A 576,716-nucleotide genomic window follows, 5' to 3' on the forward strand; every position below is an offset into this window, starting at 1 on the left:
AAACAATTGATGTTGAAGAGGTTGTGGGAATATTGGGACATTAATCCACTGTTAGTGGACTTGTGAGCCATTTTGGAGAGCAATAGAGAACTATGCCCAAAGAGCAATAAAAATGATCATATTCTGGCCTAGCAATACCAATACTAGGCCTTTATTCAGAAGAATTTCTTTAAAAATTGGAAGAGTTCCACATGTTACAAAAATATTCTTAGCAGCTCTTTTTTAGTGACAAAGAATTGGAAATTTAGGGGATGTCTATCAATTGAGAAATGGCTAAACAAGTTATGGTATATGAATGTTTTAGAATACTATTGTTCTATAAGAAGCCTTGAATGGTCAAACTTTAGAGAAGCATGGAAAGAATTATAGGAACTGGTACTGAGCAAAGGGAGCAGAATCAAGAGAACACTGTACATATTAGCAACAATATTATGAGTTGATCAGCTTTGATAGATGCATGTCCTCTCAGCAGTTCAGAGAGCTAGGACAATCTTAGGAGACCGGCTATGGACAACACCATACACATCCAGATGAAACAAAACAAAAAACAAACTACAGAATCTGAATGGAAACTGTGTTCACTTTCTATCCAATAGTTTTCTTTCTTTTCCCTTAGTTCTAATTCCTCATTCAGAAAATGACAAATATGTAAATATGTTAAACACAAATATACATGTACAATGTTACTAGACTGTTTACTGCTGAGAGGAGGAGAGTGGGGAGGGAGAGTGGAAGAAAATAGTGCAACTTATAAATAAGCATGTGAATGTTGAAAAATTTTTCATAACATTTAATTAGAAAATAACATTTTATTAGAAATGTTAGAAAATAACATTTAATTAGAAATTTATGAGGAAAATCAGGATTAATTAGAAAAATAAAATATCAATAAGAAAAAGAAGAAAACTATCTTTGCATGTAGTTGGGGAAATAAATAAATAATTTTAAAAACTCTAGGTTTAATGAAACACACACAAATTCATCTGCAAAAGGCAATCTGCAAAAGAGCCCCAAAATGACCTCACTATGTTAAAATTATGAGTCCGACTGTTGCTGATCACATCAATAGGAACTCAGAATGCTCTACTGCAAGTTGGGTACAAATAATCCATGTGGAAGACCACACCACCCACAAGAAATGCCTCTTCAATTGGGAATCTGTCCTGAATTCCACCAACTACCATCTCTGATTCCATAACTGTAGCAGAAATTTTTTAGTAAACATGTATTTTCCTGTTTCATACACTGCCTGGTATTTGAGGGTTTGAGGGAAAATCTTATTGCTCCAATTAAATCTTGCAGAGAATCTTTCATCTTTTTTTTATTTTTGTATGGAAGACATCTTGTTGGAAGAGAGGCTTTCAAGTGAAGTTTGCATTAGAAAATAAAATTTTTATAATCAGCTATCAATAAATATAGGATGAGAGAGGTGTTTCATATTTTCATCATCTTTCTGTCAAATGATGGCTAATATGTGGTTTGTTCTAAAATATCACTTGTAGAAGATTGTCTTGCTAATGCCTCCATCAAGTTTGTCTTTGACATATATGTAGATAAATTTCATAAATATTTTGAAAACATAGGAAAATCAACACAAAGGTAAATAATTGTTCTCTGACTTGTCCTTTTCCATATCTTGACAGTATACATTCTGAGAATTTTTTACTTTCCATTGTTATTTCCATTTTTTTAGATATCTTATGCATCAATTCCTCTAACACTCTCTCCTAATTATGTCATTCCCAATATTAATCTCCTCTATGTTTAGAGTTGGTCCAATCTGGCTGCATTTCTCTTTTGTGCCATTCTATATCCTCTAAAATTCCATCTGATAACTGTGAAGTTAGAGTACAAGGACGGTGCTATAACTTTACTTAATAATGAAAATAACTTGTTTTAAAAATCTTTGCAGAGATTTTCTATTTCTCTTTTATTAGTTATACTCCTTCCATTTTAATCCTTAAATGTTCTTGAGATGATAGTCTAGTTGACTCTCTTAAAAAACCTTTCTTCATACTGGCTTTCCCTCCACTGATTGTCTCTATTTTATGAAGTAATATGGCTTATAATTATGCTTTGTACTTTTTCAAACAATTTACAAGTTAGTTCATAGTGAAAAATCATGTTCCCATTGGCTTTTGTATCTCTCCACTTGCCTGCTATAGGAGAATTTATTGAATGAGAGAAGTAATCTGTTCATATTTTACCAGTGTGTTTTTAAGACACTGTTTTTAGGGGCAGTTAGATGGCACAGTGGATAGAGCACTGGTCCTAGAGTCAGGAGGACCTGAGTTCAAATCTGATCTGAGACACTTAATAATTACCTGGCTGTGTGACCTTGGGCAAGTCACTTAACCCCATTACCTTAAATAATTTTTTTTTAAATGCTTTTAAGCATTCCCATATTGGAAAATTTTAAAAATCAGCAAGTGATAAATCCCTGAAACCCTACCTCTTCCATGAAATTACCCCAGATAGATCAGAGAAAGATTGGTTGATTCACCTCAGTTCAATTGAATATGGAATTATAAGAGTTAGTAAAGAATTCTTGTAGTTTATTTCACTCCTATAAGCACTTTTACATTTATTATTTTGTTGTACATTAATACTAAATTTGCTCTTATAAACTCATGAACTTCTGTAAATTCAGTGAATTCTTAAAAATAATAATCAATGATCTGTAATATCCTTCAGTAGCATAAAACTGATTTAAGTTACCTTACATCAGACCATATTGAAAATTGCACTTTACAGCAATTTTTTTAGTAATTTACTTTCATTTTTCACTTCTCCATTAGTAGAGGACTTTTTTCTGGATAGTGGAACACAGTTGAAGTTCCTCAAAAAGACAGATAAAAAAATACATTAAACATTTCTGTCCTTTTAGATATCTAAAAAAATTGATTCCCCTCTGACCCTTTGCTTCTTCCTCTTTCACTTGAACTAAGACACTTGCTAGCTTTTATACTCTTCTCTGTTTCTGACTTAACAGAGCCTTGATGTGCACATACCTTAATGTACGTATCAATACAACTGTTGGAGTTGGCAGGGTACAATAGAAAGGGCCCTGGACATTGATGACCTGACTTCATATCCTTACACTCTGTCACTTGCTAGCCATATTGGTTTTCTCTTACAGCCCCAGTTTTCTCACTTGTAAAATGAGGTGATTGAACTTTAAATTTCTTCCACTTCTAATATTCTGATGCTGCTCTCACCTACCCCATTCATCTTTCCATAAGTTGAAAGAAATGTTGTAGATTGAGCATGATATCTAATTAATAACTCATGTGCAATCAATAAATAAGATCAGTCTCTGAATTTTGTAGGCCATATTAATTCACAAAGACTATCTATTAAGGTGTACTGGTAGGAGTACCTACATTAAGGAAGTCATGAGTACTTAGAGAATGCTTAGCATACCAGTTCCACCAAAAAAAGACCTGAAATCCCAGAAGACTAAATATTGATTTTTAAAACTCCAGTGAGAAATTATAGTAAGTATGATAAGTGACATCTTCTACCTCAGAATTCTTGAAAAAATTAGCCAGAAGTATACAAGTGATCAGAAGTCAAACAGCTTTGTTGTGGACACACACACACACACACACAAACACAAACATATACCACCCTGAGTGGGGTCACAAAGCAGATCCTGCAAACCTTAAGGAGCAGTACTAGGATTCACCAGGATAGCCCAGAGTCTTCAAGCTCTCTAGGACACAACCCTGAGAGCCCATAGAGGGCCCTAAAAATCCAGGGCTCTGAAATTCAGCATTTAAGAGGGGGATAACTCCTTAAGGTGGAAATCAGCACAGGAACATAGCTGACCAAGAGGAAGATTAAGTAGGACTGTATTATTCCAAATCAAACTGTATCAGGGAGGTGGGGTTGGGGCCCTAGTCCAAAGGATCTAAAGCTAGTGAGAAGAGTAAACCAAAGAAGAAAACAATGTATATAAAAAATTGTCAATAATATGCTCCCCCAGTGAAGATAAGAGAAATGTCACAATAACTGCAAGAAAAGACCCAAAGATCAGAAATGGATTCCTTCTAGGATTACATGAATATCTAAAAGAAATAGAGCAAATGACTTAAAAAATTAAAACTGTAGAGGAAAGAATTGAAAGGAAAATAACTTAGAAGAGAACATAACAAAACTTACCCATCTAATACCCATACTCCTTCAGAAGTAGAATAGCTCAATCAGATTTTCATGAAGCAGTAAGAATATTAAAAAACAAACAAAAGTCCTACAAGTAAATCTAAAATATCTGATATCAAAAAGAACTGACCTGGAAAACAGATTAAGTAGAGGTAATTTAAGAATCAATGGACTCTCTGGGAACCATGATTTGTAAAAGGCTGGGTATTATATTTAAAGCTATGATAAATGGAACCTTCCCAGATCTACTGCATAGGGCAAAGATAATTTTTAAAAATATACCCATCACCTAAAAATCCAATGGAAAAGTCCTCAGAATGTGATAGTTAAACTTGAGAGTTCCACAGAAAAGAAAAAAATATTTCAAGTATCTAGAAAAAATAAAATTACTACGGAACCTCAGAAAGATCACAAAAGACCTGGTAGTTTTTACAAACAATCATAGATCCTGCAACATATATATATTCAAAAATGCAAAAGTTATATATAGTTATATATGTTACAAATGAAAATAACCCTGTAAAGTTTGACTTTTTATAAAATAGAATGCATTCAATAATTTCTGATGAAAAAATCAGAGCAAAATTGGGACTTTAAAATGACAATAAAGACAAGAGTCAAGAGAAATCTAGAAAAATAAATTTATTTGAGCAATTGGAAGGGATGCTATGATAATGTATCATTAACATTTTACTAGAAAAAGAAGAAACCAGTGTGCCATCAGAGCCTTAGTCTTTTCAAAGGTGTTGAGAGAGTTGATAGAAAAAAAAAAGAAAGAAAACCTGTGAGTGAGTTGTTTCTTTACCAAGGGTTTGGAGAGGAGAGGAAGTGAAAGGGTAAAAATGGAAAGGGCAAAGAACTGAAATCTAAGGAGATACCTATGAATTGAGGAATAGATGAACAAATTATAGATATATAAACATAATGAATATTATTGTATTTTGAGAAATGATGAAAAGGAAATTTCAGAGACTCTCGGATAACATGAACTGATGTAGAGTAAAGTGAGCAGAACCAGGAAAGCAATTTATAGTACAACAATATAATTAGGACACTCATAATAAAACAAAAAAAGAAAAACAACTCTGAAATGCTTAATAACAATGACCAAAGAAATTACTAACAATTTCTTTAGAGAGAGACTATGACTGTAGCATTATCAGACAGAAAAATGATGGAATCAATGAACAGAAAGATATTTTTGTATAACCTTATGTGTAAATTTATTTTTCCTTGAATGTGTTTATTGAATGCACAGAATATGTTTTTCCCTCTTGAGATTTAGGCTTTTTTGCTTTTTTTTTTTAAGCAATTGGAATTTTGTTGACCAGGATCATATAGCTAGTTAGTATTTGGGGCTGGATTTGAACTCGGGTCCCTCTGTCACCAGTGCTCTATTGCCCCCTAGCTGCTCCCTTCTTTCTTGAATTTTTATTAGCAAAGTGATAGAGAAAGAGAAGAGGATAGCAATATTGATGTCAAAAAAGAGGTCATAAAAGCATTTTTAAAAAGGAACCATAGACAAGAAAAATAAGTTCAAATGCAAGCACAAACAAGTAAGACAATTTTGAAAAAAAACTGCACAATAGTCTGTGTGTATGTGTGATTGAGGCAGCTGAATAGCATAGTAGATATAGAACTGGACCCAGAATCAGATAGATCTCAGTTCAAATGCAGCCTCAGTCCTCATAGTGTACAATAATAATAGCACTTAACTCCCAGAATTATCATAAGGTTCAAATGAGATAGTAATTAAAAGAATTCAGCATAATACCTGTCACATACTAAGATGATGATGATGATCATCATCATATGTATATATTTAAAAGGTATCAGTATGAAGATTGATTTCCAGTTTCACATACAATCTTTTTTGTGTTCTAATTTTTTGGTGATTACATTCAAAATAAAGTACAGTTTTAAAAACTTACATATATTCATTTCAATTCTATCATTACAAATTATATTTGGTAAGATTTAAGAGGAAAAAAGATCTTAGTGACATACCATACATATATCTCCTTCATACATACATACATACAATTTTAAGACAATTTAATTATTTAGGAGAAACAATAACTTTAGCTTATAGCTGAAAGAAGTGCTAGAGACCCTACTCTGAAACTAGGAAACTGTGGCTCAGGTTCTACCTTCCACATAACCTGGATCCGTGGCACACTCTGAGTGTAACTTCTTAGTGCTTTCATCAACCCTCTAAGACTAAATTATAAAAAAAAAAAGATGATGACTCATAGGCAAAAGGATTTTTCCTCACCTTGGAGTTTCCTGCATTAGTGAAATTATGAGTCCAGTCCATATCTCAGGCAAGGAGACATCTAAGGAATTTTAAGCAGAGAATCCTTACTACCATCCTGCTTTAATAAGTCAAAGGTAAACTGATGACGTTGAATCATGACAAATCAGTAACATATTCATGAAGTCTCTAGGAAGGGATAAAGGTATTGAATATCACAGTAATTCAAACAATTATACAATTATTAGAATATGATATTTCGGTAGTCTATTGCTAGACTATTCTAGCGTAATCTAATAAAATAATAAGTAAACAATGATCAACAGCTAGTATTATAGATTAGTGACATGGCTACTATGGCATTAAAAACTTTTAACTAAGAACATCTAGGTGACATAAAGCATAGGGTGTTGGACTTGGAACCAGGAAAATATGAGTTCAAACCTATCCCACAGCTAGCTGTGAGACCCTGGGCAAGTCATTCAACTGCTGTCAATCTCATTTTCCTCCCTGAAACAAAGGAGGCACCCTGTTTTATGAACAAAGCAAAATTGCATTTGCATAATGGAAATGACATATGCACAGATTTAGAAACATCTCCACCCAAAATGTTCAAACATATTATTTAAATGCAACCTGTGGTAGAGTCTCCAAGTTCACATTGGATTGATCAGCTACAGATGAAAAGACTACACCTTGACCCCAATATCATGATATCATTGGTTCTCTTTGAGTGAGAAGGATGAATAATAAAAACATTTTCCTCATTTGTAAAAAGATGGATAATAATTGTGCCTACCTCTCAGGATGGTTGTGAGGGTCAAGTCAAGTCAACACACATTTCTTGAACATGTACCAGGAATAGCGGTTGCATTGGAGTGACAAAGAAAAGAAAAAGACAGTTCCTACTCCCAAGAGGACACAACTATGTACAAACAAGATATATACATGATCAAGTGGAAATAATCAACAGAAGTAGGGTGTGAATATTAAGAGAGATCAGGAAAGGCTTCATGAAGAAGGTGAGATTTTAGCTGGATCCAAAAGAAGCCAGAGAAGCCAAGAGATGGAGATGAGGAGGGAGAGCATATGGGACATTCCATTAAAATTCCTAGAGTCCAGAGGCAAAATACAAGGAGATCATTGCCACTGGGCTTATAGAGCATAAGATAGGGAAAGTGGTTGCAGTAGCTTCAAAATCTCTTCCCCTAGACCTCTTCATGTTAAATAAATAACATAACTTCCTTTTTTTTCCACTACTTTACTGACTCATTTGTTTTCTTGTTAAACATTTTTCCAGTGATAGCCATCCTGTTACTTCCCTTGAACAATTCCTTACCTGTAGCCTCTTTACAACCACCTTCCATTTCTCTATTTCCCTTTGGCTCACTTTGGGTCATAGGACTCATAACTGAAAATTGGGAGGGATTGGACTTAAGATCTTTAAACATCTTGAGATTGGGGCTACTTAATTTTATCCTTTTTAACCTCAATGGCTAGCACATAGTAGACACTTAATAAATGCTTGATAATTGGTTGATAATGGTACAGATTTAAATTGTTTTTCAATTAACAAGCATTATTTTTCTCTTCCTCTCACCCGCCAATCATTTAAAAGAAAAAGAAAATGAAAATTCATCTAATAAATATGCATAGTCAAGCATAACAAATTCTCACATCAGCCATATCCAAATTTGTATTTCTCATCCCCTAACTTGAAAGTCATGCAGAACATCCAGAAGAAAACGATGCCAGTGAACAGTACTGATATTTTGGGATGGATAGGATACATAAAAAATAGTTTGCATTTTTTTAGCACTTTAAAGCTGGCAAAGCACTTTATAAATTTTATTTTATTATATTCTCACAACACAGGAAGATAGGTGCTATTATTATCTTGATTTGCAGATGAGGAAAAGTGAGACTTTTCTGGGTGTAGTACAGGAAAAGAAAGGTCTCCTCTCTGAAGAGCTGATGACAAAGTTCCTTGAATGGACAACTCCTGGGGGGAAATGGGGAATAATAATGATTTTATTTTTCTTGTGGTAGAAGAGCTCTTACATTTTCTGAGGTTCACCTTCACATAGGATTGAGAGTTGAACTTCATATCCTAATTGTTTTGGGTTTAAGACACCAGTTTGTTAAGAGCTCTCATTCTTTATTGATTTCCTGTGGCTTTTCAAAAAGAAAGGACACTTTTAATGCACTACATGAAGAAGTCAGTGATATGCTATCATCAGACATTGAAGGCAAAGTTCAGATTTGAACTCCCATTGTTGCTGAGTTTTTGCTTGTCAGTTTTCATTTGTTGATAGTGTTCAAATGCATGTGATTTCTTTCAAGGCAGACTTTGGGAATGTGAGAACATGCAACAAGGAAGAAAATTTTGTACAGTGGATGAACTGAAGGATTTTGGAAATTGAGTTTGTAAAGTCAACTTGATGTTAACATTAGTTTGCTTGTGAAATTTAGACTTCTGAATAGACTATCTGGCAGTGAATTTATCAAGATGAAATTGCAGAGAACTATGTCCTGCATCTTTCCTATCTAATATCCAGAATTTCTCATTGTGAGAGGCATTTTCCAGAATATTTGTTGGTAACACCCTTCCTATGAGAATTTCATTGATCAGGTCAATATATTGTCTGGAACCAGTGCCTCCCAGGATAGGAGTTTAGACAAATATCAAAGGGGAAACACCATACCAGTTTCTCCAAGTGATAATGAAACAGTGCATTTATATATTTTGAAATCAACAATTGGAACCATTCTCAGTCATGACCTAACAGTACTACAAGTTAAATTATCATGATCATTATAATTCCTTAAATATAGTGATTTGTAAAGGTCTCAAGTTCTGAAGAACTGAATAAATTCAGGTTTAAGGGGTGAAAAGTGAATTCTGAGTTTTTTTCAATTAAGATCCACCTCTGTTTGCTCTCAGAGCACAACCATACTTAACCTTTCTGAGTCTCTCATTTCATACACATCATGTCAGTGGAATACCACTGATATTCTTGGACTAATAAAATACATAAAAAACAAGTAGCTAGCATTTATGCTGTGTTTTTAGTAATGAGGAAACTATTCCCTCATTTGAATCTCACTGAGAGCTGCTATTTTTATTCTCAAAACTGAGGTAGATAGAGGTTAAATGATGTGTCGATGGGTCATATAGCTAGGAAGGTTGAATTTGAACTCAGATCTTCCTAATTCTAGATCCAATCATCATTATCTATTATATCACCTAGCTACTTCTAACTAGTTTACTATAGTTTATATTCTCAGTGGGAGTGACAAGGGAGAAAATCATCTTGGTATATTAAACTACTTATTTTTGTTTCTTCAAAATTTCTTGCTCTAGATTAGTCCCCTTTCATTTTATTTTTTGATAGATTCATTCTGTAATTTATTGATTTCTCAAACTTGGCATGGAAATTCCCTCTACCAATCAAGATCAGTATTTAACAATCCTAAACATTGATCTGTGACACTGAAATGCTGTGTCTTTTCTATGGCCACAGATTTGATACATGTTGGAGACAAGATTTTAGATCCAGGTCTTTATGATTGTTTCCTTGAATAGGGATTCAAATCTGCATTAAAATGAATGAGCTTTCAGAGTGATTATATCTTAATTTAATCCATAGACGGTAATGATGCATACATACCCTTTGGGGAGATCTACACTGGTAGTTCATCTATGCCAGGTAGGATGGAAGTATCTGGTCAATGCTAACCTTTTTATGATTACTTGAAACTCCAAGATGCTCACTTCTGCCTTTCATCCTGAGTGATAATTTCCAGGGATATATACATTTATGAATTTGCCTAATCAAAATGAGCTCTGGGTCCTATAATCTTATCTTTTATGTAGTAAAGGAGAAAAGAAATGCTATATTTCAATAAGCACTAGGCCATGTGACCCTGACTTAATGGAACTGGTTCCCCTCAGGAGACAAACATGATGAAATGCTGCATATAATATTTTTACTCCTAGCAAAGAAGCAATAAGTAAATAAGCAGCACAAAATAACAAGACCATTATGCACAATAAGAAACAGTAAACATTTCCAGTCTACAAGTTGTACCATTCTTCTATATCCTGGAAGTCACCCCAAGCATAGTATCCAATTGAATTCAGGATTCTAGCAAGTGTACAGTCTTACCCTTTTCTTGAGCAGGCAAAGTTTACAACAATCTTCATAAAATGTCTGGCTTCTTCTCCTCTTGGAACTGTTCAGCAGGCTTGTATAACCTGCTTGTATACCTTAGCTTTTCTAGCACCGTCATTTGACCTGTTGACCAATCTCAGTCTTTTTATCCATCTTAAAGCTGAGCTTTCTTTTGTGTGTAATCTCCTCCAATTAGAGTGTTAAGTCTTTGAAAGTAGGGATTATAAAAAAAATAGAGATTATCTCATTTTTTCTATTTATTTCTTTCCCATCACTTTGTTTTTCATTGGATCCACTGTGCTACCCATCTAAGAGGCAGATTGTCTCTCAAAGAGAACTTCTCCCTTCTCTCTCCAAGAGCTGACATGGATTTGAACCATGCCTGTGTTCTAGGGGAGCTGCCTTCCATATAAACAGGGCACAGGCTTGTATAATTCTGTATGCCTAGTGTTCTCTTCCTGCCCTCACACTCATGTCTGAATTTAATGGGGGTCATAGATCCATAAAGACCATAGAATTGGACCTTCATTTTCCAAATTACTTTAGAATGAATGCTAGCCATTGCTGAGTACATCATGAAGACATCCAAGAGATACACGATTTACTGTGCTTAGTCACATGAACAGCAGCAACACTCCTCTGAATTCTAAATAACCTCATTCAATTTTCTGTCTTCCATCGTCTTAACCCTACCTGTTTTATGATAGGTTGAAATGACATTAGACAATTTAAATTCCAAATAATCTCATTATATTTTTCTCCTCTCAGGCATGACTTATCTTTTATGTAATAAAGGAGAGAAGAAATGTGAGATTGATCATTCCATGGGTCTCTGTGTAAACTGATGCAAATAAATTATTCTCTTGGCTTTTCACTCCTACTTTTAAACAGAATGGTGGGGGAGACTGAAAGAGAATGAAATCAGCCCCTCAGCCACAATCGCTTTCTCAAACTAAAAATGTTTTCAAGAGTAATGTCTGATTATAAAACCATATCAGTATAGAAAAATCTGAATGTGTACCCAAGTTTGAGGGGCAAGTTTTCTCTGGAAAATAATCAAGGTTTGGGGTTAAATATTGTAATTTTGAGTCTTTTGTCAATGTTTTGTTTTTGAAAAAATGAATTTTTATTTTGTTTGTAGGATTAAAAGAGGTATGTTGCCCATATATTGGTTATCAGGGATGGGGAAGGGCTGAGGAGGGATACTTATTGTTTAAACTTCAATCTCTCTGATACTTTGTACTGTATTCTTTGTCCAAATATAGATTTTGTTGCCAGGCAATCTCTTATGCCAATAGGAGCCACCTAATTACTGCCAAGGAATATTTGTCTGTTTGACTTATTCATTGGCTCCCTTACCTCCTTCTTCCTAGAAACCAACTTGCAAACATCACAGTACTGATAAAAATAACTCAAACAATTAAAGACAAAAATATGGGAGGACAATTTTTTAAAATTATTTTAATTAAATCTGAATCATCTGGTTCAAGGCAGTGACACTGGAGTCAAGAAGACTTGAGTTCATAAACACAGCTTCAGACACTTACTAGCTGTGTGACCCTGGGCAAGTCACTTAACCTCAATTGCCTCCCCCCCCAAAAAAAAAGAATAGAAAAATTAAACTTGGATCAGAAGTTTGGAATCCTGCCAGTTTCTATCAATGGGTAAAATAAGTCCCACTCCCTCACCTTCTTTTTTATGGTATAGGTAGAATAAATTACAATTTCCCATTGTAGAGGGCATTAGAGAATAGCTATATAATAACTACATCCACTATGGTCACTTTTAACTCATACCCTGTCATGAAGAAACATTTCTAACAATGTACTTTTAACTTGTTTCAACATATAAGATTTAACAGACCATCTCCCTGACCTTTCACTTGGTTCTTAGTGTCCCTCATTTCTACTACTTTGATCCACTCTCATACATTTTACAAAGTAATTTGCTCCCTGACTTTTGTTCAGTAGATTTTCTCCTGAGGCTATTTCTATACATAGGTATAAAATTAGACATGGCCAAGAGATTTGTTTCCCCTGGCACTTAAAGAAGCCATAGGCTAAAGTGGCATTGAATAGGAATAGCCAGATCTTTATTGTTATAACCAATTTGGTAGAGCAACTCTATTCTTTGAATGAACTTCAGAATTTGAATCAAGAAACCTCAAAATAAAGTTTAATGGTTCATTTGGAAAATGGATACACATGGCATATTTTATGAAACTAAGGACAAGCTGAGATAAAATATACCTAGTATCATGGCCAACATCCATAGATGCTAATTGATGATAATAAGTAGGTTACAAAATGTATTAGATTTTTAAGCTCAAGTACTATGTTGCCCCCTGGTGTTTGGAATATAGAAATAACACACATTCTCCAAAAAACAAGAATACCGGGAGCTTTTCTCTCTTCTTCAAATGACAAAAACCAGTCTTTGAGAATTGTGTGCTTGGTCCTCACTACTGTGTTTAACATCAACTCATTGTTTGGCTACAGCTTACAATTACTTTTAAAATAATTTCCACTAATAATGTATTTGTTTCATGTGATATAAGAATAATCAAAGCACTTCTACCATATGTATGTGTGTATATATAAATAAATATGTATATATAGGCATATGTGTAAAATAGATTGAGATAGGTGAATAAAACAATACAAATCTAAATCACCCTCTTAAAATTGTTTTTAGCATGCCTTTAAACAACTTGCCATTAGTAAATTCCTGGTATCTTTTTTGCATTCTCACATAAACTAAGAGAATCATAACAATGGAAATCTCTTTAGTTAGCCAATGAATATCATTCCTACTGTTAACCTTACAATATATGAAATTAAATTTCTGAATAGATGGTTTATTATGAATAATGTTCTAATCTCCATCTTCATTCAAGAAAGATTTTTATTTAGTTTTTTTGAAGGGTTGTAAAAAAGTTTAATCCAAATTCCCTATAATTTTCTAGTAGAGGAAAAAGAAGGATGGGAAGGAGGGAGGGATGGAGGAAGGGAGAGAGGGAGGGAGGAAGGAAGGAAGGAAGGAAGGAAGGAAGGAAGGAAGGAAGGAAGGAAGGAAGGAAGGAAGGAAGGGAGGGAGGGAGGGAGGAAGGAAGGGAGGAAGGCAATATGAGCATGAAAAAGAAAGATGGCAGTAAACTAGAAATATCTATAAACAAAACTAGTCTAAAATAACTTGCATTTCATGATTAGGTCCTTGTGAATCTAACATGTTGGTTATGCTCATAGGGTTGACAATGAGACCTGATTATAAGCCTGCAACTACATTCATTTTCCAAATTCAGAATGAGAAAAGACAGACACGAAAATATTTCATTAAGAGGAGAGAAAAATATCTTTAATAAATGAATACCAAAAAATATTTTAAAATTCTTTTTGCTCTTTCCAACAGCTTTATCCTTTCCCACTGCTTTTGACTCTTGCCTTTGGCAGTGTTTGAAGTGATACTTCAAGAAGACCATGCATTTTTAGTCACTGCAGGAAGAATAACCTCTGGTGGGCAGCAAAAGTGACTTGGGATTTTCTTTCCTGGAACCTATTTCTTAAAGTAGGCCCAGACTCCCTCTGAGATTTCTTCTCCTTCTCAAAACCTGATAATAGGATCATCCTGGTGGATTGGGTTTTTTTGACCTCTCTAGCTTTAAGTGCTATTGGGGGAGGGAGGAGCCTCTTCCTACATATTGTCAAAAATAATCAGCTTTGGAATAGACAGCTTTAAAGCATATAGGAAGTTCAAGCTTTTAGCTCAAATTGAAACTCAATTTCCCAAAATGGTTTGCTACCAGAATTTCTCTTTCATATATCTCCAGTTTGGTTTTGAATTAGTGATATCAGATGCATTTATATTTTTCTGAAAACATTGATATCAAAGGGGCAGACAAAATGTCTTCAAGTATGTGAAGAACAATTCTGTCAAAGAGAGATTCTACTTAAACTGCATAAGTCTGAGGTCAAATTAGATTTCATGAATAGAAGTTAAAAAGAGATATATTTTGGCTGAACGTATTGAATTTTATAATAGAGCTGTCCAAAAATGGAATCTGCATTGGAACCATGATTTTTCTTATAATTGTATCCCCAGCTCTTAGTATAATGTTTGACCCATAGTTAGATTTTACATACATGCTTGTCAATTAATGGCCAAATAATGACTTAAAACCATTCACTGGATAGCAGTGGAGAGATGCTACCTGTTATAATTAATGCAGACAAAACTTTGGGAAATTGGACTACATGATCTCCAAGGTCATTTCTGATTTTGAATCAATAATTGCATGAATTACCATCTTTCTTACTTTTTTTTTCAAATCACTGTTTCCTAAGAATAGTTCATTTGAATAATACAATAGTTCCTTTGTGAACAACTATTACTTTCTAAGCTAAACTAATTACACTGTTAACAATTCTGGAGAAATATTTAAAGAGAAACTCCTTTCTTCTCTAGTTGATTTTTTAGAAAATAAAATATTTATCCCTAAACCAGATCTCACTGTCTTCTTTGTTTCCGTTTTGGGTTTGTGAGGATAGATAGATAATAACTGGATAGATGACAGATATATAGAAAGATGGTATGGATGGATGGAATTAAGTATTGATTTGAATTAAGTGCTTAAGTATATTATTTTAGGGGAAAAGACAAGTTGGGAAATCCAGGTTCCAAATTTCAGACATATAACAGCAATTGCATGCTTTATACAAATGTCTTATACTGAATTCCATATATAGTTTAAAAGCACTAGGATGGGTTGGGGATGAAATATGATGACTCTAAAAAAAAATAGGGCGGATTTGCCTTCTGATTCTCTGTTATGGTTTGATAAAAATACCATTAAATTATTGTTGGCATTCCCTCTAGGCGCCTATATAGCAACTCTAGAACAATTTCCCTTCTTTTGTCATTGTTCCCTAACAAGCCCTCCATAGATGTACAGATTGTTCTAGAAGCCTCCACTTTTAGAAGTCTTACTACATGCAGCTTTCTTTTCTCCTAGCAGACTGATTCAAATATTTAACCTACAATTTTCTGAAACTATTTTTTCTATAGACTTCTTTATGTTACAGTAGGGAGAAAAATCTCTTTTAGTCAGTGAATGTTAATTGAATAACCTATTACATTCACAGCTGGTTATTATTCTCTGCCACATATTTCACTTAGCAATGTGCCTGTGTATCCTTCATTTACCTTGCATTTTTTTGTGTAATATAGCTATTTGTTTATGTGATGGACTATAAACTCCATGAAGGCAGAAGTGATATCTTATAAAAGCTTTATAAAGAACTCTCTCTAGGACTATTTTCCATTTCTCTTCATTCAACAGGCTGAGTCCCCAAATGCAGTTAACTGCACTTGTTATAAGGGTTCTAAGATAATCTTAATGAGTTGGAGTTGTCTAGTATAGTCTCTTATGAGCCCCTACCTGGTATGCTTCCAATATCCATTAACCATTCCAAATTAGCTCTTTGAAAACTAGCTCTTTGAGAGCATAAAACTGATCATACCCATTGACCCAGCAATATATTCAGAAGAAATCATAAAAAATGCAAAAATATTTGTAGCAGCTTTTTTGTAGTGGCAAAGAATTGGAAACTAAGGGGATGTCCAATTGGGGAATGGCTGAACAAGTTATTGCATATGAATGTTATAGAGTACTATTGTTCTTTAAGAAATCATTACTGGTCAGACTCTAGAGAAAAATGGAAAGAATTACATAAACTAATAGAGAGCAAAGAGAGCAGAACCAAGAGTCTGAATGAGAACTATGTTCACTTTTTTGAAAAAAATTTCTCCTCTGTTTTTCCCTCCTGTCCCATGGTTTTCTTTCCTTTCCCTTAGACCTAATTCCTCATACACAAAATAATTAAATTGTAAACATATTAATCACCAATGAATGTGTAAAATGTGCACTAGACTATTTGCTGCTCAGAGGAGCAGGGTGGGAAGAGAGGATTGTGTAACATAAATTTGCAAATGGATGAATGCTGAAAAACTTTCATAACATGTAATTGGAAAAATAAAATAAAATACCAATTAAAAAATCTGATGGATTCAATGCAGAGTGAAGCATATTTTTCCACTTATGCTATTCTTTTTCATGTTTTTTTCCCCTTTTGATCTTTTTTTCTCACAACTGTGACTAAGATGGACATATGTTTTAAATGATGGCACATTTAAAGCTCTATCAAATGACTACCATTTTAAGAAGAGTGGGTAGGGAATAAAATTCGCAAATCAAATCTTTTTTTGTTTTTAGATACCATTGGGAAAAAATATAACTATTTTTTAAAATAAGAAAGTTAGCTCTTGAAAAGGGATATTTAATAATATAGCATACTAAGAAAAAGTAGTACCAAAAACATACTGTCCCCTCCCCTCTCATATGCACATACAGGATCAAGGGGAAAATCTTCCCTAAGATAGAGAGCACATGGGTCAAGGGCTAGCTCACAGTTCCTATCAATTTCTATTTGATGGAAGTCTTTTCCCACATCATGGAGTCATCATAAAATTCCCCAAGATGTCACTCTTTGCTGGGCTCCAAAGGTCAGTGTTTCTGTAGAGTTTATAGCTGCATCTCTCTTTGCCTTAAAGAGGATTCGACCTCAAACTGAAACCTGCCTTCACTAGATATATGTCTACTTTATCCTTAGATTACTGTTGTTCCTGGGTCAATACTACTAGACCTATTGGGAAGTCTATATCTTCCAATCTTTCAAAGTTCATGAGGTCATCCTCCAATCAAAGACTATCCTAGAATAAAGATAACAGACCAAAAAAATAAACTCAGTTTTTCCCCTTCCACCACTCACTGGGTAAAGAATCTAGGGTCTGACTTCTTAAAGTGTTCCTGAAGCTTGCCTTATTAATGGAATTTCTACACACATACACACGCACACACACACACACACACACACACACACACACATATATATATATATATTTATGAGCATCTCTCTCTTTATATATATGAGCATCTCTCTTTATATATATATATATATATATGTGTGTGAGCATCTCTCTTTATATATACATATATATTCAATGATATGTATAATTCTCTTTTGTGGAGCATTAGGATTCATTCAATGGTTTAAAAAAAGCAATTTACTCCTCCCAAATTGTTTAAGTTCTGATCCACACCTATTTATGGCTCTTTTTTTAATTGATTAATGATTAAATTGATTAATGATCCAGACTTGGTTCACACTTACTTTTATCTTTAATTAATTAATTAATTAGGTTAACAAAGAGGTTTTCTCACTTGATAAAGATATTTAGGAATAGAGTATCTTGTAATTTACATTTAATGGGGTTGTGGAGCCTAACTCCTTTAAAGTAGACTTATACCAAGGGTACCCCTCTTATATATGTTTCTGGCAAATCTAGCTCAATGCTTTTAATCTAATAGGTGCTTAATAAATGTTCAATTGGATTTAATTGAGCTGAATGTGCTCATCATCAAAATTAAATGTTATGCAGATAAAAAGAAGTCCCTAATATAAAGAACCTCCTAATTTAATTGAGCAAATAAGACCGATGAAATAATTAAAGAACAAATTCATGCCAAACTATTTAGCATGAATCTCAGTGCCATAAAAGGGAATATTTTAAGGACTTGAACCAGATTTTAAAGAATGATTAGGATCAGAATGGAATGAAAGTGGGAATTCACAGTTCCTTATTCAAAAATCCCTTTGTTGATAGATAATGTAAGGAAAGTGCTGCTTCACAAAGAAAAATAAGAACCCTCATAATTTCAGAAGTCTTGCCTCCATACATGTGAGATGTCTCTCTTTGTTAACAAAATACAATTGGAAACCAAACAGCTCTCTTGATGCAGCTGAAAGGAGTAGAGTGTTTGTATTCCCAAGTTACCTCTAGCCTTTATCATTTCTCACTCTCAGCTTCCAAGGGACCTGACAAGCTATATAGTCTGTGAGGCTATTTTCAATATCTCTTGACAGCAAAAGACCTTAATGCCACAATGATTCACCTTTATGGTGAAGAGGAATGGGAGTTTGTGTTACACACAGTGTCTCATCACAGAAGCAAAAGAGATAGAGGAAGGAAGTTCCTCCTGGTGAGGGTGTGACTGTATAATGCTTTCTGAGAGTTCATGATAAAGACAAAGGCTGAGAATTCAGGAGGTCCAATCTCTTTTCCTGCCTAAAATCTTCCATTATTCAAATTATCTATATTTTTTTTATTTGAAAGATGTTTCTAAGAATCTCTCACAGGAGAGATTTTGAAGACTCAGTTAAATTTTATAAAGTGCTGAATATGATATGAATATGCAAAATTCTAAGTATGATTCTATTGCAGCTTTATTTTTGTATCACATTGTTCTTGCCAACTCTACCTGTCCCTAAGCATTTTGTACAATTGGATCATAATGATTACAAAAAAAGTGAAAAATAACAGTTTGGGAAGAAAAAAATTATGAGGCAAAGGTACAAAGTAGAATGTTTTCAGGTGGGATTTGAAGGGAGAATGAGAGGCAATGAGGCAGAGAAATAGGGACAGACTGTTCCAGATGGCAAAACTACAGAGATGTGGATAACACAGACTTGCAAACAAAGAAGTATTTGTTCCAGATTTGTTCCACATTTGTTCCAGAAACACAGGGGAGAGAAGGAAGACTAAACTATGTCCAGGAGGTTGAATAGAGAAGTTTTGGTCATGGTTCTTCTTTTTTTCATATAATTGTATTCTTAGCTCATATCCCCTCCTAGATTTCCTCATAAAATATCTAACTTTAATGTATGCCTACTTTTTCTAGCAACCTAGCTCCCTAGGGATGTATATAATTCCCTAAGATTAGAATCTACTTTGAGTTGAAGACTCCTTCACTTGGAGTTGCTAAGAATCAATCCTTTTCCCAGACCTGCACAGTCCATATAACAACTGCAGCAGCAAGGGCAATAACACAATGATTACAACAATACTCACAATAAAAAAAATCTAGACAGCACAATATTCCAAGCCATATGTGTGCTAAGTGCATTACAGCTGCTATGTCACTTGATCTTCAAAACAACCCTGGAGGGGTGGCTAGGTGGCACAGTGCATAGAGCACTGGCCCTGGAGTCAGGAGTACCTGAGTTCAAATTTGGCCTCAGACGCAAGCCACTTAACCCACTGCCTTGAAAAATCTAAAAAAAAAAGTATCTCTACTTCTTTGGGGGCATCTAGGTGGAGCAATGGATAAAGCACTAGCCCTGAAGTCAGGGTACTTGGGTTCAAATCTAGTCTCAGACACTTGATAATTACCTAGCTGTGTGGCCTTGGGCAAGCCACTTAACCCTATTCGCCTTGCAAAAAAAAAACCCTTAAAAAAAAACAACTCTGGGAGGTAGGTGCTACCATGGAACCAACAAAAATTTTTAAAAATCAGATTTATTGCTCCATAATATGCTTTGTCCTTTGCTCTAACATTTTTCCTCTGGGTCCAGGAGCCTAGAATGCCATTATTTAACCAGAAACTCCACTGTTGCTTTGCCAATATTACTCCATTGCAGCTGGGTGGCAAAGTGGATAGAGCACCAGCTCTAGAGTCAGGAGGATCTGAGCTCAAATCTAGTTTCAGACACTTGACATTTACTAACTGTGTGACCTTGGGCAAGTCACTTAACCCTAACTGCCCCACATCCAAGGCCAACTCCAGTCATCCTGATTCATATCTGGACCCCATGGTTCTGAAAGAGTGAGTGAGGTTGGTGACTTGGCACAGCACCCCCTCACTCAAATCCAATTCATGTGCTTGTCATGGTATCACTTCCCTGATGCCATGGTCTTCTTTAAAAATGAAGGACAAACATCATCATCATCATCATCACTCCATTGCTGCTAGTTGATATTACTGCAGCTGCCAGATTCAGTTCTGAGTCTGGCCCAGGAATTACTCACTGAGCCAGTAATGATTCCACTAACTGTCTCCTTCATCTACCATCTTTAATATCATATCATTCCCTCCTTTCCTGGCAGGCACATGGTTATCTAGGCACATGGTTCCTGGAAGAGTCATGCAGTTATACAAGCTTCTTTTCCTCTTTGGGGGGGGGGGGTTGTAAGACTATGGGGTCAACTGTCTTGCCCATGATCCCACAGCTAGGTAATTATCAAGTGTCAGAGGTTGGATTTGAACTCAGGTCCTCCTGACTCCAAGGCTGGTGCTTTATTCCCTGTATCACCTAGCAGCCTCACTGGTTTCTTTTCTAAGGAATCAAGTTCATAAGCATCTTAATGATTTCCTCTCAGTCCAACTTCTTAGTTCTTATTCTCTTATCACTGTGCTCCCTTTTAAAGACTGAGCCCAGGTATAATAACTGATCATGAATCAAAGTATGACCTATCTCTTTCTCTCATCTTCAATAGTTCCATATTTATTTTCTGCAAAAGATCCGAGCTTCTACATTCTTTTTAAAAATAAACAAAACCAATAATTTTTATTTGATACTTCTATTTTCTTTTGCTATCACACTCTACAAACAAACTAAAGAAATATCTCAGGTTCAGTTCTAGACCACTGTAATAAAGCCAAAATCACAATAAAATGAGTTACAAATTATTTTGTTTCCCAATGCACATAAAAATTATGTTGTCTAATAAGTGTGTACTAGTATTATATTTAAAACAGTTGCATACCTTAACTTCAAAATGCTTTATTGCTAAAGAAAAATGATAATCATCATCCAAGCCTTCAGCAAGTTGATCTTGATGACTTCTAACTGATTAGGGTTGTGGTTCCTGAAGCAGTTATGGCAATTTCTTAAAATAAAAAAATGAACTTTGCCACAAAGTTCTTTTACATGAACATTTAAAGGTTATTGAGATTATTAATTGGCCTTATTTCATTAATATTGTTCCTCAAGTAACAGGAGGCATGAGGAGAGGAAGACAGATGAAAGAACAACTGGTCAGACTACTAGTCAGAATACATAAAACATTACTTATTAAGTTTGCTATCTTCTATGGACATGATTTGTGACACTTTTAAACAATTGCAACAGTAATTCCAAGGATCACTAGTCACAGATCACCATAAAAGATATAATAATAATAAAGAAAAAAACTTGAAATATTGCAAGAATTTTGTGACAGAGAGACATAAGGTGAACACATGTTTTAGGGGAAATGGTGCCAATAGACTTGCTTAATGCAGGCAGAGTTGTCATAAATCTTCAATTTGTTAAGAAAATAAAAACTCACAATATCTTCAAAGTGCAATAAAGTGAAATGCAATAAAATTAGGTATACCTGTATTTCCTTTTTCTTGTAATCATTTGCCTCTATTTTATCACTTGTAACTCTCTTCTAATCTCTCACAATTAGGCTTCCAATAATACTATCAACTGGTACTACTCTGCTTAGGGTAAAATTTGATGACTTAAAAGTTAAATTCAGTGAACTTTTTTCCTTCTTTATATATCTTGAATTCTAGACAGCTTCTGATATTGTTAAGCACCTTCTCCTCCTAGACATTCACTTTTCCCTAGAGCATTTTTCTCTCTTGGTTCTCCTCCTACTTGTCAAACTAATACTTCTCATACTCTTTTATTGGACCATCATAGTCCTCCTGACCATTAAATGTGATCATCCCAAAGTCTCTGTACCAAGCCCCCCCACCTCTCTCTCTCGCTCTCACTCTCTCGCTCTCTGTCCCTCTCCCCTCTTTCATCAGAATGTATATTATCAATTGTCTATCAGATATTCCACCTGAATGTCCTATGTGCATCTCAAATTCAACAGTTTCAAAGTATTATTCATTATATTTCCCTAATACTAGTCTGTTCTTCAAAGTACCCCATTTCTATTGTCAAGACCATAATCCTTCCAGTCATTCAATTTTTCATCCTTGGAATCATCCATAACTCTTCCTTCCCCTTTATGATCCATAGTAAAACAATTGTCAAGTCCTATTAATTTTACCTGAATGCAATCTCTCACATAAGATTCCCTTCTCTTCCTTCTCTGACTACCCTAATTTAGTCTCTTATGTCCAATTTAGATTATTGCCATAGTACCATAATCTCCTTACTCCCATTCTCTCCCACCTTGATTCAATTCCACAGATATTTACCAAGTTGCTAATATGTCCTACTATGTTTCCAGGCTCTACTATGGATTAGATGTTCAAGATACTAAGATGAAAATGAAACTAAAATATTCCAGTGAGTTGTAAGAACCTTATGATCAGGACTATTCATTTTTATTTTAGTGTCTTCAGTGATTTATGCTGACAAAAGAATTTTAAACAAAGTTCAAACCAGATTGGTCCCTAACCTGTGAATGACTAGGGTTAAACAGAGGAGGCCAGAAGCAGGTTAAGTCAGGAATTAGATAGTTATTATTAATTATAGAGTGATAAGCTTATGGCTTGTGGCAGGGGTAGGGCTTTTATTCCTGAAAACCAAAAAATGTGGGATCACAACACAGTCATTCCTTAGATCTTGAGGAGTTTCCATGGTTGAAATTTCTTGGGAAAATACAAGTGTTCTTGGACTCTGTAGAATAGTCTCGAAGTTGACTGTCTCAAGTCTTCGGGGTTGTTGAGTCTTGTGAACATTCAGCAGGGTAGAGAACTGGAATTAGCAAGGAGCGAACAGGAGTGAAGCACTTTGGTTCAATTCATTTAATATGTCAGGAGATCTGATTGATTACTTTCTACTGCAGCAAGTCAACTGCAATACCAGTTCCCTTGAGATCCCATGAGAAATAGGAATCAATAAAGAAATTATAAGATTTTGCCATAAAGTAGGATTATCCAGAGAGTGAACATAAGGAAGGGATTGTTGTTATGTCAAGGTCAAGGCACAGCTTGCTTGTTGAGCCTCAACTCTGGAAAACAGGTGTTTCCTAATATCCTGACATTTCCCCCTGTTGGCCAAAAGGAAGGAGAGCTGAAAAAATTCCTACCCAGTAAAAGAGATGCCAAGATGCCACAAGAGACCAATTGGACTAGGATGAGATATCACCTAAAGGATTAATTGCTAGCAGAGAGCTATCAGGGAAGCATGTACCAAGTATCACTGCTAGCCATTGTTTACTTGCAAGCAGGAAAGGGGGTGGGACAAGAATTTATATAGAGAAAAACACCTTTGAACCAGAGAGGTGATGATTGGGCACATAGGAAAACAGAAAAGAAAAAAAAAAACTAAGACAATATACTTAGCCCTCATCCAGAATTTTGGGCCAGCTATTTTATCTGAATGTCAGCTGCTTCTGGGCCCATACTAGATGATCCTTGAGGTTTCCCCCAAGGATTCTGCCATCCACTCAGGAGCAGGAGCTTTCTTCAGATGATGCAGGAGTACAAACCCACAAGTTTGGCAGCTGTGGGAGTAATCAGAACACTTGATGGGGGCCCTTAGAGAAAACTACTTACATCAGTCTTTGAATCTGAGTTTCTGGTCAACATAATATAGATCATTAGATAAGAGTCTCTAAACAACACAGCACTGACAGTTTCCCAGGGCTAGGTGTAAACAGTAGAATAAAGTTTTTCTCAAGATTCCCATATTTGCATAATTACATTAAGTCAGGTACATATCAAACTAGTTAGAAGGCTCACAATGGACTTGTTTGAAAAGGAAGATTTACATGTCACCAAGGTAATCCAGAAAATTTAAATGTAAATATCCTGAAACAAGACCAAAGCAGTACAGTGGTTATCACCAATATTAACTAATATCAAGTCTCCTTTTATCTTAGTAACCCAGTCTCAATGTCCATTTAATCAGCACATTTTGAGTCCCAGATATCTCATATATTTAGGTGGTCCCTAGATATCTTTTCTTAAGAAAACTTTATTCTCAGGAAAGCTCTAAAGGGGACTCCTCTGGTGTCAAATCTAGAGGTTCCTAGATAATTCTGATGTGTAGTTTAGTACAATCTTTTAAATTTACTTCTCCAATCTTGAAACTTCAGAGAATTTCAGTTTATATACCATTTGCTGTTTATATCCTTACCTAAATCATTTACCTGATAAACGAATCTATAAAAAAAAAAAAATTATGAGCTACCTCCATGATATGGTCTCTGCAGTAGGTAAAGATATTCTGAAAAAGGTGATGGTAATGTGGGGAGAATACAGGATCTTAAATGCTCAACTAGCCCAGGAAATCATTTTTAAATAACATTAGGCCAGCAATTTAAAGTATTTTATCTTTTCTCTGATTCAGGAAACAAAGATGAATCTGATGCTCATTATTCTATTGATTTATCTCAGTAAACTTGGCTTAGTTCCAGATAAAACTAGTGTGTGGTAGTACTCAATTGTTACTTAAAATCAAGAAAGAAGTCCTTTTCAGGAGAGCCTGAGCTTTGGCTTGCAAAGTGGTGACCTTTGAGCTGTGCAAGATATCCAACATTTGCTCCATAAATATTAATTGCCCAGAGGTTTGGAAAGCATTGATAAGGAGACATTTCCCTGAAGGGCAGGTTTGTTGAACTAATCTTGGTGCTAAAGAGTCATCACTCTGAATTTTTAAATGGCTGAGGAAATCTAAAAATACAATTTCACCAGTTTAAATACTTGTCAAGCTCGATGGGACCTTCAAGATCATTCAGTCCAACTCTATCATTTCAGTTTGATTAATTGTAGATAAGAATCAGCTTTTAAATATTTTAATAAATAATTTCATTGAATTATCCCAGAATCCTTTAATATGAATTCCAAAAATATATTTCTATATTTATCTACTGAGAATGTAACTTGCATATCTTACTTATGACCCCCATTAGCTGTATGAGCCTGGGACAAGTCACTTAACCTCTCACTACCCCCTCAGAAACCTGTTGGACTATTAACTTCAGACCGACTATTAATCTGCATTGGTAAGGAGTGATTCCTTATTAAAAGTTCCTCAAACAATAAAATAACAAGTCTGGTACAAAATAAATGCTACATTGTCAAACAGGATGATATAGCATCATGCCTAGGAGAAAGAACATCTTGATTACCATTCAAATATTAATAATTAGTAGCTATGTGGCTAATGAATCCCATTTCACAATGTAGCTAGTTAAGTAGCTAGATGACACCGTGGTGAGAGAGAGAGAGAGAGAGAGAGAGAGAGAGAGAGAGAGAGAGAGAGAGAGCGAGAGCTGGGTTTGAAGTTAGAAGAGTTGATTTCAAATCAAGCATCAGATACTTACTAGCTGTGTGATACTGTAAAAAACCTGTTTAACCTCAATTTAATTATCTTAAAATGGGAATAATAATAGTAACTCTTATCTTTCAAGATTATTGTAAGGATCAACAGAGTTAATAAGTGTAAATTTTAGTATAACTCCTAACACACAGCCAACACTACATAAATTTTAGCTATTATTTTTGCATTCACTACAAAACCAAATACAATTGGACCTAAATCAGAAAGCAGGAGTGCCTCTTCAGAATGCCCAGGTCAACATATTCATTACATGTATGATTTACTCAGTCTCCTAATTGTTCACCTCTGGCCTCTTCCCTCTTCAAATTCATCTTCCACATAAATGCAAAACCGATTCTTAAAGCAAAGGTCTAACTATGTCATTTCCTTGTTCAAGAGAAAACAACTTGCCTCTAGGATAAAATACATAGCTACATAGCTCACTATTTGGCATTTAAAGTCCCTTATAATCTGACTCCAATATATATGTTTCCAGGCTGATTACAAATAACTATCTCCCATATATGTGTCTGTGTATATACATACAAATATATATATATATATTTTTTTTTTCCAATGCATCTTACTGACCAACAAATGCATCTTACACCTGCCACTCCATTTACTTCTGTGTACAAGTTGTTCTTCATAGCTGTAATACATTCCCTTCCTCCACACTTTCTAAGAAACTCTTAGATCCTTTTAAGGTTCATTTTATAGGCTACTTATGATCAGCATTCTTTCCTAATTCCTCCATTTTTCTTGATGAAATTACTCCATATTTGATTTTTGTATAGTCATATTTACTTTTTTATGACACCCCTTCAATAGAATTCAAGTTCTTTGAAGGTCTTTATATCCCCCAGTGCCTTGCACAGTATCTGGCATAAGATGTTTAAAGGGTGTTTTAAACATTAAAGGTCTTTGAAAAATGTTGTATTGACTGGAATTGAATGACAGAATCATATATTTCACAGTTGAGGTGCAAAATGACTCAGGTACTATTTAGTCCAACCTCTACTTAATATTCCCCTCTACTGAAACTGTTCATTCCATTTTTGGATACCTCTAATTTGTAGATGTGTCATTTCTGCATCTCTACAATTCCTACTCATTTTCTTCATTTTGCCCTCTGTGGCCAAGCAGATTAAGTGTCATCTTTTTGAATACTTAAAATTCCCACTTAACCTTCTCTTCTCCAACCTAAATATGTCCAGTACCTTAAATTAATCCTCCTACAGAGCTTCTCCAGTCCTTTTATCTTCTACTTCCTCCTCCTCCTCCTCCTCCTCCTCCTCCTCCTTCTCATTCTCCATATCTACCCCACCACCACCACCCCACTTCTGCTTCTGTACTCTCACATATGGATGCTGTCCAAAGGAAGATAAATTTTGGTCTCTTATCTTTCTTCAGATATCTTGGGACTTGGAGGTTAGACTTTTTTCTCTATTTATGCTATCTTTTTTTTTCTTTAAAAAAACTGGAAAAATTAACTCTTTTGTCTCATGTAGTTTTCATTTATGATTTCTTGAAATGTAACTCTGAAACCTCAGGTTTTAATGAAGTCCTGTGGGATTCAAGTGCAGCTATTAGTCTATGCCTTTAAATCCAAATCAGTCTGACTCTCCCTGATAGGCCAATAATGAATCCCAACCCAAATTTTACTTTCTCATTGTCTGAGTTTGTTCTCTCAGAGTGAATATAAACAGCAATTGCTTCTGGTTTGGGGTCTTCCTCTCCCAGATTGATTCTTTTGTGAGGTCTATTTTTTGCCTCAGTTCTTACCTAGCCTTTAATCACTGAATATGCATTATCTCATACCAACTGAGACTTAGGAAAGACTGTGACTTTAAAAAGGCCCAGATCCCCTATTACATCCAGTGTCATCACCAGTTGTCTTGACCTAGGTCTTGCTTCTGGACTCTGATGGCACTAGCAGAGAGAGTGAGGCTGATGACTGTACATAGCCCTGCTCCACTTAAATCCAATTCACTTGCAAGTCAAGAAATCACCTTCCTAATATCATTGGTCTAGTTTAAGAATGAAGGACAAACAAGAACAATCCAGCCCTGTCAATATCCAGTGTACCCTCTTCTGGTCAAGTTCCAGATATCTATGTCTTTCCTAAAAATACTGCCTAGAAAATATAGTACTCAAAACATGACTTGGCCAGGGCAGGGTATTATGAAACTATTATCTCCCTTTTCTGGACACTGAACATCTCTAAATAAAATCTAGAATAGTATCCAAGTTTTTTAAACTCTCACTTTTTTATTATTGTCCCCTGTTGATTGTATATAATATCTAAAACCACCATATCTTTTTCATAGTGTTTATTGATAATTCCCCCAAACTTATACTTGTGGAGTTTGTTTTGTGAACTTTATATTTTTCCTAATAATTTCATCTTCCAGTTCATCGCCCCCCCCCAAAAAAAATAAAAACTTCATATCAACTGCAAATCTGGCAAATATATGATCTATCCTTCATCCAAGTCTTTGGTAAAAATGTTGATAGAGCACATAGAGTAAATAATAGATTCTTGAGGCACCCATTTAAGACCTCTGTTCCATCATCTGTCTAGTTTTAAATCCATCAATCTGTGGCACTGCTAACTGTATTAGATCTAGCATATACACATATGTATATGTGTGTGTTTGTGTGTGTGAATGTATGTCTGTATTGTCAAACCTAAGGGCAGTTTGGCAATGTCAGGTCTGAAATCAGGAAGACTCATCTTACTGAGTTTAATTCTAACCTTAAGAGTAGCTGTGGGCCCCTGGCAAATCACTGCACCCTGTTTGCCTCAGTTCATCTGTAAAATGAACAGAAAAGGAAATAACAAGCCAGTGCAGTATCTCTGCCAAGATAACCCAAATAGGGTCATGAAGAGTTAGACACAACTAAACTATTAACATTTTCTATGATTTTTCCAGTAGTATTTTCCAGTATTACATTAATAAGACTGAAAATTGAACTATAAGGAAACCTAAGCAACTCAGAATCAAGGCTTTTGAATTGTGATGCTAAAGAAGACTCCTGAGAGTTCCTTGGGCCATCAAATCAATTCTTAAAGAAATTAACTCTGACTATTCATTGGAAAAACAAATACTGAAGCTAAAGTTTAAATACTTCACTCACATAATAAAAAGACAAGACTCATGGAAAAAGACTGATGCTGGGAAAGATTGAAGGCAAAAGAAGGAAACAACAGAGGTTGAAATGGATAGATATTGTTATTGAAGCAACAAACATTAGCTTGGACAGAACTCAGGAGATAGTGAAGGACAAAAGAGTCTGGCATGCTATGTCTTCAGGGTCACGAAAAGTCAGATACAATTGAACAACTCAGCAACAAATGTGCCTATGAATCAATGTGATTATATTATGTAAACTATATGCATGCTGTTTCAGCTATGTAATATATGTGTTTATATATGAAAAGTCATTTTCAAACACATTTGTGACATATACATATGTACACATGTGGTATATGCATGCATAGCTCTCTCTCTCACAAACATAGATTGAGAGATGTAGTCTGTGTTTCTTCTCTACTGGTCGCCAGGATGACTGGCTCAGAAACCCCAGAAATACTAGATCTTGAAACTTAAGAGTACAATTTTCACTGTTCTTTGATTAAGAATCCACAAATTCTTTCAGTCATAAGCAATTTTGTGGGCTTGTATAGACTTTTAAGTCCTTGATCTTTAAATGTCACTGAATTTCGTAGAATTCTTTCTTTGACTATTTCCAACAAATCATAGTACCAAGTCTTTGTTCAGACTAGAATCAAATGAGATAATAGGTAGGAAAATTCTTTGTAAATTGTTGTTTATTTAATTGTAAAACATAATAATTATTTTCTAATTATTAATGATTATTTTTGAATAGATAACAGAGAAAATAAACAAAGATTCTATAACTCCAAAAGAATGTGGTGTTGAGCAACATAATAAGAAAAGCAAATTTCAATGAATTCTATAATTCCAAAAGAATGTAGTGCTGAGCAATATAAGAAAAACAATTTTCAGTGAAAAAATGCAGTTTCAAGATTCCATTCTTTCCTTTCTTCCTTCCTCCCTCTCTTTTTTCTTCCCTTCTTTCTTCTGTCCTTTCTTTTTTTATTCATTCCTCCATTTTTCTTTGTCTTTCTTTTTCTTTTTTCTTTTCTTTCTCCTATTTTTTTTTTAGAGAATGAATATACTTGTAGGTATAGTCTCTCCAATTAGAATGTAGATTTTTGACCTTTTATCTTAAAGAAGACCATGAAATCACAGAAATGATATCATGTTTGTTTCTGTCTGTGCATGTGCATGAGTGTGTGTGTGTGTGTGTGTGTGTGTGTGTGTGTAGCAGAAACAGATTTTATTTCAGAAATTGCTTTGCTCTTTTTTGAAGGAGGGAAAGCTAAAAGGTTTTTTAGATCAAAACGAAACAAAACAAACAAACAAAAAAGAAAACTACTCTATAGATAAGGAAACCAAGTCCAAAGGTACATATGTAACAAGAATAAGAACCAGAATTTAAGTCTGATTCTTCAACTTTTCCTGCAACTCCACGCTGCTGCTTCTGCTACTGCTATTCATTCTATTTGTCTTGAGGTTTAGAAAGAAAATGTCACTAGTCAGTAGTCCCTAAGAAAATTGAATAATGCAACTAACTACATGTGAAGGAAAGACAGTTCTGACAGGGAAGGACACTTCATTTATACCCAATATCACAAACCAGGGGTAAGAAACTTATGGGTTGCCCTGCCACTTAATTTCATACTTGTTCTGTCAGGTACCACATGATATGACTTCAGGCATTCTGGAATGAGGCGGCCCTAATCTCTCAAAGCACACAGATAACATAATTGAGGCAGCTTCTGAAGGTTAAAAAAAAAAGGCTTTCTGGCCTAAATACTAAAATGATGATATTTCTAGAATTCCAAAGCAAAATTCTATAACCTAAGTAATTTTCTGATACAAATGCCTGCCATTAGGAAAATAAACATGGATAATATGTATAAATATATGTATAAATTTAAATACCTTTAAGTTTGAAAAGAAAAGTAGGTGACCAATTTCAATGCAGAAAGGCAAAATTATAACCAACATCTATTTCTTATTGTCCACATTCTAAGAGAATAGAAGAATATTATAAAAACTATTTACTATGATTAACAAACTCAATTTAGGACACTTGCGTGTCATAAAAGGTAACAGTTCCTTCCTTGAGTTACAAGAAAGGTAACATTAGATAAATTTTGAGTCAGTTATGCAGCTTTTTAGATGTAACATCCTATAGCAGCCAAAACATGAGGTATTTTCAAATTCACTTCTTTTGTCCTCCTCTCTATCTCTCTGTTTCTCTCTGACTATTTCTCCTCTTTTTCTCTTGGCATTTTTCTTTCTGTCTTTCTGTTTATCTTTCTCTGTCTCTGTATCTCCTCTATGGCTTCCTTCTCTCTCATCCTTCTGTCTGTCTCAATTCTTGCTCTAACTCTTTATATTTCTGTTTCATCTTTTCCTGTTTTTCCCTATGTCTCCTCATTTACTGGAAAAAGTCTTTGATTAAAAACAAGGAAAACCAGTGTCCAGTTCTGGTTACACAACTATTAATTATGTGACCCTGGTCAAGTCCTTTTACTTCTCAAAACTAAACTTTACTTCTCTCATCTGTATAATGAGCTATTTAGGAGTGAATGATTTTTGAGGTTCTACTCTGCTATACTAGTTATAAGTTTATGACTAAATAATTTCTAAGATTCCATGTAGTTTTGTCATTCTAAGAAGCAATGACTCTTCCCCTCTGGTTTTCTTTTTCCTTTCACTTTTGAAAGTGCTCAAAATGTGGAATGAAATATTTAATATTTATTCTAAATTGAATAAAGATTATGTTCTCTGATCTAAATAATAAAAATAAAAACTAGAATATATTAGATTTTTTCTGCCATGTGATTTATTCTTCCAATGAGTGAGTGACCTTCTACAGGGAAAAAAAATGTTCCCCCCAACCTATTCTTAAATTTCTAAAATTATCACTTGGTAAAACACTGCCAACAATAAAATACTTGATGCATTATTAAATTCTAAGATCTCCTTGATCTACCATGGTCTCTATGCTTCCCCAAAGAAACCAAAGATGAAAACCTGGCCTACTGTTATAAATGCTAACTATTATATTTATCTCAGACAGTTTTCTCCAAACTCTACAGTCAAAGGAGATTTGTATCTGGTTCATAACAGTGATAGTAGCAATGGAATTAAAAATAAAAAGAATAATGAGAGAGCTACATCATTGTTCTCAGGAACAATGAGTTCTTTCTCAAAGTACAAAGGCTAGGTAGAGGACAATTATTACTGCTACTTTATTTCTTCAGCGATATCCTTTAGTATATTTACTAACCTCTAACACTGATATCATTATTAAGGTTTGAATTCACTATCATCAGCCTTGACATTTGTGAACTGGGGGAGACAGAGGCAGAGAGAGGCAGAGAGACAGAAACAATCAGTGACCAAGACAGAGACATAGAGATAGAGACAGACAGAGACCGGGACAGAAATATAGCAACAGAGACAGACATAAAAAGAAAGAGACTAAGAGACAGAATCAAAGACAAAGAAAGAGAGAACACTACAAACTTGAAAATACCTCATGTTTTGGCTACTGTAGGATGTTACATCTACAAAAGTTGCATAACTGACTCAAAATTCATCTGTTACCTTTGATGTCACTCAAGGAAGGAAAAAGACTACTTAATATTCATAAAAAAGGTCAAGGCAGCACAAAAAGGTACAATTGCACTGATTTGGTGTTCAGGAGTTTATTAGCATTAGTATCCTTATTGTCATTATCATTATTATTATTTCCATGTATCAGTTAATGATATTGCTCATATTCGCCCTAGGAATAACATACAATACATTACATTCTCATAGTAAAAGATATTTGACAATATTTTTTGGTAGGTAAAACTTATTTCAGGGAAATGGGATTCACTAGTGCATCACTTTGGTATAGACATGGTAGAGTAGATTCCATACTTTATCTAGAAAGGCAGCAAATTGTAGTAGAAAAGCATGGAGTAAGTTAAACAAAGGCAGTGGGGCAACCAAGAGACTATTAGGTAGAAGCAAATACAGGTGCTATCACTTCTTGTTAGGAAGAATTGCCTCCCCATTCTCACTTTTGTAGAGCACAAATGACATGATAAGTGACTCATTGTTCTGTACTGACCTTTTCCTCAAATCTAGCATATGGTGTATGATCAAAATACTCAAATAGATGTGATCCTGTCCATGCCTGTGCATCCTATGAAATTATTACCTATGTCCTCATATAAATTCATCAAAGAGATTCAATTCATCATGATGGTGAAGCTCCAGGAGTTCTCTTTATATAACAAGGATACCAATAGGCTTTATGCGAGTTATCACTCCCTCTAACCATATGTGTGGCCTTTCTTTTTTCTTATTTTTCAATTTGATGAAATCTTTAGACCACTTTTTAATAATGCCTTATTTATAACATGTTGTAGCCACTTTATACCCATTACACAGTTCTTCATTGCCCTTTGAGTTATATTTAACCTCAGTTCTTCAGAGAATGCCACAATTTAAGAAGGAAAATTCACAAATAGCAATTATGACTTTGAATGTGAATGGAAAATTAACTTGGAAATGGTTGAACAATTTGTGGCATATGATTGTGATGGAATACTACTGTGCTATAAGAAATTATGAGCTCAATGTTAGAAATATATGGAAAGACTTACATGAAATAATGAAGAGTGAAATGAGCTGAATCAAGAACTAGCCATGTTGTTTTAAGAATGACTTTGAGAGAATAAGCTTTTTTGTCTATTATAAATAGCTAAATTAACTATAAAGGATATATGAAGAAAGATGCTATCTGCATCCAGAGAAAGATGAAGGTAAATAAATGAATAAATGTATATGTAGAACAATTATATATATATATATATATATATATATATATATATATATATATGTCTAAAGGTAGTCATTTCTAGGTTGGGGGAGGAGAAGAAAAAAATTTACATGTTAATTTTGTTGTATATTTGAAAGGAATAGCAAGTTGTGCACAAGTTTTGCTGTTTCACGTACAATCATATTTTTATTGTACTATGTTATATAAATGTTTGCTTTATTACATGAATAAAAATAAATAAATAAAAAGAGGAAACATAATCTTGGACCATTACAGTGCCATCATTCTTTGAGGAGAGATTAAGAGTTTGTGTTAATCTGGTTAGACTCTTAACTGTTATGGCTTGAGAGAAACTGTTACCAAAGGAACTTCTTTCTTGAAAGAACTGTTTTACTCTTTGAAGAATTTTGAAAAGAGTTTTTGTGGAATTTTGTCTGATATTGTAAGATAGCTTAATGGCCAGACTGTGATTCCAGATTTGAGAAGAAATCAACAGTGTCAAGGGTGGATAGAAATGACCCTGGTTATGAACCTTCTCTCAAATGAGAGATAAATAATAATTCATTAGTTTTATTGTTCCTTATACCACTGATAAACTGTATTGCTGAATCTTAATGTTTATTTAAGACCAGGTGATTAAAAGACTTCATATAGACAGAAAAATAAGTTTCTGTAGTTTAACAAATAACACTATAGCTTTAAAATGACATGTGCATAAATCATTATTGTTTTAACATGTCTGGGTCTAATCTGATGCATTGGGACTTCAAGATAGTTTGGTATTTTAAACCTTTGCAGGATGGCTTTTCTCATGTTCCATTGTCTTACTTCTATCTTAAATTCATTTACTTCTCTTGGTCAGATATATGTGGTGGGAAGCTTGATAGAATGGTTTTACCATATCTTTAACACCTAGCTATTCTCTGCTAATGGACAAAAGATTCCTATTGTGAAGCATATGTATATCTACTAAATAAAGAGTTTATGGTTATCTTTTTCCTTTCTGAATGGAATATTTTACTACCATTGAACAGTTTCTTCTTTGCCTTTGTGAAGAAAATTCCCTCTTGACCAGTTCCATCTGGTATTTACTTTGAATCATTATGTGGTTGATCCTATAATTAGCCAATGCTAACTCAGAGGATTATATGGAAACTCCTCTGTTAAAATACTTGTAATTACAAAAAAAATGTACACAACTATGGAAGAATATTACTTTTAGAAACACATATAATCAGATCATAAGGTTTTAAAACAGGCATGGAAAGCTCTACTCACATCTTCCCCTTTAAAATTAACTTTGTTTTGTATGTGTTTTTTTAAATGAATTACTGTAAGCAAATCAGTTCTTAGAGTATCTGTGCAAATTTTGCTGAGAACATAAAAAATATTATCCATATATGAACAAATTTTCCTGATAAGTATGTATTATAGTCTATCTAAAAGAAAACCCTCAATATTAGCATAATAGCAATAATTATGAATAAAGAATTGAATAAGAAGTCTGATCCGATCATTTTGGAGAGCAATCTGGATATCTGCCCAAAAAGCTATTAAGCTGCCTATACTCTTTGACCCAGCAATACCACTACTAGATATGCTTCCAAGGAAGTTTAGAGGAAAAAGTAAAAAAACGTTATATATGTTCTAAAATATAGCAACTCTCTTTGTAGGGGCAAATAAATTGTGGGGGATATCCATTAATAGGGGAATGGTTGCAGAAGATGTGGTTTATGATAGTGATAGAATACTTCTAAGTTATGAGAAATGATAAGTCCAAAGAACTTAAACTTGCACAAAACAATGAAGAGTAAAATGAGCAAGACAAAGAATATAAATAGTTAGTAACAGCAATATTTTAAAGAATGATTTTAATCAATTAAGTCATTTCGATGATGATCAATACCCAAATTAGCTACAAAGGAAATAGGAAGGAAGGTTCTATCTACATCCAGAGAAAGAACTTGTAAGTAGATATATAGAATTATTTTACATAGATATATATACAGACATATATATGTATACATATATATCTATATCTATCTATCTATCTATCTATCCATACACATATATTTATGTCTAATGGTAACTGCCTCTGTGGTGGGAGAGGAAGGATATGAGCTAAAGAAAAAAAAGAAAATCACTTGATAACTATATTTTAAAAAGGAATAGCAAGTTTTACATAATAGGTTCTCAGTTTCATGCACAACAATCTTTTTTTTCTATGCTACTATTTTATAGAAATGCTTTTATTTAAGTTCAGAATAAAATAAATTTTTTTTAAAAGGAGAAAGTAAAGAATTTGATGGTTTATGCTGATATTTAAATATCTAGCTTGCCCTGTTTTTTTGCATTATCTACTGCATTCCAAACTGTGCTGACTGCTGACAATATAAAGAAAAGTAAAAACCAGTTCTTACTCTCAAGGAGCTTATAATCTAATGGGAGAGAAAAATTATAAAAAACTATCAAGTTCCCTTTCTAGATCTACAGTACTCTTATTCTCTTATTATTATTATTATTACTTTTCACATTCCTTGGAAAAACTAAGATAAATGTGGTTTAGAAATCTCATGGGGTGGGGGGAGCCAAGATGGAGGCATGAAGGCAGCATTTCCTGGGAACTCCTTTCTCCCCAAAACTCCAAAGGCCAATAGATTATGACTCTAGACAAAATTTAGAGGGGCAGAACCCACAGAAAGACTGAGTGATATATTTTCCCAGTCCAAGATAACTTAGAAGTTGCGCAAGAAAGATGTGTTTCACCAGAACCTGGAAGCAGAAAAAGCACTGGTTGCAGCGCAGCCCTGGAACAGTCTGAAGGAGCCGGGAGAGAATTCTGCTACACCAGAATGGGTGTGGAGTGAGGGAGCACCAGTCGCAGAACCTGCAGCAAGAATCTGGAGAAAGTAGCCTGTACCCCACAGAGATGGTAAGGGGGTCAGGAAAGACTGCAAAGATTTCTTTGCTCTCCCTCCATGTAGGGCTCTGCTGTTGGCCTATGCTCAGATCCAGTTTGGGTGTCCATACTAAGATAGCCAAGCAGAACTACTTCTTATAGCTCCAGGGCAGAGGGAAGTACAGGACCATCTACATATCAAAGCACAGGCAAGAGAGCATAAGATTTTGGAGGAATAAAGGTCCCAGTGGGGGTATTCCAAAAACAAAAAACCCAAAGCCTTGGAAGTACTGTGGATTGGACTTGGGCTCAGGAAATGAATAAACAACAGGAAAAAAAAGAATCTGACCATAGAGAATTACTTTAGTCCTATGGAAAATCAAAACATATACTCAGATGATAACAAAATTGAAGCTTCCATATCCAAAACCTCCAAGAGAAACAGAAAATGGGCTCAGACTATGGATGAGCTCAAAAAAAATCAATTAAGGGAGGTGGAGGAAAAATTGGGAGGAGAAATGAAAGCAATGCAGAAAAATCATGAAAACCAAATCAACAGCTTAGTGAAAGAAATACAAAAAAAAAAATGCTGAAGAAAATAATATGTTAAAAACCAGTTTAGGCCTAATGGAAAAAGCAAAACAAAAGGTAAATGAGAAGAATGCCTTAAAAAGCATATTTGGCCAGCCAGAAAAGGAGATAAAAAAAGCTCTTTGAAGAAAATAACTCCTTCAAATGCAGAATCGACCTAAAGGAAGCTGATGACTTTGCAAGAAACCAGGAAGAAATAAAACTCTTCCAAAAAAGCCAAAAATTAGAAGAAAATGTGAAATATCTCACTGGAAAAAAACAACTGACCTTGAAAACAGATCCAGAAGAAATACTTTACAAATTATTGGGCTGTCTGAAAGCCACGATCAGGAAAAGAGCCTAGACTTAATTTTTCAAGAAATAGTACAGCAACATTGCCCTGAGATCCTAGAAGCAGAGGGTAAAATAGAAATTGAGGGAATTCACTGGTCACCTCCTCAAAGAGATCCCAAAAGAAAAACTTCCAGGAATAGTATAGCCAAATTCCCAAACTCCCAAATCAAAGAGAAAATTCTAAAAATTACCAAAAACAAACAATTCAACTACCATGGCTCCATAGTCAGGATTACACAGGATCTGGCAGCATATACATTAAGGGCTCATAGGGATTGGAATATGATATTCCAGAAGGCAAAAGATCTTGGTTTACAACTGAGAATCAACTACCAAGCAAAACTGAACATTTTCTTTCAGGGAAAAGATGAACTTTCAATGAAACAGGGGACTTTCAAACTTTCCTATTGAAACAACCAGAGATGAACAGAAAGTTTGATCTCCAAGTACAGGACTCCAGTGAACCACAGAGGGGGTGGACAAGAAGGACTAACTATGAGGAACTTAATGATATTGAACTGTTTGTATTCCTGCATGGGAAGAAGGTATTGATAACTCATATGAACTTTCTCATTTATAAGAGCTATTAGAAGAAGCATATATAGACAGGACATAGGAAGGAGTGGAATATAGTAGTATAATATAGTAAAAAGATGGAGTCAATGGGTGATAAAGGAAAGTACTGGGAGGAAGGGGAAGGAGATGAAGAAGCAAAGAAATTTCACATAAGAGTCAAGAAAAAGTTTTTTTTAATGAAGTGGAAAGGGGGAAGGAAAAGGGGAATGAATGAGCCTTCATTCTTATCAGAAATGGTCAGAGAGGAAATAACATACACACTTAATAGAGTGAGGAAATCTTTCTTACCCTAGAGAAAAATTGAGAAGAAATGGACAGGATAAGGGGGAATGGGGGGAGGGAAGGGGGGAATAGGTGATAGAAGAGAGGGAAGACTGAGGGAGAGGGCACTCAGACACAACACACTTTTGGACAAGGCCAGGATGAAAGGAGAGAGAGAATAGAATAAATGAGAGTGGGGAGGAATAGAGTGGAGGTACAGCTAGTAATAGCCACTGTGGGAAAAATATTGAAGCAACTTCTTTGGTGGACTTGTGATAAAGAAAACAACTCACCCCAGAGACGGAGCCATTGGAATCTGAACACAGACTGAAGGAGTTCAATTGCAAAAAACAGAAATCAGGAGAGATGGGAATTCAGGTAAGTCTGGAAGGATTTGCATGAACTGATGCTGAGCGAGATGAGCAGAACCAGAAAAACAATGTACACCCTAACAACAACATGGGGTGATGACCAACCTTGATGGATTCATTCATTCCTTCAGTGCAACAATCAGGGACAATTTTGGGGTATCTGCGATGGAGAATACCATCTGGATCCGGAGAAAGAATTGTGAAGCTTGAAATAAGACTAAAGACTATTTACCTTAGGGGTGGCTAGGTGGCGCAGTGGTGCAGTGGATAGAGCACTGGTCTTGGAGTCAGGAGTACCTGAGTTCAAATCCAGCTTCAGACACTTAATAGTTACTTAGTCGTGTGGCCTTGGGCAAGCCACTTAACCCCACTGCCTTGCAAAAAAAAAAAACTAACTAAAAAAATAAAGACTATTACCTTTAATTTAGGGGGGGAACCCCATTATCTTACTATATAATTCTGCTATCTTTTATACTTCATTTTTCTTCCTTAATGATACGATTTCTCTCTGATCACATTCAACTTCAATCAGTGTATGCCATGGAAACATTGTGAAGACTAACAAACTGCCTTCCATGGGGAGGAGGGGAGAGAAGGAAGATTAGGGGAAAAATTGTAAAACTTAAAACAAATAAAAGAAAAGAAAAAAAAAAGAAATCTCATCTGAATTCTTACAATGGAACTGTCAAGAACCAACTATTTTCTAGATGACAAATAGAAGCCCATTGTGTCAAGATGACCAAAAGGCAATAGGGATTCATCTGATATGCATTAATTTTTAAGTAGGCAGATTGTTCCAAATTACTGAGGTTAACTAAAGGCTAATAATTCCGATTAAAGATTAACACATGGGGTCATGGACTCCTAAATGGAGCACTGGATTCAGAAGGAACGACCCATGTTCAGATGCCAATTCACCAATTTAAATTTGTGAGGATGTGGGCAAGTCTCTTCACTCCTTTTAACCTCATTTCCTTCAACTGTGAAATGGGGACAATAACCTTTGAACTATCTGGCTTACAGGAGGAAAACAGTTATAAACCCTAAAAATATGAGCTCACCCTGACATAAAACCTTTCTAGTCTCTCTCCCTTGACTTTGCTTTTTAGAATGTGGAAATGGCAAACACCTTCCCATTAATTATCAAGCATATAAACTTGGCTGTGATTACTGCTTTTCCTTTGGCTGAGTCAGCAAGAAGTTATGGCTAGGAGGTAATGATGTGTGACAGATCATTTTTGATTCAGCTCTCTATACTGCCAGTAAATCTGCTACATTGGTCTTCCCTTTTTCTTTGCTCCTTCTTTTTGAGATTTACAGTGATTCTGAAATTCACCTGCCCCCAAATAATTCTTTGGGGGAGACAAAAAACAAAAAGAAAAAGCTAAAGATTCTAAAAATAGTGTATAGCAAGTTGATGCATGAATCTAAGTAATTTCTTTGACTGTGATAAATTTCATGAGATGTGAAATCAGAAAATTTTATTATCCTTTCTATTCTACTACATATTACTTCTCTGACCTTGGGCAATTTATGCCATCTCTCTAAGCCTCAGTTTCTTCTATTGAAAAAATGAGGGGATTGCAAAATAGGTAATCTCTGAAGTTCCTTCAGAACTCAAGAGTTTATGAGCCTTAACAATGAGTTAAATGTATGCTAATATGCCCTTGCATTTGAAAAAAAAATTTATTGTTTCCAAAAAAAATGGTATAGATAGAGTTCCTCATTAATCTCTGCTTTAACCCAAATGCAACCCCAAATTGTAGTCTTTTCCCCTGGGACCAGAGGCTGTTAGTCTATTGTGCTGAGGTTCTGTATCCCGAGAGCATAGTTAAGGGCATCCATTAGCTTTTAAATGAGGAAAATAAGCCTATTATACCTGATATTATCAGGAAAGACTTCAAATCCCAAGGGGTCTGTGGTTTTCTAATAAGGAAGTCTGAGAGGTAGGAAAAGGTCATCTTGTATGAAACAAAATGGTTTGAGAAGGAAATTCAATAAGGAAGGATAAAAAGAACTTTGAACTTTTGCATAGCTGACCTCATAATCATGCCAAGTCTAATGACATAGCATTAAGGTAAATTCAGCACATGTGGTCCCAAACCCAGTTACTTCCTGAGGTGATATCAAAGAAAGCAATCACCATGACTGGTTAGTCAAAACCAAGAAGATACCAAAAGGAAATGTCTAGAATTATCATGTGCTTGTCAAAGACCTGTCAGCTCTCAACTAGGTGCCTTTTTTCCCCCTTTAGGCAAAATACCAAAAAAAAATAGTCTTCCTTAAGGCATCTGTCTGCCTGCAAAGAAACCTAAGAATGCTGTATGAAGGCTGAGGATTGAAGCTCTATCATAGACTAGCAGACGGATTGCTGCCTTTATTCATCTCTAAGAAAAATTTCAAAAGATATGTTCTGAAGTGCTCATCTTAAATCTAACAATCTGGAAGCACTAAATTCAGCATGTCTGGTCTTTTTGAAGGACATGCTAAAGATGTTTTGGAAGATCCGGATTTAGCCAACTTTAGCAAACATCTGTTAAGCAGCTACTATGTGTAAAGCACCATACTACAGAATATGTCAGGGTGGATGCAAATATCTAGACCCTGGCTCATGGAGCTTATGATTTGGTGGGAATTTAGCTACAATTTTTTTTTTTAAAAACTCCAAATTGAGTATTAGGCAAAGTTAGGACAGAATGATCATCCTGGTCTTGTCACCCTACCTATGTGCTCTAGCCCTCTGTTTCCTCATCTGTAAAATAAAGGAATTGTATCATACACTCTAAAGTTCCTTCCAGCTTTATGTTTATAATTCTAGGATTACTGATTTGGGTAAAAGGAAAGAGACAATTCCATAGAGGATACAGCATTAGTGTTCTGCCCTATAGGATAGGTTAGGGTTTCAGCAGGCTAAGATAAAGGGAGTGGGAGAGTATTCAACTTATATTCCCACTGCCTTGCACAGGATCTGGCAAATAGTGACTGCTTAATAAAAGAAAGGGAATAAACACTTATTAAGTACCTAACATGGACCAGGCACAATGTTGAGCGTTTTACAAATATTATCTCATTTTATCCTCACAATAACTTCTCAAACATAGGTGCTATTTATTCAATATAATTCAAATCAATAAACATTAATCAAGCATTTACTGTGCTAAGTTATAAGGGTATGAACAGAGGCAAAAAATAGTCCCTGTCCTCAAGGAGCTTACAATCTAATGGGGGAGAAAAAATACAAACCATATATTATATATTATATTATATATATATATATATATATAGCAAGTTACATACAAGATAAACAAGAAATAATTAATAAAGGGTAATCACTGAAATTAAGAGGAGTTGGAGAAGGCTTCTTGTAGGATATGAAATTTTAGTTGGGAATTGAAGGAAACCAGAGAGAGAGCGATAATCAGAGTAGAGGGGTGGGAGAAGAGTATTCCAGGCATGGGGGACCATCAGAGAGATACACTGTCTTGTTTGTGGAATAGTCAAGAGGCTACTATCACTGGGATGAAGAGTATTTTGGGGGGAATAAGGTATAAGAAGACCGGAAAAGGAGGAATGACTGGATTATGAAGGGTTTGAAGAGCATAACAGATCATTCTGTATTGGTTCCTAAGAGCAATTATTATCCCCATTTGATAAGAGAGAGAACTGATACAGACAGTGACTTGCCCAGGATTTCACAGCTAATAAAGTGGCTAAGGATGGATTCAAACTCAATAGTGCCTGACTCCAGTGTTCTATCTATTATGCTGCCTACATTATTGATTATTTGATCAGAAGTATAAAGGAATTGAAGGAGGATCGCACAAGATGGACTCAGAACTGGGTAATGGCATAATGAGTCTTCCAAATTAGAATACTATTAAGGTCTAATTTAGGGCAGTGAGGTGATGCAGCGGATAGAGCACCAGACCAGGAGTCAGGAAGACCGGACTTCAAATCTGACCTCAATAGCTGTGTTACCCTGGACAGTTTCCTCATTTGTGAAATGAGCTGGAGGGGGAAATGTATTCATTCCAGTATCTATGCCCAGAAAACCCCAAATGGGGTCATAAAGAGTTGGACATGACTAAACAACAATAAAAAGTGCAAGGTAAAACCGAAAAAAATAGGATGATGACAATTTGTAGAGGTTTCTCTATTACTTGACTTGATGGATAACAGGGATCCTCAGTTTTCAAATCTGTTTAAAAGGAAGGGATTATAGCAAATGGTATCTAAGGTATTTTCCAGCTTTAAATCTATGAAAGATGTTATTGTCCTTTATTGTTAATTGTATATTATGGTTAATATTATAACAATGATTTGTGAAAGTAGAAAACTCCCAATGGGGCTTTTGCTCACCCATTCACGAATTATTGAAATTAAGAAATCAAGGAATAGAGAAAGTTAAGTGCTAAAAGTACTACCAAGGAGAAAATAAAATTATCTGACAGTAGAGGAAAGAGTATCTTCCAAATTCATTATATTCCAAAACTCTAACTTCCTGAAGTAGGAAATAAAAACTATTTAGTCCATTGTGCAAAGAGGGGAGGACAATTATGAGTACAATATAGGGATCCTTGTGTAGAACTTCCTTTGTAATCTAAATAACTTAAATAAATACCTGTAAATAAAATAAAAATACCTATAATTTATATAACCTTAAAGTCTCAATCAATAAATACTTATTAAGTACCTACTATGTATTAGACATTGCACTAAGCACTAGAGATACAAAAAGACCCCCTCCCAATGGCCCTACCCTCAAGTTGCTTACAATCCAAAGGGGATAATGATAAGCAAACAACTGCATACAAGGAACATACAGGAAAATTTGGGGGTAATCAATAAAGAGAAGGCTTTGTAATTAAAGGGAAAAGATAAAGTCTTCCTGGGGAGGGAAGAATTTTAGTTGGAACTTAAAGGAAGCCAAGGGAAGCCAGTAGGTGGGGATAAAAAGGAAGAGCATAACAAATCTGGGGAAGAGGCAGAGAAAATGCCCGGAATTAAGCGACAAACAGTCTAGTTTGTAGGAAAACCAGGAGGCTATTATCACCAGAACAAGAACACAAAAGAGTTAGGTGTAAGGAGACTGGAAAGGTAGGAAAGGTCCAGCTTATGAAGAGATGCCTTGGGTATAGGAGGTTGAGTTATTTCTCTGTGGTCATATAGCCAGTGTCTATGTGTCTGAGCTAGGATTTGAACTCATATCTTCCTGACTTCAAGGTTTTATCCAACAGAAAATTCTGCCTCTTTTTGTGCTCTGAAAATAAAGGAAAAAAGGATATTTAATGGGTATTTTTATTGAAATGAATGGATTAAATTGAGAAGGCACATTTTATTATTTCTAAAAATGCAAATTGTCTGAAGTGGGTTTTTATGAAGTATAGTGCTGGATGGTCTCTGATTTAATAGGCCTTACAGTTTTAATAAACCAAAAAAATTTAAATGAAAATGAAAAGTAAGGGGAAAATATGTGCTCTGATAATATATATATATATATAAACCCTCTTGCCTTTCAGTGCTGGAGCCTAAGCATCATAATTCCTATGGCAGTAATTCTGACAGCCAAACAAAGAATTCAGGTTATTTGTAGAAAAGAAGCAGGTGTTGAATCCACAAACAAGAGAGATCCAATACACTTGTAAATGCCTTTCTTATTAGGAAACAAAGGAAGAGAAAACAGACCTGCTTTTCCCAGGTTTTTTTTTCATCCTGAACCTGGTGTAATCTTTTTTGAGTGACTTGGAAACTAGAGCATCTAAGATTTTGACCATGTTTTATGTAGTGTTTGCCTTTAGACTTGTTTGTTTTATTATGATGTTAGGAGGATGGGGAAAGGGTCCACATAAATGAATAACAAATTTTGTAAAAACCTAAATCTTTCTCTAAGTTGGGCCATATAGTGGGTTGAGGTAAGAGGAGTCAAGCTCCCTTGTTTTTTAGTGCTTCCCAAAACTTGATTCAAATCAGAGTCCTTGATGGTTTTCTCTTAAAAGTCCAGTAGAAGCCAGTTGTCTTTTCAATGTGATTTTTTTTATTATTACTGGTCATGGATGGACTTAATATTGCCATTATACAGACAATATGCTTAATCATACTTTCAAATCTTTAACTCAATATACCTCTAAGGCAATTACCTGGCTTCTATTGATTGGCCATCTGTTTCCTGGGTAATTACAAGAGCCCATTACTTAGCAACAGAATGAACTCCTGCCCTATCTTTTCATGAAACCACATGGCTATGGTTGAAAACAAGACAATAAGAGTCTTTTGCTGTTCTAAATATGTATTATATAAATTATGCATTTATGCATCTGTGTATATATACACACACACACTGTCCTTTGCTACAGAATCCATCCCTTCTGCCTAGTTTCAGTGCTAATTGTGAAAGAAAAAGAAATTTCCTTTCCCATATGAAACCTCCCATTATACTTGATTAATGTACTAAAAAGATGACTTTCAGTTTCAAAAAGAACTTATAAAAAATTCAACATTAATGCAAAAAGAACCCAGCTTATAATACTAATGATAATAATAAAAATAATAATATTAACAATAACTATCATTTATATAGCAAATTAAGGTTTTCAAAATACTTTTACTTCTTAGTTTATTCTATGAGAATACTATGAGTTTATTCTATGAGCAGTACTGGGAAGTAGTTGCTATTACAATGCCCATTTTGTATATAAGGAAGGCAAAGCAGATAGAGATTGTGACTTGCCTAAGATCACACAACTAGTAAGAGTCTGAGACTGGAACTCATTGAATTCCTGACTCCAGTTCTGATGCAATGTTTATAGCACTTCCAACTGTTCCAGAAAGCATTCGTTTTTTCTGGTAAGGTCTTCCAAGTTAGGGACCATACCCATTATTACATGGCTATGCATAGGGGCTAAAGGATTGACCTTAGTTTCAAGAATGCTTTTGTTTTACCCAGAATACCTATTATGTGACTATGGGCAAATCATTTTAACCTTCCAGTACTTTTAAAAAAGGCTTGGAAAGCCTGGACAATCTGTAGCAGTGAAAAAACTTCCACATTATAAGTGCCTTAACTTGATTAGATAACAAATATAGAAACCTCTTGAATCCCCCTTCCCAAAAAGAAAAAGAAACATCTCTACAGGACCTAAAATAGTGCCATATTTTGTCCAAATTTCTGGTTGTAGAAAAATAGCAAATTTCTATATGGGAAGCTTGCTATTAAAAATACCTTCCCTTCTCTCCTCTCTGCTATAATAATCAAGACTCATTTTTAATAAGTTTTAATTATGTTTCTACTCATTGATGGTCTATGGTAGAAGGGAGTCTGGGTGGTTCTCTATGGAAAGTCAGATACATGGTGGAGAAGACCCATGCCCCAAACTTGCATGCCATCCCCATTTAACTAGTAGTATCATTAATTCAACCATAAGATAAGATGTCCCCACTTATTGGACACATCTCTTCATGTCCCATATCTTTATTTTAGTTTTGTCTTTGTGCCCCTAATAAAAACCATACTGCTTGGCACTGTAGAAAATGATTGATAAATACTTATTGAATGACTAATATGGAAATTTATTTTTCATAATTTTACACTGTGTGCCTTCACAGTGGGTAGGAGAGAGGGAAGGAGAGAATTGAAAACTCAAAATTTTTAAATTAAGGTTAAAAATAGATAATATTTTTTTTTACAAAATGAATACTTTTTGATTTATTGACCCCCCTAAAGGATGTTGACCTTACTGAACAATTTAATTGTATTAATTAAATATGTAATAACATATAAGCAGCAGACACAGATAGTTCAGAAATTGCCCATCTTATATAAAAGCTCTAAGAACTAGAATTCCCCCTTTGACTCAAATGACCTAAGAAACCTGAGTTTCCACAAAATCCAGCCTGGCACTCCTGGAGAAATGAAAATGTCTTTGTACTGCTACCCATATGTTTGAATGACATACATTCTACCCTTTTACGCACTTACAGGAACATATATGCTCAGCCAACATGTTTATGTACAACTAATTTTAATTAATAAGTCTTAAACTGATCCTTTACAAGAATAATGTAAACAGAATCCTGATTTGTGAATTACTCATTGTTCTGCAATGTGGTTATTGGTTTATATTCTGCCTTGTCATGTGTGTTATGTATTATTGTCCTAACTTTCTGGTGCTGTAGTTGACTTAAAACATGAAAATATTCATGCTATGAGTTGAAAATACATTTATGAAGCTTCTATAGTTCAATTGGAAGGAATTGAGCATAAGAAGTGGACCAGTCTTTAGTAAATGAAGAATCAAACTTCCTTTAAGCAGTGAGGATTCTGAGACCTAGAAATGTTCCATGACTCAATAGCATTATCCCAAATCATAATCATATCTAGTTATTCCTACATTCTCATTGTCTCTCCTAAGTCTTCTCTCTATTCACACAGTAGGGAGTGCAGGCTCTCAGTCCATACCTATTCTGGTTCAATAGCTTGCTTATTATTCTCCCTGCCTTGAGTCTCTCTTCATTCAAATTCATTATATACTCTGCTGCCAAAGTGATTTTTTTAAAAAACAGCTCTGTTCATGTCACTCTCCCCCAACTCAACCCCTTGCCCAATGAACTCCACTGATTGCCTATTACCTCCATTTGACTTTTAAAGTCTTTCACAATCTAGTCTCTTCCTACTTTCTTACACTTTACTGCCCTCCATGAACTCCATGATCCAGGTCCAATGATTTATTTGCTGTTCCTCATACACCACATTCCATCTCTCAGTTCTTTATCTGGAATATTCTCCCTCTTTACTTCTTCCTTTTCATTTTCCTGAATTCCTTCAAGACTCAACTTAAACCCCACCATCTTCAAGAGTCCTTCCCATCTTTGTTCATTCTTTGCTCTGAGATTATGTATACTGTATATATACATATATATACACATATATATGTATGTATATATACATATATACATAATATATGTGCACATATATAGTTATAAACCATACATATAGCTTATATATATATATATATATATATTTTCATGTTATCTCTTCCATTAATATGTGAAATCCTTGAAGACGAGCAAAATTTGTGCCTTTCTTTTTATTTCTGGTACTTAACACAACATCTGACATATATGAACATCTTAATTATTGACCAACAGACTAAAGCACATGAAAATATGAACAAATGGCTTACTGTCTTTCCTGTTTTAGAAATGTTGATGTCCACCCCTCCTAGTATTAGGAGGAAGAAAAAGCACAGAAGAATTCTTTGTTCTTAAAGTAATTCTTCACAACATTTTATTATAATTCATTATCAATTTATTAAATTTAAACATTATGTATTCAAGTGCATTTGATCTTCACCACAAGCCTGTGACATAGGTCCTGTTGTTAATCACTTTTTGCAAATGAGGAACTGAGGCAGAGAGAAGTTAAGTGTCTTGCCCAGGGTCAGACCCAAGAGTTTATTGATTTCTTGCTTCATTTACTCTACACTTCAATACTTCAAGTATCAATGATACCATTGTTATGGGCACTTCCCTAATTAAAGCTGATGACAACCACCTATTTTTGTCTTCAAGTGTTTCTGTGGCTGACTACTTCACCCTTATTATAAGCCTCTCAGAATTTAGGAAGGTAGGGTTCTTCCATAATAGATACATAGACCATGATGTTCTCATATCTGAAACAATCCCAGCTTGATAGAAACTTTTTAGAAATTGTGCTGTACTAATGAAGCTTCTACTAATTCAGATGTCAGGTTACCTCCATAGTGCCTTGAAACATCTGAGGGAAACATGTTTCTCCTACATGATTTTAAAATTTTAAACTAAGTGACTTTAGTTTGCTCTATGTCCATGAAATATACCAAATTGATTAGAACAGAAGAGATCTTTTATAGTCTCAGGAAAGACCATATGGCATGGCAAATTACAAACTGTATATGCTGGATTTTAAATCAGGTAATCTAGATGCCAATCCCAGCTCTGTACTAAGTAGCTGCAGAGACTATGCAAATCTCTTAATCTATTTCCTCACCTGTAAAATGAGGAGATTTGAATAGATTATTTCCAAGGACCCTCATGCTACTAAAAATTCTGAGTTTACAAGACAAAACAGCCTCCATTCTTTTGAAATGTTTGTCCATAATAGAAATTTAAGAGAAATCAATGGCCTTAAAACAACCCAGAGGAGCAGTCAGCAGGTTCAAATGATCTTAGATGACAGTCAAGCATTTGCTAATAGCCTATAGCAATAACTGAAGATTTTTAGATACATATTAGAAGGGGAGAATGGAACAACTATGTCCAAAAATCATGTTTTCTAAAGGGGAAACACTTTATGGACATGGGTGCAGTCTACTGCATAGAAGCGTAGAATAATTATGGAAGTTATATGCCAGTGAACAGAGCACTGGTTCTGGAGTCAAAAAGATAAGTTTGCAAATCTAGCCTCAGATACTAGCTGTGTGACTCTGAGAAAATTGTCTAACCTCTATCTGTCTCAGTTTTCCCAATTATAATATGAGTATAATAAAAAACATCCACTTCCCATGGTTGGTATGAGTTTCAAATGAGATAATAATTAGAAGATGCTTATCACAGTGCTTGGCACATATGCTATGTAAATGTTAGTTATTATTATTATCTTCTTCACATCATAAAAGGTTCCACAGATCATTGTCAGTTCCACATCATTCTACAGAGTTAAAAATGTTTTGCTCCAGTTGCTGAGTAATTAATTAGTATTATAACACTCTAAACCAATGTACACTTCGAAATATTCTCATAAACACAACACATTTGAATAAAACTAGCTCTTTGGAAATCACTAGGAGAATATCTTCTCTTCCTTTTCATTGTCCTATTTAATAAACTTGTATGTCATTATTGTCTATGTGGGTCTTATGTTACAGATGAAATAACTTTAATAATTAATTAAATTGTTTTTCAGTTATGTCCAATTGTTCATGATCCCAATTGGGATTTTCCAAGAAACTGGAATGGTTTGTCATTCCCTTCCCCAGTTCATTTTATAAATAAAGAAACTGACACAAAAAAGTACCTTGATCAGGTTACACAGTCAGATTTGAACTTAGGAAGATGTCTTCCTGACTCCAGTTAGTACTCTGCCCACTACATTCCCTCACCGCCCCATGCAGATGAAAATTCCTTACAGTCTTCAAAAAAGTACAGAGAGAATAAATGATTTGCTTGTGGTCACACAACAACTAAGTGCCCAATACAAAATTTGAGTCCAGTTCTTTGGCTTCAAGTCCGTCATCCACACCATGTTGCCTTTCACCAAACTCCCCTTGTAACAAGATAAAGTAATTAAGGAACAAATAAGTTTTTAGAATAGCTCTGAGCAAACAATTGACTTATCAATACAAATATTTCAAGATTTATTTGAATATTTTAGCATTTGTTTTTGTACTCTTTTGACTATCAGACCATCTTCAGGAGGAATATAAAATTTCATTATCTAGAATCCTTTATTCCAAACACAGTGAAGATTTCCCATTGCAAGAACTGTCAGAGAAAAGACATCTAACTTGCATATGTCATTAAAAAAGGAGGGAGGGGGAAATTCAAAGATAGGAATGCTATAATTCCTAAATATTCTTCAAATGTTCCGAAAAGGACTTGACATTAATATTGACAATGTGACAGGAAAGTAATTTCTGATTAGATGTTTTCCCTTATTTTTTAACAAGGTTCAAACTGGATCACTGACCTAGAATGTTCATTTTGAAAATTAATTCACCAAAAGAAAAAGCTGAGATTAAATTGTGAATGCTGCCATCTTGAGAGACAGCTGAATGGCTTAAGACTGTGTTTTACATTGTCTTCCTGCTTTAAATAATCCCTTTCAGGAAGATTAGTCACAATATTAAATTAGCCAAGGACACAATTAATTATATTCTTATTAACTTAGAGTGAAAGAAGAGAATTCATAAGAACCTTCTCCCCCTCAGATTATACTCCACAATTACATGATGCTTTTTCTCAACTGAGGAAAATTATGTTGAGCTTTTTATACAAGGTTGGGAATGAGCTGCATTCTCAATGAGCTTTTTGTCTATTTTTTATTTTTTCTAAAATAGACTTTTTTATCTGCAATAATGTGGGATGTCAAAGTCTCAAAAATCACTTGTTTTTTTCTTGAGGACAAAGGACAAACTCAGCAACATGGAAGTGGGTATCCAGTCTACTCCCAAGACTGACCAAAATGTGTCTGTGTGTTTTGCCCATTGAAGTAATTCCTATCTACTTGAAGCCAAAAAATGAAGATTTAGAAACTAGACTAAAAATCCAAAATTGGAGTACAGCATAGTCTAAAGTTACTTCTTAAGGGCAAAGGCTTGAGTAGTAAGCTTACAGTCTGAAGACCATGATTTAAATCCTGTCCCAGATAATCATATATTTTGACCTATCAGAATTTGTTTCCCTATCTGTAAAATAGGGATAAATACAACCATCCTACCTATCTTACTAGTATATATTGAGGAAAATAGCTTCAAATATGAGTTACAATGATTTGTCGAAAAGACTTGAATAGAACAAAATTTATAAATGGCCTTCTATTTGCTTGTACCATCAAATTAAAATCATCTTAAAGAATGATGGGGATTCTGATTGTTGGAAGGCCTTTTTATCATCTTGATGGAATATATTTATTTAATGCTTAGCCATGCTTCAAAGTCCTATATTATGAATCTTTTCATAAACCATTAGTCAACTAACAAGAACTATGTTAAGTGCTATAGGTTCAATGAAAGGGAAAATCCAGTCTTTGTTCTTTAGGAATTAACAATTTAATGGATGGAGACAACATGAAGATATCTAGGTACAAACAAGATATATATTTATATATCTATATGTTTTGAGGAGAGACATAGGCAAAGAGACATAGTTGAGTAATTAGTATTATAGCACTCTGAACCAATGCACACTTTGAAATACTCTCATAGTTTGAACAAAGACCAAGGACTATTAACTTTAATTTAGAAAAAAACTGATATCTTATTGTCTGATCTTGCTCTCTCTTATAATTTATGTTTCTTCCTTGAGGATATGATTTCTCTCTCATTGCATTCAATTTGTATCAATGTATACCATGGAAACAATGTAAAGACTGGCAGATTGCCTTCTGTAGGGGTCGGGGGGAGGGAAGTAAGATTAGGGGAAAATTGTATAACTCAAAATAAAATCTTTTTAAAAAAGAAAGAAATACTCTCATAAACACAGCATATTTGAACAAAACTAGCTGTTTGGAAATCACTAGATTATCTTCTCTTCCTTTTCATTGTCCTATTCATTAAACTTTTTAATATGTCCATATTGCCTAGGTGGGTCTTGTGTTACAGATGAAATAATTTTGATAATTAAAAATAAAAAGTGAATAAAAAGGGAGTAGTCACAAAGAAGAGGCACTAGGCACTAAGGAGAACTGAGAAAAAGCATCTTTCAGAAAAAGTGAGACTTCAGCTTAGACATAAAAGATTCCAAGAAAGCTTGGAGACAGAGATAAGGAGGAAGATTATTCCTGATACTGGGATCAGATGGTGAAAATGGTATTATTAGGAGATGGAACATCATAACAAAGAATGAAAAAGAGGCCAATGCCACTGGATTACAGAGCATTTGGAGGGCAGTAGGGCATAAGAAGACTGGATAGGTAGAAAAGGACCAGGTCGTGAAGGATTTTTAAACCAAGCAGAGGATTTTATTTTTGATCCTAAAGGTAAACAGAAAAGTCAGAAAAAAGTATTTATTGATCATTTAATAAAAATAGCCTATTTGTACAGTATTAAGTACTACAAAATATATTTCCCCAAACAAGCCAATGAAGTATAAGTATTATTATATATCAAAATACTGTCACGCAGCAACTTGCCCAAGTTTACAGAGCAAATAGGAGTCAGGGTCCAAGTTCCTTATCTATTAAGTGCAGAATGATGCCTGGATACAGTGAAAGGTATGGAGCTATAACACAGAACATACAAACTTGCTGATGAGGCCATAAATCTGGGATAATAACAACTATCATGTATTACACACTCAAAAAAAAAAGCACTTTACATCCACAGAATGTTCCAAAAAAAATTTAAGTTGAAAACTGCACTGAGGGCAGCTAGGTGGCATAGTGGATAAAGCACCAGCCCTGGAGTCAGGAGTACCTGGGTTCAAATCCGGTCTCAGACACTTAATAATTACCTAGCTGTGTGGCCTTGGGCAAGCCACTTAACTCCATTTGCCTTGCAAAAAAAAAAAAAAAACCCTAAAAAAAAGAAAAAGAAAGAAAACTGCACTGAGAAATTTGGAAAAGCAACATTGTCTCTTCTGAGTCACACAGCACACTTCTAAGGCTAGATTCAACAGGTATGATCACCCCATTTAACATAACAGGAAGTTTGAGATTATAGGGGTTAAAATAATTGTCACACCTATCAGAGACAAGATTTGAACCATGATCTTCTCACAGGTTGCCTTCTCCACCTCGTTTCCTCTCTGATCTAAACACTAAATCAGTAAAGACTCAGAGGAAAATAGGCAGGAGCACATCAGCAGAGATTATCAGTCTAGTCATTTTTCAATGTCTTAGTAATGAATTGCTATGCAGGGACTTTCAGACCTTTGCCATTATCTCTTTCAGAGAGAGGCAGTCTTGGTGAACCAAGTGGGTGGGAGTACTGGACTGTGGCATTCTAATTCTAAACTTAATCACCATCTATTTATTCATCACATGCTTTATGTAATACACTGTGCTGGGCCCTGAAATGATGATTTCAGCCTTCCTCACAATCAATATCAATCATGCAGCATGAATCCATCTCAGGACAATTCACATGATGGTCACAAATGTTCCAACTGGAATCAATGATATATGTGGCCATGGTTACAAACCCAAGAGTGATTTTAAAACAAGTGAAGAAAAAATGTTCTTCAAATACAAAAATCAAAGTTACAGACCTGCAAGAATGTTTAAAGGTTAAATGAATATTTATTATTTCCTTTGTCAACCTAGCTAAGAAGCCACATAGTCCTATCTTGAAAACAATGTTTGTTGGAAAACTTAAGTGACATTTAGTTGAATTTAGCTGCCTTATATGAAGATTTCAATTAAAATAAAATAAAAGGTTAGGTGACTTACTGAGAAAGGCTCAGTGAAGGAGGCAGTAAATGCTTTGCAGTTATCATGTCGGACAATCTTAGAAGTAGATAATAAAGAAAGATGTACAATAGAGATTATAGATGTTCCAAAAAACATCATGGATACAGAATAGAGGAAAGCATTAAGATCACCTGGTCCATATCCTTCATTTTATAGGGAATAGAAAGGAGGAAGGAAGGAAGGAAGGAAGGAAGGAAGGAAGGAAGGAAGGAAGGAAGGAAGGAAGGAAGGAAGGAAGGAAGGAAGGAAGGAAGGAAGGAAAATAATTCATAACAGCCCACTATGCTGTTTTATAAATACTATCTTATTTGATCATCATTGCCACTCTGAGAAGTAGGTGCTGTTATTATCACCATTTTAGAGATGAGGAACTTGAAGAAGACAAATTAAATAATTTGCCCAGGTTCATATAGCCAGTGAGGATCTGAGTGAGGATCTGAATTTTTCTTGATCCCAGGTCCAGTATTCTGTCCACACTGTCAACTAGCTGCCTCCACCTCCCATTTAAGGGACTTTAAGGCTACCCAATCCATCTCCCCTGATGTTTCTGTTCTTTGCTCTTTGTATTGACATATCAATTTGTATGAGTTTGCCTGTATACATGTTGTGTCTCACAATAGACTATAAGCTTCTTGAAGGTAGGGCCTTTATTTTTACCTTTTGCCAAGCATTGGGTCTTACTTATAGTAAATTATTTATAAATACTTATTGAATTTATTATGTGAGAACTAGAAAATCAGTCTCTTAATTCCCAGTATAATATATATTTTTTCCAATATACTACCTTTCTTTTCTTTTAAGAAAATACATTTTCTTTCTTTGTTCGCAATGCTGCTTTTTCAAATGACTACAAAACTTCTGGCACATGAACTACAATCCATAAACTTCCTTGCCACAAGCCTTAAATATGCATAAGTACCCAATTTGATACTAAAGTACAAGTCTTTAAATGCTATTGGACAAGTCAGTTACAGTAACAATGAGTTTTCAGTGTCAGCACCTCTGCAGCTACAGTGCAGATGGAGGGTCCTTGCCATTGACTTCTGTTTCATTAAAGAGAAGGGATATTTATAGGCAGAATGCTAGATAGTTTTTGTTGACAGATTCCATTTCTTTTAGATGAAGGTTTAGCTGTGTTTTAGTAGACAGACAGAATTGAAGTCCTCTGGATTTACAGGCACCATATTCTTTTGAATGCAGCTAATGTACAATCCTTATCCTTTATAGCTTACTTGTTATTTGTCATGTAAATATGAAAATATATACTAAGTCACATGCATCAGGGTGAGCCTAAATTTAATTTAATTTATTCTGTCTCCATTCTACTCCTTTGTTTTTGCTTATTTTATACATGGAAAATCTGTATCTGTGAGAGAATTCAGAATGTTTACCCAGTCTATGGGAAAGAAGGGGAAAAAGAAAATTGAAGGAAATAGGGATATCAGGGCAGGGTAAAAGAATAAAAATAAACAGGAGAATGAAAATAGGAAATCCATGAAACTGAGAGAAATCTGGCTAGGTAACTGATTTGGGAAAACAATTTCCAAGAGTCAGCCATTCCATTAGGGAAATACTTTGTATGTGATTCAATGAGCTGAGAAGATATTTTTGCTAATTCACTTGGGGTAGAAGAAAATATTGCTTTCTACTAGATTCACACTCTCTGCCTTCCCTTATCTCCATCTGAACTCTTTAGCTATTCAGAAGTGAATTTATGAAATGTATTTGGTTATATCAATATTGGGAAATAGATTAAACTAGGTGTATGGAGTTAAATTATGGAATATGATGGTTGCAATTATATATTTTTTATTTCAAATATCTCCTTTAGCCCCCAATAGCTTTTCTCAGTCCTTTTTTAATAGAGATCATTAATTTAAAATATACATATAAAATCTATCTGCTTATATTGCAATGTATAAATAAATAAATACATATGACAAGACATAAATAGATCTCTAGAATTCAACTCTTATTTCAGAGTTGATATACCTTTGATAGATGAAGGAAAGAAGGAAGGTACAAGTATAACCCTCTGATATTTGCCAGGCAGCTAGATGGCTCAGTGGATAAAGCACTGGGCCTAGATTCAGGAAGATCTGAGTTCAAATCTTATATCAGACACTTACTAGCTGTGTGTCCCTGAACAAGTTACTTAAAATATTTGCCTTACCCACATAAGAAGGAAATAGGAAACCATTCTATTAGAAAATCCCATGGACCCATAGTTGCAAAGAATTGGATGTGACTCAACAACAAAAATGTGCCAGGCACAGTAATAACTACTTCACAATTATTTTCTCATTTAATCTTCTTAAAAACCCTACAAGATATGTTCTGGGGCAGACAAAGGTTAAATGATTTGCTTAGTATCACTCAAAGAGGGAATATTTGAGGATGGATTTGGACTCAGTCCTTCCTTACTTCACACTGAGATCTCTACTGTACCACCCTGCAATGAAAGCAGCATGATGTAGGAATGCATTTTTTTAATTGTATAGAAATTACCTAATAATTCTTGTGCATAAAGAACATGAAACCTGGAACCAAAATATATAGATTTGACTCCCGATTGATACTTGTGAATTATGTTATGGAAATCAGGTGACATCACTGAGACTGTTACTTCATCAGCAAAATATAGACAATAATATTTTACTACCTATCTCAAGTGAAGATATTCGTGTGAAGAAAGCACTATGAAAACAGTAAAATGCTACATAAAATGAGTTTTTATTATGATTAAGTTCTAATAAAACAGAGAATATAGGTTAATTCAAAAGCCTAGGGAAGAGGCATTAGATCTCTGACCCTTTATAAGAATTTACTCTTACTGGCAAAAAACTGTTCATGAAATTCCTACAGTCTGTGACTCTCTTCCCTCTGCTAAAAATATTGAACAAAAATTCCTCCTTCCTGCTTCTCCAGCTACTTCTTACTTGCTTAAGATACAGATATTTCCAATGCAACTAATGACTGATGCTATAGAAGGATAGAGTACTAGCCCTGAGTCAGGAAGGCCTGAATTCAAACCCAGTTTCAGAAACTTGCTATCTAACTTTGGGTAAGTCATTCAATCTCTGTTTGCTTAGGGCTCAACTGTAAAATGAGAATAATTATAGCACCTACCTACTTCACAAGTTTAATGAGAAGATCAAATGAGACAATATTTTTAAAAGAATTTAGCATAGCACCTAACTAATTAAGTGTCACAGAGGTTAGAAGGCTGGACTGGGAGCCAGGAAGACCTGAGTTCAAATCCAGTCTCAGATATTTATTAGCTTTGTGCCTCTGGGCAAGTCAGTCAAGTCTGTTTGCCTCAATTTCCTCCTTCATAAAAATGAACTACAGAAGGAAATGACAAACCACTCTAGTGGCTTTGTCAAGAAAATCCCCCAAAAGGGATCATGAAGAATTGGATATGACTGAAATAACTAAACAAAGGTGCTATATAAATGCTTATTCCATTTCTTAACCAATATTCACAGAGCTTTTATAAAAATGTTGTTTTATAATGATCAGAGGTTATTTCACAATCATATCTGAAGATCAGAGGCTCCATCTTTTTTTGGAAGCTGACATTAGATTCATCCAAGAAAAACTATACTGTATTGTGTTCAAAGAGTTCCATTGAAGCCCAATCCAGAACTTTCCTCAGTCACCTCTGCAGACATCCTATCCGTTTGTGCATGAGACTAGTTCGTGTTCAATAGATTTAATGTTTCATGTTTCATGTTTAATGTTTAACAACATTCCCTGTCAGGAAATATTTCCTTAAAGGAAATGTAATTCTCTCATTTTGTAGGTTAGGCCTATTTACTCTTGACTTCCCACTAGTTGAAGTAGCAGAACAGCTGCTAATGATAGAGCAGCAATGGCATCAGGAAGGTGATGTCTTGAGTTGCAAGAATGAAGGACAAACAAGCTGTGTATATAGTAGCTGCTCCACTGGCAAACTCACAAGGATAGCTCCACTTGGGCAATCTGTCCCTCCATTCCTTCCTTCCTTCCTTCCTCCCTTCCTTCCTTCCTTCCTTCCTTCCTCCCTTCCTTCCTTCCTTCCTTCCTTCCTTCCTTCCTTTCTTCCTTTTTCCTCTCTTCCCCCCTTTCCTCCCTCTACATGTGGAATCATACATTTACCTGTGGGTGCTCTGCCTAAAGAAATATAAATTTCTTGAAATAGAGCTCTATTCTATCAAAGCACTTTGATAAAGCCCATTGGGATTCAAATAGTCATTTGACTATACCTTAAACCCAAATCATTCTGGGTCTCATTGATCATTCCAATAATAGGTCCCAACCCAAGCTTCAGTTGGCCAATGTCTCCTACTGTACCTGGGCCATCTCCGGTTGTCCTGAGCTATTTCATACTAACTGGATCCAGATGGCTCTGGAGGAGAGAGTGGGGTTGGTGATTTTACATAGTCCTGCCTCTCTTAAATGCATTTCACTTGCAAATCAAGACATCATCTTCCTGAAGTTTTTAGTCCTCTTGGTGAAAGTAGATCAAACAAATAAACAAATAGAGAAATAATTATGCCAGACCTCTGTCAGGTATACTGGACTAGCTGTCTATCATGCATTGGGCTTGGAGATCTTTAGATATATCATAAAATCATAAAGAGCCAAAACATTAAAAGTTATCTAGTCCAACAATTTTTATAGATGAGAAAACTGAGTCTCAGAGAAGTTAATTGATAAACCCAGACTTGAATACTTAGTGTCAGAGGCCAGACTGAAATCCAGGTTTCCATGTCCAACACTCTATCCTTTGCACTATACTGCCTCTCATCATGACCAGAGGTTCAAAAGCCAGTCATTGCTTTCTGATTTGCAGGGAAACTCTAAGAAGCTTTCTCTCTGAAATTGGTTTAGACTAAGATTCAAGTGTGTGATATATCTGAAATATTTACCAGTATCAAAGTATTAAAATAACTGATTACTTATTTAGAATTCCATAGAGAGGATTCCTGCTCAAGTGTTGGTAGGTCTACTGTACCTCCTCTAGGTCTACTTTAGAAATGGAATTGAGGGGCAGCTAGATGGCATAGTGGATAGAGCACCAGTCCTGGAATCAGGAGTACCTGAGTTCAAATCTGGCCTCAGACACTTAATAATTACCTAGCTGCGTGGTCTTGGGCAAGCCACTTAACTCCAATTGCATTGCAAAACAAACAAACAAACAAAGAAAAACAAAAAGAAATGGAATTCAATGATTCTGCATCTGCTGCATTGAGTACTCAAGATGTCTCTGAAGTTTTGGGCTCTGTTGTAATCTTTGCGTCCTGTCAATCTGGCTTTGCTTCACCTCAGTATGTTAATTTATAGCTTCCTGTATCTTAATCCCATTAAGCCTTAGCATCTTCTGGTTTACAAAATGATAGCTAGATGGCTCAGTGGATAGAGTACTGGCCCTGAAGTTAGGAGGATTTGAGTTCAAATGTGGACTCAGATGCTTACTAGCTATATGACCTTAGTTAAGTCACTTAACCCTGATTGCCTCATATCCAGGACTATCTCCAATTGTCTTAATTCATATCTAGCCAATCATTGGACCCAAATGGCTCCAGAGGAGAAAGTAAAACTACTGACTTTGCCCAACACTTCCTCATTTAAATCCAATTTATGTTCATTTCATGATATCACTTCACTGATGTCAAGGCTCTTCTTCAAAAAGATCATCATCTATCCCCCGCTACACATACAGAAACATTCTAAAATACTTTTAAGCTTTTTTTAATAAAATACCTCAGCAACCAGTTGAAGAGTAAAAACATATGTGTAGTTCATAATGTTTGCTCTATTCAATAAAAAAATCAATTTTTGTTTACCTATTGAATTGATCAAGACTTTAATATTTCTTGGTCCAAATCACTCTGGCTTTCCTTGATAAGCCAACAGGTCTCAGGTTAAGCCCACTTCTTCATTGTTTGGGTCCTATTGGTTCAGAGTGAATTCATGCAGCAATTGTTTCTGATTTAGACAGAAATCCTGAGGGGTCATTCCCTAACAGAATGATTTTTTAGAATGATTTTTTTTTGGACCATGCAAAAGAAGTTCCTTGCTTTTCTTTCTTGTCTGCCTTAATCACTGAAATAGCCTAAGGCTCTTACCCTCAGCAATTTTTTTCTTCTTTTTTGGGGAGTGGTCATTCTTGACCTCTTGACCTCATTTCTCTCTTTCCTAATCATAACAACTGAATGGGTATAAATGAAAACAATTAAGTCAGCTCATATATATTTCTTATTCAGGCTAGTTTCTTTCTGTCTCTATTTTCAGATCTGATTTTCCAATATGTACTAATCTCTTGGATAGGTAGGTGTCTCATTAGACAGCACTGACTTTAGAGTCAGAAGAAGGGAGCTTGAATCTGGACTCAGATACTTGATACCTACTAGCTGTGTGACCTTGGGCAAGTCATTAACCCTTATTGCCTCCTATTCAGGGCCATATCCAATCATCTTGTTCAGATCTGGCCACTGGACAATATCATCCCTGTATTTCCCTTGACTTGTTCTCAGAAAGCAGATGCAGCCTGTTAGCTGACCATACCCTAAGTCTTTTTTCAGCTTATGATACTCTGTTGGCATAGCCTTCAAAAACAGGGGTCATCTCTAAACCACAATAAATCTCCCAAGAGGACATTGTAAAAACAAAGGTATATATCTTTTATTTCATGTTTTTAAAATACTATTATATGTCTTCAAATCATGGGAACACTACAAAGAACTGAAGTCAGAGATTGCTAAGAGTAGTGGAGAGTTGGTTGGTAGACATGAACAAGCTATATAACACATTATAAAAACTATGAAGTGGTAAAAAGGGTAGCATCCAGATGATTTATTTTATATATAAATATATAAATATATATATATTTATGTGTGTGTATGGCCACATATATATGTATGTATATATACATATATATATATATATATATAAAAATGCACATATAGGGATAGCAATCTAGAATCATGGAAGAAATGTTCACATCAATGGACTGATAGTATTTGAATAATACTCTCTCAGTATTTGAATAATCTCTGGTGCTCCTTTCTGAACCTTACCCTTATTTTTTAGTTGTGAAACCAGAACAGAACATAGTATGTTAGATAAAGAGTTTATGATGCCAAATATTGAAATAAAGGTGCCTACCAGATAGACCATCTGGGTAATGGACAGAATTTCTCAGACTGATGTTTGACATTATGTAACCACATTCCTCTGGCCAGCTGTGTGACTTAAATTATAGATCACATAGCTAATCTATGACAATGACTATGACAGACTAAAGGCTTGTTAAAGTCAAGATAAATTGCATTTATCTCATCCCTTTGATGAATCATATTAAGTTCATCAGAAAGGACTTGATGTTAATTCAGATAAATTAGTCATTAGTCACAAACACCTTTTATCCAAACTGATTTTAACAGGGTTGTGAAGGATTATTCCAAAGTTTCCATGTGTTCTAGTCATTGTATTTTATAACTTTATATAGTCCTCTACTGGTTATTGATTTTCTTGTTGACACCCTCAGCTCAAACCTCTGGGAATATATGAATAATAAGAATGCATAAAACCAAGGTGAATTAGGTTGTCTTTGCAGTTAGAGGTCTTATTTCTGATATTCTGTCAGCATTTTGGATGCCTAAAGTACCAGACCACATTTAATGATATATTTAACATCAAACACAGACAGTATGACTATACCAGAGGGAAAAATGAAAATTTCTAATGTCATGCTGCTAACAATCACTAAGTGATATTGTACTATTTTGTGAAATTTATATTTCCTTTATGTGACAAAGATCAAAGAAACTAGATGTAAGACTATTAATGAGCTTTTGTGTATCCTGAGTTGATTGACCCCCAATTCATTGTCAATTTATGACTTTTGTTCATGAACACATGTTGGCATTTATAAAGAAACAAAAAAGAAATCCCATAAGGCAGCCTTTAAATTCAATCTTATTTTGAGATTTCCTCATTCATGACAAAACTTTGAGAAACTCTAATAGTGAACAATCCTATGACTTAGGGTCTTTTATTTTGTTTAGTCAGTTTGGCATAAAGGTAAGATGGCATAATCCTTAGAGTTCTGAAGTTGAAATCTAGAAAACCAGGATTGAAGTCCTGATACTCACTGACCATGGATAAATCATTCAGTCCCTATGTGCCTTGATCACTTTTGGGGATTTATCTGCTTTCAAAGGGATTTCTCCATATATCTATTAAGAATTTATCTATTTTCATAGATGGTTTGTAATCTTCACAGATGGTAAAAGTTCTCACAGTCGGAGTCTTCCACATTAATAATATAACAGATCTTTCATACAATTCTCTGTTAATATGATAAAGCTCTGTGTTACCATTGATTGTATCTGTGGCATGACATAGAATGATGATGCTCTATAAACCTGATAACCTTGGTGACAATAGATGGCTTAGACTTGGATGCATCACCACTGTTTTTACATTAATGCTATCTATTAAGAACCATTATATTGAGGCTTATTGAAACACACTTTCCACAACCATGAATTAAACTGAATTCAATATACATATATGTATTATATATATATATATACATATATATGGGGTATATATATACATATATGTTTGTGGGTATATATGTGTATATACACATATATACCCACACACAAACATACGAAAATACCTGGTCAACTAACCTGGTAAGGTTTTACCAAATGAAGAGAGAAGATAGGAGGGGAGGGGAAAGGGGAAGGGGAGGGGAAGATAAAGGGGAGTGAAGGAAGGGAAAGGAAAGAGAGGATAGGAAATGAGAAAAGGAAAGAAGGAGCAAAGGGGAAAAGAGAAGAAGAAGAGAGAAGGAACAAAGGGAAAGGGAGGATAAAGAAAAAGGAAGTGAGAAAAGAGAAAGAAAAAGGAAAAGGGGAGGGGAGGGGAGGGGAGGGGAGAAGGAAAAGGGATGGGATAAATTCAAAGGATTATAGACTTAGAGCTTTAAAAGTGCTTATATACTCTATTTCAAGTCCTAGATTTTGCAGATGAAGAAACTGAGACCCTGTAAAGATATTAGAGTCAGCATGGCACAGTAGTAAAGGGTCTAGGTTGGAATATAACTCTTTGTTACACTACCTGTGTGACCTTGAGCAAATCAACCTCTGAACATTAGGTTCTCCATCTATTAATTGAAGATCTGGACTAGGTGATCACAAAGGTCCCTTATCTTTTAGTGTGTGATATTATTATATTAAGTATTTCTTCAAGATCATACAAATAGCAAGTTGCCAAGCTAGGCTCAGATGCCAAGTTCTCTGCCTATAAAACTAGCATTCTTTTCTATCACCTATGATTTGTTTAATCAACAAATTGCTTTTATTGAACCCTTATCATGTTTAGGATAACATTGTTCTCAGGACTTGTGTGATTATCTTTAGCCTCCAAAAAAAGCCTGTGGTCATGCTCAAGTCACCTTTAAAACTGATCCCCCAGCTATATGTGGGATTTTTAAAGAGAAAAATTATGGCCCTTTCTTTTTTTTATAAGAACATCATCATAATTTGTATTGTAAAGAACTAAAGCACAATAAAAGGCTATTTAATTTTATTTGTAATTTTTTAAAAAAATTTTAAACTTAAATGCAAATGAGAATGGGGGAGGGGAACAGCATCGCCATATGCAGCAGACCCTGAGAGGATTCAACATAAAACAATAAATTTCCATTGCAAGATATTATTTTTATTGTTTTCAAAGCTGCCCAACCTTTCTGTTTCCTTTTTCATTTTCTTTGATTCTCTGCTGTGTACTTTTTATTTTCTTCCCCTCCCTCCCCTCTGACCCTAAAGAAGGCTACAATTAAGTATGAATATATACATAGATATCTATAAACATGCACACTCAAACATATATAAATGTAATACCATACTGTGCTTATTTTCTCTTATCATTTATTTCCCTGAATTGTATAGTATTGTCCTTTCATATTTTTCTAAATCAACCAGTTCATCATTTCCTACTCCATTACAATATTCCAACCCAATCTATGAAAGTTTCCTCCCAATTTTTTGCATTCCTTCTATTCTTGGTTACATAGGTTCTATTTATATTAGAAAATTTTGATTTAATATAATTGAAATTATCTTTTTTACACTTCAACAAAGCTCATAATATACTTTAAAGAATGATACTGTTGAATCTACTTCCTTTACATCTTTTTTCCCCTGGTTTCTTTGAAGTTCCTGACCTTTTGCTCTTCCAAGTGAATTTTGTTATTATTTATTCTAACTCAGTAAAATAATTATTTAGTAATTTAATTGGAATGAGATTGAATAAATAAATTTATTTCATAATTTTTTTATTTAAAAATCATATTAGCTTTACCTATCTATGAAAAATAAATATTACTTCGATTATTTAGGTCTAGATTTATTAATATAAAACTATATAGTCATATGGTTCCTGGTTCTGTTTTGACAGATATATGCTCAGATATTTTATATTGTCTAGTTATTTTAAATGATCTAAAACAATATTGAATTATTATTGCTGACAGCATAGTTTCTCTACTTTTCATTTATCATTAAATCTATTTTTAACTTCAATTTTGTCTGATCATGATTACTATCCATGCTTCTTTTACATACTGAATTCTACTTCCCTTTATGTTATCTTTGTGTGTATCTCATCTTTATAATGTTTCCTAAAAGCAACATATTGTTGAATTCAAATTTTTAATCTATTATCAATTTTTGTTTTTATGAGTCAGTATGTCCCATTCATATTCTAAGCAACAATTACCTGTTGTATATTTTACTCCTTCCTATTTTTTCCTTTCTTTCCTTCTCACCCTATTTACCCTATCCCTCCTCATTCTTCAGCTTTACTTCTTCCTTGCCCTCCTATTTCTTACCCTTCCCACCCCTCTAAGAATCTTCCCCTTATTTTCTTCCCCCAACCTATCCCCTGGTCCTTTTATTTCTTTCCAAATTTAGAAGACCTTTATACATACATACATACATACATACATACATACATACATACATATATATATATAATCTTCCTCTTTAACCTATTTCTGATGAAAAATTCCAACACTACCCACCCCCCCAGATTCTTCTATATCAGTTTTTCCTTTCATGCCTATTTGTGTGAAGTAATCATTCTTTTTTTTATCTTTCTATATAGTTTTATTTCTTAGAATCACTCCATCATACTCAGCTCAGCCTACACCTTTGTTTCAAACTACCCAAACAAAGATGACAATCAAAAAAATATACAAAGTAAACAATTTGACCTTATTGAGTCCCTTATCTTTAATGTTTACCTTATTTTTCTCCTGGATGTTAGATATTGAATTTTCTCTTTGGTTCTGAGGGTTTTGTTACAAATTCCTGGAAGTCTTTGAGTTTGTTAAAAGTCCATTTTTTTTTCATTTAAGATTATATTTAACTTTGCTGAGTAAGCTACCCTTGATCATCTTGTGCACTATAGAACATAGTATTCTAAGTACCTCAACAAAGTAGTTGCTAGGTTTTGTGCAATCCTTTTCGTAGGTCCATGATATTTAAATTGGTTTTTTCCTTGTTGCTTTCAAGATTTTCTCCAAGGACTTTGAAACTTGGCTATGTTGTTTCTGTAAATTTGCCTCCTGGACTATCTTTCAGATGGTGATGGTTGGATTTTTTTCATTTCTACTTTGTCCTCTTGTTCTAGAAGAATGTTCATTTAATAAGAATATTTATAGAATGGGTTCCTTGGTTAAGAAAATTTCCAAGCAGAAATCCCCTCTGTTAAAAGTGCTTTCAAATGTTGGAGAATTCTGTTTAAAGTATCTTAAATTCTTGCCTTAGTAAGCAGAATACAATAACAATAATGTAATCTTTATTTGATTATAATTGTACATGTCATCTCCAATAGAACTAACATTTTCAAAGATAGCAACTGTTTCATTTTTGGTTTTGTATCCCAGCACAGTGCCTGGCACCTAGTTGCTTTCTATTTTTTTCAACCCCATTTCTTGATTTGGATCTTTTTGTTAATCATGTGTATGGGGAGAGAGGGTAGAATGACTAAAACTTCAGGGTTTGGGGGAGTTGCACTGCTATTTTCAGAGCTTATTCTGGTGGTTTGGAATTTTTGTACAAACAAGAATGACAAAAATAATCAGACCATTAAAAAACAGTGACAGGGAAGAGCATGACATAAACTTGGAAGAAGACAATGAAGTCAAAACAGCCACAAGCAAAACTTCAAAGAACAAATATAAATTGGACAGAATCCAAAAAGAATTCATGAAAGATTAAAAATTATTTTCAAAATAAAGTGAGTAAAAATATACTAAATCATTATTGATTAGAGAAATGTAAATTAAAACAACCTCGAGATATCATTTTACACCTACCAGATTGGCTAAAATGACAGAAGATGAAAACAACAGATGTTGGAATGGATGTAGAAAAACTGGGACACTAATTCATGGTTGGTGGAATTATGAATGGATCCAACCATTTTGCATAGCAAAATGGAATTAAATCCAAAGAGCTATTAAGCTACCCATACCTTTTGATCCCACAATACCTCTATGAGGTCTATTTCTACAGATGATTAGGGAATTCTTTGTGGTGGCAAAGAACTAAAAATTATAGGGATGCTTATCAATTGGGGAATGGCTATACAAGTTGTGGTATATGATTGTGATGGAATACTGCTGTGCTATAAGAAATGACAAGTTAAATGATCTCAGAAACACACAGATAGAATTGCATTAAATAATGAAAAGCAAAATGAGCAGAACCAAAAGACTATTGTATATAGTATCAGAAATATTGTTTTAAGGATAATTTTGAATGGTTAAATGATTTTGACTTATGGATATCCAAACTGATTACAAAGGACATATGGAAAAAAAGATGTTATTCTGTATCCAGAGGAAAAAACAGATAAATAGAAGTATGTATAGAACTATTTTATATAAATATAACATTCATATTTGTTTCTAATGGTAGCCATAGCAAGGGAAGTGAAACATTCACACATGATAACTTTATTATATATTGAAAAGGAATAGCAAGTTGTACATAATAGATTTTAGGATAATATATTTTTTAATTCTACTATGTTATAAAAAAAAATACTTGTTTTCAGGGGCGGCTAGGTGGCGCAGTGGATAAAGCACTGGCCCTGGAGTCAGGAGTACCTGCGTTCAAATCTGGTCTCAAACACTTAATAATTACCTAGCTGTGTGGCCTTGGGCAAGCCACTTAACCCCATTGCCTTGCAAAAAACCTAAAAAAAAATACTTGTTTTATGCAATGAAAGTTTAAAAATAAATAAAAATTAAAATAACAAGAATAAGATTTAGTTAAAATAAAAAATCAAATGAATAATTCAGGAAAATAAGGTTAAGAAATAAATGAAAACAAAGGAAGAAAAAATATGAAAAAAATTAAAATTTGGTTAAAGAGGCAATGTTTGAACCTCATTCACATATAAATAGGTTCAAAGAGGGAAAATATATCTACATATTCAATTGGTGATAGAAATTTATCTTGTCAAACAAGGAAGAAGAAGGGAAAAGAAATAAAGTAAAGGAGAGGATGATATAAGGGAATGCAGATAAAAGAAGGCAGTGGTCAAAAGCAAAACAGGATCAAAAGAGAAAGAGAAAGGTAAAGAAGACACAGGATGGAAGGAAATGTACAGTTAGTAATCATAACTGTGAATGTAAATGAAATAAATCACACATAAAAAAAGAAAGGGAGCACAGGATGGATTAGAAACACAATCCAACAATATCTTCTCTGCAAGAAACACACTTGAAAAAAGAGACAGATGCACAAATTTAAAATAAGGGATTGTAATAGTATCTACTATATATCAGCTAAAGTAATAAAGGCAGGAGTAGCAAACAATCTCAAAGCAAAAGCAATAAGAGACCTATTAAAAGAAACAAGCAGGAAACTAGCGAATTAAGTAATATCAATACAAAACTTAGATGTGTCAAATGGAATAGAATGCAAAGTCTTATAGAAAAAGTTAAATGAATTATAGAAAGAAACAGAATCTATACTAGTGGGGGGGCTCAACTTTTTCTAAACAGAACAAGGTAAAACTGAGCATAAAATTAAAAAAAAGAAGTCAAGTTGATGAATAGAATCTTAGCAAAGTCAAATATGATAGACCTCTAGAGAAAATTTAATGGGAATCAAAAGGAGCATAACTTTTTCTCAGCTGTATATGACATGTTCACAAAAATTGATCATGGACTAGGGCATGGAAATATCACAACCAAATAAAGAAAATCAAATATTAAATGTGCCCTTCTTCAATCATAATAATGTAAATATCACATTTAATAAATGACTGTGGAAATATAGATTTAAAGTTAATTGGAAACTAAATACTTTTATCCTAAAGAATGATCATAGAAACAATCAATAATTTTGTTAAAGAGAATGACAATGAGAAACCATGCCAAAATTTGTGGAACACAGTTAAAGTGATACTTAGGGGAAATTTCATATCTCTAAATGCATACATCAGTAAAAGAGAGAAAGAGAAGATAAATAAATTGGGATTGTAACTAAAAAAAACTGGAAAATAATATATTAAAAATCCCCAATTAAATACCAAAGTAAATCTGAAAATCAAAGGAGAGATTAATAAAAATTTTATTGACAAAAATTGAACTAATAAAAATAAGATCTGGTTTTCTGAAAAAATCGAATAGCTAAACCATTGATTGATTTTATTTTTGAGAAAAGAAATAAGAAAACTGGTATCAAAATAATCACTCTCAAAAATGAAAAGATTCATTATATAACTATTGAAGATAAAATTAAAGCAATTATTAGGAGTGATTTTGCCTGAATATATATCAGCAAAACTTACAATCTAAATGAAATGAATACTTATTTACAAAAATATAACCTACTCAGATTAACAAAAGAGTAACTAGAATACTATAACCATATCTTAGAAAAAGAAATTGAAAAAGTTATTAGTAAGCTAAGAAAAAATTCCCCCAAACCAGATGGATTTTTAAGTGTTCTATCAAACCTTCAAGGAGCAATTAACTCCAATACTAATCAAAAGAAAAATAAGTAAAGGAATCCCCTCCCAAAATTGAGGGTTTATATTAACACATTTACAGAACACTTTTCAACAAATAAAGACAGATCTAAGCAATTGGAGAAATATTCATTGTTCATGAGTCGGTCAAGTCAAATGGCAATTCTACCTAAAATTAAAAATGTATTTCTCTCTCTCTCTCTCTCTCTCTCTCTCTCTCTCTCTCTCTCTCTCTCTCTCTCTCTCTCTCTCCCTCTCTCTCTCTCTCTCTGCCTCTCTTTTTCTCTCTATCTATGCACATATAGATTTAAAGATTACATTAATAGATATAAACACATTCAATACATATGTAAATAGATACATAAGCATGTGTTTATATTTATATACACATTCCTAAAATGTATGTTTTACCTATATGTATATTATATATACTGTTCTACTAATAATTTTATGTAGTCTGAAACTTATGCAAACAAATTTTAAAATTATAATAAATATAAAATGTTATTTGATCTTAGAATAAATATAGAGGAATTCAAGTAAATTGAACCTTTACTTTAATTTTTTTAATAAGGCAATCGGAGTTAAGTAACTTTCCCAGGATCATGAAGATACTATGTGTCAAATGTCTGAGACCACATTTGAACTCCTGTCCCCCTGACTCCAGGACCTGCACTCTACTCATTGGGCCACCTAGCTGCCCCCTAGATCTTTTCTTTAAGCAAATTACTTTGGCAGATACATTGAAGATGAATTAAAAACAGTGATTTGAGGAAGGGAGATTAATTAGGAAGCCATTACAATAGTTCAGGTGGGTCATATACAAATATATTTATAGCAGCTCTTTTTGTAGTGATAAATATTTGAAAAATGAAGGAATGACCATCAATTGGAGAATGGCTGAACAAATTATGGTAAATGACTATGATGGAGAATATTGTTCTTTAAGAAAACATGAGTGGGTGGATTTCAGAAAAGCCTGGAAAGACTTGCACAAACTGATGCCGAGTGAAGTGAGCATAACCAGGAGAACATTGCACTCATTAATAGCAGCATTGTGTGATGATCAACTAAGATGGACTAAGCTCCTCTCAGCAGTTCATTGAATAAGGACAATTCTAAAATACTTAGATGGTAAATGCCCACATCCAGAGAAAAAAACTATGCAGTCTAATAGACCAATGCATACTGTTTTCACTTTTTAAAACTTCCTTTATCTTTTTTCTTTTTCTCATTTTCCCCTATAGTTCTGATTCATCTAGGTGGCACAGTGGATAAAGAACTGGTCTTGGAGTCAGGAGGACCCAAGTTTGAACCCAGCCTCAGACACTTGCCACTTATTAGTTATGTGACATTGGGCAAGTCACTTCACTCTGATTGCCTCACATCCAGAACCATCTCCAGTCAACCTGATTTGTATCTGACCACTGGACCCAGATGACTGGAGGAGAAAGTGAGTCTGGTGACTTAGCACAGCCTCTCCTCACTCAAATCCAATTCACATGCTTGTCATGGCATCACCTCCCTGATGTTGCAGTCTTCTTCAAAAATGAAGGACAAACTTTATTTTTTATAATATGGAAATAGGTTAAATATGATTATACATGTATAATCCATATCATATTACTCACTCTCATGAGGAATGCGGGTGGGAAGAGAGGGAGGTAGAAAAATGGGAAACTCAAAAGCTTAAAAAAAATGAATGTTGAAAACTGTCTTTGCATGTAATTGAAAAAAATAAAATAAAATAACATAACATTCAAAAAAAAGTCCAGGTGGAAGTAATAAAAATCTGAATGATGGTGGTGTTGGAGAGGTGGGGAAGAAGTAAAAGATGTTGTAAAAGTGGAAATACTATGACTTGGCAGTTGACTATAGTTGCAGAGAGAAAGAGCTAGAAGATCCAGAAGACCAGGAGGTTACACTGAAGATAAGATTTCAGATAAAAATCTGGGTAACTAGATAGATGTCAGTATCTTAGATACAACTAGGGAAATTTTGAAGTGGGGTGAGTGTTGGGGAAAAGATAACATAAAAATATCTGTGATATACATTGTAAGTCTTCCAGGTCTGCACAACCTATGTGATTCACTTTGTGTCAGTCAAAATAAAATGTAAGGATAAGGGAAATTTAATTATTAGTCACTACCTGAGAACAGAGCCTGTATTTTGAAGGATGCTGCCATAATCACAATTTTTCTGTATTTGCTATATGGAAAACAGCAAGTAAGCTAATTTGGAAAGAGGAGACAGAGTAATCAGATTGTCTGAGGAACAAAAGGTAGTTATGTTAGATGTGGGAAAGAAGTGTAAGAGGAACCAGCTGAGGATGCAAACTCCCAGTGTAAGAAGAGGAAGATTGTAACTGACTGATGGAGAGAGGGGGTCAAAGTTAGGAAGTATCAGAGGATAAGGTTAAATGCAGCTGTGTTGGAAATAAGTTCCATAACTGGCTATTGAAAGAAGGGAGAGATAACTTTTATTATCAATTCCCTTGATCATACATGCCTTGGAATCAGGCCATGGCTTCCTTTATGTCACCCCATTCTGATGGTGATCAATGAATTATATAAATCTACTTGGCTCTCTATTTTCAATACTTTTAATCAATATTATTGTCTGACTCCCCCCCCCAAAAAGGATATTCAGACTGTTTCCACATATTTTCTTTCTCTTATTTATTCTATCATTTAAAAAAAACTGGAACAATTCACTCTTTTATCCTATGTAATTTCATTTATGATTTCTTGAAATAGAGCACTGGAAATTCAGACATTGGTAAAGCCATTGAGAGTCAAATGGAACTACTTGACCAGGTCTTAAACCCAAATCACTTTCAGTCTCACATATTAGCCAATAATAGGTTCCCAATATTCACTTGATCTTTATTTGAGTTTTGATCATTCAGAGAGTAAAAAGCAATTGTTTCTGTTCTAGTCAGAAACCTGAGGGTCTTCCCCTCCAAGTTGGATTTTTTTCCCTTTTGAGTTGGCAGGTTAGGTCATCTTTTGACTCATTTCTTAGCTAGTCTTAAATTATTGAATGGGTGTTGCCTCAAATTGAGACCTTGGAAAGACAGCATAAAAAGATCAGTGTCTCCTACTGATTCCAGGGTCATTTCCAGTTGTCTTGATCTTTATCTTGCCAATGGACTCAGATGACCCTGGAAGAGAGAGTAAGCCTAATAACTTTGCATAGCTCTGCCTCACTTAAATCAAATTCCCTTGAAAGTCAAGACATAACCCTCCCAATGTCTTTGGCTCTCTTTGAGACCAAAGGACAAATAACAACTGTGTGAGACAACCACCAACACAGCTCATAGATCACTTTCCCAAGATCCTGAGAAGCCTTCACCCAGCAATTTCCTCATCCCTCTCAGAACTACTATGTATTTTTGTAGGGAAGCTAAAGGTACTAAGACTATCTCACAAAACTCCCTTTTCAAGCTTAGTTGCTTTGCTGTGTAGCCAACTCATATTTTCAAAGTGCTGTCTTTTGGTTTTGCTCTAATATTTGTTGTTTAATTCAATTAGCATTTAGTAAGGTCTTATGTTCCAGACACCCTGGGAATACAAAGACAAAACTGAAATAATCTGAGTCCTTAAGGACTTGACTCTACTGGAGAAAAACAATATGCATAAAAATTAAAAATGTAATGGGGCTCTGATCCATGTCCAGATCACCTAAATTGGAGGTAACCATATTACAGAATGTATGGATCTGCCTCAGAAAGAAGGCATTCACCACAAACTCACATCTCACACCCCATACCAAAATAAGGTCAAAATAGATACAGGATTTAGACATAAATGCCAATACCATAGACCAATTAATAGATCAAAAATACTCTATTTCTCAGATCTATGGAAAGGGGAGAAATTTATGACCAAACAAGAATTAGAGTACATTATAAATAGAAAAGTAGATAATTTTGACTATATTAAATTAAAAAGGGTTTGTACTAATAAAACCAATGCTTCCAATATTAGAAGGAAAACAGAAAGCTGGGAAACAACTTTCACAGCTGGGGTTCTGATAAAGGTCTCATTTCTAAGATATACAGAGAACTGAATTAAATTTATAAGGTTACAAGTCATTCCCCAATTGATAAATGATCAAAGGATATGAACAAAGAGTTTTAAAATAAAAAAATTAAAGCTATATAATCATATGAAAAAATGCTCCCGATCATTAAAGAATTATAGAATTGATTTGAGAAATGTAAATTAAAACAACTATGAGGCATCACCTCCCACCAACAAATTTGCTAAAATGACAAAAAGGGAAAACAATGTTGGGGAGATTGTGGTAGGATTGGGACAGCACTGTCGGTGGAATTGTGAACTATCCAACCATTCTGGAGAGTAATATGGAACTATGGCCAAAAAGTATATTGAACCAGTAATAGCAATACTAGTCTGTATCCAGAAGAATTCATAAAAAATGAGAAAAGTCCCACATGTTCTAAAACAGTCATAGCAGCACTTTTTGTAGTGGCAAAGAGTTGGAAATTGAGGGAATACCCAATAATTGGGGAATAGTTGAATATATTGTGGTATGTGAATGTTATGAACGTTAAGAAACATTTAATGGTTGGACTCTATAGAGAACCATAGAATGAGTTACAGGAACGAATGCTGAAAACCAAGAGAACATTCTACACATTATCAACATCATTGTGCATTGATCAGCCTTGACGGATGCAGCTCCTCTCTGCAGTTCAGAGACCTAGAAAAACCCTGGGAGACTTGTTGTGGACAATGCTATCCACATTCAGTGGAAGGAAAACAAAATAAAACTAAACAAAAACCTTCAGAATCTGAATGAACACCATGTTCACTTTTTAAAAATTTCTCTTATGTTCTTCTTTCCTGTCTTGTAGTTTTCTTCTTTTTCCCTTAGTCCTCATACAGAAAATTACTAATCTGAAAACATGTTAAACACAAACGTATATGTGCAGTGGTGGGGGGGGGAAGGTAGGATGGAATGAAATTATGTAAGTTATAAAAATGCATAAGCATGTGGATGAATGGTGAAAAACTTTCATAACATGTAATTGGAAAATAAAATAAAATTTCAATTGTGAAAAAAGAAAAAGAAGACATTCTTTGTTTACATTATCTGTATAGTTAGAGATTATGGTCATAATTTTAAATCTGCCTGATGGAGACAATTTTTCTTTATTTCCAGTGGTATCCAGGAAAGGAAAGTCTTTTTCATCTACTTCAGGAAGGACCACCTTCCCCTTTCCCATTTAGGCTCTCTGGACTCCAGGAATTGACTTGGGATTTGGATATATAGTAACTGAGACAAATTGTATACCTAATCTGCCTTAATCCTCTTAAATGGAATTTAAGACACGCAAGGATAGCAGATCTGAACAATTGGGTGATAAATTCTATAACTAATTTTAATTAATAAAGGAGAAATAGGTATAAAACTAATAATGATGGGAACTTTCAGGGGGGAAAATGCCAATTCTTTGCCATTCTAGACCAATTTCTTTTCCTTTTGGGGGTTCTATCAGAGTTATCAGATTTATAATCAGGAATTTTATAAAGCTTTTCCTGATATCTTTGTAAATAATATGGAATCCTATGGAGTGTTAAGTATCTTTGGAATTGTGGACCCAAAACATAGTTGGATGACAACTTGGAATAAAGTTTTTGTTGGAGCTCCCTAGGATTTATCTGTATTCCTATGCTGTTTAATATTGGTAATCAATAACTTTATTGAAAGCACAGGTGGCATATTTATTAGATTTGCAGAAGACATAAAATTTGAAGAGAGTAGCTAACATGTTACATGACAAGATTCAGAATCCAAAAATAACTTGACATAAAAATGTCTGAACCTAACAAGACAAAAGTTAATTGGGATAAATGTAAATTCCTACATTTGGCTTCAAAAAATCAATTGTATAGTCACAAAAGTAGAGAGATTGTGTTAGAAAGTAATTCACATGAATTAAAAATGTAGATGTTTGGCATTCAATGCCCTTCACCTTTTCAGTCTCATTATAAATTACTCTCATTCTCATACTCTTTAGGCTGTCAACTTGGTCTTCTAGTAGTTCCTCATAAACCCCAGTCAAAAAACTAACAATTTCTGACTTCCTAATTAAAGGGAAATAGTCCAGGATGAGGAGGGCAGGAGTATATACTCTACATATATTCACATTCTAGGAATGATATTAGTAAATGAAAATATTCAAAGGAGAATAATCAAAATCCTAAGATCAAAACTGGAAATGACCTTAGTCCAGACATCATATTTTATAGATGAGGAAACAGAACCAGCAGGGTTAAGAAATTTTCTCAGTACCAGCCCCGGAGTGAGGAGGACCAGAGGTCAAATCTGGCTTCAGTCACTTAATAATTCCCTAGCTATGTGACCCTGGGCAAGTCACTTAACCCCATTGTCATGCCAAAAAAAAAAAAAACCCTTTCTCAAAGTCACCCAGCTGATAAACAGCAGAGTCAGAATTTGAACCCATATCTTTTGGCCCCAAATCAAGTATTCCTTATACTATATTGGATGATAAGATGACTGAAAACCAATCCAATGATTGGCTAAAGCTTGGTAGATGCTTATCCTGGAGATTATACTTGGGAGGAACAGAATGTTTAATTTCAAATATTTGAAGAGTTGCCATGTAGAACAAAGAATAGACTTGTTTTGCTTGGCCCCAGGGTGCAATCATATGTGAATCACATGTGAAAGTTGCAACAAGGCAGATTTCTACTTGATACAAACAAAAACATCCCAACAATTAGAATTGTCATGAAGTGGAATGGCCAGCTCCAGGAAGCAGTGTTCCCCATCCCTGAAAGTCTTCAATTAGAAATTGGATCAGTAGTGTCAGGATATTGTGAGGAGATTTCGAACAGATATAGTTGGAACTAAACCAGGGTTTTTAACCTTTTTTTGCATCCTGGGTCCCTGCAACAGTCTGGTGAAACCTACAGACTCCTTCTCAAAATAATATTTAAATACATAAAATACACAGAATTACAAAGAAAACAAATTATTTTGTAATAAATACATATTTTTCCCCATTCAACTTCATGAACCCTATACATCTATCAATGGATTGTTTGGGAATCTAAGACTATGGATCCTTGTAGTAGATGTTCCCGGAAGGAATTTTCAAATCGTTTTGTATCCTTATAATACAGATGAGAGAAGTGATGATCAGAGATGTAAGATGATTAACAGAAAGTCAAATAACTAGCTAAGGCAGGGGTCTGAGAGTAGAGCCAAGATCTGTTATTTCCCAGACTAGTGTGCTTGTTACTACAATACAATGCCTCCCATCACACCAGATCATAGTGATCTAGAGAACAAGCACTAAGGCAGTGACTGGGGTAAAGAGAACCACTAACCTGGAAGATGTTTTCTTTCTTTCTGTAAATCTCTAATACAAACTTATTTCTCATCATTTGCTCTTCCTCCTAAAATTATATGTGAGAAAAAGTTCCTATTGTTTAAGGGTTGCAGGTTTGAGACTCCAGTTAATTAAAATTTCATTATAGTAAAACTACTAATAGTATTCAGTGTAAACAAAACTCTTTCTAGCTTTCATGTATTGTTAGGGCTGGATTTTTGCCCATTTATATTTGTTTCCCTCCTCTCAATACATTTATATTCTATGTTTCATGTGTGATACAGTGATAAGAATGTTGGATTGGGGGGTGAAGACTTTGTTTTGAATCCTAGTTTTAACTTCTGTGGCCTTAAACACATCATTTAACCTCTCTGGGATTCAGTTTCCTTATCTATAAAATTATAGGATTGGACTCCATGACCTCTAAGTTCCCCTTCAGCTCAAAATCTACGATCCCATGGTTGAAATATAGGGCCTGGCATGTCTCAAAGATTAAAATATATCATTTACATTTGTTCTTGAAGTACACTTGAATTTGACCAATCCCCCCAGCATAATAATGATTTTTGATGCTTGGTTTCTCCAGCACAGTAATTTAAAAATCCTATACAAGATTTCAAACCAGCAGTATTGCAGCCAGGGGTCAGATAATCAGCCTTACATGGATAATTCATTAGTATATCAAAGAATCATTTGATATGTTTTGTCCTGGTGATTCAGCATCTTGCCACAAAAGAGAGGCACCTAAGAGCAATTTAAAGAAATGGTTTGGTACTTTCAAAATCCACCAGAAATCAGAATATACTCCCTCCATGGGGGAGGAGACTAAATTAGTCTGAAATATCTCTGAGAGAGTCTCTGTCTTTAGGGACAGCTGATAGGTTATTAGATTTCTCTGGCTAAGGGATAGCTGTTCAGTCAAACAGATTACAGAGTGAAAACCTTTATGAACAAAGCAGGGGAGGCACCTTGACAAAGTACAACTCCAACTTATTTCTGACACTTGTGGGAGAGATTTCTGAAGAGAATGTCTTTGAAGGTGTAGCAGAGACTGAGACAACTAGGTCATGACATTTCCCTGCATGGCTTTCAAAGGCTGCTGTTCTAAATTAGGCCAAGATTCTAAATAGGCCCCAGTGCCTCTAGACAGAGCGTGTTTACCTGACCTGATTTCCTGACATGAAGAACTATCAGCCATGTAAAAATAGCTTCTTCCCCAAAGCAAGCAAATTTTGGCCAGCACCAAAGTCAATCCAGAAGAGCTCTACAGAGTGGGCCTCATGAAGGGGACCCATCCATGGAGAATAGGCAGGAAATCCATCCCTGACAGTGCTTGCCTTAGGGAGTAACTCTCACACGTTTTAAAGGATTTTATAAATATACCTAGGAAATACATCATGCCAGGCTTCTGAGTTACTGATTTTTCAGATCTTGATCATATAAATTGTTGAGGGGTGGAAAGGACTTGTGAAAAAATTTTCAGAATGAACTGCCTAGCATTTTTATGTCTAATTCAATTTGATTAAGAAATACATTTGTTCTGCACTTTCTCTAGCTCAGTCACCTAAGCTAAGTGCTTCAGGACACAAAGATAAAAGCTAAACACTCTCAACTCTCAGGAAGCCTCTATTCTGAAGAGGTAGCAATGTATACAGAATATATTCAAAGTCATTTCCAGGGAAAGGGTGCTGACTTCTGGAGGAGGAGTCCTTGCTAGGTCCAATCAGAAGAGGAGGGTTTTTTTAGGAGGTAGTTCTTGAGGTAAATATTGAAAGAAGCTAGAGATTCTATGAAACAGAGATGAGAAGGAGATGAACAGAGATAGAGGATATATGAGGAACCACAAACAAGGCCAGTTCCAGTGGATCACAGAGCCTCTGAAGGAAAGAAATATGGAATAGTTTTGGAAAGGTAAGATAAAGTCAGAGAGTAAAAGGTTTTAAAGTTAATATTGTGATCAGTGAAACATATATATATATATATGTGTGTATATACATATATATATATATATATATATGTTTTAAATTTATATTTCTTGTCAAAGTCTCCTTCTCTCTCTCTCTAATCTGGGTGTAAAAATGTCAGCTTCCTCCTTGGAAATCAAGAGACTTACCAGATTATCTATCTGATAACAACTAAAAATCCCCATTTTATCAGTTATCTTAGGATAGCACAAACATTCTGAAAAGGGGAGAGAGAATTTCACTATTTTGCAGAAGTCTGTGACTACTAAGGTCCAGAAAACCTGAGTTAACATAAAAGCGTTCTTCTGCCCTTAGAGATGATATGACATGAGGCAGACATCCTGAAATTGAGGAAGGGAATGATAATATATGCTGTCACTTCAATGGCTATTGCTAATCATTTTATGAGCCTTTGTCTATTTCCTATAAATATATGTCCCAAGATCTCACTCTGGGGGTCCCTCTTCCAAGCCAGACCCTGCCTCATGCATTGGCATTTAGATTGCAGATCTTAGAACTATTAAACATGCATGTTAACCAAATATCTGTTGTTCCTTCTTAAGACCAAACTCTAGGAATTAATTCAAATTGGTCTGATTTTGTTTCTTATTAGGGAAAATTCTGAAGGTTAATACATATAGATTAATTCTTCATTTATGGTCAAAATCTCATTCAACATTTTATCCTAGAGATAAGAGAGAGGTACAAGAGCATCATGAGCAGTTCTTGAGACAAATAAAACTTGTAAGGAACATCATAGCTGAAGTGATTAGTTAGCAGGAAGGGAGGGAGGTCAGGAGAGAAGGGACCTTTGTGCTGACCTAATCACCAGTTTGAGTCTGATGTTTGAGTCTGACAGATGACTCAGAGAGAGTTTAAATAGCAATTGTGTCTATTAAGTCCAAAAGCCTTGAGGGTCTTCCTCTACCAGATAGATTTTTCTTTTGAGTAAGTAAAAGAGGCCATCTTTTGCCTCATTTCTACCTAGGCTTAATCACTGAAATAATATTGCCTCAGACTAAGTGAGAGCTGGGAAGTATCTTATCTTAAAAAGGTCAAGGTCTCCTGCATCATCAGGGCCTTCTCCAATCCTTCCTATCTAGAGCTTGCCACTGGACCCAAATGACTTTGTTGGAGAAAGTAAGGTTGGTAATTGTGCACACAGCTCTGACTCCCTTATCCAATTCACTTTCAAATCATATCACCTTCCTGATGGTTCTCTTCAGATTATTAAAGACATACAATAGCAACAACATTAACCAAAGGAAATTGGGTTAATATGATCAATTAAAAGAGTTTATACTTTTATAACTAATTGTATTGGTAACCTCAATGATCAGTATTTCTCCCAAAAAGATCATAGCCCATAACAATCTTCTCTACCTGTGTCTTTTCCATATCCTCCTGTACTCTGAATGTGTTATTCTCTCTTAAGTGTAACTAACTTTAAGTAATTTTTCATTCATATTATTGAACTTGAGAAAAGAAGTATGAAGCAGGATTATATTTTCAATTGAAATTCCTATTGCATGTTTTATAACATTGACACACCCTTAATCAGTTTCACATTCAATTCTTATTCTTTTATGCATGACTTCTTAGGTTCATAGATAGTTATTTTTTATTTCAACAAAGTAATTTGATGTGAAAAACATAATTTGTTATTTTCAAAATGTTGTAACTTTGGAAAAACTACCTAATTTATTTTATTCTGTAGTAAATATATTGTATTACTAATGGATTTTGCAACCTATGTTATCTCTCACTCGCATTACATGCCTGTATCACCTCCTTTGCAAATCATGTTTTATATCATAGTTGATATACATCTTGGATCATGTGGATATTTGATACTCTGCATTAACAAGTAACAATAATAATGATAAGCATATATATATATATATATATATATATATATATATATATTATTTTTTAAAGCTTACATCCTTCCAGGTCCAGGTCTTCTGACTGTAATTTGTTTCATTTTGCTTACACCCACCAGATGCCTTTCAATGACCATTGGATTAGTCCTCAGTTTCCATTTTTCCAAGAATGTCATGCTCCACAACTCAGATATAGAGGAATAAATAAAAATGTGGCCCTTTGTCTCAGGATGAAGTTTGTAGTCATTCAAAGAACTTTGCAATTTCCCAAAAGAAATATAGCATGCACCTTTTATTTTGACTTATTTGAGATCAGTGACCAAATTATATATATTATAATATTTTTAAAAGAATCCTATTGAATAACTTTTACATCTACACATAAAATAACCTGTTGGAAACAGGTACATAGCTCAGTGGAACTGAAGTCTGGGAAAATGTGAGCTCAAATTTGTACTTAGAGACTTAATAGTTGTGTGACCCTGGACAAATCATTTAACCTATACCTCAGTTTGTTCAACTTTAAAATGGGAATAAAAAAAAGAAATGACTAATTCCAAGGTTGTTGTGAAGATCTAATAAAATAAGCATTATAAAGCAACTTAGAATAGTGTCTAGCATAGATTAAGTTTTTAATAAATATTTGTTTCCTTCTGTCCATTAAGAATCTGTTTTATTCTAAAACCAAATTCTATTTGATAATTAAGAAACAAGCTCAGTGTGATCTTACATTCTACATGCCTTTGAGTCAATTATGTGATGGCAAATATATAGTCTCCTGTGAAATATCACTTGTGAAATCCTTCCTCTTGCCTGCTAAGTACCTTTAACAAGGTACCCTAGATTATTCACATAAAATTTTTATATAAATGGGAAAGTAGGCATTGTCACTATCATTGATTTACATGGATAAACCTTCTGTTATGAAATTATCATAAGCATAAATCTTAAAATGTTTTAAAAATGGGAGCTATTATTATCCCCAATTTTGCCCCAGGTAGATTCTTCATGTACTAGAATGACAAGTCACGATAGCTCTAAATTTTTGTTAGCAAATTATTTCTCCCTCTTGGCTTCTTCCTCTCACTTTCCATTTCCTCTATACTATTCTAACATGTAATCTAGTTTTCCCCCATGCCAGGAATCACCCCATAGCTAAGAAAATATATTACTGTTTTCTGTCTTCACCATGTTAATTTCTAAGGGACCTCCTTACATAGAATTACAGAGGAGTTTAAAACAGTCTGCAATTCTTGGATAAGTAACGGAGATAGATTCTTTTTGTGGGAAGCTAATTATGCTTACAAAGCATTGCAATTTGTTGCATGCCAGATAGGTCACTAGGCAAGGGTACTCAAAATTCAAAATTTCTTAATTTAAGAAGAAAGATTTGAAATTACAGATGGTCCATATACTACCTACATGTGAATTTAAAGGTAGATTACAAAGGATTACATTGATCAGTAAAACAACATATAAGACAATGTTCATTTCTTATGTGAAATACAAGATTGTTGACTCTTCATATTATAATCCCACATTAAAAAGTGGGGACTTATCAGTCTTGCCAACTGTCATGAAAGTTAAATAATAGGAACTCTGAATTGTTAATCAGTAATAGAACTGAAAGGGGCCTTAGAGATCATCAGTCCAAAGGTGTCAAATATATTGCCCACAATACTCCAGCTTAAAAGTAATCAAGAAATAATTAACAAATAAGAAAAATACAATAAAACATAGATAATATCAACATGGTAATAATCTAAGTAAATATGTGTCTCATAGAGATCCTAAGGTATTGATCAGTAGTCCCATTGCTAGTTGAGTTTAATATCACTAATCTATGCCCATATGTTGTAGATAGAAAATAAAAGGCTAGGGAAGTTCAATGACTTAATCTAACAGCTAGTTAGTTAAAGAAGTGGAACTACAAGTCAGGTCTTCTGAGGCTGGATTTGAACTCAAGTACTCCTTACTCCAGGGCCAGTGCTCTATTCACTGTGCCACCTAGCCACCCCCTAAAATATTATTTTAAAAAAATAGTCTTCAGAACTCTGATCAACACAATGACAACCTATATAATTCTTGAGGACTACTCCTTTCTCAAGGATAGAGAAGAAATGGAATAAAAATGCAACATAAGCAGTTCAATTTTGGTCACAGTCGGTGTAGGAATTCATTTTGCTTAACTTTGAACCACTACCCAATTGTGGGTAAGTAGGAGGTTGAATGGAGAGAAGAATATAGGAAGGAGGAGGAGGGGGAGAAAGAAAGAGAGATCTTTAACACAGCAGAGAGCATAGAAGAGAGAGAATCATAGACAAGAAGAAGAACTTAAAAAGTAACAGATTGAATCCTTAAAAATAAAACTGTACATAATAGAAATCTACAGTTTTATATAAAATTCTATTGCATATGGAAATACTCATTTCACTTAGTGAAATTTATGAAGGTCAGGATTTAAAAAAAGAAAAAATAAGAATCTAAGAAATGAAAAGAACAACTATAGTCAAAAGACTGTGAATGTGGAAAGAGGTATAGATTAGAAAGATTTTGTGAAGGAATGAACAAAATTAATTTGTTTGATCTATCAGTTTTGTTTTCAGCACATCATTGTTTTGATCTCATTTGTTTTTGTGAAATTCTGGACCATTTTATATTTGATGGTGTTCATATTTTGAAAAAGTTTTGTCAAGTTCTTCTGGGATGCCTATAATTTTTAAATTATTTCTGTTTAACCTGTCTTCAAGGTCAGTCACATGGGTTTATATAGACTTTTTATGTCCCTTAAAAAATTTCCTTTTTCTCTTCTGTCATATATTCACTTAATTCAGTATTTTTTCCTTCCAAATCTATTGTTCTCTTTACTTCTTTAGAAAGTTTCCTTCTTGGGACTTCCAGGGTAGATCCAAGATGGCAGTATGAAGCTAACATGCCCCTGGAGCTTTTTCCTGACAAAGATAAATGAAGTATCTACTCTGATATTCAAGCTACAGGTCCTACCAAGAAAAAGATTCAAAGAAGTTTTCAGTGGTAGACATTGTGAAGGATCTACAGTGAAGGTCTGCCCTTTGGGGTAAAAGGGGGAGTGAAGTCCAGGAGGTGGGAGAGCAGGAAAGCCAGCAGGAGTCTTTTAACCACAGTGCAATTCAGGTCCTGACAACTTGACAACAGCAGAGGTCCCAGCAGCTAGATAGTGAATCAGCAGGCAATATCCCAACCCTAAACAAAGTCTGAAACACCGGGGCAAAAGACAGGACTGGATCAGGAACAAATCACTGCTAAGTCAGAACCTGGACGTAAAGGACAAAACAAACCTCTGAAAAGGCATCCCTGGATTGTGTAGGCAGCATCTTGGCCAATGACAAGACAGAGATTAGACCCCAGCCTCAGCAAAAACAAAAAAAAGTTTGGATCTATACTCCCTATAATCCAGGAGCAGAGATAAAACAACAAAGATGAGCAAAAAAGATAAAATAGTCCTCACTATGGAAACCTACTTTACAGGCAAAGATGATAACTATGCCATGTCTGAAGAAGAAATCAGTAAAAAATCACGCATAAGGGAAGTATCAAAATAGTCTATAAATTGGAATCATACAAAAGCTATAGAAGAGTTTAAAAAAGAATTTAAAACCAAAGAAGAGAGGAAGAATAAAAATGGAAAAAAGAAATGAGTCATGCAGGAAAATTATGAAAAATTGACCAGAGAATTCAACACCTTTAAAAAGGAAACACAAAAGGCAATTGAAGAAAATAAAACCCTAAAAATTAGCATTGAACATATAGAAATCAATGACTCTATGAGACTACAAATTACATCAAACAAAATAAAAAGGCTGAAAAAATTAAAGAAAATGTAAAAAAAAAAACTTTTAGGGAAAACAAATGACCTAGAAAATAGATCCAAAGAGACAATCTACAAATCATTAGACAACCAGAAAGCCTAGATCAAAAAAAAAAAGAACCTGGAAAACATTATGTAGGAAATTATAAGGGAAAACTGTCCCAATCTGCTAGAACAAGAAAACAATGTAACCATTGAAAGAATCCACAGAACCCCTCCAGAATGAGATCCCAGTATAAAAACTCCAAGGAAAGTTACAACAAAATTCCAAAATTCTCAAATAAAGAAGAGAATATTGCAAGCAACAAAAAGAAAAAAAATCAAATACAAAGGAAGCACAATCAAACTCACACAGGACCTATCAGCCTCATCATTAAAGGATCAGAAGACCTGGAATGCCAAAAAGCAGAGAACAAAGGACCTGGGATTATAACCCAGAATGTACCACCCTGCAAAATTCAGCATATACTGTCAGGAGAAAAGATATATGTTCAACAAAATTGAGGACATCCAGAATTTTCTAATACAAAGACCAGAACTGAACAGAGAATTAAATCACCAAATAAATAAAAGTTCTCAGGTATGACCTCCAGAGCCCCCTAGTGCTTAGAGTCCTTTAAGATACTTGTAGTTAATTACATCATTAATGCTTGCTCCACTTAACAAGGGATTAAGTACCATGGGTGGGGAGGGGGTATAAAGTGTGAGAGAAAATAGCCCTGTGGGGAAGAGCACAAATAGTTCAAGAAATTATTTGACTGGATGATACTTTGGCTTCTGAGGAGGATTGTGGGCCCTTGGAGTGTACTTCAAAAGGGGATAAAGTAAAAACTGATTTTAATTATAATTTGATGTAATTTGAGACAATGTTGCATATCAGCAATCAATCTGTGATGATACTTTGATAACAATATGAGTTTATCAAGTAATCAAATGATCAAACTGTAACTGATGATAACTGATTAATAGCATAGTGGTAAATAACAAAACATGAAGAGGCACAAAGATTTATAATTTTAGAGGGAAAGAAGGGAGAGTGTGAATGCTTGAGTAAATATTATTCAATAGACTTGGCCCAGAGAGGGAATAAGATAAATTCTAACTTGGGTTTAAAAATCTATCCTAATCTACAGGGAAGGCAAGATGGGGTAAAGGGAAAGGGAAAGGAAGAAGGGAGTGATAAAAGGGAAGACAAAAGCAAAGGTATAAGTGAAAATGAACTGAAAGTTAAATTTGAAAAGAAAAGTCAAAGGGAAAAGGGAGTAATATTTTGGTGAGGAGGAAATAAGAGGAAAGGAAAGGAAAAAATATAAAAGGAGAAAGATAACATGGAGGGAAATACAGAATTAGTAATCTTAATTGTAAATATGAAAGGGATGAACTATCCCATAAAATGGAAGCACATAGCAAAATGGATTAAAAATCAGAATCCTACATATGTTGTTTACAAGCAACACATATGAAGCAGAGAGATGCACATAGTGTAAAGGTAAAAGGTTGGAGCAAAATATATTATGCCTTAACTGAAGTAAAAAAAAATCATGGGGTGGCTAGGTGGCAAAGGGGCAGCTAGGTGGTGCAGTGGATAGAGCACTGGCTCTGGAGTCAGGAGTAGCTGAGTTCAAATCCGGTCTCAGATTAATAATTACCTAGCTGTGTGGCCTTGGGCAAGTCACTTAACCCCATTTGCCTTGCAAAAACCTAAAAAAAAAATCAGGGGTAGTGATCCTGATCTCAGATAAAGTAAAACCAAAATTTAATCTCATTAAAAGGAATAAGGAAGGAAACTACATTTTCTTAAAAGGAACCATTGTTAAAGAAGCTATATCATTATTAAACATGTATGCACCTTAGTGGTATAGAATCCAAATTCCTTAGAGAAAAAGCTGAGTGAGTTACAAGGAGACATAGACATCCAAACTTTAATAATGGGGGACCTCAATCTCCCTCTCTCAGAACAGTAACCACAAAATAAAGAAGAAAGAAGTTAAGAAGGTGAATGAAATCTTAGAAAACTTAGATATGATAGACCTCTGGAGAAAACTTAATGGAGATAGAAAAGAATATACTTTTTTCTTGGCAGTACATAGCACCTATACCAAAATTGACCATGTACTAGGCCACAAAAATCTTATAATCAAAAGCAGAAAGGCAGGAATAATAAATATATGCTTCTCAGATCATGATACAATAAAAAATGCATGTATTAAAAGGTCATGGAAAGATAAACCAAAAACTAATGAGAAATTAAATAACTTTATCTTAAATAATGGGTGGACCAATACAACCAGAAAGGACAATGATCAATGTTGGAAGGGATGTGGGACACTAATATATTGTTGGTGGAACTGTGAACTCATCCAACCTTTCTGGAGAGCAATTTGGAATGTGTAAACCCTTTGATCCAGCAATATCACTAGTGGGTCTATACACTGAAGAGATTTTGAAAAAGGGTAAAAACATCACTTGTACAAAAATATTCTTTGTAGCTCTGTTTATGGTGGCAAAGAATTGGAAATTAAGTGAATGTCATTCAATTGGGGAATGGCTTAACAAATGTTGTATATGTATGTCATGGAACACTACTGTTCTATAAGAATCCAGGAGGGATGAGAATTCAGGGAAGCCTAGAGGGATTTGCATGAACTGATACTGAGCAAGATGAGCAGAACCAGAAAAACATTGTTCACCCTAACAGCAACATGGGGGTGATGATCAACTTTAATGGACTTGCACATTCCTTCAGTGCAACAATCAGGGACCATTTGGGGCTATCTGCAATGGAGAATGCCATCTGTATCCAGAGAAAGAATTGTGGAGTTTGAACAAAGACAAAAGACTATTACCTCTAATTTAAAAATTATATATATAACTTAATATGTAATTTTGCTATCTCTCATACTTTATGTTTCTTCCTTAAGGATGTGATTTCTCTCTCTTCACATTCAACTCAGATCAATGCATACCACTGCCTTCTGTGGAGGGGGGGGCGAGCAAGATTAGGGGAAAAACTGTAAAATTCAAAATAAATAAAAATCTTTCTTTAAAAAAATACAAGAAATATATAAATAAATGGATGGATGAATAAATAAATAAAAATGGGAGGAACAAATAGCAAGTAATAGAAATAATCAATAATTATATTCAAGAAAATTATACTAATGATGCAATATACAGAAATTTATGGGATGCAGCCAAGGTTCTTTTGAGGGGAAACTATATCTCTAAATGCCTATATGAATAAAATAGAGAAAGAGGAGATTAATGAATTGGGGAAAAGCTAGAAAAAGAACAAATTAAAGATCCCCAATTAAATGCCAAATTAGAAATTCTGAAAATGAAGGGAGAGATTAATAAAATTGAAAGCAAGAAAACCATTGATCTCATAAATGAAAATGAGTTGGTTTTATGAAAAATACAATGAAATAGACAAACCTTAGGTTAATCTTATTTTTAAAAAAGAAATAAGATAACCAAATTGTCAGTATCAAAAAATGAAAAGGGTGAACTAATCAACAATGAGGATTAAATTAAAGAGATAATTTGGAGCTACTTTGCAGAACTATATGCCAATAAATTGGATAACCTGAGGGAAATGGATGAATAGTTACAAAAATACAAACTGCCCATATTAACAGAAAATGAAATAAATTACTTAAATAACCCCATTTCAGAAAAAGAAATTGAAGAAACCATTAGTAAACTCCCTAAGAAAAAGTCTCTAAGTTCAGATACCTGTTACTGAACATTTAAGGAATAATTAATTCCTATTCTACATAAACTGTTTTTAAAAATAGAGGAGTTCTGCCAGACTCTTTTATGACACCAACATGGTGCTGATACCTAAATCAGAAAGAACCAAAACAGTTAAAGAAAATTATAGACCAATCTCCCTAATGAATACTGATGCAAAAATATTAAATAAAATTTTAGCAATGAGATTATAGCAAGTTATTACTAGGATAATACACCATGATCAGGTAGGATTTGTACCAGGTAGTCAGGAATGATTCAATATTAGGAAAACACTCAACAATTGAACATATCAGTAGCAAAACCACAGAAATCATATGATTATCTCCATAGATGTGAAAAAGCCTTTGATAAAATACAACAACCATTCCTATTAAAAACACTAAAAAGTTTAGTAATAAATGGAGTTTTCCTTAAAATAATAAATAGCAACTATCTAAAACCATCAACAAATACATTTGGAGCATTTCCAATAAAATCAGGGTGAAACAAGGATGCCATTATGACCATTACTATTCCATATAGTATTAGAAAAGCAATAAGAGAAGAAAAATAAATTGAAGGAGATAGAATTGGTAATGAGGAAGCAAAGAATTCCATCAAATTTATAAGGTTACAAGTCATTCCACAATTGATAAATGGTCAAAGGATATCAATAGGCAGTTTTCAAATGAGACCTTATGTAGAAGTCAACCAATAAGCTGTACTAGATTCAAATCACTGATATACATATATATATATATATATATATTCATATGAAAAAATGCTCCAAATAATTATTGACTAGAGAAATGCAAATTAAAGTATCTATGAGGTATCACCTCACACCTATCAGATTAGCCAAGATGAAACAAAAAGGGAAAATGATAAATGTTGGAGAAATTGTGGGAGGCTTGGGACATTAATGCGTTGTTGGTGGAGTTACGAACAGATCCAACCATTCTGGAAAGCAATATGGAACTATGCCCCAAAAGCAAGCAATTCCAATTCTAGACCTATATCCAGAAGAAATCATAAAAATTAGGACAAGTTCCACATGTTCTAAAATATTCATAGCAGCTCTTTTTTTTTAGTGGCAAAGAATTGGAAATTAAGGGGGTTCCCATCAATTGATGGTTAAACAAGTTATGGTACATGAATACTATGGAATGTTACTGTTCTAAAAGAAATCATAAATGATCGGACTCTTGAGAAGTGAAATGAGTTATAGGATCTGATGCTAAGCAAAGGGAGCAGAACCAAGAGAACATTGTACATGTTAACAACAACATCATGTGATGATGAACCTTGATGGAAGTAGGTACTCTCAGCAGTTTAGAGAGCTAGGGCAACTGTTTTAGACAACGTTATCCCCATCCTAAGGGAAAAAAAAAAAAAAAAAAACGAGCAACTCCTCCAGAATCTGATGAACACTTTATAAAAATTATCTCTTATGTATCTCTTTCCTTAATCCTAATTTCTCATACTAAAATGACTAATCTATAAACATGTTTATCAAAAATATGTAAATACATTGCTAACCTGCCTGTTCACCACAGAGGGGAGGGAGATGGGTAGAGAGGGTGGAAGGAAATTTTGTAACTTAAAAATATACATGTGCATATGAATAAAAAATAATAAAAAAGAAAGTTTCCATCTTATATCTATTCTTTTGTATTCTGCAACTTGTGTTTTTGAATTTTGTGTGTAAAGTGTATTTCTGGCCAAAGTTCACTCCTAATTTCTTCTTTAAATTTTTTTTAAATTTCTTACCTTTATACAAATGATTTTTCATCAATCCCCAGAAATCTCTATTTCACTGAGTAATATTCATTCACTATAATATTTGTTCAAAGTGCTTTTGTTTCTCTCTAAGGTTTTATTCATTTTTTTCTGCTGTTTGTTTAATTCAAACCAGATAATATGCTTGAAAGCTAGGTTTTAATTCAGTTTCCACAATAACGGAGTTTATATTCTAATGGAGGAAAACAATATGCAAAAAGAAACTGAAAAGGGAGGGTAAAGGAAGGGAGAAGGAATTACATGAGGGCATGATAGAGAATATCCAAAGAGTCAGAAGTAGAGCCCAGAGAGGAAATGAATAGCTAGCAGATCTGAGCATTTTCCTTAATATAGAGGCTCTGGAAGTAATTAATCAATCGAGAGAAGGCTGCTCTAATGTGGTGGAGAAAAGTCTAAAGTCTTGGAATAGGATCCAAATAAAAATGAAGATAATTGAAGGACTAGATAGAGACAGTATAGCATGGAAAAAGTGGAGATGTGTAGCATATCACTACTGTTAGCCACAAAAAATTTAGCACTCAGCAAACACCTAACGAGACATGAACTGGTAGCTAAAAGCAGAAGTTTGCTATTTTCTAAGCATCAAAAAAAAATGACAAATCCCCATATTTCAGAGAGACCTTATGTAGAAGTCAACCAATAAGCTGTACTAGATTCAGATCACTGATATACAGTTTCCCAGACAAAATATCAATTCCTAAAAACTTAAGAACAATACTTTTTATTTCTTAATTAAATTTTTTTCTGTTATCAAATTTTTTTCTTCTTCCTGTACTGAAGGGGGAAAAAAGACAATAAACAAAACTCTTGGAAAAAACATATATTGTCACACAAATTGCCATAATGACCATATACAAAAATGTTTCTCATTCTGTAAATTAGTCTCTGTCAGGAGGAAGGTAGCATTTTGCATCATCAATCCTTTGGAATTGTGGTTGATTAGTGTGCTGATAAGAGACCAACATTTTCAATACCAGTTGCCATCCCAAATCATCATAATCTCCAAGCTGCAAGGAATGAAGAGCTTTCAAATTATAAAGACCAATCACAGGAGATTAAAAAATCATTTGGGAACAGTCTGACCCTGAAGCTGTGCCAAGGATGCCTTCAGTGAACCACAGGGGGTGAATTTGCATTCTAATTCTTTTAATTGGCTACAGAAAGCAGTTATTTTACCCATGTGTGAAATTGTAGAAAGAACATTAGATATAAAGGAATAATAGCAGGACAATGAAATCCCAGGACTGTTTCTAACTGAACTCCAATGAAAAAGATGAGAAAAATGAGATGATTATAATAATAACCTACATCTGCATATAACTTTATACTTTTCCAAAAAAGCATTCTCATCTGCTACATAAATTGAATTTTACAATTACTTTGTCAGATGATATTATTTCTATTTTACAGATGAGGAATGTGAATCATCAACTTGTTAAAGCCTCTCATCTAGATAGTAGCAGAGCTAAAACAATAAACTGGGTTTACTGACTCTTCTTCCTCTCCACATTCTACAAAGTCAGTTCCTACTCCATACTGAAAACTAGTGCAGCATATAGTTTTGTTGTTGTTTGTCCTTCATTCTGGAAAAGGACCATGACCTCAGGGATGTGAGCCATGACATGCAAATGAATTGTATTTGAATGAGGCAGGGTTGTGCAATGTCTCACTTTCTTCTCCAGAGCCAACTGAATCCATATCTGGATCAGGACAACTGGATATAGCCCGGTATGAAATGGGAGAAGTTAAGGTATTTAACAGGTTTAGTTTGACTGAGGCAATTGTCATTCAGTGATTAAAACAAGTAAGAAAGAACTGAAGCAAAGAATGGCTTCTTTTGCATAATCAAAAAAAATCAAACTAGTAAGTAGGAAGGCAGGTAGGTCCTACTATTCACGAACAGGGATATAATGCTATGACATGCAAGTGAACTGGAATTGAGTGAGGTGGGCCTGTACAATATCACCACCCTCACTTTCTTCTATAGAGCTACTTAGGTCCAATAGCCAGTATAGTATTTATGTAGTATATGTAGACTACCGAACAACAGGTCATAAAAGAGCAGAATTGTAATTCTATCTCTATCACTAGTTTGACTTCAAACAAGTTAATCACCTTCCCGGAGTCTCAGTTTCTTAATAGTAAATAAACATTTATTAGTTAATTAATATTAACTAAAACTAATTATTATAACTACATTATTATGTATTATTATCTTAATATATTATTACATTTTATTATAATTATTATATGTTATATGATATAAGTCTTATATAAAATATATTGTATATTATAATTATGTAATTAATATATTATTTATATGTATCATTACATAATAACTAAAAATATTAACTACTAGTTAATAAACATTTATTAACCACCTACTATGTGCTAGGCTCTATGCTAAGTGTTGGAGACAGTCTTGCCTTTAAAGATCTCACATTGTGATGGAGAGAGATGATATATAAAAAGAAGATGGAAAGTACAGGATCAACAGAAGACTACCCAGGGACATGAAGAAGTCTAGCAGAAGAGTTGGAATAATGTTTAATTAATAACAACAGCAACTAACATTTATATAGCTCCTATATGTTCCAGGCATGGTAATTAATTGTGTAATTATTATCTCATTTGATTCTTATGACAATTCAGAGAGGTATCATTATACTTATTTTATAGACAAGGAAATTGAAGCAGAAAAAAGGTTAAATGATTTGCCCAGGGTCACACATCTAAATAAGTGTCTGAGACTGGATTTCATTTGTCTTCCTGACTCCAAGCCCAGAACTCTATCTGATCTACAATTCATTCCATCTTCCAGAATAATGAACTTCTCAAAATCATGAAATCCAATCAGATGGAAATGATGATGATGTAAAATCTCTGAGTTCCTTCCACCACTCCCATCTTCTCTAAGGAGAAAGAGATGGGGAGGGGTGCTGAGGAGGGGTGAATTTCAGAGTTGAATTCATCTTACTGAATGATCAATTCCTGGAGGTGATGAAACCCAAGAGGTCTGCTGAATGGGAAATTATGTACATTGGGCATAATAATAAGGTTGTTTTGAGGATCAATTGAGATAAGGTTTGTAAAATACTTTACAAATCTTAAAATATTATTTAAATGTCCACAATCTTTGCAATATGTCTATTTTATATTCTCTTCTGTCTACTCAAATGGTCACCCATTCAGACCCTCATGACATCTTTTCTGGATCATGATAATAACCTAATTGGTCTTCCTACTTCAGTTTTCTCTCTTCTTCAATCCATCCTCCACAATTTCCCAAAATGATTTTCCTAAAGCATGAGACAAACCATGGCACTCCTTTCTTAATAAATACCAATTACTTGTGAAATCAAGTATAAATTCCACTGGCCCTGAAAGTCTTTTATTATCTGGCTCTAGCCTAAATTTTTAGTCTTATAATACATTACTCCCTTTCATACATAGCATGATTCAGTCGAACTGACTCACAACACTGGTATTTCCATTCCTCACATCAGCTATCTCACATACCTAGAAGGTCACCTCTCTTCCCTTCTGCTTCTTAGAATCTCTTGTTGCTGTGGTTCAATCATTCAATCATGTCTGACTCTTTGAGACCCTATGGACAATATCACAACAGACCTTTCTATTGTTCACTCTCTCCCAAAATCTATCTAAGCTCATGTTCACTGCTTCCATGACAGTATGTTCTCCATCTTTTGTCCTTACCTTCTTCTTCTTTTACCATTAATCTTTCCTAACATCAGGGTCTTTTCCAATGAGTCCTGTCCTCTCATTATGTAGCATAAGTAGTTAAGTTTAAGATTCAATATTTGTCCTTCAAAGGAATAGTTTGAATTAACTTATATTAAGTATTTAAGTAAATTATTTGATCTCCTTGTTATCCAATGGATTGTTAAAAGTCCTCATCACCACAATCTGAAAACTTTGATTCTACAGTCATACATAACTATTAGAAAAAACATATTTTTGACTCTATGGACCTTTATTGGCAAGGTGATGTATCTGTTTTTTAAGTAGGTTGTCTAGATCTGCCATAGTTTTTCTTTCAAGGAGCAAGTGTCTTTTAATTTCATGGCTTCAGGCACCATCTGCAGTGATCTCTGAGTTCAGGAATATAAAATCTAACACTGCTTCCATGTCTTCTCACTTTATTTGCCAAGAAATGTTGGGACCAGCTGCCATGATCTTAAGTTTTGTATGTGTGTTAAGTTTCAAGTCCATTTTTATATTCTTCTTTTTCCCCATTCATCAAGAGGCTTCTTAATTCTTCTTTACTTTTTCCATAAGAGTTGTATCATATGTATCTCTGAAATTATTGATTAATCTCCTGGCATCCCTAATTCTGGTTTTTGGTTTGTCCAGCTTAGCATTTTGTATGATGTACTTTACATAGCAATTAAATATAATAGAGTGACAATATAAAGTCTTTTCATACTCTTTTCCCATCTAAATTCACTAAGATGTTCTATGTTTGGTTCTAACTGTTGGCATTCAGGTTCCTCAGTAGGTAAATATGATGACCTGGCACTCTCAACTCTTTGATGACTTGTTTTGTTTTGTTGCTATCTGTCACAACAAAGTAGTGATACAGAAGGATTTGGTTTCCCTAGATCCCTCAAGCCATGTGTTCTATAGGCGCTCTTACTTCATCTTCCTAATCCCAATACTTTCCCTTCCTCAAAAAAAATTACTTGCATTTATTTCATATATAGTTAGAATCATAAGCATTATCTTTAGTCAATAGAACTCTGGGCCTGTAGTCAAGACCATCCTGAGCTCAAATACAGCCTTAGACATGGGTTATATGAGCTTGGGCAAGTCAATTAACCTGTTTGTCTAAATATCCTCATATAGAAAACAGGAGTAATAATATCTGCCTCACAGGGTTGTTGTGAGGATCAAATAAGGGAGTAATTGTTAAGCACATAGTAAGAGGTTTTTTCAGTGTTAGCTATTATTATAAATTGCAAAGCTATAATTTGAAACTGGTTTTTAGATTCTAAATTCAAGTTTCCACTTTACCACTTCTGCCTTTCTAAGTTCCTTTTTGTGTGTGTGTGAGTATGGGCAGATAGAAACTTTGGTGAAAAACAACTTAGGTACAAATACAAGAATATTCAATAAATTGCAGGAACAAGAAAAACACAGGAGTTTGCATTCAAATGGAGTAATAGTACAGCATGTAAGGTCGGAAGGAACATTAAACTATTCAGAGGGACTAATCCTGCTTTTGCCATTTACTAGGTATAAGCTCTTGGGCAAGTCATTTGATTCTCATTTTCTTTAGTAGTAAAATGAAGATGATAATTCTTGTATTGCCAGAGTTGTTGTGAGGGTCAAATGAGATATGGCAGATATAAAGCCCTTAGTATCTTTAAAATGCTGTGTAAAATGTAAGTTATTATTAAAAAGCAAAGTTATTGCTTCCATTGGAAAACTGAATATAATTTTTATGCTCCTCCCAAACAGATTGAGGTTCTTCCTCTCTGATTGTTTCCTCTGGGGGAAAGTAGTGATAAAAATATTTATAATTCATATGAACTCTCCCAGTCTCTAATGCATTTCAGGACATCTGATGCTATATTTTCTTAAGACTGAACATTATCCATCTGCAAGAAAAAATAAATTTAATGTTTATCTTGCTAGTTTTAACTATGGCCAATGTATTTTAAAAGGAAATTTATTATAAACAAAATGTATATATAGATAAATTATTATGTATAAATTATGTAAATATTAATTATATAAATACATACATTATATAAAATGTATATATGAGTATACTCATACATTCAAACATACTTGTATTGTGATGTGTGTATGTATGCAAATACATACATATGCATGTTTAAACAATGCACACATGTATATACTCTCATTTCTTAACTGAGGGCTTGACTGCAAAAGTCTAGGAAGTCAAAGAAACTGAGTTATATAAGCAGCAGTTTTCAAAAGATTTGAAAACTACCCCATCTTTTCTTCCACATCTTGGGGGAGGTTAGGAGGAGGGAATGAGTGTACTACCAAAGCCAACATATATAAAGGAAGCAGCAGACCTTCTTGGCAGATGATTGTTCTGGGTCTATTCTATTGCTATTACCAAGATATTTCTTTTAAAAAGATGGTAATCTAATGAAGTAAGTGGGGTTCTGAAGCAGAACAGTAAGGAGAGAATGTGAGTTTATAGAAAGACTATCATAGATCAAATACTAATGACCCATTAAATACTTGAAGATGGTGATCCTATTCCCTTCAATTCTTCTCCAAGTCTTTCATGATGTCTCTTTGGCATATTCTTCAGCTTGTATTATTGGTTAGAAGCAATATTGTACCTATTACATTCCTAGCTGTCTCAGATTCCATGGTATATCTGGGGCTGCCCCCTTTTATGGTTCAAATTGGTATACAATTTAATACAAATTGGTATACAATTTAATGGAAAGCCTCTTGTAGCCATTTGAATCATTTCTCAAGATCTGTGGTTCTGATAGAAGGTAAAATTCTGTGATTGGAGGAAATATTATATTCTACTTTCAAATAGCTAGATAATATGAACCATTATTTTAGGAACTTCCTAATATCCCAGAGAAAACTCAGGTTCTCTTTACCCACTGCAGATTAGGACTGCAGACACCGTAATCCAAAAACTCTGTTACAGACAGTTCTAACATGATCTTTCTGAAATAGGCCCAGATTAGCATATTTGTCCACTGGTCTCCTACTTCAATTTCTTCATCTATAAAATGGACATAACTATCATGTAAACTATAAGTGTGTATATATATATATATATATATATATATATATATATATACACACACACATATGTGTGTGTGTGTGTGTGTGTGTGTGTGTGTGTGTGTGTGTGTGTATCCAAGTTACCATCTTTTGATTAATAGAGTGGGGAGACTTAGTCACTATAGTAAGCAATTCCTGTAGTTTGTAACAATTGTCTGCTGTAAAACTGGTCACTCTAAAAACTTACTGAAACCCCCTCTACTTTGGAAGCATTCATATCTGTCCTATATGGAAGTAGCTGGGATTATACAAAGTCTAACCTTTCTATTGCAAGAAGCTCTTAGGTTTGATGCAAGTCATTTCACAGGTTTTAGCTCACACATGGAAATGGGAAACATACCAGGAGACCTGGTGGTAAAGTTGAACTGCAAGGCTGATGTGTATCTCCTTGTTTAGAGAAAAGGACTTACATTTTCCATTCCCACTTGCAGAACCTATCACAGTGTCTGGGATATGTAGGGTTTCGCTGCCCTCCATTGAGTATGTTCCACATCTCTCTCATGGGTTTCATCAACGATTGATGCTGCAGATTTAGGGGAAATCTGCATTGATGCTTTCCATGAAGAATAACACCTCGGGACCATTGCCCCCATCTGTCTCAGGTCGACAAAAGGAGCTAGTCAAAAGGGCCTAGGTTCCTAATATTCACTTGGGAATATGTAAATAAGGAAGGATGAAGTGACTTGTCAGATCAAATCACCCCTCTATGTTTCATAATTAGATTCAGTAAAGTGGTTTTTCTAGGGACAAGAAGATTCCACAACCAGTCATATTATTATAGCAAGTAAAGAGGAAACACTGTTGATTACTGTCCAAAATTAGGGTTAAAAAAATTAGACAAAGAGAAAGGAAAAGGGGGAGAAGTTATATAAGGAAGTTGTTGATATGAGTCACTTAGGACTCCAGAAGACTTAAGTGTAAATTAGAGTGACAAAGATGATTGTTTGGTCAGCTTAAATCTATTTCTACCGCCACCATCATCATCATCCACCCACCATTGTATCAGAGAGAGGGAGGAGTGATTGGTGAATCTACTAATCACAAAAAAAATTTCATCACATTATGATCTTTATCCAACTTATTAGTATATTCAAAGATTCCTAAGATCTGCTTAGCCTCCATTTGCAAAGGACCTTGAATTTCTATTTACAAAGGTGCATTTTCAAAGGGCCCTGAATCATAAAATTTATACTTGACTATAAAATAGTGTAAGCCTCAGTATTCAAGCTCTATTCTGAAAAAGGTCAAATGTCTTTAAACTTCATATGTGCTGTGATTGTTCCAAATCTGGATAAAAGGACCTTGGATAATTATTTCACAGATTGCTATATGTCTTTAATGCATCCTGCCTTAACAATGATAAATTATAACTAGGACAATTCCTTATGAATGTGGGTTGTCTTTTTTCCTTATGCAGAGTCTAATAAAAGGCAATGTAATTAAGAAAGACATTTTGACCAAAGCCTTACTCTTTCCTTTGATTTGAGATAGTACACATAGGATAGATTAAAAAAGAAAAATTCATTAAAAAGTACAAAATCAATGGAAGTTCAGATCTAATATTCTACTGATGCCAGTTTTACCTTAAATTTTGGTCCTAATGTTTGAGAGTATTAGCTCCAAGATAATTTGTTTCTTAGAATGGAATGATTTTGTTGTTTAATTCCCATATCTCTTTCTCTGTAATATTTTTGTATAATTTTTTCTTTTTTTATCATTTTTGAAAGTATTCACTCTGGTGCATAAATTCAATTTTTGTACTGTTCATCAAACTTATCTGGATGATTAATAAAAGATGATAAACAGCTGAGCATTGATTATGATCTATGGGGTTTATAATAGTTTATAACATTACACAGTGACCTAAAATATTTCCTAAGTGCTTCAGAAGTCACTACTGCTAAATAAAAAATATTTAATATCTAATATCATTTGATAAGAAAGATGATTTGAGATTGTTATTGTGTTGTCATGGAAAGGACACTGGACCAGGAGAAAGGAGAATTGTATATGATCTGATCTATGCTTACAAGACAAGTCACCTTGGGCAAGTCATTAAACTTATCTGGGCTCCAGTTTTATCACTCATGAAGAGCATCAATGCAGATTTCCCCTAAATCTGCAAGATCAGTCATAAAATTAGGAGACTTGGCTAGTGGACCTCTAAAATGGTGTGATGGTATAGTGGACATCAGATTGAGCAATGCCTTCTGTAAGGTGTTCTGATACTAGAGGGTTATAATCTTGTCTGCTGTATCAGAAGGGAATACAGAACTAGATTTTTTGCCAACAACATTGGGGACATGATGATATTTACATTTCTTAATCTTGGGGTGTATTTGTCTAGTATACCTCAGATCTCAAAGCAAATCACACTGCCTTACCCAGAGTTGGCTTATTTTGGAGAAAATGGTTGCTTTGTTCTGGGCAAACATATGGTGTTGCTGTTCCATTCACACCTGGAGAGTGTTTATCTTCTCTCCTCCCTGTGCAGTAATTTTAATAAAAGCACTGTACTAGTCATCACCCCAAGCGGCATGCCAGCTGCACCTGTCTCTCCCCCTCTGACAGGCTGTTGAACATGGATGCTTTCCAGTGGACATGAAAGTCATTCTGACTCCATCTCAGTCTTCCTGCCTTTTTGTCTGACTTTTTCTTTGTTCTGCATCACTGCCATCATGATTTTAGATTTCCAAACATTATCACATTCTCCCCTGCTATTAGTTCTCTCAGTGTGCCTAAAAAAGAGACAAGATTATATAGGTTAAAGAAATTACATATGGGGGGGGCCAAGATGGCGACAGGAGAGGATTCTCTCTTAGGTGCTCTCTGTCCAAATTTATAAAATAAGAACTCTAACTAAATTTTCAAGAGATGGAACCTACAGAGAGATCCAGTTCTCCAGCCCAAGGTAACCTGGAAAAGAGCGGAAAGGCTCTGCTCCATGGGGTTAGAGGGGTGGTCAGCCAGAGTGAAGGAACTTCAGCCTCCCAGAGGTAGCCCCAGGGAACTTTGAGCTGCAGCTCATGGCAGGGGGGGGCAGTTTCCTGACCTATACCCCAGGGAGCACCAAGCACAACTTGGAAGATCAGTGGGGGGGGGGACCTCTGCCAGAGCAAGGTGTGTGAAGCCCAGCCCTCAGGGCACTCTGGCCTTGGCAGCCCAGATCCAGGAACCAGAAGCAGGCAGAGCCAGTAAGCAGGACGCCCCAGGCTTGAGTGCTCAGCCTAGGTAGGCGAGAAGAGAGAGACTGCCGAGGTCTCTCCTCTGTACCTAGAACAGGACTCTGGGGCTTTGACTGCATTCAGATCCTGATCACAGTCAAGACCCCCCCGCCCCAATAGAACAACAGGGTCCCCCCCACCTCAGCCTCATGGCAGAGGGGTGCTCTGGTGGTCATTCACAGTCCAGGAGGGAAGGCAGAGCCTTACACACTGAGATCCTTATGGAGCAGGGTGTCCCAATAATACTCAAAAGCTCAGGAAGCACCCCAAAACCAGGCACAGGCTGGTGAAATTAGTAAACAGAGAAAAAAGAGGAACACCATTGAGAAATACATGTCTATGATCTCAAGAAGGATCAAAATACTCAATCTGAAGATGAGGAAGTAGAAGCTCCTGCATCTAAAGACTCCAAGAAAAATGGAAATTGGACTCAAGCTATGACAGAGATCAAAAAGATTTTGAAAATCAAGTGAGGGAGATAGAAGAAAAATTGGGAAAAGAAATGAGAGAGATGCAGGGAAAAACATGAAAAAAGAAATCAATAGCTTAGTCAGGAAGATCCAAAAAAATGCTGAAGAAAATAACATGTTAAAAACCAGCATAGGTCAAATGGATGAAACAGTTTGAAAAGTTATTGAGGGGAAGAATGCTTTAAAAAGCAGAACTGGCCAGATGGAAAAAGAAATAAGAAGTGAGGGAGATAGAAGAAAAATTGGGGAAAGAAATGAGAGAGATGCAGGGAAAAACATGAAAAAGAAACCAATAGCTTAGTCAGGAAGATCCAAAAAAATGCTGAAGAAAATAACATGTTAAAAACCAGCATAGGTCAAATGGATGAAACAGTTTGAAAAGTTATTGAGGGGAAGAATGCTTTAAAAAGCAGAACTGGCCAGATGGAAAAAGAAATAAGAAAGCTCTCTGAGGAAAACAAATGCTTCAGATTTAGAATGGAACTGAATGAAACTGCTGACTTTATGAGAAATCAAAACACAATACTTCAAAACCAAAAGAATGAAAAATAAGAAGAAAATATGAAACTTCTCATTGAAAAAGCAACTGATCTGGAAAACAGATTCAGGAAAGATAATTTAAAAATTATTGGGATACCTGAAAGTCATGATCAGGAAAAGAGCCTTGACATCATTTTTAAAGAATTCCTACAGGAAAAATTGCCCAGATATCCTAGAAGTAGAGGGAAAAATAGAAATTGAGAGAATTCACCAATCTCCTCCATAGAGAGATTCCCACCCCCCCCCCAAAAAAAAACCAGGAATATTATAGCCAAGTTCCAGAACTCCCAAGTCAAAAAGAAAATATTACAAGCTGTCAGAAGGACACAACTCAAATATCGTGGAGCTGCAGTCAGGATCACACAGGACTTAGCAGCAGCTACATTAAAGGCTCGTAGGGCTTGGAATTTAATATTCCAGAAGGCAAAAGAGCTCATAATGCAACCGAGAATCAACTACCCAGCAAAACTGAATGTCCTCTTCTAGGGAAAAAGATGAACTTTCAATGAACCAGGGGAATTTCAAACATTCTTGTTGAAATGGACAGAGGTGAACAGAAAATTTGATCTTCAAATACAGGGCTCAGGTGAAGCATAAAGAGTGGAGAAGGGTAAAATATGAGGGACTTAATGATGATGAACTTCATGTATTCTTGCACAGAAAAATGATACTGATAATACTCATGAGAAACTTCTCATTTAATAGAGCAGGTAGAAGGAGATTTTATAGATGAAGCACTTGAGAGAGCTTAATTTGAAGATATAATATATTGTAAAAGTGAAATCAATGGCTAAAAGGGAAATGTAATGGGAGTAAGAGAAAGGAGAGGTGGAATAGGCTAAGATATTTCATATAATAAGATCTTTTTTTATTACAATGAGCTATTGCAATGATATGGAAGGGGGAAAGCAAGGAGGAACGAGGGAACCTTTGCTCTCATCAGAGGTGGCTAGGAGAGGAAACAGCATTTATACTTGATGGGGTATAGACATCTAGAATAAGAAGGAGAGAAGGGGGACAGGGGGAAGGGGGAGATTTGAGTGATGGAGAAGAGTGTAGACTGTGGGGGAGAGTCAGATATAACACATTTTCTTTTTTTACTTCTTGCAAGGGGCTGGGATTGGATGGCCTGTCTGGGACCACAGGGCAGGATGGTTGCTGGGCCTAAGGGGTGGTATGTGGGATTGAGGCCTCTTGGCCTCAGGGCCAGTGATCTGTCTGCTGCACCACTCAGCTACCCTACAGCACATTTAAGAAGAGAGACAGAGTGAAAGGAGAGAGAAAATATAGTATATAGTAGTGGGGAAATGCGAATGGAGGGAGTTGCAATCAGCAATGGCAGTGGTGGAAAAATATGGAAGTAGTTTTAGTGATGGACTTACCCTAAAGAATGTGATCCACCCATGACTGAGCTGGAGGAGGTGTTGGAACACAGACTGAAGCACATTTCTATTATTATTTTATTGTTATTATTACTATTATTATCATTAATTATTATTTGGGGAGGTTGCAGGGCAAATGGGGTTGGGTGGCTTGCCTGGGGCCAAACAGCTGTGTGATCACTGGGTGTCTGAGGCCTGATTTGGAACAGGGTACTCCAGGTTCCGGGGCCAGTGCTCTGTCTGCTACACCAGCTGGCCACCATTATTATTATTATTATTATTATTATTATTATTATTATTATTATTATTTTATTTGGTTTTTTTTGTTTTTGTGGGGCAATAGGGTTGGTGTGGCTTTCTCAGGGTCACATAGCTGAGTGATTGTTGGGTGTCTAAGGCTGGATTTGACTTTGAGCGCCCCTGGCTCCAAGGCCAGTGCTCTGTCCACTAGGCAACCTGGCTGCCCCTATTATTATTATTATTATTATTATTATTATTATTATCAGTAGTAGTAGTAGTAGTAGTAGTAGCAGTAGTAATAGTAGTAGTAGTATTTTAATTTTTTCTCTTTACTTTATTGCTCATGAGGGTCTATATTTTTGGAAGGGAGGGGGTATTATGTTTATTCTTAAAAATGTTTTAGTAATATATAAAAACATCATTTGTACAAAAATAAAAATAAATTTTAACAAACCAATATTGTGAGATATTCAACTAAGATGGATATAGCTCCTCTCAGCAGTTCAGAGATCAAGAACAGCCCTGGAAGACCTGCTATGGACAATATCATCCACATCCAGAGTAAAAGTCTGAATGCATATTATGTTCATTTTTTTAAACTTCTTTTATTTCCTTTCTCATGTCTTTTTCCCCCCTTTCCCTTTAGTTCTAATTCCTCTTTCACAATATGCCTGATATGGAAATTTCTTAAACATGAATGTGCATGCACAGACTCTACTTGACTATTTGCGATGTGACCAAAGAAACTTATGCACTGTCTTGTTTTCATTCCCCTACAGAGGAGATGTGCAATTTCTTCTTTGAATAATAAAGGATGAGAGCTTCCAGGCTTCAAGACTCATTATAATCCTAGGCCTAACTTTCTGGCTCCCTATGAGTTGACAGGTTTGCCAGTGCAAGGTGAAAGGAACTTCTCAGAGGTTATGCTGAATTATGATCATGTAAAAAATACATCTCATCTCTATTCCAGTACTCAGTATAAGCTGAGATGTTGCTATTCACTAACATTTCCACTACGAGCTTATGTAATAGAATTATTCTAAACCCAGATCAGGAAATTGAGGTATGGGAAAATTTTCAAGATCACAAATAAAGACAGCATGAGACAATGGCTAAGAGTCTAGATTTGGAGTCAGAGGACCTGGGTCTGACAATATGGATCATTTACCCTTTCTGGGCCTCAACCTCCTTATCTATAAAATAAGGAGATAGAGTCAGCATGGACATAAGTTTGTTTGGAGGAAAGAGTTTGGCATTTGGAGTCAGAGGTACCTCTGGTCAAGTCCCCAGCTCTGATACTTACCACCTGTGCTACTTGGGGTAAATCACTTCAATTCCCTGGGCCTTTGTTTCCCCATCTGAAATTTGAGGACTTATAAGTGTTCTTTCTAGTTTGAAATTAATGATTCTCTTTGTTGTGTCTGTAGTCCCTTTCCAGTCTAAATCTATGATCCAATGAATCAAATGTAAAGCATTTTCCAAACCTAAAAGCACTATGTAAATATTAATTATTATTTTTGTTGACATTGTTATTATTATAATCAGTAGAATAGAAGCTTTGGTATGTTACATTTCCTAACTCAGTTAACTTACTTGATCTCCCTGTATTTCGATTGATTTTCAGTTAATATATATATTGCCTTCCTAATCTAAAAATACTGTGATGTAGTTGTGGTCATCAGTTATTATTTCTTCCATGGATTGTTTCAAGGATGATCTGCTCTATGGACCATATAATTCAAGCCTTTACCTCTCAATGGACAAGTTAGGTGTGTCCTATTCTTTTGGGTGGAAGCTAAGTTTCAGTTTCCTGTTTCAAAGTAAAATTTCATTAATATGAAGTTGAATGAAAAAAACTCATGGTTAGTCTTGATTTCCTTTCATTGGTACAATTCAGTCTGTGAAGACTGCTGAAATAGGTCTATTCACGGTGTATGCAGATTTTACTTTCCTAATATAACAATGTGCTTAAACAAATTGGTCAATAAAAGACGGTATGAATTATACTTTATATTTATATAATCTAGGAGAGATGTTAGTATAATCTAGCTATTGTTACACTGAAACTCAAGTTTTTTAAGAATTCAAATCTTTGCAAACAGTAAAAAATAGACAATTCCTCTTGAGCCCTAAGGCAACATAAAATATTTACAAGTAATTGATTATTCTCCATTGCTATAGGAATTTTGAATTCTGTTGATAAATTTGAACTCTTTTAGGTATATCTTAATATTTCTATTTAAAGGTTATAATATGAATGATCCTGAAAGCAAATGCATAAAATTAAAGTATTCTTAATTATTTTACATTTAGCTTTCCAGTCATTGTTTTCCTCTAATCTCATCCCTTGTGAAGAATAAATTTTGAAAAATTAACTTTCTGTGCATATCATCCCGAAGAGACCATTGTGATGTCCTTGACCAATAAGACTGATAGTGTTTTGAGAAATACTTGATCAATATGAGCTATAAAAATAAATAACCACACAGAACAATCCAAAATCCTTTTGTTGAAGGCTTCAAATGATATTATGTATGGTCATATAATCTTTTATGCAGCATCCTGTCAAGGTCAGGAATAGATAAATACATTCATATTATAAATATGAAATGTGTAAACTTTAGGATTATGAAAAAAAGTTGCAAAATAAATGAAGAATTAGAGGTAGAGAGATCATGGCATCAAGATAGTAGAATAGAATGTAAGATCCCAGCACAATGCCAGTATGTTAGAAGTGGAAAATAGATGCTTATTAAATAAATGAATGAACAAATTTTTGTCTGATAAACATTTCAAACTAAATATATCAGTATATAGGTATATAGTTTGAAACTGCAATAAAAAGAAGTAATGAATCAAGATGAGTTGAGGAAATGAAGTCAAAACATTCTTTTCCTTTTTCTATTAGGTTCACATTGAAAACATTTATTTTATTAAAGTTTCATGTATTCACCATGTAGTCTGTGTGCCTTTTTTTAAAAAAGCACAAACATAACCAGCATCATTGTATATATTGTCAGTGAAAACTGGGTCACCAAAATGATTCATATTGTGTACTTCTCTATTTATTATTCCTTTAGATCTGATCATAGCTGCCTGTGTAAATTCATTCTGCTTCACTTCATTCTACTTAAACTTCTGCTTTAAAGGGTTTTCTTGTATAATTGAGGTAAGTCTATACCAGTGAGTGATCAAAGACTGATCAATGGCTGCCAATTTTTCACAAAGTGGATCCTGGAAGATATTTCATCCCTTGCTGGGTTATGTAGTAGGATAATGATTCCAAGCATTCTTATCCAAGCCCTGGTTCCTAAGCCCATGAGACTTGGTGGTAAAAGGTTATTCCTCTGTTCCTTCATTGTACAGAGAAGATAGGTATAAAATATAGCTGGGTGGTTAGATGTATAGATAAATGATGAATGGATGGATGGATGGATGGATGGATAAATAGGAGGATGAATGCTTGGATACAGAAATATCCAATTCTTAGGATCTTAGTCTCTCCCTTCTAGCTGTGAACCTATAAACATTTGTGACCCTGGGAAGATATCAATGTTTTCTTGCCTGTCATTTAGTTGCTATCCATGAATGGCTGTGAATGTCCCTGGTACTGTAAAACTTTTCCTTCTCTTTAGTTCGTATTCTAGTAGTTGATAGAGCTATGAGTTTTCAGGTACAAATGTCATGAAAACTCATAGAGAAAGTGATAAATGGTATATGAAGTGGACCCCACTTCCAAATGACCATATTCACTGCCCTCCAACTCACTACCCTCCAGTGATTAATGAAAACCCTATTTTGAGATATGCTCAGTTGTTCTAATTACAAAAATGAGCTTAATTAGAAGCAGCAAGGGACAGGTTTTATAAGTCATCTCAGCATGCTTGAATATTTATTTACATCTGCCACACAGCTGTTGACAGAACCATAGAAGTTAGAACTAGTAAGGGCCTCTAAGATCATTTCAAGTTAAGGACACAGCTATAAGCAATAGTGATTTGTTCCTACAGCTTTTATATGAACCAAAAATACAAATGGAGCCAATTTATGAAAGCATAGCTGTATATTCTTAAAGGCAGAAACATAGGTTTTATGAATTCATGTCTTATCTTTTGAGACAAATTTAAATCTTCCAAGAGAAATTCCTTTGTAACCCATAAAAATCATTCTACAGTTCTGCAAAGGCATTTAAAAATAACAGCTAATAATGCTTATTCTTATAATTACTCAACAAAAAATTTAAAAAGAGAAAACAATTTTCTTAATCTTTTTGGCAAGCAAGTACACTAAGGATCAATATTTTTAAGCTAACCATTTATCCTGAAAAAATTGATTTTTACTTATCCTGAAAAAAAATTAATTTTTTCTGCTTACAGATGAAAATAAAGAATCATATTTTTCAAAACCTAGCTCAGCATATAGTTCTAATGGCTAAATGGAAGATTAAAAATCATAACAAAAGTCAAAATATTACAAATATTACAAAAGCTCAAGATGTCTCTTTTCTGGCAGTATCAGATATAAGGGATGGGGGAGGGAAACTTTGATATTAGAATACCTCGTGCATATACCAACTTTTTGTCCTGGAATGTACAATTCAGAACTGGAAGAAAGTTTAAAAGTCACGTAGTTATTGTTCTCATTTTAAAGAAAGAGTTGAGAGTTAATACTTCTGCAAAGAATAGCAAAACTGTACAAAAATGAGACTGAGCTAGCAGCAAGGAGTAGAAAAAAGATTAGTAAAAATTTTTTGAGGAAAAAAAAGTGATATTTTATCATAATGGCATTTTGAAGTCTTCCTCAACCCCCTCCATTCCTCTTTCCTCCATGTTCCTTTTCCTCCTCCTAACATATACATTATGGTACTTAAGTTCAAATTCCAATCTTTTGATATCTAAATTTTTTTAACCTACTTAAGGATCACAGATCTATGCTGGAAGGGCTCTTGCAAATAATTTAATTTCTCCTTTTACAGATGAAGAAACTAGACCTGTGAAAGGTTACATGGTAGCAAGTCTCAGCAATGGGTTTCAAACATAGGTGCTTTGTCCTTAGAGCCAGAACTCTTTTTATTGTACTTTTCCAAATCCATAATTTTGCAGATAAGATAACAGAGGTCAAATGAGGTTAGGTACTTTGCCCAAGTTCTCCCAGCTAGCAAATTAGTAGAATCAGAACTAAAACTTGTTTTCTAATTCCAAATTCAGTGTCTAGACCATTATACTACACTGTCTCTATTTTGAGTATAGAAAAAAAATAGATTATCACAGCACATAAGTTGGTGACTAATAGGATAGAGCACTTTATACACTGACAAACAAGGTTTCTTCATTGGAAGTGTTTTTTAACATGTTTTTGTCAGATGAGAAGAATTGATTTAGAAATGAAAAGTGATTATGATGTAGACAAAGAATTAACAAAATACATTTTTCTAATAGAACATAAGAATATTTGAAGGAAGAAAAAAGAAAAAAAGAAACCACAATATATGTAAAACACAGTATTAGGTATCATGGGGAAGGGTAAAAAAATTAGTGGACAATTGATAGAAAATTTTGAAGGTCAGATAGAGCAATCTGAGTTTGATATATTAGGGCACTAAGGATCTGAAAGTATTTTAGGAAGATTTTCAGTTTAATTAAACAACTATTTATTGTAGGTATAGTAGGTATTTATTGAATACCTACTGTATATATAAGATACTGTACAGTGAAACATGTCCTCAAGAAATTTCCATTTTACTGTGGCATATAACACACATCTAAGCATAATTACAATGTCTGCTGAGGAAGGTGAGAGTACATATTACCGTTGAGTCAGAGGATTCTACTCAGAGGTAGATCAATATACAGCGACAGAAGAGGGCATGACAAGTTCAGGAAACAGTGTCCAGTTTGGTTTTAGGTTGGATCAGAATCAGGAGAAACTGGGAGTTAAAGAAACTATCTAGGATATTACCATGGTAATATAGCCATGCTCTGCATTATCTACTGCCTTGCTGGAATAGAAGGGAAGCATTCTTCTAACTGTATGTTACTGATTCCCTGAGCAGAGATTTAAAGAACACATTGGTAAATAAATTACCTGTCATCTATTGGAAAATAATGCTTTTATGATCTTCAAAATCATTGTTCAAGAAAGCTGTGTGTGTGTGTGTGTGTGTGTGTGTGTGTGTGTGTGTGTGTGTGTGTGTGTGTTTGTGTGTGTGTGTGTGTGTGTGGTTCAGGCAGCAGGAGAGAAGGCCAATCCAGGTCCATTCTAGGCTGGGTAGAAAGGAGAAACTACTGGGAAGTATAGCTGGCATGCTACAGAGCAAGAAGAAAGTGAGGGTGAGACAGTGGGGAGGGTAAGTAAAACCTTTTGGTCAATGGAAAGTGGGGACCATAAAAACTTGATGATAATGTTTCCCAAATTACATGAGAGACTGTGAATATTGTTTTCAGTGACGTTATTCCCCTTTTGGGAATTCTTAACTTTAAATTGCCTGCCCATCTCTATTTGGTATGTCCAAGAGGAGTCATTTATCACTTTATGAAATCAAAAGGAGAGAAAACAACTAATTATTGACAGAAGGAATTGCCCTCATGCTAAATATATAATGATGAGTTCAATAGATTGAAGGCCTGATGTGCAAAATATAGGTTCTGATTAAATAAATCCAAGACAAGCCATGAGTAGAATGTTTTGTTTGTTTTCATTCAGGAGGGGTAAGGTTTCTTTTCTAAGGACCACTCCTTCTGAGACAATGCTTTGTGCATTTCTCTAGTGGCAGTCCTTTCCCACTAAGGAAATCTTTAGGACAACCCAACTCATAGTCAGTTTAGAGTAAAAACAAACAAACAAGCAAAATCTATTGCAGTTGATGGAGATCTGTGGGTACCATCATTTACAGGTAGGCAATTGTATGTTCTAGACTTGTCTATTTCTTGTTTTGCAAACTTTAAATATAAATATATAAATGTGACAGTTTTTAGGATAACTTCATCATAAAATGAGTAGACCCCTCACACTATTGTTTTGAAGGTCAGATGTAAAAACAATAATAGTAACTGATAGTATACATAATACTTTGAAGTTTCCAAAGCATTTCACAGATGTTAATTCATCTTTTGATCTTCTCAACAACCCTATGTGAAAAGTAGTAATAATGGGGGCAGCTAGGTGGTACAGTTACTACAGCACTGGCCCTACCTCAGACACTTAATAATTACCTAGCTGTTTGACCTTGGGCAAGTCATGTAACCTCATTGAGTTGCAAAAAAAAAATCCCCAAAAAGTAGTAATATCAGATGAGGGAACTGAAGCTAAGTCAAATGACTGGCTCAGGCATATAGCTGGTAAGTGTCGAAGGTTTTTCTGACTCCTAGTACAGAGATCTGTCTACTCTTTGAGACCAGTTTGCCTCTCATAAAATATGGCTGAGTGTTTTAAAAATCTTAAAGTGTGATGGAAATGTATATTATTATTATTATGATTATTGCTACTTGTAGTTTGACACAAGTTAACATGTAAATCAGGATTTTACAGTTAACTCCAGTTTCTGCTTCCCATTTCTATTTAATATCTTCTAATCTAATGGCAGAGTTATTTCTCTAAGTATCTTTGGTCATCTAGAATGTAAGGTCATAGAATTCTTCATTTACACTTACATATTTACTGATTTGTAATATCATATTATTTGTACAGATGTCATGTTTCCTAGACTCTTAGTTTCTTAAGTCAGTGACCATCTCGATCTAAACTTTGTATCTGCCCCATTGCCTAACTCAGTGCTCTCTAAACAGTAGCTGCTTAATAAATGTTTGTTGACTTCAACTTAATTGAACAAAATGTCTTTTCTGTATAGACCCCAGATACACACTGAGTTTCTGTGTCAAAATTGAATCCTTGAATACAGCTGATCCATAATCTGGAGGTTTTTCTAGATTGCATCCCAGTCATAGGAATCTCCCTGATTTAGACTCTGAATTCCTTATTGTGTCATTCTCTCTAGCTTTCTTAGGATTTTTTAACTGAAAATTTCTCTAAAATAGAATCTATATTACTTTCATCATTAGCCTCTACTCTTGAGTATTATTTATCTTGTTCCACCAATCTTTCATTCTGAGTCCCTCTTCTGAAAGTCATTTCTGCCCTATCATCACTTCTCATTAAAAACTGTAATATGAAATTTCATATCTCTAAAAAACAAGGTATTTTAATACTCTTATTTCCATTAGATTAGAAACTCTTATACCATTTATGTTTGGAGTAGGTTTCTTTTTTTTTTCTTGATTCACAGATAATAAATATTTCATGCTGCTTCTACTGGAAGTAACCAATTTGCTTTTCTAATTGTTAAAAGGACTCTTAAACTAAAGAAAATGACAGAATAGTCACAGGCATTCTATTTGACTGAGAGAAAACAGTTGACTTTGTGTGAAGTTGCCTCCAATAGGAGATGGTGCTAGATGGAGAGAAACAAATGTGGTCCTTATATTCCAAAGAGTGCAGTTGAGGTCCCCCAGGAGAATGTAAGGTTAATAAAGGAGATAGTAAAAATCAGTTGTGTTTTTCTTGAAGGAAGTTCATAGGAAGTGTCAATTTAACCCAAGGGAGCAATAGCACAGATTATTTTCCAGAGGCTCAACAGATACCAATGTCTAAGCATATTTTCTGAAGTGTGGTTTATCTTCCAAGTCACTTAACCTCCCTAGACCTCATTTGCAAAAAATGTGTGTGGGCAAGTGGGAATAATTTCAAAGGTACCTTCTAGGTCTAATATTCTTTGGTTCATTTTTATATCTTTGATATGTTAAGGACAAATCTTTTGACACTCTTTACTTACTTAAATAAGTCCCAGGACTTACAAATGAACCTTTGGAACACAACCAGTTTTTAAGTTGAAGACTTCTTTTTATAAAAATGAAGTCCAGAAAGATAAATGAGATTGAGAGACTTTTTTTTAGGTTTCTGCAAGGCAAATGGGGTTAAGTGGCTTGCCCAAGGCCACACAGCTAGGTAATTATTAAGTGTCTGAGGCCAGATTTGAACTCAGGTACTCCTGACTGCAAGGTCAGTGCTCTATCCACCATCTAGCTGCTCCTCTTTTTCTTTTTAACCTGGAATAGGAAGTTGAAAGTGTCCATTTAGGTGTTATCAGTCTTTAGTCATAGCACAACTGAGAAATGGGAATGAAGTGGAGTGAGGGGATAGCATTTGTCAATTCCCCTTCCCTTCTTCATGACTCTCTGCAATCCTTCCAATAATTCCTGAACAAAAATTCCTGAGTAGTTATTGACACTAGTGATTCTCAATACACCAGTAATTATCTCTGGTCTGGCTTTTGATCTGAAAGACTCATAGAAGATGAGAAGATGTGCTCAGGGAGAACTTTTTCACAATAACAAGATTATAGGATGAGCCTTTGTTTTAGTTTTGAAGATATCTTCCTCTGGAAAGTATAGGTGGTATCCCAGATAACATTTCTGGGGCTTTGATTGTGTCTCCATGATGAAGTGTAAACCTGCCCTGGGTGCCTGACTTTCATCACATGGAGGATAACTGATCACTATTTTGTTATTTGGGGGTGATTATTTGAATTCTGGTTTATGTAATGCAGAACCATACCACTGGACTTGGCTTTAAAGTAGGGGAATGAGAGAGAGAGAGAGAGAGAGAGAGAGAGAGAGAGAGAGAGAGAGAGCTGAGAATGCACAGAGAAAAGGAAGAGTGAAGGTGGGAGAGGGAAAAGAAGCAAAAAAGATATGCACAGAAATCATACAGGGGAAACAGAAGAGGAAAGAAAAGGATCATGCTTATCCAAATAGCCTACCCTAGGCAGAAATATAATTCCAGGAATTCCAGAAGGTGAGGGAGTGTAGAAGACAGGATAACTTTTTCTTCAGAGGATATTTATTAAATATTTATATTGCATTATAGTCCATAACAATAGATATTTAATATTTGTTTTTTTGTATTTTGTGTCCTAACACATAAGCAAATTTTGTAGAGGAGCTATATATAGGTGATATGTATGTGTATCTATGCATGCATACATAGCTATATACACATATACATATATATATATATATATTTATATACAAGTGTGTATTTGTGTGTCTATATACACATCCTTTTCCACTTCCATTCACCAATCATTAATATTCTATTATGTCTAACATATAAAATTCTGAGTATTTCTTCTTTGTTTATTTTTAGTTAGATTTGTCTAAGTTTGAAATGGGTACATTGAGGTTCCTTGTAGTAGTGTATTAATATTCTTTTCTCTCTGTAACTCATTTAATTTTTCCTTTAAGTATTTTTATGCTATGCCATTTGGTGGATATGTTTAGTATTGATATTAATTCAGTGTTATTGTATTTTCAGCATGATGTAGTATCCCTGCTTACTCTTTTAATTGTCTGTTTTTGCTATTGGCCTAGTTTGAGTTAATGATTGCCACTCTTTCCTTGTTTACTTTAACTGCCTATTTTTCTCTTATGTGAATCTAAATGTTTCAAATGTGCTGCTTTTTTTATTCTGCTTTCCAATCCATTTTGCTATTCTTTTCCATTTTTGGAGGACTTTACCTCATCCACATTCCCAGTTATGATTGTTAATTTTCCATCACAAGTTTTTTATCTCCCCCTTTCTTTTTAAAACCCTTTTTCCCAATCTACTCTCCATGGTTAAAGCTTGTTCTGATTATGACTAATCTCTCTTTGAATCTTCCTTCCTCTTATTATTCTCTTTCCCTTCAATTTCTTTGAGTGAAAAGCATTTCTGTACTCCATGTGTATCTGTCTTTTTTCATCCTTTGACCAGATTAGACCAAAGTGAGGTTCAAGTGTCACCCATTCCCTTTCATTACATCTCCTTAACTTTTATTTTATAGATGAGGAAACTGAGGCTCAAAGAGCTTAAGTGATTTTCCCAGGGTCCCATAGCTAATATATGTCTGAAGCAGAATTCCAACCTAGGACTTCCTGATTCTGGGGGCTTGTGATCTATCTACTACCCCATGCTGTGTCTTATAATATAGGTAAACATATAGCTTCTTTGACTCCAAATACAGAACTCATCAATGAAAGCAATATAGTCAGTGTTCTTATCTCTGGGTAACATGTTTTAATTTTTTTTTCAAAAAAGAAATGAAATGTTTTCTACTCTTGCAAAGGGAATAAACTAGTAACATTTCTAAGCGAACTTTCCACATAACAAACACCATTTTTAAATTAGAGAGTTCTATAGCCAGGGTGCTCAAGAAATAGTCATCTACTATCTAACATTTGTTCAAATAGTTTTGAAAAGCATTGCAAAATGGTCATTCTGCTTTAGTTGCAAAATTGTTTATTTTTGATACCATCTCCCCTCTAAATGCTGAATCATTTTTGGTTGCCATCTGGCGCATAACTTAGGTCCAGCATCTGTGCCTCCCAGGTCTTCAGGATTAGGGAATTTATTTACAACAGCTGATGCCAGTCAATCATTGGAAAGAGATACAAAGAGAGCTGGTGTAAAAAGGAGTGGCTACATAACAAACCAAGAAAAAAATGGAAACTTTAGGATTTAGAGCTATGCCCAGGTCAGAAATAGTTTTAATAATTCAGAGAAATATGCTTGATCAGTAGCAGGGGTGATTCATGGTCAGGCAGATCTGACTGGTGATCCAAGGAATGTAGTTGCTGGCTTGCAGCTGCTTTTTTTTCCCATTCAAACACTGGGGCCATGATGCTGAGCCAGATGCTCTCACACACACTCCTCTTTCTGTATTGAATTTGCTTTGGCAAACTCTGCATCTCCCTATTGAGGAACAAAGCTGGATCTATGTGCTAAGTGTTGGGAACCTTTGATCAAATCTGTATCTTGATCAGTTACTATTGTGTAAATATATACTGATTACTTCTTCCATCTCCATCCCTACCCCATCACCTGAGGCCTGTGATAAACATATATAATGTAGCTATGGTTCTCTAGGACCTTGTACTTTCACATGATTAGTATTGTATTTTTCTTTATTGCCCTCTCTATGGAATTATGGTTTTGTGTTCTAACTCCCTTTTTTTTATAGATGAGGAAATTAATGCTCCAAGAGTTTAACTCATTTGACTCAAAAGTCACACATGTAGTGAGTGACATGTGTATGTGATGGAACACTATAGTTCTATTAGAAACCAGAAGGGATGGGAATTTAGGGAAGCCTGGAGGGATTTGCATGAACTGATGCTGAGCGAGATGAGCAGAACCAGAATACTGTACACCCTAACAGCAACAAGGGGAGTGATGATCAACCTTAATGGACTTGCTCATTCCATCAGTGCAACAATCAGGCACAATTTTGGAATATCTGTGATAGAGAATACCATCTGTTTCCAGAGCGGCCCAAACACCATTTTAAATTATAGAGTAGCAGTCCAAAGTATACTCTTGTCACAGAATCTATGCAGCCACATCAGATTAGAAGACAGATGACCTCTTTGCAGAAGGAATATGTTCTAGAGGGTTCATAGGACATCACTTCTTATTTCTGCCCATGAAAGTCATGAATTAATAGTTCTAGTTTATTTTGGTGTCAATATAGTGTGTATATACAGCCCCACTTTTATTCTCAGTAATATTGAACTTGGAAGTTTTTAGATAAAGTAGTTTCTAACTTTCTGTTGTTACAGCTTGGGGCAGGGTGAAAACATGACAATTCTACTGCATATTATAGAGATTGAGTAAAGAACACGCAATGGAAGGATATTACTAACTCTTAGATACACAGAAGTACTGAAGACAACACAGTAAATAGAGAATTAAACCAAGACAGTATGATGTGATCAGAGAAAGGTAAGTGCAAAGGAGGGACAAATCAATATGGTAGCACTCATTCCAAAGTCTCCTCCTTTGGAAGGTCTATATTCACATTTATTCTAAATAATATTGAACTTTGAAGTTTTTTTCAGTGAAGTAGTTTCTAATTTTCCCTAACCATTCAAACATTCACGTATCCATAAATTAATTCAACAAACATTTAATAAGCATTTATTATTTTGCCATATACTCTACTAGGTATTATGGGAAATATAAATAGTCTCTGTCCTCAAAGAGCTTACTCTTAAATAGAGGGAACATAGGCAATACACAACAAAATATATATGAGCCTAAAGAACTACGGGAACTGATAAGGGAAGATCACTCTAATTGGGGGAATCAGGAAAGATACCTTGGAATAAAGTGGTATTTGAGCTGGATAATGAGCAGGAACAGATTGGGGCAAAGAAAGAATTACTGGTATGGAGAACAATATGAGCAAAGACATAGAAATAGTAAGTTATCCCATTTGGATTAATTAAATTATAATAGGTGAAATATGTGCAAAAGAGATACAAAAGCACCCCCCCCCCAATTTGGAGGGGCTGAGAAGCCAGCTACTAAAAAGGGCATAATGAAGACCTTGGAACATGTTCAAACATTTTGTAACTGGTTCTGGTCTAGTTAACTATGGGATTGGGAGATTTTTTTGAATGGATGAATAACTGAGATTGCCTTCAAAAATGAATGTATGGGGCAGCTAGGTGGCGCAGTGGATAAAGCACCGGCCCTGGAGTCAGGAGTACCTGGGTTCAAATCCGATCTTGGACACTTAATAATTACCCTAGCTGTGTGGCCTTGGGCAAGCCATTTAACCCCATTTGCCTTGCAAAAACCTAAAAAAAAAATGAATGTATAGACAGAGTCTCAGTCTTCTTTTCTCTTTTTTTTGGGGGGGGGGTGTAAGAGAAACGGACTTTTGATTTTGGTTGACTTCTTGAACTTTTTTTTTAATTTTTAAAATTTATTTATTTATTTTGAATTTTACAATTTTTCCCTAATCTCGCTTCCCTCCCCCCCCCCCAGAAGACATTCTATTAGTCTTTACATTGTTTCCATGGTATACATTGACTTAGGTTGAATGTGATGACAGAGAAATCATATCCTTAAGGAAAAAAATAAAGTATGAGATAGCAAAATTATATAATAAGATAACTTTAAAAAAAATAAAGGTAATAGTCTTTGGTCTTTGTTCAAACTCCACAATTCTTTCTCTGAATACAGATGGTATTCTCCATAACAGATATTCCAGAATTGTGCCTGAATGTTGCACTAATGGAATGAGCAAGTCCATTAAGTTTGATCATCACCCCATGTTGCTGTTAGGGTGTACAGTATTCTGGTTCTGCTCATCTCACCCAGCATCAGTTCATGCAAATCCCTCCAGGCTTCCCTGGATTCCCATCCCTCCTGGTTTCTGATAGAACAATAGTGTTCCATGACAAACATATACCACAGTTTGTTAAGCCATTCCCCAATTGAAGGACATTTACTTGATTTCCAATTCTTTGCTACCACAAACAGGGTTGCTATGAATATTTTTGGACAGTGATGTTTTTGCCCTTTTTCATAATCTCTTCAGGGTATAAGATCCAGTAGTGGTATTGTTGGATCAAAGGGTATGCACATTTTTGTTGCCTTTGGGCATAATTCCAAATTTCTCTCCAGAAAGGTTGGATGAGTTCACAGCTCCACCAACAATGTATTAGTGTCCCAGATTTCCCACATTCCTTCCAACATTGATCATTGTTCTTTCTGGTCATATTGACCAGTTTGAGAGGTGTGAGGTGGTACCTCAGAGATGCTTTAATTTGTATTTCTCTAATAAGTAGTGATTTAAAGCAATTTTTCATATGACTATGGATGGCTTTGATTTCCTCATCTTTAAATTGCCTTTGCATATCCTTTGGCCATTTGTCAATTGGGGAATGACTTGTTATTTTTTTTTTAAATTTGACTCAGTTCTCTCTGTATATTTTAGAAATGAGTCCTTTGTCAGAAATACTAGTTATAAAAAATGTTTCCCAGTTTACTATATTTCTTTTGATCTTGGTTACAGTGGTTTTGTCTGTGCAAAAGCTTTTTAATTTAATGTAATCAAAATTATCTAGTTTGTTTTTAGTGATGCTCTCCATCTCTTCCTTGGTCATAAACTGCTTCCCTTTCCATGAATCTGACAGGTAAAGTATTCCTTGCTCTCCTAGTTTGCTTATAACATTATTTTTTACATCTAAATCCTGTATCTACTTTGATCTTATGTTGCTATGAGCTATGAGGTGTTGGCCTAATCCAAGTTTCTGCCATACTAACTTCCAATTTTCCCAACAGTTTTTATCGAAGAGAGAATTCTTATCCCAACAGCTGGACTCTTTGGATTTATCAAACATCAGTTTACTATAATCATTTCTTCTTATTGCACCTAGTCTATTTCACTGGTCCACCACTCTATTGTTAGCCAATACCAGACAGTTTTGATGACTGATGCTTTATAAAATAATTTTAGACCTGGTAGGGCTAAGCCATCTTCTTTTGCACTTTTTTTCATTAAATCCCTTGAAATTCTCAACTTTTATTTCTCCATATGAATTTACTTACAATTTTTTCTTACTCATTAAAGTAATTTTTTGGAATTTTGATTGGTAGGGCACTAAATAAGTAGTTTAATTTAGGTAGAATTGTCATTTTTTTATTATATTAGCTTGGCCTATCCATGAGCAGTTGATATTTGCCCAGTTATTTAAATCTGATTTTATTTGTGTGAGTAGTGCTTTGTAATTGTTTTTAAAAAATTTTCTGAGTCTGCCTTGGTATAAAAATACCCAAGTATTTTATATTGTCTGAAGTTACTTTGAATGGGATTTCTCTTTCTAGCTCTTTCTGCTGCATCTTGCTAGTCATATAAAGAAATGTTGAGGATTTATATCCTGCAACTTTGCTAAACTTGCTAATTATTTCTATTAGTTTTTTATATGATTTCTTGAGATTCTTTAGGTATACCATCATGTCATCTGCAAAGAGTGAGAATTTTGTCTCTTCCTTTCCAATTATAATTTCTTCTATTTCTTTTTCTTCTCTTATTGCTGAAGCTAACATTTCTAATAAAATATTGAATAGTAGTGGTGATAATGCGTATCCTTGTTTCATCCCTGATCTTATTGGGAATGCTTCTAGCCTATCCCCATTGCATATAATACTTCTTGATGGTTTCAGATAGATACTGCTTATTATTCTAAGAAAAAAATCCATTTATTCCTTTGCTCTCTAGTGTTTTTTAGTAGGGACTTCTTGAACTCTTGTTGATGGTGTCTGATGAAAGGAAATGTAAAGAGCCTTGAAGTCTTCCCACAAAGGCCAAAATGTGACCTCAAAATACAAACCTGTGTCTTTTACTAGCTTCAGTACTTGTTCTTTGTTTTAGGTAAAGGGATTAGAGGTAAGTATCTAGGCATTGTGACTTCCCGGAATTTCAGGTTCCAGTATCCAGGTTTGGCAGTCACATCAACATCATTGCCCAAGGCGAAAGGATGATCTTCAAGAATGATGGTTCAGCAGTATCCATTAGAAGATCAGTGACATATGGGGGATGCAATTCAATTTTAGCCCTCTCCTCCCAAAAAACCAAAGTGAGATAGGGGAGAGTGTGCCTTTAAAATGTTAGAGGGAAATATGTGTACTTTTGTTCTTGCTATATCTTCAAAATAAATATCTTTTTGTAAAAGTTCATTGATGTTAAGTGATTAGATGTATCTGGGGCCCAGGGCCGCGGGGCCCAGGCCCAGGCCAGAATGTGGCGTGGACTTGGCCGTGGCCATCATCCTGCAGTCCTGGGACAAGACCGTGCTCCTGACCTGAAGGACCCTGAGCTTTCACTCTGCCCCCAACCTCTGGGTCCCCCCAGGGGGCCACGTGGAGCTGGAGGAGGAGCTGCTGGGTGTGTAGGACTTTGGGAGCTGTGGGAAGAGGACAGGACTGCGACTGCCCCAAGGCCAGTACTCCTGGTTCCCTTTGGGGACTATGGGAGGGCCATCCCAGATGCTACCACATCATTCTCTATGTACTGGTGACTTCTCAGGAAACAGAGCAGCAGCTCCAGGATCGGAACCAACCAAACCAGGAAGAGGTCAATGCCTATGCCTGGCTGAAACCAGACTTCTTGGCAGCAGTGGCAGCCTCTGAAGATGGACCAGACAAGTCTGAATCTCTCTCTCAGTACCTGCCACCCTTTGTTCAGGCAGTAGAGCTTCAGGGAGATGTGACCCAAAGCCTGGACCTGCCTACCTCTACCCTACTCTGGAAATCTCAGAACACACAGCGGGATGAGGAGAGGGTCAGTATGGGAACCAAATTTGCTCTTGCTGCAACATCTGAAAAGATCCTCAAAAATATCACACACACACTCCTCCTCAGAGCCAGAATCAAAGTGAAACTGGACATTGGATGCCAACTCTCCTCAGAACCAGCAAAGGAGGCAAAGAAGACAAAGGCTTCATCTTTCAAATAAAGATGTCAAGAAAACCAAGTAGATGAGGCACTCTCTGTTTCCCTATGGACATACATAGGATTCACAACCTTTATTGTCAGTGAGAACATTCCTACAGCTTTGGAAACATGAAATTAAATTAAAACACAGGTCATAAAAGAGGGAAATGTGAATTTAAGGGAGGGGGGTACTGAATGTCTCCCCCCCCCAAAGGTGCAGAATGAGTTCCCTGACCATAACTAAGATTATGGATCCCACTGGAAACTCAGACCCCAGGATAAGGAAGCCTTGGGGATTCACCATCAACTTAAATATATATGTATATATACATATATATTTATTTATATGTAATTAGAGAACCAGGCAACAGGACAAAAAAACCTACCTCCTCTCCCATCCCAAACCTTAGAGAGGCAGAGGAGGTAGATTTCCTCATCTCATCCTCAGTCAAACTGAGAAAGGAGTAAGGGTCATCTTTGGAGTCTTTTGGTTATTCTCATTTATGTACAAAAAGCTGCAACTGAAAAAAAAAAGATGTATCTGGGCCTCCATACGGAAAGGTGGGGAAGATAGAGTCAGAAGGATAAAGCCAGTAGGGACTCTAGGCAATAACACTAGCTAAAAGATAATCAGCAAACCCTTTAAAGTCAATCTATCTTCTTGTCATTAATCCCTTCTCCTTCAGATGGTATTTAGTCTCTAACTGGATTTGCCCAAGGTTGGCCCAGTCCTATAACACATGACAGTACAATCCTAACCAACTTCTCTTGAGAACTATCCCTCTTAATTCCAATGTGAATGAATAGAGCCATACATCTATCTTTAGAACCCTGAGATCTCTAGAACCTTTATGGGAAGATGTGGGAGCCAACCTGGCTCTGTAGGCCATTGGTGGTTTTTGAACAATTGCATGACATGATCTTTCCTATGTAAAGGGGAGGCCATTTGGCAGTGGTATGAAGGATAAACTAGAGAGGGAAGATTGGAAGTCGAGATCTGTTAGCATTTGATATTCATTTAAGCAAAAGATCAGGAAAGCCTTAATGAGGATCATAGCCATAGAGATGATAAGGAGGGGGATCTGAAAGAGAGCTTTTGTAAAGACTGTACTAAAGGATCTTGATGCTTGGTTAAGATGAGGAGAAAAATCAAAGATGATTCCAAAATTGTAAGCACAGATGATGAGTAGAAGCCCAGATCATTAACAGGTATGAGGAATTCATGGAGAAAAGAGAAAGATTTATCTTTAATTTCAGACATGTTGAACTTTAGGTCCTAGAGGAATACTGAAATAAAAGTATCTAGTAGGTGATGAACTAAGTCTAGAGTTCAGCAGATGCCCCCATGCCATGTCTTGAGACAAGACTACATAGAGGAAGGCTGAGTGATCATAGCCCTGCTTCTGAAAACCTAGTGGAAATGGTTGTAATTACCCCCTCTCTCCTCACTTTAAACTCAAGCCCAGCCAGGTAGCTAAAGGATGTTAAAGTGGAGCTAGGGAACTTAATTCTGGCTATCTGCATTTACAGAGATAAGCAAATCAGAGAGAATTATCAATGCAACATGAAAGTTAGCTAGGGAAGATCCTCATCCTAGAGAAACACACACACACACACACACACACACACACACACACATATCTTGGTGAAAACACTCAGGGGGAAATAAACTCTTACAGTTTGTCTTTTAAAAATCTCTTAGTAGACTTATTTTGATCTTTGACAAATAACCTGTTTAGAACAATCAACTGAAAAAATTAATCAATAAAATCTGTAAAGTGCCTACCATGTGACAGTCATGATAATAATTCAACATGTATGTGTGTTGGGGAGGCTATTCCCCGATATTACAAAGGGACAAAAAAAGTGGGCTTGTAATTGAAAAGGGGGGAGAAGGTTAAATTGCTTTGGGAAGCTGTAGAGTTCTTGTAAACATTTCAAACTTGCTCTGAAACAGAGGCTCATGTTTTTATACCAAGTTTCCCCATGTAGTATGGCAGTGAGGTATAGAAACTTACTACCTCCTAAGAATTGAAAATGTGTTACACTCCTAGGGTAATAGAGAGAGTCTATGGTTGTGATAAGTAGATTACAGCACATCAAAAAACAAGGATTGAGAAGAGTTGAATTAAAAGATATGATCATGAAATAGAAGATTATTAGAGAAAATGGGCTAGTCACTCCTCTTTGGCACTCTTAAGTCCTTGTAGTATCTGGAGAAAATGAGGAAAGTACCCTGGACACTGCAAAGACTCCTCCTTGACCCATGCAAACTCATGAAAATACATCACATAGGATGTGGAGTTATGGATGGGTGTAATATGTATTTTTTTGAGGTATACCCATATCAATGAAATTAGATGGATGTATTTTAGTATTTGAATATTGAAGGCTAATGATATCATGAATTTCTAATGGTACTACAAAAGCTCTTTCAAGGCTGAGTTCATCATTCCCCCTATGAACCAACCTATAAAGTGTTCTAAGAATTATAATTTCCTTGGAATCCAGGGCCATTGAACAACTCAGGTGTAATAGTGTGGTAGCCTGAGTGAAACAGACACTCTTCTATTCATCCCTTTCCTGAATCCTGTCTAGATAGTAGCTTTTCCTGTATCTCCTCTCTCTTTCCCCAGCTTCCACCCTCAAACTGATTAATTCTTAATGGAGTATTGAGTCCAGACCTGGCTAAGTCTGAACTAAGCTTCAATCCCAAAATTGGTGAATGAACCTCAAAAATCTCTGTTTGGGTTATTGACGCTGTTTGTCTTTGATCAGTTCTTTTCAGAACTGGCTGATAAACTCACTTGATTTAAGGGAGGTCTTAGTCATGCCCCTGAAAGTATTAGTATATTTTACTACTATGTCCTCTAGCTGGCATTTCTGCTTCTAGGCATCATCAAAGTTTGCTGGAATTCCTGAATGAATTCATCCCAGAAGATTATCAGGGAGTTATTCTCAGTAAGTTAGTCGTATGATCAGCAGGTTCAAGAAATTTATGTGTAAAATAGCAATGGCTGCCTTGGCCCAGCTTGTCTGCAATACCTTCAGTTTTAGGTCTATATAAAAAAAAAAATCTGGTTTATCCCAGAAATCATAATTCATTAAATTTATTGAAAGTAACAGAATGATTTATACCAGTTCCCAATACCATTTTTTCCCTCCTAGAAGGAGACAATAATTTTCCACAGTATGCCCTCTTTTAAGACTGTGGTGTCTTCACTTGTACACTGAGTCAACTAAGGAGCTATCTCATATTTCATGGAAAATAGGATCTCTTTCTAGAGACTGTATTCACATTGAGATTAAGAGGAATGACTATTGGAAACAGACAGTTAAGTTTGCACTATCCTATGCTATAGAGTTGGGCCAGTTTTGGCAAGTTTCCCAGATTCTATCCAAGCATTTGGGGGGTGAAGGCTTAATGAGGAGCTGATGGATTGACTTCCTAGGTATAGTCTACTGGGGGATAAGAAAGTTGGAGGGAATCACCAAATACTTGTTGGCCAGAAAAGTTCCTACCCTTGAGGAAAATAAACAGATTGGCAGAAGGTACTCAGAAACTACAAATGCATGCTAGAATATGGAATAAATCAAATTCTGGGAAAATTCACAGAAGTTAGGTAAGGAACAAATAGAGTAGGTCCAAGAATCTCATCAGTCACACATCAGTGGAGTTGACTGAATAGTTATCTGGCATGCTGTCCATTTGTATCGGCTGTTCATTTCCATGTCCAATTCTACCTTTCCCACCCCCTTCACCCCTCAAATTTTCTGTATCAATTATTGCTTAAAAGAAGAAAGCTTTATCAGTAGTCAATACTGCCAGAAGAAAATCAAAGCTGAGTAGAGACCATATGGAAGTAGAAGCATAGAGTTTGAATCCTTCTGTTCTTTACACCTGTGTGATCTTGGGCAAGTTATTTAAATTATTCAGGTCTTTTTTCTTTATGTGTAGAATAAGGAAAATGGATTGAATAGTCTCTAAGAATACTTGTTTTCTAATCCAAATGTGTGACCTTATGATCTTATGAAATGTAGATATAGTGAAGAGATAGGAGCCAAAGATAGAGCCTTGGGGCATGCCCATGTTATGGGGTTAGGAATAGAAAAAGGACCCTGAGAAAAAGACAGAATGGATACCTTAGAGAAATAAAATATGACCAACATAAGTGAAATATCTTAAAAACCAAAGGAGAATACAATATCAACAGAAAGGGTAAGCCACATTAGATTTCAGCAGAGGCTGAAAAGATCAACATGATCTTTGAAAGAGAAGTTTCAATAGAATCTCCGATTCTGAACAATGTAAGGTATTTATGTAAGGTATTTCAAGACAGGAGCCTGAGCAGATTGTGAGCAAGCAGTATGCATTCAGGAAATTCTTGCTGAGGTGAATGAAACGGGAAAATGATGGTATAATTCCTTTATATTTCAAGACTTATTTAGTGTCTATTTCCATTTAGATGTTTCCACATTTGGAACTGAAAGATGACAATTTCTCACTGCACCAGAAAAAATCTAGAATACTGCCATCTTTTTTTTAATCTTGAGAATTAGAGACTAGAATGGTAAATAAATGTGAGTGGGAGGACTGATGTCCAAGTAGCAAATAAAAAAAAAGGGATCAATAAAAAAACGAGTCTCATTTGTGTCTTCAGTGGGTGCATTGTTGATCTGAGTTCAGAGCAGTTAGCCAGAGAGAGCCATGTTCTTTCACAATCACTCACGGAATATATACAGAGCTCAAGAGTGAGCACTGAGGTCCTTATATTAGATTGTCCACACATCTGCAGCTCCAGAGAGGCAAATAGAATGTTCTGCATGTCCAACTGGTTATGTTCCAACTCAATAATGACTTGGTTCATATTGTTTGGAGTGTTTTGTTTCTATCAGATCAGTTGTTAGCAGAAATATTTCTTGACAGATAGTGCCTCCAGTACATGCCAGTGATGACAGAACACTTTAAAGGACTGTGTATATTGCAATGTCAGCATCTAAAGTAAAATACTTCTTTTTGACCTCCTTCCCTTTACATCAGTTCCTGTCTTAAATTGTACTTCTTTTCTGAATAATGGCAATGCCCAATATGCCCAAACTGCCTTTTATAGTCAGCCTACTTCAGAATGGGCTGATCTACAAATTAGATTATGTACTCTAGGATAATTAAGAGCTCCCTACAAAATAGAGTAATAAGAATTTAGAACACCATTAGAACAGTAGCTAAAATAAGTCCCAGATGTCTCTTCAATAGATTATAGTCCCTTAAGATGCAAAGAATATGGGGTAGGATTAAAGGTAAAGATAATAACTTTTTTTTCCTTTTAAACTTTTATTGCTAATATTGAAAAAAATCAATAGACTTCCTCTCTTCCCTCCCCCTTCTTAAACTGAGGGAGTTTTCCTAAATTTACTATTATTCATCAATCGTTCCCTCCTCACTTTAATAGAGCTAAACTAAACTATTAATTTCTATTATTTGTCATAACAAGCAGTGTAATGTAGTGGTTAGAGAGCCAGCTTTGGAACTAAGAAGATCTGAGTTCAGGCTCTGCCCCTGACATAGAGGGGCTGTCATTGGACACCTCAGCACTTTAGACAACTCTCTAAGACTATAGTTGGAGAAAAGGTGCCAACATGCATTGATAGAAGGAGCTTCTTTGTTGAACTAGTCAAAAGAGAGGTCCATTCCCTACCTACTCTCACATATTATCATCTCCATCCGCAATACATATACTCCTTTTTTTTCCCCTAATAGAAAGCAATGAAAGTCTCTGTCTGCTTTTAGAACCCATCATATTTACTTAAGATGTTTGCCCCTGGGGCTTAATCTCAAAATTCTTTAAGCAAAAATGAGATTCAACAAGGCCAAAATGTCATGAAAACCTAACTAAATTTGTAACATTTTCATTTTGAACATGAACAATCTGTCTTTTTGTTGCTCATTAGCTACTTGGGTAGTATTTATAAGAATAGCATAAGACTACAGGAAAGCTAAGCTGTGGTCACTTTTACTTTTTTTAAATTGTAGAATTTGGAAAGTAAGTGGTTTGGAAGCTCTAAACACTTATGCCACTTGATATTTTTTTTTACTAGAATGAGTTCCAAAAGAGGATTAAGCAAGTTTCTAACAAAACTTCATATCCTGATCCTATTCTGAATCATAATAACCAGGTAAGAGCTATTTTGAAAAGGAGATTGTAGGGGCTACAATAGCCTAATGGATGGGAGGGTCGATGAGATGAAGGAGAAAAAGATGATCTTGGGATTTATAAGTAGCTTTGACATCTGGAGAAGTGGTGAGGAAACTTCTAGTGTGTGTGTGTGTGTGTGTGTGTGTGTGTGTGTGTGTGTGTGTGTGTGTGTGATATGATCTTCCATATGAATTTTATTTTTAGCTTGGGAACATCCTGACCAAACAAATGAGATGAGGCAGAAGTGAATTTCTTGTGCCCATCTCAGAGATACCAATATGACACAATCATCAGTAGCACCAAGAAACCAATGAGGTGTTTGTCTTCAAGTCACTGGATCTTTGCCAAACACAAGTGGCAATTCTTTTTATTTACCTGGTTCCTTGACTTGTAACTCTCATAAGCATCTCTTTTACAGAGCTGATGAAGTTCTAAAGATGTACCAACTCAAGCAGAAAAAAGTGTATAGCAAAAAAATGTATGATTATCAGATTGTAGGAATATCAGCCCATCTGGAACCCTAGCTGGAAGGGCCACTGAAGTCATCCTCATTTTACAGTTTAGAGAATTGATGTCCAGGGAGTTAAATATCTTGCCAAAAGCCACACATGGAATCAAACTAATTTCAATACAACTGATAAACTAAAGAAAGACCCTTTAGTTGAGACAAAAAGACAAATGGGATAACTAAGTTGGTGTCAGCATATGGCAAGCTTGAGGCTTTAGAGAAAGTCTGAGAAAATACACTCCCCACTTCTGTTGAGGACATGAGTTCAAACATACGTTTTCAGAAATGGTTACTTTGTCAGTTGGTTTTGCTTAACTGTTCTTTGTGACAAAAGAAGGAGTACTGAGGGTGGGGTAGGGAAAGGAGATTTATTCTAAAATGATTATTTAAACAAATAGCATCAAAACTTTTTTAAAAACTAAGACACAACATGTATAATCTATATCAGATTACTTGCTATAAGGAGGGGGATGGAGGGTGGTGGGGGAAAACTTTATAAAAATGAATACTGAAAATTATTTTTACCTATATTTAGAAAAACAATTTAAAAAAGTAAAATTAAAAAAAAACTAAGACATAAAGCAAATCAGATAAGTGTAAAGAAAAATATATTGGGGATAAGTAAAAACCAAAACTTTGAATGATGTTTCTACTACAAGTCAGTTTATCTAATAGAAATAAAAAGATGGTGATTAAGTCCTCATGTGACATTACCCTATTAAGCTTATTAACACCTCAATCAACCAATAAACATTTGTTAAGTGTGTACTAAAGACCAAGTACAATGCTAAGAAAAATAATCCCCACCCCCAAAGAACTTTCATTCTACCAGAATACCTAAGAAAACAGGAATTAAGTTTCATTTCATGAAAATTTACTGAATTTGGTCAGGAACAAAATAAAACTCTAATAGAGGAAAATATTAGGGGCTTATGCAGTGACAGGATGAGAATAACTAGTCAATTATAAGTACAAAAGAAAAAATCTCAGGATTTTTTTTAGTAGACTCCAATTTTAGTATTAGCCAATAAAATATTAATTTTTAAAGTTGATATAATATTGAAAGAATTTAAAGTATATCTCAGAAGATCCCCAAAGTGGTTCTACTAAATCATTGTTTCACAAAACAAGCTTCTCTCTGTATCTCAAAGCTGGTATAAACATGAGGTTCTACTTACTGAGGGACTCCATAACTAACAAGTGTTATGAGACACTTAGAGATGGGATTTAGTGATTTCAATCATGGAAATAACTACAAGTTTGGAAAAAAAGATAGAAAAGGATTGTTCCAGTACAATGCTCTTCAATTGTTAATAGGTAGCATATAAGCAAAATTTTAAAAAATGGGAATGATTTCATTTGGAAAAGAGAAGGCAGAGGGTTACACAAATATATAAAATTTCTATGCAGCAGATGGTGGCTGGTGGATTTGGTTTCTCCCAAACCAGATGTCTCTTTCCTGGGACTTCGAGCAGTATGGAGTGTGCTATTCAATGGTGGAACAATCCATAGAGGGACAGCTGTGGAGAGAATGAGACTACAGGCAGGACTCTGGGGATACTTATTGAGAGTTAAAGAGTTAACATACAGCAGCTGATATCTCTTCCTTCACTCTAATGGATTAGCCACTGTCTCATGAACAAGAAAATGATCATATACTGTACATTCCCCCCTTTTCTCTTTGTGTTAAGAATTACTTTTTCTTTACACATACCAATATGCATGCCATGATGAAAAAATACATTGTCAGAGCCTGTGCTATAGTTAATTGAAAGCAGCACTAATGAAGCATGCACAAAGTGTTATTTCTCCCTCATGATAAATAACATTTCTTTGGTGGTTCTCAGTACAATCGAAAGGACATTCTATAATACAGTCACTTACTTTCATCTTCGGTCGTGCTCCAGTAGACATTGGGTTTGGCAGAAAATCTAGATCCTGGGCATTTTTCTCCTTATTTCTACAAATTCCCTTGCTCTGATGATCTTTATTAAGGATACTTTCCACTTTTTTAAAATTCTGTTCAGGGAGAAAGGGGAAAAAAAGTATTGAAAGTATTTTTGTTTAAATATCTTCCATTATAGTCCTATTTCTAAAAGTGGCCAGGAGGTGAATCTTCTTTATTGAAGATAGGTCCTACAAAACTGAAAAGACTGAGGGTGGGATCACTCTCACAAAAGTTGGAGAGGTTCATTCATGGTTTCAGGAGGATGAAGTTTTCAGCCACAAAAACATCTACTCTGTTACTGAGAAGTTGCAATCTGTATAGGTACTAGAGGAGTTACACCAGTGAAATCAGAGCTTCTTTAAGTATTGAGGAATATTGGTCATCTACAGACTTTAACACTTTTAAGATCCATGATTTTTTAAAATCCAATTTCATTGCACAAGTACTTATTAAGTACCTACTACATAATGGACACTGTGTTGGATGAACATTAAAAAAAAACCCACAAAGGAAACAGTTGACAATTAGGTGGCAAAGTGGGTAGAGGATCAGGCCTGAAGAAGGAAGATCTGAGTTCAAATTTAAAACTAGATTCAATCTGCTGTCTATTATGAGGATCAAATGAGATAAAAATTATAAAGCACTCAGCATGGTGTCTAGCAAATAATAAGCATTATATAAATGTAGGTTATTATATATATGTACATGTATGTATATATACATTTATATGGTAAATTCAAAATAATTTTTGGGACTCATAATAGTAATAATGACTGGCATTTATATACCACCTTAAGGTTTTCAAAATAGTTTACTTATGTTCTTTCATTTGATCCCCTTGAGAACTCTGTGAGGTAGGTGACATTATTACTCCTACTTTATAGATGATAAAATTGAGACTAAGAGAAGTTAATGTCTTACTCAGGGTCATTCAGCTAGTACATGTCTGGGGCAGAATTTGAACTCAAGTCTTCTTGACTTCAAGTTCAACATTCTGATCTCCTGTAGGAAATAACACTTGAAATGCAAAGGAAGTTCAGGATTCCAAGAGGCAGAAGTGAAGAGGGGGTTTTCTTGAGACAGGGCAAAGGCATGGAGGTAGGAGCAGAGATATGCATAGGGAACAGCTAACATGTAATTTTACCTGAAATGTACAGAATATGCATGGAGTGGTTTAAGTTTGTATGTGGATATTTCCTCCACAATATAGATTACAACTTATCTAAACTTTAGAAAAATCCTCCTTGAATTGCTGTGATTGAGAACAACTGTAAACAATGAAGACTTTGCTGGATTAGTCTTAAGGTAACAGACACACAATCCAGAATCCTGTCTCTGACCTTTATTAACTGTGTGACTTGGGCTCCCATAAATTCAGCTTTCTTATATGTGAATGGGCGGGAAGGAGGTAAGTGAATAAGCATTTATATATTATTTCCTAAGTTGTAGGAATTGTACTTCATGCCTTACAAATAGCATTCAAGTTATCCAGATCCAGAGTACTTGGGTACTCTGGGTATACATTCTATGATGAGGTAGTTTTAAGAAAATTTTGCTGGAAGGTTAAATGTAGAGTTCTTTTCAGCTAATTCAAATAGACAAATATTTATTGATAAGGGGAATGTTTATTAAGCATTCTTATGCTATGCAGGAGCTGTGAAAAAGTTTAAAAACGACATTGAATGAGTTCTCAAAAAGCCAACCAACCAGTAATGCTATAATAAAGCACACAAGTAAGAATAATTCATGGCAATAATAATAGTAGCTTTAGTTATAATTTACATAGATGTTTAAGGTTGGAAAAGCCCTTTACATAGCTAGGATGTGTTTAGGGCAAAGGAGAGAACCTGACAAAGCTCCATGGGATATTTAAGAAGAGAGAGAGAGAGATCATTTTCATGTAAGAAGGATCAGGAAAGACTTCCTGGAGGAGGAGGAGATATTTGAGCTGGACCTTGAAAAATGTAGGGTGCATCAAAATTCAAAAGTAACTAATTGCAATTAATTCATTTAAGTTGTAGGAAGCAATGCGTTACAAAATATTATTAACACAAACATTTAGAACACAGAAGTGAAGAACTTTATTGGCTTTCAGTTTCTTCTTATTTTGTTTTAAAAATTTAACTTGAAATGACAAGCATATGATTTCAGAAAAACCTGGTGAGATTTACATGAACTATCTCAGAGAGAAGGGAAAGAGGGAAGGAGGAAAGAATTTGGAAATCAAAACTTCAAAAAAGTAAATGTTAAAAATTGTTTTTATGTGAAATTGGGAAAAATAAAATATTCTTTAAAATAAAAATAAATAAATTATATGAATAATATATAAATAATACATGATTAATATACATTGGTATGTGCATAATTAACATATAATATAGAATATAAGCTATATATTCATATAAATAATATATCTATATTATTTTATTACACATTTATATGTGAATTTATACATTATGTAAAATATAAATAAGTACATAATAATATAAATCTAATATAAATATGTGAAACTGGGAAAAATAAAATATTCTTAAAATAAAGCTAAAGAAATAAATTAAAAATATAAATAACATATAAATATAAAAATAAAAATATATAAATTATATAAAAATAAAGATAAATGAATAAATAAAAATAAAAAAATTTTCCACATTAAATAAATAACTCCATAAATATGTATAAGAAATGAAAGAACATTTAAAAACTAAAATATTTGTTAAATGCATTATAAGTACAAGGCATTATAGATAATACAAAGGTAAATAAAATACTGTTGTTGATTTAAAATGTTTATCTTAAGTTTAATAAGATCATCCCTAGTATAGTCAGATAGGTCTCCAAATACAAAAAAATATTTAAAACTCTTGACAAAAAAGAGATGTAAACCAAAGGCATAATCAGGTTCTGTAGTGAGCAGTTTTCTCTCAAATACTATAATGAAAATCTCACTTAAAATTCTTTAAGTAATCAATAGATATTATTGTACAGGTAAGATTTTCTATTTTGAAAAATATTTTATTTTTTCCCAATTACATGTAAAAACAATTGTAAAATTGTTTTAAAAAAATTTGATTTCCAAATTCTCTTCTTCTCTCTCATCCCTACTCCCTCGATGAGAAAGCATATGACTTGATATGCTAATCATGCAGAACATATTTCATTATTAGTCACATGTGAAAGAAAATACAGATTCACGAGAAAAAACAAGAAAAATAGAAGAAGATTAAAAAGTTCTCTTTGCTTTTAGAATCCCCCAGTTCCTTCTATGGTGGTGAATAGTATTTTTTGCCATAAGTCCATCATAATTGTCTTGGATCATTGTATTGCTGAGAATAATTAAATTATTTTCAGTTGATCATTGTGCTGTTACTGTGTATATTGTTCTTCTAATTTAGCTTGATTCATTTTACATCAATTCATGTTACGTCTTTCCTGGTTTTTCTGAAAGCATTCTACTTATCATTTTTTATAGCATAACAGTATTTTATCATAATCATATACAACAAGTTGTTCAATCAATTACCAGTTGATGGCTATGTCCTCAGTTTTCAAATAAAGGTCTTTTCTTTGGATCTCTTCAGGTTACAGTACTACTAGTGGTATTTCTGGATCAGAGGGTAACAATAGTCTTATAGTCCTTAGGGAATAGTCCCAAACTGCTCTCCACAATGGCTGGATCAATGTACAACTCCCTTCCCCCTTCTTCCAGTGAATCTTTCTCACTCTATAATTTTAATTTTTAGATATTATTCCATCATAGGCAACTCTCACCTGTGCCCTCTATCTATCTTCTTTCTAACTACTTTAACAAAGATAATGTTCTTAGGAGATGCAAGTATCATTTTCCTGTGTACAAATGTAAACAGTTTAACTTTATTGAATTCCTTAATGTTTCTTTTTCCTGTTTACCTTTTTATGCTTCTCTTGAGTCCTGTATTTGAAAGTTAAATTTTCTTTTCATCAGGTGCTTGAAAGACATCTCTCTGTTTAATTAAATGTTCACTTTTCCTTCTGAAGGACTATACTTTTTTTTTCTGGATAGGTAATTCTTGGTTGAAATCCTAAATCCTTTGTCTTCTGAAATGTCATATTTAAAATCCTCTGATTTTTTAATGTGGAAGCTGTTAAGTCTTGCGTTATACTGACTGTGGCTCCATGATATTTAAACTGTTTTTCTTTGGCTACTTGCCTTATTTTCTCCTTGACCTGGGAGCTCTGGAATTTGGTTATAAAATTTGGGGGAGTTTTCATTTTGAGATATCTTTCAGGAGGTGATTGGCAAATTTTTTCAATTTCAATTTTACCCTTTGGTTTAAGAATATTGGGGCAATTTCCCCTGATAATTTCTTGAAAGATCATCTGTCTGGGAATTTTTTTTAATCGTGGTTTCCAAATAGTACAATAATTCTTAAATTATTTCTCCTCAATCTATTTTCCAATCTATTTTTTCAGTGAGTTAGGTTTCTATTTTCTTCTTTTTTTTTCTTTCCTTTATTTGACTTAGTTTTATTAATGTCTCATGAAGACATTAGTTTCTACTTGCCCAATTCTAACTTTTAAGTAATTTTTCTTCAGAACTATTGTATATCCTTTTCCATTTGGCCAATTCTACTTTTTTAAGGAATTCTTTTCTTCAGTGAATTTTTATACATCTTTTTCCATTAGGTCAATTCTGCTTTTTTAAGGAGTTTTCACTTCATTAGATTTTTGTATCTCTTTTACCATTTGACTTATTTTGTTTTTAGGGTGATTCTTTTTTCATTATTTTCTTGCATCATTATCATTTCTTTCCCCCATTTTTCTCTATCTCTTATTTGATTTTTAAAATTCTTTTTGAATTTCCCAGGGATTCTTTGGGGGGCTAGAGGGAAGGGCAGGCAAGATAAATTTATATTTTTCTTTGTAACTTGGTATGTAGCTATTTTGACTTTATTATATTCTTCTGAATCTTCTGAGTTTTGACTTTCCCTGTCACAATAATAACTTTCTACAGTCAGGTTCTTTTTTTGTTGTTAGCTCATTTTCTCAGCCTATTTCTTGACATTTCATTTTATGTTAAAGTTCTATTCCCAGAATAGGGGCCACTCTCTCAAGCTTCATATTTTTTTGTGTAGCAGTTTTCAGAGCTAGTTCTGGGGGTTTATAAGTTTTTAGTTCTGGTATGATCTAAGGAGAGGTGAAGTCATTGCTTTCCTTGACTATATAAGTAACTACAAGCATTCTTTTCTGCCCTGACTAGGATCTCCACTCTCCTGTGACTGTAGTGCCAGTAAAGGATTACTTGTAATTTCCTTTTGGGGGGGGGGGGCGGTTGCAAGGCATTGGAGGTAAATGACCTGCCTAAGTCATACAGCCAGATATTATGTGTCTGAGTCTGCATTTGAACTCAATTCTTCCTGACTCCAGGGCCGGTGCTCTATCCCCTGCACCACCTAGCTTCCCCTATAATCTTTTAAACAACTACCTGCTCCCCTTACTGTGAGTTGACTGAGAGCACTGGATATCCCAGCTGCTAATGCAGTCATCACCAAGGACTACTGCTGGCTAACAAAGCACAATCTGTACTGGACTATGTTTTGCTCTCACCCTGGTGAGACAGATCTTTCCTGCTAACCTCCTAAGTTGTCTTCAGCTGGAAAACTGTTTCATCCAATCTTCTGTTGATTTTGCCATTCCAGAATTTGTTTTGAAGCATCATTTTAAGGTTGTTTAGAGGGGATTTGGGAGAGCTCAGGTAAGTCCTTGCATTTTTTTTTCCTGCTATCTTGACTCTGCCCTCTGAACTTTCCACCTTTTAAAAAAATCAGAAAAAAAATGATATTTTAAGAAGATCCCTAAGATAATAATGGTTTGGTTCCAGCAGTGCTATAGCTCTCTTTCTAAGTCAAGGGAAAGCTTATACAAGTGGAGAGAATAACTATATAATCACCATGTTGTAGTATGGAATCCAAGTGCCACAAAATATACAGCACAAAGAGAATTCTACATTTTTTTTGGTTCAGCAAAAGATTTATTATACTATTCACTATATCAGTTGTTTGCTATTTTACACCAGCGTTTAACCACCAGGTAATGCTGTGAGCCCCCACTCTGATCATATTCTTCAGGAAAGGTCCAAAGCTAGCATTCCTGTTTTGCTCATTCTTAGGGGGTCTGGGCAACCACTCTGCTAGGCAGAACTGCTAAGTTTTCTATAAGTCTTAGGGAATCAACAACCTTCTATCCTTCAGCTCTGTCTCCTTGGGAAGTATGAATTACTACATATTTATCTAATCAGAAGTCAGTTCATACACCCTCACCTTTGGCAAACCCTGCCCCTTCCCTGAACCTGTAATGTTTCCTGAACTCTAGTCACACAAATTATCTAAAATTCAAAGGTTAAGTGGATACAAAGCTAGTTTCTAAGGCAAAATTCAGACTTAAAGCTTTCTGATTTCAAGTCCAACAGAAGTCAACAGCAATGTATCAAGTCCCTTCTATTATATTATTCTGTTTCCTTTTCTTATATCTTTATTATCTATTATACTGGACAAATATAAGTAGATTATATTTTCCTTCAGCAGTCTTGTTCTTTTTGGGGAAGAAGTCTAGTTTTACAAGCAATTTGAGTTCCTTGATGCTTCATTTAGACTAGCTATCTTAATAGAGCTTTCAAAATACCTAGCATATTGGAGCAGAAGTAGATACTGTTTACTAAACTTTTCAGTTAGCTAAAAGTTAATTCATAGTTTCTCTGACAATCTCCCGCAAGTCTATAAAGAATATGTTCTATATGTAGGTCATGGAATAATAACTGTGAATACCAAAGGTCCATGTATAGACCCAGTTTCCTAAAAATCACTTCCATCCACACATATCCTGTTGCATGACCAATCCAGAACCATATTAGGGGTGTGTATTTGCCAAATTGTGGCGAGTATTGGAAATACAAATGCAAGCAGAAAAACAGTCTCTGCTCTCAAGGAGCTTATTCTAGAATGGCAAAGACAACACATAAAAGATAGTGTAGAAAAAGTCCAGAGAGTCAATAAAGGAGCCCAGAGAGGAATGAAACCATGACTGGCCTGGGCTCTTTCCTTAAAGTGGAGGTTCTGAGAGGAGTCAGGCATTGTAGTTCCTTTTTCATTTTTTGCCTCTTTTTTATGCCCTCATATCTTAACATAGTGTCTGGAACATCAAGGAAACCTAATAAATGTCTATTGATTGACTGAATCAAAAAAAGGGGATCAGAAGGGCAGGGTGGCAGTGATTTTTTAAAATAATTTTTATGTTTTATACTTCAATTTCTGAATATATTCTTTCTTTTCTCTCTAGAAAGCTATTCTGTTTAATAAATAATTATAAAAGAAAGAAAACAGAAGCAATTTGGAAAAATCAACCAAGATATCAAGGAAGCATATCAGGATATTCCACTCTTTAGTCCTTCACCTTTGCAAAAAAGAGATGGAGGCTCATTTTTTCCATCCCTTCTCAAAGTCAATTTTATTATAATTATATAGAATTTGATTTCATTTTTGTGTTCTTTACATTTGTGATACATACATAATACATATATATATACACATATACAATATAAATATTACTTTCTTGGTATGGCTTCACATTGCATAAGTTCATATGAAATTTCCCTTTCTCCTCTAATTATTTATATTTTCTTCTGGTGACATAGTTTGATTAGCTACTCTCAAGGGAGAGGAACCTATTTTGTTCTGTTCTTAGTTACTAATAAAAGGGATGCTATGAATATTTTAGTGTACATAGGACCTTTCTTTCTGTCTCTGAACTTTCTGGGGTTATATACCAAGAAGTGAGATCTCTATGTGAAAGATGTGGTATTTTAATCACATTTCTTAAAAAGAGAATTCCAAAATGTTTTCTGGAATTACTTGACCAGTTTACATTTCCTTCAACCAGGAATCAATATATCAATTATTCTGAAGACCCTTCTACTTAGATTATTTCTGCTTTTTATTATCTTCACCAGCTGGCTGGATATAATGTAACTGCAAATAATTATTTTGATTTGCAGTTTTTTCCTTACTAGTGATTTAGAGCAGGTTTTCACATGGTTGTTAATAGTTTGCAATTGTTATTGTGAGAATCCTTTGTTGATATCCTCTGACTATTACTGAATGGCATTGTCATATTTTACAAGATTTCATTCATCTATGTTAATTTAAAAAGTCTGTAAGCACATTAGTATTATTGGATAAAAGGGTGTCCATGAGTTAAGGTAAAATAATTACAGTTTAAAAGAGATTTTTAGATTACTATTACCTTAATCTAAAGGTATGACCATGATGATAATGTTTGATTCACTCGAAGTTCTCCAGTGAGTGAGGGCACTGGGAAAGGGAAGCCCATCATCATTATGATGAGTTGCCATTTGCTACCCTCAATTTTGTTATAACTTAGATCGACTAAGATACATAATATGCTAAATTAAAAACCTAAAGCTTATTTCTAGAATCAAGCAATAACTTGGCTTAGGAAATTCTATTTCTTGTTGTGCTTAATTCTTTCCCTGACAGAGAAGAGTTTGTTTTCAGAATTATTGGGGAAGAAGGAAACTATCATTAATGGCTACAAAATAAACTGAGCATTACAGAAAGATCAATAAGTTAGTTGAGAAATGAACAAATGGCCTAATTCAATAAAGAGGACACTGTAGACTTGATGCTATAAGAAAGTAATGTTTTTATTAGAGAGACTTTTTCTTTTCACTTTTTCTTTCATCAAATCTCACAACCTAGTCAGTATATTAAATGAAATGAATCTGCTTTTTTGTTGTTATTTTGCTGCTGGAATAGTTAAGTCAGCCAAGAAACATTTCTTAATCATCCACTGTTCACCAGGCACTATGCTAAGCACATAAATGCACCAAAAAAAGAGAAGCAAAAAATGTCCCTCCTCTCAAGGGGGTCATATTCTAATGGGGGAAATAAAATGTAAATAATTAGGAATATATAAGATATACATAGAATAGATAGAAGGCAATCACAGAAGGGATAACACCATTAGCTGGAAAAATAAGAAAAGGACTCATATAGAAGGTGAGATTTAATCTGGGTCTTGAAGGAAATCAGGAAATCTGATGATTATTGTCCTTCATTCTCAAAGAAGACACTAGGGAGGTGATACCATGACAAGTACATGAATTGTATTTGAATGAAGGGGCTTGTGCTAAGTCATCAGAGTGTGTAAAGGTGAGTGGGGATAAGGTAACTGTTAAGAATTATTTTGATTTGTATCCTTTTCCTTCCTAGTGATTTAGAGCAACTTAACATGTGGTTGTTAATAGCTGCAATTCTTTTTGTGAGAATCCTTTGTTGACATCCCTTGACTATTGCTGAATGGCAATAGTCAGAATCTCCTTCAGAGTCATCTGGGTCCGGAGACCAGATATGAATCAGGACAACTGGAGATGGCCTTGGATGTGAGGCAATCAGGGTTAAGTAACTTGCCCAAGAACACACGACTAGTAAGTGGCAAGTATCTGAGGTTGGATTCGAACTCTTGTTCTTCTGACTACAAGGTCAGTGCTCTATCCACTGTACCACCTAGCTTCCCTTGAAAATGTAAGAGGGGAGGTAATGAGTATGCACATTCTAGGAATGAAGAACAGTCATTGTGAAGATATGAAGAGAGGGTAAAAAGTGTGTGAAGAAGCAAGTTGATTAGCAGAACTAGATTGTAGAATATATAGATGGAAGTAAAATATAATGCAATTGCAAAAGTAGGAAGAGATCAGGTGATAGTTTTAAATGCTAACAACAACAAAATAGAGGCCATTTAATTTGATCCTGGAGGTAACTGAAAACCATTAGTTTGCAAAGGGCAGGGGGTGAGTGGGAATGGAGATGGGGGGGGTTTGACATTTTAGAAAAATCTCTATAGCAGTATAGAGGTGGATGGATTAAAGAGGCAGGGAAGAGACTTAAGGCAGTGGAGACTATCTGGAAAATTATTTCCATAGTCCAAGTAAGAAGGGTCTATACCATGGTACTAGCTTTGTGAGTAGAGAGAAGGGAAATTGAGATGTGAATGAATAACAAGTTAATAAGAGTGGAAAATCCTGAGTTCTATTTTGAATATTTTGAATTTAAGATGCCTAATGAGATATCATGTTTCAGATTTCCAAAAGGTGGTTGGTGTACAGGATGGCCACTCTAGATGGAAACTAGGATTGGACATGTAGATCTAGGAATCAGCCACATAGAAATAATAACTGAACTCATCAAAGTTAATGGGATTACTAAGGGGGAGAGAATAGAGTTTAAAAAAGAAAAGGACCCAAGACAGAACCTTAAGGAATATCCCTGTTTATTTAGTGTGATATAGATGAAAAACCAGGTAAAGAATACCAAGGAATGGCCAAATGGGAAGGAGGGGAGGACAGTTTCCCTGGAGGGGAAAAGAGTATCCAGAATGTGATAGACTGGGTCAAATGCTGCAGAGATGTCAAGAAGAATCAGGATTGAGAAAAGGCCATTAATTTGGCAATTAAAAGAAAATTAGTTACTTTGGAGAAAACAGTTTCAGTTGAATGAAGAAGTCAGAAGCTAGATTGTAAATGGTTTCAAAGATTGAGAAGAGAGGGAATGGAGGTGCTATTTTTTTAAAAAAAAGTTATTTTGAATCTTTTAAAATTCAACTTTTTTTAGGTTTTTGCAAGGCAAATGGGGTTAAGTGATTTGCCCAAGGCCACACAGCTAGGTAATTATTAAGTGTCTGAGGCCACATTTGAACTGAGGTCCTCCTGACTCCAGGGCCAGTGCTCTATCCACTGTGACACCTAACTGCCCCTTAAAATTCAACTTTTTCAATGAATAGAAACACTTTTGTAACAAAAGCATTGCTGGAGCACCATGATGCTTTGCTGACATAAGATGGGACCATATTCAAAAAGACCAAGAATTCCCACAGCAATCAAACCATCACCAAAAGTCCTGTTTCCTATCAAATCAAGTCATGGGGCAAAAACAGTTCTGGAATATGCAGTGAGAAGGATGTTTTTGCACAACATTTCCCTTACTATAATAAACATATTGTGCATGTTATGGCATCATTCATTTGATGTCATGGTCTTCTTTGATTATGAAGGGCAAGAAGAACAATAATAAATTGTGGAATAGGAATTCCACAGGGTACAGAGGAAGGGATGGACATATCTGAAGTAGAATACTGGTGGGCATTAGAATTGAGATGGATGAGGATGAGGGAGTGGGTAAATGGGATTGGGGAATAGAATTTGTACATTGATAGACAAGGGTTCAGGATTACTGGTATAGGATCATTATTGAAGAGTGAATCTAGGCAGAATTAAGTTTGGAGAAGGATCTAAGCATGAGGTTGGATTGCTTGAGGTCTAATCTTGAGGTTTACCCTCCTGGCAGATAGTGAAACTCAAAGAAGACTGCCTCATAGGAGGCAGAAACAGGCAGAATGGGCTAATGCCAGATTGAATGGAGAAAAATTGTTAAATTTTTATTGTGATCATTTATATCTTAGAAATCAGAGACTAAATCTGCATTTCATTTATTATCAGGACTTGAGAAATTGGTAGAGATAATGATTAAGAATGCAACTAAACTTAAAGTGAGCTATGGTTACCTACCCCTACCCCCTCAACACCAGGTTTAGGACCCAAGTCAGAAGGTCAGGAATATTATCTGAATTGAAGAAGGTTCTGACAGGAGAAGGCAATGATAATTCACACACACACATACACACACACACACACACACACACACACACACACATACACACATACACACAGACACTCTTACCCTCATACTCTCAATCCTTTCTCAAATCATGAGTCAGTATAAAGCCTCAAGAATTTATAAAAGTTTATTTTTTCTTTGCTTTTGGAGAGCTCTGCTGGATATCTAGATATTTCAGTTCCTCCATTATTACTAACTCCTGCCCTTAGGTCTCATTTAGAATCTCTTTTATATTCATCTTTTTTTTATTCCTTCTGACAAGAATGTCTGTAAGCACACCACAATATAGCTTCTGTTTCTCTCTCTATTTGTTTTTACCCAAATATTCTCTACTATACTTCCCCAGTGCAGTGCATGTTTCTTGTGCATGCATGTTCTTGATATACGATGTTGCTTCTCCCCCTTTTATCTATTTGTTCTTTTTTCAATAAGCTATGCCCTTCCATTGAAATTATATTCATCACAAAGTACATTCTTCTGATTATTTCCTCCATTAAGATGACCCATTATCTAGAATTTTACATGGTGTCTGAGGCCATTAATTTTAATATTGCCCTTCATTTCAAAGAATGATAATGATTAAATTTTTTTAACAATGGCATAGAAAAAGATATAGGTATTATCCTTATCAAATTTGTAAATGATATAAACCTGGGAGGGATAGCTATTATGGAAAATAAAGTCAGGATCCAAAAATATTTTAATAGACTAAAACTATGGAAAGAAGAAAAGATAAAATTCTATAGAGACAATCATAAAATTCTACAGTTTTTTAAAATCAATTTCACAAATACATATTATAATGAGCGACTGATGGAAAATGTCTTAACCTCAAGTACTGAGGTAATATAAAAGACTCACTCAACTCAAATAAAGAAAATTTATTGAGCTTATAAGGGAAGAAATATCATATATGGAGCCAGAATATGTGTTGGGAGTTTTAGTTATGTTCCTGTTTCTGGTGCAGTTGAGTGCCAAGATCTTCCTTTGCATTTTTTTTCTGCAAAGAGGAAAGTCTGAGAAGGTGAAAAGCTTACTAAGTGGGTATTTTTAATGGGGTCAGAGAGATGCAGAGGGCCATCTGAGCAGTGCAAAAACTTCCATTATCCATGAACAACAAGAAAAAAAAATCTTTCTGTTATATCTGCCTCTGTGACAGGAAACTAAAGGTCAGAAGTATTCCCTAAATCTCAAATTCCTTGTAACCTTCTCTACCCTTCAACACTTCCCCCTTGAATTTCTACGTCATAAAACTTGTTCAAACTCGGGCAATTTGTACAGGCTTAGTTGTGATCTGCCATAACATACTTAGTCAATAATCCCAACAAGACATGGTTAATCAATAGTTCATGAGAAAAATATTTGGAGGTTTTAGTAGATTGTAAGTACAAGTCAACAGTATGACTAGAAGCAAAAATGCTCATGTAAAATTATGATTTATTAATAGACACAAAGAATTAACATACCAGTCCTTCTGGACTCTGTTTAATCAGACCACATCTATAGTATTCTTTTTTAGGGAAGAGCTATATGGTAAAGTAGAAGCTATTCCCCTGTTATAAATAACCACATATGCTCTCTTCTTGCCTTCACTGTTTTATTGCCTTTCCTACTACATATCAAAACAGTATTCAGGCAAGTATAATTTACTGGTCCTTACCAAATCTACTCTTTCCTTGTACAAGAACCTGTCATTCATGTATTTTAAGTCATGGTCCCCAAATCTAAAATTATTAAAATACCATTTTTAACCATCTATTCCATTGCCAAATCTACCTTTCTATCCCTGAAGGTCTTGAATTAATTCATACAGAATATACAGAGTTCTACATATGACTATAAGGTCTTTAGCTTTTGACAGTATTTATTGATACCAATTGAATTCACCAAAATGTATTCTAGAAATACCAACTTGTCCCAGATACATGCTTTGGGAGTATAACTGGAATCCCTTTTATCCACATAAGCTTGACACATGACTGTTTGAGAACCCAAGCCCTCTTCAAGGAGCATCCTCACACCAGGGCTCTTCTTTTCATCTTTTGATTTTAGTTGAATCTTGTGAATCAGCATTATCTTCCTTTCTTTTTCAGTATCCATCTCCATGTGGTGTGAAAAATAACAGCTATCTTGTATAGCCCCAGATGTTTAATGGGTCCTCTGTGTGTAATATTCATAAGTGTCACTGAACATGAAGGTACAGAGTTATCACAAATTATGCATAAATAAGGATAACTTTGCACAGATTTTGATGCTTCTTGTCACCTGTATTATAGACACACAAGAGGCCATGAGGTGAAATAAATGATCCACATGCTATTCCCCAAGGGATAGCTTTTGGCAGAACAGTTCTGTTTAGAAAAGGGATGAACCTCCATGAATCCAGAGGACCATAGTTGTACTACCTTGCCACGACCAAAGTTCTACTCTTTTCTCTCTTTTCCCATGATGCCTCAACAGAACTTTAATAAAAGACTAATATTACATAAATCAAAAGAATTGCATCAATCAGTCAACAAATATTTATTAAGACAGTCTCCACCCTCAAGGAGCTCACAATCTAATCTGTGCATCACTTCTTGTACTTAGATATCTCAGGTAAATATAACTTCTGTGTGGATAGGAATGCTGGAGTACTATGGAAGTGAAAATGGCTATTGATGACAATAATTATAAAAATAATAATTATTAGAATTAATAATAACTAAATTTATACATAATTTAAAGTTTACAAAATTTTTTGCACATATGATTTTGTTTGGTCCTCACTACATCATTTAAAGTAGACGCTATTATAATCCAGTTTTGTAGATGAGGAATCTAGAAGTGAGAATACTTAAATGACTTGTCTAGAATCACATGGGTAGTAAATGTTTGAGACACAATTTAAACTGAAATCTTCTGGACATCAAATCACATTCCCTTTGGTCCCTGAGCCAGGGCTACTTCCAGTCTCAGGATGCAGTACACAGAAAACTCCATTGCTGTTTCTTTCATTTTTCAAAATGAAAAGTAATAGTAAAGGAAGTAATGGAATGGATTCTTTTAAATCTGCATATGACTTGAATAAGAGAACTGGTTGCTAAGGAAGAAATAATGGTGATGTTGAGAGAAAGTGGTAAGTCCATATTTTGGAATATACTTTCTATCGCCTTATCAGGCTTAGTGAGTATGCTTCTTTCTTTTATCTATTGAGGTTGAATAATTAGTAAAGTTGGGCACTTTTGTATCCCTGGCACAGAACAATTACTGGCACATATATATATACTTAATAAATGCACCTTGAGCAAATGAACTATGCCAATTATTCTTCATTTAGTTAGGTCATGGGAAATTAAGTCAAGAACAAAAGCCCAGTCTAAGAATCTGATTCAGATTATCTCCCATATTAAGGATAATATTTGAAAGCAACAACATATCAAACTTTTCTGAAATTATAGACATAGACAAACCTGACTGGTATCTTTATACACTCACATTCTGTGAGTCAAGAATTACAACCCTTACGATCCAAAATTTGCACATGATGAAAGTGAAGCTCTAGAGATTTTTGTGGTATGTTTAAAGTCAGTAATAGTCAGAGGCAGGCCTCCCCTATTTCCTAATCTTAATCTGGCCCAGCATCTCTCTACTGTTTTCCCATAAAGCAGTGCCTTCCCCAGAGGTTTCTTAAGGAAATCATAGAGTGAAAGTAAGAGGTAAGGAAGGAAAAGAACCACAAACAGAATGGCAAGGCATCTTTGCCCCTCTCCTACTGATTCTTTTCAGTTTTAACTAACATTTTGTTCACTAGTGTTTTCTTTTGTTGGAAAAGCTATGGAAGACAGAAAAACTAATATAATAGAACTGAATCTGAGAATTGGCCAAATTATTCTGGAAAGTAATGTGGAAATCTGAAAGAAAAGTCATTAAACTATTCATACACTTTGATTCAGTAACTACTAAGTCTATGTTCCAAGGAAATCAAAAGAAATAAAAAAGATCATATAAACAACAAAATATTCATTGCAACAATTTTTTGTGGTAGCAAAAAACAGAATAAACAGGGAGTCCATTTGGGGGGAATAGCTAATATAGTTAAAATTAGAAGTGAAACTGGAAGGTCTCATATTATTTATGAAACCAATTCAAATTTATGAAGCTAAGAGCTATTCCCCAATAGATAAATGGCAAAAGATATGAACAAGCAATTTTCAAAGAAAGAAATACAAGTCATCAAAACAAAATAAAATTATCTATATAACTATTAATTAGAGAAATGAAAATTAATTTTGAAATTTTACCTCATACTCATTGGACTGCCACAGACAACAAAACAGAAAAAGAACATGTTGGAGGGTTGTCAGGAAAATAGGCATACTAGTGTACTGTTAGTAGCTGTGAACTGGTCTAGTCTAACCATTATAGAAATTTCATAATTTGGAATTATGCCTTCAAAGTCACTAAACTGTGTATGAATTGTTGCCATGATGCCACTATTAGACTAATATCCCAAAAAAGATGAAAGAAAGAAGAAAAGAAACCATATGTGCGAAAATAGGTATAGCAGTTCTTTTTAGTAACCAAAATTTTCAAACTAAGATATCTTCCTGTTGGAGAATGGCTATATAAATTGTGGTATTTCAATGAATTAGAATATTACTGTGTTCTATTTAATGTGAACGAGACAATTTCAGATGAACCTTGGAAGGTTTTTATGAACTGATGTAGATTGAACTGCATAAAACCAGGATAACAAGTTAAAGAATAAAAACAACATTGTCAAGAAAAACAACTTTGAAAGACTTATCACTGAAATAATAAACAAGTCCAGAATACTGAAGATGAAACACATTACTTACCTATGCCAAAGATGAGAAGAACATAAATTGGAGAAAGTTATATGCATTTTCGGGTGTTGTCAATGTGGAAATTTTGTTTTGCTCAACTAAGCATGTTTATGATAAAGTGACTTTTTTTCAAAATTGTTTGATGGAGGAATGGAAAGAATAGACTATAAATTCATGCAAAAAGAAAAAGTTTATTATTTTAGAAAAAAATGTGTGTGAAAGGTAGCAGAGAGGGCATGAATATTTAATGTTGCATTGGCTATTCAATACTCTCCTATTGTCCATTGGTTTTGCTTTTCCATTTTCTTTATTATAAAAGAAAGTTCAAAAGAGAAAGGTATGGAACTCAGAATATCAGGAAAAAATTTTAGTTTGAATAATAAAAGGTGTAAATAAAATTTAATTAAAACAATTTTGGGTTCCAAATATTGGATTTTAAAGAAATGAATTTTAATACATTAACATCATAACAGTTTCTCATTTCATGAAAGTCTCTATCAAGTTTCTTTGTGTGTACATTCATTTCCATTCAATTTTTCTTTATTTTAACTTTTGAGTCAGTTTTTTAATAGCATAATTACAAACTGCTGTCCAGAATGATTGAACCAATTAGTAGTTCTATTAATAATATAATTGCATGTTTGACTTTTCATGCCCCCCTCCAACATTGTATCTAGTATTTTTAGAATTTATTTTTTCAATTATATGTAGAAATAATTATCAATATTCATTTCTGTAAAGTTTTCTCCCTCCCACCTTTCCCCTTTCCCTCCCTAGGATAGCAAGTAATCTGATATAGTTAAACATATGAAAATCATGTTACACATATTTCCATATTAGTAACACTATGAAAGAAGAATCAGAACAAAAAGGAAAAAAAAACATGAGAAGGGAAAAGCAAAAAAATATATATTAGAAGGGTAAAGATAGTATGCTTTGAACTGCATTCAGATTCCCTACTTCCTTTTCTGAATGTGATCAGTACTTTCCATTGTAGGTCTTTTAAAATTGTCTTGATCACTATATTGCTGAGTTCCAAGTTCATCATAGTTGACTGTCATACAATGTTGTTGTTAAAGTATATAATATTCTCTTGGTGCTGCTCACTTCACTCAGCATGAGTACATGTAAGTCTTGCTAGATTTTTTTTTTAGTTTTTTTTTTTGCAAGGCAATGGGGTTAAGTGGCTTGCCCAAGGCCACACAGCTAGGCAATTATTAAGTGTCTGAGGCCGGATTTGAACTCAGGTACTCCTGACTCCAGGGCCGGTGCTCTATCCACTGTGCCACCTACCCACCCCAAGTCTTGCCAGATTTTACTGAAATCTGCCTGCTCAATTTTTAGAGCAATAATATTCCATTATATTTATATGTCACAATTTGTTCAGTTATTCCCCAAGTAATGGACATTCCCTCAATTTCCAATTCTTTGCCACCACAAAAAGAATTGCTATATATAGGTGTGTCCTTTTCCTTTTTTATGATCTCTATGGTATTGTAATGGCATTGCCGGATCAAAGGTTATACACAATTCTATTGCCCTTTGGACATAGTTTCAAAGTGCTCTCTAGAAAGATGAGATTAGTTCCACCAACTCTACCAACAATGCCTTAGTGTCCTAGTTTTCTCACATTCCCTCCAAGATTTATCATTTGCTTTTCTCTCATATTGACCAATCTGATAGGTGTGACATGGCACCTTAGAGTTATTTTATCAGTCTTCTTTTTATATAGCAATAGATAGTATATACTCCATTCTTTTGTTTGCATTGTTCTCCTTTGCCTTATTCCAAAAAAAAAAACCCTTTCCACATTTTTTCCATTTTACACTTGTCAATCTTAATTGCATTATTCTATTTCATTACATTAATTTACCAGAATTTTCCATCATTCACATTAATAATTGATTTCATCTTCTCAATATTATTTTCTTGGTACTTACCTTGTATATCTTTTTGAAGGCAACAAATAAAAAAATGCTGTTTTTTTCTATATTTTTTGACCATTGATCTTCTCAGCCTGAATATATTTTTCCCCTAATTAACTCCCAAGACTATGGTCTCTCCTATTTCCTCTACTAACTATCTGAGTGCTCCTTTTCCAACCACAGAAATGGATATAGGAGTTCCAGTCATGTGAATAAAGGCATTGTTATCATACTTATCAATCATTCATTTCACTTACTAAGCATAGTAGGATTGGACTTTCTTGGGTCCTTTTCTTTGTCTACTCTATTAATGATTTCATCTGTTCCCATGGGTTAAATTATTACTTCTATGCCAAAAATTCCCCAAACTATATATTTAGCTTTAATTTATTTCTTGAACTTGTCTGAACTATCTACCTTCTAATTACTATAATCTACCTATGTATCTTTCCAGACATTTCCATTTATAGATGTCCCATAAGCATGTTAAACCTTACATGTCCCAAACTGAAATAATCATCATTCCCCTTCAATCTCCCTCTTTTCCTACTTTCTCCACTTCAGTTGAGATTAACACATGCTCCAAGCAGCCAAAGTTTGTAACCTGAATCATCCTTGGCTCTTGTCTATTCACTTCACTGTAATCTAGTCACTTGCTATGGATGCTTGACAGAGTATTATATTTTTCAATAAGTGATAAAGTCATACATGGCATACTTAAATTTGCAGAAGACACATAGCTAGGAAGAATAACCTAAGAACCAAATGGCAATCAGAATCCAAAATGACTTTGACATACTAGAACACAGGACTGATCTAATATGATAAAAATTTAATAGAAATAAATATAGAATAGTTTTATTCAAATATTAATTTCAAAGTACAAAGCAGATGTAATATGGATGCAACTTGTATGAAGAGGATGAGGGAGTTTGAGTGGACTTCATCACTTGGTGATTTAAAAATGTCATATCCCAGCTTTCCAAAGTTAATGCTATCCTGTGCTATAATAATAGAAGTTTAGTATCAATGCAAGTGGTGATATTCTATTCTGTTTTGTCCTGGTCAGATTACATCTGGTGTGTTATATTTAGCACTGGGAAGTGTTCAGCTGTAGAACATTCAGAAGAGGGTAATGAGAATGGTGAAACAGGACCTCAAGATCATGAAATATGAAGATAAATTGAAGGAACTGATGATAAGAGAACTTAGGAGGGACATGACAATTATTTTCAAATATCTGAATGTCTGTGGCATGGAGGAAGGGATATATTATTTGGATTGACTCCATAAGGTAGAATTAGGAGTAATGTGTTGCCAAAGCAAACTGCTGGTTTAATATTAGAAGAAAAATCCTTTTTCATAATTAGTTACTAAAAAATGAAACAGGCTCCCTTGAGAGGTGGTAGTTTCCACTGTACTGGAGATCTACAAGAAAAAGTTTACTGTTTATCAGGTATGTATGTTATAGAAGGGATTGAACTAGTGGCCTCTATAATCCATTCTATAATTCAACAATTCTCTGAATTTTTAATTTAAAGGTAAGAAGCTGTTGTGTATCAGTGGAAGGAATTTCCATACTACACAGAATAAATCACAATATTGTGAACTAACGTCCTCATACATATGCATAAAAATGCATACATACACATACAAATGCATACATACATACCCATAATATTAAGTTCGAAAATAAATGTAATTGATATTTTAGTAATATTTCTTTTTTCTTCTTTAAATATATTGTACTTCATCTGACCTTTAAACACACATAAACTTTCTGCCAAGGTTTAGGGGGCAACATCCATGGTGTTGCTTTGTTTGCTTTATTCTGGAAACAAATGAGCCCTAAAGAGTAGGGATGAGAGTATGACTGAATTCAAGAAGAGAAAAGAACTGTAATAAATATACTCCAAATTTAAAACAAGAAAAGAATCAAATTATTTCTTTTAGTTTGTTTTTTTTTCAAAGCAGTGGGGGTTAAGAGATTTGCCCAAGGTCACACAGCTAAATAAGTATTACATGTCTGAGGTAGGATTTGAATTCAGATCCTCCTGACTCCAGGGTCAGTGCTCTAACCACTATGCTACCTAGCTGCCCCTAAATCTAGTTATTTCAATAATATACCAAGCCTAACTCAATTTGTGAAATGTCTCCACCTCCAGACAATAATGAAGCTCTGAAATAGGGATTCTTGACCTTTTTTGTGTACTATTTACTCCTTTGGCAGTCTAGAGAAGTCTATGGACCCCTCTTGAGAATTATGTTGTTAAATGCATAAAATAAGGTATATAGATTAAAAATGAAACCAATCAGCCTGAAATATAGTTTTTAAGATATTTTGTAAAGTTAATAAACTCCAAATTCAGAATCCAGAATAAGACTTCTTCCAGCCTAAAATAGGTTAAACATCATCATTCTTATCATCACTTAATTGTCATCTACCTTTGTTTTATTGAAATCATTAGCATTACTTCTCCTCTATCTTCCTTTCTAAGGATGAATAAAGTATTTATAAATTAAAGCTTCTTGAGATGACCATGAGATATCTCTTTTCCTCTAGCAGCTAAGGCCATGGCCAGGGGTAGTTTCCTTCTTGGTAGCTGGGACTTCCTGTGGATATGCTGAAGTAGTGGGATCCCTGCTGACAGTTGCCTAAAAAGGAATTCGTTTTCTTGCTTTAAAATCCTAAGTCCTGTATTCAGGCATTCGCTGATGCTTTGGCACTGGGTCTTGAATGAATTGCTCTCATAATCTCAGCAAGCTCCATAGGCAGTCTCCTTAGTTATGATGAATACTGAAATGTATTTCCTGGTTGCATGTCCCATCTCTCCACATTGCAGCTTCAAAATGGTCCTATCATGTTGCTTCTATGGAGAGCTATTTAATATGTAACAGAGTCAGATACTAATGAAGGCGAGGTAAAAATGATATTTAATGACTACTTGCAAGAATATGAAATGGAATGTAACATTTTACATTCTATTCTATTTTTTAAACTTGACTTGATACTAGAGGTACTCTTAAATATGCTTGTCTCTAATAAGAGAAAATAGATCTCAAACCTAATTACATGCAGCTAGATAGTTCTAGGATGTTTACTTATTCATGCTTTTATTAGATATATCCATTTTCAATAACTTCGGGGGTGTCATTATATTTTTTCAAAGTTACTACTGTTAACTGTATTTCCCTCCATCTTATTTCCCCCACCCCATTTATTCTATTCTCTTTCTCCCTTTACCCTGTCGCTCCTCAAAAGTGTTTTGCTTCTGACTACCCTTGGCACAAGCTGCCCTCCCTTCCATTATCTACCCCCCCACCCCAGCTTCTCTTTTCTCTTTCCCTCCTATTTTCCTGCAGGGTATGATAGATTTTTATACCCAATAGACTGTGTATGTTATTCTCTCTTTAAGCCAGTTCTAATGACAGTAAAGTTCGCTCTTTCTCACTGTCCTGTCTCTTCCTCTCCACTATAAAACTTTTTCTTGCCTCTTTTATGTGGGATAACTCACTCCACTCTATCTCTCCCTTTTCCTTTCAGTACATTCCTCTCTCACCCCTTAATTTTATTTTTTTAGATATCAATTCTTCATATTCAACTCATACCTTGACCTCTTTCTAAATTCCTTCTAACTGTTCTAATAATGAAAAAGTGTGTATGAGTTACTAGACAGTGATTATTCTAAAAAAGAGCTGGGGATTTTAGTGGAATGTAAGCTTCCTATTGAAGTGTGATGTTGCAGTTAAAAACAAATGTGATTTTGAACTTCACTAAGAGAGATATAGCTTTTAGGAATACAAAAATGATTGTCCCAATATATTCTGTTTTCCTTTGGCCTTGTGTAAAGAATAATTTTAATTTTGGAACATGGTTGGTTAAGGACATTAATTATATGGAGAAGGTCCAGGAAAGGGCAACTAGGATGTCAACATCCTTGGGAGTCTTGAGTTCATGCTGCATAAAGTGGCTGAAGGAACTGGGAATGTTTAACCTGGGGGAGAGAACCAGGGTCACATTATGATTGTGTTCAAGTGTTTTAAAGACAATCATGAAGAGCAAAGATTCTTCTGTATGGCCCCAGAAAGAGTCTAAGGCTAGATTTGAACTCAAGTTTTCCTAATTCAAGGCCTGATACTTTATTCACTGTGCCACCCATGGCAGGAAAAACTTCCTAACAATTGTCACTGCTTCAAAGTAAATGGGTTGTTTAAAGAGATGGTAGATTTCTCACATATAGAAGTCTTCAAGCAGAAACTAGACAACTACTTAAAAGTATGTTGGTGTGGTTTGAACCAGATAGCTGCTGAGGTCCTTTTCTTTCTTTTTTTTTAGGTTTTTGCAAGGCAAATGGGATTAAGTGGCTTGCCCAAGGCCACACAGCTAGGTAATTATTATTAAGTGTCTGAGGCTGGATTTGAATTCAGGTACTCCTGATTCCAGGGCTGGTGCTCTATCCACTGTACCACCTAGCCGCTCTGAGGTCCTTTTCAACTCTCAAATCTATGGATATCATTTTTCTTTATGAAAATATGTCCAATTATAATTAACATTTATATTTTAAAAATATTTATAAAGCCCTTTCCTATTTATGTGGCAAGAAAATGTAAGTATGTCCATTGAACAGAGGAGGCAAGTAAAGTTTAGATAAGCTAAATTACTTCCTTGGAATCACACAACTAATAAATATTAGAGCCAGGAAATGAACCCAGGTTTCTTGACTTCAAAGCCATCATAATTGCCACTATACCACCTCCATAAAAATGTTCTCTATCTCATTTTATATTTGTCTTTGTCCTTCTTTTCTCTATAAACATTTTCCCTTAGCAATTTCATTCAATCCAAGGACATCAATTACCATCTCTATGTAGATGACTGCCAAATATGTGTCTTCTGGGTTGACTTCTGTGCTTTTTATCATATTTTCAATTGCCTAAAGACCCTAAGCATCAAACTCCACATATCCAAATTTGATGTCATTGTTCATTACCTTTCTCTGTAAACTGTACCTACTGAAATTCATTATTTTTGTCTATGCTGTCACATTCGAGTCAAGTTTACAAGCATTTAATAAAACATCTATTACATGCCAGACACTGTGCTAAGCCCTGCAGATACAAAAACAAAGGGGAAAACAACAGTTTAGCTCTCAAGATGCTAACAGTCTTGTGGGAGGGGGCAAACAAAACAAAAAACTATGTGCAAACAAGATTTATACAGGATAAATTGAGATAACAGAGGGCTTAAGCACTAAGTTTAAAAGAGGACCAGGAGAGATTTCTTGCAGAAGATGGGACTTTAGCTGAGACTTGAAGGAAGCTGAAGAAGCCAAGAGGTAGAGATGAGAAGGGAGAACAAACTAGACATGGAAGACAACCAGTGAAAATAGCTGAAGCTGGGAAACAGAATACTGGATACCGAATTGTCAAATTGAATCTTTGACTTCTCTCACTCCCTCTACTCTGAAATAAACAAATTATAAATTCCTATTGATTTAATTCCTATATTTCTCAATTTTCACTTTTACTATACTTGAATCATCTCTGTGTTTCCTTCTGCTCCTCAAGGACAGAGACTATATTTGATCTAACCTTTCATTGCATCTTGAACCTCTCCACATTTGGTATCCTATTTCACACAATAGGTGCTTTAAAATGTTTGCTTTAGTACCATATTATAAAATCTTCATCCTGTGGCCTTATGGAATAATGTTGTCAAAATCTTTTCATTCCCTGTTGAATTTTCATAACCCTAGGTACAAATTACATACCACTGGGTTTCTCCAAAGATTTCATGAATTAAGTTAAAAAACTGTTCTGGTTTTAAGGCCTGAAGCTTCCTTTACCCTATCCCCCTTCTTTGCAAAGAAGCCGATACTGCATTTCAGTGGAAAAAACTGCATTGTGAGATTTTAAAGCATATTCAATAAAATATTTTGGAGACTAATTCATTCAACTTAAAAAAAAACCTTTCTGGATCCTAATTCTTCAAAGAACAGCAAATATTTTACCTATTTTGCTTTATCACCCCCTCCCAAAAGAAGACATTACTTGCCACTGGGTATGTCTGAAAAATTCTAAGATGTTTTCTCATTCAACACATTTTCCACTACAAAACCCAAGCATGCATTTCTCAATTTCTTTTTCATTCTAAAAGTACAGAATACATAAGATCCTAACCCAAATTAAAGTACACTTTCTGAGGAGATTTACATTTATCATGCAACAATTATTAGACTATAAGCTTTTTTGAGGACAGTGACTATGTCATTTTTCATTTTTATGGTTCTAGCACCCTTTGGGGCAATGCCTTATATGTAGCATTTATTTATTTTTGTTGAATTGAACTGAACAGACTAAATTTAATAAAATCAAAAGAATTTTACCTGTTGCTTTCGCCTCCCAGAAGGAGTATGAGAAGGGGAAGATCCAGTACTAAGAGCTTCTTCAATATCTAAATTTAGTTGCTCTAACTTCTTCATGACACAGGCCATAGACTCTGACCACTCTGAGCCCTTGGGTTGTATCTAGAAGAAGCAAGAAAGACCAGAAATAATAAATGAAATCTAAAAATTAACTCTACTGTAAAGTTAAAGTTTTTAAATTCATTTCTGGAAGAGAGAGAAAGAATACATTGAATCAAAAACCAAAGACCTTCATTGCACCAAGTAACATTTTTCTGTTTGCTTTTTTTTTGAACTAAGAAATTGCTTGATTTTATTAGGTCAAAATATGAAACTATGATGTATTCCTAGCTCTACAATATCTGTGGATGCATTATTATATCATAACAATATTGATTTTCCACAAAAAAGCAATCTCTAAGATGAATATTGTATGAGTCTTGGTTTCAAAATTATCCTTCTCCTCTGGCTACATTTGTTGAAAGCCATCTTCTCATCCTAATAAAGCATACAATTTGGCTTTCCTGTATACTTCCTTACTTCATAGGTATGTAACCCCTATGAAAGTCAGCAGAAATGCTGCCAAAACAAGAAATACAGGATCCAGGTCCCACATCTCATGAAGCTATTTATATTATCATCTCTTCCTTAAAATTATGTATAAGTTTAAGTCAGCTGAATTCTCTTTCACTAAACATATGTTATATACACTCCAGAGCATTCCAAAACTTCATGTAAGAGTTATTTCCGTGAATGGTTTTGGTTGTGTCTTGCAACTTCAAAATCATGACATCTGAGTAAGCTAAATATATCATTTTACATAAGGAATAGTTGACATTTCAAAGTGCTCATGACTTTTGCATGCACAAGACCTTAATTTACATTTGCAAAGTGGATAAGTATGCATTCAGTTGTCAGCTATACCACTTCTGGTAGTCCCCAAAATATGACCTTAAACATATTAATATAAATCACATTGAATATAATGAAGCTAAGAAGGACACAGCTAGAAAAGCAAAGATGCTCTCTTCTAACTCTCTGAGGAGTTGACAGTATTTTGGATATTTTTTGAAAGTATCTTTTCACATTTATTTTGGGTGGTGTTTCACATAATATTTTTAATTCTTGTGAACAAATGGTACACATACTTATTCTTAGGAATAGTTTTTAGAAATCAAATATTACCAGTTAATAATGAGTTTTTAGTGAGTCTGGGAGGGGTTAATTAATCTTGCACTGTTTATTAAGTACCTACTATGTGTCTCACAATAAACAAGGCATTGTAGAGATACAATTTCTGCCTTCAGTATTGTTCTAGATTTTCTTTAGGGAGAGGGGCCTGAAAGGTAATACAGACTATGGAGTCAGGGAAATGTTTGAGGTGTGGCTCTTCTTTTCCCAAAGATTCTCTCTCTTTAGGGCTCTTGCTTTGAAGAGAATTTGGAACAATATGTGTCTTCTCCCTTGAAGTTGGAAGTCAAAATATCGTCTCTCATCTTCTAGCTTTATCCCTTAAGCAGACTTGAACTATTGAGTAATTAATCTCTACCATTAAGGAAAGTCTTATGATAATTTGTTTTGAATATTTATTTATATCATTAACTCTACCTACCACCATACTTATAATTAAAATAATAATAATGATAACTGCTCTTACAGAGTACTTAAAGATTTTGAAAGTACTTTACATACATACTCTTATGGTACTATGACTCATTATCTCCACTTTGGCAGGTGAGGAAACTTAGGCTTTCAGAGAAGTGAAGTGATTTACCTATGGTCACATATTGTCAGGGAGGGAATATGAACCCAGGTTTTCCTGACTCCAAATCCACAGCCATCTCCACTAGAAGGACCCCTTCATCTGTTAAGAAGCTTGTAGTTTCTTTGGGGGGGGGGATAAATTTAGCAAGTGAAACAGAAAGATCACAATTAAGTAATAAATTGTAAGATAATTATGCCATTAAGAGATGGATTCAAAGTGTACACTAAAAATGTTTCATGAAGGAAATAAGACTCAATTTGGATTTTGAAGAATGATTGTGATATGACTGGTCTAATAGGGAAGAAGTGGGAAAGGGGAAGCAATTTCAGGTGAGGCAAACAAACATATAGACAAAAGCTCAAAAGGGACAATATTTGAAGTATATAGTGGGAATTAAAGTCAATACAATACAATCTCATACCTCATAGCCCGTTATGAAAAGTTAAGAAATTTATCCAAATGATAAAGATGAACATGATGTTTGGTAGGCTGAGAACTGACTCATAAGCCAAAAGGGACTGTTAATTAAAGAAATTCTTGGGAAAAGGGACTGTTCATCAAAGAAATGTTTAATATGCAATGTGATATGTAGTTTCAGGATGAATAATTAAAGAGTAAATATCTCAGTGCCAAATCATGTAAAACAAGCAATTACAGCCAAAGAAGAGTGTATTGAAAGTTTTTTTATAAGATGTAAAAAATATATAAAGCTTATTTTAAACATCAATAAATTTATATCATCTCCTTAAATAATTTTACTTTGAACTATTTTTTTTTCCTATGGCTATGTGAGCTTGTGTGAGCCATAGCTTTAATGGATGTAGGCCCAAGGAATACTGTAAACCTGAGATATCCTAATTTTGGGAATCCACTCTGTGAGTATGGGAGAGTACTCACATAATAAGGAAGTATATGTATACTACTTTCATTCCAAGGTTACAAGATAATGTATATAAGGTTTTTATAAACCACAAAATACCACAGTTTGTGCATAATTATTGATATATACACCTCCTTTCTCTGTCTTACCACTTCTGTGTAGCAAGAATAGGAGAGTTGAGAGGAAAGAAGAGAGACCTAGGTATAGTCTTTTACCTTGGGGCAAGCCCAACTGAAAAGCTTTGTCAAGTTTTTTGACAATTATGGAAAATTGTGTAAAAAACTAAAGAGTGAAGGGAGTTTGAACTTATGGCAAATGGCAATGCAGATGGAGGGATGTGGACCCAACTAGGAAACTACAATCAATGAGCAAAACTTAGATGAAGTTAGGGGAAGAGGAGAGAGGATTGTGTTGGCATTAAAGTTCTCTGCCAATAGTACAGTAGCAAATGAGAAAAGAAGGGGAATATATCTCAGGGTAGGATCCAGATGAGAACTCCAGTTCTTTTGGTATTTTTTCTTCCTGTGATAAGGGGTGATGGTTTAGGGGTAGTATGCTTCTATTCTGGTAATCACCTCTACTGTGTTTCTCTGAATCACCTGCTTTTTGGTTTGCTTGTAGAAAAAAATGGGAGCTCCTAAACTGTATTTGAGAAGTTGAGTTTGGTTTGTCAACATAGAAAGGATTTGAGCTGTATGATATTGGAGGAGTTACCAGTACCCAGTTCTTGTAGTAATCAATAGAATCACAGAATTTTAGATTTAGTGCTTGAAGTGACTTTAGATGTCATTCAGTCCAATCTCATTTTCAAATGAGAATACTAAGGTGAGATAGGGGAAATAAATGACTTGCTCACAGTCATACAAGCATTAAGTGGTAGAACTGAAATTTGAAACCAGTTTTCTTGCACTACAAATCCAATGCTCTCTCCATTGCACCATGTACTAAGTTGTATTCCCTTTTCTTTTTCCATGATTAAAGAACTACATATAGGTATGCCATGATTGTGTGGTGAAGCTGCATTAAAATGAAGTGGAGAAGACAAAAGGATAGTTATCCAGTGTGTCAGTACTGAGCCAGAATCTTAGTGGATAAATCTATACACACTTACACACTTAAATGTAGATTGTTTAGATTACCAAAAGCAGAATATGAATCAAAAAAGAGTGAATCAGAGGGAGAGAGAGGTAGTCAGCTTTCTGAGAGTCATAGAAAGTTGGATGTTATTCCAGAGTATTTTCTAGGTGAAGCATGTAACCACTGGAATTGATATTCACTGGCATTTATATTCCTCAATTCATCTGCCTAGCTTTAGATACTTGGTCAGTAGTGGTGCCTTCTGGTAATTTTATTATCTTTTCTATCATTGACTTTTTAAAAAAATCTAAATTTTTATTTATTGTTCCAAATACATGCAATGATAATTTTCAACAATCATTTTTTGCAAAGTTTTGAGTTTTACATTTTTCTCCCTCCCTTTCATTCCCCCTCTCCTGGACAAAAAGAAATCTAATATAGGCTCTACATGTATTAATTATGTTTATGAAAGAAGAATCAAATTCAAAGGGAAAGAAATTAGAGAAAAATGACATAATACATAAGAAATTTTTTTCATAAGATAATTTTTAAAAATTGAAGATAGTAAGTTTTGTTGTGTATTTAAACTCCATTGTTCTTTCTCTGGATGTGGATAGTATTTTCCATCACAAGTCTTTTAGAATTATCTTTGCTTATTGTACTGTTGAAATGTCCATCATAGTTTATCATCACACAAGGTTGCTGTTAGTGCATAAAATTTTCTTCTGGTTCTGCTCACTTAACACAGCATCAGTTCAGGAAAGTCTTTCCAGGTCTAGTAGTGATATTACTAGATCAAAGGGTATGCAGTTTTATTGCCTTTGAGCATAATGTTCTCCAGAAAGGTTGGATCAGTCCACAAAGTCACCAAACAGTGCATCATCATCCCAGTTTTCCCACAATCCCTCCAACAATGATCATCTTCCTTTTTAGTCATATTGGTCATTCTGATAGGTGTGAAGTAGTACTTCAGAGTTGTTTTAATTTGTATTTCTCTATTCAATAATGATTTAAAGCATTTCATAAGACTAAGACTATAGAGAGTTTTGATATTGCCTTTTCAGATCCTTTGACTATCAATTGGGGAATGACTTGTATTCTTATAAATTTGACTCAGTTCTCTATATATTTTAGAATGAGTCCTTTGTAGGAAATATGAGTTGTAAAAATTATTTTCCAATTTATTGCATTCTTTTTAAATTAGGTTTCATTGGTTTTGTTTGTGCAAAAACTTTTGAATTTGTTATAATCAAAATTATACATGTTGTCTTTTTACAGTATTATTATCTATCTCTTCTTTGGCCATAAACTGCTCCACTTTCCACAGATCTGACAGGCAAACTCTTCTTTGTTCTCCTAATTGGTTTATAATATTACATTATATGTCTAAGTTCTGTACCCATTTTGACCTTATCTTGGTATAGATGTTGGTCTTTGCCTAGTTCCTGTCATACTATCTTCCAGTTTACTATCAATCACTTTTAACTATTGGAAGAATAATATTCAGTTGAAAACATAGAAATTATATTCTAAAAACTTTACTCTCCTTATTCCCCTTGTTGGATTACTAATCAAGTTTGTATCCTCATTATCCTTTCATTCTTATTTTTTACTTTTCTAAGAACAATGCTTCATACCTTCAATCCCAATTAAGGTAGCTAACATGACTCCCTAAGCCCTTATAGCTTTATTAAATGTGAACTAGATATGAACAACTAGACACCTCTATTCTATCAATTATTAACAATCAAACATATAAATAGGTGTGAGGAGTAAAGCACTTTGACACATTGTTGAAATCAGATGAAGAAACTGTATTCTGGAAAGGAACCCAGGCATATTCCACCTCCCTTTCACCTGGACTCTATCTCCTCTTTGGCTTACTTCCACAGTGAGTACTCTTCTATCCACTAATATTTAGCATCTCTACCTGTAGCTTTCCCTCATTAGAATGTAAGCTCTTTGAAAGCAGAGGACATTATACTGGTTTATACTGTATATCCCTAACACTTAATAGTCCCAGGCACATGGAAAATGAATAATAAAGTCTCCTTTGTTCTTGCTCTGACAGGCATTCAAGTAAGGACATTCTAGTTGCTTTGGGAGTTAACTTTCTGGATCCAGTAACAGAGGGAAGCAACCCAGAAAGAGGGTCACATACCCTCTGCCCCCACTGACTGGCTGAGTTCCTTAAGATTCATTAGACTGGGGGCTGCTAGGTGGTGCAGTGGATAGAGCACTGGCCTTGGAGTCAGGAGTACCTGGGTTCAAATCCGACCTCAGACACTTAATAATTACCTAGTCATGTGTCCTTGGGCAAGCCACTTTAACCCCATTGCCTTGAAAAAAAAAATCTAAAAAAAAAAGATTCATTAGACTGTGATTTTCTGAGAGGAGAAACTGACTTTTGCCTTTCAAAATTATTGAAAATTATCTTCAGTGCTCAGCACATAGAGTAGGAGCTCCTTCAAGTGCTCCAGGTCCAATGTGTATAGTTACATTCTGATTTCTATGAATATCCAGTGGTATACTACAGATTAATATGTGAACCATTGCCAAGAAGTTTTTGGGTTACCTGAATCAAGGTGACTTTTGGAAGGCTTTCACAGATTTGTAGATTAAGTTTTTCTGTTTCATGTCCCCATCCAGGATTTTCCCTGAGAAAAATGAGAATTTGACTTCTGTATTGGTCTCTACAAAAAACGTTAAAGGTCCTTAGCTCTTATGCTAGCAATTGGGCTAACAAGAAATCGAATGTAAAATAAACTTTATTTAACCTGGAAAAAAATGAAAAAATCTGTCTAGGCCAATAAACAATAAAGACAGTTCTTTTTCCCCTTCTCAATGGGCTTTTTTGCCTTTTCAAGGACCAGTATAGCCCTCCATATTATGATTTTTCCTAGAATTAGAACTTCTCCCATGTGTAAAATGAAAATAGATTCTTCCTGACTTCCTACAACCCCAGAATATCCACAATTCATATAATTCATAATATCACTTAAGGGCAAAATCCTGTTAGGTTCCTTCACATTTCTCCCTTATGCTCCTTGGCTCTATCTCCTAATAGTCTATCACTGCCACTCCATTGCTACCAGCTTATATCCTTGAGCACCTGGTTAGACTCAAGAAATTCTCTTCAACTTTTTTTTTCCACCTGCTGCTACCTCTTGGGCTGCACAGTAACCTTTCCTGAGGACCACATGGTTCCATGACCTAATTCCCTGGTACAAATTAGTTCTCTGAAGGAGCCATTTGGTGTCCTATAAGAGCAAAATGTATCTGCAGTCTTCCCTTTGGGGAAGCTGCAAGTTTCTATATAGCTCCACTCTTTCCCTAGTCTATTTTGGCTCTTGTCTATGTCTATCTGTTCATACTCTTCTTTTTATTGGTTAGGTTCAAGATTAAAGTCCAGATATCTGGATTGCATCAATGTTTATTCTTAATGTGATGTTAAAGGCGAAAGATGATAATTAAAACAATCCAAAATATCATTTCTATAGTGCTTTAAGGTTTACAAAATACTTTACATATATCATCTCACCTGATCCTCCCAACAACTCTAAGGTGGGTGATTTTATTACAGAAAAAGAAACTAATGCTAATATGTTGTTCTTTAGGGTCACATAGCTAATGTTTATGAGGCAGAATGAACTTGACTCCAAGTTCAATTCTTCATCCATGAGACACCTAGCTGCCAAGGAAGTACCCAGAATCAAGCTAATTCACACTTTGCCAAGGAATTTTATCATCATATTTAGGATACTCTGAGGAATTTCGGAGGACCTCATTAGGCTTCTCCTGTGTAAAATATAATAATTCAAAAAATTATAAGGGTTACATAATAAGCTAAAATGCCTTTAAATTGAATATGTGAGATAATATAATTTTATATTTCATTTTTCTATTATCTAAAAAGTTAACTAATAAAAGGTCAATGATTGGTATTTTACCGCAGGAATTTTATTCCATAATAAAATAAAAAAAAGAGAGGACCAGAGAGATTAGATTATTTATCCATAGCACTCAGTCAGTAGTCAGAAGTGAGGTTCAAACTGATCTCCCTAACACTAAGTCTAGCACTCTACCTACCACCAAGAAACCATAAGATTACCCCCAATCTCAATGATTTGTTAGAGATTTCACATTCAACTTATACTCAATGTTATGAGAAGGTAAAATCTGAAAACATCTCTAATTTTCTTTATTATTTGATAAGCTTTTGTAATCTAATTAAGTTTTTAAAGCTGCATTCAATAGTTGATAAAGAAAACGAGCTTTCGTTATCTTATAACATTTAACTTAATAAATTGTAAATTTGGCCCCAAATAATCATTTAACAATGCTTATAGATTTTAGAAGGATTATGTTAAATTATCATTAGATTATAATGTTTTGATATTAACATTCAGCAAAAATATTTTTGTGCATTGGGATTTGTTCCAGAGAGGTAAAAGGAATTTTAATCATTAATTGATGAAAAAAATAAATTATTAAATTTCATGTCATAGAATGCTTTAAATAGTTGCCAGTAATTTGGAAAAAAAACTTCAGGAAACAGATGACTAGTTGGGGCAAATGTGTCAATTGATTGGAATAGTTTTTTAAAAAATGCAACCAGCTAGTTTACTCTGAATGGGCAACATAAATGGTGCATCCAATGAGAAAAACTCTAAAAATGTCTGTTGTTAGGGGTTATTTTTACTCCACATGTATGCAAACTTTGGCTTTGGACATTAGACATTGTAGCTTGTTTGAATTGAACTAATTTAAATATGTGAAATATACATCCAGTATTCTTTTATCTGATGAAGCCGAAGTAAATACATTCCAGGCCTTCAATATGATTATTTGTGCCTTGGGGATAAAAGGAATTTTGCACACTGGTTTACAGCTTCTTATTTTTCAACAATAATTGTATTCAGTACAGTCAAAGGCACATTTGTTTCAATGATGTGCCTGGGAGTACATTGCAGTAGGGGAGATGGCTGCCAGACATCTATACTTAAATCTGTTGGAATGCTGCAGAAAGCAATAAGTGCTTAGAGAACACCCAGAGGTCAGAGTTACCACTGCAGCCAGATCACATCATGCTCTGCAATTAGAAAGCTTGGTGATTTTTTGAGTCATAAATACATTGGGGTTATGGGAAAGCTACCCTTGATTTGACATCCTTTTTTTTCTCCCCCAAATAAATTCAATACATGCTATTGTTTTCAAGGAGAAAAATTGTAATGGTTTAGATTTAAAGACAGCTAAGTGTTACAGTATGACAGTGGATAGAGTTCTGGGTCTTGATGTCAAGAAGATTCATCTTCCTGAGTTCAAATGTGGCCTCAGACACTTACTAGCCTTGTTTGTCTCAATTTCCTCATATGTCAAATGAACTGGAGAAAGAAATGGCAAAGCACTCCAGTATCTTTGCCAAGAAAACCTAAAATGGAGTTACCAAAAGTTGGTAGTATCTGAAAAGGCTCAACAACAAATGTGCCTGGCAGGCACTGAACAAAACACTGGGGATCCAAATACAAGCAAAATAGCCAAATACCTTCTCATAGGAAGAGGGAAGATTACAGGTATAAAGATGCTAAAAAAGGAAGGAATGAGAAAACTGCCTATGACAGGTGAGGAAAAGGTGGACTCTAGAGACAGTTCAAGTTAAGAGGTGAAGAATAATTGGGCTGGGATCTTTCCTAGAACAGAGGGGACAAGGAAGGAGTCACCAGTGAGAAGGAGACACTTGGGTGGCATTGAGGCAAGTCAGGAGTAACTTCAGACATCTATGTTTACTTTTTCCTTTAGTGCAGAGACCTTACAAAATTTGAGAGTTTGAGAACATTATCTAAAGTGGTGTGCCTTGAAAGACAACTGCATCACCATATTTGCAATGTAGAGAAATTATTAAAGAAATATTTGAGGAATTATTTAGTGTTTACTCTTTGGGGGGGGGGTTCAGTGACTTGCCCAAGGTCACACAGCTAGGTAATTATTAAGTGTCGCAGGTCCTCCTGAGTCCAGGGCTGGTGCTCTATCCACTGTGCCACCTAGCTGCCCATGCTCTTTACTTGCTATATGTACTATAGAATATTTAGACTAATTATCTAACACCTGCCTGCTCCTCTTCAGAGATGGAGGGCAATGGATGTAAAATACTACATATAATACCAATATTTTTGATGTGCTGATCAATTTCGCTGAATTTTTTCTTATTCTACTTTTTAAAAAAAATTCTTTGTTATATGACTCTCAGAGAGGGAGAAAGGCAGGGAAATATAAGCAATAAAAATAAAAAATAAAGAATATCATTAAAACATTTTAAAAGAATCATCCAAATCTTCTCAGAATGAAAAATATATATACAATAAAATGAATGCCAATAAAGGGTCGTGTGTGATTAACTTGTAAAATGTATGATGCAAACAACAAATGCAATAGGAGTTTGTAGGAGGAAAAAAATCAATCAGTCAGGGTCAAAGTTTTCAAAACAGACTTCATAGAGAAGGTGAGACAAGCTGGGCCCTTCAAAGATGGATTTGGTTTGAATAGCTGTGTACAAAAATGAGGTCATTTCAGGTAAGGAGTGCAAAAGGAATACAAAGTCAACACAGTATAGAAAAAAAGAATATTGGACTAGTATTCAATTATTTAAAAAATGAAGGAGTTGTACTACATTATCTCTAAGGCCTCTTTCAACTTGGAAATTCTGGGATTCTGGGAGTCAAGAGGTAGCCATTATGGTTTTTATTCACACTGCTATTTACTAGCAAAGTCATTTTTCGCTGAGTCTCAGTTTGAGATACTAAATGTTGCTTGTTGATAGGCACCACAAACTTGCTTTTAGAAGAATGAATGTTTCTATAGAGTTAAGCGGCTTTAATGTCAAAAGAAACTATTTGGGCACTCTTAAATTTTGTGAATAATAAAATTAACATGATATATTGATCCAAAAAGTAGCTGTTTGAATTATGTCCTAAAGACAACTTGACTATAGCTCTTAGGTTCTTACAGTGCATAAATACAAGTCTGAGCTATAACTTAATGCCCCACTGTTGAGGCATGTAGTTATAAAAACCTGTCTTCCTAATAGAAGAGGTATATACATGTTACCTATTAGCAAGTAATAGTGTGGAATAAGTATAATAGAATGCTTTATCATTTGTGGTAAAGAAACACAACAAATTATTTCAAATAGTTGGAAAGAATATTAATTGAATTTTAGATCAGGAAGGGGAGGAGGTAACCTACTCCAATCTTATTTTATAGATGAGAAAACTGAGACTTGAGAGAAGCAAACTGAACTAGTTAGTAGTAGAGGGGTGATTAGAATCCCCAATGCAAACCACTACTTCCAGTCAGAATTTTCAACCTGAAAGAATCTAACACACACACACACACACACACACACACACACATGAGTACAAAGAAACTCTTCTCATTTGTAACAGGATATATACTGAGTTAATCTACTTACTTCTTATAGACCACGTGTGTAAATTCAGTACGTGGGCACTTTGGGAATAACTGAATCTCTCACTGCTTAACTGGTTAGGTGTGACTAGATACTGAAGGAGCTTTAAATATGACAAAGCAAACTCCCTTAGTAGCCACTGAGCAGAAGGAGCTGATAACTCAATTGACTTTTAGAAAGGAAAGAAAGAAGTTTGCCCTCAGGAGAGTAGCAAAGAAGGTAGTTGGCAAGCTTAAAAGATGAAAATTTGCTATAAAAGTCTTAATTTGGGGGGCAGCTAGGTGGCGTAGTGGATAAAGTACCAGCCCTGGAATCAGGAGTACCTGGGTTCAAATCTGGTCTCAGACACTTAATAATTACCTAGCTGTGTGGCCTTGGGCAAGCCACTTAACCCCATTTTCCTTGCAAAAAACCCAAAAAACTAAACTAAAAAACCTAAACAAACAAAAGTCTTAATTTTGAGTTGAGATATAAATAACTGAAATGTAATTTTAAAAAGCATGGATGAATTGTTGGTGGAGTTGTGAACTGATCTATCTTTCTGGAGAGCAATTTGGAATTATGCCCAAAGGACAATAAAACTGTGTATACTCTTTCATCCAGGAGTACCACTACTGGGTCTATACCCTGATGAGATCATGAAAGGGTAAAAACATCACTTCTACAAAAATATTCATGGCAGCTCTGTTTATAGTGGCAAAGAATTGGAACTTTAGGGTATACCACTACAAGAAATTTCTACAAGAAATCATGAGGATCAGGGCTTCAGAAAATCCTGGAAAGCCTTGCATGAACTTGTTGACAGAGTATCCTCTGGTGTCACCAAATTTAAGATTGAGAGGCTTTGATTGAGTTTTTCTGAATAGTGAATGAATTCACATACATCCCTGGGATTTAAAACTGCTCATATAGATGGCTATACAGATTAAAACTTTTTCTCTTCCTAAAAAAGCAGCAGGCACTTTGAGGACAGAAATGAAAAACAAAAGACTAGGTGAGATGAGAGAGAGAGAGAGAGAGAGAGAGAGAGAGAGAGAGAGAGAGAGAGAGAGAGAGAGAGAATAGATAGCCATAAGGAGGGCTGGCTTAGCCCTATATAGCATAGGGGCCCATGATTCTCTAGCTGTCCTAGACTGGGAGCACATGACCTAAAAAAGAAAGAGAAAGTCTTCCTTGCAAGGTGAAGGTAGGGTCAAGAAGAGCAGAAAAAGGGGGCCAGCTGAGGGAAGTGAGCAGAAACAGAAGACTATTGTATAAACTAACAGCAATATTGTATGATGATCAAATATGATGAACTTGTTCATTTTAGCAATACAATAATTAAAGATAATCTTAAAAGACTTGTGATGGAAAATATCATCTATATCCAGAGAAGGAACTATGGAGTTTAAATATATATATATATACACCAAAACTTTACTATCTTCAGTTTTTAAAAGTTGTCATATATATTTTCCTTTTTTGATTTGATTCTTCTTTCACAACATGATTAAAATGGATATATGTTTAACATAGTTATATACATAGAACTATATTAGATTGCTTCTATCAAGGGGAGAGGGGGGGAAAGGGAGAGGGAGAAAAATGTGGAATTCAAAAACCTTATAAAATCAGTGTTTAAAATTATCTTTATATGTAGTTGAAAAATAAATATCTATTTTAAAAAAGCATGACTGAAAAATCTCAATCAGTATGAAGATTTTGCCACATTCCAATGACTTTTTGTATTATAAGCATAAATTGATATCCTTTCTAGAGGAAAGAAAGAACTTAAAGAAATAGTGTCTTCCTAAAGGAAATAGAAATTAAGAAGCATTCATTAAATGACTTCTATATACTAGGCACAGTTCTAAGTACAAGGAATAAAAATATAAGAAGAAAAGTTGTCTGTTGCCCTCAAGAAGCTTGCATTCTAACTGAGAAGACAATAAAAGAATGTTGAAAAAGGGATGATAGGGAAAGAAGAAGGTACAAGTGAAAGGCTAAGGTAGACAAAGTACAGAGATTCTGGAATGGAGCTCAGAGTGGAATGAAGACCAGATGCTCTTCTAATAAAGATGTTCTGGAAGAGACAAGTCAATTAGAAGAAATCGTTTCAGAGGAATGAAGGAAAAATGGAGGGGGAAAATGGATACTTTTTTCCCCCTCAATGGAATGGGGGGAAATGGATCAGAGATAGAGGAAGGAAAATATAACTCTTGTCCTAATTTAGGAGAAAAATTTTTATATAGAAAAGGGGCAGCTACATGATCAGCTTTAAAAACAGATTTGAGGTATTTCCTGAAGAGTTTGACGCTCGGAAGAAGTAGCTGCTCACTCTTTAAAGAATGATATACTAATGGGGCGGCTAGGTGGTGCAGTGGATAAAGCACCGGCCCTGGAGTCAGGAGTACCTGGATTCAAATTTGGCTTCAGACACTTAATAATTACCTAGCTGTGTGGCCTTGGAGTTCTCAGGTGAGAAAATTAAAAATAGGGTTATTAAAGAATGGAGTTTCCAAGATGGAAAGGGAAACAATCCTAGTTGCTGCATATGAAATTTACCAACCAATGTATATTTTTAAAAAATGGAGAGATGATGAAAATAAGGTCAAAATAACAAAGGATGGACATAAGAGCATGGCACAGTCCTATTAAAACAGTGATAAGAGCTAATAGGACATGCCAAGAAGAACTAAGGTTTGGATTTTTTTCCACTCTTTTTTAGAAGGAAAAAAGGAGTATTAAAAAAAAGGATTGGACTTTTGCTTGGAATGAGAAAGTGATAACACCCCCAGAGAGAAGGGAGAGCTGATAATTCTTAGTTTGCTTCTATTTTCTCCACTAAACAGAGTGACCTGCCCTGGAAGTGAGATGAAAAAATGATAAGGCCAAAGAAAGAGAATATCTAGGTGCCCAGAAGGCAGCAATGTGGCATAGTGAATAGGTTAAGAGGACTTGAAGTCAGGAAATACTGAGTTCAACTCAATCAGAATTCAGGTACACATCCCCTAGCTGTGTACAATCAGTCTGAGACCTGGGAAAGACCTTAACTTAAAAAGGCCAAGGTTTCAGACTATAATCAGCCTATCTCTGGTCATCTTGATATATATCTTGCTACTAGAAGATCTAAAGGAGAAAGAGACTTTGCACAACCCTCCCTCACTTAAAAATCTAATTCATTTGCAAGTCATGGCATCACCTTCCTGAAGTCATAGTCCTCTTTGAGAACAAAGGACAAACAACAATACCCATGACAAATCTTTTGTGACTCAGTTTCTTAGTTTCTTTCTATGTAAAATGGGAATAATAGCTTTGTGAACCTTAAAGTACTATTCTTACATATTAATTCCTACAAATATTGTTATTAGTAGTAGTAGCATTGATGAATTCAAATCACCTAACCTAGATGAACTTCATTTCTGGGACCTGAGACAGTTGATAGATGTAATTACTGAATCATTATCAAAAACATCTGAAAGAACATGTAAAAATGGAAGAGAAGGGGACTCTCCTGATTTTCCAAAAAGTCAAGAGAACAGAATCTGAAGACAATAGGTTAGTTAACATGACTTCTGTTTCTGGGAAAATTCTAAAATGAATCATTGGGCAAATGGTTGGTTAACATTTAGAAAGGGAGACAATTATGTATTCTGAACTTGATTTTCTCAAGAACAAATTATTTCAGAATAGTTTCACTCATTTTTTTTTTAATAAAGCATTATTAAACCAGCAGATGAGAAGTAAGATTCATCAACAGGAAACTATCTCAAACCACATCAGCTCTGGTACCCAATACTCCCTCAGTTAAGTCTGCTGTTCTGATTAAAGATTAAAAAGTGAAAGCAAAAAACACCTCATCTGCATCCCCATTTAAAGAAGAGTCAGAAGGCTAGACAATTCTTTATTTCCCATCAGCTAACTACTTGGATTTGACTCCACCATGATCATGCTGGATACCTTCTTCCTTCCACTCCCTTTTCAGCTCCTTTGTATTGTCTCCTCCCATTTGATCATAAGCTCTTTGAGGGCAGGTAGTTTTTTATTTGTATTCCCAGAGCTTGGCACAAAGGTGTTAACTGGTAGATACTTTACATGTTTATTGTATTATATTGATGCAGATAATTATGAATATAGGAAATTTATAATTAGAAACAAATTCTATAATATTTTATGCTCTTAAATTATATTGTGGAAGGCTGTTTGCTCCTGAGATGTAAACTGACCTCTATTGTTTCATTGTTAAATGTAAAATTTGTACCCTCTCCTCCTTCCCCCAGCTTCCGGTTTAACTTGGGATAGGAAGAACCAGTAAGTAGCTTGCCACTGAAGGATACATGGTCAAGATGCTAGACCAGCTCCCAAGTGCCAGTCCACTACAGAAGTGCATTTACAAAGCACTGCCCCTTTTTGCTGATTCTTGACTCTACCTTCCACATTGTAGGATATCTCTCATTCTTTCTTAGGTCACGTGCTCCCAACTTAGGCTCCCTAGAACATCATGCCATGTGGTCCTGGTCTCCCTCTTTCCCTCTCTTTCATTCTTACTCAAACTTCACCTAGTCTGTCCTCAAAGTGCTTACTGCTTTTTCTAGGAGTTTTAATTTGTATACTTTATAATAATTTGCAATAAATCCTGAGCAGTTTTAAAATCCTAGGGAACACTGGAATTCCTTCGTTTTTTCAGTAACCCTCAATCTTTTTTTTTTTAAGATTTTTCAAGGCAATGGGGGTTAAGTGGCTTGCCCAAGGCCACACAGTTAGGTCATTACTAAGCGTCCAAGGCCGGATTTGAACCCAGGTACTCCTGACTCCAAGGCCAGTGCTCTATCCATTGCGCCACCTAGCCGCCCCCACCCCTCAATCTTTTATCTTTAATTGATGACCCTAAAATCTTGTCTACAACAATATGGCCTACCTACATTTTAGCAATGCTTTTGATAAATTATTTTATCCTATTCTTATTTCTAAGATGGAGGGATGGGGAACTAATGATAATATGATTACATGAACTCAGAATTGGAAATGTTTATCTAACATAAGATAAAGATTCAGGATAGATGTGATTTATGTCTTTATTTAATGGGTTGTCAGGTGGAGAAAGTGTTAGACTTTTTTTGTTTTGTTTTGTTTGCCTACAAAGGGTAGAACAGAGTAATGGATTCAAATTTGAAAGAAACAATTTCAGGTTAGATGTGAAGAAAAAGCTTCATGTAATGAGTTGTCTAAATATCTTTCCTTAGAGGTCCTTCAGAGTCTGGATACAATGTATGTGGTATATTATAGTGGGGGGATCCTTTTTTGTTTTAATTGGACTAGGTTTTACAATTCCTTCCAAACCTTAAATTCTGTGACTGAACATATTTTAGGCTATGGGGACAGACTACATAAGTGTAGTAGCAGAGGAAGTCAAGGCAAGATTAGAGAATAGTTCATTTTGTCTAAGATACAGAGGGAGTAGCATGAAATAAAGCTGAGCAGGTATATTAAACACAGATTATGTAATTCTCTAAGTACAGGCTAAGGAATGTCCATTTTAGCAAAAAGCAATGTAGAGGCACATTTACAGTCCTTTATAGTTCTAAATTCTATGATCTTAAGGAGTGTTCTTTTGGGAGGTGGTGGTGTGAAATGAAATGGATAGTCCTAGAGATTAAACTCATGTGACAGCTCTATGGGTGTGAAAAATAGATTAGATATAGATACTAGTTAGAAGGCCATGGTCCAAGTAAGGAGTGGTTGGAGCTAGGGTTGTGGTAGTGTGAATGGAGGTGAGAAAGATAAGAAAGATTGTGCAGACTGGACTTAGCAACAAACTGAATGTGGGAAGTGAGACAAAAAAAAAGCAGCACGGTGTACTAGAATGAATACTGGATTTGACTGTGGACAAATATTTAGCTTTTTTGGCCCTTCCACCTCTCATTCTCTTTCAACTCTAAATTCTAATTGATCCTATGAAAGAGCTTGCAAACTGGGGATTGATTACTTGGTGCCATTATTAAAAATATATAGTCCTAGAGATTAAACTCATGTGACAGCTCTATGGGTGTGAAAAATAGATTAGATATAGATACTAGTTAGAAGGCCATGGTCCAAGTAAGAAGTGGTTGGAGCTAGGGTTGTGGTAGTGTGAATGGAGGTGAGAAAGATAAGAAAGATTGTGCAGACTGGACTTAGCAACAAACTGAATGTGGGAAGTGAGACAGAAAAAAAGCAGCACGGTGTACTAGAATGAATACTGGATTTGACTGTGGACAAATATTTAGCTTTTTTGGCCCTTCCACCTCTTATTCTCTTTCAACTCTAAATTCTAATTGATCCTATGAAAGAGCTTGCAAACTGGGGATTGATTACTTGGTGCCATTATTAAAAATATAGAAATTGGGAAGAACAGATTCAGGGAAAAGATTCATCCAATTTTACTCACTGAATTTGAAAAACTAGTGGGACATGCAGAAGATTTTTCTGGGCTTGAATTTCTCCATCTTTAAAAGAAGGTTGCTTGAATTACTGAAGTTCCATTTAATTCAAAATGTATATGCTTTTCTTATTCTGGCCCTCAACCTTTTCTCAGTTTGTACCACCTGCCTAGGACGCCTAAATTTCCTGATTTAACAGTAGAGCTGGTAATAATAAGTGACAATGCTAGAACTCTCTGAGGTGCCAAAATTTTTTCATATATTTCCATTTGCTTGTCAGAACATCACGTGAAGCAGGTATTACGCTATTGCTCTGCACATTTTACATCTGAGGCATATGGCAGGTAAATAATTCCTGGCTATCCCAATTTGTGCTGGAAGTAAAATTTGAGCCCTAATCTATCCTGACTTCCAAGGATAACACTATTTACCATCCTCCATCCTGTATCTCACCTAATCTGTTAAATTTTACATTTTCATTACTTGGCTTCGCAAGGAAGAAGCATAAAGTAGAATTTAACCCTTTGTTTGATAAATCATCGTTGATTGAAAATTTATGGGATTCTAGCTTGTATAACAAGGCAATACCGAGGAGCAAGAGATTTCATTTGAATTATAAAATATTCCAGGTATATTAAAATACTTTGATGATTAACAAATAGTTGGATGAACCTCTGGTTTTCTATTGTAAATACGCAACGAAGGCATAGCTCCTCAAAGTAGTTTGCAGTTCTTGGAATAAAATCAATCAAGGGCATTCTTATTGCAAAACTGCGAGGGGATGCTTTTCCTGGAAGCAGGGCCGCGTCAGGCCCCAGAAGGAGAAATCTCAGCGGCCTGGCGCGGCCCCCCCGGCCGCACTTAGGCTTCACCTCCAGCCGGTGCCAGGGGCCGCCGAGGAGGCCCGCGCGCGGGGGCCGGGCAGCGGCCGCTCGGGCGCGCAGCGGGCCCGCCTGTGTCGGGCCCCGGCCGGGCAGGCGCGGCCTCGCGCGGGCCCCTTCGGCGGCGGCGCCGCGGCGGCGTGGGGGCGGGGCCCGCCACAACAGGCCCTCTCTTTCCCGGCTCCTCACGCCACCGCGGCGGCTTCCGGCCGCCGCCCCCGAGGCCGCGCCCTTGCCCACAAGCGCACGCGGGCCGGGCGGGCGCCAGCACGGGCAGGGCCCGGGGCTCCGGCCAGGCCCCGCCCCCCGCTTGGGGTGCGCGCGCGGCCCTCCCCCGCCACGTCCGCCCTCGCTACCCCTCCCCCGCTCGCTCGCGCGCGCGAAAACAGGCCCGAAGTTCCGGTCCCTCCCGGCCCGCGCCGCGTCCCCTTGTGGTGACCCGAAGGAGGCCCCGTAGCTGCGCCCCGAGATCGGCGCCTGCGCACTGAAGAGAAGGTTCCGGGACCACCCTTCTGTGCTCGCCCAGGCGCGGACGCTCGGGCTACCAAGTGCTGCAGCGCCATCTGCTGTTGGATGTTCCGCCATTGTAGGGGAACGCGCGCGGGGACGCGCCTGCCCCCCCAGCCCCTTCCTCAGAACATTCCAGAGAAACCCTAGCGCAAGAGCCTGACTCCCCCCCCCGCCCTGCGGAAGGAGGCGGAGCCTAGAGTTCTCCCGCCCCTGCGGCGGCAAATGGCCGGGACGCCGCGGCGTGGGCGGGTCCGGCGCTTCCCGCGCGATGCGGGGCGTGGCGGAGGGGGCGGGGCTTGGGTCTTGACTCCCTCCCCCGCCCTTTCCTGCGGGGGGGGGGGGGGGGACAGGGCTTCCGCATCCCGCCTCGGCTTCCTGCCCGCCCTGGGCGACAGCGGCCCGGCCCCGGCTGCCACGGGGCGAGGGAGGCGACCGGGAAGCGACCGCGGCCTTTGTGCGGCCGAAGCCCGGGGAAAAGGAGAGCCAGAAGGCGCCTGACCGCATGGCCATCCGGGCACTGGCTGATGACCCCGGGGGGCGGGGCGGGGGCGGGGCCGGGCGCGGCCCGGAATCACAAGCCCGGGCCGCGTGCCCCGCATCCGGCCGTCCGGGCGCAGCTGTGAACTAGGGCAGCCCCAGCCGTGCCCAAGACTGCGGCGTGCGCCTCGGGCTGCCCTTGACTGCCGATAAAAAGAAGTCCCCAAAGAGGCTGGGGTGACTGAAGAGGCGTTTGTGGGTGAAACCAAAAGAATAAGATGTGGAAAAGATCATCATTACTGGTGAAATTGGATTCCACTCAGTATTATAAAGAAATTGGTAGAGTGATAAGGCCTTGACAAAATAACACATCTGCCGAAGGCAATATAATTTTAAAGGTGATCGGTTTGATTTTTCCATGTTTCAAAGGGAGGTTCCAAGTAATATCCCTTCCCAAAAAAAGGCAACCAAAAAGACAGCCGCAATTACTAGTCCAAATGTGTGTTGCTTTCTCCTGTAAGAATGGAAGGTTCAGTTTGGAATTATGCCCAAAGGACAGTAAAACTGTATACTCTTCCACCCAGTTTTACCATTTCTAGGTCTATATCCCGAAGAGATCATAAGAAACAATAAAAAGCCCACAAAAAATATAGCTCTTTTTGTAGTGGCAAAGAATGGCAAATTGAGGGGATGCCCATCCATTGGGAAATGGCTGAATAAATTGTGGAATATGTGCTGATTGAACACTATTGTTCTGTGAGAAGTCATAAACCAGTGAACTTCAGAAAAGTCTGGACTTACATGAACTTATGTTGAATGAAGTGAGCAGAACTAGTAGAACTATTGCACATTAACAGCAACATTGTGAGATGATGGACTATGATAGGCATAACTCTTCTCAGCAGCACAATGATCAAAGGCCTTCCTAAAGGGCTTGTGATAGAAAATACCATCCACACCCAGAGAAAGCACTATGGAGTCTGAATGCAGATCAAAGCATACAATTTTCAATTTTTTAAATTTGTTTTATGCTTTATTTTTTCCACTACCATGTTTTTTTCACTTTTCTTTCTGATTTTTCTTTCACAACATAACTAATATGGAAACATGTTTAACAGTTATATATATATATATATACATATATATATGTACATATATATATGTACAATCTATCAGATTACTTGCTTAATGGGAGGGAAGGAAGGGAGAAAAATTTGAAATTCAAACTCAGAAAATAAATGCTGAAATCTATCTTTTCCATAGTTGGAAAAATAAATTATTTTTTTTAAAAAAGAATGTAATTTCCTTGATAGTTGGGACCATGTCCCTTTTTTATTTTTGTTCTTACTACTTAATAGAGACCTTGAAGCATAATCTCCACACAATAAATGCTTTTTTATTCCTATGTATGTTGAAAAGAATAAGGTAGGAAGGATTTGACAGCTTATGTTATTGTCATATTGAGAAGTTTCTCAGATACTTCTATAATGTTCTATTATATTTTTACTGATTTATTGAAAAGAAGCATTTGACTTGTTAAATTATGTTATTTTGAAGGCTCTTTTTTGAGTAAGGGAATGACATGGTCAAAATTGTGCTTTTGGAATATTTCCTTGCCATCTAGTAGAGGGTGGAATTGAAAAGAGGAAGATTGTCAGCAGGGAAAAAAATTAGGGGGCTATTATATTAATCTAGATGGGAATTGATGAAGATTTGAACTAGGACAATGGCCATGAAAGTTGAGAGAAGGACCTGGAAGAGAGAGGTTTGGAGGAAGAATTGACAAGACTAATTTCTTGGATCTGAGGGTGAGGGACAATGAGGAGCTTTAAGAGATTAAGAAGGACAAGGATTGAAAAAAGGCAATTGGATTTAGGAATCAAGAAATCACTTTTGCCTGAACTTTCCCACCATGGGTCAAGCTGCTTCCTCCATTCCTGCAGCCCCCCTCACTCAATGATGAAATTCTTTCAGAACATCCATTTTGAGGAAGGCCATGTTTCACTCTCTGAATTTTTTCCACCATGGTTCAGCTGTCTTCTGGCATCTAGGCCCGGAGTTAGGATGTCTTTAATTCAAAGTCAAATACTTATTTTCTGTGTAACTCTGGGCAAGTCACTTAACATCTGTGGCCTCAATATCTTTAATTATAAATTAATAATAATAATAGCACCTAGTTATAGTTTTGTGCAAATCAAATGGGATAACATAACAGGCAACCAAATTAGTACAGTGCCAGGCAATACATATTGAAGGTGTTTAATCAATGAATTCATTTTTCCCTCCTTCCTTCCGTCTTTCTCTTCGTCCCTCCTTCTTTCCCTTTCCTTCCTCCCACCCTTCCTTCCTCCCTCCCCTCCCTCCTTCCCTCCCTCCTCCCTTCCTTCCTTCCTTCCCTTTTCCCTTAACCCTTACATTCGTACTCCCCTTTTCCTACACATGTTCTGCCTAGAACTTCCATTTTTTAACCCCCCTTTTATTTTTATTTAAGGCAAGGGGGTTAAGTGGCTTGCCCAAGGCCACACACAGCTAGGCAATTATTAAGTGTCTGAGGTTGGATTTGAACTCAGGTACTCCTGACTCCAGGGCTGGTGCTCTATCCACTGCATCACCTAGCCGCCCAGAAATTCCATTTTTTAAGGATCAAGACCCAGCATCTTTCATTCTCCAAACTTTGCCACCATACTCCTACACAGCTTAACTCTTTGATGTGTTGTCATCCCCCCATTAGAATGTAAGCTCTTTAAGATGACCATCTTGTATCTCCACAGCTTACTTGCTTATATCTCCACTGCTTTATGCTCCACTATAATTGATTATAAATGCTCATTGATGACTTTAGAGGAAACTGGAAAGAGCTGCTTCAGTATGATGAAGTCAAAAAATATCCTGCAAGGTACAGAGAAGTAAGAAAGAGGAGAGGAAGTGGAGGCTAAAATGAAGATATATTGCCAATCTAAATGGAGGAGAAAGTTTGAAATCAGTTTTGAACCACATATGTTATCATGCATATGACACATACACATATCATGTGGGTGAGTTGGCCTATAGATGCGATTTCTTGGAACATGTACAGATATTCTCCCTCTGCTATCTGTCATCTGGGGGTGGAGGGTGGGGGAAAAACTGTTGGGGCTGGTTTCTGGACATGTCTAAATCATTGCTGAAGGGCTTACACTAAAATGAAATGAAGGAGAATCTCTTATTGGTTGCCAAACCAAGTGTTTGTGACATTAGGAGTTATGCAAAAGTAAGACACAGGGCTTTTCAAGGATATTCTTTTGTCTAAAAGTACATAGACTCTTTGGAAATACTGTGCAGAGTTGAGTTCAGCAGAGCTGGAGGCACTGGTTCTGTCTCTCTTTGTCTTCTATGAAGTCATGAATAAATGATCACTTTTGACTCTTTGTATTTGTTTTTTCCTGTTTTTAGGTGATTGGATATTCTTCTGTTGTTGTGATCTGGAAAGAACTTTATGAGTTTTGAAAAGCCCAAAAGCCTTTTGTCTCTGGAGTGGCAGTGACTGAACGAGAGAGAGAGAGAGAGAGAGAGAGAGAGAGAGAGAGAGAGAGAGAGAGAGAGAGAGAGAGAGCCACTGCAAAAATCAAGCTTGACTGTTTGAGAAGATGGTGCCAAGATGACATGTGAAATACCTAATTAGCATTATTGCTTAACTGCTTTACTTTTAAATCTCTGATGAGGCTTAAAATATTAGCCTTCTGACCAACCGTTTTAAGTTAAATTTCTTAATGTTGTTCTCTTCATTCTGTAAATATATACCATGATTCTTTCTATGTTGAGCATTATATATTGAATACTGGGGTTTTTTTTTTTGTATTTCCCCTTTTTGATAAGCCAAAAAGTAAGAATGTCCTTAGGGTCTCTGAAGTAGGGATTTAATGATCAAATGAGTGTGAGGATAGGGCCCAATTCCCTAATTAGGGGAATGCTTCCCTACCATCATACTAGTTCTGCAAAAGGAAGATGCTGGGTACAGGATGGAGAGTGCTACAGAATTCCAGCCTTACAAGTTCTGGCAATGGTACCTCTTAGATATCTCTATATCTGTACATTAATATTTTGTGTAACTATTTCATCTATATTTATATATTGAAGTATCTCTACATATATATCTATATGTAGACCTCCTTAAATAGATTGGTATGTTATAAATATATACATAATACACATATATGTTATGCATATACATATATGATCTTTTGTAGTGTGTCATTTTGTTGAAGTTTAGGGTTTGAGTGGTGAATGAATTCACTAAAGAGACTCAAGATTCAGAAATATGAGGGATATGCAAGTTTTATTATGCAGTTGCAAGATTATTGCAAGCGACTGATCCTTAGGAGATAAGTAACTAATAGGAGGATATGCTGTGGCTTATATAGGGCATGGTATACTGCTGGGAAAGGGATGGGGGTCAGAGCAGGTGTAGTCAAGTGGATTATGTCAGGATGCTCAAGAATAATTAGCTCATTTGGGTAACAATTAGCTCATTTTGTGTAGCAGTCTGTTATCTCAGTAGTTTTTGTTGGCCTCTATCCTCTACCTCCCTGTCCTTGCAAGATCCTCCAAGCACCAGGTGGCCTGTCTAACTGACAAGATACAGGATACCCAAGATAGTTTTTATCAGCCCAAGGTCTGGTAGGGAGGCGAACTTTCAGGGATGGTGCAAGACAATTTTTTCTATAACACATTTCTCAGGATACTCCAGGTCAATATAGAAAGACACAAATTTAGCTATTTGCTAGCATAATATTTTCTTTCTGCCCAGTATTTTCTTTGCATCAATTTGCCAAATTCTGCTTTTTGACTTCTCAAACATTCTTTAAGGGTACAATCTCTTCTTGTATAAATAATTTTCATAAATATTTTATAGATACAGGAAATTTAACATGATCTGACAACTCAATGCCATGGCATTATAACCAATTTAAATTGTTATTAACTGGCTGGTTAATGAACTTTTGCAGCTGGCAACAGCATTTCCAAAAAAAATTTACTATCTTTCTTTTATGGATGTTTAAATTCTTCATTCCCCTTCTCTAATATCTTAGACTCTCTTATAATATTGTCTTTTCTTTACATTTATTTTCCTTCCACTTCATATCATATTGGAATATATATATATATATATATATATATAATTCATTTGTGAAGTTACAACTTATATGACATATTTTAAATATTAGATTAGTACTTTTACAATCTCATCCTTGAAAGAAAAAAAAATCTGGCTGTATTCTGGTACAGTGAATTTTATATAGTCTTAGTTTAATGCACCAGAAATTATTAAACCCCTAAATCATACAATAGCATTTTTGTGTATTATTGCTTATCAATCAGAATTCTATTAGTCATATTTCTAATTATATTTGTACCCAAAGAGATTCTTCCCATTCATTAAAACTATCAGAAATAATATAGGATGTCTCGTTGAAATATTATAATAGCCACTGCTATAGAAAGAAATTGAGATGAATTATTTGTTGATGTTTACTTGATTTAATTTTGTTTCAGATACATGTTTCTAAAGGTTGGTGTAGACTAAGAAAATAGAAATGAAACTTTTTCAAAATTTTCAAAGAAAATTTTGGCAGATTTGTTGAATTATAGATGATATGATTGGAGAGTGGAGAAAACATATTCATAGTATAGGAAATTTAAGGTGTTCTTTATCCTGGTTACTTACTGGTTCAAAACAAATGCTGCCAGTTATGTTCTGTGCAAAATATAAAAGCTGAATGATAAAATGATACTTCTCATAGAAATGCCTTTTTAAAATGAAAGGTCTCCTTCAAGTGGCATTTCAATAACATAAAACCAATTTCAAATTGATTTTAATCAGCCTACACTTGTTAAAAGAAAATTACAAGGCAAAGATATGTAGATTAGCTGCTGTTGAAGGAATTATGGGTACATTTCCCTCTGATTTAAGAGAAGAAAATATCATGAAAGAACCACTTAAATAATTTCTAGCTTTAAAGTACATAATTACAAAGCAAAAGAGAGTTGAAATGCCTGAGGCATATACATATGAAGAGACCATACTTGGCCTTAACAGATGGAAGACAAATAAGATTTGACAAGCAATTTTTAATATATTTTTATTTTGCATTTCCTACCCCAAAGTTATATATGAATTAAAAAAAAAACAGTAGTTTACAGGGGTACATTGTACACATTAACAACAACAACACTGAGTAGACTTAGTCCTTCTCAATAGTATGATAATCAAAGACAACTCATGAGTCTGAATGCTGACCAGAACTTACTATTTTCACTTTTTAAAATGTATTTTGTTTGTTCTTTCTTGTGTTTTTCCCCTTTTGTTCCAATTCTTTTTTTTTTACAATCCAATTAATATGGGAATGTGATTAACAACATTGTACCATCTATAACCAATATCAGATAACTTGCTGTCATGGGGGTGGGGAAGGGAAAGGAGAAAGGTAGAAAAATGTGGAACTCAAAATCTTACAAAAAATGAATGTTGAAAACTATCTTTCTTGTTATTGGAAAAAAAACCCAATATATATATAAAAGTCCAGTAGTTTGAAATAGAGTTCATACCATTTAGTAATAACTTTTAACAACATCCCTTTTTGCCCTAAACTGGAAAGATTGAGCTCTATTGCTCCTCCACTAGACATGTAATCTTAAGTAAACTGTTTAACATCTCAGAACTGTAGTTTATTCTTCTATAAAATAAGAATAGTAATAAGTGTCCTTCCTTCTCCTAGTATTGTTTTAAGAATTAAGAGCTAAAATTAACAATTTTTGCATGAAGTGCAAATGACATGACATGCACTCTTAAATCCACTTCTTAAAACAAATTCACTTGGCATTGGAGACCCTGGGTCACTGCCCCTTATCCTGATGTGAGAGACCTCAGGACTGGAGGAATCCTCAGAGCAGTACTTCCTATTTTAAGAAGAACTTCCTGTTTTAAGTCTTGATTCTTGTTAAATATTTACAAAACTTAATTGTTTGAACACTGCTAAAGGACTATATATGCTGTTAGGATCCTGTAAATTTTGGTAATCTGGAGGCCTGATTTTTTCCACCCTCCTTACAGGCCAGTGAAATTATATGTAAAAAACAAAAACAAAACACCCAAAGAATCCACCAAAAAACTTTTACAACTGTAAAGGCTACAAAGGTATTATTATTATTCATACTTATATCACTTGAAAGTAACAAAGCTATTAGATTCTTTTACTATGCCAAATGAATGAGCTGTTACACAGCAAAGGAAATTTTGATAAGAACAATATTATTTTAAAATAAGTATCAATTATATTTGAAAGGGAAATATTTATTAAAGAAAAATTTTTATCACCTTAAGCAATTTGGAAGTGCAATGTACACATACGTAATTGATATGCTAATAATAAATTATTATTCATTAAATCAGATTACTTAGGAAAATCTAGGCAATGTTTTGTAAGTTTAATTTGAGTTACTATTTGTACTTGAAGTTAAATTGTATTTCTAGAAAAATATTCCAGAATTCACATTTTTCACTAATTCAGCTTAGTCTTTCCCCAATTACTAAATATGTATGTTTGTGAATATGAGATTTTACTGTATATATGTGTCAAGTCATCCAACTTCATTTGTCCTTTATTTCCTCATCAATGAAAGAAAGTAATTTTCCTAGACAGAGGCAGCATGGATATAGCAAGGCAAACATATTCAAATGGTATTGTATACTTGGGCAAGATTATAAAACTATTTTCTCATCTGTAAAATCAGTCCTGTATGGGAAGACATAGTATAACTTGCCAATCTATTGTCCTACTTTTAAGAATGTACATCATAGGGGCGGCTAGGTGGCGTAGTGGATAAAGCACCGGCCCTGGAGTCAGGAGTACCTGGGTTCAAAGTCTGGTCTCAGACACTTAATAATTACCTAGCTGTGTGGCCTTGGGCAAGCCACTTAAACCCCATTTGCCTTGCAAAAACCTAAAAAAAAATATGTACATCATGAAATAATATTATCAAGGAAGCATCTATTACTTCCCTTGGGAAATAGAGTATTCATTACTCAAACCATTTGTTGTTCTCTATACCTAAATCCCCATGCAGTTTGTAAGCACAGCCCATGCAGAAAACTTCCCCCAAAACACACATAACTTGGGAGAATACAGAAAACACTCAGGCAAAGAAACTCAGGAAGACCAAATCTCCTACAGCTATAGCATTCATCCATGAAGAGATCTCACTTGCCTTCTACACTATTTCTCTCCCTCCTTTCCTGTTTCTACAATCATCTTATAATGGAACTGTCTATAATGAATAAGAACCAGAGAGATCAATAGTCCATGATTATTTCTGCTTCAAATGGACTACTTCAGAGTGAGAGAGAAGCTTGTATCCTTGTTAGGGATATCTCTAGTAACTACTTCTGTATACTTAAACTGCTTTGACTCCCTTGATTTTGATAATGCATTTTTAAATGTCTTATTTTTTCCCTTTAGATTTTATATTTCATTAGGGGAAGGAGTATGTTTTTATTCCTGTTGTCCCTCAGAATCCACTAGTAAGCAATAAATTTTGTTTGTTGATTAACAACTTGAACCAATGGAATAAGATCACTTAAATAAATATAGTTAATTTTTTATCATTTTTGAAATGAATAAAAAATAAAATACTGACAGGATGTAAAGCAAAAATAAGGCCAATCATTTAGATGTTGATGGTATATTAAATGTTTGTTAGTTTGTTGAATGAAGTTGGTAACAGATTCTACAATTCCTCAAGGTATATAACTACTATTATAAAACTCTCATAGCAGTTATAACTGTGGTATAATGAAAAAATAACAGTGTTGCATGAAATATTGTAGTATTTTATTTTCAAATAATGATTCATGGGGTTTGTTATGTTTATTAGATTAGGACCGCATGATGGCAGCCTTGCTTTCCAACTGTATTTCCTATTATAGGAATAATAGGAAATATACAAATTGTCTTAGAATCATTCTATGACTTTTTTCCTTTCACTTTTCAATAACAAATAATCATGGATAAGAATATGTAATGAATTTCAATTTATATGGTTAGCACCTGAAGAGAAGAGAAACAAACTGATATATCCAGGTGTATAAAAATTTTTGCCTAGTAGGTAGGTGTCTCACCTACTGTAGATACCCTTTATCAATGTTAAGTTTCTACTACAGCAGATAGACTGTAACTGCTTTTCTTTTTAATCCAATACTTAATATATTCATATATTGAGTCAATTGTGGAAAGAATTTTTCTATTTTTTGTTCACTGGTAGCATGTAATTTTTTTCAATCATTAGCTATTGAATAGGATTCTCTGATCTTTTAGAAAAAAATACTTTTTACAGTTTTTGAGCTACAGTTCTCACATATATACATTATACATATACTTATTATGCACTTATATACATATATGCATATAGACACAAATATACCTTTGTGAAAAAACTATGAAGAATGAATATAAAGAGAATACAAACAAATAAATTCCAAAAAACTAAATACAAGGTAATTTTAAGAAGGGAACTAACAATTGGAATCATTGTGAAGAAAGAAAGGAATTCTCTGAAGTGTTGGTGAGGAAGGTGTGCCAGTGCAAAGTTACAGAGGTGGGAGGCAGCATTGTATAAAGAAAAGAGGGAAGTCATGTTTAGGAGAGTAGTGTCACTGAGGCTATAGGGCAGGTCTTACTTGAACTGATCTTCTGTAATTTTAGGGTCCTTAGATAAAAAAAGGAAATATTTAGAGGTCATTCAAGCTAGAAAATGTTAACTAGAGATGGTTGATTTAGCAATTGCATTGAAAGAATATTTATTTGGATGCGTGGTGCTTAGCTTGTAGAGACATTGTGCCCACCCTAACCTCCATATGGAAATGGTTTGAGTACAGTGTCAGAGTACAGTGATTCACTGGGTCTTGGGTCATTCATCCCACCTTCCCAATCTAAACAATCTAGACTCCATGGGGGTGGACTTTTTTAATTCCCTTAGGTCACCAGAAAGTCACATTGGTATAGCCAGAGACCACTAAGAAGCAGTCATCAATGGAGATCCATTTGAGATTTAGCCCCTGGCTCAAAAAAAAAAAGCTCCAGGGACAGCTTCTTTGCCTTATAGAGAAAGAACTAGCCTAACTTACCTGAGAGAAAGTGAATAAGGGAAAAATATTGGCACAAAGTGATTTTTTCACAAAGCTAAAAAGATAGGTCAGTTTGTAGGGGCTTGAAAAACTAAACAGAAGAGTTTATGTTTGATCCTAGGAGGCTGTAGGAAATCATTAGAATCTATTGAGTAGGAGAAGAACTTGATCACATATGAATTTGAAGAAAATTACTTTGGCAGCAGTGTGATGGAAAGATTTGAGGCAGGGGAGGCCAATTGGTGAGAGACTAGAAGGGTCTGAACCAAGGTGATAATTACATGAGTAGAGAGGAAGAGTCAAATGGGAAATATGTGGTGGCAGAAATAGCAAAATATAGCAGCTGATTGGAAATGTGGGGCAAGGAATTGTTAAGAACAATGATGAGGCTATGAACCTAGAAGATTGGTGGTACCTAAAACAGTTATAGGGAGGTTTGGAAGAGAGGTGGGCATGAGGAAGAAAGATAAGGACTTTATGTTTTGGGCATGTTGAGCTTGATATGCCTCTGGCAAGGTGTGGGAATATTATGGTCCTATAGAAATTGATGTTAAGGATAACCCAAAGGACACTGAAGATCTGCATTATGGATATGTACAGGTTATAATGCATGGTGTAGAAGCAGAGTCAGAGAAATGTAAAACTAAAAAAATTATGGCCTCATTATGTAGCAAATATAAAGGATAACCAATGGATAAGCATGCATGATCTATTAAATGTTCATACAATATCAAGAAAACTAGAGGCAATCCCCTAGAATTTGGGGTGGACCCCTTGCGAATGGATTTGATGAAGAACATACCAGGTCAAGAGGTATAGTTGTTATGATCTATATTACTTATGGAATATCTAGAATTGATGAAGCTATAATTTCATCAATTCTGGGTGTTTCATGACTTGGTGTAAATCACATATGACTTTTTTAAAGTTTTATTTGCCAAGTGTCTTATTTTTGATCAGATCAAAATATGGTGGTCCAAATTGACCATTAATACTGCTTATATAAATGAAATAATCATGTTCTAGTATTATAGGTTTTGCCAAGTGGACACTATATTCTAGGTGATAAAGCTTAACATCAGTCCCTTAGCTCCTTCAAAAACAAATGAATTAATACTTTTTAAGTACCTCATAGAGCTGAGATTTCATTTCATTACAACCTGCACCGAATAAGATTATTACCATAATATGATGGTAAATAGTCTTTTTAGAATTGTCAAGTTTTCACTCTTTTGGTAACCTGGTAATTGATATTGTTAAAAAAAAATCTCTTCATCTTTTGGCTAATATGGTTAACCTATTTAGTCTATATACAGACCACTATTATACTCATATTTAACGATCTTGGGGATAAACTGGGTGGTGCAATGAATACAGCATTGGACCTGGAGTCAGGAGGAACTGAATTCAAATATGTTCTCAGACATTTAGTAATTCCCTAGCTGCATGACCTTGGGTAAGTCACCATTGCCTTAAATAAATAAAAATTTTTAAAAAAAATAAAGATTGGGGCAGCTAGGTGGTGCAATAGATAGAGCACCGGCCTTGAGTCAGGCATACCTGGGTTCAAATCTGAACTCAGACACTTAATAATTACCTAGCTGTGTGGCCTTGGGCAAGCCACTTAACCTATTGCCTTGAAAAATCTAAAAAAAAATAAAATAAAAATAAAGATTATCTAGCTCAGTAAGATCTGCTAAATTTTTGAGCTGTGTTTATAAGAACCCAGGGACCTTTCTCACAAAGAACTTCATAGAAGAAATGGAAAAATAACTCCTTACTACTTAGAAAATAGAGTAAGAAAGACCTAAGTTTGAATTCCATTTGAACCTTTAGAGTATGAGTAAAACTTCCCATTATCCCTAGAAATTTCATGATTAAAAAGCTAGATGAATGGGGAAGGAGTATCTTCTTTCTGTCTTTAGCTCCAATAGATTCAGTGGTCTCATTTAATCACATAATTGAAGGGATAACTTCCTATTATATTCTAAAGTTAACTTGACCTCATTTTAATTATCATATCTTCTGACTGGTGTTAGGAATAGTTATTTTTAATGTCTTTCATGTTCCCCAACAATTTTATATACTCCAGAGACTTCAGAGGCAAAAAAGAGAATTTATTTGAAAAGCAGAATAATTGGTAAAAAGAGGAGTTGAGTCTAGGGCATCTAGATCTAGGAATTTAGGAGACCTAGGCTTGAGGCTTGGTTCTGCCACTAACTTCTTAGTTTCTTCAATAAAAAATAATCTTGAAAGCAGTAATTGTTTTTGCCTTTGTATACACATATCTTGTCATAATACCTGTCATATAGTGGTTGATTAATAAATGCTTCTTGATTGATTGAAGACCTAGTTCACATTCTACTTCTTCAGTAAAATTCTAAAATTCTTCCATATTCCTCTAGATGGAAATCATCTGTCTCGCTATTAAACTTTCATAGTACTTGTTGTCCATAAAGATTTTTTCCCCAGATACCTAATTATTCACACTCATTTTCTGTTACACTTGAGGGTCCATAATGTGTCTAAATTTGGACATGGGTTAGAAAAGACCCTGAAAACAGCAGAGAAGAGCTAAAGATCAAAACATTTATGTAAATTGCTAACCTGTTCTTTGCCACCAATCTCTGTTGTGGGTTTCACTTAACCTTCACCTCAGGAATCCAGGATCTAGCAGGCTCATAATCCTTGGAAAGTTCATGGCAGGGAAGAGTCCTAGCTTGGCAGCTTGGTGACACTATAGCTTTCTTTGCTTCTCATCTCATACTGACTTTATATTTCACTTAAAGTCATTGGGTTACACTTTTTAAAATTGTGATTAACTTTCATCTGTTATTTAAGTTCTCCAGTACCTGGCTTCCTGTTTTGTTTCCCTACATTGGTCTCTGCTTTAGTTCCTTTCCTGTACCCCAATTCCTTGATGACTTCCTCCTCAGCCCTCCAAGAACTAAAGTTATTCCCCCCTGAATCCAATTTTCATTGATTATATCCATACTGTTGCCTGATACTACAAGTCTGTCGACTGGAATTCTGCTCATTACCTGCTGATGCCATTTCTCTGCTGCCTTGTATGTTCCCTTCTAGGCTAGTTATCTGTTAGACCTCTCTAAAGAAACTGTCTGTATAAGTATACTTCCTAAATACCTTCCTAAATGAGAGAATCTTCTCAATAATTTATCTTACCCCCTTTCATCACTGCATCTATTCTCTGGTTCCTAGCCATACCTGTCTGGGCATCAACATAACCCTGATTTTAGTAATTATGCCTGTTAGATTAAAGAAAAAAAAAGATAAGAATGACTGGCCATGTGAAAACTTGAGAATCTGGAGAAGAGCCAGTGGAATATGAGGAAAGAGAATAATGACAATAAGGAATTTGTCAATAGTGGTAATAGAGATTACAATGATATGTGACATCAAAAATTAAGTTTATTTTTTATATGATTTTGTTTTTGTTTTTAAAAGAAACCTGGTTACAATCACTTGTTTATATGATTTGACATTGAGTTCCAAGATTTTTTGCACCCACTCTTTCATTCATCACAAAACTATAATCACATTGCATATTAAAGACTTCTTTAATCAAGGCTACATTTCATTATAGCTTGAGTGAAATGACAGAACCAGGAGAACATCATCCATACTAACAGCAACATTATGAGATGATCAACTATGATGTACTGAGGTTCTCTCACAAATTCAGTGATCATGGGACAATCCTAGAAGACTGTGATGGAAAATGCCATCCACATTCAGAAAAAAATCTTGGAGCTTGAATGCAGACATGTCCACTTTTAAAAACTTAAAACTTTTGTGTTTTTTCTCATGTTTTGTTTCCTGCTTTAGTTCTAATTCTTTCATAACATAACTAATATTAAATATGTTAAACATGATTGCACATATACGGCCTTTAATATATATTTATATATATCTACATTTTTATGTGTATATATGATTATTCACTGCAATGGGGAGGTAGGAGAAAGGGAGAGTTGTAGAAAAATGTGGAACTCAAAAGCTTACAAAAAGATGAATGCTGAAAACTATCTTTGCATGAAATTGGAAAAAATAACATAATATAAACAAAAAGAATTGTGTTTACATATTTCCTTGCAGTAATGTTAATTCCCCCAAATGGTAGAATTAAAAACATAAAGGAGCAGTAAAACAGCACAGAATCTGGTATGAAGGTAATAATAATAATAATAACAATAATAACAACAACAACAACAACAATGATTGTCCTTCATTTTTGAAGAAAACCATTGCATCAGGGGAGATGATGCCATGACAATCAAGTGAATTGGATTTGAGTGAGCGGGTGTTATGCTAAGTCACCAGCTTCATTTTCTCCTCCAGAGCCATCTGGATCAAGGGACCAGATATGATTCAGGATGACTAGAGATGACACTGGATGTGAGGCAATCTGGGTTAAGTGACTTGGCCAAGGTCACACAGCTAATAAGTATCAAGGGTCTGAAGCTGGATTCAAACTCCTAGTCCTTCTGACTCCAAGGCCAGTGTGCTATCCATTGTGCCACCAGGAAACTAAAGATAGGGAAACCAACTCAATCAGATTTAATATGGTCAAAACCCTGTTTCTAGAGTCAACCCTAACTATAATAGAATTATGTCTCACTTAAAGTAATAATAGCTTTTTGGTTATAAAGTGCTTTTTACTATGTTATCCACTAATCTCCATGATACTCCCCTTCTTTCTTGAAATAGTTTGCTTACTCTAGCTCACAATATTTCTCTCTTCTTCCAACTCTTGCCTTCATATTTAGGGGGACCTGAACATGAATATTGATATTTCTTCAAACATCATAAATTTCCCAGTTCCTCAACCTATGCATTCCCTATGACTTACTCCTCTACTTAGCCATAAAGATACTATCCTTGATCTTGCCATCACTCACATATGTACAACTTCCATGTTTATGAACTCTGAAGTTCCCTTATCTAAAGTCACAATTGATTGCCATTTTACCTTTCCCTCTGCTTTACAACCTCAAACCCTATATTCCTTTACTCACACCATGACCTCCAATTCCTTGACCCCCCAGGCCCTCTCTTGGGCTTATCACTCTTGCACTAGCCACACTCTCTTCCTTTAACTTGGTAAACCAGGTCAACTCTACAACCTCTCTTGAATCTCTTGCCCTCCTACCATATAATCAATTATGTCCCATCAGGCCTTGCTGCCTTCTCTCCTCTATGTATGCTGCTGAATGAAACTGGAGAAATTTGAAAAACTGCTGAATGGGTTCATTAAAAATTTATATTATAAATGGACCCCTAGCTGGACCCCTCACTATTGCTGCAAGACAATATTTTTAAACTCTCCCTAATTAACTCACTATTCTAATCACTCAGATCTTCCAAATTTTTTCATCCTTCCTTCAATCCTCCCATAGATCCCTCTTTCAACTGAGAGTCTTGCTTCATATTTTATTGGGGAAAAAATGAGGTTTTGTTTTTTGCTTGAAGTCCCTCTTTTCCACTCCTTATCATCTCACTTCAAACAGCTGGCTTCTTTCACTATTTTCTCCATCTTTCTCTCATGTAATGAGGTCACCTTTCTCCTCACCAAGACACCCCCCCACCTTGCTCCGCAATTGGGGTTAAGTGACTTGCCCAGGGTCACAAGCTATTAAGTGTCTGAAATCATATTTGAGCTCAGGTCCTCCTGACTCCAGGGTCAGGGCTCTATCCACTGTGCCACCTAGCTGCCCTTCTCTTCTCTCTTTTGTGACAATTCTCTCTCCTAGTTGTCTTTCTAACTATCTGACAATTCTTTCTCAATTTCCTTTTGCGGGATCATCTCACAACCACTAACCATGACTGCCCCACTAAAGGGGTCTGACTGGACTGTCTTCTCTATATTTCATTTGGTGATGCCATTTAGCTCCCACACATTCAGTTATCACCTATGCTAATCATTTTTTTTTGCAAGACAATGGGGTTAAGTGGCTTGCCCAAGGTCACACAGCTAGGTAATTATTAAGTGTCTGAGGTCAGATTTGAACTCCTGACTCCAGGGCCAGGGCTCTATCCACTGTGCCACCTAGCTGCCCCTAATCTTTCTTACATCTACTTTTCTAGCCCTAATTTCTCTGTTGACCTTGTCTCCTTTTCCCATCTGCCTACTGTATATCTCAAACTAGAGGTCCAGGAGACATCTCAAACTCATCACGTACAGAACTGAACTTATTTCTTTCCTTCTAATTCATCTCTCTACTTCCAAATTCCCCTATCGCTGTCAAGGAACCACCTTTTTTTCATCTCCCACTCAGACAGTGAAGTTGTCATCCTTGACTCCACATGCTCTCTCAACCCCCCATATCCAACTTGTTGCTAAAGTCTTTCAATTTACTTTTATAGCATCTCATATATTCTCCCTTATCTCTCTGACTGTCACCCCCCCTCCCACGCCCCTGCCACAGGTCTTTACCTCCTCCTGCCTGTACTCTTGCTATGGTCTGTTGGTTGTTCCGTCTGCCACAAATATCTCCCTACTCTAATCCATCGTCTTCTGAGCTGTAAAAGTGACCCTCCTAAAGCACAGGTCTGATCATCTCCTTCCCCTACTCAAACTCCAGGGGCTCCTGTAAGTTTCAAGACTGAATATAAAATCAACAGTCATTCAAAGCCCTTAATAACCTGGCCCCAACCCACCAATACATGTGTGTGTGTCACACACAACTCCTACCTTTCTAGTGTTTTTTTTTTTTTTTTTTTTTACCTTATATCCTACCATATACTCTGTAATCTAGTGACATAAACTTGCTATTCCTCAAACACACCACTTCACCTCTAAACTTCAGGTGTTTTCTTGCTGTCCCCTATACCTAGTACGCTCTCCCCTCATCATCTACTCCTGGTTTTCTTCAAACCCAAGCTAAAATCCCCACCTGCTAGGAAGCCTTTCCTGAAGGCTCTTCTTAATTCTAATGTCTTTTTCTCTGTTGATTATTTCAAATACATTCTGAGTATAAATTTTTTTTGCACATAGTTATTAGTATGTTGTCTTCTCCATTAAACTGGCAGTTTCTTGAAGATTTTAAAAATATATACATATTTGAGAACAATGTTCCATTTGGAGATTTCTCACATCATATCCACTTCCCCATTTGGAGATTTCTCCACATCATATCCACTTCCCTAATAATTACTTCTGGGCTTTCATTAAGTCAAAGTCTCTGTATTTCATTCTTACTCTGCCCTTTTTAAATTAGAGTGCTTTTGTTGTTATTCAGTCATTTTTGAGTCATGTGTTCATGACCCTCATTTGAGATTTTCTTGGCAGAGATACTCTAATATCCTTCTCCAGCTCATTTTGTAATGAAGAAACTGAGGCAAACAGGGTTAAGTGATATGTGTAGATCAATTATTTACTAAATAATTACTGAACAAAGTTTTAACTGAATATTCCATTTCAGCTATTGTTCACCCTAAAAGAGAAAAATCTTATTTATGCCAGCTATGTTTATTTTGCTCCTGCTTTCTCCACATACAAAAAAAAATGCTCCTCTCCCTCCAAAAAAAACTTTATTCCATTAGAATCATTCTATTTTGCTTGCTTTAGACCAAATATTTTGGCATCTAAATGCAAAAAAAAAAAACCCTTTCATTTTTCAGATACCTATGACTCTGAATGGTTCAGTTTCCATCCTAAGTTCAAGTAGTTCAGAAGAAAATGACAGCCTTCAAAACAAACTAAATTCTTAGTAACTAAGATAAAATAAGATTTAACATGAAGCTGTGACAGCCATGGTAATTTTTTGTTTGGCCTTTTTTCTATTTGATTAAAATGTGCCCCTATGGCATCATCCTTGGTACTTTATTCTCACTTATCTAGTCTCATCTCCAATCAGTTGACGAATCTTAATGAGTCATCACACATAACATTTCTTCCATACAACCTTTTCCTGCATTTACATGGTCCCTATTCTAATTCAGGGCTCCATATATCTCTCACCTTGATTTCTATATTTTTCTCTACTTCCACTCTCTCCTTTCTCTGTTCTGTCTTCCACATAGCTGCCAAATTGGTATTTCTAAATCAAAGGTCTTATGATGTCACTCTTCTGTTCATGAAGTTTGAGTGGCTTACACCATTGATTCCAGGCTAAAGTACAAATTCCTTTTGTTTCACATTAATGACCATGGTAAGTGGCTAAGTAAATTGCCTTCTGGGAAGCTCTGTAGATTACTCTCACTCTACCCCCCTTTTTAAAAATAATTTTGAAAATTTTAATTATTTAATTATTTACACATTACTAAAATAGTCTCATTGTAAAAGTAAAACATAATTCTACCCTTTAATTAGAATAGCACCTTGGACTTAGAGTTTGGAAGACCTGAACTATATATAATAGAACTATTCCATTATTCCCAAAGATAGGTCTATCTTTGTGCACTGCAGAGAAAAACATCAAAGATACAAGTATGAACTATGGAACTAATGTTTTTAATAGTCTTCAGTTTGGTATAACAACAACAGGTAAAAGGAAGAACAACTAAAGTTTAGCATTTGGTTTCTGTTGAGGATCCTAATCTTTGCATTCATGGCTGTGAAGACCGTTATTTAATGTATTTCTGTCCTTTTTATTGGGAAATCTGTATTTCAATAATTAAAAAAGATATGTCACTTTATCAATATGAGTTTTCTCTACTCTTTCAGGTTACATCTCTCTGTATTTCACATAAAATTTCTTCATGAACTTCTATGGTCCAAAAATTTTTTGATTGGAGGCCAACTTCATAGTGATAATTTTTTCAAATCCTAGGAAGCTAGTCCTTGCTTGACTGATGGACCTGTTTGACCTCAAAGCCAGTCAGGTTTGGTAAGATCTGGCCTGTGCTTGCATTCTACTGACCTAGTTGGAAGCCACAAGTGCTGTGACAAACAATTAGAATAAGACTTTATGGTAGGAAGAAAAATATGACACCTTGAAAAATGTAAATTACAAAATAAAGAATGATGTCTGGAACCATTATAGAATTTGAATAGCAAAATGGTAGTACCAGCTTTCTGATTTACAAGCAATTTTAATTGCCTAGTATGTTTAGTACTTATAATCCTAGTCTCATACTAGTAGCTAATTTCAAAAACTCTGAAAGAATCACTCTAAACACTTTGCGTTTATGGGAACATGCCAGATTCTTGTCTAAGTTGTTTTCTGGTAGGCAAATTAAGGGCTTAGGGATTTATTGATATTTTTCAGGCTACCTGAATATTATTTAATTATACTATGTCAGAAATTTGGCAATTTGAGACGAGGACCATTAGTATGAAAACAGCCGCCTTAGTTTCATAGATGAAATATATAGATTAATGAAATCAGTCTATATCCAAATTAGGTAAGTGGTGGCTATCATTTTACACACAAAATTCAAAATGTCCCTAAGGGAGCTATGGATCAACATAGGCTCAAAGATTTACAGCTGGACAGGACACTAAAAGTCAGTAAATATAACTCCATAATTTTATAGATGATGAATTGTTAAGAGAAGGCAGATGACAGGCTCAAGATGGACACAAGTAGCAAATAGCAGAGCTGGGAATATGAACCTGGGCCCTATCACTCCAAATCTTGTCCAGTTTCCTTTAAGCAATTATATAGGGATGGGTATCAAAAAAAGTTTCTTTTTTTCAAAATAAAAAAATTTATAACTGCTTTTATCAAGATGAATAATCACAAATAAAACCCCCCCACCAATTCTAACTTGGCTCATAACTTGTTCTGAATCATACATGCTAAATGATTATTTTCAAAGAAGCACTGATTTCAAAGTGACAAAACTCAACTGTGTCCTGGCTTACGAGAAAATCTTTTTAACTTCCTGTGTGATATTTTGCAAATGCAAGGGAAATTTTTGCCTAGACTAACGTGATCAACATTCTCTTACTGCAGAGAGTAGGAAATCTGGGGAACAGGGCAAAAATAGTGGTGAACTTGTGCCACATTTATGATATGACTCTAGGTTTATAAGCAGAGTCTTCCTCAACCCCTCACTCTCCACCACCCCACATATCTAATTAATTACCAAACATTTTTATTCTCCACATTGGTCCCCTTCTCTCCATTCACACTGTGAGGTTTTATATATTTGCCCCTTAAGTGGTCTCTTTGCATTAAGTTCTCTCCCTGCTCCAATTACATCTTCCGCACAGTTGTCAAAGTGATAATTCCTAAAGCACAGGGCTGCCCCATGGTACTCTCCTACTTGTTTTATACCAGTAACTCCCTGTTACCCTCTGAATATTTTCAGTTTTTGTAAAGATGCATATAAATTTCTGATCTTCTAGAATCAAACTTTTTTGGCCTTTTAATGTTCTTCACAATTTGACTTCAATGAAGTTGTTGACTTCATAAATGCTACAGAGTCTGACTAAACGGATTTTCTTTTTATTTTTCGTTCTTTTTTCTGGTCCTTTGTAGAGGATGTTTCTCAGACTTAGAGTGCACTTTCCCCATATCTGCCTTTTAGAATGCTTACTTTCCTCCAGAGTTCAACCCAAAGACCATTCCCTACATTGATCACCTGATCCTCTCAGCTTCTAATGCTTTCACTTTCTCTCCTCTAAATATCTTATATTTGTTTTGTATGTAGCATACTCTTGGGAGCCTCATGATAGAAGGGGTCCTTTCAGTCACAAGAAAGCAATGCATAAAGCCTCTGATCATATAAAAATGGGATAGGACCATCGGTCATCTCCAAACATTTTATCTTTCCTTAGACTCATTCTTAAGTAAATTCAATGTGTTTTTCCCCCTCATACAATGCTTCCCTGCTTTAAAAAAATTGTTTGATTTAGCTCATTGTTTATATTTTTTCTGTAATTTTTTTGAAGTGCAAAATTTAACTGGTTCATGTAGGTAAAAAAAAGAATAGTATCAAATTTTTTTCAAAGAAGATTAAAATTTTTGAACTTGTTATTCAGTCAGTGTTTCTCCAACTCTGCCATTCCCTTTATTAATGCACTCTTCTTTTGACCTGAAACAATGTCTGATAATAAATGCAATAAAGATTGGGTATATTTAATGGGTCAGGATTTTTGGTATTACACCAGTAATGTGATAGATTGCTACTCCTTATTCTACAGCAATTTAAAACTATTGCTGGTAGTTTTTAAACAAATACAGAGTTTGTTCCTTGTGAAGGAATTTTTCTTATATCTTAGCCAACAAGAATCTTCACTTTCACTTCCACCATCCCTTCAAACATGAAAATTATGTTGTTTCCTTGTATTGGTCACCTGAGAAATTGCCCCTTTTCCAAGGCTTGAAGAAATTATAAAATGTTAGAATAATTGCCCTACTTCTCATTTAATATACAATTCAATTCAATAGTCATTTATTAAGCACCTACCAGGTATTCAAGTACCATCCAAAGCCCTGGGGAAATTAACTCCCAAAATGAAAAAAAGAGTTCCTGTACTCAATCAATTTATATTTATGTCATTATATATGCACTTTCTCAAGTAGCTTACATGTGATACCCATGTTGACAGATAAACATCTACAAAATCTGCCTTTTAAATTTCTATTCTTTTTTATTAAGTAATAATTTATGTTAAGCTATAGCAAAGAAAGTTGCCTTTACTGATATCATTTGTGTACCTAGAAGTACTCAAATAGACTTTTAAACTGTTTCTGTAGATGAATAATTTTCAGAAATTTCATCAGAAGGATATATGCTTGGACTGGAAAGTGTCCTGATCACATGGGTGAGAGAAGGGGATACCTCAACCTTGGCTGTGTTGGAATGCATCCACTGTCAGGAGATTTAGAGGAGGGAATCTCAGCCATTGAGTGGACCTGGTCTAGAGGATTTATGAGAATAACTAGACAGGATGGGTGGGCATAAATGGATTATAATTTGTGTCTTGCAATATAGGGAGTACTAATATCGAGATCATAGATGCATTTAAGTATAAAACCTAAGTCATATGTTAATCTCTAATGAGGCAGTTGGAAAATAGTCCACTTTTCTAATAATACTGCCTTTGGAAATGGAGTTTTTAAAATCTTTTGATTATACCCCAAGCTAGAGAGCAAAAACTCTTAACAGTGGCCTGGGGATTGAGAGCCTAGCTTTATAGTAGAAAAGGTAACTTTCTTCTGTTGGACATTCAGTCATCCCACACCTTTATGCTTGAGCAATGACACCAAGAAAATACAAGACAGGGCCAACCACAGGCATTTATGAGAAATAATGTTAGGTCAGTCAACTGCTATCTTTAACAGACTAAAAGGACATGATTGGGAACTGGGTATCCATCACTCTCAACTGAAGTAAGTCAAAGGGCTTGGGTACAGACCAGCATAGTTTTTCAATATGTTTTACCCATCCCACTAACTGCCTGAAATATTAAATATATATGAATATATTTCATGAATATAAACATATGAATATATATATACATATATGCATATATATGTAATGAAATCTTATGCTTCCCAATGATTTCTTTAACTTTTAACTCTTGTAGTCTCCTGTAAAAGCTCTATTTTGTGAAAGACAATTCTTGTCACTAGCTCCTACTAATATTCCATGTGTTGGGGGGAGACTAACTGCTACTCTTTTTCCTTGCCTTCCCTCTCTCATTCTCTCTTGTCTGTCTTTTCCTCCTTGTTTCCCTCTCATCTTTTCCCATAGAGCACTGGGTCTGGAGTCAGGAAGACAAGTTCAAATTCAGACTCAGACAATTACTAGCTGTTATCACCCTTAAAAAATCACTTAATCTTTCCTCCCCCCACTCATTTTCTCCCCCCCCCCCTCTACAAAAGTCCCACCTAGTAGCAGGGATGTCCTAATCTCATGTTAGCTTCCCTTCTTTCCAAGTTGGGAAGAAATATGGTTTCCAGGACTTCTGTAGCAATTCAAACCTTGACAAAGAGTTGTTAAATTATAAACTGTTAGCACTATAAGGAAGATGAAAATTTATCTAGTTCAACTTCTTCTTTTTATCATTGAATAAATAGAAACCCAGAAAGATAATGACTTGCTCTGTTCCCAAATCTATGATATGGCAAATTGAGGTGAGAAACTAGCCTTCTGGACTTCCAGACTAGTGCTAAAGCAGACTGGCTTTTGCAAGGTGATGTTTGTATTTTACAGCTCCTTCTGTCTTTTAAAGTGCTAAATATTTTATTTCAGGAAAGAAGTTCTACCCAGAGCACAGATCAAGAAATTTAGAAATACAGCTTGATATTGAAAGTATTTTTATGCTGTTAGAAAGCAGGATAGTCAGGAAAGAAAGAAGTTAAGAACCCACAGCTTTATTACAGATGTATAGTTTTATGTTATATTCAGAAATTTAGGGACTCTAGAGGAAGATTTGAATTTCTAATGAAACTGGGAAAGGTCTTGAGGTTAGTTGACTTTGTGGTGAAATTTCAAAGACTGACATCTTTCCCTTTAAACAAGTTCCTTAAAAGGTAAGGAAAGTCCTTAAGGTCTTCTAGAGAATGGTTTTGCTGCTTCAATGACTTTGGGGCTAGTACTGATCAATCCTGACCTTGGGGATGAAAGCATACTAACACAGACCTCCTTAAAGAAGTGAAAGAAAATTTAGCAAAAATGGAACAATGTAAAAATTCCCTGAAAGAATGACAATATTGAAGAATGAGGACCCTAAATTTTAAATACTGAGTCTAGAATCTAAATTTTCTGGATAATGTTGTGGATGGTGCCAAAGTGAATCTTTCAGTGAAAGGGGTAACCATGCATAAAAGTAGCACCAGAAACATAAAGAATTCATTAAAGATAATGACACTTACTGAAAGACTGCCCTCCTTATGCAGGGATTTAGAATCTAGTAATCATGTCATCAATGTTTGTTGAATTGTTGACCTGACTTGACTGGGTGGATACTATCACCCCTCTCATTGCCAAGAACAATGCCAATCCTTTGATCCTCCAAGTCCTCTCTTTGAAGGCATTGCCTCATGGCCATTGGGTGTTTTATTGGCAGCAGTAGGTATAAAGATGGGCAATCAGTTCCAGATTACAGCAAGCAAAGAGCTATACTGGATTTGCCATTATCATCTTGGGGCCAGAGTCCACTCTGCTGGGTCTGGGTCTGCCCACTCTGCAGCTTTTAGCACCTGTCCTGCTGCTCCCTTTGCTAGGGTCAGATGCTTCTTCCCTGGGACTGGATTGTTTCCAGAGCTGCTGCCACCACCCCACTGCACTGGGCCAGGACAAGTGCCAGGACAAGTGGGTCTAACTCTGCACCCCATCCCCATCCCTTGAAAGTTATTGTGCTGCTCAAAACTAGACCCCGACTTTGCTCCTATATCCCCAAACCGCATTATGAGTTGTAGGAGACTTGAACACTATTGTGATGGGTTTGACTCCATTCTCCCCCCTCACCCCACTCTCACCCTTTGTGATCCTATTTCCCTTTATGTCTTTGTCATGGACACTTGCATATAAATAGATATGAGTCCTAGCCTCACTCTGATGCTTGGCTGGCAGAATACATTGAACAAATGCCCTTGTTGTACATGTTGAATACCCTTCCCTTGCTATGGCTAAGTAAATCTCCATTAATTGTTGAATGACTTATGAGGACCCATTTTGTTCAGATATCAGAACTAAACTTCCAGGGCCAGGCTCAGTTCAGAACACTTGGTGTAGTTAGAAAGACATTCTTAGTGAAAAAAAAACTAGCCTAGTTTTCACAGGGAAAAAGTGGTCAGAATTCTGCTTTCATCATGGAAAGATTCCTTAAATTCAATCCTGATTAAGCCCCTTGTATAGACCGACTGTTGAATATTAAATGATCTGAAGAAAGAAATTAGAAAATTATTGTAAAGGAGAAAAGAATTGCTCAATTAAAAAAGTTCTAATTTTCGTAACACATTCACCTCAAGCAAGACAAAATAAAAGATAAATGTCAAGTCAAAGTATGAGAGATGTAAACAATTAGTTCTGAAAACCTGTTTTCACAAAAAGTCTTTTAAAGCATAATAAAAATGGGTGGCAAGAGTCATTTAACTATTGTTCTAGATTAAAAAGGCTATGAGCTCTTTATCAGATAATTTGCCGCAAATATTTTATTATTGCATTGATGATGATGATAATAATGATGATGATGATGATGATAGCTAGCATTTATATAGAGTCTACTATGTGCTAGGCACTATACTAAACAATTTACAAATTACTTGATCTTTATGACAATCCTGGGAGGTAGGTGCTATTATTATCTTCATTTTTGTAGATGGGGAAACAAAGGCAAACAGAAGTTAAGTACTTGCCCAAAGTCAACCAGATAGTATCTAAGACTGGATTTGAACTCAGGTCTTTCTGACTCTGGGTCCTTCTCTCTATCTATTATGCTATATATATATAATTTGTCTCATTTTGTTGAAATCAAATATTTAGCCACCAGTATAAGTACATTTTCACTGTTGTCCTCTTGGATGGACTGTTAAGTAATGGCAAAAATTCATTCAGAAACTAGGACCCCTTCATATAAAATAAACCATCCCACAGAGTTAAACCTCAAATTAGAATTGGTTTGAGTTCTTAGAATCTTTCTATATTTTCCCATCTATGTTGACTATGAGTAATATTTATGCTGTTGTGATGATGGCTCATTAAAAAAATCTAAAACCATCAACAAATATTACATATGTAATGGCAATAAACAGAGCATATCCAATAAAATCAGAGGTGAAGCAAGGATGCCCATTATCACCATTACTATTCAATATAGTATTGGAAATGCTAGCAGTAGCACCAAGAGAAGAAAAAAGAAATTGAAGGAATCAGAATTGGCAATGAGGAAGTAAAACTTTCACTTTTTGCAGGTGATATGATGGTAGACTTAAAGAATACAAGAAAATCATCAAAAACACTCTTTGAATTAACAAATTCAGCCAAATGGCAGGATATAAAATAACCCCACATAAATCATCAGCATTTCTATATATGAACAGTAAAGCCCAAGAGCAAGAGATAGAGAAATTTCATTTAAAGTAACTGTAGATAACATTAAATACTTTGGAATCTATCTCCCAAGACAAATCCAGAAACTATGTACACACTTATAAAGTACTTCTTACTTAAATAAAGTTGGATCTAAATAATTGGAAAAATGTCAATTGATTATGGTAAAGTGGAGTTAATATAATAAAACTGACAATTCCACCAAAATTAAATTACTCATTCAGTGCCATACCAATCAAACTACCAAATAATTATTTTACTGAGCTAGGAAAAATAGTAACAAAATTCATCTGGAGCAACAAAAGGTCAAGAGTAGTAAGGAAAATGATGACAAAAACATAAAGGAAGGTGACCTAGTCCTACCAGAGCTAAAACTATAATATAAAGTGGCAGACATCAAAACTGCCTGGTAAGGGGGCTAGGTGGCACAGTGGACAAAGCATCAGCCCTGGATTCAGGAGTACCTGGGTTCAAATCCAGTCTCAGACACTTCATAATTACCTAGCTGTGTGGCCTTGGGCAAGCCACTTAACCCCATTTGCCTTGAAAAAACTAAAAAACACAAAAAACAAAAAAACTGCCTGGTTATTGGTTAAGAAATAAGAGTAATGGATCAGTGGATTAAGATAGGTTCAAAAGCAACCTTAGTAAATGATTACAGATAGCTGCTGTTTGACAAATCAAAGACATAAGCTTCTGGGATAAGAATATTTGACAAAAATTGTTTTTAGGAAAACTGGAAAATAGTATGGCCAAAACTAGCCATACTCATCTCACACCGTGCACCAAAATAAAGTCAAAATGAGTATCAGGATTTAGACATGAAGGACAACATCATAAATAAATTAATAGACCAAGAAACACTCTATCAGATCAATGGAAAGGAAACATATTTATGACCAAACAAGCATTAGAGCACAATGAATGATTTTGATTGTATTAAATTAAAGAGGTTTTGCTCTAATAAAATCAATGCTGCCAAAATTAAAAGGAAAGCAGAACGTTGGAAACAATCTTCACAATTAGGAGTTCTGATAAAGGTCTCATTTCTAAAATATAGAGAATTGCATCAAATTTATAAGGTTACAAGTTTTATTTATAAGGTTATTTATTTATAAGGTTACCCAATTGATATATGGTCAAAGGATATGAATAGACAGTTTTCAAATGAAGAAATTGAAACTATATATAATCATATGAAAAATGCTCCAAATCATTATTGGTTAGAGAAATGCAAATTAAAACAACTATGAGGTATTACCTCATACTTATCAGATTGACTAAGATGAGAAAAAGGGAAAATGGTCAATGTTGGAGAGGTTGAGGGAGAATTGGGACATTGATGTACTGCTAGTAGAGTTGTAAATGGATCCAACCATTCTAGAGATCAATATGGAACTGTGCTCAAATAGCAATAAAAATTTTCTTTCCCTTTTGACCCAGAAATTCCAATTCTAGGTTTATATCCAGAAGAAATCATAAAAAAATGGGAAGAGTCCCGTGTGTATCAAAATATTCATAGCAGTTCTTTTTGTAGTGGCAAAGAATTGGAGATTGAGGGGACTCCCATCAATTGGGGAATGGCTAAACAAGTTATGGTAAATGAATACTAAGGAAAATTATTGTTGTATAAGAAACTATAAATGCATGGAAGAAGCATGGAATGAGTTACAGGATCTGATGCTGAGTGAAGGGAGCAGAACCAAAAGAACAATGGATACATTAATACCAACACTGTGAGATGATTAACTTTGATGGATGCAGCTCTGCTCAGCAGTTCAGAGAGCCAGGACAACTGTATTAGACTGGCTATGGACAATGTTATCCCTATCCAGAGGAAGAAAAACAAAACAACATAAAAAAAACAAAAGCAAAAACAACACCAGAATCTGATGAACACTTTATAAAAATTATCTCTTATGTGTAGCTCTTTTCCTTAATCCTAATTCCTCATACTGAAAAGACTAATTTGTAAACATATTTATCAAAAATATGTATGTACAATGTTAACTTGTCTGTTTGCTGCTTAGGGGAGGGTGGAAGGAAATTTTGCAACTTAAAAATATATGCATATGGATAAATGCTAAAAAAATAAAATAGATGGACTTTTGAATCAAAAAAATTCTTCCAGAATAAGGATTATACATTTTAGAAAAGGATCTTTCTTCCCTTGATCCCACTGCTGTCAGCATTCAACTTTTAAAAAATATCTGTAATGAGATATGTATCTAATAGCAACAACCTCCCTCAGTTAATGGTTGTCTCTCCTTTTTTATATAATTTGCTCTAGAAAAATCCTGGAATTTTTCATAGAAATTTTCCCCCTTTATTTTGAGTCTGGACTTCTGATAGATATTAAATTAACAGGGGGAAACGGAAATATTTAAAATGTTGGATTTTTTCCCTAAAACACTTAAGGAGTTTCAAATTCAGATTCCTGCAAAGACACTGAGTATAGATTCTTCCTTTCATCCACCCTTAACAGTGGTAAAAAGCGTTACTTTAATAGCTGTACCTTGCAAAGTTTATGTTTGCTCCAAATATTTATATTTTATTTCAACACAGTTATTTTCCAGAATTATTGCTTAAAAATATTCCATCTTTTGACTGTTTTATAATTACACAGTTATAAACAGTGCTTTCCTCCCATTATGTCACCAGTCTTCCATTATATGTCTTTGTGAGGACAGAGTCTTTTGGTGAACTTCATCCTTGTGACATTCACAAATTGGATTTTAGACATCTCTACCATCTCTGGCTGACTGAAAGATTTCACAGCCTGCTGCTGAGGACATAGGTTAACACTAAGAACATCCATTAACCTTCCATACATCTTCATTTTCAATACCATCAAATTAGCTGCTTTACTGAATTACTTACTTAATCCTTCTACAGCTCAGAAATAAAAATGCAATAATGCTTTTTGTACAGTGAAAGAATAATTTATAGTATCTGGAGCAATAGCCCCAAGCTGGAGTTACTCCTTTCCTTAGCATAAATAGTCCTTCTTCCTATCAACTCTTTGTTTAATAACAAGTATAAGTTGGAAAGAGTTCATTTTATTCTTTATTTTTCTCAGCTAAAGGAAAACCCCCCACTATAGGTCATCTTTTCAACATTAGTAGGTTATAATAACCCAGAATTTCAAAAATATTCATAGAGTTGAGGTAATTGATTTCTCAGGAACCTGGGGAGGAGTTGTAGAGATTATGAAACCATAAGTGGCCTCTTCTGCTGCAAACCTCTTATCAAATGTAAATGGTATCACTACCTAAGGAACTTGCAAGATCTGACCAGTCTGAAATATTGGATCAATTTCTTTTATGTGCTGAATTCAAGAAGCTGGATGATTCAGAATTAGAAAAACAAAATTGAAGTGTTATTTGTGATTCCTTTGTTGTTTTCTGTTTATTTGTTCAATTAATTGACTATAAAGTCAGATCCTAAAATGGAATAAAAAGGGTGCCCATATTCAAATTAGCAAAAATTATAAAGTACAGGGTATTTTAAGGACATGTAGTTATGATTTTCAAATAAAAGTTGGCAACCTGTTTACTACCAGTGTGATGGCCAGGTTTCCTTATATTATATACTTGATAATGAATTTTTTTTTGCTTATTTCTACCAATTCTACTCATTCCTCATAGGCCAGAAGAGTTCTTTAGCAGGCCTAAGAGAGCTCTATAGAAATGTTTTTTTCAGGATTGATTATTTGCAACAGCATTTTCACCTTCTTGGTCCTATATACCATTTTCTCTCTTAATGTGGCCTAAGATTGCATTTAGTTTTTTGGCTGCCATATGATAACACTGACATTTTCTATATTACTTTGTAAATCACTGAAACCACCAGATATCTTTTGGTAACTTAATATCTAGTCATTTCTACATTCAGCTTCTGATATTGTTTTTTTTTAACCTGAGTTAATCCAGTTGACTTAAAATGTTTGTCTACAGAATTCACAATCCTTTGCCATACAAAAATCTGGTGCAACTTTAGTTTTTCAATTTTATTTTATGCTCTTTCTACCTCTTCAATATTTCTCTTTGCTCCATGTACAACTAGAATGATTAGCTATCCTATGTTAGACTTAATCTCAGGATCACTTAATGTGTGTTAACCATGAACAAGTTGCTTAACCTCTCAGAAGCATCAGTCTCCTCATCTATAAAATAGGGGTTTTGATATTTATAATTGTGAGAATCAAATAAGATTATATGTATAAGAAATTTACAAAGACACTTAAGCATTAAAGTAGTTTCTAACTATGATTTATTATTTCTTCCTCCTCAATTGCTTTTTGCCTATTTTCTTTTGAATGGAAAGTACTATAAAAATACCTCAGTGAAAATAGTATTTTCCACACCTAAAAAATACACATTGTCCCGATTGTGCCATACTGAAAAGTCAGCCCATCAAATGATGCCATAGTATTTACATGTCTTAGATAAGGATTATGAATGGACAATAAGTGGGATCTGAAACTGAGTAGAAAATCCAACTAGATTGCACTTTCAGCGATCACAACCTGCTTACTGCAGCAAAAAACCGATATAACTACTAATCTCACCCATCTGATGCATATTAAGAAGATACTTCACAAATCACAAGTTTGTGGACTTCCACAAATGGACATATCTTCTTCATGTACAATGCTATGCATATACAGAGAAATTATATTCGATTAGCCTGTTATAATTCTTCTGAGATATAAAATGTGGAATCAGTGTATGCAATATACTTAGATTTTAAACTTTTCCTAAGGTTGAAACTAGTCTTTAAAAAAACTACCCAACCATGGGCTTCAAGAGAACTGGCTAAAAAAAAAAGAAAATGTAAATGGAGAATCTTTTATATTGGAGTACTGCAAATAGTAGATTTTCTTGGGATTTTGGTACAATGACCAAATGACTATTTAACATTTTTATAAATGACCTGGAGGAGGGACTAATATATTCAAATATGCCATCCAGGTTAAAGGGCTCTCTTGTTGTACTTCCAGAATGATTGGCATTAATGTAAAGAACTGTAGGTAGGCTAGCCATTGCTAAGTTACCCTGAGGGACTGAAAGATTTTTGTTATAATGGGTAACTTTGTTGTCTCTGAAAGGACTAATGTGGTATTTGTTTCTAGAAAATTACAATAATAATCCTTTCACTGAGCCCCATTACCTATACCTTTACTTAACACCCTCCTTTTTACTACTCCATCCTTGGTAATTGTGTACTACTTCTACTACTACTACTACATTTTTTTTGGTTATGTAAAGGTTATGAGAATTGAGCCTTGCTCCAATTTAGGAAGGAATTTCTTCAGAGTTTAACATTCTGTATCTTTGTTTGAATTGCTTCTTCCTTAATAGTTATGTGATTTTAAAAAAATTCTTTGCCACATAAGAAATACAGAGTACTGAATTAATTCTTCAATGTAAGTTAAAATACTTCTGGATTATGGGAAATTAAACTGATGGGAATAAACTGCATGAATGCCCATGAATGAAATATTGTGGGATGATGTACTAGTACTCAGAGGAGTTCAGATCCTTTACAAAATCCCAGGAAAGCACTAAATATACATGAGGAAAAAATAAACAGAATTAGCTATAAACTATTCCACCACATCTAGTACATAAAAAGACTGCCAGAATTCTAAAGAACCCCAGGAACATAGATGAGCCAGGTGGAAGAGATCATATAGAACATTCCTGAAGCAAAGAGAGAAAAGTTACAAGAAGAACCTAGCTGGAGACAGGTGATCCTGGATCTCAACGCAAGAGGGTGGACAGTAGGAGAGAAAGGCCTCAGGAACAGGAAGACTTCAGAGCCCTGGGAAGGTTTGGGCCTCAGGGAGGAGATAATATGTTTGGTTTGAGAAATATTGATTTGAAGTAGTCTTTGGGACTCTCTAATGGGCAGTTGGAGATATGAATCTGGAGCTTAGGAGAGAGAATAGGACTAGATAATTGGGTTTTATACTCATTAGGAGATATGATCATTGAATCTATGGTAGCTGATGAGATTGACAAGTAAAAATAGAATAGAGTAGAAAGAGAAGAGGGGCACAGGATATGACCTGGATGAAGATCCAGCAAGAGACTGAAATATTTAACAAGTAGGAGGAGAACTAGGGAGAAGAGAGTATCAAGAAGAAGATGTCAATAAGCCATGTCAAAGACTGCAGAGAAATTAAGAAAGGTGAGGATTGAAAAATTAGAGCTCTCCTCAAAGCCAATCAAAGAAGTCTTATGAAAAGCTGTTCTTTAGAATAAAATCAAGCCCTCTAGAAGGAAAACAAAATGAGAGATCTCAAACTTAGATGCTACATTTGAGTATATAAGTCCTTCTCCATGTCATTTATAAAAGTATTAAATTGCACGAGTCATCGCACCAAATTCCAAGAAGATCTACTGATTGCAGTACTCTAAACAAAACTATGGACAAAGTTTTAAAATATTATATAAGTGACAATGATAAAAAAATTCCAAAGAAAAAGAAGTACAAGAATGCAAGTGTCTCTCTGATGAGGCTTTACAAATAGCTGAAGAAAAAAAGGAAGGTAAGAGAGACAGGAAAAGATATATCCAACTGAATGCAGAATTCCAGGGAACAGCAAAGAGAGATACAGTTTTCTTAAATAAGAAATGCAAAGAAATAAAAGAAAATAAAAGAATGAGAAAGGCAGGTGATCTCTTCAAAGAAATTAGAGGTATCAAGGGAATATATGATGCAAAAACAGGCATCATAAAAAGCAAAGATGGTAGGGATTTAAGAGAAGCAGAAGATATTAAGAGACGATAAGAATACACAAAAGAACTATGCAAGAAAAATTTTAACATCACTGATAACTATGATGATATAGTTACTGATGTAGAACTAGACATCTTAGAGAATGAAGTCGGGTCTTAGAAAACCTTGATAAAAATATGGCTAGTGGAGGTGAATGAATTCCTACTGAGCTATTTAAAATCCTAAATGATGATGCTGTTAAAGTGATGCCCTCCATATGCCAGCAGACTTAGAAAACTCAATAGTGGTCATTGGAAAATATCAGTTTATGTTTCAATCCTAAAGAAGAGAAATGCCAAGGAATATTCAAATTACCAAACAACTGCACTCATTTCACACTTCAGCAAATTCAGCTTTGGTAATATATGAACCAAGAATTACTTGAAGAGTAGCTTGGTTTTCAAAAAGGCAGAGGAACTATAGACCAAATAGCTGATGTTCATTGGCTTATGGAGAAAGCCAGAGAAACATGTATTTCTGCTTCATAGGTACATCTGTACATCATATACAATAAAACCTTTGACTATGTGGATCACAACATGTGACTAGTCCTCAAAGAGATGGAAGTACCAGATCATCTTACTTGTCTCCTGGGAAACCTGTATGCTAATCAAGAAGCAACAGTTAAAACTGAATATGGAAGAACTGATTGGTTTAGGATTTAAAGGAGTAAGTCAAGGCTATATAATGCAGAGAATATTATGCAAAATGCCAGAATGAATGAATCAAAAACTGGAAGTAAGGTTGCTGGGAGAAATATCAACATAGACCATTTGGAAGGAAAAAAGTAAAGAATCAAGGTCTTTTGATGAGAGTGAAAGAGGTGAGTACAAAAACTGGGTAGAAACTTGACATTAGGGGAGCTAGGTGGTGCAATGGATAGAGCACTGACCCTTAAGTCAGGAAGACCTGACTTCAAACCCGACCACAGACACTTAATAATTACCTAGCTGTGTGACCTTGGGCAAGTCACTTAACACTTTTGCCTGGCCAAAAAAAAAGAAAGAAAGAAATTTGACATTAAAAAAATCTTGGCATCATTTCCTAGCAAATAGATGAAAAAGAAATGGAAACATTGTCAGATTTTATATTTTTGGGTTCAAAGATCACTGCAGATCATGACTGTGGCCATGAAATTAAGACCCTTGCTCTTTAGAAGGAAAATTATGGTATAACTGGACAACATATTAAAAAGTACTGATATCACCTTGCCAACACAGGTCCACAGAATCAAAGCTCTGTTTTTTCTACTAGCAATGTATGGCTGTGAGTTGTACTATAAAGAAAGCTCAATGCCACAGAATCAATGCTTTTGAACTGTGGTGCTAGAGAAGATTTTTGAGAGTCCCTCAAGCAGCAAGGAAATCAAATCAGTGAATACTTAAAGTAATTCAGGCTATTCACTGGGAGGTCAGATGCTATTAAATACTTTAGACATAAAGTGAGAAGATGGGACTCATTGGAAAAGACCTGGATATTGGGAAAGATTTAAAGTAAAAGAAGAAGGGAACACCAGAGGATGAATTGGATAGATAGTATCATGGAAACAATGAACATGAACTTGGTCAGACTTTGAAGGTAGGAAAGGATAGAAAGGTCTGGTTGTGCTATGATCTATGGGATCATGAAGAGATGGACATGAGTGAAAATCAACAACCAGAACTCATTCTATGCCCTGAATACATTGTTTCTCTAAAATGGTCAGCATATTTTACCATTGGTCTTCTGGAATCAGGAAAGGTCATTGTATTGAACAAAATATGATGTCTTTTTTTGTTTGTTTGTTTTTGCAAGGCATTGGGGTTAAGTGACTTGCCCAAGGTCACACAGCTAGGTAATTATTAAGTGTCTGAGGCAGGATTTGGACTCAGGTCCTCCTTGAACAAAATTTAAGCAACTTTCAAAGATATTTGTTTTTACAATGCTGTTGAATACATTTGCTTCTTCATTAATTTATAATAAACATTCTCAGTTATTCATTTTTATAATATTGATGTTAAAGTATTAATTATTCTGTTTCTGCTCACTTCATTCTATGTCAGTTCATTTAAATATTTCTATGTATTTTTGAAATCATCTATTTCCTTATTTCTTATTACCCAAAATTATTCTACACATTCATATACCACAACTTACTCAGTTATTCCTTGATTGTTGGATATCCTCTGAGCTTTCAGTTTTTTGCCACCACGCTAAAAAGTTGATATAAATATTTCTGCACATAAATTACCTTTTTTTCTCTTTCTTTGTTCTCTTTTGGGCATAGGTTTAATAGCAGTAGAGCTGAGTCAAAGGGTACACAATATTTAGTAACTTTTTGTGTATGATTCTAGATTATTTTCCATAATAGTTATATCAATCCACAAGTCCCCCAGTAGCACATAAATGTGCCTGTTTTCACATAGGAATATGTTTCAAATATTGGTTAAGTCAAGTCACATTTAAGTTCCTATTATGCCAGACACTGTGCTAAATATGGGGGATACAAAGAAAGACAAAAACAGTCATTCTTTTTAAGGAGCTCACATTCTAATGGGGGGGAGAAGATTCAAGCAACTACTTCCATACAAAATGTATATGGGTTATATTAAAAAATCACTAGGATTGATATAGATTAGGGTAGAAGTGTATTGATGAATGAAAAAATAAAATACTATATGGTCACCTTAATGAGGTCATAAAACAGAATATTAAGAAGGAATTCCCAATGGGCATTTATTAAAATTGTGGTTAATAATAGCAACCACCAAATCTCTCTCAGTCTTTCTGACTCTATCTCTGTCTGTCTCTGCCTCTATTTCTCTGTCTCTCTGTTTGTCTCTGTCTGTTTCTGCCTTTATTTCTGTCTCTCTATTGTCTCCCTGACTCTGTCTCTCTCTGTGTGTCTCTCTCTCTTACCACTTAGTTGAGGGAGTGTAGGGGAGGACGCATGGTTATAATTGAAGCTATGGAACTCATAGTGTTTGATCTTCAGTCTCTTCTCTTTGTATCATTACTATGGTGAACACAAGGGCTTACATTGATTTAGGGTCATGTCTTCTTTTGCTCTAGAGTTCACATAAAATGTGCCCTAGAATTGATTAAAAACAAATGATAAAATCTATTGTCACATGTACCTAAAGACTGTCCTCTGAATTGTATAAGATGAAATTACTTTCATTTTTATTTTTCTCTACCTGGGAACTAAACAGACAGTGGTATTTCTTAATTTCTTAATTATATTTCTTTGTTTATATTTTTGAAAATATGGATCCTTTTCCTTTTTCCTTTGATTTCTTTGGGATTTAAGTCTAATAGCACTATTGCTGGTTCCAAGGATACACACATTTTGATCCTGTGAGTTGCTTTACTTTGCCTTTGTCTAACTCTTACGCAGTAACCATTGCAGAAGCTGAATGGATAGAGTGGTGAGCCTGCAATCAGGAAGATGGGTTCAAATACAGCTCAGACACTTAAATCTCTGTTTACCTTGATTTCTTCAAATGTAAATGAGAATTTAAAAAAAAAGACATCTACCTTACAGGGTTGTTGAAAGAATTAAATGTGATAATATTGAATGAGATAATATTTGTAAAAGTGCTTTTAACCTAAGTAAGCTTATTCCTTTCTACTTCCTCATCTGTATTTAGAATTAGGAGTATTTTTTAATATGACTGTTGAGAGTCTACCTTTGAGAACAGCCTGTTTATATCCTATGACCATTTATCAATTGGAGAACGGCTTTTATTCTTATGCAATAGAATCAATTATGTATCGTGAAAATGAGAACTTTTTCAGAAAAATTTGCTGCAAAGATTTCCCCCCACCCCTTTAATTGTTTCTCTTCTAATTTTAGCTACATTGGTTTGGTTTGTGTAAATTTTATGTACTCAAAATTGATCATCTAATCTGTGATTCTCTCTGCCCTTATTTGGGCCATTGTTGTCATACTCTCCCTCAATTCCCCCAAACACATACCTACAAGTTTCAGATTATCTCCTTGTGTAATATTTTACTGAATGGAGGTGCTTTCTGGTATTACCTTTGATTCATTGCTTCATTTGGCACACTTTTTTTTGACTTTGTGGAGTAGCTTCTTAGGAGAGTTGAACTCAGCAATAACCTTTCTCAATTCCATCTTTTGATCACTAAAAGATATGCTTCTAGACATTTTTGTTACCATAAACAATAGCTGTATTTTATCAAAAATCTTTTCTTCATCTGTTGATGTGTGATTTTGATATTTATATGAATAATTATATTAATAGCTTTCCTGATGTTCAACTACCTCTGCATTCCTGATATAAATCTATCTTGGCCATATTGCATATTTTGGATGTGTAGTGATAGCTTTTTTGCTACAACTTAATTTTAAATTCCTTCTTTAATTTTTATTTGTTATACTCTTTGATATGTGTCTTTATGTGTTTCACTCTGGTTTTGATATCAATATTATTTTGTCATATTAAAATATTATTGAAAATAATTTATATAATAAAGGAATTAATTGCTCTCTAACTATTTAATGGAATTCATTTGTGAATATATAGCACTTGGATCAGGTTTTTTGTTTTTTGTCCTACCTTTAGTAATTCATTTAGACTTGTTCAATTTCTTTTTGGAGATGGGTTTGTTTATGATCTCTTTTGCTTATTTTTTTCCTGAGTTTCTTGAGCTACCTTTTAGAAAATAGTCATTCATCCTTCTTAGTACTCTAATTCTGATTCAGTATTATATCGATCTATGTCTGAGCATTTTAAGCCCCCCATTATTGCTATCTAATTTTATAGCTTCCCCAAACTCATTTAATATTCCTAGTGCAGTCTAATTATCCTGGTTGATATTGTCATCCCCCCCCCCATAATATAGAGTCTCCATAAAGTCCTTGAGCACTTTCAAACTTCAGTAATTTATGATGTAGACATGGCAGAGCCTAGCTCTAAGTAGAATCTATAAACAAATTTATTAAAGCTTATGACAACTACATTACACAATTTTCCATAATATAGTCATTTCAGATCTTGTGACAAATGAAACATAGCCCTGATGAAAGAGAAGATGAACTGTTTTTTTGTGGATAGCAAAATTGAAGTCCATATCAGATGTAAGAAGAAATTCATTTTGCTTTTAAATGCCATCTGCAGATTGTTTCTATCATCTGTACAACCTTAGTTATTAAAATGTCAAAGTTACACATTTCAGACTTGTGTAGAGGCCTATGTTCATCCACATACACACCCATTTTTGGTCGGTAAATCCTTCAAGGATCTTTGATTCCATTAGTGCAGGTACACATTCCATCAATCCAGATTAAAATTCCCTTAAGCCTCAGAAGATGATTTTTGTGTGCTGCTATGACTGAAAAAAAATTTCATCACAACGCATCCAATCTTTGACTGATGAGTCTCTCTGAATTTAGTGAGACTCTTCCTTAGCAGATAGAAATTCAGTCTTATCTCTGAGTCTGTATTTGAAACCTTTGTAGGTTGTTTAGATCTTAAGGCTGACATTTCATTGGCATCACCTTTGAGAACCCAGTGTCACCTTCACATCATGATGGGGTATTAAAGGGAGACTTTAATGGAGGATACATTAGTTAAAATGATCATAAAGGATAGCCCTGAAGGGAAAAAAGTCATAAAAGGACAAAATGTAGCTCAAAGGGTTTGTGAAAGGAGGCAAGGGATATAAATGAAGAATTATTGCTGCTGAGCATCCAGCCCCACTCCCTTAGTGACAGTCAAAGGTTTTCAGTATGGTACTAAGTCATGATTTTTTCTTTTATTACCAGCTGGTAAAATCACCCTTTTCTCCCCCATCTGTTGCCTCCCATAGTTACCACCCATCTTTCCTGGTTCCTAAAACTTGGAACCTGATTTGTCTTTGTAGCATGTATCATATACATGCCCTTCTCTCTTTTGACATTGCCACCACCCTGGTGAATCCAGCCTGGACTACTACCATAGCCTGATAATTTGTCTCCCTGCCTCAATTTCTCCTCATTACAATCCATCCTCTACTCAGCTGTCAAATAGATCTTCCCAAATCACAGATCTGACCATGTTACCCTTCTATTCAACAAACTCTACTGACTCCCAATTATATCCAGAATCACAAATAAAACCCACTGTTTGACTGTTAAAGCCCTTCATAGTCTGGCTCCTTCCTATTTTAGCAATCTTCTCACAGTTTACTCCCTGTTATTCCCTCTACAAACTGGTGACATTGAACCCCCCTGTTCTTCTCATGAGACACTTCCCAATTCTGTACACTGGCTGTCTCTTGGAATTATCTCTTTCCTCATATCTGCATCTTAGATTCTCTGCCTTCCTTTAGATCTCACCAAAATTCCACCTTTCCAAGAAGCCTTTTCTAGCCCCCCCCCCCAATCTTACTGCCTTCCCTCTGTTTTTTATCTTTAATTTATCCTATATACATATCTTGTTTATATGTGATTTTATTCATGGTTTTTTTTCTCCCATTAGACTGTGAGCTCCACATGAACAGAGATTGTGTTTTGCCTTTATTGGTGTCTTCAGGAATTATCAATGCATCTTGCACACAAACTAGACACAAAATAAACTTGGTGACCAACTGAGTCCTGTCGCTGGCCATACTTCAGGACTAGCTTCAACTGCAAAAAGATTTTTAGCAATTTAGCATCCATAGAAGATTGGAACATTCATGCATTGCTGGTGGATTTGTGAACAGATCCTACCTTTCTGGAGAGCAATATGGAACTATGCCCAAAGAGCAATAAAACAGTTCATACCATTTGACCCAGCAATTCCAATTCTAGTACTGTATCCAGAAGAAATTGTAAAAAATGGGAAAACTCCTACATGTTCCAAAATATTCATAGCAGCTTTTTTTGTAGTGGCAGAGAACTGGAAATTGAGGGAATGTCCATCAACTGGATGATGGCTTAGCAAGTTATGGTACATGACTACTATGTAATATTATTGTTCTATAAGAAACCATAAATGGTCGGACTCCAGAGAGACATGGAATGACTTACAGAATCTGATGCTGAGTGAAGGGAGCAGAACCAAGAGAACAATAGATACATTAACACCAATACTTTGAAATGATTAACCTTGATGGAAGCAACTCCTCTCGACAGTCCCGAGAGCTAGGACAGCTATATTTGACTGGTTATGGACTATATTATCCCTAACCGGAGGAAGAAAAACAAAATAAAACACACAGAAAAAAACAAACCTTCTGAATCTGATCAACACTTTATAAAAATTATCTCATATTGTAAATATGTTTAACAAAGTATGTATGTAAAATGCTAACCTGACCACTCCCTGCTGAGGGGAACAGGTTGGGAAAGGGAGGGTGTAGGGAAATTTTGTAATCTGGAAATATGCATGCAGAATGGATGAAAATAAATAAATACATTTTTAATTAAAGGTTTTATTTATAATAAATACATTTTTTAAAAAATGAAAAAATTAGCACCCATAGGGGTTTTTCTCTGTTTAGTATTTACCTTTCTTTCATGTTCAAGACTATGCCCTCTTTTCTTGGCCTGTTTCTGTCCTTATTAAGTTTATAGACTGGAAGTCCAGGATTGTATTGGTTATGGTGCTCCCACTCAGTCTCTGAGATAGATGACAAGATAGATGCCAGCTCTAACAAGATCCTCACTTAGATGCCAACCTGCTATATTATTTAGTCTTCTAGCAAAAATATAGAGCAGTTTTTAATTGGGGGCTCATTAACTTTTTTTACTATGTTGATTACTATATTTCATCATTAATTAGTTTCATTTGACATCTTATGCATTTAAAAATATTCTGAGAAGGGATCCATAGACTTTACTAGACTGCCAAAGAATTCCATGACATAAAAAAATATTAAAAACTTCTAATTTAGAGGTATTTACATATTTTGACTTCTAACATTTGCCAAATTTAATATACAATTGCTTATTAACTGAAAGTTTGTTTACTCTAAGATTGAGACGTCTATTCCAGACAATATAGTAGGACCTTGATTAATCCAAGCCTTTCCTACACGCTTTGTCTTTCTCCCAGTTTTTTAACATAAGCATCACTCTACCTCTTTTTGCATTTTTTAAGATTGATGATTCTTCTTGTGGTTCCTGTTGCTTTAGAGACCTCAACAGTCACTATTCAAACTAGTTACTGGAGACAACTATAGTACTAGTCATTCATTCTCTTTTCATTCCACACATCTACTGCTGTCTGAGTGGATGCCAAGAAAAATGTTGAAATTAAAGTGAGAGGAGATATTTTTAAATGACTTCTCTACAAATTTTACCTTTACTTGTACCCTTAGTAATTAGAACCTCACACCAATGAATATTAAATGAATTAGGTAACTGGATAATCAATTGAAGGCATATAGTTACAGAGTAATGAATGATGAATAGTTTAATATTATTCTGGAAAGAACAGAGGGAGTCATAAATAGAAAGCTATAGGATTAAGTCCTTGATTCTGTTTTTTATCAGTGACTTAGATAGAAGTCTCAGATAGCATGATAATCAGATCTACAGAAGAGAGTTTTCTAAATTGTTCCTATTTGTCATTGTCTATGTCTGTCTATTTATCTATCTATGTATCTATGTATCTATGTATCTATCATCTATCTATTTCCTTCTTTGGTACTCATGGTACTCAACTAAGTTGTATTAGTGTTAAAGTGTTTATATATACTCCCCAAACTTCAACTGATCGATGTCCCCCAAATAGTTATAAAATTGCACAGCATCCCTTGTAACTAACTCTCCTAAAAAAGGATGGTAAGGAATAATCCATGGCAATTTTGAACCAAGAAAATGCCCTAAAATACTACTGTTTTAAATGGGAGCAATAATAATGTATTCTGACATACTGAAATTTTCTCAAATACAATTTGTTTGTTTTTAAAGGTCAAACACCCAGCAATCTGTAAATGAAAAAATGATTTAAGGTTTTCTTGGGGCAAATTAGACCGTGTTACCCTTGATTAATAATAACACATCACCACACTTAGTAGTGTTTTTTTTTCCTTTTTCAGGAATTGAACTAATTCTTTCTAAAGATATTCAAGACTACAATAATTAAATTGCAAGATACTTAAAAGAACTTATGAAAAACTTGGCTCTCAAAAAACTTTTGAAGAATCCTGGAGAAAGCACTGGAAGACTGATGAAGGAGAAGTGTTTCAACTTTCCAAAAAGATATAGTGTGAAAATTACAGTCCAGTGACTTCTAACTCCAAGGAAAATTACAAATAACTTAATTTTTAGAACTCAGTTTACATTTACTAAGAAGTAATGATAATTAACTTTGTTTTGTATAAAACTATTAGATTGGTCAATAAAGAAAATACTTCAGACACCCTATATCTGAAGTTTAACAAGAAGAGAGTAATGTGGACTGAATAATAAAGTTTTTACATAGGTAGCCAGTTGAAGGACTACAGTTAAAGTACATTGAATAATGAATAACTTAATGTTCCAGAAAAAAAGAGAGGGAGTCATTGGTGGAAAGCCCTAGAGTTGAGTTTTTGACTCTGCTTTGTTCAGAAGTTTTATTAATAACTTGGATAAAAGACTCAGATAGCATGCTGATCTGCAGTTAACAAAAAAAAAGAGTTAATATATTAGATATGAGAGTTAAGCTCAAAAAAAGATCTCAGTGGGCTAGAAGGGGTGTACTGAAACTGACAAAGTCATATTGAATAGAAATAAATGTCTTGTAATTAGAGATAATGGACTAGAGTTTTATAATAAAATATACATTTCTTAGGCATGATTGGTGTGCTTCATTGGTCTACTTGATTGTAGTTATTTTTTTAGTACTCTGTAAAATTTGATATGCATTAAAAAACTACCCAAAAGAAGTTTCATATGAAATCCTCTTTTTTTAGCCATCTGAGCATAGTAAAATGTTCATGTTTGTTATGATTAAGTTTAAAATGATTTTAAAAATGGAAACAATCAAGGATACAGAAAACTTGACAGTTATTTTCCTACAAATATCCTGAGTTCACTTTATTGTAACCTCACTAGTTGTTGAATGTGATGTGGCTGTCAACAAAAGGTGATGTCATTTTATACTTCAGTAATTCAGTGAAGGCATGATTTCATCACCATCTCCTTCTATTGATATATATGGCAAAACAGTTGTGATTTTCTTACATTATGTAATTTGCCTTTGTCCTTCTAAGAATCCTTCATGGATGATTTCTCCCATTGTCTTTTTTTTAGGCATCCTGGAGAGCTACTTCTTAAGGGTATACTATGGAGGATCACAAGTCAGGTTAGATATCCTCTACTGCAATCTTAGACTTCATTAAGAGAAATGAAATGTCAGTATAAGAAACATTAGACTTCTATTCTATATTAATCCAATTTTGTTTGGAGCATTTGCTTCAGTTCTGGGTTCCATAGTTTTAAAAAGCACACAGTATTTGGTAATGAGTAAGAAATAGAGTTGTGGATCAGAGGAATAGGTTAGGTATACTATATATACTACATACATACATACATACATACATATATATATATATATATAATATGTGAATATAAACTCCTTGTTTTCTGTCAAATGCAGATTTGAAGATCATGCTCTTTGAGTCTTTTATCCAAGTTATTAATAAAAATTCTGAACAAAGCAGAGTCAAAGAGCCAACTCTATACAAGATAATGCAAAGATTATAGTTTATTTTTTTTTTTAGATTTTGCAAGGCAATGGGGTTAAGTGGCTTGCCCAAGGCCACATGACTAGGTAATTATTAAGTGTCTGAGGCCAGATTTGAACTCATGTACTCCTGACTCCAAGGCCAGTGCTCTATCCACTGCACCACCTAGCCACCCCCAAAGATTCTAGTTTCTACAGTAAGAACCTATTAGTTGACACAATGTCTGGGAAAACTGAAAAAGAATATGGAATAAACTAGGCAAAAACCAAAATCTTACACCCTCTATGAAGAGAAGGTAGAAATGGGTATACATCTTGAGAGCAAGTATTGTCAGATTTTTCAATTTTTATCACTTGTGTTTGAACATTTAATAAATGATTTCCCAAGGCAAAGAGTTCAAAATTGAAAGGACACCCATCATTTGGGGAATGGTTGAACAAGTTATGGTGTATGAATGTTATGGAGTACTATTGTTCTATAAAAAAAAATGAATCATTGGACTTTAGAGAAGCATGAAAAACATTAAATGAGTTGATGTTGAGCAAAGGAAGCAGAACATTGTACACATTATCAGCAATATTATGAGTATTGGTCAACTATGAGTTGGTCAGCTGTGATGGATACAGCTCTTCTTGGCAAATCAGAGATCAAGGATAACCCTGGGAGACCCAATATGATCAATGTCATCGACATCCGGAGGAAAAAACAAAACAAAACCTCAAAATCTGAAAGTATGCTATATTAACTTTTTAAAAACTTATGTGTTTCCTTCCCTATTGCATGGTTCTCTTTCTTTGCCACTAGTCCTAATTCCTCCTACACAAAATGACTAATGTGTAAATATATCATACAGAAATGTCCATGTACAACTTTTACCAGACTTTTAGCTGCCAAGGAGAGAGAGGAGTGTAATGAGGGTGGTAGAAAAATGTGTAACTTATAAAATTGCAAATGGATGATTGTTGGAAAACTACCAAAGCATATAACTGGAAAAAATAAAATATCAATGTAATTTAAAAAAAATTTTTAAATGATTTTTCATTAGATCCCAGGCAGCAAAACTAAGATCCAATAGTTAGACATCAGTCACCAGTGAATCAAGCAACCATAAAGATGATACTATCCAACCCCTTCCCCCTTTTACAAATGAGGAAATGAAAGTGTTAAAAATGGAAAAATTAGATGGATTTAACCAGTCATTTAATTAGTTAATATTACATGAATGGATATTTTGACTCACTATAAGAAAGGATTTTTTTTCTTTTTAAAAGAGTAGTCCCAAAATGGAATAGATTGACTTTGTGAGGTAGTGAGATCCTCATTACTGAAAATGTAGACATTATTGAACAGCTACTTATCAAGGATATTTTGTAATGCATTTCTGCATGTAACACTGAGGTAACTTTGTACTTTAAGATTTTGTGAAGTTATTATCACAGTCTTTTGAATTATTTTATGCCTTCTTTTTTTTAAAGTTTTTACAAGGAAAATAGAGTTAAGTAGCTTACCCAAGGCCACACAGCTAGGTAATTATTAAGTGTCTGAGGTCGGATTTGAACTCAGGTACTCCTGAAACCAGGGCCAGTGCTCTATCCACTGTGCCACCTAGCTGCCACCTCACTTCATTTTAATTTAAAAAACCAGAAATACTGTACATGTGTAAGAATAAGATTTTAAATGAGGTAAAACCTGGCAAGTAAAATAATACCCCCCCTTAATTCATCAATTCTCTTATCTTACCCTGAGCAAAATATGTTTTGATTGTCTCTAATACTTATATAACATTACCCCTTTATTAACATAGTTTTTTCTATGAACTTCCCAATGTAACACTTTGGTGCTCACTGGAAACCAACATAAAAATGAAAACTAGCAGTCTAGTGTTGAGGAAGTAATGATAAACTATAAGGAGAGACCCAATATGAATTATCTGGCACCAATGCTGACTAGGTACCTAATCTAACTTGCAAGGATGGTAAAGCCTATCCAGTATACATTTCACCAATATAATATGCAATTTACAATATTGTCTGTAAAATGTTCTGCATTGCTAGGACAATTTGCTAAATAAAAGTAGAAGATGGTAAATTCAAAACTTTTCTTGAATATTCCTGAACTGAGGGAGGAGAAAAAGCAGCTGTTTTTGTAAGGGCTATAGCATACTAATGAAGCATCATCAATTTCATTTCTATTGTGATATAATCCAGAATTGATTGGGAAATTTTTCTCTGTTGGTTCAGTGTTGATACCTGTCAGTTGAGCCTCATGATTTGAACAGGAATTAGTTTCTAGAGCCATTGGATGAATCAGAAAAAGCCAAGATACAAATCATGGAAGTGAATAGTGAATGCATTAAATGTAGCAAGATGTCTATCTGGCATATTTTATAGGGTCTCCGATGATTTATTGAATTTAAATTTAGTTCTTTTTTACCCTGGTGAGATTTGGTAACTTATATTCCAGAACGATTTATTAACCATATGATTCAAATTCAGAGCAGCTTGAATGAAAAATACATTTGAGCCTTATTTTTTTTGTCCAGAATTATTCTAATGATATGTTAAGCCAGGAAATTCAGGGTTTCTGTAAATCTGTCCTATACATTTTTATGACTACTAATAACCACTATCCCCTCCAGAGAAATAGGTTTTACAAATTTAACAGAGGGAGAACAGACTAGTCCAAGAACAACCCTATGCGTAGATTAGGTACTTCTTAATTGGTTGAATGAAAATGGAGTTTATTTGGCCCTTGGCATAGAAAATTCACAGAAAGAAGGTGGGGAGAATATTAATAATTACACATGCATACCTTTCCCTTTCCTTTCTGTGCCTTAGGTATTAAAAGACTAGTTCAAAGCTATAAAAATGCCTTAAAGGCAGAATTACTCCAATATCTATCAGAATTTTAATGTCATTTAAAATAATAAGTATCACACATTTAGAACTGCAAGAGATCTTCTTTGAGGTCAAATGATGAAAGACTATCATTTTAGAAATGAGGAAACTGATTCTTATAAGGGACTTTGCCTGAGAACACCTTGGGAGTAAGTGGCAGACTCAGGATTTGGATCTAGGTATTCGAATTCCAAACTCAGCTCCACTTCCCATTATACCATGCTGTCTACATGGTAAGGAATAAGTAAACTAATATGCAGAGTAATAAGTGCAAATTTTAATATTTCCAACAAAAGCAAGAGTTTAAAGTTTTATTGTTTCTACCTTTTCAACCCATATATCTCACACAGTCACCATCCTAGGCCAACCACACTGGAGTATAGCAATAGTGTTCTAATTGTTCTAATTATTTCCAGCTTTCTATCCTGCCTCCATTCAATAGTCTAGGTCCTTTTTTCCCCAAGTATAGATCTGATGAATAACTCTCCTTTCCTCCTCTCCTATTCAACAAATTCCAATTATTTCATATTACTTTTATGATCAAATATAAAATATTTTGACATTTATAAAGTCCTTCCTAATCTGGCCCCTTCCTACTTTTCTGTTCTTTTTGCACTTTTGTTATTGTTCAGGCATTTTTCAGTAGTCAAATTCTTCAAGACCTCATTTGAGTTTGTTTGTTTTTTGGGGCAAAGATACTGGTTTACCATTTCCTTCTCAGCACATTTTACAGATGAGAAAATTGAAGCAAATAGGGGATAAGTGATTTTTATATATTATATATGTACAATTATTTTCATGTTTCATGTTCACCAGAATGTGAATTTGAGAACAAAAACCAGAAGGTTTTTTAGTGAGGAGGGGAGGCAGAGAGAGGTCTTTCTTTGTTCCTTTGGCATTAGCAGAGTAAATGCTTATGGTCTGATTGGCTGACTGTTGTTCAGTTTTGGGGTTTTTTTTTGCATCTGTCCATTATCACCATTCAATTCAGGTACAGATCATAGAACCCAAGAGTTGTTATTTCAGAACTGATCCAATTCTAACAATCCCTTCTAAGTCATTTCATGTCTCAGGGTATCAGTTTTCTTATCTGTAAAATGAAAGAGCTGAAGAGTATGACCCCTTTGGTCCCTAGTCATTCTATGATACTCTAAACCCCTAGAGTATTTTACTTCTCTATTAAAACACATATTTTTGTTATCCTATAGTTATTTATACATATATATTATCGTGTAAAATATTACCGTTTCACATAATTTTGTATTTTGTAACAATTTGTGCTGATATCCATTCTCCTGCTAGGCTATAAGCTCCTTATTATCTGTCAATGAGGTGATATAATGAATGATGTACATAAAATGGACATAATGGACATAAATAATGTGTATAATATATATATATATATAATATATATATATATGTATAAAACTCTCAGTGAGGGTTCCTTATTCACCCACTAGTTGTTTTTTATTTATCAATGAGATTATATATGTAAAACACTTCACAGTATTTAAAATATGACATAGATGTAAGCTATATCTAACTTCCCTTCCCTATCAGTATCTAGCACAATGCTTTGCCTACAATAAAGATTTTTTACTTAAGAAAGATTTTTTGTATTGTACAAGATTATGACATTTTTGAATACTAGGTCTATGTCTTATTTATCTTTGTATGTCTCACAGAATTTAGCACTGTGCCTTATACAAAGTAGATACTCAAAAATGTGAAATGAATGAATAGATGAATGAATAAATGAATCAAAACTCTCATCTTTACTTGTGGCAGTCAGGAGAGGTTATTCACCTTTGTTATTTATACAAAGACTTGAATTCACAATAAAGATTCAAATAGTGTTTTTACTAGATATTGATATTTAGTTCTATAAGAATATACTAGGAGTAGATGGGCAGAGCCATGGAATAACTATCTGATAAGGAGACACAGCAAAATCCTTTAGGGATCACAGATATTTTGGCTCTTGCTTGCTACTTCCCTTGGCATGTCAATGAACTACTGAACACTTTTCATATTGTGTGATATGGTATATATCTTTCAGAACTGAACAAGTCAGTTAAAATTATACATCTTTCATTGTAAGTCTCACAGAAACTAAAATCCATCTTTGAATAGAAAGGATTTATAGACCACAGGCACAAGTCAGTATTCCCTATGAGGGGAAAAATGTGGTGAAGCAGAAAGCACGAGGGACTTAAAGACAGCTAGAAATAAGTTCAGATTCAGACTCAGACACTTATTAGTCATTTATACCTATGCAAGTTACTTAACAGCTACTTTACAGAGTTTTGTGAGAATTAAGTGATTTTGTTAAATTCTAATTTCCACATAAATATGCATTCTTCTTCTTTTTCATATCCTTCCATATTTCTAAGTCTATTGGAATTTTTGAATGTCCTACTGTCACTTAGCCTTGACATATCCAACACTGAACCCATCATCTTCTCTCCTAGAGTAGTTTTCATTCCCAGTTTCTGTATTCTATAGAACTATTTGTCCATCTCTAGAACAGAAATCTTGGAATTATCTTTAAAGTTTTAGTTTCTTTCATGTCACATATAAGATTAGCCCCCAAATTCTAATATTACTTTTTTAAAACTGTTCTTTAATAATAAAACAAAACTGCCTCTTGAATGTATTCTTTCTTTTCCATTCTCCTTGCCAAGACTTCTTGTAATGGTCCTCATCTCTTTATACCTAGATTCCTGTAATAGCTTCCTACATGATCTGACTCTATTCCCTCCTATTCATTCTATATTTCACAGCCCCCCTAATATTTCTAGAGCTCAGGCAACACTTGTTGAGTTAATATTATTCTCTTGTCCAAGATCTCACTTGAGCCATATCAAATCCAGACTGTTCTCCTTCTTTTTCTAGACTATGCCTCAAGTTAGGTAACTGATCCAAATTTACCTTCTTATTACTCCTCCACAAACCCCTTTTATTCTATTCAGATCACTGGTATCACTGATACCCATATAAGCTGTGTTCTAATAAGCAAGCATATTTAAATGTCTGTGTGCTAAATACTAGGAATACCCTATAAAGGTGAGACAGCTCCTACCCTTAAGGAGATTATTTTTCTAACAATACAATAGGCACAATGCAGGAAGTGGTGACCAGTGGAGGAAATTTGGAGTTAGGAAATCAGCAGTCATGGTTGGAGCTAAAGGACCAAAGATTTTCATACCTTTTCCAGGAGCAAAAGTATTATTTATTTGATTATTTCTAGAGTAAAAAATGGAAAATTGAAGGGAGAGGGGAGCTGTGTACATGTGCCAATATATGAAGATAAAGTAGAGATCTAGTTAAACCATTTTAGGAAAATCTAAGTCAGCAGCACTTTCATCTAGGGAAATCATGGAAGACTTCATAGAAGTTTCAGGTGAACTGATTCTTGAAGACAAAGATTTTGCCAGGAAAAAATGAAAGGGAAGTTCATTCTAATCACATGAGACAACCTGTAAAAATGCATGGAAGTAGGGAATGGAATAAAAACTGTGGAGAATGACTTGTAGTATACTCTGATTGGAATATAGAATTCATGAAGACAGGAATATGAAATGGAACCTGGACATATATGTTAGTGTTCAGTTATTTTTTCCATGATGTCTGACTCTTTGGTTGAGAATAAATGTAGAAAGTGTTAATTGCCAGGAGGGGAAATCTGTATTTTATCCTGTAGGGGTATAGATTGGGAAACAGGAAGCCGCTGATAGTTTTTGAAAAGCTGAGTAATATAATATGCATTCAGACTTGCATATTAAGAACATTGCTTTGGCAGTTGTGAGAAAAAAGGGGGAGAAACTGCAGGCAGGAGACCAATTAGAATATTATCACAAAAGTCCAAATGAAATAGTAATAAGAAGCAGACTCAGGATACTGACAGTTGGTATTAAGGAAACAAAAACAGAATTATGGGAGGGATGTTGTGATGATAAAAGTGTCAGAAAATGAACATCTAATTTTTTTGTCTGGGGAAGTTGTGGGATCAGAGTTCAGAATGACTGAATAAATCTATATGGCTGAGAGGATGGAGGTGCCATCAATACAGACTGGGAAACTGTTGAATTAAATGAATTATGTGTTATCATTACCTGAAAGTTAATCATCCATTTTTATTCATTATGCAATAGCAAAAGACTAACCAGTAAACTGTTTTCATTCCCCATCTTGTGTTATAGCATCAAGTTCAAATGCATCTGAACTTAGGTATAAAACAAAACAAAACTGAACACAGGAGCTATCAGCTAAATAAATTGTGAGAATCATTGCTATTATGATGAGACATCAGTTCAACTTACCATCTTGCTGATTGCTTTCTCTTTGTTTTCCTCCTTTTTCAGTTCTCTTCCCAAATGTTCACAGGAACTATCCTCATTAAAAGCATGTTTCTCCTCCATAAATCCAAGTGTCTTTTGTTTGCCATGGGGGACTTCTCTTGTTTGAATGTCTTTAAAAAATGTTTCTAAGAATGGCAGCTGTGGGAATGCTTTATCATTCCTCTCCACTACTTCCTTCACAAATTCATATGAAGAAGTTTCTGTATCAATGATTCCACAGATGTGGAGATCACTGTCAATGGCAGGGGTTAAACATTCATTGTTGAAAAAAGTGATTGTGCAGGGTTTTTGTTTAATGACATATATTTCAGGAACAATTTCTGATTTACCATCAGATCTCTCTTTTGGAGGATGTAATGAGGGGCATAGCTTGAGAGGAAAAATATAATCTTCAACTTTAGCTGAAGTAGAATACAGTGAATCCCTAAAGAAATGTTTTTTAGGCTCGTTAGTAATACTCAGGTAGTCAGGTCCCTTAATATATGTTGAGGGCGATTCATTTTGCTTTGGTATTTGTGGAATAAAGCAAAGGTCCTTTGGGTGAGATTCAGATCCCCAGGGAATGATAGCTACCCCAAGATGGTTAGCTGATCCTCCAGTCTTTGTGTCTTTTGATGGCTCTGGATTCTTGGTAAGCATAGAAAAAGAGGGTACCTGCTTCTCTTCAACAAACTTAGCTTCCATTCCAATGAATTTCATCCATTAGATTCTGGCACCTTGGATAGTGTTATTCCTGGTTGGCTTGGTAATTGTAATTATTCATATTATATCCTATCACCATTACCAAATTCTGGAACTCCTTGCACAATAAAAAAAGGTCTTCTTTCTCTGAAATTAAAAATTGCATATTTAATTTATTTTCAGGTTATTGTTGTTTTGAAAGTAATGTTCATATTTATAATTCAAAATTAATTATAATAAAGATTATAATTAGTCACAATGCCCATATTTGAAGCAGGTTAAAAACTACTAATTATATGACTCAGGAATTGTATTCTAACTTTCTAATGTGAACATGGACCTTCTAACCTTGACATTTTTCTACAAGGCCATGAACTTGACTTCATTTCTAACTAATAGTTTCTCTGCATACAAAATCACTAAGAAACACAACAAACCCTAATCTCTATACTCTTATCAAAATTCCATTCTATAAGTATTTAATAAACAGACTGTTATGTATCTACTTTGCACCTTATATAGACATAACTACACAGCCAAGAAATGAGATGTGTCCTGACCTGTACTTTGGCTTCAGCAGAGAGCAGCTTGTCCCAGCAAAAACTATGATGATTGTTTAATCCACCAGGCAATCTGGAGCTATAATTTCTAGGTGGGAAAATTATGATCACCCACAATTATACTTTTAGCATTAGCCCTTATTGACAGCATATTACCTGCTAAGAACATAAAGAATGCCAGAACTTTTGGCAAGATGACTAAATGAGTGGTCATGTCTAAACCCAGCTCCCCTTTATCACTTCAATACAATAAAAAATGTGCTAAATAAAGAAAATTCAAAAAGAGGGAAAGTTTAAAAAAACAATAGAAAATCAGTAGATGCTTAAGAAATAAGTGCAAAAGAGATCCCAGTATAATTAGCAAGCACTTATGTAAAACATGAGGTTTATAAAGTGCTTTATAAGTATTATCTCATTTTATCCCTATGACAACCTGGGAGGTAGGTATTATTATTCTTTTCATTTTGGAGTTAAGAAATCTGATATAGACAGGGGATAAAGTGCTTAGGGTCACACAACTAATAATCGTCTGAGGTCAGATTTGAACTCAGGTCTTCTCAATTCCAGGACCAGTGCTCTACCCACTGCACACACTTCCAGGATCAGTGCTCTACCCACTGTACACATAGCTGCAATCTTTTTAATGAATTAATAATACAAGGACATGGAAAGCAAGGAAAACTATCCAGAGGAAAGGAATTGAAAAATAATAACTTGACCTCCTGGAATGTGAGTGAAACAACTGTCAGAACCTCTCAAGAGGATAAGACACTCCAGAAAAGAATTAGAGGAGAAATAAGGATTGAAATTTAAGTGAATTTAGAGCTACTAATGAGGAATTAAAAATGACTAATAAGAACTGAAGATTTGTTGTTGAATTGCTTCAGTTATGTCTACTCTTCAGGACCCCATCTGGGTTGGGGTTTTTTTTGTTTTTGGATTTGTTTTGTTTTTTCCTTATCAAAGATACTATAGTGGTTTGCCATGACTTTCTCTAGCTCATTTAACAGATTAGAAAACTGAGATAAACTGGGTTGTGACTTAATCAGTGTCACATAGTCAGTGTCTGAGGACAGATTTGAATTCATGTAGATGAGTCTTCCTGATTCCAATGCTCTATTCATTTGTGCCACTTAAGCTGTTCTAAATTAAGGTTTAGGACAGTGAAAAATCAATGAAGGATTTTTAAGTAGTGGATTTCTGAAAAAGATAATGGTAGAGTCCAAACCCAAAAATTCAGGGCAAAACAAAAAAAAAAATAGGGTGAAATAAAAAGAGAGCTCAATTGGAAGAGAACTTGAAGACCTTAAAGATGAAATTCAGACAATCTAGATATTATTGACCCTCTTAAAAAGTCTAATGAAACAAAAATCTTGAATACCACATTTTGGAAAATTTTCAAGAAAATTTCCCAGAAGCACTGGGAACAGAAGACTAAGTACAAACTAGTAAATTCCTTAAGAAAGGAATTTCCTCAAGAAAAATCATGGTTTATTCCAGTCAGAAATAATGTGGGATCATAGGGCTAGATATGAATGAAATAGAGACCAAATAGATCAGGACAATAAGGACCAGGAAGGTTAAGTTACTTATCCAAAGTCACATAAATAGAAAACATTAGAAGAGAGATAGTTTTCAAGGTCCAGAACTTCATTATTGAAGGGAAAAAAAAATTGTAAGTAGATAGGAGTAGACAATTCACATTAATGAATAGCATTTTGAATCACAAAGGACTTCTCATCCACAATTAGAAATGAAAGGCAAGACTGGAATATTCTAAAAAGCACACCAAAATAGCAAAGCCTGAAAAACTGAGCATATATTCTTTATGAGAAATATAATATACTTTCAAAACTTCTTTCTAAGAAAATCAGATATGCATGGAATCTTCTATGTGAAGACTCAGAAATATTACTCAAAAGATATTATTCAAAGCTAAACAAATCAATATAACATGAAATTAGTAGATAATAAATTAATATTTACATACTATAAGGAGCATATAAGGGAATTATTTTGAACTGTGCTGTTATCTAGGCTGGTCAGGAAATTATGAAAAAAGAGAATGATAGTAGAATCAAAGGGTCTACAAATGCATCATATCGTGTGTATTAGAAAGAGAGAAGGAGAAAGAAGGGAGTGGATTGTTTTGAGTATCTAACCCTAGTTCTGATTTTTTTTAAGGAAATATTCAGAGTGGGCAGAGTAGAGAGTGGTACTTCTAAATCAATGTAAAAGCTGGGATGATATTCTTTCAAATAGAATAAGTTGTAAGTATCTTATTCTGCCTTTCCATTTAAAAAGCAGTGTAATGAGATTTTACTGGATAAAACAAAGTTAGCAATTATAGCCTTGCATTTTAATGGGTTCAACTTGACAATAAAATGAGAGCAAAATGCAAAATAAAGTAGAAAACAGAACCCAAGAATTTGCTTCAAATAGGCATCATACTTAAAAAATTAAGACAAGGGGCAGCTAGGTGGCACAGTGGCTAGAGTACTGGCCCTGAAGTCAGGAGGACTGGAGTTCAAATTTGACCTCAGAACTTAAAAGTTACTTAGCTGTGTGACCATGGGCAAGTCACTTAACCCCACTGCCTTGCAAAAATTAAAAAAAAAAAAAGATGAAACCAATTAAAGTGAGGGACTGAAATTGTTTAGATGAAAAAAGCAAGAATTGCAATCATGATTTGGGATAAGACAACATTAAAATAGTTACTTAAGATAGACAAATGGGGCAGTACATTATCAGTAAAGACTCTATGGACAATAAAATAATATCAACATCAAATCTTTTTTTTTTCTGGAGGCAGTTGAGTTAAATGACTTGTCTAAGGTCATACAGCTTGTAAGTATTTGAGAACACACTTGAACTCAGGCCCTCCTGACACCAGGGCCAGTATTCTAACCACTGAACTACCCAAATGCCCCAGTAGCAAATCTTTATGTAGCCAATGTACTCAAAGTATTCAAAGGAAAAGTTAAATGAAATGCAAAATGATTGTTGCTTTATTTATTAACAAATTCAGCAGAAGAAAAACTAGATGTGATGACCTATTGAAACTTTCCAATGGAATTCTTGGAGTAATCTTTAAAAGTACAATTTCATCACACAACACCTTTACAAATATTGATCATGTTTTGGAGGAAAAAATAAACATAGATAGATAGATAGATAGATAGATAGATAGATAGATAGATAGATAGATAAATAGATAGATATAGATAGATGTAGGAATTATGACCACACATTTTTTGCTTTGTCCCAAGGATCTGTGATTTTTTTGTCTACCTTCTAGTTATTAGTTTTCTGTCTAGTTTTCTCTGTATCTTTATTTGGAAAAACAGAAAAGCAAATATCAACTGTTCCCTTAAGTCCTTCAATTTCTATGAAGATAGTCTTTACAAACTTTAGAGTCTTTATAGTATTTTTTGGTAATATTTTTGTCCCTATATGAATCATCAACTGAGATTTCAGAAGTTTGACAAATATCTAGATTATTTCCTTCTCAATCTTAATACATACTTCAAATAGCACATTCTCCAATTTTGTATATTCAATATTTGTCAGATTCTGCACCTCTCATCAAGTAGTCACAGAACCAGAACATATCTCTTTACCTGGTGTCATTACCCCTTATCTTTCAGTCCCTGGAATACACCATTAAATGCTTGTTGACTTAACTTATTTAATATTATATTTTAGATACTGTTTCAGGTGTTGGAGCAAGGAAAGTAAAAAAATAAGTCTCTGTCTTCGAGGAGTTTACATTCTATGGGGTTGGTGAGAAAAGACAACATGTACACAGATGAATAAATATAAAACACTTTCCAAGGGGTGAGTGAACATTAGTAACCCAGGGTAACAGGAAAGCCACTTATAGGAGATAATGCTTGAGGTGAGATTTTAAGGGAGCTACAAACTCTGAGAGACAAAGATTCTTTCTTTTGTTGCTCTTCAGTCATTCAACAATCATTTATTGATTATCCAGTAATTGTTGACACCATGTATTGTGCTGAGGATTCAGAGACAAAATTGAAACAATCAATGCCCTCAAAAAATTGCATGAATACATATTAGGAAATGCCAAATATAAAAACAGAGTAAATGCAAGTAATTTCAGCAAGCACTACCACCTGGGGAAATCAACAAAGACCTCATTTGGGAAGTCGCACTTTTATAGAGATATAAAGGAATCTAGGGATTCTAAGATGTGGAGGGAAGGAGGGATTGCTTTCCAGGCATTGTAAAAAGCATGTTCAAAGGCAGGTAATTGGGAAAAGGAATGTCATATGCAAAGTACAACAAATAGGACATTCCCCCCCACTTCCTTTCAAGGTTCTGATGATCCTCATAACTCTGAATTAGTGGGGTCTTTTAAAAGTTTTTTTCCCCTCATTTTCTTTCAAGATCTTTTCTTCTATTTTCCACTTCATCATCCTTGCTATGCTGTATTATAGAGAGGTGTTCCTTCATTGCCCTCTTATCTTCTCATCTAGAAGGAAAACCAAGTTATATGCAGTGTATACATGCTTGGTTTCCTGTGGCAGACAGGAATGTGGTCCAATCTCTGTGCGGTAGAGCAGTTCCATACTCGCTGAAGTGGGAGTCCTCTGTTATTGGTGTCTGTCCCTAGCTACCCTTGCTGCCAACTGCAGCAGCATACTATTTGTTCAGTTCTGCCTGTCCTTGTAGGTCTTTCTGTTCTGCCTTCTCTGTCTCTTAAGATCCTTATTTAGTATCCTGCTGGGCAGTAACAAAGGCTGGTGAGTTTTAAATGAATTGAAGGTTAAAAACAAACTTGATGAATTGTACAGCAGGGCACAAGTAATATACTTGTAATTATTCAGTTCATCACAAATCTCTTTCTTCTGTTTGGAAAGTAACCACAATCTTAAGTTTGTAAATGGACTCCTGCTTGGTCAAATTTTTCCAGGCATTTCTATTTGGTACTGCTTTTATTATTTTTAACAAAAGCTCACCCTTAAAAAAAAAAAACAGGTCAGGCTTATAAAATACTTCTCAAGGTTCAGTCTTTTAATAATCCAAGCCACTAGGAGGAAATGTTCATTTTCTCCTGGATAAGCTAACTTGACAATAAGATGTAAAGGCACAGGCTCCGTTGGCTCTTCCCTCAAGTAATAATGCTTTCTTTCTAATTGGGGCAAAGTTCTAGTTATTGTTATAGTCCACTGCGGTGGACTATGACAATCTTAGCCTCAGAATTGCAGAGAAGTCTGTATTTTATATTCATTGGAAGAATAAAAAAAACAGGTCCTGAGCTGCAAAAATTTAGAAATGTTTAACATAGCCATAATTTATATTTTGAAAGAAAAACGGATGTTAATATGTATCCTCATCCAGCCTGCTATATACCACTGGAAAAATATGTGCTCTACAAATCTATCTACATTGGATTGAAATTTTAGACAATAGGATATTAGGTAAATACAAAATTTCATTGCACAAAATATGCCTTTAATAGACCCTAAAAGCATTTAGTGCTGCTACATTCTATTAGGTAAATAACAATGTATTACTAGAGTTAGTACAAATTTCAGATGATGAATTTTTAATAGCCTTTTGAAAAATTTCTGTGCATTTCCCTAAGGATATCCACCCCCAACTTCTCTAATGGGAAGACAACAAAGGAAATACATGTATAGAATCCCTGTTTCAATTAGCAACTATGGGCCACCATTAAATCACAGTGATAAAAGAAACCTAAATCTTTGTCCTTAATTCATTTTATGTTCAATATGTTTGGAATACTACCCCCAAGGTGAAAGAAAGAAAGCCTGAGACAGGCTAAAATAGAGTTTGCATAACAGAAAGGTAAATCAACCAATATAACAATTCTAAGATTGGTTTTGTGCTAGTATGAAATTGACAATTGGGATCAAAGATTTAGGTGAAATTCCTAGTGGGAATAAGTAATATGCCTTAACCAATGGCCCAGTTATCTAACATTCTAAAGGATAAATTTAACTACATTACTTTGGTGGCCACAGGGTTCTTGAGCTAAAAGGAATTCAGGGGAAATTTGTGGGGCAGAAGTGCTGGACTGTCCCTAGTAGGGCTTAAAAAGTTGCATGTGCCCATAGATCTATGTTAGTTTGTACAAATGAAATTCTCCATGTCTAGCTCAATGCTTCACTGTTTACCTAGTTAACAGATCCTTGATTTATTAGTCTTGGCCTTTATCTTCTACTAGTGAACCTGGTTTGGTTGTGTCCTTATTTCTGACCTCTGTTTGGACAACATTACTACTTTTGGCCCATTCATCTTCAGGAATGGAAATCCTGGTCTCTGCTCTTGGCTTCTACTCCTGAGATGTCCACTTTCTGGGTCTTTTAGTTCCAAAATCTATGTCTATAACCACTGAGTTCTGCCTTCTTCGACCTATTATTCTGTTCCTACATTTGTCACATAGCTTGAGTGGTTGAAACCTCTCCTTTACTCCGCAATGATGAAAGGTTCTGGTGAGCCCATTGAACTGAGTAGACTATGGCCTTGCACCAGACTCTAAAGAAGAAAAATAGAACAGTACCCACAGCTTAGCATTTAAATTTTCTTTAATTTTACTTCATATTTATTAGTACAAACTCCTTAACAAGATTACAGAGTTCTTGGGGCAGGGTCTATGTTTATAATTTTAAATAATTAACAAGAACATCTAATGATTTAAAAGAATATGTTGATATACACTGATCTTTATAATTGTACTGTTTTTATACAAGTTACACATGATCTTACCAAAATCCTATAACTAGATATAAGTATTATTATTTTTATTTTACTACTGAGAAACTGAGGCTCAAAAAATTTAAATGACTTGCTTGCAGTTAAACAACTAATTATTGAACGGGGGGCAGAGCCAAGATGGCAACAAGAAGGGATCGAGTCTTAGGAGCTCTCTGATAAAACTCATAAGCTAAGGACTCTAACTAAGCTTTCTAGAGACAGAACCCACAAAGGGACCCAGTGAGGCAGTTCTCCTACTCAAGGTAACCTGGAAAAGAGCAGAAAGGCTCTGCTTCCCGGGGTCAGAGGGGTGGCCCACAGGAGGGGTGGCCCACCAGAGCAAAAGAACTTCAGCCTCCCGGAGGCAGTCCCAGGGCACTGGGAGCCGTGGCTCACAGCAGCGGGGGAGTCTCCTGAGCTGCACCCTGGGAGCACCTGGCACAAAGTGGGGGAACAGCAGGGGACCTCTGCTAGAGCCAGCACATGGAGCACAGCCCTCAGGGCACACAGCCAGCAGCTTGGTCTTTCTCCAGCCCTGATCCAGGAAACAGAAGCAGGCATGAGCCCATTGAGCTGAGGGAGGGGAGTGAAGAGAGACTGCAGAGCCCTTCTATCCTCTGCCCCTGGAACAGGACTCTGGGGCTCTGACCACATTCAGATCCTGATCCCAATCTAGGCCCCCCCATAGAACAGCAGCCCCCCCCACCTTGGCCCATGGCAGAGGGGGGGTGCTTCTGGTCATTCACAGACCAGGAGGGAGGACAGAGCCTCACACACTGAGACCCTTGTGGGAGTGTCCCAAAAGCTCAGGAAGCACCCCCAAACCAGGCCCAGGCTGGGAAAATGAGCAAGCAGAAAAACAAAAGGAAGACTATTGAGAAATACTTTGCAAATGAGCCCAAGAAGGATCAAAATACTCAGTCTGAAGATGAGGAAGCACAAGCTCCTGCATCTAAAGACTCCAAGAAAAACAGAATTGGGCTCAGGCTATGACAGAGCTCAAAAAAGACTGAAAATCAAATGAGGGAGTTAGAAGAAAAACTGGGAAAAGAAAGGAGAGAGATGCAGGAAAAACATGAAAATGAAGTCAGCAGCCTAGTCAAGGAAATCCAAAAAAAGCTGAAGAAAATAGCATGCTAAAAACCAGCTTGGGTCAAATGGATAAAACAGTTCAAAAAGTTATTGAGGAGAAGAATGCTTTAAAAAGCAAAATTGGACAGATGGAAAAAGAGATAAGAAAACTCTCTGAGAACAAATCCTTCAGACAAAGAATAGAATTCAGGGAGATTGATGAATTTACCAGAAATCAGGAATCAATACTTCAAAACCAAAAAAATGAAAAATTAGAAGAAAATGTGAAATATCTCATTGAAAAAACAACTGATATGGAAAACAGACTTAGGAAAGATAATTTAAAAATAATTGGAATACCTGAAAGTCATGATCAGGAAAAGAGCCTTGACATCATTTTCAAAGAATTACTACAGGAAAATTGCCCTGATATTCTAGAAGCAGAGGGCAAAATAGAAATGGAGAAAATCCACCGACCTCCCCCCCCCCAGAAAGAGATCCCAAAAAACCAATCCCTAGGAATATTATAGCCAAGTTCCAGAACTCCCAAGTCAAAGAGAAAATATTACAAGCAGCCAGAAGGACACAGTTCAAATATCGTGAAGCTGCAGTCAGGATCACACAGCAGCAACTACATTGGAAGCTCGTAGGGCTTGGAATACAATATATCGGAAGGCAAAAGAGCTTAGAATGCAGCCATGAATGAACTACCCAGCAAGGCTGAATGTCCTCTTCCATGGAAAAAGATGGACTTTCAATGAACCAGGGGAATTTCAAATGTTCCTTTTGGAATGGCCAGAGCTGAACAGAAGGTTTGATCTTCAGATACAGGACTCAGGTGAAGCATGGAGACTGGAGGAGAGGGGGGAAATATGAGGGACTTAATGAGGATGAACTGCATGTATTCCTGCATAGAAAAATGACACTGATAATACCTATATGAACCTTCTCAGTTAATAGAGCAGGTAGAGGGAACTTTTATAGTTGAAGCACAGGAGAAAGCTGAATTTGAAGATAAAATATGGTGTAAAAATGGAGTCAATAGGAAAAAAGGGAAATGGAATGGGAGAAAGAAAAAGGAGAGGGGGAATAGTCCAAGATATTTCACATAATAAATTTTTTTTTATTACAATGAGCTATTGCAATGATATGGAAGTGGGGAGGCAAGGGGGAATGAGGGAAACTTTGCTCTCATCAGAGATGGCTAGGAGAGGAAACAGCAAATATACTCAATGGGGTATAGACATCTGGAGTAAGGAGGGGGAGCAGGGGGAAGGGGTGGGGATGTGAATAAAGGAGGAGACGATGGACCATGGGGGGAGAGTGGTCAGATATAACACATTTTCTTTTTCACTTCTTGCAAGGGGCTGGGATTGGAAGGCCTGCCCAGGACCATAGGGCCAGGTGGATTCTGGGCCTAAGGGGTGGTAGGGTGACTGAGGGCCTCTTGGCCCCAGGACCAGGGATCTGTCTGCTGCGCCACTCAGCCACCCTACAGCAGAGTCAGAGTGAAAGGAGAGAGAAAATATAGTACATGGTAGTGGAGAAATAAGAAAGGAGGGAGTTGCGATCAGCAATGGCAACATTGGAAAAATATGGAAGTAACTTTTGTGATGGACTTATCATAAAGAATGTGATCCATCCATGACAGAGTTATTGGTGTTGGAACAAAGACTGAAGCACATTTTTTGGTTATTATTATTTGGGGGAGGGTGCAGGGCAAGTGGGGCTGGATGGCCTGCCTGGCGCCACATAACGGGGTGATCTTTGGGTGTCTGGGGCTGGATTTGTACCCAGGTGCTCCTGACTCAAGGGCCAATGCTCTGTCTGCCACCCAGCCACCCCTACTATTATTACTATTTTATTTTATTTTGGGTCTTTTTTTTTTCTTTTTCTTCTTTTTGGTTTTTGCAGGGCAACGGGGATTGGGTGGCTTGCATGTCACATGGCCGCGTGATTGTTGGGTTTATGAGGCTGGATATGGGCTCGGATGCTCGTGGCTCCAGGGCTGGTGCTTCGTCCATTGCGCCACCTGGCCATACCTACAATTATTACTATTATTTTTTTAATTTTAATTTTTTTTCTCTCCCCTTTACTTTTTTCACCCAAACAAGTTTATCTATATTCAAGGGGGGGGAGGGGTATTTTGTTTACTTGTAAACAAGAATATTTTATTAATGTAAGAAAAATTTGTACAAAATGAGAATAAAAAAATAAATTTAAATTAAAAACAACTAATTATTTAAAGGGCCAAAATTTAAATCTAGATCTTTTAATTACTAGTCTCATATTCTTTCACCGAAGATTAAAAAATGATGATGAAATGGAAATTTAGCTAATAAAAGGAGTCAAGTGACCTTGATGATTGAGTGCCTATCTGATGATGAGAATACTTTACTACAATTTATGGAATTTGGGTTCATAACTTGTTTTCAAACTGGGGAAAATCTTTCATTTCTGTTAATACATTTCTCAAAATAGTTTTGAACACCATTTTTGAGGTTGCCCTCAAAACCATAGGGTCATTGGATTTTATAAATGGAACTGGAAGCGACCTTAGAGGATTCAAGTCCAATATCTTCATTTTACAGATATACCAGGGCCCAGAGAATTAAGTGCTTGCTCAATGTCATCTAGATCATAAGTATCAAGGACCAGATTTGAAATCAGGTACTCTGACTTTAAATCCAGTACAGGTCTACAGCATCTGCTTTTTGGAATGACAAATCTTTGTTCTTTGGAACTTGGATTTGAATTTTTGAAAAGAACAAAATAATATTCATGAATGAATAGGTAGACATGATAGTTACGCTATTTTTGGTTCAAAATTATTTTGTAGAAAATACACCATAGATTAAGGAACATGAATCAAGAATTTTAAAAAAAGAAGAAATTAAAACTATCAACAACTATTTGAAAGATAGTACCAAATCTATAAATAATGGAAATGTAAATCTTGCAGTTCTAAGATTTCACCTCATATCTTTTATAGTGGAAAAGTTGATAAACTGAGATCTGAAAGAGACCTTTGTGACTATGTCAAAAGAGATAAATCGCATATAGTGGATGAAGAAATATAGACACATTAATGTAGAGTTGATAAAGCTGAGAATTGATGTGGAAAAGAGTGGGAATTTGCAAGAAAATAAACTTAACTGCATAACATTTGATGCTACTACTCCTAGATATGTATCCCAGGTCAAAAGCAAATAGAATGATCCTTCCTTTAGGACACATAAAAATTATTCATCACAGTCCTTCTTATATAGCAAAAAAAAAAATGGAAACAGTGGATGCCCATCAATTAGGAAATGGTTAACAAATTGTAACTATAAATACAATAATGTCATGATTTAAGATAAGAATAAATATGAAGAATTAAGAACAATATGGGAATACTTGTATGTTATGATGTAGAACAAATTAAGCAAATTCAAGAAAGCAATAAACAAAATACCTATAATAATAAGAACAAAACCCAACATTAACAGGCAACTGAATGCTGATTCATTCAGTGAGTCATTGTAATAACTAATTTTTTTCCAGGAACAGATGATAAAATGTGTCCCTCTTTAGTAAAGGACAGGGAACTACAAATGGAAATGTGGTATATACTATCAGATTAGTGGATATTGTGTTTGTTGCTTTTGCTAAACTACTTTTCTTTTTTAAAAGGAATGGTTCAATGGTTGAATGATACATTGATACATGACTGATATAAAAACATAAGACATCAAAATAGCTTTTATCAAAAAAAAGTATTATGAACTGAAGTACTGGCATTGGTAAACAATACCCTCCCTGGGCCACAGTTTATCCCTTTTGTATTATGTACATTTTTTCCAATGCTTCAATAATTCTACATGAACAATATCATTGATGTTAAAGAAGCATCAACAGTATTGCCATATGTCATATATATATATATATATATATATATATATATATATATATATATATATATATATATATAACCTGATTGCCTGATTGATTAAGTGGAGAAGGTAGAGAATTTGGACCTGAAAATAAAAATAAAAAAAACAAAAAACCCAATATTGCCACCTATTTTTCACATGTATACATTTTGGGAGTCACTGGGATCTTGAATACTTCTTCCTTAGATGTTGATAATTGTTTTAGGGTCAATATGGAAGCACCATATTTTATAACTCGTTGTTATTCACTTCAAAATGAATTACCAGTATTTAAAAGATGAACCATCTTTTCAGGGAGAAGTTTTGTTCCACTTAAAGTATATAAGACAGGATTCAAACTCACATACTTTGACTCCAAGTTCAAAATCCTTCCTATTGTACCATATTGCCTCCTATTGTATTATTCAAGGGAGAAGGAGACCTTTCCCCAGTTTTGAAAGCAACCAGACTTTGTTAAGATGAGTATAAATATAGAGTTCAGTGTTCATAAAAAATAAAATTAGGACTTTTTTTTCTAAAAATTAATCATTTATCTGAAAAAAATCTTTTTTACTTTAGTTATTGTATCATTCACATCTTTTCTAACTTCCTTGGCATTATGAATTTTTTTTCCTTTAGTAAAATGACATTAGATTAGATTCATCTGTTTCTAAGGTCTCTTTCCATCTCTTTTCTTTGATCCTCTTCTTGCTCTTGGCATTTTTTCATTCTTTAATTACATCAAGAATTTCACTGGTACTTCTTTGCTTTTCTACAAAATTTGATATCAGATCTTTGATTTAAATAAATTTAAATAAATAAGACTCATTTATTTTCCCACCTGTATGAAACCAAACCATTTACCACAACAACTAGCTCTGGCTGACATATTTTTGGAACTTTCATTTCTTTGCTTTCCTTAGGCAATTTGTTTCATTACTTCCTTGATTCTGTTGAGGTGAACCTTCACAGGGCTCAACATAGCACAAGATGTGAAGGAAGCATTCAGGAAATATTTGCTAGTTGACAAATACATATGTATATATATATATATGTATATTATATTTATAAATATATATTTTGAGCTAATTTATAATCTGGTTTAGAAGTCATCGCTTTATAAAGACATCTTCTATGGAACTATTTTGCTCTAATAATTATGCTGTCAGTTTTAGAACTGTAGTATGATCAAAAATCTAAATATTTGAATTTACCTGAAATAACTACTTGAGATCAAAAATTTGCTTTCTATATTTTCTTTGTACACACACACACACACACACACACACACATACACATATATATATATACTTAAAAATTATTTTGCACACATATATTATATACATATAGCTATATAGCACCTTATATACAATATTATATATAATATATGATATACTATATAATATAGATAATTATATATTACATAAAAGAGGATCTGAAATCTGACCTCAGACACTTGACACTTACTAGCTGTGTGACCTTGGGTAGGTCACTTAATTCTGATTGCCTCACATCCAGGGTCATCTCCAGTTACCCCATCTATATCTGGCTATTGAACTTAGATGGCTCTGGAGGAGAAAGTGAGGCTGGTGACTTAGCACAGCATCCCCTCACTCAAATCCAATTCATATGGTTATCATCACTTCCCTGAGGTCCTGGTCTTCTTCAGGAATGAAGGACAAACACCAATAATAACAACAACATGATATAGATTATGTGTATAACCATATACCATGCATAGTCATACTTTGCTTCAATTTAAGACTTAACATTTATTGTCAGTGTATATCTGTCTTTATCCTGAATTCTATTTTTGACTGTAGCTTAAGGACATAAGAGGGTCAGGGAAAATTATGTATCTTAACAAAGGCTGGTTGCTTTCAAAACTGGAGAAAGGTCTCCTCCCTTGAATAATACCATAGTAGGCAATATGGTACAATAGAAAGGATTTTGAACTTGGAGTCAAAAGATGTGTTTGGGGGCAGCTAGGGGGCACAGTGGATAGGGGGCAGCTAGGTGGCGCAGTGGATAGAGCACCAGCCCTGGAGTCAGTAGTACCTGAGTTCAAATCTAGCCTCAGACACTTAATAATTACCTAGCTTTGTGACCTTGGGCAAGCCACTTAACCCCATTGTCTTGCAAAAAAACTTTAAAAAAAAAGATGTGTTTGAATCCTGTCATATACTTTAAGTAGAACAAAACTTCTCCCTGAAATGATGGTTCATCTTTTAAACACCAGTATTCATCTAATGATACTACATGCTTGTATTTCCTGGAATACAGTCTCTAAAGAAGCAAAGTTGAGAATGATCCAAAGGACAATGATTCTCTTGCACATAGTAGTCATGACTAGTTTACATATCACTAATCAATAAAGTTTTTACGTAGGAGAAAGAATCTAAAGTATATGCTAAAGGAGGTAAATGCCTGAAAGAAAATGGGTCAGTCATGTGGTAAGAGAATTGGATGCTTGATAAATAGTATTCTCCATTGATATTCATGCAATGTCAAGAAATCTGGCAAAATGTCTAGAAGTGAGGCATTTAGGAAAAATACAGACAGAAGTGGCATGGAATGAAAAGGTATGGATAGGTGACAATCTCTCACTGGAGAGAATATCCACATTTATGAAATTTCAGAATCATCAAAGCACTGAAGCAAATATTAGTAGTTTTAATTTTCTTCAATGTTTTAAAAATGATATTGTGATACAGAATCAAAATATTTATAGACAGTAAAAGGTGAAAAGGTCTTAGAAGTAATCTAGCTTAACCTTCCCATTTTTAGAGATGATGAAAATGATAGAGAAAATAAATGATTTGCCCGAAGTGATTCTTTATTCATAAATACAGAATAGAGAAAGCAAAAAATAAAACACATTCTTTTCAGTAACAAATATTATACCATATGGTGTTAATTTGGGGCTTCAATTTACATTATTTCAGCAAGTAATATAATGTTTTATTAATCCTTTATTATTTTATTAGTTTTAGTTTTTATAAATAATTATTTCATCTAATCATTAACATCCTTTTTCTCACAATATCCCCAATCAGAGAGTTATGCTCAGAGTTATTAATCTGTCTATACTCTTTACCTAACAATACCACTACTAACTTTATTTCCCAAGATGGTTGGGGGAAAAGGAAATATATATTCTAAAATATTTATAGCAGTTCTTTCTCTCAGCAAAGAACTGGAAATTGCCAGGTTGCCCATCAGCTGGGGAATTGCTAAGCAAGCTGTGGTATGATTGTGATAGAATACTACTTATTCATGATCTTTGAAAAACATGGATAGTCTTACATAAAATAATGAATGGAATTAGCAGAACCTAGAGAATGTTGCATACAGTAACAATATTGTTTTAAGAACAACACTAAGTGAATAAGTCATTTTTGACTATTATAAATACCCAAATTAACTACAAAGGACATATGAAGGAAGGCCTTATTTGTACCCAGAGAAAGATATAGAAGCATATATAGAATGGTTTTACACACACACACACACACACACACACACACACACACACTCATTTGTGCCTAATATTAGCCATCTCTAGAATGCTTGGGGGGAGGGGAGAAAGGGAAGAAAAAGGAAACAGAAGAAATTACATGATAACATTATTATATATTTAAAAGGAATAGCAAGTTGTACATTATAGATTTGCAGTTTCATGGACAATCGTTTTTTTATATTCTATATTTATATTCTATATTCTATATTCTATGTTTTGGAAATGTGTAAGTTCAGAATAAAACAAATAAAAGAAAAAGAAAACCAATATCCCAGATCAACATTCACAAAACAATTTGGAAAAATACATCTCATATCTTTATATTTTTTAAAAGTTAATTCTGTCTAGAATGTCTTTCATGACCAGAAGGCATGTTATATAGCTTAAAATTATGCATGGTTCTGAATTATATGTTTGTGAAATAAACAATAAAGTCCAAATACTTAAAAGGAAATAGACCCTAAGACCTAAGGTAACAAATCCCCAGGTGTGAATTATTAGCCAAGGTGTCAGTTCCCTAACTATGGATTCTTGTAAGCCATTTGCCTTCTGTGATTTTTCCCACATGCAAATAACAATGATTTTTGTACCTACCTCCACAGTGATTTTATAGATTGTGAGATGTTCTTGTCGATTCTTGGAAGAAAGCAAACATATTCTTCTTCCCCTTATGAGAAACAAGGAGATGCCTTATTAAGTTCATCACAGGAATGACTAGGAATCTCATTTCAGACTGAAGACTGAATTATCCAAGTAGAGAATCTGATTGTTTTGTGAATGCATTTGTCTAAATGTTGCCACTTGTTTCTTCAGAAATTCTTAAACATACTTTACTTTTCTGAAAACATTTACACTTTATTCTAAGTTGACAGATATCCTGGTTTGGCTAGAGACAGCCCAGTTTTGTTTTTTTTTTCTCCCTGATCTATATCAAGTGGATAATCATTCTAAGAAATGTCCCAGGGAGCAAAGGCTTTTTACTTCAGGAAACCTGTGTAGATAATCTTGAAGGTCTATTTATTACCATATTTAAAACAAGCAGATGATATGCTGTTTTACCAAGGGATTCCCATTTCTTAAAGGTTTGTCAAAAATTTATCAATTTAGATCTCTTTTTCAGGAGCTCATGTTTAATCGGGGAAGTAAAAATTCAGGGAACATTTAACTTAAGGCTGTCACTCCCTGGGCAGGAATTTTCCACTGTCTAGATCTTCCTTCCAATTTAGCCCAGGAGTCTAGCCCAGCATCTAGTATATGCCCAAGAAGAGTAGTTTTCATTTATTTTCTTATATCTTATATCTTCCTCTCTTATTCCCTGGCTCCAACTTCTTTCCCCATAGCAGCTGCTGGAAAATTGAAGTTACTTTATATATATATATATATATATATATATATATATATATATATATATATACATATATATATGTATATGTATATATATATATATATGTATATGTAAAGGAGTATGATGCTAATGATTTATCTCACAAGGTCTGTGTAAGAAAGCTAGAATGAATTCAAAACACTTTAAAATAAAGGGACAATTTGATAAGTGCTTTATACTCAAGACAAAACATCAATCTCTCATAAGAAAAGTGATTTTTATGAAGTCAGTAGTAAACAAAAAAGAAAAAAACACATAGATCATCTCACATGGGGGACTTTGGTCTCATTCTCTCCAGAAAAAACTTTGACCCAAGTAGTCTATTTATAATCTTTATCAGACCGAAGGTATTTCTAAACCAGGCCAAGGATCAGCAGGATTGTAAAAGAATGGCAAAATGGAAAACAAAAAGGTAGGCGGTAAATAATTGAAGGACTATTTCATGCTAATTAAACTTGTTTAATAAGTAGAGATTCTGGTGCTGGCCTAAAACCATGTTTGTTGTGCGTTTAAATTAGTTTGGCCTTGACTTAACCTAACCCTTTGCTTACATAATGCAAGCAGAAATTTGGCTGATAAGAAAAATGATGCTTCTAAGGGCGAGGATCATGTTTTTCTTCCCAATGCAACTCTTTTTAAAGTTGCATTTGGTATAAATGCTTCATGAAACTTTGTTCTCTTTCTCTCTTTACTATATATAATATATATATATATTTATATATATGCATATACTGAAATTTTCCACTCATTTTCTTCATACAGAGAATAGTTTTGTTCTTCACAGGATCATCTAGTCCAACTTTGGGAAAGCTGTCAAAATACTAAGGAAATCAAAACACTAAATTATAATACATAATGGACTATTACAATAAATGTTTCTACATTATTATTCATGTATCCAGGTTACTTTCACTCACATAGAAAAGGAGTCTGATTCCCAATTTCTGAATGATACAGTTGCTTTGAATTATATTTTATTTGAGAGAAATTATTTGAAAATACACATCTTTAATGGCAAATTACCTTAGCAATTAATTGGTTTTCTTTTGATAATAACAACTGTGTGTGTGGGGGGGTTATTTACATGATTCCATCAAAGTATATTTGTTGTGATTTACCTTTTACTGTTTTATATGGATCCTATACAAGGTTTACATTTAATGTTTGGTAACAGAGTTTTACAGAACTATTCCTGCTTCTAATAGAGGCAGCTAGGTGGCATAGCAGATAGAGGCCAGTCCTGAAGTCAGGAAGACTCATCTTCCCAAGTTCAAATCTAGTCTGGAATGCTTACTACTTGTGTGATTCTGGGCAAGTCACTTAACTCTATATGCCTCAGTTTCCTCATCTGTAAAATCACCCAGAGAAGGAAATGCCAAGAAAACTCCTGAGGTCAATGAAGAGTTGAATATGATTGAAAAATAACTGAACAACATCATCATCTGACTTCTACTGGCTTTTGCTTAATATTGTCTTCATTATTAATCAACATCAATTGAAATAACAAGCTTAAAACAGTAAAAAGAATGATAACCTAGAATCTAATAGACTAAAGAGCATGCAAAATACTACCCCCTAACTTTTTTTTTTTACTCCAACCTAGCCCATTTTAAAGATATCTTGTTCTAGAACTCCTATTGCCTGGGATACTATAAATGGTTCTATGATAGAAGTCATTGCCCCTTTAAGTTATAAGCAGCCAGATTGTTGCAAAGGCAGAAAATGAACTTTTGCATAAAGAAAAAAAATGCATTAACTGGTGAGGGAGGAAAAGTAATGAGCCTTTCATAGGCAAACAGTATGGTAGTTGAAAGAAGAAAGAAAGGAACTTTTTGTTTAATAAAATATATGTGCAAAGAAATGCTTTTCTCTCCTAGAAAAGCTGTGAACAATGTATTTACCAGAAAGAGAATAAAAAGAATTGTAACCTAAATAAAAAAAAAAGATTAAATCATTATTTAAAGACTATAACATGATGTCCCTTTTGTATATAAGCAGTTTATTGGTATCTGGGAGGCAGGAAGAGAACTTTCTTAAAAAAGAAAACAGTATGTAAATGTGAAGAAACAAAATTTTCAGACACTGACTAGGAAGAAGACTGTTTTGAGGAGTATGGATTAATTGAAGGATTGTTCAAAATTGTTGTTCCTGAACTCAATATATTGTATCTTTGTGTTTTTTTTTAAATACTGAAGAAGTTGCAATTCACAAAATGATGATTCAGACAACTCTTTAGAGACCATGGGATGAATAAAAGGAACAATTCATGAGTTTTTCCTCATAAAGGAATGGCAAGTCACTGAGTACCAGGAGAAACTCCTCATTGGAGCTATGTGAAGAAACTAGCATAAGGAAGTAAAGCTCATTCACAGAAAGCTACTATTTAAGCTATTGTTCTAGTCATTCATTTAAACAAACATTTCTTAAGTGTTTACTATGTAACAGCATGGTGCTGTTGATTGTCCTTCACTCCTGAAGAGAATCAGTAACTTCAGAAAAGAGATATTTTGACTTGCAAAAGAATTGGATTTAAGCTAGTCAGGGCTGTTCAAGTCATCAGCCTCAAGCTTTCCTCTGGAGTCATCTGGGTACAGTGATAAGACATAGATCAAGATATAGTTGGGGGGGCAGCTTGGTGATATAGTGGATAGAGCACCTGCCCTGGTGTCAGGGGGACCTGAGTTCAAATTTGACCCCAGACACTTAATAATTACCTAGTTGTGTGACCTTGGGCAAGTCACTTAACCTCATTGTCTTAAATAAATACATTTTTTTAAAAAAGATATTGTTAGGACAGTTGGGTGGTGCAGTGGATAGAACACTGGCCTTGGAATCAGGACAGTAGTTCCAATCCAAACTCAGTCACTTGATACTAGCTGTGTGACCTTGTTCAAGTCACTAAACCCTAATTGCCTCATATCCAGGGCCTTCTCCAGTCTTCCTGATTCATATTTGGCCACTGGATCCAGATGACTCTGGAGGAGAAAGTGAGGCTGGTGACTTAGCACAGCCCCCTCACTCAAATCTAATTCTCATGCTTGACATGGCATCACCTTCCTGAGGTCATAGTCTTCTTCAAGAAAGGACAAACATCATCATGTTCAAGATGATTGGAGGTGACCTTGGAGGTAGTAGGAGTCCTTGACTTTTTAAGCTAAGGTCTTTTCCAGGTCTCAGTTTGTCTTAGGTAATACCCTCTCAGTGATTAAAGATAGGTAAGAAATGAAGCAAAAATTACCTTAGTACAGGCACTGTGCTAAGATTACAAAGAAAGACAAAAACAGCTTTTGTCTTTGAAGACTTTCAGAAATAGCTGTTGCTCTCTGCTGACATCTTTGGTTTGAAAGGAAAAAGCAGAGGTAAAGGCTGGTTTTGGATCTCCCTTACTGTATAGGAAGGGATACTGAAATCTAATCACAGAAAGTTGTTGCTTCACATAAGAAGACTGTTCTGCAGACCTCTGTGTAAAACAATTTTTACATAATGCAAATTCCCTTCTATTCTCCTACTTCACTTAGCTATGCACAAAACATTATACTTACAGGAATCATGAAATGTGCTAAAATGCAGACATTAAATTCTCTACCATGACAATAAATAAAATTATGAACTAAAAGTAAGTGATAAAGTATGCACAGAACTGTACAGAACTTCATTCTCAAAGAAGACCTTGACATCAGGGAGGTGTGTAGATGCTGCCCCATTTCCACCCACTGTGTCATTCAGTCATTTCATTCATATCTGATTTTGTGATTCCATTTGGGGTTTTCTTGGTAAGTATATTGGAGAGGCTTGCCTTTTCCTTTTCCAGCTCATTTTACAATTGAGGAAACTGAGGCAATCAGAATAAAGTTACATACATGCTCAGGGTCAGATAGCTAGTAAGTGTCAGAGGCTGAATTTTAATTGAATTCAGGTCTTCCTGATTTCATGTCAGTATTCTATTCACTATTACTTAGGTGCTACCTAGGTGCCCTTATATGAAACTATGGAGAGGTGTTTGGACAGTGGCTTTTTTTCCTCTGATATCTGATGTTAGCAAGCAATATGATGAGTAGCACAAAAGTAGAAGGTATGAGAGGAAAGTTCATACTGATGCTTAGTCCATTGAGTGACAGGTTTGTATTTATTGAGTGTCACATTTTGCTGCCAGATGTCACATGCCGGGTGCTTGCCTACTGTTGATATTGAACTATGGTACTGTGCTGATATGGGAGAAGCAAAACCAATTCAAAGCTAAGAGACTCCCTTTAGCAGTCTGATCATCAGCAATAGTCCTGTTTCTTATCGATCAGATCGTGGGGTGGAATGAGTATGTAAAGGCAGCTGAGAAGGATGCCTTACATAACATAACCCTCACTATAATGAAAATAAGTGTGCCACCAATACCACCAATCATTTGGTTGGTTGGTGTGGTCCAGTTTGATACTGAAGGATTAGTATTAAGTAATTATCTTCAACCAGTCTTTGAACTTAAAAATCTTGTGTTTTGATCCAAAGTATTTGAATCCATCTTTTCAAAACAAGAAAAAAAATTCACTCAAATGATAAAATATTTCTGCCAACTATTTTTTTGTGAATCTTTTTTGTTTGATCCTGGGTTCCAAAGTTTCCCTTTCTTCTTCTGCAGTCTTTGTAGCTAGCAGCTGAATCAGATCCTAATTGACACATCTCCTTGAGCCTCAATTAATTCCTCCCCATCATTCTCATTTGCTTCTAACTTCAGCTCTCATGTTTTCTTCTTATTCACTTCTGCAAATGGTACATCTTTGTCAAATCCATCAAAACTAGGAAAGAAATGTGGGCATACTTTCCCCTAAATTCTCTTCCTACATGTTTCCATTACAGCTTCCCATGCCTTTCAGATTTTTTTATGTAAAGTCGAATTTGTGTAATGAAAATGTATTTAAAGTAAGAACTGTCTGCAAATGATTCAGAATCCTGGTGAGTGAAGAACTGGCTGTGCTTTCCTGTATCACATAGAGAGGGCCTGTCTGATGAACTTTGCAGTTAATTCTATGGCTTAAAGGGAATTGCTGGCCAGTTCAATAGTATAATGATTTTTAAAAATACTCTTCTAAGGGATATTGTAAGTTAAAAGAATTGTCAACATATCATTGCTTTAAGGATAGAATGAAGAGGATTCGTCTAACATGAAAACAGTGTAGATTAGAAGGAGAACCTTTAGCAGAGAAGTAGATTTGTGATGTAAAGATGTTCCTCACTGGATTGATGCAGTCCAGAGTTGTGAGGTATCCCAAGTATATGGGTTTCCTTTACTCATTTGATCTACCAGGTTTTGTAATTCTCCCCCTTTAGATAGTCTTTTGATGAATGATTCTGTATTGTCTTAGAAAAGAACCTGTGACATTATTATTATTATTATGTTTTCACATTATTGTTAAGTAAATGGTTATATTTAAGATCTAATGTGTCATCATTATGAGGTTTTATATAAATAGGAAATTTCACCCCAGAGGTTCGAGATCAGCACTAGTGAGTGAGGGTAGTGTATTCCCCCACAACAGTTTTGATTGTAGCCCGTGGTTGCACTGCTCCTTCTCTGAGAAACAAAATTTACCAGTGTGAATGAAGGCTGGGATGAGTAAGCCAGCCCAGAAAGTGTGAGGGGTCACTTTAGTGACATACCACACAAGTGTTATAATAAGAAACCCAAACCAAACACACTTTTGCTTTAAAGTGAATGAATGAATGTCAAGATAAGCCTGGGGATTTGGAAAACCAACTTCAGTATAATGTTACTTTCACCTGATTGGCAAGGTAAATCCTTATTTTTAAATTCAATTAATTTTCATAAGCAGAAGAGGAACAGTTGATGGATTAAACAAAAGATCCTCTACATGTGTCCAACAGAACAAAAATTACAGCTAAGAATTTTGTAATGAAAAACATTTGAGTTTGTATGCAATCCAAGAACCCTGTGACCATAGAAATTTGTAAAAGACTTATGGGGTCTATAACAACCTTGTAAAGGTTGACGCTGACAGAAAGAGAGAGTAGTAGAAGAAAAGGAGACTATGTGTATGAAATACAAAGATGAAAGTCAGAATGTCTAAAAAAACTAAGTGCATCCATCATTCTATGTAAAATTAGGGATTTGGACTAGATGACCTCCAAAATTCCTTCCAGTTATAAAATTATAACTTTCAAAAAGGCAAGAACTCTCACTTTTCCCAATGTTTAGCTAAGTTATCTGCTGACAGGAATGTGTAGGCGTTTATCATTGTTTAAAAGCCATCATTAAGCAATTATTTGCATATGATAGAAAAGTAGATCCCCAGAAACTTAAGAGTTAGAAAAGGACCTTAGAAATTCCACCTGCTTCATTTATAACTGAAGAAGCAACTCATAAGGGTTAAAAGGCTTGCTGCAACACTCATCTTCATGTAGCAGGAGAGTTTAGATAAGAAGTCAGATCGCCTGACCAACAGACCAGAACTCCTTTTGCTCTACCATGCTTCCTTTGCTGGATTGGTACATTTCTAGTATCCTTTCCCAGTGTGCTCTAAATCACATAATGGGCTACTCCTACCTTGTTCCTTCTCTCTTGTCCTTTCCTCCTAGCTTCAGAGTTGTGAGAAGAGGAAGGGTACTGTATCAATCAATTGATCAATAAGCATATATTGAAAACCAACTATGTGCCGGCCTCTGTGATGGGGTGGAGATGCAAATACAAAAGTGAAACAATACCTACCCACAGGAAGCTTACCTTCTACTGGGGGAGTCATATCTCTACTCATCACCTGAAGCAATAGAATTAGGTGACTTGTCCAAGATCACACAGCTAGTAAACATCAAGTATCTAGGGTTGGATTTGAACTCAGATCCTCCTGAGTCCAGGACAAGTGCTCTATCTATATACCATGCTACCTAGCTGCCCCATCACTGCCTCTTAATGCCTCAAGCCTCTCACCAGTATAGTCCCTCCTATGCACTTCAACCAAAGTAATGTCCCTTAAATCTAGATCTGACCATTTTGTTCCCTTAATTGGACTTTATGGTTCCCTATTTCCTCTGAGATAAAAAATATAACTTCTCTGTTTAAAAACCCTTCACAACCTGAAATCAATCTACCTACCTTTCCAGCCTTACTGGACATTGTTCTCCCTTCTGTACCTTGTGCTCCAGTGAAACTGGCCTTCTTTCCCTTTCTCATATATGCTATTTCATCTCTTGTCTCCATGCTTTCCATTGGCTATAACTCATGCCTGGAACATACTTTCTCTTTGTTTTATTGAATTCCTTTCTTCTCTCTGCTTCATAGAATACCTTTATTCTACATGAAACCTCTCCTGATTCTCCCTAAATATTTATACCTTCTCTTCCAAGCTAACTTGTATTTAACAGCTTTGCATTTATTCTCTTGATATTCATTTTATTTATCCTTATATATGTACTCATTGTCTGCTCCATTAAAATGTAAGATTTTTGCATATGTGGTAAACAAAAACTATTTTTATTTATACTGGAGGAATACTAGAAGCATTTCCAAAAGAGCATAGGTAAAGTAAGGATGTCTACTGTAAATACTACTACTTAATAAAGTTGAGAAATGCTAGCTGGTTCAATAAGAAAAGATACATTTTGAAAATAAGCACAGCCAAAGAAGAAATAAAATGATCTTATTTCTCAGATAATAGAATCATAGGAAATCAACTAAAAATTGACAATAACTTCAGTAAAATGACATAAAGTAAATGCACAAAATTTTTATCCATTCTGTATATTACCAAAAATGCCCCATAGGGAGAGCTAAAGAAATAAATACTATTCAGAATAACTAAGGGGCATAGAAAATAACAAAAAGTTTATCAATATTTACATAGAATTTTAGAACTATAGGCTTAAATAGAAAAAATATAATTGATGTCATAAAATATATTAGAATATTTTTGTGCCATATATGTCCAAAGGGAAAGATTCCAAGAACCTTGGGAAAATTTGTAGGAACTGATATAGAGTAAAATGAGCAGAATCAGAGAACAATTTTCTTTTTTTAATGTCTTTTTAAAAATCTCCATAAGAAAATCCAATAAGAAAATCAAATATTCCATGTTCTAGAAACAGATATATACCATTTTATCTAAGAACAACCTTTTAAAAAGTCAATTACTAAATTAACTTCTAAATAAGAAAATGAGGGGCAGCTAAGTGGCACAGTGGATGAAGCATTAGCCCTGAAGTCAGGAGAACCTGAGTTCAAATCTGATCTCAGACACTTAATAATTACCTAGCTGTGTGACCTTGGACAAGCCACTTGCCTGGCAAAACAAATAAACAAAAAAGAAAATGAATGAGAAATTATATCAAAATCTGTTGTAGATTTTTAAGCATTATTTATTAACATTTATTTTAAAAAATTTTAGTTCTAAATTCTTTCCCTTTCTCCAGCCCCTTCCCCACTAATTGAGAAGGCAAGCAATATATCAATTATACATATGAAATCATGCCATTTTCATAGTAGTCATGTTGCCAAAAAAGCAAGAAAAGTAAAGAAAGTGAAAAATTTACATCAATTTTCATTCACTGTTCCTCAGTTTTCTCTCTGGAGGTAGATAGCATTCTTCATTATAGGTTCTTTGGAATTATCTTAGATCACTGTAGTTCAAGTCTTTTATAGGTGATCATCCTTATAATATTGCTGTAACTGTGATTTCCTGGTTCTGCTCATGTTGCACCTATTCTTATGTGTCTTCCCAGTTTTTTTTTGAAACCATCTCCATCATCATTTCTTTTTAAAACAAATTATTTATTTTAAGGCAATAGGGTTAAAAATGACTTGTCCAAGTTCACACAGCTAGTCAATTATTATGTGTCTAAGGCCAGATTTGAACTTAGGTACTCCTGACTCCAGGGCAGTGCTCTATCCACTGTGCCACTAGTTGCTCCCTCCATCATCATTTCTTATATGTTATCATCAATTACATAAAACAATTTGTTTGGCCAGTCTCCAATTGATAGCACACTTTTCAATGACCAATTCTTTACTACCTTAAAAAGAACTGCAATAAATATTTTTGTGAGTATATATAACTATCTGGGTAGCTAGCTAGATAAATATAAATATATATGTAATATTATATATGTATATAAAATTACATCTATGTTTATATATCTATATATTTATATATATTATATATATAATATAAACATTTTATATATATATATATATATATATATATATATATATATATATATATATATGTATTTTCCTTTCTCTTTTGGATACAGATCTAATAGTAGTATTTCTGGGTCAAAGGATTTTCACATGTTTATAGCTGTTTGGGCATAGTTCCAAATTATTCTTCAGAATGATCAGACCATTTCACAACTCTACAAGTGATGCATTGAAGTACCTATTTTTCCATATTTCCTATCAAATGATATAAAATTTAGGACTACAGATTATCAGTAGAGTTATATTTAATAGAATTTTCAATATTTGAGGGGATATTGAAATGATGAAGATAGATAGGATTGTTGTAATACTATGTGCACAAAATGATGACCAAAGAGTCAAAAACATAATGTTGGGGAATAAGTGAGGAGAGCAGGAAGAAGAAGCAATGAAGGAGATAGCAAAAGAATAACCAGAGAGGTAAATGGAAGATTTGGGTTTGTGGACATGATTAGAAGGTTATTGCTTTCTTTGATCAGAATTTTTTATAACACTGGCCATTCCATTAGGAAGATAAGAAGTAAACAAAAATAAGTTCAAATGTAATGGTACAGACAAACATACATATACACACTTCAAGGGTATTGTGTCCAATTATGAATACTTAATAAGGAAATGGAAAACTTGAAAAAAGATTAAGAGGAAAATCATAAGGACAATTATGTCAATGTATCAGGAATCGGTGATATCTTAGGTAAGTACTGACCCAGATCATAACCTAACTATAATTTAGTAACTACATCATGGAGAACTCCCTGGGGATTGGAGTATTAAGTGACTTGCCCATGGTTGGAGAGTTAGTAAGTTATCTGAGGCAGGATTTAATAGCTGATCTAGCATTTATATAATGCTTTAAGGTTTGAAGCTAGATAGAACTACAGTGGATAGAGTGTCAGACTTGGAGTTAGGAAGATTCCTGTTCCTAATTTCATATCCAGTTTCAGGCACTTACTGTGTGATTCTGGGCAAATTACTTAACTTTGTAAAATATTTTGGAGAAGGAAATGGTGAACTACTCCAGTATCTTTGCCAAGAAAACTCCAAATGGGATCATAAATAATTGGACATAACTGAAACAACTGAACAACCAGCTAATATACTTAGGGCAACCCTTTATGATAGGTGTTATTATCATTCCTATTTTACCAATGAAAAAACTGAGATGGACAGAAATTAAATGACTTGCCAGCGTCACACAGTTGGTATTTGAAGCCGTATCTGGACTCAAGTTTTCCTTACTCCAGTATGAGTGTTCTATCTACTGTATCACTAGCTCTCATATTTAAATCTAGGTCTTTTAGATCCCAAGTCTACTATGCTAGCCAGTATTCTATGCATGATTAAGGGCTATAGAAGTACTTACAAGGAAAAGTTTAAAACTGACTCTAGTATAGTATGAAAAATATGCTTGTATTTATACATGGTCACCAATTTAAACAGTTTTAAGTTTAATTTATTATATATATTTGGTGATGATTTGTGATAAGTGTATAATCATCCAGCTCTTTCATGGTCATTGTAATGACTGAAAACACAAGATCAATCATATCTGGAGCAGATCATTTTTTACCAGGTAAACAAAGTCTTTGAGGAGTCTTCAAGGATTTTATGCTTATTGCATAGATTCTAATGACCAAATGATCTTCATCTCCTCTGAAGATAGGGCAAGGCAATGTAGCATGAGCAATTCCATTTAGATATATAGTAATAAAAATGTCCTGAGAGCCAATATCTCCAAACACTAGAATTGCTCACTAATGGGTATTTTGGATAGGAAATTACTCCATGTAGGTCCTTTAACCCAGGATAGAATGTTATCTGATTTAATGATTTAAGGAAACCAATTGCCTGGAAGAACTTGAATGACTGACCTTTATAAAGTTCTTTCTCATATTACATTTGAAAGATGATTATGATGATGATAATGATGATGATATTATACATAACTCCCATCACAGCAGAATACACATTGAAAAATCAGATTTTTTAATAAAGCCATTTTCTGTTTAGTTATACGTTTTGTAATCAAAATGTTGATTGTTACAAGAGTTCTGGAGTTAAACAAAATCAAAAGTCCCTTTGGATTCTAAGAAAAAAAAGGAAGAAGAAGAATATAAATGACTAACTTTGCTAAGAAGCTAAATCTGAGAAGAAAGTAGGGAGTGTTATTGATGATGAAATGGGTTCAGATATAGCATTCAGTGTGAGAAGAAAAAAAGGGGGGAAAGAAGAAAAAAGGAGCAAATATGAGTGACTTATCTTGATTTATGACCAAGCTGACCCAGATGAATTCAAATGAGGGAAATAACTATTATATATAGTGTGCCTACTTTGTGCCAGACACTGCTAAGCTTTTTTTCTTTTTTTTTAACACATATTATCTCATGTAATCCTCACAACATGAAAATCTGCATCAGCTTTCCAGTTTTATTGTCAGACCATTGTGAGAATTCAAGAATGGAAAACACAAACACACATCCATATTACATGTTTCCTCCTGCTCTCTCGGAAGCAGTCATAGGAGCTGAGTTTCATGTAGTAATTGACATTCTTAGAAATCCATTCATTATTGTCCAACTACCATACAGATTTATGATACTCTTGCCAATAACAACAACAAAAAATGTCAGTCACGAGAGCCTCAAACACATCACATTAACAGCCTAATGTTTAATTCAGAACATGTTAACAGAGCTTGAATAAGTAGAATTTGATTTATTAAATGCATCAAAAACACAATGAGACATTTTCCTGGACAATTAGTTTTAAAATTAGCCTTTCCCTCATGTCCCTTCTTGCCATAATTTAGCTATTGTGAACAGAAGGTTGGTTGTCAGGATACTTTGGTGTTCCATATTTATTAATCCTTCATTAGAAATGGTGAGCCTTTAATGAGGATGGTTGCAAATTACTCGCCCTGCAGCCAGCCATCTCAAACCTGGCCTTCCAGGATTTTGAAATACAGTCTTAAGTTCTTAGCACAAAAAACACATAAAAGATTTCCAAATGATAGTTGAATTCAATGTCATTTCAAATCAATGTATTTTCCATTGGGATGAGTGTCCAGGAGCTTGTAGCATCACAGTACAGCTGATCGATCTCAGTCATTATTTTCTGAAGACAGTGATCATATTAGAGTAAGCACTCTGTTACTTCCTGAATAGTAATATCCTTTTGAATTTTCACAGAAGAAAAGAAATCTGAGAAATACTGTACCATGGGCATTTTTTTATTACAGTGTAGAAATGATATATCATCCTTGCAGCCCTCAACCTAGGTATATCTGATATATTAGGCATTTAAATTCAGAGAAGTTATCAGGAAACTCATTCATTTTGCTAAATATGTTGGATGGTAGAACTTTCGCCTATTTTTGAACTCCTTAGGGCTATCCTAGAGAGGTTCTAGGGGGGCAATTGCGTTTTATTATAAATATTTAAAAGAATAAGTTTTTGTTCTAATTTATCATTCCCCAACACCTTTTTTTCTTGCTTTTATTTTTTTAAAAATTGACCATTTCTATGGATGCCTTTTATTTTTATTACAATAATTTCTAATACATTCATTCCCTTTAGACTACTCATCCAGCCATACTCTGTAACAAAATATTAAGATAAGAAAGAGAACAAAAAGCAGTTTTGTAAAACCTATTGACAAGTTAAAGGTGGATAGATCACTTTTTAAGAGTGGAATAGGGGCAGCTAGGTGGCACAGCAGAGTCAGGAGTGCCTGAGTTCAAATCCAGCCTCAGACACTTAATAATTACCTCACTATGTGGCCTTGGGGAAGCCACTTAACCTCATTGCCTTGAGGTTAAAAAAAAAAGAAAAAAAAGTAGAGTAGAGGTAGTGGTTGTCTTTGGCAACTTTTTTTTTTTTGGCAAGGTAATGGGGTTAAGTGACACAGCTAGTCACACAGCTAGATAATTATTAAGTATTTGAGATCATATTTGAATTCAGGTCCTTCTGACTCTAGGGCTGGTACTCTATCAGCTGTGCCACCTAGGTGCTCCTTTTGGCAAATTTTAAAGAATTCAACAAATATTATTTTAATTAACAATGTGCATTGTACTGTTTGGTTTTGAAGACAAAAAAAGAAAAGTTATTGCCCTCAAAGAGCTGAAATCTTTTTTAAAAAAAAGTTTGGTTCTGGGGTGGCTAGGTGGTACAGTGGATAGAGCACCCGCCCTGGAATCAGGAGTACCTGGGTTCAAATCTGACCTCAGATGTTTAATAACTACCTAGCTGTGTGGCCTTAGGCAAGCCACTTAACCCCATTGCCTTGCAAAAAAACAAAAACAAAAACAAAAAAGTCTGGTCCCAATTTCATGGTAAAAAAGAAAAGGAACAAAAGAAAAACAAAACAATTCCATTCCATTTCATTCAATCAATAAATACTTATTTAGTGTATATTATAGGCAAGGCATTATGCTGGATACTAAGAAATAGTCATTGTCCTTGAAGCTCTTAAACTCTTCTGGAAGAATGGAAAATACAATATGTACACAAATGAGTGAAGTCTATGCAAAGTTAATCCAAAATTAAGTGATTACTAAAAAGAATCAGGAAAGGAATTATAATAGGAGATATCTTGCACTTTCAAGAAAACTAGGATTCCTACAAAATAGAATTGAAGAGAGAATGTATTTCAAAAAATGGAGACCCCCAACTCTGCCAAGGCATGAAAACAGGAGATAACAATTTTATTCTCTTTCTATCTCTGCATCAATGAACAAAGACTATCTAATCATCCAGTTTGTCTTAATGAAGAATGTTTGAAGGGGAGAAATCATGAAATAAATCTGAAAAGGTAGGAAGGAACCAAATTGTGGTGAACCTTAAATGCTAGTCCTTAGATTTTTTTTTTCTTTTAGCCTATAGGCAATAGGGAGATATTGATGATTTTTATTAGGGATGGGGGTACATAGTTCTGTCTGTACTTTATGAGCATCCCTTTAGTTATCTACATCTGTGTGGAGGATTGCTTTGAAAGGAGAGCCTGGAAGCAGGAAGAGTAATTAGGATACTGTTAAAATAATGCAGGGATGAGGTGGCAAAGGCAGAGGATAGTGGAGGGAAGAAAAACCTCCCTGCTATTAGATTAGCAATTTGAAAAATCAATTCTTATAAAAAGATTTCAGCCTAAGCCTCTCAGAAGTAATTTTTTGGATAAATTATATACCTTCTTCAGCTAACCATCTCTAACCTGGCCTTCCAGGTTTGCACCTTCTGCAAAAGGCCGAGATCCAGTCTTGCCTCTCCTCACTTCAGAAGCTACACAGAGTAAACCATTCTACTTTCACTTAACTTCTACTTCAGATACTTGGAAATCAATTATTCAGTTTGCTCCAAGACTTCTCTTCTCCTAGTCCAGCAATCATTCTTTGAATTATGTGGTTTCCACTACTCTTACTATACTGGTAATCTTCCTTTGGTTAATTTTGAGCTCAAAACCCCCTGTTCCCCACTTCTAAATGCTAATGTCTCTGTCTCTCTGATCCCTCCAAGATAATTGTGGTTTTTTTTAAAAAAATGATTATTTATTTTTAATAGTTTTTAAAAATTAGTTCCAAATTCTCACCTTCCCTAAAACCCTTCATCACCAGTTAAAAAGGCAAGCTGGGGGCAGCTAGGTGGAGTATCCGCCTTGGAGTCAGGAGGGCCTGAGTTCAAATCCAACCTCAGATACTTAGTTGCCTAGCTGTGTGACCTTAGGCAAATCACTTAACCCCATTGCCTTAAATAAATAAAAAAAAATAAGGCAAGCAATATGCCATCAATTTTATATACATATTATATATATATATATATATATATATATATATATATATATATAATATGTATATATTTATGTATGTCCTCAGACTTAACTAGCAATGTGACCCTAGACAGGTCACTTAAGAAGTCTCTACCTTAGTTTTCTCATTTATAAAATGGGGATAATAATAAAATTTATTCCTCAGGGTTGTGAGGTTCAAATAAGATATTTGTGAAGTTCAAATAAGATATTTATAAAACATTTGGCACAGAATCTAGCATATTTTTATTGTTCCGTCATTTCAGTTGTGCCTGATTCTTCGTGATCCCATTTGAGGCTTTCTTGGCAAAGATACTGAAGTGTTTTGCCATATCCTTCTCCAGATCATTTTACAAATGAGGAAACTAAGGCACAAAAGGTTAAGTGACTTGCCCAGGATTATATAGTTAGTAAGTGTGTGGGGCCAGATTTGAATTCATAAAAATAAGTCTTCCTGACACTAAGCCTGGAACTCTATCCACTGTTTCACCTAGCTGTCCCTACCTGGAGATACTAAATAAATACTTGTTTCCCTCCCCCCTTCTTTGTGGAAGATTTCAATAAGAGATAGGAAGTACTGTGGAATTTGCTTCTTAAACAATTCTTAGGACTCTCATAGACTTATCTTATATTTTCAATAATTTATTATGATCTTCTTTTCCCTAGTTTTCCTATAGAACTCTGTTCAGGTTCCTTTCATTTCTGTGGTTCTGAATGATTACAGCCTATTCTTTCCGTAATACTTAATACTTTTGATAAACAGTGCTTGGGGAAATAGAATATTTCTTTTCCTCCAACAAAAACATCAATGTGCTTCCAATACCCCATTATTTTTAGCTTGAATGATATTCTCAGGTACACTGAAACTATGAGGAGGAAAATCAGGTTTGTTTTGTATTTGACAGGGAGAACAAGTCCCCTTGATCCAAGAATCTTACTTAAAGGGCCACATGTTGGTAGAACACAATGTCCAGTCACCTGAGCTTTAAGCCCCACAAATTCCTTGTAAAACCAGACCTGCAACCCCCCACCACACACACACACACACACACACACACACACACACACACACACACACACACACACATCTTTACCTTTAGATAGGTTATGCAAAAAGTATACTTTTTGATCATGAGTTATTTTATCTTAATGTACATTGGTGCTGTCTCTTTTTCCACTTGGCTGACTATATGGCCCAGTTTGTCTTGAGCTAAACTTTCTCTAAAGAAATAAATGTATCTTCTGTTATTGATCATGCAATTTCAAGACCTTGTCTTAGTGATGAGGAAACTAAGGCCCGAAGTGCACCTTCAGACCAAGTCCCAGATGTCTGGACCTTGAAACAAAGTAGATCAAGAGGGTAGGAGACAGCTCTCTGCTTAATAAATATTTGTTGATGGATGTGCTCCCCTAAACATCTAAACACAGGGAAAATTAATTAAGTCCTTCCTCTGAGATATGAAAAAAATCTACCATAGCCCCAAGTTTCTTAACACAATAATCTCTATGTTCAAAGAATTCAATGGATTTAATAGTTGCTTGCTTTTTTTTTTTACTTTTCTTGTTATTTTTATATTGGATTATTTTCTAATTCTTTTAAAAATTATTTTCAAAACTTTGAGTTCCAAATTTTCTCCCTCCTTCTAGTACTCCCCCCCATTCACTGAGATGGCAAATAATATGATGATACACATTATATATGTGTATCATGCAAAATATATTTCTATTGTAGCTATACTGTGGATGGAAGGAAGGAAGGAAGGAAGGAAGGAAGGAAGGAAGGAAGGAAGGAAGGAAGGAAGGAAGGAAGGAAGGAAGGAAGGAAGAAGGAAAAGAAAGAAAGAAAAGAAAGAAAGAAAGAAAGAAAGAAAGAAAGAAAAAGGAAGGAAGGAAGGAAGGAAGGAAGGAAGAAAGAAAGAAAGAAAGAAAGGAAGGAAGGAAGGAAGGAAGGAAGGAAGGAAGGAAGGAAGGAAGGAAGGAAGGAAGGAAGGAAGGAAGAAAGGAAGGAAGGAAGGAAGGAAGGAAGGAAGGAAGGAAGGAAGGAAGGAAGGAAGGAAGGAAGAAAGAAAGAAAGAAAGAAAGAAAGAAAGAAAGAAAGAAAGAAAGAAAGAAAGAAAGAAAGAAAGAAAGAAAGAAAGAAAGAAAGAAAGAAAGAAAGAAAGAAAGAAAGAAAGATCTGCTCAGAGGTCATCAGTTCTCTCTCTGGAGGCTGATAATACTTTCATCATGATTCTTTTGGAATTGTTTTGGATCATTCTAGAGATTGAGTTGCTAAGTCTTTTATAGTTGATCATCATTATAATATTGCTGTTACCATGTACAATATTCTCCCAGCTCTGATCATATCACTTTGTATCAATTCATGTAAGTCATGAAGCATGATGGCTATGCTTCTTTTGTCTCTTTTTGTGGTTATCACTTCCAGATTTTAAGTGATCAATATTCAGAGATAGAATTGACCAGATTGTGATCTTTTCAGCTTTGAAATGTTGAGTCCTCAGTAGTTCCTTCAGCAACTAGAGATAGGAGCAGAGACCTCCAGATTCCTTAATAGTAAGGAGCTAACCCAGCTGAGTAGAGAGCAACTTTTCTATCACCTTTACAATAACACACCTTGAAGTACACTTGGAGACTTCTTAAAGGGAGAAAAGGACTTTTCAGGGTCAGGAATCATGATGTGCTCTTCAATCCCAAGGATTTTTGCTACATATTGATATGAATGATTCTTTATATGCTTTATGCTGGAGTTCACAATTCCCATAGTCTCATGTATGCAAGGAGAAAATTTATCTTGGGTTAGGAAGATGTTATTTATTGTAAATTGTCTTTGCTATACTTGCCCAGAATGTTAAGGGGAGCACATCAGATAGGAGCTCAGAAGTCACAGTATTTGAAACCCAACTACTAAGGGTTAGTCATGAGGAAACTCTGAAGAGAGAAGTTTTCTGAAGACCAGTCCCACCAGTGCTAATGGGGTTTGGGAAATAGCCTAGAAAAAGAAGTTACTCTGTTTATCCAAGCTCACATAGTTAGCAAGGGGCAGAGTCAGGAACTTTTGACTCCCAAGCTAGTGTTCTTTCTACCATACCACTCTTGCCTCAGGTTTAGGACCTGTACCCAAATAAATACATTTTTACTGAGAAAAATCAGTTCCTTCTTCTTGCTTATTGTGGTAAATTCCCAACTTTTAGTGGTAGTGTTCCCTGTGGCTGGGCAGGACTGCAGAGGATGGTCATTAATCCAGTAATGACATCTAAACACAGGGAAAATTAATTAATTCCTTCCTCTGAGATATGAAAAAAACATCTACCATAGCCCATTATTTGGGCAGTTTTAAGACCTGACCCTGTGTGGGAAGTGCTAATGTAAGGACTATGTTTATTCATTAATTAAAACTTCTTTTATATGCATATTGTGTGTCCTTGATTATAGGCTATTATTCCTACTAGCAAGAAGGCCAGTATTTAAAGGTCTGTCAGCAAATCCTGTTCTCTGAGTTTAAGTCACAGAAGGTTGAAACCTCAATATATAATTCATTACAGAGGCTGAATTTTTTTAAGTCCAAACTAATCAAAATCAGTTAAGCTCATTTTATCTAAAAAGCAACAAAACCAGTTGATTTTTTCATTTGACAGTTTCATTAGCTTTGAGGCCAAGAAAGTGGATTAAAAAAAAAAGTTTGGCTTTTAGAGATAAATCTGAAATATTATTCATGCATGTGAATTAAATTACCTTTGGTATTCTGAAAATAAAAAAGTGTAACTTGCTTTTGGTTCTTAAACTCTCATTTTCCAAGGTGATTTTGTATCATATCTTGTTTATTCTGCTAGTTTCAGCAGCAATGGCTTAAAAGAGGCACTGAATCATAAGAGGATTAGAGAAGAGGTACCATATTGTTTAGGGAATTGGCAATAGGACATAATCTATTTTCCAGAACAATGCAAATTTTTCCAGGATCCTGAGATCATGATTTCCCTTATAGGAGAATGGGTTAAGAGTTAAGGGGGCATACAGTTCATACTTCTGGACACCATTAAAACATATTCATGCTCCATTTCAGGATTCTGGAGTACAAGATAAACCTCCCTTATCCTTTCCCACTTTCTAACTCAGTTAGGCAACAATTATTTATAAATACTATTTTGTAAGCTCTGTATTAAATGCTAGGGATCCAAAAAATGGCAAAAAAAAAAAAAAACCCAGTCCCTCTTATCAAGGAATTGTTCTAATGTGAGACAAAGAATATAGAGACAAAGAATATGGAAGGTAATCTCAGAGGGGAAGGTTCTAGTAGCCATATCCCTAATTACTTTTGAGATGATGTATTATGTTTTTCATTAGTATTTTGGGAGCCAATTACTAAATGAAACCCTTGTATAATAGCCCTGCCTTCTATTGGAAATGGTAATAGAATGTGTCAATGTGTACACAATAAGAGATCAGCCTATCAGGTGCCTTTTGCTTCTCCTCTTATAAGTTGATTGAAAGTAGACACGAATAAAAAAGATAGAAATATTAGAACCTAGAACGATGCGAGGGAGATGTAGGGTCCAGGAATGATAAGGGGAGCCTGGGATGGTGATGAAGAAGACCAGAGACAGATATGAAAGTAGGTACATATTTGTTTTTGTTGTTGAATTGTTCAGTTGTGTTCAACTTTTTGTGACCCCCATGGACTATAGCACAGCAGGTCCTTCTATGCTCCACTATGTCCTGAAGTCTGTCCACATCAATGTTCATTGCTTCTTCCATGACACTATATCCATTTCCTCCTCTGCCATCCCTCTTTCCTTTATCCTCAGTCTTTTCCAGTGAATCCAGTCTTTTCATTATGTGATCAAAGTGTTTAAGCTTCAGGTTTCAGAATTTGGCCAGCCCCACAAATGAAGAGCATTGGTTCTAATGGTGCTTAACATTCTATGAATACATACATATAGGCAGCAGTAACTGTGTGGTGCTAAAAATTAGAGTCAAGTAAAATATTCTGGTGTGTCTTCTGGCAGATGTGCCAAGGTCTGTGGAACTTTAGCCAATATTATGGAAATAGATGTATCTTTGGTATAATGGGAAAGAGATCTACATTTAGAGTCAGAAAACATGGGTTCAAGTCCTGGTTTTACATAGGTTTAAGTGAGTTGTTTAATTTCTCTAGATGAGTCGATTGCCAATAGTCCTTTTTGGTTTTCAACCTAAGGAACTGTATTGTTTTTAGAGAATAGTCAAGCAGTCTACCGAATGGAATATAATGGAGAGAGACAAGGCAGAGGACCTCTGAATCCTGATTACTACTCAGATTCTTTATTTTGGGCAAGTCATTTAACATTTTTGGACTTTAGTTTTCCTCATTTATAAAACGAGGAGATTAATTGGATTATGCTATAATTAATTAATTAAGCCAATTAATTCTCCTATGCTATAGGAGAATAGTTTTAGAACTGGAAAGAACTTTAAAGATCATCTAGTTCAACTTCCTTAATTTTAGATGAAGAAGCAGGCCTATACAGTTTAAATGACTTGCTTAAGGTCAGAGATATTTAAGGATGATCTGGGATGGAAACCAGATTCTCCAGCCTTTTATTCCACTATATAGTCGTGACAGATAAGTGCTAGACTTGGAATCAAGAATATCTGGGTTCAAATCTTGTATACCCCCCACTAGCCTTGTTACCCTAAACAAGTCATTTAATTGTCTAAATCAAAGTTTTCTCATCTGCAAAATTGGGGAAATAATAGTGTTGTTTTGTAAGGATTTATGTTATAATGTATATAGAAATGCTTTTATAAATACTATTATTATTGGTTCTATGTTCTTGGTCCTAAGAAGGTAGAATTTAATAAAGTATTAGTCTTTAGAATATAACTTCCACCACATTCATATCTAGTTAATTTTTTTCAATATTTTTGTTGCTATTCATTAAAATTCACCTTATATCAGTGTATGTTCAGATTGCAAAATAAAATAGACTGAAACCAGTTTGAACTGATGGAGGATTGCAAGAGAATGCATTTATCCTAGCATCACTTAGAGAACTCAAAAGTGTTCATATTAATGCAAACAAAAGATCTGGGGAGCAATTTAAGAGGCAGCTGCCCCAAAATATGATCAATAAGCATGAAACCTGAGTATGACCAAGACTACCTAGCAGCTAGTCAGTCCCTTAAAAGATTTTCCGGTTCTCTCATCATCACAGTCAAAATGTTTTGGGTAAGGATCTTAAAAAGTTGAAAATAAATGAATCCCTTGGTTTAAATAGCTACTTAGAAGGAAACCTTTAAATCCTAATCAGAGGTTGAGATTTATAAGTCCTAGAGGGGTAATATGGGAAATTGTTAATGTCATCTAAAAAGTTACTCTTAATTTCAATTAGACCTTGATCCTTCTGAATACATAATAAAAGCCATCAATCTGAAAATAAATCAGACTTGCATATCCAGACTAACTTGAATTTAACCAAGGGAACTTTATGTGTCCCATAAAGAACAAATCATTCAGTAGAATTGGTATTCACTTACAGTTTTATTGCAGGCTCACAAATTAGTGTTTTGATAAACTGTTGTTCTGTCACTGAAAAGGAGTTCGGTGTTCCATGGGTTTTTACAGTAAAGAAGAAGGCAAATCCAAAGTAGTAAAGATTGAATCATGCCTTCCCTTGCCTAGACTGTAAATTTCCTCCTGGCAGGAGCTGTGTCTTAATTGTTTTTGCATTGCATTTCAGAAACTCATAATAAATAACAACTGAATAAATGAAAACTTGTCAAACAAATTTTTCTTGTTGAGATGTTAGAAGTTGCAATGGAATAGTATTCTGCTCTATGATTGGATGAACTGCCAACTATATTTATATATAATTTACCTTTTGAGACCTAGGAACTTATAATCAAGTCAAGTCAATAAAGTGCTTGCTATATCCAAGGCATTGTGCTCAATAGATACTTACAGAATAACTTGAATTCTAAAAATGTTACCTTGCTAGGTATATTAGGTACAACTAAACTTTTCCCATGAGTTAAGGTGCAGTAGATTTATAGGTTATAACTTTATTGACATTTTGTTCTCAATTGAATTATTTATTTAAAGAATGTCTTTTGCAAGGACTGACTCTATAATTTTCAAAGTTAACAAAAACAATTCTCATGTGAGGACAATTGAATTAGAACAGTGGTATCAGAAGCAAATAGAAAAGAGAGAGGGGGAACTAATCTAGTCATAAGGATCCCTGAGCTACATATTGATTTTATTTTAAAATGTAATATTATCTATGATTTATTATTTATCTTGTTAAATATTCCCCAATTATAATTTAATCATATGCTAGGAAGAGTTGTGGGATACATGTGACCTGTCTTCTGTGTGTTAGAAGACTTCAGTGAAACCCAGTTAAAGAGTATCTTGCTTTATCATGGCTTCAGTTAGGATAAAGCTTTTCTATACATATATAAATATATATTATACATTTGTATATATAACATATAAGCATATATGTATATAATATGTATGTGTAAGTGTGTACACATAAATATATGCATATATAGAAATATACAGGTATTTATGCATTGTGTGTAATCATATTTATCCTATGTAACCATGTGTATCATGTGATATACAAGGAAATTGTATGCATAGTTATGCAGGCTTCACGTGAATAAATAATAATGTGCTGACACCCTTAGTCCTATCTGATATTACCATGGGTTTGTACAGCATTGCATTGGAAAGAAAAATAACTGCCTGTTGATGATCACTAACTAGGCAATGGATCTGAGCTGTGACATACATTCCTAGAAAAGCAAACAATCCAGGATTGACTGAACTCAGCAACATACATAAACTACATATCAACTTCTTGATTTACTCTGTGTGAAAAATAGACCTAGAATAACAGCTGATCACATTTACATAAACTCTTGAAGGTTTTCAAGACTCTTGATGTGTAGGGTTGCCTCTTTTACTTACTACTACCTGTGTGACCTCAGGCAAGTAGCTCAACCTCTCTGGACCTCGGTTTTCTTAGTTATAAAATGGGGTGGTTGAATTAGATGGCCTTTGAGGTTCCTTCCAATTCAGATTGGAGTGTTGATTCTTATAATCATCCTCTGAAGTAGGGTATTAAGAAGTAAGGACACAGGCTTGCTGCCAGGGTCACACGTCACACTGGTAGTGGGGTGAGTAGTTGAAGCCGGATTCTATTCTTCCTGATTCTCAGGTCACTCACTATTCAACACCATTGTGTCTCTCAATAACGTCCATGTTGACTCCTGCTTAGCAGTGCCCGGTGTAAATTTTACTACATGTGAATTGTCTTGGCCCCTGTGAAGCTGTCCTATTGGTGACTTCTTCAGCTCCAACTAGGAAGCAGCCCCATCTTAATCATCCTGTGTTCTCATGAAATACCAAACTCAAGCCAAATTAATTTGTTTGTTTTGGGAAGTTTACTTTGGAAAGCAGAAAATCAAGAAAACTACTGGGTCCTAATGTACTGCCCTTCCCATATGCCATGAACTCCTATTGCCTGGAACAAGAAATGCCTGCCTTAAAGTACTCTCTTAGGTGCAAACAGTGTCTTTATTTTGGGCAACTCAAGCATTGCCTAAACTCAAGGGATCATTTCTCACCTTGTGGAGTCAAGGGAAGATCTGAAGAAACCTTGGAGATAGGCATTTATCAATTCTAAATTTGGCTCTTTGCATCTTGTAATGGGTGATTCTGGTTCTTTCTCTTCTGGGGATAAGGAGAGTATTTTTAATCTCTCTTTCTTATGATAGACCCATAGTAATAGTATCACAAGAGCTTAAGATTTAGAGGTCATTGAGTCCAATTTCTTTATTTAGATGTAGAGGTATAATTTAAACTCAAGTCTTCCTATTTCCAACTCCTAATTCAATCTAAGTGTTCAGCAAAATGACTCAACCCTCCTCAATAATTTTGAGAAATTATCTCCTTCCTTTCTTTCCTTCTTCCCTCCCTCCCTCCCTTTCTCCTCCCTTCTCTCTCTCTCTCTCTCTCTCTCTCTCTCTTCTTTCCTTCCTTCTTACCTTCTTTTCTTCTCTCCATCCTTTAGAGTGGGTGGGGTGAGATAGGAAGGAGAAAAAAGTAACTGCTTGAAAATTTAAAAAAAATTATAAAAGCGACATATGCTGTCTATGCAAACAAAATATATTGCTCTCAAAGAAAGAATATGTAGAGACAACTTAAAGATTATAGATTTTCTAGAAGAACTTGAGAAAACAGCCTGAATGCTACTAGTATTTATATAGTACCTTAAGGTTTGCCAAGTACATTACAAATATCATCTCATTTTATCCTCACACTAACCCTGGGAGGTAAGTGCTATTGTCATTTCCATTTTATACTTGAGGAAACTGAGATTAATTGATTTGCTCAGTCTCACAGCTAATAAGTGTCTGAGGTAGGATTTGAATTCAGTTCTTCCTGATTCCCAGTCTAGTGCTCTATCTCTACTGTACTACCTAGTTGTTCCTATTTAATGCTAATATGGAAAAACTGTCCAGAATTTAAGAAGGCAGAAAACAAAGTATGGATGAAAAGAACCCACAGAATTAGAGAAGGACCAGGGTTCTGTGATCCTTCCTAATTCATTACAGGAATGGGGGTAGGGGAGGTAAGCAATTAAGGGCTAGGGCAGGGCATGGAAGGTATAGTAAGGGATTTTAGAGGCAGACTTTAATTTACTAGATTCCAAAAGAAAGTTCCTTTGACATTCAAGAAAAGTTGTTAGATTGCCTTATCTTCTGGTGGAGTGATTAGGGCTGCTTCCTGGAGGCCAGAAGTTTACCTTGGGAATATGCCCCTTTTTAATTGACCTTTACCTAAACTGAACCTGCTTTGCAAGTTTTTGCTTTTTTTGTTCTCTCTGCTCCAGGGTGATTAGGTTGAGGAAAAAGGATGCAAAGGCATTCAGGGGCTTAACTTTATACTTCCCTACCTAGTGGGTTTTTGCTTGAAAGCCAAGAATTACACTCTTGGCCATTTGAGTTCCCATCCCATCCTTTTAGTAGATTTCTTCTTAAAGAAAAAGATTGACTTCTCTCATGCATGCTGCTAAGACCTCAGAAAGAGATGATTAATGTTAAACCCCAAATCCTATTTTCTTATGTACCCAAAACTATATTACAGGGGCTTATCTCAATTGGGACTTGCAGATTTGGCTGCCATAATGATCTAGAGTTATGTTGCTAGGAGACCTGAAAGATTTGCCTCTGTTTGGGGAAAAACCATGTTTAATATAGTTCCTTCAAGTGAGATGGTTTACTTTGCCATAATGATGATGTCAAATCGAGGAGAGGGGCATGCTAGGCCTTTGCAAACTAGATTCATTGATTCTCTAAAATGCAAATTTCACATCACTGATGGAATCCTAGTATTGTTATTTTCTTCCTTGGCTATCTCCAAAATTCTCAGTTTTGGTGCTCAAGAGTTAATCTAATCTCAAGCCCTATTGGGGCAGTTAGGTGGTACAGTAGATAGAGAACCAGCCTTGAAGTCAGGAATCTGTCTGAGTTCAAATCCAGCTTCAGACATTTAGTGGTTGTATGACTCTTGGGAAGTCATTTAACCCTGTTTACCCCCATTCCCTCATCTGCAAGATGAGCTGGAAAAGGTAATGGCAAATTATTCCAAATCTCTACCAAGAAATATCATTATGAAGAGTCACATTCCTTGTTTCTATTTTTCCAAAGTAAGAAGGCTATAAAACTAGAGAATGAATCAAATACTAGCTAGTCTTACAGTTGAACTGATGAATGGCACCAAAATATATGAAATGCTAGACTGCAGTTACAATCATTTACATTTTTCTTGATGTGCCTTGAATGATAGATCAAAAAATTTGTCATGTTAATCAGTAGTTTCCTATTTTCTCTAGGATAGGATAGCCTAGAAAATCAATAGTATTGTTTCTGGAATCACATATATAAAATCTTCCCTCATTTTAACATTTGAAGTCTTCTTAGCTTCCACCTACTATTCTTATGTATTGCAATAGTGAGAACACCAGCCCTGGAATTAAGAGGATCTGAATTCAAATCTGACCTTTAGGCACTCGCCACTCATTAGCTATGCAGCCTTAGGTAAGTCATTTGCCTCAAATCCAGGGCCATCTTCAGTTGTCCTATTCCATATCTGGCTCCTGGTCCCAGATGGCTCCAGAGGAGAAAGTGAGACTGGTGACTTAGCATAGCACCCCCTCACTCAAATCCAATTCACACACACATGTTATAGCATCACCTCCCTGATGCCATGGTTTTGAGAATGAAGGACAAACACCATCATTATCATCATCATCATCATCTATATATTTTCTGATTCTGATTCCTCTTTGGGAAGGAGGGGAGTAGGGAGGAACCTCCAGCCCTTGAGCTATATTGATCTTTCATTGCCAAGGCAACTGCAGGCAGGACTCAAAAATCAATAAATCTAGGAGCTTTTTAGGTGTGAATTAATTGACTATTTGACCAAATATAGCCTGCAACTGATGTTATAAATATCCAAATGTCCCTTGACAGAATAAAAAGGTTCCCCACTCCTGAAACTGGTAGTGCTTTCTCCTTCCCTTTTCAAATTACTTTGCATTACTTTCTATGTCCTTTTGTGTTTCTTTATCTGTCAGTATACAGATTGTGTCTTAAACAGTATAAGCTGATAGAGAACAGGGAGTCTTTTGTTTTGATTGTATCCAACACTACCCAGTTCTCTGCTCTACACATAGTATATATTAAGCAATGGTTCCTTGAGTTGAATTAAATTGAATTGAAACACTGAAGTTAACTGTTCCTACTTGGGAAAAATATTCCTTCTTAATAAAATTTATGTATTTCCAACTTAAACCAAGGGATTTATATACATCATATAACTCTCTTCTTTTCTGTATGGATATCTGTTTAGTTTGGCCAGGGTTAATTTTAGACAGGTTTCCTGGGTATTTAATTCACTTTATCCTGGAGTATAGGGGACACCAAAATACCAACAATCTTTTTACTCCATCTCCAAGGCATTTGTCAAAAGGGACACCGATTTAGAAATGGAACTGATTACCAGGAAAGTTCAAAGAAATATCATTTGAAACAAGCAGGAAAAAAAAATCTACAAAATATCTTCCAATGCATGAACAAAAAAGACATTTTTTAAGGACTTGGATTTATGCAGCTAGTTCTCTATCTCCTGCCAGGCTTTCAATCCTCCTACTCTTTGTACTATGCTCACCTAAATAAATTATAAATACTCTAGGTCTTGCCAGCAACAGGTTCATATTGTGCAAGGCCTCTTTAGGCTATATATCTTGCTGAATTTAAAAAAACACAGATTCTGGTTTTGGCACATTAACTTGAATTAGGAACTACAATTGCTGGCAAAATTGCCAAATGAAATTTCATATTGTGACAGAAAGTCATTTGTTTGAAGGAGGGGAAAGTTTAGATTTCTGCATACCTTTCATGGAACTTGGTACTTCTGTGTTTCATGCACAGAAGTGGTTTTCAATAACAAATGGTCTTTGACTAACTTTGTCATGTCCCTTTTAATCTCCTCTCAGTTGTTCTCTAGGAAGCCTTTATTGATTCCCCAAGTGTTAATGCTGTCACTTTTCCAATGGTTTTGTATCTACTCCTCTATTTGTATGTTCTATTTCCAACCAGAATGTAAACTTGAGGAGGATGATTTTATTTTTTTTAGTCTTTATATCTTAGTACCTAGCATAATATTTTGTATGTAGTAAACATTTAATAATTATTGAATTAAATAAAATTCCATTGCAGTTTTTGTACCTAGAAGAGGCCTATGTTGAATGGATCATTAAGATATTCCAGTACAATGGCCATCCAATCACCAGAAGTTAATCAATATAATGTTTACATCTTCATAGTGCTTTATATAGCCAACAACTATCTAGTGATATAGGAAAATTTCAGAAATCTAGAAACAGAGATGATGCATCTTATATTCATTCTTCCATCTACCACTTCCAATTTGACCTTAATACCAGTGCCACAATCTTTCTTATGTGCAGATTTGGTAACATCACATCTCTACTTAAAAATCTTCAATGACTGCTTATTATCTATTTTTAAAAAATGAAACATTTCCCCCCACATCCCAAGTCCTCCACAATTTGATATTATAGGTTTAAAGTCATGTTTCTGTTACCTCCATTCATCCTAATTTATGCTCATGCTATTTCCTTGGACAATTCTTCCCTTCCTCTCTTTTCCTATTAGATTTATACTAATTAAGACCTAAATCAAATATTATGTGTAGTTTTCCTTGAACTCCTCCCAAATCTTTCCTAATGAGAATCTGCCAGACTGAGACATAGTATTTTGTTTTGCAAGTCTCTAACGCAATTATCATGTATATTCTTGTTTGTGCTCCTGCTTTACCTTATGATGGGAGAGATTTTCATATAAGTTTTGTTTCTCTTTTAGCACTAGTTCAGTGCTTTTCAACCAGTAGGCACTTAATAAATGTTTACTGAATGAACAAAAGATTGAATAGCTTCATATAAAGGGGGTATTTGGCTATCCAAGTATTCCTTATTATAAACTTAATTTTGTTATGTATATAAGACAAAATAAGCTTATTTTAATAATTTTTATTTTTTCAAATTGAATACCAGTAGAACTTTTTTCATTATTTATTATGAAATTTTGGTCCCTGGACCAGTTCTTACCGAGAATGAAATATCAACATGCTTAGTTGATGAAACAAGTATCAGCATGCTTTGTTGATACAAAATCCCCATATGAAAGGGAAAAGCCATGGTGTCATGTAATAGAAGTGCCTTGGGGACAATTTCTGAAGCATGTACAAACACATTCTGTAGCTAGTTTTGACCTGCTAACCACATGGTTAATAGAAGCTTTTTCAAATGACTGCCTAACCAGAATAGGAGGTCTCTTTAAAAAACAGAGCCTCAACTTGTCTTTTTTACTTTTTTTCTCTCTTGGTGGATCTCTGATTTTGGTTTGACTTTCCTGATAGCATTGGGGAAGAGGCAAAGTGAGGGGCTTGGGCCCCCTCCTTCTGAGGTAGTGGTCCAGTAAAAACAGGTCTTGGTCTTTAGCTTCACCATATGTTCTTTTGAAATTTAATCTGAACTTTTTAGTTTTGAAAGGGTAGTAAAGTGATCCTCAGGAGTTCAGGCAGCTGAGTCTATGTTAAGATTTTTAGCTAGCCATTATGAACCCAGGCCAACCATAGCTGGGATGAAGCCTCATTTGGAAGCAATTGCATTGGTATATTAACTTGGTGGAATCAATGCTGTTTAAAAACTCTATTACGTCTAAGCCCACTCTCTCCAGAAACCAAAGTAGTAGAGAGGAGAGTATGTTCCCAAGATATTAGGGGCAAATGCTCATATATTTATTATTGTTCTTATATCTCCTTTTAAAAAAGATAACTGGGGGGCAGCTAGGTGGCGCAGTGGATAAAGCACCAGCCCTGGAGTCAGGAATACCTGGGTTCAAATCCGGCTCAGACACTTAATAATTACCTAGCTGTGTGGCCTTGGGCAAGCCACTTAACCCAATTTGCCTTGCAAAAAAAAAAGATAACTGATGTTAGGTGCTTACATTGAACCTGGTCGGTCATCTGGCAATGGGGGGATTTAGTGGGGATTTAAATTAATAGCATTAGGAAATAGATACCCCCAATCTAGCAAGGTACCCCTAGTAGGGAGAAATATAGCTTGCCAGGCTCCCTTTAGGAGACAGCATACTTGCTTCATATATTTTGCATGTATTTGTATGTGAGCACACATTGTCTCCCATGAGTAGAATCTCCTCTAAGGCAGAGACTATTTTCATATTTGTCGCTGTATTCCTGGTATCTAGCTTAGAGACTGAACAGAGTTGACACTTAATAAATGATTGTTGGATTGAATGAATGAATGAATGAATTTCATCCAGTCTGTGTAAATAGATAAAATAACAGCAAAAACAACTACAACAATAATACATTGCTCTGAGACTTCAGTGGCTCTCTATCACCCCTAGGATCAAGTGCAAAGTCTTGTTTGGTTTTTCAAAGCCCTTCCTAACCTCCCCCTCCCCGCCACTTTTCTAGTCTTCTTAAACCTAAAATGCCTCCTTTCAAGAACTCTGTGACCCAATGACATTGGCCTTCTCATAGTGCCAAGGCACTCCATCTTCCAGCTCTGCCATTTTCTCTGTCTGTCCTTCATATAGGGAATGCTCTCCTTTCTCATCTCTACTTCCTGGCCTCTCTGTGTTCCTGGTTAATATCCCAGGAAGCCTTTCTCAATTCCTCTTAATTCCAATACATTTTCTTTATTGACTATTTCCCCTGTAAATGACTTGTTTGTACATAGTTGTTTGCATGTTGTTTCTTTCCATTGGAATATGGACTCCTCAAAAGAAGAGTCTTTTATCTTTCTATGTATCCCTAGCATAGTTCAGTAGCATACAGTAAGTGTTAATAAATACTTTTTGATTGATTGCTTTAGGGTTTGCAAAGTACTGTATATGTGTATATAGATGGATCTTTCTACCCATCTATCTACCTGTCTATCACCTTATTTGAGGTAGGTGCCACACATAGTATTATCTCTCTCTTGCAGATGGGAAAACTGAGACTCAGAGATGTTCTATGACTTATTTCTCTCTAATCACCCAACTAGGAAATTATTTAGAGGCAGCAAATCCTGCCTCTCCAAATAATTAGGTGCTCAGTATTTTCAAGAAGAAGACATAGATCAAAGGTCTTTTCCACTAGTTGATTATTATTCCACTGTGTGATGCTTCTGATACTGAAGATGCTTACCACAAAACCAAAATAAAGTTGTGCGTCTGAAGAGGAGAATATGTTTGAACATTCATCTATTGTTTAAAGGCGTCCTCACTGTATTACTTGAGTCTATTTACTTGGTATCTTTGGCATAAATCTATACTTTAGCAAAAGTCATAAATGTCCAACTTTGAGTAAGCTTCCAGGAATAATTGTGCTAGGAGAACTAGAACTGTTGTAGATACCATCATCATTGTTAGTCAGCTATATCCAAATAATTTTCCACCATTCTTTATAGGAAATACAAAGAAATTTTTCAATCTGATGGCAGCCCCTAAGTGCAGGTGATGCCACCTGTTTGAGGATCAGAAGTTTATCAGGAAATTAAAATCATATTTAAAGTACACTTTCTCTCCAGGAACTCCATTTGCTGATATATCTTTGGAGCTAAGATGGCAAGATGCCAGGGTTTGTTAAATCATCTCAGTGCCATAACAATATAATCACTTTTTTTTTAGGTTTTTGCAAGGTAAATGGGGTTAAGTGGCTTGTCCAAGGCCACACAGCTAGGTAACTATTAAGTGTCTGAGGCTGGATTTGAACTCAGGTACTCCTGACTCCAGGGCGAGTGCTCTATCCACTGTGCCACCTAGCTGCCCTGATATAATCACTTTTTTTAAAATAAAGAAGGCTAAGTATGTTATTTTTGTGACTTATTAGCTGTTTACAAGATGTGATGTTGCCCAGTACCTATAAAAGAACCGTTCTCAGTCATGGTTAGATTGAGGGAAATCTTTCTGGTTTTAATCACACTGAAGGTGGAACAAGGAATGCTAACCTTGGAACAAGGAATGCTAACCTTGTATACTACAGGTTTCTTGTGGTGTAATCAGATAATAATGATATCTTTTCAATTGTGTTTTAAAATTTCCAAAACATTTTCCATATAACATTCTTGTGAAGTCAAAAATCAAATATTATTCCTCTTACAGATAAGGAAAATGAAAGTCAAAGTGACTTGCTAAATTAATATATCATGTGTTATATAACAAATACTATTTATTACTTTTGAAAAGCAAAACAAAAATATTGTGATGCCATTTGAGGGCAGGTATGTGATATAGCAGAAAGTTGACCCTGAAGTCAGGAATACTCATCTTCTTGAGTTCAAAAGTAGTCTCAGACAGCTGTGTGATCCTGGGCAAGTCATTTCAACCTGTTTGATACAGTTTCCTCATATGTAAAATGATTTGAAGAAGAAAATGGCAAATGAAACCAGCATCTTTGCCAAGAAAACCTCACTGAACAACAACAACAAAAAGTCTTTTGACTAATTACCCACTTTTGGTATTATTTTCCAAGAATTCAAATTCCCTTTTTACTATGGGGAAAAAAGCTACAATGACAACAACCAACATGGAGTTGATACCTAAGATAAGAAAAGAGATAGTAAGAATGTGCCAATTAGGTAGCACAATGGATAAAGTATAGGACTTGGAGTTGTGAAAGCCTAAATTTAAATCTATTCTTAGACTTCTAGATGGGTGACACTAGGCAAGTCTCAAACTCTCTGTGCTCCAGTTTTCTTATCTATAAAAATGGGTATAACAATAATAATAATAATAATAATAATAATAATAATAATAATAGCACCTACCTCACAAGACTACTTTAAGAATAAAATGAGTTAAAATACTTTGCATAATTTAAAGTATTGTCTAAATGATAGTTATTAATAGTTGTCTTTGATGAATTCAAATTATCTGACCCAAATAAACTGATTGGTAAGCCACTGTCGGCAGCATTTGAAAGGTCATAGGAAATGGGAGAGGTATCACAAGGTTGGAAAAGGGCAAATGTCCAAGTTTTCAAGAAAGGAAATGAAGCAAGGCACAGAAAAATATCCATGTTAAATTTGAAGGTCACCCCTTTGGGACAGGAAAGACTAGTGCAAAGAATGCTACCCATGAGCAATGAGTATTGTTTTAGCTATTCCTTAGAAGGTTATTCTTGCGGCATACAAATTGGCAGATACCTGGTTTAGCCAGGTGCTAAACCACTACCCAGGCACCACCCTTGCCCAACTCATTATGGAAATGTATTTAAGCAAGATCTTCTGGAGTGGAACTCTCTTTTTTCTTTCCTCTCTTCTTCTTTGCTGGATGGCCACTTTCTTTCTCTAAGTTAGAACCACATGCTTTCTGCCTATGCCACTGGAGAAATATGTCTTCAGTTCCACATGACTAGACCTACTCAATTCTTATGGCTATTTTCCTTTTTCTCTTCTCTCAGGCACTCTAGCCTAGACCTTTGGTTTTCAACCTGTCTTCAAGCAGTTTATTGTCTCTTTTAGAAAAAAGTTTAATCTGTGTACTTTGTAAGCTTGTAAAATAAAAATCCTGAACTGTTCTACCTCCAGGGTTATTCTGTGAACTTTTCATTTTTAAGAACTTTCATCTTTATGATGGCACCACAAATTCCCCCCGCATTAGAGCTGAGTATACCGATTATGAGCAGTGAACTTGATTTAAATTTCTTATGAAAATTCTAGAGTAGGTCACTAAAGAGACAGAGAACTTTTGGAAAAGGAAGCTGAGATTACAGAGAACCTGAATGGATGACTTCATCAAGAAGAATTCTATTTCATATTTATATAGGGTAAGGAACTGGCAAATTGAGGGGGATGTAGATAAAGTTTATCTATATGTCACTGAACTATTTGATTAAAAATATCATGCTATTCTTATGTAGAAGCTGTAAAGACATTACCTAGACAATGATTCAGTAAGATGAATTTACAACAGTGTAGATGACTAGATTCAAAGAATAGTAGTTAATGTTTCAAAGTGTGGCATGAAGACTGATAGGGTACCTCAGATAGATCTGTGCCTGTTGTCCCTATGCTCTGTCCTTGTCCCTATGCTATTTACATTTGTATTAATGATTTGCATAAAGGTATAGAGAACAAATTGTCACATTTCTAGAGGACATGAACCTGACACATTGACAGAGTCAATATCCAGATCAGATTCTGACAGCACAAGACATTAGGGTACATCCAATTAGATGAAATTAAATAAGAAAAATGCAAAGAATTATACTTGTAAATAAAAAATCATTTCATGATGAAGAAAATTAGTTTTAATGCTATTAATATTAATTTGTATCATTTTCTTTTCTTGCTAAATCTTCTCTCTCTTTTTCTTTCAAAAGACACCTCTTTCATTTTATCTGAGGAATGTAATTACTCCCAGGTCCCATGGCATTGGCCTGGGTAGGGACCCACAATTTGTTTATCCCATAACAAAAGTCAACTAAAGTTGCTAATAAGAAATGACTCCTATGTCCTTGGTTTCTAATCAAAGTTGGGTCTCCTAAAGGGACCAGGCCTACAAAGAGGAAACCAAGCCAGAAAGATCCTGAGTAGGTTATTTTTCTTTGTCCAGAATTCTGGAAGCTGCTGAATCTTTTAACCATCCTAAATTGGTGCACCCTGCTTCCTCTTGCCCCACAAAGAAGTAATCAGAAGAAGCTGAAAGCTCTTTTACCCACCCTCTCATTAAGTATCCACCAATCAGTGTAATTTAAGTGAACTTGGACATGCTCTGGGTGTTTTTGGTTACCTAGAGACATCAGGGATCTTGACTTATTATTTGTAAGTCTAATTCATAAATTGATTAAGCATACCTGAATTCTGTGTCTCAGAATTTTATATGCCACTATGGTACAAACTGGACAAGACATAGTTACGCAAGAGCTTTTATTAGTGAAAAGCAAGCTCAATATAAGTGACTACTGTGATTTAGCAGCCAAAAAAAACCCCAATTTGAACTTGGGTTGCCTCAACAGAGAATTTATTTCCAGAAATAATACATTCTATCTCTACTTCGCCTCTGTCCTCATCATGTAGAGTATTATGTTCAATTCTAAGCATCACAATTTAAGAAGAACATTAAAAATGAACAGTGTCCAGAGAAAGTCAATCAGAATAGTGAAGGGCCTAGAGTACATGTCATGAGGCAAGATTAAAGAAGTGTTCTTGATTTGTCAAGAGAAGAGAAAACAAAAGAAGGTCTAATAAATCTCTTCATGTATATGAAGGTCAAGTCAACACACATTTATTAAGTGTTTATCATGTCTCAGTTACTGTGCTAAGTGCCAAGGATACATGGAAAGACACAAACAGTCTATGCAAGGAACTTACAGTCTAATGTGGGAGATAACATGCCAAACAACTGCATGCATGCAATATATATGTGTGTGTGTATATATATATATATATATATATATATACACACACACATATACACATACACACAAAAGGTAAGTTGGAGGTAATCTCATCTACTTGTCAAAAGTACAATAACAGCCTGAGTAACCTGAATAGCCACTTCCTGGGCATTAGCAGTAAGGGAGATTGGGAAAGGCTTCTCTCAGAAAGAAGGTGGGTGTTTATTTAGTTCTTGAAGAAAACCAGAAGCCAGAGATGAGGAAGGAAAGAATTCTAGGCACGGAGGACAGACATTGGAAATTTAGAGTCCAGAAGGGACTCCACACAATCATAAGATCACATATTTAGTGCCAGAAGTGATCTTAGAAGTATTTAATTTAGTCTCCTTACTTTACAAATGAAGTAATTGAGGTCCAAAGTGCTCAATTAATAATGACTTTTATGTAAAACCAAGTACTATATTTGCTTTACAAATTTTATCTCATTGGATCCTCACAAAAACCTTGGGAGGTAGGGCCTATTATGATTCCCATTTTACAAATGAGGAAGCTAAGGCAAGTAGAGGCTAAATGGTCCATGGTGTTTTATATGAGAAATAGAAAGGAGATCAGTGTTGCTGAACTAAAGAGTACATGGAAGGCAGTAAGTTAGGAGTAAAAAGACTGAAAAAGGTAGAAAGAGGGGCTAGCTGGTGAAGGTCTTTAAAAGCCAAATCGAGAAGTTTTTGGTTTGGTTCTGGAGATAAGATGGAGTTCAATAAACTAGAGTTTTTTTGAATAGGGAGAGAGTCATAGTCAGAAATGGGCTTTAAGAGGATCACTTTTGATAGTTGAATGAAAGATGGGCAGGAGTAGGGAAAAGACTCCATCAGGGAGTTATTCCAATAGTGCAAAGGTGATGAAGGCCTATACCAGGGTGTTAGCATTATCAGAGGATAAGGGGATGTATACAAGAGATGTTGCAAAAATACAATTAACCAACAACAGATTGGATTTGGGGATTGGGAAAAATTGAAGCACTAAGGATAATAACTAGATTGTGAACCTGGGTGACTGGGAGATTTGGTGGTGGTGAGTGTCATCACCAGTCATAGAGAGATTTGGAAGAGAGGAGGATTTGGGGGGGGGGGAGCTAATGAGTTTAGCTTTGGATATGTTGAAGTTAAGATTTCTATGGGTCATGTACTTTGAGATGTCCTCTTAAAAAGGGATTAGAATTGTTCATTTGTCTTGAGAATGGAACCAGGAGCAACTAGTTAAAGTTGCAAAGAGGCATTTTTAGGTTTAATATTATAGAGAAAAATTCCTAACATTTAGAGTTGGCCAAAAATGGAATAGCTTGTCTCAAGAAGTACTGAGTTCTCTCTCCTTAGAGGACTTCAGCAGAACTAGAATAACCTCTTGTTGGATATGTTATGTAACTGAGTGACCTAAAAGCTCTTTTCCAACTTTCAAATTATGCAATTCTTCGATTATTTAAGAATAGGAAAGTAATAGAAGATAAGTCTGTAAAGGTAGACTCTGTGACCAAATTGTGGAGGATCTTGATTGCCAGACTAGGGAATTCAATAAGTCTGCTTACAATCTTCTCTTAGTAAAATGGTATTTTATGAGTTTGTATGGACAAAAATTTCAACAAGCAGTAAGCCAACATTCTTGTAATCCTTCTATCCATTTTCATAATCTTACTGGCATAATTTAGTCATAAGTTGGTATGGTAACTGCCCAAATTCCTGCTCTGTATAAACTCTTTCAATCTTGACCTTCTAAAGAAAGCAACACTCTTAATCCAGATCAACCCTTGATTTAGACTTACCAGATTTTTCCTTCCTTTCCCCAGTAGGAATTTTCCCCACCCATCTTAGAAGGGCCTGATCACTGGAATGTGTCAGCCTACTGTGAGGATTACAACAGTAGCATAATAATGTTCACTAAACAGATTGCCTGCAGTCGTAAATTGGGTAAATTGGGAGCCATTTGCTAACTCTGAAAGTTCTCAGGAAGTAGAGCTGATAGATCTTAGAGCTGATAGGGAAGACTTCTGAGAAACTGGTTCCTTTTCCAAACTTGCTTGGGGGAGGCAAAGTCTCCTTTTGGGGATCTATTAGATCTATTAGCTTTTGACAATAGTCCCTCAGACTATTTCATCAAGTAGGTAAAACTCATGCCAGGGTTCCAGACCAAATGCGAAGTAATGATGGATCTCCATCCCTGGGGACACACACACACACACACACACACACACACACACACACACACACAAACAATTATAAGATCACATATTTAGTGCCAGAAGGAAACTTAGAAGTATTTAATTTAGTCTCCTTGCTTTACAAATGAAGCAATTGAGGTCCAAAGTGCTCAATTAATAATGACTTTTATGTAAAGCCAAGTACTATATTTGCTTTATAATTTTTATCTCATTTGATCCTCACAAAAACCTTGGGAGATAGGGCCTATTATGATCCCCATTTTACAAATGAGGAAACTAAGGCAAGTAGAGGCTAAATGACTTGTCCATGCTCACATAACTGGTATCTGAGGCTAGATTTGAATACCGGCCTTCCTGAGTGCTTGCTCAACATGACCCTTCTCAAGTGACAAGACCAAAGGCACATACAAGGTATAGCCTGGAAAAAATTGGCTTACTTGGAATCACTGGGGGAGGATAACCCATTCTATCACATCTGACTCACCAAAAAATACCCCAATGAGAAAGTGGGGGACTTTTTACATTCCTTTCTAGAGCCAAATTTTCTCACTAGCAGACTCATTAGCACTATAAGAGAAATATGACTACAACTAGAACTACAAGAGAATATGGTATCTCCTTGTAAATCAAGACATGGTATATAGTATTTCTATTCTGATAGATCAACTTTGGGAATGTTTGGTTGTGCTCATCCCCAAATTAACCCTGACTAGATGGACATGGCCAAGCTACCTTGCAATATGTGTGCATTGAGTCCTACCTTTGAGACCCAAAGTGTGGCAGATCCTCTGGTTTTCTCCCATTAAATGAGGCAATATTTATAAAGAACTCAAGCACAGAACTTGTGACACATAGACTCCTCTCTTTTTCTTTGTTTTTGCAAACACTGGGGTTAAGTGGCTTGCCAGAGATCACAAAGCTGGGTAATTATTAAGTGTGTGAGGCCGGGTTTGAACACTGGTCCTCCTGACACCAGGGTCCATATGCTACCCACTGCACCACCTACCTGCCCCCAACACATAAGCTCTTAAATGTATATTCCCTTCTCTCCTTTCCTAAGCCCCCAGGAACTGTAGAGTATGTGTGGGGGAGGGGGTACATAAGTTCAAATAAGGGACTGAGAGACCAGTTTAGCTTATCTCTTATTTTAGCTTATCTCTTAGCTTATCTCTCTTAGCTTATCTCCGCAGTCAAGAGATGATGAAGGCCTATATATTCTATCTGCTTTTCTTGAAAATGTGTTATGTCCAAACCCTAGTTGTCTTAATATCTTAATGTATCTTTATATCATGAAATATAAAGATATATCTCATGACAATTCTATCTATCTTTAGCTAAATTGGTCCAGGTTAAAATGGACAGTATAAATTCATCAGTATGTTATTCTTTGTCAAGATAACAGCAAGTAGACATTTTCTTCCCATGATTAATATGTCAATATTGTCCTGCAGACTAGTTTAGAGGGCTGTCTTGAATTGTGATATTCTGTAAAGGTTCAGAAAGGATTGAAGATGCTAGCAAGATCTTGGGACAAAAGGTCCTAAAGCAAACACAAGAGCAAAGGTTTGTATGTGAATATGTGTAGATTGGCATTTTTCATCTATTCTAGTTCAAATTTAATATGAATTGCAAAGAGTTTCTAGATTATAGCTTAATAAGCTCCAAGGGAAGAATGTTGAGTAAAACAAACAACCTTTTTGAAATGTAGTTTCTCAAAGACTTGAACAACTGAGAAAAAGAAAGAAGAAAAACAGGGGGTGGCTAGGTGGCACAGTGGATAAAGCACCGGCCCTGGAGTCAGGAGTACCTGGGTTCAAATCTGGTCTCAGACATTTAATAATTACCTAGCTGTGTGGCCTTGGGCAAGCCACTTAACCCCATTTGCCTTGCAAAAAAAAAAAAGAAAAAGAAAAACACTAAGACTATATTTCCCCCAAAACTCTGATTTTTCTACAATTATTAGTAATAAATTATTTCCAATTAAAATCTTGTTTTCAATTATTTATGTTAAATAAAATTAAATTCCCTGCACTGGTTTGATTACTTTAGTAATAAAAAGACTTGAAGTCTTTTTGTCAATTTTTGAAGCCCAGACAGGATTCTCAAAAAACAAATGAGGGTTTTTTAATTTTAAAAGGGTACTTTCTAGGCCATGTATTTTTTAATTTAAATGATTCAGTAATTTTTTTATGGAGGAAAATACCAACTCTCTAGGTTTCCATGGAGCTTATACTAGTAAATGATGTTGCCTGCCACAATGATGAAAAATAACACAACACTTAACATTTACATTTTATGATCCTAAAAGACAGGAATAGGAGAAAGTCTATTCTAGTTGCTAGAACATCAAGGTTGGAGTGTAGGATCCTTGGATACAAATTCTGCCCCTGACATGTGATGTTGGGTGACTGTGAGGTAATGGTCAGTGTTGACAACACTCTCTAAGATTATTAGTTACAGAAAATTGCTGATTTATGAGGATGGAGGAGGGAATTTCCAATAGTAATGGAATTATAGGGTCTGGACAATCCTTTCCAGAGAGAGGAGAGGAGAGAGAGGAGCGAGAGCGAGAGCGAGAGCGAGAGCGAGAGCGAGAGCGAGAGCGAGAGCGAGAGTGAGAGAGAGAGAGAGAGAGAGAGAGAGAGAGAGAGATTATTTGTTACTAACATTAACTATCCAGTGAATGATGCTTTAAAAAGTTAATTTTATGACATCCACATCCAGGGAAAAAAAATACAAAAAAAACTCCACTCTGGTCTGAATGCAGAGCAAAGCATATTATGTTCACTTTTAAAATTTTCTTTTATTTTTTTTCACCCTTAGTTCTAATTCTTCTTTCACAGTATGACTTATATGGAAATATATTAAACACGATTGTATGTGTACAATTTTTATCAGATTGTTCCCTGCTAAGGGGAGGGGAGAGGAAAGCAATGTGGTAGAAAATTGTTAATTCATAGGCTTGCAAATGGATGAATATTGAAAATTACCTTTACATATAATTGGAAAAAAAATTTTTAGGGACGGCTAGGTGGCACAGTGGCACAGTGGATAGACTACCAGTCCTGGAGTCAGGAGTACCTGAGTTCAAATTCAGCCTCAGACACTTAATTATTACTTAGCTATTTGACCTTGGCAAGCCACTTAACCCCATTTGCTTTGCAAAAACCTAAAATAAATAAACAAATAAATATTGAAAATTTGATTTTACCTGAAAATTTTACCTGCTAATTTACATTAACTGATTCAAAGTGAAGTGAGCAGAAATAGAACATTCTAGTAACAGCAATATTGTACAATGATCAACTGCAAATGACTTAACTATGCTCAGCAGTACAGTGACCCAAGATAATTTCAGAGGACACATAAAAAATGCTATCCACTTCCAGACAAAGAGCTGATGGAGTCTTAATGCAGACTGAAGCATACTATTTTTCACTATTTTATTTTTTTGAGTGAGTTTTTATTCTATTGGTCTGTGTGGTGTTTTACTTTTCATAACATGACTCATGTGGATATATGTTTTGCATGATTACAGATATATTACCCATATCAAAATCCTTATTGTCTCAGGAAGAAGGGAGGAGAGGAAGGAGGGAAAGAATCTGGAGTATAAAAATAAAAAAGTTGAAAATTGTTATTACATGTAATTGGGAAAAAATAAAATGTTCTAAATAAAAAATTAATTTTAGCAGTTTGATTTATTCATGTAAAATGTAACTATTATGTTTTCTTTTTAAATTTGTCAATAAAATCAAACATCTGTCAACCAAATGTAGTTTGAGATTTCTTATGCTGAGGACAAGAATAAGTGAGTGATGAGATTTTCTTGGTAGTCTGGAGCCTTGCATACTCTCGTGCATGTTGGTAATATTTATTGATTATTATGGAAGAAATTATTGTGTTTAAGAATTCCAGGAAAAATTCCCTGGAGGCAACTGGTGCCACAGAGCCTGCAGTCAGAAATACTTGAGTTCAAATATGACCTTAGACACTGACTAGTTGTGTGAACAAGGACAAGTCACTTAAACTGTGCTTGCCTCAATTTCCTCTTCTGAAAAATGAGGATTATAATAGTACCTACTTCCCAGGGTTGCTTTAAAGACCAGATGACATATATCTGTAAACTGTTTAACACATGCTTGGCTCATGTAATTGTTAGCTATAATATCATTATTATTATATTTAAGAAGGATTAGTATGGTAGTGATAGTGATGGTTGAAACAGAGGGGAGAGAGTAGAGGTGGAAAGTCCTACTAAGAGGTTACAACAGTAAATGAGATAAAATTTATGAAGTGCTTCACATAGTGCCTGGGACATAGTAGGCTAGTTTCCTTCTGTTAACATCATGCATCTCCTCTGGACAGCTACCAGCATGTATTTCTTCCATAGATCACCTGAAGGTAAATAAAGGATCCTTTCTTGATGTTCAAGGGAATTGTCTATATTAATACTGTGAATGAAAAATAATTTTTCTGCTGTAACTTGGATACTGGAAGCAATGGAGGTTGGAAAGGTGGGTAATTGAGAGTTATAAGGATAACTGTAGGATTAGGGATAACTGACATCATTTCTTGAATCTAGGACTTGCCTGTTTAGGTCTGCAGTTAAGTTGGGTTCCAGGCACATTGTACAGTCCTACCCAAACATAGGAATTTAACAAGAGTTTCATAGAATCTCAGTGTTGGAATAAACCTCAAAATTTTTTATATGATAGGGTGGCTAGGTAGCACAGCGGATAAAGCATTGGCCTTGGAGTCAGGAGAACCTGGGTTCAAATCTGGTCTCAGGCACTTAATAATTACTTAGCTGTGTGGCCTTGGGCAAGCCACTTAACCCCATTTGCCTTGCAAAAACCTAAAAAAAAAAGTTTTTATATGATCATATATGTACAACCTATATCAGATTGTGGGAGGAAAGGTGGTAGAGAATGTGAATCACAAAACTTAAAAAAAAGAGTTAAACATTGTTTAATGAGGGAAAAATTAAATGTAATAAAAAAGGAAGAAAGAACCTCAAAAATCATTGAGTTCAACCCAAGGAAAAAATCCCCACAAAGGAATTTCCAACAGATAGTCTTTCATACTTCACTTGAAGATTTCTAGAGAATCCACCACCATTTAAGCAGTCATCTCATTTTTAAATTACTTTCCTTTTTGGACAAAAATTCCTTACATTAGACCAAGAATTTATCTGTTTGCAACCTTCTATAGTTTCTTATAGTTCCATTTTTCCATGAGTCAGAGAGACTTACAAATACTTGAAGACAGCCATCATTCTTTTCCAGGCTAAAGAAATTCATAATGACATGATTTTGGGATCCCTCATTACAAGGGCATCACCTTCTGGAGAGTTTTCTAAAAGGTGGGATCCCTGACTAATTTAAACTCCATGAAAATGACTCACCATTTGTCTCTCCATATGTGGTATGACCTATTCTGAAATCTGGAAAACTATCATATTTCCAGTCTTGAATACTATACTCAATGAAATCTAAGATTGGCTTCATCTTTTTGACTGCCATAGCGCATGATTGACATCTGCTAAGCTGTCAGTCTGTCAAAACCCCAGGTCTCTTTTTTTTCAGAAGTCATTTTTGTCTCATGTTGAGCCTAAGAAATTTGTTTTTGAAATTCAATTGTAAAATTTTTAAAATCTACTTTAAGGCATAGCTATTATTCATTTTATCTATTTAGATTTGGGTTTTTTTTTTTTGGCAAGGGGGTTAAATGACTTGATCAAGGTCATAGAGTTAAATAAATATTGTGTCTAGGCAGGATTTGAACTCAGGTCCTCCTGACTCCAGGGTCAGTACTCTGTGCCACTTAGTTGAGCCCCATTTAGATTCTTACCAGTATTCGTTTGTTTACATAATAAGTAGGTATGAACTTGTCACAAATTCAGCCTCTATCACTCCCATTCTTATACTATTATGCTTGCGTACAATATTATACTTATGCATAATATTGTGTTTTGTCCCTTTAGACAAAAGGAAAATTCTGCAGAAGCATTAACTGTCCTTGAGATACTTTATTGATCAGGACTACCACTAGGAGGAGGTCATTCCACAGACTGAGCAAATTTTTTTACAAGAACAAGTTGAATTGGGCTAACAAAAGGCAGTCATTGAAAAAACCAACTGGGTGTTGCAATGTTCTCAAGGAGAGTAATAGAAATTTGTCTTCATTAACAGACGGCTAGGTGACACAGTGGATAGAGCACCGAGCCTGAATCAGGAAGACCTGAGTTCAAATCCAGTCTCAGACACTCAAAGCTGTGTGATCCTGGGCAAGTTATTTAACTCTGTTTGTCTCAGTGTCCTCATCTGTAAAATGAGCTGGAGAAGGAAGTGGCAAACCACTTAATATCTTTGCCATGAAAACCTAAAATGGAGTCACAAAGAGTTGAACACAATTGAAATGATAAATAACAATAATCCTGGAAATACCATTTAGCTAGTGTCACTGGTCTCACAGATACCTGGCCTGGAATCCTAACTAGCTGTATCTTCCATGGTGGTCTTCCTAAAATCCAGCATGGCTATTCATTTCTCAGCTGAGGACTCTTTGAGAGAGACACTATAAGCTAAGATACAAGAAAACTTGCCACACTCATGAGTAGTTTTCTTGGAGATATCTAGATGACCAGTGAGTAGAAACTGGACATGGAGTAATGAACAATGGAGGCCAAATCTGGACACAGATAGTCTGTAGTACCCTCTGCAAGTCATTTAATTCTCTTCTCCTCAGTTTCCTCAACTTTATAATGGGAATAATAACAGTTATCTACCTCCCAGGGTTGTGAGGATCAAATGAAGTAATAACTGTAAAATGATTGGCACTTAGTAGTAGACATGAAATAAATGTTGTTACTTTTATTATTCATGACCACATGGGCATTATGCTTCTTTTACTGTAAGTCATTTATAAATATGTCTTTAGGGTCATTAGGATCATTGATTCAGAACTAGACAGGATCTGAGAGGCCTTTGAGTCTAATTCCTTGATTTTATAATTAAAGAAACTGAGGTCCAGGGAGGTTAGGTCATTTGCTCAAATTCACACAGATAGCAATAAATGTCATGTTGAAGCTGAGACCTCTGATTTCCTTTTTCTGCTATATCACACTACCTCCTTTTATAAGGAATCTGAAAAAAAGAAATGGATAATTTGGCTTCGTAATAAATGCTTTTGGTATTTGAAGGTATGAATTGCTTAGTATTATTTTTAACATTAGAAAACTAAACTAATTAACAGATGGAGATCCCTGTTGAGACCTTTTTTTGGATTTTGTTATCTAATATATTGACTGTTGTTCTCAGATGTGTATTGCCTAAAAATCTGGTAAAAAATATTATTTATAGGGGCAGCTAGGTGGCGTAGTGGATAAAGCACTGGCCCTGGAGTCAGGAGTACCTGGGTTCAAATATGATCTCAGACACTTAATAATTACCTAGCTGTGTGGCCTTGGGCAAGCCACTTAATCCCATTGCCTTGCAAAAAAAAAATGTTATTTATATCTTCATCCAAGACACTGACAAAATTAAATATATGATTTAACCTTTGAAACAAGAAAAAAGGTTCTCAGTGTAAACAGACACTGACTAAATGAATGATTTAATATTTATATTGTGATATAGGACTTAACACAGTGCCTGTCACTCAGTAAGTGTTTAATAATTATGGTTGTCCCTCGTTCTTGAAGAAGACCATGGCATCTGGAATTGATGCCATGACAAGGAAGTGAATTGAATTTGAGAGTGTGTGTGTGTGTGTGTGTGTGTGTGTGTATGTGCTGTGCTAAGTAATCAGAAAGGTGCCATATTTCTCTATGTATAAGATGTACCATTTTTTGAAAAATTTTGGGTCTAAAAACTGGGAGGTCTTATACAGTGATTATAGATTTTTTTTTACTTGCATTTCCTGTTCATTTGCACTTGTCTTTGTGCTCATCGTTTTGCAATTGTTACCAGTATATTAATTTACATTTTCCATGTTCTGCCTAGAAATGGCTCAGAAAAGATTTTTATACAATGCTGAATTCAAGTTAAAAGTTATCCAGTTTGCAAATGTGAATGGAAATCCTACTGCTAAATGTAAGTTTGATCCTCCTCCAACTGAGCAAACAATCCGAGAGTAGCTACAGGAAGAAGAAACCTTCTTGAAAACACCAGGGCAGAAGAAGACTATGAGAGGCAAGTCAGCAAAAGAGCCTAAGCTGGAGAGGGAACTGATGATATGGATTGAAGAGCAAGGGGTCATTGGATTTACTGTGTCCACAAAGATGGCTCAGCATGAGGCCAGAAGAATTGCTGAGGAAAAAGAAGTGACTGATTTCAAAGCAGGACACAACTGGTGCTTCAAGTTCATGAAACAAAATGGACCAAGCATATGTCCACACAGTAGACTTGCCCAAAGATGCCTGAAAGCTATGAGCAGAAGGTCCTAGAATTTCATGATGAATAAAACTTGAGTTCAATAACTTTATGTAATACTTTTTTTTTTCCTCAAATTTCAGGCCCTAAAGTTAAGGTGCGTCTTTTATGTGGGGAAATATGGGAAGTCACCATCTCTTCTGGAGCCATCTGTGTCCAGGGGCCAGGTATGATTCAGGAAGCCTGGAGATGGCCCTGGATTCTAGGCAATCAGAGTTAAGTGACTTGGCCAAGATCACACAGTGAGTAACTGTCAAATGTCTGAGGCTGGATTTGAACTCTGGTCCACTGGACTCTAGAGCTGGTGCTCTATCTATTGAGCCACCTTATTTATTAAATAAAAATAATTGATTGACTGATTTGAAGGCATAGATAAAATCTACCTTATATTCCTTTTTTTTTTTTTTAGTTTTTGCAACGCAAATGGGGTTAAGTGGCTTGCCCAAGGCCACACAGCTAGGTAATTATTAAGTGTCTGAGACCAGATTTGAACCCAGGTACTCCTGACTCCAAGGCCGGTGCTTTATCCACTACACCACCTAGCCGCCCCCCTATATGCCATTTTTAATAGTAATTTTCTGATCAAGGAGTTCTTTGCTGGAGAGGATGAGGTAGTGATGGTGGTGGTTGTGAACTTGCTTTTTAAAAATATTTTTATAATTACATTTTAAAATAATTTATTTCCATTGTAACCTTGTGCATTTTATGCATTTAAAAACACAATTATGAGGAGGGAGGGAAAACAGTTCTGTAATGCCTACTATGTGCCAGCTACTCTGGCAAGAGCTTTATAAATATTATCTCATTATTCATGGGTTTCATAATTAATTCATAGGTTTTACTAGATGGCCCAAAGGGTCTATGACATACAAAAATAGAAAAAATCCATGCTACTTTATTTGAATCAGAATAAGTGATAATGAAAAATATCAGGCAATCATAAACATCTTGGATTAAACTTTATACATTTTTCCCTTTTTTCTGATTGATTAATTCAAAGAGAACCTAACAAGATGCTTTTGATTTTGAGATTAGTGTTTGCCAAATGAATCAGTTCTTTTTCTGTTTGCTTTGACCTGCTCAATAGTAGATCTGGTCTAAATGCAGAAGAATTTTAAGAATTTAAGGACTATGAGTAACTAAAGAATATTTAAAACTTGTTTTAAGTATTTGATTTAAGCATTCAGATGAAACTTTAGCTTTGATTTTCTTTGCACACTGAAGGAAGAGAGGAAGTCACATCATGGAGCACAATCTGGGGCCTGTTGAAAGAGAAAGCTAGAGGCAACATGAGGGGAGATTCTGCTGTTCCCATAGCAACTGCTAGGGTGGTTGCTGGACAATCTGACCATATCAGCTGTGGGATGGAGGGTGAAGGGCCTAACCAAGTTGTTTTTTTTGACAGCTGAATAGGATGTTATTCTAGACAGTGAACAGAGGAGGAAGCTAAAATATACCAAGTCACTTATACAGAGAAAAAAATGAGGAAATTAAGTCTATTTTTAAGTCCAAATGTTATTAGTGATTTGCTTGATCCTGCCATATATAATATTTTAAAATTTAAATTTGCACATTTATTTCTATATATTCTGCTAAATGAAAAGAGCTTTGAAGAACTTGCCATGAATGCTGATTCTGCTAGATTTCTAGTTATTTTACATCTAGCAATGAAAAAGGAATCTTCATGTTTATTCAACTGCATTTTCTAAATCTCATTTTGATCTGTTCTGTTTCGATTGGGGATTCTTATAGTCAGAAATTATGGAACAGTTATCCAGGGGGTCCTTGGCACTGAATCCAGAGGAACTCCATGGATATGGATGGAAGGGGGAAAGCAGTAGTCAACTCAACCATGCTGTTACAATTGTAGTGTAAGTCTTCTGGAGAATATTGGAAGCTAATAGAAAAGTACTTTGAATGGTGATGACACCAACATTCCAGGACATAAGAGCTTTTAAAAACTTAAATTGTAAGGGAATTTTAGGAAATTTGTGCTTGAGAGAGTGAGACAAAAAGGTGGTTGGGGGTAAAAAGAGTATTCCTGACACTGGGAGGAGCCATTTTCTGGGCAGGGCCAAATGTGGCTATAGGCCTAATTAACAAAAAAAGATGAATTGATCATCTTTGGAAATTCTCACAAAAGAGCAGTAACAGCCCTGCTTAAGAATAAGAAGCCTCAGTAGGGATCAATCAACAATGGTTCAATATACATTATTAAGTGGCTACCATAGGTAGGCTCTATGCTAAGAACCAGAGGTCAGACTTAGCAAATGGCAGAAGAAACCAGTAGCTGATCACAAGAACAACTTGTAAAGAAGCAATAGGAGCTTCAGGATCATCACCCATCAAATTGAAATTGAGCCACAATGTGAAAAGGAAATAGAATGATGAGAAGAATTCTAAAAATAGAGAACTATGATAAGTATTCCAGATAGGGTACATCTCGAGGGGCAGAAGACATGTGAATAGTATTATTTCTTCCACTAGTGTGGCATGGGAATTTGTATTCAGGAGGTTGTGCCATTTACGTATCCTTTACGTACCCTTTTGTGCTCTTTTTATTTATTTTCCTATTCTTTTTTAATTTAAAGCTTTGCTAATTGATTTATGATCCAAGACTATCGATAGATAATGCACTAGATAGGGGCTTGAGTTGTATTTGAAAATCTATGATTACCAAAATCACTACAATAGCATTTACTAGGTTGCATTTTGAGCCTATGAATGGAAATAATATGAGATAAAATTGGAGAAGTAGAAGAGAATTGTTCAGAAAGTTGTACAGAACCTTGAATGCTAAATAGGAGTTTGAATTTTTCTTGGTAGAAAGGAATCAATAATTTTTTAAAAATTTAAATATTGTATTTATTTGTTTTTCCAACTACAAGCAATAGTAGTTTTTACCATCATTTTTTTTGCAAAGCTTTGAGTTTTGCAATTTTTCTCCCTCCTTCCTCTTAGGGAATCAGTAATTTTTGAATCACAGTATGTCATGGATAATTTTATATTTAGGCAGCTAGGTTTTCCACTAGATACAGTGCTGGTCCCAGAGTCAGTAATCCAGGACCTAAATTTAGTCAGGGTGAAAAGAAAGAAAAGGAGGGCAAGATCTATTGCTGAAGTAGAATGGACAAAAGTTGATAACTATTTAGTCATGAGAGGATAGTGAGAGGAAAGAGTCAAGATAACATCAAAATCATGATTAGGTGAATAGTGGCACCATAAACAGAACTGGAAAAGTCAGGAGAAATAACTAGATTAAGAGCAGAGATATTGAACTTGGTTTTGGGCAGTTGAGTTTGAGGTGTGGGGGAACAGTCAGTCTGAGGTTTCCAGTGCAGACAGTTGGAAATGCATGCCTGAAGTCAAACACCATATGTTTAGCCATTCTCCAATTTTTTGGAGATGTAGATTGCATCCAATTTTCTGTCATTATAAATAAGGTAGCAGTAAGCAACTTCACACAGATGTATGTTTTTCCCTTCATTTTAATTACTTTTTTAGGAGTCTATTACCAATAATGGGATTAAAAGGTTAAAGGGTAAGATGCAATTTTATGACTTGTCTCATACTGAGAGATTGTTTTGCACCACTTGGCTCAAACCAGAGTCCAGGTGTGGACTGAAAGAAGGGCCCTACATCCTTTCTAAGGCTAGAATTATCCACCAGGGACAGGAGGAAAAAAGTCCAAAGGGAAACCCAAGATCTCACTAGCAGATAAACAAACAATCCATAAACAGTCCCTTGACAAGATCACAAGCTTGTCACTATGCTAACAAAGGTATCAGAAATATGATTATGCAAAAAGAGGTGCCTGAGGTTGTCAGGGAAATGGAGCTCTGAACCTTCTGTGGTGGGCAACTGTGGGCAGGAGTGTGGATCAGAGAAGAAGAAGAAGAGATATTTGCATTAGAAAGAAAAAAGTGACAATTTGAGTTGCTCGTCTATAAAAGCCCCTTATGCCCTTGTTGATCCTGTCCACAACCACATAGACACAGCTGTTTCCACTGGGAAATGCCCTTAGAGGTCAGGAGATGTTGGTGAACAAAGCTTATTCAGACCAATAAGGAGATAGGCCAAAGAAGTACAAGAACATAGATTTAGAACTGGAAAGGACTTCAGAGATCATCTAGTAAACTTAATTTTTCTTATATCCCAGAGAAACTTGTCCAAAGGTATACAGAACCAAATTCAAACCCAGGTCCTCTGACTCCAAATCAATTATCCACTCAATTGATAAACATTAATTAAGTACCTATCAGGCTCTGTATTGAGGGTGGTAAGAATGCAAGTAAAAAGAATAAAACAAGCCCTACTTAGCCTCAAAGATGTGACTTATTCACATAAATCAAATTGCAACCAATGTATATTTGGATATTGAGTTTCTTGATCTACTGTCTTCTTTTGATCCTAGTATGTTGGCCCCTTGGAACCACAATCCCTTCATTGGCGACCCCTTCCTTCAAATACCCTGATTACTAGCTGCTCCTGGATCTGTTTCCTTGGCGATTGATAGCTGATTCTTGCATTCAGTGACCCATTTCTTATATTTGGACCCACCTAACAGAGACAGCAGTCACAGACCATCTCATACAAACCATGCCTTCTAGGCAACCCTACCATCCTTATCATGTAAGTCTTTCAGTGCCAGACTTGAGCTTTTTTTTTGCCCCCCCAAGTAATCAGTACTTATTTTTTTCTTCTTTCTTCTTCTCTGCTATGGTGATTCTGGTGGAAAGGGTGGAGATGAAAAACAAAAACAAAAAAAAAACCCAAATCTTTATAACAAATAAGCATAGTCAAGCAAAAATTCCCACTTTTGGACATAGCCAAAAATGTATACCTCATTCTACATCTTAAATCACTTGACTCTGCCCTTGCCAGACCACATCTAAGGTACTGAGTTCAATTTTGTATGCCACATTTTAAGGAGGATATTGTGTGAATTAGCTGGAGAACATACAAAGGAAGGTAAACATGAGGGTAAAGGCATAGAATCCATTCTATTTGAGAATCCACTAGAGAACTTAGGGATATTTAGTTTGGGAAATAGAAATAAGGGGGGGGGATGTAATATTTATCTCCTAATATTTGAAGGACTGTCACATAGATTTTTGTCTTGGCTGGCCACAGAACTAGGAAAATAGGGTAGAAATTTCAGAGAAGCCTAATTGGATTTTATGTTTTAAAAAAAACCAGTTCCTAACAACTAGAACAATTCAAAACTAAATGGGTGAAGCCTAATTTGTTTTTAAGTTAAAAAAATTCCTAACAGAGTAATTAAAAACTCACTACTTTGAGAAGCAGTGAGTTTCCCCCTTACTAAAGGTTTTTAAACAAAAACTCAATGAAATGTTATGTTCCATTAAATATATATATTTTAATTTAGAATTTTTGAATACTTAATCTCCCTGCAAGTCTTTCCCTTCTCTATTCCATTATCTACATAAATGTCAAAATAATCAATGTAAGGTATAAGTCTGATCATGTCACTTCTGCTCAAAAACCTTCAGTGAGTCTCTAATTCCTCTAGGATAAAAATAAAAGTTTCTCAACCTGTGGTTCAAGGCTCTCCATAATCTGGCTCCAACCTGCCCTTTTAGTTTAATAGGATCAATGGTCTAGCCAAATAGGACACAAACTAAACATTCCATTTCCCACCTCCTTATATTGTCATTAACAATTGCCCCATATTTGAGATTTAGACAATGATCTGGAACAAAGTAAACTGGTAGCTCAAGAACTCAAGTTAAGTATATGTTATGGGCTGGTTCCAAATCCAACTTTTTCCTCACTGTAGAGATTTCACCCCGTTTTGAAACTAAATCCTAACAAAAATAAATTTTGATTAAAAGAATCATGATGGTGTGAAAGAATGGCTGACCTAGAGTCAGGAAGGCCAGATTTCAAATCCAACTTTAGATATATACTAGATATATAACCCTGGCAAGTTCCTTAACCATTGTAAGTCTCAGTTTCCTTACCTGTAAAATAGGAATGATAATAATAGTGCTTACTTCATATGGTTGTTGTGAGAAGCAAATAAGACAATATGAAATAACCTTAAAGGTTATTTATATACAAACTAATGATTATTGTTGTTATTGCTATTCAATCTCTGTAAAAAAGCTCATCAATAAGAGCAACAATTAGCTTTTAAAAAATCCAATTTTAAATTGCCAATATTTAAATCAGCATTTTTAAAATTGTTATTGTTTCAATATTTTTAGGATGTGAGACTGTTGGAAGAGGCATAGGCCAGGTTTTGGATTATTTGGGGCAGATGAGACCCAGCAAAGTGGGACAAGTAATCAGGAAGGTCCCAGGACAGATGGGTAGAATGCCAATAAATAGACCATAGAGACCATAGCAGCAAGTCATTGGTGAAGGTCTAGGCAAATTGGAAGTTGGTATCAAGGAAGTCCAGGGGGAATTATTGGATAAGCAAACTGGAAGGTGCTTTTAACTTCAATTAATCTTAACCCTTTCACTCACAAACTGTCAGGGCTTGCTCAAGATAACACAGGTCATAAGTGACTGATGTCAGACTTCCTGAGACTGAATCTAGTCCTTCCATTTTATCATAACATCTATTTTTAAGGAAAGCAAGAGATGTACTGAGAAGGCAGGAGAACTGCAACAGAGTAGTTTGGTGATATTCAGGTAGAGTCTAAAGTTGACTACTGGGAGAAAAGGCAGTGGAATCTCAGAGAAAATGCAGGCCAGAAACAGGGATTCCAAGGGCCAGGAACCAAGGACAGAGGAAATGAGTTGTGGGTTAGAGTCTCAAAATGTGTACCTAACCACAGGTGAATAAGATCTGAGGATCTTTTAGTTGTGAAGTGGGGAATTTTGTCACAGTGAACAAAGCAAAAATCCCACTCCTAGAAATGGTATTCAAAGGTATTCATGGTATGACAGGCAGCAAAGGCAATAATGATGAGCCATCTGATCATAAGCTCTTCCTGATAGGGAACTTGTTGGTTCCAGGGCAGTCATTACGACATGTTGACTAGGATATTGCCCCAAGATGCCAAAATCAGAGAGTACTGAATTTAGAGGGCAATGATACTACTAGCATTCCTTTAGGGGTATAGAGATATAATACAACACCTGGCTAGCAAAAATAATTAGTCAAAGTGGGTCACAATTTTTCCTATGCTGCCTCCTCCCCCTCCCTAGGGTCTTATACTGATGCCCCAAATTTTATATTTTCCCAGAGGGCATTCTTATGCCTCAGCCCTTTCCCCCAATTAAGGATATTATTTGTGCTACTTACCTGGGTATTATTTGAAATTCTTGTTCTGGATTATGATTCTGTTTGAGGGTCTCTGTTAGATTACAATTGTGGGTGAGTATGCTGGGAACCTAGCTGGTGATTGGAATTATAGTTGTTTTTTACTTTAAACTAATGACCAAATTTTCTATATCTTCTCTTTGCTAGGGATGTACTTTCATGTAGACTTGTTTACAAGGGAAAATAGAGCTTCTGGTCATCCCAGAAACCAGGACAGTCCTATTTAAAACCAGATTTAGAGCTTGGATACAGTAATATTTTAAAAAGTACTTTGTGTCTTTTAAGATAGGAATTTTACTCTGTAATATCCTAGAAATGAACTAATGCATATCTTGTGAGAACACTATTGTTTCTACCTTCTATGTACTTTAAATTTCACAACAGACAGGCAGGCAAGTAGTAAAGGTGAAGCTGGTTTATAATAAAAATGTAGTGAGGAGTCAATTTTCCTAATGCATTCAAACTCATAAAAAAGAAGAGAAATGAAGCAGAAAAGGGAAATTTAGCTACCTGTTTAAAATGGCTTTCTGAGCTCTGAAGAACAAGGGAATTGTAGCTGAAAAATCAATACTGTCTCATTGCCTCTGTCATTGGCCCCATTCTTTCAGAAATGTTATCTTACTCTGTAAATCTTTAACTTGCCTTTAATGTGGCAACAAGCTTGGGAACCTTTGCAAAGGTTCTCAGATAACTAATATAGGATCCATCTCACTTGGATGTAAACGATGAAGAGAAGTCACAGAAGGGCTTTAGAAAATGAAAGTCTTTTGTTTTACCATATAGGTCTGAAATTGGGCCCTCTTTATCCTTCCCCATTTATATAACTGCTGGACAGCTGCAATAGACTTCAGTTGTTTTTATTAGCTATTTTCCCCAGCAACTCCACAATGGTCTTGCTGCCTGCTTCTAAGGAGTGGCTCTGGAAGAACAAAAAAATGAAATGACTTTTCCAGAGTCCCACAAGTGAGTGTAGCATTGCAGTTCCAAGTTGAAAAATTTAGACCCTGAGTCCTCCCTATCCCATTAGTCCTTGAGTCACATATCTTCTTGCTTACTGTACTCAAACTCAGTTTATTTCTACTTGAGACCTCAGAGACTTGTTCCACTTGGCAAACATTTGGTTTCTTTCCTTTTTCTTCTTCTTTAAGCTTTGGTCCCTCTCTTTTTCTCCCTTCTTTCCTCCCCTGATTTCATCCTGAGCTTTGAGAAAGGTGAACTTGCTTATACTTATTACAAATTAGCCTGCTGCTACTGCATATTCAATCCCATCCCTCCCTAATCTCAACCTTGTAATTCTTCAGCAAAGATTTAGAGATTTCATCATTTTTGTTTTGGACAGTTCTTTAATACTTTGATCTACATATAATTTACCCACCCTTTTGTGACCTATATACCACGTTATAGTTATTATCCAAGGATCATTTCTTGAAGATCAGAGGGGAAAAAGGGAAAGGGATTTTTTTTTGGGGGGGTGGGGAAAGAAGGGAGTAGGAATGTAGAATTTTCTCCCACCCACCATTATCTAAGATGGGTCTTAACCTAAATAGAAACATGCTAAAACAGATTGTACAACTCAGCTTTATACCCAAGAAACCCCTACCAACAATCTAAGAATCCCACAACCCCAGTCATTCTCGACTTTCTCTCACCAGCCCATTTGGCTGGTGACAGCAGATGCAAAAGAGGAATGTTTCTTCTTTTATTAAACCTTCCTTGCTTTGTTTCAGTGCTGAGGCAGTGTAACGCCAGGCTCCTAAGGTAGACTGATGCCTATCTTCCTTTCCTAGCAGAGACAGGCAATTTGCTTGACATTTGTTATGAATCAGTTGAGATATGAACATGCATATTTGTTTATGTTTTTTTCCTTGGTCTTGTCTGGGTTAGTCAAAGCTACTGCAGTCATGCCAACATGACTTCATGAAGCAATCAAAAGATTATCAGCATAGTGGGGGTGCAATGGAGTGTGCATCAAAAAAAAAGTTTCTGAAATTAGAAGAATGTAGCTGTTTTTATTCATTTCCCAGAATGAGTATTTGAGAGATACAATCCCCACATGTGTTTCTGGTAGTCCCTTAGGATATTTCAGTGTACTTGGAGAGTAAGGTGGAATGACAGCAAGCGCTCCCATCATAGAGTGGAAGACCAAGGTCATCCTCAGTTCTGATGCTTACTAACAGTAAGACATCAGAAAAGTGATTTAGTCACTGGACCTCTCAGTTTGCTCATCTGCAAAATGGGGGCAGGTATTTTCATTTTTCTATCATGGATTATCATGAAATAATGTTTTAAAAGTGCTTTGTAAACATAGATTCCCTATGTGAATTGATCATTAAATAGACCAACAGTTTCCACACAGTGCTTGATCTTTAAAATTTGAGCACAATCCCATGAAGTAGATCTAATAGATGTTATTGTCCTCATTTTGCTGATGAAGGACTGAGGCTCAGAGAGGTGAAGGAGTTTGTCCATGATCACACAACTACCTCACTGAGGACAAGTGAGGAGAAAATGGAATCAGAGGCAGAAGAAGATAGATGATGGTTGACTTTAATAAGGAGAAACACCACCTCTTTTTCTAAAAGTAGAGTAAATAAGAATACATAAAGAAGGATGGTAAAGGGATGTCAGATTTAAAAATGGGGAGAAAAGAGCATTTGATATTTTTATATGAAGATATATTCTGCTGTGATGAGAAAGACTTAAGTATACACATGAAGAGAGTAGGGATGGTTTGGAAAAGATGCTGTGGGGCATACAGCTAGTGTGTTGCATTGAGGGCCAAAATGCGATTATATAACAAATTGGTAAAAGACTCAGTTTGCAATGAAGCTAGGTGATATATTGCACAGGACACCTGAAGTCAAGAAAACTCATCTTCCTGAAATCAAATCTGGTCTCAGACACTTACTAGTCATGTGACCTTGGTTAAGTCACTTGACCCAATTTGTCTCAATTTCCTCATTTGTAAATGGAGCTGGGAAAGGAAATGGCAAACCATGCCAGTGTTTTTGTCAAGAAAAACCTCAAATGGAGTAATGAAGAGTTAGAATGTATGACTTTCTCTCGTAGTGTTCACTAGGATGCAATCTGGAGCAGAGGAAGGTTTAAGTAGGAATGATCTAGAGTTCAAATTTGAAGGGATTCAGAGATAGAAGATAGCATATGTTTGAATTAGTTAACTCAGTGGTCATGATTTTGGAAATAAATAAGTGAAGCCAAAGCAAGGTGATTTTACTGAAAAGGGGGAAAGAGATGGAATAACTGGAAGTTGTGGTGTGGATGAAAATAAGTTTGGGTATGATGAGAACAGAGAGAGAGATGGGAAGATAGGAGGCTATAGTTAAAAAGAGGACTAATAGAGTTCTATTTGATGGGTGGGGAACTCATAGGTTATGATGAGATTAAGACTATAGCTACATGGTAGAAGTAGATTGAAGACAAAGATCATGGGATTTCAGGAGTGATGAATGGGGAAGCAAAAGTATATGAAGTGATAACAAGTATTTTGAAGTCTCTAAGGATAAGAACTGGATTTCCAGGTGGTGTAAATTAGGCATATTCAACTCCTTGTGAAAGGGAAAAGGATAATCTGAATTGGATGGAAAATGGGGGTAGGACAGAGGATTGGGAATGAGTGATATTTACAGAGAGAGAGAAAAGAGAACTTCAAAGGAAGAGAATTTGCTGAGTAATGGTGGTAGGAACACAACCTAAAGGGGCACAAACACCTAGGAGCATACTTCCTCCTAACTTGTGTGAAGACCATGGCAAAAGGTAAAGCTGGTACTAGTGAGAGTCCCTAGAGATGAAATGTTTTCTGCAAGGAGCTAGTATTTCCTGAGTTTTGATGATTTATAATGAAAAAGGTTTAATGTGAATGCCAGTTTATTAGCAATAGAATGACTATTCCATAGGACTATTGATGAAGGTACAGTCAGGCCAGAAATCACAAAAATCTCACATAGAAATTTTCTGAACAAACATATTACTTGGTCACTGTGAGATATATCCCTGCAGAATTTGGCCATATACAGTTTGTCCACAATGCTTTACCCAGCTCAAGTTCTCTATTCCACTCTCTCCATTCCTCGTCTGTCATAAAATTCTTAAATTATTACCTTTCCTTCTTTGCCACTTTTTCAGGAGTTCAGATTTCTGTTACCACTATTAGGGAGACTCCTCACTTTCCTATTCACCAAATCAAATTGTCTTTCTAAATCTTCCATTCTGCCCATCCTCTGTAGCTTGGGTACCTCCTTTTTGAAATTTTCTTTTCCTTTCATTTCAGTGGTACTATATACATTTTCTTTTCATGCTGAGTCTCTGTCACATTCTGTTTCCTTTTACAGTACTCCTTTTTCTTTAGCTCCTCCCAAAATGTGTATAGTTACCCTTTCCCCCAAGACTCTGATCACCCCTATTCTTTTTCTAATTTTCTCCCTTGTAGCATTCAATTGCAAGTTTTTAATGATAACATCTATGGGGATAACTCTTAAATCTATCTCTAGCCCTGCCTTCTCCCTGGCCACTAATCTCACATTTCTAGTTGCCTGATGACCATCTTCACCTTAGCTGTTTTATCAGCATTTTAAGCTCTACATGTCTAAAATTGAACCCATCATCTTTCCCCACTACAAGTTATTCTATTTTCTAACTTCTCTATTTTTGTCTGTAGTACTACTAATTCTTCCTGCTATTCAGGTTCAAATTGAGTTTTGTTTCTTTTTTTTTTTTTTTTTAGGGTATATGCAAAAACTGTTGACAAGTGCCAAAAACATCTTCCTGAATGAACCCTACTCTCTATCCACCATGACTACCTCTTGGCCAAATCGTTCCCTGTATTGGTACTAATTTTATATCCATATTATCTCTCATCTCCATCTCCATCCCACAGCCATTATTACTAGAGTTCAGGGGCTAATTATTCAACATCTCTATTGTGGTAATATTTTAATTAGTACAGAACTACATTATTTAAAAATCTCAAATAGATCCCCACTGTCTACAGAAAAGATTTTCCAAACTGCTTAACTGACCTTTAAGACCTTTCCAAATCTGGTTTCCACATATTTTTTTAGCTAATTCTCCCTCTGTGTTCTGGGGGGGGGGGGGGATTGACTATTATCTGGTCTCTAGTTTCACTTTGATCTTTCCAATCTCATTGCCTTTGATTTGGGTATTCATGGTGACCGAACCACCTCTACCTCCACCTCCACCCCGACCCTGTCATTTTCACCTGTTGAAAACCTTCCTTTCCTTCAAGGGTCTATTTGATTGCTTGATTGAGTTTTCTTAATTCCAATTCAAAAGTAAGTTTTCAAAACCCAGAGCATTTTGTACCTTACCAAAATATTTGAATGTTACCTTGTCTTATAATCTTTTGTGTTCCCATATTATCCCTCCTGTTAGATTTTAAGCTCTTTGAGGGTGGGAACTTTGTCATTTAAACTTAAGTCCCAGGACCTAGCACAATGCCTCAAAGATAGCTGACACTTACACATGCTTATTGTTGTTATTCTTGATTCAGTACTACTATGTGTAGAATTCAGTGCTTGGTGCTATGGGCGATAGAAAAGGAAGCTGTGGTTTCTATGTTTTGAAGGTATTTTTCTATTCCAGGTTAGTCATGCAAATTCTGTTCCAATTTAGTTATACAAATTCTAGCCATGAGGTTGGAGGGAACATGAGATATACATACACACACACACACACACACATTCCTTCATGGGAAGTACAGTTGACTTTTATTCATTAGGAATGATTTATAATGACCCCAAAATATCAACATATGCTTAAATAAGCAGCAAATATCAAAGAGCAATGAACTTGTAACGGGCTGGGTGGTGTGGATACTGCCTTCTCTACCCACTCAAATGGGCAAAAAATTAGAAAAGTCTGAAATTCTAATTTTAACTCTGCATCATCTTACTATTTAGCCATTTTATAGGATGAAAGGGGAATTGATAGAGGGGAATTTAGGGAGTCTTTGTTTAGTTTAGAATGCTATGGTTAGAATTCTTAGGCTGTCTTCATTCAGGTTTAATTTTCCACCTGGGTGGCTAGCTAGTGTGAAAGGATTTACATTCCAGTTTTTCTTGTCAATACTAGGACACTCACAGTCACTTTTTGGGACAAAAGATATAAAGATATCCAAGCATTTTTCCCCTGACTTAGCTTCATCTGGACATATTCCAGAACATCTGTAGAGAATGTGTTGAAATAAACCTTTCGCCAGCTCTATCATCACAAAGCCTGTTAGTTTAGTCACTGAAGCTTGCCAGCATTGTATTTTGATGGGGGGGGAAACATTAGAGAGGTTTTAACTATTAAACATCTATAGAAAATAATAAATAAATTACTTATCCTGTCATCATTTATAGTTACATATTTTGAAATAGGAATCCTATCTCTGTCTACATCAGGTCAGAGATCATTTGAAAATGGATAACAGGAAAGTAGAGAGGGAGAATAGTGAATTGTAAAGATCACTGGATACAGCATCAGAGGATTTAGGATTGAATTCCAATCCTATGTCATCTTCAAAAAGTGACAAACTTTTTTGGACACCAGTTTCCTCAGTTATAAAATGCAGGAATTGAATTAGATGACCTTAAAATTCTTTCTTGCTAGTTTAGTAGCTTAATATGGGAAATATTATATATTGCTTTTATTTTATGTTTTTAGGTTTTTGCAAGGCAATGGGGTTAAGTGGCTTGCCCAAGGCCACACAGATAGGTAATTATTAAGTGTCTGAGGCCAGATTTGAACTCAAGTACTCCTGACTCTAGGGCCGGTGGTCTATCCACTGTGCCACCTAGCCACCCCAGAAATATTATATATTTAAGATATCATGCCAAACATTTTTTGGTGATCTCATTCCTAAATTTTGTACTTGAAGATGAAGATTTCTATTATAAACATTTTTCTCTGCATTTTTATTCATTGTCTTTCTTGCTTTAATGTTGAGAGGGTGACTATCAATAATAAACATTAAGAACTAGAAGAGTTGGAAGGTTACAACATTTCTTATGATAAGTATTAGACCTTATATCTCTTATCAGAATAATTATTAACTATTTCTTACTATGTTATTCTTATTAACATAAATTCCTAAAGAATTGTATTTTCCAACTTGTATCCATAAAACTATGCATAAAGCTAATAATGAAAGAAGTTTTGAGAGGAACAGGAGATTAAGCCAACAAGAGAAAGCATTAGCATCAATTTTGATCCCTTTATTTGAAGTTTTCATTAATGCCTTAAGGAGAGGCAGTTGCTGCTGAGTAGTGCCCCTAACTCTCAAAAGTTGTACTTTCCCCAACTCCCAAATATAGTTAGACCTTTTCCAGGTATGAATTAATGTCTCACACTCCATAACCAGTATTTCAGCCTGCTTGGGGCAAGTGGAGATCATGGACTCATGAATGGAAAATTCATGGAAAGTTAAGAGCAACACAGTTACTTTTCTACCTAAAGTCTCATCATTTCCAACCTGACAGAGAACTGTTTCCTTGTCTGGTTAAATGTTTCTTCTCAACAAGAAGGCAGTCCATCAAGAAATCACGGAGAAAAGATGTAGAATTACATAATGATCAGTGATATAGTTGTCCTAACTGAGGGTCCAGATCACAAAACTTCATATTCAGTTATCACTTTTCCATATAAGTATATATATATATATATATATATATATATATATCTGAGACTTTCAATGATCTCAGTATCCAATGAAAATAAAAATTATAAGCACTAAATCAAAAAAAAATTGCAAAAAGGACCTGGGAAAATGTATCATTAGCACTGGACAATGTCAAATCATTCAATGACCAAGTTGCTGAAAGTAAGTATTAAAGGTCAAGTATTACAGGTGCTAGGCAGCTACATTTCATTGAATGTTCTGGGCTTGGTTTGAACATTCTCCAGATACTCAGTTTAGCTCCTATTAATAGCTGTGCACTGAATTATAAATGACATGTATGATATCCAGTGCTTGATAATGTCAGTTCTCTTGTACAACTTTTTCTTTCAAAGTTTTTAACTCTTTGGGACATCCAGAAAGTCCCAGTTACCTTTTGACATAAAAACTGCTTAATATTATTTGACAAAATATTTACATTTCCTTAGGTCATGATACTCTCTTCCATATGGCATATGAGTAGAACTCCCAGATGATGCCCAAGTTTTAAACACTACTTTCTTAAACAAGTGGATAGATCAAATGTTTCTTGACTTTAAAGGAGACCAACACAGAGAGAAATAAAAAAAAAACCAATGATCTTATAAATTCAATGTGTATGCTTTTTTAGGAGTAATTTTTAAAATAGGTTGCATTTATATAGTCTTTATGAAGTATTATTTATTTTCATAACAATCCTAGAAGATATGTATTCTTATATGCATTTTTTAGGTGAGGAAACTGAGGCATCAGAAGTTAAGTGACTTGCCTAGGATCATCCAGCTTGAAAATGCTTGAGGCCAGATTCAAATTTAGTTCTTCATGCTTCCAGGTTCAATGCTCTCTATCCAGATAGCTGGCTCTAAAAATAAAGCTAGTGTTTTTATATAACTTTATAGTTTACAAAGTCCTCTACATATGCTATCTCACTTAAGATAGCATAACATTATTATAACAATCCTGTGAGATAGGAGTTCTTCATATACTTATTTTCCAGAGCTGGAATCTGAGACTTTTGATACCTAGCTTCATATTCTTTCTTCTATAATGACATTATAACATTTAGTTTACATGTTTGCTTGCTTCAGATTTTGACCTCCTTGTGTGGAAAACTTTCTCCTCTACTGACATAGACTACTTCATAACAGTTTTAGATCATAACTTGGAAATCACCAGGACACATGATTTACCCAGGGTTGGAGAGCCAGCTTCTGTCAAAGGCAAGACCTGAACCCAAGTTTTCCTAGCTCTAATGTTGACATGGTTTCCATTAGATAACCCTGTTTTTTGGTGTATTTATATTACTGTATATTACTATTTACATTTGGTTGTAAGTTTACAATTAATATAAAAGAGCAATAATCTTGAAAACTACTGTTGAGTTTGTAAGAAGACAAGACCAAAGAATTCTTGGGGGAGCCTCAATAGCCACCTTAATCTCTAAGAAGGGTTCTATTGAAGAGGAATTAGACTAATTCTTCTTGGATTCAGGTGACAGAACTTGAAGCAATGGGTACAGACTATAAAAAGAAAAATTTAGGCTTGACATAAGAGAAAACCACATTCTTTATAGTTAGATCTACCCTCCCAGTTGAGGTTCCTAAGATGGTAATGGGTTCCCTCAGCTTCAGTCCTTAAGGGGAAATTGGTTGACATGTATTTTTGGGGCATGTGACAGTGAGGCTCATACTTCAGGTTGTGACTTCTGGGGTCCCTTTCAATGCTAGACCTGAGATCTTAAATGGAGAATGAACATTTACTTTGCCCAAAGTCAGGCAAAAACTCTAAGACAAACATGAAGATATTGGAGGATCAATAGTCCTACCCTGCAATCTACAACAGTATGAGGAAACAGACCCAACCCTGCAAGCATCTCATGCTTTTCTAATGCTCTTTCCTAGGGATTTTTTGTTTAACTTCTAAACAAACAGTGACACAGGGAGATAATAATATTACACTTGTTTTCTCCTTTCAGTCAAATGGATTCTTCAGATAGTCTAAACACAGCCTTTTTGTTTTATTGGGAGAACAAAACTACATTTGATAATCAAATGATAGTTTTAACGGATTGAAGAGTATTTCCGTTAAAGCATGGCTACAATGTAAGCAGGGACTGTTTAAATAACCTTGTTTCTCTCTCTTACCTTGGATCAGAGGGTTAGAATTCTAATGTAGCATATTCATGCTCCAACCTGATTATATCCCTGAGCTAAGATTCTAAGTGGCATCAATCCATGGCATTTGAGGGTATTTGCCAAAGACATGTCAGAACTCCCTGAAAGTACAAATCACCCCATAAATTCTAGACTTACACAACACACATGACCTCATCGTTGAAATATGTCTTAATGATCCAGTGAGTAGAAGCTTCAGTAAATGCATTGAATGTTTCACATTGTTATCAGTGGGTGTTCACTAAAGTTTATGAGTAATGACAGCACCAGGCTAATTCTCAAGAAATGAATATCAGTCAAATGAAATTTTCAAAGTTTGAGCTATGAAATGAAATAATTACTTTAAAGATTTTCTATTACTATGATTCTTTTTTTTTAGGTTTTTGCAAGGCAAATGGGGTTAAGTGGCTTGCCCAAGGCCACACACCTAGGTAATTATTAAGTGTCTGAGACCAGATTTGAACCCAGGTACTCCTGACTCCAAGGCTGGTGCTTTATCCACTATGCCACCTAGCCACCCCCCTATGATTCTTTACAGAAGCTTTTTAAAAAAATGTCTTAAGATAATTTTGTTCTCTTTGAATCTTTGCCATGATCTTGGTTTTGTTGTTGTTGTTGTTGGGGTTTTTTGTTTTTTTTTTTTTTTTACTTACACCAGTCTTCTTTTACTCAGTTTTTTCTTTACTATATGGAACTTTTGGTATGGAGACTTTCTCAGGTATGAGGATCAGCAATTCCTCTGCAACTTAAAAGTCTTTAAAGTCAGGACCTGCAGTCCTGTCAGGTGAAGTGATTTGCCCATTGGCCCAGAAGAACAAGATTTAAGTTCAGCTCTTCCTAATTCCAATGACAGTCTTCTATTTACTATGCTGAGTATGCTTCCAAATGATTTAAGCACAGTGATAAATAGGACTGAATTTTAAGATAATAAATTAAATATCTGAAAATGGTTTTTTAAAAAAGTTGCTCATCCTTCAGATAGTATTTATCTTTCCTCCTTCCTCTTTATTTTTTGATATGATTAAATTATTCTTTTGGTACTAAGGAGGCTGCATAGGTTCTAGACCTCTGGAAAACAGAATTGATTAGTTTCTCTTTTTTCTTAAAGAGGAACAAAATGATATTATGTTTGAGTCAAGGGACAGTGTGTCCAGCTATGACTGATCAGACCAATATGATCCCTTAAAGCTTTACCACAAGTGGGGCACAAAAAACCCACATGAACATTTGGAGTGGAGATTGCATATTTCATGTTCTTTAGTTATTTTTTGTTTGGTTTTGGAGCTACTTCAGTTGTGCTTTGCTTATCATGCTGGGCAGTCCTTTGCCAGTATTTCCCATGTTGCACAATCAATTCCAAAGTTCTTTAGAGAGACCCTGAGAATGTCCTCATATCGCTTATACCTACTGAATTCTCTTGCAGGAAGACCTGTTCGTCTTTCAGATATGGTAGATTTCACGTTATCCATCCATGTGTATACATTCCACACTTATTTGTAGTAGAAGTGAAAAAGGTATGATCAAAGATTAATATCAGATGCATCCCTGTATTGACTATAAAGGCTCTGGTCTTGACAGCTTCCTGTCCCAAACAGTAATAGAAAGAGAATAACTGTGGGAGAAAAGACCTATTCAATTAATTGTTTCTTGTTATTTTGGTGGAAGTGGAGGGGGAAGGAGAGGAGCCAGACATAAGGTAACCAAAGGAGAAGTTACTTTAGTCTAGAAAAATGTATAAAGTGAGGAGATCATATTAGAGACAATCATCTCTTTAGGCATTTGGTTTTTAATTCATTTATAGAATCATAGAATTTTCATTTTTAAATATCCCTTCAAGAAACAACTTTGAAATGTCATCTAGTTTAATTCCTATCTCAATCATAAATCTCCTCTATAATATCCCTAACAACCATTAGTTAATCCAGTCTCCAGATTGAACATCTATAGTGAAAGGGAACTGATTTATATATGACAGCTTATTCCATTGAAAATTTCACTAGGAAACTCTGGTTGATAGAAAGTTCTTCCTTATATTATTCATCATTTTTCAAATACATATGATGTACAAAAGGGTTTTAAAAAGATAATGATGTACAGGCCAGAACAATGGCCTTGGAGTTTGTGTTTGCAAGGAGAATCAGAGCTAATTGGGCCTCCCCATTCTGAGCCTGGGTTTCTTCCCCTATAAAATAATGGTTCTTTTTAGTAGATGATTTCTAAAATTTCTTCCTGCTATAAATCCTAAAATCCGATGGAGGATAATAGAATGGGGAGAGTTCTGTAGAAGGATCAGTCTAAGGAGCAGGGTTTTTTTAGCTTGAGGAAGGCCAGAAGGGAGACATGATGAATGTCAAATATTTGAAGAACTAGCATAAGGAATAATTATCCTTATCTAATTCAGCATTTTAGATGACTGAATTTGGAACTTTGCTAGCTTAGTTATTTAGCCTTGGAATTGCTAACATTATGACAGGCTCAAATTTTGTCTTTGATTTTGAAAGTATTTTCCCTAGTCAGAAAAAATAGATGAACTTTTTCCATGGATCCTTTCTGAAATTTTAATTATCAACTCTATTCAGATTGATAACTCCTTTAACAACATGATCAGTTTCAGTGATATTGTTCATTCCATGTCACTCAGACAGAGGTATGGTCACCTCATCTTAAGACCCAACGATCTAACAATACAACACCTTCAAATTCCTGGATTTTGAAATCTCAGTCTCTAAGCACAGCTATCAATTCCTTTTCTCTCAATAATAGGTCCATTTTTGTACTTATCTTGAACTATAGTCCCATGACCCTTCCCAGTCAATCTCCATTGCTTTCTCTATACTTACCTCTCCACTTAACCTTGACTATATGATCATCCACTTTAACAATTTTATAGCTATTATCATGAAATCCTCACTATCCTTCTTCCAGGAGAGGAAAATTTTCTGACCTGGTAATTCCCAGGTTTGGGATATTCACTATATATTATTCTTCTGTTGCTGTTCCCAGACTTTCAGAATAACTAAAAGTCAGGAAATTCAGCTTATTTTATTCAGTCTAAATTTACAGTGAATAACCTCAGCTGGGCTGTCATTATTTCTGGCCAATCCTTCTACTCTGCTTTTAATGACTCCATATCTCACTCTCCATAGTAACTGTTACAAGTTTTTTCATCACTACTCAAACTCCTTTTCTACTCCCACCTTTTTTATCTACAACACATGATGAAGCCTGCTATTTCCTTGAGAAGTCTGAAATTCCTTTCCACAGACAGTTCTAACATCCTTGCTAAAACTGATTTTCCTATCCATACTCTTAATCCCAATTCCTCTTTCCTCATCCAGGAATTTAGACCAATTATGTCTTGACTTGCGAGTGAATTGGATTGAAGCGAAGCATTTGTCCACTTTGAGAAGGAAGGACAAATGAATAACAAGAAATTGTTCCAATAATCATTCTTTCTCTTTCAATAATGTTTACATCTTTTTCTTTCTATAGGCTTCTTCCCATATGCTTAAAAACAAGTTCAAGGTTTTCCAAATCATGCCATCCTATGATCCTTCCATTCCATTCAAATATTATGTAATATCATTTTCCCTTTTAAAGTTCAATTTCTCCATTTTTTAATTTTATTGCTAACTTATTTTTTTTTAACATGACCTTCAATTCTGACTATTGGGAGGGAGTACAGCACAATAGAGACTGCTGAATTAGTAGTAGAAGAAATTGCCATTTGTGTGACTTTAGGCAAGTAACTTTCCTTCTCTAGGTACCAATTTTCTTATCTGTAAAAAATGAGAGAATTGGACTAGATCATCTGTAAAGTCCTATTCACCTCTAGACCTTTGATCCTAGGATTCCTTCCCTTAGCTTATCTTTCTCAGCAAATCAATCCTGTAAATAATGATAATAATAATAATAAGGAACAAAGGTAGTTCAGTAAATTAAGCTCAACAGTATATACAACATTCCACACTAATAGTGGAGAGAGAGAGAGGTATATTTTTTTTCAGTTCTTTTCCAGGGCTATATTTGGTCATTATAATTACATAGAGTTCAGTTTCATATTTTTGGTGTTTTCAGTTTACATCATTTTAGTCATTGTATATAATGAGTTCTAGCTGAATGATTCACTTTGTTCCAGTTTGGTCTGTTTTTCTAGATTTCTCTGAATTCTTCATCTACATAATGGCATAGTTACAGTCACGTACCACAATTTGTTTGGTCATTCACCAAATGATGGATATCTACTTTGCTACCACATACTGCCTCCTCACACTTCACAAAGCTCTTGCCATCCATTCACAACATTCATTCTCTTTGCCAAGGCAAAAATGCTCTTTTTTTGCACAAGTGACACCATTCCATCTTGTCTTCTAGAGGAGATTATACCATCTATTATCTCTGATCTCTTATTTTTAATTACTTCCTATTTACTGACTACTTTCCTATTACCTACAAATATGCCTATGTCTTCTGTATCCTCAAAAATAATTACTTAATCCATTCATCTTCATTAGCTATCTTCCTTTATCTCCTCTTGCCATTGATGAAGTATCAGGTAACTACATAATATATTTGGAGAGTCGGCTAGGATAATATTTGGAAAGCCCATGTACTGAATTCCTACCCATGAAACTTAAAAAGATGTAGAATGAAACAAATATTTTTAGACATAGTCAATATGGGAATTTATTTTGACTACATATGTTAGGAAATTTTTTTTTAATGGGAGGGGAAGGGAAATGGGAGTTAGAGAAGCTAAATGTTTATTAAAATTGAAAAAGTAATTTAAAATTTTAATTTAATTAAAAAATTAAAAGACATATAGAGAAGTATCCAGAATATTGGCTAGATCCTCTATATCAGATATATAGGAGAACAAGAATAAATGTTTGAGAGTAGGATAAGATGGAATAGATAGGTTCTGCTGTACTGATATGTTGATGTATATAAGAAGTATACTATGTAGTATATATTCTATTATATCAATAACATTCTTATACTAGGCTAATATATAATTCTTCAGCATGGGTTTCTTCTCTTTTTTTCTTCTTATAATGTTAAAGTCTTCAACTACTAGATAAAATTTGAGCAGTGACTCTTTTTATTTTAGGGTTTTGTTTTTTTTTTTGCAAGGTAATGGGGTTAAGTGCTTGCCCAAGGCCACACAACTAGGCGCCACCTAGCCATCCCTAGCAGTGACTCTTGAAGAATTATCTGGTAGATTCCCACATTGCAAAATATGCATATTATTTAAAAAGTAGAACTGGAACAGAGTAGGTACTTTTAAAAAAAAAATACTTATTCTATCTCTCCCCTCAACCTCCTCTCTATCTGGAGAATCCCATCACTGGTTCTAGTCAACTTACTTTCTGAAAGAACTCCCCTCACCCTTTCCCCATCCACCAGGCTGAATTCAAGTCTTTGAAGATATTAAATTAGCAATTCTTCACAAAAAATTAGTTTATTCCTCACTTTGCTAGGTTCTTTACAAATATTATCTCCTGTGATCAAGGAGAACATGAACTCTGATAAATTCTACTATGCTGGAAAGGCCTCCAAAAAAAGATATCATTCTATTGGAAGGACCAACCTAGTTCAATTCAGAAAGGTTTATCACTACATGGCACACGATGATGAATTTTTTTTTTAACCATAGTGACTCAAAGAAATTTATTTATTGAGTTACAGCAGGGTGGGGATATACATATCTTATTGGAAGGCTTACTCCTACCAATGAAATCAGGGAGGCTTGAACTATTATTACATCTCCTTTAGCCCTGGGGATTCTAATTTATTTGTGCACATGTTTCTTTTTGTTCCATATTCAAGCAAGTACTGCAGTAGATGTTATGATTTAGGGACATACCTTATGATTCAGATAGATGTCTAAAGAGGTTGGAATTTGGGAATAGACTAAAATTGCTGAGTCTGATTTCTGGAAGTTGAAAGGACCAGAGAAGAGAAACTTTATTTTCCTGAAGAGAGAAGCAAGGCTCAGAGGCACCAAAAACTTGCCTAAAGGTCATGACTAAATGTAAGAAATTGTAATCCCTCTACTTCTCCATGTACTCCAACAGACTTATTCATGTCACTCATTCCTGTCATTTTGATTTCTTAAATACCAGAGTGGGCTTTCTTAAGCACCAAGGTTGGCAGCTCTCCTAGGATCTATGAGCATCCCAGGCAGCAGAGGAGTCCGGAAAGTGGAATCCTTTATTTTTCTAAAACCAAAGCTTTCACTTGAAAACAAATGAGCTTTCTAAAAAGCCTGTAATTAGAATATAAATGCAATATTCAAATAGCCTGTAATTAGAATGTAAATAGTCTTCTAATAGCCCATGCAAATGAGATTGTTCATGCAAAATAGCACCAATACCATCTCACTTCCCCCATTCATCTTAGGCCTGGTTGTACCCATTAAAATGTTAACAATTAATGCTAACTGCTTCCCCTCCTCCAACCCAGCACAAGGGACATGAAATCACTTCCACTTAATGATGAATTGGGCAGATGGTTTTTGTTATTCATCAAGTGAATATTCTTTTGAAAAGTACTCCTGGGAAAGCTCTGGCCAAGCTCCTTAGCCTACTATCTCTAGTCAGTTCAATCCCCACTCAGGTTATGCAGATTTATAATTATTCACTAAAAAGCGCGGATTTGTATGTATATGTGTGTGTATGTACTATTAGGCTCACTTTCAAAAGGAAACTAAATATCAGATCTTATCATGTGAGGGATCTTCTAGAATATCAGTTGAGGAACCTTTTAAAACCCTGAATCTGTTTTTATAGCTTTTTTATTTTTTGCTGCTTCATTTGCAGGTGGAAAGACAATTGCATCCTCTTCCCTTCTTCACAGTTTTATGATCAAAGGGTTCTAAATTTTGGTGGTACTCTCTGCCTCTAAGCAAATCAAAAAACAAAACAAATGCACACATGTTAATACACATATACATATATATGTATATATCTCAGGGACTCCTGACATTTTTTCTGTCATGAATCCCTCTGGAAATCTTGGTGAAGCCTATGGACACCTCAGAAAATTTTCAAGTGTATAAGATAAAATGCAAAGATTTACAGAGGAAACTAATTATACTGAAATAGTTATAAAATTTTAAAAATTTCATCAGCCCTAGGAAAAATATGAATTTTTAGTTATGCTAAGTTTCTAACCAAAAAAGGATAATATAGTCATTTTCAAGAGCAGGATAGTTGAAGTAGGTCATAGAAATTTTTAGAACTGGAAGGGACCCAAGAGATCATCTTTTAAAAGACCGCAAATTCTCTTATGTAAGATACGTTTATCAGGCAAAGTAGAACCAGTCCTCACTACTTCATGGCCATACTTGACCTCAGTCAGGTCAGCTGGTGATCTAGTTGAGAGGATAAAAAGGAAAAAAGAGACTTTGCCCATTCAGTTACTGAAGCTGTGAGGCAGAAATATCCAGAAATTTGGGGCACCTAGAAAACTATGAACTCACTCTTTGGATTTCAGTTTTGATATGAATAAAATGAAAGGGTTTGGATTAGTAGATGTCTAATTTGAGCTCTAAAACTATGCTTCTATTATCTCTGATCAGGTTGGAAACTCTTCAACCTGAGGAGATTCTAAGATCCTCCAGGAGAGTAATTCCTCCCACCTAGGTCTGTTTGACTGAAAATCAATAAATCAAGAGACAAGGCTAGAAGATGAAAAGTTTAAAGCTTAATTAGCACTAAATTAAACCAAAATTTAATTGTCATGTGGCTAGCAACTCTGAAGAACAGAGGGGCACAAATACACAAGCACACACTCAAATACAAGCACAGAGGTTTTGCTATAGCTTTAGGACAAAGGCAAAAGGAACCTAACAGGTGAAGATGATCAGCTACTTCCTTTATTCTGACCTTTTGGTGGGACCAATTGTCAGATGGTTTGGGGCTTAGGGAACATGTCTTAATTTCGGAGTAGCTTTGGAGATGCCCAAGATTGGGTCTTTTCTAGTAGAAATGTTCTCTATCATTAATCTTGGTAGGGGTAGGAGGTTTATAGTTACTCTCATCAGAATGGTTAGGTGAGACTGGAATGGAGACCTCCCTTTTGAGATAGAATCAACACAACTCTGCAGGCTCCATTTCTTTGAACCTCTCAGGTTCCTATTTCTGGGGAGATATCTCCCCAAAGCTCAGAGTAGATAGACTTTGCACATTCCTTCCACAATTGTACAAACTGTCTATGAATAACCAGAAGTTCAACTAAGAATGGAGAGGGAGAGGAGTACCAAATGTGACCCTTTTGTGTTTCATGTATTGTAAGTTCTAAAAGGAATGTACCAAGAGTCACCCTTTCTGGTTCTGTTTTACCTTATTGGCAGTTGGGGGTGTGGGCGCTAGTTATGACCAACTCATGGCCCAATACTGAAAGAGCTTGGAGTTTCATATGATATGGCAAACTCTGAGTGCTCCCTTGATTCTCCCCTACCCTATAACAATGGTAGTGAAGTATAGAGAAGGGCTGGTCTTTTTGTACTTTAGCATCTTAATGACTGTGCTCATATGTTAACTTAATGAGATCAGCATAAGACTGGGCTCCTGAATGCCTTGTCTTTTTTTGTGTTTCTTTTTAGGGACATGGGTATTTATACTGAGATGGTGGTTTGGAGACAACTTTGTGAGTTTAGGTGGTCCAGGGCAGGGGAGGAGTCCCTGACAACTGTTCTAACACTCTTCAGAGAGCACTGGCTTAATCCTCACTCTTTGAATAGTTGTTTTGTTGTTTGTTGTTTGTCCTTTTTTTTTTTTTTTTAAGATTTTTGCAAGGCAATGGGGTTAAGTGGCTTGCCCAAGGCCACACAGCTAGGTAATTATGTAATTATTAAGTGTCTGAGTCCAGATTTGAACTCAGGTATTCCTGACTCCAGGGCCAGTGCTCTATCCACTGTGCCACCTAGCCGGCCCCTTGTCCTTTGTTTTCAAAGACCATTAACAATCACAGGTTGATATCTTGACTCCTGTGTCAATTAGAGTTAAGTGAGATTCTTCCAGAGTCATAAAAATACAGTGACAAGACAAAAGTAAGGATGACTGGACATGGCCTGGGATGCAATGGATGACTTGTGTCTTTGATATCTGATCAAGTTCCACAGAGCCTGCTTCAACCACCTTCATGTCATTGGAACAAATTGTTCTCATCTGCCCATTTCACTATGGGAAGTCTTCACATGCTTGGAGTAGACACCCCCTAAATCACCAATGAGTTTGAGACCTGTTGATTACCTTCAAACTGGTTTAGCTCTTCTGCTGATTAGATGTGACTATTGTGCATACTACAACTTCTTGGAGCCACAGGTGAGAGTCGAATTCCAGGTGAACAGCAAGGGTGAATGAGCAACCCAAAAAAGGGCTCAGCAAGCCCTCACACGAGAGGGGGACTGGTCCTTTTAGAATACCCTGTTAGCCCCTACTTTGACCTGTAGTCTTGTTTTGGGAGTCATTTGGAAAATGTAGAGCCAAGCTTAAGTGTAAATGCCTAATTCACAGTCTTGATTTATGCTCCAATCAGCTTCCCAGCAGATTGTAACAGTAGTTATAAATTTAGTCATGAATCTTGATTTAAGTTTGTTTTTGTCAAATATGTGTTTTGTGAGATTTTTATATTCAGCATTTCTTTTGTATATAGCAATCAATTTTCTGTACCCTATAGGATTTATATTGAACAGAATACATTTTTAGTACCCCTTTTAAATAAAATCCTAGACATGGCCTAAATTATAAGTATATAAGTATATATACATATTCCTGTGCCAGTCAGGGTTTAACCACACGAGAGCATGAAAAAAGGAAGCCAGATGGTGCAGTGGATAGAGTGCCAGGCCTAGAATTAGGAAGAACTAAATTCAAATTCAGTCTCAACTACTAATTGTGTGACTCTATATGTCATTTAAACTCTGCCTCCCTTAGTTTACTTAACTGTAAAATGGAGATAATAATAACCATCTACCTCCCAGAGTTATTGAGAGGCTCAAATGAGATAATATTTGTAAAGCACTTAGCACATAAATCAGTGCTTAATAAGCCCTTCTTTCCTTCCTTTATTCCTTCCTTCCTTCTTTTATTCCCCCCTCCTTTCCTTGCTTCCTTCCTTGCTGCCTTCTTCCCTCCCTCCCTTCCTTCCTCCCTTCCTCTCTCCCTCCCTCCCTCCCTCCCTCCCTCCCTTCCTTCCTTCCTTCCTTCCTTCCTTCCTTCCTTCCTTCCTTCCTTTTTTCACCTTTTAAAAAAAGGAAAACAAAATCCATTCTAAAAAAAATGCCCAAAGGAAGGGATAGTTACTACAACAAAACAGTAATTTGAAGTTATTCATGTTGCCTTTAATACCCATCTCATCCCTCAAATGTTTGAGTCCTAAGTTTTTCATGAATTATTTCAGAGCACACCTGCAAAGGAATTTCAATCTGTGTTTTTGCAACAGTAAGGATGTCTGAATATCCCAATGAATCTTCTAAGATGAAAGTATCAGTGACAGAAAACTTTTGTGGTTTTGGAGAACAAAGCCCATCAACAAGAAATACCAAACTACATTGAATGAGCAGGTTTTATCTCTGTATTTGTCTCACAACTTCATTACTTCTTCCCTGGTTATTGGTCCCATATTTAAATTTCTTCAGTTGTCTGACATTTGGGTCCTAGGAGTAACTATTTGGGAAAATATAAAGGTGACTTCTTGTTACCATGAAAAGCATTTATGATTTAAAGGCAAAATCCTTTTGAAGATCAAAGGTTGGCCTTGAGGTTTGCTCTCCTGGATGAAGGTAGTGACTTTACATTCTAGTGCAAGCCCTTGTTCTTTCATTTGCCCTGACAACAGAATATGGAAAGCCCCTACATGTGTTCTCTTCTCCTAATAGAATGTGAGTTCCTTGAGAGTAGGAACTAATATTTTAAAATTTATATACCCAGATCTTAGAACTGGGTTTTTATTCACAGTAAATGTTTACTGAATTTTTTTATTTATTCATAATCACACTCATTCACAATTAGTATAATACCTGGTGGCTCAGTGAATAGAGCACTGGACTTGGATGCAGGAAGACCTGAACTCAGATTCAGCCTTACTCACTTCCTAGCTGTGTGATCTTGGTTAAATCACTTCTATTCTGATTACCTAACAAAATGGATCTACTACAGAAAGAAATGGAGAACCACTCTAGTATCTTTGCCAAGAAAAACCCAAATGGGGTCATGAAGGGTTGAACATGACTAAATAACGACAACAACAACACAATTGGCATTCAGAAGAGTAAGCTATTGGTATTGGGGGCAATTGCTTTATCTCAGCTTTAGAGGGTTATTATAATAGAAAGTATTTATATATAATTTTAAGATTTGCAAAGTATTACAAATATAATTTTGTTTTATCCTCCTAACATTCCAGTGATGAAGTTGCATTGGTGAGAAAATTGAGACAAGTAGAAGTTAAGTGACTTACCCAGGATCACACAATTCGAATGACATACCCCTGTATGACCAGAAAAATGAAAATCATTTAAATCTTAAAGGCAGCATTGTATGATGGATATATTGCTGGATATTTATCTAGCTCTATGACCAAAGGAAATTCACTTAATCCCTTGAAATTCAGCAGCTAAAACTGGAAAAAGACTCCACATGGATGAAATCATAGGTGGATGACAAATAGATCTATTACTGATTACACTCAAGGGGAAAAGTCAGATCAGAGTTTCCTCTTTCTCTGTCTTACAGCTTGACTTTGGAAGAAATGGAAATTTCTTGTTGAAATAAGTTTTTCCATCATTACACAGAGTACCCATTTGTAAAATAACTAATACCAGCTGTTGGGGACTAGATGGTAATAGCTTGGTAATTCTTTTTAATGTGCATGAAAGAGTTGTATCATAACAAATGGAAAATTAGTTAATCCCTTGTGACTTTCCTGCTTACACCCTAAGAACTATGACCATCTTTGGGCACATTCTTCTGCTCATTGATTCCTATTCCTCCATGAATAACTAGACCAAAATGTAACCAGCCCATTTTCCTGCTAATTTCCTCCCCTTTCAAGAAAAGTCATTTCTTGGGATTTAATAGTGGAGGAAGGTAAATTTCTGCACACAAGAGGATTATTAAAACCCTCATGTCAAAGCAAACATCCCATTTCCCCAATTCTTTTTTTTTCCTCCATCTTTCCATTGGTGACAACTCAGCTGCATTGTCAGCCAGAACTTGTATATAAAAGATAGAGGGAACTGAGAGAGGAGTTAAGTACAGAGATTCAAAATAAAGGAATTATAGGGATGTCACAAAGTTATGCCACCTCTAGACTGGATCTTTATTCTTAGAGTGTTAATATGAGCCTCTTGCTCATGGCTCCTTCCAGTCAATGGGAAAAACTGAAGGTCAGTCTTGTCCCACTCTGGGTCAATTTTGACTTAAAGCTATAAGACAATGGCACTAAAGTAATTCCTATATTTCCCTGAAATCCCATTGAGGCTCAATTGTTTTTAAAATAAAATTTAATCAACTATACTACTTTCAGAGGACTATTAGTGGTGGGAAGAAACTCTAACTTCAAATATTTCAAACAGAACATTACTTATAATGTTTTTGAAAAGGGCAAAAGTTCAATTCAAGTATTTCTTGAGATATGTGCTGCAAAGTACTATGCTCTAGAATATGGAGGATACAAAGATGAATAATATATTCCTAAATGAAGGAACATGTATGTGTACATGTAGAGGCATAGTGGTGGAGTCAAATGTGCAAATATGATTTTTTTTACTATAATTTCAATGGATTACTAATCTCACTGATGTGAGTAACACCTCATTCTACAGTTATAAGCTTTCATTCTATACAATTATAGTCTATGGCTTTCCATAAATCCTCCACAGGGTTCTACTCATTGTCCTAGAATTCTTGTCATCTTCATTGCTATTTAAAACTAAGAGAATTCAGAGGGACCTCAAGTGGTCGGGCAAAATAGAAAACTGAATGGAGTAAATGCACTGGAAAGTTTCTGAAGCAAGTATGTGAGTTAAGGAAAAAAAGCAATGTTTCAAAAAACAATGTACTATCTACACATGAGCTGATGATAATATTTAGTGGCATTATTCTTAGTCTGAGATATTGGTGATTTCATTAGTGAAGTTCATTAGTGGTGATTTCATTGTGACTTCAGGCAGCTAGGTGGTGCTGTAGTGTACAGGAGTAAGAAGACTCATCTTCCTGAGTTCAAATCCAGTCTCAGACACATACTAGCTGTGTGAGCCTAGGCAAGTCACTTAAGCCTCCTTGCCTCAGTTTCCTCATCTATAAAATGAACTGGAGAAAGAAATGGTGAACTACTCTAATATCTTTGCCAAGAAAACCCAAAATGGATCATGAAGAGTTTGACAAAACTGGAAAATGGTTGTCACTTTAAGAATTCTCTATTGCAAAAAAAAAAAAATATTATTTACTTGATATTTAACCCATAATCAGTGGAGACCTAACACTTTGTTGGGTGGGTCCTTAGAATATAACTGATAATTCATCATCAAGCTCATAAATGGAAGATTTTTAGCTTGGGAACTGCCAGAATTATCATTCTCTTGATCAAAATAGTTGAGATTGCAGCATAATTTTCTAATCAAAATGAAGAATTTGAGGAAAAATCTTAGTGGAAGAGGGGTGCCATTTTTATTATTACTAACATTTCTGTACTTGAATGTATTTCTATTTCATTAGTATGGCAACTCCCTCCAATGAAACAGTTGATACTAACTCTCTTATCCTCCTGAAAATTATCCATGAGAAGTCTACCTTCTGTTGGGATCCTTCCTTTCATTCCCTTGGTATTACCCAGGTACTTATGTTGTTTCCCTTCTTCTTTCCATAAGACAAGACTCACTTTCTTTTCCATGTAAGTATTGACATATATTATCCTACTTCTCTCACATAATTCTTAGTTTGTAATAGTATCTTATTTTACATCTTACCTCTGCTGCCCTGTGTGTCACCTGTTACGTGAATTATTATTAAATAATAGTAAAATTAGTAGTAATGAGGTGGTGTGAGGATAAGACAACATAATATTTATAAAGCACTTAGGACATAGAATTATTAGAAATTAGTTTGCCCAGATAATACTTGACTTTCTTAAGGAGAGAGTCAGAAATCTTGTATAATTAGAAGCTTATACATGATTAAATGTCTTTATTCTCCTCCTCCTCATCTCTTAGATAAGAAGTTATTTTGATAAATAATATGCAAATAAAACTGAAATTTGTGAATATTTTAAAAATATATAAAATTCACATTAGCAGAATTTAAAAAAGCGAATTTCAGAAAAAGAAATTGAATTAGACAAAATTGAATTTCCAAAGGGGAAAAAACCTCAGGACCAGATAGACATATAAGTTTATTTTATAAAATAATCAATATTTTTTTTGGAATAATTCTGCTTTGGGTTTGTTTTAGTTTTGGTAAGGCAATGGGGTTAAGTGACTTGTCCAAGGTCACATAGGTAGGTAAGCATCTGAGGCTAGATTTGAACTCAGGTCTTCATGACTCCAGGGCTGGTGCTCTATTCACTGCGCCAACTAGCTGCTCCTCAAATGATAATTTTAATATTAAAGAAACTAATTACAAAAATGGGGAAAGAAGAAATCTTAACAAATTCTTCCTAAAACACAAATTTGATTTATTCCTAAACCAAGATAGTCAAAGGAGAGAAAATGACTATAGATGAATTTCTCCAATAACTATTGATGCAAAAATTTTAAATGAAATAATTAGTACAAATGGTGTCAGAAAAATAAAATTTTTATATACTAATATTAGATATAATTTTACTAAAGAATAGAAAGTTTAGTATTAGGAAAACTGTAAGCAAAATGACCACATTGATAGCAAGAACTAAATTATATCAGTAGATACAAAAAAGGACTTTTAATAAGATAAAGGAACAATTTCTGTTAAAAAAAAAACACATACACTTGAGGTTTAGGAATATATGAATCTTTTTAAAAATACTTTACTTTAAATCAACAAACAACATTTTAAGTATTGGGGGTAAATTAAAGACCATTCCAATAAAGATCAGGAGAAAACCAAAGATGTGCACTATCATGACTATTATCTAATATTGTATAAGAAATACATAAAGAAAAGAAAAATGAATCAAGGGAATAATTACAGGCAAAATGGAAATAAGATTCTTTCTACAAATTATATAATGATTTATTTAAGAGTTCCCTAGACAAATAAAAAAAATACTTGAGACAGTAACTTCAACCAAGTAGGAGGATATGAACTAAGTCCATATGAATCATCACCAGCATATCTGTTTATTACCAATAAAAAAATTTAAGAAAAGATAAATTCTATTTATAATAACTCTAGCAGGTATAATATACTTGGAAGCATATCCACCAAGGCACATATGGTGACTATAGAACTAAAACTATGAAATATTTTATGCAAATAAAGACAAGCCTAAATGACTGGAGCATTACTAATTATACATGGATAGGTTCAACTAATGTAATAAAAATGACAATATAATCTATATTTACTTGATCAGTGCCACACTAATCAAACTACCAAAGGTTTACTTTACATAACTAGAAAAATTAATAATGAAATTCACTTAGAGGAACAAAAGTTCAAGAATGTCAAGTGACATAAGGATAAAAAAAAAGTAACAAGAAAGAGGTCTAGCAGTGTCAGCTCTCAAACTATATTACAAAGCAGTAATTGTCAAAATGATTTTGTACTGCTTAAGAAAAAAAGTAAATCATTGTAACAGATTAGATATACAACATGAAATAAATAGAATTGCATTATGTTCAATGAACCCAAGGACCCTAGCTTCTCATTTTAGAGCTCCTCACTGATTCATCCAAAACCTTCTTAGAAAACTGGAAAGCATTATGGCAGAAATTGTTTAGATGAACACCTCACACCACATACCAAGATAAGTTCTAAATGCATACATGGACATATAAAGAACAAGGAAGAAATTTCAGATGTCAGATGATCGAACAAAAGATAGAATTACAGAAATTTAAATGCAGAATTTCAATTACAAAAATTGAAAAAGTTTCTTCATATATATATATATATATAAACAATGTAGCTGAAATTAGAAAGCAAATAGTTAATTGAGAAAAAAAATTTGCAGCAAGATTCTCTGACAAACATCTCATTTCCAAGATATATTGGGAACTGATTCAAATTCAGTGGAATAACAGTCATTTATCAATATCCATATCCATATCAATAGACAGGTTTTCAAAAAAGACGTCTTGGAAATGAGATGTTTGTCAGAGAATCTTGTTGCAATTTTTTCTCAAATAAAAAAGAAATCCAAGCTATTAATAGCTAGATGAAAAATTAATACAAATACTATTACTATAAAAATATAATTTAAAACAACTCTGATATTCTGCTGCATACTCATAAGATTACCAAAGATTACAAAAAAAGAATATTGACAAATATTGGAGAAGCTGCAGAAAAACAAGCCTTGAATCAGTCTAGCCATTCTGTTTCTTTCTTTCTTTTTTGGCAAGGCAATGGGGTTAAATAACTTGCCTGAGGTCACACAGCTAGGTAATTATTAAGTGTGGGAGGCCATATTTGAATTCAGGTTCTCCTGATTTCAGAGCTGGTGCTCTATCCACTGTTATCACCTAGCTACCACTAGTCTAGCTATTGTGGAAACTAATTTAGAACTGTGCCCTAAAAGTTACAAAATTTTCTGGCATTTAGGTCTATACCACAAAGTGAGCAAAGAAAGAGGGAAAGGGCCCATACATATGTAATATTTATAGCATTTATTTTTGTGGTGGCAAAAAACAGAATCTAAGGGGACACTCAAATATCAGAGAAGAATTGAACAAGTTATGCGGTATGAACATAAGATAATATTGATTTGTTGGTTGTTCAGCCTTTGTTTTCAGAGGACTAATGATATCACATGTGAAGTTTTGATTTGTCCATGAATTAGATTTAAATGAGGAAGAAAGTCATCAACCTCATTCACTTTTCCAGAGTCATCAGTATCCAGGGGCAAGACAAAAATCAAGATGACTGACTATGACCTTGGAGAGCATCTCTAGAATTTCTATCTCCAGTATAAATACATGTATTATTCCCAGATTGTTAATAAATTTTTCTCCATGGGTCTGTCACAATATAATGCTTTCAACTTTCTTATAAAATGATCATACAGTCTTTTATATTACAATCATTTGCTTTTGTTTGACATTTGTCTACTATCCTGTAGGCTCCTGAGGACAGATAACTATTTCTTTTCCCCACTCCCACCCTGCTACTAAAATCATGGAGCACTTCATGAATTCAGTAGGTGTTTAATAATTTCTGAATTCTCTTCTTACATTTCTGAATTCTCTTCTTACATTCCACATTTTGCCTAGGGTCACACACTCAGCAAGACTTGAACCCTGGTCTTTCTGGAAGAAGTGTGAAAGAAGACTGGATAGGGAAGATGATGTAGACCTTAAAAATTAGGTATAGAAACTTGGTCTTCATGGAAGTATCTGTAGGCAATGAATACTTTCTTGAGTGACACAAAGAATATAATATTTTCAGAAGATTAATCATAGAATAACACAATTTTCAAAGGATCAAATTGAAATTTAAACAAATGGCAATGGATAGATGTAGTCTGCAACATATTAAGTATTATTTGCAAGAAGTTGTACAGCACACCTCACTCAAGAAAAATATGAAAATGAGATAGCTCAGTCATGAAGTAAAAACAAGAGATGTCATATAGAAAAATGTATGCTTTATTATTGAACATGTAGTGTTAAAAAAGCTTAGGGGAATCTCCTTGGTAGAGTCCCTTCTGGAAGATATATGGGAAGAATGGAAAAGATTCATAAAGAATGGAAGGGATTCATAAAGAATGAGAGAACCATGGACAGGTTTTACACTACCCTGCAAAAATGTCATACAACATTGATGAGACTGAAGTGATTAATCTGGTAATAAATATAAGGTGGCCACTTGAGAAGAGTAATTAGGTAGAAAGCTGATGCCAAGTTCACTAGTGTTTGAAGTATTCACCTTGCTCCCCTTTTAGAAAATTGAGACATTTGACCATCCTCAGTCCTATTATACCTCTCCCATTCTCCACAGCTCCTCAAAGGTCACTAATTGCAGGTCATCAATCACATTGATCAGCTGTTTCAGTACCCTAGTATTTAATTTTATCTCTACCAGGTAACTTGAACATATTTAGAGTCTCTAAGTGCTTTCTTACTACCATCTCAGTAACCTTGGGTCTCAATTCCCTATTTTTTTTTGTTTTATTCATCAGAATATGAATCTCATCCTCTTTTGTAATGAGGATGGAGGACAGATTGGTTGGGGAAGAGGGGAAGAGAGGAGAAAACAGGAGATGAGGATTAATTCTACCTTTTAGTATACATTATCAATTTCCTATTTAGTTTAAAAAAAAATCCCTAAGAAATGACAAAAGGGATGAGTTAAAAAAAAAAGGTTTGTATGAACTGTTAGAGAGTGAAGTAAGCAGAACTAGAAGAAAAATTTTTACAAACCTTGTGAAGACAAATAACTTTGGAAGACTTAAGAATTCTCATCAATGCCATAACTAACTATGATTCCAGAGGATGATGTTGATCTCTGCTTCTCAGAAGTATTAGATTCATGAAACAGAATGAATCAAATATCTTTGGACAGTGACAATGTAGGAATTGATTCTATCCATATTTGTTACAAGATGTTTGTTTTTCTTTTTCCCTAATTGGGTGAGTGGAAAAAAATAGTTTTTAATTGAAAAATAGAATAACATAGAAAAAATTTAAAAAGAAATTTATATGAGGGCATTGAGAGGTTGATTTATCCAGGATTAAACACTTAATATGTGGCAAAGATCCAATTTGAACCCAGAAATTTTAAAATGGCACAGTTCTTGCCCTCATTTGTATTATAATTTATTAGTGGAGCTTATGTTTGAAAAGGCAGGAGACTCTTGCCCCAATTGTCTAATGGGGGAGATAACAAGGAAATGATTTTATACAAATGAGTGATATATCAAAATAAATTGGAAATACTCAACAAAGGAAAGACTTTAGCATTAAAGGACCCCAGAAAAGTCTGTAGAAGGTAGAATTTTTAGGTGAGACTTGAAAGAAATGAGGGATGTTAGGAGTCTGAGAGGAGGAGTGAGAGCATCCCAAGCATGGGGAATAGCCAGAGAGAATATCTGGAGCAGAGACACAGGGTCTTGTTTGAGGAACAGCAGGAGACAGTGCCTCTCAATATAGCTATTCAAAATATTATTTTCCCTCCAACTATATGTTATAAAACTTAGAAATTATATTTCTTAATTCAATTTAAAATTATGAAATTAGCTTACTTAAAACAACTAAATTTTTTTAAAATAAAAAATTTTAAATTTCCAATTACATGTAAAAACAATTTTTAACATTTGTTTCTTAAAATTTTGAGTTCCAAATTCTCCCTCTCCCTCCTCAGTTCTCCCCCTCATTGGGAAAGCAAGCAATTTGATATAGGGTCTACAGGTGCAGTCATGCAAAACATATTTCTATATTAATCATGTTGTAAAAAAGAAAAACACAAAAAAGAAAATTAAAAAAATATGCTTCAATCTACTTTCAGACTCCTTAATTTCTTTACTTTTTTTTTTGCAAGGTAATGGGGTTAAGTGGCTTGCCCAAGGCCACATGGCTAGGTAATTATTAAGTGTCTGAGACCAGATTTGAACCCAGGTACTCTTGACTCCAGGGCTGGTGCTTTATCATATATATAATATATATATATATATATATATATATATATATATATATATTCATACATGTAGGTCTTATAAAAAAATCTTAGGAATTTAAACCTAATAGTGGGATTGCTGGATCATAGAGTATGCACAATTTTATAACCTCTTGGGCATAGTCTCAAAATTTTCAAGGAAATTTTTGAATAACATTTGTAGTAAACCACCCCCCCAAAAAAAACCCAACAAACCAAAAAAAAAAAAACCCCAAACAACCAAAACCTTAACTACATTGCCAACTAGTCTGGTTAATATGATCCTGCACATTCTTTAATCCTCTAAATGGATTTTTTTTTTGCCTGACTTAGGCAATTTGGGTCTCAATATTGAGTTAGCTATTTGCCAGAATCCTGTTTAGTATTGTGTGTACACAGCCTGCATTCACGGGAATAAAAGGAAATCACACTGGAACCAAATACTTTGACAGTCCATTTAAGCTGGCAGTGTCTCAAAGGTGAGAAGTGAGACCAATCTTTTTGAACATTGGGTTCCTCTTTAATAATGTGTAGTTCGTATAAGCATCACAATAACTACTATTTACATATTTTTAAGGTGGGTAAAGTGTTTTACATACATTAATCATTTTGGTCCTCCAAGTTCATTAAGTTAAAAATAAACTCCTCATTCTGGCATTACTTGTCCCAATCAACTAGTTTGGTCGTCATCTCTAAATATTTCTCTATGCTAGAGGATACCTTATACTCTAATGAAACTGGATATTTACTGTTCTATGAACATATCCCATTCATTTACCCATATATGACTGTGACATAGGTGCTAATATCCTCATTTTACAGATGACAAAACTGAGGTAAAGGGTTAAGTGACTTGCTTAGAGTTACACAATCAGAAAGTTTATAAGGAAGTATTTGAATTCAGTCTTTCTGAGTTCAAATCCTAGTGTACACACTCTACCACCTAGTTGCCATATAATAACCCAATTAACAAGGCTTCAGCCTTGGTGTTTTGGAGTAGAGAAATGTCTTCTAAGTTCACATTTTCACTCAGCCACACTTACATAGGTATATAAATCGACTTTTTTGGGGCTCCGTTTTCTCCTCTTCATTAAAATGCAGTGGTTATCCTACATGACTGCTAAGATCCTTTCCAGTTCTGGTATTCTATGTACTTTGATGTCCACAAGCTTGAATTGAGCTATGGGTTCATTCTTTGGTATTGCCTTACTTTGCACAAATGTACATACCATTGATGGAAGGGAATTTTTATTGAAGTTTCACTTACTGATATAGCATGATTCATTCCTTTGGAATAGGAACATCAAGGTCATTGTTGACAGTGTTGCTTGCTGTCCACAATAGAACCTTTCCCTCAAATATGGCACATTTCTTCTCCACATATGAAAACTTTCCAAAAGCAAAGATTTAGGTTATTTTTTCTTCCCTGGATCCTTTAGTGCAAGAATTCTTAACCTAGGGTACAGGGGGCACCCTAAATAGAGTTCAATATATCAATATTTAATTGGATCCAAATTTGGATGGGAAGAAATTTATCTTTATTTCGATACAATTGGTTTCATTTGTAATCATTTGTGTTTTATTTTATTCATTTAAAAAAATTTTTCTAAGAATGGGGTCCAATAGGCTCCAATAGGAATTCATGAACACAAAAGGAATTCATGACACAAAAAAGTTTAAGAACCTCTCCATTAGGGACTCCAAGTCTATCAAGTTAAAAACAAACTCCTTATCCTGGCAAACTATATAACTAGTTTGGTAGTCATCTCTAAATATTCCTCTATGCTGTAGCATACCTTTTTCTCTAATGAAATTGGATATTTACTGTTATATGAACACAACCCATTCATTCATATGTTATCCTTTTGCTCATACTACATTAATTTCTGGATAGAGGCACAGCTGCAAAAAAAAATAAAAACTTTACCTTAAGAAGGACAGAAAAAGCACCTTAATGTCAGAAGACAAAAATGGATCATGTAGTTTAATAAGCATTTATTATGCACCGATTCCTTTGTGAGCTGCATTGGGATTACAGAAATTTTTAAAATGACACAGTCCTTGTTCTCATTTATATTGTAATTAATAGTGGAGCTTATTATGCTTGAAAAGACAAACAGGAGACTATTGCCCCAAATGACATAAATTGGTTTTTTCAATATCTTTTATTTTATAAATGTCTATTGAATTAAATTAGACCTTTGACTGACTCTCAACTTTTCATGTTGGGGGCTTATGAAAAATTCGGTTTTGAGATGGAAAAATTAGGTGGAAAAGAAATATTTTGTAAAAACAGGCTAGGTTGACATTAGCTCAGAGGAATCTCTTAGAGGGTCTGAAATCCTTGTCTGCCATTATTTTTCCATAGAGAGCTACATGAGGGAGATTTGTCTTGGAAGTAGCAATCCTTGCTACCAATAAGGCAGCCTTCATCATCTGTGGTAGTTCAGACCAATCACTTTTTCATTCCTTTCCAAATTTTCAGCCAAATAATCAGACTTTCTGAGCTGGTGGGTGTTTAGACATGAACTATTAAAATTTCCCAGTTTTATAGATAAACCAACTGAGACCCAGAGATGGGGAAATCAGGTAGCCCAGTGAATTAATGGGAGAATCAGAATTCTTCCTTAGGAAAGAGGTATATTGCTTCAACAATCATTTTACAAACTAGGACTTTTATACATTCCCCACCCCACCTCTCTGTATTTATGGGCAAAATATCAAACTATTAGAAAACAAATACCTCATTATGATATTCTATAATATAGTCCAACAAAGAAATACAGTATAGGTATAGCTACTATGCCGATTTTGATCCAAGCTTTTCAGCTCACTTAGAGACTCTACAACTATTATCATCAGTATCAGCAAATTCTCTGAACATATACTGTTAGGTTGAACACTGTTCTGGGTCTATCAAGATTTGTAATATGTAGTCCCTGATATTTGAAATGAGTTAGTGTAGAATTGGTGAAATAAGATATGTTCATAAAAAAAAGATAAGCAATAATACAAGGTAGATTAGTGCCCTGAGCCAACAAGAATATCTATGACTATTTTTTAGGTTTTTTTTGCAAGGTAATGGGGTTAAGTGACTTGTCGAAGGTCATACAGCTAGGTAATTAATAAGTGTCTGAGGCTGGATTTGAATTCAGGTACTTCTGACTCCAGGGCTGGTGCTCTATCCACTGCGCCACCTAGCTGCCCCTGATCTATGACTTTTTAAAAGAACTTAATGAAAAGCTTTATTATTTTTCCTATTTTTTAAAAAAAATTAGATTTATTTATTATCCCAACTACATTCAAAGATAATTTTCAACATTCATTTTTTGGTAAGATTTTGAGTTCTACATTTTTCTCTTTTCCTGCCCCCCCCAACAACAAGGTTATACATATATAGCTATGTTAAACCTATTTCTATATTAGTCCCTGTGACATTTTAGAAGAAACAGTGATAACAACCAGGGTTGGGGCAGTCAGGAAAATGGAAGATGTGAGATTTAAGCTAGGCCTTGAATAGGGGTCAAAATTAGGGCAACTCGATGTCATAATTGGAGTCAAGAAGATCTGAGTTCAATTTAGCTTCAGATACTTTTTATGGTCACTTATGCTATACATTATAGTCATATTACATATGGTCACTAAATTCTTTGGAGCTGCCACCTCTGTACTAAAACAATCTTCAATGGATTCTTAGCATCTCTATAGTAAAACACAAACACTTTAGTCTAACATATAAAGCCCTAAACAATCTGACTCCCAATCATCTTCCTAGTCTCACTTCATATTATTTCCCCCTATGTACCTTTTAGTAAAACTGGTCATCAAGTTGCTCTGCAAATAAGTTATTACATGCTCCACCTTAATGAACATATTCTCTTTAACTGTTCTTCACTGAGTCTTCAGTTTACTATAAAGCATAGCATAGGTACCACCTAAAGGCTTTTCCTAATCTTCCCCTTCCCCAATTTGAAACTCTTCCTATCTTTAGAATCCTTTGTATTTTCTAACTTGCTTATACATTCTTCTAGTAAAATATAGGACCTTGGGGATGGGGAATGTTTTGTTTTGTTATTTTTTCATAATTCTTTGCACACAGTAGGTTTTTGATAGTTAATGAATTGAGATGACTGATGGATGAGCAGTGCCATTTCTGACTGTAAACTGATCCAAGATTGGATACTTCATTTCACCTCAGGCCACAGATTTCTAGTTAGCTCATGGATTGCCAGACATCCTTAGAAATCAGAGAAGTTGTAGAGTTTTATATTTATATAAGTATCTACTGGACAGATAGATGGTGCAAGGGCTAGCATGCTAGGTTAGGATCAGATCAAGATCTTCATGAGCTCATATGTGGCCCCAGATACTTACGGGTTGTATCATCCTAGGCAAGGCACTTAACCCTGTTTGCCTCGGTTTCTCATCCACAAAATGAGCTAGAAGAGGAGAAAATGACAAACATTTCAGTATCTCTGCCAAGAAAACCCCAGACGGGATCATGAAGAGTCTGACACTATTGCAACTACTGAAGCAACAACATGGGGGCATGCTAGACTCCGATAAACTCAAGACTATTTTGTTCTCTGGTCCAGTTGGAGAGGACATTCCTTCTCTAATAAGTCTCTAGCAAGGAAAGAGGATAATAGAGATTTTTCTTAGAAAACATGGTACCTGCCATGTACTTGCTTAATTGAGACTATAGTCTATTTCATCACTGCCTCTGCTGAAGAAAATCATAGTTAACTCATGCTTGTCCCCAATTCCACTTTACTTTTAGAAAAAAACAATGACATAAAGGCAGTCCATCAAAGAAATAGCACTTGACAGCAAAATATTTGCCTTCAGATCCACGTACACAAGGCCAACACCAGGATGAAATGAGATACTTATACAGAAGGCAACATGATATATGGTAGAGCAAGCTCTGGTTATGGGGTAAGAAGACTGAGAATCCAGCTCACTACATGAGTGTCTTTGAGCAAGTCACTTTTTCCTTTGGGTTTTCAATTCCTTTTGCTGCAGAATTAAGGGGTGGAACAGAGAAAAGCAAAGTGGTTTATGACTACATCAAAGGCAACAAAGGAACTGGTATCAAATCACAGCTTGGCCTATGTGGCCTTGAGGAAGAAATTTAAATGCTCTGAACATTAAACATCTCATCTGCAAAAAGTGAGGTTGATGAATTCTTAATCTATTTTGAATCCTGGATTGGTTAAATAGTTTGATATAGCCTATACATTCCTGAGAATCATGTTTTTAAATGCATAAAATAAAATACAGAGAATTATTAAGTAAACTAATATATTGAAATACAATTGTCAAAAATATAGTGTTTACCTATATCTACATTTCATCTCTCTCTCCATATCTATCTGCCCAGTGATCTTCATATTTATCTATCAAGGGTTTCCCAAAAGTTTTAGCCAGTCTTAAGCTATAATAGAGAAAGATATAGGTCAAGTTTTTTTTAAATTTTATTTAAGGCGATGAGGTTAAGTGACTTACCCATAGCTAGACAATTAATAAGTGAGGCTAGATTTGAACTCAGGTCTTCCTCCTGACTCCAGGGCTGGTGCTGTATCCACTGCAACACTTAACTGCCCTGGACTAGATGATTTTTAAGGTTATTTCCAGATATCAATTTATGATCTGATGGATCATTTTCCTATACTTGGTATTGTTTAAATTCCTTTAATCTTTGAATGCTGTGAACTTAGGAGGGTGAGCAGGGAAAGAGTTATTTAGAGATATGACTCTAAATGACTCTGAAATCTAAGGAATGGACAGCTATAACTGTGAAATAATAGCCCTGGCATGCCAGTAGGAGGGGTCATCTTATTACTGATGATCTCCAGCCCAGAATCTTTCCCCACCAGATTTTTTGTGGTCTGTCTTGGGATTGATAAGTGAGAGGTACATGAGGAGAATAGAGGTATTAACTGTGTTCTGAAAGAAAGCCTTGTTATTTCTATTTCTCACTGTTGTGCCTGCTTTTAGTGATCAGAGTTGGCAGGATAATCTGTTATTAGGTTTATATTTCTCTTCTCTTTTTTTTTTTTGCATCTGTTAACCTCGCCATGACACAGAGCTGATCAACCTAAGCTTTCATTCCCCCTTAAAAATTTGAGATGTATGAAACTGACTGAATCTAAGTATTATGGTATGATGGAAAAAGCAACTGATTTGGAGGCAGGGTTCAAATTCTGCCCCTCTGACCCTATTTTTGTGATCTTGGGGAAATCATTTAATTTCTGTGGGCCTCAATTTCTTTATCTATAAAATGAGGTAGTTGGTCTTCATAAATTTATAGGTCATCATCTTGTATTTGCTAACCTGTATATGGCAGGATAATTCCATTGCCTTCTATGGTTTCCCTTTTCCCCCTCACCCATACACATAAACTTTGCTTTCTTATTTCTTTAACCTCATTTGAAGACATTAATAACTAAGCCAGAGGTATAGTCCTTTCGCTCCTCCTCCTTAACTTCTGCTCTGATCCTGGATGACTGCAACATCCATATTTATACTCCCTCAAATACTCTATCCTTACAGTTTCTTAATTGACTTACTTCATGTAACCTCACAACAGTCACATACAAAGATTGTCATATTCTTGATCTTGTCATCACCTACAAAGACACCATTTCTATGTTCATGACCTCTGAAATTTCTTTATCTGATCACAATCTATTGTCATTCCTTGTTTCCCTAGGCTTTGCAACCCCAAATTCTGTTCTTTATCTTCAGTCCTTTTCTAGACTATCACCCCTGCACAAGCTACTTTGTCCTCCCTTCTTCCTTTTGACCCCTTGGTATATCTCTAAATTATCCTCTCCTCTTGAGTTCCCTGCCCCCCTTATCTTATTGCTGCTCTTGTCATTCCAAGTCTCAATCTTAGATTACTTTCACCATTTGCTTCCTACTGAATGAAACTGTGCTGATTGGGTCTATTATAAACTTGTGTTACATAACCTCAATTGGCTCCTCATTGTTGTACCTCCTGAATTAATTCATTATTTCATTCACCATAGCAGCCTTTCAGAACTTTTTCATACCCCCCTCAAAGTTCTTATAACTTGCCCTCTCTCAGAGGTGAGAACTTTGCTTCATATTTTAATGAATATAATTAAGGCCATTTGGTCAGAGTTGCCTCTTTTTTTCTTCCTTATTTCAAATCATTTAGATGCCTTTGGCTATTTATCTCTTCCTTCTTCCTCTATATGTATAAGTGGTCCTATTGCATGCCTTCTATTCTGGTCCTGCTACCTGTGTCATCCTTATTCTCTCACTTATCCTCAATTTCTCCCTGTCTAGTTAATGACTGCTTTCCTTCTGCTTACAAACCTGCTCATATCTCCTCATCCAAAAAAAAAAAGTCATTCTTTGATCCATCCATCCCTGCTACCTAACAGTTCAAATCTTTCTTCTTCCTTTTGAGGCTAAACTTTATGAAAAGACTATCTACACTAGGTTCCTCAATTTCTTTTTTTTTTCTTTCTCTCTGAACTCTCTATAGTCTGGCTACTGACCTCATCATTCAACCAAAAGTACTCTCTCCAAAGTTATGAACAATCTATCAATTTTAAAATCTAATGGCCTTTTCTCATTCTTTTTCCTTCATGACCTCTGTAATCTCTGACACTGTTGATCACCCTCTTTTGATACTCTTGTCTCTCAGTTTCCATGACTCTACTCTTCTGGTTCTCCTCTTGCTTATCTATTTTTCCCCCTCCATTTCCTTTGTTGAATCTTCTTCCTATTCGCATTCATGCCTATTAATCGTGGATGTTCCACAGGATTTTGCCCTAAAGATTTAATTGTCAAATTTTTACAATTAAAAAAATAGCCTTTAAAGAAGACAAGCCTTTGGTTCATAAATTGTTTATTCACACTCAGCATACCCTAAAAGTTGATTTCTTACAGATAGCCTCAATTTCTGAAATAAGAATATAAAACTCAAACACCATGGATATGTTGGCAAAATAGAAATAGCTAAGTTCCAGGGAGAGCAGGATTTCGCCAGGCCATGGTGGAGCCATCTTCTCAAATACTGGAGCTTATCACTGTGCTTTACTTTGCTGTGCAAACATCCTTATTTTAAACAAGAGAAAAATCAGATATGTGGCAAGAGTCAGACCTTTGTGGAAAGGGCTTGGCCTTTGAGCCTGCTCTACATGATCACAGAAAAGAATCTATTATTATCTGAGATTCTTAGTAAGTAAATACATCTTACAGTTACTATTACCACAAAAGGTTTCTATTATAAGGGAAAGCTCACTAACCACAGCAATGGTCAAATAGAAAGAAAATTACAGGAGAAAGTCAGGTTTCCATTCCTCTAAAATTATCCAGCCTAATGTGTATTCTGAACCCCCCCCCCCAGATTTAGGGAGTTTAAAGAACAGCCAGCTGTTGACCATTTTTGACCATGATATATCAACCCTGTAGAAGCAGCTGGCACAAATGAAAAATGACAGCAATGATAAAGAGAAAATGCCAACCATATGGCATTGGGTTTAACTTAATACTTAAGGTGTCAGGGTAGTAATAGGAGGAGCTTAATTTAAGCCACCACATGCCAATAGTTTAATTGCTGAATAAGTTTAATTAGAAGCACATTGAAATTATATTATGGTGATAAACCGTGCATTCCAACATTTAGCAATAATACTGACACACTAAAGTCACAAGATTGAAGTCACAGAGAGATAACATTGAATTCTGAAACCTGTGGTCTTAGCAATATGTCCCTATTGCTTTTTAGTGATATATCAACTTTACTGCTTATAATTTATTAACTGTACTATGGTAAAGTCTGCTACAGTTCCCAATGACCTACAAATTTCCAAGTAGGTTATCTCAAACATGCCAAGGGAGCTTCTCAAACTCAAGAATTACCACCTTTGGTGACTTTTTTTTCTTATTTTTTGAAAAAGATAAAAAAAATAAAGCCCTTAAGATAGAACAGAGCAATATATAGATTAAAAATGAACAAATAAACAAATAAAAAAAACAAATAAAAAATGTTAACAGGTCCCATTCCTGTGAACTTTTGTCTTCTGAAGCAAAGGTGAGCATTTCCTTCTTTCAAAGCCAGGGTTTTAGCTTGTAGCCACAAGTGGAAAAGTGGGGAAAATGTTTCTGCTGAATCTTTTTTTTTTAAACAAAACACTGCTAAGTCATTTGTAGCCAACTAAATATAAGGGTCTCCCATTCTTCATCTAATGTTACTTCCTCATTCTTAAAACCTAACTCAAATTCCACTTCTAAAAAGCTTTTCTACAAGTCCCTTGTTGATAAAAATCAATTTGGGCCTGATTTAGCACTTGCTTTGAACCTCTATAGGACACTTATATGTACAGCACATATTATAGGTATTATGCCTGTATGTGTTCCTATGTGTTTCTTCTTTCTACCAGAAAATAAACTCTTTGGGAGCAGGAATTATAATCTTATTTATACTTTGTACTTCTCCATAAGGATAGCTGGTGGTACAGTGGATAGTGTGGGACTTGGGGTTAGGAAGACTCATCTTTCTAAGCTCAAATCTGACCTGACACTCACTATATGACCCTGAACAAGTCACTTAACCTTGTTTGCTTTAGTGATCTCATCTGTAAAGTTATCTAGAGAAGGAAATGGTAAACTACCCACTATCTTTGCCAAGAAAATTCCAAATGGTGTCATAAAGAGTTAGACATGACTAAAACTAACTGAACAATTATAAATTTCTTCCACAGTAATATGCATACAGAAGTTGACTGAAAGTTCTCTGAGTTGAATTATTAGGATAAAGTTTTTGATGACTTTTTTCTTTGAAATTTATAAACTGGATTTGTGGCATCCTGCCAAACTTCTTCCAATCTGGTGGAATATGTACTTATGGTTAGTAGGAAAAGATGCATTCCTTCTATCCCCTCAGGTAACACATTTCATTTTGTCAATGTAGAAATGAGACATAAAATTCTCTTCAAGAGTTTTCTTTCATCTTCTAAAACAAGTTATTCTTTTCCCCAAACTCAAATTGCAATTTGATGACTAATATAATTATGTATACCATCATCCACTCATATGTGGTATACATAGTTTGTTAATTTGTGCATAAATCAAAGAAAGGCATTTGATTTTGTCATCATCTTTGATTCAATTAGTAGTGTGAATTGGAAGTGGGTATTTGAATTCTTGTCCTGCATCTGAATGAATTTGCTGTATCAGAAACTGTGGACTTTGGTTTCTCTTTATGAGAGAAAGAATGAGTGTTTGTCATTTTCCTAACTCTCAAGGGCACGATGACAGGTACACAAAATCGCTATAGAATATTTTGCCAATCTGAAACTGGAGCAAAAACAAGTCAGCAAGAGTAAAAGTGTAATCCTGCCTTCTTCTATACCAAATGATGAATGACTATAAAGGGAAATGCAATTTTGTATAAGGATCAGACTAAGGTCTTGAATGTGGAATACAATAATTACTGAGCAGAATGAATTAATCTTCTTTAGTTATCTTTATATGGGAAATGGTATCTATATTGCAAAGCTAGGATTTCTTTTTGAAGTCAATGACATGAAATTCTGGCTGCTTCTTTAGTAGGGGAAAAATCATCAGTAAGATGCCTAATGGGCATTTCCTTGAAGAAAGATAATGCCAAGAATTGATGACTGCTTCCAACATTTCATTTTAGACAGCACAAAATATCAGAGCCACATTTTAGAGGAGCATACTTTTGGAATAAGTAGCAACTTTGCAAATTGCTATTTCACTGCTCAACAGTATAATTGTGGAATGTCCAGGCATGTATGCTGTGGTGTCAAACCAAATGTGGCTTCAGATGTTGCTAGGGAGCCAATGTTCACAAGTTTAGCCTGGAGCCTCAAAAAAGTACATTGATGAAAGAGCAATAGTAATAAAAATAATATTTGCATAAAATAAATGTAAAAATCTATATATTTTCTAGTTAAAAAAACAATTTTACCTACATTCTCTCATTTGATCCCTATAACATTCCTGTGATAGAAGAAAGCTAAGGACTTTATAATTATTATTTCATAGAAGGGGAAACTAAACTATATAGAATGGTTGAAACCCCAGTGAGCATCAATATCAGAGATAAAATATAGGGTCTTTTGATTCCTTCTGCAGGGCTCTCCACCTTGGTGGTCCCTTCCTGCCTTGAAATATTGTACATGAAAATGGAAAGATAGTCAAAGGAAAGACTTTGAAAATAGTATTTCTGGAAGTTTTAAAGAAGAAAATCTAGAAAGGAAACTGCACTCTAGAGATGTCTAAGACCAGCTATTGGGAGAAATGGGAATCATCCATGTCTTATCTGTTATAGGGTAATGATTATAGTTATGAATCCATGAAAAAATATAGTAATGCCTCACTAACCCAGAGATCACTTAACTAACATATTCAACTGGGTAGAATAGCTGAGAAAGCAAAATATTTCTGTGCAGTCAGATTTGAAGTCCTTGAATTATTCACTAAATCTCCAATACTACTCTCTCAAGAGATCCCCTCAAGCTATCATTCAGAATCTAATTACTCATATTTCTAACAATGGTACTTATTTGATCTTCAAACCCACAGTGAATTAGAAAGGGGAATGGAAAGGGAGCCAGTTACTTTAGACAGACATGCTGACAATGGCCACCCATGGTACCTGGTAGTCCAACCATGGAATTACTTCCAAAAAGCTATAAAAAGAAAACATAAGCACAGAATCTTTAGGATGAAATGACCTAAATAACTTAATTGGTCCTAAAAGTATCACTGTACCAGGTTGTAATAATAATTAATTTTCATAGTATTGACCTTGACAGACCAGAGGGTTCTTTGGTCAATGGCAGCTATTTCCAAGGTGGTTCATTCTGGATTTGGTTGCATAAATCTCCATTTGATAAAGATAACAAGGCAATGCTGCAATCTTCTGGGGTTTTCAAACTGAAGAACTGGCTCAGGACTCCTGTGGGGGAGTTTGGAATCTTGATACAAGACAATATTTTTAATTATTGCTTAACAGTAAGATCATGAAAGCTAAGGACCAAAATGAATTTTTTCAAGGACTAATTCATACAACCTAGAGGGTCAACAGTGTCTGCTCCCTAGGTCAAATACTTTTCTGAGTAGATATGTCGTGGTATATATCTATGGTTATGTCTGTGGCATAAAATAATATGGTGTGATGGCAACAACAATTAATCCAAATTCAGAAGACTTTGGTTAGACTCTATTATTTATTAGTTGTGCATTCTCAGGCACCTTAATTACTCAGGGTCTCAGTTTTCTCACCTTAAAAAAAGCAATGGTGGTGGACTGGATCTGTGAACTTATTTAAAAACTATTTTAATAAGGATTCCAATATAATTGGTTTCATTAGTAATAGAGTATTTCTTTGTAACGCATTATTCTGAGGAGTCCATAGGCTTCATCAGATTGCCATAGGAGCCATGACATATCCAAAAAGATTAAGAAACTTCAAGTTAGATGTCCCTTCCAGTTAAATTCCAAGATGTTGATCACTTCTTTGGGAGCCATAGGTCTATAGGATCTCAACGAGTATATCAAGGTCTTATACCTTCACATTGTTAAAAACAAAACAAAACAAAACACTAAACTGCTCCTGTCAGCTTCCCTCTGGGAAGTATTTTTCTACCTTCATTTGAGAATACAAATGACTTTAGAAATCATATATTCAAATTCAGTAGCATTTTTACTCTATTCTTCAAACCATGCATTGGAGCTATACTGAGCTCATTTTATCATCACAACCTTGAGGCAGATAGAGCAAGATTTTTTTTTCTCACTCACATGAAAAGATTATAATTTTAATTTAAGAGTACAGAGATTTTAATTCAAGAATTTCATTTACTTTAAATCCCCTCAATTTTACAAATGAAATAATAACCTCATAGAAACAAAATATTACATGAAATTAGCCACTGAGCTCAGATTAGAACCCAGGTTTTGATTCTCAGGTCAGTAGTCTGTTTTATTCTACTACAAAGAGCTGTCTAGACTAAGTTGTCTCACAAAGGTTTCTAGTGGAACTGAATCTCTAGATTTTTTTGGTCCCTAATCTACATAGCTTCTCAACTTACCTTTTCATCTTGATGATTCTTCCTTTACCTGTAGAAACAAGGAACTGTCGAACCAGAGATAAAATAAGAAGCACATCTTTGCTGGAATACAGGATGCTGAACCAATCTTCTTTTATTCAGTAGAACCATAATTTTGAGGAAAAAAACACAATCTCTTTCTCTCTGCCTCTCTTTATCTTTTTCTATCTCTATTTCTCTTTTGAGGGGAAGGTATTATCTCTCAGGAACCAATGGAGGCTGTGTTTTCAACTGTAGGGTGCCATTCTCAGATTGCTTGTCTAACTCAGACTGGGTTCATTCCAGCCACACCATTTCTGATAAAGCCAGAGTTTTGTGTAGGCTACAACCTGGGAGGCCCAGCCTATAACCAAAATGAAATATTTTAATCTTAATTACTTAAGGGCTTGAATCCTTACCTGCTATAATTTCACATGCTGTTCTTGATAACAATCTCTATTAAATTCCTGAGATGCTGATGTTATGTTTGAACAATACTGCTGAAAAGTTGAGAAGTTCTTAAAGTAACTCGAGGGTGGGAGGAGAAGGAAAAGAGTGACTGGGAAAGCACATTTTCATATATACATATATATATATATATATATATATATATATATATATACACAGACATCATATATATACAGACATATATAATTATATACACATATACATGCACACATGTGTGTATACACACACACACACACACACACACACACACACACACATATATATATATATATATATATATATATATATATATATATATATATTCAAATCAAATTTGGACTTTTCCCAGGTTGCTCCCAAATGCAGCCAATTGTAGGTGGGAGGGATGAGTTTGTTTTCTTTTCTTTTTTTTTTAAAATGAGACATTGTGGCTGTGGGGCTTTTCCTAGCTAGATTGTTAATATAGTTTTCATTTCAAGAGTGTTAAGGCTTTGCTAGAGACACAAACTATATAGTTCTTGTTCTAATTCTTGCTGATTCGAGACATTCTTACTTTTCAAGATTCCTCTTACTACACATTACTCAGTTGAGTTAGATTTCAATCCTTAGTCAGTCTTTGCCTAATTTCATCACTTTGACTCCTTGACCTCACATTGATTATACTAAGTAATTTAATGATTATTTCTGGAAATCTATAATTGAATTTGAGTATTGACTCTATCCTTGATTTACCTTGTAATCTTGGAAAAGTTCAAGATTCATAGACTCTTAGATCTAGAAAGGATTTTAGGAATCATAATCCAGTGATTTAGGTGACCTGACCTGATTGTACGATCTTAATCAAAGGTTAGACTATGAGCTAGAAAACACCAAAGTTATTAGGGAAGATGCCCTGACCAATTGCATTTTCCCTTCTGTTTCCACAGGATCCAGAACCAGGGAGTTTATCAATAAACATATATAAAGTGCCTACTATGTGCCAGGCACTTTACAAACATATTCTCATTTTATCCTCATAACAACTACTTTCACAAGTGAGGGAACTAAGGCAAAAAGCCTAACTTTATCTAAAGCCAAATTTGAACTTATCTTCTTATTTCTGGTTCCAGCATTTTATCCAATGAGTTACCTAGTTGCCTAATGAAGGAGACAATAGTTGTATAAACTAACTCTAAATATAGGACAAACTGGAAATAAGCAACAGAGGGAAGAGACTAGAATTAAAAAGGATTGAGGACAACTTCTCATAGCAGATGGGTTTTTTTTTATTGGGACTTGAGAAAGGCCAGGAAACTCAAGAGGCAGAGATAGAGAGAGCATAGTGGATGACTGGTTAGGATTGAGCTCATAGGATAGCAAAACATTCTTAAATTTGCAGGGCAAGGCTCCAAATCCAAATAGCAGTGCAGGGGTGGAGCCAGGAGACATAGAATTTACTGACTTAAAGACTGGAATCCAATTTCACAAAAATATAGAAAGCACTGGTGTTTGCTTTTTGTAGAAAGCCCTGACCAGGGTAACTCCCAGAGGAGTCAGTCTAGGGAAAAGGGAAGAATAGGGAAGCTAAGTTAGGCAAGTACAGTTATCCTTTTCATTTTGGATCTTTCCTAGTCATGGTTTCAATATAAAATGAATTGGCAAAGAAATTGAGAATTTGGGGAGAATTTTGTAGAGGCCACAGTTGATATACAAAGATCAGAGACATTGAAAAAGCTTAGAAACTCAGAAATGAATAAAGTATATGTAGAGTATTATATAATAGCAACATATTTTCTCTTTTAATACCATAGTATTTCAGACTTCTTCTTTAGTACACAGTAGAGTTGAAAATTTTTTTTGCAGATTTTATAGATGCAGTAGTTCTGTGCCCCTAATCACTGTGATGTGGAAGGGATAACTGTAGTTTGGTTAGGAGATAAATGATGAAAATGACTGGGTAATGGTGGCAGAAGTGAGATGGAGATGGACTAATGACTAAGAGCAATAATCTTTCAAAGAGAAGAAGATTTATATATTGCATTAGTTGTAAGTAAATATAGGATGCAAAAACTAAGAGGAAGTTGCAAGATCTTCAAGTCTAATCTCCTTGTTTTGCAGATGTGAAAAGAATACTGGATCTAGTATCAGGGGACCCAAATTTGAATCTTGGTTCTATTACTTCCTTTTATAAACTATGTGATCATAAATTAAATTTAAATCTCTGGTTCTTAGTATTCTCATCTCTAAAATGAGGGTGTTGGATTATGATTTCTAAAATCCTTTCTAGGTCTAAGAGTCTATAAATATTAAATGTTTTCAAGGTTACAAGTTAAGTCAAAGGTAGGGTCAAGACTCAAATTCATTTATAGATTTTCAGAAATAAGTGAATGGATAGAGAGACAAAAAAGGCAGGAAGATGACCTGAGATAGGTTTTAGACCTCTTTGTCAAAGGGTCAAGAGTGGGAATTATCTCATTTCTTTCAGGATGCAGCAACATTTGTGGGAAGGAGCTACTTTTTAATATCTCAATGAATGGAGATCAAGAGGAAGGGACAATCTAGGTATTAGCATTGATGAGTGAGTCCTGTAATTTACAGTTCAGTCAGAATGATTTGTACTGCCCACTCTCAGGCTCTTTTACCAAAATGCTCCCCAGATATCCACAACATTTTAATTACAGAAAGTTATAATGTCTTGTTTTAATTTATTCACAAAATGTTTTAAAATAAAAACAATCACAGAACACTGATTCAATGAATAGAGAGCTAGCCACTGAACCAGGAAAAACTGAATTTCATTTTCACTTCCTAAACATATTGGTTGTATAAACATGGGCAAGTCATATCACCATTCAAGATGATAAATATCAGAAAAGGTACTCATCTACATTGGCAGAGAAATTTTCCTCATCTGAGAGTTTCTTCAATCCTTGAAAGCATAGATCCAGAAATTTATGGCCAAGATGGTGGAAAGAAGCCAGGAACTTTATTAAGCTCTCCTGGCTTGCCCTAAGAGCTTGCATTAATCAAACCTAGAAGATTTTGTAATGACAGAACCCACAAAAAAAAAAAACAGAATGGAACATCTTCTAGCAAGATCTGTCACTGGAAAACATTGAGTGTGCCCAGGGCAAAGAACAGAGACCCAGTACAGGTGGTGGGATGAGGAAAGGACTAACCTGAGATCCTTGGTTATGAGAGTAGAAGCTTTTGTAATTCAGGCTGCAGAGCAGTGAGCCAGTAGAGCTCCAATGTACTGGGAAAGCTCCATCACGGGTACCCCATTTAACCAGTGTGGCTGGTCTAGACAGCCTGACTTGGACAGCAAGTCCCTGGCATTCCTAGACTAGAACCCCTGGTGATTCCATCAGGGAGGGCCTCATGTTCCTACACAAACAACCCAGACACAGCCCCAGGTGTTTCCACCTCCCCCCAGAGACCTAGGGAGTAGGTGGCTGACTTCTTCAGGACTGAAGGTCCAAGATAGAGAACTCTGGCATTTTCAAAAATATTCTAGCATGGTGACTGGGCTACCAGACAGAAAGCTGAGAGACTGTTCTGGGTGTTCACAGTATTCCCAATGGCCCAGGGAATGGGGAACAGATATTCCCAGTGTGGACAGTCCAGAGAGCATTCCTACTGGTTGATCCAATGAGCATCCCACTGGAGTTCCTAACATTCATGGCCCCTGACCAGTAAGTAAGCCTCTAGGACTTTCAACACTGAAGGTCTCTCCCCAACACAAGACCCTTGGGATAGGTAACAAATCCCAAAATGGATAAGAAAAGGTCAGAGAACAGCAGAGTTTATTGAAAATTACCTTGAAGATAAAAATGGACAATGCACTAGCTCTAAAAAAGAGAGAAGGGATGCTACATCTGAAGCTTTGGAGGAGAAAATGAATTGGTCTCCAGCCCAGAAAGACTTCTTAAAGAGCTCAGAAAAGACTTTAAAAAATCAAATGGAAAAATTGGGAAAAGAAATGCAAGAGAAAATTAACAACTTACAATAGAAAGTGACAGAAGAAAGCAAATCTTTTAACAATGTAATTGGAGAAATGCAAAAAAGAAAATAAATCCTTCAAAAACTTAATTAGGCAAATGGAAAAAGATAACAACTCCTTTATTTTTTTTATTTTTTATTTTTTTGGCAAGGCAAACGGGGTTAAGTGGTTTGCCCAAGGCTACACAGCTAGGTAATATTAAGTGTCTGAGACTGGATTTGAACCCAGGTACTCCTGACTCCAGGGCCGGTGCTTTATCCACTATGCCATCTAGCTGTCCATAACAGCTCCTTTAAAGATAGAATTGACAAAAGGGGAAAGGAGATGTAAAAAGTTAACTGAAGAAAATACCTCCTTCAAAATTAGGCTAGGACTAGTGGAAGCTAATGACTTCATGAGATATCATGAATCTGTTAAACAAAAGGAAAAAAGAAAAAGACAAAAATAGAAGAAAATGTAAAATATCTATTGGTAAAGCAATTGACCTGGAAAAATAGATTCAGGAGAAATAATTTAAGACTCATTGAATCTATCTGAAAGCCATGTTCAAAACAAACAAACAAAAAACAGCCTAGATAGCATTCTTCAGGAAATAGTCAAGAAATGTCCTGATATCCTGAAACCAGAGGGCAAAATAGTCATTGTAGAATCCACCCATCACCTTTTGAAAGGGATCCCAAAATAAAAATGCTAAGAAATTTTGTAGTTCAAAATGTAATCCAGAAATTTTGAACTCCAGAATTATCAGATCAAAGAGAAAATCCTGGAAGTGACCAGAAAGAAGAAATTCAAATATCAAGGAGCCACCATGAAGATTATACAGGACCTGGCTGCATTAAATTAAAGGATCAAAGGGCCTAGAATATGACATTCCAGAGGGAAAGAGAGCTTGGATTACAACCAAGTCAACTATCCAGCAAAATTGAGTATACTCTTTCTTGGGAAACAATCATTTAATGAAATAGGTGGCTTTCAAACTTTCCTGATGAAAAGACCAGAGATGTACAGAAAAATTGATTTTCATACAGGAGACTCAAGAGGTACATGAAAAGATAAACACGGATAAAGAAAAAAGATTATTATTCAATAAGATTAAACTGGTTATGTCCCTACCTCAGAGGAAGATTTTCTTAACTCTTTTAGAGGGAGTATACCTAGACTGAAGGTATGGTTCTAAGTTGTTTTTGATGGAATGATTTATTAAAAAATTACATTAAAAAGGGAGAGGGATTGTAATCAGAGAGGAGGAAGGGGCAGGCAGAATGGGGTAAATTACATCACATAAAGAGGCACAAAGGACCCATTACATTAGGGGAAAAGAAGGGAGGCAATGAGAACTGCTTGAATCTTACTCTCATCAGATTGGGCTCAAAGAAGGAATAAATGCATACATTCAATTGGGTTTAGAAATTTATCTTACCTCTCAGGTAATAGGGGGATAAAAAGAAGAGGGGGAAGGGAAGAAGAGACTGACAGAAAGGAGAAAAGAAAGAAGAGGAAAAGGGAAAGAGGGAAAAGGGAGGGTGACATAGAAGAGGGGCAGATTGAGGGAGGCAGTTTTCTTAAGCAGAATTCTGGTGAGGAGAGAGAGTAAAAGAAGAGGAAAAAGGTACAGAGGGGAGATACTTGGTAAAAGTTAGTAAAGAGTTAATAATTATAAATGTGGGAGTAAATGGGATGAAATCTCCCATAAAATAAAAGTAGATAGCAGAGTGGATTAAAAAACAGAATCCTATAATGAGCTGCTTACAAAATACACATTTGAAGCAGAAAGATACACACAGAGTAAAGGCTAGAGCAGAATAGATTATACTTTAGCTGGAGTAAAAAAAAAACCCAGCAAGGGTAGCAATCCTTATCTCAGACAAAGCAATTACAAAAATAGATCCCATTAACAGCATGAGGGATGAAACCACATTCTCCTAAAAGGTACAATAGACAATGAAATCATTTCAATACCAAACATGTATGCACCAAGTAGTATAGCATCCAGATTCTTAGAGGAGAAGCTAAATGAGTTATAGGAAGACATAGACAGCAAAACTATACTGGTTGTGGACCTCAATTTTCTCCTCTCAGAATTAGATAAATCTAACCATAAAATAAACAAGAAGGAAGATGAAGAGGTGATTAGAATGTAAGAAAAGCTAGATATGATAGACCTTTGGAGAAAACTGAATGGGGGATAGAAAGGAATATGCCTTTTTTTTCTGTAGCACATGGCACTTTCACAAAAACTGACAATATATTAGGGTATAAAAACCTCATGATCAAATGTAGAAAGGCAGAAATATTAAATGCATCCTTTTCAGATCACTAAGCAATAAGAATCACATGCAATAAAGGACCATGGAAAGACAGAACTAAAATTAATTGGAAACTAAATTGCCTACTTTTAAAGAATGAGTGAGTCAAATAACAAATCAAAGAAATAATAATTTAATTGAAGACATTGACAATAAGGAGACATCATACCAAAACTTTTGGGATACAGCAAAAGCAGAGGAAATATTATATCTCTAAATGCTTATATGAATAAAATAGAGGAAGAGGAGATCAATGAATTGGGCATATAACTCAAAAAGTTAAAGAAAGAACAAATTAAACACAATTAAATTACCATAATTAAATACCAAATTGGAAATTCTTAAAATTAAAGGAGAAATTAATACAATTGAAAATAATAAAACTATTGAGCTAATAAATAAAACAAAGAGTTGATGAAAAAGAATTGGTGAAAAAACCATATAAAAAGCAACAAAATACATAAAACTTTGGTTAATCTAATTTAAGAAACAAGAAAGAGAAAATCAAATTGCCAGTATCAAAAATGAAAAAGTGAATTCACCACCTATGAGGAAGAAATTAAAGTAATAATTCAGAACTATTTTGCCCAACTGTATGCTAATAAATTTGGCAATCTATGTGAAATGAATGAATCTTTACAAAACTATAAACTGCCCAGCTTAAAAGAAGAGGAAATTAAATACTTAAATAAACTCATCTTAGATAAAGAAATTGAATAAGCTGTCATTTAACTTCCTAAGAAAAAAATTTCCAGGACCAAATGGGTTTACAAATGAATTCTACCAAACATTTAAGGAACAATTGCTTCCAATTTTATATAAACTATTTGAAAAGGAGTTCTTTTGAATCCCTTCTATGACACCACTATGGTGCTGAGATCTAAATCAGAAAGAGTCAAAACAGAGAAAGAAAAATTATAGACCAATTTCCTTAATGAATATGGACGCAAAACATTTAAATAAAATACTAGCAAATCTATTACAGCAAGTTATCACTAGGATAATACATTATGATAAAGTAGGATTTATATCAGGAATACAGGGTTGGATCAATATTGGATCAAAATCATATCTATAACAAACCTAACAGAAAAATCATGACTATTTCAATAGATGCTGAAAAATGTTTGACAAGAACAGTACTTATTCGTAATAAAAACACTAGAGAACATGGGAATAAATGGAATGTTCCTTAAAATAATAAGCAGTATCTATCTAAAACCAATTACAAGCAATATATGTAATGGAGATACGCTAGAGACATTTTCAATCAGATCAGGGTATAACAAGGATGTCCATTATTCAATATTGTATTAGAAATGTAAGCCTTAGTAATCTGAGAAGAAAAGGAAATTGAAGGAATTAGAATAGATTTGAAGAAATAAAACTCACTTTTTGCAAATGATTCCCCTCTAGAGAATTCTAGAAAATCATTTAAAAATCTACTTGAAACAATTAGCTTATGATGTTTTTCTCACAAATAAAATCAGATCTAAGTAACTAGCGAATGTCACTTGCTCTTGGCTAGACTGAATGAATATAATAAAAATGACAATCATACCTAAATTAAATTACTTATTCAGTATCATATCAATCAAACTTCTAAAAAATTACTTTATTGAACTGGAAAATATAGTAATTAAATACATATGGAGGGACACAATGTCAAGAATATCAAGGGAATTAATGAAAAAATGCAAAGGAAGGTGGCTTAGCATTATCAGATCTAGAGCATCAGTCATCAAAACTGTTTCGTACTGACTAAGAAATATAGTGGAATATATTAGGCACAAAAGAAACAGAAGCCAATGACATTAGTAATCTGCTGTTTAATAAACACAAAGCTTCCTGCTTCTGGTACAAGAATTCACTCTTTGATTAAAAACTTCTGGGAAAACTGAAAGGTAATATGGTAGAAACCAGGTATAGACCAATATTTCTCACCTTATATCAAGATAAGGTCAAAATGGGTACAGGATTTAGACATAAGAGATGATATCATTAGCCAATCAGAAGAACAAAGTATAGTTTGCTTGTCAGATCTATGAAAAAAGGAACATTTTATGATTAAAGAGGAGATAGAGAACATTATGAAATGCAAAATGAATGATCTTGATTATATTAAATTGAAAAGTTTTTACACAAATAAAACCAATGCAACCAAGATTAAAAGGAAAGCAGTGAGTTAGGAAATAATTTTTACAACTTATTTTTCTGACAAAGGACAATTTCTAAAATATATAAAGAACTGAGTCAAATTTATAAGAATAAAAGTCATTCTCCAACTGATAAATGGTCAAAGGATATGAAGAGGTAATTCCCAGATGAAGAAATGAAAACTAACTAGTCATATGAAAAAATAATCTAAATCATTATTGAGAGAAATGAAAATTAAAACAACTCTGAGTTATAACCCACATATCTGATTGGCTGATGTGACTGAAAAGAAAAAATGATCAATTTTGGAGGGCATGTGGGAAAACTGGGACACTAATGCATTGATGGTGGAATTGTAAAATGATCCAACCTTTCTGGAGAGCAATTTGGAATTAAAACCAAAGGGTAATAAAACTGTATATACCCTTTGATCCAATAATAAAACAACCAGATCCATATTCCAAAGAGATCAGAAAAAGGTTAAAAAACTCACATGTACAAAAAATATTCATGACAACTCTTTTTTGTAGTGGTGAAGAATTGGAAATTGGGGGAAATGCCAATCAATTGGGAGGAATGACTAAACAAAATGTGGTATATAAATATGATGGAACACAATTATTGTATAAGAAACATCCCAGAAACACTTGCATGAACTGATGGAGTGAAGTGAGCAGAACCAGAAGAACATTATACCTACTAACAGCAACACTGGATGATGATCACCTATGATGGGCATTTCAGCAGTATAATCATCAAAGACAATTCTAAAAGACTTGTGATAGAAAATGCTATCCATATCCAGAGAAGGAAGGAACTGTGGAGTTTACATGCAAACTAAAACTTACTATCTTCAATTTTTTTTAAATTGTCTTATATATCATACCATTTTTTCTCTCTAATGGTTTCTTTTTATGTTTAAATTTGATCCTTCTTTCATAATATGATTAATATGAATCTGTTGGCATGGTTATTAAAGATTTCTTTCTGTCAGGGGAAGGGAAAGGGAGAAAAATGTAAAACTCAAAATCTTGCCAAAAAATGATTGTTGAAAACTGCCATTGCATCTAGTTGGAAAAATAAATAAAATATTTAATTTTAAAAAAGAAAAAGAAATCATAGGTCCAATCTTTATGTCTTGCTACAGTATATTAGAATTGAAAAAGATCTTAGCAGTCATCATTTACTCTGAGCTGAACTTAAAAAATAATTTTGACCATAATTTACTGGCATGTGATCATCCTCTGATTAAATATTTCTATGAAGAGGAACCTCACTATTTCTCAAGGTAGCCTAACCTACTTTTTGATAGATTCAATTTTTCAAGAAATTTTTCTGACACCATGTCCACATTTTCTTCTTTGCAATTTCTACACATTGCTCCTACTCTCATTTGGGTCAAAACAAAACAAATCTAGCTCATCTTCCATGTGACATTTTAAAAATAGTGGAAAGTTACTATGTTCTGCTACTCAGGAACTTCTTTCCTTTGAGTTAAATATTTCTAGCTTCAAATTCATCTATTTGATAAAATTAAATATGTTTGAAGGATATTTAGTATAATTTGAGTTGTCTGTTGAAAAATATTGATTTGTTAATCTAGGAAAGTTGTCACATAAATAACATTTATATATGGTAAGAACAGAAGATACAACTAACAAATAAAATAAAGACAGGTCCTGCTTTCAGGGTCTTATGTTCTATTGTAGTAATTCTTATATTCTAATGTAGAAAGAAAACACATAAAAGGGAGCTGGGAAAAAAGGAGGGAGGGAGAATACATTTATTAGACAGTATGGTAGCAAAGCTCAGAAAATGGGCCCTTGCACAAAATAGAGGTTCACGAGAAAAAGTCATCAACAGAAGAAGGGAACCTCAGGTTTGGAAGGAGAAGACAACTAAGTCAAGATGACAAAATCAAAATTTAAAATATGAGTATGCCATGTAAAACTAGGATCCCTTTTTTCTACAAGTTTAGCTGAAAGACCTGGAAATTTCTTAGAAGTCACCACTCTAGATGATTTCTAGTGTGACCTCAATTAAGTCAAATGCCTTTTATGTGCTTTCATTTTCCCCCTGAGATGTGGCTCAAAAGTAGATGGTCAAGTATTGAAGTATATCCTGGAGTGTAGTATATCTCATACTTTGTGCTAGTTGGGCCATGACTAGAAAGTTTTATTTATTTCTGTCCATAATATTTTAGGGAAGACACTGACGAATTGCATCATAGTGAGAGGAGAGTGACAAGCACAATGAGGGATTCAAAACCACCATACATAAGAATTCATTTAAAAAACTAGGGATTGGGGTGGCTAGGTGGCACAGTGAATAGAGCATCGGCTCTGGAGTCAGGAGTACCTGAGTTCAAATCTGGCCTCAGACATTTAATAATTACCTAGCTGTGTGGCCTTGGGCAAGCCACTTAACCCCACTGCCCTGCAAATAAATAAATAAATAAACAACAAACAAACAAACAAATGAATAAATAAACTAGGGATGCTCAGCTTATAGAAGACATAATAGTAGTCTCCATGGATTCTTAGGCTTTTCATAAGGAAAAGAGATTAGATGTATTTTATATGACTTCAATAGGCAAACTAAGATCAATACTGAGAAGTTGAATTTCCTAACAATTAGATCTCTCAAAAATAAAAATGGAATGAGCCATGACTGAAAGTATTCAAACAGTAGTAGGATAGTCATTTGCCAGAGATGTTGCAGAGAGATTCTTACATGGAACAGACAATTGGAGTAGTTGAAATTTTAGATTCCTTTCAGCTCTAGGAGTCAGTTAAACGAGGTGAGACAAAAAATAAGAAGATAGAAATACTCTTCTTGAGCAGCTTATAATCTTGTTTGCATGATGATCTGATACTCTTAGTTTCTCCTAGTACTTTTTACTTGACCAACACCAAACCTCTTCCTTGGGGCAGTAGATGGATCTAGAATCAGGAAGATCTGAGATCCAATCCAGGCTCAGACACTTATTAACTCTATGACCTTATAGGACATATTTGCCTCAGTGTCCTCCTCTGTAAGATAGTAGGGTAAGGAAATGGTAAACCACTCTAGTATCTACCAAGAAAACCCCAAATGGGTCATGAAGAGTTGGACATGACTGAGAAGTAATCAAAACTCTTCCTTGGGTTTGGGGTAAAAGACAAGATGCTATTATTCTGTGTTCTGCAATACATTCATTATTCCTTTAGAGCAAGGATTCTTAACATTTTTACTTCATGGATCCTCTGGCAGTCTCAGAAGCATATTTTTCAGAAACACATTTTTAAAGACAAAGAATAAAATGTATAGGCTCACAAAGGAAACTACTTATGCTGAAATATAATTATCAAAATATTTTTAAAATGAGTTCATAGACCTCAGTTTAATAACTTCTTCTTTAGAAAATGTTCAGAAATTCATATAGTTGAGTGACCATACTAGGGAATAAGGTATTGACAGCCCCTTGGGCTTAGATCCATATCTGGCTTGTGTCTACCTTGTTTTCTGTGCATTGACCAACCAGTTAGGTAGGGATGAAACAGGACCCAAGGACTGCTAAATGGAAGCCTTCACAGGCATTTCCCAGCCCTTAGGGAAACTTTTCAATGTTATCCCTCAGGGAACTGGAATTATTCCTCTGGAATTTGGGTCTTTAAGTTCACAGACTTACTTCTGTATTTGGTATGATGCTCTGATGCTATAACCCCCTCACCCTACTACAATTATGCCTTATGTATTATAGTTCACCCACTTTGTGCCATTTAGAGAGTCTGAATTACTCACAACTAAGCTTACTTCTCAGGGTGCCAGAGAAATACAGGAAAGTAATTACAAATATGCTCTCATTACACATTTCATCCTGGCACAGATAAACCCATTGAGCAGACTTCTTTCTCATAGTCATTTCCAAATTTATTTCCTTTTATCCTTGATTCTACCCCCCAGCTCTGGCAAAACTTCCTGGCTGCTGTTTTTGAGTTCTCCTTTGTAGGCTGACTGATGTAGTGCAAAGAGCATCACCTTCAGAGTTAGAGGTCAGGGTTTAAATCTTTGTTCAGCTACTTTATCTGGCTGTCCTTTGAGAAGTCATTTGATCTCTATGAGTCTCAGCTTCCTCATCAAAAGATGAGGTATTTCAATGTTGTTCAATCATTTTCAGTCATGTCTGACATTTTGTGACCCCATTTGGGTTTTTTTTTGGCAGAAATACCAAAGTGTTTATCATTTTTTTCCTCCAACTCATTTTATAGATCAGGAAACTGAGGCAAATAGGGTTGAAGTGACTTGTCCAGGGTCAATTCAGCTAGTTTCTGAAAACAAGGATTTGTATAGCTAACCCTTAAAGGTTGCCTATAATTTAGAATCTTTAACCTCTGTATCCTGTCCACAAGCTGTTTCTAAAATAGATTTTTTTCCTGATCCTACAGTCCAGGTTGTACAATTATCCAGGAGAAGCCCCTCCCCCTACCCATCCTATAGAAGTATGGCCTGTACTCAGTCTACTTCAAGTTTTTCTGAACAGGGCTTCTATAAAAGCCCTAAGATTTTTCAGGTGAATTTGATGAATTTAATAGTGGCATAATACTTCATGTCTCTATTCCCTTCTTATTCAAAGCTCACCACATAGTGAGCATCACATGAGCATCAATTGTCCTCAAATTTTCAAGCAATCCAAAATTTCTTTTGGTCTTATTACAAATTTAGCATAAAGATTAGCATTTCCTGAACTTCATTTAATTATGATTATTTTGACTCAATACAGATTAAGGTGATAATCTACATGATTTTGAGGGAGAATGTTCTTTTTTGCTCATTGGGGAAGAGGCATGTTCAGTTATATGAAGCTGACTAAATGAAAGCTATCATAGTCAAGTCAATTCAACAAATGTTGCTAAAGCACCCATCATGTACGAAGTGGCGTTAGACTTTAGGGGAAATCAAATACTTTAATGAATTTATGAGTACAAGTCTAACTATATCATTCCCTTATTCAATCAAATGCTTGGCTTTAAAAGTCCTTCCCAATCTGTCCCCTTCCTATCTTTCCACTTGTTTACACTTTATTCTAATAACTTCATGACCCAGCAAAATTGACCTTTTTATTCATTGTCCCCCTCACACAATCTTCAATATCTTGACACTGTGCTTAGAATGCCCTCTCTCCTTATCTTTGCCTCCTTGGATTTCCCAGTTTTATTTAAGATTTAGCTCAAATACCATGTTAAGAAAAAGGCCTTTCCTTCTTTCTTCTGTCCCCCTGCCCCCGCTCCCCCAACTAATGCCTTTCCACTAAGATTATGTCTCATTTATATTGTAATAAAGCTGATATGTACATAGTTGTTTAAATGTCTTCACCTTCATTAGAACATAGTTTTTTGTGCTCAAACAGATATCTGGTAAAGACCTTAACTTAAAAAGGACAAGGTCTCCCACTGCATCTGGGGTCATCACCAAGACCTATATCTTGCCATTGGACTCCAAATGATTCTGGAGGAGAGAGTGAAGCTGAAGACTTTGCATGGCCCTACTTCATTTAAATCCAATTCACTTTCAAGTCAAGATATCATGCTCCTGATATCATTGGTTCTCTTCAGGAATGAAAGACAACAATTTCTTTGAAGGCAAAGACTTTTTTTAAAAATCTCCTTTTATCCTTAATATTTATCACAGTGCCTGAGATATAGTAATTTCTCAATAAATGTTTGTTGATTGACTGATTGACAATATGGGTATTCACACCAATGATGGAGTTCACAAAGCATCCATGGCTGACCATCCTTTCCTGGTTGCATTAGGTTTGGCACAAAGGGTACACCTAATATTCTCAGGGATTTAGTTGAATTCTGTTTGGGCTATCATTCTGTCCATCCATTTCTCTTGCTATTTGACTACATGTTTTCTATAGCTGTTAGATATAAAAAATGCAAAAATCAAACAGTCCCTGTCTCAAGAAGCTAGCATTTTGCTTCTATATGGAATTTTAAAAAACTGTTCTATTGTATAAGAACTTATATTCCAATCCCTTATTAGTATATGAACTTTTAAAATCTTTCTCTTCTAATAGAGTGAGAAATAATCTATGGGGATATATATAATTGATATTTTTTCCAATTGTGAAACCAAAATGACCATTCTAGTATCACATAGTTTATTATTCCCTATTTCCTGAAATAGATGAGCAAGAAGCTAAGAGAAAGATAATTCCAGTAACATCCTATGGTCTCATTAAATTCTTTATGGAGTCAGAACTGGTCATCTTTACACAAAAGGAAAATTTGAGGTGTCCACTTTGATTAGCCTAGATTTAGCCCTGAAATATAAGCTTCCAGCTTTAATTCAAAAAAATTATAATCCCATTGTACATATTTGGAGACACCTTAGACTTCTCTTCTTATATTTCCTCTAAGAGGTCCAATACAATGCTTTCACATGGCAGAGGTTTAAGGACTGTGTGATGATTAATGAAAGATATTAATAATATTGTCCTATTGATATATCTTCCAGTAATATTGGTGTATTCAGATTGTCTCACGATCACTGGACTGCATTCATAATTTGCTTGCATTTTAGGGTTTGTACAAAGAAAAGATGACAGCTTGGTCACTCAGTGATTAAATTCATCACCTTGACTCCATTAATGCAAAACTCTAACCTCTCTCTTTTTGATAGGCTAGTATTTAAATGGGATATGGATTTAGCTCCAAAGAAAGCATTCTCCTCTCTATACCATGCCCCTCCCCCTTCATTTAATTGGCTTCTAATATCATAGGAGTACCAGTTTTTTAGTTTGTTGATCTTTGATTTATTGAATTAATATGAAAAATCTAATACCCCCAAACTGAAAATGGAAATGACACTGAGGGAAATAATCTCTCCATTTGCTGAAAAGCATGAGTGAAATTTCCTAATAATAGGTTGGTCAGGATCTGAATTTAATTCTTAGGAGAAAAAAAAAGTCTGACTCTGATACCTGGCAGCCATGTGGTGTCTTCATTCCAGGGGTGTGCCTTGGGATTCTGGAATTTGTGTCATGACTGTATTCAATCAATCAGTCAACAAGTATTCATTTAAGCATTCCCTACATATACAGTTAATGAATTAGATGCTGGAAGGAACATAAAAGAAGTATAAATCTTGGGTTTTGTCCTACACAATTCAAGTTGACAAATATTTATTAAACTCCTACAATTCAAGATACTGTAGTTGACTCTGAGGATACAAAGATAAAACAAAATCAAAAATATTCTTTACCTTCAAGAAGCTTATATCTTACTGGGGTAGGGAGAGATGATTTTATATATATATATATATATATATATATATATATATATATATATATATATATGTGTATATATATACACATATATATATATATATTATATATATCAACAAGGTAATTTGAGGAAGGAAAATATATTAATATGTGGCATAGTGGATAGAGCATTTGACCTGAAGTCAGGAAGACTTGAGTTCAAATCTATCCTCTGATACTTATGGCTATGTAACCCCAAGCAAGTCACTTAAATTCTGTCTACCTGTTTTTTCTTCTGTAAATGGGGATTATAATAATATCTCTCTCTAAATGTTATGAAGATCAAATGAGAAAACATTTGTAAAGTACTCTGCAAAAGTATATTAATTATATAAATGCTATTTTTTATCATTAATACCACCTATAGAAGGGGGAGGGTATTGTCAAAACAAATAAGTCTTCATCCAGGGGGAAACACCTGAACTGATATTTGAAGGGAGATAAGAATTCTGAGACAGAATTCAAAAGAGGTTGATGTCTCCCTTTCTCCCCATTTCACCAACTCTTGGCAACACCTTCCATTTATTTCCTGCTTTATTAAAATTTCTAATAAAGAGTTCTGAAAAGGCCAAATGCTCTCTATACACTCTTGATCTCATTCCCTTCTGGCTTTTATAAAAGGTTTTTCCTATGCAAATCATTTGCTTTCCATCTTTGCTTATTAATTAGTTTCTTTGATTCTGTCTATAAATTTGTCCACCTTTCTCCCATCTATTTAAAAAAAACCCTCACTCAATCTGATCATCTCCATTAGCAATCATCCTTTTTACCTCCTTCCTTTCTTAGTCAAAGGTCTTGAAAAAACAATTTGTGATTCCACCACTTCTTGTAATCTTGCTTTCTGACCTCATCATTTAACTGAAATGGTTCCTTCCAAAGCCTGGATGGTCAAATCTAGTGTCTACTTCTTTTGACCTCTTTGCAGACTATGATCACCTTTTCCTCCTGAATATGCATTTTCATGACATGCTTCTTTCCTAATTCTCATCCTAACTTTATGATTGCTTCTTTTCAACCTCCTTAAGCTAGATCATCATCTTAGCCCCAGTTGATTCATTTGTTAAGACAAGATAGGAGGACAGCACAATCATTATAGGTAAGAAAGGATGAGGCCTTTCCTTGCTTCAAAGGGAATGGAAAAGAGATATTTTGAGGAGTTTTTAAAAAGAAACAATGATATGGTGACAGACTAGGTACAGGGGATGAAAGAGAAAGAAAAACAAAAGCGTCACCAAATTTTCTATCTTGGGATACTGGAAGAATTGTAGAGGTTCTTAGCCCTTTATCCCAGCTATCCAGCTTCAGCTACAACAGATCCTTCAAGCCATTGTGCTGTGGTGGGAAGGGAACTTGATTGGTAATCAGGAAGCCCTGCCAAATGTGTGGAAAATACATTCTCTAGTCCTGTTTTCTTAGTAGAAAAAGGAAGGTATAGGATTAAAAAATCTTTTAGGTCCCTCCTACTGCTATGATTCTGTGGCCCATAGAACTTTAACTTCATGGAGCTTGTGTATGTCACGACAATTTGTAAATTTATTTCACAGACTATTATTCCTAAATCCATGAAGAGACAATATGAGAGAGAGAGGAAGGGAAATGGTAACTCAATAGAACCTGAAGATTTCAGAGATTTAGAGCTGGGGGAGACTTGACAGGTCATTTAGTCCAATTCTCTCATTTCAAGATGAGGAAATTAAGGTCAGTATCCAAGGATATGTAAATTAAAAAAAAACACAAAATCTGGATTCAAACTCAGGTCCTATGAATCCAAATGTATAATTTTTCAGTGTCTCATGCTTTTTAGAAGGGTTCTAACCAAATTTAAGTCAGTTATTTTCAGGAGTATCATTGTCTCATTGTCTCTGGAAAGAAAGAACACTATTTCCTAACTCATAAGTCTACAATTTAATTCCTAGCAAAACTGCTCTGCAAGGGGAGTCTTGAAAGTTATTGCCAATGGGCTTGCCATTGCCTGGAAATAAAACTAACTCATCTAGACAAGCTTTTCCCACAAAACTAGGAAGTAATGGGTATGAACAACTGGTTATTAAAACACTCCTTTCTCAGTCTTATTCTTAGGTCATTCTGAGATAACACAGAGGAATTTCACTGTCTGACAAAATCCAGAGCACTAGCTTAGGATATTTCAGACTTAAAAGAGAAAAGAGTGATGGTGCAGAGAAGACATTCAGCTGGTGAGTGTACATTCCATAGGAGTGTACATTTCCCACCAAGTACAAGCTAACACAGAAGGCTTTTTTTATGTTATATATGGGCCTCCATATATACTATCACAGATATCTCAGGGTTTATATAGATTGATGAACAGACACATCCAGTTTGTTTCCATTTTTTTTTATGGCTTAGTGAAAGATGAGGCAAAAACTAGCCTGCCATGGTTCCCCATCAGCAAAGTCTGCTTGGATTTTCCCTCCCTTCCCTTCCTGAAAAATTAAATAAATACTTTTCATTTCTAATTCAGTGGAAAACTCATTTAAGTTACACATTGAGCAGAATGTTTGTTTGGTTCAGCAGCCTAGACCACAGATAAATTCTTTGAAGATTTCCCTTATAATTTTAGGAGCTAATACTTCAACAAAAGAAGTGAGATTAGATAATTTTTCCCCCAATTCCCTGCGTTTAATGTTGTAAAACATGTAAAGGCCTGAAAAACTTGTGGCAAGGGGAAAATAAGGAAAAAAGAACAATGTTTTCTTAAATCTGTTAGAGACAAGAATCAGAGTTCATACTGCTAAGTAGGTTGTGAAACAATTTACTCCCTTTACAGCCTTTCTCTTGGCTAATAACTAATCAAAAGAGTAAAAAACAAAATAATTATGTGCCTTCTGTCATTCTCTTCCCCCACAGGCTCTTCTGTTATTTTCATTCAGCAATTTTGATGGAAAGACATCATTTCAGATTACAGGGTCATTTCAGGGACGGGGGGGGGGGGGGTAATTGCTGTACAGGATCAGTTTTCTCCTATAAGAATAAAACTTCCTTATTTTGATTTCCTTCCTCCCTCTCCTTTCAGTACTAATTTGCATCAAGATTTAACTAGTTAGAAGACTGAGGTTGGTTTATTTACTAGAAGATACTGACTTTCAAACTTTAAAGTTATTTGAAAAATCTGAAATGAGAATGAGGGAACCAAAAATATCAAAATGAAGAAATTCCCAAACTTTGACCCTGTATAAGGGTCTTGAGATTTTTTTTTAGTTTTTTTTGCAAGGCAAATTAGGTTAAGTGGCTTGCCCAAGGCCACACAGCTAGGTAATTATTAAGTGGTTGAGATGGGATTTGAACCCAGGTACTCCTGACTCCAGGGCCAGTGCTTTATCCACTGCGCCACCTAGCCGCCCCTGTATAAGGGTCTTATGAGACTCCTAGCTTTTGCTTATTAGGATCCCAAGTAGGAGGTCATATGTAAGTGTAATGGTGGGAGTCAATTGAGTAAATTGATTAAATCACTCCAAACCACTTAAAATTCTTTCGACTCAATCATAAATTTTAGACTAAAGAAAAAATGTTCTTGGTCAACTTAGATGTCTTTGAAAAATCACTGGATAAACTGGAGTGAGGTTGCACAGGAAATCCATTTCTACTGGTTGGAGATTGTGTTCAGGTCTTGTGGGGTTCATAAAAAATAGAGTTAGGCTGAAATTGAGGATTTAGCTCAGTGTTGTAAGCCTTCAAATAAGCCCACTAGAAGGAATCACTTGGGGAGAAGAAAGTGCCTCCATCTTGGCTTGCTTTTCCCTCCTTTCAGAGGGTCAGGGGATTTGGATTTTTTTCATTAGCATCTTAACAGTGTTCTCTTGACAATAGGATTAGTGGCAAAATCTGCACTGGGAAAGAGATATTGGCCATAATGACTAGAAGCAGAACTAAAAATTTGCAAGCCTACTGGAAGAAAAACCTCACCTTATATAGAAGGGAACATATTGGGAGCTGTGAATTATCTCTTGATGAATCTGGTTGGAATCTTTTGTATTAATTATTATTATTCTGCTCATATCTATTATATCTAGTAGCTAGGTGGTATAATGAATAGACTACTGGACCTTCAGTCAGGAAATACCTTTTCTTGAATTTAAAGTTGGCTCCAAACATTTATTACTTGTGTGACCCTGGGCAAGTCATTTAACCCAGGGTTTTTTTCTGGGTTTTCCCTCTGTTTCCTCATCTGTAAAATGAGTTATAAAAGGAAATGGCAGATTACCCTAGTAGCTTTGCCAAGGAAACATTAAAAGGAGACATGAAGATCTGAAAGTTAAATAACAACAATTTATATAGAAATAATATCTCTATAGAGATATAAAATGTACATAAAATTTATGTAATATAATATACTGTATTATATCTACATAGTCAATGCAATATATGTCGTATATTATTATATTTTGATATATTTACTATATCTCTAGAAAATAACCCTCTTCCATGAGCTAATTAAGTCTGGTTGACTTTTGATATAAGTTTAAAATCAGTGAGGAGGGAATTATAATAGTAGGGGTTTATATCAGAACATTTAAAAATACACTACTACATCCTCAAATGGAACAAGAACCAGCGGCAACAGAGGCTCCCAAAGCCTGTACTTTATCAGACTGATAGGAATGTTCTAGCATGGATCATTCATCTAGAAACACCACTGGTGGACCCTGTAGCTTGACTAAATGGTACTACCCATTTTAAAGTGCTTATTTGCCATTCCATTCTAGCAAAGAAGGGCAATAGTAATAATTGCTAAGGCTTGACTATTCTATGAAGCAGACAGAACAAATTCCTTTGATTCTTGGACACTCTGCAAGATTTGCAGCAATAACAAGTAACTCCTGTTTCCTTCCTCATTCCTCAAAGGTACAGAAAGAGTAGACTATTCCACAGGTCATTGGTGAAACGGCTAGTTGTCCTTTGGGATAGTATGAGGTTTGCAGCTGCATTGATGTTGCAACTGAGCATGAATTACCATTTTAGGGTTCTCAGATTCCTCCCTCTAGGGCCAATTCTTGAAATGCACTTGTATATGATCAATATTTACAAAGCATAGGGGCCAAAATATTTCCAAATGGGTCTTTCTCATAAACAAAGCCAAGAGCACAAGACACACTGTTCTTGAAGATGTACAATCACCGTGCAGCTGGCATCACAGCATGGTACACACCAACGATGAAGGTAGCCTGATATCCCTCTTCCTTTATTGTCATATATTCATCTTCATCATGTCCCCTGCAGGTTCTGCATCTGTTCACTTCATTTGTAACATACCTGAAAGCTTTAGTGATTAATGAGGTCTCTCTTTTCTTCCCTCTGCAATCCATTCTCCAAATGCTAGCTTGACCATGTCTCTATTGAAGAAGTTCTAGTGGTTCCCTCAGTGCCTCAAAATTCATATACAAACTTCTCTGGAATTTTAACTTTTCATAATTTGTCTCCAATCTCCCTCCATTTTACCCCAGGCTTATAACACACAACTCCCCTCTATATACTACAAATTCCAGCCAAACAGGTCTATTTCTTGTTCTTCACACACACACACACACACACACACACACACACACACACACACACACAAACACACACACACACACACACACACACACACAAACAGAAGTGTGTTGGTAAATGTTTAACAACTACTCTCTGAAAGAAAAAGTATACTTGACACCCTTTTAACTTTATTCTGAATTATTAACATATTCTATGATCTTTTTAAAATCTAAGCCAGAGTTGTTCCCGAGACAGTATTAGGCCAAATTATTCCCAAGTGCACCAAAACAGATTAAAATGTGATAGGAAAATATTTAACAAAATAAGAAAAAATATAAAAAATCTCAATCATGTTAATATAGGCATATCTCAGAGATGCAGACATATCTCAGAGTTCACTGTAAAAAGCAAATAGTCACTGGCATTTTCTGGCTTCCCAGTACCTATAAAAGTTATGTTTATACCACAATGTTATATTCTATATATTTCCTGCAACAATTATCTCTTTATTGTAAGGCTACTAATTTCCCTAACTTTAGTACTGCTGTGTCTCAGGGAATAGGGATGCCAAGGAGACGGAGAAAAATGGGGATTGATGGTTGGTGGAGTAGTCAGATATTTTTTAAGTTAACTGTCTCATATGCATCAGTTCATGATGCCCCAAAACAATTACAATAAAAACATCAATATCACTGATTGCAAGAATTACCAAAATGTGACATGTGTGAGCACATGACATAGATTTACCACAAACCTTCAATTTAAAAAAAATAAAACATCTATAAAGTTCAGTGAAGAGCAATAAAACAAGGTCTGTCTGTATATGGTTTTCTAAGTCAATATGTGGCCGCAGGGATCTTTGTGAATGGTTTAGTGGTTTCATTTCTATTTTAGTTTGACACTTTATTTAGACAATGAAAAAATAATTTGTAATGTTTGCCAATGAAAATTTAAAAATCAACTTTAGCAATTTGGTTAGAATTGGCTCCAGCACACTCCTTCTCATTCATGATCTTACTCAGTGACTTTCCACAGATGGTTCTTTTTATTTTGAATGAACCCTCTCCTTCCTTCTGCTTCTTAGAGTCTTTGGTTTCCTTCACACTAAAGAGTGCCCTCTTTTAGAAGGTTATCCATCTAATTGATAGTACCTTCCCCCATCCTTGGAAATTACATTGTATTTATTTTGTATTCAGTTGTTTATGATACATAATTTCCTTCTCCAACTCCAGAAGAAAGTCAGAGCAAATGAGATTTGTGCAAAGGATTTTGCAAAACTTTAAAGACTTGTGTATGTGAACTGCCATGATGATAATAATAAAGGTAGATGATGATGATGGTGATGATGATGATGATGTAATGATAATGTCTGTTCCTTCCTTGCTCCTGAGCTATAGTGGCTACTCAATAAATGCTTGTTGAATATATAATAGTGATGATAAAGAAACAAGAACTTAGTTGTTGGGGGAGTAGAACATGCATTTCCAATGCTATATTCTCCATTGTTTTGAACTGTGTCAAAGACTTAATATGTACTCTCCTCTCTTCCTGTACCTTTGGTTTATGTCCTCTACAGAGGGAAATTGCTACTTTTCCCCCTTTGGATTCACATATTTGGTTTACATTTAACTGACTTGTTCTTCTTTTCATGTAAAATACTTTGCAAGACTTTTTGTGTATGCCTCTTTTTCTTGACCTAAAATGAGAGCTCTTGGGGATAGGAACAGCTTTGCATATTGTTTTCTATTGCCCTCTATAATGGGTGCTGAGACTACTCTTGCATCTGTCTTAAAAATCCAGTAACTGAAATGCTTTTTTGTTACCACATGAGCCCTTAAGCTACAAAAAAATAAACTCAAAAATAAAAAAGGTCAAGAACTTCTCTAAGGAAAATCATTTTTTTCTGAATGAAACTGACATGTTGCCCTCAAGTCAACAGCTTGTAGTTTAATTAAAGTAAATTTGGGGCTGGCTAGGTGGTGCAGGGGGCAGCTAGGTGGCGCAGTGGTTAGAGCACTGGCCCTGGAGTCAGGAGGACCTGAGTTCAAATTTGACCTCAGACACTTAATAATTACTTAGCTGTGTGGCCTTGGGCAAGCCACTTAACCCCATTGCCTTGCAAAAACCTAAAGAAAAAAATTAAATTTGGTAAATTTTTTACTAAGAAATCACAGGATAATATACTAGGTGCTGGTGATACAAAGAAAAAAAGAAAAAAACAGTTTCTGATCTCAAGGAGTTGATCTTCATCTGAGAGGATATGACATGTATACCTATATAGATAAACAAAATGTAAACTTTGAAGAGTATTAATAAGGGAGTGGGATTAACAAGATTTTTTTTGTAGGATGTGACAAATAGAATTGAAGTAATATAAGAATTACTTGAGGTAGAGAGGGAAGAGGGGAAATATATTCAGGCTAAAGGGAAGTTTCATGTAAATGCACAAGGGTAGATGGCAGATGGAATATTGAATTTCAGGAATAGGTAGCTGAACTGTTTGGCAGAACTCTAGAGTATATGACATGTAAATGTAAGATAAATCTGGAAATGTAGTTGAGTCCAACTGGAGGATCTTAAATACAAGTTGAAGAATTTGTATTTTATCTGAAAGGCTTTTGGGAACTACTAAAGATGAAAGCACAGAGAAGGACTTCTAGCTCTAAATGACATGAGTTATTGATCTCAGGAGGAAAATAGGTGAATAACTCAATTAACACAGGTAATTAGAGACAAAAATATAGTAGATTCACATTGTTACTAGCTGGCAAAGTTCAGCAGGTGTCATATGTAGCATCAGTATGAGTTGGATGTTTGAAAATGTTTGTTTATTAAATTTAATGAGTATGATGAACAACTCATTTGGTTGTGCTGTTAGTGTCTTTGGGCTCTATACCCTTCTAATGATTTCTAGTAGCAAGACATATTCTTCTTTTTAAGGAATGATGTTAGTTATTCTCACTTTGGGGATTATTGGACAGTACAGATTCTGTTTCCAAAATTTTTATTTCTACCTTAACTTTTGAGGGACAGCAACTTCCAGTACTATAACCTTATGCTTTGTTTAATGGAGTCTTTCCCATTATTTCCATTTGTTTAACCGAATAATCTTGGATATTGGACATTAGTGGTCCACTTACTAAATATAAAAAGGATTTTGAGCTCTTACATTGAAATAGTAAATTGATACTCCGACTCTAGTATGACCTTTGTATTATATTTATGCTATGTATGGGGAAAAGTGAATCATATAAGCACACACCTCCCATGTTATCACTCAACTTATATGACTAACATAATAGAAAGTATTTATAGTGCTTTAAATCATTACAAATATTTTACATATATAATCCTCACAACAACACTCTGGGCCAAGTTATTATTATCTCTGTTTTTCAGATAAAGAAACTGAGATACATAGAGATTAAGAGACTAGCCTAGGATTATCTAGCTGATAAGAGTCCTAGGTAACATTTGAATTCAGGTCTTTATGATTTTTAAGTCCAGTACTCTATCCCCTGAGACATCTATCGATCTCTAGACTTCTACATTTGGTTCATGCTTTATTTGTAATCTTGTTTACTTGGTATCATCTGTCACTCAAAGCAATTCAAGTAGATTCCACTTAATTTTGCATTCATTGTTAGGTACTTATTATGTATTTGACATTATTCTAAGCCTTGGACATGCAAAAAAGAAAAATGACACAGTCCAAGTACCTTATAATGTAGCAAGAGGAATGAAACAACACACACATATAATTGTAATATAAGATATATATATATATATGTATATATATATATATATATATATATTTATATATGTATTCATTGGAGGAAGTGGCATCTGAGGTGCTCCTTGAAGGAAGAATAGGATTTCATCTCAACAAAATTCAGTGGAAGTCCATTTCCAAGAGGGGAAAAGCTAGATTTGTACAAGAGACCCTCAAAGGAGATTATTGAGAGAAGATATGATCTTGTAATATTTTAGCTTGACTTAGACCCCTGCTTATTATTCCTATTCCATACCCATATCTTAATGCCCACCTGAGTATTCCATGTCAATCTGTTCATAGCTTCATGTTAAAGACATATGCTAGACAGGATTATTTGTTTTTGAATCTTCATGTCATTACTTCTTGCAGAGTATAATCATTTTGGGGGGATGGAATAGGCATTCCAAAGGGAGAGAGAATTCCTAGCAGAATCTATAGGACTCCAATTTGTTTGGGTCTTTTGGGAAGGCAATACTGGGTGGAGGAGAGAAAGACTGAGAAGGATATGCTAAAGATGAATCAGTGGGGGAAAAGCTATGTTTGCAGTTGGATGACCTGAATTAGACCTGGCTCTGCAACTTACAATTTGTATGATCTTAGGTATCTATCTATAAAAGAAGGGGATTAGACTAAATGGCCTCTAAGGTCTCTTCTAATTGTTAGATGATGATTCTGTGACCCTGAAGTTTCTTTGATCATCTCAGATGGGATCTAATAGTTGTTTTATTGTTAATGTTGTTCAGTCATTATAGTCCTGTCTGACCCTTTGTGACTTCACTTAGGGTTTTCTTGGCAAAAATATTAGAGTGGTCTTCTATTTCCTTCTTCAGCTCATTTTGTAGAAGAGGAAACTGAAGCAAACAGGGATAAGTGACATGCCCAGGGTCACACAGCTAGGAATGATCTGAGGCTTTATTTGAACTCAGATCTTCTTGACTCCAGATCTGGCACTCTATCCGTGACAACTCATAGCTGCCCAACTTTAATATAACAGGGAATTATTTGTGAGAAGCAGTGAATGTAGAAAGATCACCTCAAAACCAGGAAGATCTAGATATAAGTCCTTTCTGTGACACATGCTGACTGTGTGATTCTGAGTAAGTCATAACTTCTTAGTGCCCTAGGCAGTTCTCTAAGACTTTATGTCAATAATAGTGAACTTAAATAATGCTTTTGTGTCCAGGCACTAAAAATTGTGCCTAGCCCTGTGCTTTTATCCCCATAACAACCTGAGGAAGTAAATGCCATGATTCTCCCCCTTTTATGGATGAGGAAACTGAATCAAAGAAGTTAATGACTTCTTTGAGGGTCATACAGCTTGTAAGTGTCTGAGATTGGATTAGAATTTATCTTCCTGACTCTAGGCTCAGTGTTCCATTTATCCACAGAGAAGGTTCCAACTTGTACTCATAGGGCAGATTTCTTGACCTACAAAATCTATATACCAATGAAATCAGAGGTCTAAAATCCTTGTGTTGCTATTTCTAACCTTATCAGGAATCTAATGTGTAACCTTTCACAAGAGAACCTCTAGGAAGAATTTTACCCCAAAAAATAAACACTCACAAACTCAACTGGGATGTTGCAAAGCACTTTAGTCCTGGAATTTCACACTGACCATTTCTCAGGGAAGTGTGCTTAGAGTTGCTTAACTTCTCCACTCCCTCTTGGCCACATTTACAAAATTCAGTTTCAGGCTGCTCTGTATGCATTTGATGTTCTTCATCTCCGGAAGACCTTCAAATATCACCTTCTCCCTTGAATTGCCCTGCTTTTTGTTTATTCATTTGTTTAAACAGTATTGTTCTGAAAGCTTTTAGTACTACAAGCACAGCTAGGAACTCTACCTTGGTTCTTGCCCCTTCTTATCAACAGTTCAACAAGCTTCTATAGAGCACTGAATAGAATGCCCCATAATCTGAATTTGTCTAGCTGTTAGATGGTGAGGATAGTTCAAGCTTAGAAGGTTCAGTTCTTTGAGTCTTCTTCAGGCACCCCCATTGGCATGGTTTCTTAAGCAAGACATCATTTATTTTTTAAAAATAGATTTTTACTGAAAATCTTTTGTTTTAACATCATCAAAATTCTATAATGAAGAAAGAAGAAGAAAAAAGTTCATCAAAACTAATCAACATATCAAAAATGTATGACAAATTCAGAATTCCATGTCCATGAATCCACAATTCTACACAGGAGCAAGGAAAGATCATATCCTCTCTCAATAATCTCCTTTGAGGGTCTCTTGTATAAATCTAAATTACAGTTTATGTTTTATATGATTTCATTTGATTATTATATAATTTCTTTTATTCTCAATAACTCCAGTAAAAAGAACCTCCAGTCAGAGGTAATAGACCTTCAATAGTAACTTTAAAATAAATGATTTACTTCAAGAACAGGCTCATAAACACATCTGTCCTCCCATGGGAGCTTATTACAAACATTTCAGCAAGATGAAGGAATATTTTTCAAAGTAGGTATGAAACAGTGTTATTTAATTTCATTTTTATTCAAGATGCTCTCTCCCTTTTAGGGAAAAATGAGGAAAAGATGAAAGAGAAGGCTAAGGGAAGATTGAATGAAAGATATAGGAAACAAAATTTCAAAATCAAATGGAATATGTGTAATCCTATATATATTAATTTTGGAGGAGTGTTGTGTTACAATGTAAAGAAGAGTAAATTAAAAGTCAAGAGGCTTGAGCATTAGTTCTAAGACTGCTAGTGATTGCTGGAATCTTATTTATCTTAATTTAGTGCTTTATTAGCAAAGAAAATGATAAGCAGCATAGCTTTTCCTTGTTGAAGGAAGGATCAAGGGAGGTGGGAGACTTGGAGCACCATGGGTAGATACCTGGGATGGGTCAATGGTCAGTCAATTTCAAGGAAATAGTGTTGTTGCCTATTGCTAACCCAAATATGAAAATAATCATGAACTGTTGGATCCTTGTCTGATTCACTGACCCCCATAAGGAGTGATCTGCCAGAACAGAACTTGTATTACATTGGGACCTGATGAATTTGTCCCCTCTCATTACTTTCTTCCTTTGCCCCAGTCATTGCCTGGTAAACTGGCATCAAGTCTCTTGCTCTCTAAATTTTGTTTAGTTATCATCTGTACTTTTTAAATGAGTTTGTCTCTATATGGTTGATTTAATGCATTTTGCATGAGTATTTGCTATAACCAATTAGTTTATCCTATAGGGAAAGGTGAAGTAGAACTCCTAATAATAGCCCTTGACCTGGTAGTAAGCCTATATTGAAAATCCCTCTCTGGAGACACAAAGAGAAATTTCAATAGAATCATAGAATCTCATGTCATCCTATGGAAGTTTTTGCCTCAATTTCCTTACCTCTAAAATGAGTGGGTTGCACTTGATGAGTTTTGAAATGCCTTCCTACTCTATATCCCTGACTCCAGGATCCCAGTCTAATCTTAGACCAACACAACACAACTTCTACAAAGTCCTTGAAAATTGGTTATATGGTTTTCACCTGAAGCTCATCATTGAGGGCAAATTCTCTCTTTCTGTGCATTCCACTTGTGTACAGCTTTAAATAGGAAATTTTTTGTCACAGGAAATCTGAGTTTCTATGTCCCCATAAATGGCTTTAGTTCTTCCCTCTGAAGAGAGGACAAATAAGTCTAATCCTTCTTCCATAAGATAACCCTCCAAATAAATGAAGACAAACTTCCCTTATCTAAGGCAAACATGCACATTTCCTTCTATAGATCATTACATAACATGACTTTGACTTCTCTCATCAACTTGGATATACTCCTCTGGAAATGCTACATTATGACATTACCAACCTATAGTATGGTGTACAGAACTGAACACAAAACTCTTCATGTTGTCTAACCAAAGCACAATGTAGTCACACTATCAATTCTGGTTGCTCCTCTCTCCATGTGTGCTCCTTTATTATATAGTACATTTATATATATATAGTACATTTATATATATATAGTACATTTATATATATAGTACATTTAAGTTTGAGGTTTAGGGTAATTCTGATCACCACTTCCATCTCACTCAATAATGACTCCCTCTTTCCTGCCTCACATGATACTTTGTGCCTCTCTAATGCATTGATCATATGTACATGTGTGTTTTTGTGTATATGTCTGATTCCCTTCCAAAACAAAAGTACATAAGGTCACAGATAGTGTTATTTCTTTTTATAATTTTATTTTTTATTATTTTTTAAAATTTTGGAATAAGACAAATATTTCCATAATAAAAAGAAGATTGTACATGAAACTGCAAATCTATTATGTACAATTTGCTATTCCTTTTAAATATATAATAGTTATCTTTTACCCCTTTTTTCCTTCCCTCCCTCTCCCCATGCTAGAGATAGTGACCATTAGTCACAAATATGTATGTGATATACACACATAAACCCATATACAAATATGTAAAGTCTTTCTACACATACTTTTATTTATCATTTTGTCCTCTGGATGCAGATAGCATCTTCCTTCCAGTCCTTTGTCACTAATTTGAGTATTTATTGTAGTAAAAATATCTTATTTGCTTAAAGTTTTTCTTAAAACAATACTGTTGGGGGAAGTTGGTGGTTCAGTGAATAGAACACCGGCCCCGGAGTCAGGAGGTCCTGAGTTCAAATCCAACCTCAGACACTTACTAATTACCTAGTTATGTGACCTTGGGCAAGTCACTTAACCCCATTGCCATGTAAAAAAAAGAAAAAACTATTTCTGTATAAAACATTATCTTGGTTCTACTCACTTTTCTCTTCATTATTTCATGCAAGTCTTTCCATGTAATTCTTTTTAAAAAAATTTATTTTTAAGGCAATGAGGTTAAGTGACTTGCTCAAGGTCACACAGTTAGGTATTATTAAATGTCTGAGGCAGGATTTGAACTCAGGTCCTTCTGACTCTGGGGCTGGTGCTTTACCAACTACATCACCTAGTGCCCCCTCCATGTATTTCTAAGATCATTAAGTTCATCGTTTCTTATAGCACAGTAGTATTCCATCTCAATCGCATATCACTGAATTAGGAAAAAATAATATTTGAAAAAACAAAAAATCAAAGGAATTAAAAAAACATTCAAAGGAAAGAGATTTAGCAGTACCAGATCTTAAACCATATCATAAGTAAGTCAGTAATTATCAAAACTACTTGGCACTGGCTAAGAAAGAGAAAGGCAGATCAATGAAATAGAGTAGACATACAATTTAAGTGGCAAATAAATATAATAACCTTTATTTTGACAAGCATAAAGACTTAAGATTTGGGAATAAGAATTCATTATTTGGTAAAAAATTGTTGAGAAAACTGGAAAGCAGTATGGAAGAAAGTGAGCATAGACCAATGTCTTATACTACCAAGATAAGAACAAATGGATACATGACCTAGATATGGCAATATTACAATAAAATTTAAAGAACATGGATTATATTACTTATTACACTTATGGACAGATGAACAATTTATGAATAAAGATATAAAATAGTAGAGGGAGGTATAAAATGGATAATTTGGATTTTATTAAAAATTTAAAAGTTTTGGTATAAATAAAACAAATGCATCCAAGATCAGAAGAAAAACAGAAAATTGTAAAAAAGAGTTATGGAGTTTCTCAAATAAAGGTTTCATAACTCAAATATATAAAGAACTTTAAAAATTTGTAAGAGTACAAGTCATTCCCCAGTTGATAAATGGTAAAAGGATATGAATAGATAGTTTTCACATGAATTAAAAACATTATAATTATATGAAAAAATGCTCCAAATCATTATAATCATTATTGACAGAGATATGAAAATTTAAAAAAACGCTAAGATGGTGTTATTTCTAAATTTTATGTCTCACTAGCACATCATACAGTATACTGCTAATAGTTGATGTTTGATAAATATTTCCTTAATTCATTCGAGGTATGAGACTTTTCTGGGTCTCCTCTTTTATAAAAAAGAAAACGAAAAAAGTGTTTATATGGAACCTACTATATTCCAAGAACTATGCTGAGTTTTTTATAAATATTTCCTTATTTGAGGGGCAGCTAGGTAGTGCAGTGGTTAGAGCACTGGCCCTGGAGTCAGGAGGACCTGAGTTGAAATCTGACCCCAGACACTTAATAATTATTTAGCTGTGTTACCTTGGGTAAGCCACTTAACCCCATTGCCTTGCAAAAACAAAAAACAAAAACAAAATTCTTATTTGAGTCTCATAATAATCCTAGGATATAGGTATTATATTATCCTCATTTTGCAGTTGAGGAAATTGAGATAAACAGAGGGTCACTAATAAGTGTCTGAGAATTAGTTTAAACTCATCTTTCTTTCTTCAAACACAGTGCTCCATGCATTATACCAAAGCTGACCCAAAACTAAATGATTTCTAAGATCCCTTTCAACTCTAATGTTCTCTGACCTAGCATCCACAAAAAAAAAAAATCTGGGCAACTTCAATAGGGTCTGCATTAACAAGGCTAGAGGTTCATTCTCTGAGTGTTTATAATTCCAGAGCTTGTATCACCTTGGGATGGTTTGATGAGGCATTCACACCCTGGGGAGGCAACCAGTCTCAAAGAACAGAGATTGTCCCAGATAAGCAACAGAAGGACCAGAGGGCAGCTTTCTTCCAATAAGGTGATAGGCTAGTCTTCCACAAAAGAAATTATAGAAAATTGCATTCACATTCAGTGCAATGCTCCCTGAATGAAATCAGATAGTTTTTCACTCTCATTTCCATGCCTTCTTTATAAGTCAAGAAAAAAAAAGGGGAAGGAAAATTCAAACTACCTAAGACCTGTTCTGCTGTCTCTGTACTCTGTTTAATGGAACTAAGGTGTTCCCTAAAAATTTATTTTTATATACATTGTATTTACAGATGTGGAAACAGAATTAAGTTAAAAATAACTCTTCACAATGGTGCAATCACATCAGTCTTAGTCTAAGACTTAGACTTTTCAGTCTCATCATTCTGGGGGGTGGGTGGAAGAAAGGGTTCTTTCTGGCCAATACAAGTAAGTAACCCCAGCTTTCCTTCCTAAATATTTCCCCTTTTGCTTGACTTCATTCTAAAACTATGGAAATTACAAGAAAAGAGAGATGCATATGAACATGGTCATCATCAGTTCTGGAGACCAACCTTCTTTACTTCTGAGTGTTTAGTGGAGAGAATTTTGCTCCTGCCGGGCTCACAGAGCCTAGGTTGCTCATGAACTGGTCAGGGCTAAGAGACCACAATACAGTCCTCAGGTAAATCAATACCTCACTTACAAGATGTGCCTTAATATAGCTCAAGAGAGCAGAAGTATAATTTCCAGAGTAGATTTAGGAATTAACTGTCACAAAAGCAGGGGAGGCAATCTGGTTCCTAGAGTGGAATCCTTGGTTAGAAGTCTGGGGAACTGGTTCTGGTCTTGCCTGACTAATATTTCCCTGGGTGACCCTGGACAAGTTTCTTCCTGCCTTCCTTCCTGTGCCTTACTTTCCCAAACTAATTAATTGGTGATAGCTCATGACTCAAAAACAATGAATAAATACATGACTTTAAAAGACAGGAAAACAACTATGAGCAGGTAAGTGAATGTTTTGGTCTAGGGGATAAATGTGGTTTTAGATTGTTTGGAGCTTACAGGAAAAGAGAAAATTAATAATAATGTGGATAGCTCAAGAGGTGACATAAGTAGCTGACTATCACCTGGGCAATGGAGACAGCTTCATTGGAGAAAAGATAAAAAATAAATCATATTATTTCTTATGCTTTCTATTTTCCAAACTACCAAAGTATCTTGTCTTTTCTATCTAATCCTTTCTTATACCAGGGGAAAAATTGCACTGACACTACTCTCCTTTCAGAGTCAGACTATCCCAAAGTTGCCAACCACAACTAGCAGTCCTACCTAAGCAATAAGTAATTAGAGGGAACTAAAAGAAAATAAAATTAGGAGGACATTGTGCCTTTTTCAAAAGAAGTACAAGATTTCCTGAATACCCTTGGATTAGTTGTCCCATACCCTGGTGAATACGTCTGGCATTATTTTGATTAGGACAAATCTCTGGCTTTTAGGCTGCATTGTTATGACTTCTAATCTCTCAATATAATTTGTCTCAATCATGAAAAACTGGCCTGCACAGCAACATCTGATAGTCACAGATTTTTCATTTCTTCTAGAGCAAGGACATCACAGCTGTAGTATAACAGGATTCACCTAATCCCCATTGCCTTCCACAAGCCAGCACCAAATGACAATCAGAATAAAGACGCAATTGGCATCTGCTGGGGTAGTCCTCATGCAACTCCCCCACTTGAAAGGACTTGTCCCCTCTGTACAGACCCATTTTCCAAATTACAGAGCTAATTTGAACCTCTTTCAATCCATTGATTACCCTGAGTTCATAAAGAAAACCTAGCCTTTCCAAATCATTTCTACCTGAGTTTAAAATGACCACAGATCTCCATGACTATTTCATTGTGGAAAGTTATTTAGAAGAAATGAGTCTTTTTACCAGAAATGGAGTTTGGCAGGGAGGGAGCTCTTATTATAAAGGCAGCAGCAGACCCTGCTGCATGTTAAACATAGTCACAAAACAACCAAGATTTTCTGAGAATGAGCTCAGATCACACCCACCAACTATTTCAAAGTTCAAGCTATGTGACAAAGTGCTGCTTACTTACCTTGTAAAGTTCAGGTCCAAAGAAGTCTTTGCCTTTTCAAACAGGGCATCAAATATCCAGGTTTTGTTTTCTTACATTAAAAAAAAAACTCTCATCTGTCATAGGCACACAAACTCCCTTGGAGGACCCACCCCCTCTTTTCTAAACACCAATGAGGAGACTAGGGGATCACATGTGGGAAGCTGCCTCCCTGGAAGTCTGTCACAGGAAGCATATGCTCTTTGTGACTGAGGTGCCAAATTAACCTTGGCGTGAGCCAGACAAAGCACCTCATTGTAGAGGTCCCTGGAATCTATTGGAAAAGAAAAAAAAAGCCTCCAGCCAATCCACAGTTTTCCTGCTTTTGGCAAGATGGGACTGTCTGTCCTTCATTCATTTTAGAAAGTGGAAATCTGTTAATTAGCTTCCTGATGAACCAGTGTGACCATTTACAGGGATTCAGAAGTAGAGCCCCACCTGTTGAGATGATTAAGAGAGGCAGAGTAGTGCAATGGGAAGAATACCTGGCTCAGAGAGAGAGAGAGAGAGAGAGAGAGAGAGAGAGAGAGAGAGAGAGAGAGAGGAACTGGATTCAAATACAGCTTCTGATGTTTACTATGTTTGTGACGAGGCAAGTTGCTCGAGCTCTGTAGGCTCCCCTGTTATCTCCCTTATAAATGAGGGTGTAAGACTTGATCTCTGAAGTCCTTTCCAATTCTGGATCTATGACTCTATAACATTAACTCTGTTCCTGGGTTCCTTAATTGTAAAATTGAAGGGGTTGGATTAGATGACCTCAGATTCTTTCTCTCTCGTGGTTTTTGTTTATATTGTATCTGGTTTGGGGAAAACAGGATAAAGGGTCTTCTTAGGACGTGAGAATTATGTAGAAACGTCTTAAGTGATTCTAGTATACAGGAATGGGGGGTTGTTTGGTTAATCCCTAATAACCCATTTTGGTTAGCTTTGAGTGCAGTGGATCTGGGAAGTCTCATTCCTGAGTTCAGATCTGGCCTCACTTTCTAGCTGCATGACTAGGGCAAGTCACTTAAACCCTGTTTACCTCAGTTTCCTCATCTGTAAAATGAGCTGGGGAAGGAATGGCAAACTACTCCAGTATCTTTGTTAAGAAGATCCCAAATGGGGTCACAAAGAATCTGACATAATTGAAACAACTGAATAAACACCCTTGGGAAATTTTCCTCTGAGAAATATTTTATTTGGATTAAATTCTATACCTGGAAATGCATGATAAAGGTTATTACAAAAGTCACATAGCCAAAATTCTTGAACCACGTGCCATCTTCCCTTTCCTTCTCCCCACCCCTTCCCCTTAAGAATTTACTATACTATTTGGAAACATTCCCTTTTGCTTCAGTAGGCCCATTGGCATCATTCATATTTGCCCCATGTCTCAATCACAAAATTAAGCTGGTGACAGACAAAGAATTTTGAGTTTAAGGTTTCTGCCAAGCTAGCCAGAAGCTGTGGTAAGGGGAGGGATGCATACTGAACTACAGTCACAGGAGAACTTTCTGACTGACTGAACAAATACTTGCTCATTTGGGTTTTTTCTCATCAGGCCTTTATTTACATGTTACAGCATGCTATAGAAGAGAGAAGAAATGCAGGTGGGGAAAACAAAGTCAGTGTCACAGCAACTGTCTTCTAAATTCAAATTCAAGGTTGGGGTTGACTGATCTGAGCTCAAAGACAGACAGCTGCTGCCTAGTCCTTCTTCTAGGTCTCCCTGAACCCATGGAATTGGTGGTTGTCTACACAGTGAATCACCTGTGTAAAAACAAAAATGAAATGAGGTTTCTTCCCTTTCTTCCTCTCCATCCTTGCTCCTAATGCTCTATACTTCTTTCTTCAGCATTCTCCAGTGACCTCATTACAAGATCCCTCCATCCATGAAGTCTATCCCCCCCCCAAACAATTCTACTGTCTCCATGGCTCCTCTCTCTGACTAGACACTTCCTCTAGAATCTCCATTTTAAGAAAGTACCCATACCAGCCAGGATCACTAATTCACTTCTCTTCTAGTTCTTTTTCTGACTCTCTGGACTTCTTTTTCCCCCCATGCCCATTTCAGAAACTTTCCTTCTGTTTCCTTTTATGTATTGTCTTCTCACATTAGAATGTAAGCTCACAGATGGCAGGGGCTATCTTTCATTTTGTTTATATTTGTATTCCCGGTACTGTGCCTGGGATACAGTAAGCAATTAATAAAATGCTTGTTGAACTTGATTTATTGAGTTAAAAAGAACCTGATTTTCAGGATGCTTTGAAAGAAAAAATAAAACAAGTACTGCCCTATATTATTTCTGTGATAAAATAAGGAAATTTAAATTGACATGAAATCCAGAATCATTAAAGGACTGATAGAGTAAACTAAAGAAGGTGATTGGATTCCATTCCTAATTCTGATATGCCTCAGTTTCTCCAAATTAAAATGAGGGATTTGTTCTTTTCTAAGTGCTCTTTTTCTAAAAGAGCTTCCTATGTAGTGCTAATATTCTATAATCTGAAGAGACCTGAAATCAACTTGAGAGCATTTCTTAGACAGATTAGGACCCCCACAGAAATTAAAGAGAAGTTTGTAGAAAACCGTGGAACCTAGTGTATAGACTTTTTCATAGACCTTGGAAGGTAGCAACAATGAACTTTGGAACCTATTAATGGAGTAAGCTCACTCCCTCCTTTGGAGTCACTATTCTCCATTCTCTCTTTTCCATCTTCAAACTTTATTGTTAGATGGACAAAAAACTTGATTGGTAGAGTTTCCCAATAACTATTTGCTTGTGATAGCATCTCATCATTCTCTATGGGATACTCTGTTTTTCTTTGGGGAAATTGTATGTAGCATAATGTGGTCATGGGATTTGAGGGAAGAAAAGAACTGACAACTACACTCTGGAAAATGGGAGAACATTTTATTACTGACCTATAGGATCAGTACATTGATAATTTCATCTCAATTTAAAATAATCAAGATAGGAAATGTTTGTGCCAAATTCAAGTTAAACACCTACCATATGCAAAATACTTTTCTAGACGATGATCAAACAAAAAGGTAATAATGTACCTGCCCTCAAGGAGCTTACTGGGCATAGAGGTCAGGGAATACAATATGGACAGTGATAAGCAAAAAAAAAATTACAAAATATTTTTAATAGGAGAGGAGAGATTTGGAAAGTTCTTATACAGGACATGACACCTAAACTTTGCTTTAAAGGATGTTCAGGACTGATCTTTCCCTCCCCCCCCCCCCCTTTCTTATTCTATTTTTCTCAATTGCATGTAAAACAATTTTTTTTAATTTTTAATTTCAAATTCTTTCCCTTATCTCCTCTTCTTCTTCCTTAAGGCAAACAGTTTGATGTAGGTTGTATTAGTGAAATAAATGGAAAACATATTTCCAGATTAGCCAAGTTGTAAAAGAAGACAGACCAAAAAAATCCCAAGAAAAAAGTAAAAAAAAGTATGCTTCAATCTGCACTAACACTCATCAGATTATTTTCCTTCCTGAAAGTGGATATCATTTTTCCATCATACATCCTTCAGAATTCTTTTGATCATTGTTTGCTCAGAATAGCTAAGTAATTTACTGTTGAACATACTATATATTGCTGTTGCTGTGTACAATGTTCTCTTGGTTCTACTCACTTCACTTTGCATCAGTTCATATAAATCTTTTTAGATTTCTCTGAAACCATCCTGTTCATCATTTTTTATAGCACAATACTATTCTGTCATGATCATATACCACAGCTTGTATAGATATCACCCAATTTATGGGAATCCTCTAACTTCTAATTCTTTGCCACAAAGGATTGTTATAAATATTTTTGTACATGTATATCCTTTTATTTATTTTTAAAAATTTCTTTGGGATGCATAACTAATCCTGAATCAACAGCTATGCACAATTTTATAACCCTTTGAACATAGTTCTAAACTGGTCTCCAGAATGATTGAATCAGTTTACAGCTTCACCAACAATGTCCCAATGGGAATTGATTCTAGAAGTAAAGAAGGAATACATTAGAGAAATGTATATGCCATTTATTTACCATTTACCATTTATTTAAAGTTATGGAGGTGGGAATGGGAAAATAGCATTTGAAGAATAGCTTGCAAGCTAACTTACCAAGAGTTAAGAGTGTGTGAAGAGAAATAATATAAAATAAGCCTGAAAAAGTATAATGGGAATCATATGGTGTAGGACTTTAAATGCCAGGCTTGAAATTATAATAACAGATTATTATATAACATGTAATAAATTATTACATATGATAAATTATACAATATTATTTATAGAGATTACATTATAAGACAGTGTATCATATTATATATTATATAAATAAAGCCTGTTATGTCTACAATGTACTACACTGTACATCTTATATATTATATATTAGAAAATAGATACAAGTCATATAATGCATTTTATTATATGTCATATAACTACATAAATTAACATATTATGTTATATATGATAATTATATAATATAATTATGGCATAAAACATTGTATTATAATTTATATTATCCATGATACATTATATATATTAATAAGAAACCATCAGAGTTCAAGGTCTAATGCTAAATTTGGAAAATAAAGTAGATAATAGCAAATTTGGAGTCCTAAAACAACCCAGCCTCTCCCCCTACAACTGTAGAAGCTTAATTCATGGTTATTGTTTTTGTTTGTTTATTCTTGAAGAGGTACATGGCTTCAAGAAGGAACATATCATAATTTGTAAACGAATTGGATTTAAGTGAGGAAGGGCTATACAAAGTCACTAGTCAAAAGAGACACTTACTTCTCCAGAGAGTCTTTTAGCAAAGATCAAAAAGAAGTGATGAAGAGAAATACAATCTTGGCTTCACTTAATGTCACTTATGCGTTGAATCAAGGGGAGAATATTTGATTTTCATCATAACTTTTCTGTTTTCCTCTTGGTATAGTTTATATTTTTTTATCATTTTATGCACATATTGAGTTTGCCATTTGTTCAATATCATATTCCTAATGCTCTTGGAAAGTTTCTTTCCCAATCTGGGTTTTCCAAGTCTTCTTTATATTTGACATTCACCCATCTAAAGGAGTGTCTTTGATCACTGATGTAGGTGCAGCCATGGAAGGGCCTGTAAAAACTGGATCATTATCAAATATCACTCTATTTTCACTGATGCAAGAAAAAGGGTCAAGGTCCTACATTTATCCCTGATCAATTTTGTGGATAACAGAGATGATCATAGTGTAAAATCACTACCACACCTCAGGGGGAAAAACCCAACGCATGCAGCTGGGTTCTGATTTGGCAGGAGAATTCATGGCCATGACAGTTTGAAAAATTAGAATTCTGATCGAAACCTCTACTGATCATATAATTTTAGGATATTTGGGGAAATTTTGTAATAAAAAGAAGGGAGAAGAGTGATGAATGATGTGAATCTTCATTGTCAATATAATTGCTGGTTGTTTTTGTTCAAGGGAAAGAGCTCTCCATGTTGGTGCTCTCCATTAAGTACTACCTTCACTTTTGCTAGTCTGTGTGTGTGTGTGTGTGTGTGTGTGTGTGTGTGTACACATAAAGTTTTTATCAATTATTTAATTCTGTCATAGTTGTTCTGTCACCTAGATGTGCAACTTTAGAAGAAAATCTTTTTGATCTTGCTTTAGAAATGTTTGTATTAAAAGGTTTTTAAGTTGATTCAATTAATAAAAAAAAACTATAGTTTGTGAAAGAGTCCTGCTCCTGAGAAGTTATATATAAATGAATTTTTTGTTAATTATTTAAAAATTCCCTAGGGGAGTTTGCATAAAAGAATCTTATTGTGAATCTTCTTCACCTAACAAATAATGAATCACACACACACACACACACACACACACACACACACACACACACACACACACACTTTTGGGGGGGGGCAAGGCAATGGAATTAAATGACTTGCACAAGGTCATACAGCTGATAAGTAACAAGTGTCTTAGGCTGGATTTGAACTCAGGTCCTCCCAACTCCAGTGTTAGTGCTCCTAGCTGCCCTCTAATATACGTTTTATTATAAACTTAAAATTTATCCACAAACACAAATATTCCAATACCCAAATAAGAACAACAAGCTATTGTTCAGGCCTCTGGAAACTCCTATTCCTTATGGTCCTGAGGACCCTGTTTCATGAATCAAGTTTTCTATAGGTAGGACACCTGCATTCTGCAGCAGAAATTTCTGAGGGCCTGTTCCTCTTTGAGAAGGCATTTGTTTGCTATAAACTCCAGTGACAAGGAAACTCAATAAGGATTCTGAGAGTTTATCTAAGATCTGTTTCCCTCTAAGGTATGTAGTTTTTAAAGCCAAGAGTTGATTCCGACAGAGGCCCTCAGTGACCTTTGCCAGTGATCAACTAGTAAACCTACAGTCCTAAGCAAGATTGTAAAGTCTGTGGATGTTGTTTCTTGTGTCCTTTGTCCCTATTTTCTTACCAAACTCCCACTGTAATGAGGGGAAAGACCACTTCCTGCCTCTGGAGGCTGACGCTACCTGTTTGATGTGGGGTAAGATTTCTCTGTCTCAGTTTCCTTATCTAGGTGGTATAGTGACTAGAGTGTATGACCTATATAATCAAGAAGACCCAAATTCAAATTGGCCTCAGACACTAGCTGTGAGATCTTGGGCAAGTTGTTTAATTACTACCCACCTCAGTTTCCCTGGTTGTAAAATGAAGATAATAATACCACCTACTTCTTAGGATGTGAGAATTAAATGTGATAGGATTTATAGGGTGCCTGGCATACTGTAGCTACTGAGTAAAAGTTTTTTTCCTTCTTTTCATCATGATATAATACCAATCACTGTCATTCATATGTGCTTCAAAACTTGCAAAACATATTGTATATGCATTTGGAATCAAAAGTAATCCCATTTTCCCCTTTTGTTCTGATTCCCCTTTCTCAATATGAATAATATGGAAATATAGGGCAACTAGGTGGTGCAGTGGATAGATACCAGTCCTGGAGTTAGGAGGACCTGAGTTCTAATTCATCCTCAGACACTTGACATTTACTAGCTGTATGACCCTGTGTAAGTCACTTAACCCTGATTGTCTCATACACGGCCATCTCCAGTCATCCTGATTGATATCTGGCCATTGGAACCAGATGGTTCTGGAGGACAAAGTGAGATTGATACTTAGCACAACTCACCACTGCCTCACTCAAAACCAGTTCACATGTTTGTCATGGCATCACTTTGCTGATGTCATAGTCTTCTTCAAGAATGAAGGACCAGCGACAACAGCATGGAAATATGTTTAACATACTTGTATGTGTATAGCCTGTTTGAGATTGCTTGCTGTCTTGGGAGAAGGAAGTAAGAGAGAGAGAGAGAAAGAAACATGGTACTCAAAATCTTATGAAAAATAAATGTTGAAAGCTATCTTTATATGTAAATGAAAAAAATTACCCCCAAAGCTAGAAATAATCCTATGAAGAAGGATTTTGAAATATTTTAATTTCTATTTTACATATGAGAAAAATGGAACTTAGGGGGACTAAATGACTTGTTCAAGGTCACATAAGTAGTCAGATCAGGTCTTTCTTACTCCAGTCCCAGCATTGATCCATTATTCCAAATTGTGAAATATCATCCTACATGGATCTCCTTCTACAAAGTGGCTCCATCAAAACTTAGATATTTCTCAAAAACGTTGAAAACTAGTTAGAAAAATAAATTATTTTTTTAAAAAGAAGGAAAAAAAACTTAACTGTTCAGTGTTCTGTTTCTTGAGGGTGTTCCTGAGTCTCTCTCAAGTATATCAGAAGGCTTCCAAAGAAAACATTAAATTATTAAATGTTAGAGAGGCTGCTGCAGAAAGATAGGGACACTGATACATGATTGGAGGCACTGTGCATTGGCCCAACTATTGTGGATAGTAATTTATAACAATGCTAACAATGTGACTAACATTTATATTCTTGATCCTGTTCAAGAATTGGTAAGCATAAGGAAGTCATTGATAAGAATAAATTTCATATATTCAAAAATATTTATATGATACTTTTTTGTAGTAGCAAAGAACTAGAAATAGAACAAATAGCTGTCCATCAACTGGGGAAAGATTAATTGTGGTTCAAGGTAATAAAATATTACTGTGCCACAAGAAATAATGAATAATGCCTATAGATAATTTGGGGAATAAAATAAATATGAACTGATGCAAAGTGAGGCAAGCAGAATCAAGAAAATGATGTAGACAATGATTATAATAATGAAAAAGAACAAATATTTCAAAGAAGTCTATGAAATTATAAAGACTAAGCCTGACCCAAAAGGGGAAAAAATGAGATTCCCTTACTCCTTTGCAGAGATGGAGAAATGTAAGTGTAGAACATTGTATGTATCAGACTTTGTTGATATGTTGGTTAGTTTTGCTGAACTGTTTCTTTTTCCTTTTTTATTTTGTTATAAGGGATGGCTCTATGGGGGGGCAGGGAAAGAGTGACATATTAAGAAATGTATGACATTCAGTCAACTGGAATTTATTTATTAAGTGCCTACCACCTACCAGGTACTATGTTAAGTATCAGGGACACAAAGAAAGTCTCTGCTCTCAAAGAATTACAGGGTTGCAAAAACAAAAGGTATCAATGAAAAATATTAATTAAAAAAGAAAACCCTTCAAATGAGTTCTATTCACCTTAGACAGCATAAAGATGTGATCAATCCATACTCATAATCTCCTTGAGCAGTCAGAGATCTCAGAGCCTACCAGGCTGATCTGGTCTACCAGCATAGGAGAGTCCTGGGAACCCTGGAGTCTGTGAGTCTACCCTGAAATCCCAGCCCAGAACAGACCTGTGTTTAAGCAACTTGTCCAATGGCCACATCATGACAGCTAGTAATTGTCTGAGGCCAGTTTTGAATCTAGATTTTTCTCTGCTCTATTCACCTTCTTTCCAACTTTGAGCTTTTGCCCACCTGAACAGACCATCAAATAACCCAGGTCTGACAGCAGCAAAGGTCATATTAGCACAAACAGGTGAGAAAGGGTGTAAAATAAATGGAACAAGAAACTCAAGAATCAAAACACAGACATTTTTGCTAATACATTCAATGAGTATCTCTCCTTATTAAACAGCATTCCTCTTAGGAGAACTTGAGTTATTGGCTGCTCTGAGAAGTCTAATTGTTTCTAAAAAAAGTTTAATCTTTTTAATGAAAACCCTGGGAGCAGCAGGCACAGAAGAGCCAATTTGCAAATTTATGCATTCCTCCTGAGTGATGATCCAGGGAAAAAACTATTTCTCTAAAGAGAAAAAAAAAATACCATGTTTGCAATCTCGGTTCTCTTTGTTTTGTATGCATGAACATATAGTATTCCCAAATGAGTTACTCAAAAATGGTCAGGGGATGGAAACACTAAAACTTAGAGGTCAGAATTCTCTTTTGAAATTCTGATTCCAGTGATTCTCTGTGCTTCCAACATTTCATCCATAAAAGGGGAATAATGAATGACGTGGTACCTTCTTTAATACCATATTGACTCAGGTAATCTCATCTATCTGGGTGCTTCTTCCAATGTTAATATGGTTTGGGTTCCCATATGTCCTGACCAAGGAGTACACTCAATGTACTAAAGACCTTTCTTTAAATCTTTTTTTTTTTTTTTTTTTTAGGTTTTTGTAAGGCAAATGGGGTTAAGTGGCTTGCCCAAGGCCACACAGCTAGGTAATTATTAAGTGTCTGAAACCGGATTTGAACCCAGGTACTCCTGACTCCAGAGCCGGTGCTTTATCCACTATGCCACCTAGCCGCCCTCTTTAAATCTTTTTAATATGATGAACAGCCTGTAGGGTGGTCAAAGTTTATCCTTCAATCTAGTTATATAATTGCTCCATCTTCTTTACACTCATAGATTTTATCTATTGATATTGTTTTTGTTTACTTGGGGAAGTGGGCAATTCTTTCTTGCTAATGTCTAAAATTGTGACTCTTTTGAGATTTTTTGCTTACTACTGTCTGCCCTCTATTTATTATCTCTACCAATTTTGTATATAGCTTATTAGCATATAGTTGTTTCTCTCTTAGACTGTGAACTCCTTCAGGGAATGGACTATTTTTGTCTTTCTTTGGGTCTACCCCACTTCTTGGAACAGTATGTGGCAAAGGGTAGGAACTTAATAAAAGCTTATTTGACTGACTGACTTAAATTACATGATTTGCAGATATGCAACATTATCAGAAAAAAATCTTGGTGTTAAAAAGTTAGGTTTCTGCTTTAGGGAACTTTTGATGTCATTAAAAGCACAGTATGATCACTCAAATGAAAGCCTGTCTTTTGCTCCTTTTCAATTCCAGGCCCAATTTATATTCTTCAGTCTATTAAAAATATATGTGCGTTAATAGAAAAATACATTTTTACTAATAAACAGCTTTATAGATTATGACATAGTAACATTAGGCCCTTTGTAAAAGCAAATTTTTTTTGTGGGGAACTTTGACCATATCAGGAATTATTAAAGTTATTTCTAGAAGTAGTCTTTTTCTTTCTTTCTTTCTTTCTTTCTTTCTTTCTTTCTTTCTTTCTTTCTTTCTTTCTTTCTTTCTTTCTTTCTCTCTTTCCTTCCTTCCTTCTCTCTGCTTTTTCTCTCTTTCTTTTTTCTTTTCTCTTTCTCTCTTTCTGTCTGTCTCTCTCCCTCCTTTTTCTTTTTCTTTCCTTCTCTCTGCTTTTTCTCTTTTTTCTCTTTTTCCCTCCCTCCCTTCTTTTTTTCCTTCATCAGCCTAGCAAAACTTTTATTTGACTTATCATACCTCTTTGATGTCATTTCAACCTACCTAAGAGCTATTTTATATCTTTTCATTAGATTAACATTTTGACAGTCATTTTTCAGATTTTTTTTTAACCTTCTTCCCAGGCATACCAGATTTTATCCCCATGCCTTTTTAGACAATTCAAAAGTCCTTTCAACAGGACCTTGTTGAATTGGCCTCTTCCCAACATCACACTGTCTACCCACCTCCCCCCATCACTTTCCTTTTTTCTATCTTTTCTTTCCTTTCTATTATCTTTTTATTCTAGTCTTCCCATCTGAGATATGAATTCAGTGGCAACTTGTTTGAAATCTATGTACCCAGAAGATATCCTCCAAGATCTTTAAACCTCTCGTAAGGTTTTTATAGTACAATCTCAAAAGATAATAGGCATTAACCTTTATAAGCCTCTCAGTCACAGATACACAGGGAATACATAGCAATTTAAGAATTCTGAGTAATCTTTCCCTAAGCATCATTTTCATTTCAGTAACTGAATTGGGAAGACTTTCCCCATGTTCTTCCTCATAGAGAGACTCACCTGAATCCCTCCTGGAAAAGTCCAGACTTATGCTGGGAAGCATTAGAGAGATCCAATTCATGATATCAAAACAATAGGAGGAACTTCAGACTGTCAGACTGATTATCCTTCATCACTTGGACCTTGCTGTCCCAGGCCAGGGGATACTCTTTCTTGAGAGACAAGGCAAATTTGGGGCTGTAGTTCATTGAATTAAGCAATAAGTGACTCCTGAATGCCAGAGATGAGTGAAACCACATAAACTTTTAACTTGGAAGGTCTTTTTCGAGGTATCATCCAGATGGCGATTTTGAAAATCTTTTTCTTTCTTCTCCCCATCAAGTGGGAGTGCTGATTGGTAACATGTGTATGGAAAGGCAAAGGTGATTTACTAAAGAGTTTGAAATCAAGGACAAAAGGAAAATTGATATTTCAATGGGGATGGTCAAAATCCTACTTCCCAGAGATTGATTCTGAGGTCTGCAAGTACTGTATGCTAGTTTTCATTTTTTTGTTTATACCTGAACCAATTAAAATTCTTTTAATCTAAGTATTTATTGTAATGGTTTTTAGTTTTGACAGACCACTTTTCCAGCTAAACTATTTTGATTATAAGTTCAATTCAACAAGCCAAAAAAAAAAATCAGATTCTGCCTTCAAGGTTTTTACAATCCTCTGACCAGATGCTTCAAGCCTTAACTTCCCTAAATAGTCTGGATTTTTCATACTGAAAATTTGAGAGTAGTTTTTTGTTTTCTTCAAAGTTTGATTTATCTGCCCCTTTTTATCCTCCCTCTTTTTGAACATACCCAAGTGATAAATGCAGAAGGTTCTGAGAAAGCTCTCTTGAAAAGCCTCAGCTAATGACAAGAAAACTGGGAAGGCTCCTCCCTGGAAGTCCTTGGGGTGAGGATTAGATTTTCAGTGTCTGTAGTTTGGTGCAGAATAGGAGAAAAGGCTACAAAATGTACATGCTGGAGACTTGGGGAAGTCTTTAAACATTTAGCTATTAAAAACCCTCTCCAGGGGTATATAATACCTTATTCTTATAAAAGTAATACAATCATTCAGATTTTGGAGACAGTGCTAACCCACCACCATTACAGAATGAAATTTGATCTGTTCCCCTATCCCACTTCCCCAAACAGAAATGGAGTTGTGCTGATTCATTGCACAAGATCCCCTCATGACTGGAAGGTAGACCTTTGGAAGACAGCTAGCTGGGATCAGCGGTTCAGGCTTAGACTATGGCAGAAAATAAAAGTAGCCAACCCACTTGGGGCCAAAACAACGATCTTGATCTTGTTACTGTGCTAATTTAACCCACTGAACTAATCTATTCTTTCCTCTTCCCTTTTCTCTTCTTTCTTATCTCTTTCTTTTTCATTCCTCCCCCCACATCCTTTCTCTCTACTTCTTTTCTTCCTGTCCCTCCTCACTTTTTTCCCCATCCTTTCTCTCTGCCTCCTATCCCCCTCCCCCTTTTGTCCTTCTACAATTACAAAGCAATTTAGCTATACATTTTTACAAAGAAATTTTCCTTTTCAGGTTAATTATTTTCCTAACCAGGTGTTTCCTCTTCTGAGTTATTGTTCCTAATATTTTTTTTCTGACATGTTATGCATCTCAATCTTTAAAATGAGGAAGTTGTGCAAGATGAACTTTTAAGTTCCCTTGTGTTTTAAATCTAATATCTCTTGATTATCTCTTGATAATTGCTAACAATTTCCCCAATTGAGTGATTACCTCTCATCATATCTCTGGGCAAAGCCAACAGATATATGAGTAGAAGCTTTCTCTTCTACTCAAGAATATTAGATTTTTCAAGCTTCTAGTAGGCTAAAAAGACTCAGAGTATTCAGATCAAGTGAATAGTAGCATTCTATGTGCTTATTGAGTCTTTCCCATTTCTCAACATTATCATGGAAATATGTCAGCTCTCAAAGAAGAAAAAACTACCTTCTTTTTAAAGTCTTTCAGGAAAGGGAATATTTTACCTCCTTTCCTATTTAAGAACAACTTAAGTTTGCAGATGGCATCTTCTCCCTTCTGAGACACATTCAAAATTTTATTTTAGTTTTTTGTGTTTAAAAGTCCACCAAGATACAGTGGCAAATAAAATGAAGTCAGAATTTAATTTATTTTATTCAGTTGACTCAAACTTTATAAATCCTGAGAGACTGGCTATTATTAGGTTGTGCTCAGACAATTGCACACCAATTTAATAGATATCCACCCTTGGAAAAGTGATGAAATGCTGAAGCCTGAGGATTTAACCTTACATAATAATAAGACTAGAGAGATAAGCTATATATGTATATATATATATATATATGTATGTATGTATATGTATGTATGTATATGTATGTATACATAAAAAATGACCCAAATTCATCCTTTTAACCCGACAATCTTTCAGAAGGTAAATAAGCCTTTAGGGTTTTCTTTCTATTTCTATTTCTAAACAATACCAACCATTATGACTATGGCCAACCACATATGGTATGGTTATTCTAGCCTGAGGTGGCCTGCTTATATGCAGCTCATGAACCAAAAGATTATTCATTTCTTCTTTTATTTTGCTTGATATTTCTGAAACCACAACAGAAATATTTTCCAGCAATTGATGACAGTAGATTGTATATAACACTACAAGATTTGCAACACATTTTGTAACACTATTTCATTTGATCCTTATAGAAACCCTATGTGGTAGGTAATATCATTATCTACCTTTTTTCCACATGAAGAAACTGAGGCTCAGAGACCTATTCAGGGTCATAGAGGGAGTAAATAACAGAGGCAGGATTCAAAACCATCTTCTTTGACTACAAATTCATCTCTTTATCTGAGGTATCTCTTGGCTTGAAAATTAGTACTTCTACACCAATATAGCCTCTTGAATTTCAGTTCATAACTCTTTTTGGCAAGTATATACATGCAAATATAGATAGATATATACTACTATCTATATCTATCTATCTATCTATCTATCTATCTATCTATATATCTATATGAACAATCTTGGAAATGTTATGTTACTGTTTGGCAGTTCATCCCTTATATAATTTTTCTTTCTTTTCCCCCTTCTTTCTTCCCTCCCTCCCTCCCTCCTTTTTCTTCCTCTTTCTTCTTTCTTTCTTTCTTTCTTTCTTTCTTTCTTTCTTTCTTTCTTTCTTTCTTTCTTTCTTTCTTTCTTTCTTTCCTTCTTTCCTTCTTTCCTTCTTTCCTTCTTTCCTTCCTTCTTTCCTTCCAAAGTTGCTTTAAGGGTTATGAATCAAATTGCATTTCTGATGCAGCAGTTCATAGACCCAATCTCTTCTCTGATATCTAAGGACTCCATAGAAGAAATCTATTTTGGAATATCATGTGTTTTTTTATGCTCAGAAACTTGACCTTAGTTTACAAGTTATTCTAAAGATCACATTGTATTTGATTTTTATTTTGGAAATTTTATAATCATCTCTATTCCAAGGTTTTCCAGATCTAACCGTGAAACAAAGGAAAGTGCAAGAACAATCAAGTTCAAAAGGCATGTTGTACACTCCCTGGGGAAGGAGTGGGATAAGACTCCTTGGTAAGAAGGAATTTCGAAGAGACTGATAAATTGGCAGATCTTCTGAGACTTCCAATCTGGCTCTTTCTCCACTTCTAAGGTCTTGTCCTTCTGAGATGGCATTTTTATGTTACTTTATAAGATATTGGACCCCTCATGCTTGATGTGAGAAATTCTTCTCATCCTTGTTGTTTTCTGACATATCATCCTTCCCCAGGGAAGCCTCTGGGGAGAAGTACAAAGGGAATTCTGGCTTGAAACAGAATTGTAGGCATTGGAAATGAAATGGGATTAAAGTTATTTATAAATATATCACCTCCCTTTTCTCTGACTCTCTCTTTCCCTCCTCCCCCATCTCATTGTTTATATTTCTGAATAAAAAACTCCTGCACCCTCCTCTAGTCAGGAAGTACCATATGTACCTTTGCTTTGTGACAAGGATATTGCCTCCTTTGAAAAGCCAGGAAATAAAGTTCATTCATTTTCAGTGAGAGAATATTTTTAACTCAACTAATGGGCACTGGTTGAATGGTCTACCCTGCAGAACACACTGTGAAGTCTGCTAGGTGCTGAGTATACAAAGATTAAAAAGTGTTCTCAGTCCCCACCTCCAAGGGTTTGCATTTTATCTGGAGGGATACAGATAAGTAGGATACAAGATGGAACTGGATGAGGCAAAGCAGAGAGACCAACAAAGTATTCTAAGAAAAATCTGAGAAAGAACATACGGGAGAGGGGCAACTTCATCCAGTTCTTTACAAGATCATATATCTGGAGATGCAAGTTTATCTAATCCACATTTATCTAATCCTCATATCTAAGCCCTCATTTTACAGTGAATTACCTAGCTATACAGTGAGAAAGCATCAGAGGGGGAAATCTGAATTTATATCTTCCTAGTTCCAAATCTATCACTCTGCTACCCCACAAAAATTCATTCCAGAGTCATTGGGTACTGTCTACTTACGTTTATTTTTCCAGCTTTGGATCCCTTTTTAAAAAGTCCTTTCTCATACCCTAGGTAGGCTTTGGATTTGAATACCCTGTGGACTCTATCTCTATCCTAATCCCAAATTAGATTGTACTCACTTTCCCCATGAGAGTTCTTTCTCTGGAGAAAGGAGTGTGACAGGCTGAGTACAGGAGAAGGATTTCAAGTCACCGACTTTCCTGGCCTGTTTCTGATCAGAGGCATTTATCTAGTGAGAGCTTCCCAGTATCTGTTCCTTATATACTCAAACTTGAATGTATATTATTGGCATTCCAAATTGCATGCAGAAAAGCTTGTGGCAGAAATTCCCTCTTAAATTGAAGTTTTCTATGTATGAATCCTTCCAATCCTATCTAACTGTCCATTTGTAATAGAGAATTCCTGTCTTCCATGGTTGTCAGGTGATAACAGATATCAGCACTCACCCAGATAGGCTTTAGCTTTTGCCAGTAAAATATTAATTCAGGCTTTTCTCTTAGTCCTCATACAGGAACCCATGAAGCTGCCTGGACCACACAACAAAGAGAAATTTAAAAGCAAAAAAAAATGACTAAAATGGTATGTTCTATTTTTCTCTCTCCCACACAATGTTACAGATTTTCCAGTCTCTTCATCTACTCCCTCCGCCCCCTTTTTCTTGGCTATTTTCATTCTCTGTGCCAATTGAGCTCATTCTGTCTTAGAACATTTTTTTTTCAAAAATAGAAAACCAACAATAACTATGCTCATAAAGTCATCAACATTATCCCAGGGAAAGGCATGCAAAATAATCTAAAGGAAAAGACACACTCAAAATGAATTCCATCCAGGACACCTAATGCAGATTTTCTTGACATTTCAAGAATTGGATTTCTTCTTAGAGTAGTGTCAGGAGCTTTCAGTGTGGCAGTTTCATGCCAGCAGCCTGGCAGCAGGCCCAAAAATATCCCAGAAGCACAAGAGATAGGACTGGCTGCTTGCCTGGTAGCCTCAAACTAGAGAACTCTCTTCTAATGCCATTTTTGCTTTGTTCCCTACTAAATGTAAATTAACTCAGAACTTCTTGGCCTTGTCTGCGTTTGTGTCTGCATTTGTATATATACAGATATATATATATATATATATATATAGATATATATAGATGTAAATATATATATATAAATATACATCTATATATATCTATATATATATATATATATATATATATATATATATATATATATATATGATATATTTCCTGTGAGCCCTTTCCTGGACACTTTTTTTCTTAGACTATTTGGTTTCTGCCTCTTGCCATGCGATAACTAAAACAGTGATTACCCCAATTCCCTGCCCTTTCAGGGACTATATAGTCACAAAAAACAAGTAGAGGCCTGTAAGATAAAGACAGTAAGCATGAAAAGAGCACATTATTATGGCAACATATATCAAAATTACCATTACAATTGGGCATTGTATCTTTCATATTAAGGAAACATCAAGAAAAGTATTTTTAATCCTTTTTTTCTGTAAAAAGGAAAAAAGTAGAAGAAAATGGAAATAACTCTGTATTTGGAGTCAGAGAACCAGGGTTAAAATCAATATATATTCTCCTTTGTCATTTCTACTCCTGGGCCTCAGCTTTCTCATCTGAACATTTTTTGGGGAAGGTATTAGACTAACTGACTCCCCAGGTCTTTTGTACTTTAAAATCTGTAATCTAGGATTTTTACATTGAAAGCTCTGGGAGACCCCATCAAATGGTTTTCAGTCTTCCAGATATTTGTTCCGTTATTCAAAAGATCACATTACTGGATTAACAATTCTTTGTTTTAAGAAATCCAAATAGTAGTAAGGTAAATAAATTAGTGATAGATGCTTAAATGACCAAGCAGCAATTTGATTTGGGGCACTTAGAGAAAGTTAGAAAGGCTCTCAGTCAGGCATGACAATAGAACATAGATAAGGAGTTAAAGGGATCTCATTGATCCTTTAGGTTGACCATCTCATTTATAGATGAGGAAACTGAGGTCCAGGGAGTGACTTGCTCAAAGTCACATAGGTTTTCAGAGTCAGGACTTGAACCTGGGCCCTCTGAATCCAGAGTCAGACCACATGAACTTAGGGTCAAAAGGTGTGTATCTAGGCCACAACTGATCAAGTCACTTAGTCTCAATTCCCTATCTATATAAAAAGGCCAATGTCCATGGGCCAAACTTCACAGAGTAGAACTATGCAGAACTGCAGCTTATAAATGTAAGGAAAGTGCTTTAGATCTACGAAGGACTAAGGAATTCAAACCTTTGTTATGAAAGCTTATTTCACTTTACTGCATTTTCCATATCAGAGGGGAGGTAATAAATAAAGCAGGTAGCTGATAGAGAGCTGGCCTCAAAGCCAGAAAGATCTGAATTCCACTGTTGCCTCTGAGGATATAGACTATATGGCCCTGAGTAAATTCCATAAATTGTAGAAAAGGTATTGCCTGCATTGTTCGAGTTTGTTCATCTAGAAGTTCTATAGACCAGTAAAGTGGTAGGTTCAGTGCCTATTTTTTTTCCCCTTTTCCAGACCATAAGACAAACATCATCAAATTAAAAGATTCAAAGAACTGCATTAGATTGAGAGCTCTTTGGGGGAAGGGACTATCTTTTACCTCTTTTTTTATGCCCCCAGAACTTAATGCAGGCACTTCATAAATGTTTATTGACTGTCTCACTGCACTGCATGAAAGATGTGTGTGTGTGTGTGTGTGTGTGTGTGTGTGTGTGTGTGTGTGTGTGTGTATTTATATTTGCTCAAATGTGGATGATTTGGGGCAGGGAAAAATCTGAGCACAGGTACCATGTGTTTACAAGATAATTGCAGTCTATTTCAAGACAGTTCTATTGCCTCAAGCAGCAGGGGCTAGAAGGGTTGGAGAGTGGCATCAGCAGTGGCAACAAGGGAGGTGATAGACCAGGTAATGATTACGAGAAGCAGGTCCTGCCCTTTGTCTGGAAGGTAAGACTCCCGAAAACACCACAGCTGGAGGCATCTGCATATATATAAAGCATGAAGGAAAGATCGTCTATGAATCACCACTGAATGTATGGATTCTGCCTTCATTCATGCTCCCTTTCTCCCAAGGAGAGATGAGTTCTGCTTTAAAAAAAAAGAAAATAATTATACTAATAGGCAGGTACTGACACTTTTTTAATACCTATAACCAGTCACTGAAATATAAACACACCTATACCAAGTGAACTGTACTCATTGGATGCTCTTACAACTAAAACTAAGACAATTTGGAGTGCCTTTTTAGGGAATAGTTCATGTATTTTGTTGGGCTAAAGATAGAGATTTTGACCAAAATATTACTAGCATGTCTGGAATTACTCACAAAAATTCCAGGAATCCTAGTGTCTTAAGGGTCTTGAGTTGAGGGTGGGAGGTGGGCATAGGACATTAACCTAAAGAGAAAGAAACTTCTGTAAGAATCTGTTGTTGTTGACTTCTTGATTTGTCAGCAAGGTTCTTAAAGCCAGAGCAGACTACTTCCCATTTACCCTCTACTTCCATTTCCTCCTCATTTTAATTTGATTTAATTCAAAATCATTTATTAAATACCTACAATGTGCAAGACATGGACTAAATATTAGTCATACAAAAATGAGAAACAACATGGTCTCAATTCCCAAGAGTGTTGGATTCGTTTTCTGGAGAACCAAGACTTGAATCTGGGCTCCTCATTTATTATCTGCAAGACCTTAGCACATTTCCTTATTTCTCTGAGTCTCAGTTTTCCTACCTATAAAATTAAAGGATTGAAGTAGATGATCTGTAAGGTGCTTTTCAGCCCTAAATCTATGATGTTATAAGGAAGTTATAACTTAATATGAGAAAGAAGGTAGAAAGGTCCATACCAATACATGTGTCAAAAGGGAGAGGACGAGATGATACCTTTCAGTACTGCTTAATTAATTAAGCATCTTCCCCCCTCCCCCAAATTCTACATCAGGAAAGGGAGTATGTTTGAGTGGAAGGAACATTGGAATTAGAATTAGGAAGCTGAGATTTCAGTGCCCCCTTGGATACTTCCTAGCTGTGCTAAATGGCAGTAACCTTTCCAAACCCAGTGAAGCTAGCACTGCCAATCTCACAAGATTATTGTGAGAATAAGATAAAGTGTGTAAAGCATTTTGGAAATGATAAATTACTTTTAACTATACCAGTATCAGCTACTATTGTCCTTTCCAGAAACCCAAAGTCTATACTTCCCTCTTTGGCTGTTTTTTGGGCTTTCAGGTTTCTCTCTTAGTTGACTTTACCACCCCCATTGACACCCCCACTCCCACCTCCAACTAGATCTGATGCTTTGTTTCCACAAACTCCTCTACAGAGCCTACAAGATTATGTATGAGCCACAGTGGGCTTCAAAAACCTCAGTGAATATCTATCTGCTCTTACTTATAGAACTTCACATTTGGAAAGGACTTTAGAGTTCATCTTGTCCTAGTCTAACCCTTTCATTTTGTACACATAGAAGTTGAAGAATTAATGGTAGAGTCAGGACCCAGAGCTCCTAGTTCTTAGTTTCATGAATTTCTTTCACTTTTTTTGATCTGTACTTATAATTTCATTATTAGAAGAAACTCTCTACGCACTAAGAAATGTAAGTACCTATGCTACAACTTAGAATCTTGGAAAATTGCTTGCAATACAAAAAAGAAATAAGGAAGTAAACAAGTATTTGTTAAGTGCCTACTATATGTCAGAAAATGGGAGAAACACTTTGTGATTATTATCTCATTGAATACTTACAAAAACCCTGGGAGGTAAGTGTTATAATTATCCTTGGAAACTGAGGTAGAGTTTGAGTGATTTTTCCGGTTCACATAGTTATTAAGCCATCTGTGGCAAGCATTGTGCTAAGGTTTTCCTGACTTTAGGTCCATCATTCTGTACATTTTGGAGTCAGATCACTGAGGAACACTCCACCAATAGATGTGTCAAAAATAAAACTCAATTTATAGCCGGCCCTGTGTCCATCACATCAACCTGAAAATCATAATTAAGACTCTAGAGGAAAATTTAAGCACAGAAGATTCTATGGTTTTTAGAGGACAACAGAATTTCTTTGGGGTGATGCAAGGAAAAGGGTTGGAAAAGATAATTGTGAAGCCCCCATCTTACTATTTAATTTACCTATACTATCTGACTACCAAAATCTTTTGAAAAAAATAGTCTGACTTTACATGCATATAGCAATTTTCCTTTCTGCAAATAAAGAGAAATCATAATATACAATCATTAAATCCTAATGCAATCCTTGGGGAAAAGACATTTTTCTAATGAGTAACTGGGTAACTAGTACATGGAATTATTGCAAGATTCAAAAAGAGATAATATTTCTAGTTTTGCAAAATATAAAGTATAGCACAGCTCTAATATTAACTCACATCTTTTTTTTAAGGTTTTTGCAAAGCAAATGGGGTTAAGTGGCTTGCCCAAGGCCACACAGCTGGGTAATTATTAAGTGTCTGAGACCTGATTTGAACCCAGGTACTCATGACTCCAAGGCCAGTGCTTTATCCACTACGCCACCTAGCCGCCCCATTAACTCACATCTTTATTGAATTCTGGAAAGTCACTAAACCTCTCAATAACTGAGACAACTCTCTAAGACTATAAATTTAATAGAAGATGCCAAACTATATTGATAGATAAATTTTCTCATCTGGCGTTCTCTATCCCAGTAAAATTCCTAAGCCTAGCCTGAATTGAGATTTACATAGGACCTTAAGGTTTACAAAGTTCTTTATAGACATTAACTTACTTGATTCTCACTAAAACCTATGAGATAGGTACTATTATTATTATTATTATTTCCATCTTACAGATGAAGAAAGAGATTCAGAATGTTTAGCTTACTTCTATGGGTCACTCGGTTTTTGTTAGAGTCCTCTGAATCTATCCTGTACTCCATCCCCTATAAATGTCTGTTGTTATTATTATGATGATGATGATGATGATAAGAAACTTAGATATTTAACATTTCTTCTAAAATCTGCTGGGGAAATAAAAATGAAGGTAACATGTTACAAAGACATTATTCTCTGTTATTAGCACTTTCTCCCCATTGGAATGATTTTGCATTTCTTTGGATTCATTTACTTCAACATATTGAAATAAATACAAATAGCTTAAGTTTTTTTGAGGGCAAGTGTTGTTTTGTTTTTTGCTTTGACTCAGTAGTTGGCACACAGTCTAGATATCAAAGAAATATTTGTTGAACTGAATATTCAAAAAGATTCTTACAACATGATTTTTTATAGGGAGGCAAATGATATTGTAAAAGGACCACTCCAGGAGTACCAGGCTCTGTCTCTAGCTGTGTGACCTTGTACAAAATCATTTCACTTGGAACTCTGTGAAATGTTGAGATTGGACTTGGCCTCTGAAGTCCCTTCTAACTGTAAATCTATGATCATCTATGGTTTACACTCTTTCACTTTTACACACACACACACACACACACACACACAGTATGAATAATCTAAATCCTGGCAGAATATTAACAATATTAACAAAGTTAATAATGAAAAGAAAGAGGAAAAATTGTAAACACATCAGAACCTTGTTAGTATTCCAGTGCCAGTTCCCCTTTATAATGCTATCCCCAAGTTCCATAGGATCCTGAGGTAGTTGTATGACTCTAACTAACAGTGAACTTGAATTTCAGTTCTGCAATTACTGAGACATAGTTTATTAATAAACAAACTGATGTTGTGAAATACCTTTTTACTATAACTGTATCTACTTAAAAATCATATTATTTCTTTTAAAACATTATCAAAAGCCCAAGAAGACTAATAAGTTCTTCCCAAAGTCTCCCATACTCAACTGACATTTCTGAACTGAAGTCAAAATACCCACAAACAATCTGGTTTATTTGTTCTCAACATTACTTAGAGGATAATATCCCATTAAGTTAAAACATGTATTTGTATATGCATACATACTTCTTACAAATAAAATAGCCAAGGCTAATAGAAACCAAAAGTCATCTCTCTTAACAATTTTTATTTGCTTTTTTGTTATCTTGATGAGCCAAAGTGGCATTATGTGCAGAGGTGAATGAGAAGATATAGTTGGAGAGAGTAAAGATTGCTCCTACTTGCAGGAAAACTGACGTAGGGAAACAGAAATGAGGTTAGCTGAGAATTTGTACTCTCTTTATAACAGAGCAACATTTAAAACAAGATAATACCATACAGTCCCTTCAATAAACAGCTATCAGTTTATGAGTCACTCTGTAAAGCATTTAACAACTGTGCTCATAAATACCATACACCATCTGTTGATGATATCTAAAAGGTCTGTGCCAACTTCACTGAGAGACAGAGGAGACCTTTTCATTTTAAGCTTTCTTACTCCTGAATCAAATTTACCCAGATGCTTACCTTCACCTCTTCCTCTCAAAAGAAGGGTCATGGACATTTTTTACAGAAAACATTAAAACAGATACTTAATCACTTAGAAAATTTGAATCTGAAGAAAGGTAAGGGGAAACAATAACAAGCCACTATTTTTTTTCTTTGGGGATTTTTCCCCATTTTTTCATATTATTTTCCATAAATACAATACTGATGAAGCCTTTCCAGAAGAATTGCAATAAATATTTATTCAATTTAGTTAAAATTATGTATTATCCCAAGCAACTTTGCTGAAATAAGTAACTGCACTTTAAAAAAAAGGGGGAGAGAGAGAATGCTGATTTTACTATACAAAGTCTTTTTCCCAGCCCCTTCATTTTAAGAGAATGCGATTTCACTGTAAAGAAGGAATTCAGTCAAAGCAAGAAACAAACCTTATTTCCCCTCTGCTTAAGGGGTTTGCCTTGAGTCCAGTGACTTTCGCAGTTTCTGGAATTCAACTTGATTTGAAACATTATCTTGTATGCTGCTCCATATAGAATATCCAGTGGATCCTTTCATACTCTTGGAGAACACTGTCCAATACCCCTCAAAACTGGTGAAGGGGCCTTTCTTCTTTGGGACTAATAAGCTCAAGTGGAGAACATGATGTCTAAAGACAATAAAGACAATCTCCACAACTTGAACCCTTTCCAGAAAGACCAAACCAAGGAATAGGCTGTGGTCTGTACAAAACCGGATCAAGTATATCTTGCCACTCCCTCCACCTCCACTTTCCACCCACCCACCATTCACTCCATATTCACCATTATTTATATATTTATTTAGAAAACAAGATGTGCAGTGTTTTCTACTGTTCCCATTACTTAAGCTTGGGTTTACTAATTGGGTTGGCCAGGCATGTGTTTCCTTGAATAGTCAGTAGCCCAAGCTACCAAGTTTTGTCAGTTGCCTAATAAGAAGTATATTAGAAGATGAAGTCAAAGCTCAGGGAAAGGCAATTGTCCCGAGAAGTCTCTCTGATCTGTTTTGCCTTTGTTATAGGCAATAACTCCTTCCTTCCAATCTAAGGAAATCATTTATTGTGAATCAGGAAAAGGTATCATCCCCAATTACATTAGGTTCTGGAAGACTTGGAGCAAGATGTTCTGGAAGCTAAGAAATGTAATTATATATTCCACCCCAAAGATGCTGCAAATACACCATGAAAAGGGAAGGTATGTAACACAATGGAAAAAACATTGGATCTACAATCAGAGAACCTGTGTTTAAATCCTAACATTTTCATTTATTAGTTATATGACCTTGGGCAAGTCATTTAACTTTCAATTTCCTCATATACCAAATAAAGGTATTAAATTATATGACTTCTCAAATCCCTTTCAGTTCTAGCTCTTGTTTCATTTTTTCCTCCTTTTATCTAAAGGAAATAGAAGGAAAAAAAATCCTTTTCAACAGATGACAGCAATTCATCCAAGACATCATTCATTATGACGAAGTTGCATTTATACCAAGATACAAGGATAGTTCAATGTTAAGAAGACAATCAGTGTAATTAATCATACTAAAAACAAAAATATCTCACCAATCACATGAAAATCTCAGACAATACAGAAAGTCTTTGACAAAGTTCAACACTTATTTCAGCTAAAAAATTACACAATAAAGGCTTGGATATTTTCACATTATAAAATATAACTATCTAAAACCAAAAAGAAGCATGATATACAAGAGATTACATTTTCAATAAATGACAGAGGTGCCCACTCTCCCTTGTATTATTTAATATAGTGATAGAAATACAATTAAGAAATGACAGAAATAAAGAGGAGAGAAAACTCATTTCCTGATGACACAGTGTTTACTTAGAAAATCTTGGTAATCAGCAAAGATGCTAACCTAGACAATAACTTGAACAAATTTTCAGGTTACAAAATAAACTATTAAGATCAATAACATTTCTGCATAATAGTAGCAAAATTCAAGAGACATTAATAGAAAGGAAATCTCATTCAAATAATTATAAAATGAACAAAATATTTAGGGATTGGTCAACTAAAGCATATGAAATACTTGCACAGATTCAATTTAAAAGTGTTTCTTAAGTAATAAAGAATAGGGGTGGCTAGGTGGCGTGGTGGATAAAGCACTGGAGTCAGGAGTACCTGGGTTCAAATCCGGTTTCAGACACTTAATAATTACCTAGCTGTGTGGCCTTGGGCAAGCCACTTAACCCCATTTGCCTTGCAAAATCCTAAAAAAAAAATAAAAAAATAAAGAATAACTTAAATATAATGCTATACCAATAAAACTCTCAAAGGGATACTTTATAGAACTTGATGAGATAATAATAATAAAATTCAATTAGGGAAATAAAACGCCTATAGTATCAAGGGAAATAATGGAAAAGGACAGATATTAATGAGCAATAACACTTTCAGACCTCAAAATATATTATAGAACAGTGGTCATTAAAACTATTTGACAATGATTTAAAATGTAGAAGTAGATCAATGGAACAGACTAGACAAGGAGAATCAGAAATAATGGAACACAATGCTCTACTAATTAATAAAACAGGGAGCACAAATTCCATAGGGAAAAAAACCCTTTTAGATAAGAACTAATGGGAGATTGGAAAGCAGTTTGGCAGAAGTTAGGCTTAGATAAACATTTTCTATAATATTCTATAATAGTTCAAAATGGATATTTGGCCTGAGTGGTTAAGCTCTACCATAAAAAATCAGAAGAGAAGCAGAGCAAAAATCTTTAATAGCTGTAAGTACAGGATATATATTTAACCATCAAGAGACAGACATAATTAGAAAAAAACAATAAAATAATTTTGAATATATGATACTGTAAAGTTTTTGCACAGACAAAATGCATCTTAGAGAAGGGCAAAAGCAAAATGGAAAAATAAATCTTTCTATCAAATTTCTTAGATAAGAGTTTGAGTAAAAAAAAAAAAGATAAGAGTTTGAGTGTCCCAAAAGTCTTAGTGAATTGTTGAACTATCGAAGCTTTAAAATATACTAAGACTTTAGGGATATGATGTATCTTACTGTCTCTGACTGACTTTTTCCTCTCTATTTTTCTCTGTTTCTGTCTCTTTGTCTGTCTTTCTTTACTTTTGTGACTGTCTGTGTCTCTGTCTTGCTCTCACACATACACACATCTATATATTACAAATGCCTAAACCCTTATGAGATATTTGATAAAAGTGATTTTTTTTATTTGACTTCTCTTAGATGCATTAATTTTGTGTGTATGTAGATATAGATGTAGATGATATAGTTATAGAGCTAGGGATAGATAGATAAGTTTCCCAAAGTTTTTCCACGGTAGTCAGAATATGAATATGAATATGAATATGAAGAAATAGTTCTCAAAGTGAGAATCTCAAACTATATGAAAGGATGTTCCAAATCACTAACAATAAGAAAAATGGAAGTCAAAACAATCCTAAATTTCACTTTATATCTAGAAAATTGGCAAAGATAACAGAAGGGAATAATCAATGTTGGAGGGAATGTGGGTTGATAGGCACACTATGTATTGATGTCAGAGGTATGACTTAGCATAACCATTTTCGAAGGCAATTTGGAACTATGCAAATAAATTAATTAAAATGACTATATTTTTTGCATCAGAGATTTCACTACTAGACATATTACCAAAAGAGGTTATATATTAAAAAGAACACTATGGACACAAAAATATTTATAGGAGTACTTTTTGTAGCGAATAACTAGATACAAAGTAAATGGCCATTGATTGAGGAATGATTAAAGAAATTGTGGTTCATAAATGTAATGAAATATTGTGATGAGGAAATGATAATTATGATAGTGGGGCATGTAAAGACTTGACTGAAATGCTGCAGAGCAAAGTAGTCAAAAAAACCAGTATACACAACCACTGCTACAATGTATATCGGAAGAACAACAGCTACAAAACAGTTGAAAGTGAATGTTGAAAAATGACAAAAGAACAAGCATAGTTCTAAAAAACCACCTATTCTCGTTCTTTTCAGGGGTGGGAAGTCACAAATGTGAAACACAACATATATTTTCAGATATTTTTGAGGTACTCATTTTGTTGATTGTTTTTTCTTTTTTCTTTAAAAATATTGTCATGTGAGGTGACTCTCTGGGAGAGGGAAAGGAAGGAATAATGAGGGAAATTTAAGAAATTCAAGAAACAAAGAATTTCAATAGAAATATTTTTTAAAGGTGACAGCCAGGTGGTGCAGTGGATAGAGTACCAACTTTGGAGTCAAGAGGACCTGAGTTCAAAAATGACCTCAGATACTTTATTTAGCTGTGTGACTTTGGGCAAGTCACCACCCCATTGCCTTGCAAAACCAAAGAAATATTTTTAAAGGATGTGGGACTAACTGGGTAGGGTTTTTCTACAATAAAATGAAAGGAAGTTTTAAGGACTATGAAAGTAATATTAGTGATACTAAGTGTAGATTTAATCAAAACATGTTCAATATTTGAAAATAAAGGACACTAATCCTTTTCTTTTCCCTGACTTCTTTTCAAAGGAGGAAATATGAGTAATTCAGAGAAAGATGAGAAAATTTGTATGAATTGGTGTCAAGTGATGAAAACAATAATAGAACAATATACATGGCAACTACACTAATATAAATCAGTGGTGACAAACCCAAAGAAAAGTTGACTATATATTGACTAAGAAAATCACAAATTTTCTTTTTCTTTATTTTACTAAATATTTCCCAATTGTATTTTAATCTATTTTAAGCCTTACTCCTAAGTTTTGAAGATGCTTATTGGTCACTGAGAGTGAGTTTACATTTTTGATATAAATGAAAGCACTACTAAATATGGCTTACCATAGATGAAAAGTAATGAACAATATTGATTTCAAAGGACCCATAATGAAACACAACTTCCACTTTTGAGTAATTGAAGGGAGGGAAAAGAGGGATGAGAAGGGGTAGACTTTGGAAAGAGAACCATACATGCATTGGCAGGGAGAACACTGTAGCCCTTGATTTTGCTCTATTATATTTTTTGTTACAAAGGAGGGTTCTATGCAGGGAATGGTAGGAGTTGGGGTTTTTAGTGCTGGGTGGAGATTCTAGGAAATATGGTGCAAGAAATAAAAGGCATCAATAAAACTTAAATATTCAGAAAGGAACTCTCAAAAAAAAAAAGAATTAGCAAATGTCTTAGTTAAGTGATTTGGTTAGAGTAGTTCCTTGTAGCTATACAGGCAACTTAGAAAACAGTATGACTTAGGCCCCTAGGTTTACTTATTTATGAATAAGAGAATTGGGAAAATTGGAGCAACTGGCCTCTGAAGTCCAGTCCATCTATAATCCATCCAATGAATCATCCCCTCACAGATCTGGATTGACCCAGGCAGACTCAAATATCTAACAATATGATTCACATAAATATTAGAAGTTTAGGGGTTACTACAGCTCCTTTATTTTTCATTATTCAGGTATAATACCTAATGCTAGACTTGGCTTCAAGTTCTGCTTGGTATTTACTAGACATATTTGTATATCAAAACTTAATTTCTTCATCTTTAAAATATGAATAATAATACTTGCTCTGTAGACTTCACAAGATTGGGAGGATGAAAGAAACTAAATTAGAAAATAACTTATGATCACTACATCTATTTCCTCACCATTCATCCCTCAATCCTTTGCAGTTTGGCTCCCTTCCCCACTATTCTACTGAAAATGATGTCTTCAAAGTTCACTAGTGGCCACACACCTGCCACATCTCATATTTATTCTCAGCCCTCAATTTCTTTGTCCTTTCTGTAGCTTTGGATGCCAGATACCACCCTTTTCTTCCTGTTCTTCTTTTCTCCTCAGCATGATATTTAAGGCTCTTCCCAATCTGCCTTTATCCTACTATCCCATACTTATTTCATATTAATTTCCATAACATTCTCTATGTTCCAGTCTAACTGATTTCACTTTCCCTATTATCTCTTCTTTCCAATGCATCATTAAAATAAATTCCAAATAAATCTTTCTAGACCACAGTTTAGACAATGTCCCTCACACACTTACACTGATACCCTCTCCTTGCCCTCCACTGACTCCTAGTAGTCTTGTATGCTTTTGTAGTTTTCAACCTATAGGAAAGTAGGGAGTTTGATGGATCAGTGGATAGTTATATTGAGCCTGGAGTTAGGAAGGTTAATGTTCACATCTGACCTCAAATACTTCTTAAGATATGACCATGGGGGTGGCTAGGTGGTGCAGTAGATAGAGCACCGGCCCTGGAAGCAGGAGTACCTGAGTTCAAATCTGACCTCAGACACTTAATAATAATTACCTAGCTGTGTGGCCTTGGGCAAGCCACTTAACCCCATTTGCCTTGCAAAAACCTTTAAAAAAAAAAAGAAAGATATGACTGTAGCTAAGTGATTTAACCTTTTTTTTGGTCACAATTTTCTCAAGTCTAAAATGGAATAACAACAGCAGCAGGGCTGCTACTGTACACAATGTATAACAGTTGTATATGGTTTATAAATACTTATTCATTTCACCTTGTCCCTTCCCTAGGTGTATTCACACAAGTATTCTCTATTCATACAATATGTTCCCTCCAAAATCAGCCTGCTGAATTACTTCTCTCATTTCAAAGCTCAGTTCAGGTACTATCTTTTTTATGTGTCCTTAGTTAAAAAATGATCTCCCCTACTATTCTCATGTAGCCATGATAACATAGTAAACCATTTCTTGTAATTCAAATAATAAAGAAATTAATTTGCCCATAGAGAGCAAAAGCATTTAAAATTTTTACATGGTATGCCATTTCACAGTGCAATAAAAATTTGTCAGGGTATGTATACATTAAGTCTGGAAAGTCCCTTGAACTCTTTGGTTTAAAAAAAAGTATGCTATTAAATAAAGGAAATTGTTCTTCCTGTATCATGTATACTGCTATTGATTTAGTCCAGAGGAAAAGCAGAACAGGGAAAGTATACTTACTGAAGATATTTTGGAATGGAAAGATCAACTAATCAGCCTTAACAAAAAACATGTGGAATTCTAGAAGATGAAGGAATCTACTTCCTTCTCTCCTTTCAACTTCCAATGCGTGGGCTCATCTTGAATAAGTAAACATCTTGATTTTAAAATATATTTCAATTTCTGTAATCTTAGGCCTACCACTGGAGGTTGGTTATTTGAAATCTCCCAGTAGGGGACAGTGTAATACAATGGAAATAATACTATGAACCCTCTGAAAGCTTGTTTTCTAGGTCTAATTCTTCCACTTACTTCTCTTGGGGCCTTGGCTAGGACATTTAATCTCTCTTAGTTAATGAAAACAATTTTCTCATCTGTGAAATGAGAAAGTTGTCCTAAATAACTTATAAGATCACTTCTAGTTCTAAAATGTATGAATATTCCGGTGATTTTTCTAAATTCTTATAAAGTTGAATATCCAAATACAAACTGTATTTTTGTTTTATTCATCACTTTTGAGGTTAACTCTCTTGATTCATTTGTCTCCTCTCTCCCCCAGTTTCTTTCATGCTCAGAAAAAGAAACACAGCATTGTGTGCATTTTGGCATTATGGGTGTGTCCATTATACTGCTTTCCCACTATGGCTTTATTTTTCCATTATCCAAGGAGCAAATCATTAAAAATTAATTACAAGAGAGGAAAAAGACCTTAAGTTTTTCAGTTCAGCAGCAAAAAAAAAAATACATTTTTATAGTCTTTGTACTTCCATAAGTGTGAATTATTCATGAGGTGTCAGTTTGGGTAAGAGTCAGCTTGGTGATAGACTGGAACCAGACCAGGGAAACATTTTTTACCAAGGAAAATTTTTTTTTTAAAAGAACCCAGGCTCAACCTTTAGTCATACAGTTAAAAGTTTAGAAAGATTCCCTGTTTTGGGATTCAGATTCTTAAAGGTTACAGATTTAAAGACTCAGCAGGAGCAAATTCTCTGTAACAGAAATGGTTCTTTGTATACTTGTAAAAGCAAAGCACTTGCCCAGAATCTTTGAAGACTGTTGCCACTGTACAACAAAAAGGCCAAGAAAAGAGAGGCAGTCTGCCCACAACTTAGTGTACTTCCATTTTCCATGTCCTGAACAATAAGAAAACATTAAGCCAAAAGCTTTCAGTCCAGAGACACACATTTGGCAGTGAAGTTTCATCACCTACTCCTAGGAGATAGGAGATCCTAGATCACAACAAGTATCCTTTTTTTGGTGTCAGTGAACAAAAAAGTGACACTTTCACACTGTCTTCACATCCTCTTATAAAGGATCCCTTGTGTCCAGGGCACAATCTCTTCAGTTTATATTATTCTCTTGTTGCTGAAGTCAGAGAAAACATCCAACTTAAAAAGGAATTTGTCACAGTTGGTTTTAGTCTTTGGCTATGGTCTCTTGGAAAGCAATGCCCTGATTGGTTACTGTAACCAAGAAGTTACAACCATTAACAATCACCTGATTATTTCTTCCTTACATTTCAAAATAATGACTTAAAAAAAGTAAAAGTCATCTTTACTCTCCCACTAGAATGCATTTTCAATTCAATTGAATTTACTGAGTAAATACATGCCAGACCCTATGATAGATGAAGACAGTCACTACCCACTATAAACTTATATTCAACTAGGGTAGGTAGGACTTGAGGATGAGGTATGGTGGAAAATTATATCAGTCAGCCATATAATTAATTCTTCAGAAGCAAACTTACCCAGAGTTTGGCATTTATTATTGGTTCTTAATGTCATTTGGGCCTCACAACAACTATGGGAGAGAGGTAATATAGGTATAATTATCCCCATTTTACAGATAAAGAAACTGAGGCTGAGAGAGGTTAAGTGATTTACTTATGGACACAATATGTAAAAAAATTCAGAGGTAGGATTTGAACTGAGGTTTTCTTGATTACTTGTCTAGAACAATATCCACCCAACCATGACTTTCACATAAAGAATATATTAGAAAATAATGCACTATCAGATCCTATATAAGGTTTGGGATAAGGTAAAAGAGGAGGATTAGGAGGGGGAGGAGGTAAGAGAAGAGGAGGAGGAAAAAATTTGGAGAAGGGAATAAAAACGAATCATATCAGGAAAACAAAACAAAGAATTTATTTTAGGTTGAAGGATTGTAGAAAAGCCTTTTCTAGGATCCCAGATCTAATGGTTATTTCTGGTGGGCATAGGGAGAAGGGCTTGGGGAAAGCATACTCAGCTTCACAAACAGGGAGCAGCAGCTAAGTTAAATAGATAAAATGCACTGAAGTTCTGAATCAAGAACATCTTGCCAAGTCAAATCCAGCTCATTGAACTGGCATCTCCTCTGTCAGTACCCTTTATCTTAGCCCCAATTTTTCCTTTTCCCCTAGGGGACAGCTGTTTTGGAAAGGAATTCCTCTAAATGACACATTATGACCTGCCTATTTACATTTAAAGGTAAACTTCCAAGCTTGACCTGAAAGAACACAGTGATTCATCCATTTCACTATTTAGACCCTCTTTCATGAGAAGAAAAATGGGTAGATAAAGCAAGCAGCATGAGACCAAAGAAAGGCAGAGCCCTATTAGGAAAGGTATCAAAACCAACAAAAATAGCATTAGTCATGACCTCTACAAATTCTTAGTATTACTAAACCTGGAACACTGTGTAAATGTGTGATCCTGTATATCAAGTGAGATTTAACAGACTTGAAGGAGTCATAGAGAAGAACATTAGAATAATAGAGTCCAAGTAGCTCTGGATTAGAAGGTTGCCTTAAAATAGAGGAGAGGATTGTTAAAAGGAGAATGGTTGGGTGGCTAGGTGGTACAGTGGATAGAGAACTGGCCCTGGAGTCAGGAGTACCTGAGTTCAAATCTGGCCTCAGACATTTAATAGTTACCTAGCTGTGTGGCCTTGGGCAAGCCACTTAACCCCATTGCCTGAAAAATCTAAAAACAAAAACAAGAGAATGATTATGAAAAATTAAAGGTTTTAGTTTAGAAAGATGAAGATGGAATATGGATATGATGTCTGCTAATCTAAAAGATGCCCCTCTCTTTGAGGGACCTAGCTTCATGGGATAGACTGTCTCTGCTCCAGACTCATCTTCTTTCATGATACCTTCTCCTTTTTTTGTAATCTTCTCTCTCTGAAACCTTATATGCTAGAAATGTCCCTGCTTTGTGAAAGCTTGCTAATTTATACTTCCATCCGACTGGCATCAGAGGTGGAAAAACAGGTGGGTTTGTCTGTCTTTAAAGCTCCTTATCCTGATCAGTTTGGTGGTTATTTAGAAAGATAAGCTGCCATTGATTAAGAGAGGTGACCAGAGAGCTAAAGCAGGGAGCACTAAGGACAGGAGCAGCTTGTCCAGAAGACTACTGTTGAATCCTCTTTCTCCCAGCAGTGAGTGTTGGACTTGGACTCAGGAAGATCTAGGTTCAAATCCTACCTCTGGTATGACCTTAGATAAATCCTTTAACCACTCTGAGCATAGTTTCTTTGACTGAAAAAGGAAGGGGGTCCCTTGTAGCTCTTCAATTATGATCCTAAGTTATCAACCGACCACTCTAACCATAATTACTCCTGCTTTCCCCTCTCTACTCCCTCCTCAGGGTGCTCCCTTTTTGTCTCAAGGCTTCCTTTAAGTAAAATAAAATGTCTGTAAATATAGGCTCATTATTTTTAGCATTAATGCTGATCTGACTCTTTGGAAAAGTTTCCAAGTTCCCCAAACAGGCTGAGATATGGTCAAAGCTTATAAAATTAACTATATGTTAAGGTACATATCCCTAAAATTTGAGATTACAAATAGAAAAGCATTTATTAAGTACTTGCTTTGAGAACATGATAACGGACAAATTCAGAAGTTTATATTTTAAAAGGGAGTGGTAGTCAGAGAGGGGCACTTTGGTTCTGAGAAGTATGATGATGGTGAGTGAGGTCATAGGAGAGTAAATCAAAACTTCCCACCCTTAGGAACATAAGAGTTAATTTGATTATGGTATTCTAACTGGATCCACTCAAGGAAAAAATTGTATAGTAGGTGGTTAGAGAATAGAGTGGAGTGAAACATGATTGAGGATATCCTAAAATAGTAAGCCAGGAGAGGCACCCACCAGTCAGGATAGAGGGGGCCCCGGAACACAAATTCCAGAGATGAAAAGGTGAAAAATCTCTAGGGCAATGTGGGCAGTAAAGTATTTTGGCAAGACTAAGAAGAGATGGTCAAAAAGTGTCTGTTATTTTTAGTTTCTAAGTTCCCCCCAAACAAACTGGGAGATGATTATAAAATCATGATAGTGTAAAAGGAGTATATGTTCCTAATTTTTCAGACTAATGAACATCAAGGTAGAAAATCATGCAATCCCCAAAAATGTCCTTTAATGCCACTGTCAGAGACAAAACACTGTGTTAATGAATTGTGGATCTCACCTATTGAGGTAATCCTTGCATTCCTTTCCTATCTCCCAGCCTTCCATTGCAAAATGTCAAAAAAACCTGTCTACTCTATCAAACCAGTCTGAGATAGGTCCACAGGACACTTTTAGGTCTCCCTTATATGAAGGGATGATAGAGAATAAAGGGGAGAAATGTGTGACTTAGATTCAAGAGAACTAAACTCTTATCAGTCAGTCAATAAGCATTTATTAGGCAACTACTATCTGCCAGGCAGATAGCTGGGTGGTGTAGTAGATAGTATGCTGAGTCTGGAGACAGGAAGACTCATCTTTCTGAATTCAGATCTGTCCTCTGATACTTACTAGTTTTGTATTTTGGGGCAAGTCATGTAACCCTGATTGCCTCAGTTTCCTAGAATGTAAAATGAGCTGGAGAAGGAAATGGCAAACCACTCCAGTGTCTTTGCCTAGTTGGGGTCATAAAGAGTCAGACATGAAGGAAACAACTGAATGACAACAAAAAATGTAATAGGCACATTTATAAGCATTGATTTAAAAGAAGCAAAAAACATTCCCTGCCCCCCAAGGATCTGACAATCTAACGGGGAAGATGATATATAAACAACTATATACAAACAAGCTATGGCACAGGATATATAGGAAGTCATGAACAGTTGTTTGATTTCAAGTAGGATCATTTTCTGTGAACTTCCTTCTCCTTTCCACTAAAACGGGAATGATTATATTTCTACCAGCTACCTCTCAGAGCTGTTGTAAAGAAAGTGTTTTGTAAACCTGAAAGTTCTATAGAAATGAAAGTCATTCATTATAATCTGAAAGAAGAAGTTTAGAATAGCTGATTTTTGAAGATCGATCGCTGCTCTAAAATTTTTATTGAAACTATTTTCTTGTTGGACTTTGGAAAGAAAAATACCAATCACTTTGTGTGCCTAATAAATGAAAGTGTAGAAACTAAGGTGTATCAGGTAATGGAAAGGAAAAAAAAAGACATCATTCTTAGACTGACTGGCTGTAGCTCTGAAAAGTAACACTTGACCTGTAGGTATTTGTAGGAAAGAATAGATCTTGAGTTAAAAAAGAAAGGGAATAGAAAGAAAAGTTGAGGAGGAGAAAGGAGAATGTTTAGGAGTTAGCAAACAAGGTCTTATCTAGAAGGAAGAATGTTGAAAATAGTCCCTTAGATCTCTAAATCTATGATTCTATGATCCTATGAACTCCAGTAACATGAATCACTAAATAGAATAGCCTTGAAGGGATCTTCGGGTATATCTAGTTCAACTCCTTCATTTCTGAGATGAAAAAGCTGAGACTCAGATATAGGTGGCCAAAAGAATTAATATCTCATGGCTGTCTTCTGACTCCAAATCCCATTTTTTTTACTTTTCTGGGTTAATAGGACCCACTGGCAGGAATGGGAAGAGAAATGCTAGATTTTTTTCCAAGCAGAGTTCCTTTTGTTTTCCATGCAACCACACAGAGTTAGAGTTCCAAATATTTCCTTCAGTTTTCTTTTCTTTAAGAAAACATTATAAAATGTAGTAAAAGTGTCCTTTCCCCCCAAATCACAATCCTATAATTCTAGGGGGTTCTAATATTTTCCTGAAGTACAAAAGTAAATCCACCATTTTTGATGTAATTTTTTTAAAAATGAAGTTATGAAAGAGATGAAATTATGACAAAAGAACATAGAAAATTAGGGATATGAAAACCTCATTACACTGAGACAATTTACTACATTCCACATGACTTAGCCACATGACAGGTAATTTGGACTCTAAAATCATCTTACCAGAAAACTCAAGAAAATTAGGGTGATATCCTCTTGTGATGTACATTAATTAGCCTTGTAAATGACTTTGAAATGACAACTAAATAGAAACACATTTTGGAAAATGACATCAAGACTTCAGTTGAAGCAGGGCACATGGATTTTAACAGGTTTTGCCTAATTGCCTTTTGGAGTCTTGCATAATTAAGCCAAATTTCCTCATCAACCTTACCTGGAACTTTAAGGTCAAGGATATATTAGGGAAGGAAAGTATAAAGCAGCATCAGCTTAGCTATTTCCTCAAAAATTCAAGTTAAAATAAAAGAATATCACCCTAATTTTCTTTATTTTTGGTAAGGTGATTTTAGAGTCTGAATTATCTTAATCATTACTTGGATTCTCAATCTCATTTTCTGCATCTTTATTTACTCCTTGTGCCAGGTACAGGATTGGATATGTGGGGTGAGTGAGAGTGAGGAGTAGAAGATGACACTCATGTTTCAAGCCTGGATAACTGAGAGGTTGGGATATCCAATTCAAGATGTCCAAAATTATATTATTTGAGTTGAGGGGAAAGACTGGGGCTGGATATATATTCATATGGGAGTCATCTGAAAAAGGTGATTATTGAAGACAAAAGAACTGTTAAAATCACTGGATGAAATAATAAATCAAAATGGAAAACAGTCAAAGTCAGAACCCCAGGGAATACCCAGAGTTTATGGCTATGACATGAAGAACCAACAAAGGATAAGGGATGGTCAGGCAAATAATGGGAAAGCCAGGAGAGAAGAGTATTTATAAAACCTAGATAGAAGAATAACCAGGAGGACAAACCAATCAAGTCAAGTTGACAAACAGTCATTAAGCACCTGTGTGACAGACATTGTGCTAAGCGGTAATGATAAAAAAGAAAAAAAGAAAAGAATGATGGGCATTGGGGAAAAATTATTAGATGTGACAATTAAGAAATCATTGATCACTTTGGAAAGAACATTTTCAGTAAATAATGAAGTGGGAAGTCAGCTTCTAGAGTGTTTCAAAGAAGAAAGGCAGAAAATGTAGAGTCATGAAATATATTTTTTCCCTCATTTCTTAAATGTACTTTTAAAAAAAAATCGCTTTTAATCATGCAATAAAACATCTCCATAGCACAGTAAAATAAAAATGATTGCAGATGAAATTGAAAATCTATTTAATAAAATTATGTATTTTTTCTTTTTTCCTTTTTTATTATTATATGAAAATATGTTTAGCATGATTTTACTTGTAGAACCTGAATCACATTGCTTGTTGTCATGGGAAAGGGGGGAGGGAAGGAAAGGAGGGAGAAAAATTTGGAACTCAAAATCTTACAAAAATGAATGTTGAAAACTATCTTTACATGTAATTGAAAAAATAAAATACTATTATTGAAATACAAAGAGAGTTGCTATAAATATTTTAGAACATACAGGCTCTTTTCCTCTTCCCCTAATCATCTTTGGAAATAGACTTAGTAGTAGTATTGGTAGGTTAATAACTCTTTGGGCATAATTCCAGATTGCTCTATAAAATGACTGGATTGTATTTGACTTTCCAAGTTTAGCCATGCAGGAGAGAAAATATATAGGATAATCGCTGGTAGGGACCATGAGGTCAAGTGAGGGTTTTTTAAAGGATAGGGGAGAGATGAAAATGCTTTTAATGAGAAGAGAACTGAGTAGTGATTGAAGATAAGAGTGTTATGGGGAGGTAGAGGAATTTACAGAGCAGAGGGAATGAATTAATAGTACAGATGAGAGGTACAGTGGATAGAGTACTGGCCCTGGAGTCAGGAGGGCCTGAGTTCAAATTCAGGCTCAGACACTTAATAATTACCTATCTGTGTAACTTTGGGCAAGTCACTTATCCCCATTGCATTGCAAAAAGAAAAAAGAAAAGAAAAAAGAATACATGTGGAGGGGTTGATCTTCTCAAGAAGAAAGGCTATTTCTTTATCTGATGACATCTGGAGAAAATGACATGATAACCTATATGAAATGAGGAGTTGGTACAGGAGGAAGTACTCACTTTTTAAGAGGCATATGAGACAAAGTTCTCAGCTGAGATGGTAGAGGCAGGAACTATGGGAGGTTTGAGTAGAGATAAGAATGTTTGAAACAGTCACTGTGGAACAGAAGAAGGAATAGAAAGATTGCCTTGCTTCAATGAGAGCCCATTCCTGTGTATAACTTAGCCAGGCACTGCAGATGGATAATGGCCTAACCCCAGAAGGAAATAGGAAGAAGAGAGGGACCCAAGAGTGCATTTATGAATTAGCATACTGCTATATTTTCATATGTTTCCTGGCCTCAAAAGTCAAAACTTTTGCACCAATAGTCTTCTTAGGATGCAATATGATGACAAACCATGGAACACAAGTATTATAAAGAATGAAAATTAGAGATATTGCCCCCCAAATTGCCCAAAAAACAAGATTATATCTATATCAATATAGATATATGGTGGGTCTAAATAGGCTGTGATATATTATCACAGTAACTTGGGGAAAAGAACATATTTGACATAGTTCAACCAAGGAACGCATTAGAAAAGGAGGACGGAGGGCGGCTAGGTGGCGCAGTGGGTAAAGCACCAGCTCTGGAGTCAGGAGTACCTGGGTTCAAATCCGGTCTCAGTCACTTAATAATTACCTAGCTGTGTGGCCTTGGACAAGCCACTTAACCCCATCTGCCTTGCAAAAACCTAAAAAAAAAAAAAAGAAAAGAAAAAAAAGAAAAGGAGGTGGGTGGGCAATGTAGCTAAATACAGGGATAGACAAGATAAGGCCCAAGTGCTAAACTTATATCCATGGAATGCTTAAAATACCAAAAACAGCAATGATAACAATAACAACCCTAAATGAAAGTCATTAGAGATTCAGGTAGGTAGAACCTATTGTATCTAGAAAGAAACTGATAAGATATTGTGGAATAAGAAAACATGAATACAGTATGACCTGCACATTGGAGGGAGTGTTCTCATCTAGCCATAGAAATTAAAGTATTGACATAATATCATCGACCCCTCTATTTCAGAACTACATTAGAATTACCCAGTTTATGTTCTTGGACATAGGTGCCTAGTTCCAGATCAGATCCTCTTGATCTATATTATTTTAGAGATGTGAAAGCTAAAGCATTCTTTTGACTTTATAGGTTTTAAACCTATGGAGCTAGATCAAAAGAATCTAAAAGGCAACTTTGAAATAATATAATCCAATAAAATTATTTTTTAATTCACCCAAGAGGTGAACTGACTTGCTCAAAGTTATACAGTTAATGATAGAAGACTATAAACTCAGATTTTTTTGAATCTAATGTCAATGCACTGAGTTGAGGTTCAAAGAGCAAGTTCTAAAACTGCCAATTAACAGGGCAAATGGGAATATAATATTTCTGCTTTTGTGGGAATAGAACTTACACTATAGGGTTCTAAACTTCTAAACTTTAAGGGATCTGGAGAAATTGAAGCAGATTCAGAGCCTATCAACATGATTGTTTAAAGATTTAAAAATAAAATATCTGAGGAAATACAAAAGATTCTGGGTTTATTCAATATAGGAAGAAAAGGAATCTGAGTAATCAAGAGCATTTGTCAAAGATTTTTATACTGAAAATGTCATAGAATCTTAAAAATGAGAGGGTCTTTAGGTATCATCTATTCCAAATTTCTTATTTTTGAAATGGGCAAACTGAGGCCCCCCCCAAATTTAATAGTTTACATGAAGACATTTACATAAAGATACCAACTAGTTAGAGACATAATCATTGCTAGAACTAAAGATTTATAGCCCTCAATTCAGTGCTCCCTCCCTGTCTCCCTCCAATATTTCTATTAATAAAAACAAGCATTTATTAAGTTCATATACAAGACATTAAGATGGATGCTGAAAATACCAAAACAAAATAACTAAAGGTCTCTGCCTTCAAGAAATTAATTCTACTGATAAATATAGTATGTAGACTTATAAATTAAAATAGCTGATATATTTCCTCCTTCTTAAGATAATTTCATATATATGTGTGTGTGCTGGTATGTGATATCATTTATAATGATCATACATAATCTTATAAGCTGCTGTTATTTAGTTATTTAGTTGTTGTCTGACTCCTTGTGACCCATTGGGAGTTTTCTGGGCAAAGATACTGGAATGGTTTTGTCACGTCCTTTTCTAACTCATTTTACAGATGAAAAGACCCAGGGTTTCATAGTTACTATAAGTCTGAAATCATATTTGAACTCAGGAAGATGAGTCTTCATGACTTCAGACCCAGTCCTCTATCCACCATGCCACTTATCTATCTGTAATTTCATATATATGGTATCATAGATATGATATATTATCATCAAAGATATCAGAAATCGCATTGCCAGGGAGGTAGTCTATGAGCTGGCCCTTGAAGGAAAACTGCTTTCCTTATTTCCATTTCAAAGAGAGTAAATGAACTTATGCCTTCATCACTTAGAAAACTTAGATGAAACATGGAAAAGAATTTCTTGACAATGGGGACTGTTTGAACAAACATTGGAATGAAGAATCAAGGAAATCTTGATCTCTCTGCCTGGAAGCTTAAAACCAGAATTGAGATTGTGCAGGTGCAAAGCTATTTGAGTACAGGGAGTTGAACTAGAAAGCAACTTGATATTGCTAAGGACCCACACACTGTATTTTTCCTACAAATTCATTGACAAAACAAGCAAACTTGGTTCCATTCTATTAAAGTGAGCTTCCTGTGAAGCTTTCAGCAAGGACAAAAAGCTAGTTTATCTCTTGCTCAGTCTCCTTTAGCATTTTGTACTTGAGATGATGCCTATGCTGTAAACACCTGCAGACTACAAACATATTGCTGCCTTTGGCAAATAGTCTTAATTATTTCTGATCAGTCTTGGAGCTCACCCAGGTGGTCGCTTGTCAGTTTACCTTAAGTCCAACAGCGCCACCATGTGGTCCCTGAATGAGCAACTGACAAGCCCTCTAAGTATAGCCCCATGACAAAAGGTGGTACTCCAAGGTGGGCTATGGTGAGGATAATTTTATTTATTTTCACTGTTGAAAGTAAATGCTGAACCATGAATCTCTTTGAAAAACCCATCATTTCAGATCTCTCCTAATCTTCTGTTTTACAGTTACAGGATTTGTATCATTCACAATGTTGCTGGCATATGGAAGTCTGATTTTTGGTAAACAATAACCAAACCCAGAGATGTTGTCCAAACAATACTATGACTCGCTAAAGAAACCTCTGAAATCTTTATCAGGTGAAGAATTTACTCAATGAAATAAATTTTCAGTTATAATGGCTAAAACCATATAGAACTTCAAATCTGAGAACAGGAAGACTAATCTTCATGAGCTCAAATTTGAACTCACAGACCTTTAGCAAGTGAAAACTCCTTTTGCCTCAGTTTCTTTGTCTGTAAAATGAACTGGAGAAGGAAATGGCAGACCACTCCAGCATATTTTCCAAGAAAACCCCAAATCGAAACATGAAGAACAAGACCTAAATTAAACAGCAACCAAAAGGATTGGCAAAGAACTTTACCCATGTTATCTCATTTGATCTTCAAAATAATCCTCAGAAATGGGTGTTTTTAACTAAAGTTAAGGGTGGTTAAATGACTAGCCTGAGAACTAGTGCCTGAGACAATATCTGGGCTCATGCCTTATGGACTCAATGTCCAGCCCCCTTATCCATGGTCATTTATCCATTTTTTTCCCTGAAGATTTTTGGAAAGCTGAGTCTATTCAGCTTTATCAATTGTTTGCTGTTGTAGTTGTAGGATTTCTTAGCTAAATAGAGGATAGAAAACACTTAATTCAACTCTTTAGATTTAGTACCTAATTCTCAGCTGTCATCCTAAAATACCATCACCTAAAACTCCTTGAGGGCCATTGTAAAATTGTAAAATTATGAATTCTCAACATTTTGGTTTAATTTTTTTATATAGTATGGTTCTTTGAAGAGAGTGAGAAGGAAGGTAATAGGAAAAAAAGATACAAGATATAAGAAAAATATCTCTGAGTTTATAACACTACCCAATCATATCTTTGTGCATTACTTATCAATGATGAGAACAGTTGGGTTTGTTTGTTTTTTGGCTACATCTATGATTTCATTGATATAGAGAATTCCTGGTGAGGAAATAACATTACCAGTACAAGGCTAAAAGAGATTCAACCAGAGTCACAGAACCAGATCACTCAAAAAAAAAAAAAAAAAGGAAAGTTTTCATTCCTTTGTCTTTTTCTCCTTTAAGGATATTATGTGATTTTATAATAATGATAAATTCTGTTAATAATATACATTGATGAATCATGTAAAATTCAAAGAATAGTGATGTCTTAAAGTAGCCAGTACCATGCATCATGTGGTTGTATCAGGATTCATTCAATGCTGCTGCTGCTCTATATGTGTTTATGTTTATGTTTGTGTTTGTGTGTATGTGTATGTGTGTGTGTGTGTGTGTGTGTGTGTGTGTGTGTGTGTATGTATGTATCTGTGTGACCCTGGGAAAGTCACTTCACCTCTGTCAACCTCAGTTTCCTTACCTGGAAAATGGAGATAACAATAGTATCTACCTCCTGTAGTTGTTCTGAGGTTCAAATAAGGAAATATCTGTTAAGTATTTTGCAAACTTTAGAGTATTATATAAATGTAGTTATAGTGTAATTATTTTATATCCATACCCTGGATGTTCCTATATGCAGAATAGGCTTAATTTCCAAAGTATGCCTCTTATTTTCCTTTGACAAAAAATCAGTTTTCTTCAAGACTCCCTTCTCTACTAGGAAACCACTTCACAGTCTCACAAACCTCAATTTAGTTAGCTCTTAATTATCCATATGTGGATTATCCACCATGTTGGTTACCTACCAAAAAATGTGGATGCCAGTTTGGCCACCCATTATGTTTCTGGACCACCCTGCTTGTTAGCTTGTGTATGATCAGGGAATGCAAAACAATTTTTTTGCATTAACTTCATCAAAACATAATTAGAAAGAGAAAGCTGCTGAAAGTTTTCCTGTAATGTGTTCCAGAGCAATTCAAAAGGATTTTTGGATTACTCACTATTTAAGTTATTGTTGTCGCTATTTGCCTTCATTAACTTAGATAACTGAGTAGACTCTTGTTCCAACTCAGTTTTAGTTGAATATTTCATTAATATAAAAATTATATTAATATGTATCATTAATCTGTATTTCTCTTCTTAATCTTTCCATTAAATAGAAAATTCCTTGGGGAGGTTCTGGACTTAATCCCAACTATGTGTTTAATTTCTAAAATTCTCTGTAGGCATTCTTTAACCAACAAATATGCATTTATCAACTGTGATAGTTTACTCAGTGGAATCATGCCTTCATTTAGTTCTGCAATATGGAAAGGATTTTTGTTTATAGTGCTGGTTGCTTCTTAGTGTTTTGCTTATTTACCAGCTCTCCAGCATTCTTCCAGCACTTAACTAGGCTATATGTTTTTGCAGTTGTGGGTAGAGAGGCAATTGTGGGTAGAGAGGCTAGTTGGATTTTAGTAACTTGTCCAAGGTCAAACTGCTTACAAGTGTTGCTGCAAAGATGTGAATTACTTGGTGCAAGGTTTCAGTGTGCTGCTTCCTATCCATTTTATGATATTTAGAACATAGTGACTTTCAGGGATTATTTGCTTAATTTATGTTTGATTTACCCTCATGCTGACATCTATATCAATGAAAAAAAGAGATCATGAATAGTTCCAAGCATAGAATGTGATTAATTGTTTTAAGCAGCCATCAGTTTCCATTTCTGGGTTTCTTGTGTATGAACTGTGTATTAACTATATGAACCAATATGTATCTATTAAAATTCAGGAGGTTTGCTTGGGTATTTTGATAAAAAAGTTAGCTTCACTTTGCAGACTTGAGCCCAGACCATCCAGCCTATTCTGTAGCAGTCTTGTATTTTTATGAGATTTAGAGTTGATTGCATGTGAATTCAACCATTAAAATGTAAGTTCTTTATCTTGACAGGAACTGTTTCATTTTTGTATTTTTATTGTGCTTGGCTCATAGTAGGTGCATGATAAATATTTACAGATTTATTAAATTATCTTTCTATACTTTGAAAATGAATTGTGAGACAGGGTCATTATGAAAACCTTACATTTTCTTTATGGTTTGTTAATGAACTAAAAATATAATATTAAGGATGTGCCTTCTTATCCTCAAATCTCTATAATGCATCTAGGACATCAATCTTGTATTTTCTTGATCAATGGAACAACATTTTTAATTGACTTTGTCTAGCCTAGGGTTGGATCAACTGAGAGAATAATCATTTTCCTAGTAGCCCAAGGCAGGGGATTTTAGATTTGAAGCCACAGAACTTTTTACCTAAGAACTATAATAACAAAATCACAGAAACTTAGAAAAGTAATAAGGGTTTTTTTCTGGGCAATTTAATGATTTTATTAGTCATTTGGTACCTCTTAAATCAAAGTGAATTGTGCCTATGGGCTTAAGGTTATTTTTTTATATTTTTAAGTACAAAATTTCCTTCCACCCTCCCTTCTCACCCCCCTCCTTTCAGCTGCAAACAGTCAGGTTAATATTGTATATACACATTTGTGTTAAACATATTTACAAATTAGTCCTTTTTGGTGTGAGGAATTAGGATTAAGGGAAGGAACTACATGAGATTTTTTTTAAAAAGTGAATATAGATTCTGATTCTGAATCTAATTCAAATTCTGAATGATTTTTGTTTTGTTTTTCATCCTCTGGATGGGGATAGCATTGTCTATTGCCAATCGAATAGGGTTGTCCTAGGTCTTTTAACTGCTGAGAGGAACTGCATCCATCAGAGTTAATCAATGTTGTTGTTCATGTGAATATTGTTCTCTTGGTTCTGCTCCCATCACTCAGCATCAGATTCGGTAATTCATTCCATGCTTCTCTAGAGTCTGACCATTTATGGTTTCTTATAGAACAATAATATTCCATAGTATTCATGTGCCATAATTTGTTTAACCATTCCCCAATTGATGGGTACCCCCTCAATTTCCACTTTTTTGCCACTACGAAAAGAGCTACTATGAATATTTTGGACTTTTCCTATTTTTTTATGATTTCTTCTGGATATAGGCCCAGAATTGGAATTGTTGGGTCAAAAGGTAAGAATGGTTTTATTGCTTTTTGGGCATAGTTCCATATTGCTCTCCAGAATGGTTGGATCAGTTCACACCTCCAACAGGAATGCATTAATGTCCCAAACTTCCCACAACCTCTCCAAAAATGATCATTTTCCCTTTTGGTTATCTTGGCCAGTTTGATAGGTGAAAGATGATACCTCATAGTTGTTTTAATTTGCATTTTTCTAATAATGATTTGGAGCATTTTTCATATGATTATATATAAATTTTTCTTCATTGAAAACTGTCTATTCATATTCTTTGACCATCTATCAGTTGGGGAATGACTGGCAAATCTTATAAATTTGATATAGTTCTCTATTTGATTTAGAAATGAGACCTTTATCAGAACTCCTAGTTGTGAAGCTTGTTTCCCAACTTTCTGCTTTCCTTCTAATTTTGGCAGCACTGATTTTATTAGTGCAAAACCTTTTTAATTTAATATAGTCAAAATCATTTTGTAATTCAATTCACTGTAATTCAATTGTAATTCAATTCATTTTGTAATTATAATGTACTCTATTTCTTATATGATCATAAATTTGTCCTCTTTCCATAGATTTGATAGAGTATTTTTTGGTCTATTAATATATCTATGGTGTTGCCCTTTATGTCTAAATCCTTTATCCATTTTGACCTAATTTTGGTATAGGGTATGAGATATGGGTCTATGCCTAGTTTTTGCCATATTATTTTCCAGTTTTCCCAATAACTTTTGACAAATGAGTTCCTATCCCAGAAACTAATGCCTTTGAGTCTGTCAAACAGTAGATTACTATAGTCATTTATTATTGTTTCTTTTGAAACTATCCTAATCCACTGATCTATTACTATTTCTTAACCAGTAACAGGCAGTTTTGATGATAGCTGCTGTATAGTATATTTTTAGCCCTGGTAAAGCTAGGCCACCTTCCTTTACATTTTTTTTTTATCAATTCCCTTGCTATTCTTGACCTTTTCTTGCTCCAGATGAATTTTATTATTTTTTTTCTAGCTTGGTAAAATAATTATTTTACCATGTGCCATGGTGTAGCACTGAATAAGTAATTTAAATTGGATAGAATTGTCATTTTTATTAAATTAGCTCAATTTAACCATGAGCAATTGACATTTTCCCAGTTAATTATATCTGACTGTATTTGGGTGAGAAGTGCTTTAAAATTGTATTATTCAGTTTCTGGGTTTCTCTTGGGAGGTAATTTCTCTTTTTCTGTCTCTTGCTCTTGGGCTTTGTTATTCATGTCTAGAAATATTGATGATTTATATGGGTTTATTTATATCCTGCTACTTTGCTGAATTTGTTAATTGTTTCAAGGAGTTTTTTAGATGATTTTCTCATGTTCTCTAAGTGTACCATCATATCATCTGCAAAGAGTGAAAACTTTGCTTCCTCATCGCCAACTGTGTTTTCCTTCAATTTCTTTTTCTTCTGTTCTCTTATCTTATCTAAAGCTAGCATTTCTAAAATTATATTGGATAGAAATAGTGATAATGGGCATCCTTGTTTCTCTCCTGATCTTATTGGAAATGTTCTCAGTTTATCTCTATTGCATATAATATTTGTTGATGTTTTAGAAAGATACTACTCATTATTTTAAGAAAAATGCCATTTATTCCCAAACTTTCTGATGTTTTTAATAGGAATGGATGTTGTATTTTATCAAAGGCTTTTTCAGCATCTATGAAGATAATCATATGGTTTCTGTTAGTTTTGCTTTTGATATGTTCAATTATGTTGAGTATTTTCCTAATATCGAACTATTCCTGCCTACCTGGTATAAATCCTACTTGATCATGGTGTATCATCTTAGTTATAACTTGTTTTAATCTCACTGCTTTGCTTCAATGTTCATTAGGTATATTGCTCTATAATTTTTCTTTGTCTATTTTTGGTTCTTCCTGGTTTTGGCATCATGTTGGTGTTTTAAAAAGGAATTTGTCAGAACTGCTTCTCCTATTTTTTTAAAATAGTTTATATAGAAGGGGAATTAATTGTTCTTTAAATGTTTGGTAGAATTCATTTATAAATCCATCCAGACCTGGAGACTTGTTTTTAGGGAGTTTATTGATGGTTTCTTCAATTCTTTTTCTGAAATGGGATTGTTTAAATATGTTATTTCCTCAGGCTATGAAATTTATTGGTATACAGTTTGATAAAGTAGCTCCAAATTATCTCTTAAATTTCTTCCTCATTAATTTCCTCCTCATTAGTGTTTAGTTCACCCTTTTCATTTTTGACTGGCAATTTGGTTATCTTTTTCTTTTTTTTTAAAATCAGATTAACCAAAGGTTTATCAATTTTATAGGCTTTTTCCTAAAACCAACTCTTAGTTTTATTAGATCAATGATCTTCTAGCTTTTAATTTTATTAATCTCTCCTTTGATTTTCAGAATTTCTAATTTGGTATTTAATTGGGGATCTTTAATTTGTTTTTTTTCCTAGTTTTTTTTAGTTGCATACCTAATTCATTGATCTCCTCTTTCTCTACTTTAATCATATAAGTATTTAGTGATATAAAGTTTTCTCTGAAAAGTGCCTTGACTGCATCCCATACATTTTGGTATGATGTCTCATTATTATAATTTTCTTAGATATATAATTATTGATTATTATTGATGATTTGTTTGATACACTTATTATTTAAAATTAAGTTATCTAGTTTCCAATTAGATTTTTGGTTTCCTCTTTCTGTGACCTGTAATTACATGTAACCTTTATTGCATCATGGTCTGAGAAGTATGCATTTATTATTTCTTCCTTTCTGCATTTTTTTATAAGGTTTTTATACCCTACTATATGGTCAGTTTTGGTGAAGGTGCCATGTACTTTCCCCATTAAATTTTCTCTGGAGGTCTATTATAGCTAAGATTTCATTCACCTTCTTAACTTCTGTCTTGTTTATTTTGTGGTTAGATTTAACTCCCTCTGAGAGAGAGGGATGTTGAGGTTCCTCCTTTATTAAAGTTTTGCTGTCTGTGTCTCCTTGTAATTCACTCAACTTTTCCTCTAGGAGTTTGGATGCTATACCACTAGGTGCATGCATGTTTAATAATGATATAGCTTCATTACCAATGGTATCTTTTAAGAAGATGTAATTTCCTTCCTTTTCCCTTTTAATGAGATCTATTTTGCTTTTATTTTATCTGAGATCAGGATTGCTGCCCCTAATTTTTTTTTTCTTCAGCTGAAGCATAATATATTTTACTCCATCCATTTATACTCCATCCATTTAACTTTACCCTGTGTGTATCTCTCAAATGTGTTTCTTATAAATAACATATTGTAGAATTCTTTTTTTTAATCCATTCCGCTATCCACTTCTGTTTTAGGGGACAATTCATTCTATTCACATATGCAGTTCAGATTACTAATTCTGTATTTCCCTCCATACTATTTTCCCCCTAGTTATATTTTTCTCTTTCTTTTCCTCTTATTCCTCCTCACCTAAGTTTTACTCCCTTTCGCCCTTTAACTTTTCTTTTAAAATTTAACTTTCAATTTATTTTCACTTATACTTTAACCTTCCCTTTTATTAGTACCTTCTTTCCTTATCTTTCCCTTCTCCTGCCCCACCCCCTTCCCTGTAGAGTAGGATAGATTTTTTTAAACCCAAGTGGCAATGTATCTTGTTCTCTCTATGGGCAAAATCTATTGAATAGAATTTGCTCAGTGTTTACACCTTCCCTTCTTTCCCTCTAAAATTATAAATCTTTGTGCCTCTTCACCTGGTGTTATTTATTACTCAAGCACTAATAATCAGGCACCATCAATCACAGCTTGATTAGTTGATTGCTTGATAAATTCAAAATTTTATCAAAGTACCATTACAGTTTGATTGCTTGATTGTTTGATTAGCAGCATTGTCTCAAAGTCACTAAGTAATCTTCTCTCTTCTGTCTCATTAGAAGTATACTTTTCAAGAGACTTGAATTACATTAAATTATAATCATTTCTTACTCTACCCCTTTTTCATATACCCTCCAAGGACACATAATCCTCATGAGATAAAATATCATCCAAAGTGAAATCAATTCATAAACTATCTATACCCTTTCCCCCAAAACATACTCTTTCCCACACTTCCCCTTACCCCACCTAGGGTACTTAACCTTTTGTTAAGTATTGTATGGACTAAATGCAACCCTGATTTAATTAACTATAAGAATCTCACTCCTTCCATCCCTACCCAGGGTACTTAACTCCTTGTTAAGGAAAGTATGGATTAAGTACAACTCTGATTTAATTAACTTTAAGAATCTCAAATGACTCTAAGTACTGGAACATTTAAAGTCTCACTTTGAGAACTTTACAATTGATTGTAAATTATGGGAGACACTGAGTCAGGATGACCCAGTTTATGATACCCTTATCAGAGAAAGTGCTAAACTTTTTGAGCATAGCAGAAGTAGAGTAGGTCAAAAGAAACTGAGATACTTAAATTTAGAATAAACACCCCTGCTTTTCCTCAGGGCTTTTTGTCTCAAACATAGTGATGTCATATTGGACCTCTTCAATTGGAGAAATAAAATCCAAACTTACCCTTATTCTCTGAGTTCAATATCTTCAATTATATTCAACCCTTTAGTTATCCTAAGAGAAGTACAATTCTCAAGAGATAAGAGTGTTATATCTTCCCTTTTAGGGTCTTGACCAACATTTGTTTTGTTTTACTTTGTTTTTTTCCTTCCCTTTTTCATTTATCTTCTTATGCATCTCTTGAGACTTGTATCTGGTGACTGAATTCTTTGTTCAGTTCTGGTCTTTTTGTCAGGAAATTTTGGAAGTCCTCTTTTTCTGTTGAACATCCATCTTTTCCCCTGACAGTATATGCTGAATTTTGCAGAGTAGTAAATTCTTGATTGTAATCCAGGTCCTTTGCCCTTCAAGATATGGTATTCTAGGTCCTCTGGTCCTTCAATATTGAGACTGATAAGTCTGACTGTGAGTATGATTATGGTTCCTTTTTATTTCCTTTTTGCTGCTTGAAGAATTTTCTCCTTTATCTGAGTGTTCTGGAATTTGGCTATAACAGCCCTTGGAGTTTTTATCCTGGGATCTCTTTCTGAAAGGGTTCTGTGGATTCTTTTAATAGTTATATTCTCTTCTTGTTCTAGTAGATTTAGACCGTTTTCCCAGATAATTTACTGCCTGATGTTTTCCAGATTCTTCTTTTGATCTAGGCTTTGTAGTAGTCTAATGATTTGTAGATTATGTCTCTTGGATCTATTTTCCAGGTTGTTTGTTTTTCCTAAAAGGTACTTCTTCAATTTTATGAGCCTTTTTATTTTGTTTGATGGAATCTTATAGTTTCGTAGATTCATTGGTTTCTATTTGTTCAGTTCTAATTTTTAGGGTTTTATTTTCTTCAATTATCTTTTGTTATTCCTTTTCAGTTTGTTATTTTTACTTTTAAGAGGTTGGATTTCTTTGGTCAATTTTTTCATAATTTTCCTTCATGACTCGTTTCTTTTTTCCATTTTTCTTCTTCCTTTCTTCTTTGATTTTTAAATTCTTTTTTAAGTTTTTGGATTTTGATCTGATTTGATTTTTGGATTTGGATTTGAGCTTTTGAATTTTAGTCCAATTCATAGACTCTTTTGAGATTTCCCATGTGAGTAATTTTTCATTGATTTCTTCTTCCAACATGGCATTATTATCATCTTTACCTGAAAAGTAGCTTTCTATTGTGAGTGTTCTTTTAGCTTTTTTGTTCATTTTGTTTTAGATCTGCTCCTGGGGTATGGGGCATATAGATCTAAGCACTTTATGCTGGGCCTGGGGTCTGATCTCTGGCTTGTCATTGGCCAAGATATTGCCAATGCAGTATAAGCCTTGTCTTTACAGAGGTTTATTTCCTCCTTTTGGTCCAGGTTCTGCCTATGAAGTGATTTGTCACAACCTGGTCTAGTCTTTTACTTTGGTATTCCCAGCATTCAGACTTTGATGAGGTTGGAACCCTCCCTGTTGGCTTGCTATCTAGCTGCCAGGTCCTATGCAATTGTCTGGACTTGGGACTGGGGTCCTAAACCAGGACCCAGACTGCACTGTGGTTTAAATTCTCCCACTAGTTTTCCTTGCTCTCCCACCTCCCTGGGTTTTACTTCCCTTTCCCCCACCCCCACCCAAAAGACAGACCTTCAATGAAGATCCTCCACAATGTCTAACATGGAAAACATCTTTGAATCTTCTCTTTTTTTTGGTGAGACTTGTAGTTTTAATATTTGTGAAGATGCTTCATTTATCTTTGGTAGGAAGAGGCTCCAGGAGCATGTTAGCTTCACACAGCCATTTTTGCTCCACCAAGTAATAAGTTTTTAAACACTAAGACTCTTTATAGTCTAAATTCTATGACACCATAAAATCAAATTGTATCAAAGTAAAAATCTATAGTCAAAAATTTGCATTAAGAGGATGGGACACATTAATAACAACAACAACAACAACAATAATAATAATATATAAATAAAACCAAAGTGGTAGTTGTAGATACTGAAAGACAATCTATTTCATTACCATTTATGTTGTTCCTTATCCAAATTGTGGTAGATTTAATATGCTCATTGATATACCAGTAGGATTATAAAATTTTCTAGTCTGTATCTTGGCTGCCTTAGGTAATAAATACACTGTTGGGAGTAAAAATAATAATATACAATTGAATAGCACTTGAAAGTTTATAAAACTTTCCTCACAACTTTTTTGGGATATAGATTTACAGCAGTGATAGGGAATATCTGGTCTGCTGACTATATAAGCTCTGTGAAATCATGGGGTTTGTCGCTGCCATGGCAACTGCAAATAGGACTTGAAATTCAATAAATCTAAGAGTTTTTTAGAAGTGAATTAATTAAATATGAATGACTTGCACAAAGTTTATCAGCTAGTATCAAATACCATTTATTAAATGAAGAAAATATTAGGACAAACCCTCATTTTTTTTCACAAATATCCATGAACATTGTACACATGGGACAAGGTAAAAAATGGAAAAGTAGTAGACTGGGAGTCAGAAGATCAGGCCTGCTTTTCACTACTGGTGTAACTTATAATGATAACTGCTATTTTGTGCTATCATAATACATTCAGCTCCTGGTACTTGATAGGTACTTCATAAATAATAGTTGACTGACTGTTACCTCTCAAACATTTTTTATCTCCATTTTTTAGTTCACCATGTAATCATTTCCTGTTATTGAAGCAAAAAACAAACTGGCTGCAGAAACAATTGAAGTCTTACTCAGTTAACAGTCACTATGTCAGTCTAAAGCAATTTATATAATGACAGCAACCTTATAGAGGAAAACACTATTTTGAAAGACTTTAAAACTTTGATCAATATAATTCTTTTTTAAAATTCAGATTAATTGAGGGGACAAGTTTAGAGTCAAAGTGGAAGGAATAAATTGCAATAATATAGAAAAGGTGATAACATGTTTTTATGAGAGAAAAGGATATAAGCGATATTGTGAGTGCAGAAATGGCAAAATTTATATGATATGTGTGGTAAAGGAGTGAAGGGAAGAATATTACAAATCTAGGATACTGGAAGAATGGTGGTGCCTTTGACAGATAAATTTTTCCCAGGCAGATCTGGAAGGGTGATAATGAATTCTGTTTTTAAAAACATCAAGATCGAGATATTTATGGGAAATTCAGTTTGAACGTCCAGCAGGCAGTTGGTTGTATGGAACTAAAGTTCAGGATAGAGACAAGGGTTTGAAATATAGATCTCAGAATTATCAGCATTAGGATAAATAAATACATATAAGTTGATGAAGTCACCAAGAGAGGAATATAAAGAGAAAAAAAAAAGGTCCAAAACAGAATTTCAAGAGTATTCTTATAGTTAGGGTGGATGCTGTGGATATTGATCCAGCAAAGCAGACTGAGAATAATCTGTAAGACAAATAGGAAAAGATCCAAAACAGTCCCTCTCTGTCTGTTTGTCTATTTCTCTTTCACACACACACACACACACACACACACACACACACACATCCATCCACATCCACCCACTCACATACACACATACACCCCACACACACACACACATACCTCCCCTCCCACAACAGTGCCAAATACTACAGAGAGGTTAAGAGGGATGAGAATTGAGAAGAAGCCATTAGATTTGTCAACCAAGAGAAAGAAATTTGGAGAAAGTATTTTGAGTGATGTCAGTGTAGGAGATTTAGAGAAGTAAAGATAATAAGAATTGACACAAGAGCTTTATTAAGACATTTACTTGAATGGAGTAGAAATATAGGAAGATAGTTTGTGTGGGTGATATGGGAGTCTTGGGTATGTTGAGAGAGAGAGAGAGAGACAGAGAGAGAAAGAGAGAGGAGGGAGAGAAAAGAGGAGAGGAGAGGGGAGGGGAGGGGAGGGGAGAAAGAGAATGAAAATGGGGGCAATCTATTTAAGAAGAGGTGAGGGGAAATTGAATCAAGGGTACATTTAGATGTATTGGTCTTGGCAAGGAGAAAGCTCCTCATCAAGGACTTTATTTAAAAAATGAAATAAAGGATATGATATCAAGGGGATGTGAGATTAAGAGGAGAAAAGAGAGAATCTATGGTTAATAACATCTTTTAAAAGGGTATGAGGTGGTTTTCAGATCTGAGCATATATATAGAAGGGGTAGCATGGTTGTTTTAAGGAAAGAGAAGTTTTGGAAAAGTCACTGTGGAGGATGACAGTATAATAAGCACTGGTGCAGTGAAGGCCCAGTAGATATCATTATATATATATATGCATACATATATATATTTGATGTATATATACATATGTATGTAATTGTATTATATATTTATATGTGTGTGCATATGTAAAAATATGCATATATATCTATAATATGTGTATTTGTAAGGATCCAGTTACCACAGTTGCATAATTTTATCATACTCCCCTGTTAGTAGCATGTGAATAGCATTAAGGAGATGGATAGGGGGAGTTATAGAGAATTACTTGGGAAGGTAGGAGCCATTATAGGACAAGAGGGAATGGAGAGGATAATATAGAATGACCTAACTGAAAGATCAAGAATAGGAAGAGAGGAAGGTGATGCCATATCAGAAGTGATAGTCTGAGAAAGTAGGGAAAGGTAGGGAAATAGGGATTGGAGGTAATGATATAGAAAAAGATAGGTTTAGGGTAACTAGGGCATAAGGAGGGATGGAAAGATAGGCAGTTATAACTGAATAAAGAATTATCTGAATTCTTGATCATTGAAGTGGACCACTTGTGGGTATGACCATCTTGTTTAGCTGAGGATACTAAATATTCACTGTTACCCCCACACATATGGGGAACAATACCAGAAACAGAGGCATCAATGTATATCTATGAGGGTGACTAGATAGTTAGGAGTCTGTCTTTTATGGGTGGTTTATGCAAATCAGACTCTTTACTTCATAACTGTCCCTTATCTATGCATCTACTACTTTAAATGAAAGTATTACTTATATAATTCATCTAATCACTTAAATTGTATATTCCTGACACTTCTAAGTACTTTCAAATCTCATTTGTGTCCAATTAAAATGTACTTTAATACTTTAAAATGACATGTTCTATTAAAAAGCACTTTAATCTAAATGTAATGGTATATAATGAAATATTCTATGCACATATTAAATGCATAGCTATCCAAAATTACTATGGTGATTTTATAAATTGTGTCTAAATTTTATGCCAATATACACTAACCAGTAACTTAAAGCATCAAAAGATTCAACAGTGGTAGGATCTTAGAAAATTAAACCCGGTTTGTGTCTCCATCACCTAAAAAAAGACATAAAACTTCAAAAACTTAGAATGGTTTCATCAGAGAGATGATTAAGGCAGCAGAAATTTGGGCCTATCCAAAATGAAGTTACAATTATTTACTGAGGAGAAAGGATGGCCAAAGAGAGAACAAATATTGACAGCAACCCAAGACCTTGTTCTAGTGTTCCTGCACTATTACTTCACCTTAGTTTAGGACTCATATACATACCTTGCTATGAGAACTACCCAAGGAAATGGAGGGAGTCTTCCATATAAGCTCTGGTTCTGGGTTCAGAAGTCCTTGGTTCACATGCTGGTCCTGCCGCTTACTAATGGTATTACCTTGGGCAAGTCACTTCATTTCTGGACCTTAGTTTCTTCACCTTTGGGTCAGAAGACCTCTAAGGTTCCTTATAGTTGTAAATCTATGATCTTACATGTAGAAAAGACAGTACATGAGAAATTTCCTTCCAGGTTCTCATCCCTGCCTAGTGCAACCCCATCCTTTCTCACTCTGCATGGCCTTCTACTAGTTCCTTAAATAAAACCCTGCTAATTTTTTTTATTTATCAATCAATTCCCCATATCCTTATACTTATGTCTCCTTTTCCCTTTGAATTAAAATCTGGCTTTCCCTCAGATTAAAATTCCCCTTCAACTCTATTTCTGAAGCCCATTCTTTTTTTCTGATACTTTATCCTTCTGGGCATACTTCAGATTCCACTTCCAGACTATTATTTTACTGCCATTACTCAACAATCTCTCTTTTGAAACCCATATCATTTGTAAATACCACTCAATGCCCATTCTCATCACAACAATCTATGGTTCTTAGCAATGCTCTTTTACCTTCTTTATAGCATCAGTTCACATTTTTCCTCTCTTCTCCAGTTTCTTATCAGTAGTCTCACTATCTATAACTATGCCTTTTAGTACTCTCACTTCATGATATATCAATTTCTCTGGTTACAAATACTTTCATTACTAGTTATCTTCAGCCAGTCCTGAACACAACTACATTTTGGGTCTTGACATCACATATAGAACATCTTCACTTCCATTGTTTAGAAATTGGACCTTCCCTTCTGGCCAAAACCTTCTCACTTTCCACTTCTCTCACTTCTTTGTGGTTTTTGTAACAGATGAGTACATGTCTTTGATGATCGTCTTTACTCTTCTGTAAGGTGTGAATATAATAGGTCCAGCTCACCCTGATTTGGTCCTTGGAGAAGTCTATACCCATGCACCCACTAGCACACATGCACATATGCACTCACACATATATGCAGACATAGTTATACACTTTTGATTGGATACAAATATGATGCAGTTAACATGCATTCTTGTCACAGTTTTCATTAATTTCTAATAAGTGCTTATACTAGTTCTCCTAATCCGCTCACACAACACAATAAATTCTGCTTACTGTAGCAATCCCTGCTAATGCCTACCCAGGGGGCCCCTTTGCTCTTTGCTCCATCTATCTGTTATGCATTTTAATGAATTGCTTTGCTTCCAATTCTTTTCTCAACTTCTTCCCCAAAAGGGGAAATATGATCTCAGTTCTGATATAAATTTAGCCTCTTCTATTTGGGACCCTTTGTTATTTCCCTTCTCAAATGCCTTTAGACCTGCTACTTGCTCTACTTTTTTTTCGGTAGTAACTATATATGAGACTCATCTAACCCACAACATATCTCAATATCCTCAACACCCAGAGTCTGTCATTCACATTCAAAGTTCTCTTTCCTATTTTTATAAACAATACCTCTACTCCTTGATTTCATTCACTAGTCATCAGAATCATTGTTAACATGTAAACTCTCACATTCAATATATCAACTCCTGACCCATTTTTCTTTCCATCAGCCTTCTTAATAATCTTTCCATTCCCAGTTTTAGCCAAAAGAACATCTAAACCATGTTGACTAATTCACAATAAACTCTTGTTTTCTCTCATTAATTGGTCCATATAGCCACAATAGGACCTTTATTATCCACTTTAGTTCTATTTTCTGTTGTTCTGTTGTTCTCAAATTGTCTCTTATCTCTCTTGTTTCAGTTTAAGCAGATAACCTAGTTTTATATTTTACTGACAAGACAAAGCCATCTAATTTGACCTTGTTCATATTTCCTCTCTATGCCTTAAAACTCTTTTGACACCAGTATACTCTTTTCTTACTTCAAAATTTCTCTTTCTATTCTGTCTTAGAGGAGGTGTCCCTGTTAATTCCCAAGGGAATTTTTTAAACCTGTGCTTTTTATTTGTCTCCCTCTAATTCTTTCATTTCAGTCATCTTATTCCCCCATTGTGTATATAATCACCTTCTCTCCATTTTTAAAATATAGTCAATCCTCAACTTTTGTAGGGATAATGTTCCTAGAAAAGGGGAGTGAGAGTGAAAAAAACACAAGTGTTGATACATTAAACCTATGGGAAATAGGGGTTTAAATTCCTGTGACTACCAAAAACTTCCACTAGAGATTGCTGAAATTACAATTTTCTGATTCTTCTTAAAACATTCATTCTGATAACATGCATTTTTCCTAACATGAAATAACTCATAAAATGTAGTATACAAAATAAAATTGGTAACATGTAAAACATTTTTTCTAGTTAGCAATTCTGTAGAATTCTATAACTTATGCTAACATCTCAGTAAAAACACATTGATTTTAAATAATATTCACTTTTCATAACACGTTAAATCTATAGCACCACAAATACTGTACAACACATAAAATTCTTAATATTAAAACTGTTTTGTACCTTCCACTGTAACAGATGGTAGTGAGAGCACATTGTACTGTATACCATACTGTTCCAAATCTCTCTACTTGACCATCTTTTGAAAACCATTAGAGAGATTGCTCTGATTTTAGTTTCTACAGTCAGAAAATGCTGAATCCACAAACTTGCTGGAATCATGTCTTTCATTTTTTCTCTACTGTGCATAGCCTCTAATGTGTATGGTTCTGGTTCCCAACAAGAAAGTGAATGCTTGACATTCTGAAAGTTAAATGGGGGAAAGTTGAAGATTGACTACAATGGTAAGGTAGTGTTTATTCATCACTTCTAAAGTTTATTAATCACTTTACAAATTTTAACTCATTTTATTTTCTCTATAATTCTGGAAGGGGCGACTACGGAGGTCCAGTAGATAGATTGCTTGACTTGGAGTCAGAAGGACCTAACTTCAAATCTGGTCTCAGATACTTCTTAGCTGTGTGACCCTGAACAAATCACTTAATCCTGTTTGCCTCAGTTTCCTTAGGCAAGGAAATAGTTGGAGAAGGAAATGGCAAACTACTCCAAGAAAAACTCCAAACTACTCTGCCAAGAAAATCTTAAATAGAGTCATGAAGTGTCCAACATGACTGAAATGACTAACCAACAACAAACAACATAATTCTGACAAATGGTGGTGCTTTTTATCACTCTGATTTCATAGATGAGGACAGTGAAACACATAAAGGTTAAGGGATTCACCCAGGGGCACATAAGCTACAGTGTCTGAAGCAAATTTGAACTCATGTCTTCTGAACTCCAGGTCCAGTATTCCTGACTGGTTTCTTTGCCTCTCTTACAAATATACTAAAATCCTTTATCTTATGTTATCTAAAAATGAAAGAAATCTGCTGGAGCAAGAGAAAATTGAACACTTTATTCACGAATCCTGCAGGATATGGGTACCTCATCTAGGGGGAGGCACAAGATGGGATAATTACATCAGATATTATAATAGTCTTTAGAAACTCTTTCCCCTCCCACCTGGATTTTCATAGGCTCTCAGAATTTGAGTTACAGTCTAAGAGATCTGCCCATCCCATGACATGTCCCTAATATGATTCCCCCCCACATCATACAACACATATTATGTTGATGAATCCCAATCATCACAGGGGGTGTATGGGATAATATTGAATTACCTAATTGTTCAAACTTAGTTGCATTGGGTCAAGATCTCTAGGTCACTCTTGACTTGTTAAGGACTAGATTCTTCTAATCTTGGGTTTGTCATTTTTGGAATGAGATTAGGAGAACTCTCCCAATTTTGTGATTGGCTGGGGCCATTCCCCCCTTTGTAATGGATTTCAAAGGGACTCTCCACCCTGTGAAAACCAACAACACCTTACATCCTCATATCCTAAATTTTTTTTTCCCCTCCAACCCTGCTACTATATTGGATCATCATCTTCTCATAGCTAAATGGAGTGATTGTCTTTCCTCACACCCTGAAATTTGCAGCATTTCTTTTTTCCTTTACTTGAAAGCCACAAAGAAAGAGGGATTTATTCTGTTCATTTGAGTCATTTATATGTAAACTCAGTTCCCATCCAGCAGCTAATTAAAAGGATTTTCATCACCACACAGTAAGCTGACAGGAAAGAGTCAAGATACATGAGCATCTGCTGAATCTAAGAGGGTCCTTCCATCATATACTTCCAGAAACCTTCCTGTGTATATACCACATGTATATCTGTTTCTACTCCAGGAACAGCACATTGTACATGCTTTAAAGATCGGTTCCTAATAATTGACCAGTTGCCTTACTACACAAAGAAAAATTTTTTAAAAAAAGAAGACTGAATGAGAAATTTTTTATCTTATTGTGTACCGCATATCTGTAAAAGAACATTATCATGTCACCTCTTAAGTTTCTTTTGGCTTCTTCTGTGATTACCTTTCATCCTTCATCATTTTTTTTAGGCTTTTGATGATATTGTCATTATTCCCCATCTCTATCCCAATCAGAAACTCTCCCTTGTAGCAAGTTAATATAGTTAAGGAAAACAAATTTACACATTGGATATGTCTAAAAAGGTCCATCTTTATTCCACCTATCATTCTGTGGTGGGGAGGAAGTCCTTATAACAAATATACGTAAGCAAGCAAAATAAATTTTCATATTGGTTGGATCTAAAAATATATCTTATTTTGTACTCTGAATTCATCACTTTTCTATCAAGTGGATTCATTATCAGTACTCCAGAGTAGTTGGTCATTGCAATGATCAGAGTTGATAAATCTTTCATAGATATTTTTTTTGCTTAAAATAAAACAAACAAACAAATAAATAAATATGAATAAATAAATAAATAATTTGCTTATGGTCATTGTAAAATTGTTCTACTGGTTCTGCTTTCTGCATTCTTCATCAGTTTATATAAATCTTCAAAGGTCTCTCAGAATCTGTTCTTTTTATTATTTTTATTATACAATAATATTCTTCCAATGATAAATATCCCTTAGTTTCCACATCTTTGCTACAACAAAGTGTTGCTATTAATATATTTGTGCATATTGATTCTGTCAGTATTTTACATTTTTCACATATCCAACTAGTAGTAAACCACAAGTAGCATTTGGGATCAAAAGATATTTAGCAACTTCCTGAGCAGTTTCATATTGCTTTTCAGTTTGGTTGTACCATTTCACAGTTATCATCCAAAGTACAATAATATGACTTTCCCTAACATACTCTTTCTCTCATTTATCTGTTTTTTTCTTTTTTAGTGTCTTTGGTAAGCTAAGGGATATAAGATGGAACCACATATTTATTTTTATTTGCAGTTCTTATATGATCAGTGATTTATACTTTTTTGCATATAGTTGGTGACAGCTTATTTTTTTTCTTTTGATATCTGCTTCTTTACATTCTTTGACTATATTTTGGAAATTGGCTTTTGTTCTTACATATTTAAATAAGGTCTTTCTATAATTTGAATATTATACCTTTAACAGAGAAACTTACTATAAATTTTAAGTTAATTTGTGTAAAAAATATTCAAACCTCTTGCAAATGACTGCATCTTTATTTTTGCTTTGTTTTGTTCAAGAACACTTCTATGCATAGTTTTAAAATTGTCTTCTCTTGTTTCTCTGATTTATGGTGTGATCTTTTACATTTACATCATATATGCATTTGAATTTTATTATAGTATATGGTTGAAATGTTGGACTAGGGGTGGCTAGGTGGCATAGTGGATAAAGCACTGGCCTTGGAGTCAGGAGTACCTGGGTTCAAATCCGGTCTCAGACACTTAATAATTACCTAGCTGTGTGGCCTTGGGCAAGCCACTTAAACCCATTGCCTTGCAAAATCCTAAGGGGGAAAAAAAAGAAATGTTGGGCTAAACCTAATTTTTGCCACATTACTTTTTAATTTTCTCAACATTTTATTTATTTATTTTGCTGACTTTATTCCAACAAATGAAGTTTTCAAGTTTATAAAACACTATGATACTCTGATTATTTCTGGTCCTTGTATTATTAATCTACCCCCCCTCACCATTGTCTCTATTTTAGCAAACACTACATAATTTTGACAATTACTACCCACAAGAATAGATTGAGATCTGAAACAGTTTGATTCTTTTCTATGCCTATTTCATTATTTCTCTTGAAATTTTTGATCTTTGTTCTTCCAGATGAATTTTGCTATTATTTTCTCTAGTTTTTATAGCAATAAATTAGAGTTAAACTGGCATAGCATTTAATAAATAAATTGATTTAGGTAATACTGTCAATTTTTATTTCATTGTCACAGTCCAATCATAAGCATTTGGTATTTCTCCAATTATTTATGTCTTTATATCTGCAGAGTGTTTTTATGATTATATTCATTTATTCCATGTATATCTTACTAGATGATCTTCTATTTAATGTATTCAGTTATCATTTCAAATACAGCTTTCAATCTATCCTCCAATCTATTTTGTCAGATGTTTAAAATAATATTTGGAAAAATTGGTGATTTATTTTATAGCCTATGACCTTGATGGTTATTATTCTAATTAACTTTTAGTGAATCTCTGGGGCTCTGTAGATTGATTATAGCTTCCACAAAAAGCAATAATTGTCATCACTTTTTTTCTAGGATAATTCCTTTGATTTCTTTTTCTTACTTTATTGCTATACATAGCATTTTTAGAATTATGATGTTAGGGGTGATTGTTGATATGCTTATTTTATTCTTGATCTCATTAGAAAAGCCTATAGAATACTTCCATTATAGATAATGCTAGCTCTTGATGTTTTAAAACTCTTATTTATCATATTAAGGAAATATCCCTTTATTCCTATGCTTTTTAAGGTTTTTTTTAATGGGAAATTAATGTTATTCTTAATAAGATTTTCATTATTTATTAATAGAATAATGATATTTTATTATTTTGTTATTAATAATCAATCAATGAAAATTCATTAAGTATATATTATATGCCAGACACTGCTAAGCGTTGATCATATAAAAAGAGGCATTATCTGTAAGGAGCTCAAAATGTTATGTGACTGGTTATGTCTTCAATTCTCTTAATGTTGAACTATTTTTATGTCACTAATCAGTAAGGATATTGGTTTATAGTTTTCTTCTGCTTTATCACTTATTGATTTATGTATGAAGATCATATTGCATGATATAAAAAGTGGCTCATGTAGAATTTTTAAAGAGTGTAAATGATATGAGAATTAATTGTTAATTGGATATTTATTGAAAATCACATGTAAATTCATTTGATCTGGAATTTTTTTCCTTTGGAAATTCATTTGTGGCTTGTTCTTTTTGTTTCCTTGAGTATGAATTACTTAAATTCCACAGTTTTTTTCTGTTAATCTAGTTGTTTTACAAATTTTTAAGAAAAACATTCATCATTTTAATTTATATAATCAATTTTTTGAAAATTAGGTAAAATAGTTTCCAATATTTTTCTTTGTTTCTTTTTCATGAATTCTTTTTTTTCAGTTTTAAGATAGCAATTTGGTTTTCTCCTGTCTTCATAAATATCACATTAGCTGATAATTTATTTAGTTATTTTTTAGAAATGAAATCAGTTTCTAACTTTATTGGCCAATTTAATAAATGTTTTACTTTCCCTTTTACTATCCTCTTAACTTTTAGGATTGGTATTAGTATGTTTGAGGGTTGTTTTTTTTTTTTGCTTTGTTGCTTTTCCAATTTTCTTTTTTCCTTTATAGCATTCCCAATTCATTTATCTGTTCATTCTCTTTTGTTATGAAACAGTTACATTTTATTTTCAAATTCAGTTTCAAATTCCATTCATGAATTTTCCCTAAGGAGTGGTTTGGTTGTATCTCAAGGTTTTGTTTTTTTTTCTTTTTGGCCTCATTGTAATTTTCTTCGATGATCACACACACACAAACAAACATATGCATGTAATCTCACTGCTCCTAATTAGCAAACCATGTATATTTAGGAAGGATAATAAAGTCCTTTGAGAAGCACATTTATACCCTGTGAATTTTTTTACAGGAGAGGTAATGGATTAGGGGTAAGAAGGATGAGAGCCTCAGAATAGCCTCAGAGCCTTTAAGTTGTGAGCACTCCTGGGCCTTTCTTAGCATGCTGGAAGGTTTTTTTTTTATTCAGACTTTTTTTTTTTCAGCAAGTATCTGATGATACACTGGCCTGTCTGACTACAAGGTGATAATCATCCTGAAGTCTTCTTCTCCTTGCCTTGACTTAATTATTCCTTTTACCCATCATTGAGGCAGTTTTAATCAGTACAAGCAGATCTCTGTTACTGCTTTTTTGATTTCTTTAAACTTCTGGAAATTGCTTCAAAACCAATTTTAAAAGTTGCCAGTAAATGACAAAAATCCCCAAATAAATCAGAAACACAGAAAATATTCTGAGAGTAATCTAATTGCTAATTTCCTGTCAACAATATAAAATGGGCACTTGCCAAAACCTATATGAGAAAAACTGTGAATGGCAGTCAGGGTCTGGGCAAACTTTCTCTGTAATTTGTTTGCACCTGACAGACTCTTTCTATATCTTCACCAGAAGGCATAAGTGATGTGTGATTCCTGGCTGTCAGTGTCTTTTGTATTTTAATTAACACATCCTCTAAGCAGATAGATATGAAGGAAAACCCTGGCTAAAAGAAAACTCCAGAGAATGGAAATGGATGACTGAGAGTGCTGAAGGGGAAGGAGTGTAAATTAGGGAGAGTCTTAAAAAGAAAATACAATCTGCAGTGTTAGTTTGTTGAAGTAGGGTGGAATGGTTAGTGAGTTGGTTTCAGATCAGAAAATGTGGGTCTAAGTCCCACATCTGATGTATACTGTGTGACCCTGAGCAAGTTACTCGATGCTGGAAACAACTATGACTATAAATTCCAGAAAAATCGATCTGCACAAATTAAAGGAATTTCCTAGTGCAGATCTTCCTTTACCAATGAAATCACAGATAGACAGGAAAAAAGAATGAAAAGAAGGAAGGAAAGAAGAAAGGAAGGAAGGAAGGAAGGAAGGAAGGAAGGAAGGAAGGAAGGAAGGAAGGAAGGAAGGAAGGGAGTGAGTGAGGGAGGGAAAAGAAGGAAGAAGAAGGAGCCAAAAAAGGAGGAAGGAAGCAAAGAAAGGGAGGGAGCAAGGAAGGGAGGGAGAGAGAAAGGAAGAAAGGAAAAGAGAAGAGGAGAGAAAAAGAAAGGGAGAGAGAAAGGAAAGGAAAGAAGAAAATTAAAATGAAGAGCAGGCAAAAGAAGGGAAAAGAATGAAAAAATAATAACAGAAAACATCTTATTTTGATTCATCTTTACAGTGTTGTTCAGTGACTATTTTTTTGGCCACCCATGCTGTGAAGTCACTACAAGAAGTTATTTTTTTAAAGAGAAAGAAATCATGAAGTAATCTGGCTTCATCTGAATTGCCTTATAATGCAAGATTGTTCCCCAAAGTACATTATTAAGAGCCCTGTCCAGTCCGAATTTGTATGACTCAGTTGGGGCTTCCATCACTTCCTCTGGGAGATTGTTTACAGCATAATAGTCTTAACTGTTAGGAATTTCCCCCTAAAGTTTGGCCAAATTTTCTCCTTGATCTTTTGAGTCCTTGGGATCCTAGAAATGCTCTCCCAGACCACCCAAAGCAGCTCCACCCTTTCTTTAGCATTTGTGATTTAGCATTTCTATGCTTCAAGTTTCAGGAATGATGCTTGGATCTAAGCTTGTATTCTCTAACCTATCTTCTGAGAGTTTATGGGGGGACTAAGGAAATAGGGAAGCATTTTTCTATTATGGTGACTAGAATGTAGCTCTTCAAGGTTGACATTCATGAACTCCTGAGAGAAGAGGGAGTAAACTGTGACCATGATTTGTCATGAAGATGGATTTTTTTTCCCACTTGGGTATTTATAACTAATATCTCAATGGTATTATGCTTTTATATGGAAGTTATTGCTTATATAAGGAGGTCTTAGTCATCTGATTTCAGTTTTGAAGAGGAAAGTGATAAATTGTATAACAAATCCGATTCAGAACCAGGTTAGCAGAGGCTGCTCAAACAAAGGTTTTTTTTTACCTTTATGGAAGTATGGAAATTCTTGGTTACTTTTCATACTTAATTTTGTACATCAAGTATTGAGTTGGAGTCTGGAGTTAATAGAAATTTAAATAATATAAAACATTTTAATAATAGTCTTTGTCCTTTCCAGGACCTAAAGATGCTCTGTGAAGCCCCTGAACTTTCAGGGTACTCAGTTTAAAAATCACTATTTTAGAGCAGTGATTTCCTTAATGGGACTGTGGGATGAACACAAGAGAACTGTGGAATTGGCACAAAGAGTATGTGATGAATCCCATTCCACCTTCCCCATCCCATACTCCACTCTCTCAATATCCTCATACTCTAGCTCCTCTCATTGACCTCCCAAGTAACTACCTTAAAAACAGGCCCTCTTGGAATCTATAACCTAACCCAGCCTAGGCATCTATAACAGCTGTGTAAGCAACATCCAAGCTCTACCCCTCTAGCATCCCACTGTCTGTCTCCTCATGACCATAGCATCCAGATCTATGCTCATTGGGCAATATTGGTAACTCCTCCCTCTTCCCATATCTTGTATATATACAATTTCTTTTCTTTGTAACACAAGATGAAGATATACAGATGGTTTACAATTATATTACTTTCCCAAGATGATTCACTCCTTTTACAAGCCTCTAATCCATTTTCTCACAAAAACTAAAATGATTTTCTTAAAGTGCAACCACTCTAGTGGCTCCTTATTAATTCTAGAATCAAATATCATTTTGTCTTTATCTCAGTCTTTTAAAATTTTTATTTTTAATGTTTTATAATATATATAATTACTAATCTACAGTGGCATAACTTCCAGGAATTGAAGGTAATAGTTCCCACAGTACTCTGCTTCTTATCAGAATTTTTTTTGAAAGAAGATGGGTTAAGTGACTTGCCCAAGTGTCTGATTTGAACTTATTTCCTTGTAACTACAGGGCCAGTGCTCTATCCACTGTATCACCTAACTGCCCCTCTCTCACACTTTATTTTGAGTAGTTTGTTCAATTATTAGCATCATAGTTTCAGAAGGACATTGATAAGCTACTGAGTATCCAGGGGAGGACAACCAACCTAGTGAAGGACCTTGAATTCTGGGTTATATTCCTAGATTCTTTTTTACTTTCTGTGAGCTCTCAAGCCAAGTAATAAATCTTGGCGGTGTGCCTTGGTTTCCCATTCTGTTAAATGATAATGCTAATCCTATGTGCCCTATATTTTAGTACCTGAAAAATGTTTTGAAAACTATGGAGTTGTTATTTTAATGCTTCAAAAAAGGCATAACTTCATCATTGTGAGAAGCCCCACCACCAATATTGATTGCCACCCCTCCATACTTCAGTAAAGATTTTCATTTATGAAGAAAGACACTATCTGCACCCAGAGAAAGAACTGATAAAAAGAAGTATGTATAGAATAATTTTATATATATATTTATATATAATGTATATATATATATATATGTATGTATGTATTTGTATCTAATGTGGCCATCTCTAGGGCTAGTGGGGGGCGGGAAGAAAAAAGAAACATATTTACATGATATGTTGTGTATTTGAAAAAAATAGTATTGTAGAGTTGCAGTTTCATGTACATTCATATTTTTATTATACTATGGTATAAAAATGCTTTTCTTCCATAAATGAAATATAACATCATTTTTAAAAATAGATGTTCATAAATTGCTATAGATAATGAAAAGTTATTATACTCCTACTATGTGCCATACATTATTCCAAGCACTGGGGATAAAAAGGAAGACAAAAGACAGTCTCTTCTCTCAAAGAATTCACAACCTTATGGAGGGGACAACATGCAAACAAATATGAACAAACAAGAATCAACCTAAATTAATGGCAATTCTCAGAGTGGGGAAAAAACTCCAAAACATTCATCACCTCTTGGTGATCAACACCTCTTAACTCAATTCAACTCATTCTCAGATTACAATCTGACCTCTAAATTGCCCCTAAAGCCTTTCCAGAGGGTGTATGATCTGTCAGAGTTTATGCTCCCTTTGAGTCCCCTCAGTCACCTCCATGCCACAATGAAGTATTGAAGGATGCTTTACAGGGGAAAATATAGTTTATTATTAGGAAATCTTGTCTTTAACTTGAAATCTGAGTTTTATGGTAATCCCTTCCTCTGACACCAACTAAGCAAATATAACCTTTCACACACATCAAAGAAAAACTGGAAAGTGGGGATAGGTGGACAGAAAAATGTAACAATTAGATGAGGCAAGTTCCTTGCTATATCTTCAGAAACCTAATGCTCAGTTACCAACATGGGCATGGAACTTCAGTTCCAACATTCCAATTCACTAATATTTCCAGTTTTACTTTGCAACCTGAGGAGGAGAAAGTCATGCTCTCATCTGAGTAGCTGAAAACTTTAGTCTTGGACCCCTGCAAATGATCCAGTTTGTCTTTGGAAGAATTGCTTCCCATATTTTTGTTGACCTAACTGTAAAAAGGAATTAACATTTAAGTGTTGACAAAAACACTGATATCTGACAAAGCTAGGTTTAAAAAAAAAAGACTTGTGATTTCTGTGGTATAGTGGGCTCCCAGTGAAAAATACTCTCTACTAATTTGAGTTTTAATACTTGTTCTGAAACTTTTAGTCATTAAAAATTGCCCAAAACTTTGAGAGAAAGGGTGACTTGTTTAGGGTGGTGGTAGATCTACTACATGTCAGAGACCAGACATGAAATCATGTTTTACTTGATTCACCATCCATGATGCCAAACTACCTTAGTTTCCCTTGTTTCCATAGTCAACAATGCAAGTAGATGACACAAAGGGACTTTGGATGTCTTCCATTCATAGGATTCAGAGATAGAAAGGACTTCAGAAATCAAGACTTCAGAAATAAAATCCTTTATTTTACATGAAAAAACAACCCCAGAGGGTATGTCCCTTTCCCATAAAACACAACTAAGACTTGAAACAGGATATTATTTCAAGTCTCCTCACACAGGTCCAGTTCTCCTTCTAGCACAGAATACTGACTTCTGTATAAATAGGAGAGAACTGACACCCCAAGAAATTATGTAGCTTCCTTAAGGCTACATGATCTGGCAGAACTGGAGCTGAGGCCAGGATCCCTGATGCTCAATGCTATCTGTTGTTCCTTAGAATCCCCTGATTTTGGTACACTTTAAATTGTATTATACTGAGTTACATACAGCTTTAAAGTGTGACAGGTGGTCAGCAGCACTTTCTTAACTCTTGGGCCTCAATTTTCAAAGGAAACATCCAATGTGGACATAAAGAAAGAGTCAGAAATGAATGAACAGCAACAAAAAATGAGATAATATTGTCATTTAGAGTGGTCCAAAAATAAAGTAATGATACATTGGATCATCATCTTTAAAATGACAATGAAAAGAAAGTCCCAAATAAAGAAGGCATTGTTTAGAAAATACCTACTCTATGTCTAAATTGTACAGCTAAATTTTTTTTAGGGGGTGGTTGATGAGGGCATATTTAACAGGATAGAAATGGAGCTAAAATGTTAAGCTTTTCAAAACTTTTATAAATCACATACATCTATTAAAATTTCAGTGTCTAGTATAGGACAAAAGTAGTCCAAATAAGATAGTATTATTAAAGTAGGTAAAACTGCACATTCTTGTAATTAATCACACCATTCTGGATGGTTAATGTTGTTATTGTTTTTTTCTTATTTATGAATTTTTCCATCCAATCTATAGTTTCTTTTCATTTATATCAGAATATTTTGAAATGGGAAGGAGCAGGCCCTAGTGAATGGAGTTGTCCTTTACTGGGGCAGCTCTCCAAGATAAGATTTGCATTGATAGAGGGAGTTTTTCTCACTATGGAGCTCCCTACATAAATGAAATCAAAGGTTTAGATTAAAAAAAATTGAAATAATATTCAAAGAATTGAAATAACATTGTGTGATATATTATGTAGAAAACTGAACTTGAAGTCCAGAAGTCCTGGGTTCAGATCAGACCACTCATACTGACTTTCTAAGGAAGTATCATGGTATGTCACTTAAACTTTGTAAGACTTTAAATATTACATATACTATAATCCACAAAGGTAGAGAGATTGTTATCCTTACAAAGTCACATGTCCTTGACATTGCATCTAGAAGAGAAAAGTTAGGGGATTGGTTAAAACTTCTGTCCATGGAAGGATTCTTCTTTAGTTTCAATCTCAATATACATGTAGCATAATTCATTCTCTTTTATCATAGCATTCATATTTTTATGGCACAACTTTTGGTTAAAAACAGACACCAAAAACCACAAAAAACATTTCAATGACTATAGCTAGAATAAATTGTGAACAATTACTTCCAAGTGATTTTTCAGGAGGCAAGAAATTTAAACAAAATATATCAATAATTGTGAAATGGGTCACTGCAAATATAAGGCAGACTAAAAGATGAATTTATACTTAGATGCTATTTGATGGATTGAGAATGTTCGCATTTTTATTCATAAAATGAACAACTAGCTCGAAAGTGTAAAAATGTATTCACCGAAACATTGCTTTTTTGCTTGACTATGCTATGAGAGTAGGAGAAACATTGGATTATTTATTTGGGATCAGAAGTCCTTACTGATCTGTGCTTCCACTACATGCACCTCACCTCTAACCCCACCAAGTTAAATTTGACATAATCATGATTCATCAGTGCCAGAAATGTAGTAAGGTATCAATAAATGTAAATTGAATTTTCCTTGTGACACAGTAAATTTCATGAGGGCAAGGTCTATTTTGTTTATTTTCCAATCTCTCTTAATTCCTCCCATGGTAGAAATGTATCAAATAACTGACATTCCAGAAAGAACAGTGGTTTAAGGAGTAGAATAGGTTCCTGTCAAATGTCAGTCCACTCTACCATTTTACTTGCTCTAGGTGGCACAGTGGATAGAGAGCCAGGCCTGGAATCAGGAAGACCTAAGTTCAAATCTAGCCTCAGACACTTAATAACTGTGTAACTCTGGGCAAGTCACTAGCAGGAGAAGGAAATGTCAAACCACTCCAATAGCTTTGCCAAGAAAACTCCAAATGAGATCATAAAGAGTCAGAAATGACTGGGTGACAACAAAAAATGAGAAAATATCATGGTTCAGGATGTTATGGAAAAAAATGATGAAAAAGAGTTGGAACCAAGATGACAGCACAAGGACAAGTTTTTCCAGGGGCTCTCTCCAAAATATTCCAAAAACCTTAAAATTATGACTAACTAAATTTTTGATAGAATCCACAGAAAGACCTAGTGAGGCAATTCTCCATCCAGTCCAAGGTAACCTGGAAGATCCAGGGAAGGCTATATTCCACTGGTTTGGAGGCAACACAAAATCCAGGATTACTGAGGGAGTGAAGGAACTCTATGCTTCTGGGAAGAGCTTGCAGGGTGTTTGGGTCCCTGGGAGCCCTGGCTCCTAGCAGCAGAAGCAGTTTCCAGACCTGCCAACCAGGGAACACCAAGCACAACTTGGAAGACCAGTGGGGATATATCTGCCAGGTAAAAATGGAGCACAAGCCAGTGTGGCTCTCAGTGCAGCCAGGTCCCAGGAAACAGAAGCAGGCCCATAGAGATGCCCAGCAGGGAACTTCCTGGCAGCTGCTTCCAGAGCACTCAGCCCACAGAAGGTAAGGGGGTCGGGGGGAGACTGTTGAGATCTCTCCTCTGTCCCTGGGACAGGACTCTGCTGTTTTGTCCATATGCAGATCCAGGTCACAGTCTGGGCCCCCATACTGTCATAGAGGAACAGGGACCTTCCTCACAGCTCCAGGGCAGAGGTGTGGGGCCATGGTCACCTACAGACAAAAGCACAGGTTAGGAGAACAGTCAGAGCCTCTCATAAGTCATTGATGGAACTGAGGTCCTTGTGGGATATCCCAATAAAAAGCTCAGGAAGCACCCCAAAGCCAGGGCACAGGCTGGGGAAATGAGTAAACAGAAAAAAGGAACCTGACTATAGACTTTGATCCCAAGGAGGATCAAAACACATACTCAGAAGATGACAAAGTCCAAGCTTCTGTATCCAAAGCCTCCAAGAAAAGCAGCAATTGGGTTTAGGCTATAGCAAAGTTCAAAAAATATTTTGAAAATGAAGTAAGGACAGTAGAGGAAAAATTGGGAAGAAAAATGAGAGAGAGAGATGCAGGAAGAACATGAAAACCAAAACAGCAGCTTAGTCAAGGAGATTGAAAAAAAATGCTGAAGAAAACAACATGTTAAAAACCAGTTTAGGTCAAATGGAAAAAGCAATCCAAAAAGTTAATAAGAAGAATGCGTTGAAAAGCAGAATTGGCTAGATGGAAAAGGAGATAAGAAGCTCTCTGAAGAAAACAACTCCTACAAATGTATGCTGTTTTTGAAGGAAGAATGTTAGTGAAATGGTCCCATCTGATCATTAGATCCTGTGCATTTGTTTCTGGTCTGATTTCTAGCCTCCTAGGGAGAGAGTGATGCCTTCCACTCAATGATGAATATTCTCACGTCTGTTCATAACCCACACATTACAGTAATTTCTGAATCCCTACAGCTCATCATCAAACTTTATTGCCCATCACTCATCACCTAATTCCTTATTCCCATTTCCCTCAATCTTTCCACATCTGAATTCCAACCAAATACCTTCTATTCCTTTCACTGTGCCCTCTGAAAGGCCTATTTTATAGGAAACAAATTTCCTGTTATCCTAAAATATTTCCTCTCTCACTCCTTCCATCTTGTAGCTGTCACTGAAATCTGGCTCCCCACTGATGACACAGCCTCCATGATCAATATTGGGTTCACCTTTACTCATCCTCCTTCACTTGCTGGTTGAGGTAGAGATGGAGTATTTCTTGTTCCCCATTGCCATTTCTAGATTCTCACTCTACTTCCATTAATCAGTAATCCCTTCTTCACTGAGTTTCATGCAGTTTAAATCTTCTATCTAATAAAAATTGTGATAGCTGTTATCTATGGACTTTCAGGTCATTCTCCTTCCTTTTTCAATGAGTTTGATACATGACTCACAATTTTTCTGTCCTTCCATACTCCTACTTGTCATCTTTGATGATTTAAACATATATAATTGATTCTCCTTCAAAAACCTCCAATTATTCAATTCCTCAATTACTCACTTTTTTAAAGGGTTTTTGCAAGGCAAATGGGGTTAAGTGGCTTGCCCAAGGCCACACAGCTAGGTAAGTTTTAAGTGTCTGAGTTTGGGTTTGAACTCAGGTACTCCTGACTCCAGGGTCAGTGCTCTATACTTCTCATACCCTATTCCACCATACCACAGCTGCATACAAATCATAACCTTGATCTTGTCACCTTCATAAATGTGCCATCTCCATGTTTAAGAATTCTGAAATCCCCTTATCTGACCATGATCTATTGACTTTTCACCTTTCCCTTTGCCTTCCTTTAGAAATCCCTAGTTTTCTTCCACACAGTGATCACTAATCTCTTAACCCTTTAGGCCATCTCCTCTGCTCTAGCCATTTTCACTTCCCTATTTTAATTCCTTAGTGAATCAGTTTGATTCTAACCTGTCCTTTTCTCTTGAGTCCCCTATCCCCTTGGCAGATTGCACTCCACAGCAGAGATTAACTCATAACCCTTATTGCTCTCATTCAGAATGCCTTCTCTCACTGGCCACCAACTGGCTCACAACAGAACTTATTTCTTCTCCTCTGCCTCCTGTGTTACAGAAAGCCAAAAGACTTTGTTAGCTTGTGGCTGGTACTTTAGCCTGGTGATACTCTCCTGCAAAAGAGTCCAGGAAAAGAAATGAGAAATGAGGAAACTATGGCAGGATATAAATGTGTGCCTCTGTCAATTACTTATTTATCTTAGATCCCCTTGTTGGAGGAGGATTTTTATATCAAATATGTCTGTATTTTTGTGTGTACACAGTATGTATGCACATAAGTGTAAATATACATACACAAATTTGTGTGTATATATATGTGCATATATACATGAAATTATAAATATGTAGTATAGTTAAGAAAAAATCATTAATTAAAAAGTCAAATGAAAATCAAAACAATCCTAAAATTTCATCTCACATCCTGTAATTTGACAAGGATGGCAAAAGATGGGAATAATCAATATTGGAAGACTTGTGGGAAGATATAGTAATAAATTGTGGGTGGAGCTATAAATCAGTTCCACAATTTTGAAAAGCAATTTGAAATTATGTAAATAAAGTGCTTATACCTTTTAATCCAGAGATTCTACTACTAGATTTATACACTCTAGAAGATCCTCAATAAGAAGAAAATCTCCCCCTACACCAAACTATTTATAGTAGCATTTTGATGAAGTAGCAAAGATTTGAAAACAAAATAGATGTCTGCTCATTGGAGAATGGCTAAACAAACTGTAGCATATGAATATAATGGAATATTACTGTGCCAGAATAAAGGTGGATTTGATGAATATAGAGAATCAAGGAAAGATCTATATGAAATGATCCAGAATAAAGCAGAACCAAGAAATGATACACAATAGTTACAGCCATGAAAATAGAAAAATAATCATATATACAAACAAATCAAAGATGAATGATGCAAAATTGCTAAGTACAAGCATGGCTCTAAAGAAGAAATATAAGAAGATGCTCTCTGTCTACCTCTTTACAGAGGTAATAGGTTCAGAGTTGTGGTATATAGCACATATTTTTAGAATTTTTCAAGGTATTGATCAGTTAAGCTGATTTTTCCCTCTCTTATCAGACCATAAGTTGGTAGGCACTACCACAGAGTGGCCTTAGGTTTTACTCCAGATTTTAGTGTCAAAATACACAACAGGAAAATAAAAACCAGCTTCTTATCAAAACAACAAGTGACTTTCCCATAGGCTAAGATACATGTGCAAAGCAAGAAATGAAAGGCCTGTGGAAAAGAACGCAGATTTCTAGGGATGAGAAGTTATGAGACCATATGAGACCACAGAATCTCAGACTTATAAGGGAACTCAGAGACTGTCTGATCTAATCTGTGACTGACTGAATAAGAATCCCCTTTTTACAAAATATTCAACAAATAGCCATGGAGCACAGTTGTTTATATGATGTCTTCCCTATTGGAATGTAAGCTCCTTGAGGGCAGGGATTATGTTTTGGTCTTTTTGTTTAAGTGCATAACTCAGCATCTGGGATATAGTAAATACTTAATAAATGCTTACTGTTATTGTTGAATCATTTATTTGAATCTCTCAGTGAAGAGAAACTTACTACTTTCTGTAACAACTCATTCCACTTTTGGACAACCTTGGTTATTACAAAATTTATATATATATATATATGTATATGTATATATATATATATATATGTATGTATGTATGTATGTATGTATATGTATATCAAGTTTGTATAAAAGAGTGTGTCTCCAGGATTACTCTTCCTGCAATGATTTGTGCCAAGATGGTCTCATTTATTGGGAGAAAAAATTCTTTGTGGACTATCTCTCAGAAGGTTGAATATTAGCTTCACAATTTGACTGTCTTAATCAGTCCAGTTTATGACTATGTTGGTAATATCTTCAACATTTCCCCTCTGAAAAAAGAGGAGACCAAACAAAAGAACAGGAACATTTTTGCAAACAAAATTCTACCAGAGATCTTTTTATAGTTAGAATTCTATTGTTTGGCATTTATAAAGACCTTCTCAAACTGACTTGCAATTACCTTTCCAGAGTAAGACATATGATTTGCCTTCATATACTCTTTGACCTCTGCCCTTAGTTCTTCTTTGTGAAACAAAACATTTTATCATATAAATGTCAGCTTTGACTCTGGCTAATGCCTCCTCATCTCTGCCTCTTGGAATAACTAGTTTCCTCCAGAACTCAGCTTAAGTACCACCTTTTAAGTAAAACTTTTTCTGATCCATACAGTTATTACTAGGGCCTTCCCTCTCAAATTACCTTATATATTTTGTGTCTACACACACACACACACACACACACACACACACACACACACACACACACACAGACAAACTGTCTTTTCTAATAGCATGCAAACACTTATGGGGAGAAACTAATTTAGCTTCTGACATATAGCAACTACTTATATCTTAATAAATGTCTATTGATTGAGCACACGACTGTGGTATGAAAAATACAAGATCCCATTGAATTTACTATTTTTTGACTATAAGCATTTGACCTGGTGAAACAAAATGAAACTTTAGAGGAGGGTTCTTAGCCTGGTATCTTTGAACTTCTTAAAAATATTTTGGTAACTGTTTTAAATATAACTGATTTGTAATTCCATGCATTTTTATTTTATACACTTAAAATATTCTAAGAAATGGTCCATAGACTTTAGCAGATTGTCAAAGGGGGTACATGACAGTAAAAAAGGTTAAGAATCTCTTTAGAAACTTTAGAGGTTTTATTCTAACAAAGTATCACCCATAAGCATATTAGATGCCTTAAAAGATGAAACTGTAAATGATATACATTCTCAAGTAGTGAGAGTGAGTGAGACAAGTGGACATCCTACATGTTATATTGCTTCCTTTATTAATCTTAAGAACCTAAAACAAAGTCCTAACTTCTCTTCCGTTAGAGCACAAGAAGAAGCGAAAAGAAGTGAATGGGTTGCAGAGTCAGCACTGTTGAAGAGTACTCTCATCTGTGAGATCACTTATCCATTGAGGTACGTGTATAGAATGTTTACTTATGTTCCATAGTGTCCCTACAAAATCCCTACCAAGAAAAGAAAAGTAGAGAGTGATTGACTTCTATACATTGTTGTAGAGAACGGGGAAGGAAAGGACTAGGAAGTGGTAGAATAGTCATGTATGTGCTAAATCATGGACTGTGATGTTAGGATCCAAATGTGATGTTTCCATTGTTATTGACACACAAAAAGGCTTTGTTATTGTTATATACATACACACATAATGTACATACACACATATATATGTACATATGCACATATTTTGGGAAAGTAGGTAGTTGGGTCAGTCTTCATTTGTTTATGCAAAGCAGCAGTGAAAAGGTCTAGAATTTTCAGGGGAGATTAGAAGCCATTTCATCCTTGGGGAAAGTAACCTCCGAAGCAGGATGTAACATCCAGTTTGAGTGATTCTAGTCTTTGCTTATCACCTTGGAAACCAAGAAGAACTAAATCTTGCAGAGGAGTGGTATTTGAGAGGCGGGGAGAGAGAGAGAGAGAGAGAGAGAGAGAGAGAGACAGACAGACAGACAGACAGACAGAGACAGAAACAGACAGACAGACAGACAGATAGACACACAGAGAATGAGAGAGAGAGTATGTATATGGGTGTGTGCATATGTATGTGTGTATATATATATGTAAGTTTTCCTTTTAAAAAATGACCTATTCCTATATCTACAGTATTTTGAAGTACTACACTGTTATTGCAGGGGAAGGGCTATAGTTTTTATTTTATTTTATTTTATTTCTTTAGATTTTTTTAAGGCAATGGGGTTAAGTGGCTTGCCCAAGGCCACATGGCTAGGTAATTATTAAGTGTCTGAGGCCGGATTTGAACTCAGGTACTCCTGACTCCAAGGCCAGTGCTCTATCCACTGCACCACTTAGCCGGCCCCTGGGAAGGGCTATAGTTGAAAAGGAGATGATGCAGCCATAGGTGTCACATGTTAGAGTGCTGGTCCCAAAGTCAGATACTAGCTCTGTGACCCTGGACATGCCACTTAACTGTCCTCAGTTCCTTATCTATAAAAGGAAATGGCAAACCACTCCAATATCTTTGCCAAGAAAATCCCAAATGGGGTCATGAAGACTTGGACATGATTGAAATGACTGAACAGCAACAAAATGCACCCATATATACTGATAACTGTTGTTTTCAAAGCTTAATAAATGGCATCCTTGATTTTTTTCTTACATTAGACTCCAAACTATCTGCTGATTTTCAAAAAGGCACATTCATAACTCTTGTCTCTTTTCCAAAAGAGTGTCTTGGGAGAGAGCAGCTGCATAAACAAACACAGTTCAATTAACTGACATAGGGGATTAATGAGATGCAGCACAAATACGTTCTTAATCTTGTAAAAAGCCACAAGCCCCAGTGGAAAGGAATATGATTAGAAAAGGAAATGTACATGTCAGAATCAGCAAAACAACCCTTATCTTTGTAGAAACAAACTGACCTGACCGGACAAAGATGAGGTGTGCTTGCTATGTATAATTATTGCCATTGTCCTCAACCTGACCAAAGCTTTTCAAAAAAGCTTTACAAATAAAAAGCCCTTTTGATAAAAAGCCCACAGTCCTCAAATCACAGAAGAGTTGGATACCAGTAACTGAATATTTGAAAGGAGAATTTATATTTCCAGTGTTCCTTTGTTCACATAAATAAGAGTTCATTATAAGTTTAGTCAACCCATTTGGTGGTCAGCTCAACAGCACCATGTCACGGAGATGTGGGAGTAGTGGCTGAAAGTTTCAATTATAACTAAGTTCAATTCCCGGGCAAATTCTTAGGCAAAATCACAAAGGCAAAAATCTCTTCAACTCCCAGTCTTCACCCCCCCCCCCCATCTACCCCTTCTCTCATCCCTCTGGTGCCTAGAGCTTTCATGTCCTCATTTCAAAAGGAAAATAGATAGATTATTAGCACTTTAGTGTGAATTAATTTAATGCATTATTTCCAAGGGAACAGTTACATTTTATGAGTGACTTAGAAACTAAATCCAAAAAGATGAATCTTCAATAATGGAATTTCAGATATTATTCTGTAGTTGAGGGAAGGGGAGATATACTGAGATAGGTAAGTTACTCTTTTCCCTATACTTGAGATTGACTTTGTTCAATTTCTTTAAAATGTTTTAATCTTCTGCCTGCCTCACCTATGCCTGGTCTGGACTAGATCTCAACTGATACCCTAATTCATAAGAATAGAATTTGGTACAATACAATCAGTATTGGTTTAATATTTATCCAACCCAAGAATTCCTTGGCTTTTAAGTAGGCATAATAAGTTAAGTTCTACTCATTAAAGACCAATTATTAGTTGTCGCTTTAAAATCTCCAGGAATGTAGCCAGGGATAGGGAAATGTATATGGAAGAATGTATAGAAATTTGGTCTTGTGTGAAAGAACTAAGGTACCACTCTAATTTGTCATTTTTGCCTAGAGGCCACTGCAAATGACCATAACCATATGACTATGGCAGTAGATTACTTGCTTTGTTAGATTCAATGAGACTGGGAGGGTTTCAGATATGGACTCTGTTTGCCACCTGAGAACCAGCTTTGCTAAGTTCATCATCATCAAAACATTGACACCAGAAAATAACTTTTAAAAAATTACAAGAGGATAAAAAACAACTAAGTTATGGAGGGGTTACAATCTGAATTGGTGGTTAGGACTTGTACTGTTAAAATCATACTTTTCAAATTGTGGAATATGAATGTGATGGAACATTATTGTTTTATAAGAAATCATGAGGGAAAGGACTTCAGAATAGCATGGAAAGGCTTGCACAAATTGATGCTGAGTGAAGTGAACAGAACCAGAAGGACATTATACACACTACCATCAATATGGGCTGATGAACAACTATGATGGATTTGATTATTTCTGCAGTACAATAATCAAAAGCAATATTAAAAGACTTGTGATAGAGAATACCATCCATATCCAGAGAAGGAGCTATGAAGTTTAAATGCAGACCAAATTTACTGTCTTCAATTTTTAAAAAAAGTTATCTAATGAATTATGTCATTTTTTCTCTCTGAATTTTTCCCCTGTTCTTTTAGGATGTGATTCTTCTTTTACAACATGAATAGTATAGATCTATATTTAGCATGGTTATAACTGTAGAGTCTATATTGTATTGCTTTCTGTCAGGGCGAGGGGAAGGGAAGGGAAGGAGGAAGAAATATATATATATATATATATATATATATATATATATATATATATATATATATAGGAAACTACCCATCTAAAAAACTACTAGAAATAATTACTAACTTTAGCAAAGTAGCAGGATGTAAAATAAATACTCATAAATACTCAACATTTCTATATATGACTAGCAAGATATAGCAGAAAGAGCTAAAAAGAGAAATCCCATTCAAATAAACCTCAGACAAAATAAAATACCTGAGAATCTACCTGCCAAGGCAGATGCAAAAACTTTTTGAAAACAATTACAAAACATTTCTCACACAAATAAAATCAGATTTAAATACCTGGGCAAACATCAACTGCTCATGGATAGGTAGAGCTAATATAATAAAAATGACAAATCTACTGAAACTAAACCACTTGTTTAGTGCCCTACCAATCAAAATTCCAAAAAATTATTTTGAGTTAGAAAAAGTTGTAAGTAAATTTATATGGAGAAATAAAAAGTCAATAATTTCCAGGGATTCAATGAAAAAAAGTCCAAAAGAATGTGGCTTAGCCTTATCAGATCTAAAAATTATGTTATAAAGCATCAGTCATCAAAACTGTCTGGTACTGGCTAAGAAATAGAGTGGTGGATGAGTGGAATAGACTAGGTGCAATAGCAGATAATGATTATAGTAATCTGCTGTTTGATAAACGCAAAGAGTCTAACTACTGGGATAAAAACTCTCTCTTCAATAAAAACTGTTGGGAAAATTGGAAGTTAGTATGGAAGAAATTTAGATTAGACCAACAACTCACACCCTATACCAAGATAAGATCCAAAAGGATACAGGATTTAGACATAAAAAACTATTATAAGCAAACTAGAAGATCAAGGAGTAGTTTACTTGTCAGATCTATGGAAAGAGAAGCATTTTATGACCAAGGAAGATATGGAGAAATCATTAAAAAACAAACTAATTTTGATTACATTAAATTAAAAAAGCATTTGCCCAGACAAAACCACTGTAACCAAAATCAAAAGAAATGGAGTAAATTGGGAAACAATTATTATAACTAGTATTTATGACTAAGGACTCACTTCTAAAATATACAAAAAACTGAGTCAAATTTTTTTTTAAAAAAAGACAAGCCATTTCCCAATTGACAAATGGTCAAAGGATATGCAAAGGCAATTTACAGCTGAGGAAATCAAAGCAATCCATAGTCATATGAAAAATTGCTCCAAATCATTAATTATTAGAGAAATGCAAATTAAAGCATCTCTGAGATACCACCTCACACCTCTCAGACTGGCCAATATGACCAGAAAGGACAATGATCACTGTTGGAAGGGATGCTGGAAATCTGGGACACTAATACATTATTGGTGAAGCTGTGACTCATCCAACTTTTCTGGAGAGCAATCTGGAATTATGCCCCAAGGGCAACAAAAATGTGCAAACCCTTTGATCCAGCAATACCACTACTGGATCTATACCCTGAAGAGATGATGAAAAAGGATAAAAACATCACTTGTACAAAAAAATATTTATAGTAGCTCTGTTTGTGGTGGCAAATAATTGTAAATTAAGTGACTATCCTTCAATTGGGGAATGGCTTAACAAACCATGGTATATGTATGTCATGGAACACTACTGTTCTATTAGAAACCAGGAGGGACAGGATTTCAGGGAAGCCTGGAAGAATTTGCATGAACTAATGCTGAGCAATATGAGCAGAACCAGAGAAACAGTGTACACCCTAACAGCAGTATGGGGGTGATGATCAACCTTGATGGACTTGCTCATTCCATCAGTGCAACAATCAGGGACAATTTTGGGCTATCTGTAATGGAGAATACTATCTGTATCTAGAGAAAGAATTGTGGACTTTGAACAAAGACCAAAGACTATTTCCTTTAAATTAGAGAAAAAATATGTTATCTTATTATGCAATTTTACTATCTCAAGCTATATTTTTCTTCCTTTAAGGATATGATTTCTCTATCATCACATTCAACTGAGATCAATGAGAACAATGTAAACACTAACACAATGCCTTCTGTGGGGGGTGGAGGGAAGGAAGCAAGAATGGGGGAAAAATTGTAAAACTCAAAATAAATAAAATCTTAAAAAAAAGAAACAAAAAAAGAAAAGAAAACTACCATTACATGTAGTTGGGAAAATAAATAAACACTGAAAAAAATAAAAATAAAATCATGGTTCTTGGATCTTTTAAAGTTTGGGAGTAGGAGAAGGGTTATTGCTGAGTTATTGCTGAGATAACCTTCTAAAATAACTTGTACTATAGAGGTAAGGTTGGGGAAGGAGTTGGAGGGATGAATTATAAAAGGCTTCTTTGCCTGATTTGACTTTGCAAGTCCTAACAAATTTTAGGGCAGTCCTTTGCTTATCTCTGAATGTAAGATAATAGTAAATACTTAGCAAGCATGGGATAAATACCTGTGAATTGATTGAACATGTATTCCTAAGTGAATCATAAGTAAGGCAAGTGTAGAAAATCAGATTTTAAAATTTGATATAGATGTTTTTAGGTAAGGTCAAAATAGCTTGAGTTCTTTGCAAATAATCTTCTCTATCTTTCTACTTTTACTGGAAACATGTATTTAATCAGGTGAGAATTCACTTTTGGGGTCAGAGTACAGAGAAATAACATTTTCTGACTCAGAATATAAAGGAGAAAAGAAAATTCTTATAGTTTTTTTCCCCCTAGCATTAAACTTTTAGCATTAAGCCAGATACAAATAATTAAGGGGGGGTGGGTGGGGAACAATTTGTATAGTACCATTTGCATTTAGGTAGGCTCTTTTGCTTGCTTTTTCAATTACAGATAAACAAAGAGTATAAAAAGAAAAACTGCAGAAGGCCATTACCATTCCACTAATGGCTTTAGATATCTAAGTCTTTTATTAGGTCATATTCTCCTAGCTGTCTTATCACTCCTTGATGTAAGTTGGTTGCTCAAGCAAATAAGACAAACAGAATTAGCTGAACTCATTAATCAACTGTAGAATTAGAAGAGACCTTAGGGTACATGTGGTCCAATGTGCTACTCCCCTAGATGAACAAAACCTAAATTTTTAATGAATGCATCAGTACCTTACTTCTGTTGGTAATCTCCAATTTATATTATCTATAGTTTGAGAGTCCAAAGTTTTCTCCTCCATTAGACAATGAGACCCTTGAGAACAAGGATTGTCCTTTTACCTTTTTTTGGGGTTTTTTTTTGCATCTTTAAGGCTTAGGACAGTGCCTAGAATATAATAACTGCATAATAAATACTTGTTGACTGTCTGCCTGCCAGAACTGATAAGTAAGATCTCTTACATGATGGGTTAGAGGTGGGGATTTAAGTTATATTCCTTTGATTATAATAGAAAGAGCCACCTTAGAGTCATAGTTGCAAGAGGACAGAATGAGGAATTAAGAGAGCCTGAGTTCAAATCTACCTCAGATACTTTTGGTTGGTGATCCTGGGCAAGCCATTTGACTGCTTTCTGCCTCAGTTTCCCCAATATCAGAGGTCTATTGTGAGGGTCAAATTAAATAATGTATGCAAATTTTTAAAGTGCTATATAAATACTAGCTATTAAAATATCATTATTAGAGTAGAAGTCATAGGAGCTGAAGATCACCTAAGAAAAATATACTTGTTTTTCAGGGTAGCATCATTCTAGGTTTCTTATATCTTCATTTTAGTTTTGTTAGAACAAGGCTAAAATATAAATTCATAAAATTCATTGACTTTCAAAATAAGCAGTTAGCAAATCATTGTTCAACAAATCCTTTACAAGGAATATCAAAGAAAGAACCATTTTTTAGCAATAAAAGTTTGATTTAAACATTCTTTTCCATTTCTATACTTACTGATAATTATCTTCCAATTTTGAATATCTGCTTCATATTTAAAATAAAACTCACCAAATAAATCTTTATTTTCCTTATATAGTGATTATATATAAGAAGCATACATATAAATATATATAAAAATATAGCCTATATTGGGGTGGCTAGGTGGCGCAGTGGATAGAACACTGGCCCTGGAGTCAGGTATACTTGGGTTCAAATCCGGCCTCAGACACTTAATAGTTACCTAGCTGTGTGGCCTTGGGCAAGCCACTTAACCCTATTTGCCTTACAAAAATCTAAAAAAAAAATATAGCCTATATCTATGCCTGATATTTACCCATCTATCTATTCATCTATCTATCTTTTTTTCACAGGCCTAGCCCATACACACATACACACACACACACACACACACACACACACACACACACACAGAGTCTGATGATGTTTATTCTTTGTTCTTGAAGAAGACCATGACATCAGAGGAAGTGATGCTATGATATGCACATGAATTGGATTTGAGTGAAGTGGGGGGGTGCTAAGTCACCACCCTCACTTTCTCCTCCAGAGCCATCTGGGTCTAGAGATCTAATATGGAACAGGAGGACTGGAGATGGCCTTGGATATGAGGCAATTAGGATTAAGTGACTTGCTCAAGGTCACATAGTCACTAAGTTTTGGATTTGAACATCTATCTTCCTAACTCTAAGGCCAGTGCTCTATCCAATGCTCCATCTATCCAAGGCCCTTCAAACACAGTATCTTTGGGAGAAGCAAGATCAAACAGTATTGCTCTATTGAACTATATCTTCAGGAGATAAAAAAAAAATTTCTTTCTATAGACTTATCTATAGATAGAATGATAAATTATGGATAGATAGATAGATAGATAGATAGATAGATGGATAGATGGATAGATGGATGACAGAAGGATGAATACATAGATGAAATAAATTCTAATCAGTTGGGCTTACATTTTGTTGATTTCACCAAGGTTGAGATATGCTGAATTGTCTGAAAATTTTAAGGAAGGTAGCAGGCCAATACAAAGGTACTTTTTACCACACCTCTCATTTTTGTTATAAGCTATTGTTCATGATTCTTTTCCATTACAGCAACCAGGAGATAGGAACTGTTTCTGTCTTAAATATTAAAAACTTTAGCAATAGGATGGAGCCAAGATGGTGACAGGAGGACCTTCTCTCAGTTGCTCTGGAGCAAAACTAATAAACTAAGGACTCTAACTACATTTTTGAGAAAAAGAACACACAGGGATCCAGTGAGGCAATTCTCCAACCCAAGGTAACCTGGAAAAGAGTGGAAAGGCTTGGCTCCATGGGATTGGAGGGATGGATCACCAGAGGAGTGGCCCGCCAGAGCCAGAGCAAGGAACTTCAGCCTCCTGGAGGCAGCCCCAGGGCGCTGGGAACCACAGCTGACAGCAGTGGGGGCAGTTTCCTGATCTACACCCTGGGGAGCAACAGGCACAACTTGGGGAAACAGCGGGGGACCTCTGCCAGAGCGAGCACGTGAAGCCCAGCCCTCAGGGCACACAGCGAGCAGTGTGGCCAGGGCAGCCCAGATCCAGGAACCAGAAGAAGGTGAGCCAGTAAGCAGGAGCCCCCAGGGCATGAGCCCATTGAGCCTAGGGAGGGGAGTGAAGAGAGAGACTGCTGAGCTCTGTCCTCTGCCCCTGGAACAGGACTCTACGGTTCTGACAACATTTAGATCCTGATCACAGTCTAGGCCCCCCCCCATAGAACATCAGGGCTCCCCCCCCACCTCAGCCCCATGGCAGAGGGGGGCTCTTATGGTCATTCACAGACCAGGAGGGAGGACAGAGCCTCACACACTGAGATCCTTGTGGGGGTGTCCCAAAAGTTTAGGAAGCACCCCCCAAAACCAGGTTCAGGCTGGGAAAATGAGTAAGCAGAGAAAAAAAGAGGAATACCATTGAGAAATACTTTGCCTGTGATCCCAAGAAGGATCAAAATATTCAATCTGAAGAAGAGGAAGTACAAGTTCCTACATCTAAAGACTCCAAGAAAAAACAGAAATTGGGTTCAGGCCATGACAGAGCTCAAAAAAGACTTTGAAAATCAAGTGAGGAAGATAGAGGAAAAATTGGGAAAAGAAATGAGAGAGATACAGGAAAAACATGAAAATGAAGTCAGCAGCTTAGTCAAGGAAATCCAAAAAATTGCTGAAGAAAATAACATGTTAAAAACCAGCTTAGGTCAAATGGATAAAAACAGTTTAAAAAGTTATTGAGGAGAAGAATGCTTTAAAAAGCAGAATTGGCCAGATGGAAAAGGAGATAAGAAAGCTCTCTGAGGAAAACAAATCCTTCAGACAAAGAATAGAACTCAGGGAGATTGCTGATTTTATGAGAAATCAGGACTCGATACTTCAAAACCAAAAGAATGAAAAATTAGAAGAAAATGTGAAACATCTCATTGAAAAAACAACTGATATGGAAAACAGATTTAGAAAAGATAATTTAAAAATTATTGGAATACCTGAAAGTCATGACCAGGAAAAGAACCTTGACATCATTTTCAAAGAATTATTACGGGAAAATTGCCCTGATATCCTAGAAGCAGAGGGCAAAATAGAAATGGAGATAATCCATTGATCTCCCTGAGAAAGAGATCCAAGAAAACAACCCCCAGGAATATTGTAGCTAAGTTCCAGAACTCCCAAGTCAAAGAGAAAATATTACAAATAGCCAGAAGGACACAGCTGAAATATCATGGAGCTGCAGTCAGGATCACACAGGACTTAGCAGCAACTACATTAAAAGCTCATAGGGCTTGGAATATAATATTCCAGAAGGCAAAAGAGTCTTAGAATGCAACTGAGAATCAACTACCCAGCAAAACCGAACGTCCTCTTCCAGGGAAAAAGATGGATTTTCAATGAACCAGGGTAATTTCAAATGTTCCTGTTGGAATGGTCAGAGCTGAACAGAAGGTTTGATCTTCAAATACAGGACTCAGGTGAAGCATAGAGTGGAGAAGAGGAAAATATGAGGGACTTAATGATGATGAATTACATGTTTTCCTGTATAGAAAAATCATACTGATAATACTCATATGAACCTTCTCATTTAATAGAGCAAGTAGAAGGAGATTTTATAGATGAAGCACAGGAGAAAACTGAATTTGAAGATATATTGTGGTATAAAAATGGAGTCAATAGATAAAAGGGAAATGTAATGGGAGAAAGAAAAAGGAGAGAAGGAATAGGCTAAGATATTTCATATAAGATTTTTCTTTATTACAATGAACTATTGCAATGATATGGAAGGGGGAATGAGGGAATCTTTGCTCTCATCAGAGGTGGCTAGGAGAGGAAACAGCATATATACTCAATGGGGTATAGACATCTGGAGTAAGCAGGAGAGAAGGGGAACAGGGGGAAGGGGGGGTATGTGAGTGATGGAGGAGAGGATGGACCATGGGGGGAGAGTGGTCAGATATAACACATTTTCTTTTTTACTTCTTGCAAGGGGCTGGGTTTGGATGGCCTGTCCAGGACCATAGGGCAGGGTGGATGCTGGGTAAGGGGTGGTATGTGGGTTCAGGATCTCTTGGCCCCAGGGCTGGGGATCTGTTTGCTGTGCCACTCAACTACCCTACAGCAGAGACAGAATGAAAGGAGAGAGAAAATATAGTTCATGGTAGTAGAGAAGTATGAATGGAGGGAGTTGTGATCAGCAATGGCAATGGTGGAAAAATATGGAAATAACTTTTGTGATGGACTTATCCTAAAGAATGTGATCCACCTGCGACAGAGTTGTTGGTGTTGGAACAAAGACTGAAGCACATTTTTTATTATTATTATTTTCTGGGTGGTGTTGCAAGACAAATGGGACTGGGTGGCCTGCCTGGGGCCATACAGCTGGGCGATTGTTGGATGTCTGAGGCAAGATTTGGACCTGGGTGCTTCTGGCTCCAGGGCTAGTGATCTGTCTGCCACCCAGCCACCCCTACTATTATTATTACTACTGTTTTATTTTATTTTGGGTCTTTTTTTTTTTTTTTGGTTTTTGTAGGGCAGTTGGGTTGGGTTGGCTTGCATGGTGTCACACAGCTGGGTGATTGTTGGGTGTTTGGGCCTGGATTTGGGCTCAGGTGTTCCTGGCTCCAGGGTCAGTGCTCCATCATTGTGCCACCTGGCCATACCTACTATTATTATTATTATTATTATTATTATTTTAATTTTTTTTCTCTCTCCTTTACTTTATCGCTTATGTGGGCCTTTATTTTCTTGGGGGGGGTATTATGTTTACTCTTAAACAAGAATATTTTAGTAATGCATAAAAAACATTATTTGTACAAAATAAGAATAAATAAATAAATAAATTTAAAAAAAATTTTAAAAACCCAAAAAAACTTTAGCAGATTTCAACTCCAAGATAGTGAGATGCCTAATGATAGCATTAGACAATTAACACATATGATGTTAAATTATACAAATTAAAATCAAAATAGCTATTAAACTTTTTGATTGTAATCTCCTAAGTACCTTTTCCCATGACTTCTAAAAAAATATGAACTTCAAAAGATTAAGAATAATATTTTATATTTGCAGAGAATTCTATTTCTATTGATTTCAATTTAAAGATATTGTCATTAATCTTTTCATCTATTCCTGCTGGGTGGGAGGAATATATTGCTAGCATTTAATGGAGAGATAAAAGAGAAGAAAAGTAGCAAAAAGTAGCAATAAGAAAGGAAATGAAAAAAGAAAGAGGTGATAAATAAAAAGTAGCTGAATTCAACTAAAAACAAAAAACAAACAAACAACAACAGAAAAAAAAAACCCTCAAAGATGACAGCTACAAGCAGCTACCATTTGCTTTAGGTTTTGACAGGCCCCTGCAAAGAGCAAGTATAACTGAACAAGCATTTTCAGATATCAACAGAAAAGAAAACAGAAAAGTAGTACAATTTATTATATAAAAAACACCTTTACCTTGGATCTCTTGGTGACAGAGGATTCAACTGTGTAATTCTATAAAGTAGGTAACTGGTAGCTGGTGGAAAGAATTGGCAGTAAGAACTGGCTATCAACTCTGATAAATATGAAGGATGAGAAAACTATTCAAGGAAATTTCATAGATGGAACCATATTTGTTTTGCTTATAGCACCAAAAAAATCCATGTGTATAGCCAAAGCAGAAAGTTCGAGGAACACCTTTCCATTTTTTTTTTGGATTATCAGAGAGAATGAAGCATTTCTTGTAAGGATTACATAAATACTCCATGAAGAAAAGAAAAATGAAAAAAAAATAGAAGTAAATAACATGCCTAGGGTTATCAAGCTAGTAAATATCTGAGGTCCTATTTGAACTCCGGTCTTTCTGACTTCAGATCCAGTACTCTGGCACTGTGGTGTCAGTCACTTTAACCTTTATTCTCTTTCCTTAGAGAAGAGCTGAACCCTCTGAAGAGAATATAGCTTCCAATGCACCTAAGAATATTGCTGAGGCAACATTGATACCTCTTAAAGAGAGGATATTCCATTTCAGGAAGAAGGGAGAGGTAGTATCAGATCATTCCTTGCTGACTTCTACTTGAGTCTGTTTTAGCCTGATGTGAACAAGGAGGATTCTTTCTTGCCAGAACATGTATCCAGGACAGCACACAGTGGAAAGATCACTCTCTCTGGAACCAAGAGACCTAAATTCAAATTTTGCTTAAGGCAATTATTACTTTTGTACCTTGAACAAGACACTTAACTGTCTTGGACCTCAGTTTCCTCATCTGTAAAATTGGGGAATTGGATTAGACTTCTGCCATCCTTTTCTCCTCTAGATCTGTATTCTAGGGAATACTTCCGAGACTTGTCAAAATTAAGGACTGATAGTCACTTCTCATTATTGATGCAGAAACAAATGATATTACAAGAAGGAACCTAAAATGTATCCTTTGAAATTCTGGAGCTTAATTAAGAAGGAAACTGAAGACATAACTGGCATAAGTTTGTTTTCATCAGATCTGAATACTGAAGAAAGGAGTTTCTGAAGGAAAGTCAGATATGAGGAGCAAACAGCTGGTTAGTGTAAGACCCTGAGTCTTGAAATCTGTGAACTTTAGCCTGAATGCCTATAAGACCCTGAATGTCGAAACCTATGAACTGTTGCCTAAATTCTGCCCCTAAGTTCCTGCTTGGTCAGCTAGCTGAGTTTCTGGCAGATCAGCTCCTGAAGATTCTGCCTGGTTTGCCCTCGGACCATGCAGCAGGGGGGCTTCTCCGAGGACCTGCATCCAATAAGAACACGTCGCACCATCTCAAGACAATCTGCAGGCAGATGCTTGAAACTCCCCTACCAAACCATATATAAGGTCTCTCCTCACTTTACTCGAGGTTCCAGGATCCTAGCCCTGACCTAGGATGGAACCCTAGCTCAAGCTAGTTTAATAAACTCTTGCTATTGCATCTCCATCATGTGGAGTGCCTCTGTTCTGTAATTGGGGACATTTCTCATACCTTAACATTAGGAAGATGTTTTTTGGGAATATGATTTGGACTTTTCTACTGTAGTTTCAGAAACAGAAAAATGGAGAAGAGATGGAATAAATCTGACAAACACGTATTTGTCTAGAAATTTGCTGATCTGATAAAGAGAAATTTGAATAGAAAATAGAGATGGAAAGAAGAAAGTGTCCACATAAACCCAAGCAAAGCCAGAAAGCAGACAAAGTAGATAAAAACATTTGTGGGAAAAGCTCAGCAATCACAAAAGAGTACTTTTAGCCAAGAAGAGGCATAGTCATAATATTCATAGCCACAGATGACTAAACATAAAGGTATAGTCTGATGTCTGATCAGTAGTAAGAAGGAGGAAGAGAAAACAAAAGCTGATAATTAGAAATTGAATTTGTAAATCTACAATATGAACTTGATATATTTTTAAAGAAGTTAAATTCAGTCACATAGATATTACTGAAAAAAAGTGATCGATAACTCAATTATAGAAATAGAAGAGAATATATTTCAACTTCTAAGAAGTAGAGTGAAATTCTATATAAGGAAAAGGTACTTCTTTAAGGAAATTCATGAATCTGAAAATCAAAATGTATAGTGAAAAATATTTAGGTGAGAATCCAAAGAGGAAGAAAGAAAAGCAAGATTATCATAGGAAAATAATACAGACCACCAGACAAGAAAGAGGAAATCCATGAATAGTTGAGAAAACTAGTTAAAAACCTGGTATAGAAACAGATATACCACTATCCAGAGGCTCTCCCACAATTAAGAGCAAAGCAGCTGACAAAGAATTGGATTTCCTTAACAAAGTCTCTTGTATAAGAAAAAATCCGTTGTTGCATATGTATTCTGGAATAATTCCATGAAGAAGGAAGTAGTTGTTTAATTCCATCATGGTTTAGGACTGCTACAGCAGACTTCAGTTTGTCAAACTGATCTTCCTAAAGCACAAAACTGACTATTTTGTTGTTGTTGTTGTTGTTGTTGTTGTTTTAGTGATGTCTGACTCTTTGTGACCCCATTGGAGGTTTTCTTAGCAAAGAAAATGGAATTATTTATTGTTTCCTTTTCCAGATTACTTTTCAGATAAAAAAAAAAAACTGAGGTAAACAGGATCAAGTGACTTATTTGTCCAGGGTCACACAGTAAGTGTCCAAGGCCATATTAGAACTCAATTCTTTACTGACTCCATGCTCTATCCACTTCACTACTTAACTGCCCTATCATGTCAGCCACCTCTTCAATGAATTCTAGGGTCTCTCTATTATTGAATATAAAATCTTCTGCCTGGATTTAAAAACCCTTCATAACCTGCTCCTCTTCCTACCTTTTATATTCTCTGTGCTCCAGTGATACTGTTTTCCTTGTCCTCACACACACACACCAAAAAAACTCAATTCCAAATAGGTTCACTGACTGTCTTTCACCCTCCCTTGCCTTGCAAATGCTCTCTCTTCACCAACTCCTGGCTTCTTTGACTTCAATCAATCAAAATAATTTCTTTTATAAGTAGCCTTTCTCAATCCCTCTTAATGATGGTACCTTCCCTCTGAGAGGATTACCAATTTATCCTGGCTATATCTTGTTTGCACATAGTTGTCTGCATGTTGTGTCCTCCATTAGACTTTTGTTTGTTGTTGTTGTCTTGCCTTTCTTTGTATCTCCAGTACTTAGAACAATCTAGACAAAGAATAGGCACTTAACAAATGCTTGTTGATTTGATGACTTGACTGGCCCCTCTCTGAATGTGTACCAACTCAAGTTACTTCATAAAATAACTCAGAACTATAAAATGGCGTAGGGTTTCAAGTAGATGATCTTTAGAATCATGTCTTACTTTAAATTCTATTTATGAATTGAACAGAAAAGTCACAATCTGACCATGGAAGCACATAGATGACACTATCACTTCTCTACCTATAGGCATTAGGGTTTGTCTGTATGTTTCTTCTAGTCAGGCTTTACTGTCAACACATACTGATTTTGCATCCCACTAGAATAAAATCAATGATACTATGCATTTAAAAAAATTCATATGGGATTTAATTTTTATCCTATGAAGTTTCCTCTTATAAAATTTGGCTCATTCTAGCCTTTTGAGATCTTTTTGGGGTCTGATTCTGTCATTCAGCATATTAGTTTTCTCACATCATTCACAAATTTAATAGGGTTGATATCTGAACATATCTATATCAACAAATATATATATATATATGTCTATATATGTCTGTATATGTGTATGCATGCATACATATTTAGGGCAGTTAGATTGCACAGAGGATAGTGTGCTAGACCTGAAGTGAAGGAAATGAAAGAAGACTCATTTTTGTGAGTTTAAATTTGGCCTCAGAGATTTGGTAGGTATGTGACCCTGGATAAGTTACTTAACCCTTTTTTGCCTCAGTTCCTCATCTGTAAAATGAGCTAGATAAGGAAATGGCAAACCACTCTAGTATCTTTGCCAAAAAAACCCAAATGGGATCATGAAGTCAGAGACAACTTAAATGACTGTCCCACTAACACCACATGTATGTATGTTTATGTGTTCATCTAAGTCATGATAAAAATAAATAAAAATCAATTCTAAGGACAAAGTACTCCATTGGGCACCACCTTCCAGATTGAGATCTATTCATTATGATTCTTTGGGTTTGATCACTTAACTAATTCCACATGTAATGATTGTATTCTATGAAAAAAATATGTCCTTTATATGTTTATTTGAAGTCATATTTATTGTCTTTTTGTTTTATTATTCGATTAAAAGTCTTTTGAATTGAACTCTATAAGCTGACAATCAATGTGTCCTATAGCCCACAGGCAAAAGTAAACCCATTGGTGAAGTTATGTACTTATTTACAAAGTGCCCCAAGTCTGAGGAAATTTTTCCAGGTGCTCATTAGGGCATTCCAGCCCCAAATACTGTATTTGAGATCTTGTTTGACTTTTCTGTTTTTGAATTTGTTACCTACCACTGCAGAGATCTGTTGAAGTTTTTTTTCTTTTTCTTTTTCCTTTTAAATACAGTTCCTTCCCCAGGCTTAGATTGGCCAGGAGGCTTTTCTGTCAAGTTATTCTATCATAACCATTGCAGGGCTATGTGCTTAAGTATTCAGAGTTGGTGTATTATAATTATGAATTAAGCTAAAAATAAGTTGATGAATGTTTACTTCCTGGAGCATTGATGCAAAATTTTAGAATGGAATCCCTGTGAAAGACTTTTGATATGAGGAGTGCCTCTTGGTATTGAAGTAGAACATTAAGATTTTCCTTCAAATTTTTTTGAATGATTCTTTCTGAAGGGAGATGAGGATATGAAATACTTAACAAATGCTACACAAAGTCCCGTCTTTGATTTGTAAATTAGGAGACTTAATGGCACGTTCTAGCATCAGTATGAACATAAAAATTGGGTTGAATCCCTGGAAATTCATCCCTAGACACCCCTGCAAGAGATGAAATAAAACCCAAGACATTCTTGCAAAGAGCATTCAAAGTTTCTGTGAGGAATGGATATGAGAGAAATGAAAGATCTTGTGATAGAGAACAAGCCAGTTCGAGATACCAGCCAGTGCCAGACTTCTTTATGCCAAATCTGATTATACTTAGTGGAGTTGTCATTACTTATATAGAGAGGAACCACTTGTCTCGAATAGGATATACTACTGATATATGATGACACAGGCAAGCAAATGAAGGAAGAAAATGTTGGAAAGTTTTAAAGGCAAAGTATTTGATCTGGTAGAGTATAGGAAATCATAGGACCCTGATGTACCAGTGTTTGAATGCTTACAGAGGCAAGAGAACCATTTTTGGTTCCTAGGGAGAAGTGAAAGAGTTCTTTTGAGTTTCACTGAATGTAAAAAGACAAATCTGGAATTTAATTGTAAAGAGAAGGGAAGTCAGAGGAAGAGTTCATTATACTGTTCTGATTATATTCAGGGTTATTGGATAGCAGGTAACTACTGCTACAAGTGTACCTAATCAGTTTTGAAAGGGCAAAATGGCATATTTGATTAAATGAGCTGCTAGGAATAGTAAAATTATTTGAGAAAAATATGATTGCAGAGAGAGGTCTATAACAGAGACAGATAGATAAATGGATCAATAAAGCATTTAAAGTACTAACACTAGACACTGTACTAATTGCTAAGGAAAATAAACAAGTATTGCAGTCCCTACTCTTAAAGAATTCTAGTGAGGCAAGATAATATATAAAGTGGAGATAGAAATTGGAGGAGAGAGGGAAAGACTTCTGGTGAGGATGTGTAGTCCAGAAGGTGAGTGGAGGAAAAAGGATGACTGGGACCTTATATGAAATGATGTTTTAGGCTAGATTAAAAACCAGAAGAATTAGCCCCGGAGCAGAGCTTTTCTAGAGTGGAAAGGCTACTGGCAAGGAGCTAGAGAAGTCAAGAGAGTGAGCATACCCAGAGCAAATAACTATCTAAAATATCCATTTGTGATTTCTAAGGAATCAAGGAAATGCTCCTGTTGCCCTAGGTTCCAAGGCAGAAGTTCACAGGAATTCTGCTGTGAAAAGGAATGATGAGGTAGGGCTGCTCCCCTCTGAAAGACCATGAGATTTAAGGTCATATTAGTCATATACAAAGACACCAGCAGTGGTACACAGTGATAGAGGCAGGCTGCATTCTGTTACAGCTATGCCCTGAGTGGACTTAAATATTCTGTATTTACTCTAGAGTACTCTAGAGCTCTGTAAGCACTCTAGAGAAAACGGAAAGTTGTTCTACAAATTAAATAATAACATTAATGAAAAGTGATGATACATGGAAGGTGCATTGGTTCAAAAGGAGATCCAGAGTTGTCTAATTATAGTGACTCTGCACTCCCCTGAGGAGTGGAAGTATCACTGAAGGAAGAAAATCAAAGTGAGGATTGACATGCTTTTACTGAAGGAGTGGGACATGGGGTCTGTCCATAGAGCAACACACAAAATTTACTTCAAGCATTCCTAACCATTTCTCAAGGAGTCCTAGAAGACTATCCTCTATGGAATGGAAGACTTCAGAAGGACCAGCTGAAAGATCTGTTAGTCAAGGTCAACATCATTTCACTGTTCTGTAGCCTGGGTATAATAGTGATGGTATGGAAGAAGACTGGGACACTTAAACTATGTACGCATTACCAAATATTGAAAAAGAGAAGTACACAAAGAATATAAGGTATCCTTAACTGTTTCCTAAGAAACCATTGGTTTCAGATCTCCAAATTAGGGGAAAACAAGAAGACTTCTTAACAAATAAATGTTAATCAAGTAAAAACAAATGAACAAATTGGCCACATCTAAAAATGTTTATCTCATCCTACACCTCTAGTCCATCACTTCTTTATCAAGAGGTAGGAGACATGCTTCATTATTAATCTTTTAAAATCCTGAGGGATCAATGCTTTGATCAGGGTTCTGAAGTCTTCCATAAGTGCTCTGCTTTACATTATAATGGTTATCATGGAAATTGTTCTCCTGGCTCTCCTCATTTCTTAATGAATCATTTCATACAAGACTTCCTTTTGAAACTGTCATTTTCACTATTTCTTAAAACACAATAATATATCATCTTTTTATAATGCAATTTGTTGAGTAATTCTTATTATCAGTTCTTTGTCATTACAAGAAAAGTGATGCTATAAATACTATTGTACATGTAGTCCTTTTCTTCTGTCTATGACTTCATTGGGGTAAATATAGAGTTGGGGATATTACGAAGTTAAATATGTGTAGTTTAGTGACTTCTGAAATTGCTTTACAGAATGGATTGAAAATTCATGGCTATATTCATGGATCTTTTGTCCCAAAGCCCCTCTTTTACAAACTTTGTCTATATGATGGAACCTCATAGGATTTTAAAGTTTTATCTTATTATTATTCATATCGACTAAGAGTGTTTATCATATGCATAGTGATAGCTTTCATTTAATCATGTGAGAACTGCCTATTTGTGTCCTTTTACAAATTATCTAATGGGGGGATATGTATATATTTACATGGATATCTATATGTACATGGGTACTATGTACAGACATACATGTGCATTTGTAAGTGTATTTACATGCATAAATAGATAAATGCATGTGTATAAGTTTCTTTTATATCTTGGATATCATACTTTATTGGGATAGTTTACTACAAAAATTTTTAAAAACATGGCTGAAAATATCATGCTTAAAAGAACAGAAACAAAGACACATCCTTGTTTCACTCAATGGAATATCCAGATTTTTAAAAATTAATTTCATGGAAATTTTGAATGTAATTTTTTCTTTCACCTTTAATTTTTAAATTTATATACAGAATTATTAATTTCATAGACAAATTTTATATTTATTGTTCAGTTATTTCAGTTGTTTCTGACTATTTTTGACTTTTGGGGGTTTTTTCCCAGCTCATTTTACAGATGATGAAATTGAGGCAAATAGAGCTAATGACTTGCCCTGGAAGACATCAATTTGAATTCCAGGTCTGGAATGCACTATGCACTGTGTTTCTTGGCTGTCTTATTTTATATCCTGTTACATTATTAAAGTTTTTTATTATTTTAATTAATTTTGGTTAATTCAGTGAGATTCTTTATATAACCTATTATATCACTTGCTAAAATATTTTTTATTTTTCTATACATACTCTCTTATTCTATTCTATTATTAATGTTGCTAGCATTCATATTTCAAATAATAGAGGTGACAATGAATAACCTTGCTTAATGCCTAATCTTATTAGAAAGACTAGCATTTCTCCATTACAGATAATGCTAATCCTTAATTAGGAGGGTAGAACTGACCACATTAAGGAAAAATCCATTTATTCTTATCTTTTTTTCATGGTTTGAATATGGTTTCCTATGTCTGTTGTTATAATTATATTGTTATTAATTTATTATTAATGCTTTCTATTATATTTATAATTTTCATAATGATGATCCAACCTCACATTTGTAATACAAATTCAATGAAGTCATAGCAAATGATATGCTATTTTAGATTTCCTTGCAAATATTATATTAAATAATTTTTTATCAATATTCATTAACAATATTAGTCTTTAATAGTTTTTCCTCTGCTTTTTCTTCCCTGAGTTTGATTATATGATGATATTTATCTCATAGAACTTTTCAATATTTTTGAAATTTATGCAATATCAGAATTAGTTCTTTGAATGTTTGATAAAATTTAATTGCAGATTCATCTAGTCCCGTGATTATTTTTCCTCAGAAGTTCATTTCTGATTTACTTACTTGATTTTTCTAAGAATTATTTGTTTCAATTTTCTACTCTTATTGATCTGGGTGTTTTACATTATACATAAATGCTTTTTTAAAGTATTTCATTTAAAGTAATAGTTTTATTGGCACATAATTCACAGAAGTATTTTCTGATAATTTCCCCTTATTTCTTCTTCATTTCTTTTAATTCCTTAAAATTGTTTTATCTTGGAACTTGGTTCTCCTTTCTTTGGGGATCAAATTAAGCTAATGATTTGACTATCTTTCCCATCTTTTCTTTGAATAAAAGTTTTATTTATCTCCTCAATGATTTTACCTGGCACTTTTCAATGTCTTTTAAAGAAGGTAGTCAAGAATAAGCTGGAGATCTTGGTTTACTCTGATGTTTTTATGAACTTGGTTAAGACACTGGAGGAACATGACAATGCTTTGCATGGCTTAATATGTATAATGAGTATCTTATTTCTTGCCTTCTCAATTGGATGAGAAGGGGTGAAAGGAAGAAAAGAATTTGTAATTTGAAAATAATTTTTTTTAGGTTTTTTTTGCAAGGCAAATGGGGTTAAGTGGCTTGCCCAAGGCCACACAGCTAGGTAATTATTAAGTGTCTGAGATCCGATTTGAACCCAGGTACTCCTGACTCCAAGGCCGGTGCTTTATCCACTACACCACCTAGCCACCCCTTGAAAATAATTTTTTAAAAAGGAAGAACACAAGAAAAGACTAATAAAAACATTAAACCATTTGGAAATTATCTGTCTAAAACTGTTAATTAAGAGTTCTGCAAAGCCACTATTAAGTAAAAGTTACATAGTGTTTCAAAAAGGGAGTGAGTACATATCCAGAGAAAATGGAATCAAGCACAATTGACCATATGCTAAGAAAAAAATATTTTCCTAGGATTTACTGGAAGTTTGTGGAAAACTATACCACTATCACCAGAACCATTTACTGACCTAATTTGTAGTTATATGATTGAGAAGAAACTATAGAAAAATAAAGAAAGATCAATCAAGTCTGAGCTCTTTGATAGCACTTATCTTCAGATAGATGAGATAAAAAAATTGATCCAAAGATTAAGGCATACATCACTATTGGCTTATACAGAACCAAGCAAACTTTTGGTTGCTGCATTATATTGCTACCCTGGAAAGCTTGGGAATAGACTTATATCAAGACAATAATATAAGATATATGTGGAAGATGCGATATCTAAGTACAATTCACCTTTTCATCCTACTCAACACTTGGTACAATGCTAGGCAATGTGAGAGAGACACAAAGTTACACAAAGCACTAATCCTTTGTTCAGCTAGCTTAAAACTTAGAGGGAAGGATAAGAGAAAGACATAAATAAACATATATAAGGAAAAGACATTTGAGTGGTATATATAAAGTCCTATAGACATATGGAGAGAGGAAAATATTAGAATAATGATGGTAAGATATATAATGATTTTCATATTATAGTAAGTTAGACTATACTTCTTCCAAAACTGTTGAGTTGTCATCCAATTTGCACTTTATAGTTATTTACATGTAAGCATAGAGAATGCTATCATTGTAAGTAAAACTGATTGTCTACTATCTGTTTAAATCAGTGCTTTGAAGAATGGTATTTCTACAGTCTCATGAATTTATTAAAAATATGGACTAGGTCTGGTATTAATTGGATCCTCTACATCAAGTGATTTAATCTTGCTAATAGTGCAATAGCAGTACCTAAATTTTGATTTCCAATGAAATACAAAATTTGTTTTAATGTCAGTATTATGAGTAACTCTGGACCCTGCTAGATGGTAGAAGTATTAATAAATAAGTTTTCTATTAACCAATTGGCATTGATTGTGGGTCAATGAAGTCATGCACTACTCTCAAATACATTCAATTTTAAGGTTTACTTTTAGCTTCAGTGTAATAATTAAAACATGTTAATAATCAATATTGATTAGCCCTGGACTTGTTTAAATATTACTCATCATCACTAATTTCATTAAGTTGGTAATAATAATAATTAACATTGATATAACCTTTTAAGGTTTGTAAAATAATATATTAACTCATTTGATACAACAAACTTGTGAGAAAGGTATTATTATTATTATTATTATTATACCCATTTTACAGATAAGGAAACTGAAGGTTATGACCTATCTAGGATCACAAAGAATCTGAATTCAAATCTTGCTGACTCCAAATTGAAAACTCTCTTCATTGTGCCATCTAACTACCATAAAAGTGGTAGTGTTTTTACACATTTTTTACCTTATTTGATTCCCATAAGTATCTTGGATAAGTACTTAAAAAAGAAGAAATGACTCCGGGAAAGTTTAAAATCCTATTACTTACATCATCTTTTCATTATTAATCTCATCCCTTGATGATGCTTTTCTTCTCTGAATTCTTCTGGCATATAGAATTTACCAACACAATCCAAAATTCACTTAGTTGTCTTGGTTTCTATTAATACAAAGAATCATAAAATCTCAGTGGAAAGGGGTCAACCACTCCAATCTGCATCTTCCAAAAAATCCCTTTACAACATCCTTAAGTGATCATCCTGTCTCTGCTTGAAAATCTCTAGGAATGGGGAAGTTAGCACTTCCTAAAGGTAACCATACATGTTCATAATTTTTTTCTTTATATTGAGCACATCTACTCAGTTTTGGTTTCAATAGTCAAGCAGAATAAGTTTTAATTTTCTTCCAAATGATAGCCCTTCAAATACTTGAAGATATGAATCATTTCCCAAAGTCTTCCCTTCTTCAAGTTAAACATCCTGAATTGCTCCAAATGACCTTTCCATTAAATTATTTCCAGTATTTTCATCATCTGAATTTCCTTCTAGATATATTTCAACTTGAAAAGTCTTTCCTAAACTGTAGAACTCAGGTTAATTGTATTTTTTAAAATTTGGTTTGAACAGTGTAGAGTTCAATGCAATTATTTCCTCACTCATTCTGGATATTAGACCTCTTTTGATGCAATTTATAATCATTTTATCTTCCACTCCTTCCACTGACATGCTATCCTCTTGATATGCTAAGCTTGATTTTTTTTAAACATGTTATCTACATCTTCTAAGTCATTGATTAAAACAGTAAAATAGCAAAAAAGTCAAGGACTGATCTTCTGGGACTTCCCTCTGATATCAATCCCGCTGATATCAATCCACTAATAATTTCTCTTTTTTAGACCAGTCATTCAACTGGTTCTGTATCCGTCTTGTTATTCAGTCTCTATCTCTCCATCTTTTCCACAGACATCTCCTCATAGACTTAAATTTATTTCTGAAATCCATGTCTGTATCCAATGTCTATAACATTGACCTTATCAACTAGTAGTCCTGTCAAAAAAAGGAAATATGGTTATCCTGACATGACTTTCTAACTCTAAATCCTATGATACCATGACCTCCTCTTGATGAATTTATTCTGGTTTTAGTGATCCCCATCTAAATGCTAAATTTAGAGAGATGTGGAATTTTGTCAAGAATCAAAGTCAAGCCTCCTTTAACATTTGCCCATCTCTAGTCTCAGAGTATTATCCTTGCTTTTTTAAAAATGACTTTTCAATGAGCAATAACATCAATTCTTTCAGTTTACTGGGCTATGGTTTGGACTCATCTCCTTCTCACTTATCCTGTAATTCAACTCCTTGTTTTTATAAAATAAATTATATTGCTGTCATTTGTTTATGGATCACCTACATTTCTTATTGCATCTATCTTCTACCCTCTGTCAAGTCATGCAGTTCAACTAAGATTTTTCACACTTAATATAAAATCTTTGATTGATAGTCTTATGTGAGTCTATATTTGACCTCATTAAGGTATCAGTTATATTCTAATTTAAGGTTAAAAGAGGGAAGGGAGCATACATTTATTAACCACCTACTCTATACCAGGCAGTATATAAATTTCTCCTAAGTAGAATAGAGATGACTTGATTGAGTTGAACAATATTCTATCATTATATTACCAACACCTTCTAAATCTGCAAGTGAGTCTAATTATATTTATTTGATACATTCATTATTTAAGATTTTGTTATAAAATCTCCTTTTAAGGCAACTTTCCTCCTTATTTTGCCTGAATTGATATGATTGGCATTGTCAGTGCCAGTCAGCATTTTTCAGTAGATGCTGGCAAGGTTCTTAAAATCAAATTATAGGTTGGAATAAAATCAATTTATGAGATAAAATACAACTGAGAGGAAATTACACAGTATGGTTTGTTTAGTTTATTTTCTTTGGAAGAGAATAATGGCAACACAGAGAACAAATTTATTAACCTAGGAAATGGGTATAATTATATATCCTATAATGCAATATTCTCATTTTAAAATAAAAATTTATTCAATCATTTTGTAATCATTGGGCATGTAGATTTTGTTACATATTACATTTTTGTTACAAATGGAGTTTCTACTATAACTTCATATAGATAGGTCTGCTTTTCTTTCTTTTTTATTATAAGATAAATTCTTTCCAATAGATATGACAGGTCAAAAGTTACATTTAGTTCTATGACTTTTCTTGGCAACATATTCATTCTCTAAAAAGTTTCTATTTTAGAGTCCTTCTCAAAATGCTTCACAGGTTTTGTTTTTCCACAGTGCTACCATTTCTGAATTTTAATGAAAAATATTTTATTTTTGAAATGGAGGAAACAGTTCAAAGGAAATAAAATTACCTTCCTACCCCTCTCCCTATCCTTCCACCCTGGAAAATTTTCCTCTTGATATTAATCGTAGATTTTTAAGCTCCTTGAGAGTAAATACATATATGTATTTAAATACATATGTATTTAAAAAAGGAATTGCACAATTCTCACAGAAAGGAGAAATGCAATTAATATTTGCAAAAGGAATGATTATTCTTCAAGATAACATGGTCGCTTTGAATTCACATAGGATCATATGGTTTTAGAATTAGAACTGACCCCAGAGACCAACTAGTCTAACCCCTTCATTTTGCAGATAAGGAAATTGTAGTCCCAGCAAATGAAATTACTGGACTAAAGCTGCACAAGAAACAGAAGAGTTGGGATTTAATCCCAGGTCTCTGAATTCAATTCCATTTCTATGCCATGCTGCCAACTTCTCCACTGGCAGCTGCTATCAAAGAAGGCGCCAAATCGCTTATGTAGGCTTATGCTATCTCAGACTCTAATCTCTAGATTATAAAATTGGGTTAATTGTTATTATACGACATGCTTAAAAAGACAAACAAAATAACTAACTATAACAAAATCTGATTTCATTCATTAGTTTTCTAATTTCACTTCACTATGGTTTTTTGCAGTTTCCTTTTTATCTTTGAATTAACTATCCTTCTTCACAAGGATGTTACAATGGTTTAAATCCTGTAGTGATAATATGCCATTAAAATCATGGAGTCAATTGGGCTTTACAGGCCAATTCACAATGAATACCAAGGAACAAGATATTAAAATAAGATATTGAAAAGATATTAACATAATGTTAGTGACAATCAGTTTTCCCTGTTTTGGAGATGTTATTTTGCTGTATGGGAAATCTGCTAAAACTATACTGATTAAATAAGACATCAACCAGAGGGTGGAGATATTTTTTATAGCGAGAGATTTTCTTTGTATTGAGATGTGTTGTAGTAAATTTTGATCTGAGTTAAGAATATATGTGAAAACTTATGCATATACAAAAGTTGAACCAGTGATATTAAGTCAAAGGGAATGCTTCATAATGGTAGGGCTACATCTTTAGAAAAGTCAACAAAAGGAAAACTCATTCTCTTACTCCCTACATCTTTCTTCAAATTCCATGCCAAATCCATGTCCAAGAATTAGGCGCAGTAGGTCTGAACTGTGTAGGAAAATGTCAAGTATAGGCTGCACTATATATATATATATATATATATATATATATATATATATATATATATATATACTTGGGTGCAGAAGAAGTCAATCTTACACAAAATGATGAAGCAGGAGAATTCCATTCTCTTGCACCTGTTCTCATACTCTATTGACCTATTGAAGGGGAAAAAAGTTCTTTTCATGTGAGATCATATTTTGATTGGCACATATATATATATATATATATAATATTACATTTCAATAAAAGAGTTTTACACAGATTCTGTTGAAGTGTATATGGAGTAATATCAACTATAGTTCAATCCCTTTCATTAAGTTTTCATTATTCTAAAGAGATCAATTTACCTTATATAAGGCAGAAATGATCAAAATAGAAAGGTAGATCAGTGGAACAGAGTAGACATACATTTTACAGCATCGTGAATTTTGTATTTATAAGGGTAAAGACTTAAGATTAAGATTAAGATTTAAGGATAATAATTCATTTTTTGGTTAAAAAAATTGTTGAGAAAAATGGAAAGCAGTATGGCAGAAATTAAGCATAGACCAATATCTATACAGAGAGACATTACGAGAAAATTTGGAAAACTTGGACTATATTACCTATCAGATTTATAGATACGCAAATACTTTATGAATAAGTGATAGTAAAGTAAGGTGTAAATGGATGATTTTGATTACCTTGAAATTCCTAGGCTTCTTTACTTAAGTACATTGGAACACAGAAATCAGAAATAATAACTATTGACCTACCTCTCTGCTGATAGTTACTGTGGTGACTTAATTATTGGACATTTCTTCCACTCTTATACTTCTGTCTCACCTATCATACACAGTATTTTTCACCAATGTGTATCTTTGTTGCATGCATTCTATTGGAACTATTTCATTATTTCTTTCTTTAATTCAATGTAAAGATTTTTATTTAAAATTTAAATAATATATTTTTAAAATTTTACTTAAAATTTAATGAATTTTATTCTGTGAACATCATCAGAGGTGAATCAGACTTAAGATGACCAACAGTCCATTACTGCTATTATTTGTAGTTTGTTGTGCCTGCTGTTCAAGAATTGAACTTCTTTATCCCAAAGAGGTCAAAGCTAAGAGAAAATGAATATTTGTACAAAAATATTTATAGCACTTCTTTTTTATGGTGGCAAAGAATTAGAAATCAAGGGAATACTCATCAATTGGGGAATCACTGAGCATGTTGTGGGATATGATTTTAATGGAATACTATTGTGCTTTAAGAAATTATAAGTAGAATGATTTCAGAAAAATCTGGGAAAACTTTTGTGAACTGAGGAAGTGAAGTGAGCAGAACCAGGAGAACATTGTACACAATATTATAAAGACGACCAACTGTGAAAGACAACTACACTGATCAAAGCAATGATCCAAGATAATTTCAAAGATTCTATTCTGAAAAATGCTGTATATCTCTGGAGAAAGAACTAAGGAACTCTAATCATACTTTAAAAACTTTATTTTTCTTGTTTTTTTAATGTGCTTTCTTCTGCAATAAATATTTATTGAATTATATTGTAAACTTTGTCCTCCTTCATCACTTTATTTAATATTGGCTCTGCATGGGATCCTTAGTCTTTGTCAGAAGAACAACCTGTCCTCTACTCTAGTGTTTAGGGAAATTATAGTCTTCTCTAGATTAATTTAAGTTCTATCAGCAAAGTGAATTCTCCTTAGTCTTTAAAAACCAGTCTTTCATTGAATACAGATTCCATCTTGTAGCATGAACTAGAGTACCTACTTTGTTTTTTTTTTAGTAATTTACCATTTGAATGCTTTGTAACACCAAAGGAAATATATAGTGATCTATAAACTTCTAAAAATTTCAAAACTGTGTTTCCTCATTGAATCTCATCTTGCACTAGGAAAGCACTGAACTCCATGCTTCAGAATGAAAATAGCAAAGGTTTATTTAGTTACTATTAGAATTAGACTTTAAAAAATACTATACTTGACAGAGAAGACATATTATCCAGATTACATCAGATATAACATTTCAAAATTTATCATTCACTTTAGCAATATTGCTAATCTTTCCCACCTCCACTCCTTCCTTCTTGAAGAGTTCCAGGAGCTTCCTAGCCTAGGGCCATATCTTAGCTCCACTCAGGAAACCATTCCTTCCTTCTAACCCACCATTCATATTACTACCAGATAAATCATTTAGAATCCTTAACCTGGTCATGTCACTCAGTTAGTCAACAAACATTTATTAAGACTTACTGTAGTGCCAGGCATAATATTGGGTACTGGGGATACAATGAAAATTAATTCCTGCTTTCAAGGAGTTTACATTCTGTTAGGGAAGATATATGAAGATTTATGAAAATAATTAATGTCACATTTGTGCTCAAAAATCTTCAGTGGTTCCTTCTTGCTTGCTGGATAAAGATCAACTTCTTTGTTTTACATTCAAGGCCCTCCATAATTTGAAGATGCCCTCCTTTTCAGACTTATCTTGTGTTAATCCTCTCCATTTGATCTTCACCCCAGGCAATTTGATCTGTTCTGTATTCTCTTAACCTGAGCTGCACTCCTTGACCTCTATGCCTTTGCTCAGGTTCTCCCATTTGCTTGGCATATCCTTCCTCCATTCTTCTTCTGGTAAATTCCCATCCATACTTTAAAATACAAATCAGTTTTTATCTTTTCCAAGAAACCTTTCTTGGAATGATCTTTCCTTCCTGAGATCCTAAAGTCCTTTGTTTTGCAATACTACAATGCAATTGGATAATTACTTTTATATTATGGTTAACTATGTTCTATCTTCAAAATATCTTCTACAAGCTACATGAGAACATAGACTCTTTTATCTTACCTAACACAGTACTTTTCACCCAGTAGATACTTAATTAAAATTGTTTGCATTGAGCTGAATATCATCTAAATTATCCTGTGCAAGGGGCAGGAGGCATTTTAATTATCTGCATAGTAGAAAAGAAGGAGTTTGGAAAGGTCTTAATTACTGCACACAATTTCCTTGGTTCTCAGAGGTTGAGTAACTGGAAGTACCCTAGGGCTGTGAGTATGTGACTGGTTGTCTTTGGGTCAATTGGACAAGGTCATTTTCTACTTACCATGACATTCTGTTCATTCCATTTTAGTACTCTTTGTTCTAAAACCATCTTTATTTTTGTTCTATATGTATTTAATAGCTTCACTTAAAGTTATTTGCCTTCAAAGGGACTGATTGAACCACTACCTAGTGTCATGCACTATCTTAAGTAACTGGTTTCTATTTCTGCCTATCTTAAGTAACTGGTTTCTATTTCTGCATCAGATTTGACTTGATCTGCAGAAGCAATAATCTCATCTTCTATTTTGCCTGTCTTAAGTAACTGGTTTCTATTTCTGCATCAGATTTGACTTGATCTGCAGAAGCAATAATCTCATCTTCCTTAAGTGTTAAATAGAGTCATTCATCATGGCTTGAGATTGTCAGTCATAGCTTTTGTTCCTTACTAGATTATTGATGATGACTTATCAGGTTTATGCTTTTAAGAAATATCCTACTTTGGGTTAAAGATGAAGGAGTTGAAATGCCATTTGTCAGGGGAACAGATGGTAGGGTAAAAAGTAAACTCCTAGAAACGAAATTATTTAAACCATGCTTAGCATAGTGTCCTGCACATAGTAGGTGCTTAATAAGTTTGAATTGACTATTTTTCTCTCCATTAACCTAAATCTGTTTTAAGCGGCCAAAGCTAGGCATGGCCAATTTTCTAAAGAGGTAAAAGTGATGAAGGTTTGAGCTCAGTTGGTTTCAGCAATGAAATGAGGAAAGATCAGAGTCCAAATTTCAGAAAACAGGAGACTTCAGAGAGATATCTCTAAATTGATCACCAGATGGCAGCATACTGAAGTATATACGCATTTGACTCTGCTTTCTATTTTACCCACAGAGTCCTTTTGAAAACTTACAGGATGGCCTTCTGACTTCATTGTTAACTCCCTCTTGAATGCTCCCTTGATTTTAGAAACCTCACACTCTTCAGTTACTCTCTCCCTCTATACCACTAAAGTTATTAAGTCCCATAGCACAGAACCAAGATATTTCCACAGATTGCTAAAATGTGATAGAAATATGGAGGAGAAAGTAGATTGAACATTATATAAGACAAAAAGAGAAAGACTGGGGGGCAACAAGGCTCATGCTGTTATTGTTTTAAAAAAAAAGACACCAAGGAGGATGCAATGGTTAGAAGGTTGGGAGTAGAATCAGAAAGACTTGGGTTCAAATCCACCTCAGACATTAGCTAACTTTCTAACTATGACAAAAGGTACTTAAGCTCCCATGCCTCAGTTTTCTCAACCATAAAATGAGGATAATAAATAGTAACTGCTTCCTAGAGTTATTGTGAAGATCAAATGAGATAATATTTGTACAACACTTAGTACAAGGCTTAACAATTCTTTCCCTAGAGATTTAAGGCAATTTCATCAGTTCAAACTCTAGAAATATATGGGGGCAGAAAGGTTTGGTGAGAGGGAGGAAACATCTATATAAATAGCCCATCTTCTTTATGAAACTTGCTATCACAAAATGAGTAAGAGAAATGGATTTGTTTCTTTTTCATTTAAAAACTCCATCTCCTCCAATTCCTGTTGTTGTACCACCTAGCTGCCCATTCCAGGTCATTAGTAGTTAAGAATAATCAAAACTATTTTGGTTCCTGACCCATGACTTCATCCACTGACACTAATTTCATTGACTTCTTTTCTTAAGTCTCTCCAGCCAGGGTTCAGTAGGCCTCCTGACAATCGAGTGTGGACACTCCAGGGTTTTGTTTCTGGAGGATCTATTTTCTTGAAGCCACTGAGCCCCTGTAGAGGTCTCCATGATGTTTTCATTAGGTCAAGCCTTACAGTGAAATCAGTGAACCAGAGAATTGGAGCTGGAAGAGATTTCAGAGGACACCCCATCCCCACCTGTAGCTGAATCGTCATTGTCTACAACATACTCAACTCTTTGTTTTAGTACATCTGGTGATTTGAGATATTGCATCCTTCTAATCCATTCCACTTTTGGATCATTCTTGTTGTTTGGCAGGGTTTCCCTGATTAAAACCACACTTAACTTTTTTTTAAATTCCACAGATTGCTCATAGTTCCACACTCAGAGTCCCAAATGTTGCTGTTGTTGTTTAGTTGTGATCCCAGTATTGTGTTTTTGCAGAAAGATTTTATTTATTTTTAATTTTATAATTTTCCCCCTAATCTTTCTTCCCTCCCCCCACCCCCCACAGAAGGCAGTCTGTTGATCTAAGTTGGATGTGATGAGAGAGAAATCATATCCTTTAAGGAAACATTTTTGTGTTTTCTTAACAAAGATACCGGAGTGGCTTTGTCATTTCTTTCTCCAGTTCATTTTATAGATGAGGCAAACAAGGTTAATGACCTGCCCGGGGTCATACAGCTAGTATCTTAGGCCATATTTGAACTCGGGAAATTGTCTTCCTGATTCCAAGTCCAGTGTTCTATCCTCTTAACTTTCTAACTTCCCTCATCCCTCTAGAATAAGTTTAATCCTTCTTCAAATGACAGACATGAATATAACTTGACAACATTGAATACAACTATCATTCCCTACCCTGTCTTCTCTAGTCTAAATACCTTTAGCATATTCAGCTGACTCATAAAGTCCTTCAGAACTTTTACCATCCTGGTTATCATCACTAGATATTCTCCAGGCAGCTATGTGGCCCAGTGAACAGAACATGGAATTTGAAGTCCAGAAGGCCAGAGTTCAAATCCTGTTTCATAATTCTAATTGGCTGCTTGGACCTGGGCATGACACTTGGCCTTTAGAGATTTAAGGTACTTAAGACAGTTTAGACTTCCCATTTAGTTCTTCATCTGTAAAATGAGGATAATAAAAGCATCTTCCTTAGAGAGTTGCTATAAGGATCAAATGAGATAACAGATGTAAAGTATTTTGTAAATCTTAAACTACTCTAGAAATGATAACCATTATTATTAGCAATGTGCTTCTTAAAATATGGCATGTAAAGCTATATAGAAGACTTCAAATTTGGTCTGAGTAGACCGAGTACCAAATGGAATTTGTTAGTTCTAGATAATATACTTCTCATAATGATTGTATTGGATTTTTGTCTAGTATATCATACTGTTTGCAATACAATCCAATTCCCAAAGTGTCATTTATTAAATACCTACTCTGCATAAGGAATTGTGCTACATAGCTCCAAAGAATGCAAATAGAAAATATTACTGGTCCCCAAGAAGCTTACATTTTACCTGAGGGATTCACATAAATATATAAGTATCTAAGTGATAATTTGAGGCAGAGAGAAAAATATTATATCTAACAAGTTCAGTAAAAGCTTCCCTGTCAACTGAAATCAAATATGCTATTCATTAAACATCACATATTTTTTCAGATGATTTGACACCTAGCCATGCTTTCTCATCTAATACATGGGAAGCTGATTTTTTGATCCTGGATGTAAAATTTTACATTTATTGTTATTACATTTCATCATCTTGGATTCAGCAGAAAGTTCAGCAGGAAGGATTCAGCCTGTGAAGAGCTTTTATTTTGGATTCTTCCTCTTACTGCTAAATTTGTTGACTATCTCTTGGTTTTCATTCAAAACAGTTGTACTAGTCAGTTCATGAGCTTATAGGAGTATAGAATCACACTCTCAAAGCTGAAAAGAATCTCAAAGATTATCTAGTTCAACACAATCATTTTACCAATAAGGATACTGAAATTCAGAGAAGTTAAGTGAGATGCTCAAGGTTACATGCTTTGCAAGTGATAGGCACAGGATTTGAAATTATGTCTTTGACTCCAAATCTAACACTATTATTTCTGAATCACTCATTATAGATTTTTATTAAAAATGTTCCTGAAAGTTTGCTATGTAGCACTCTTTACCTAGCTATAGGTAACGGCTGTTTTCCATAAGCACATTAAAAGACTAGAGATGAAAAATTTCAAGGAATTATTTTCTTCAGGGTAGTTTTGTACCTCTTTTTTTCATTTGACCATTTATGCTTTTTTAAAAAATTATTTTATTCAATTAGATCTTGTACCTCTTTTGCCATTTAGCCCATTCCAGTTTTTAAAGAGTTATTTTCTTTAGTATATTTTTGTGCCAATGAACAAAGTAGTCAAAGAATATGAATCCACAGAATTCCAAGCTATTAACAATAATGGGGGGAAAGGTCTGAACTACTAATAGAGAAATTTAAATGATAGTAACTGTGAATTTCCATCTCATTTATACTTGACTAAAAAGATGATAAAAAAGGAAATTGGCACTAGTTAGAGAAGCTAAAGGAAAAAGAGCTACACAGCTGTAGATGGAACTGTGAACTGGTCTAGCCATTTTGGGAAACAGTTTGGAACTGTGCTCAAATGCTACTAAATTTGCAAACTCTTTGTCTTACCTATGCTACTATTATATCTCCAAGAAATCAAAGAGAGAAAGTATATATAAGTAGAGGGGAGGTTGCCTTTTTTTCCTGGAATGGATAAAAAAATGTGATAAGAAGATGTAATGAAATATTATGTGCCATAAGAAATAATGAAATGAACAATTTCAAAGGAAACTAAGATTTTTTTATAAAGCAATGAAGAATGAATTCAGCAGAAACAGAAAAATTTATATAATAACATTATTATTGTTGTTGTTGTTGTTGTTCACTTGTTTCATTTGTCTCTGACTCTTTGTGACCTCATTTGGGGTTTTCTTGGCAAAGATATTGGAGTTGTCTGCCATTTCCTTCTCCAGAATAATATTAGAGAGGAAAACAATTTTGAAAGACTTTAGAACTATGCTAAGTAAAATGAGGAAACATGAGTCCAAAAGAATAAAGATGATACAGAATGAGACATACATTTTTTGAGTACATCTAATGTGGTATTTTCTATTCCTAGTCTGTGTAGCTATGTATTGAGGGACCTTTTTTATGTTTTATGATTTTTAAATATTTGCATTATTTGAGGGCACGTGGGAGGGATTTATTTTTACATGCCTGTAAATTGAAAAATTAAAAATGTAAATGAAGAAAAAGGTTAAAATGAAATGACAATAAGATTAATAATCCTCTCAAAGCTTAAACTGTTATTTTGGGGTTGAACCTGCATCTTTAAGTTAAAGTTCACTGAGAAAACATTTAAAGCCTGTTCAATGCTAATTTTAACAACTACTTTTGGAAAAGGAAAATGAATTTCATGTATTCCTAGTATTGGCATGTTTCAGTAGGCTGCATTTTTTATGGATCTTCTCTAGTTTCAGTGATTTTTTTGTATTAAAACTTTTAAATATAAAATATTTTAAACAAAATTTTATTAATTTGAAAACTTGTTTTTCAAAGGAAATTCAATGCATATGTTAATGATTCACTGGTACTGTTGGGAACTGTTGTGTATGGAATTATTGGCAATTATCATCACCTGGTGTCATGAACACAAGAGTCTTATCTTACTAAATGCCACAGGAGTGGGAGTGGATTAGAGACTGGAAAGGTATTTAGGTACTGGTGTTTTGGTTTTACTATTACAAAAATGTTTTTTATTACATCTCCTTCATGTCTGTCCTTAGATAAAAATACCTTTCCCTTTGTCTTGGTGTGTTCACATATCAACATTTTAAAGCTACAGTTTCATTAGGACTTTTCACTTTTAAAAAGTCGAAACCCAGAAAACCCATAGATAAGATTTCCCAGAATTCCACTAAGTTTGATGAACCAAAAAACAAACAAAAGAGTATTCCATCCCATTAATAATCTCTCAAAATCCAGGCTTAATAAGATGTTACATTAGACTATTTCTAGATATTTTTATAATTTTTTTTAAAAATACTTTAAGGATAATGTCAAGCACTAATTTTTGAATTTGCTGAGATTATGGGCTATAGAACCTTTTTTAAGTCCTAGAATTCCAAAGCTCTGAATGGGATGTAGGTTATAGATATGATTGAAAAGACATTAATTAAACATAGCTTCTATACTTCTATATTATACCTTTTAATTATCCTGTTAATTAAGATGCATAGAATATTAGATCAGAGAGGAATTTTAGAGATTTTTCTAGTTTAATTCTATAGATAATAAATCTGAATGTCAGGGGTCCCCAGACATTGATTTCAAGAGTTCTATAGCTCCTAATATAAACATGCTTTGAGAGAACAAGGAAAATTTCAGAAAAGATTGACTAGAATGCAATGACTATTTGATAGACACAAAGTCTTCACACATTTCTCTAGGGTGTTATGGATCTAGGGGATCTCCAGAGACATACTATGTAATTCATGGACATACAAATACAGACTCATAGCAAAAATCTCCTTTGAACTCCATTGAACCCCATTGCAGGTACCACAAAGAGGTCTCATCTGGCATGCTTGGTTTTTCTTTTTTTTTCCAAAAACACAAAGTTCTACTAGCACAATATGATAGACCAGAGTAACATCAGCCCAGAGGTGAAGGGTTTCTCTGATGCAAAAGGGGAACATCAGAATGAGAGAGAAGCTTGTGACCTTATCAGGATTATTACTTCCAGCCAACTTCCCTTCTTACCTGACTGTGGTAACAAAGGGACCCATGGAGAATGAGTAATTTGTTTAAATTGAAAGTTCAAAAGACTTGGGGGTGGCTAGGTGGCATAGTGGATAAAGCACTGGCCTCAGAGTCAGGAGTACCTGGGTTCAAATCCAGTCTCAGACACTTAATAATTACCTAGCTGTGTGGTCTTGGGCAAGCCACTTAACCCCATTTGCCTTACAAAAAAGCTAAAAAAAAAAAAGCAAGACTTGAATTCGGGTCTTTTGACTAGTTATCCCATACCTAGAATTCTCTCTGGGTTCCTTTGGTTCCCTTGGTTCCTTTAAATGCCAGTTAAATCTCAAGAAATCTTCCTTAAGCGTTTATAATACTAGAGCTTTTCTTTTGATTCTTTCTAATTTACCCTATATGATCTTGTTTGTATATAGTTGTTTGCATATTTTCTCCCCAATAGCCCTTAATGTTTATTTGTCCTTCATTTTTGAAGAATACCATGACATCAGGGAACTGGTGCCATGACAAGCATGTGAATTGGGTTTAAGTGAGGGGGTGCTGGGCTAAGTCACCAGTCTCACCTTCTCTCCCAAAGCTATCTGGGTCCAGTGACCAGATGTGAATCAGTGAATGGAAGATGGCCCTGGATATGAGGCAATCAGGGTTAAGTGACTTGCCCAAGTTCACACACTAGTAAAGAGTCAAGTATCTGAGGTCAGATTCAAACTCATCCTCCTGAATCCAAAGCCAGTTCTTTATCCACTATGTCACTTAGGTGTAATGGCTTAACGTATACTAGGCACTTCATTGGCAGGGCCAATATGATAAAAATTATAATTTTACCTAAAAAAATTTATATATTCAACACCATCCCAATTAAATAACAAAAGAATTCTTTTACTGAAATAGAAAAAATAATAACAAAATTCATTTGGTAGAACAAAACATCAATAATATCAAAGGAAATAATGAAAAATTGTAAAGGAAGGATCTTAAACTATATTATAGGCAGTATTTATCAAAACTATTTGGTATTGACAAAGAAATAGAAAAATAGATCAGTGGAAGAGAATAGCTATGCACTTTACAGCAGCAAATAAACATAATAACCTTGTATTTGACAAGTGTTAAGACTTAGGATTTGGGGATAAGAATTCATTATTTGGTAAAAAAATAGTTGAAAAAACTGGAAAGCAGTATGGTAGAAACTGGGCATAGACCAAGATTTTAAACCATTTTCCAAGATAAAGTCAAAATGGATCCAGGACCTAGATATAAAAAGATATTATACAAGAAAATTAGAAGAACATGGAATGGGGCAGCTAGGTGGTGTAATGGAAAGAGCATCAGCCCTGGAATCAAGAGGACCTGAGTTCAAATCCGGCCTCAAACATTTAATAGTTACCTAGCTGGGTAACCTTGGGCAAGTTACTTAACCCCTTTGCCTTAAATAAAGAACATGGAACATATACTTATCAGGATAGGTGAGTAATTTGTAAATAAATAAGAGATTGAAAGCAAGTCAGGTATAAAATGGATAATTTCACTTACATTAAATTGAAAAGATTTTATACAAATGAAACTAATGTAGCCAAGATCAGAAAGAAAGTAGAAAACTTGAGGAAAATTTTATAAAATCTATCAGACAAAGGCATTATATCAAAAATATATAAATGTTTGTCAAATCTATAAGAAGACAAGTCACTCCCCAATGAATAAATGGTCAAAGAACAGTTAATTCTCCATGAAAAAAATCAAAACAATTTATAGTCATGTGAAAAAATGCACTAAATTATAGACTAGAGAAATGCAAATTTAAACAACCTTAAAATATTATTTTCTAGCACCTTGATTGACTAAATTTATCGAAAGGAAAAGTGCCAAATGTTGGCAGGGATGTGGAAAAATTGGAACATTATTTCATTGTTGGTGAAATAGTGAACTGAACCAGCCATTTTGGAGAGCAATCTGGAATTATGCCCAAAGAGGTATTAGACTACATATAGCTTTAGAAACAGTAATACTACTACTATTACCACCACCACTACTACTACTACTACTATTATTACTATTTACTACTATTGCTACTACTACTACTACTACTACTACTATTACTATTATTATTTACTACTACTACTGCTACCACAACTATTAATCTATTTTCTTTTTTTTCTTTAGGTTTTTTTTTTTTGCAAGGCAGTGGGGTTATGTGGCTTACCCAAGGCCACACAGCTAGGTAATTATTAAGTCTGAGGCTGGATTTGAACTCAGGTACTCCTGATACCAGGGCTGGTGCTCTATCCACTGTACCACCTAGCCCCCCCCACTAATCTATTTTCAAAGATGATTAGAGAAAAAGGAAAAGAAACTATAATGTTCTAAAATGTTTATAGCAACTCTCTTTGTAGTGGCAAAGAACTGGAAATGACAGAAATGCCTATCCTTTAGAGAATGGCTGAATAAGTTGTGGTATATGACTGTGCTACTATGTACTACTATGCTATAATGAGTTCATTGGTCTTAGCAAATCATGGAAAGACTTACATGAAATAATAAAGAATGAAATGAGAAGATCCAGGAACTCTGAGTGAATAATTATTTGGACTATCATAAATATCCAAATTAGCTATAAAGGATATGTGAAGAAAGATACTATCGGCATCCAGAGAAAGAACTGGTGAGTAGAATTATGTAAAGAATACTTTTGGGAGGCAGAGCCAAGATGGAGACAAGAAAGGATGAGTCTTAGGCGCTCTCTGATAAAACTTCAAAACTAAGGACTCTAACTAAACTTTCGAGAGACAGAACCCACAAAGGGACCCAGAGAAGCAGTTCTCCTACTCAAGGTAACCTGGGAAAGAGCAGAAAGGCTCTGATCTCCAGGGTGGGAGGGGCAGCCCACCAGAGGGGTAGCCGGCCAGAGTGAAAGAACTTCAGCCTCCTGGAGGCAGCCCCTGGGTGCTAGGAGCCACAGTTCACAGCAGTGGGGGTGTCTCCTGAGCTACACCCTGGGGAGCACCGGGCACAAAGTGGGGGAACAGCGGAGGACTTCTGCCAGAGGGAGCACATGGAACCCAGCCCTCAGGGCACACAGCCAGCAGCCTGGTCTTTTGGCAGCCCAGATCCTGAAACAGAAGCAGGCAGAGCTGGTAAGCAGGAGCCTCCAGGGCATGAGCCCATTGAGCCAAGGGAGGGGAGTGAAGAGAGACTGCAGAGCTCTGTCCTCTGCCTCTGGAACAGGACTCTGGGGCTCTGACCACATTCAGATCCTGATCTCAGTCTAGGCCTCACCACAAAACAGCAGCACTCCCCTCCACCTCAGCCCTGTGGCAGAGGGGAGCGCTTATGGTCATTCACAGACCAGGAGGAAGGACAGAGCCTCACACACTGAGACCCTTGTGGGAGTGTCCCAAAAGCTCAGGAAGCACCCCAAAACTAGGTCCAGGCTGGGAAAATGAGCAAGCAGAGAAATAAGAGGAACACTATTGAGAAATATTTTGCAAATGAGCCCAAGAAGGATAAAAATATTCAGTTTGAAGATGAGGAAGCACAAGCTCCTGCATGTAAAGACTCCAAGAAAAACAGAAATTTGGCTCAGGCTATGACAGAGATCAAAAAAGACTTTGAAAATCAAATGAGAGAGCTAGAAGAAAAACTGGGAAAAGAAATGAGAGAGATGCAGGAAAAATATGAAAATGAAGTCAGCAGCCTAAGTCAAGGTAATTAAAAAAAAATGCTGAAGAAAATAGCATGCTAAAAACCAGCTTAGGTCAAATGGATAAAACAGTTCAAAAAGTTATTGAGGAGAAGAATGCTTTAAAAAGCAAAAATGGCCAGATGGAAAAAGAGATAAGAAAACTCTCTGAGGAGAACAAATCCTTCAGACAAAGAATAGAATTCAGGGAGATTGATGAATTTGTCAGAAATCAGGAATCAATACTTCAAAACCAAAAAAATGAAAAATTAGAAGAAAATGTGAAATATCTCATTGAAAAAACAACTGATATGGAAAACAGACTTAGGAAAGATAATTTAAAAGTTATTGGAATACCTGAAATTCATGATCAGGAAAAGAGTCTTGACATCTTTTCAAAGAATTACTACAGGAAAATTGCCCTGATATTCTAGAAGCAGAGGGCAAAATAGAAATGGAGAGAATCCACCGATCCCCCCCCGAGAAAGAGATACCAAAAAACCAACCCCTAGGAATATTATAGCCAAGTTCCAGAACTCCCAAGTCAAAGAGAAAATATTACAAGCAGCCAGAAGGACACAGTTCAAATATCATGGAGCTGCAGTCAGGATCACACAGCACTTAGCAGCAACTACATTGGAAGCTCATAGGGCTTGGAATATATTATACTGAAAGGCAAAAGAGCTTAGAATGCAGCCAAGAATCAACTACCCAGCAAGGCTGAATGTCCTCTTCCATGGAAAAAAGATGGACTTTCAATGAACCAGGGGAATTTCAAATGTTCCTTTTGGAGTGGCCAGAGCTGAACAGAAGGTTTGATCTTCAGATACAGGTCTCAGGTGAAGCATGGAGATTGGAGGAGAGGGGGGGAAATATGAGGGACTTAATGATGATGAACTGCATGTATTCCTGTATAGAAAAATGACACTGATAATACTCATATGAACCTTCTCAGTTAATAGAGCAGGTAGAGGGAGCTTTTATAGTTGAAGCACAGGAGAAAGCTGAATTGGAAGATAAAATATGGTGTAAAAAATGGAGTCAATAGGAAAAAAAAGGGAAATGTAATGGGAGAAAGAAAAAGGAGAGGGGGAATAGGCCAAGATATTTCATATAATAAGATTTTTCTTTATTACAATGAGCTATTGCAATGATATGGAAGGGGAGAGGCAAGGGGGAATGAGGGAACCTTTGCTCTCATCAGAGGTGGCTAGGAGAGGAAATAGCATATATACTCAATGGAGTATAGACTTCTGGAATAAGAAGGGGGGGAGCAGGGGAAAGGGGTGGGGATGTGAATAAAGGAGGACAGGATGGACCATGGGGGGAGAGTGGTCAGATATAACACATTTTATTTTGTACTTCTTGCAAGGGGCTGGGATTGGAAGGCCTGTCCAGGACCATAGGTCCATTTGGATTCTGGGCCTAAGGGGTAGTATGGGGGCTCAGGGCCTCTTGGATCCAGGACCAGGGATCTGTTTGCTGCACCACTCAGTGACCCTACAGCAGAGTCGGAGTGAAAGGAGAGAGAAAATATAGTACATGGTAGTGGAGAAATAAGAAAGGAGGGAGTTGCGATCAGCAATGTCAACATTGGAAAAATATGGAAGCAACCTTTGCAATGGAGTTACCTTAAAGAATGTGATCCACCCGTGACAGAGTTGTTGGTGTTGGAACAAAGACTGAAGCACATTTATTATTATTATTATTATTATTATTATTATTATTATTATTATTATTATTATTATTATTATTTGGGGGGAGGGTGCAGGGCAAATGGGGCTGGGTAGCCTGCCTGGGCCACATAGCAGGGTGATCTTTGGGTGTCTGAGGCTGGATTTGGACCTGAATGTTCCTGGCTCAAGGGCCAATGGTCTGTCCGCCACCCAGCCATCCCTACTATTATTACTATTTTATTTCATTTTGAGTCTTTTTTGCAGGGTAGTGGGGTTCGGGTGGCTTGCATGTCACACGGCTGGGTGATTGTTGGGTGTACAGGGCTGGATGTGGGCTTGGGTGCTCGTGGCTCCAGGGCTGATGCTTCGTCCATTGCGCCACCTGGCCATACCTACAATTATTACTATTTTTTTATTTTAATTTTTTTTCTCTCCCCTTTATCGCTCAAGTAAGTCAATATTCATGGGGAGAGGAGTATTTCATTTACTCTTTAACAAGAATATTTTATTAATGTAAAAAAACACTTGTACAAAATGAGAATAAAAAATAAAATAAAATAAAGAAAAAAAGAATACTTTTATTGGGGTGGTTAGGTGGCATAGTGGATAAAGCACCAGCCTTGGAGTCAGGAGGACCTGGGTTCACATCTGGTCTCAGACACTTAATAATTACCTAGCTGTGTGGCCTTGGGCAAGCCACATAACCCCATTTGCCTTGCAAAAACCTAAAAAAAAGAAAAAGAAAGAATACTTTTATTTACATTTTTTTTGTTTTTGCAAGGCAATGGGGTTAAGTGACTTGCCCAAGGTCACAGAGCTAGGTAATTATTAAGTATCTGAGGCCGGATTTGAACTCAGGTCCTCCTGACTCCAGGGCCAGTGCTCTATCCACTGGACCACTTAGCTGCCCCTATTTATATATTCTTACATGTGTCTAATGGCAGTCATTTCTAGATTGAGGTAGTGAACATAGAATAAAAAGGAGAAAAAAAGAAATTTACTTGATAGTTTTGGTGTATATTTGAAAGGAATAGCAAGTTGTATATAATAGATTTGTAGTTTCAAGTACAATAATCTTCAAATTCATTGTCTTGTATTTCTGTCTCCATCATAACACTTAGCAAAGTGTCTTGAACAGAGAAGATGATGACTAAATATTTGATTATTAGTAAGTACTTATTGAGTAGCATGAGTGCTCCACCGATACACTGTCAAGAGGTCTAAGGGAGGACTCCAAGCAGGTGAAGTAGTTCAAACTCCAGTTCTGGATTACTGTGCCTGGAGCAAATTCAGAGCAGAGGCATTGGATGAAAGGAAGTAAAACATTAACATTGACCTTTTCTTGCATAGATGAGATAACCTGGAAAGAGAGGCCAAGAGAACTGGGGAAATTAATATAATGGAAGAGTTTAGGGCTTGAATGGTAAGGAGGAGGAAAGTAAACTGGAAATTCACAGATAATAGCAAAAAAGATATGGTCAGAATAGAGTGTCCATTACTGGAGTTTCTCTGAGTTCAAAGAAGACACCAATTTGCTTTGGTAGATGGAGTTCTTCACTATGAATTCATATACTGATGAAATTAATCTGGTTCCCTCCTCTCAAAAAAAAACAAATAAATCTAAATTCTATAGTCCTCTTTCATTCATTAAGGCAGATGCTGAGACCACTAACTTTGTAATAACTGTTTAGCTAGAAAATGGCATAAAAATACACTTTTTAAAATTAAATTGAGAGTTGAGTCTGTTTTTTTGCTTTTCCTTATATTCCCAACACTTAATACAGTGTCCAATACCTAATAAATACTTAATAACTACTTGTTGAGTACCATGATAAAATATCTATTTTATCAAAATCACTTTAATATAAAAATAAAACAATTCTTTATACAAATAATCATTGAATTACTTAGAGAATAGAATATTAGAAAAATACAGAAAAAGTTGGGTTCAAATTCTGGCTTTAACTAGCTTTGGGACCATTGCCAAATCAGTTTATCTCTTTTAACCTCAGTTTTATCTGTAAAATGGAGATGATAGTGCCTTTAAAATCTACTTCAATGTTATTAGATTCAAATAAATATATTATTAGATTTAAACTAGTTAACTTCTAAACTTTCAAGTTTTATCAGTGTTAGTTATTTAAATCAATACTGCATTAATTTTCTAAACTGGTGGGTACCAAGAACTAAGAAGTAAAATTGACATATTTGTATGATTTGTGAGTGCTGGCTTATTGAATTTTGAGTACTTTTTCTTAGATAACAATAGTAACTTGAAAAAGAACAGAAGGAAACTTCAGATATTTGAAAAAGGAATTAAAAGTCAAACTTTAAGTATATGCCAGGAAGAATGGAAATGAACTTTTTAGAATACTTATTTAGAAGAAAGCTTTCATAAGATCTGGAATTTAATTTCTAAAGAATCCAAAGAGAAACTATATAGCAGACTATAGTTAGAATAAAAAGCCAAAGATTTTACTCAAAATAAAAGTCCATATTTATTCTTGGGAGAAAAATTTGTATGCAATTTTATATGTGATTTAATTGGCTTTTATTAAACTTATGTATATTTAGTAGGTTATAATCAACAACCACACAAAAAAGCCACTGATCTAAAATAATCTATCAAATTTCATGTCAAACTGGTTATGGAAAAAAATGTATGTTCAAACCATTTTGATTGCATCCTTAGCAATAAATTGAGTCCTCAAAGGGAAACAATTTCAAATAGACACCAAATACTCCATTTATTTTCATTATCTCAAATAAATGGAGTATAAAAGGTAATCACTCAATATGAGGCAGAATGAATTTGAATGTCCACAGGGTTCCATTTGTACTTTCATTTTCTCTTTGAAACACAAACATGTGTGCTTCAGAGCCAGGACAAGGCATTCATGTGCTCAAAGCAAAGTTCTTGTTTTCTATTTCTAATGAAATTCTTTTATTTCAGTGGAAAGTAATTAATGGAAATCTGTTAGAATAAATTTAAATAATAATTTCTTGAAAGAAAAGATAGTCCTGGATTTCTGTCATTACCTTTCTTGAATTTTTAAAAAATGGAATCATGGATTTTCATGTTAGCAGGAACCTCAGAAGTCAACCCAGCCAATCCCTGAGCAGGAATCCTATGAATAATACCACAAATAGAGTAGAGGCACTTTGGGTAGGTCTACAGTGAGGTGGAACTCATTATCTCCTGAGATAGCATATTCTTTTATTGACTAGTTCTAATCATTAGATTAAAAAATATTAAACTGTTATCTGCTACTCTGTGACCATTGCCCCTTGCCCTTAAAAATACCTCAATATTACAAGCATAAAAAATCTAATTCCTCTCCTATGTGATAGCCTTTCAAATAATATGATAGCTATTATGTCCCCAAATATCTCTTTTTCAGGTTAAACTTTCCCAATTCCTTCAACTGATACAGCTGGGTTTCTAGTCACTTCACTATGCTGGTCACCACTTCCTTTTGTGTCCTCCCATCTGTCTTTCTGAAAATGCAGCACCAAAAATACTTTATTCTACTTGAATCCTGATCTAGGAAGCACTCTAATACTCTAATTTCTTTCAACTAATGCTTCAAGTAATTTAGACTAAAATTGCAGTAACTTTTTGACTGCTATATCATGTTGTTGATGATATTTATAGTTCACATTTATATAATTCTTTAAGACTTGAAAAATTCATTTCTTATAATAACTATATCAGATGAGGAGGAACAGATTATTATTCTCATTTTACAGATAAGGAAACTGAGTCAGTGAGGTGCAACATCTCTTTGTTCCTAGTATGGAGTATTTTCAACCATGTAAGAGACTGAATCTTCATTTCACTAAAACTCAAGTGTTTTTCCTTCATGAATTGTTCCTTAATTATATTTCTTTCATTGTTTGAGCCCACTTTACATTGATATTATTGATTTTCACCAATTAGAATTATTCCATAGTTCAAGACTGTCTATATTTTAACTCTCTCTTTAATAAAAACTGCTGGGAAAACTGGAAGATAGTTATGGCAGAAACTAAGAGTAGACCAACATCTCCCACCTTATACCAAGATAAGGTCAAAATGGGTACAGAATTTAGACATAAAAGGTAATATTATAAGACAATTAGGAGAACAAAGAATAGTTTACCTGTTAGATCTATGGAAAGGGGAGTAGTTTATGAGATAGAGAACATAATTTTCCTAATTTTCCTAAAAACGGTATAATTTTGATTACAGTAAATTAAAGAGGTTTTGCACAAACAAACCATTGCAACTCAGATTAAGCAAGTTGGGAAACAATTTTTTTCTACTAGTGTTTCTGAGAAAGGACTAATTTCTTAAATATATAGAGACATGAGTCAAATTTATTTTAAAAAATGTGATTCTCCAATTGATAAATGGTCAAAGGATATAGAAAGTTAATTCTCAGACAAAGAAATCAAAACTATCTATAGTCATATGAAAAATTGCTCTAAATCATTACTGATTAAGAAAATGCAAATTAAAGCATCTCTGAGGTACCACCTCACACCTTTCAGAACGGTCAGCATGATTCCAAAGGATAATAATAAATGTTGGAGGGAATGTGAGAAAACTGTGATACTAATGCTCTCTTGGTGGAGTTGTGAACTGATCCAACCTTTCTGGAGAGCAATTTGAAATTGTGCCCAAGGGGCAATAAAACTGTGCACACCTTTTGATCCAGCAATATATTCACTTCTAGGTCTGTATCCTGAAGAGATCATGAAATAGGATAAAAATCTCACATATACTAAAATATTTATAGCAGCTCTTTTGTGATGGAAATGAACTGGAAATAGAGGGGATGCCCATCAACTGGGGAATGGATGAACAAACTATGGTGATGGAACACTATTGTTCTATAAGAAATCATGAGGGATAGGATTTCAGAAAAGCCTGGAAAGACGTGCATGAAATGATGAGAGAAATGAGCAGAAGCAGAAGAACATTATACACACTAACATCAATATGGGGTGATGATCAACCATGATGGACTCATTCATTTCAGCAATATAATAATCAAGTCCAATTTAAGGGACTTTTGATGGAAAATAGAACTATAGAGTTTAAATGAAGATCAAAGCATATTATCTTCAATTTTTAAAAGTTGTCTTATGTATTTTGTTTTCTCTAATGTTTTCTTTCTTCCTGATTCTTTTCTCACAAGAAGTTCAATATTGATCTATGTTTAGAATGATTAAAAATGTAAAGCCTATATCAGATTGCTTTCTGTTGGGGGAGGAGAGAGGGAAGAGAGGGAGGGAGAAAAATTGTAAAACTCAAAAACCTTGCAAAAAAAAGATTGATAAAAACTACATTGATGTAATTGGAAAAAAACAAATAAAATATTTATATAAAAATTTCTACAAATTAGTCCTGAAAATAAAGAGAAAAGTACTTTGCAGATTTATCAATAAATTAATAATTTTTCAGTTAAGAAAAAAAGAATGTCTATATCTTTAAAAAATTTCCCTAAGCTGACAGTTTGGAGTAGCCTGTGTTTTATTTTGTTTTCATTCCCTTTCTCTGGGACTCAACATCCTTGTCACAAAAAGGAATGTTGAACTAAATAAGTCAACCAGTCAACAAGTATTTATTAAGTTCCTATAATGTTTCAGGCATTGACTTAGACTCAGACACACAAAGACAAAATCGAACAGTTTCTGCCCTCGAAGAGCTCTATATGGAAAATATCTGAGGCCCAAATTTATGTTCTTGGATATTTCTTTTTGTTTTTAAAGATATGATTTTTGGTGAGAGGGTACCCAGCTTAATTTTTTTTTTAATGTGATAATTTTCCTATTGTCAGAGAGAAACTTGATATAGAAGAAAGAGTCCCTAGGGGAATAATAAAACTTAGATTTGAGTCCAGGCTCTGCTACTGTGTGTTTAACTGTGGACATTTTAATAGGAGCCTCAGTTTTTTAATCTATAAAATGGGAATTGAAGTACTATTTATTTTAGCTATCCCACTGATTTGCTATATACGTAGTCCTCCATTGCTTGAAGAAAGTATCTCATTAATTCTGGAGTATCACAGAAATGTGGGTCATTGTGAGAAAAAATATATATACCAATAACTTGAGCTGAATTGAGTTGCCCCAGGAGGTAATGGGTTTACTCTCTCTCACTTACTCTTGCCAGTTATATTGTTGTGGGGATTCTTGTCCAAGTACAGATTGGACTTCTTGGCCTGAAAGATCACTCTAAATTATGGGGTTCTGCCAATTCTGTGAATTCTTTATGTAAAATCGATGTAGAAATATTGTTAGAGTTCCCTGGACAGGGGTATAACCAAGAGAGGGTGAGAGGAACTTTGTTCTCAGAGTTCCAGATTTGGAGAGTTCAGAAATTAAAGGATGCTGACAACTCTTGTCATTCTCTGACATCATAGAAATAAAATAACTTAGCATCTAGTTAGCAAGGATACATCTTTTAAAAAAGGAAAAGATAAAATGGTAGAGTCCCCCTCCCCACTTCTCTCTCTTCTACAACTCCTCATTTAGCTGAGGGTATATTACATGTTACTTGTCCTGGATGAGGTTTGTGATATTTGTCTGGTGTAAAAAAAATTCCTGGTTACAACTCTACCTATAGCATTGTGACATTTTGCTCAGTAACTATGTTATGAAACAGAAAATCCAAGGCAGGATTAGCATTTATTTCACATTGGAAGGGGAAACAAAATGGGACTGTAAATTGCACTTGGAAATTCTGCCTGAGTATCAATTTGCTGATGGGCTAATAAGCATTTACATTTGCTGATCTTTTAGTTAGCTGCTTAATTACTCAATTTGTGCCTGCAAATGGAAATCCTTTGCTTTGGTAAATGGATGCAGGTGCAGATTTGCATGTGTGATATTAGGGACTCATTTGAAACTTGGTCATGAACCTTCCTCTCTCCAAAGTTGAATAATCAAAAGTGGTGTTCATAAAACCATGGTTTCCTGAATGAAATAACATCTGTGTGGAACCAGATTATATTTTCAATGTAATTGTTCTCACAGTATAGCTCTTATTGGATCTTCTAAAACTATATATTAAAATGAGATTCATAACTAATCAATAGACTTTGAAAAAATATTTTTATGCACAGCTTATGAGGATGTATATAAACTTCCTAAACGCTGGAATAGGAATGTTTTGGATTTCTGTTTCAACTTAAAACTAATTAAGACTATAATGTAATAAGATGGAACATTTTATGTTCATTTTGGTCTTCATGTTTTAGGGAGAAGAGGAAAGAATTAAAACCAATGAGACAAAATATAGCCCTTATTACATAGTCTTGTGTATGTGTATGTGTGTGTGTGTGTGTGTGTGTGTGTGTGTGTACATCCATATTTACTACAAATCACAAATCTAGCCTTAATCTCTCTCTAGATTTCTATATCCATATCTCCATATGAATATCTCTTTGATAATTTAAACTTAAATGTCTTACTAAATGAATCTCCTTTCCTTTAATTCTGTTTCTTCATATGACTTCTTCATTCCTATTAATGGTACCATAGTCTTCTATTGACTCAAGCCTGAAGCCATAGAGAAACTTTTTTACTTTTCATATTCCCTGGTCCCAGCATTCAATTAACTCCTAAGTCGTATAATTTTACTTCTGCAAATGTTAGGCTGGATAAATTGAAAACTTAGATTAATTAAGGTTTTTAAGAGAAATATCCACAATCATATATATATATATATATATATATATATATATATACACACACACATATACATACATACATACATACATACAGAAGATATCACTCTGATGGCCTCAAAGTTAAGATGAATCAAGAAGCCTTTTGGTTCAAGAAAGAGGAAAGTGTAAAAACGTATTTTAAACTTAACTTCAAAAAACACCCCTAAGCTCACAGCAATTAATCACTGAAAGTGATATCCTGACAAATAGAGGAATAAGAAATGGAAGTAATTTCTAATTTTGTATTCTTGGGCTTAAACATCACTGAAGACAGTGACTGCAGTCCTGAAATTTAAAAAAAAGTTTGTTTCTTGGAAGGAAAACTACATAATAAAAATCAGAGACACAACCTTGCCAACAAAGGTCCATAAAGTCAAAATTATGGTTTTTCCAATAGTAATATATAGTTATGAAGGTTGAACTATAAGGAAAGGTGAAAGCCCAGCTTTAATGCTTTCAAATTGTGGTGTTGTAGAAGACTTTTGAGAATCCACTGGACAGTAAGGATATCAAATCAGTCAGTACTTTAAGAATTAAATTCATACTGGAAGATCAAATACTGTACCTGAAGCTTTGGTCATAAGGAGAAGAAAGAACTCATTCAAAAAACCCTGATGTTGTGAAAGATTGAAGACAAAAGGAAAAGGGAATAGCAGAGAATAAGATGAATAATACCATGGAAACAATGAACATGTGCTTGTAAAGTCTTTGAAAAACAGTGGAAAATAGAAAGACTTTATATACTATAGACTATGGACCATGAAGAGTCATACATAACTGAACAACTGAACAACATTTTTTCCTATCCATCTCCTTTCCTTTCTGGATTATTACAATAACCTTCATAATGGTCTTGTGACTTCTGGTCTCTTTCTTCTAGAAAGTTTCTTACATGTAGCTATTAGAATACCTTCTTAATATACAAGTCTGGTTACTTCAGAATTTTCAATGACTCTCCTTTATCTCCTGGATAAAATAAAAAGTCTCAATATATACACTTTAGGTTCCTTCATGTTTTAACCACAATCTATTTTTGCAGGTTCCATTATTCTTCTTTGTGTATGATAATCTAACCCAAAAGATTATTCACTATTCCTTGATCTTGCCTTAAATGTCCTTACCCTTTATGTTTGCTTTTGTATCTACATATTTTTATGTTCATATTCTATTTTATATTAAAGTTATTTTGCATAGATCTGATCTTACTTACTAAGTCTGTATGTTCCACTAATATAGAGATCATGTCTCATTCTTTCTTTGTATTTTCTTTTGTGTCTACCACAATCCCTTATATATTTTAGGTTTTTAATAAATTTTTTTGAATGAAGAAAGTTCTCTTCCAGCCATAAATATTGGGATCATATGATCACAGGATTATAACTGCCGAGCTAAAAGGAGTCTCAGAGGACATCTACTCAATTCTCTTATTTTAGAAATAAGAAAACTGAAGCCCAGAGAGGTTAAGTGAATTGCTCAGTGTCACATAATAAATTTCAGTGGTGATCTTCTGACTCCAAAGCTTTAGAGTCAGAATCTGAAACTAAAAGTACTAAAAAGTTACTGCTAAGGAAATTTAGGAAAATGTCAAAAATGTCAATATTTTATCTACAAGTAAAAGTCTTACAACTGAATGGAAATAAGAGGCATTTCCCTGATTTAAAATAATTCTCCATATTTTGGAGATCTCTAGAGGATATTCTTATTAAGCTACTTCCCCTTGACTTCTAATTTTCTTCTAAAGTGTTAGACAAGATAGCGTGACTATATATATGAAAATATTACTCAAAGGAAGAAATATGCTCAGATATTTCTATTAAATGTATTTTTATTCTTTCCTGTAAATTATAAAAAAGGAATAAAACAAACCCTTTAAGTAAAGGAGTATGGGAATCTTGGGAAACATGGTTTAAGCCTACATATATCAATTCAAAGTCAACTTCTGTTCCAGAATTCTGTTTCAACTATCTTTGATAGGCTTTACAATTGGACAGAGAAAACTTGTACTGTTCTTGAAAACATTGTTCTAGTTCTTCTGCATGGTCACTTTTAACTGAGTTGTAGACATTTATATTCCAACTTTTTTTTTCATTTTATATGATACCAAAGCAATGTTCAATCAGAGACTAGTCTTCATTTTTATCTCTTTGGTTTGGAGTAACCGTTTGTGTCAAATCAGGGATGGTTAGGTGACTTGTGGATAGAGCACTGGCCCTGGTGTCAGGAAGATTGAGTTCAAATACTTAGTCATGTGACCTTGAGCAAGTCATTTAACTCCATTGCCTTGCAAAAATAAATAAAAAAAAAGAATACCTCAAACCATTGTGCCAGCTCTTGGTTTTTTGATGTGAACATATGATTGGTCAGAAAAAAATCTCTGGGGAGATTTGAATGAGCAAACTAGGGCCTTTGCTTATGGCACTAATATTGTACTTTAATAGACCTATGATCTCATTGTTACAGCTATTTTCTCTAAAGATGCAATGCTTGTCTTTTGCAACTCTTATCCACTTAAAAAAAAGATAACAAGAGGAGATGTGAGAGCACTTAGCTGCCCTCGACGAATTCATGTGTTCCAGGTAGGATTAATGACATTCTCTGGTACTAAAAGAACTAATGGATAGGATTACTGAACCATGTATAAGAGATCATGGATAACAGAGGTACTAATGTCCTGAAAAAGGAAAAATATTGCAATTTTTTAAAAGATCAGGGAAGAGAGCAAAAGGGAAAGAGAATGGGATTTACAAACTAGAACCCTGTTAAATTGCCATTGATGTCTGGGGAAAAATTCTTTAACATGCTATTAAATAGAGGGTGAGTCAACATTTCAAAAAAGAAACAATGAACACAAAAAACTTGAAAGACCTCATGAAGAACATGTCATGCAAGATTAAACACTTCATTTTTGGCAGTTTTATTTAAAGAGGCAGATCTAGAAAATGCTATAGACATAGCTTCCTTAAATTTTTAGCAAATCATTTAATAAAGTAGCATGTGCTATTCTTATGAGGAAAAAAATTGAGAAATGTGGGCTAGGTAATAGTAAAATGAGAATTTTGTACTGGTTGGATGGTCAAACTAAAAAAAAGTAATTTTTCATTTTTCTATGTTACCTTTAGAGTTCCCCAGTAGTTTGTCTTAGGTATCTATGCTTGTTACATCTTAGTACTGGTATGTTTGGGACAAAGGGTATACACAATTTATTAACTTTAGAACTTTCCATAGCAGTTGCTTTTGTTCTCTTCCAAGAGCATATAAGTGTGACTTTTTCATCACCTCCTCTAACATTTGCTATTTTTACTTTTTGCCATTTTTATCCATCTGATAGATTTGAAGTAGAAACTCAGAGTTGTTTTCATTTAAATTTCTCTAATTATTAGAGATTTGGAGTATTTTTAAGGATACTTGTTGATAGTTTAAATTTCTTCTTTAGAAACTGATGGTTTATATCTTTTGACTATTTATCTATTGGACTTTGACTCATTATTACAAATTTGAATCTGTTCTTTATATGTCTTGAATATAAGACCTTTCTTTGAAAAATTAGTTGCAAAGGTTTTATCTCCCAGTTAACTGGTTACCTTCTAATTCAACTGCATTAATTTTGTTTGTATAATTTAAAAAGTATGAAATCAAAATTAGACTTTTTTTTCTTTTGGGACTATCCTTATCCCTTGTTTGATAAATATTTACAATATGTATAATTCAGAAAACTGTTTTCTTCCATGTTCTTCTAATTTATTTGTGATGTGAACTTTTCTAAGACATGTATCTATTTGGAGTTTATCTTTGTATGTAGTATTAAATGTCAGTCTTTACCTAATTTCTGCCAGATTGCTTTACAGTTTTCTTAGCAGTTTTTATTGAATAGTAAGCTATTAGACATTGTCAACAAACTGGTACATTAAACTCAATTAGATATTGTCAAAAAACTGGAATATTAAACTTGACATGTCCAAAATAGAACTAATTTCATTTAGTAACCCATCCCTCTTCTGAACTTTTCTATTTCTATTGAGGATACCATCATTCCTTCAGTCACCTAGGGCAATATGCTCTGCATTATTATTAAATTCTCATGCCCTCCATTCCCTTTGTTAGCTAAATTTTATAATTCCTCTCTCTCTCCATATCTCTCAAATCTGTCCCTTTCTCTACTAGATCAGCTACCATCCTAGATCAAGCAATCCCTACCTATGACCTGGACTATCACAATCCCTTCCTATTTGATCTCCTGTCACAGTGATCTTACCTCTAATCTGTCTTCTCTACACAGCTAGTAAGGTAATTTTGTGGCTTATTATTACCTCTAGAATTATTTAAAACCTTTAGACATCTAACTATTGCATACTTTTACAAGTTTATAAAATATATTACTCACCTCACCACATGCTGTAGTCCAGCCAAATTGGCCTTCTTGCTGTTACTCAGCAAGTGACACTACATGACTTGTCACCAGACCTTCTGCAGAGATTTTCCCCAGACCTGAAATGAACCAATGAATTTTTAAAAGCATTCACTAGATGCTTTATAAGTGCAAATTACTATGCTGGGTATGCAAATAGAAAAAAGCATATAATCTCTGCTCTCAAGGAGCTCGTATTCTAGTTGGGGAGAAAATGCACACAGGAAAATTCAACCATAAGTCATATGGAAAAGTCCTATGATTCTTATAATGGGAAAGCAGATGGTGATGCATCTTCTCTAATATAGTTTCTACTGATAAAATTATCTCCATTTCTTATGTTGAATCACTTGACAGTGCCGAGGGCTCTATAGGGAAGAAAATTTTCCACTAGGTCTTCAGGAGTTGTGGTTGAAGAGGTAGAGGATGAAATATAGGCAGAAGCAGTTGCCATACTGCATTTCCAGGAAGATTGCATCAGAGTGATAATTGCAGGACCTGGATGGGAAGTTAGTCTAGGAAGTGATCAAGGAAAGGGGAATAATGCTGCCATTCCTGGAATACTGGCTTTTCCTATCTAATCATGGCAGTTGGTCAGCATTTGGGGACTTTATGGGACTAGAAAAGTAGACCCTTTTTCACACTGATTATTTCTCCCTTGGGCTTGGTGCCCAGGCTGGATAAAGGATTGGTGGTAGTTGAGGAGACACTGCTATTCCCAAGGCTCTTGAATTAGGGTTCCATACTATTTCTACCAAAGTCTGAAGGGAGGTAGTCATCAAGGTAATAATTTTGATTTGTGCCCAATACTCTTCCTCCTTTGTCTCCTGAAACACTTGTTGCTTCAGTTATACTGGCTTTTCTGCTCCATGTCTTAGAATTCCTTGGGTTTTTTTTTGGGGGGGGGGGAATTGCAAGGCAATGGGGTTAAGTGACTTGCCAAGGTCACACAGCTAAGAAATTATTAAGTGTCTGAGGTCACATTTGAACTCAAGTCCTCTTGACTCCAGGGCCAGTGCTCTATTCGCTGTACCATCTGGCTGCCCCCAGATCCCTTGTTTCTTTAAAAATTTAGTTAGATATCATCTAGGAGAAGCTTTTCTTGATCTTCCTCCCAGCTGCTAGTGTTGCCCCCCACCCCAAATGACCTGGTATTTATCTTTTACATAATTATATCTGTGTACATGTTGCCTTTACTGATGGATTGAAAACTCTTTGAGAATTGTTTCATTCTAGGGGCAGAGGAGGAGGAGGACTTGAATTCAGATTTGATCTCAGACACTTAATAATTGCTTAGCTATGTGACCTTGGGCAACTCACTTGACCCCATTGCCTTTCAAAAATAAAAAATAAAAAAGAGAATTGTTTCATTCTGCCTTCATATCCCCAATGGCTAGCAATTCTTTTCACATAGTAAGTGCTTAATAAATACTTGTAGATTGATTAAAGTTACAAAGAGACAAATTTAGGTTTAATGTTTCTAAATTTTTCTAACAATTTTAGTTTACCCAAAGTAGAATGATTAGGAGGAAAACAGGAGACTTTTCACTGAAGGGCTTCAAACAAAGTTTGTGATGCTGGTGAAAGATGAAGAGAATTGTGAATTTAACAAAAGAAAATTGGGTGGAGATGTAAATTTACTCTTGAGATGTAAATTGACTTGAAGTAGAGAATTATGATTGTAACAGAAACAATTGTAATCTTAAAAGTCTACTCAAATTGGGTGGAGATCTCCATTATTATTGATTCATTGTTTAATATAAAATTTGTATCCTTTTCCTTAGGCTCTACCCTCTACCTAATTCCGGTCCAGTATAAGGGAAGGGAGTTTACCTTTTGCCCTCTGGATGAGAGGCAAGACATAAAAACCTGTGTTGGACCAGAGCTCAGGCCTGCCAGTCTTCTCTGACCATGGCCCAGCCAACTCTGCTTGGCTGTTCTTTTATCTCTCTCCCTCTCCCCCTCCCCTCCCCCTCCCCTCCCCTCTCCCTATCTCTTTCTCTCTCCCTAGTCCTTCCTATGTCTTTTTAACCTTTTTAATAAACTTTTGTTTTATTTCTACCCATGCTTTCCCGAGTCTGAATAATGATTCCTCATAGGCAGAACCAAACCCAAGTAGCCAGTGACTACTTTTGGATGACCACATATCAGGGCATGAGCATTTTTTTTTCAGGGCAAAATTGAATCAGATGATTGTTGAAGTTCCTTCCAACTCTGAAATTCTGTGATTCCACATCCTGTATATTTGCCACAAGGGGTTCATCCAAAACCTTAGCATCCAAAATTCATGCATTACTCTTGCTAAGTGACCAAGTCATCTATTTTTTTCCCTACTCATACAATTCTCTGACAGTGTCTACACTGCTACTCAAGTGTATGCTTACAGACTTAAAAAATATCACTCTTCTCTTTATTGAGAATGTGTTTCAACCACTTCTCTCTTCCTTATGGCTGAAGTGTTGCAACTTGCTCATGTCCATTGTGGACTTCTCCACTGTCTGATCATCTTCAATTTCTATTCTTCAGAGGTTTTGTGGTTCTGATTCACATCCAGATTCACATCAGCACATATATCTTAGACAAACACTTCAAATGAACAATGAACCAAATCTGAACAAAAGGGGCAGTGCAAGTTAGATTTTCTCCCTCCCCCAAAAAATATAGTGGTTTTCCACTCCCATCCCTAATTTGCTTAGTACTACTTCCAAAATTCTTTCTTTTTGACTAAAGATTTTAAAGCTTTTTGGTGTCATGACCCCCCCTCGCCGAAAGTCTGGGGAAACTAATAGACCCCTTTCTGAAAACAGTGTTCTTAAAAATGCACAAAATAGAATACATAAGATTGCAAAAGACACCAATAATAATGGAATATAATTCTCAAAATAAGTCTACAGATCCCAGATTAAAATCCTCTTTTCTAAATTGTATGAAATAAATTTTTTCTTGCTTTTTAATTTTTTTTTTTTAATTTTAGAAAGGTCTTATTTATTTTGAATTTTACAATTCCCCCCCCCCCAATCTTGCTTCCCTACCCCTACCCCCCACAGAAGGCAGTTTGTTAGTCTTTAGTCATTCCAATAGTATGCATTGATCAAGTTCAATGTGATGAGAAAGAAATCATATCCTTAAAGAAGAAACATATAGTATGAGATATAGCAGAATTACATAATAAGATAACATATATTTTTAAATTAAAGGCAGCAGTCTTTGTTCTTTGTTCAAACTCCACAATTCTTTCTCAGGATACAGATGGCATTCTCCATCTCAGATATCCCAAAATTGTGCTTGATTGTTACCCTGTTGGTATGAGTAAGTCCATTAAAGTTGAACATCACTCTCACGTTGTTGTTGGTGCACGATGGTGCACAATAGGGTGCACAATGTTCTTCTGGTTCTGCTCTTCTCACTCAGCATCAGTTCATGCAAATCCTTCAATTTTAAGGCTCCTATGAAATACAATTTTAAGGCAAGGTTAGTCATTTTTTGAAATCTTCTTATATCTTCTATTCTAAGTTATACCTAGAATGAAAGATATAAACATGCTAATGCAAAGGCTTCTGGAAGGAATTAAAAAAAAACAATTGAAATAAATGTCATGTATCTCATCTTCTAAGAGACTACTGAACTGAAAAAAAATCTGTTTAGGATAGATGGTGGAGTCATGGTTGCAAAAACTATTTTCTGTCTTTGTTCTGTCATTAAGAATTGTGAGCATACTATTTGAAGCCTAGAAATGTCATTGTGCTTGGTAATTAGTTCAGCTAGGCAAACTTTGTTGACCTCAACAACAGAAAACTTATTTTTATCAATCCATCATTTTAACACTATGTTGTAAATTAAAAAATAGATCTCTGAAAAAGGCAGATTTCACTTGGAATCCTTTAGTATTTTAAATAACTTCCTTTGATGAGTTTATTGAAGAAAATCTTTGATAGTCTCAAAAGAGCTTGAAAACCAGAAAATAGATGATAAATAGATAGCTAGACAGGTAATGGGGGTGGGGGTTACAATGGATAGAGTATGAGACCTGGAGTCAGGAATTCCTGGGTGCAAATCCAAACTCAGACATTTAATAACTGTATAACCTTGGGCAACTCATTAAACCTATTTGCCTCAGTTTCCTCATCTATAAAATGAGTTAGATTAAGAAATGGCAAATCACTCCAGTATCTTTGCCAAGAAAACCCCAAATGGGATCACAAAAAGTCAGATATGACTAAAATGATTGAAAACAACAAGATAGATTTAAATAGATAGATGGTTAGATAGATACATAGATACATACACAGATACATAGAGAGATAATTTATTAGGCAATGTAAATCAGAAAGGCTTATATCCTGAAAGAGTTTACATTCAAATGGAGGAAGATAATATGAAATGGACCTGATAAAAGTTTGAGGAGAGGCAGGAGATGAAATAAAGTGGAAATTACCTCAGTTATGTATACATTAAGGTGAAAACTCATCTATCAAATCTTAATGTCCCAGAGGTAGAATCAGGGGTATGCTGATATACATATATATATATATATATATATATATATATATATATATATATATACATATATATATATATATATATATATATATATAATATATATACTCAAAGTGACTCTTTGAAAAAGGCAGGAAAATGTGTAAGTGACATACTTGGAAGTTTAATCATTAATACTTTTCCCACCACTTTCTTAGGCAAAGACGATTAATAAAACAATAAAGCAAGCTCTTATTTGTAGTATTTGCTGATTACTGAGGTGAAACTACTCATACAAAAAGAAAAAAAAAGAAGCCAATATAATGTTTTTATAGTGTAAAAGTTAAGACTTTTATTACTCCAGAGCCAACTTTGGTCGCAAAAATTACACAGTATTCAATCTTCTATTATTGATCTTTCTATTTATATTGTCCTAATTTTTATGCAGTTTTCCCCAGGCTTTGCTTACTTCACTTTGCCTCAGTTTCTTTGAATTCTTCAGTCATCATTTATGGCACAGCAAGATTTCATTACACCTATGCACCAACATTTGTTTAATTAGGTACCATCTTGATAAGTAACCATTATTTTCCAATCCTTTGGTCCTCCATAAAGTGCTACAATGAACATTTTGGTATACATATCCCATTCTGTCTTTGACCTCCTCTAGACAGATATATACCTGAGATTTTTCTTAGATATCTAGACATTTTTAATGTTTAGAAAGAACAATTTTAATTTCGATAAAAAACACTAAGGAAGAAAAGTACATTGGAATTTCAACTATAAGAGAAGGAGAAAACAAAGTACAATAATGATGAGGCACACATGTAAAGGACACATATCGTTAAGACTTCTCAGGGTGCCTTGTCCTATGTCTCTTTGGAAGTCTACTAAGTCTCTGGGTAGAGAGTGCCAGACAGGACAAGACAAGCTGCTTGACCACCAGACTTTTCTCAAGGTATAACATCTTTGCTGGATCCATAGGTCTCTTGCGCTTGCCCTTCCATGGACAGCTGCAGTTTTTTCTACCTTTAACCCTGGTTAGGCTGTGTGGGTACTATGCCCTCTTTATTTAGAGTATGATTGTGCTATTTTCAAAAAGACTGTTACAGAACTCTTTAAACTTAGTACTGCAGAACAACAGGAACTTCCCTTTGATTCTCCCAGACCTTCAGCTCTTAAGTTATCTTTTCAGGTCAGAGGTGGGATATGACTTCGACTTTTCCTGTCTACTTCACTCAAAAACTCCCTCATTCCATAAGACACTCCACGTTGCCTTAAGGTAATGAGAAATTTCCAATCCTAAATTCCTTTGGGAATTTAATGAATTTATTTACATATTTATATTGATATATTTACACAAAGTTATGACTGCAGCTTGTGCCCAGTATAAAGCATTTCCTTTTCATTATTTTCCTGTTCTCTTCATATGAAATTATATTATTTAAGCCTCCACCTTTTCTACAATGGAGAAATCTATTTAGCAACTGAAGGTTTCAACTTTTGCTACAGATATATACATATATATTTATGCATGATATATACACATGTATATATGTGTGTTTATATATGTGTGTGTGTATATAGAGAGAGCTAGGTGACTCAGGAAATACAGTTACATATCTGAAGTCAGGAAAACAGCTTTCTGAATTCACACCTGGTCTCAGAGATATATTAGCTGTGAGACCCTGGGCAGGTCACTTAACCCTGTTTCCTTTCCTTTTCTTGTGTGTAAAAATGAGATGGAGAAGGAAATGGCTAACCCAGTATTTTTACCAAGAAAACCCCAAATGGAGTCAAAAAGAGTTAGATATAACCGAAATGACTGAACAACAGCAACAAACACATATGTGTACCTACCCACACATACACATTGCAGATATGTACACACATATTCATGTACATTTATATATATATGCAGACCTGGTCTTAGAGTTTTCAAATTGCTTTTGCAAGTCTAGCTACTAGGTTTCACTCATTTCTGGCTACTTTCATGCTATAGGAGAGAATATGTATGACAGTGGAAAGAATATGCAATCTGGCATATGATAACCTGAGTTTGAGTTACTATTCCAGTAGAAACTTTCACTCTTCAGTTCTTAGGATATGCTCTAAGAATTACTCTAGGTTTACTCTAAAATCGGTGTCTATAGAACATTTCAAATTAATAGGTTGGTATACTACCAAACTGGAAAGAGGTCATTTCTAATTTCAGGAACTTGTTTGTTGATAAACTTATTATCACGATACTTTGCATATAAAAATCACTTAAGTGGGTGATGAATGAATGAATGATTGCATAAATGGGAATGAGATGAAGGAGCACTAAGTCAAAAGGATGAGAATCAGAGGAAGGGTATCTTGCCTACCCAGATACAGAGGCAATATTTTCTACCTTGTAAGTGGTAAGTTTGACTTGGTGAATAGCCAGTTAACAAAATTGATGAGTTCTTGCATAGAAAGACAAATGTTTCAGGAAATGAAGTATCAATCTTACAGACAGTTTTTCTAAAAACTCATCAGATTGCTATATTTTCAGCCTCCTTCCCACACTTAATGTCTTACTGATGCTATCTGACAGCATGTGATGACAGTGAGCAACAGTGCTAGGAATACATACAGTATGTGTTAGGGACATGTTTCTCATTTAAATGAAAAGTCTTGCTTGTCCTCGGCTTGAAATCATACTCTTTATTAATTTCTTTCAGGTTGGGAATACTAATGACAGTCCTGAAGCAATTTGATTGTTGATGGCTATTACTACAGAAAAATATTTTCAGTACAGGATGTTAGATTGAAATTTTAATGGATGTTTTATAAATGTGGACATGACATGTTTGAAAATTAGGAAATAGATTATATAAAACACTTTTATTATGCTGTTCCCCAGCTCAAGAATATATAATAGCTCCCTATCACAAGAATCAATGCAAAAATTTCATCTTGGCAGGCAGTGTTCTTTACATTTGTCTCCACTTTACCTATCCACTTTAATTTTTAATCTTGGGGATAATTGGGCTAATTTTTCCCCTAGCTTAAATTCTCTAAGTAGTTTATACTCATTCCTAACTCTAAGCATTTGCTCAAGCTATAATCATCCCCAAAATGTCCTTTCCAGCTCTTTTAGTTTCAACAATTAATCTTTGTTAGTCAGGATCCTTGCTACTATATAGTCAGAGCATAAATTTAATTTAGAAGCTTCTCTTCAACCCACCCTTACCACATATCTTAGAAAGTTCTCTCCCTTTCTCAGCTCCAATGTGCTCTAAAATACTATATGTCTATGAACTGTTGTAAAATGGGGTATTTTAGAGGATAATTGAGAAACCCTCAGAAGAATAATTTTATATATACAGATGATTATGATTTTTACCTTTCAATAAACAAAAACATCTAGATTGTTGAATGCCCATCATACTAAAATGACTAACTTGATAATCTAATCTAGAGATGCTTCTATTGGCTTCTCATTTTCTTGGTGCTTAGAAAAATAAGTCTCATTGCTAAAATAAGTCTTTGTATCTTCAAGTTTTCACATGTGACTTGCTACTAAACAATCAAAAGTGATGAACTGTTTCGACATATTAAAATGTAAATTTGATTGAAGAAAATAACCTGCAAAAATTTATGCTGCATTATCTCTGTGATTAAATGTTACTTGTTTCAAAGCTAATGTTTCTGACACTTTCAATTATAGCTTTTGTAAGTTTTATTCCACATCATTTAATCTATTTTATTCAACTTTTTTGTTTAGACTTCACATGATATATCTGTTTAGTTTCTATATCCAATACGAATGCAGCAATAATCAATGCTCAGTTTATAGATCATTTATTTTCTATATAGAGAATGAACTTTGTTTTTAGTTGAATCTTAAAATCCTAAGACTTAGAAAAAGATATTGAGTTTCCTAACATCTGTTCTTACTCTCTGTTTTTGTAAGAGGTTAAATTAACTGAATAACATAATTAAAGTAGCAAAGATCAAATCAACAGGGCTCATCTAATAAAATCATAAAAGTCTTTATGTGATTAATAATAAGGATTTTATTTGTCCCTTTGTTGTTTCGATTAAAAATTATGGGGATGGGGCAGCTAGGTGGCGCAGTAGATAGAGCACCGGTCCTGGAGTCAGGAGTACCTGAGTTCAAATCCAGCCTCAGACACTTAATAATTACCTAGCTGTGTGGCCTTGAGCAAGCCACTTAACCCCACTGCTTTGAAAAAAAAAACTAAAAATAAATAAATAAATAATTTTTAAAAAATATGGGGAAAAAATAAAACAAGCTGTTGTGGAACCATACTTGAAATGTTTACATGTACATAAATTTGAAATGTCAAATTCAGTAGTGTATATTTTTTTTTTACATCAGTTTCCTTTGGGAAAAAAAGTCTTAAAATTGAAGTCATTTAAAACAATTCCATCTTGAAGCTGATCTTAAATGATCTTTCTTTGTTCTTTGTTTCTTCTAATTTTATGGGGGGGGCACCATAAATGCAGTGCATAAATGATCTTTCAAAACTGGGAGGCAAAAGGCTGTTCAATTGCACTCATTTGACCCTAGTTTACCTGGGTATTTCTTTGTAATGTGAGCTCTGCCACCTTGTGGTCAGTCGTAGAGCTGAACTCACCAAGGGAATAATATTGGCAGGAGAGGAGAGTTCAAACAATGGAGGGGTGATGGTGTGAGGGTGAAGACCAGAATTTTGAAATCAAAATCTATCACATTTTATTGAGTGAAATGTACTGCAACCCTCAGGGCAATTATGAATCTAGAATTGTTCCTGGGAAGGGAATAATAACAGTTGGCATAAATGGTGATCTTTACAAACATTTTATTTACTCTTCACAGCAAGTATGTGAATAAAGTACTATTTTTAGAGTAGATTTATGATTTTTTTTTATCAAAGTAATTCAGTTGAGAAACTGACTTTACCAGCCTGTTTTTGTTGCTGTTGTTTAGGAGTATCTGACTCTTCATCACCCCATTTGGGTTTTTCTTGGCAAAGATAGTAGAGTGCTTTGCCATTTCCATCATTTTACAAATGAGGAAACTGAAGCAACAGGGTAAAATGACTTGCCCAGGGTCACATAGCTCATAAATGAGTGAAGGCAGATTTGAATTCAGGTCTTGCTACTCCAGGCCCAGAAATCTATCCACTGCACCACCTAATTGTCCTATCTTCTACCAATGTATATGATAAAAATAGCTAACATTAGTATAATGTCTATTATGTACCAGGCATCATCCTAAGCACTTTATAATTATTACTCATTTGATTTTAACAACAATCCAGGGTAGTAAGTGTTATTATTCCATTTTACAGATGGAGGAATCTCAAACAAAAAAGAAGTTGTGACTTACTCAAGGTCTTATAGCTGTTAAGTCTCTGAGGCTGGATTTGAACTTAGGTCTTCCTGATCCCAAGCATGGTGTGCTATAGCACTCTGCATTTTATAATCTTAAATTAAGGTTTAATGAGATACCTAAGGTCACATAATAACAAATAATATAGGAAGAAATATTGAGAGAAATGTCCTTACTGGTTATTGAAAATCCTTTGAATTAGGCCCATTTTATAATAAAGGCATAAAAAACTTGACTATTTGTAAAATGGAGTCATTTGCTACAAAGGGAGAAAACACCTTTGAGTCTATTTAGCAACCATATGTATGATTTCTCTCTCTCTCTCTCTCTCTCTCTTTCTTTTTAAAAATATCCTTAGTTTTTGATTACATTGGAACTTATAGTCACATTGATCCTGTGTCAATTTGTAGAATAGATAATGTGAAAAATCTCATTGATTTCTATTAAACAGAGGGCTTTATGATCTACTATATCACATGTTTTCACCATGGTGGTGATAAGACAAAGGACATATATCTATTTATCTGACTTGGAGGGACTATATACCCATCAAGAGTTGCATATCTGTAAAATTTAGATTTCAGAAGCAAATAATTTACAATAAAACCAGAATGAAAGATAAAACAAAAATGGTTGAAAAGACTTATCTATTTTATTTGATTCTTTTTAATTGTATATTATTTTCATTTCTCAGTTTTTCTAATTTGTCTCCTCATTACTTACCCCTTTAAAAATTATTCTATAAGTCTCTCAATAGGGATTATATATTTGTTAAGATATAGGTTTCTTTCTGCATGTAAAAGTTATTACCTGTTTGTTGAGAACTGAGAGGCATGTTTCATCTTATTTTTTTGAATTTGTGTTTTACCATTGCTTTGATCAGAGTTCCAAACAGTTTTGTAGAACTGCTCGTTCATTAGTTAGTATACCTGTTTTTCCACTGCCCTTCAACATTTGTCATTTTCTTCTTTTTTCTTCATTGCCAGTCTGATGGTGTGTGGTGCACTAAATTGCAAATAATCTTCATCTTAACTCCATTATGTAATTGTGATTTATTTTCCCTTTTTCCTTCTTTCTTTCCCAGCATTTTAGGGAAAGCTATCTCTCCCTTTCTGTTTTTATCTTCTCCTAAGAGGATTAAAATAGAATATAACTGCCCATAGAGCCTCTGTCATTAACTTTTCTCTATGACCCTTAAAAGGCAAGATTTCAGTCCCACATATTCTTTTTCGGTTCCATAAATGTGTAATTTTATTTTTTTTCTTGACATCTTCATTTCTAAATGTCCATTCAGTTTTGACTTTTTTTTAATTAGAAATTCTTGAAAATCTTCTATTTCATTAAAGATCCATTATCCTTCCTGTAGTATTATACTTAGTTTTGCCAGTCAGGTTAACCTTGTCTATACTAAGGTATCTATCCTTCTTGCCATTTTTCTCTTTTTAACTTTTCCATTCTATATTTCTTATTTTGTTTTCTCCAGGTACTTCAGTAACCAAGGCACTTTTCCCCTTTCTGAGACCTTACCTGAACTTATAGCATTTCTATTCTCTTGTGGCCCTTTCACAAACACAGGTATTTCCTTAATGTTTTTGAAGTTTTCTTTGGCTTCAATGAAGGATAGAAGATCTATGAGTCACAAAGAGTCAGACAAAACTGAATGACTGAACAACAAGAAATGGAGGTGTTGAGGTGATGCTGTCTATCCTTTAGTAATCTCTAAACCCCTAATAGAATACGTAAGAAAGAATCTGGAATCCTTATTCTAGCTCCCCAACATTTTTCCCAATGTATATAATTTTGACCTGCGATGACCAACTGTGTGGGTTTGTACTTTTGGAACAAAATATTATCATGCATCTGTTATTTTGAATGATTGCAAAATATTTAAGTAAAAATAAAATGACAAAGCCATATAGGATATAAAATAAGGAAAAAATAAAAAATACCACCATGTATTTTTGATTGTTATTTTTTTATTTTTTTTCAATAGTTTTTAACATTCATTTTTCTGTAAGCTTTTGAGTGAAGTTGCATATTTTTCTGCCCCTTTCTCTTCCCTCCCCCCCCCCCTCCATGACAGCAAATAATCTGATACAGGTTATACAGGTACAATTAACACCTTGCATTTTTAAAAAATTACTTTTAGACATAGATCATTTCAGTTTCTTGGCAGATACACATTAAGTCTGGAGAAGAGCTATCTTGGATCGCTACAACTATGTTGCCAGGACCTAGTCTCTCTATGTCTCTTATTTGAAATAACTTCAAAGTGCTATTGGATTGCTGTGAGTAACATACTGAATTCTGTTCTCTAGAGTTTACCTGAAAAGATCAGAACGCATCAATTCCCTGCCTGGTTCTCTAGCTGTAATCTAATATCTGAGTGGCAGCTAGAGCTGAGATTTCTGAGGTATGTGGCATGAAGTTAAAGATTTCTTCTATCAATTGACAAAACAATTACTATAATTTGCCTCCAGGAGACAAAGGGAAGAACAAATTCCTGATGGGGTTAAGAATTTTTTTCCCAAGGAGGCATTTATTATAATTATTATTTTTATTGCTACTCCTAGTATTGCTAATAGTTAATGCTGTTACCATGGAGTTTAAAACTATCTGGTGGCACTGATTGGCAAAAAGATGAATGTTCTTAATAAAGAACATACAGTTAAGGGAAAAGAGGTTTTCAGGGAGACACCTAGCTGGGGCATAAGTTGTTACTTTCATGTTTTAAAATACTTAAATGAATTTTAAATTATTCTATAAATTCAGAGAGTGTCTGAACAATATACAAAGTCTATTTAGTATTTGCTGATTTTGCAGAAAGAAAAGAAAGAAAATCATTAATTTCTATTATTTGAATTTTGCATTTATGTTTCAATACATCCAGGCTTCTCAAGCAGTTGGACTACCCAAAGACACCAAGGTATATGTAGTTCTTTAAGTGGGGGAATAAAGTAATACTTCAGAAATAGGGATGGCCTAGAGATAAAGCCAGTCTTGGCACTGCCATTAAACTGAATGTGTGATAAGTGTGTGATTATAGAGGTCTAAGAGAGGAACCCTATTTGGAAAAGGGAACTGGCATATATGGGTGGGTTGGAGGAGAAATTTAGGATATCCATGTCTCACCTTACTAAGATAGGTAAGGTATGGAATATCTATCTTTTAGAGTCTCCTTGAATTAAAGCAGAACCAGTGTGTGGGGGGGAAATAGTGTTGGGGTCCAAGATTTCATCTATCTCAATATTTGGAATGATCACAGTTCTTTCCTCTTCCTGCCCCCCCCTTCCCCCATCCCCAGGAGATAATCTTTGTGATTTGTAGGGGGAAATCATTCTCTGATGGCCAAATTGATGAAGACTTTTTCTGAGATTAGTCAACCTTGTCTTCAGATGCCTGCCATTCATGCATGTGCTATTCCCAAAGTCTATTAAATTTGGTTGGCCCTGCCAGAGATTTCATTTTGCAGGTTTAGTCTTCAGTAATCCAGGGTTACCACCATATCACAAGAATATCTTCTAATTATAATAATCCTAAGGGAGGATTTCCTTAGGGGTCAATCATTATAAATGGAATTTTAAAGCTCAGTATATGCTTGATTGAAGCATATATTCCATGGATGTTCTATAAGTTTGTCTCTTAACAATAGACAAAGCACAACACAAAAAAAGACTTCAAGCTTCAAAGAGTTCTGTGGCAGAAATCTTACTGAGACAAAAAGACATTATTCACATGACAGATGAACAGTAAGCCCAACCACTTCTAGGGCAGCTAGGTGGTGCAGTGGATAGAGCACCAGCCCTGGAGTCAGTAGTACCAGAGTTCAAATCTGGCCTCAGACACTTAATAGTTACCTAGCTGTGTGGCCTTAGGCAAGCAACTAAATAAATACCTAAAAAAAAAAAAAAAGATACAGTTTTACTGGTCTTTAGTTCTGGTTTCCCCTCTTTGGATTTTTACAAGACAAAAGATACTGTCCTCTCTCCCATAGTTCATGGATGGCATTTAGGCAGAAATGTCTAGATTTCTTTGGCAACAAAAATTAACAGTGGTATTCACTGAACTAACAGACAGCTATCCACAGCAAGAATCCAGAAGAGACCAAATGATCAATTCTAATTTGAGAGTGCAAAGCCAAATTCTATATAGGAGCATGTTTGAATCCTGTTTGAATTCCCTGCCTGTTCTCAAAAACAGTTGTCATTTAGCTTTGAGGTTTATGCTTTTCTATTTCTGGGAACAGATCAGGAAATGAGCAGGCCCACTTATAGTTGAGTTTTTTCCTCCTAAAGAAAATTGATCAATTAAGAAATGGAAATCAAAGCACTAAATCTAAATGTACATCCTTACAGAGTCAATTTTAAGTAGAATTCACAGAATTAAATATAAACAGCAGAAAAATACATGAGTAAGCAAATTTCAGAATGCTTTTCTTGAATCTATCATGTCTCTTTCACTGGTCTTCAAAAGATAAGGTACATATGGGATTGGAGGAGGAAGGCAGAACTGAACCTTTTTATACTGCACTCCATTCACACTGTCTGAACTGATAGTGTCAGCATTTTCTAAAATAGTCTCCATAAATTCTCCTCTGAAAAATTGTTTTTATTGTCCTTCAAACTGATCCTCTTTACAAGAATTTCACATATGCAGGAAAAATGCTTGATATCCTTAGATTTTTTCCACAAGTTTGTTTAAAACAAAACATTTAAAATTTATTGAATAACCTCAAAGACTTGTGGATATTGGTTTACTTTTTTTCAAAACTTCAATTGTGATTTCATCAGTCTAGAAAACTTTCAGTAATGATATTCCCTCTACTATTCAATGCTGGTCAGTTATGGATTCTGCCTGGGCCAGGGGCAATGAGAAGTTAATTTCTTTTTTCAGTAAAGAAGCAAAAAATTCAAAAAAGTAGACACAAGATTTCATCAATGCAGTGAGCTCTTAGAAAGTAATTCTCTCCACCTGTGAGGATTGCCATTTTTCTCTATGGCTTATCCTAGTTTCTAGGGGAAAAAGAAAAAGAAAAAAAGAAAAAAAAATGCATGGTTTGTCCTTTCTAAATTCTACCTTCAAATGGAAATTAATGTTTAATTTCCAGGAACAGATGAAAACCCAACTACAAATTTAAAGCATTCCCATTACTGGATATAGTATATACTACTGAGATATATTGGGGTAGCTAGATGGTTCAATTGATAGAGAGCTGGTCCTGAATAGTTTCGATATATGGTGATAAAAGCCTTCACCAGAGTGGTGGCAGTTTTAGGAAAAAAAGGGGGAAAGTATAAAGGAGATGTTACAAAGCTAAAATCAAGGACTTGGCAATAGATTTGAAATGGTTCAGTGAAGTGTGACAGATGATATCTACATTGTAACTAGGAAGATGATAGTGCTTTCCACATTACTAATGAAGTTCCAAAGGAGGGAAAAGTGAAGGAAAAGAAAATGGGTTCAGTGTTGGACATTGAGTTTAAGAGATCCGTGAGATACCCAGTTTGAGATGTCTTATAGCAATTGGAGATGAAAGTCTGGAGGTTAGGAGGTAGATTAGACCTAAATAAGTAGATTTGAGAATTATTTATAAAGAAATAAAAATTAAATCATGGGCGCTGATGAGATCACTAAAAGAAATAATACAAAGGCAGGAAAAAAAGGACCAGGATAGAGCCCTGCTAGACATCCATCAATAATGGATGTGAATTGAATGAAAATCTAGCAAAGGAGACTAACAAGAAACAATGGATAGGCAGGAGGAGAACAGAGAGAGCAGTGGTTACAGAAACCTATGGAGAAGAGTTATTAAGAAGAAGATGCGAGGCTGCCAAGAGGTCAAGATGGATGAGGAATGGGAAAAAATTTTAAATCTGGCAATTAAGAGATCATTGGTAACTTTAGAAGGAATAGGATAAGTTGAATGATGAGGTCAGAAGTCAGACAGGAGAAAGGAAAGAAGAGAGTGAGAAGAAAGGAAGTGGAAATATCGATTGTAGATAACCTTTTCAAGAAATTTAACAACAAAAGGGAGGGTGTGAAATGAAAGCTATTGAGGATGAATGGATCAAGTGATGGGTTTTTGTGAATAATGGAGACATGGAAATATTTGCAGACAGGCAGGAAGCAGCTAGTAGACTGGGAGAGAATGAAAGTAAGTGAAAATGTGGAGGTAATAGAAGGAGCAATCAGCTAAAGTAGATGAGATGAAATCAGATTACGTGCAGGTTGAAGACTTTACCCTGGTGAGAAGAGCCATAAAACTGGTTAGTTAAATTTGATCTCAGCCTTCCTGATTAGAGGTCCAATACTCTTATTTACCTCCACATATAGTATCTACTTTGCCTTGAGTACTTCTTCCATACTCTCTACTGACTGATTTTCCCTCAGAGTCACTTCTCTTAGCAGGTGTTCCTATCCAAACCCACCAGAATTTTCTTCTCCAGTACTAAAATATTTTGGAAGAATAAGAAAAGTTGTATCTGTGCTTTGGGGTTAAGCTATCATATCTATAGGTTTATGCAAGACCTAGGACAAAGTTTTCTCCTTAGGAAAAATTATGGCTTGATCTTTGAAAACTGAAAGACCAGTTTAGAGTTCTTTGGACTTTTCTTCTCTATTTCTTTCTTTTTATCTTCTGCCTTCCTCCCTAAGAAGATAGTATAGAGGAATAGTTTTATATGGCTAATGGAATACTTCTGTGCTGCTTTTTTTTTGTGCTAGGAAATGAGTCTTGACAATATATTTTGATTTAGAAAACCCATTACAAAGTTTCCAACTGACTTTGAACCCCAGATCTATTTTGGAACACTCAAAATTGCCATTTGATTTCTGACTAGTACAAAAGGCAAGATGAAGTTTGACACTTGGTCACTCTCAAGCCGCTTTTTTCCCTGACTCCAAGTCTTACCATTAGGCTTCATTCCTTATTTAAGACAACTTGGAAAAATTTGCATCCAAAGTAATAATGATTACACACAGCTTCACTGTGCAGTACATTCTGAGGAAAGTGTTAATCATTCCAACATTACATGAATTCATTATTTCACAAATTAAAAATACTGACAATAAATTATAAAAATTTTCATTTTCAAATCCTTTCAAACATCTTTATTAAGATTTTTAATGTGAAAAACAGAATTGTTTAGGAGTTTAAGATGATTGATTCCATCTTAAATTATTCACAATTAGTTTCTATTGTATGAAACTGTTCTTCACAAACTATTTAGTAGCTCTCTTCATTTATTTATTCATTCCACAAAGATTTTTAAGTTTCTACAGAGTTTTGTAACACATTTCTGGGGAAGATATAAGGTGTAGATAAAAACATGGTCACTGTTTTTAAAGAGCAAATAGTTGAAGAATGATATCAATGTAGATAATTAACATATAGGACAATATATGTTTAAGTCATTAAAATGCAAATCGTTTAATTTCTTCCCAAGTTTCTGTAGGATTGATTAAATCCTTACAAAAAATTTAAAGTTTTACTACATGTATAAAATAACCTAATATTGTATTAATATTTTTTCAGAATTTCAGATTATGTAGTTCTCATGAAAAATGTTTTAGTTTTTTTTCTAATAGTTTGAAGGATATTTAATTGTGGGAATTCTTTGGGTTTTTTTTTTTGCTTTTGTTTTTTCCAATTCAGTTGTTAACATTTCAAAATTATTAAATATAATCAAACTGAAAGTACCTGAATGTTCAGGGCATAGGCATTTATAAGGAAGTTGGACCTCTGGTTAAAATAAAGTTGCAATTTTTAAAAAGCATCCAAGTAATGTATGGAAACATTGCATGCTCCTTTGATTTATCGCTGTAAAGAAGAAAAACAAATAGTTCATGATTCAACATAATTCCAGAACCTCTGTCAAGTTATTACATCTATTGATAAATAATATTTTATGGAAGAAAGATGCAAAGTGGAGACTACAGAAAAATAATATTACATCAGTTTGAAAAAATACCTTTGAATTTAGCCTATCCTTTGTTTAATGTTTCATATGTATAGAAAAGGCTGTTTTCTATTTCTCTATAGTATAGTAGTATAGGGATTTCTTTTCTCCATTACTTCTTAATGTTATAATCTTGCTTCTCTCTCACAGGGTAAGAAGATTTTGTTATAATGACATCTCTAATTTCCTAGCAGACCTTTGTGAGCCACTTTTATGTATTTTTAAAGAGAGCCACATGTGAATAAAAATAGGGGAGTTCAAATAGAAAAATTTGTAGGCTTTAATAAAGTCTTCTATTCAACTCAGGGAGCAATAGGAATAGAGTACAATGCAAGTCTTTGGGAAAAAGGCCAATTTTTCCAATGACCACTTTAAAACTCTACTTTATCATTCAATAATATATCTTTTCTAGGAAAAACAATTTTAAATAGCTCCTCTAGAAATAAAAGCAAAGCTTCTTTCAAATTATTGTCTGGATAAGATGATCTCAAATAATATATGATTTAGATTTCATATTTGTTTGATAAATGGTTTCCTTTAGATATTGAAAGGATAAAGCATGGGGGTGAGGTGAGAGAAGCACCATGTTCTGTGATTGCAAAGTCCTTTGAAGGGAATGATTTTACTAAAATGCTTTGACTATAACTTTAAATTCATGAAAGCAGATGAAAGGAGTTAAAATTCAAAGGAAGTTTTTCTTGGGAATATTTTAGGGATTGTTTTGGACATGGAAGCATAGAATAACATCTCAAATAAAAATTAAATTAATTGTATTATATAGGCAATGACTGTTTTCAATATGGATTTATTTCCAAATCAATTATCTATGTATATAGTCAGACCATTGACTTATTTAAGATCAAAATCCATACCAAGCTAGAAGTAAGAAAAGGAATGAAGAGATACTGAAAAAATTGAGTCAACTCCAACCCAAACTATGCAATAATCTGATGACTAAGAAAAGGTAAAGCATAAGGACAGAAATTAACACATACTAACATTATTTCCTAAGGACATTTGACCAACATTAAAATTCCCTGCAACAAGGATGACAAAAGAGATAAAAAAAAAAAAACTACCTCAGCTGGTAAATACTTACTCTCCTTGCAAGTTTAAAAGGCATAGTAACCAGGAGTAACACTAGTTTACATTAGTGTTTGTAAAATCTTGTGGAGAAGGAAAATAGTGGAAGATTACAGATAGTGTTGCCTTATATAGAACACTAGGGAACAGTGGAAAAGCAAGTTTAAAGAAATCTTGACAAGAATTCGACTAAATAAAGTTATCCCAGGATCATTTAAGGATTAAATTGGAAAACAATATGAGAAAAATATGAAACCATTATCACTCCATCCATGATGAAAAGATTTTTTGCATGTAATTCTTGACTTTCTAGCTCTATTACTTTGCACTTGTTTGTATGTCTTGGAATAGCTTTGTCCTGTCTCAGCCACGATAAGCTATGACCTCAAGAACAAAAATCAGATTTCTAGTCTTTTGGTGTCTCTGAACAAGTTTTATCTGTACTGTTATTGCTCACTAATTACAGTTGTCATCTTAAAGAGGAAGGTGTATTTCTAACAAGTGGTAATAGTATCTTTAGAATTTGGCCACAGGGTTCCCTTCTCTGTTTCTTGAAAGGCTGAAAAGAGCATGCACTTATCTAGGAAGAAAGATGAGTAGGCTATGTACTAGGTCACAAGAGATTTGTATTCTGTGAGGAGAAAGATGAATGCCATGTAAGTCATTACTGAGGGAGCTACAGAATGAAGGTAACAATAATTCTTTCTGCTGTCTAACTGGCTTCTCTTTGTCCTGCCTCTTTTTCTTGCTACTAGTAGGACTATAGGAACTTGCAGTAGAAATTAGGGAGGATCATTTCCTTTGAAAGGCATATTCTTGCAGAAGAAAATAAAAGGCATATATATGTATCTTAGGAGAAATAAAAAAACATAATATGAATATAAATTTCCCGAAGGACAACATAGTATCTTATATATACTTTCTTTCCATAAAATCTTATACACACACACACACACACACACACACACACACACACACACAAATAAACATTCTTCTAGAATTAAATTTACATGCTTATTTACATAGTGCTTTAAGGTTTCCAAAGACAATAACCTTACAACAAACCTATGAGATAGGACTGCAGATATTATTTTTTTTCCATTTTACAGCTGAAGAAACTGAAACTCAGAGAGTATAAGTAATTTGTTCAAGGTCACACAACTACCATACAGCATTTAAATCCTAATCTTCCCTGAAACTGAAGCCACGATTTTACTGCTATATCTTTTAAAAGCATGCAGATTTCTGAGGAATCTTGTAGTTGTGTCTGTAAATTCTCCCATCTTACTTATATTCCATGCCTCCTTGACATCTCTGTTCTCAGTATGCATATCAATAGTCATTTGTCTTTTAATGATTATTTTATTGGATTTTTAATTGCAAGTTTCTACCCGCAAAGAATTGTAAGCATTATTTCTGCTTTGGTTTTATGTCATGATTTTTGTGTGCCGAAATCATATCTTCTATTCTTTCATTCTCTCTCACAAATAAAGTTGCTCTTCAGTTTCTGTTTTGTATTTTCTGTCCTCCCTTTGATATTATAATCAGAATTTTTTTTCTTCACTTTACTCTTTATGGACCTTGCAATCATGAAAGATTCCAGTTCTCGTCATGTTTTCATCGCTTATTTTGTTGGCAATCTAACACAGAAGATTAATAAAACAAATAATGAAATCAAAATCTTATATGCCCACAGAAGATTGAATATCTATCCCAGGCAATCATTTCAAAGCAAATTTGCTTTTTATTCTCCCAAAGGAATTTGCTATTAAAAGATGCTTTCCCCAAAGAATGTAAGTCCTATCAATTATAAAAGTAGAGTTTTAAAATGGGTCCTGGCAATGGTCAAACTATATTTTTCCTTTCAGGGTTTCATGTCTGTTGTCACTGAATGAAGTCTTTATTCTTCAGATTTGCTGTTTATAAGAAATAAAGCAGAATCAGCTTCCATAAATCTGCTTGCAAATCCTGCTTGATTTGAAGTCAGAGACCTAAATTCAAATTTTCTTCTGTGATTTATTCTCTATGTGACCTTGGATCACTTTACTTTCTGGATCTCAGGTTCTACATCTATAGATTGAAGGGATTGGACTACATGACTAGATGATCTCTAAGGTCCCTTTCAGTACTAAATATATAATCCCATCATCTTAATTACCGTGTCACCATGGCAAGTTTCTCTGTGAGTGATTCATCATCTATAAAATGAGTAGTTTGGTAGTACTAACCATGTGGCTATCAGGAGGCTCAAATGAGGAAAAAGTATTTGGCACATTGAAAAGAGAGTTGAAAATCCCAAATGGGGTCATGGAGAGTCAGACATGACTGAATCAACTCAGCAAAAACAACAACATATAAAATAACCTATAAATACCCTCTATTCATTGTACAATTCATAATTTTCTTCTTTGGTCCAGAAATAACCTCTGTAGTGTCCTTGAGAAGTGGCTGTCCATTTTGAAAGTAATATGATTGTTAAAAAAATAGATGAACTTTAAAAAATGATTTCACCTGGAATATAGTGTTTAATAAATACTTGTTGATTAGAGAAAAAAAAGTGATATGAGCCTTGTTGACTTAGTAGGATGATGTAAATGAGTTACCCTGGTTGAAAATCTCATCAACTTTAAGTCAATATGATAATAAGTCTCTTCTAATGATAGACAGATCCTTGGAAATCATACTCTCCATCACAAGGCCCATTTCGCCATCATAAGGCCCATCTAGGAAGCCTTTGCAATTTGGTAGCACTTATATATTTGGTGAAAAAACTGTCATGGATTTTAGAAATGGAGACTTACTTGCAGAATATAATGAGGAATCAAGAGAAAGGCCTGTTGGGCAGCTAGGTGGTACAGTGGATAGAGCACCTGCCCTGGAGTCAGGAGTACCTGAGTTCAAATGTGGCCTCAGACACTTAATAATTACCTAGCTTTGTGGCCTTGGGCAAGCCACTTAATCCCATTGCCTTGCAAAAACCTAAAAGAAAAAAGGAAAAAAAAAGAAAAGGCCTGTTGTTATCCAGTCTATACTTGAAATTAACTGGTGGTGGGTAACTAACTGGAGCAGGGACTCCCTAAGATAGAAGGGACAGGCCATGATCAACTCAGAGAACTTATTTGCTTCTCTCTCTTTCTCTCTCTCTCTATAAATTGTAATATAAATGAGCCTGTGTTTTTGTGACATTGGAAGAGATAGTGATTATTTATTTATTTATTTACTTTTGGTTTCTAACATTCATTTTTTTATAAGATTTTGTTCCAAAATTTTTTCCTCTCCTTCCCCTCATCTACTCTCCCCAAAATGGCAAGTAATCTGTTCTTGGTTTTATCTTATATGTAATCATGTTAAGTATATTTCCACATTGGTCATGTTGTAAAAGAAGAAACAGAACAAAAGAGAAAAACTTCAAACCACAAAAAAAAAGTGTAATAGAACACTTAGATGTGAGTTCATACTCTAGACTTTCTCTGGATAGGGATAGTATTTTAAGATGATGACTCTTTTAACAAAACAAAACTTTTAAAATGATGAACAGCAGTTTGGAAAATGGATTTAGAACTCAAAGTAAACTCAGTAAGTTGCAGAAATCAAAAACCAACAGAATAAAGGTCAATGGGGTGAGTACATGATCATAAATTTGGAGTGAAAAAGCAAGCTGCAAAATATTAAAAGGGAAGTTACTTCACCATCTCACTCCATTTCTCAACAATCACACTGTTTATATATATATATATATATATATATATATATCTTTAGAAATCATCATATTTTCCTTCTCCAGAAAATTCATCATAGAGAAATCTCATCATATTGCAAAATTTAATCTGCTTGGTACCCTGTGCTCTTCTGATTGGATCCTTTTACTGAAGGGTAAGGCCATGGGCTCCAAAGCCTTTATATTTTTTCTGTTTTCTTTTTTGAGGCAATTGGAGTTAAGTGACTTGCCCAGAATCACAATGCTAGTGATGTGTCTGAGCCTGGACTTGAATGAAGATCCTCCTGATTCCAGGGTTCTGTACCTCATTGCTCCAAGGGCCTCTTTTTAAAAAAGGCCAGCAGAATTTTTCTCCCCATATTTCACTAGCTACACCACTTTTGGATTTCTTTGGAGCTCTCTATTGTATCTTTGCATCCTGTACCTTCTCTCTATCTCCTCCTTTTTCATTTTCCTTTTTGTATGATGTCTCCCCCCCCATCAGTCTATAAAGTCCTTAAAAGAAGGGACTTTTGTGTAATTGTTTTATTAATAAATAAATAATAAATAATTGTATTGATTGACTTAATGGGAAAAAAATCTGAGAAGAAAGTAAAGAAGAATTTATTACATCTCATCTATGGACCTATAGTCCTAACAGACTTTGGCAGCTATCTAGTTCAACCCACATCAGAAAATGATTTCTAGTATAACTTAACTGATAGATAGTAATCAGGAAAAAGGCACAAAGAGTAGTTAGAGAACAATGAGAAGGATTCATAAAACTAACAAAGGAGAAAATTCCCAGTTGGAGGAAAGCAATCAATATTATGAAAACCTAGCAGATAAAAGAAGGATGAAGACTGAGAAAAGGTCAAGGATTTGTTATTTAAAAGATCATTCAAATCTTCAAAAGAGTGGGTCCTCCCAATGCTTTCTACAATAGAGAAATTATTTAAGAATTTCCATATGCTTTATTTATTTTTGCATTATGTTTTTAAGGTATGTGGGGAATTTATACAAATATGAGATCAGAAAATACTAAAAGACTTTGATTATTACAAATGCTTAAAAGATATGAATGAACAGTTTTCAAAAGAAGAATTGACAAACTTTGTGACCACTTGAAAATATGTTGCAAATAAACTAATAATAATAATATTAAAAATTAAACAATGTTGAGGATCCACCTAAAATCTAGATATTTAGCAAAAGCTGATAAAAATCTACAATCATCCTTAGGGCATTCTGGCATATATAGTAATAACTACGCATGTCTATGTTAATTCTCATTGACCTAGAGATCCTGGTCCATTAGGTGGAGGGGGGAGATATAGCCCAAAACAAAGGATCAAATATGCCAAAATCTACATAGTAGTATTCAGAAAGGACTGAAAACAAAGTGGGTGCCCATTAATTGGGAAATAACTGAAAAAACTATGGTATATAAACATAATGTAACATTGTTTACAAGTTATAAATATGAAAATTAAAGGAAACAGGGTAAGATTTACATGCAATAATGTGAAGAAAAATAAGCAAAACTAAAAGAACAGTATAAGAAATGTCTACAATAAAGGAAAGGAAAAGATTATTGCAAGAAAGATTAACTGAGTGTCTAAAAAAAATACTGGACTCTCAGAGAACCGATCATCAAATATACTTCCTCTCTGATAGCAGAAGAAATAAAACTACCAGGTCAAACTAATGCAGGATACAAGAAATTATATATTGGACTTAAAGGTCATGCCATTTGGGACAGGAGAACACCACCCATGCACAATGATTACTGTCTTGGCCACTTTTTGGTACACTGCTGTGTATTGGAGAATACCTAGTGCTAAACCACTCCCCAAGTGCCACTTTTGTCCAACCTGCTATGAAAATACATTTACGTAAGGGATCTGGGAAGAAAAGCGCCCTTCTTCCTTCTTTCTCTCCTTTGCAGGATGGCCACTTTCTCTCTCTAAGCGAAAACCACCTGTTCTGGGTTTAGACCACTGATGAACTATGGCCTCTATTCCTTTCACTTCTTTCCCTCAGGAACCTCACCGAAACCTTTGTTATTTATCCTGTTCTTAAGGGGTTTACCAGCAGCTTGCTGTCTCTTTAGGAAAAGGCTTTAATCTATGAACTTTGCAAGTTTATGAAATAAAATAAATTAACTTTTCAGGCCTGAGCTATTTCATCTCCATAGATAGTCATGATTCTTTACTTTCATTAGAATTCTCAATTGTTATTGGCAACACCAATTTCTCCTACAAAGTCTTGGCAAACCAGGACGGCAAGTAAATCTGTCCCTGGATTTGTTCAGACTTCTAAGAGATGAGAGACCCCTGAACTAGGCCATTTTCCACAGATTAGACCAGATTAGACCTTTAGCCAAAACCTTCTCTTGCTCGCAGGGGTAATCGTGGGAAAAGAGCTGTGTAGTTGTTGTGTGTTTCTGTGTGGGGTGGGGGTGGGGGCTAGAGGCAAATTGGGACCCCTTGCCTTTTTTTTGCATGACTCCTAATGAGAAACTCACTGTGAGTTAAGTTTTTGGCTTTTGAGCCTAGCTGAGTTGGAATAATTTTGCTAGAATACTGGAGGATTAGTCTTTATAAGGATTTTTAGGTTAAAGCCCAATTAGTGTGGTATTTATCTATAGATTTAAGAAGTTTATTATTAGAATAAAACATGGGGAAATCTTATCTGGAACCCATAACTTCCCTCCTAGATTGTGTGCTATCTCACAAGAAAGAACTGGAGCTGCAGGTCCTCCATTAAAAAAAAGATCTTGTAAAGTTTTATGCATGGAACTGGCCTAGTCTAAAAAGACAGGAAAGATGGCCCATTCATGGCACCCTTAGATATTAGACTATCTTGGGAGTTAGACAAATTTTTTTTTTCAGAAAGACAGGAAGGATTCTGGAGGATAGCTATGTCCAAGCTTTTATGGTATTACCTAAGCACCCAGAATTATTACCAAGAGAACAAAGTTCTCTCTCAGTAAGAATGACTTGCAGTCTCTCTCCCCTTGCACCTGAAGGACAGCTGCTTATCTGTAGCATTTCTAATCCATTCTCTCTCTCTCTCTCAACACTTTGGCTTCAGTTAGAAATTGCAAAGACAGTATTTCTCTTTAATTCAAGTTAGTAATTAGGTTTAAACTAGAAAAGGGGTTCCAGATAACTATCTGTAGGAAAATTTAAAAAACAAGTCACACCTTGATAGCAGATAGGTACTTGTGTATAATTTAGAAGTTCTGTGATAAATACCTTTGCGAAATATTCTCATCTGTAAGCTAATTTGTTGTAATGCTAACCTAATATAGATATCAATTGTGTCCAACCTATTTTTAATTAATGAGATTCTGGGACTTTAGGTGAAGTTTTGAAATGTGAATGTGTACATTCACTATACAAAGTAATCTAAAACTTGTATAAGAACAGATTTAAACTAAACTTTTAGGAATTTAAAATTGTGTTGTTGATAGCAAACAAAATAAATGAATTGAGGTTTTAGCTAATGTTTTAGTATTCTACCATCAAAATTTTAAAGTTTTGCTATGTGAATTGTAGAAGCCAGAGAAAACATTGTCAACAATTTCCTAAGGTCTTTTTGGCCCAGAAAGTTTGGGAAAACTTTGTCTTCCATCACATGTTTATGAAAGGGAATACATGTGTATATATAAGACTAAAGAAACTTACTTATCTGTTATTTGGAAATAAGAAAAAATGCATCTATTAGAAATTTTGTTCTATATAATTGTAAACTTCCTGGCATAAGTCAGTTGTTTTTGCTATAAGCTTTCATCAGTTATGTTCTCTTTGGAATCACTATAATAATGTCGAAACCTGAAATTAGTAATTGATTATTTTGTAAAGATAATGAAAGGAAGTATCAAGAAACCATGTCCTCTCTCTGGCATCCCTGAACTTTCCAAATAAGATCTGTAAACATGAATAAAATAATAATGAAGATATTGTTTTGTAAAATCTAATAAATCATGTGTTACTCAACTTGGGAATTTGGTTGATCTTGCCACTGTTTTATTGCATTTGGAATTAATAACATATTATGAAAATTTAAGGTCACCTAACATGTTCTAATGGTTTTAAAGAATAATGAAAGCAGTGTTATATATTTACCTACTTTAAGCACAGTTAATAATTATATGGATTTATTGTAAAGAGTTGTGTTTTTTTTAAAAAATCCAGTTCCAAATGTGAATTAGGATTATTGTATTTTTACATCCCAATATTTGCTTAATATATTTCATTTACAGCACTGTTCTTATATGCATGAGCAGTGATTGCTAGAATTAGTTATAATTTTTCTCTGGATCTCTTTGCTGGTATACTCTGGGCAGCTAGGGGATGCAGTGGATAGAACACTGACCTTGGATTCAGGAAGACTGGAGTTCAAATCCAACATCAGACACTTGCAACTTACTGGCTGCATTACCTTGAGCAAGTCACTTCACCCCTATTGTCCTGCATCCAGGGTCATCTCTAGTCATCCTGATTCACATCTGGTCACTGGATCCAGATTGCTCTGGAGAAGAAAGTAAGGCTGGTGACTTAGCACAGCATCCCCTCACTGAAATCCAGTTCATATGTTTGTCCCTGATGTTGTGGTCTTCTTTGAAAATGAAGGACAAACATTATAGACATTATTATGGTACACTCTGATTCCTTTAGAGCTTAAGCCACCTGAAGCTTTGATTATAGAAAATTGTTCTATTAGAATATATATTGTTCAGGCCTGTTTGACATCAAGTATATTAAAATAGAGTGACAACAATATACCCAATGAAGTCACTAGCCCTAAGAGATTTGTAATACTGCAGATGGAGGGAGTCTTTGAAAGAACTACCTCAGCCTCAACTGGAATAGAATTCTCTTAAAGTAATGCCTTACCTGGCAGACCTGGAGCCTGGTTCATTGAAAAAGATTGTCTGTATGTCCTCTACCTGGAATGGACATCTAATTATATTAGGCGACATGTCCTTATATCCCTGTATGCTCTTTATCAGATTGCTATAATTATATCAGGTGCTAATTAATTAAGTATGAGTGAATGAGCCACTGAGTCTACTTGATTCTTTATCACAAGTTTATTTAAAGAAAAGAATTATCAACATGACTGCCTCTATCAGAATAATGACTCCACTTTAAAAAGAGATCCATTCTTCAGAAGCTAGAGGATTTTGTTCATTCTAAACATGGCTAGAGTTAGAACAGAAAAATTTATTGTGAATTATTTATTGGATATGTGCTGTTCTAATATGATTATCCAAAGCGTTTGTTTATACCAGTCTTGAGATTTTGGTTACAACTCAGTTAAGGTAGCAATCATCAATGAACCTGTGTTGTATTGGAATCTATGTTCTTATGAAAGTGTTCTAATACTGGCTTAGTATTATTGAATATGATTCTTATTCTCTATAGACCTCTTGGCTTTTCTCCTCATTGGGCCTCTGTTCAGTGGCCCTCTCTCTACTAGACATCAACTAACCAGCTAGTACCTGGTCCTGACAACCACCATCTTGTGGACTTTTCCTCAACTGAGTTCCTGCTGCAATGCATTCCCCTCCAAATGGGCCCTGAAAGAATGGATAGGACAAACATGACATCCAGTTTTAACTCAATTCCCAGTTGAAATTGGGTTCCAAAATTTTTAGGGGGGAACATGATGCAAGATACAAGAAATGACATGTTGGAGAAGCCCTTTGGGACAGGAAAGGCCATTACCCATGCACAATAAGCACTGTCTTGGCCATTCTTTGGAGGGATACCCCTGTGGTGTGGGTATTGGAGAGTACCTGAAGCCAGGTGTTAAACCACTCTCCAAGCACCACCCTTGTCCAACCCTCTATGGAAATGCATTTAAGTAAGGGGTCCTGGAAGAGAAGCCCTCTTCTTCCTTCTTTCCTTCCCTTTGCAAGATGGATACTTTCTCTAAGCTAGAATCATTGCATACTCCAGGTCTAGGCCACTGGAGAGCTATATCCTCTATTTCTTTCACTGTTTCCCTCAGACACCTCACTAAACTTTTGCTATTCACTCTGTCCTCAAGCCACTTACAAGCAACTTGCTGTCTTTTCAGGGAAAGGTTTTAATCTTTGAACTTTGCAGGCTTGTGAAATAAAATTCCTGAGATATTTCTACTCCAGAGCTAGTTGCAAACTCTTTCATTTTCACAAGAGCCCTCAATCTTTATTGGCAGCACCAATTGCTGTTGAAACTGCTGTACCTTGTTTGTTGTACACAGACTCAGACAAAGTCACTTTACTGAGTGTCTTAGCTAAATTATTTTTTCTTTATTACAAGAGAGAACTCATTCTTGGGGTGGATAGAACATGATTATTTGATGGCCATAATAATAGTGTAAAAAAAGAAAAGAGTAAAAGAAAAATTTTTAAAAAGTGCTTTACTGGGGTGGCTAGGTGGTACAGCGGATAGAGCACCAGTCCTGGAGCCAGGAATACCTGAATTCAAATCCTGCCTCAGACATTTAATAATTACCTAGCTGTGTGGCCTTTGGCAAGCCACTTGACCCCATTGCCTTGCAAAAAAAAAAACCCAACTTAAAAATTTGCTTTACTTTCTTCTAAAGGGAAGGGTTAAATCTTATTGAATGCATAGCCTCTCCCTAAAATACATGGCTGAGATGCCCTCCTCTGTTAGGTGATTCCAGTCAGTTATGTGATAAAGTTATATTTATGGAGTCATATCAGTCCAAGTCCACCATTCCTGGAAGAGGGTGGGTGGGATTTAATTGTGAGTTCCAACACAAATCTTGCTGAACTCTGAATGGCTGCTGTAAGAAACTAAGTGACAGGTGGTGGAACCTCTTCTCTTAGGCAGAAATCCTTGCTATTTCAATGTAATGTAATTTAAAGGATTACTCAACCACCTCCAGAGACATGACTCTTTTCTGAAGTAACAGAAATTAAGCTAGCTTTGTAGCTGTACAACTTCAATAGATTTATAACATCAGAGGGAGAGGAATCATTTAATCAACTAGACTAGTAGTTCAGCCAATAAAGCAACTCAGCAGAAGGAGCTCTGGGGCTGTAGTTCCCTCCACTGTACATCAAGTGTAACATAACTGTATGATTTCACATCAATAGTGATACAGCTTTTCAAGTTATCTACGAGAAGCTCCATGGGAATTTTCTCAGACCACACATTTTCTAACAGTATTATGTATAATGACCTACATAGGTCATTACTGTGTAAAAAACCCAAATCATTCTGTCAAAAATTATTATTTTATGAATATTTTTAAAATCTATATAAGCAAATCTAAATTTAAGCAAGAAACAATAGTATGTCATATGTAAGCTATGTCCTCATTTTAAGTTTCTTTCAAAGGAAAAAAGTTGCCATTAGTTAGGAAATTCCCAAGTGAATAAACAAAATACAATGAGGAAAACTGTAAGCATTGCCATACCCTTATTATAACATAATAACAAGGTTTCTTAATCTGAGGTCAATGAAATTTAAATAAAAATATTTTAGAAACTATTTCAATGAAATTGGTTTCCTTGAAATCCCATGATGTTACATATTTAAAAACATCATTGTGAGATGGAGTCTATGGGCTTCATCAGACTGCCAAAGAGATCTATGACATATAAAAAAGGCTAAGAATTCTTGCATTAAAATGCCAAAGGATTGAATTCCAAAGGTGGAGCAAAGAATAAGGGAATGCCCTTGAAAGGAATCCATTCCAAATTTGAGAATCAGAATGTGTCAAGCCCAGACAGGAAGGGAAGCTTCTTGCATGAGTTTGGTCAAGTGAGCCATTATTCTGCATTGTAAGGTACTGTTTAGTGTTCCCCTCATATTTTTGTTGTGAAATTGATTTTTGGGACATTTTCATTATTACATTTCCTCTTATTAGATTTGGTCTTGTGAGTCAGCCTCTTGATATCTTCAAGACCCAGTTCAGATTCTATCTCCTCAATAATAATAATAATAATAATAATAGTAATAATAATAGGTGAAATGTATATATTTATGTATATATATATATTTTTTTTCCTAGGACAATTTAAATGGAAGTGATTCAGTTTCTTGACATGGCACTAGTAGCCTGACCAGGTTTCACAGGCATATAGCAATGGTGTCCTTACAACAGCTCTATAGATCTTCAAGTTGATAATCATTCTAATACCTCTTCTCTCCCATACTTTCAAAGCCTTCTAAATACTGAGCTAGCTCTGGCAATATGAATGTCAGCTTCATTGTCAGTGTGTACCTCCTTGGAAAGGACACTGCCAAGATAAGTGAACTTTTTCACAATATTCAAAATGTCTTCATTTGCTCTAAACAATGGTTCCAAATATAAACAGTGTGGTGCTAACTGATGGACCACCTGTGTTTTCTTGATTTTAAAGATCACCTGGCAGGAGAAGATACTAAATTCTAAGGTACTTTCTTGAGGTAAACTGCCTGGCACTCCAACATTACTACAGAGAGCACAGCCATGATGGGCTGGACATGTTACAATGTCAGATGCATGCTTGCCCAAAAAACGATTTTATGGAGAACTCATATAGAGCAAACACTCACAAGGGGGTTAGAAGAAGAAATACCAAAACACCCTGAAGATCTCATTGAATAACTTTAGAATTGATTGTACAGCCTTGGAGACAATGCCACAGGACTGCCCAACATAGTATGCCCTCATCAGTGAGGGTGCTGCACTCTTTGAGGAAGGCAGAATTGAAGCATCTCAAAGGAAACATGATCTATGTAAGTTTATTTCTTTATTTCTTTAAATTTATTTTCATTCATTTGTACATGTATATTTCCAAGTCACAAAGTTTCCCTCCACCCTTCCTTCCCACTCCCCTCCCCTCAGTTGGGAATGGTCAGGTTAGCATTTTACATACATACTTTGTTAAACATATTTACAAATTAGTAGTTTTTGGCATGAGGAATTAGGATTAAGGGAAAGAGATACATAAGAGATAATTTTTATAAAGTGTTCATCAGATTTGATAGGGGCTTTTTTTCTGAGTATTTTGTTTTATTTTGTTTTTCTTCCTCTGGTTGGGGGATAATATAGTCCATAATCTGTCAAATATGATTTGTCCTAGCTCTCTGGACTGCCCAGGGGTTGCTTCCATCAAGGTTGTTCATCTTGTAATGTTGATGTGTAAATTGTTCTCTTGGCTCTACTCCATCTGCTCAGCATCAGATCCCATAAGTCATTCCATGCTTCTCTAGAGTCTGACTATTTATTGTTTCTTATAGAACAACAATATTCCATAGTATTCATGTACCATAACTTCTTTAGCCATTCTCCAACTGATGGGCATCCCCTCAGTTTCTGATTCTTTGCCACTACAAAAAAGAGCTACTATGAATATTTTGGAACATGTAGGACTTTTTCCATTCTTTATACTATCTTCTAGATATAATCCTAGAATTGGAATTGCTGGGTCAAAGGGTAGGAACAGTTTTATTGCTCTTTGGAAGTAGTTCTATAATGCTCTCCAGAAAGGTTGGATCTGTTCACAACTCCACCAGCAATACATCAATATCCCAATCCCCTCAAAACCCCTCCAGCATTGATCATTTTCCCTTTTTCTCATCTGGGTTAATCTAATAGGTGCGAGATGATACCTCATTGTTGTTTTAATTTGCCTTCTCTAATCAATAGTGATTTGGAGCATTTTTTCATATGATTTTATATATATAGCTTGGTGGTCACATGGACTATTTGTAGCTGACCTGTGGTAGAACATTCTGAGCTGGTATTGGTCTGATCAGTCACAAGTGGACACACTTTAATTTGTCTCAAACATAGTGATGTCATTTTGGTCTTCTTTGATAAAGAAGGACAAGAGTAAACCATGTATAAGTATTCATATATACATGTAGGTATGTATGTATATGTATATGCACATACATAGCTATATGCCAGTATACATACATATACACACTCAGAACCAGGTGATGTGAATGGAAAACCTGAGTTCAAATCCGGCCTCAGACACTACCTGTGTGACCTTGGGCAAGTCACTTAACTCTCTTTTCCTCAGTTTCCTCATCTTTTAAATGAGCTGAAGAAAGAAATGGCAAACTACTCCAGTATCTTTGCTCCAAAATCCCAAATTGGGTCATGAAGAGTTGGACACTATTGAAATCAACCAAATAACAAGATAGATAGTTTTTAAGGTGCTTTAAAAATACTATTTTATTTAATTCATTTGATTTTGAGAGGTTGTATTCTCATTTTACAGATAAGGCAACTCAGGCAGATAGAAGTGAAAAGACTTACTTTAGGTCACAGAGCTAATAAGTGCCTAAGACAGTTTTTGAACTCAGATCTTCTTGACTACAAGTCCAGTGCTCTATCCACTATGCCATCTAACTTCCTAACTTAGCAAAATGTTCCCTGAGTCACTTGGTTGAAAATTATCTCTTACCCCTCAAATTTTCCTGGAGGGCTTTGATTCTTTCTTACTCTCTATTATATTTTTTAATCATTCCTATTTGTGTGCTTTTCATATCCTTCTTTCCCTCCATGAGATTATAAGCTTATTTATTTTTGTTTTGGTTTGGTTTTTGGTTTTGGCAAGGCAATGGGATTACATGACTTGCTCAAGGTCACACAGGTAATTATTAAATGTCTGAGGCCAGATTTGAACTCAGGTTCTGCTGACTCCAGGGCCAGTGCTCTATCCATTGTGCAACCAAGTTGCCTGATTAAAAACTTTTTTAGATCAGTAACTGTATCATTTGCCATATTTGCATCCCTGTGATACTAGGCACAGACTCTCTGACATACATTAGGTGTTTACTAGGTATTTGTTGAATTAAACTGAATCTAAGTTTTTCTTTAGAGTTATAAACAGTGGGTGGGTGATATGTAATAAAATGCAAGTATTTAGATCTTTCTAATTTTTTTGGAAGATGCAAGAGAAAACACTGGTCTAAAAGTAATGGGTTGGGGTGGGGAAGGAAGAAAAGCAAGGAAACTGTATTATCTGCAAAGAGAATGATCAGTGTATGAATAAAAGTATTCGTATCATGATATACAATTTCACAGTGTGGTCAGACTCTTAAAATTTGGGTAGTTTTGGGGAAATTAATATGACCAAAGCTCAGAGGAGGATATGAACTGCTAAGAGTATTTGTTGATTTTTTTTCTCTTTTGATAGGCTGAATAAGGGACATCAGAAAAAAGAATAAACTAGTAGTTATGGAAAAATATTTGGAAAATGGATTTATCTCATTTCATTTTTAGTCCCAAATCTTAGCTATCTCAGTTTCAAAGGCAAAAGTTCGGGCTATTTCTTAACATCAGTGACTTTGAAGGTTCCTGTAGGAATTGCTTAAATTAAGAAAAAATATCATGTTTTTTTCATCAAAGCTGTAAGCAAAAAGTAAACACCAGGTCAACCCAGTGGCTTCCCAGTTACACTTCTGTAACTCTTAACTAGTCTTAAGAAGATGTGCTTAAATTTACATTGCATATATTTTGAACAATTTAAACTGCCATCTTAGATTTTTCTATTTCTATAAACCATGCTACAGCTAATCTTGTTTTAAATGATGCTGAGACAGAATAAAAAGCATGGTATTTTCTCATCCCACACATTAGGAGTTAAGATTTGAACTGCAGGACATCAGATGCTAAATCAATTTCTCTCTCTCCCTTCCCCCTCCCTGTCTCTTGTTTCTGTCTGTCCCTCTGTCTCTATCTGTCCCTTTCTCTGTCTCTCCTTATCTGTCTCTCTGTCTCCATCTCTGAATCTCCCTGTCTCTCTGTCTGTCTCTGCATGTCTCTGCCTGTCTCTGTCTCTCTGTGTCTCTGTGTCTCTGAGTCTATGTGTCTCTGTCTGTGTCTCTCTCTGTCTCTCTGTCTCTGTCTCTGTCTCTCTCTCTCTCTCCCTCTGCCTTTTAAAACTTCACATGCCTCAGTATAATTTCATGTCAAAAGTTCATATATCAGAGGCTGGATGAGATCAGATCAGATTTTTCCTCATGGTAAATGGTAGGTTGAAATTGTCATTTTGCAAAGTTCTTTACTATTGTCATACTAGTCCCTCTCTTACCACCGCTTCCTTCATCTATGTATTTTTAGAGGAAGCCATGTCTTCCACATAGAGAGCAGATTGTAAATGAAGACTTTAGTATTGCTTTTACAAACAGTTGTTTTGTGATAGCAGTTGAGGCATAACTTCTGTCTTTTGCTTTTTGATGTTTGGTAGATTTGGGATGATACTAGGTGATCACTGCCTTGGAAATTTTGACAGGAATGGATTTCTGATCAGTTAATCAAACATTCATTGATTGCTGTGCTAGGTACTGAAAATACAAAGACAAAAATGACATGATACTTGTCTTCAAGGAGCTTATATTCTATTGACAATATATTTTGCATATTATATATCTTACATACATATATTATATATATATACATATATTACTGCATATATATTATATACATATTTATTCTATGGCCCTGGAGTCAGGAAAACCTGAATTAAAATCCAACTTCAACTACCTCCTAACTTAGTATGTTACTTAATCTCTCTATGCCTAAATTTCCTCATCTGTGAACATAATAATAAGACTTAGCTTTCTCAGGGTTGTTGTGAAGATAAAATGAGATATTTGTGTAAGGGGTGTGTGTATTAGGTTTATTGAAGCTATGTCTGTTCAAATGGATTTCTCTGCATGTGGCTATCAGGGCAGCATTTTGTCATCACTAAGTAAATGTTGTTTCTTGAAAGTATCTCCCTTGATTTTGCTTCATATCTAACGTGGGAGAGTGGAAAAATACTGTCTCAGGAGTCAGGATTGGGTTTAAACTCCATCTCCAATGGGTCCTTGGGCAAGTCAATTAACAAACAATTATCAGTTCTTTCTCTCTGCCAGGTACTGTGTTAGATATTCTCCACAACAGAAAAAAACTCTTTCCCTCTTTTGAACTCCTATGCTATCTTTATACTTCTTTCATTAATCTCATATTATACTGTTTTTTATTAACATTTTTATTTGGTTTATCTTCCCTGGCATATTATGAATTCCATAGAGTTGGGCTGTGTATCATGTTTAGCATTCAGCATAGTGTATTATCCTCCACCCCATAGTATCTAGCCTTTCACAGAGGATCAGAGGATCACTGATTGAAAGTGAGAAGGCCCCTTAGAGACCACATTCTCTAATCTCCTCATTTTAAAGATGGGAGAATTGAACCTCAAAGAGGAAAAGTTCCTTGTCCAAGATCACCAACTTTATAGGCAGCAGAACTGAAATTAGAATCAAGTTCCCCTGTCTCAATACCCTATACTCCATTACTAAGATTCCTCTCAAGAATAATCCCTCAATAAATATTAGTTGAGTAAATGAAAGAAAGAAAAGATTTTATGACATTTTTCTATTATGCATGCACTGAGCTCTTGACTGATAGCTCTCTTGGGTTACCTTTTCAATGAAAGAATAATTTATTCAATCCTGGAGCTTCAAGGCATAGAGAAAGGGGCACTGGACTGAAAGTAAGAAGAACTGGATTTTAGACATTGCTTTGTCATTTACTCAGCCTGAGGTTTATATCATAGCCTTAGGCAAATTGGGTTAACTTATTTTTCTGAGACTCATCTATAAAATAAAAGAACTAGATTAAGGGATCTCTAGGGTCCTTTCCAGCTCCTGTGTTCTACAATATTTCCTATAGATTTGATAGCAGAAGTCTTCCTACTTTTTACTATTCTCACTTGCTCATTAGTATTATTATATTTTTCAAATGAAATTATTTGGAGAAAAGGCACTAACTATATAACATCTATGATAGTAGAGATAGTAAAGTCATTGTTTTTTCCATCCTTGCTCCCTCCCACAGAATTATATGTTAAATTTGGAGTCATTTCAAAAACTATACAAGATATCACTACAAGCACACATAATCCTTCCAAATATATACATATAGAGTAAATTTCATGATATAACATTAAAGAGAACTTTAATGATTAGAGCTTCCACTTGACATCCTTTTTTCCCAGTTCATTCCTCATACATTGAAGAGTGAGCATAAACAGACATGGGTTTTGTGACTTAGAGTACAACAGTAGAAATCATTACCTATTTACCCCACAGCAGTGACTGGATCTGGATACTCTGCCTATTCCACAAAAGGGAGTAAACACTGATTCTGAAAGAAAAGGAGAGTGACTGCAAGGAAGGGATAATGGAAAGACTTGAGAAGGACGGAAAACTCAAATAGGATGCTCAGAGTCACTGGCTAAGAAGGAGAAAAATCAGGACTGAGAGAGGACTAGAGACAAGGTTAAATTCAGACATCCCCCCCCCCAAGTTTATTTAATGGAAGGTCCTGGTCCTGGATAACTCCAAAATAAAGAGACTGAGATGCCCAGCCTTGTGTGGAAAGGATCTCATAGCACTGAAGGGTCCAAAGAATGAGGGAGAATCTCAGAGATCAATGATGGGTGATATATGGGAAAAGCTGAAAAAACCAAAATTTCAAAAAGGAATGCCTGAAGAAAAACCTAGTATACAAAATAAGTATCAGTAGAGAGAATCATAAAAATAAAAGGAAGACACATGGCAGCGGGATAGAGAATCAATTAGGGAGAAATAAACGGATGCTCTTAATGCAATGAAAGAACAATTGAAATTAAGTAACACTTATCTGTAATGGACCGGTCAGCATGGATGTGATATTTCTTCCAGTTCTGTTCAGTCACATATCAGTAAGGCAGAGAGTGTAAGAGTTGAAGTTTGGGAAGGTAGAGGTAGCACTGGGACAAAGGAGCAAGAGATTTGAGAGTAATGTACAGCGTTGAATTGAACTTGTTCACTAAGAGCCAAAATTAAATTTGCATCTTCCCCAAAACCTATTATAGTGCCTCATATGCAAGATGTACTTAATAAATGTTAGTTGAATTAAACAAGGCAGGAAACCATAGCCAAAATTGGGGTACCTGACAAAGTACTGGGGGTGAAAGCATTATATTTCATGGTAAAGATGAAGTATAGATTTAGAAGTAATATGAATGAAAGGAGGTCATCTTATCTTAAATAAAAGAATTATGGTATTCTTGATATTCCAAGTGAAATACTTGTAGTTGATGGCAAAATGAAGGGTGTTACTACAGGAAGGTTAAAGGAGTTGTGAAGCCTGGGGAACTGTAAAGTCAAGATTCCAGAAGAGACCATCAATATGTATATTGTTATCCCCTAGTAGCCAGACATTTGTATCCATTGGAAAAATGTCTTAGGGTTCAGTAAATATAACTATAGAATCTGAATGGATGAGAAATTTTAATAGAGTAATCTTCAAAGGAGGAGCAAGAATTGATCATGATGACAGTAATGTCTGCAAGTAGAGGTGAGGGAGAGGAGAGAGCATTATTTCAACTTCCCTTCCAGGGTCAGTGAATCACAAACTATGAGAAATTAAATTTGTATCTTTTCCAAACCTATCACAACACCTCAAATGCAAGAGGTACTTAATAAATGCTAGTTGAATTAAATAAAACATCGAGTTGAGAAGCTATTTTATGCCATCTGAAAACTGCAATCGATAGGAAAACTGTACCATACTAAGTAGATAGAAAGGAAGTAGCTGACAACAATTTATTTAATATTAGATAATATTCTAATATTGTTCCTTGATTGGAGACTAAATAATAAATAAATTAATATATCTGATTAAGTCCCACTAGGAACTACAAAAAATCCAAAACATTATATGACTAGCCAAAAATCTGTGAAAAAATAGAAGAGCGAAGCTGTAACTCTATAATTTTGGGGGTTATTGTGAAAATAAAACTTACATCTAATTTATGGCGATGACAATCCAATGTGTGGTGAGACAGAAGGCAAGTAGTAATTGAAAATAAGGTGAATGACACTAAACATTATCACAAATGTATAATAATGGAAAATTTGGTAGAAGACAGGTGTAGAATATGAATGGCAACTCAGGAAACAATTAAGTGGATAATTGGATGATGGGACAGATTGGTTGCTGTGAATTATACTAATAGGCATAACAATGCTCCTAAAATTATCACCATTCATTAACCCTCAAATTGTTGATAAAGTTTGATGGAGAAATTAATTTAGTGCTATAATATAGTAAAAGCCTGAGAATGTTTAACAGCTGCTATAATACACTAAGATATGGCAATAATAGCAAATGACAATGGCCAACAAATCAGATATCCTACTATTAATCAAACCAAAAATGTAGTAGGACTCTGTGTGGATATTGCTTTACCAATTAGTAGAAGCATCAGAAAAATCTAGAAACTGAGGAATTTAAAAGTTTAGTGATGCTTAAAACCTGGGAGATTTTATGCTAGATGTATTTATTTAGTTATTATAGGCAGGAGGGTAAAAGGCAATGCTTTTTTCCTCTTAGTCTCTGCCCTTGCTTAGTTTCATTTACATGGCAATCTTGAGAAAATTTTGAGATAAAGGTAGGTTTTAAATCCCAGGTTCTACACCATTCCTGGCAGAACTTGCAAAAAGAGGTTTTTTTCCCTTTGTGGGGAGGGAAGGTCTTTCATTGTTTTCAAAGAGGACAAATGATATCATAGCATGAATAGGATTTAAGTGAAGCAGATTGCATAGTCATCAGTCTTATTCTCTGTTCTAGAGTCATCAAATTCCTATAGCAAGACAAAAGTCCAGATGACTGGTGATGACCTGGCATGCAGTGGATGAACTTGGTGCCATTGATGTATAACCAAACCTGCAGTGCTCCATAGTACTTACATCAGCTATTGTTCTCATTTGCCCATTCCACAGGGGTGGTGTGGGGGAGTCTTCACATGCTTGAGATAGACATCTCCCTAACTCACATGTTACACTACAGTTTCTTGGAGCCACAGGTGAGAGTTGAATGACAAATGAACACCAAAGCAGGATGAGTAACCCTGAAATAGGTTCAGTAAGCCCTCATCTGAGAGATGCTAATTCTCCTTGAATACCCCAGAGGAATCCCCAGAAGGGGCCGGAAGGAATTTTTCATTAGATGTCTGGCGCTTCATACTTTGAGTCAGCAATAGAACACAGAAGTCAATCAATCAACCAAGGAATAGATCTTTAGATAATACTAGTGCTTTAGTGGTAGGAAGTTGGCACTGAGCAGCAGAAACCAAAGTCCCGTCTATATCCCAATGAGGCATCTGAAGTGGGTCTTTAATGAGGAGAAAAATCTGATGCTTTTCAGATATTTATAATACTCAATAAGTAAATTTTATTCATTTTAATACATCCATCAAGTTTAATACAATCCTGAAAATTTCAAAAGCAAAGTAGTATTTAAATTTTTTTTATTCTGAATTTAATAAACAACAAATAAAATAGGCATTTTCATATAGACTATAAATGAAAAAAATGATTGTACATAAACTGCAAATCTCATATATAGTATATAAATAATAAAAGTATATATAAATTATATACACACACACATATATATATACAAAATTTAGTATGTAGCTTTCAAAGATGTTATGCTTCTCTGCACTTCTTTCCTGCCTGCATTTTTTAAAAAAGTGCCTGTATTTCTCTGCATTTTTTTTAAAAAAGTGCCTCAATGACCCTCATTTCTTTCTTTTTTCCCCTACTTTCACTATTCTTTCTTGCCATCCAATCCTTACTTCCATTGGGAAACAAAGAAGAAAAAAGTTTTTGCATAATGAAGTTTAAAAAAATTCCCACAGAATTCAGGGAAGCCTGGAAGGATTTGCATTAACTGATGCTGAGTGAAATGAGCAGAACCAGAAGAACACTGTACATCCTTAACAGCAAGATGGGAGTGATGATCAACCTTAATGGCTTGCTCATTCCATCAGTGCAACAATCAGACAAAATTTTGGGATATTTGCGATGGAGAATACCATCCATATCTAGAGAAAGACTTGTGGAGTTCAAACAAAGATCAAAGACTATTACCTTTAAAAAAACCACATTATCTTATGTAATTTTGGTATCTCTTTATTTTTTTCCCTTAAGGATATGATTTCTCTCTCAACACATTCCACATAGATCAGTGTATACCATGGAAACAACGTAAAGACTTATAGACTGCCTTTTGTGGCAGTTGGGAGAGGGAAGCAAGATTAGGGGAAAAATTGCAGAATTTAAAATTAAATAAATAAAATTTTAAAAATTCCCACATTGTCTATGTCTAAAAACATCTATTTTATTCTATGTCTTGAACTTATCTCCTCTTTGTCAAGAGGTGAGTAATATGCTTCATCACTAGTCCTCTGGAATTTTATTTGGTCATTTCATTGATCAGAGTTTTCATTTCCTTTAAAGATGTTTTATTTATAAGATTCTTATTGAAAAAATTATTTTATCCCTGCTCATTTTGCTCTGCATTATTAGTATATACAGGCCATCCTAGATTTCTCTGAAATCATCTAATCAATAGTGATTTTCTCATGATGTATTACTTCATTGACTACCTTCCATTGCCTTCATAGATAATAAGTTGTTTAGCTATTCCCCTTAGTTAATACTACCTTAGTTTCCAATTCTTTACTACTACCAAAAGAACTGCTATCAATATTTTTTTAACATATTACTCTTTTACTCTTTTTCTTTAATCTCTTTGGGCTATAGGTCTAGACATGACATAGTTGAATCAGAGTACTTAGTTTGGGGGATTGGGAGGCATAGTTCCCAGAAAAGGAATTGAAATTGGTTAAAGAAATATTTGTTTATTAAAAAAATAAAGACAAAATAATTCAAAGAACATCTAAGTAACTGGAATACAATAAAGGCAGGACACTAGGATAAGTTTTCCTATTAAGTTCCCATATCACAGTCATAGATTTATAATAATCAGATCTAGAAAGAACCATTATAGGTCATCAACTCCTGTTACAGAGAAGGAATCTGAAGGCCAGGAAGAGTAAAGTGATTTGCTCAAGGTCACACACAGGGAATTAGTGGCAAAACCTAGATTTGAACCTAGTTACCCATACTCCCAATTCAGCAATCTCTCCAATATTTCAAACCTCTGCTTCTTCCTATCTTGGCTGTGCAAATCATAAAGGTTGGCATGAGAGGGTAGTAAATGTCATAGCATTCTGATCATTCTGAACATTCATTTTAATACATCCATCAAGTTACTTATTCAATTCCCTTTAATAGCCCTACACAATCTTCCCTGGGGAATCTACTGCCAGTGCAAGAACCATTGATCTAATGTCATATAGTCTTTCTTGGAAACTTATGATGATGAATCATTTTCCTTAGGGTAATCTTCATTCATCTCTGACTGAGTTGATACCATTCTTTCCCTTTATTTTATTCTTAAATAGGCTATGAAGAATACATATATTCTTAAAATCGAGACACTAATAACCTCTCCACACCAGCAAAACAATAAATTGTAACTGCCTCAAGAGAAATTGGATTATTATTATATTTGCAATTTTCAGAGATTCCCAGATTTGGAAGGAACATCAGAGGCCATCTATCTGTATCAACTTGAACCTGTATAGGAATTCTCTCTATATCAATCCTTACTAGCAGTCATCAAATTTTTGCTTCAAAATATGTCATCTGGAAAAACCTTTTTGGGGGCATGGAAGTAGGGACAGGAGGCAAATCTGTTTGTGTGTGTGTGTGTGTGTGTGTGTGTGTGTGTGTATGTGTGTGTGTGACTTATTAAGTTCTGCTTTATTCTCACTCCTTCCTGCCTAGCATTCACTCCCTTTTCTAGAATGTCTCGGGGTATTTTGACCCTTATCGCTCAAGTGAGTCTATATTTTTTGGGGGAGGGGGTATTTTCTTTACTCTTAAACAAGAATATTTTATTAATTATAAAAAACATTATTTGTACAAAATGAGAATAAATAAACATTAAATTAAATTAGAATGTCCCTGGAATCTTCCATTTCAGAAACTTCTATCTACTATACTACTTCTGTGACATCAGAGGTGAAAGACCAAATAGGTATGCACTGCTCTTGTATTCTACTTGTATGCTTGTCTCTTCCTCCCATGTTTCACTTTTTCATGGTCTTATTTGTCTCCATTTAAACCATATGACTTTTTTATCATTTACTTTTATAGTTGATCTCTAAAGTGGGTCTCCCTATACAACTAACCTCCCTATATTTCATAACCCTACCTAAAGAGTGTCAATTAAAGGACTTTCTGTTTTGCTTGAATGGTCTGTCCAATTTTATAATGATTTTTTTTTTTAGTTTTTGCAAGGCAAATGGGGTTAAGTGGCTTGCCCAAGGCCACACAGCTAGGTAATTATTAAGTGTCTGAGACCGGATTTGAACTCAGGTACTCCTGACTCCAGGGCTGGTGCTTATCTACTGTGCCAGCTAGCCACCCCCTATAATGATTCTTGTAACTCCTAGAAATGAACCATCTCACTAGACATCAGTTTTCTGCTCCTTGTTGTACACTGCATCAATAAAAATCTTTTGAGCATGTATCATATCAATTATATACATGTGCTTTCTATGACTATACTGTATACATAATAAATTGTATTCAAAAAATTAATTTAAAAATATGAAATAAACACTATATCAGCCTTGGAACCAGGAAAATCTGGATTCAGGTTTTCCTTTTTCTAAATAGGGGTTATATGATTCTCATAGATACCTTAAACATAATATTCCCTAAACTGAAGTCACTCCCCTCTCTCAACTTCCCTCTTCCCTTTTACTGTTGAGGGTACCACCATCCTCCCAATTACCCAGACTTGCAGGTCTCAACATGGTACTTCCTAGTCAAGAAACTCTAATCAAAGGAGTCTAATGGATTCTTACTATTTTCAACATCAAATATAAAATCCTCTACTTGGCTTTATAGCCAACTTAAACTTGTCCTACTTTTCCAATCTTATACTTTATTTCAATCTGTGTATTCTGTAATCTAGTGACATTGACTTTGTCATTTCTCAAACAAGGCCAGACACTCCTCTACTGATTCAGAATATTTTCATTGACTTCCCTCCATGTTTTCTCTCATCTCCACTTCTTCCTTTCCCAATCTCCCTTAATGCTAATCTCTTTTCTCTATTGATGATCTCTAATTCATTCTATATATAGATCATTTGTAAATCGTTGTTTCCATGTAATCTCTTCCCATAGATTGTGAACTATATGAGCACAGGACTTGATTTTTTTTTTTTTTGTCTTTGTATCTCCGTTGCACAGTACTTGACCACATAGGTAAGAACCTAATAAATGCTTACTGACTTTTAGTGTGAGCCTGGGTAAGTCATTTAATTTCAGTTTCCTCAGCTGTAAAATGAGAATAATCACACACTTTTAGAGTTGTTATGAGGTTAAAATGAGACAATATTAGTAAGGAACTTTGTACACTTTAATTCATGATAAATGCTAAAATTATCATCATCATCATCAGTCCTTACTTTTAACATGCAGTTCTACTGTAGTTATGTAGTATAGTGGATAGAACACTAGATCTGGAGTCAGGAATAGCTGTGTTCAAATCTTTTCTTAGACATTTCATAGCTTTGTGACCCTGGACAAGTCCCTTAATCTCTGACTCACTTTCCTCATTTGTAAAATGGGGATAATAATAGTACCTACTTCCCAGGGTTGTTTTGAGGGTCAAATGAGATGATAGTTGGAAAGAAAATTTGAAAATCTTAAAATATTATATAATTCTATTATTATTATTAACAATAACATCATTATTTTTATTGGTAATCCTAGTAGGTTCTAATATATTTATAACTGTGTATGCTCTGCATTTATAGATAGGTTTTTATCTTTTCTTGGAAATGAAGTACTAATTTTAGTTGAAGGCAGAAATTTAGGAAAAATAAACTGGTTATCTCTTTATCTTTCTTTCTTTCTTTCTCCTGCCTTTCTCCTTCCTTCCCTTCCTCCCTTCTCCCTTTCTTCCTACTAGAAACAAAGATAAGTTGTAGAGAAGGTAGCATTGTTCAGTGGCAGAGAAAATTTCTCTTTACACTCTATGCTGATGAAATCTTGGATCCAGTTTTTCAGAATGGTTGAATTCCTAGCTCTACCAACAATGTATCAGTGTACCTTTCTGTAGCCCCTTCAACATTACCTATTTCTATCTATTGTTATCTTTGACAATTTGCTGAGTGTGAAGTGAAATCTTAGTGTAGTTTTGATTTACATTTCTCTTAATTCTGGATTTGGACAAATTTTTCATATACTCATTAATAGCTTGAATTATTTTGATAAATATTTCATATTCTTTGACTACTTCTCTAGCTAGGTGATGCAGTGGATAGAACACTGACCTTGGAGTCAGGAGGACAGGAGTTTGAATCTGGCCTCATTCACTTGACACTTACTAGCTGTGTCAACTTGGGTAAGTTACTTAAACCTAATTGCCCATCTCCAGTCATCCTGATTCATATCTAGCCACTGGACCCAGATGACTGGAGGAGAACGGTGAGGGTAATAACTTAGCACAGCAACCCCTCACTAAAATTTAATTCATGTGCTTGTCATGGTATCACCTTCCTGATGTATGAAAGCTTAGAATTTGTTCATCTTGGCATATATGTTTATCTCCTTTGAGGGAAGGAACTACTTTTTATGATTTTTATTACGGTTTTTTCCTTTGTATCCACGGCATTTAGCACAATGTCAGAAACACAGTAAGAGCCTATATAAATGCTTGTGGATCCACTGATCAATCTAACAAGTAAGTTGGGGGGGGGAGATAATATGTATGAAGCTTAGAATAGCAGATATAATAGTAGTATATTGCTGTATGATACTACTAACAGATTTACCTTAAGTTTCTAATATTAAAAAAAAATCTGACATAGTTACTATTTTAAATAATCTTTAGGGGCAGCTAGATGGTGTAGTGGATAGAGCACTGGCCCTGGACTCAGGAGGACCTGAGTTCAAATTTGGCCTCAGACATTTAATAATTACAAAGCTGTGTGACCTTGGGCAAGTCACTCAACCCCGTTGCCTTGCAAAAACAAAAAAATTAATAATCTTTAGGGAACACTAAAAACATAGTCTTGAGATTGTCATTTGAGAAGACACAATAATCCAAAGGTACATACTGAACTCATTACTTTTTGTATTAATAATATTCTTTTAGTATTTAATACATTTAGGAGCCCTAGTGAATGGTTTAATATTATTATGGAATAAAAACACTAGTCAATGGTTTGATATTATTAAGATCTTTAAAATGCTACAGTTTTAAATGAGTAAACTACAAGAATAGTAAGAAGCAAAGTTAAATATTAGATCAAACAGAAAAAAAGTAAAGTTTGGTTTTTAACAAATCTGCTACTAAATATAAACCACAGAAAACATTTGCTTTGCAAAATTAGCACCTTGATTTCACTTGAGCTGTATGTGAGCACAGTAGGTAGAACTGTCAGCAATTTCCTTTGGCCTATCATTTAGGCCTTAGAAAACCAGTGAATATGGTTCATTGTATAGGACTTCAAGTCTTCAAAAAGTGATTGTGCTTGTCAACTTATGTTTTCTTTACAGAAGAACTAAGTTATTGTTGATTTGCCCACTCAAGGCCAGGGAAAGTATGTCTCTGTTCTTACCAAAATCTACTTGGATTTGTGTGGGGATGTAGGAATGTCTCTTCTATTTTGGGAAGGAAGCAAAAATAAATGATAGCTGGGGCCGCTAGGTGGTGCAGTGGATAGAGCACCGGTCCTGGAGTCAGGAGGATGTGAGTTCAAATCTGACCTCAGACACTTAATGCAAAAAATAAAAAAAAGATAGCTGCTCAGCTGTCTATATGTTATCATCAGATAACAGTATACAAAAACAAAAAACAAAATAAACTACTTGTTCAGACTATCCATTCCAAATCTTGAAATTTCAAAAATAATATCATGATTATAAAGATCCCTTATGCAGCCATAAATGTATTATCCTATTGTCAACTAATCTTTTACTTTATAAGATTAAAGGTTTTTTTTTTTTTTGCAAGGCAACGAGGTTGAGTGGCTTGCCCAAGGCCACACAACTAGGTAATTATTAGGTGTCTGAAGCCAGATTTGAATTCAGGTCCTCCTGACTCCAGGGCCGATGCTCTATCCACTGCACCATCTAGCCACTCCCAAGATCAAAGATTTTAAAGTTGTGAGGTTTAGAGTTGAAGTCTTCTGGTCCCAATTCCCTTTATTTTACAGATGAAGAAACTGGGTCTGAGAAGTTATGATGTCCCTACCAAAGTCACATTAATACTAAATGGCAGAACCTAGATTCTGACCTAGGCCCAGTCAACAACTCCTGCCCTGCCTTCTCCCATTTGCACAAAATGCCAAACCCTGGCATTTCCAGACGACTCTGGTAGTTTTCTCATCCATGTGCGGTTGCTTGATTGCTTGCTTGTCCTCCATTCTCAAAGATTTCAGGAAGGGACTGACTCGACTTGGAAACGAAATGGATTTAATTGAGAGAGGGCTGTGTGTGCAAAGTCCGTCCACTGGAGCCATGGTCCTGTATACAACGACCTCCCCAGTCTCAGTTTAACTGGCTCAGTGATGTAAGATCAGGTAGGAAAAGAGGCAAAAGACCGAGTTGGACTATTGGAAATCAATCAATAAATCAATCAAAGGGAGAGGGGCAAACCCTCGGGGATTCTGTCCAGGGCAGAAAGGGTTGTTCTGTACGCGCACTCAGCCATCAAGCCACAAAGGCCTGCTGAGGCAAGGCTATTACAAGGATACTGCTTCTGCCATCAAACTTTATGGTCCCTGCGGCAGAACATTCACAGATAAGGCTGTGATTCCATGGAGGGAAGCAGGATAGGAAGGGAAGGAATATTGACAGCTGCCATTTAAGTCTGCAAACGAGGTTTAAACTATCCTGGCCGGCCTCCATCTCCTCAGGATTCAGGCCTGGCAAGGCCTTCCGGGAAAGGGAAGAAAAAAAAAACTGAACGAAACGGAAATGGGTGACTTTAGGGCAAACGCGCGGGGTGGAGCGGTGAAGTTGCTTCTGATTGGACGCCTGTGCTGCTCACTCCCGCCCCTCAGCTGCTCCCAGCCGAATCAGGGAAGCGCAGTGACTCCGCTTTACGCCCAGGTTATCGCGAGAACACCCCCGCGAGCCCGGGATTCGGGGGTCCTCATTGGTTGGGCTTCCCATCCCACTGCCGGTCCTTCCCCTCGCGCCCTTTCATCCAATCAGCTTTCGCCGGGAGGAGCCGGCAGTGACGCAGCCGCCTTGGAAGGCGCGGGAGAAGCGCGCGCGGGCGCGGGGTTTTCAAGCTTCCGGAGGCGGTGAAGCCGGCCCAGAATGAGCCTCTGGGTGGACAAGTATCGGCCCACATCCCTGGGGCGGCTGGATTATCACAAGGAACAGGCGGCCCAGCTGCGGAACCTGGTGAGGGCCTGCCGGCTGGGCGGGAATGGCTCGGGCCCGGTGGGGAGGGGGCTCCGCCCCGCTGCCTCCTGACTTCCCTCCCCGGGGTGGGGCGTCCCTGCGGCTCCTAGTCCTGCCCGAGGGGGAGGATGGGCGCCCCCCGCGCCCCCCAGCTTACCTGTGGGATGGATCAGTGGATCCACCGGCCTTTGTGAGGCTCCGACTGCCTTTCCGACCTTGTGCTAAACGCGGTGGCTGCAAGGGAAAAGCCCTAGTGAAGAGTAAGAGCACATCCTCCCCTCAAAGGAGATAGACACATGCCCAGGTGGAAACAAGTAGAGGGGGGGCCTGTGTTTTTCCTTGCCCTGCATACTTTCTTTTTTAAGTTATTGTTTTATTTAAGATTTTATTTGAGATTTACAATTTTCCCCCCAGTCTTACTTCCCTCCCCACCCCACCCCCACAGAAGGCACTCTGCCAGTCTTTACATTGTTTCCATGTTGTACTTAGATCCATACTGAGTGTGATGAGAGAGAAACCATATCCTTAAGGAAGAAACATAAAGTATAAGAGATAACAAGATCGGACAATAAGATATCGGGTTTTTTTTCTGAATTAAGGGGAATAGTCTTTGTTCAAACTCCACAGCTCCTTATCTGGATACAGATGGCACTCTCCTTTGCAGACAGCCCAAAATTGCTCCCGATTGTTGCACTGATGGAATGAGGGAGTCCTTCAAGGTTGATCATCACCCCCATGTTGCTGTTAGGGTGTACAGTGTTTTTCTGGTTCTGCTCATCTCCCTCTGCATCAGTTCATGCAAATCCCTCCAGGCTTCCCTGAATTCCCTTTCCCGCCTGGTTTCTAATAAAACAGTAGTGTTCCATCACATACATGATACCACAGTTTGCTAAGCCATTCCCCATTTGAAGGACATTTGCTTGATTTCCAATTCTTGGCCTCCACAAACAGGGCTTCTATGAATATTTTTGTACAAGTGATGTTTTTACCCTTTTTTGTCATCACTTTAGGGTACCTGCATAGTTTCTATAGCAACTGAAGCAACATATTTGAAAAGGAAAAAAAAAGAAATTGAGACATAATCCTCCAAAATTTAACCCCCAAAACTTTCACCAAAAGACAGCCTGCTTTCTAAGTGGGAAGACGGAAGGACAAAAATTAGGTGGTTTCTCAGACGTTCAGCAAAAGAATTTATTCCTAGGAAATAAATGATGAAAGTGAACACTAAATATGTCCTTTGACCTTGGCACCATAAAAAATCAGGGAGGGGCTTGGGATGGAGTATCCATGTACTCAAAAGGTAATACAAAGCAGAATGTGAGAAATGCCATAAGAAAATAGGGAGAAAAAGTTATGGTTTTCTAAACAGAGGATCATTGAATATGTTAAAACATTCAACAGGTGGCATTTAAGCTTAACCCTGACAAATAGAGATAGAGTGGGACAGAACACTGAGAAATGTTAATTCATATATAGTACTTTTAAGATTTGTTCAGAGTTTTTTGGAAGTGTCTATGTAGTAGGTAGTGTAAGTGTTTTTGATTTTACAAAATAAGGAAGAGAAGCTATGTGGAGTAGAGAGTAGTAACTAGTAACTATTTTTGGAGCAGTTTTACAAAATTTGTTGCATGTATTATTCATTTTATCCTCTCAACAAACCTGGGAGGTAGTTAATATTATCCCCATTTTACAAATGAAGAAATTGACTGAACCTGGATAGGTCACCTAACATCTAAACAACTGTAAGAATATATATTAGAGATAAAGTGCTGATCTGGATTATTTGAAGTTCCTTACTGTAGAATTCCCTATACCAGTGAAATTTCAGGTCCATCTACAGATGAGGAAACTAAGGCCTTGAAAGATTAAGTGACTTTCCCATCATCACAACTAAGGAGTATCTCAGGTAAAATTCATACTGGGGTCTCTCATTATTCCAAATTTTTTTCAAAAATATGATAGCATAAAGGCAAGATGTTCCTTTTTCCTCTAACCAGTTGTGGGGAATCTAGTTGTCTAGTTTGATTAATAATAATAATAATGATAATACCTGAAAGATTATTATAGAAAATGCCTTGCATATCAAACTGTTGAGTTTGGACTTGACTATTATCAATCATTGGAGAATGGTGGACAAAGAAATGACATAGTTTTGTTTTAGAAAGGTTATTTTCTTTTTTTTTTGAAATTTTTTTATTAGAGTTTTACAATTTCCCCCCCCCAATCTTACTTCCCTCCCCCCACCCCCCTACAGTCTTTACTTTATTGTTTCCATGTTGTACATTGATCCAAATTTAGTGTGAGGAGAGAGAAATCATATCCTTAAGGAAATGACAAAAAGTCTAAGAGATAACAAGATCCGACAATAGGATAATATCTATTTTTTTTTCTAAATTAAAGGGAGTATTCCTTGAACTTTGTTCAAATTCCACGGCTCTTTATCTGGATACAGATGGCACTCTCCTTTGCAGACAGCCCAAAATTGTTCCTGGTTGTTGCACTGATGGAATGAATGAGTATTTCAAGGTTGAACGTCACCCTCATGTTGCTGTTAGGATGTACAATGTTTTTCTGTTTCTGCTCATCTCACTCAGCATCAGTTCATGCAAATCCCTCCAGGCTTCCCTGAAATCCTGACCCTCCTGGGTTCTAATAGAACAGTAGTGTTCCATGACATACATGATACCACAGTTTGCTAAGCCATTCCCCAGTTGAAGGACATTTACTTGATTTCCAATTTTTTGCCACCACAAACAGGGCTGCTATAAATATTTTTGTACATGTGATGTTTTTACCCTTTTTAGAAAGATTATTTTCACAACTATATGCTTAAATATATGGGTAGGAAGGAAAAGGAGAGGAATGACTCTTGGATGGGAGCCAGGTAACTTTTTATTTGTTTTTTTGCATCCTGAGGATTTTAATCTTGAGAGATCTTCATCTCTAAAGCTGATTGACCTGTCTCAGGCTATAAAGTGGTACATCTTATTTCTGAATTATTTAAAATAACTTCTGAATTGAATGGTATACAAACCATACTATTCTCAAAATTCTGCCTAATTTGTCACAAACTCCAAGATGGTTTGCCACTTCCTTCTAAGGTTCCTAGTTTCTGAATGTTATCACTAAGTTCTTCCTTATGTGTCAGAAATAAGTCCAGAATAACAGTATCTATTATTATTTACACCATTATTTCTAAGAAAAATAATATGAGCAAAACAAATTAGTCATTTTTCATATGCTCTGCTTTAGTAGAAAACTTTTAATAGAGAATACAGAAAATATGTGAATATGATGTTTTCTATCATAGGTATGTATCTGACTCGAGTTGTGAACATTGTGATCTATTTTGTTTCTTTCTGATGTCCTGGCAGCCTGTAGTTTACTTTAACCTTTATACTGATCTTTATTTTACACCCAAATGATCATCATTGTAATTTTGCCCCAAATCAAATCTAAAGATTGCTACATTAGGTGGACACTTTTTTGATTTATATTACTTAAATTTTTATAGCTTCTTAATTTTTCAATTTCGCATGCCTCTCCTACCTGATCTTTTTTTCCTTAAACATAGTATATTATTCTATTGCCTTAATCAGGTCACATTGCAGGAGCCCAGACTTAAGAATCCAGTTAGGGGGTTCTTATCTTGGATTTTATGATTTTTTTCGGGTAATATTTTGATAACTATTTTAATGTAATTGGTTTATTTTGTAATTCTATTTGTTTTATTTTATCCATTTAAAAAGAGTACTCTAAAGAGATTCATAGAGTGCAACAGCCTGCCAAAAGGATCCATGAACAAAAATAGATTAAGAACCCTTAATTTAAAGGAATGTTTCTTTGTGATGGGAACCTAGTGGGTATATTTGTATTTTAAAAATGCTGCAGATACTTAAAACATTTTCAGAATTTCTCTTTTATAGTTTCCTTCAGACCAGCTTATGAGCCACACAAGAAAATTAAGTTATTTTATGATTCCCTTTTGCTTTTGGTTCAAAATAATATTACTGAGAGCCTTATTCAGCCTTTATCTACTTGACTTAGCTCTGAGTAATTTTGATTGTTTACAAAATTCAAATTTATCTCCAAAAGTAAGAGTAGATCCAGGCTGAAAGGCGGACACCAACAAGATATATTTAAGATGGCCATATGAAGATGATCTGAAGGAACTGGAGATGTTTTAGCCAGGGGAAGGATAAGACTTAGTATGAATTAGATAGATGTCTTCAAGTATTTAAAAAGCTGTTGTATGGAAGAGGGGCTAGACTGTTCTGCTTCGCTCCAGAAGACATAAGTAGGAACCAGGGCGAGAAGTTTGCAGACACAGATCTGGCTTAATGTAAGGAAGACCTTCTTACAATTAACTGACTGGTATGGAGTTTTAGTGAGTTTTCTCTCATTAAAGGTTTTCAAAGGACCATAGCTACTTGTTGTGCATATTGTAGATGACATTGTTTATCACTAGTAGGGTAGACCAGGTGATTTCTGAAGTTCCTTTCAATTATGATTCTGTTTTGCTATCTTTTCAAAATATTTGAGTATCATATAATCATAAAAAGAAAAATCTTATCCTAATTGCATAGACAAACCTACCTTATTCATACCTGAAAAATATTATACAAAATATTGGCTATAAGTAATGGGACTGATTTTTTTTTTTACGATTAATGCAAGTTCAAATAATATGAAATTTGATTTATGGTATATTAGAAGATGATAACAGGTTACATTTAATGTGAGAGAAAATTCAATTAAGGTTTTTAACATGCCATCCTACTCCATGTACCTTTTTTTAGCCATATAGATATATTATATACTATATATATATATATACATATATATATATATATATATAATGTAAGTTATGTTAATATAGAAAAATAGCTCTTAAAAGCAAAAGGAAGACCACTTCAGAGAGAAACACTGCAAGGGCTAATTTTTATTAGAATTGGAACAAAAATTTTATGTATTTAATAGCATGACCATGGCAATAATATAGGACAAGATGCTGATATATCTGAATCTACAGAATATTGTAAAACATGAAGTCAAAAGAAAGAGATAAAGATGCCTCAGCTCTTTGTGTTTTGCAAACAACTATAAAGAATAAGCATTACAACGTTAGCAATGTCTTTTAGCTATATGGATTGAAGATTGTAGTCAAAAATGCATTTTCTTTAGCATTGACTTTCAGACAAAAGTTTCAAATTTATTTAAGGCTGTAAAAGAAAATGAAAACACAGTAGCTAAATAACTTGGATATTTTAAAAAAATACTCAAGTAGATACACTGATCAACAAATTTTTGATTTTGATGAAACAAAGTTATTCTTGAAAAGGATGTCTTCCAAAATTTGTTTCTGAGAAGGAAAAAAAACCTCAGCCTGGATTTAGTGTCTAAGGATCATCCAGCACTTAACACCTATTGTGAAGTAATACAGAAGAGGATTTTAAATTAAAAATCAATACTTGTTTATTGACTTTGAAATCCTTGGGTTCTAAAAGGTTAAACCATTGAGCACTTCAGTTCTTTTGTAGTTAGTTAAGAAAGTAGGAGTGACATCTGATTTCTAAGTTAATGTAGTTTTTGGAAACTATTGAAAAAGTGGTAGTCTCACATTTAAAGCATTTCTGGTTTTTAGATAAGACCACAGGCCATTCAGTTTCTTGGTTCTTTTTGTGGGAATGTGAGCTTGAGATTTGAGAAATGGATAAAATTCTATCTGTGCCTACTAGTGTATGTATGAAGATTTAAAGAAAGATAAGGGAATTTAGTCTATGCTGCTAAAACATTTAAATGACAATACTGATGTTTTTGTCATTTTGCTGGTACAGTATATTTAGGTATGATATTAAATATTTTTATAGTTTTGAAAATTTTTCTTTGTACAACTATTTGTAATAAACTTGGATCAAAAATACATGTTTCTTATACTTTGCTTTTGTTAATAAACAAACATTTGTTAATAAACAGTTAGAAACACTTAATGTTTTTCATTGCATATTTTCTTTGCACTGGAACCAAAATATGGTACTTTATTTTATGGGAATATGGGGTAGCTAGGTGGCATAGTATGACTGTGGGCAAATCACTTAACCCCATTGCCTTAAATAAAATTTAAAAAAAAATTAAAAAAACTTGGAATGCTGTCAAATCAAATAATGTGACCACTTCAGGGATTTCGTTGTTCTCCTTGCACTGTTTACCAAAGTTTAAACACTGCAATGATGTGTTGATTAACAATGTTGCTATAGAAAACATTTTTAAGTATGGCTTTTGCTTAATTTTAAGAATGGTTACAGAGGCAACTTATATTTACTTTGTTCTGATTTTTAATTAAGCTTTTATATGGTTGCTTTTGGCAAGTAGCATATTGAGGTGGGAATGGCATCAGTTATAGAATAGAAAAAGCCATAAATGAGATAATATATGTAAAGTACTTTGTGTACCATAAAATACTGGGTGGCTATAATCTATAAAATAACAGGGTTGAATTAAATAATTGAGTTAGATTAGGAAAAAACTGGAAATATCTAATCTGTCCTCATTTTGAAAACTGAGGAAACTGAATCCTCAAAAGGTTGTGACTTGTTTAAAGTCACATAACACATAATAAATGATAAAGATGAATTTATATATAACTGAAATCATCTGGATTTTAATATACTGTTCTTTTCACTAAGCCATGATACCTCTCCAAATGAATTAACACACCTCCAAGGTACATGCCAATTCTAATTTTATAAAAAAGTTATTTTGTGGGGTATTCTAGAGTACATTTCTTCCCTGAGGTCCCACAACCACTGTGTGTAATGACATAATTTTGCAGTGGGATAAATAATAATACTTTTTCTTTGATCTTTTAGATGGAACTTGTGATCTTTTCCTTCTGTTATAAGGAGCCAGGTGGATCAAGTGGATCAAGTCCTGGACCTGGAGTCAGGAAGACCTGAGTTTAAAACATGGCTCAGATAATTCTTACCTGTGGAGATTAAAATCCCCTACCTTATTGGGTTATTATGAGGAACAAATGAGATGATATTTGTAAAAGTAATTAGCACAGTATTTGGCACAGAAGTAGACAATGTTTTTTTTCCCCTTTCCCTTTTTTTAAAAAAAATTATGTGAAAGTAAGTATAGAATGAGAAAAACAGGTCATCTTAAAATATCTGGAAATTTTAATGTACTGCAACTCCTCAGCTATTCCAAAATGTGATACAATAGCTAGAAAAAGTTAATTTAACCTTAAAATGAGTTAATAGCAATGCTATGTCTGCATTGGTACTTTCTGGTACAATTTTAGTAAGGAGATTGGCAATGTGAAGAACAGAGGTGGTTGACCAGGATAATGAGAAGACTAATGCCATATGAAGATTTCCAAGTAGAAAGATTCCTGGACATTTTCTAGAGATTAAAAAAGAGAGAGAAAGCTTTAGAGAAATTAATGTCTTTAAGCATGAGCATTGTTATGTGGAAAAAAGAATTTGAATTGTGTTGCTTGACCTCAGAGACAGTAGTAGGAACAGTGGAGGGAAACTGCATAGATTTTGATTCTCTAAGAATCTGAGTTAGTTACAGATTTCTTCTAGTAGTTTGAAGTTTGATACAACCATCACAATATCATCGGCAGACAGAATTATTTGAAAAGAGATAGTTATCCTTAGGAAATACCTCTTTGACTTGTATTCTTTGTTGTTCTTCCCTTACATTACTGAATACCTTTAGAAAGTATATATCCATTTGTATTTTATGTCTTGATGTTTATGATCAGAGGATGATTGAATAAGGTTATCTGTGTTATATCTTTCAAAGTATCTTGATTGATTTGATATATATGTTCAAAATGCCTTGTTGAAAATCTTTAGTATGGCATTTTGATGTATTCAGTCAAATGTTTATTTTGTATTCAACCAACAAGCACAGCCAATTTCATGGGGCTGTGAAATACTGTTTGAAAAAGCCTGCCTGTTTCCTCTTTGGAAGAACAAGTGAATAAAGATTGTTTTTTATATTATGACATTAAGTTGAACTTTCTATCAAATTTGTCCATTGGGCTATGTGGGCACACATGTGCATCTCTGTGTGCATGCATGCAATGTGTGTGTACATATACACATGCACACATGCACATATGTGTATACATGCATACACATGTGTGTATATGTCTGTTATTCAGCAGTGTGATATGATAGAAAGTGGACATGAAATTTGTGTGTGTGTTCATGCATGTGTGCATTTGTGAATTCTATATGTATGTATCTGGAATAAGCAGTGAAAATAGGCAGATTTAGACTCAGTTACACAGGAGCAGAGCAGAGCAGGCGCCTGTTAAAATTACAAAACTCCTATAATGACTCCATGCTTATGTCCTATGCAAAGGCCAAACTTTTTAATATATTAGTATTCTACCAGTGTTATTATTTGACTTTCAAACAAAGAACACAATGGTTACTGAAGAACTGAAGATGAATGTAACAGAAGGACAATCTAGAGGCAGGTATGTGATGGTTGCAGACTGACTATGATATATACCTTTATAAGGAATTTTGAAGAAGAATTTCCTAGATAAAGGATCAAGATCAGGGAAATGTATGATAGGAAGAGAAGATGACCTAGGCATATGGTGAAGGTGAGGATTGATAAATGAACAGTCTGTTGAGTATCCATTGGTATGCTCATAGACTCAGAAGAAAGAAAGGAAAAACCCTATAGAGTCCCTGTGGTAAATTTAAGTGAAGACAAGGATAAAGAGCCACAAAAAATGAACAGATCCATACGGATAGATTGTGATATTGCTTCTATTAGAGTATAAGGAAAAAACGTCATGGAATTAGCTGCTGTAGGAGTTAGTGACTACCTTGATACATTAGAATTTGGATACATATGTATTGAGGATCTTGTAGATAAAAGAACTTTGTTCTGGGGTGTAATTTTGATGTAGAGACTTTATAAAGTCATTTTCAACTCAAGATGCTGTGAAAATGTACACTTGCTTATACTGAGATACCACATTTACCTTCTGGAAGTTTGTATTTTGTATGCACATTTTCAGAGATAGTTTATTTCAAAAATTATATTAATCAAAAATCAGTTTTACAAGGAATATATGTATAATTTTTCTCAGAAGGAGATATAGCAAAGTCTTTGTTTCTTTGCTTTTTTCAAGGTACAATGTGGAGACTTCCCTCATCTCTTAGTGTATGGACCATCAGGTGCTGGGAAAAAGACAAGAATTATGTGTCTCCTGAGGGAACTATATGGAGCTGGAGTAGAAAAGCTAAGGATTGAACATCAGACCATCACAGTAAGCTCTTTTCTCTGAGAAACTTCATGTATTTGTAGATAGGAATTCACTTAGCTTACAGATTTTAAATCCAGAAAGCATTTTAAAGTCATCCAGTCTTTATACTTAGCAGATGAGAAAATTGTAGCTCCAAAAGGTTAAAGAATTTTCTCAAGGTCACAAACTATTAAGTGGCAGAGTCAGGATTTGAATCCAAATCTTCTGTCTCTAAACCTACTGTCTTCCCATTACACTGTCCTTATATGAATGTTATATCTAGATAAGATATTTTAGAAAGATATGTGAACCTTAAGTTTCTTTATTAGTAAAAGATAAAAATTATAACTTCCCCATAAGTGCTTGTTTTTAATTTGATAAAGGTACTCAGTAAACATTTGTTAAACACCTATTATATGCAGGATACTGTGGTGGACTTTATTCAACATACTATATTTGTTAAAGTGAAGTACTTAAGAACTAGAGAAAATTTAAAGTTCAGGTATGATGTAGTCCTTGCCTTTTAGGAACTTACAATTTAACAGCCTCTGCTTAGGTGCTTACAGTTTGGTAGGATATAAGAAACTAAAACAGGCTGAACTTCAATATGCATTAGAAGCAGTTAATTGGTGACTTGGAGTCAGGTCTTCCTAAGACCTGAGTTCAAATCCTGACTCTGATACTTAACCAGCTATGGCCCTGGCAAGTCAATTGCCTAAGATTCCTCATCTGTAAAATGGGAATTATAATGCCACTTCCCTGCTAGGGTTGTGGTGAGAATTTCCTTTCCTTTCCTTTTGTAAATCTTAAAGTGCTACATAAATATGTTATTATTATATCATAATATATCATGACTGTAAGATAGAATGATAGAATTTAGAGCTGAAAAGAACTTTTTAAAGGCCAAATGGTCATTTGAGTCTCATACTCAAGCAGAGATGTACACAGATATTATTAATAAACATTAAAGTATAAATTCATAATAATTGAACAAAATGATTTGAAGAATTCAGGAAAATTACTTCTGATTACAGATTAACCAGAAATGCTTTGTGGAAGAAGATATCATTTGATGCTCTCATTAATGTTTATAACATTTTATTTAGGTCATTAAGAAATGAAAAGATTGTTGCTAGTCATGAAGTGTGTGTGTGTGTGTGTGTGTGTGTGTGTGTGTGTGTTTTATTATCCATTTTTATCCATCATCCATATTTATCCCTCAGAGGATAAAACATGTACACATATGCATAATAAAGCATATGGATGAGGTAATATTTTTGGAGAAAGGTGACTAAAACTTTTTTGGAGGTGCTAAAGAAAAATTTCATGTAGGAGGTGGCATTTGTGCTAAGTTTTGAAGACTCCTTATATTACCCAAGAGATTGGGTGAGAGGGGAAGGACATACCATGGCAGAGCAGTCTGTAGAAAACCTTGGTGACATTTCTCCACATCTTCACCACATTCTTCTCAACTTCCCTGAAATGTGTCTTTCAGCCCTATCATTCTTCTGAAACTTCTCCTTTAAAGTGAGTTATTGCCAGCAATCTGTTTATTAACTGCTAAATCTGATGGCTTTTTTCCTGTTCTTATTTTCTTTGACTTGTGTATCAAGTACAATTTTCTCTTGGGGGGACTTCTCTTCGCTTGACTTCTGTGACATTGTTAGGCTCTTCTACTGTGATTACTGGTCCCACTTAATTTCATTTGCCTGGTCCTTATTCATTTCCCTTCACATTATTATAGGTCACCCCCAGGATTTTGCTCTGAGTTCTCATCTTTTTTTTTTTCATGAAAAGTTCCCATGAATTAATTATAATTTTTTACACAAATGACTTCTAAATCTCTATGTCTAACCCTAAGCTCATCATCAGCTAGATCTGTAATTGACATTGTTAAGATTCAACTAGATGCCATCTCCTTTATGGAACTTTCTAATTCTCTCAATTGTTAAAAACCTAGTTTTGATTCTTGCTGGTGAGACATGTAATTGCTTTGTAGCAATCTCTGTATAATTAACAGTTTCCCCAACTGTAGAATGAGAGCAATAGTGGTACCTACTCTAAATGGTGGTTGTTAGGATTCAGTGAAATAATAAAAGTTCTTTGCAAACCTTAAAGTAGGATATAAAAAATATTTTTATTTTCCTTCATCTATGTAAGTGTTTACCACCATGTGCATAAGACTCTACCCTTGAAAACCAATAGTGAAGGGCAGCAAGGTAGCACAGTGGACAGAGCACTGGCCCTGGATTCATGAGCACCTGAGTTCAAATCAGACCTCAGACATTTTTAATAGTTGCCTAACTGTGTGACTTTGGGCAAGTCACTTAACCCAATTGCCTTAAATAAAGAAAATTTTTTAAAAAGGAAACCAATAGCAAGTAATGACAATTTCTATATTTCTCTGGATCCTGGTATAAGGAAATTTTTTCCTTATAATGACCTGAAATCTGCTATTTCAAGATCACTCATTCTTCCCTTTTTTTTGTCCTAGGTTCAAACAATCAAATCAAATCCCTCCTCCACATGAAATACCTACAAATAGTTATCAGGATACTTTGGCTAAATATCACAAGTTCCCAAAGTACCTTAGAGTTAATAGCGACCTTAGTGACCATCTGGTCTAACTCATCAATGAAGCAGAATGCTTTCTATATCATTTACAAGTGAGGGGAATGCATTACCTCCTGAGGCATTACATTCTTCTTCAAGGAGATCTGATTATTAGGAAGGCTACATATTATTTAGGCTGTATCTATATCTACCTTAAATATCTATCTACATAAACACATGCACATAGATGTTTACATAATGTATATATTGAGAGTTGATATATTTATGGGGGTGTGTGCACATGAGCACCTAAATTTGTATCTTTGAACCTATTCCCCATGACTTTGTATCTTTGAACCTATTCCCCATGGCTTCTATTGTCGGTTATACATATCATATTTCATGGAACACAAGCTTAAGGGTCCTTTGATTGACAATATAGTAGTACTTTTGCTTCTTGTACAATTACATTTGCTATTTTGACTCATTGTTGGAGCAGTTGAGCTTCATAGTGAATAGAGTGTGGACCTAGCATTTGAAATACTCATCTTCCCAAGTTCAAATTTGGCCTCAGATGCTTACTGTCTATATGACTTTTTTTTTGGTCTTGGTCTGTACAAAAGCAATGGGTTTAAGTGACTTGCCCAAGGCCACACAGCTAGGCAAGTATTACATGTCTGAGGCAGGCCTGGTGCTCCATCTACTACGCCACCTAGCTGCCCTTGTGTTTATGACTCTCAAGCAAGTCACCTAACTCTTTCTACCTCAGTTTCCTGAGAGAAGGAAATAGCAAAACACTCCAGTTTCTCTGCCAAGAAAACCTCAAATGGGATCACACATGACTGAACAACAATAACACTTCACTGTTGACTCTTTCAGCTTATGGTCTGTCAGGAAGTGTCAAATACTAATCTTAAATGCTGGAGATTAACAAATAAGAAAAATAGTTCCTGCTCTTCAAGGAACTTCACATCTAATTTAAAAGGTTACTGTAGTCAAAACCAAGTAGCAACTTATGAGAAATTAAGTTAGCTAGAAAAACCTGAAGCCTTTATGGAGAAAGGCCTTGGGAGGATTTCACTGTTTCACCTTCTAGCTCTCCAGGCCAAGGGAACTGACTAAGAGGTGTGGAATATCAAATCAGTCTCCCAGATAATGAGGTTTCAAGTGGTGAGTGGGGCTATGATGTTTGTGGAGTCCTCCTTGAACCCAGTAGCTGATGGTTAAATGAAGTCCACTAAAACTTTGAGATCACTTTCAAATAAGCTACTAATTAGACATGTTTCAATTCATCTTTCATATGTGAAGTTATTTTTTCAAACCAAGTATAAAATCATACATTCATCCATATTATACTTCATGTTATTAAGAGAGTACTTGAATGAACTGATTGAGGTATTTGAAAAGAGTAATAATAATACAGTAATCCTGGCCCTTTATTTTCTCATAACAACTCCATAAAGTTGTTTTGGCTAAATTTGGAATGGATTGGCTTAGCTACTCCCAAACTGGCTCTCTTTTATATCATAAAAGTGACATTAGAGACTAATACTTTTTCTTAATCTAAAAATTAATCTGTGAAATATAGTCAGTATATATATATATTTTTTTTTTCCTCCACTCAGACTCCATCTAAAAAGAAAATTGAAATCAGCACAATTGCAAGTAATTACCATCTTGAAGTCAACCCTAGGTAAGTTATTAACAAATGTCTTCATTAATAACATTATTTGCTAAATGATTTGATTTGTAAATCAATTACTACCTTCTGATTCTCTCACTGTCTTCAAAGGTAGATTTTTTTAAATGGCATAATATATGCAATTTGAAATAAAAGTGAACATGAATAGATTAATGTTATTTAATTAATGTTACTGCTATATTGTTGATACAAGCAAATATTTAGCTTTGCTTGCACAAGGCAAAGTATTTTGTAGAGCATTCATCATAATATTTGTATTGAATCATATCATTTGGATTTTGGAGATTTGACTAAGAGAGCCCTGTCTAAAGTCTGCTTTGTTGGAATATATAACATCTGAAAATTGAATTAGTGAAAAGTTCATTTTTCCCCCCCCCCATCTCTTTTTGGGTATGGAAGTTTCCATAAAAATAGAAATAAATCAACTAACATTTTAGTATTTCCCCTATATTTGGAGTGGGATTCAGTGCTATAAAGTAAGGGTTCTTAACCTTTTTGTGTCATGGGCCTCCTTGGCAATCTGGTATAACCTTTGTGGACCCCATTCTCACAATAGTGCTTTTAAATATGCAAATAAAATTCAGAGGATTACAAAGGAAACCAAGGCTATTGAAATATTAAAATAGACAGATTCATAGGTCCCAGGTTAAGCACTCCTGCTTAAGAGGATAGAAAAGTCTAAGACTATTTTTGCCCTTCAGAGCTTATAATATTTTGGAGTGAATGCTTAGGTGCTAAACTGTATGTTTCTGATTGTACGTATAATAATGAAGTACAAAAGGCAATGACATAGATTATTGTGGTCTGGAGACCAAGGAATGTTTGGAGCAGGACCAGACAATGGGTAACATTCAGATAATCAAAAGAGGAGGAGGGAAAGCATTCCCCCCCCTTGAGAGGAAAAGTATTCTTAGCAGGAAGGACAGCACTGGCAAATGAATGAGCAGGTGGCAATGACTGTGGCTCAAAAAAAGTAAGATGGGGTGTAAGTCCGACTGGACTTCATAATTAACTCAGTAATAATAATAATTAATAAGTAATGATAATGATTAAAATAATAATAATTGACACTAAGGTACTCATAATTGCTTTAATGAGTTAGTCTATCTCTGCCCCCTTTCAATGATGGAAACATAAATGAAAGTCAACCATTTAGCCCTTATTTAGATGGTCACAAGGATTGAGACTATATTACAAGTCTTGATTGAAAGAGCTAGTGATCATTAGCTTTGAGAAGACTCATTATCTTTCATTATTGAAAGGATCCAGAGGCCACCTTTTACAAGAAGACTTAATGGATTCTTCCAACAGCTAGTGCTGTTTTTCCCATTTTGTTTTTTACATATAATGTTTATAAATTTTATATATTTTATGTTTTTTATATTTATATATTTTACACACTTATATACTTACACAAATTCATTCTCTCTCTCTCTCTCTCTCTCTCTCTCTCTCTCTCTCTCCCCCTCTCTCCCTCTCCCTCTCCCTCTCCCTCTCCCTCTCTCCCTCTGTCTGTTTCACTGTCTCTCTCTCCCCACTGTTAGAATGTAAACTATTTGTTGGCTGGGAAGGTTTCACTTTGGTTTCTTTCTCCCCCAGATCTTAACAAATGTTTATTGGTTGATTGATTTTGATCTTAGGTAGGTCTATTAACTTTTCTATGCACATCTGTCTTAGGTGTAATGTTAGTATTCACTCAGCAAACATTTATTAAACTCCTTAGGTTCAATATTATATATTAGCCACTAGAATAGAGACAGTTATCATAAAGTAGGGTTCCTGCCTTTAAGGACTTAGGGACTAGTAAACAGTACAATAATGCCTTCTATACCAACTTAACTAGCTGTTTAATAGCACTTTAAAAATTAGATTACTATAGAAATGGGATATATGAGGTATTCAAGAAAGACTAACATAGCTGGTGGAAGGGTTTGCTGAACCCTCCTCAGGGCTGCTCATCTACTATTTTTTTTTTTATTTTTAGGTTTTTGCAAGGCAATGGGGTTAAGTGGCTTGTCTAAGATCACACAGCTAGGCAATTATTAAGTGTCTGAGGCCAGATTTGAACTCTGGAACTCCTGACTCCAGGGCTGGTGCTCCGTCCACTATGTCACCTAGCCGCCCCTGCTCATTTATTTTTGATGTTTGCCTGGCACTCAACTCTCACTTGTGGTTCCAAGAAGTTGTAGCATTTGCAGCAGCCACATTCCAGTAAACCATATCAGCAGACAGGCTAAATCAGGTTGAGGGTAACTGATGGGCATCAAATCAAGTTAGGGAAATATATTTCCCAAGCATATGAAGACTTCCTCCACTGAAATGGGTGGATGTTCTACTGACCTTGAAGGTGATTGAAGCAGGTGTGATGGAGCACTTAGCTCTTGGTCAGTCATCTATGACACCAAGATTATACTCTGCATCCTGGATCATCACCAGTCATTTTGACTTTTTTGACTTGCCACTATTCTTCAGTGATTCTGAAAGAGAGTGTGAGACTGATGACTTTATGTGTCTTAAATCCAATTTACACTGGAGTTAAGATATCATCCAAGATGTCATTGGGCGTCTTCAGAAACAAAGGACCAACAGCAACTATGCAAATAACAAAAGACATTAATATTTTCTATTTGCTTTGTAATAACTATAATATAAATATAGAAATATTTTTATGGATTTTACAGATACATGAGTATACATATAACTTTTTTACTTGGGTTTGTAAGAGTGCTTTCACACATGCAAGATGAATTGAGGCTAGTTAGTTTGGGTGTGGGATATATATAGAAACAGTGATATGAGAACAATATTCTATACCATGTGACTGCCTCAGGTAAAAGAGCTTTAGAAGGATATTTTTTATTTTATTAACTTATTTCCCTTGAATGAGAGAAAAGATCATTCTACTTCATACCAAATTATACTTTAAATAAAGTAGTCAATCAATATACACTTATTTAATTCCTGTTATATACCAGACAGTGTTAGGACTGAGGTTCATTTGTGCATATGAAAAAAAATTCTTATCAACAAAGTGCTTTTAAAATAATTAGTAACATCAGAAAAGGGAAAAACAATCGCTAAAAAAATTTAAACAGCAAGTTTCTAAAGTTAATAAAAATAACTACCTTGATTATTTTATAGATGAAGAAAATAAAAGATGAGTAGTTCAAAGTGATAACTAATCAAAAAATCATTTATATTTGTTCATGAATATAGTTTAGTGACTCTTTAGTGCTTCTGCTCCTTTGAGAATACATTTATAAAATACAGCACATATTAGAATTTTCAGCAGATTAAGTACCTGGAAATTAAATTGTGCAATTTGAATCTCATTTTCCTGTGGAAATAATGCATATTCTGGATGATGATCTGGTGCCCTTCTTTTTATAGAAATGACTATAGAAAAGCAGTATCTTTAGTATTCTTGTTCAGTTGTCATTGCTCTATCTCTACTTTCTGTGCCAGTAGTCTCCAAACTCTTGATCTCCTGCCTTTGTTAATTAAAAAAAACCTTTTGTGTACAATCTATATATGTGTTTATATAATCATATAGATATACATTCATATATATGCATTTATAAATTCCATACCTATATTACTATATTCATATATACATATTGCAAAACAAAAAAGATTAAGTATTTTTAATTTTTGCTATTTTTAGTGAGAGAATAGGATTAAACTTGCTTCATTTTTTTTGAAAACCTTGGTTTAACAATGATAGCATTGATGCTGATTTTAAGTTCAGTTTCTTTCATTTTTTATTGTTGAAAAAGATACATAAAATTAAGTAGAACCAAATGGAAAGTTTATCATGTTGATGCTTAATAAAATCATGCTGTTCATTTTTGATCTGTACATTAATTTTGCAGTTTTCTTGTTGAAAAGTCATCTAATAAATTTCTACCTTCTGTAATATTAATCATTTTTTCTTTCAGATTAACCAAAGGTGATTGCAGTTTTATATTTTCTACAAAACTCACTGAGACTCTTTATTTTGAAGATTTTTAATCATGTTAAATCTATTTCCAGATATGAGATATCTCCAGATTTGAGATATTTCTAGACATGCAGATAAAAGTTTTTTGTTTATTTTTTTTTATAGTTGACACATTGTTTTCAGTAACAAAAGCATTTTTTTTTACACTGGTAAATGTTTACTTTTCAAAATGGGTTATTTTAACAAAAACATTTTTAAAAATCTTACTAATGGTAACTTAAATTTTTGGTTAGTCTATATCTCAAGGCATAGGATGTACTTAGAGTGAAGTTCATCTTTAATAATTTAGTGGTAAATCCTCTTTTAAAATAATCTTGTTAATTTTTTAAGTTTGAGTTCTTTTTTATCAGATCGAATTAGTTATTTTTTCTTTTATAATGTGGCTGATTGGTGCTTAGATATAGAAATGTCAGCTTGATTTTTTTTATTCTTTGATTGTACTCTCATTAGTTTTATCTTTAGTACATATTTTCTTGGCAGGAATCCTTTTAAGCCTTTTGTCTATTTTTTTCAGGGATAATTTAGTTAAAACTTGGAATATCTGTAAATTCATTTAAGTGTTCACAAGTAAATTGTAATATTTGTAATATTCTAAAGTGAATGAATATGGCTACAACTGTCAAGTCTTCTATATTGTTGAACTCTTCTTAATTTTCCCTCAGGGATACCTCCCTTGCTCTATACAACATGACCATTAGACAAATAGACTGAGTGATGACAGCAATGTTAATGTACATATTAAATATTAGTAAAACTTGCTTTCTTACTTTAAAAACAAGAAATAAAGTAAAGAGAAATTCTAAATTTTCTTCTGCATTTCAGTGGTTGTGACATATGCTCCATGTTAGAAACTAGTACTCTATATTTATAGAGCTTTTTAAATATCTTAAAAATGGGAGTAGTTACATGTATCTCATTTCAGTGTTTCAAGGATTTGTTTTCTTATCTTCAGAATAATCCTTTCATTTATGGAAATAACCTCTTTATAATTTTATAACCCTTGAAAGTTATTATGGTTTAAAAAAGAATCCGTTAGTCTTGAGAATAACTCTTTTTGAACTTAACTAGACTAGTTCTCAGAATGTTGATTGTATAATCTTTCCAACTTATTTTGGAGTCTTCCATAGCTTCCATTTTATTGGCATGGCCTAGAAAAAAGGATTACCATAGAAAAGGAAAATATTTACTTGTGCAAAAATATTTATAGTAACTTTTTTTGTGGTGACAAAGAATTGAAAATTGAAGGAATTATTGAACAAGTTATGATCTATGAATTTGATGGAATACGCTTGTTCTATAAGAAAAGATGAGCAGGCAGATTTCACAAAAAGCTGGAAAGAAATGAACTGATGCAAAGTGAAGTAATTAGAACCAGGAAAATTTTGTAAATGTGAACAGCAGTGTTCTGTGGTGATCAGCTTTGAATAACTTAGATCTTCTTAGTAATTGATCCAGGACAATTCCAAAGAATTCATGATGAAAATATTATCACAGTCAGAAAAAGAACTAATGAGTCTGAATGCAGATCAAAGTATACTATTTTCACTTTCTTTATCTTTTTCAAGGGTTTTTCCTTTTGATGGGTTTATTCTTTCACAACATGACAACTATGGAAATATGTTTTACATGATTGCACATATACAGTCTATTTAAAATTCTTGCCATTTATTGGAGGGGAAGAAAGGAAAGGAAGAAAAAAATTTGGGAGCTTAAAATTAAAAAATGTTAAAATTTCTTTTACTTATACTATTTAAAATTTTAAAAAATCAAAAAAAGAAAATAAGGATTATCTTTATTATTGTAATTAGGCAATGAATGGAGTAGGCTCTGAACCTTCTGTTTCTTTCACAATTTATGCAACAGCAGTGAAATGAAGAAACACTATTGGGGTCATGGAATTCAGAAGGGCATTTTGTTTTTTAGGTTTTTGCAAGGCAATTGGGGTTAAGTGGCTTGCCCAAGGCCACACAGCTAGGTAATTATTAAGTGTCTGAGACTGGATTTGAACCCAGGTACCCCTGACTCCAGGGCTGGTACTTTATCCACTCTGCCACCTAGCTGCCCCCAGAAGGGCATTTTTGAGGAAACAAGGCTAATTATTAGATTTTTTATTTTTTTAGGAAATGATCTTCAGGGATTTGTTTGTTTCCTTCTTTTCTACCATAAGCCTTAATTGTGAGTGTCAGAGTGCTGCAAGTCAAAAATCTACAAATCAAGGACTGCCTATAGAGGAGCCACAATAGAAAGTTGTGATTGAGGAGTAGCTAGTCAGATATCTAGTTTTCCCATTCTATCTATTCAGTTTACACTGAAGTCAAGTCCTTCACTTTATCAACTCCATGCTGAGTATGCCTCTTAGATTTATGCATGGTTTGTCTCTTCTCATTTCTGTCTTTAAGTAAAGGATAGCCAAGTATCTGAATTCTTAAAGTTTTTCAATATAAAAATGGAAGCAAGGAGATGTCTCCTTTCTTATCTGATATCTAATTATCTTATCTAATATCAGTTTGACAAATACTTAAGCAGATGATTCTATGTAATAGATTCTATCAAGTAGGAAAACCCTGATTAACTGCTGTTCAAGGTCCAGGGTCATTATGCTCTAACAGCTACATCCCTAGGTTTTTTCCTTTTGTTTCTTTCTCTTTCTTCTTTCTTCCTTTCTTTTGTTTTGGGGGGAGGTGGGGCTGGAGAGGTGATGGATTTAGGTCTACATCTACCAAGCCATAGAGGGATTGTAGTCAGAGCCTGTTCACATCATGACTGAGGAATTGTAATTGTTGTCTTCATCAATTTCTCAACTGGAATCTAAGATGTGAGATGCCTTGAGTTCACTGTTGTCTGTAATGTAACCAATTATTGAAAACACTGTTCAGTAATACTAATTGAGAAATCATATTGCCTTTAAAGTCTGATGAATATATCCAAGGATTTATTGATTGGTTGATTAAGGTTTAATTTTATAGATTGTTGTGTTATGAGGTTTATTGTGCTATGTACCATAGTCAAATCTTTTATTTTTGAGTTATTTAGGAGGAATCTTAATAATTTGGTCAAATTAACCAATTAATATAATTTTACATTGTCCATTTTATGTATTTTTGTTTTATGTAGTGATGCTGGAAATAGTGACCGAGTAGTAATACAGGAACTGTTGAAAACAGTGGCGCAATCACAGCAACTTGAGACAAGCACCCAAAGAGAATTTAAAGGTATATAAAAATGAAGATAATATAAAAAAGCAACATCCCCTCCCCCCAAAACAGCCTGGGAATGTTTCAAAATTGAGGCAGAATATTGTATATACAAGATAACATGTTATCAGAAATTTTATGAAGTTGAAAACAATTTTTTAAAATACATATTTGTCTTTTGTAATTTGTAGGCTCTTTGATAGGTACTTGTTGAAAAACAATGAAGAGAAATATAATAATAGCTGGCAGCTAACATGTAGTTCCTTAAAGTTTTACAAAGAACTCTACATATGTTATCTTACTTCATAATATATTTGTTAAAAGAAAAAGAAGCAATGTTATCCCTTGTTCTAGCTAAGGTATAATACATATACGTTAATTATACTTTAAAATAACATTTACTATACTTTTGCTTTGCTGTTTGCCTTTTGCTTATGTATATTCACAATCTATACATGTTCCTCTGTCTATCTTTGTTGTTTGTCTCTGGTCTCTGCTGAGAGAATATGAGAAAATATTGTTTATAACCAAAGTCAGCAAATGTCTATTGATAACATGCCAGTACATGAAAATATGATGTCATTAATCATGGGGACTTTTTAACCAGAACTCTTAATCAGAATCAGAACTAGGACAGGGTGAATGGAGTTTTATTCAAGGTCATCAGAAAAGGGGAGAGATGGATGCAATATCCTTCTATAGTAGTTGCCACTTTTTTTTGTAATGTAGTCATTTTTGAGCACACTCCCATCTTAGCCCCAGGATTCAGTTGCCATGGTAAATTCCGCGTTTAGGGCTCACATTTCTTGAGAAAAATGAGTTTTTCTATTGACATAACTTCATCTATGATTGCATTCTTTCCTGGTCTTTGCATTCTCTCAAACCCTCCCAATATAACTTGACTGCTATTGCTCCTCTGCTTTATCTCCTATCAATAAGTTTTCTGAATGCTGTTGTTTTATCTTCTAAGTATATTGTTAATAACTGTATATTTGAATTAAAGCAGAACCTATTTTCTTTCATAATATTTTAAAAATATTTGCCCTTTTTTTCAATTGTTATTGGTCAGAAACGAAGACTTTCCTTTGATTGGAAGTATCAGTCTGGAAAATGTTGCCACCTGTTTTGTGGTACAATCTGGAAAAAGAAATGAAACCTAATTTAAAATAAAACCCTCTCAGTAAAATCATTAATTCAAGTGTTGATTTAAAGAGCCAGATTTAGAGTCATTCAGTAAGATCTGAGTTTAAATCGTGCCTTGCATTGTTGCAGAAGATCATGACATCAGGGAAGTAATTCCATGGCAAGCATATAAATTGGATTTGAGTGAGGGGATTCTTTGCTAAGTCACTAACCCCACTTTCTCCTCAGGAGCCATCTGGATCTAGTGACCAGATATGAATCAGGACAATTGGAGATGGCCCTGGATGCGAGGCAATCACGGTTAAGTGATCTAGTTAGGGTCAAGTGTCAGAGACTGGATTCTAACTCTGGTCTTCCTGATTCCAAGACCAGTACTCTATCCACTGTTCCATCTAGCTTGCAGTGTTACAAACTGATTGACCCTGGCCAAGCTATTTAACTCTCTGAGCCTGTTTCTTTGTTTTTAAAATAGAGATGATAGTAATAGTATCTATCTTGCAGAGTTATGTGGATCACATGAGATAGTATGTGATGTGATATGTGAGACAGAATGAAATTTGTAAAGTTCTTGTAAAACTTCCTGTATTATGTAGATTTTAGCTGGTTAAGCTGGGAGAAATAAGTGTTTTGGGTCAAAGTGGACTGATGAGAAAATGAGTGGAGCTTTACAAATCCATCACTACTACTTCTAGAAAAAATTACTCAGACTGAGTGGTCAGTAGTGTTAGAGGTGTCAAAGAACAATAGATCATAAGTCAGAAGTTCCCACTGTACATTTCATTATTGATGTGTGTTTTGGGGCAAGTTCCTTAATCCTTGAGGCATTTCTTTGCTCTAAAATAGGAATAGATCTTTGATTTGCCTACCTTATGGGGATGTTGTAGGGATCAAAGATGTATAATAATAATGTTTCCATTTGCAGAGTAGAAAAAGCATACAAACCTAAGTTGACTTTTTAGTAGCTATGGGAAATGGATGAAGGAAGTATTTATTACTGTTGTAAATCATGGAGGAAAGCTTTTTGCTGTTGGAAATAGAAGATATATGTTTGATATATCAGATACCTTAGTGGTAAGAATAGAGCAAATACCAAGGTAGCAGTACGTTAGAAGTAGCAGATTAGATTAAAATAATTGCCTTCTGTGTACCAAGATATGCATAAATATGCTATGTTTTAAAAGGAAGATTTTTATTTGATTTACTGCATTTTATACCTTTGAAATAAATATTATTATTGTTGTCACAGATGATGATATAAATGAAAAATCTAAAATGAAATTACGTGATATACTGACAATTTCTTATGACAAAACAAGAGGACAAGTACCATAATGGGTAACCAGTAATACATTTTACCAACTAATTTTTCTTATTGGTATTCAAGTTCTTTTTTTGTAGAAGGCTAAAATTACTTTTTTTCTAACAATTAAAAGCAAAAAGGGACCTTGGAAATCATCTAGTCTATACCTGCCTCCTCCTTTATATCCCCTAATTTTAGTGAATACTTTAAGGCCCAGAGATAGTAAATGAATTGTTTAAGGTCACAGAGCTGAATCTAGAAGCCAATGACAAAAACTTTTCCCCTAAGTGTGTATGTGTGTGTGTGTGTGTGTGTGTGTGTCTATGTTGTATGTATAGTGCTCACACAGTATCTTAGATTAATAATTATTTCTTTATCTTAACCATTATCTTAATTGGCGTCTCTGTAAGAGTTTATTTTTCGACCATTGTTAAAGAAGAGGAAACAATGCCAATATTCTTTTTGAGTTAATTCATTTTAATGATGTTTTGCTCTTTTAATACTTGTTTCAGTGGTTTTACTGACTGAAGTTGACAAACTTACCAAAGATGCTCAGCATGCCTTACGCAGAACTATGGAAAAATACATGTCTACTTGCAGATTAATATTGTGTTGTAATTCTACATCAAAAGTAATACCACCTATTCGGAGTAGATGCCTTGCTGTTCGTGTTCCTGCTCCCAGCATTGAAGATGTAAGTTAAGTTGGAACATAAAAATTTTTGAAAGGTTTGAAGAGTGCAGATTGTTCATTTGTAATATTCTCCTTTGTCACATCAGTCAGGAATACTATTTAAAGTGTGATTTTACCAAAAACATTAAAATTTGAATGCTTGCCACCTTTCCTTCTTCCATTACTTTATTTTATGTTACTCTCTTACTACAAAACATTACATTTTGTGGAGCAGGTAAACAGTACAAAAAAAAGGACTGTTGGAATGCAGAAGAGATTTCAGTCTCCAGTTGAATATAGAAAAAGGATCTAAAATAAAATTGTCTTTAAGTTTTATTATTAGTAAAATTATTTGTTTATAATATTAAACAGTCCCTTACCTTTCAAATTTTGTCTATAAATTAAGAAAAGTGCTTATTTTTTATTAATTGGAATGAAATGAACTTATTTTCTTTTTGATAAATTTTTAGAAAGATTTTATTAATTTTGAGTTTTACAATTTTCCCCCATTCTTGCTTCCCTCCCCCACCCCCCCCACAGAAGGCATTCTGTTAGTCTTTACATTGTTTCCATACATTGATCTCAGTTAAATGTGATGAGAGAGAAACCATATCCTTGAGGAAGAAAAATAAAAATAAAGTATGAAAGATCATAAAATTACGTTATAAGGTAACAGGTTTTTTTCCTAAATTGACAGGAACAGTCTTTGGTCTTTGTTAAAACTCCACAATTCTTTCTCTGGATACAGATGGTATTCTCTATTGCAGATAGCCCAAAATTGTCCCTGGTTGTTGCACTGAAGGAACGAGCAAGTCCATTAAGGTTGATCATCGCCCAAATGTTGCTGTTAAGGTGTACAGTGTTTTTGTGGTTCTGCTCATCTTGCTCAACATCAGTTCATGCAGATCCCTCCAGGCTTCCCTGAATTCCCATCCTTCCTGGTTTCTTTTTTTTTTTTTTTAAAGATTTTATTTGAGTTTTGAGTTTTATAATTTTTCTCCCAATCTTACTCCCCCCCCTCCCCCCCGGAAAGCAGTCTGTCAGTCTTTATTGTTTCCTTGTTGTACATTGATCCAAATTGAGTGTGATGAGAGGAAAAAGATAACAAGATCATACAATAAGATATCTGTTTTTTTTCCTAAATTAAAGGGAATAGTCAGGGTGGCTAGGCGGCACAGTGGATAAAAGCACCGGCCCTGGAGTCAGGAGTACCTGAGTTCAAATCCAACTTCAGAGACTTAATAATTACCTAGCTGTGTGGCCCTGGGCCACTTAACCCCATTGCCTAGCAAAAACCTTAAAAAAAAAAAAGGAAAAAAAGGTATAGTCCTTGAAATTTGTTCAAACTTCATGGCTCTTTATCTGGAAACAGATAGTATTCTCCATTGCAGACAGCCCAAAATTGTTCCTGGTTGTTGCACTGATGGAACGAGCAAGTCCATCAAGGTTGAACATCACCCCCATGTTGCTGATAGGTTGTACAGTGTTTCTCTGTTTCTGCTCATCTCACTCAGCATCAGTTCATGCAAATTCCTCCAGGCTTCCCTGAATTCCCATCCCTCCTGGTTTCTAATAGAAGAATAGTGTTCCAAGACATACATATACCACAGTTTGCTAAGTCTTTCCCCAATTGAAGGACATTTACTTAATTTCCAATTCTTTGCCACCACAAACAGGGCTGCTATACATATTTTTGTACAAGTGATGGTTTTGCCCTTTTTCATAATCTCTTCAGGGTAGAGACCCTGTAGTGGTATTGCTAGATCAAAGGGTATGCACATTGTTGTTGCTCTTTGGGCATAATTTCAGATTGCTCTCTAGAAAGGTTGGATGAGTTCACAGCTCCACCAACAATGCATTGATGTCTCAGATTTCCCACATCTCTTCCAACATTGATCATTGTCTTTTCTGGTCATATTGGCCAGTCTGAGAGGTGTGAGGTGGTATCTCAGAGATGCTTTAATTTGCATTTCTCTAATAAGTAATGATTTGGAGCAATTCTTCATATGACTGGATTGCTTTGATTTCCTCAGCTGTACATTGCCTTTGCATATCCTTTGACCATTTGTCAATTGGGGAATGACTTTTTTTGGTAAATTTGACTCAGTTCTCTGTATATTTTAGAAATGAGTCCTTTGTTAGAAATATTAGTTGTAAAAATTGTTTCCCAATTTACATTTCTTTTGATCTTGATTATAGTGGTTTTATCTATGCAAAACCTTTTTAATTTAATGTAATCAAAATTATCTAGTTTGTTTTTAATGATGTTCTCCATCTCTTCCTTGTTCTGAACCTATTTTCTTAATAGTTTCTCTAATTTAAAAAAAAACAGGAACCCCCCCCCCAAAAAAAAATCTATGGTATCACCATTAAAAGTGCCTGTAAAAGATGTTTGGATAGGTTTTCTACTATCTAGAAAAAAAGATGATTTCTTTGGTTAGAGGTTTTATTAACTGTATTCTTCATAGATTTGCCATGTTTTATCCACTGTATGCAAGAAAGAAGGTCTAAATCTTCCTTCAGAACTGGCTCATAGACTTGCAGAGAAATCCTGTAGAAATCTCAGGAAAGCCCTGCTTATGTGTGAGGCCTGCAGAGTGCAACAGTAAGTCTAAATGAGAAATTAATGGAACTTTTTGCAGTAAAAACATATTTTTATGTCAGTTTCCAAAGTACAGAGTAATCTTTTTTTTTTTTTTTTTCGTCATACAGGTATCCTTTTACTTCAGATCAAGATATCCCTGAGACAGATTGGGAGGTGTATCTGAGAGAAACTGCAAATGCTATTGTCAGTCAGCAGACTCCCCAAAGGTAAGCATTATAATAAGTATTTTAAAAGTAATATACTAGATAATAAAACCTTATCATTAGATTAGTTAGGATTTTAGAAGTTTTTTTGTGGTTTTATTCAGTTTTTATATTTTTAAAATTGAAATTTGATCCTAAAAACCTATATTTAAAAACTTTGAAGAAATTGTTTAGATTAATTTTCAGAACTCTAGTAATTTAGAAGCATTGCATGAAAATAGTTAATAAACACTCCTTTTTATTAAACTTTTGGTATGTGAATATGCTGAATTTATTTATGTTACTTGAAATTCTTTTGTATGTCTTAAATCCATCAATTAACTGACTTAATATTTCTGCATAATATTACCATCTTTCCTGACTTGTAGTAGTACAAAGAATAGTTATAATTTATAATAAGGGTTCAGAGAGTTCTCACTTGACCTGTTTCACCAACTAAACCAACCTGTTGCATTGTCAACATTTTAAACCAAAAATAGTTTTCCAGTGAATAAGGCTGTCCAACCTCACTTTTAAAAGTTTTTATTGAAACACAATAGACAATATATTTTGTTTTGCCATTTTAGTGAGAGCTGTGCACTAACTTGGCTTCCTTTACTAAAGCATTTAGTAAACTCATAGGGCAGCTAGGTGGTACAGGGAATAGAGCACTGGCATTGGAAACAAGAGGATTGGTGTTTGAATCCAGTCTCAGACACTTGCCACTTAACTAGCTGTGTAATCTTGGGCAAATAATGTATCCTTTGATTGCCTCACATTCAGGGCCATCTCAAGTGATTCATATATCCAGTCCATTAGACCCAGATGACTCTGGAGGAGAAAAGGAAGACTGGTGACTTAGCATAGCACCCCATCACTCAAATCCAATTCATGTACTTGTCTTGGCATTACCCCCCTGATGTTGTAGTCTTCTTTGAAAATGAAGGACAAACATTTTTAATTAAACCCATAGGGGGGCAGCATAAAATTGCTCTGTGGGCCGTGTTTTGGATAGCCCTGCCATAGAGAAATTCTCTGAGCTTTGAATTTCATTAATTT

At 35.0% G+C, this 576,716-nt stretch overlaps 2 protein-coding genes and 1 pseudogene across 8 annotated transcripts; 2 read left to right on the top strand and 1 right to left on the bottom strand.

The window, feature by feature from the left end:
* Positions 1-118,806: 118,806 nt before the first annotated feature.
* On the top strand, positions 118,807-119,832 carry LOC141506404 (nucleoside diphosphate-linked moiety X motif 17-like; annotated as a pseudogene).
* Positions 119,833-126,873: 7,041 nt separating this feature from the next.
* Positions 126,874-371,631, bottom strand: LOC141507910 (uncharacterized). 5 transcript variants are annotated; one of them, XM_074216043.1, is made up of 7 exons: positions 371,032-371,631; positions 328,170-328,234; positions 240,432-240,504; positions 224,589-224,676; positions 223,309-224,175; positions 153,061-153,201; positions 126,874-128,265 (listed from the first exon to the last, which is right to left on the bottom strand). In XM_074216043.1, exons 5-7 carry the CDS (start codon positions 224,044-224,046, stop codon positions 128,011-128,013), a joined length of 1,134 nt encoding a protein of 377 aa, XP_074072144.1. In that variant the 5' UTR covers positions 224,047-224,175; positions 224,589-224,676; positions 240,432-240,504; positions 328,170-328,234; positions 371,032-371,631; the 3' UTR covers positions 126,874-128,010. The 5 variants fall into 5 exon arrangements, with proteins under 5 accessions (XP_074072144.1, XP_074072142.1, XP_074072143.1 ...); XM_074216041.1 differs by lacking the exon at positions 224,589-224,676; XM_074216042.1 differs by lacking the exons at positions 224,589-224,676; positions 328,170-328,234.
* Positions 371,632-548,848: 177,217 nt separating this feature from the next.
* RFC3 (replication factor C subunit 3) lies at positions 548,849-575,766 on the top strand. 3 transcript variants are annotated; one of them, XM_074216048.1, is made up of 8 exons: positions 548,935-549,023; positions 555,893-557,523; positions 558,193-558,330; positions 562,485-562,552; positions 569,676-569,773; positions 572,711-572,892; positions 575,339-575,475; positions 575,583-575,757. In XM_074216048.1, exons 3-8 carry the CDS (start codon positions 558,262-558,264, stop codon positions 575,683-575,685), a joined length of 657 nt encoding a protein of 218 aa, XP_074072149.1. In that variant the 5' UTR covers positions 548,935-549,023; positions 555,893-557,523; positions 558,193-558,261; the 3' UTR covers positions 575,686-575,757. The 3 variants fall into 3 exon arrangements, with proteins under 3 accessions (XP_074072148.1, XP_074072147.1, XP_074072149.1); XM_074216046.1 differs by lacking the exon at positions 555,893-557,523 and having other exon boundaries at positions 548,852-549,023; positions 575,583-575,758; XM_074216047.1 differs by lacking the exons at positions 555,893-557,523; positions 558,193-558,330 and having other exon boundaries at positions 548,849-549,023; positions 575,583-575,766.
* The last annotated feature ends 950 nt before the right edge of the window (positions 575,767-576,716 follow it).

Source organism: Macrotis lagotis, chromosome 1 (assembly GCF_037893015.1).
Source record: "Macrotis lagotis isolate mMagLag1 chromosome 1, bilby.v1.9.chrom.fasta, whole genome shotgun sequence".
Classification (NCBI taxonomy): Eukaryota; Metazoa; Chordata; class Mammalia; order Peramelemorphia; family Peramelidae; genus Macrotis; species Macrotis lagotis.

Bases quoted from the DNA above. Each gene is read 5' to 3' on its own strand.
- RFC3 (XM_074216046.1), top strand. From the start codon at position 548,937: ATGAGCCTCTGGGTGGACAAGTATCGGCCCACATCCCTGGGGCGGCTG. The intron at 549,024-558,192 runs GTGAGGGCCTGC...GCTTTTTTCAAG, and splicing joins CGGCCCAGCTGCGGAACCTG to GTACAATGTGGAGACTTCCC. The intron at 572,893-575,338 runs GTAAGTTAAGTT...TATTCTTCATAG, and splicing joins CTGCTCCCAGCATTGAAGAT to ATTTGCCATGTTTTATCCAC.
- LOC141507910 (XM_074216045.1), bottom strand. From the start codon at position 224,046: ATGAAATTCATTGGAATGGAAGCTAAGTTTGTTGAAGAGAAGCAGGTA. The intron at 153,202-223,308 runs GTAAGTTGAACT...TGCTTCTTCTAG, and splicing joins AGAAAGCAATCAGCAAGATG to ATACAACCCAAGGGCTCAGA. The intron at 128,266-153,060 runs GTAAAATTCTTT...CTCCCTGAACAG, and splicing joins CTGGGAGGCGAAAGCAACAG to AATTTTAAAAAAGTGGAAAG.